The sequence below is a fragment of the Microtus oregoni genome, unplaced genomic scaffold (assembly GCF_018167655.1).
Source record: "Microtus oregoni isolate MIOR12 unplaced genomic scaffold, Mior012 000013F_ref0000133, whole genome shotgun sequence".
Lineage (NCBI taxonomy): Eukaryota > Metazoa > Chordata > Mammalia > Rodentia > Cricetidae > Microtus > Microtus oregoni.
The window spans coordinates 23,033,055-23,609,770 of NW_024543072.1; the positions used below are offsets into that span (position 1 = coordinate 23,033,055).

The window sequence follows — 576,716 nt, forward strand, 5'->3', positions numbered from 1 at the left end:
TTCTGTGTTTCTGAGTTGGTTTTCTTCTCCTTCTATCCCTGATATTCTTAGGTTTTGTCTTTTCATGGTGACCCATATTTCCTAGATATTTTGTGTTAAGCTTTTGTATGATTTAATGTGTTCTTTGACCAATGAGTCTATTTCCCCTATTGTATCTTCAGCGCTTGAGATTCCCTCTCCCATCTCTTGTATTCTGCTGTTTATGGCTGCATTTGTGGTTCCTGATCATTTTCCCATATTTTCCATTTCCAGAATTCCCTTTGTTTGTGTTTTCTTTATTGTCTCTATTTGAGTTTTTAAGTCTTGAATCATTTCCTCCATCTGTTTTATTGCTTTTTCTTGGTTTTCTTTAAGGGATTTATTGATTTCTTCCAATTTTTTTTTTTTTTTTGGTTTGTCTTTCCCTCCATTTCTTTGAGGGAATTTTTCAGTTCCTCTTTAAGGGCTTCAAACATTCTCCTAAAGTTATTTCTCAGGTTATTTTCTTCTTATTTATCTATATTGGGGTGATCAAGTCTTGCTGTTATAGAGCCACAATTTTTTGTTGGTATCATGTTGTTCTTTGTGGTGTTGAGTGTGTTCTCACCTTGTATACCCATCTTTTCCTCTAATTGGTATAGTTGGGTCTGTGTCTCTGGTGATCAATCTTCCAGGTGCCAGTGGATCCAAGTCTCAGATAGTTGTTCCTCGTGGTGCAGTTGGGGCCACAGTTCCAGTCATCTCAGAGGTTATTCGGAAGTCAGTTGGTGCTCCTGGGGTTTGCTCTGCAATACCAGACATCATTTGGGCCTGCTCCCACGGAAGTTACTTGTGTGGGCCTTCTCCTGCTGAGGTCCCTGACTTGGGCCCAGTCCCTCAGAAGAGGTCTCTGACTCAGGCCTGCTTCCTTGATGGTTGCTCCCTCATACCTGCTCCTACAGAGGTTATTTGATCAGGCCTACTCCCTTGCTAGTTACTCCTTGTACCTGCTCCTGCAGAGGTCGCTTGCTCAGCCTGCTGTGGCAGAGGTTGCTGGCTCGGGATAGCTTTCATTCTTGCTACCTAAACATGCATTTATTTTTTTTATATATAGTATATACCAGATTTTATTTTTACCAAATTTATTTCTAGAGAAGTAAATTTAGTGATACAATTAAAGAATGTTTTGTTGGTTAAGTGAATTAAGATATATATGTAATGAATATGAAATTACTAAAAAGTTTAATATAAATAAATAATTTTGCTATAAAATAATCACAACCTAGATAACTTCTATCATGTACATATTATATACTAAGGACTGACTCAATGTGGTGTTTAATATTGATGGACAACTTGACAGGGTCAGGAATCATAGTTGTCTCCAGGCACAACCATGACAGGCAAGGTTGATAAGGTCATTTGAGGTGAGAAGACCCATACAAGAGTGGGTAGCTTCCCATGGTCTTGAGTCCAGGCGAAAGTATGCCAAGCATAAGCATTCATCAGTTTCTGCTTCCCTGTAGTGGATGTGATGTATCCAGCTGCTTCAGGTTCTTGCTACCTTCACTTTCCCCATGAGGAACTGTATTCTGAAGATCAAACCTTCTTAAGTTACCGTGTCAGGGTATTTTATCACAGCAATAAGGAAAGAAGCCAAGATACTTGACTATGTGCTTTAGATAAGAGCTCTTATTTACTCTTCATAATTCATTGGAGTGGATTCTTTTCTTCTCCCAACTAGGTAGTTAAACAAAGGAAGCTCTAAAACATAAATCCTAGGCTTTGTGTGTTCATTTTGTATTTTTAAATTTTATTGAACGATTTTTAAAGCATTCTATTCAGCTTGTTGGAAGAATATTGTAAAGGATTGATAGAGTTCTTTGCTACATGTTTGGTGAATTTAAACAGTGAAATTATAAGCTTTTATTTGATAGTGACTATTATTACTGATTCAATATTGTTGCTCATTATATTCTGTATGAATTTTCTACATCTTCAAGACTCAGTATTGGTAAATTGTGTACATCTAAGCATTTATCTATTTTCTCTAAGTTACCTAAGTTATTGACAACACTTTCCAACCATTTTTTCTCATGGTGTCAGGCTTAATTTATTATCTTTGACTTCTGATTTTGATCTCTTGGGTTTCCTTTTTGTGTAGTTACTTTAACAAAAACCAATCTCATTTTTAGATTTTTAGAGCCAATATTAAATGCATTGATCTTTTCTACAGCTTTTGTGCTCAGTCTTATTTATCTCTACACTAACCTATTAAGCCATTTTTCCCACTGGTGTGAGATGAGAGTGATCTTTGTGTAGCTGTCTGAAAGGTAGTGTTAGGTTTCTTTATTAAGACCCTGTTTTATTTTTACAGTAATTACAAACTTCCTTTCCAGATGCTTGTATCACATAAGATTGGACATGCCATATTAATAACCTAAAAAGATTTTTACATTTTTCTTTTGGTTTCTTCTTTAACCTATTGGTGGTTCAGAAGTATGTTGCTAAATTTCCATGCACTTGGAAATTTCCAGACCAAGCTGGAACATTTATCTCTGTATTGTATTTATATATTTATATTGTTGATGCGATAATACATTGATCATACTATGTCTTAGACATAAAAAAGACACAAAGTAAAGGGTAAAAATAATGAATCTATAGGAAATACATATATATATATAATTGTAAGGAACAACTTGCAAAACACCATAGAAACAGAAGAGTAGTGGATAACCAGGTATAGAGTAGAGAATGGAGATAGGATGATTAAAGGGCATAAACTTATGAGATAACAAAAGTCATCAGACCTGACTTATGACCTTGGGACTGTAGTGAATATTGATATAACACACACTTGAAATTGGCTGAAACAATAGACCTGAAGAGCTCTCACCACCAAAGAAATCAATGTTGGAAAATGATTGATGTGTTAGAGATAAACATTTCACTATGTGTATGTATTCTCCATCTTAAATATACATCATTTGTCAATCACACCTCAATAAAGTTGCAGAAAACTAAGCATATGAAGATGAAAATGAATATTCTAGGGTATTTTCCTCTAGGGAACAAAAATAAGCTTCAGTTTCCTTCTTCTCAGCTGTTTGTTGTTTCTGCCACAAATAAACCGCTCATCTGGTCACTGAACTAATTATAATTTAAAATGCTTATTTCTCCACTAAAAGAAGAAATTACTTTCTCTCTCACCAGCCTTCTGTTGACAGCAACGCTGAGTGTTTAGAGAAGACGAGGCAGTGGCATGAGTTATGAATATTTGTGGTAAACCTGACCTATTTGGTGGAGGTCATAAGTAAATGGCAGCAAGCTTTCGTGAGGGGTGTGAGTGATAGGCACTGACCCCCTAAATCTCTAGTAGGCTAGAGTCATATTATCTGGAACACTAGGACCACTGATCTCTGTGACTCTGCCCTGAGAAAATGAGATATGCCCTGATGTCACAGATTGGTGTTAATTTCTGAGACCAGATGTCATTATGGCTTGCCTGCCAAGGAGGATGTGATGGAAATCATGTCGTAAATGGAAATGGGAAATTTAAACTCAGTTTGTCTCACCATGGAAATATTCAGAGAGAACAGAAATCCCTACAAACAGACAAGCACCACTTTGGTCTCTGGATATGTAGACTGGGCCTTTATACAGGACGCACTGAGCTTCTCTATTCCCACATCAGAAGCCACAAACCAAAATGCATACAAGGGGGGTCTCAGGGAGTAGTGACACCATGAGAAGTCTGGGGATTGCAGGGGAATTAACCTTCATCACATCTGTAGTTGATCCTTCTATTTGGTCAGAGATGACCAGATGGACAAAGTCATTCAGGTGACCACAATTAATACCAGCCATGATAGGTCATCTTTGGTGTGACCTTTTGAGATGGGCAATTCATCTCCAGACATTTACTCCTTATGGCTATAACTTCCAACCAATCACAGGACAATAGACTAATGCAAGTTTTCTGACTACTTAAAACAGAAAAGAGCATTGAAAGGGAAGATAAGAGATGGAAAGGGGGGATACTAGAGCTCTTCAAGAAGCAGATCCAACAGGATAGATACAACCATATGCTACAAGAGGTTAATGCAATTATGGAAACCAAAAAAAAAGTGCAAGCTAGATAAGCAAGAATACATGTGGCATGTCTGAACCCATGTTTAAAGAGATGAGAGTCAGGGACCAATAGGACAAATTTTGGTCTCATCAAAAGCCAAGAAACCTAAAGAGGCAGAAGGTGGTGTCTCAAATCAGAGAAAGGGCAGTCACTCTTCCTCTACCTTTGAATTCTTTTTGGGACTGGCTGATATCTCCCCATATGGAGGAGAACCATCTGTTTTGCAGAGTTCAGAAGCTGAAATGCTACTCACTTCTGGAAGTGTTTTCAGAGGCAAACCCAGAAACAATGCATTATCCTAACTTCTAGCCCAGTCAAGCACAGAATTATTGATCTGGGATAGCAAAGTGAGTTAGGAATGAGCTACTGGTTAGGCAAAGCCTACCAAGGACAAGATACCTTGCTTGGGGGTCTTACATTTATGCTGTCTTAGTGAGAACAGCAACACCACAAGCAAGGTGTTATCCCAGAAACTGATACACAAACACCAACTGTCATTGAGAGCTAGAGATTGGATTTGAACAGAAATTGGCCATGTGAGTCTAGTCACTTGTAGATAGAGAATATTACCAGAGCCCGGAATAACATTCCTTTCCTGCTCTAATGACAAGTGCATGGGAAATGGAGAAAGCATATGCTTACTCCAAATTAAAAGCTAAGACTTACTCTTAAGCCATGGTTCACACTTATGTAAGGTCTGTTGCGTCCGAAAGGATTTCTTAAACTAACTATGAATTTAGTCAAGCGTTGTAGGGAAGTCCTGTGGGCCAGTGTTCTCATACCCTGTAAAGATTTGTCTCTTGTACTTGTTTAATAAAATTCTGATTGACCAGTAGCCAGGGAGGAAGTATAGGTGGGGCAACTAGAACAGGAGAATTCTGGGAAGAGGAAAGGCTCACTCTGCAGTGGTCACCCAGACTAAGAGGAAGCAAGATGAGAATGCCTCACTGATGAAAGGCACCAAGCCACATGGCTGACACAAACAAAATTTATGGGCTAATTTAAAATGTAAGAGTGAATAAGAATCCTGTACTAATAGGCCAACCAGTTTATAATTAATGTAGACCTCTGTGTGTTTCTTTGGGATGAAACAGCTGTGGGACCAGGCAGGACAGAAACTTCGGTCAACAGGGAGAGAAGAAAAAAAAAGGAAGAGAGAGAAGGAGCAAAGGTAGAGTGGGGAAATAGAAGGAAGCATGAATGAAGGAGACAAAGACTATGTCTTTATGTCTCTGTAGACTTTATACCCAATTTGCATAGCATAGAGACCTAGCCCAGAGCCATGGATACCACCAATTTCTCCTATGGCTGCTCATTTTTGGAGTACTACTTCTCAGTCAGATGTTCAAACTTACATGCATTTGTATGTTGTCTGTGATGCCAGGATAACTGAAAATAGCTGGCTCTAGAATGTGGGCTTTCAGGGAGCAGGGTTGGCATCCTCCTACCCTGGCAGATTGCCTTATAGAACACACAACACTGAAAACAGAACTGAAACCTGCACAACCCTTGCCCATATATTTTAAAATCTGAAATGCATTCAGGACAAATTTCGACTTATTTAAGTTAAGATGTTCTGTAATGAAAATAGAAAACACGTTGGAGTTAATTTAGGCAGAAAGTCTTTTTAATTATGTAGGTATGGTGAGTCAAGATCTGGATTTGGTTTGCTGTCTATTTTGAATTTTAAAATCTATTCCTTAACTCTCTGACATTTGGCAGCATGAGTTCCAAACTGTGAGAGTTTATTATTTTCTTATGTGTATTAGTTGCTTTTCTTGTTGGAATATGGTAGCTTAAGGGAAGAAAGGTGTGTTTTCTTTTTTTTTTTTTTTTTTTTTTTTTTTTTTTTTTTTTTTTTTTTTTTTTTTTGGTTTTTCGAGACAGGGTTTCTCTGTGGTTTGGAGCCTGTCCTGGAACTAGCTCTTGTAGACCAGGCTGGTCTCGAACTCACAGAGATCCGCCTGCCTCTGCCTCCCAAGTGCTGGGATTAAAGGCGTGCGCCACCACCGCCCGGCGAAAGGTGTGTTTTCATTCACCATTTCAGAAGCTATAGCCCATTCGATGGTGTAGACTTCGTGGTAGGTGGAGAGGCTTCATGGCCGGAGCTGGCAGTGAATCTGACTCACACACAGGAGGATGAGGAGGCAGGGCTAAGAACAGTATCAGGACCAGGCTTCAGGTCACACAGCTACATCCCCAGTTATCCAGCCAGGCCTCACCTCCCACTGGTTGCTAGTTCTCAAAATAGCACATACTAGGGATGCACAAATAAAAACCTGAGCCTGTGGGGGCCCATTTCAGATTCCAGCCATCCACATCTGCTTAGAACTTACTAGATTCTTCAGTCTTGCATGGGGGGATTTGGTTGGCTTTCAACTTGGCATTATCAGAATTTTTCTCTATTAAAAAATATTAATGGTGTTGAAAATTTTCTTAATTTGACTATATTTTGTTACTGTGAATCAAGTATTGTGTGATTCAAAATTATCATTCATTTCTCAATTATATCTTTAAACATAGTTAATTTTAGTTATGGGAAAGAAATCAACCATTGCTCTATCAGTGCCAAAAGAAAGTAAGAAACGGACATTAAATGAGACTGTTCTCTCTCCTAATAAAAGGAGGTGTGAGCAGTGAAGCTGAACTGGACTGTGACTGCAGGCACATAGTTTTATGAAGCATGAGACAATGGCTGAGAACCTCTCAGCAACTTAACTCTATAGCAGACCTTCACTTTAGTCTCTAACATTTGAGATTCTCTCCTGACCCTAACAATAAGAGTCTAGGGACAATGTCATCAAACACTAAGCTAATTAATCTTAGAAGCTTTCTGGCCTGATCCATGGAACAATAGACTTTCTTATCACATGTACAATGTCCAGGTTGATGGAACAGGGGTGAGCAGACAGTAATATTATACACAGAAAACCTTATTCACAATGGGATTTTAAACAAATGGGAACAAAACCTAATCTTTCTTATAACATTCCTAAACACAGAGGAACAAAAATATGATGAACTTTTTTATTTTTTATTTTATCTTTTTTATTTCATTCTATCTTAAAACCACCATAAGAGCAAAAAGAATTTGTTTGCATGATTTGTTCATTTGTTAACACAGGTTCTACTCTGTCGCCAGGCTGTCCTGTGATTTGCTATGTGGCCTAGACTGGTCTCAGACCCATGGCAATCCTCCTGCTTCGGTCTCCTGAGAGCTAGAAGTGCATGTGTGAGCCACCATGCCTGGCTTGGGCGGATAGGTTTAAATGATTATTATTTTATGAAGAGACCATGGATTCGTTGTCATCACTGGAAATAAGCTATGGAGAGGGAGGCAGGGACTGTCAGCGAATTAACAATGCATCCATTCTGAAACTGCCAAATAATTAATGGCGACGTGTCTTTATTGGAGGCCAGTGTCAAAAATACCTTCCAGAAAGATAAGGATATTCAACAGAACTGAATTAACTTCCCAAGGAAATAAAAAGAAGCTTATTTTGCCAATGCACAGTAATTTTATCTCCTCATAAAACATTCACCACATCTAGAATACATGTATCATTGTCAGTGCTCAACTTCGGCCCAGGAGCTGAGCAGATAACTCATGCTGTATGCAGTCATTGCTGTGTGGGATGTCCTGGGCAACTTGTCATCGAGCTCTGTATTTATCTTCCTCTATATTTCCATCATGCTAAAAAATCATGTATCCTCTAGCCATGTTCACTACTTGACTGAAAACTGCATAAATATCTCCCAAATTATACAACTGCTCTATTTCAGAAGTTATTCGTAAATCAACGTTTGGAAGGTCAAAAATACTACATTTTATGTAGTCAAGATATACAATGGACATGTTCATGAAAAAGTGAGTGGGGTAGATATAAAAATACACGAGCTGATGTCGGTATTCCAGAGATGGGGGGGGGGGGGGGGACACAAACACTGACAACACCACCGCCCTGCCTTTTATCAGAAATCAGGACAGTAGGGCTATACAAGTGGAGCCCTGGGACTGAAGCCAGCCATTCGTTTTACTGCAAGCCTACAACTACTCTTTTCAATGAAGTCTGTTTTGAAAGTAAAGAAGAGCTTGCCATTTGCAGGAAATGCATGCAACTTGACATCATGATGCTAAGTGGAATTAGCCAGATGCAGACAAATGTCACCTTTTTTTCCTCAGGTGTAGTAAAGCCTAAATTTGTGTGTGTGTGTGTGTGTGTGTGTGTGTGTGTGTGTGTGTGTGTGTTGCAGATCATGAAACTAGAAAAGGCTTCAGGAAAGAGGAAAAAGTCTTAAGTAAAATGGGAAGCATTTTTTAAGTAAAATGGGAAGCATTAAAATGCAATATAGGTAGTTTAAAAAAAAAAAAAAACAAAGTTAGGTCTACTTGGAAGAAATCAGTTTGAGTAGGGAAGAAAGCACAGGGGTGGGCAGGACCAGGCAAATAGGATGAAAGGATAATGCTGAATCTGAGTGAAGATGCCACACTGATATCTGTGAATTGGTGTGCTAGCCTAAAACCTCATGAGAACATTTCAGAAGAGAAGAGGAAAGAGGCAGATGGGCCAGTGCACTTCTGTAATCCTAGCACTAGAGACACTAGGGCAGAAGACCCCAGATTCACAGCCAGAGTGCACGTAGGAAGATCATTCCTCAGACAAATAGGAAAACCAAAGGGAAGTCATTTCTTGCCCTCCACCTTAGTGCTTGCCAGAACTTCTAATTTCTTTTTCTGTACTCCTGAGCCAAGTAAAACCACCAAATCTTTGCTGGCTGTGAATGTCTGGTTTGCGGAAGCCTGGGGAGGGGTATTAGTGTGGGCTAATTCCTCTTATTTAGAGGCTGTCTTGTGATGGGAGTTGAGGGCCAACAATATTTCCTGCCCTGCCTGGATTTTGTGCCATATTTCCCCCAAAATATGATAAGTCTTTGTCTTTTATAATTTAACAATAGCAGCTCTGACGGTAGCACATCCAATTTTCAAACATTTCTCAGCATCCAATGCTTGCTTAAAGTACATGAGAAAGAGTGTCTGCAGGTGCATAGCACAGATGCACGGAGACTTTTAATGGAAAAAAATAATAGAAATTGAAAATAAGAGATTCAAAGCCAAACAAAGCCCACTTCTGGTTAGATGTTAATATCTACCATGTGCCATTTTTAATAGAAACCAGATTTCATTTACAAAAATTTGTTTTCCTAGTTAAAAAAACAAACATAATTATTTCCTGTGGCAGGGAGTTCTGGTTTAAAAAAGGGAGCGGGGGCAATAACCTAATTTAAACAGAGAAGAAAAAAATCAGAAACTGGAAAAAATAAACGTCTAATGAGTTCAAAGTAAACACTGGGATGTAAAATGCCTCTTGGATTTCTGTGTGTATCCAATAATATGCTGTCATGTCTATACCATAGTATACTAGATCGTGTGGGCTATAGGAAAGCTTTGAGAGCCCAGTGTGGTGGTGCTTATTTGTGAATGGTAACACTGGGGAGACGGAGAGCAGAATGAAGATCGTGTATTCTAGGCGAGCTTTACGAGTCCAGGAGGCTTTGTGTCAAGATAAAATCGTTAAGACCCTATTCATGACGCTTCCGATGACTTATCCAGTAGGGAATGTACAGGAAACACCCCTTTAGTTCACTGTCACTCAGTTGCTTGTCCAGTCTTGCAGGATTCCTTGCTCCAGGAAAGTCCACAGACCCAGGCCGGCAAGGGCAGTATTGCCTCCTGCCTTGAGTGAGGGAAGCAGTCTGAGAAGAGCTGTGCATGAATGTTGGTCACCTGGCGCTGGTGCAGCATTCTGTGGGCGGGGCCTACGGAGACGATGAGGGTATCAGCGAGCATCAGGGGTTAATGCCATGTAAGTCTCTTCATCAGATTTTTCGATAGTTTGTTTTTATTGTAATTGTCAAGTTGGGAGCTTAGGTCCCAGACCCTTGAATCTATCCTAGCCCCTTGACCCTGAGAGTAAGCACTCTGGACTCCAAATCCCAGCAGGCCAGGTCCTGACCCCTCCCTGGGGGTGGGGTCAGGACCACTTTTTCCCCAGGGTATTTAAACGAGCTCCCAAAAGAGGAACAGGTGGTCCTTTTTCCTCCAGGTGGTTTGTGCAGCTTCCCGGTTCCCCCTAGGGGCCACCTGAGAGTTAAACCTGGATATTTCTTAATTTGGCTTGTTTTGATTTGACTTGATTGGGAATTTTGCATAGGCAGGGAGCTCGCATTAGGAAATATTCCTAACAGTAACTTTTAGGGGGATCATTTTACACTGGATGGGGGAGAGGAAACTGACTCTTTGGTGATATGTTTTTAAAAGGTTGTGGGGGAAAAAATAATTTTAAAAGCTCAGAGTCCAGAGAGACAGCTCTACTCCAAGGTAAAAATGAGGCCCAAAAAAGGACCTGACATTTTAAAGGGAATTTGGGAGAATAATATTTTAAGAGGGAATGGAAGGTGTGTTTTAGGACAGAAATACAGCTTATATTTAAAGCATAGTTGCCAAGATGCATGTTAGTGACTGACAGCAAGGGTCCAACTGCAAGACAACTGGGAAGCAGGAAGGATGGAGGCTCGAGCAATGTTCAAAGGGAGTCCGTATGAATCGTTCAGGAAAAGATGGAATAACACACGGATTATCTGGGCCACACACAGCTAGAAGAGGTACAAAATGCATTGGAAATGGCCTCCTCCGGAGCAGAGGGCCAACTGGGCTATTATAATAGCAAAGAAGGCAAAGGGGCTGGCTCAGGGCAGGTGAGAAACCACAGCAAGAGAACAGCTGACCTCAGGGAGACCTATGCTGTGCGATTGTTAGTTCCTCTGATGGTTAGGTTTCAACCAAGGCCAAGCCTAGAGAAGGACAAGCAAGGTTCAAGGTGATTCTGAGCTCCTGTGTGGAACTGGAGAAATCCGAAACCAAAAGCAAGCAGATTGGTTGCTTCAGTTCTGGTTTGAATGCGAAACATGCCGGTAGGCTCTTGTGTTTGGACACTTGGTTCCTATCCGATGGTACTGTTTGAGAGAGTTGCAGATTCTTTACCAGGTGGCACCTTGCAGGAGGATTGAGTCACTGTGGGTGGGCCATGAGACATTATAGCCCAGCCCAGACTCGCTTTCTATTACTCTCTGAGCTTCCTAAGCACTGATACAATGTTGCCAGCCATCCTTCTGTTTCTGGTTCCTTCTCTCCTGCTGCCCTGTCTTCCCTATCTCCACAGACAATATCCCTCTACATCAGAAAGATACAAATGCAGACAAGAGTGTTCTCCACTCTTCCTTTTCAGCATCCCCAGCATATGGCATCCCAGCTTCACTGAAAGAATATTCTCTGGCAAGACTTGCCACATACGTGTTGGTGAAACAGTTGAGATGCTAAACAGGTGGGCACTGTTGCTCAAACCCAGCTCCATGCAGCTTCTGGTCCTCCTGGTTTCTACATCTTTTCCCATGGTCCTCTAGTCACATGCTTGACCTAAGAGGTTGCAAATTAAACAGTTAGCTCAGATGTTCAGTACATCCAGAGAGTATGATAATGCATTTTGAAGTTGTTACTAAAGAAGAGGGAGATTAAACATGAAGTGCTGAAATTCGGATGCTGCCTTACTCATATCAAGCTGTTTGAGTTTATTGGATCATGAAACCCTGGGCTCAAATCAGACTGCTTGTTAAAGAAAGTCGCCCCTGGGGGCTAGAGAGATGCTCAGGGGTTAAGATCTCATGCTGCATTCGCAGAGGATCTGAGCTGGTTTGTACCTCATCAGGCAGCTCACAGCTGCCTGTAACTCCAGCTCCAGGGGTCTGCTTCTGATCCCCACAGGCACCCAAATGCGTATTCCTACACACAGAGAGAAGGGCATACAAGTTGTGCAGACACGTATACACGCACACACTCACACACACAGAGAGAGAGAGAGAGAGAGAGAGAGAAATATATATGTTTGTGTGTGTGTGTATAGAGATAAGGATTTGGGTTTTTTTATTTGTTTGTTTGTTTGTTTGTTTTAAAGAAAGCCGCTCGTTCTGCATCCTCAGGTGGGCTACTGAACATTTCCAGGCATAGTCTCATCCTACAGGGAGATCATTTCCAAGCAGAGCCTCTGCCCAGTTCACAAACCATTCATCTTGCAGACTCCTCCAGTCCCCAGGGATGCAGTGGCCCCTCCTATGAGTGCACAACAAAGCCCCAGGAAGTTGCTACCCAGACTGCACAGGAAGCGAAAGCCAGAGGAGCCAGGTTCCTTGCATCAAAGTGGCTCATTAAATAATTCAGTTAACAGCTTCTGCCAAGACCCGGATGCCACTTAACTACTTGCTTGCTTGCTTCTCTCTCTCTTTTCAACTTTCTTTTCATTGAAAATCCAAACCAGGCATGTCACAGCCTGGGAAGTCAGGCCACTTGGAGACATTTTGTGACTGTCTCATTAGGTGTCCAGCCACTGAAAAATGTATGATGGTTGAAGACAAGGATGCGGGAGTAAACACTGCAGGAAAAAAAATAGATTTCCCAACAATGCCTAATGAGGGAAACAGGACTTAGAAACACAACTCGGATTCTTCCTTAATGAGCGAAGCCATGAGTGGGCATCCATACAGATATCCTAGGAGCCCAAGAGTGATTCTGGGAAATGAGAGCTGGGCCAAATGCCATCAGTAATAGGCAGGACACCCAGCAAGACAGAGACAAGACCTGCGCATCATTGTTGCCTTAAGGGACTGTGAGAGCAAGCGAGGAGTCCAAATTTTGTGCCTTAAGAATGAGGTAGAGCCCATGGAGCAATTTAAGTCTGAAACAGGGAATCAGTGCTGTGGGAGTTGGGAGAAGGGCTTGATTTGGATACAAACCTGTGCGTTTGAAAAGAGCTGGGTTCTCAGGGTGCCCAGACAGTGGTGATGCCCAGCAGTGGCCAGGGCAGATACACCAGGAACCCACAGCCCTGTGCTAAAGGCCTCTTCCGAGGGCTACAAAAGACTACCTTCAAAGTAAGCTATTCATCCCAGAACTAAAAATAAAATTCCAGAGAATGCAAGCAGAATGTAAACCAGTCCATCTGAGCAATCTGGCTCCATCCTGAAACTGACCATTCTGGGTTTCATGAAACCCTTCACTTTCTTACACAAGTCGCCCCTGGCTCTAGGGAGTTGTGTTTTCCTCCAGCGGAAAACAGAGTTTGGTTGAAATGCTTGAGGGTGCCATCTCTCCTGGGGCCACACAGGTCAGGTGGGAAGAGCAGAAGTTCTGTGCTTTCCTGGGGTTTAAATTTATGGCATTTACTTCTCGAGTCAAAATTTTGATGATGAGTAAGAGGCACAGATGGGTTTATGAGCTGAGACATGGGCATGGGGATGGGAGGGGTTATGGAGTTGCCGATTCCCTCCTAGAAGGAAACAGGACCCTTTCCATGGGGTCCTGCCCAGCATCCTAAAGTCATAAATCTGGTAGCACCCCAGATCAGTACTAGGTCTGGCAAGCTGGATGAAACCTGATGGTTTCTCAAGAGAGGCTGTGAAGTCACCACCTCAAGCAGGGTACTTAACACTAGCTTGGAGTCTTGGTCATTGAGTTGTTCCTTTACAGTTTATTTTTCCTTTCCAGCTCCCATGCACCACCTGATATATCAGCGTCTGTGTTGTTAAGTAACAGAAAGACTCTGTGCTCAGCATTACCATGATTAAGTGCTTGAAGCACTCATTGCCTAGAGTCTTAGAATTGAAATTGATACATACAGCTACATTACTACGATTTAGATCTGTAGTAATTTAAAGCTATCTTGTCTTCTCTCTGTGACAGGTGTCCCACTATGATCCAGCTGGAGGTGAAGGGGGGGTTCTTCCTGCAAAGATCTAGGACATCCCCATTGCTCTGACATATCAAGCTGCAGTCTCGTCTCCATTCTGTTGGTGTGTGTGTGTGTGTGTGTGTGTGTGTGTGTGTCCTGGGGAGTGTGCACCTTGTTTTTCCTGTTCAAGAAAAGAAACCCTTTCCACCCCAGAGCAGAACTGGCTCCATCTATTTCTGTGTTCTCTTGCTAATGTCAAATCCATTCTGGTTTTACTTGAAGATAGCCTGCTTTCTACATAAGTGTGTGTTTCCTATTCTAACTTAGAAGCATGATTCACAGCTGCTTCTGAGTGGGTTCCTAACCTGATTCTGTGACTCTGCCTTTCCCTCATTGCTCTGTCATAGGAGATCTCCTTTCCCTCATCTCTCTACCATGGGAAATCTTCTCCTTTCCCAATCACTCTGCCATGGGAAATCTCCTTTCCCACATCTTTGTACCATAAGAGATCTTCTCATTTCCTGGCTTGGTGATGTCCATTTTTACACAGCTCCCTGGGAAATGGTCTAAAGTGAGAAACTGTCTGAGTTTGTCCTGTCTCAACACATCTTTCATCTTCTCATCCTTGACTTACTGGGAGGCAAGTTTTAAAGTTCCATTGAGTTTTCCATGGGACGTGAAGTTGATGGTTTGTCTCCTGGCAGACTCTAGAAGGAAGCGAGTCTGAAGCCTTTGCAACTGGGTTTTCTATGTGACTCTGTAGATATCACCCTCCTCTTGCTGGAGAAGAGCCATGCCATTTCTAATAGTCCGCCTTTCTCAGTAAGACTTTTCATCTTCAAAATGATCATTTTTACTAGTCTCAGAAACTTACCTTCCATCACTTTGGTAATCGTCTTCTTCCCCATCCCTCCCTCCTCAAGAACAGCCAACAGGAAGATGGTATGGACCACAAATGTGAGCTGTATATGGAACTTTAACTCTTCCCCTAGCAACAAGCTCCTTGCCCAAAAGGGATACCCCAAGGCTACGTTCCCAGGGTGTCTGATCTTCACTATGGCTTTGTTTTTGAATGTTGTCAATTTACAATCTGTGAGCACTTTTTCATTCTTTGAATAAAGCACCGAGAATCTGGAAACACCCAGCCCAGATAATAACGCTTCTAACCCTCCCTTCACAGGGGAGGATGACACATGGACATGGGACACCTCTGCCTAACCTGATCCAGAAGGGTCACCTATAGTTTCTACTCTATGAGGCTACTTCAGTTTCAAATCCCCTTTCTGGTATTTTAGTGTGGGGTTATGGATATGTGTATTCAGTGTTCCGTCTTGAATTAGCAGTTCCTTTAGATTGTTTTAGAATGCTTTGTTCTCACGAAGAGAAGAGAATGTCCTTGAATAGCATGTTTAAAATTATTACTCAGAGAAAAGGATTGAAATCTCAACATGTCCCAGTTCGTCCAGGAGAGCAAGGGATGGAAGCACAGAGCCATTTCTTGTCACTCTGTGGTGTCTGATGTCATTAACCTCAGCTGTTGACTTCATTTATTAACAGAGGAGGAAACTGAGCCTCTGGAAGAAAATGTCATTTGTATTACATGCCACACTTAATTCTTCATTTCCGTCTCAAGCACATCCGTTAGCCTCTGTGGAGCAAGCAGTTGGACCTCGGTGTAGTAACAGGTATGTGAATCAAAATGTACAAAAACTATGCTCTCTCTGAGACAGAGGATGTAACTTCCACAGTCCCATGAAGAAAAGCAAATGGAGGAATCATTAGCCCAAGGGCACACCTTGTGGATATAAATGTAATCTTTTAATTATCTCCCAAAATAATCTATGAATTAACGATTCGGTTGCAGAGTTTCAAATTTCAAAAGATTGCTTTCCTAGAGAAAGACAAATTACGCACTGTGGAGTTGGGATTCATTTCCAGTCCTCGAAATCCAAAGTGCATGCCACTTGCTCATGATCAGGAGCCCTGGAACAAGTGCTCAAAGTCCCGTTGGTGTGCATTGAATCTCTGTAGACTCAGATATAACATGGAGTTCAACTGAAGCATGTTAAGTAATTGGTAGGTCACAAGAGGGCTGGAGCCTGGGCAGTTTACGGAAGTGTGCTCCTCGTAACAGTTCGCTGTATCCTATCAGCAAAATAAAAGTGAGTCTGACCGCTGTCATCCATCTTCCAGGAGACGACAATGGGGAGGATACTGCGACTGTCATCTATCTCTGTACCCATTCCACTGCAGCACGCATGATTGACAAATCTCCCGTACAATGCAGGCAGACCAGTACCTTAGACTTCCCTTAGCTGTCCATCAACCCTGGGAAGGTGTCACCACTGGGAGATGCCAAGGGATCATTTCTAGTGAGGTCCTCTTCAAAACACAGCCCTGATGACATATTATCTTTTATGAATTACATGGGCGCACCGGTACACATACCTCTCTCATTTGCACCTTGCTCCCAAGTAAATTCATTGCTAAACACTAGCGAACACAACCTTAGCATCCCTTCAGAGTTTACGCTTCAAGTATTTTAGAGTCCATCAGTGACCCCACATGCCTCTTATTATGAATGTATTTGCTGCAAGCTGTCTAAAGGGTTTTTAAGTTCCAGGGGAAAACAGGAAATCCTTGAAACAAAATAGTGCTTCTTGGGTTTCGGTGGGCCAGGGATTTGCCGGAGGGATGTTAACAAAACTATAAAAAGGCCTCTCCAGGGGGCGTCAGAGGAAGAACTGTCTCAGTTGTGCTGACAATACGGGAATCCAATTTGAGCTCATCAAAAGTGTTCTCCTTTTTTACATATCAAAAAAGTTAGGCCCTGATATGGAGTCCCCATTTCAAAAGTGGAAGATGGCACCAGCTGTGCTAGAGATGGGCAGGGCCATCAGGGGAGCCTTCTGACCAATTCCGTTCTGAAGTTCCAAGAGAATCTGTGCAGTTAGTGAGTCATAAAAGTCTGAAGAGGCAAGCAAACATTTCACTGTTCCCATGCTCGTCTTTGGGACATTAAGGCTGTATAACGACAGTGATAACCCAAACCATCACCATTGTGTGCTACAGCGCTGGACTAAGTGCGCATGATTCTTTGTTGCGTCACTCCGCGAGCAAACACACGTGAGTCGGTGCTCACTCCAGGCAACAGCTGTACGGAAAGTTGTAGCTTTGCCAGCCAACTAGTTCCTCAAAACTAACCCGCTGTTCATCACGATGAAAGACCATTTTCTCCATATCGCCAACAGTCCCATTTATCTTGACACACATGGCACACACATGACGCACATAAACGTGCACATGAAAACACATGGCACACACATGACGCACGCATGACGCACACATTGGCAAACACATGACAAGCATGTGATGCACACATGGCAAACACACGGCACACACATGACACACATAAACGTGCACATGAAAACACATGGCACACACATGACGCACGCATGACGCACACATGAAGCACGCATGAAGCACACATGACAGACATCTGGCACACACATGGCATGCACTGCACTCAACGGGAACAGACCGAACAAGACTAGACCAGAAAAGAATATACTCGTCCAGACTGGTCCAGACCAGACCCGTCTCAACCAGACCAGACTGGTCCAGACCCATCCACAGACCAGACTGGTATAAACCGGGCCAGACTGGACCAGACAGGTCTCGACCAGATGGGACCAAATGGTTCCTGACCGGACCAGACTGGTCCAGACCAGTCCAGTGTGTAAAGCGTATGTCTTCTTGGATTAACTTATACTATAAAAGATACTATGAGTAAACACCATTTTCACATTTTAAACACATTCATGTACTTTAAAAAGAAATCTCTTGGTCACTTAAAAATTGGAATGCTTACCTAGACAGGCTGTAAACTCACTGTTTCTAACATCATTGTAAAGGACCAATGCAAATTGTAGAACTGAACCGCAGCCACATTCAGCATTCTATTTTTTTTTTTTAATTTATCCTAAACCTCTGCACCATAGTTTGGTGGGGTTGCCACCTTTTTTTTTGTCATCACCCATAGAAGCTTTTCCTAAGACACCATTTCCTCAAAGCACTTGCTGCTTCCACAGAGGACTTAGGTTCAGTTCTCAGCACCCCTATGGTGTCTCCCAACCAGCAATAACTTTGACTTTTCATTTTAACTCAAAAACTAATGTGTAATTGAGTTATGGGCTTAGGTTTTTATTTTTATAAGAAAATATTAACTTTTAAATAGAAAAATAAATATGGTAAGAAATAATATTCTCCCAAAGTTCTAATTCCCTAAGCCAATCTTGTTTTCTGTCCTCTGAAAGAAATATTAAGATTTTGTTTATATATTCATGGACTACTAATTTTAAATCAAGATATTACTAAAACATTCTGAACTATTAGATCACTAAATAATATTTAAGAGTCATCATACATAGAAATTTTAATAATTGAATTCATAAGAATAACTTAAATATTTAATTGAGGTATGTAAGTGGAAACAGTATATATTAAATACATAGATTCAATTTAAAATATTTAAGTGAGTTTAATTAACAGAGTTAAAATTTTGTAATAACTCTGCTTACTATGATATTGCTTCTTCACACACTCTCAGGGAATTTTTATTTCCCAGCTGTACTAATATATGAGATTGAGATGGTATCTTATTGACTTTTGCCTCTAGGAATGTTTCATTTGCTGTAAGACGGCTAAGGCCAGGAGTAGAAGCAAGGCACTCTGAAGAGGGGAGAATCATGGAGAATCATCCAGGGACAGGACATGTCCAGGAAAGCTACCTGACCCGTCTCAGGCTGAGACAGAGCCAAGAAAGGCAGCTCTATTACAACAAAACACTAGAGCAGGGTTTCTCAACCTGTGGGTTCTGAAGGGATCACATAGCAGATATTTACATTGCAATTCATAACAGAGGCAAAATTACAGTTATGAAGTAGCAATGAAATAATTTTCAGGTTGGGTGGGGTCACCACAACATGAGAAGTGTATTAAAGGGTCACAGCATTAGGGAGGTTGAGAAACACTGTTCCAGAGTTTTGGGGACTTATTTTCTACCAAGTCCCTTTCAAATGGGCTTTTTAAATCAACTACATTTAACAACAAAGATGTAAAAACCAAGCTCACAGTGTTAATGAATAACTGTGAATACGAATACCACATGCCTTTCCCCTTGAGTCTACATTTAAGATTGACCTACTGGCTAGTTCTCATAGTATTGGAAGGTGATATATAAGGAGCTGGGAGAGAAAAGTCATCCACCACCTTACCCAGTCATGAATCAATCCTGTGAGCTTCCATAATGACTGGCATGGAAAGCTGTGCCCATCAGTGTAGTAATAGGGGCGACGGGGCTGCGTTCCCAGCACCCCAGCCGCCTGCTCGGCTAGCTTATGCCCCGAAATAATTACACGGACACTGTATCCTTTTAATCACTGCTTGGCCCATTCTCTTCTAGGCTAATTCTCACATATTAATTTAGCCCATTTCTAATCATCTGTGTGTAGCACCCCAAGGTGCGCTTACCGGGAAGATTCTAGCCTATGTCCATCCTGGGTCGGAGCTTCATCCCGGGAGTGGGGCATGGCGTCTCTCTCAGGCGTATGCTCCAGAGAGGAGAGCTGTCGAGACTGAGCTCACTTCCTCTTCTTCCCGGCATTCTGTTCTGTTTACTCCACCTACCTACATCCTAACCAATAAAATGGGCCAAGGCAGTTCCTTTATTAGCCAATGACCTTCCTCCATCACATCAGGGCAATAATAGCTCGAATATTATGTGGGTAACCAACTAATTTCTGGTTGCATCCAAGGCCCACTCCATGGAAATGAACTCATTCCTGGTTCTAGAAAGTTGATTAAGAACTGGTGACTGAGGAAGTCATAGACCCAACGGGGAAAACTCAATATCAATTTGCTAAGTGGACAGTGACTGAACTACTTTTTAAAGACTGGTGTTTGTAACCAAAGCTTAGTGCCACTCTCCACGTTGTCAGAAGAGCTCCATCCCGCAATGGGTGACAGCAGTTAACGAGAAGACACAACTTGGCTGGGCAGCGCAGACATGTGCACACTGTTAATCCCAACACTTGGGACGCAGAGGATCCCTGTGAGTCTGAGGCCAGCCAGGTCTACAAAGTGAGTTCCAGGACAATTAGGACTGTTACACAGAGAAACCCTGCCTCGAAACGAACAAAGAAACCAAACAAACAAACAAAATGCAACTTGCTGAAATGTTAAGAATCAGGTGGCATGCTCAGTCCTAAGTGAGTCATCTATATCATCCCCTGTATGGCTTGGGGACATCATGGAAGGGAAGCAGAAGGATCTGAGAGCCAGAGGACGGGAGCCCACCTTCCTTGTTAATGTTCATTGTGGTGAGGGATGTCAGTTTCTTCTGTGTTGTAGCTACCAATAAATCACCTATATTCCAGGAAATAACATCTCATCCATACTCATACAGCAACATTAATTAACATCAGAAGCACAGAGAGAGACAGACAGACAGACAGAGGACACGGAAATAGAAAGAAAACTTGTTAGAAAGAAGAAGGGTTTCAGCAAGAGAAAAAATGGGGATAAAATAAGATCATGGGAGGGCTAAAGGTTCTTGAAATTCACTATATACATTTATGAAAAGAAGAATAAAGATAAAAAGACTTACTATGTTTGCCTTACCGAATATCTGCTTTTATCCCAGCTCACTATAAACAGCATGTCCTATCTTTTATAAATTTCAAAGTAAGCTATAATATCAATGTGTTCCACCATAAATACTTGCTATGTGTATCACTAACTATAGCTCAATATTTAACACATTTTAGATAAAATTCATATGTAAGAGATCTGCTTTTTACCAACAGATGCATGTTGTGTAACCCAAATACTACTAAGATTTAGATGTTTCCATCATCACCAACGAGTCCTCCAACCTCTTCCCAGGCAACCATGTAGACACACACACACACACACAGAGGCACACACACATGCACAGAGGCTCACACAGGCATCCACAAACACAGGCATCCACACACGCCCCCTACACAAAAAGGCAACCCCGTACACACAGGTATTCACACATAGAGAGACCCCCTCCCACACACAGGTACACCCACACCCCTACACAGGCACCCGCATATACACACAGGCACCACCCACACAAGGTACACACAAAAGCACCTCTCCCCCACAGGCAACCCACACACATACATATACACAGGCATACACACACACAGGCATCCCCCCATACACACACATAGCCCCACATACACAGGCACTCCCATACTCACAGACACCCACCCACACGGGCACACAAACACATATCCACACATACCATGTTCCCACTACCCCCACCTACCCTCACAGGCACACATACACAGAGTTCTGCCCACACTCACGCAGGCAATACACACAAAGCAAGCACGCATGCATGCATGCACGTTCGCAGGCACACGGGCATGCAGACACGCAGACAGGCTACAGCCACTGTTTTGAACTTTTCCATCACGTTTTTTTCATTTGCCTTTCTAGAGTTACACGTGAATTAGATCTTAGGGTACATATTCACATCTGCAGAATGCTTCAGGGATTCAGCCATGCTGTCATGGGTATTGATGGTTTGTCTCTGTTTGTTGCTAAAAAGTATCTCACAGCAAAGCTAAGCATACACTTTCTTGTTGATGGATTTTTAGATGGTTTCCTGGTTTAAATTACTATAAACGAAATCTGTTACTCAGGGTCACTGTCTGGGCTGACTGGGTGTTCCTGGGATCGTGGTGTCTTGTTCAACGCATTGCAGAGGCACGCAGGTTTGCAGAGCAGCAAGGAGCATTGTTAAACAGCAGAGCAACAGTGCAGGTCAGATGCACAGCGGCTAGCAGCGGGCTCCTGGAGCTGGCTTCAAGAGCATTGGTATAGCTGAGGTCCTTGCTTTACCGGCTCTGAGCCAAGGAGGCTGACACAGGCTCTATAGTGTGAATAGTTCTGTTTTGATTGACAGCCTAGGGCTATGTAAATTTTACACACAGTGAATTTCTCTTCTTACAATGCATCCGGTTTTAATATATGTATGCTTAATTCTGCAGAGGCATAAGATGGTAAATAAAGACCTTTTGCCTGAAAGTTCACTCCGAGAACACATTTTTCTTTACTGCACCTGCACCCCAAACCAAGCCAGGCCAATTCGGAACCCTGTCTCCTATGCCTGAGCCATGTTTCGATAGAAATGGGTGTTGCCACAGGACTGTCAAAGAGTGAAGCCATCTATCTCTTCCTCTTGAAAGGGAGTGTTGTGCTGGCCTGCCATGAATCTAATATGAGTATTATTAGTGAATTAGCAAGTATTCTGTGGAATATGTTTGCGGTTATTCTGGAAAATACATAGGCATGGAATTGCTGGGTGATCAGGGTGCGTGCTTAGGTCTATAATAATCTAAAATAATCTTCTAGACCTTTTCTAACGACTGGTGTTCCATTTTATAGTCTCATCAGTGAACACCCGTAAGGGCAGGCATGATTCCCTCCAGGTAGTCATCAGATCTTATGCATCTTTTCCATGTTTCCTGGCTGAGAGGGGTAGTGGAATCTCATTAAACTTTGGATTTTTTTATGCCTGAGAATACTGTGTTTTCTTCTCAGACTTGCCTATTCAAATACCTTGCTCATTTTTCTAAATTGGAGATTTTACTATTTTGGTAAATATTTGGGTGTTACCTCAGGGGAGTTAACTTTATGCAAAAAAAGTGAGTCATTTGTCAGATACCTATTTTGAAAGTATTTTCTCTCAAATTATAGCTTATCCCTCCCTTTTTCATTTCCTTTATGGGGACAATTTAGACATCAGCAAATCTAATTCACCATTTCCCATTTTATGATGATCACCCTCTCTATATAGGAAAGCAAGAAGATGGCCTAGTGTTTTCCACAGAAGAGCAGCTTGGTGGTGTGTTAGGACATTGGATGGGCAATCCATCTCTAATGCCTCTATTTAGCATAGCAGTGGGATGATGGTCCCCTTCCCCAGGCATACTGCCTTACTCTGATTTGACCCACACAGCATCAGCAGCAATTGTAACTAAGGCTAAACTCAGCAAAGCAGCCACGTTCCATCCCCAGGGTTGGTTACGGTCTGCATCCATTCAGTCCCATCTCTGGGGTTGGATAGGTGTGTCTGCATCCATTCCTAAGAGTTCTACCCTGTTTATACTTAAACCTGAGGAGACGCTTGCTGAGCCAAGAAAGCCAGAAAACTCCTTTGGTCCTAAGCATCCCTCCACATGGCATATGAACGCCTGGAGTCCCATCTGCTATGTGAACAAACTGTAATCCATTTCCTACCCATTTTATGGGAGATGGGAGTGGGTTTTTAAAGCTTGAACAATAAATTTGTTTGTTACCAAAACAAAAAGATAAAACCAGGCCTGGTATGCTTGTAGTTCCCTCTTGCGGGCAGAGGGATGCGGGGCCTGACACAGGGTTGTGGTGACAATACATCTCTTTAGAGGTTTGGTCCACTTGGAGGGCAGTCTCTTTTTTTAGTGCTGTCTGATGGCAGCTAGAGAAAAGGAGACTTTGAAGGTTCCCAGTTCCAACCACAAACTGGGTTTCTGCTGAACAGTCCCGGAAGGGCTGTCCTTGGTGAGACACCCACTGTGCTCTTTTCTTACTCAGTCTCCTGTAATGGCTTCCGCTGTCCTATTCTACACACCACAGTAAGGACTGTCCAACCATCAGTAGGCGCAGAAAAATATTATAGAGTTTAAAACATTAGAATTATGTAATGCAACCTTCTTTAAAGCGTTTTTGCAGAGATGTTTTTGTCTTTGAAAGAGAAATAAAAGGAAAACTATGTACTCAAATGAATTTAAGACCAACTAGACCCAAAAAGCAAGTCTTGCTTGCCACAGGGTACCCAACAAACTGGGCAAGAGGATATAGATTGTGCATCTTCTTAGTTTTGTTACGTTCTTGATTTATTTGATCACACATATATTTTCTTTTGAAAGCAAAAGCAGTCTGTGGAAACGAGTCACGCTTCCTGTGGGGAATGAGTCCCAGCTTGCAGAAGGGAGCATGACCTCAGGATGGTTGTGTTAGGCTTGCCCATCTGTGGGTAGTCAGAAGGACTCTCACAGACACCCATCAAAGGCCACCAGATTGGCTCTCATGGATCTTAAAGCTCACATCCGAAGCTCATCTTTTAATATACCTGCAACCCCCTCCTTTTTTTATCACCTCACAGCTTCCTTAGAACAAGCCTCTAGCTACAAACTGGGTTAATATTTCAAACAGGAGACTTTTAATTATGGTAGCTCTCCAATAGAACAAGGCAAAAACTACCTGGAGGCTTGAGAGGGATGGTGCTGTGCAGAATGAATTGGCTATACATCTAAGTAGTAAGAAAATCCCTTGTATCTCTTTAACCCTCTTATCCTTTCTAATACTGTACCGCTGGGAAATTCTACCAAAACAAAAATCCATTAATAATGAGCTTGAAACCGAATATAGAGGTTTTCTGATTCGAATGTGTACCAGAGAGTAACATCTGAAGATCAAAACAGACCCCTTAACTCATGCAGCTGAGATTATGACTTGAGAATTGAATAGCGATTGTCAGTACCTCAATGTCTGTTCAAGCCAGAGCCAATTCTTACTCCCAGTGAACCTCACTGCGTAGGTCTGGAGGGCAGGCTTGGAATCTGTCTTTACAAGTAATGTCCTGGGCCAAGCCCTGTGAAATGCTGACACAGTCTTCATGTTCCTCAAAACCATAGAGAGAGCAACTGGAGCCCTAAGGTGACTCAGGAGCTGAGTCCCACCCTCCTGGTTCTGAGGTCAACACTCTCCCCATCACCAAGCCCTGGACTTGGAGCAGATAATAAACCGAAGAGGCCTTTGAGTTTTCTTACATCAAAACTAGTTGCTCACGTAAGATAGGACGATCTGAAATTGCTTGCGATCTTGAAAGTGGGGTCTGCGTGGAGAAGGATGGGATGACCAGCCCTGTCACTGCAGTCAGTGAGGCACTCCACACAGGGGTTCCTCAGCTTGGTAGGACCTGCTATATGCTTAGCTGTTTATTCTGTCACCTACAGAAGACACTTTCTTTCTTATTATTAACAACATGCTTACCGGAGCAACCTGTTCTGAATTATTAGGAAGTGAATTCAACGTCTAACTTATTATAAATGTACTACATCTGAAAACAGTTGAAATCCAAGCTGCTGGGCAAGCTTGCAAGAGGCTTTTCTTATTCATATTATTTGAGGCAGGAAGACATCCCCTTAATCTGGGCCGCCCCTTCTTGTGGCCTCCTGCATAAGAGGATGTAGAAAAAGAAAACTGCATCATTGCCCGCTTGCCCCTACTCTCACTGGAAACTTTGTCTTCCCTGTTTCTGAGGAACTCCTTCACCAGTATTAGAACCAGTGTGTTTGGAATTCCAGCGTACACTTAAAGACCAGCAGCTCTCCGAGGATCATGCAGGACTCCAGTGCTATGGGACTATTGAGACATCCAGCCTCACAAACTGAATAACTACCTGTTTCTCAGTCTTTCCATTGTGACCCAGCCATTGTTAGACTCCTAGAACCAACCATAGTCTTTAAACCAGTCTAATAAATCCCATATCTTATATGAATACATATATAGATATAGAGGTATAGGCAGATCTTTCCACACAGTTTAACTTGACCATATGCTGGCAGGGGCTTGGGTAAAGGTTGCTAATTGCTGCTGCCATCCGACAAATTGAGAAATGCAGTCATTTCCTTTCCTATAGCAAAGTATAAATTTTATCTCTCTCTCTCGGTTACCAGGAAGCAGACAAACAAACCCCTTCCTCGACAAGCAACCACTCCACTGATGATTTTAGTCTAATCACTTGTGCTCTTTTCTAACTGGTCCCTTGAGGTCTTCCTTGATTGTCCTGTTCATATTTTTACTAGATTTCAGCCGCACATACACTGACTCCAATTTTGTTTTTACTTTTCCAAATACTCGTTGAAAAGGAGCAAAATATGAATACGAATACTCCCATTGGAGTTAAAGCCTAAGTCAAGTGTGGCAGCTGCTGCCCTGCCTCCCCAAGGTCCTCTCCCTTCCCCCAAATAATTTATTCTTTGTATCAAACCAAAGATAAGATCCTGATCCCCAAGACTGCTGAGCCTCTGGGTTGATAAGGTCCTTTGAGACAGAAGGCTTTTTCCCAAACAGAATTCAGTTTAATCAGAGTTCTGTGTCTATAAATCAAACAGGAACAAGTTGAAAATCAAGTAGTCCACCGTAAAAAAAAAATTTTTGAAAAATTCATACTGAAAACCTGAACTCAAGGAACCACGTGGGCTAAGATTATAAAGAAACAAGAGTGCCAGATGTCAGACATCTTGAGAGGCAAGGATTATAGGGATAGAAGACAGAGAGTAAAGAACAAGTGGATGGGACATTAGTGTGTCTACAACATCTGGTGAGGTCACTCAATGGAAATTCGGTGTGCACTGGGAGCAGACATGCCCAGAAAAGGAAGGTAGATGCAGACTAATGTAGAGTATAGGAAAGGTGTAAGTTAGGCTCTGTACATGATGTCAGATGAGGCCATTTTGCTTCCCTGAGTGCTGTGTGACCTCCAGCTCCACACTTCCATAGAAATGGGCCTTCCCTGATGGGGGTTGTCTTAGTTGGGATTTCTATTACTGAAATGAAACACCATGACCCATCAGGAAGTAGGGAAGAAAAGGGTTTATTTGGTTTACATTTCCACATCATAGTCTATCACTGAAGGAAGAAGCCGGAATAGGAACTCATACAGGGCAGGAAGCTGGAGGCAGGAGCTGATGTAGAGGTTATGGTACTCACCCCCATGATTTGCTCAATCTGCCTTCTTATGGAAGCCAGGACCACCTGCCCAGAGATGGCACCACCCACAATCAACGGGTCCTCTCCCGTTGATCATTAATTAAGAAAGCTCCCTATAAGTTTATGTACAGCCAGCTCTTCTAGGAACATTTTCCTTAGTTTCCCCCCTCCCAGATGACTTTAGCTTGTGTCAAAGTTGATCTGAAACTCTCCAGCCCAGGGCTGCTCCCACAATTCGTGGGCATCAAGCTCGTACTGGGTTTCTATGAAGTATAGCTAAGACTTTTGCTTTCTTCTTTTCTCCTCTGGAAATAATCTATCTCTGAATCTTGTCTGTCTCTGGTCAAGATACAACCTAAAAGAATAAATGCCCTTCTTCCTCTCTTTCTTCTCATGACCTTAATCCCCATTTCTTATTAAGAATATGGCAACGAATTCTTAATACATTTCCTTCAAATTTTGTTCTCCATTCAATGTTCAATGTATCACTGAATTTAAAAGTTTTCTGTGCTAAAATAAACCCACATTTCTTATCATGGCTTAAGGGTTCTTTGCTTCCCCAGGCTCAGCCCAACACCGTAGGTGGGGTTTTGGGTCCCACCAGCCAGCTCCCAAATAACCACACAGAGACTTACTATTATCAATTATAAATGTTCAACCAATAGCTTAGGGTCATTATTAACTAGCTCTTACAACTTAAATTAAGCCATGTTTCCTATCTACACTCTACCAGCACAGCATATTCATTTGTTTCTTCTGTGTCTGAGTGATGACTCCACCATCCTTCTTACCAGGGTTCTCTTAGTCTGACTCTCTTGCCTAACCTCATTCTGCCTAGATATTGGCCAGTTGTATCTCTGTTAAAACAATGAGAACAAAACATTTTCACAGTGTACAAAAGTAATGTACTTCCCCTTCACATCTCAGTTGCACCCAGCTCTCACAGTGTCCCAGCTACTGCTCCCTTCCTCCAAGATATACCAAGACTAACCAGAACCCAGCATCCTTATACGTCTTCATTTCCACTCAGAACCTTCATCTAATACAGTGGGGTTCTTTACCAGTGATAGCTTTCGGGTCACAGCTAAATCTTCTTTTCGGGGAGCATTCTTCAGCCACCTTGAATAAAGGCCTGGCCAATCGTGAGTTTCACCGTCCTTTATATGTTTGTTTGGTGGTTTTATCTTTTTCTCATTTCCCACAGTGTCCTCCACCACATTACTTGGAACCGTAAATTTCCCCAAGTAAAGCAATGATTAAAATGGATAGAAATGTGAAGGTGTCACTCCCATGAGTACCCTAAGGTGTGATGTAAAGCAAGGAGGTATTTTATGCAAGTCACAGTAGAGATGTTATATTCTTCAACATCTGAGCAGGAGCACAGGGATTCTATCAGCAGGTACAAGTCCTCTAGAAGGAATTTAAAAATTGCTACTGATAGATATCAGTAGCAATGAAAATCCTCACACTCTTTGATGTAGTCCTACTACATTTGAAAATTTATCCCAGGGAAATGATATGAATGAGGATATGGAAATAATCTATGCATAGAGGTTTTGTTCAAATTAAACCTGACAGTAAACATCAAAAACAAACAGATCGATCATGTCATTTCTACTTGAATAAAAGGGACTAAAGGCAGTGGTCATGAAGGCAAGATGACAACAAGAAAAATTCACCATGTTATAAGATTAAATTGCAAAGTAACAAAATGTTTGTATACTAAGGCTGTAAGTGTGGATAAAAAATTTAGACTAAAATGTACAAATGAGGTTAGAAAAGTGCTAAGATTAAAAGTAATATGAATTTTCCAAACGTTTTATACTCATGAGCATGGATAATAAAAACAAATCTGTCCTCCCTGTATGAAAAAGATGTTTTGAAAATATGACTGATCATTTATTCAGTCTGAACAGTCAATCTATGCCACATGTAAGAACTTGCTCAATCTTGTATCCCAATAGCTTGAGTTTATCTTGACAACGTATGTGCTGTGAAAGACTAGTGAGAAACCTGGCTGTGCCCCACTGGAGGACTCGCCAGGTGCTGAGCAGGAGGCTCAAAACACAAAGGGATTTGTGTAGGGAGTACGCTGTTCAGACCACAGTTACCGCAGATGCAGTCGCTATCAGTGTGCTACCATGGCTAAGTGAGTGCATCTGTCTGCTCTAGTGGCTCGTTGGGGCACCTCTTCTCAAAGCAATGACATCAAGGGCTTTCCATCTATTATGCTGGCATCTTCCAAGGTCTCTTGAGAGAGCAACCACTGGGGAAAGGCACACTAGGCACTTGTTCAATTTTGCCTGGAAGGACATACTACATCCTGGGGTGATAGAAATCTTAAAGGCAAGGGGATGAAAGCTACAGTGCCTGGCTAGGCATCTGTGCCCCAGCACAGCTGCTCCCCCTGGAAAGGCCTAAAGGACGCACACAGGTAATATGAAGGTAAGTGTGCTATCAACCTTCTGGGTCCAGATCTCTGTTGTCAAATAAGGAACAAGTGCCTATGTCTGTTGTAGGAGAGCCACTTCTTAGTTCCCAGCTGCTCAGCCCTGAAATAATCACACAGAAACCATATTATTTTGGTCAATAACTTAAGCAGATTTCTGGCTAACTCATATCTTAAATTAATCCATCTCCATTAATCTGTGTATCACCACGAGGCTGTGGCTTACTAGGTAAAGTTCTTGTGTCTATTTCTGGTGGGGTTACATGGCTTCTCACTGACTCCACCTTCTTTCTCCCAGCATTCAGTTTAGTTTTCTCCATCTTGCTCTGTTCTGCCCTGAATGCAGTTTCTTTATTAACCAATGATATTCACAGCATACAGAGGGGAATCCAACATCACATATCCATAAGAGATAGTTCGTTCTAAAATGTCATTAAGGAGAAAAGGACAGACTATGGCCATAGGAAAAAGATGCTTTTCAGATCTGCTGGTGTCTCAAAGTTAAACAGCAATGGAAGAACATCACAAGTGGGAGGATGTAATGGGAGAAGAGGGTCTATGTGCTGATAGTAGACAGTGTGTTCATCCACTCTAAGGCAAGCCTCTTCTCAGGAGAAGAGACTAAGCAGGATTATATACTCCTTACCCCTAGTGCCTGCCAAAGTATGGGAACCTTGATGATGCGTGCTTTTCCAGAACACAGCAGATTGTGGGGCTTCTTACCTATTGCTGTGTTCCAGAAGCCAGAGCTTAGGTAAAGCTTGATCTGTTCAAATGGGGAAAATGCATGGATTAGTGTCCTATAAAAAATGTATTGAAGCAGGGCAGTGGTGCCGCACACCTTTAATCCCAGCACTCAGGAGGCAGAGGCAGACAGATCTCTGGGAGTTCGAGGCCAGCCTGGTCTACAAGAGCTAGTTCTGGGACAGGCACCAAAGCTACAGAGAAACCCTGTCTCGAAAAACCAATAAATAAATCAATAAAATAAAAAAGGGATTGATTTCTCAGAGTTCTGCAGGTCACTTTCTACTGAGTGCCCACTTCAGCTTCATAAACCACCATCTCTTGCACCTCACATGGAAGCACGGGTAAGGAGGCATTCTAAGGTCCCTTCAATGAGGGCACTAATCCTATTCATGGGGGTTCCACACCTCACGGCCTGGTCACCTTTAAAATGGTCCTTCCTGAAAATTCTGTCAGTGTTGGGCTTAAGTCCAACATACTACTTTCAAGGGGGCACATTCAGTTCATGACTGTGAAGGATGCCTTTGGGACAAGGACTTCTAAATTTCTACCAAGCCAGCTTCCTTGGCATGTATTTGTTTACATTGCGCACCTGTGTGGCTACAGTTAGACGATGGAAATGGGAGCCCCAAAAGCTTCCCATGTAACATCACTTATTTTGATCTTAAGGCTTAGTTGGAAGACATTTGCTAAACATGGAAGCACTGTAAGACAGAAAGGTCCTTCCTTAAATACCACACGCTGTTGCTAGGCCTTAATGTCTTCCTCAGGGGAGAGGTTGAGAAGGCACAGTGTCAATGTCTCAGACATTGGGAGTCAGGTAGAAGGCATACAGCAGACTCCTTTATTTAACAACAGGGGCGGGGCATTCTGATCTAACAGTTGACATTGCATGGTTGTACCTCGTTGGCTAGGCACGATCAGGACCCCGGACAGCACCTGTTGCTGGGCACTCTAGAAGCATGGCTTGGTGGTCTCTCATTGGCTAGGCACAATCAGGACCTCTGACAGCGCCAGGAAGACTCCAGGTTGGCTCCTTTTGGCCTGGTAGGTCCTAGCTTCCTAATATCCACTCTTTTTTATTTATTATGTAGGCACTGGGTGGGAGTCAGAGTTCTTTGTTCAGGCCTTCTTGATCCCGCCTCAGGAGGGCTCAGCAACTGGACTGTCTGTCTGTCTTAGGTTGGCCTGCCAAACAAGCTCTTACCCATCATTGACTACAGCCCTGGAAAGCTGCCATGGTAGGAAGAAGAGGCAGTAGCCTTTTGAATTACAAATAACCCGACATGCATAGCCTCTTGGGGAGGACGGCAAGAAGGATGTCTAAGAGCAATTAACATCTAAGAGTCACCTTAGTTGCTGTCCACTGACGTTGGATCTGTTGCAGGATACATATATAGAGAATGAGGATTAACAATACTACCCCATCAATGAATGCATATGTGAGTACCCAGGAGGGATCCAATAGCCTTTTTATATTATGCTCAGTTTTTTTTTCCAAAAAATGAGGAATCAAAGATTATAACTTCTTCGCTTAATAAATCAATTTGTTTGGAGGGAAGAATGAGAGCAAAAAAAGGGGAGTATATACATTACCCTTCCTATGCCTATGCTGCTCACATGAGGGGAACCAGGCAACAGAAGGTCTTCAAGTTGCACACCAGGCTAGGGAAGCCTATGACCTCTGAGCCCACACTTTTGGGTGTCACCTACACCCAAGGCTCAGACAGCACCCCCTGGGACCTCAGTCAAGCAGGAAGCTCACACCAGTCACAGATCACCCACCTCAGGCTTGGCCAACACTGGCCTCCAGGCCCTCACCTCCAGGGCCATCTCTCAGCTCATTTCTCTCTACTGAGGCTAACACAGCACTCCCACAGCTAATAGGTCACTCTACCCCATATGTCAGCACCCCTCTGAGGGGACAGCAGGATATCAATGGCCAACAGGGGCAGAAAATTGTATTGGACCTTAAGTCTTGTGATTAGTGAGGAACTTCTGCGATTCTTTAGACCACAGTCGTATGCCCACACTGTGTCTCCGGATGAGGGAGGATATTTAGGAGCCAAGCCTTGGTTCTGTCTCCTAGGGATTCAGCCCTTATATGGAGATGCCCCATGAACCAAAAACAAAAACAAAAAGACCTTTGCCTTCCTAACCAAATTGACAAACAACACGAAAGAAAGAAAGAAAGAAAGAAAGAAAGAAAGAAAGAAAGAAAGAAGAAAAAGAAAGGATGGGGATCCCAATGCTTACACAAAAGACGGAAAGAATAGGGATCCCAATGCTTACCTGCCAAAGGGGCTGGGGGGCCTTTTCACCGAAAATACCCTACCTTGTGGGCACTGTCTAGCACCATGAGCGAAGAAAGGGAGTTGACAAGAACCTGTTCCAGGAAAATCCCAAAGATTACAGCCGCAACAACAGCAAAAAAGAACTCTGACTAGGCCTAGGCAAGCTCAAAACTTGTATTAGAAGTCCTTGGTCCAGGTACCAGATGTTGCTGGGCCCTAATGTCTTCCTTGGGGGAGGGGGTGAGAAGGCGGAGTGTCAATGTCTCAGACACCTGGAGTCGGGTAGAAGGCGTATAGCAGACTCATTTTTTTTTTTAAATTGGTGACAGAGGTGACACTCTTCAGGCATCTGAGAAAATTACAATTCACAACACCACTCTGGATCACACACATTCTTTAGGTACTTACACTGGGCATGTCATGAAAACTTATATTAGCATTCTGAGGAGGATCCAAAGTAGCACCTAGGACACAAACAAGAGCAGATTCATAATCAATAGTGAATCTACCACACTTGTGTTCTCTTCTAAGCAAGTTTCAAGAACAGGGTCAGCATTGTGCAGAAGGTTCATGGTATCACCATTGTGGTTACCAGGAGCAGACTCAGACTCATTTATTTAACAAAGGAGAAAATCTTGCATACTCTTCCAGCACCCAGGTGGTCTGATCCATTGACAATTGACATCACCCAGTCACCCCTCACTGGTCAGGCATGGTCAGGACCTGACAGCCGCCTGTTGCTAGGCCCTCAGGCAACATCTCTTAGTCATCCCTCATTGGCTAGGCATGATCAGGACCTCTGACAGCACAAGGCAGGCTCTGGGTGACTTTCTTTCTGCCTGGAAGGCCTTAACTTTCTACAATGTGTGTCTGCCTGTCAGCAACGGTTAATTAGATTTTATAGACCTAACAAGTAAGATTTGCTTCTCTGAAGTCAAGGAGATTGTTTTATTTTGTTATTTTTGAGGCTAATATTAAACCCGATCTTTCTAAATCTCAAAAAGTTTGAGTTTGTAATATTTGCCACATTTGAGGGAGGTGGCTCAACAGATTGTGTGCTGTGTGAACATGAAGACTGAAGTTTGGGTCCCCAGAACCCATGTTAAAAAAAAATGCTGGGCAGGTATGGGACCTGCCATAATCCCAGTACAAAGGAGACACAGACAGGGGATCCTTGAGGCAAGCTGGCTAGTTATACTATCTAGGAATGGTGAACTCCTGGCTCTGCAATAGACCCCACCTCAATAAACAAAGTGAAGAATGAAGAATTACAAAAGAAGTCCCCAATGTCAATTTCAATTCCAGGCCTTCTATGCCCATCCATACTTTCATATGCACAAACACACACTCACATGAATGCAAAAATAAATAAATAAAATATTTGCCAGTGTTTTCTTAACATCATGCCCAGAACATTACAAGCACTGATAAGTATGAGCTATCATTACACATCCTATGTTAGGATAAAATGGCTCAGCATCTAGTTATGCCTTGAAGGAATGGGAGGCTTTCAGCTGGAAGAAGTCTTGGAGACCACATTTCAAATGGGATTTCCAAAAAGCTAGAGGGAAGGAAACATTTGGGAAATGAGTTTGGTCCTGTTTCAGTGCATGGTTCCAAAGATAGAGAGATTTGATCCAGCACCATAGGAAAGGCTGACTGATCCAACACTGGAGAGTCCTGAGTTGCTTCAGACACCCAGGCAAATGTGTTCATACACATTTAGGGAGCCAGAGGGATCTGCCCTGACTCAAAAGGAAAGAGGAGAAGGAAAGAATGAATTAAAGAAGGGATAAAGAAAGGAGAAAGAAGGAAGGAGGGACAGGAAGAGAAAAGAAAGGATAGTTACATTCAGCAAGAAATCTTAGATTTTTCCAAATTCCTAAATCATGGCTATGATGGTATAATTAGAAAAAACAAACAAACAAACTAAAACAGGCAAAGCATCTGTTCTTGGAGGTGTCCTTAAACTGTAAGACGCTTTGCAGCAGCAATGTGTGTGTTCTTCCCTTGAGCCAGCAAACCTCTTTAAGGATGTGGATCTGGAGAGATGACTCTCTGTGGTTAAGAGCACTTTTTGCGATTGTAGAGGACCTGGGTTATGTTCTCAGCATGCACATGGCAACTCAAAATCATTTCTAGCTTCAGTTTAAGGAAATCTAACACTGGCCCAGATGTCTGAGTTCTACATCCAGAACAGTTTCAAGATTGCTGGTTGAGATGATCAAGCCTCACAGAATACTTCAATCAGGACTTGACCATAATTCTAAATTTTCTTTAGGTCCCCGTAAGATTATCAGTGCCCCCAGTCAGCAGAAAGTAGCCTGGAAAACTACACCTGCATTCCCAAAAAATGGATTATGGATCTTTTTCTTTGTTTAGAGTGTTGTTTACAAGTTGTTATGGATAATGGTCAGGAAAAAAGCTAAACAAAGGAGATTCAATTAAGAGTTCTTGTTTTGAAAAAAAAGTGGGAAGTGTTTTGGGACAATGATTTTGTACCCTGTAAAGATTTGTCAGTTGTAATCCTTTAATAAAACACTGATTGGCCAGTAGCCAGGCAGGAAATATGGGTGGGGCAACAAGAACAGGAGGATTCTGGGAAGAGGAAAGACTCAGTCCTCAGTCATCACCCAGACACAGAGGAAGCAAAATGAGAATGCCTCACTGATAAAAGATACCAAACCACATGGCTAACACAGACACGAATTATGGGTTAATTTAAGATATGAGCTAATAAAAAGTTTGAGCTAATAGGCCAACCAGTTTATAATTAATGTAAGCCTCTGTGTGTTTCTTTTGGACTGAATGGCTGCAGGACCAGGCAGGACAGAAATCTGAGACAACATAACACCCTCTTCTAACTTCTCTAGATACACACATGGCATGAACACATACTTGTAGACAAAAACGTTCAGATGCATAAACTAAAACAAACCTTTTAAAACCTGTTTTACAGAATATGATATACAAATATGATGATGCCCTCATGATTAAGCACATTTGAAGATGAATGCTGAATTGTCAGAGTTCATTTTGTACTCTAAAGCAGCTCAAAACAGAGGAGAGACAAACTGACCAAAACAGGGCTGTCCTTCCATGGGCTAGTGGTAGAACATCATGCCCTTAGCAGACACATGCACAGATGACTACACCAAGGGCTGCTGGGACTGTGGTGTGATCATTGTACTGCTATCCACCATAACTTAAAGAGGTTAGCTCCAGGACTCTCCACCTTCGGAAACAGAGCTATCAATATCTGTGGGAGGTGTTATAAAACTGAAATTGTCCTTCTAAAATTCAAAATTGGTAATTGCTATCCAAATCTGTCTTTGCTTCCCTAAGGGCTGAAGTGCTCCTCTGCAGGTTGAGACTTTTGATTTCCAGACAAACTGAGTCCATTTGGCATAAAGACGTCTCAGAAGATGGAAGTTTGGCTATTATCAACATGATGAGCTGAACTAGAATCAACATAAGAGAAGTTGGGCACCGATATACATTCTTACCACTGGTCAGGCAGAGACAGACATATCCCTGGGGATTGCTGGCCAAACTACCTGCTTTGCAAGCTCCAACCCAGTGAGAGACGCTTTCAATTTTTAAAAAATCCAAAGCAGAAGGTTTCTGAAGACTAACACCTAAGGTTATCTTCTGGCCACTACACGCACAGCCATGGATTTTCACAATGTACCCACATACACATGTGCAGACATACACCTGCCACATGTATATACCTATGGGTACCATATATATTGTACATATAAATAGATGGACGTTTTAAGTTTTATACAATATGTATATACTTAAAGCTATTTTTAAAAGCACAAAATAGGATGACATGTGTAAACCCAGGTACATCAATAGTAGCATGTAACACACATTCTAGAGAGTTGTATAATTTTTGGGCTGAATTTTAAAGTTTCAGTTGTTTGCTGCTTATATATGAAATACTAAATGATAGAATGGGGCACTGCAGGTAGCAGAAAAAGAAATTCAATATATGGTACTATAAACTAACCAAATACACACACACACACATACACACACACACACACACAAACACACACACACACACACACACACGTACACGCACACACAAACTATGTAACTTGCTTAATATCCAGAAATAAAGACTTCAATGCAAACATTATTTCACATGATAGGGAACTGTAATATAATAAAAGATTTGATCTGCTTGTTTAATATAAATTTAACATTCCATTCACTTAATGTTGTCTTCTTCAGAACACACAAAGCAAAATGCTACCGAGGACACAAAGAGAAACGAGCAAATTCATAAGTGTGCTGAATGACTTTGCGCAAGCTCATACTTAATAGAAGGAACCGGGAAATGCAAAATTCAATAAAGTACTCAGACAAGCTGAGCTATAGAAATCCTCACTTTTACTATTTTTACTACTCGGTGTTGTGGGAAGTCCTTCAGTCAACAGTCTTTAAGATACCAGCCCACTTTGGGCGTGGCCTCATGTACTATAATATAAGTGCAGACAGAGAGCATGCATGGCTGTTTTTTCTGCTGGGTTTGGTTGTAGTTTCCTGCGTGTGCAGAGGACTGTGGATCACTACCCCTACTGTGAGTTTATCCCCAAATAAATAAACCTTTGTCATACTCCATTCCGGAATATTGTGGGACTCTTTGACACTACCACACTTATCTTTCTGTGTGAATATTTATTTATACACCATCACACAGACAAAAACGCTCTGATTATTCAGAGAACTAAGCTTTACTAAGTCATGAAGAAAGTCATTAAAAATTATAAATGGATAAGTCATATGCATGTATGTAAGTATGTATAGCATATGTAAAACACCAACCACAGATCATCTCCAGACTGATTTTTAGGTAATTTTTTTACTGTGGTGACAGTTACGCTCCTTCCAGGCCCGTGGTTACTTCCGAATTACAATGCAGAGTTCAGAGGTTATGTGGAAGATCTCATGGACCAAACACAGGACTTGGGTTTCTGCCTGCTGCAGGATCTAGGTGCCAGAGGGGGCACTGTGCCCACCAGGGATGCTAAAGCATAGTTCCACTGAAAGGAGAACTGAACTCGTGTCTGACGACTTGGACTTCCCACACTAGTAAAGCCATTATACAACACATGGATATGACAACCTCTCTAGAAATCCGTGACTGTCCTTGGCTTGGATGGCTTCCCCTGTTCTAGCAGTCCCCATGCTCACGTCCATATCAAACCTTGGCCGTGAGAAATAAAACAAAAGCAAATAATAAAATAAAAAGTTAAAAAAAATAAAAATAAACAGACAATGCCACCGCCTCCGTCTCTCATCCTTTTGGTGGTTGCCTTTGTCAGCCTATGGGAGCACCATTCACTGATGAGTCTCCTTCCCTAGGTTTAGTCTCATGGAACAAGGCTTCGGAGGGGAGTTTACTGTGCAGTGCGGGGAAATGAGAGGCAATGTGAAGCAGATGGGAAAAGGTAACTCATGTTCTGGAGAACACCAGGCACACTGAAGCTCTGCCCAGCCACTCCAGAGACCACCCAATACCAATGCAGCTTGGCCCTGGGGACATCTCTTGGAAGGGAAACAGTATCTTCAGAGCTGTCCTACCTGAGCAGCCCCGGAGCTGAGGCAGTTAAACACAGCCTGCCTCAAGGAAAACCTGGAAGGTAAAATGCAGATGACAGAGTTAGAAATCAGAGGAAGGGCAAGGATGAGGTAACAAGAGATAGGACCAGATCATAGGCAGTTCCCACCCTGGTCCATTAGCACCCAAGGCTTTCTCCTTAGCTTCTGGCATTCCTCGGTACTATAAAAGGGACCTCTGCCGGGTGGGTAAGTCAAGAGAAGCCCGAAGCTCCATCTATGTGGCCAACTCCATAGGTGGTTTTGCAAATCTTTCCCCTCATGCAGCCCATAGAGTTTTTAACTCCAGGGGTTTGCACAAGGGAGAATCGTGACAAGAAGAAGCAAAGTAAACGCAGTAACTATCTTACTGAGTTCTTACTGAGATGGAAGAATTGGGTTGGTTGTGTCGTGTGAGTGATTATCCTGCAATAGTACGTAGACATTACTATCCCCATGAAAAAGCGAAGGAAGGTGGGTGAGAATCAGTAGTGATGAAAAACACTTCTCACCACCCTGTGGGGGCGTGCGGTGTTCCTGAGAGGGAGTTCAGTCATCTCCATTGGCCATGTTCTTCTACAGCGTGTGCCAAACACCGAGGGCTACCTACCCTCCCGAATGATGATTCCAGGCCTACAGAGGCTCCAAACCTCTTTACGGTATCCTGGAGCGGGAGGTCATCCCAGAACACTGGGCTTCTTGTCCTACCTGGATGCCTGACTCCAAATCATGGCACCTATAGCTTCCATATATCAGAGATCCGAGGTAACTGGACACACCTATGCTAGAAGACATGGCTGATGAACTAACCTGATTTACTTGTGCTTTCAGGGAAGGGAATGACCCTCTTACAGATGGCCATCTGCCTGAGGAAGCCCTGTACCATGTGAGTCTCCTCCCCTCCTACGCCTTTCCAGTCCCATTCCTCAGGTGACAGTCCAAGAAATGCCTGCAGAGTCCAGATGCATTTTTCCTGCTGAGACTTGGGCTTTGACTGAGGTGATAATGAACTTTGAGTTTCCTTTTCATCTAAGGTATTGCTGGGGTGAATTACAATGTATCAATTCAAAAAGGCCATGCCTATAGCTAGCAAGTGTACTGGCAACGGGCCAGCACAGAACTGGCCTTAGGGAAAATGATAAAAATCTTTAATACCCTAAATAAAAATATACATTTCATAAATCCCTTATGCTTGAGAAGCTAGATCAAAGACTGAAGTTCCAGGTGTGTGACACTATAGGCAACTGCTTTGATTTTAGGCAGGCACGTTTAGAGATTCGTGTAGGTGCCCCCTTCAGGGAAGTGTGTGTTTAGCTCATTCACATCACACCAGCATCTAACCCTTGAGGAATATGCAGTAGGAGACACTATCAAAGGGATCCTGGGGCGCTGTGTGTCCAATGGAAAGTCTCCAAAGCAGCCTCCTGAGAGCCTAGAATATGGGGAAGACCTCCCTGGTGGCTGCTTTTCTTAGAAGCAGCTTCCCAACTCCTTCATGTCCCCAGTGGTAGGAAGAACAAACAAGACCAGACTGTCGCTCCCAGCAGCCACTTCCCCTCAAAGAGAAACATCTGAAATCCACACAGCCCCTGTCGCTAAGCACCACGTGACAGGAAAATGAAAATGTCATCCCCTTTTTCTTCATGACCTTTACTTCCAAATTAAAGAATCTGACTCATTGCCAATCACCCCTCCTGCTGCAAAATTAACCTTAATAATGGAACGTTGGACAGATGGATAGATTAAGAATTAATGTAAGGATGAATGAATTACCTAGGGAATGAGTGAATGAATGAATGAAAAACTCTCTTATTCATAAAGTCCTACAGAGAGCATTTTGGCAAACGTTTGTCCTCACTTCTAGCTTTGGAGTCTCGTGAGCACTGCGGTGGCTCACATATGGTTCTAGAATATTTCGGTTGGCTGAACAAACCCAGAGTGGCAATACCTGTCATAATTCGGGTAACAGCAAGAAAACTGATCAAACAGACAGAGATGGGAAGGAAAATGTCAGTCTGCACAGAGCGAAGGTCTCGGGTGTTTTGCTCTACTCTCAAACTGTGACATGACTGATTGTGCTTCCTCTGCCCTATTTATCTTACCTCGCTTTCATGTGAAAATTTCTTCTGACAGGTCCCTAGAACAACACTGATAAAGAATCAGCTTGCTAATTAATTTAGACAAACTATCAAATTCATAAGCAAGGTGTTTAGAATCTGGCTTTCCAGGACCATGCTCATTTTTCTAAATGTTGGTAAAAGTGAGGTTTTTTTTTTTATTGTAAACAAGAGTGAGAAAATATCCAGAGGCCTCTGGAAGAGTCCAGAGCAGAGAGAGAAAGAAGTAGACATGAGCAGTGAGCAGGGCTATCTTAAAGAAAGGGGGCATAACAGGGTATAGAGAATAGAGAAATCATAGTGAGAATAGCAGGAGCAGAAGCCTAGAATCTTGAGACTATCTGGGTTATTAGAAATGAGTAGCAGCCAGGAGGAAAGGACCAGGAGACTGGAGTGTGGGCACTGAAATAGACAAGTGCTTGTGAGTAGAAACCTAGGGATCCTGGCGGTTAGCATGAACCTCAATTATGCTAATAGATACCCCAGGTTTATGTTAATTGGGGAGCCATTTGCTCCTTTCCCAGAGGTAAGGGAAATAATTGCTTTTGGTAAGTGGGAACCAACTTCACAAGTTCCCAAGGAAAACTGGCTTTTATCTAACCACCAGAAATCCTCCTATAGTCCAGGTTGAGCTCACGGCTGAATATGTGAACTGTCTTTTGGAGTTTGGGAAAATTGGAGTCTCCTTTGCACCTGACAGATGGTAATATAAAGCCAATAGCAATGATCAAAAGCATGCAGGTTACATAATACACCCACACTTTTCTATAGCTTGGAGTCTGAAAGCGGGAAAAGTTTCCTGAATATAATCTGTGGTACTTTATTCTTGTTCTTCGGGCTTCAAGTTGGAAGTATGTATCACTGTAGCCACCCCCGAAACCCAGAAGGAACCCAAAACAAGAGAAGGAGAATCATTATTTGAAGAGGCTGAATCTCAAGGCCTCCCAAGTATAGGAACTGTTTCCACAGTGATATTTCATTTTACTTATCAAACATTCTGTGAGTTCAGAGTTTGGTAGTTTACTAGGCCATAGAGTTCGGGAAAGGGAGCACCAGCCTGCTGTGTGACTTGCCTGCTACATTCATGGCCAACTTTTCTGTCTTCAAACACAAAACACATGATAATATGTAAATAAAATGATGTCTTTTATGGTGCCCGACATAAAATATTTACAAGCATTTTACACGTAAAATAATCTAAGCAAGCGATCATACGACCTCTCATTAGTAGACAGGCTCCATAAACATCCATTTCCCAGGAAGCCTCACAAAAACGGCCACCCTTCACTCTCACCACCCAGAGCTGTTGTTGGTTGCTTTACTGTTTTTATTCTTTTGGCTTTTGGAGTTGGGGGGAGCCACCCAGCTCACAAACAAATCACATCTGGAGAGACCTATTATTTCTTTTGAATGTCTGCCCTTAGCTTGGCTTGCTTCTAACCAACTTTTCTTACCTTAAACTATCCCTTCTATCTTTTGTCTCCGGTTTCCTTTTCTTACATATGTATACCATGTCTTTCCTTCTTACTCTGTGTCTGGCTGTATAGCTGGGTGGCTGGGCCCAGCATCCTTCTCTCCTTCTTTTCTTTCTCCTTCTCCTCTCCTCCCAAGATTTCTCCTCCTATTTATTCTCTCTGCCTGCCAGCCCTGCCTATCGGTTCTCCTTCCTTGGTCTCGATCATTCTGGTCTTTATTAGACCATTAGGTGTTTTGGACAAGCTTTATTACAACTTCAGGCAGGTTTTATCACAACTTCACGGAGTTAAAGAAATGTAACATAAAAGAATGCAACACATCTTTGCATCGTTAAAGCAAATGGTCCACAGCATGAACAAATGTAACACATCTTAAAACAACACCCACAATAAGGAGCAAAGCTTCCTAAGTATGCAGGTCTTCAGTCCCAGGTTATCCTAATGGATCAGGACTGTTTCTCATCCCAGCTGCCCCCTGACCGTGAATTCTGGAGGCCTGCTGGTTTGAGTTTGAAACCAGACAGTCTTGAGGCTAGTCCTGGGCTCAGGCAGGAGTTCATCCTCTTCGGTGCAGGAGGGAAGGAAGGAAGGAAGGAAGGAAGGAAGGAAGGAAGGAAGGAAGGAGGAAAGAAAGGAAGGAGGGAAGGAAGGAGGGAAGGAAGGAGGGAGGGAAGGAAGGAAGGAAGGACAAATGGAAGGAAGGAGGAAAGGAAGGAGGGAAGGAAGGAGGGAGGGAAGGAAGGAAGGAAGGAAGGAAGGAAGGAAGGAAGGAAGGACAGATGGGCTAAATTGGCCTCTCAGCCTTGTGCTTCATTGGCATCCATCCTCCTCCCAGATGGTCCTCCTACCGTATTGCCATACTGCCTGATTTTTTTCCTTATTTCTGCTCTTTCTCAAATTCCTGTTTATTTCTTATGCAAAATATTTGCATAGCAGCTTTTGCCTTTATAATACCCTTGCCTTCTTAGTCATTCCCTTGGGTTTCATCTTCTACATCCTAAGTGTTTTAGCAAAGGCACTTGTCTAAATTTGCGTTTGTTCTCCCCAAGAGAAACTTGCCGCCAGCTCTTCAAACAGCGCTATATTTCAGCCTGTTACACTGTTAGGATGCTCGGAATAGAGCGCCAAATGTAAGGAACTAATTCTGCAACAGAAATCACTTTGTATTTACAAAGTAAAAAAAAAAAATCCCACCTGACTCATGCCAACACTTTGAAGCTAGAGTTCTGTGTCTATCACGGAAAGAAGCTGACCAAAGGCCATTTCCCCTGCCTTCCCGCAGGTGCCACATGGGAGAAAGCGAGTACGCAGGACCCTTTCTTCTTCACACCTCTTCACTGGTGCCAACCCACCCTTGTCCCTGAGAAGGAGCAGCAGCTGAGAACTGCTCTACCTGCTGGCTCTGTCCTCCCAAAACCACATCCCAAGGGAAAGCAACAGGTGCTGGACAGCGGCTTTAAAAGTGCTGTCCTCCCATGGAAACAGACTCCTCCCCGCCCCCTTGCTCCTGACCGCCATCATGCAGAGTGAACTGCTTAGGTGGACTTTGCTCCTTCTTCCGTCAGCTCAGTGCCTCTCACAGGGCAACATAGTCACTCTCCACCCTGTGTCAACTCACCCCACCAATGAGCAGACATCTGCTTTGTGAGAGAGAAAAGCAGCTCCCACATTGGGTGGTTGCAGACTTGATTTGACCACAGCTGTCTGGCTCAAGTTCACCCCAAAGAACACACCTCTCATAGCCTTGGGAAATCAGGCCGAGTTCTTGAATACATTACACATTCCCCAAGATAGCTTGGTGAAATGATGAAGACTACAGACTCAGGAGTCAGATTCCTGGGAAAGCGCAATCTACCTTTGCCATGGGCACCTACCAAAACTCTGCATGCAGTCACATAGAGTTGTAAACACAGGTATCATATGTAGGACAGTGTCCAGTACCCAGTGTCCTTGTGACTTTTTGATGACAAGATCACCAGATTATTACTACTTAAAATCCTTGCAGTGGTCCTCAATCTTCCTCATGTTGCAACCCTTTCATACACTTCCTCGGGTTGTGGTGACCCCAACCATAAGATAATTTGTTGCTACTTCATAACTGTAATTTTGTTACTATTATGAATTATAATATAAATATCTGATATGCAAGATATCTGATATACCACCCCCGAACGGGTCATAACCCACAGGTTGAGAAACATTGCTTTAGGAGCTGTCTGTATTAATTAGGGTTCTCTCTAGAGTGATAGAACTTATAGAATATATATATGTATGTATATATATATATATATATATATATATATATATGAAGGGAATTAATTAGAATAACTCACAGCTTGGTTCAGCTTGTCCAGCAATGGCCACCTATTAATGGAAGGTCCAAGAATTCTGCTCTGTCCAGGAGTCTGGATGTCTCAACTGGTCTTCAATCTATGATGGAATCTGGAAAAAGGAGACTCTAATAGCAGTGGAGGAATGGACTTGATATCAAGGCAAGAGAAAGCAGGCAAAGAGCAAAGCTGCCTTCTTCCATGTCCTCACATAGGCTTCCAGGAAAATGCGTGGCCCAGATTATAGGTGGGTCTTCCCACCTAAAAAGTGCTGAGTTAAAACTGTGTCTTTAAATTCCTCACAGGTGTTCCCCTCCATTTGGGGTTGTAAGTTATTTCCAGATGTAGTCAAACTGGCATGCAAGCAGCATCATCCCAGGGCCCCTCCATCACCCGCAGTTCATCTCAACACCCAGTAGTGAAGGCAGTTTACTACGTGATGATAATCGGTTCTGGTTCTCTTTAGCATGGAGTTATATCTGGGCAGCAGACGCTCAGGATTGTGCAGGTTGCCATATGGGTAGCTGTGGCAAGGCAGCAAGTCTGGCATAGAGAGGTGGTGGTTGCTCCTCCTTCTCCACCCCTCCTTGACAACTCCCCCTTCACCACATAAATGCAGATCATGGGGTACAGTGATGGTAGAGCCACCAGATTAAAAGGCTTTGAGTTCTCCCAGTCACCACATAGTGGAAGCTGCTTTCCCCTCAGGGATGCAAGAAATAAGCACATTGGTTGTTGAGCTTGTGTTGACTCAAGATGCTAAGCTTCCACTGGCTAACCCGAAAGACCTGGCTCCTACTGCCTCTCAATTATCCATTATTCTTGCATTTTCACTTTATATTTAAATGGTAAGAAACTACTCGATGTGCTTTTTCAAAGACCACTTTTCTTGCCAGTGCATATTGACTCTTATGGTTTCGGTTTTAGAAATACAAATTAGTACTGCTTACACACGAAAGATTGTGGCTACTAAAATGTCCCCTCTAGAACTTTAACTGTGAGGAACACCATTCGCAGGATGCCCGCTGATCTGCACTGCCACCCCAGCTTAAGGCTCATAGTCAGTCTCAACACTTGCAATGACATCCAAGGAGACCGAAGACACAGAGTAACTCAAGAGTGTGTTAATGACCCTGTCAAATCACCTGCAGACTAAATGGATATCTCCAGCTATTCAGTTCAGATCGTTCTTATTCACAAGACCCTCACTCTTTTTAATACAGCAAAGTAAAATATAATAAGATAAAAACAAAAGCTATCCCGTTGGAGTTGGAACACAGGGGTAGAGGCTCTGTGAAGGCACTAGCTGGCTTCTCTGTGTTCAGTAAGTTGTGTAGGTGTTGTCTTCAGCAATGTAGTCCTGCTGTCAGTTTGTGGAGAGCAACCTATAGTCTTGGCAACAAGTCTGGGTTGTTTAGCGATTCTCATGGGACCCCTTTGGCCAACAACACATTTAGATGTAACCCAATCCCAGTATTGGAAACTATTTGCTGACAAGAGATGGCCTGATGGGTCTCTATAGCCTCTATTATTGGTGCTTTCATTTAGGTTGCCTTCAAATATGTTTATATTTTAGGAAGCTTTTACTGTGTCAGGTTTCCATACAAACACTCAAATGGCCTGTAATTTTAGCTGTCTCTCCGCATACTCCTTTCCCTTCCCCTACTTGATCCTTCCTTTCCATTCCCACCCATTTCCCCGTCTGTTGATAACTATTCTATTTCCCCTTCCTAGGGAGATAGATCTATCCCCCTGCTCTCTTATTCTATACCTAATCTCTGTAGTCTTACAGACTGTAGCTTGCTTATCGTTGACTTAAGAGGTTTCTTAGCATTGTCTTAAAAGCTGATATCCACATATAGGTGAAGACATACCAGATTTGTCTTTCTGGGTCTGAGACGTCTCACTTAGGATGATATTTTCCTAGTTCCATCCATTTACCTGTGAATTTCATGACTCTGTCTTTACACCTGCATCTCAAAGAACCTCAATTTCAAGGCAAAACATTATACAAAGCATTTTGCTCAAGTTATGTGACTTTTCAAAGTCTTCTGAGACAGGTATTATCATTTTTAAAATCTCTGGAGTAAGTCTCAGGGACACTGAACCACTTCCACAGCTTCTGATGGCCATACCTCTCCACTGTCTAAACAAACTCCCTTCCGGCTTCAAAATTCATCTTGGAGAATCAATTCCTGACATAGTTACATCATTAATAATAATAATAATTTTATTATTAGGGAGAGAACCTTGGTGTAGAGTTCACCAGGAAGGAAGGGTAGGTACTTGTGAAGGGGGGAAATATAGGATTCAGCCATGACAAGCTCAATAGAGGCCCAAGTCTAAGTACTTTACCCTAAGGCAATACCCGATTCTGATTAAGACCACAAACTGAGATCACCCAGGCACCACCCAGAAACAGACCGTCAAAAGAAATTCCTAATATTCCAACCATTGTAGATAAGATCACATGCCAACACACAGCCATTGCTTTTCACCAGGACACCCCTAGACAAATGTCAGCCAATCAAAGTTATTGAACCTTAAAAATTCCTCCCCACAACCTTTGATATAAAAACTCCACCCCAACTGAGATCAGGGCTCTACAATCATGCCCATATGTTGGACACATGGAGAGTCCAAGTTCAAACTTGAATAAGAGTAAAGGTTCTTTGCTTTTACATACAGTACTTGGTCTCCTAGTTAAGTTTTGGGAGACTCTGTGATCTGGGTATAACAGTGGGTACTAAGCTACCCTGGGCCCTACAGACACTTTATGAGAAACAGGAGGCTATGCTGAAATCAATCTCTGTCCATTTTCCTCAATCTGTAAACATTATAGCCATGAATAAAGAGCCAGAAGTATAAAAACTGGTGACAAATCAGAGGACTTGAACAGAGTCCCAAGAACTCACTGCTGTCAAGGCAAACACCCCAAGCTATGCCAATCCTGGTGGTTTTCAAGGAAAAACAAATGTTGCTTCAATTCCCAATTACCCTTCTGGGAAATTTCAGTTGAAAACTTCATTAGTTGTGATTATCACCAGCATAAATTTGACTGTCCCCTCCATAGGCTTGAGTCAGCAGAGAGCATGCATAAATGACTTGAGAAAGCAAGAGACAGATGCCAGGCTTGGCTTGAAATTATTTCAGAGACACCATGCCAGAGATCCATATGATGCTATCAGGAAGAGAGCATCCACAGAGAATTTGCACCCCAAACAGGACTTCATTCATAAACTGAGGACCGAATGGTCTTTCAGTCGCATGTCTCACAGTCCTGAGAGGGCCATGGAGAGTGGAGGAACCCCAGCCATCAGCAAGAGAAGACTGCCACTGACTAGGATGCTTCAGAAGGAGAATGCAACATCAAAGCCACAAGAACAAGCCCTCCCGTAGAAACCCAGAGCCTGATGCTTCCACTTGGTGGCCACTGTCTGTCAGTTCCACAAATCAAGAGAACATGATTGCGGTAACTCCTCTGAAGAAAGTCTATAGCATGAAGATGGTTCTAATTAGACATTCTCCTCCATGTTATTCTCTGGCAAAGTCAGAGAATCTGTGTGGGAGATAGTTTTACCAGTTAGCTATACGTCCTGCAACATGTTGCAATTGAAATGGAATTAAAACAATTTGACTTTTTAGGTCTTCTGTGATAGGACATTAACTGTGTCAGACAACATCACCATAATGATTACATAGCTTCCTTAAGGATTTGGTTTTACTCCCAGCAACTTTAGCCTGTGGCTCCTGCCCATGTGGTTGCAATATGGCTGCTGTTGCTTCCGCTGTCATGTTCTCTGAATAAGGAAAAGGCAACAAAAGCATTTTCCCTATGAGCTTTTATTTGTATAATAAAGGAAAATCTTGGATAACTTCTCCCTGTGTGTTCGAGTCAATGACCTTCAACATGGCTGCAACAGTTTAAAGCTATATTGCAGATCTCCAGCCAGTTTTAGAAGAAATGAGGGCTGTGAGCACCGTTGAATCACAATGTTTACTGTCTGAGACAGCAGCAGAGCATGGGCCAGACTCGCTGGCTCCTGTCTGGCCCTCTGTCAAGCACTCCAGCTTACCTATCAGGGCACAGCATTAGATAGATCTCCAGCATTCTGTTTATATCCAGGATTCACTGAAGACCACACAGCAGGTAGATATGCTTGGCCATCTGCCCCAGTCATGGCCCCTTGTCCTCCTTATTGTCAGAGATCTACTCAACCTGGTGACATTTTCTATGCCAGGCAAAGCACAAGCATGAGACCAGCACTGGTCAAGAAGAACCAAGTTAAAGTATGGCCTGTGGAACTGTCTGAGAAAGATTTCCTGTCAGTCCATCAGAAGAGTTTATGAACTCCCAGTTCACGGTATCTTCATTTTCTCCAGCGCTGCAGTCTTCACACTCAACCACAAGTTGCTGAAGTTGTTTTGAATCAGTGACGTAACATAATCGCCACACTTAAAATATGGTATTGTTATGCCCAGACCATGGGGACCCCCAAAAGATGACCACAGAGACCAAATCCCATATGTGAAAGCAAAGTGCCTTTATTCAAGTTTGAACTTGGACTCTCCATGTGTCCAATGCATTGGCACAATCAGAGAGCCTCAAGCTCAGTTGGGGTGGGGTTCTTATCATAGCATAGGTTGGGGTGAGGGGATTTCTGAGGTTCAGGACCCCTGATTGGCTGACGTTTATCTAGGGGTGTCCTGGTGAAAGGGGATAAATATGTGTAGGGCTAAGGGACATCTATCTACAATGGTTGGGATGTTAGGCACTTCCTTTGGCATGTTAGATAATTTCCACCTTGGATGTTGATTGGTCCATTCCTGGGTGGTGCCTGGGTGGTCCCAGTTTGTCATCTTTCCTAGAGTCTGGTGCTGCCAAAGAATAAACTGAAATGTAGACGTACTTTCTGTTTGGTCTCTATTGTGTCTGTCATGGCAGCAGTATAGATGCCATATGGCAAGTGTGTACCAAGGTGCCCAGGGTTCTACAGTATCTATAGTCATTGATAATATTGATCACAGGGCCACCTTCTCCAGAATCTACCATACCAAACAATAAAACTCCTACTTATGCCAGTTTTAAGAGTTTTCCTTATGTAATTAATTTAATTTAATTACTATTATTATTTGTTTGTTTTGTTTAAAAGCCCAGCATATCCTAGCCACTGTTGTGGGTATAGGCATGACAAACTCAATAGAGACCACCCAGGAACAGGCCATCCAAGGGGATACCTAACATTCCAACCTTAATAGATAGGATCAGTGATGCCCCTTAGCCCAGCACACACCCATCTCCTATCACCGAGACACCCCTAGACAAAGATCAGCCAATCAGGAATCCTGAACTTTAGAAATCCCCTCACCCCAATCTCTGCTATGATGAAAACCCCAACCCAACTGGGCTCCTGGCTCTCCTGCCTCACTGCTATTGATTAAAGGCTCTTTGCTTTTGCATAACAATGAAGACTTCATGGTGGTTTGGGGGGAATCCCTTGATCTGGGCATACCACTGTAATGATTTAAAAGAAAACATCCTAGGTCAGAAAGTACACATTTTGTACTTTGTGTGTGTGTGTGTGTGTGTGTGTGTGTGTGTGTGTGTGTGTATCAAATAGCAGCTTGATAAAATCCAGGTTTCTGACATAGTAGGGTCCAGGTAAGAACCAGGAGCCATTTTCTACCAGCAGGCAGGCTAGGCAGTATTTGCCTGTGCTTATCAAGGCAACGCTTGGACAGAGTGTCTAAGTCATACTGGGCAGCTGTTGCCTGATGGTGGCCAGGCCAAGTCAATGCCCAGTTCTCAGTATTCTCGCTGCCTCTGGCAAAACGTGGCTAGAGCTCATCAAACAGGAACACAGCACGCGCCAAGGAAGTTGAGATACAAGGACAGGATCAAAACTCCCTGCAGAATGGTCATCGATCTCATTACTTTATACAAATTCATACAGGACCAGGATACTCCGTCTGTGCTTGTTTCCATGGTTACCCAACGATTTTCCCCCCACCCACCCAAACTCGCACCCTGCTTTGAAGCAGCAAGGACAGAATAGTTAAGTCAGTAGTGCTTACAGCTGCTGTTGGGATGTTGTGATGTGGGGTGGAGGGGATAAGGGCTAGCCAGAAACTCAATTTCTAAAGATCTGAAATGATTTAGTACAATCTATGCCTCCCCTGTGTCTTCCTCTTTCCAGACGAATGGAGGATGAATGTGGTTTTTTTAATGACAAGGCACAGGCCTGGGATGTGTGTGCCAGGTTTCTCTACCTGAGCTGCGGCTTAATGGAGGCACCGGGAACAGCTGCACCTGGACGCCTCAGGGTTTCTGCTCCACCTCCTACAGGGTGGAATGTCTACACAATTACCTAGAATTCCACCCGGAAACCATCCCTTCTCCCACAGTTGCTCAGCTTTCCATCGCTGTGAGAAGCCCCTGAGACTCAAGGGAGGAAGTCCTTATTTACTCCGCGGTTACAGACATTTCATCCCCTCCGCGCCGTTGGACCCTCGGCTTTGCTGTTTCTGAGCCATGCAGAGGGAGAGACAGCATTGTGGTGAGGAAGTTAAGAGACAGGAAGTAACTAAGGTACCATTTTGCACTCCAGCATCCCAGTTTCCAAGGACTGCCTACATCCCCACGTCTGAGTATCTATTGCTTGCATGCAGTGCCTCCAGTGGGTGACCCAGCATTCGGCATGTGAGACTTTGGGGACATTTAAGAGTAAAACTGTGACCCTCCCAGTTCACTAACTTGCTCAAACATTTATGTCAGCACAGACACAGGGGTATCTATTTTGTAAGTTATTTTCCTTTTTCTCAGGCTGTCTAGCCTTAGCTGCTGGGGACTCTCCCGGAGGCCTCCATCCTTCGGCTTTGTTTTCTGGTGCTGCACAGTAACCCAGGCTCATCTTGTGTATTTTCTTCCCAGTTATCTAGGTCCTTTTTTTCAGGTTGCCCTGGTTCTTTTCCTTGGAGAATGATGCTAGAAACTGGGGCTAGGTACAGAGAAATTTGGTTGTTATCTGGGTTTTGAGTTCTTTCAATGATTAAAGCAACACCATTTATGCTTATAGTAACCCATGTCATATACACACCTGCAAACAGTTCATGTGTTTATGTCATATACACAACTGCAAGCAGTTCATGCATCCATGTCATATACATGCCTGCAAACAGTCTGTGCATCCACGTCATATACATGCCTGCAAATGGTTCATTTGTGAGCGTCTGGATACCAAGTCAAGCAGAACTTACTCTGATGACCGTCATCTCTAATACTACACCAATCACAGCTTCCCCACTGTTATCTGCAAACTCCTTCTGCATCCTCCAGAACACTGGACCTTGATGTCTGCTATCTGTTCAGTTGGCACTTTCGTTCCTGTGTAGATTGGATGAATGACAGCATTCCCTCATGAGAAACACATGCCAAAAATTATACACACATGGCTGGTGGAGGGCAGCTCAGTGGTAGAGCACTTGCTTGACATCCACAAGGCCCTGAGAGGGGAGGATGGGGATGTTCCCCATTAGAGTAGTGTTCACCTTTGATGCCTTTGGCCTTCCATTTTACAGAATCCATCCTTTCCAGAGACACTCAGATCAGAGCCCCGTCTCTGTATCTTCTTCACTGAGATTGTTTCTCATGTGTCACACAGATTCTCTTCCACTGTTTATATTCCTTCCTTAGATCCCAAGATGTATTCGTAGTTGAGTATATTTAAGGATAATGTCCAAAGACTTGTCGACAGATGGCAGAAACAGGACTCGGCTCTCTTGGTTCCGATCCAGTCACTTCTTCACACCTCTGGCAAAGAGGGGTCCTTGTTCTTTCCTTATGTACAGGTTCCAATTCCCAATGACCTTATGCCTTGCCAAGCTTTGGCCTTTTCTTCTGTCCTTTCAAAGCAGATAACAGTTCCTTTGTCCCCTAAGAGCTGCCGAGGCTATCCAAGCAGGCTATCCTCTACCTCGCTGAACCTGCATTCCCATGCCACCTTGTGGAAGAAAAGATGAAGTGAGGATGGATCTCAGGTCACCAAAATTCAAACACTCCTTCCCCCAAGGCTTCGGGAGTTCATTTCTCTCTGGGCCCGCAATCTTTTCTTCCTGTTTCTGCACTTGTCACACAATTATTAGAGCATGAGCTCTTGATTCTGAACCATGCCACTCATCTCAATTCCTTTAGCAGTATATATGTGGCAAGTAAGAGCCATCCAATTATTATTTATTAAGTGACAGATAAAGGGTGAATGAGGGGTGCCAGGAATTCCATGTGGTGTGTGTACACTACGGAACATTGTTCAGCTGTAAAAATTAAAATACCAATTTTTCAGGTAAATGGATGGAACTGGGAAAGAATATATTGAATGGGATAACCCGGACCTTCTGTCTCGTGAGAGGGTCTAATCTCAAATATTTAGATAGTCAGTACAAATCCTAGAGTAGCTAGAGAAACCAGGAAAGCAATTAGGGACCATTTCTGGGGCTGGAGAAAACAATAAAGAGGAGAATATCAGGGTACACGTGATCTGGACAGGAGAATGAAGAAAATGAGGAGGGGAAATTTAGTTAGGAAGTGGTAGGGAGATAAATACAGGAGAACGAGGAAAGAGGGTAAAACAGCAGCTAGGATTTCTGAAAGTCATAAGGAATCATACTATTAACTATCTATCTTATTAAAAAATGTAATATACAGTATTCCTCATTGTCTGCTATGTTCAGCTAGTCCGGATTTATCCCATGCTTTTTCAGACCTAGGCCAGCTGGCCTTGGTGAGATCCCAATAGAACATCCCCATTGTCTTAGTGTGTGGGTGCACCCCTCGTGGTCCTGAGTTCCTTGCTCGTGCTCCGTCTCCTTCTGCTCCTGATTTGGACCTTGAGATTTCTGTCCGGTGCTCCCATGTGGGTCTCTGTCTCTGTCTCCTTTCATCGCCTGATGAAGGTTAATATTCATGAGGATGCCTATGTGTACTGAGAATTCAAGAACAATTGCAGTGGGTTTTTGATCCTACTGCACATACTGGCTTTGTGGGAGCCTAGGCAGTTTGGATGCTCACCTTACGAGACCTGGATAGAGGTGGGCAGTCCTTGGGCTTCCCACAGGTCAGGGAACCCTGATTGCTCTTCGAGCAGATGAGGGAGGGGGACTTGATCAGGGGAGGGGGAGGGAAATGGGAAGCGGTTGTGGGGACAAGGCAGAAATCCTTAATAAATAAATAAATTTAAAAAATAAAAAAAATAATAAAAAAATAAAAAAAATAAAAAAAAAGATTAAAAAATGTAATATACATAAGTCTGTATACAAATATATATATATATATTACATATATGTATTGTATGGCACCCCTCATATATGTATATATATTTCAAATGAAAATTTTCTCATCCAGTCTGAGAATACTTCCTCTGAAAGCCAAAGACCACATAACAACTCTAACACTGGGCATGAGAAATCCTCTTTGGAGCTGGTCAGAGCTTTCTGAGAGAAACATTATAGACTATTGCTATTGCCCTTGGTTGACTTGCAGAGGTGGAAGTTAAGTTCCCACTGCTGAAAACACCATGTATTTCGGACCCAGGGCCCAGTGGCCCCTAAGTTGGAACTAACCTAAATGCCTTCTCCCTGAGCACTGGCTTTCGTGGTACCAATAGTTGCCCTACAAACATCCAAAGGAGGGAAGCAACCACCAGTCATACACAGCTATAATGTCTTTGAACCGCTACAATGACCAGCATGGCATGATGACCCTCAGGGTGCAGTAAGAGCCTGCATCCCTTGGTAGTAACCAACAGCACTCTCAACGGACTTAACTGATGAACAAGCAGGCATCATACCGGGTAATGAAAACCTAGTCAACTACATGGGGAGCGTGAAAGCATGGGTAGTAGAGAAGAACATATCACTGCCAATTGACTAAAACAGCATAATCCCCAACCATATTCTAAATACTTATCCTTAAATTCTCAGATATGTGAAGTCCCCACCTCGCATCAAGGGGACTTCTCTTTGCACCAGATAGAAACCGCTATAGAAAATCTCAGTCAGTCAACATGGAGAGCTGTGGATGAATGAGGAGTCTAAAGATTCCAAGTCCAGGACATCAGCTGTGAGCTCCTGGCTCCTAGTAATCGGAAGCTGCACCTATAAAGTCTCTCTGACATGACCACCTAAGTATGAGCTGTACAAGCACAACGTCAATAGACAGGTCAAAGTGGATGGGGAGAGCCCAGAAGACCTCCATCCTACTCGAAGAGATACAGGCAACTAAGGAATGCTAAAAGTGAGAAAAATATTCTTCTCCTGGGAAGAGTACACCAGTTGGCTACCCAGGACCAAATGGTCAGCCCTGAAAAGAAGCATGCAAGTAACATAAAAACTGAGCTGATTCTATTTAGGAACATAGATGTGTATGTGTTTGTATATGTCTGTGTGTATGTGCATATACATATATGCATGTAATAGTGATTAATGAAAAAGGGAGATATGAATTTGGAAGAGCCCAGAGGGGTCTACGAAAGGGTTTGGAGAAGGAAAGGGAAAAGGGGTATTGTTCTTAATTCCTGCGGGTTGGACGGCAGAGACGGTTACGCGAGGAAAAGACACAGACACGCGCGGCGGTCCCACGTGGGTGCACTTTTAATGGAGGAGGGGCAACAAACAGGTGGGGAGGGGCGTGCAGACACGGTAGGGAAGGCGGGAAGAGAAGGAAAGAAGGAGCGAACTCGTGATGGTCCTTGCTTTTAACGGGGAAGGCAAAGGCTTCTGGGAAATGTGTTCCGCGTTTGCGTCCAGAGGGATGCTGGGAGTTGTGGTCTCGCCAGAGAACAACATTTCACCTTAAAGGGTAGGGAATGGGGGCGTAGTCCAGTCTCTCATGGCTGCTTCCTGCTGGCTTTGGGCGTTGAGGGGTCCAGAAAATGTCCGATTATTTTGGCAATGTCCCATTGGCATTTGCGGTCGCTGGTGTAGTTGGTTGATTGTACCGCTGGCATTTGAAGTCCTGGCTGTCGTCTGGGGTGGCTGATTGAAGAAATCTGTGTGGCTTTTCCTGAGTAGCTGGGTCATCATTAAGATGCTGGAAGGCAAAAGTTGCATTAGTAAAAGAAAAAAAAATTAAAAGAAGGGGGGATTTTGGGGGGTGAGCTGGGGTGAGGGGGGGGGAGAGGAGATCCAGGTGAGGGAGTCTTAGGATGTCCGGGGTTAAGAATGATAAAAAATTAAGTGATACTTATTCCATTATTCCGTTTGTGTTTGATTCATTTAGATGGGTTGGGCTGGCATCCTGGAGCTTAAGGAAACTGTCTTAAAAGAAATAGATTCTAACCATACAGTTCTTAACATTTCAGGGGCCACTGCTGCAGTCAGCAGCTGGCCTGTTATGTTAAAGAGCTTTGTTGAAGAGAATCTGCTTACCACCTGAGTCCTTGACCTCGTATTTGCTGATGGTACCTGTAACGACATCTAGATGGTTATTTATGAATTTAAAGAAGGGAGGGTGTGTTAACACAGTTTCCTTAGACTGTAGTAGAGGGGACTGAATCCGGCGTTAAGATGTGACAGGTGAATCCAATGAGGAATTCCTTCAAGCTTGGCGGCTTATCTCCTATTTTAACCAGCGATGGACATGTCCTGACTGTGGGCATATGAGTAAAATCCAGCTGCCAGTCAGTTCCCGGAAGGGAGCCCCTTGCTTGGTGGGTAGGGAAAGGGAAGCTACGATATTTAGTCCTGGGATCTGACTTTTGGCAGATCTGACAGGAGGCTGCTGTAGCTTTTAGGGCCTGATATCCTTAGGTGTAACAACGGAAGAGTGGTGGTTAGTGACAGCGGGAGCCTAGAGGGGCTTTGGAAGACCGAGGGGGAGGGGTGGGGCGGGGAGGTGAGCCGGAAGAATCCGAAGTTGATTCGGACAGCCTGCGCCTCCTGTTACGGGAAGAAATTGTTAATTGCCTTCGTAGTCGAGTCCTGCTGTGAGAGAAGTTAGGTGAAGCTGGATCGGGAAAGGCTGGGATATATGAGACGGGGGGAATGAGATTTTTTGGGGGATTCAGAGGAATGGGAAGGTGACCCAGAAGGATATTTACGCGGAACTCCTGGAGACCTAGGAATGAAGCGTTTAGAGGCATGGGGGGAAGGTGTAGGCGACTCCTTTTTGTACCTAAAAGAAACCTTTGAAGGAGGGGGAATAGGGGAGGTGGCCCCCAATTGGGCAGGGCAGGAAGGAGTGGTCCCACGAGGTCGGGGAGGCGGGGGGTCGTCAGCGGGGTCCATGGTCGGAGCTGAGGGTTCCTGGAGGGAGGGCAGGGCCAAAAACATGTGAGCAGGTGAACAGTGCGACGAGGTGGATGGGTCAGTCTTTAGAGCCATATAAAAGAAGGCCATCACGTACATTAATTCCTTCCATTTAGCTGACTGGTGAAAGAAATTGGCCAGCTCCCGCAGAGTGTCAGGGTCAAATGATCCCTGGGAAGGCCAGCGGATAGAACCTTGTAAATTGTACTTAGGCCAAGTTTTGGAACAAAGCCGTGTTAACTTGGATAGTTTTATGGAGGGGATGAGGGCGTGAGGCTCAAGACCTTCCAGAAGCTGCCCGAGCGGGGAGGATGGAGGGATTGGTTTTGAATGCTTAGAGCCCATAGTCGAAGCGCAGCCCACCCGCAAAAAAGGTACCCAAAAGGTACCACGAACACGGCAGGCCAAAAACACAGGCGTCCGAGTGTTTTTGGGGCGTGCTAACGCTTAACTGGCCCGAACCCAGCTACCGTACGGGGGAGAAAAAGCCCCGGCTGGGAGGAGACAATTAAGCTTTTCAGGGCCTGCATACGGCCCAAAGGCACCGCAGCAGAGTGGGCCAGAAAGAAGACGGGAAAGGTTAGAAAAAAAAGAGGAAGAAGCCCGGAGCACCAAACTCCCGGGTGCGCGGACTAAGGTAGGCTTCGGCCAAGGGCAAAAAGCCGGGGGAGGGAGGTTGGCGACCTAGTCCAGGATGCGCAAAGAAAGCCAGCCAGACAGTCTCTGAGCGCCCCAGGGGGAAGGAAGCCAACTCAGGTTAACTCACGGATCAGGATGAGGCGGTGGAGAATGGCCGTGGCAAACAGGTGGAGATGAATGTAGGCGGTTGGTTCGTTTAGACCTTGTGCCGGTGAAACGCCAGAGGCAAAAGCCTCGGGCGCCGGGATGAATAGGTCACCGAGTCAAGGACGGCACCAATGTTGTTCTTAATTTCTGCGGGTTAGACGGCAGAGACGGTTACGCGAGGAAAAGACACAGACACGCGCGGCGGTCCCACGTGGGTGCACTTTTAATGGAGGAGGGGCAACAAACAGGTGGGGAGGGGCGTGCAGACACGGTAGGGAAGGCGGGAAGAGAAGGAAAGAAGGAGCGAACTCGTGATGGTCCTTGCTTTTAACGGGGAAGGCAAAGGCTTCTGGGAAATGTGTTCCGCGTTTGCGTCCAGAGGGATGCTGGGAGTTGTGGTCTTGCCAGAGAACAACAAGGGGAGTGATGTCATTATATTATAATCTTAAAAATAAATAACATGGAAATGTAAGGTTGAAAAAAGATAAAAGCACAAGACAAAGAAGAACAATACAATGATGAAAAAAGTGAGAGATGAGGTTTAGAGCCACCTAAGCTGCTGCAGAAGATGGGGGATTGAGGTTATCTGGGAAGGATTCCCTAACTTTTCTGCAGCATTGAATACAAGACAATCCTGATGCTCATTCTTTCAAGGATGTAACTGGTGTTGCTGAAGGACCTTCTCGATCTCTGGGGAAGAGGCAACCACAGACTCCCAAACCTTGAGGCTGGCAGCTGTCTAGAGAACCTCATCTCCTTTTCTCCTCCAGTTCTCTGCTGCTGCTGCATTCCAAGTGGAAATGAGGTATAGCAGGGACACCGAGTAGAGTTACATGGTGCAGATTCACAGCAAGACTCAAGGCTGCATGAGGTGGTGATTCAGATTCACCTCTGAGGAGGTACAATCTGTCCCAAAGAAAGAGAGTTTTTCTTAGGGTTCACAGCCACGAAACCTTAAGGACATTTCCATGGACTCCCCAACCCCTTCAGAGGGGCATGAGGCTGGAAGTTGTTGCATCGGTATTGATGGAGTGCAAAGACACAAGAAAAACAAATAAGTCTGTAGTTGTTATCAGTATTAGAGAGAAGAGCAAGAAAATGCTGAATTGAAAGTAGAAAATTTCAGTAAATTGAAATAGCTTTGGAAAATGAAATTATATGGAATGACCAAAGATGTCAATACCATCAAGGACACATAACTGTAAATTTGGTGCCTACCACTCACTGACTGGATGGCTCCAACTGCCTACCGCTCACACCTGGTGGTTATTCTTGAGTATCAATACACTTTCTGGTGTATCTGGAAGGGCATGTGCAGGGCGGTTTGAAGGAGCTGGAAGATGCAGCCTGGCTCTGAGCAGTACCATTGTATGGGCCAAGTGTTCATCTGATTAAACATGAGAAAGCAAGCTGAGAGCCAGCATCCATTCATCCTCTGTGCCGCCTAACCTCAGAGACCATGTGACCAACCATCCCCCACTCTGCCTCTTTATTTTCCCCGCAATGACAGACTGTATGCCCTCAACCTGTGACCCAAACTAAACTCTTCCATCCTGCCTTAAATCAGATATTTTATTGCCCCGTTGAGAAAAGTAACTGCACAAAAAAAATAATACCAAGGAGTGGAGCTAATGCTGTAGCAAGTCTGGCAATGTGGCTGATAAGACTTGGGAACCGGTTTATAGAAAGAATGAAAAATGTTTTGGGGTTGTGACCTGGAGAAGCCCTAGAATATTGTAAGAAATGTTCAGTAGGCTATTTTGGTAGCAGCTTGGAAGACCAGGGGAAGACAAACACAGATAGTACAGACTCAGGAGGCTTCAGAGAGTAAGAAAAATTATATTAAGAATTGAGAGAACCCAGCAGCACAGGGTTCATGCTATGGCATATTTACAGCTCACTGCTCTTACTCAGGTCTACAGTGAGAAAAGGCAACAAACAGACCAGAAAAAAACAAAAACAAAAAAAAAAGAAAAGAAAAGAAAGAAAGAAACTTGGCAAAGAAAGGAATATAAGCAAGTGTAGAGTTCCAGACAAGGAAGTTGCAGACAGAGCATTTGTTACCAACAGAAAGAGAATGTTCAGCCTTTCTTCTGGGACAGTGGGCAAATGTTCTGAGGGCAGGATCCCACCCATCACTGCCTCTGCCTTGTGAAAACGCAAATTTATTTGAAGGGAGAGAGCTGAAAGGTTCCGGCTACAGAATAGCTATTCAGGTAAGCATCTTCTCAGATTCAGCCTAGCAGTTACACAGCAGCCATTGTGACCGTGGTCCAAGGCTTCATCTGGAGCTGGAAACAGGGCTGTCAGCAATGTCCACATGGTCCTGGTGGTGCACATGAAAACTCAAAAGGCACTGGCATCATAGATATTCATGCCAAGGTTCCAGAGTTTCTGGGGCTTAGCCAGTGTGTGGCAGCATCCAATCCTTGCAAGGTAGCCCCGAGAGGCCATTGCATGAAGCTGGGAAGATTAAATCTAGGTAACAATCTAGAAATCTAGGCTGGCAAAGACGCCAGCCCTTGCAACATTGGTAAAACTACAGGTTGCTGACCATCCACTGCCTCTTATAGTCTTTTCAATAAGCTTGTTTTCTTCCTACTCTGGCCTAAATGGTGAATTCATTTTCTAACAGCTCACCTCTCCCCCATCCTGTGGTGTTGGGTCCACTACATTTCCGTTGCCTTATGCTTCCTTATCAAATGGTTATGGTGAAATTTGTTTTGTAGGACTGTTTAGAATGTTAAAAAAAAACTTAAATGCTTATGACACAGATCCCCAAATATAAAAAAACGTTGTCATTAACACTGTCCTCATTGCCATTGCCACATCAGTAATGACTCAGTTTTATCAAGGCTTCATTACCGAAACACCGCACTAAGTGGATTGCATGCAATTTTTATTATGATTATTTATTTTGTGTGTGGGAAAGAGAGGAGAGCCTGTATGTGTGTGCATGTGTCTGTGTGTGTGTCTGTGACACACGTGGAGGGACAAACACATAGAAGGCATGGTGCATGTGTGTTCACACACACACAGATAGCATGTGCATGCACACACACAAACACACACACACGGCACATGAACAGCCATAGTACAGAGGTCAAAGGACAAGTTGCAGAAATTTGATGTCTCTTCCCAACATGTGAGTTCAAGGAATTGGACTCACGTCATCAGACTTGGCAGCGTGTGCCTTCCACTGCTGAGCCATCTTACCAGCCCCTGCCTGTGGTTTCCTTGCTAATTTTATTAACTGTCCATTTACAACAGAAGGTTATGGACGACCCTTCTTATTATAGCAACAAATCTGAATAGACTTGCCTTTGCTAAGACAAATTCATCTGTCCCAAGCTGAATGAAGAAGAATAGAAGTCTCCCTGGATGGTCCATGTTTTAACTCTGTAATTCTGAGGGAAGGACAAGGTGACGGCAAGGGAAAATACTGCAGCGGTTGCACTGCTGCCCAGTCTTCTGAGAGGCAGCTCTCAGCCTCCCCGTTCTGCTGCCCTGCAGCAGGCCAGAGAGCCGCTTATATAAACGGCTTTCTCTGACTCATGCCTCTCTCCAGAGTTAGGCTGCCTTTCTTTTCTTGGTGACTGGTAACTATTTCAATGAAGAGGAGAGAAAATTGCCATATTGAGAAAAATCCCTGAATAAACAGCAGGAGCATAATTGTCATGGCCTTCGGGCTCCTGGGAGCTCACGCCACTTTAGGCGGTGATTGTCATGATCACCTGCTGTTTAATTGTATACTTAGGACTCTGTGGAAATTGCAAACATATTTCAGCTGAGCTGTAAGAGTTCCCAGTCCAAAAGAGGCCACGTACTCGCTCTTGCTCTGGGCTAAACTCACGCGGTTGTGTTTGTCTCAAGCACACACGACCATGTTCGTGAGTTCGTGTGTGGGAAATTTTGGGGACACCCAGTTTGACTGTACCATCTGGGAAGCCTTGTACAGCCACTCTCTAGGTCATGACCACCATGGCTGGCAGCCTGCTAAAGGACCAACAAGCACGTGGGGCCAGTCTTTCTCTGTTGCTGGGCTCTGTCATCTTTGGGACAACAAAGGAAGACCTCAGCGGCCAAGTAGGGACAGCTTTTCCAGACTTTTCCTGACCGAGTTTCAAGGCAGGAAGGGCTTGTGTCCAGGATATAGGTGAATCCAGGACCCAGGCTCCCTAACCCTGGTGACAGCCGTGAAGCATGGCATCTCTAAGAATCTGTCTTTGCTGACCCACACTTTTCTCCTGAACACAGGAAATATTCAAGCTAAATGACAGTACAGGCTGAGCAGCTGTCTGAAGCATGAGGAAGGAGGCATGGACAAAGCTAGAGATGTGTCTTACCCACCAATCGTCAGACCAGAATCCATTAGCTCTCAGGAGTATCATCAGGACTTGCAGGTTTAAGCTATTTCGCTGCAAACACACATCCGCCCACCTTCCTAAGAGACAGCCCACATAGCTATTCTACCCACATCACGTGATAAGTAGCCTCCCACAGAACATTGAATTCTCCACGGCCAAAGTCACAGTGGGAAAAACCTTCTCCCAAGCAACAGAGATTATTTTTCTTTCGACTTTGCAAATGTGTTTTATTTACTTTTATTTTCCCTTTCTTAAAGCTAGAGACAGTGACCAGCCCATTCCAGGACATCATGTCAGCACAAACTGTCTGCACAACAGAAAGGTTCCCCCTGCCTTTGGCTAAATCTGCCTTTGAAGACTCCTTACTCTTAAGGGATCACATGACGAATTTGAACAGATATAGTCTTCTCAGTTCTCGGAATGCATGGCACAGCCAGGAAACCAAGGCAGTGTCCTCTGGATGTGGATGTCAAAAAGACACAATGTACGGGTGCCTCAAGTCCTCTGATGCCTGGGAAATAAAGCCTTTGCCAGAGATCAGTGTTACCCTGCCTACATTCATCTGTGTTTGCATTTTATATCTGTTTTCAGTACTCCCTAGTATTAAAGCCAGGGCGCCATAAATTAACAAGTACCCCCCCACAACGCCACATCCCCAGAAATTTTTAGTGTTTTGTTTTAAAAGGGGGTGTCACTAAGTTGTCCAGGCTTTCTTTGAACTCAATGTATAGCCCAGGCTTGCAAAACATTTTTGATCGTCCTGCTTCAGCCTCCTGAGTAGCTGTGAATTAAAATCCTTCCCCAGAGGAGCCCAGCTTCCCTCACTATAGCAGGAAGATATTTTTTAAGAGCTGATGCTCAGGTCAAACACTGACTCAAGATATCAGGCTCTGTGAGGGTGGAACCATTTGTTTAATGTCCCTTGGGCAATTCTAATGTGGGACCAGGCTTAAGACCCAAGATAAGGGATAATTTCTGAACCCACACCTGTACAGGCATATATTCTCTCTAAACTGGACTCCCCAAAGAAGCGGGATTTAGTATGATCCCTGATGAGTTCAGCCTTGGTGTGGGCCCCTTCAATTCTGGAGCCCGTGAAGTGACAATGCCACCTTACACAGAGCAGACTGAAGTGAGAGGTCCTCCTGGCTTTAAAGAAGCCAACTCGGAGACTGCAGGACAGCTTTTTGCGGAGCAGCAAATGCCACTCCCTCCAGATCTTACACGTTGTCATCTAACTGCCAATGCGGTAGTGTTTGGAGATGTAGCTAAGAATTCTGGAACAATTGGGGTTCCACACCTTATAAGAAGGGTAAGGGAAACCACCTGTTCTCTTTCTGCCATGGAGGAACAGATCTGGAAGTCCACAGGCTGCAGCCCAGAACAGAGAACCCTCACTGGAAGAGAGTCTCAGTGGGAGAGAAGCTCTCTGACAACTCAAAACTTTGGTGATACTGAGCTCTTACGGTGGTGATGAGCACAGCAGCTTAACAGCAGAGCAGATACAGTGTGAGTTAGTCTAACAGACCCAGAGTTCTGCCTCCACGAAGTGCAGCCTTTGGCCGAGTGACTTATCCATCTCGATAAGCTTCAGTTTCCCCAAATGTGCACTATGAATAATAACGCTCATCAATCTCCTAACATTTGGAGACTAGGTTGGTAGGAGGACTGGGCTCAATAAGCATGGGAGTCACAGCACAGCTCAAAGCTAGTAGTGGGAATGGCTACAAGTGCTTCAACAGGTGGCTTGCAGGATAGTTTGTTCATTTTCTCAGCTCCTGTTGTGACCCTTCTTCCTAGAAGACCATTCTGCCACCGTTAATGACCAGGGAGGTGCATTTGGAAATACAGAGCTGGGGGGATGAGCAAGTGTCTGCAGAGGAGGGCAATGTCCTGTCCACAGCCAGCAGGGAGTACCGTCTCCAGGCTTTGTCCTCAGTTCCCATGAGGCTTCAACACCAAGGGGGTCAGTGCTGGTAGACCCCGTCTAATAGCTAACTGAAGCTACAGAGCAAAATCATGGGTTTCAGCTTCTTAATCTGTTCCTCATAAAATCTTCTATCTTTTTTTGATTATTAAAGCCACTGTCCTTCAAGCTCTGTTTTAAGCTACCTTCAGATACCAAGTGTAATTTTTTTTCAAAGTCAAAAATTGGAAAGCTGCTGACAGCCTTGAAGATGTTAGCAAAAAAAGTGATTGCATGTCCAAAGCAGGATCTGGGGAGCGTGGCCTGAAGGACACACAGCTAAAGAGGACCTGTGAAAGCAAGTCCTGAGGCCTGCTGTTGAGAGAGCCTCGCACTAAAAGTGGGGGAGAGAAATCCAAAGCTGGATCTCAGGGGGGAATTCCTATTTGGCTGACAAGAGCTTTCCAGAAAGTCGCCTAACAATCCCTGAAACTCACATTTGAGGAGCCCATATGCGGCAAAGTGAGAAGCGATAAATCCAAAAGATGACTTCCTCCTCTGAAGATAAACTCTTGGAGAAGCAGAAACAAGAGAGGATTGGGGGTTAAATGGAAACATACTGAATCACACTGAAAGACAAACACACAATGCAACAAAAGCATTACCAGAAATCTAGGAAATTGAAAGACAAGGAGAATGTAAATAAACTCATCAGAGAAGTGTAAAATTATCAGCTCCAAATTAGAGGTCTCAGATTATTCAGAGTTTGCACACATCCCAGGTTCCTTGGGACAAGGGCTAGGCAATGACGCCACCAGAAAATAAGTTCACTGTTAGTTCCCCCACCAAGTTCTGACTCCTGGAAGACACAAATATGTCAGAGAGAAGAAGGGTGAGCTGTATTCGCAATGCCTCCTATAAAGCATAATTCTTTCTAGAGTTGCATTGTTCATTTGATGGGCAATCAGAATTAAATCCACTCTGGTGAAGTGGCCATAATCATCACTTTAAGCTTCAGGATTAAAATCAGAAGCAAGTGTGCCAGATGAGCGATGTTCAAATAGCACTTGGCACTTGCTCACACAATGTGGGAGGTGACTGCTCGTCCTCCAGAGGGCTCGTGTTCACTCTGTAGACACAAAGCTGAGAGCAGAGCCATTAGGCAGCTAAAGAGGAAAAGAGATAAATGGAAGGAAAGATAGGGAGAAACAGGTCATCATTTTCCCTCAAGATAGCCTCTTGGTTGTCTCTACAGCCGAGACATCTCAGGAGTAAACCAGTGCTAGCCCATGACATACTTCAGGCCCAAGTAGAGAGGCCTCCTAAACTGGGACCAAAGGCTTAGACCCAAAAGGTGACAGAGCAAGCCAATGGCAGCAGGTTGTCAGCAGGGGCCTCAGGTGCCCTGATGTTCTTGAGATAGCTAGGGACCACACCAAGACTTTCCTTATCAGAATTTTTCTAGGTCTGACACTTGCCGAAGCATTAGAAAATGTTTTACAAACTTTGATGATTTAATACATGGAATAAAGCTAAGTCCTCTTTGTCTGAGTACACACACTCTTGATGTTTGTGTCCCACACAAGTTCTACATATGCCGCTGTTGTCAGAGGTTTCTGTCCTCCCACCAGGTCCCACAGCTGTTTAGCCCCAAAGAAAATCACACAGAGGTCTATATTAATGATAAACTGATTGGCCCATTAGCTCAGGCTTTTATTAACTCTATAACTTATATTAACCTATTATTCTTATCTATGTTAGCCATATGGCTCTGTACCTTTTTTAGCAGGACAGGTCACATCTTCCTTCTTCTGTGTATGGGAAGGACTGGGGAGGAATGGGCTTCTTCCTTCCCAGAATTCTCCTGTTCTCATTGACCTGCCTCTACTTCCTGTCTGGTTGTCCTGCCTATACTTCCTGCCTGGCTACTGGCCAATCAGCCTTTATTTAAAACATAATTGACAGACTATAGACAATTGTCCCGCACCATGCCACCAGGTCTAATTGGAAGTTAACAACATCCAGGCCCTAAGGCCCCTGTGCATCTAAAACACTTTGGTTTTCACTCATACCAAATTTCTGATAACGAATATAGTGACGCATTCTGACGTTTGTCTTTTAATATAATTGTTTATTTTACAATTTAAAAAAAAACCAAACCAGTTCTCTGGGGAGAAATGACCATCAGTAGATAATAAAGCCTGAATGCAAAGTGTCAGTCAGGAAGGGATCTGTCTGGTGCCTGGTGTTCTTGTGGCAATAATGTCCCAATTTCATCTTATAAACATCATTTTTCCTTTTCCTTCCTTGGCTGAATAGGGCTGGACTATAGAAATGGTGGTATGCTGGATTTCTACCAAGGCAAAACGTGAGTTGCCCAAGGCATATGACATGCAGTTTTGCTTTTCATCCAGGTCAATAAAGGTTTTCCATAAAAACTCCCATAATCTATAAAATGAATAGTCAATCAGATGTGGCTTTCTGATTACATGATAGTATACACAAATTAAAAGAGCTTTAAAGGCTATGAATAAACAAGTCATAAACAGAAAAACAGTCCATAAAAATGTAAGAATTATTTAGCATCTTTTATAGTAAAAGTAGAGGTTAAAATATTGAGATTGAATCTTTCTTGCAAAAAGAAAAATACCAGCAATGATAGGTTGACAGGGAGGGGCTAAACACATCCTCACTACCGAAACGGCACAGGGCACAGTCTTCCACTGGAAAGGTTACTGCAGTATTTACTGAGCTCAGAGCCTTCAAATGTCTACGTGGTTCAAAATGCCATGACTGTAAATGCACCCGAATCAGTCTCAGGAATACAGTCATAGTAACTTTTGTAAAGCTTTATTCTCTCTCTCTCTCTCTCTCTCTCTCTCTCTCTCTCTCTCTCTCGCTCTCTCTCTGTGTGTGTGTGCACGCCAGGTGCCCTGAGAAAGCCAGAAGAGGGCTCCAGATCTGCTGGACCTGAGTTCCAGGCAATTGTCAGGGGCCACACATGGGTGTTGGGAACTGAACTAAGATCATCTTTGAGAGTAGCAAGTGCTCTTAACTGCTGAGTCATCTCTCCAGCCCGGTAGTGAAAAAGGAGGACCCATTCACTTTGGGGTTGAGCCTGAAACTATCTGGAAGGAAGAAACTACTAAGAGGACACAGACCCATTTAAGAAACCAGTTTTCCCAGTCTGTTCTCAGTTCACTGTATATTGTCTCTGTGAGTAAGTTACACAGTTGTTAGCAATGATGAAGTGCTCTAATTACTAGATAGAGCAAAAATGTTTGATGGTTTTGTCATCCCATATGAAGTCAATTGATAACTGGTGTTAGTGAAGACATAGCTTCATCTGACCCAACTACCACAAATTCAGCTTGAACATAAGCATCCCACTGCCTGTTCTTTTTTCCCAGGGACATTCATGATCTGGGCAGGGTCAGAACTACTGAAACGTTAACTCAACTCACAACTCTGCTGAATCCTGATTTCCGACAATGACGCTAAGCACAAAGGGCCAGGGCCTTTCTGTAGCCTTCATGGGTGTCCTCCCAGAAGCCCAGAGTTGGTGAGGGCCTCATCAGGACACTGCAACTGCTGTAACTGTCTTGTTTGTGCTATATCTTTTTCTTCCTTTTGAAGTGTTGGGCTATTAACATAAATTACCATTGTAATAAAAGAAAAGACCCCCAAGTTCTAAAATTTCCATCAGTTGCCTGACTCGTATGTTCACTTGATCAATTACTGCTTTGCTATTGGGGAGATCCTTTAACGAACATAAAAATACAGTTGTGACACTTTGCATGAAAGGGAGAAGTTATTAAAAGAAAAAATAACACTTGTTCTGCTGGAAGTTCCAACCCAGCCCCTGGCATCCATATACCCATAGAATAGAGAGTATTCTGCTGGAAACTCTACCCCAAGCCCCCTCCCACATCTCTCTCCAAATCCTGCCGCATTTCAGAAAAGCCACCAAATGATGACCCTTACCCCAGAGATGCTCAAGAGCACTCCCACAAGGTATTTACACTGCACCCCCTCCCGAAAACAGACATGTGGTCTTTTGGTCTCTCTTCTCCGTCTCCTCTCTGGTGATCCAGAAAATCATCCAGGAACGTTTTACCCATTAAACCTGGGCCTTTTCTAATTCAGTTTGATTTGGTCTGATTTGGATTGCTGCATCGACGGAGAGACTTACCGGGCACGGAAACTTTTCACGTTATTTTGATTTTTAAAAACAGAGTGGGCGAGCAGAAATGGAAATTGTGTTTTGATCCCCTTATTTGGGGGACGGCAACTCACTGAGGCCTGGCTTTGGCTAAATCTAGTTTGTTTTGGTTTTCAAAGCAAGATAAATACCAAGGAAGAACTGAAATAGTAAACAGAGCATTGAGACTTTATGTGGGCAACAGTCTGTTACCTGTGAATGTAGGGCTATTGTGGGGCCTCTATCTCTATCAGGATCAAAGAGAGGAGTTTGCTAAAGCCTCCATGAAGAAAGGGGGGAAAACCAGACTGGATTACTTATACTTTATTTAGATACACATGTAATACTTGTTTACTATTTATTTATTTACTTATTTACTACTTTTTCTTTTTACTATTTTTATTTTTGAGAATTTCATACATGAGAATAGTGTGTTTATTTTTTTTTTACCATATCTATCCTTCTCTCCCCATCCAATGCCTCCTACCTACCCACACCTTCATCTCAAATTTATGTCCTCATCCTTTATAAACATTATCATTTATATAAAATCTACTGAGTCCAGCTACTACTCCCCATATGTGCTTAGGGCTGACCACTTGAGCACAGGCAACCTAACAGGAACCCTAACCATGAAAACTGACCTTGCCTCCTTCAGCAGCCTGCACACAATGGCCGTCAGGGTAATAGTAGCACTAATATCTTGGAATTAACCAACAGCCATATGATTAGACTTATGGCCTAATCAGTAGGAGGGAACTGTTACCTGATATGGTAAATCTAACCAACTACCTGTACCTAGAGAAGTCACAGACCCACAGAACCAAACAATAAATACCACCATCTTGTTGAACTGATAGAGTATCCGACTGCCTTCCAAATACTCATCCTTACAGTTACAGGTCCGTAAACCTCTCAGTCCTAAATTTCTCTTCTTGACCTTCCTTGTAGCATAATTTTCTCAGGGGAGCCACCTTCATGCAAGCCTTCCCCTACAGGGACTTGGCCCCCTAGTGGACATGGTCCTACAGTTCTCAAAGTTGAATTACTGAAGTCTGCCACTTTCCTTTCCTAGACTGATGGGAGGGAGGGGTACCTTCATGGACCAGAAGGCAACCCTAGTACCACGCATTCCTCCTTAGAACATTGTTTCGGGGATTTGCTGTTGCTGCATGGAAACCCACTTCAAAGCACAATGGCTTAAGACAGTAGTGACGTTTTTAGCCGGCGTTCTATGAGAAGGCAGGCTCTGATGTGCAGCTCTGCCCCGCGGGCTAAAGTTGAGGGTACCTGTTCTGTGCAGTGGCAGCCAGAACCACCACATGGTTTCTCCGCTCTGCAGTCAATAGTGACTCTTGGCACTGTGTGTGGGACAAGGAAATAAATCCTGTTCTAAAATGCTCCTGAGGCTTCCTGGTTCTGAAAGCGTAAGACACTCCGACAGGAAATGACCATGAGCGATGAGGCTGGCACGCACGTATCTCCAGGAGCAGGAAGGCTTTGAAGGCACACAGATACAGAGCCACGAGAATAAGTACCAGGCCATCTGGAAGCAGAAAGAACCAAGCGGAGGGCATACTGTGCCGGTTATTTTTTTTCTTTACCATGACAAAATGCTTGGTGGAAGCCACTTAAGGGAAGGAGGATCCACTTTGGCTCTGGGTTTGAAGGTCCATCCTGAAGCGGGGCATGCCGGAGCTGCCATGTGCTGCCGGGGATTCTTGGACCTCCATGGATTAGGAAGTAAGGAGTGAAGAACAATGGCACTCAGCTGACTTCAGTCTGGGCTGCTAGGTCACATTCTGAGTGACATCTCTCCTCTGTAAAGTGCTCTCACACACATGTCCACAGGTGTGTCTCCTGGGCGATCCTAAATCCAGTCGTTCTTATAATAAAAAAAATAATCACCTGGAGCCCCTTCCTGGGGTCTCCTGGAAGGGGACTTGAGGCATCAGAGGCACACTGGGTAAGTTTAAGGTTTGGGACTAGAGATAATTACAGGGCTGGCCCGTGGCTGTCGGATGATTACAGGGCAGGATAGCATGTCGTTAGGTTTAGGGGTATTATAAAGAAGGACTTCGACCCAGTTGGTTCGTCTGTCAAAGACACACTCAGAAGAAATGCTAGCTATCAGGAGAAATCAGCTAGTACTTGAGGGGCAGTGTGCCCAAGTACCAGACCCCCAATGCCAAAGCGTCGGAATCTAAAAGTTAGAGAACTTGGCAAGCATAGGGCCTGATAGTCAAGCTCATGCCAAGCCTTTGCTTGTACCATGCATCATAAAAACACTAGTGGGCTGGAAGCCGGAGACTCGATGGTAAGGAAGCAGGGCACAGACACAGAGATGCCTCTCCGGGAGGCTGACAGTATGATACTAGCCACAACTTCCTCTAAATAAATGAAAAAGTCTGGTAAGGTCAACAACTAAAATGTCCGAAGCCTAGAGTTATTTATTCCCCTGTAGTCCTTGTATACTGTTTGGATTTTTTAGTTCATCAATGCATATGAATTATAATAAAAAAAATACCAAGATTCACTAACAAATTAATTGTACTGTCTTAGTTTGTGTTCGCTACAAACCAGTCATGAGGATTCTTGCACAGGGAGTTGGAAGATAAAAAACGGCCACAAGGGAGCAAGAGGAGCTGACTGGGCAGGTAAAAAGGCTAAATAAGATTGGTCCCACTGAAGCCGTATAGTCCTGAGACCCTGGAAGATGGTTGTGTCTGCAGTTGACAAATCTTGGGGTAAACTTTGCTTCTGTACTGTCGGTGTGGTCAGCGGCGAGCCCCAAAGAGAGGGAAAGGCCTCAGCCCCTGACATAAAATTCTGTGATGGAGGCCTGACTGGGGGAAAGGGCAGCTTTGGGCCATCCTAATCTACTTCATGTATATGCCATGATCCTTCAAGATGGCACTGGAAAGTGGCAGGGCCAGCACTCTTTCCCTTGGCATGCTGAGGCAGGTTCTGCTAAACTTTCCCCAGAATTTTCCTCTGGGCTAAAAACGCATGAGAAGTTTCGAAGGGAAGGCTCATTTCTAAGGGTTGTAAGCCTAAATTATAAACTCACGTCAATAAGTCAGATGTCTAAAAGTTCTAAAAATAGGGCCAGATAATAAGAGCGCTTTCTCAAGCAAAACCTCGGCCTTCCCTCCGCTTCACTCAGAGAAAGCAGAAATGAATCTTTCTCCTCAAGTGAAGAAATAGGTAATGGAACATTCTACCAGATGCCTTGGATTCTGGGCACGGACAGGGTTTCCATCAATCTCATTTATTTTTGTCTGAAGTCTTATTTCCAGGCCATTGCATTCAAATACTGGATCAGGCCATATCTACCAACTATTCTTAGAAAAGAAAAGAAAAGAAAAAGAAAATGCCTTTTATTAGCACAGACTCTTATTTTCTGGTTTTTAGCATCGATGATGAGAAGTCTGCTTTGAAGGAGGTGAGATCATAGCTGGTTGCATTTCAGGCAAGGAGCTAATAGGGGTGCTTGGGAACATGGAAAAGCTGGGGATCACTCTGAGGTAAAATGCCGACAGGATAGAAAAGGGCTTCACCCAAAGGCTCCAGAATCACCAAATTAAGAAAGAAGCTGAAACAAGCAACTCGGTTTCCAGAAGCACCAAGGTGTTATGTGGGGGCCAGTGCTCCACCCTCCTAGCTCCCTCCCTCACCCCATTGGCTTCAATAACCAGTTAGTATGGCCGAGTCACCCAGCTGAAATAATGGTGTTGGCAGAAGAGGAAGCAAACACAGTTCTGTGGTCAGCTGCAAGAAACGTCAGAGTTACATAGGGTGGCTTTTGCCTGTGTGTCTACCTCCCAGGAGGCTGGCTTGGGAGAATTGCCGTGAGTTTCAGGTCAGCCTGGTCTACAGAGAAAAAAAAGAAAAGGAGGAGGAGGAAGGGGAAAAAGAGAAAGGGGAGAAAAAGGAAGAAGAAGAGAAGGAGGAAGAGGGGAAGAGGAGGAGAAGGAGGAAGGGGAAGAAGAAAAGAAGGATGATGAAAGGGGAAGGGGAGGAAGGGTAAGAAGAGGAAGGAAAAGAAGAAGAGGAAGAAGAAGGGGAAGAGGAGGAGAGGAGGGAGGGAAGGAGGAGATGCTCAGGTAACAAACTTAACATGTTTTGCAATTTTCTCGTACAAATACGTCTATAGAACAATCTGGACAGATTATTTTCTCGTTTGGAATGTAGGCAGTTCTCCCTATGGGAGAGTTTTGTGAGGCACGCACCTGGAAAACGTCCTTATTACCACGCTTCACTTCCGAGTCTCCTTCAACATCTCCCCTATCCTTTCTTTTCCCTGCTTTCCCCCTTCCTGTCACCCCACCCCTTACTTCCTCACCTGTCTATCAGACAACACAGGAGCCTACCAGGGAGTCATGAAAGGCCATCTGTTTCTGATGCTGGGGAGGCCGGGGACAGCTCTGCGAGATGCCACAGAGCACCAGCCACCCTGTGACAAGCCAGCTGCCCTGGCAGGAAGTTGAAGAGGGCAGCACCAGCTGGCCCTGATTCCCCTTGCGGAGCTGGAAACTGGGCCTAGCACAGCATGAGTCCTCTGAAGTACTCTGGAAAGCTGGCTTTACCACACAGGGGCAGGAAAGGGAGCGTGTTCCCTCTTGGGGCTCCTCCTGGGTGTCAGCCCGCCACTCCACAGCCGCCAGTACACAGGAAGAACAGCCTGCGTTCTACCCCCACTCAAACTTTCCAGCTGGTTCCAGTTGCTTCACTCAGAATTTGCTAGGAGGAACTACAGAAAATGGAGGTGTTTTGATAGACAAAGGCAGCCAGACCTGATTTCATATGGTTCAACTTAACCTGTGCTCTGATGTCTGTGAATGGCAGTGGGAAAAACCCTTGGAGAAACACCATTCACAAATGGATGTCATTCATATTCTTTCGAGTCCCCAGTGGGCCCCTGTCACTTCAGAGTAAAGTCTATATGAAGTTTTCTCAACAGAACCATCTGGACTTCCCAGCACCCATCCACTGTCTTCTAAGCGCCCCCCCCCACCTCCGCTAAGTTCCCGTTCTTGCTCTTCTTAAGTCACACACACTCAGAAAAATTTCCCAACTTCTCCCCAATTCATTTATACATCCGATTCATTGCTTTTCCTAAAAGCAAGGAGTAATATAAGTAAGAAAGATGGTTGTGGGCGGTTATATCTCTGTGGGTGAGGACATGCCTAGCACCCACGGGTTTGATCCCCAGCACTAACACACAAAAAGGGTAAATAAAATCTTCACCTTGGTTCCAGCACCACAAGTTCAACGGACTGTTCAAGTTTTCTTAAATAGTAACATTCTTTTAATATAACAGTTCATTTGGCTAATTAACCATCTTCCTCTTCACATTTATGATACTGGAATGTTTTCACTAATAAAAACCTTTTGTGACATACAGCCCATGCATTTGTTTAACCATTGCTGTCAGAGAATTCCTGGGCTACTATCAGAATGGCATCTGAATTTGGGGATAACAAGGTAGTACTGAGCACCCCAACTCACGGTTAAGACTCCCGGTCTTGTAGGCAGGCCATGGAAAGAAGAGTCCATCCAGAAAGCGGCAGTCTAAGGATGACCTGCAAAGTCCTAGCTCCTACCTTCCCTTGAGAAGTCATCGCTGCAATCTCCTGGTGGAGGAAGGGAGCCGTGAACCGGCAGTTCCTCGGCTCTCAGGCAAAGATCCCCATCAGCAGCTAAGCCTGAGTAGCCGGACTCCTCTGCAGAACATCCTGAAATGGTGCTGACCTCATGGTGATCTCTTGGATCTGCTGACCTTCTCTGCTATCCATGTACTTAATGTGCCTGCCGGGTAACTAGAGATGATCCCATTGCTAGGTGTAAGACAACCAACAAAGGTAGTTTTATATGGTCAACATGAGCCAAAACACAGATATTCCCCATATCAGCAGTGTTTCTCTGGGGCTGAGTCATCTTGTCCACGCTATTGCTCACCACGATTCCTTATTTCCTGTGATGGATCCACACCTTGCCTTGCTACGCACTTCCCAGACTCCAAGAAGAGAACAAACTGAGAGTTGTTTCAAGCAGTTTCTTAACAACAGATGGTGTGGTCAATCCCCAGAGAAGACATGTCAGGAGCAAGCCTTGACCTGTGAAGCAGAGAGGAAATAACTACACGCTGCTTCAGCGCTGCCCAGAATCCATAGGAGAGGAAGGCTCTCAGGTGAGACGGAAGAGAACACTCATGTGGATCTCCCTTGAGAGGTCCAGGTGACTGACTTCATAGAAAAGCATCTTTGCTCACATGATGGCAACTTGTCCATGACAGTTGACATGTGCAAGCTGCAGTTCAGACAACCTCTTTCCAATACACAAATTACAAGGCTGTCCGGGCAGGTTAGGGACTCAGATCATATTCCAGTCTTCTCAGACAGATCTCTCATGGTGGACAGAACTGGCTTCCTGTGTCATACTTATACTAAATGTGGGCCCAGATTTACATTTTTTTTTTTTTGGTTTTTTGAGATAGGGTTTCTCTGTGGCTTTGGAGCCTGTCCTGGAACTAGCTCTATAGACCAGGCTGGTCTCGAACTCACAGAGATCCGCCTATCTCTGCCTCCCGAGTGCTGGGATTAAAGGCGTGCGCCACCATCGCCCGGCTTCCAGATTTACATTTTTGAGAGGTCATAACCAGTTGTATAAGAAAGCAAGACGAGCAAGCTACAGAGAGCAAGCCAGTAAGCAACATTCATCCAGAGTCTCTGTTTCAGCTCCAGCTCTGACTTCCCACAGAGATGGGCTGGGATGTGGGAACGTAAGCCAAACAAACCTTTTCCTTTCCAAACTGCCTTTCATCCAAATGTTTTATCACAGCAATGGAAAGCAAACGAAGACAGTCATGATGCACGGCAAAGGGGACTTTGCTAGTGTGACTATTTCGGATTCCCTGCTTTAGCTAAGTACAATCAAAAGCAATAGCAGAGGGAGGAAGAACAGTTAAGATTAAAGAGATACTACTGTATTGCTGCTCTCAGAGCTAGAAGAACAGGCTGCCAGCAAGTGACCTCTAGTGGCTTCTAGACTCCAGCAATGGGCAAGGAATAACTTCCTCCTAAAGTCTGTGACACCTTGATTTTTAGCCAGATGGAAATGATTTTGTACTTCTTAGCCTCAAATTGGGAGATAAAAAAATCCCCGTTAAGCCATTCCTTTGCTAAACTGGCATAGCAGTAACAGTGCGCTGATGCAGTGGCTGCTGAGCAATGCTTCTCAGCAGGAGAGTCATGTCCAAGGGACCCAGATGTGGAACAAGGACTTTGAAACCGGGGTCCTCTTAGCTAAGGGTTGACCCTCAAAGACAGCTTGCAGTGAACTCAGTGTTCCCCAACAAAAATCAGCGGTTTAATCCTTAGCCACTCTTCTTACAGGAAGCTACATGGTACACTGGCTAAGAACATTAACTCTGGATACTTATGTCCTGGGTTTGAGTCCCGGCTCTGTCATTACAGCTGTGTGACCCTGGGAAGTTTAACCTCTCCCTGCTTGGCAAATCAGTCTACAAGTGGCCCCCATAGGCTCACGGGGAGTGGCATTATTAGGGGGTGTGTCCTTGCTGGCATAGGTATGGGTTTGTTGGAGAATGTTTGTTGCTGGGGGCAGGCTCTGAGGTCTCAGATGCTCAAGCCAGGCCAGTGGCTCACAGTTTCTGTACCAGGTGCCTGGTGGTGCAGATGTGGAGCGCTCATCTCTGCCTCCAACACCATGACTGCTTGCTTGCCACCATGATTCCTGTCATAACAGACTAAACCTCTCGAATGTAAGCCTGCCCCCAGCCAAATGTCTTTCTTTATAAGAATTGTCGTGGTGATGGTGTCTCTTTACAGCAATAGAGCCCTAACTAAGACATGACCTATACTGGGTTGCACAGTATACCTTCTTCCCAACCCCAGCCCTCCCTGGAACCTAAGAATGCAGCCCTCCCTGGAAAGAGGTATTACAAACCTAACTAGCTAAAATCTCACTCAAATCAACAACCCTTGGGATCAAAATATATGCTCAGACTTCCTTCATTTTACCTAGAAATGTCACTATTCTTATTAGCCAATCATCTAAGAATGTGAGGCCTAGTTCTGACCAATGAGAATGGAGCACAGGAGCCTGAGAGTAAGTGATCAAAACCCAACAGAACTTTCTGCTGAGTGGCCTATGGGCCGAATTTCTAAGGGCTTCGCATTCTTCCACAGAAGAAAAATTTCTGATTTGCCAAATACTTTCAATCATGAGATCCCTTAGAACCTCGTACTCATTTCTAACAATAAGCACATACCTTTTATTATTAGATTTTCAAGATATTAGCAGCTATAACCTCTGGGGCCCCTCCAATGCAGACATGGAAGATCTTTCCGCTGTGTGTGTGGCTGGCTGTTCTGCAGGAGTGGGTGCTCCTTGTCTCCAATCTGAGTCTCCCCATCTGCTGGCTGCTAGGGCATTTGTTCTCAGCATGGAGTTTAACATTCCCTGGGGTCCATACTTCCAGGCCTCCAGGAGCTGATGGTTGATTTGTTCTCAGCATGGATTTTGACTTTCCCTGAGGTTATACCAATGCTTTGAGACCTCTGTGAGGTAATGGTCCTGTCTGATTTATACATCTGGGAGAAGCCAGGCTTGTATATATATATATATATATATATATATATATATATATATATATATATATTTCAACCCAAACAACATACCACAGCAGATTCAACAGAAAAAGTAAATTATTTGAACCCTGCTATAGAGACAGAAATTAAAGAACTCATGAAATACAAATGGAAACCATTCTACTCACTTGGGGCAGGGCGGGGGGTGGTGGCAAGGAGGGGATTGGCATAAAATAGTGTATAATTGTGCAATGATTTTATTAATGATAAATTTTAATTTTTTCTAATATAACACGCAAAAACTCTTTGGGGTTCCCATAATCTTTAAATTTGTGAAGTGGCCCTGAAACCAAAACTGAGAAATGATGGAATACTGTCTTTAGGGTTAAAGGTTTTTTTTTTTTTCTTCAATTTTTTAGGCAGTTGGACTTCCCTCACTGCAAGGTTTTCATACAAAACAAACAATTCCAACTTTCTGTGGCATTGCACTTGACAGCAGGGGTCCAGAAAACAGGAAGACACACTCCATATACAACAAATACGGGAGAAATTTACTCTGAGAGTCTCGACCTGTTTTCTCCTTTTCTTTTCTTTGTTTGTTTGTTTGTTTTGCTGCTATTCTTGATATTTTAGAAAGCCATCCAAGATACTTTTAACTTTCTGTGTAATTCTAGAATTTAGGCCGAAATCTCCAAAGAGCATGCCTAGCTTGAACCACGGTGGAATTCTTTCGAATGTCAGATCATAGATAAGAACCCAGAAAAGACAGGCATGGCACCCATAGCTGACAGTACTTAGCAAGGGTACAGACCCTGCATCTGCCAGAGGACTCCTCCATGCTCCCTGCTTAAGTTCACAGTTCCTCAAATGCCAACAATGGTAACAAGGCCGGAGAAGTTCCAGGGTCCCTCAAAGACTCTGTCAGGGATAGTTCTGTGATATTTGGAATAAGAGTCTGTGGTTTCCAGTCAGCAAGAACTAAAGAATCAGCGGTAATTGATGAGCGACCAGCATCACTGAGGTGAAATTTTCTATAAAGTGTTTCTTTAAAGTCAGCACGCAGATGCTGCAGGTCAGAGGGACCCAAGACTGTATCCCAGGCTAGCTTCGAACGCATAGCCTACAGACAAGCCAGTCATGGGCTTTCCTCTATGGCCTCTGCAGTCCTGGCCTCACGTTTCCACTCCAACATCCCTTGAGAATGGGACCAGGAGATGAAAGAAATGGTTTTCTTTCCAAGTTGCTCTCAGCCTGGTGCTTATCAGAGCAGCAGAACTAAGCCAGGCCACTGGGCAAGCCCAAAACTGAAAAGACAGACTTTGAAAGGACAAAATTTACTTTGGGGACTCAGAACTTCCAGAAAGAGCACTCTATGAACTTCCCACATGGGACCTTAAGATCAGTTCAACCTCTATGGCTCCCGACATGACTGATAAAAACCACAGCAACCACACTGCTGATCAAGCCCTTTAAAAAGGTGGATGCCAAAGGCGTCCTTCCTGCAGCCACACTGAGAGGAACTGGTGGCTGGACTATGCACAACTCCACTAACATCGGGCTCCTTTCAGAATCCCCAGGGGATGTGTTCAGTGTTACAATGTCAACTCAAAGGAAGCAACCAGGGTTTGGAAGGAACACATGTTAATGCTTAATTATGTTATGTTCGTGTTCAGAACAGCATGTCCCATCAGAATCGTGGGTGCACTGGTGGTTCCTTTCACTCTGTTGGGATATGGTGGATTCTCAGGAAAACAAGAAGTAAAGAATTCTACGGTATTGGAGCTGAAGTTAAGTTTGAGGTTTGGAAGCCTTAGAGGTGGAGTTATATATACCTCTTAAGGAGGAGAACTGAATTTTTTAGCTTCTACAAGCCAGCCACAGGCCACTTCTGAGGGCTGGGAGCAGGAACTCCCCCTTGGCAGTCCCTTTGGCTAGACACACAAAGGAGATCTTAAGAAAAGTTCTACCGCAGCACTGTGGGGTGCCCAGTAGGGCCTAGGGGTGGCACTTACAGCGTCTTCTGTGTAGGGTTGCCTCCAGCTGCCCCTTCTTGCAGGTGGGTGGGATCAGATAAAGCCCTTCAAGCCTGACTCAGCAGACTCTAGGCTGACTACTCCACCCTTATGACCGTCTTAGAACTTTCCTCTTAGACTGTCAAACTAACTAAGCACCCCAGCAGAAACACCCTCCCAGATTCTGACCAGAGACCGAGTCAGATCACAGGTGTTCCTGGAACTCTGGGTCAGCCTCTAGACACCAGTTCTAGAACACAGAGGCAGTCGGTGTAAATCTGACTTTGTGAACTGAACAGACACCATGTATTAGGTCTCAAGTAAACCCGGGACAAGTCTCAGTACCTGGAACTGCTCCCAGCGCTTCTCACCCCTTTCCCACTTAGTCCCTCCCTCCGAGGGGCTGGGCTTCTGCTTCCCTTCCCCCAGCCTGATTTCTAGACTCCCAGTAGCCTCTTGGCTCCTCTCTTTCTCTCCCTCCCCCCTCTCCTCTCACTGGCAGGTTTAGTCTGCTGGCCTTGTTCAGCCTGGACTCTTCCCTCTGCCTGCTTTCGCCCTTCTATCTACAATAAAAATCTTAAGAGTTAAGTCCTGTCCCCCTCCTTTTATTTTTCTTGTTCATTCGCCGTGTACGTGCTGACAGGATTCAACTAAAGGGCCACTTCACACCTATGATTTTCTTTCTTAAAACCCATAACCTCAGTTTGTCCTGGGGCGGGGGCCAAGGTTGTCTGTCCAGGAAAACCTAGATTGGGCATGCTAGAGAACACCTAGCCAATAGCTTTCAAGAAGCTAAAGAATAATAAAGAATGCCTTGGAATCTGTTGTGAACCAATGGGAATGGAAGATGTGATCTCTAAATGCCTGGTAGCATAGAGCAGATCAGAGAAAGAGAGACTCCCAGGAGAATTGCTGTAGTTGGTGTCGAGGTATCATGAAGCCCATGTTTTCACCAGTGACCCTTGTAGTCTCCAAGTCCTGTGAGTCCAGCCATAGAGTTCATGCCTCTTGCTGCTCAACCCTCCATCACTTCTGATCTCAACTTGCTAACAGCCATGAATGCCCTTCCCTCGGCCCCAAGTCCCAGCGCTGAACCTACTCCCCAGCACCCACTAGGCTCTTGGGGTTGAACAGCACCATATACAGCTTTTGATTTTTCCACTCACAGAATCTGCCCCCCCCCCCCCGCAACACTCCTTCACGCTAACAACTTGTTCCTCTGTGAAGTTCACCCCGACTTGCAGGAGGGAGACCCCTCTGGTCTTCCTTAGCGCTTGTCTTTGCCTTGATAATCACCTTACTGCCATCCTTTTTTTCACATTTCTCCGCAGCAAAAGCTCACATTCAGAAAGGTGCCACAAAAACGGCATTGATTTTTATACCCCACTTCAGCCCGGCTCAGCAAACATCGTCAACAACGAATCTGTGTAGGTTAGGCTTCCTCTGTTTCTAGATTGCCCACGTCTATGTTTTCCTTAGTTGAAGTAATAACACGGAGCACTTTGAAGTCATGACACTTTCTGCATGGCCGGCCAAACACTCTACACTTTACATGTCTGATTTAAATTCCACACAACTCTATGGTATAGATCCTTTCATTTCCATTCAGAACACGCAATGACTGAAAAGAAACAAAACAAAAAGATTGTAGCACTTAGCTGAAGCTGCTGAGACCTGAGTTCCATTATGATGCTTAGGGGCCCTTCCTGAAAACCGCAAGAGGTCCTCAGCACACAGAGGCCACTCTGACTCCTGCCTGCCTGAAATGCTAATTGCCCTGTAGATATTAGCAAGCACGACAGATTATGCTTTGTAGATGACATTCATTCCATATAGTGTGAATGACTGTGGATACCCCTTTGCTGGGTTTATTTTAAGACAAAGCCAATTTTCCTTCTACTGGGAAGGAGATGACATCACCTTCCTCAAAAGCAATTCGGATTCGGTAATGCACAGGATAGCTTTGTAAAGCGCCTAGCCTTTGAGTCACCATTTCTGCTCTCAGAGTTTGCTTTGAGAGAAGAAAAAGCTAAGGCAATGTGCAAAGACTTAGCCCCAATATTTGCATATTAGCACTCTTTTTTTAATTTTTTATTGTTTTTATTGAGATATATATTTTTCTCCACTTCCCTTCCTGCCTCCCCCCCCCTTTTCTGCCCTCTCCCATCATCCCCGTGCGTTTACTCAGGAGATCTTGTCTTTTTCTACTTCCCAGATAGATTAGATCCATGTATGTCTCTCTTAGGGTCCTTTTTGTTGTCTAGGTTCTCTGGGATTGTGAATTATAGGCTGGTTTTCTTTGTTCTATGTTGAAAACCCACTTATAAGTAAGTACAGATTATACTTGTCTTTCTGAGTCTGGATTACTTCACTCAATAGGATGTTTTCTAGATCTATCCATTTGCCTGCAAGTTTCAAGATGTCATTATTTTTCTCCACTGTGTAGTACTCCATTGTTTAAATGTATCACATTTTCCTTATCCATTCTTTGCTCAAGGGGCATTTATGTTGTTTCCAGGTTCTGGTTATCATAAATAATGCTTCTATGAACATAGTTGAGCACATATCCTTGTGGTATGATTGAGCATCCTTTGGGTATATACCCAAAAGTGATATTGCTGGATCTTAAAGTAGGTTGTTTCTTAATTTTCTGTAGCACTCTTTCTAATAACAAGAACTGGAAAACTTCCAAATGTCCAATAGGAGTTATTAATACAGTCCTTGCCAAGGAGCCCTGGGGAGTCATCAAATGCTATATAGCTATGCATTCTGGAATACTAAGAGAACATTTTTGTCAATTACTAAAATGGTTTGAAATAATGTAACACATAATAAATAACACATAGGCACTTTGTATATATGACATGTATGTATTCTATGGGAGGTCCCACGCCAGACACTTGGGAAAATCAACAGCTCAGTAATTTGTAACGAGTTAAGAGTACCCAGAAGGAAATAAGGCAAAATGGTAAGTGATAGTGTGCCTCGGTTATAAAATCAGGACTCTGATGAGAGTATAGCTGGCTTTGTTCAACCCTCATCGTCAGCCCAGAAAGGAATGTCTGGGACAGCCTGTACCTCAAGATACTCTGCCTTACCCTGGGCAAACAATGTCAGGATGGAGATTCAGCAACCCACACATAGCCCCTTACAGCTACAATTTTGTCATACCCAAGTCCTCACCCCACCCTTAAAAAAGGTCCCGGTCAGTTTTTTCCATTTCCCAAGCAAGAGAGGTCTCTCCTCACTGTATGTGCTAATAAACACAAGTTTCAACTGCTGAAGGTCAAATTCTGCTCTCTGACTGCTTTCTCTCTCTTCTCACTCTCTTTCACACACACATACTCTCTCTCACACACACAAACACACACACACTCTCTCACTTTCTCACGCACACACATTCTCTCTCTCTCTCTCTCTCTCTCTCTCTCTCTCTCACACACACACACACACACACACACACACACACACACACACACTGTTTATCCCAGATGAGCTCAGTACTCTACCAATAGATGCTCCGATCCTTACAGTATCACAAATTGGAAGCAGAAATAGGGGTCAGGAGGACCCATGCAGTATACAATAAGTTTCCTTCCCAGCCCCTCTGGTTCCTCTTTCAAGGCTTTCCCCCTTTGAAGTCTGCCCACTTACATTTCCAAATGACTTGATTAGCAGAATCCCTGAAGGGAAAAAAATTATTCAGCTCCTAATTGACACATAGCAGATATAAAGATGAAATTAAAGAAAAAAATGTTTATATAAAGCATATCGGCTGTCATGATACCAGCATGATTGCTTTTGTTTTCTGAGTTATGAAGAGGAGCTTTTGACTTTGTAGCATCAAGTTTTACTCGCGCATAGGAAATAATCCCATGTGGTCTTGATGCACCGCTGGCACAATTTGCATTAGTTATCCATTAGTATATTCAAGTCAGTACCCAGAGTGAGCTTCTCTTCTTTTCCTCCGTGTTATCCTCTTGTCAGTTGATCGCCTCCCTGGGACACAGAAGCAAAAGGAGACCACCGAAGGGAGCCACCTTGGGGTTGGTGGGCACAGGGTGCACCTTCAGTTCCTTTCTGTTCTATCCTGCCTTCCTCCCCACCCACAACAGCTCATGTTGAGAGAGTGAATCTCCTGGTTTGTCTTACAAGCAGGAAGTTGATGCTATGAGACACATCTTCCCCATGAACAATGCTAACTGAAGCTCCTGTTGACCATCCTGGGCTTCCCTCAGCCTCCGAGTGTTTCCTGGGTCCTCATCCATGCTTTGTAAGTGGCTTCTCCTTGACCAAATCTTCTGAGCATCATACAGTTTAACATAGAATGTGCTCCTTGTCAAGCCTCTCCATGGGGGCGGGGCACAGCTTGGAGATGGGAAGTGACTGTCAAAGTCATCTTTTGTGAACTGTAGTCAATACAGGGAGGAAACTCATCGTGTGATGGTCTTAGAAGCTGAGGAAGGGCCTGTGTTTGTGTCCATGTTTGTGTCAAGCACGGAACAGCACATCAGACTCTCAGTCCAGCATACTCTGCCCCAGCAGAGCGCTCTGTTGCTGTCATTCTGTTTAATCTCTTTGACTCTCATCTCCCCAAGCAGTCGTTTTCCTCCTGCTGTGGCAGCCAGCTGTGCGCCAACATTTCAGCAAATCAGAGAGTAATCCCTCAATAATGGATTAGTTATGGAGTTTAATCTCTCTGGGAAAAAACACTTGGATTTTCCGTTTCTGGAACTATGAAATTCCGTGTTTCCATGTGGCCCATCATTTAGGGTTCATAAGAAGATCAGGCCTTGGCTGACATGGATTGAAATTAACACAGAAAACAAGGAGATGGGTGAAAGCAGAGTTTCTACCACAGGGAAAGAAAGCTGGTGACAAAGAGCCATCCATCTGGTCAGTGAGTGGGGAACAGACGTCTCTCAGGAGAAACGCAAATGGTTAGTGTGTGGGGTAAACCATTCGGCAACACTAGCCAGCAGGGAAATGTACCGTAGAGCTTCACCAGGACTGCACCTCACCCGAGTCAGGATGCCTGTCGCCAAGTGAACAAAGGCCATCACACACCAGCGAGGATGTGGAGAAAGGAAACTTACATGCTGCTGGCAGAAAGTTTGGCTGGTCCAGACACTGTGACAGTCAGCATGGAGGCTCACCCCCAAAACTGAAATTAGAAGCGACAGGACCCAGATATGCCAAGAGTAATCCAGGTCAGCAGACCACAGCGACACTGCCAGATAAATAGGGTCTGAGGGCTGAGCCCTTTAATGGGTTTGCCTAGGGGGACTAGGTCTCTGAAAACGGAAAATCATGGGTCCAAATGTACCCCTTTTCACAGTCCAGATTGTTGCCCCAACTTCTATTCATGGGGTGAAGTTGGGTGGTGGTGATACATGCTTTTAATCCCAGTACTCGGGAGGCAGAGACAGGCAGATCTTTGTGAGTTCAGGGCCAGCCTGGTCTACAGATTGAGTTCCAGGATATCCAGTACTACATAGAAAAACCCTGGTTCAAAAAAACAAAACAAAACCAACCAAAAGAAAAAGAGGAACAAACAAATAAAGCATAAAGATTCATGGGGTGAAGAGAGGATGCTCTAGTCCAGAGATAGAGCTGAGTTCCGCGTCCACCTGCTTAGAGGACCCAAGATAAGCTATTCAAATTAAATTGCAGCCAAGGAAACTTTGGTCATATTCTACTTTGTGGGAGAAAACAGGGAAGCAAAGTTATTCCAGTCAGTTGGGATCCCAAACCAATCCACTGAACATATCGGTGACCAGTGCCATAAAAAGGGGGGCAGGTCTAGTCCCTAATTTTTGCTTTCTACAAAGCTCAGCATAGCCCCAAAGGACATAGAATGAAGTGTTTGTCAGGGGAGGATATATCCACTCTTGCCCAAACATCCACTCAGCTCTCTAAGGCTCTCTTTATTCAGATCTTTAAAAAAGAAATAATTGCACTTGCTAGCATGTTGATTGATTTGGCACATACAACAACAATAATTTTAAGTATCCTCAAGTAAAACCACAAAATTTAAGCACCCAAATAGATGTATAAAGATCAACTAACACATGCGAGGAATGTGAAAACATGTCCTCCAAATGTTCACATTTTCTCGTAACTGACTCCAGAAAGACTGAGTTGAACGGACTGCCAGACAAAGAATTCAAAGAACTTGGTTTATGAAACCTGAATGAATGCCAAGAAAATCAAGAAAAATGGCTAAATAAATTAAGGAAGATGATCCAAGATATAAAAGAGATGTTTACCAAAGAGATGAAGAATTTGAAATAACAAGCAAACAGAAACCCTAGAAATACAAAATATGCAAAATGTAACAAATAAAAGCCCAGTGGGAAGTCTTACCGACAAGCTAGGTGGACAGGGGAAATTTCAAGGTTTGCAAACTGTCCCTCCCAGCTTGATTGGTGCTGCTGTGATAAAACATCATGACTAAAACAACTCGTTCAAGGAAGGGTTGATATGGCTTTACCATCCTGATAATGATAGTCCCCAAATGGAGGAAGCCAATTCAGGAACGTGGAGACAGAAACTGAAGAAGACATCATAGGGAAAGAAGTTCTGTCTACTGACTTGTTTTTCATGACTTTATTATCTTGCTTTTTTCTACAACCCAAGACCACTGCCCAGGGGTGCTATCCCCCCATACAGGGGACTGGGCCCTCCCACACCAATTATTAATCCCAGGAATGCTCCACAGATTTGTCTATGGGCCAATCCAATGGAGGCATTGTCTCACCTGAGGTAAACTCTTCCTAGATGACTCTAACTTGCATCAAGTTGAAAAAAAATTGACCAGAAAAGGCAAAGTTGATGGATTAGGACATTCAGTAATAAGTGAAAAAAGCAGAAAACTACAAATGTCATCTCGTTCACAGCCTGTGACCTGAAATTCAGATGAGAGAGAAGAGAAAAGCAAAGAGGAAGCCTTGTCCCAACTCCAGCCCCTTGTGTCCAGTCTGAATCACTCTTGCCTGTCATTCATTTGCAAATGCTTTGTCATTCTTGATGGAAGATCTTAAGACACTGCAGAAAACTAGGTAGAAAACTGTTTTCCCCAAAAAGACAATCCAAAGCAGTGACACGCATGGTCATAACTCAGAGACAAACGCTGGCTTGGAAGACCTTCTGTTCGTGTCTGTCTCCCCACTTCACACTGGGACAGCAGGGCTTTCTCCAGGTCACAGGAGGCCAGAGCTGGCACCACCACCCAGAGAGAAAGTTGGTGATGGATATTACCTTCTGCTAGCAATTCCCTTGCTACCATTCATCTGAACACACCTCAGCCACTGTCCTGTCTTACTCTCAGGTGCCAGTGCTCTGGGGCAGTGAGTTCTTAGGAAATTGCATTCTGTGCCTCCATGGTCAGTTCCTCATAAGAAATGATCAACAGCAAAGAGTTGACATCTTCATACCTAGAACATTCCAAGGTAACACCCAAAATAATGTCCTTCAATCTACCGCTCACTCATTGGGAAATCCTAATGAAGGGTAATGGGGGATTCTCCTCTGTATGCTGTTAAGTATGTGTTATTACCATTGGCTAATAAAGAAGCTGCTTTGGCCTATGGCAGAATAAAGCCAGGCAGTAAATCCAACCAGAGATATAGAAAGAAAGAAGGCAGAATCAGAGATACCATGTAACTGCCGAAGGAGAAAGATACCAGAATCTTACCGGTAAACCACCCAGCCTTGTGGTAAAATATAAAATAATACGAATGGGTTAATTTAAGATGTAAGAGTTAGTTAATAAGAATCCTAAGCTAACAGGCTAAGCAGTATCGTAATTAATACAGTTTCTGTGTGATTATTTGGTGCGGGAGACTACAAGACCAAAGAACAATGTGTAAAGTCTCTGTTTACAAAGGGAAACCATATCAACTGAGCGTCACTGTTTGCCAAGCACTGTGTATGTGTTGTTAAATGCAATGTGCTTTGTGTTTGGATCTTCTCCCCATCAGTGAGGACGAAGAAGATGCAAAGAGAATCACTCGGCTTCTTTTGGGTCCTGCAGTTAACAATGAGGAGCTGCTTCATGGAGCAAGCAGCACATCCTGCCATGTCCTGAGTCGGTGTGGAAAGATGTGTGATGTCACAGCATCAATTGGTACTTAGCGATGCAAGAAAGTGATGACCCCTGAACGCCTCTCTGCGTACACTGAACTCTGCTCATTCACTCACCTATTCGCTCATTCACATGTTCACTGGGCAAATTCAAATCAATACCTCCGGAGACTGGGTTGTGCCAAATAACCCGGGCTCTACCCCAAACAGATACAGAAATGAGAAGGGTTACTCTTAAATTACACTGTATTCTCTGCTCGTCAGAAAGGCTTCCTGAGTACTGAGAGCATCACTGAACAATGGCAGCAAAAACCCTCCAGACTCATTCTCAGTCAGGATTCAGATGACCCCCACATGGAGACAGATGTCTGTCCTCAGGCTTCAGCAAGCTGTGGTTCATGTTGGAGATGGGGGTGGCCTTGATACGGGGATGGGCAGAATCAGTCAATGGCTCCGTAGGTTCAGCTCATTATACTACACAGACATGAAAATTATTCGACTTTGATTCATCCGGGTCTGTAGGAGTGATGAGTGTGTGCAATCAAGCCCGGCATTCATTCAAATCAGGAGCTCATTAATGTGCTAATTAGCTCATGTGCTCGCTGTGCCAATGGGAGGCGAACCCTAATGATGATGGCTTGAACTTCATTTTGTCTCTCTGTTTTCCAGGCTATTGCAAACCTTAGGAAAGCCCAGAACAGCCCTAGACCGGAAGGCAGGACTTGGCTACTAGGGTTACGATCTGTGGGTTCTGTGCAGGACACTGACATGCGTCCAGATACAGGGTTTACCATGCTTCTGTGCCTTCCCTGGCTCAAAGCCCCTTTGCTGCTCTCGGGCACACTAATCTCACATCCATCTGTCAGCTAGCAAGTTTTTATAGGGCATCCAGTTGACACCAGCTTTGTATAAAGCATTTCAAGCACAGGGAGGACCATCCCTAGCCTGGGGGAGGGTAAGCCAGTGGGGGCTTTTACAATGTCATAAGAGCTGGGCTAAGGAAAGTGAAAGTTAAGAGGTCAATGTAGCAGCTACTTTAATGCTGCTGTGATAAGACACCATGGTCAAGACAACAAAGAAGAGAGACTTTATTTGGCTCCAGTTTCGGAGGGCTGAGAGTATTCTACTCAAATGCAGACAGACCCAATATTGACAGTACACTATCTTAGCCTGCAGCAAACACTTGCTGCTTATTCCACATTGACTCATCTCTTGGTTGTGCCAAAGGTCAAACCGTGTGCCCAACCTGAGTGCATGAGCACACTCCAGCAGGTGCGGTAAGCAATGATGCTGCTTTCACCTCTTGGGCATCCCTAGACAGCTGTAAACAATTCTTTTCTACACTGTGGATACGTATTACTCTCGTTTGGTTAATTAAAAGCTGACAGGCAGGAAGTGAGGCAGGAAAGCCCAACTCAGAACGATGGGAAGAAGTGTGGAGAGACCAGCCATGCCCGGGAAGCAAGACTTGCTAGAGGTCAGGTAAAGTCACAAGCCACCCTTGCACATGAGCCATTTGTTATTACTGGTCAAGACAAAGTCTGGGTGGTGTTGGAAGGGTCACGGGGACAATGTGTGAGGTCAAGGTGTAGATTAGATCAGGAGGTGACTTCAGTTTTTTTCTCTGACCATTGCAGTCCCAGGTCCAGCCACACCCTCACTTCCCAACAACTAAGAGCACCATGCTTTTTGCCTTACCCAGTAGAAATATGTTCCTAAGAAGAAGCTAAGTCAGTAGAAAGAGAACTCAAAATGCTAGATTATTACTACCTGTGGGAGGAACTGTAGCTACCGTGAGCCCAAAGCCAGCACGTGAGAAGTGAGAACATCAGCGAGAGGCAGAGAGTCTGCTTTGCCACCATATCTCTGAGCTCCCCTTGCAGCTCCCATTCCTGAGCTCCCACAGATCCGGTTCCACAGCAGACACCTGCGTCTCCAAGTCCAACAACTGTCTCCCACTGGCAGGTCCAAAGTCATGTTCTCGGTTTCCCCTATACTTCGCATGTGGATGATTCATTAGAAGCCCTGTTGGAATCCAAAGCTCTTATGCTGTGGACACAGCATCATAGCAGATTCATCCAAGATGAAGTCAGCAAAGGACAAGGATGAATGGAGTCTAATCCAGAAAGAAAAAAAAAAAAAACAGAGACTTAGTTCCCCCAGCACTGCCACTGAAGCCCAAGAAACGCTATAGAGCAGGGAAGTTCAGCGGGACCTATGAGACCACAAGCTCCACTGACGTCCACCAAGCAAGCATGCCGTGCCCACCCAGGAGACAAACCTGCCTGCCTCAGACTCCAGCGCTCTAGATCAAAACCCTGATACCATAAACTGCACTGGAAAGACATCACCGCTCCAGTCTGTCGGGACACAAGAGCACTCTCATCAGACAGCGATTTATGTTGTGTGTGTGTTAATGCTGGAACCACACTACCATTTCAGGGAGTGTGCATTGGTCAGCTTTTCATGGCTATTGTATACTTCCTGTAGTTTGAATAACTTTATTTTAGAAACAGAAAAAAAAAAGGTGATTACGTCATGGCTCTGGAGACTCTAGGCTCATATGCAGAGTGCCTTGGGATATGTATGGCAAGAGACAAAATACCCTAGAGAATGGCTCTAACAAAGGGTGGATTTGTCATCATGCATAGTTTCTGAGGGGCCGATCCCTCCTGCCAGTCCCTATAAGTCACGGCACTGCCTTATTCTTCCCCAAACACAGATGGCACACATCCACCTCGGGGACTTTAGACATGCTCTTTTCCTTACCTGGAATGTTCTTTCGGTATCTGGAAGGTCGATGCACTCAATGTGCTCAAATGTTGGCGGATTGGAGGAGCATTGCACCCTGACCCTCCCGTGTCCAAAGACACCACTGCTATTACGTGACTGAGCATTCTCCTTTGCTCTTATTACTTACGTACGGTGCTACATACGTGTTTCATTTAATACGTTTCCTGCTGTCTCTTACAACTTGTCTAAATTTCATGAGAACAAGACGATTTTTGTTACTTCTGGGACCCCAGGATCTATCTCTCAGACCCACTACATCACAGAGTCTGTAGGTGAAGCTGTGTATCTCTCTTGTAGACACCTGGTGATTCGGATAAGAATAAACATGGGGTACTACTGCTTTGCCTGCAAACATACAATGTCTAGAAAGGCTAAGCAAACCCCCTGGTGACATTTCTGGGTTACTGCCACAAGTTCATTTGTGTCTTGGGATGGTCCTGTCCACCAAGAACAGGACCCACTGTGTTTACCATGTTTTTTTTTTCAGGGATGTTTTTCTATTCTCCAGTCTGAGGCAGGCTGCCTGCAAAGCCTCCTACTGGACACACACAGTTCCCTCTTCCAGGCCATCCCCAGAATGAGGCAGAGATCAAGATCTCTCCGAAGCTACCTCCCTGTAGGCATGGGGGCTTTGCTGGAAATCCCCGTGCACTTCGAATTAAGCTGGCAGAAAATCCTTACCCAGCAGCTCTGCAGGGCACCTGTTCCAGCTGCCTTCATCACCAGCCAAGTGCATCCAGGCTGCAGGCTGGAAATGGGCTGCAAATACAAACACCTGGAGCTCAGTGCTATTGAGAGACCTTGGGGACAAGGCAGACCAGTGGCCCGAACTGTCTGATGCTGGCCCACCTGTCAACCTGCAAGGCTGGGTCACTGCAAAACGGCTCATGGGAAATAGGAGGTATCTTTCCTCGGTTGGCCTGACATTGGCAGCTGTCTTTGTAAAGTATTCTCTAGAGCTGTGCCCCTGTGTGTCCTGCCCTCCTCACTCCCTGAACCCCTGTCATCCTCACTGTACAACTTTACCTAGACAGTGCTCTGAGTTAATCTGAGGAGAGGGAGAGGGAACCTAAGGGACACCGCTTCTCCCCCCCAGATACCCCAACCAGAAGAACACGAAGCCCATTTTCTACCCAGTTGCTCTCACACAAGCCAACTGCTTCATTTCCTCCTTAAAGTTCAGATTTGCCTGGAATGTTTTCTGTCACATCAGGCAATCTCCTGAGTTTTATAAATGACAAGAGGAAATTGGCTACACAGACCCAAGAACACATCCCTTTATTTATTTAAATGCCAATGATCACTGCCCAGCAGACCAGGGAAGGAGCAGGCAGGGGTGCCATCTGCCACCTGCAGGCCTCAGCTAGAGGGGCAGAGCTGCCTGCTCTTCAGCTCCGCACTGCACGGCAGGCACCCAGGGCACCCATTTTAGGGACTGTGCACTGGACAGTTTTTCATTGTCATAACAAAACATCTGTGGCCAAATAACTGTATACGGAAAAAAAGATGATGTAGCGCTTGGAGATTCAAAGTGCTTATCTAGAGATGGCTTTCTCCCTGGAAAAGTATTAAGATAGCTTAGGGTATACATGGCAAGAGACAAGGGGTAAGGGGTAAGTATGTGTATACCCCTGTCCTTATATAGCATTAAAAAACTACTAAGATTCAACATGTAACTAGAACCTGATAATCTTAACTGTATATCGCTAACCACCTCCCCAGGCCTCACCTCTCAATACCATGACCTCACTACTCTGAGTTCCACACTCCTAATGCCTCATAATGAAGTCAAATATCAACATATAAATCCTTGGAAGACACACAGAATTGTGCCCATGCCACAGTTATGTGTATCCATAGGAGAACATGTCCCAAAGAACAAGAAAGCTCCAACATAGCTAAATACGCCTCAGGGTCCTGGCCAAGGTTGAGGGTGAGGAGCAGCCATTGCTTTAAGAGCCGCTGCAGTTGGCGTAACTGCCTTGTTACCGGGATATAGTTCCTAGAAATTCAGTAGCAACCACAATAAAAGAGAATTTTAAATAGTAGAACATAGAAAATTGACTAAGTGTTTACACAAACAATTTCTAATCTTTAAATATATCAATAGGTTTATGGCTAGTAATGTTATTCAGTGGTAGAGTGCCTGCCTAGAATCCCCCAGTGAGGGGTTAGGGGTGTGGCTTAGTGGTAGATTACCAGCCTGACATGTACAAGGGCCTTGAGTTTAATTCCCAGTTCTAGGATGAATGGAGGTTATTCGTTTGAGCATGAGGTGCTGCATACAGGGGAAGGGGGAGCATTCTAGAGCGGATTTGCATTCAGATTTTGACTCTGCACCCGCTCCTGCTCCTGCTCCTGCAAGGTGGGCAGGTTTGAGAAATGATTTCATGTCTACCACTCCATGGAACCCCCCTCCCTGCCGCCCTAGGAGCTCACAAAGTGTTAGGGGTTTGGTGTGGGGTGCAGTGCTCCCAGAGATTTTATGAAATTTATGAAAAATCTCCCAGGAGATACTCATGCGCAACAGAGTCTAAGTACTGCCGATGGGAACTGGATGAGATGGAAACCCTCGTCTGCTCAGCAAATGTGCCCATTACACTGCTCTATGCTGCTTCCCGCATTTCAGAAAAAGAGCCAGAAAAAGAACAATCCCGTGTAAAAGTCTATTTAATTAACATCAAACAAAAGTATTGGAAGACCAAACTATTAGCCAGGTAGATTCTGAAGAATCTCTGTGGGGTGGCTCCTTGTTTTCTAGGTCATCCGCCATAACCCTGGACACTCAACTGTTAGGGAGTCTTTTGGGCAGGAAGGGCTGTTATTGAATTTTGAGGCATGATTGAGAAGCTGATCATAAAGTAATATTCAAGAAAGGAATTGTTGTTGACCCAATGAGGAATTTGAGCTGCTTATTTTCCCCTTGAGAGATATACGCCACTAAAATTCAACACTGAGTTAACCTTAAGAAATTTCAAGCCCCCTGAGATAGCTGCTGACTTAACCCATATCCCAGCTGATGACAACTAATTACAACAGTCTTAAGTCTGGATTGCTGCTCCCTAATTACAGAAATGTAATGGAGTTGAAAATACATGTCCTGCGCTGAAAAATGACACATTTGACATTCTTTATCTTCTGTCTCAATCGACAGCGGCTCTCAGTTTCTAGAGTCCCAGTCCTCTGGGTTAATTTTGGAAAACAAATGAAACTAAGTGACAATATGAGAATCACAGGATCATAATAGCCCGAGGGATCCCTAACCTGGGGGTTCTCAGAGACAGAGCCTCTGAAAGCTGATCCAGAATGACCACAAATCCCAGAAGGTTCCGCACATGATGACTTTGAAGCACAATGTGTCACTACGACTTACTCCACTGGCTCTCAGTGCACTTGGTAGTTTTAGTGAGATGATCTCATTTGTGCCTAGAAATAAGTAGATACACATTTTAGTTCTCTGTGACAAAATATCAGTGGTGACAGTGTCCCAAGTCCCGATGGACGTGAACACAGAGCGCTTGGGCAGTAAACAAACCCTGATAATAAGGGGAGGAAGCTACTGGGTGCTGAGGAGGATGCTGAGGAGGATGCTAAGGAGGATGCTGATGTGGATGCTGAGGAGGATGCTGATGTGGATGCTGAGGAGGATGCTGATGTGGATGCTGAGGAGGATGCTAAGGAGGATGCTGAGGAAGATGCTGAGGAGGATGCTGAGGTGGTACCTTGAACCAGGATGATGAAAAATATCTGACCTATAACAGACCAAGAGAGAATATCAAAGAGGAATGAGAGAGAGAGCCGGAATCCTGGTGGATCCAAGAGGTCAGAAACAAGATAAACTAAGGAACATGTACAAAATGCTAAAAGAAAAAATGCATTATATGTGTCACAAGAATGGAAAGGAAACCCTCCCCATGGCCTCACAGAATCAAGAGATGAGTCACATCTATTGATTCTCATCAGTGTCTCCAAGAACAAACTCTGTTTCCTTTGATGTCCAAACACACCAACATACACATGTATGCACATATGTACACACATATATACATATATATACACATACATACACACCTATTATATCTTTATAACTAACTATTGTCTCTTGAAACTATCTGTAAGCTACAGTTGAGTTGCTAGGCCATTGCCCAGAGAATAAACAAAAAGAACTCCAGGTATGCTTGACCACCTCGGAGTCACCTCAAATTGGCTACAGGTTGTTTATTGGCACTAACTCCTTGACAGTGGTCGCTTATAGCCACAGCATGGAATAAAATTGATTCCACAGGGAGAGTAGATACCAGACCATCCAGCAGTTAGTCACAATGTACTCCAAGAATGTTGTTCAAAGAAGAGAATACTATCAGAGTGTAAATGATGCCAAGGCAGCTTTGTAGCATTGGCCTCTATCCCAGCTAAAGATAGAAGCTGGTAAACTTGAGACTAACCTAGGGTTCATAGCCAGTCCCTGCCTCAAACCAGCAATAAGATGGAATTGCTTGTTCTAGCCCTTCTCAAAGTAAACAGTTAAGAAAGGAATGATAGAGAAGTAGTTTTTCAAAGCCAGAGCCTGACACTGTTTTTTCTTTAAATCTTAGCTCCGATTTGTAAGCTATTTGCTGGACTTGTTTCACACCTAAACTTAGTTCACCTCGAGAATGAAGTGTTAAAAAGGTTAATTACAAGTTAATAAAGTGGAAGGTCAGAAGAACACTTGGAGTGAAGAAAGGAGCCACACATTCCTCCTGCTTATTCCTGTATTGTCTGTCTCTACCCACTGTAATAGAAAGTCTCCAGATCCCATGATTACAGCTGGATGACTGTTTTCTCGGGTGCTGGCAAGTTATGCAGCAAATAGTTTATAATAGTTATTAAATATTTATTGGAGGGAAAGAATGAGGTGTTAAAACAGATGTGAGGAAATGTAGCCACACTGGCAACGCTGAGTAGGTTTTAAAGACACCGTGCCTTCCTTGTGGTTATCTGAGAACTGGAAGGATGGACTCCAAGAAATATAAATTTCCTCAGGAATCTCATGCTGGCAGAAGAAAAGGGTTGGATTTTTGATGTGGAAGGGCGCTTGCTCCCAGATTTCACACCACTGTGAAAGTTTATCAGACTGCCTTATGAGACAGACCACAGTGAAACAGCAGTCCTTGGCAAGGATTATTTAGCTATTCATACCTCTTGCCTTCTATTTAAGCCCTACCCTCATGTTAGGACCTCAAAGTTGTACTTCAGAGGGTCCTGACCCTGACTTTTACTTCTTCCCAATATAACTGCACTTAATCAATCTCCTTTGGATGCTTTCTATATTTACTTGATTATTTAATTGGGTCCTGAAGACCGGTAGCCAAGCCTGGCTTGTTATGGCTTCCAGGGCACAGGCTTGGACCCTAATAACTCTGGTAACAATTTACAAGCACACACACATGCACAGGTAGGTAGACAATAGATAGATGATAGATAGATAGATAGATAGATAGATAGATAGATAGATAGATAGATAGATAATGATGACAGATATACAGACAGATGACAGACAGATAGATGAGTGGATGGAAATAGTTATTATATAGTTATAAAAACATGAGTATGTAACATACACACACACACACATACACACACACTTCCTTCTCTTGGTGGTCACAGCTTAGGAGGAATTAGAAATAGAAAATTCGGAGATTCAACAGCAAGACACATATGGAGAGCACACAAATCGTGATCTCAGAAGGTGGTTCCCGTCCTACTGAGGAGCACTCCAGTGAGAGGTGGATGAGGGGTGAGGAAGACTCCTGAGGGTTCATCTGGATAGGAGGTCAGCGGACAGCATTCAGCAGCTGTTGGGAGATGAACAAACCTCCCACGTAGCCTGGAGGCTGTCCTACACTCTACCATGTGCCAGCTGCCTTTCCAGGTCATGGATAATACCAGCAGTCAAGGATGAGTCTGTGGGCTGTCTATTAAGGATGTGTAACGGCGTAAACGAATGCAGACACATTGTAAAAATATATATATACAGCTTTAATAGACTTACAGAACCACCGTTCCCGCGGAGACCAGGAAAGCAGAAGCAGCGGCTGGGAGCACTCGCCAAATTTATAGGCAAACATTAGCCTGAGGCAAACACACCCCCTTAGGGGCAGGACTTATCCCTACATCTCCCCATTTTGTCTAAATAAGACAGAACTAAACCAAATATGACTATATACAATAATAACAAATAATAAATATAACAAACAATATTGAGAACAAAAGTTTTGCTAAACATTCTATCTCAAGGAATGTAAATAATGTAGAGAGTAACTACAATTATATAATCTTCAACTCCGTCAAAGATCTGAGAAGAGAATAAATATTACTTAACAAATGAGATATATCCAAAATGTGCAAAATTTGACAGAGAAAACTGACTACCTGGGCAATCACCCAAAGTCTCGTTTGCAATGTTGAGTCAACCAACTTTGGCTAAGGCCTAACATAACTGACATACCATTATTAAAGGCAAGGAACTTTTCAAAACTATCTTACCCTGTCTTGGCAGGATATGACAGTCCTGTTTTATCCATTGATGCACGCTCTGTATCTCTGTCAGTGGTTGAGGTATGGGCATTTTTTTTGCCCAAAGGCCAGTTCTGCCAAAAAGAAAGACTCCAGGTGGAGTGTCTTTGGTGCTCAACATTCTCTCGGGAATAGAGCAGTGTTGCCAGGAGCAATTGTGTCTCACTATCACGAAACTCTGAGTTAGATTAAAGGCCATTTTCTACAGCTCTTTGAAGAGGTTGAAGATTATCTAACTATACTGAGTATAATCTCTATATACCTAGAGAACCTGATTAGTCTAATTATAAATGACAAACTTAGATGACTATCTATATAATTCTCAATATCTATCTAATTTAAAGACTAAGACAATAAACAACTGTGTAACAAATGAGGATAATGACCTCCAAATATAAACACTGTACAAATATACATTGCAATATGGTAAATATATATCAATACACAGACATTATATAAGTATCTTAATCAGAGGTAGAAATGTACACTACAATATGGTAAATATATACAATATATATATATATCAATACAATATATGTCAATACATAAAAAATGTTTTAAACAGAGATAGACACATGCATGCATACAATAGTAAATATAATTTAACTTTGTATCAATATACAAGAATCGATACCAATATATTTGTCTAAAAGCAGTAACTCACAATTATAAATCTATTATTCCATCATTCCCTCTTTTTTTTTTTTCCAAAATGATCACTGAGCTTATAAAATTCCTCCCCCAACCTCCCAACCCCTAAATGATGTCCCTAAACCCAGGGGTAAACTTTACTGGGAGAGGGGACGTTGTCCTCTAGAATTACTTCCAGCTGTCATGGGGGCGACGTTCTTTCTGGGGGATCCTGTGAAAGTAAAATGATGGTTAAATTTCAGGATCAATGTCTTTTGAAATTGCAAATAGTCTCTGAGTATTTTGTGGAGGTCTGGCCAGAATGTTGTACAAGATGTGCACCATCTCAGCTAACCAAATTGGGATCATCTTGTGCAGCTGGTACCCAAAACAAGTCTTGTAGTAGCGCTATCAGTATCATGACGTCATATCAACCAAGTAGAGTTGTTGTTGTGGGGCCCCATCTTCTTCCTGGAAACTTCAAATGTCACTTCAGAAAAAACTCATTGTTCATTGTGAAAAACTTAAACATTAATCATATAGACATATATATATATATATATATATATATACACTGAAAGGCATCATAGATATATTCAATGAAAAGTATGATAGATATGAAGAAAAGCAAAGATGTTTTCTAAACTCATTTTTCTTTCTGTCCAATATCATGGCTCTTGACATGAGACAGAAACTCCAGAAACTCTGGGTTTTTCTCTTATTAACAGGCTTGGAATTGGAGAGGGACTGAGCCAGAGTCCAACTTCAAAACCAGCTCTACGTATTTATAAAGAAATGTTTAATAAGATATATATATATAAAAATTAATACTTGCAAAAATGTGTCTATCCATCAGTAATTAAATATTCAGGGTCCCTTAATTTCTTTGAAGATGAGTATTTTCCTATGGAGATAAGAAAAGAACCCTGCACCCAACCTATCTGTATTTCTTACCATCAGTATGCTCACCATCCTTGTGAATGAATTGCTATTTATCTTTTCCAAGTGGCTTCTCTTCTTCAAACCGAACCTTTATTAATTTTGACGGTATCCACAATTTTTCCTCACCTGTGGAGATAAGAGCAAAACCCCTTCCCCAATGCAGCACATCTCCTGGCTTCCATTGTGAGGTCAGCACATCCTTGAAATAAACTGGTTGATTTAGTTCAGTAGACTTTTCCATTATCCAATGTCTTTCTGCAGCCGTTGTCCCCTTCTCATTAGCATTGAGAAAATTCAAGGTTAACAAAGCATTATGTAACCTATTTCTGGGGGTGTTTTCCACCTCTTTCTGTTTGTTCAACATATCCTTTATAGTTCGCTTTGATTTTTCTATGACTGCTTGACCTGTAGGATTGTATGGTATATCTGTAACATGCTTGATATTGTAATAATCAAAAAACCGTTTCATTTTCCTAGAGACATAAGCAGGACCATTATCTGTCTTTATTTGTGTAGTTATACCCATGATAGCCATGACTTCTAATAAATGAGTGATTATTGAATCTGCTTTTTCTGAACTTAAAGCAGTTGCCCACTAAAAGCCTGAATAAGTGTCAATGGTGTGATGAACATATTTTAATTTGCCAAATTCTGCAAAGTGGAACACATCCATCTGCCAGATTTCATTCCTTTGGGTGCCCTTTGGATTAGTCCCTGCAGGCAGTGGCGTTTGGTTATAGAAAGAGCAAGTAGGGCATTTCTTTACAATCTCCTTAGCTTGTTGCAATGTAATTGAAAACTCTTTCTTCAAACCTTTGCTATTAACATGATGTTTTTTTATGAAATTCAGAGGCTTGTAGCACACTACCAATCAATAATTGATCAATTTCTGCATTACCTTGTGCTAGAGGACCTGGCAGACCCGTATGGGATCGGATGTGTGTTATGTACATAGGGCAAAGCCTGTTCCTGATCAAATATTGAACCTGGAGAAACAATGAGGTTAGTTCTGTATCATCAGGTATAAATTCGGCAGTTTCAATATGTAAAATAACTCTTTCTGCGTACTGTGAATCAGTGACTATATTAATAGGTTCTTTAAAATCCCTTAGCACCATAAGAATGGCATATAATTCTGCCTTCTGGACAGAATTATAAGGACTTTGTTCCACCTTACCCAAGTCTTCTGATTTGTAACCTGCCTTTCCTGATTTATTGGCATCAGTATAGAATGTTCGGGCTCCAGTTACTGGAGCATCACGGACGATTCGAGGAAGAATCCAAGAAGTTCTCTTTATGAAGTTAAGCTTCTTGCTTTTTGGATAGTTGTTATTAATGTCTCCCAAAAAATTAGCACAAGCTCTTTGCCATGGTTCATTATCTTCCCATAATTTCTTTAGTTCATCAGCAGTGAAAGGCACTATAATTTCTGCTGGGTCTATGCCTGCTAGTTGACGAAGTCTCAGCTTGCCTTTTATAATTAACTCAGAGACTTTTTCCACATAAGTTTTCAGTTTCTTACTTGGTTTATGTGGTAAAAAGATCCATTCCAAAATAATATCATCTCTCCGCATTAAAATTCCTGTAGGAGAAATTTTTGATGGTAGTATGACGAGAATACAATTGAGCTCTGGATTCACCCTGTCCACATGTGCCTGTTGTAATTTTTCCTCAATCATTGTCAGTTCCTTTTCTGCTTCAGCTGTTAATTCTCTGGGACTGTTTAAATCTTTATCACCATCCAAGGTTTTGTTCAAATGAATTATTAGATCAGGTGTTATTCCAATAGCTGGTCGTAGACTGGAAATGTCTCCTAACAGTCTTTGAAAGTCATTAAGAGTCCGTAGGCGATCTCTCCTAATTTGTGCTTTTTGTGTCTTAATTTTTTGCAAACCTATTTTATAACCTAAATAATTAACAGAATCTCCCTTCTGAATCTTTTCCGGAGCGATTTGCAATCCCCATTTAGGTAAAAGTATCTTTATTTCTTCAAACAGTCTGTTCAAGGTATCCATGTTTGAATCGGATAACAAAATGTCGTCCATGTAATGGTATACTATAGATTTGGGAAATTTCTTGCGTATTATTTGCAATGGTTGGGTCACAAAATATTGGCACAGGGAGGGGCTATTTAACATACCCTGGGGGAGGACGGTCCAGTGGTACCTCCTCGAAGGTTGAGAATTGTTATAAGTAGGCACTGTGAAGGCAAATTTTTCTCTATCTTCTTTTTGCAAAGATATAATGAAAAAACAATCCTTTAAATCAATAACTATGAGAGGCCATCCTTTTGGTAATAAAGAGGGCAAAGGAATTCCAGATTGCAGAGGGCCCATAGGTTGAATAACCTTGTTGATGGCCCTGAGATCTGTCACCATTCTCCATTTACCTGATTTTTTCTTAACCACAAATACAGGAGAATTCCAAGGGCTGGTAGATTCTTCTATACGTCCAGCATCTAATTGTTCTTATACCAGCTGTTCTAAAGCCTGTAACTTTTCCTCAGCTAAAGGCCTTTGCTTTGTCCATATTGGTTTCTTAGTCAACCATTTTAGAGGCAAGGCTGTTGGTATCTCTGAATGGACATCAATTGCTTGTACTTGTACAGCCTGAATAGCCGGTTTTCTCCATTTGTAATATCTTTTAATATTATTCTCAGAAATATAGGCTCTAGAAGTAGCAGGAATGTTAATTTCAGTATTCCATTGTTGTAATAGGTCACGACCCCATAAATTCATTGCGATATTGGCTACATATGGCCTTAATTTTCCTATTTGTCCCTCTGGTCCTATACATTCAACCCATCTCATGCTTTGCCTTACTTGAGATAGGGTTCCAATTCCCAGGAGTTGAACATTTACATTCTGAAAAGGCCAATATAGATGCCAAGATTCTGGGGTAATGATACTTACATCAGCACCTGTGTACAGCAGGCCAGTAATAAAAATGCCATTAACACACACTCTCAGTTTAGGTCTTTGATCATTTATAGAAGTTTGTCAAAACACATGTAACTTATCTTTCTGATCATTATTGCTTGTAACAGTAGGCATGGGGCTTCCTAATTGTCCTGACAAGGCACATTCTCTGCAGAAACTGGAAATGACTGAACCATGTTTGCCATCGTGGCCTGTGAGGCGCTGATCTGAGCTTTAAAGGGCCCAAAATCCTTTTGCATTCCACATTTGCATTTTCATAAGCCAAAGACTCAATCATTATACGTCTTGCTTCTGGGTCAGATATCCCTATTTGTACAGCCTTAGTTAATCTTTGTAAAAAGTCACTAAAGGGTTCTCTCTGACCCTGTTTAACTCTGACAAATGATTCCATTCTCTGTCCTGGGTCTTGTACCCTGTCCCAAGCCCTTAAGGCTGCTGTAGTACACATGGAGAGTGTGTTTTCATCCAAATTAGCTTGTTCCTGGGGGTCAGAAAAGAGCCCTTCACCTAGAATTTTATCTAGGGAAATGTCAATTCCCTTCGCTTTTTCCTGCTGTTCTAAGATTCAAGCCTCTTGCCTGAATAAGCATTTCCATTTCAATTGCAGTTCACTCTCAAGTACGGCAGAGCTCAGCTGGAGCCAGTCCGAGGGGGTTGCTCTGCTTGTCGTGGCCCAAGATCTTAAAATCTCTTTAACAAAAGAGGCTTGCATCTCAAAAGTCATGACAGTCTGTTTTATTTCCTTGAGATCATTCATACGGACAGGCTCCCCCATGTATCCTCCTTGATGACCCTAGGGTTTCTGGAACCAATCACCTTCTCTGTTGTTATTACTGGAAAGGCAGGTAGAGCTGTAGGTAGAGCTTTGTGGAAATTGTCTCGGAGAGATTTACCCACAGATGTAGTTAAAATTTGCCTTTCTACCCTTTGCTCTTCTTCATCAGAATTTAGAAATTCCTCAATCTTTTCAATTCTATTGACCATTGCCTTCTGCAATGTCTGAATCTCCTGTCCAGAATTATGTTCCAAAGCCTTCATTGAGGATTCTAAAGTATGAAATTTGTCCGTTAGAGATAACATCTCATCTTTGGACATAATTTTTATGTCATAAACTGTGCCTTCTTGTATTGACAATCTTTCCGTCAATCTGTCATAAGCTTTAGACAAAATCCGATTGTCACATTCAGCAGTTTTGATTCTCTCAGTTAATGTTTCATTTCCTACAGAAAGGGACTGAAGCTTACGATACAAATCAGCTGTTCCCTCTTCCATAGTAATGAATTTCTCCTTAACATCAGCCTGGAGAACTTCAAACTGATTCTCAATTGTTTTTAAGCGTTCAATCTCTGCCTTAAGAATCCTGGATTCGTCTCGTAAAGACTTTATCATATTTCTATTATCAAACCATTTAGTGCCAATGAAAACTATGAATCCCAGAAGGATCCATAGATGTGGGGTGATAGACACCTCTTGTAAAATCTCCCACATGGTACAATTAAAAAAAACTGTTAAATTCTTGAACAGTAATGTGTTCAGACATTTTATTTATAAAAGAAAAATTTTTTACCTGCAATGATCAGTTCCTGCCAGTGGTGGTCTCTGTGTTTTTGGATCCTGTCCTAGAACTAGCTCTTGTAGACCAGGCTGGCCTCGAACTCACAGAGATCCGCCTGTCTCTGCCTCCCGAGTGCTGGGATTAAAGATGTGCACCACCACTGCCTGGCTGGCCTCGAACTCACAGAGATCTGCCTGTCTCTGCTTCCCAAGTGCTGGAATTAAAAGCGTGCGCCACCACCGCCTGGCCAAGCCACTTTGTATCAGACCAAATCTGCCGCTGTGGCGACTTTTGTTGCAAAACCGCAGGTACTTGAGCTTCTGCTAATTCAGGCAGTGGGGTTCCGCTGCAAACTTAGCCAAGGCAGGCAGAATGGGCCTGTGTGGCCGAGTGTGTCTCGGACTCCGCACTGGGGCCCAAGTCACCCGGGAGGGTGCTGTGTTAGCTAGTGGGCTACCCGCTTGAGTCGGGGGCAAAATAGCCCAATGCTGGACGCCAAAATGTAACAGCGTAAACGAATGCAGACAGGCTATAAATATATATATATATATACAGCTTTAATAGACTTACAGAACCACCGTTCCCGCGGAGACCAGGAAAGCAGAAGCAGCAGCTGGGAGCACTTGCCAATTTTTAGGCAAACATTAGCCCGAGGCGAACACACCCCCTTAGGGGCGGGACTTATCCCTACAAGGATGGCATCATTTAATAGCAAGGTCCCATGCACTAAGGAGTGAACTGACCTTTGCACCTGGCCTTGGGTGGTTGGCATCCCCATAATTCTAAAGAGAGGAGAGGATAAAGGGACAGTAACAGAAGTGCCCCCTTAAGCATCCCACCACACACATAGTGAAAGTGACCATCCTTCTTCAGAAGTTCAAGTCTACAATACCAATTATAAGCCCCAAGGCTGCCCACACTCCCCAATAACATCCTTACAACTTCCTTCAGCCCCAAGTTCACAAAGTTTAACTTGAAGATTGAGGGCTATTCTGCGTCAACACACAGAACAACATTTCCTGAATCTTCCATAGAGCTCTGCTGCTAGGAAGCAAAGACTAACCCTAGGTACCTCTTCTGTAAAATGAAGGACATAGGTCAGATGTTTTCCGGTTTGTTTTGTTTTTTTTTTTTTTTAGATGGGTTCTTGTTGCAAGCCACACAGCTTGGGCTGTCGTTGAACTCACTTCTCAGCCTGTGCTGGCCTGGATCTCTTTGTGCAGCACGAAGTAGCCAGAAACTTGTAGATGGCTTTTCTATTCACATAGCTTGTGATCAACAAAGTCTTGCTAGACACCAACAGAAATCTTTCATTATTGATTAAAGTATTATGTTTATGCAGCTCATTTAAAATGTAATATATAATTAGGAAATAAAGGTTAATAGAAAGTCATCTATAATAATCAAACTTTTAGTCATGCTAGTTAGGTTCTCTAGATATACAGAGATAGATTTCAGTTAGATGGATAATCTTCAAGACTTCAGAGACCTACAGAATATGGCATCTAAAAGGTTTTAAGAACTTAGACTTTTCTCAACAGTGAGCCATGTAAGAGCTAGATAGGAATGTGTCTGAACCATTGGACAAACAGTGTTGTAGTTAATATAGTTTATGTGTGAGTATTTGGGTCTGGGCAGCCAGGAAATGAAAGTGCGATCTCCGTTTACAAGACTGGGTTCAGAACGTCCACATGGTGGCTTACAACTGATTGTAACACCAGTTTGCAGGGGATCCAGGGTCTGCTGGCTCATACTTTATTGTTCTCTGTCTAGATGGTTTGCTTGGATTTTCCTGCTTCCTTGCGAGTCTGGTGGTGACAACATCTGATCTCATCTCAGTAGGTTCTGAAAGATTCCCAAGCATCCCCTGTGGGCTGCTACTCTTCCCTTCTTGGCAGTGCAGATAAGAAACTTCTCTCAGAATTCATCCAAGCCTTCCCTGAAATCACCAGAGGGTCTAGATCAGAATTCCTCTCTTTCTGGGCACAAAATCTTCCTATGTTCGCAGCTCCTGGACTCCAAACTGCTCCACCTCCCCACATTGGTTTCTGCTTAGCCATCAGCTAATTCGTTGGAATTTTTCTTGCTGGTGTGATGTGGTCAGCGCCCTTCAGTACCTGCCCACGCTCAGACTAAGGGGAGCTGGTCCCTGAGGTGCAGTTAGTTCATGGCCTCAGCAAGAGCTGAGGCCTCATGTGCACAGTGTTCTGGTTTTACTTTAAGGGCTGTCATACTGCCCTTTCTGATGATCTGTGCCAAACGGGAGTTGGGAGGCCCAACCTGACTTGGAGTTTGCATCCACTCTCTTTGGCTAGGAGCTGGACCCATCCTCATTAGCTTAACCTTTCCCCTTGGCAATCATCCTACACACATTCACAACTCCCTGAGTGCTATTAAATTGGACGTTTTATAATTACAAATTTGGTTAACCTTTAGACAGCTCTGTGATTTTTCAATAGCTACCTCTTGCCACGCTGGTTGAAGTCCAAGGAATCTTAAAAATCCTATCACCAGTTTTCAGTGAATATGCCGAGGACAAAAGAGGTTCAGGAGAGCTGCTGATGCACCCTGGTCATGCCAGGACAGAGTCAGGTAAGCTCAGAGAAGAGAAGCTAGTCTCCCACCCATACATTTAAAAGCATCGCAAGCCCACAGCGAAACTGGTTCACAGACAGCATGGGGCCTGTGCAGCTGGGATAGAACAGACCTTTTGTCTCACTCCCTCACAGTCTAACACCTAAACAAACAGTACCAGATATGCGTGCAAATGTCGGAGAAGGCAACACTTCCCCTGCGACATTCTCAGAACAGAAGGCAAAGCAAGCGTATCCTGAGATCAGAGTTTGAGCGCAAGTAATCACCTAGGGAAGCCCAAAAAACGCAGTAGGAAAATAGGAAGTCAGGGCAGGAAAGAAAGTAGCAGTGAAAGGCAGCTTGCAAAGGCCCTCCCCTCCTAGAGAAGCTGGGAGTCTCACTGCCCCGTTCATGCTTTGGTGTTTCCTGCTCCAAAGCTACAGCTGGTCATCAAGAAGACTGTGGGAGCCAGGGGGGAGGGGTTTAGATGATGAAGCTCTTCAAGTTGGCAGTGAGGTCAACTCAGGACAGAGGACAGATTCTAGAGCAGCGTTTCTCATCCTGTGGGTTGAGACCCCTTTGGGGGTCCAATGACCCTTTCACAGAGGTCCCCTAAGACCATCAGAAAGCACAGATGTTTACATATGATTCATAACTGGTAAAATTACAGTTGTGAAGTAGCAGTGAAATAATTTTATGGTTGGGGTCACCACAACACGAAGAACTGTATTAAAGTATTGCAACACCAGGAAGGTTGAGAATCACTGGTCTGGAGCAATGAGGTGAAGGCAAGCAAAGAGCTACACCCAGTGGTATAACCCACCCTGTCAACCCAGAAATCTCAGGGAGTACCACATGCTACCTCTGCAGAGGCCCAGCTGTACTTAAGCTGACAGGTGAAGGGAGCTGGGCCAAGCCTGAGGATCCCAGGCTCTTCTTCACATCCACTCTATGTATGGTGTAGATTCTTCATCAAGTAAGAACTGCTGCATTGAAAATCAAACTTTTCTAAAGTAATATTTGTAGAACGCAGGGGCTCCGGAACTCCAACTCCAAACATGGTGTCATGGACACAAGAAAATGTGTGCAGATGAGCAATGCACAGCCGTGTGTGTGATGCCAAGTGAGGGGCCACTCAGATGCCTGTGCAAAGGGAGCCTCTGATGAGCATGCTCAGAGCTAGTGAGGATTAAAGGGAGGGGCAGGGAGACCTGAACTGTGGACACAGACTGCAGCCCATCCCTGTGCCTCATGAAGCCACGTAGGTATAAATGACATAGAGCTTCATGGGGGCACTCATGACAATTCCAGCACTGGTGGGTCACCTGGGTTTGCACAGAGATCATCAGTGCCTTATGAATGTGTTCCTTATGACAGTCACTTAACTAGGGACAGACAGAGTCAGGAAGAGGGAGGTGGGGACAAACTGAAAACAAGATTGAGCTGGGACCAACCTGGGCAGGCTGCTTTCCAAAGGTGAAACTGTGTGTGTGTGTGTGTGTGTGTGTGTGTGTGTGTGTGTGTAGAGGTAGGGAAGGCTGGAGAGAAACTCCGTGACTAAGAGCACTTGTTGTTTTTACAGAGTTCCTGGGTCTGGTTCACAGTACATGGTGTCCCACAACCATCTGTCAATCACCACTCCAGTTTTCAGGGACCCAGTGCTTTCTTCTGTCTTCTGTGAGCACTGGACACATGTGTGCTACACATACACACAGATAAGACACAAAGAGACCTAAAAAATCAACAAACAAATGAATAGTTAAAAAAAACCCAAACCTTGTATATATCGGGTTCTGTGTGTGTGCATGCATGTATGTGTGTGCTACATGAAGGTCAGGTCAGTGTCTGGAGTCTTCATCCGTCACTCCCCATGTCTGTTACTGAACCGAGGATTTGCACATCTGACTAGATTGGCCAGTAAGTGAGCACCAGGCATGCTCTAGTTGATGCCTCCCCAGTGACTGGCTTTTTCAGGTAGGAACTAGGAATCAACCTCAGGTCCACAGGTTTGTGCGGTAAAACCTTTCTCAGCGAAATCACATCCTGTCTCTCTTTTTCTCTTCTTTTTCAGGTACCAAAGATTAAACCTGTGACTTTCTACACATTGAACACATGTTCTACCGCTAGGCTTTACCCCATCCCATCTGTATTGGAATGGAAATTGCTAACGCATCAAGCAAACGGGCAGAATGGGCAAGCTCCCATATCAGGGTCCAACAATAGCGAAGCTCAGACATGGAGTGGCTGGGCAGCCCATCTCTCTGCCTGCAGCCTACAGCTTGTCCTTGTAGGTGCTATTGTCCCCACCACGTCACATGTCACAAAGCAAATGACCATGCGGTTATCTGTAAGGCTTCACGGGAAACGTTTTTAAATTTTATTCTTTGAACAAAGATTGTATGTTCCAGTAAAGCAAGGAAGGAGCTGGGTGAGAAAACCCCTGCCTGTAAACCCAGCACTTGGATTTGATTGTACTGGGTTCAAGGACAAAGCTGGCCAGGTAGTTTCAGGCCCTCTTAGCATAGACCAAAACCTTGTCTCAAAAGTAAAGGAACTGGGTAGGGTTCACAGCTGTAATCCCAGGTGTTGGGTGGCCGAAGCGGGAGGACCACAGTGCATGCAAGGTCAAAGTCAACTACATAACCCTAACACCCAATATCCTGTCCATTTTCAGAGATGCACAGAACAAGCTTGGTGAGCTCTGAGCTTGACTGAGCGACCCTATCTCTGAAGAAAGTGAGGTGGAAAAGCCATTTGTCTCCATACAGACACACACACACACACACACACACACACACACCCTATCTATCCACACACAAACAAACAAATATACACGGCATATAAATGAAAACAGGCAAATAGGAAGTGTTCCTGAGGACTGCGGTATGAACTGGAGTAGAGCAAAACCATGGGGACTTAGACCACCAAGATTTTGGTCCAGCGACTCCTAAGGCTGCTGACGTGGCTGCCCAAGGCGGTCTGTGAGGTCAGATCACTCCTGCTGTGGGAACAGGGCCTTGCGGAATACAAGAAAGAGAACTGAGTAGGTGAACCGTCCATTCCAGCTGCCTAAAGCCTTTAGCCCTAGCAAGGCTAATCCTTAGAGTGTTTCTCTAAGAAAGACAAAGATGTAAGCAGTAATGTCCCACCCTGTGTCTCTTGCAGAGGCATCAGTCTAAACAGAATCTAAAGCGACACAAAGTATCCTTCCGTAGGAACCGGCTGGGCAATGGCAAGACTGACAAGACCCTGATGTTGAATGTTTCTTTAGTATCAAAAATATGACCTATTGCTTAGGCACCAGAGGTCATCTTTCTTGAGGCTAACAACAGTAAAAACTTTATCCTTCACAAGTCAGGCAGGTTTCTATTGCAATTATTCAACTCTGCCATTGTGGCTCAAAAGCAGCCAGAGGCAACACATAAAGACGGGTACGGCTGTGTTCCAATAAAACTTTATTTACAAAACTAGACTGGGTTTCCACCCTTGGGCCATAGTTTGTTACAACCATAAGTAGTTAAAGGTTTCCTTGATATACAAGATGCCCACATTCTGTTGACAGGTAGGGAAAGTCAGGTGAGAAAGCGTGCATCGTTGCATGTTTTGAGAGGATGTGTCACCGAGAATGGCATCAGGTAGCTATGGTCCTGAATGCCAGAGTCTCCTGCCTCAAATGCCAGGATTTTATGTGTGCACCCCCACCTTTGGCTGAAAACATATCCTTAAAGAATAACAACCATGAAAACCTAAAAAACGCTCCTGATATTAAGATGGGTAGTGTCGTTGTCCCCTTTTCTCACATTGTATTCATCTTTCCCTAGAGGAGTGGGAATGAAAAATAGAAATGGATCCATTACACTAAAAGATAGCACTCTGGAGAGAAATTTTCTAAAGGCTAGGTAACAGAGGCATTCTTAAAACCTCCCGACTTGTCATTTTCATCCAGATCAGAAGCTGAAAGAACTACATTGTGACAGGCCACAGCAAAGAGCGAATTGCTAGAGTATCGTCAGGAAAGAGCCCCAACCCAGGCCATCTTTCTGCCAAGCAGGACCTTTTGATAGAGTCTTCAGATAGCTAAGAACCTCGGTCTGGCCCTCTGTGTTCATCCACACTGAAGAGCCACAGGGCACGTCTCTGAACTTGCAGAGTGAAGTTTCACAAGGCCTCTTTCTAAGCACTCCCTGCAGGACTGGTCCATGATGCAGACGCATTAGTCAGTTGTTCAGAACCCTTTCTGCTATGGCGTGTCTAGCACACTGATAGGGGTTAAAAATCCAGGACACTGAAATTGTGTGGCCAGCAGCTAGTGACTCTATAAGCTGTCTCTGGTCCTGAGCTGTTGCATACAGCTGTTAAACCATAGCCATGGGCCATGGCTGCTGACCACTCATGGGCCTCAGCAGATGTGGTCAGAGCAGTTTAAATTGAAGTGGTAACCCTTACTGGGGAAGCTGATGTTCCCTTTTGATGATCTTAGCACCATTAATAAAACAATTTTGAAACAACAGATTTATAAGGAAGCCCAAGGACATTTTTACTGGAATAGAAGATAAAAGTACAACATAAATCAGGTGAAAATCCCAGCAGCTTTCAGAGCAAAAGATGGATAAGTCAGGCCTATTAAGCAAAGACTAGAAATAGTCAAACAGTCAGCTTATTATTGAAGGGAGAAATACTCCCAAGAATAGAATTGGGCTAGCGAACCAAGGACGGAGTCCCCAGAGTATCTAACCACACAGGTTGCGTGCTCTTGTATAGATGGCCATGCCACTCACTGTCCTCATTTTGTATTTCTCAGGGTGTTTTTTGTTTTGTTTTGTTTGAGCATGCTCTGTTTCTCAGATGGTGTTTGGTTCTATCCTAGGAATCTGGGCCATCCATCCTCTGGCAGGGTCTGGATGGGCTCACTCTCGTGGCATGGGTCTCAAGCTGGACCAGTCATCAGTTAGCCACTTCCACAATCTCTGTGCCACCCTTACCCCAGCACATCCCACAGGGAGGACAGACCATAGGTCAAAGGTTATACGTCTGGCTTTGTGTCCCAGTTTCTCCACTGGAAGTCTTACCTGGTCACAGGAGATTAGTTCAGGTTATGTATTGTTCATTGCTAGGTGTCTTAGCTGGGGTGAGCTTTGTAGATTCCCGGGAATTTCCCGTGCACTAGGTTTCCACCTCACTGTGAAATGCCCCCCTTTTCCAGTCATCTCTCCCAGTCCTCTCCTCCTCTACACCCCCACCCTGATCCCTGGTCTCCACCAGCCACCTCCAGTCCATTTAATGTCATTTTCAACTCTCCCCTTCCACCCCCACCCCCTGTACAACATATGAGAAATTAACCTTACCTGGGCAGGGTGTCCATGGCCTAAGACAGCACTGGAGTGGACGGGTGAGACTCTGAGCTACAGGCAGGGAGGAAAGCTGGGTTAATCCACAGTGTCAGACCCCGCGGGATTCACCTATGCTGTGGTGGATACGTGGGTACCCAGTGTTTTGAGGCAGGAGTGAGAGTCTCGACCTTCCCATCAGCGCATCTTCTCCACATTTCAGCCTGTTCTGAGTCTCTCGGGGACCTGCAGTAAGTTCTCCTAGGGCAAGCGACCTCTCATCAACACACAAGGCTTAGGCCAGCTAAGCCCTTGATCTGAAGTCTGTGTAGGAAATCAGGGAGCAAGCATTTGAAGCCAAGTCCGGGAGCCAAATTCTTAATCATGTTCACTTTTTATAGCACGGACACACACATTTAGGGGACTGGGGCTTTAGGTGACTTTGTATGTGTACACTGTGAATATTATACTGGGGACAGAAGTCAGGCCCTTGCCGCCTGTAGTCTTTGGTAGTGCATTCTGAGACAGAATCATTGATGCGTGCCCATGCACTGTTACTGATGGTTGTTGACTGGACCCGGTGTTCCCAATGTATGTGTGCGTGTGCATGCGTGTGTGTGTGTGTGTGTTCATTGAAGAAACATACACAAATAGCTAAGAAGTGGAAATTTGAGAAGGGAGCCAACAAATGAATGGACAGGGTAGGTATGCTTCCCAGGGAGCAGTGGCCTCTAATGGAGATGAATCAAGAATTAGTGATTACTTCTTCCCAGGGCTTCCTTTGTGCATCCAGGAGGAGGAGTGGCTGCTGGGGGCCAGGGTTTTCATTGAGCATGTCCTCTCCCAACCATGCATAGGCAGGAGATGGCCAGTGGGGGAGGAGTGGCTGCTGGGGTTTTCATTGAGCATGTCCTCTCCCAACCATGCAGAGGCAGGAGATGGCAGGAGGATCTTCTCTAAGAGTTCCCTTGGAAGACACTGTTTGTCTTGCCGTGCATGCACCTCAACCCGTCCAGGCTGCATCATCACACGGCGCCCAGATCAAGAACACAGTCTAAGATGCATCCGATTACAAGGGCGAGTTGCTGGATTGGTGGCTATGTTTAGAGCAGGGCATGTGTGCACCTCACGGCAGGTAAAGGGCCTGGGTTGCTAAGCTGGCCCTGCAGACTACTTCATCATTCCTGCTCACCATGGCAACAGGGCAGTGCGATCCGTATTCTTAGTTTGTTGGTGAGACACCATCTTGGCCCACCGCAGAGCAAGCCAGCCATCTTGGTGTGAACTGTGTGTGGACTGAGCCAAGTGGTAGGATCTGTACAGTCACCAAAGTACAGAAAGTGACAATGACCTCACGCATGGGGCAGGTGGGGTCCTGACACTAGTTAGTATTTGATTCTGGCAGTGGCACTTAGCAGAGGATCAGCTGAGCTGTGCTTAGCGATCTGGCAAAGATAGAGCCGTGTTGCTTCAAAGTGCTCAGTCACAGCGACTGTCATCGAGCAACCAGCGCTTGACCCATTTCTCCACACCCAAGACGATTTTGATCATGAGACTTGCTTGGCTCGGGGGAATTGGGGAGAGTATGACATATTCTGCAGCTTGACAAAGAGGTCTTGAATTCTCTCTTTGGTCCTTGCTGTTGTCATCAATACATCTGTTTGCTGGAGAGACACTGCTGGAGACATCCAGAGGAGAAGGAATGAGAGAAATGTGGGTCCCTCCAGCCTGCGTCCCCTGGGGTCCAGGTTGGCAGCAAGCGCCAGCTTACCTGCCAGCTCTTGTGCGACATTTGTATCAGTGGGTTAATTACCACGGGAATCCACACAGTTTACAAAATCCAAGGCAGCTCGTGTAGAACTGACTGTGGTGATACACATCTGTAATCCCATGATGCACATCTGTAATCCCATCAACGGGAAGGCTGGGGTTGGCAGTTTGAGGTCAGCCTGGGATATACTGTAAGATCCAGGCCAGCGGGAGCTAACGAGTGAGATGGTCTCAGAAAGAAAAGCAGGGGAGGGGGGAGAGGGGGATGAGAGGAGGGAGGAAGTGGTAGACTTACAAAAACAAAAAAATGAGGAAGTTAACCAAAAAAGAAATGGCACTTACACCAACAAAAGAAAATTATTTCCCAATAACTTGAAAATACATTTTTATTTTCTTTAGCCTTTTACAAAGCACATTTACACAAGAGCAAAAAAAAATAACATTTGTTTTCATCTTTCATGTGACTCTGATAGAAGCATTTCTTTCCCTTTTTCAGCCTATGGCTCTGGGGTTGCATTAGAGACTCACAGTGTTTGCAGAGAGCTTTGGGGGACAGCCAACAGGCCTGCTCGCTGGCTGCCTTCCATAACAGTGGAGCTGCTGGCATCCCCCTAAAATGCAGGCTCCCTTCAGGAGGGTCACAGTCTGTTCCTTGGGTGGGAAGGAGGACACGGAGGGCTTGCAAGGCTGGGGTGACCTGGATGGGAGGTGGTAGACCTAAACAAGATCCTGTCTCAGAGACCGAGGAGAATGAGGTACACTGGGAGGGTTCGTGCCTGCTGCAGGCACAAACCTTTGTCTTGGGCACAGGACTATTCCAGGGAACAGCTCTGTGCTGCAGGGGAGCAGAGGCTCCACCCCCTCAGGGTGGATAGCACAGCTCTTCAGTCTTTGCTGGATCACCACTGGGAGCAATAGAGTTCGGGAGGTCTTAACGACTCAGATTTTCGCCACTAAATGTCAGCAAGTAAAATATTCTGAAAAGATTTTTCTTCTATGGATTTCGGTTTCCCAGTCTGGAAGAATGAAATGGCGGGATCTTTTCCAGAGCTATCATCAAGCAGCTGCCGACAAATCGGGAAAATTCCTGCAGTGTCTCTTTCCCAACCTGACTGGGCATCTTTGTTCCCACATGGGTCTCTGCAGCGACCCATTCAAATTCTTCACAAATTGTTTTGTAAAATTTTCATCGCTGGATTAAATGAGCACATGTTGGAAGAAGGGGAAGAAAACTGGGCCCCGGGGCAGAGGTGTGTTCACTTATATATAGGCCGATAAAAAATGCTGCTTTGGGGTTTGTTTCTTGCTCAGCAACAAAGTGTTTGTTTAGTACATGCCAGGCTCTGGGTTCAGTCCCCGTACTAAAAAACAGCAGCAGCGGCAGCAGCAGCAACAAACCTACATGGAGAGCAAATGCCTCTATGCCTCACAGGGACCTGCTCCGAGGAGCCACCAGCATGTCACAGGACTTTAAGGGGGGCTCTGCTGACATCTGGGTGGCCAGCTTGCTGTGACCATGCACAGCCGCTATCCCAGGAGACCCAGCAGCAGGGATCACCTGGTCCTCTAGACCTACCTCGAGGCTTCACTCTGATAACTGCTTCTCAGTGAGACCCTTCTGGGTGATGCCCTACCCTGGGGACGCTGTGCCCTCCAACTACTGGGAACTGACTGACTTCCTTAGGTGATCTGTCATCTTTGTAAGGCGGGACTTCTGGGTTCTCACAAACACTGTGTGTCACATGAGGCTCCCCTAAAGGTGGGGTCTCTGCTCAGATCCATTAAAGTGGGAGGTGAGCATGCCAGGGAATTTAGCTAAAGCTCACGTGTCTCCTAGTCTTTCCTAGAACCGTGCTTCAGTGGTTCTTGCAGTGTAGAGCTAAGTGGCAGGATGGGCTATTCCATGGGGGCCTTCACTGAATGTTTAAACAGTGACAGGGCCGTAGGCATTGCCTTCTTTGGGTTATTATTTCTGGTATAAACTTCCCTGTTTTGTGGGACAGTTCTGTCTTGACCTTTTCCCAATACTTACTACTATTCACTAGTGACCCCACCGTATCGATTCCAAGCAGCTATCTTGCCTGCTGATCATCAAAATGGCAGCAAGGTATGACTTTCCATAATGTAGGGGAAACAGAGAAGCTACCTTCAATGGTTCGTAGAGCAGCCGCATTGCTCGTGTGTGCTTTTCTGAGTTCTGGCCACAGGAGCAGGATACAGAGCAGAGCTGGCTTCATGGGATAACGATGAGAAGAAAGGGGAGTGTCAGGCTTTCAGAAGAATAACTGCCCGCTTTCAGCTAAGGCGAGCCACTTCTGCAGCACGGACTGAACGTAATCATCTCAAGATCGTAGCCGAGCACTGCCCAGATGCCCAGTGTGGCATCCATCTCCCCTCGGGATGAGGCTGCGGGGACTGCGGGGTGTACCATCCTCACTCTTGCAGGTGACTGCTGTCCAAAGACCCAGAGGAGGCACGCATTGTCAGGATCCATCTGTCACCTCGTCAAAGCTGCGAAATCTTTCCTGTCCTTCTTACAAGCCTCAAAGTTACACCAGCGGCATACAAGCAGGCATGGAGACATGTGACTTGCATGTTATGTTTACAGCCGGCACCTTAACCTGAGTCTTTTCACCGTGAAGTTGCTTCCTTGAGACACACGCGACGTACTATCCACGTGGACAACATGGATAACAATAGCATCCAACAGTGGCATGCGCCAGCAGCCCGTGTTGATTTTAAAAGCAGTTTACCCGAAGCTGTGACTCCGTACCAAAGGAGCATTAAGACATCCATAAGACAACAAATGCATATCTATCACCTCCAGGCCCTGAACGTAAAGATTTGATGCTCAGACAGAATCTCACATGGGGTTAAGGTCAGAGTGTAGGAGCCTCTGGCTTGCACACACTGCTGCAAGCTCTGGGTGCTAAGACGCTGTCCCACCCAGGTGGCCTTGCCCTGACCAGCAGGTGACATTGGTACTCCCGAAAACCAACATTTTCAAATAGCAAGCGGTGAATAGTCAAAGCTGCTTAAAAACAATTTTTTCTGCCTTCAGAAGGACAGAAGATGTGGGTATTTCTGAAGGATCTAGCATGTTCGTTTCATGTAATTTCAGAAAGGAAGAGAGACAATAAAGGGTATGTGTGTGTATGGTCTACGCATATTAATACTGATAGAATTGACTAGTCACTATTATTGCCTTCACAAATCTTAAAATTAAGTTTAAAATAAGTGGTGATATCATGGAATTGGACATCATCATCCAGCTCCCTATTTGTCCCTGGGTGTCAAAAGTCGTTGCATTTAATGAGCTCCAGGTGGCACTTATGTAGGAAGACCTTAACTTATATAAGCTTCATAACAAAGCCCTACCCCCAGTGGACTCGTGGCTGTGTTTTTTCTGAAATGCCCCCCCCCCAGCTGTGTCTGTCTGTCTGTCCCTCTCTACTCCTGAGGTGTTCCTCCCTTAGGGACTGCACGTCTTCCCCAAGACAAAGACATAAACTTGCTACTGCCAGTTTCCTGAGAACAGGACCTTTTTCTTTTCAGGAGTGCATGGTGGTTTCAAGATAAGCAGAAGGAGCTGCCAGTCAAAGCATAATGAGCCGGAGCATGTGCGCATCGAAAGTTCCACCAGGAGATTAATTCAGATTCTACCCCATACCATATTCGGTCACTGAGAATGAGATGGACTCAACAATTCACAGGATTTCATTGTACAACAAATCGTTAAAAATTATACAAGGCAAAAAGAAAAGATGGAAATGCAATCTAGAAGAGATTATGAGGCGCGTTAATATCAAGTAGCCAAGTCTTTGCCCTAAAGACACTGCAACTGATCAAGACAAAACGATGGTTCTTGTTCCCGTCTGAAGGCACAGAGAGCGCTTTGGAAAGGCCAACTTCACTCCTGGGGAAAGGCTTCATTCCAGGACTTCCTTATACAAGGAGGATAAGGGTGATTGAACTCGAGGGGAGCACACACAGCCTGCACCACCTGCAAGACCACCCTGCTATGGCTCAGGTGGACCTGAGCAGTTGGGACAGGGGTATGTCTGGCTTCTTTTTGCTAATCTTATCAGCTTGTTTTGTGGTAAAAAGCCATTCCCACAACCTAAAAGCGATATGGAGAAACTGTGTATCTTTTCCTTTTCTGTCAGTAGACTGTACTCATCCAAAAATACCTCAATTAAGCATTTCTTCCTTTACCAAGGCAATGGGTGCTAGCCTTTTTATTTACTATCTATGACCATTTGAGAAAGAATTTGACTATTTAAACATTCACCCCACAGCTTGGTACATTCTATGTAGGTCCATACCCCCTCTAGGCCTCCTGACATACATCAGGTGATCTTCAGAATGACTGTGCAGACACAAAGAAAACTTTGCTTCAGAGAAGCAGTCACAGCATTTAGATTCTGCGTGTGAAATCCATATACGGACAGAATTGTTTTGAGAGCTGAAACTAAAATTTTTCATCACTGTATTTAATATTTAAAATGACACTGTGTTTTAATTGTTCTCTTTTCTTAAAGAAAGAAAACACTCATTAGTAACCCTGAAAGGCATTAGTTAGTCTATGACCAAAGGGAATTGGGATTAATTCAAATGTAAAACATGCTAATTCTAAAAAATAGAATGAATTCACATTAAGTGATTTGTATACTATTCAAGAAGGTTATAGTGTGTCTCAGTGACTGCCAACATATTGTACCATTCAATCATGCTAAAACACATCAATTTTAGATAGCAGAAATCAATGGGAAGTTAAACGTGTAATTTCATCTTCCAGCTTGCTAATTGCATGCAATGAATTGCTTCTGAAGTGGGGACATGTACAGTCTGGGCTGATGTTGACTAGAGCTATCAGAAGCCAGCTTAACAGGAAGGATTTGAACCCAGTGGCCTAGAAAAACTCTCTCATTAGAGACGGGATGCTATTTGGCATTCAGATTCCTCTTTCCTTGGACCATCTCAATGGATAAAGAAGGAATTTCTATTTTATTTTATGACTTTGGAGGGATTCCCAAACAATAAACGTCCATCTTACACACAGGTAATTTGGTAAGGTCTAGAATAAGGGCTGTCATATCTTACGTGGTCTATGGCTTCTTCGGTATTCTAAAAACATTGCATGCTTGATCAGCATCAAAGGATCAACTCATCAGACCTCCCTCCTTCCCTGGACATATGTATACACACATACACACATGTTACACACCAGTAGATTCTACTAGCCTAGCTTCAATCAGAGTATGACAGCTGCTCCCGGATGTGTGCAAAGTTACAATGATAGCCGTGCCCAGATGTGTGCAAGGTCACAAATACTGTCTGCACTGTGTCACGTCTCGGAACCTCTAACATCCAAGCAGATCAGAGAGAACCAATCAATCATTTCATTTACAAACTATCATATTCTGGATGTCTCGTAAGGTTAACAATGGGGAACATGACGGAATACATACTATTTTGTACAGGGTCATGTAATGTTTTTTATCTAAAACTATTTTGTGTACATGAAAGGCTACATACTTTTAAGCATAGTTTTTTTTAGTAATTGTGAGTATAAAATGTTCCTTTGAAAAATATAAGTTGTTTTTATGATTAACCTTGAGGAAAGTTCTGTGCTCCACCCAACCCTCCCCTGGGAGCCCTTCTGTCGTGTTTTCTCCCAGAAGCACACTGCTAGCCTGCCACTGTGTATGCAAGGCACACAGGGCACAGAGCCCCAGCACTGTGGCTACCACACACCCCTGTCGGAGAATAAGAGCAACTCCTGCAGTACTGTGACTTGGTCTTTCCTATGCCATCCTAGCAGCAGCCAGTCCCGGGCATCTTGCAGTCTCAGCTGAAGCCTAGAACTTGAACTTGACTGGGAAACTCCATCTGCTCCAGGGCAGTGCTCTTATCTTTTGGTTGGGTAATTCTTGGTGGTCCCCCACGGATAAGAGTGAGATCTAGAAGGTCTAGAAGTGGAAAGAGAAGCCATAGAATCAACATTTCTGTCCAACTGACAAATTTCACTAGCTCTGGCGTGAAGAAACAGGTATAATAAATAAACCACAATTAATAGAAACTAATTAATACAATAGGAAGTTTTAAAAAACGCGGACCTTTGGCTGAAACTTGGTGATAGGATTCTTCTCAGCGTTTCTTCATGGGGGAAAATCAACACCATGTGGTAGCTTATCCATATGAACTTCTACATTCTGTCACAAATATCACATGAACATCTATGCTCATGTACATGCATCACATGAATGTCTCTGCTCATTCACCTGTATCGCACTGTGGTCGTTTGAATGTAATTGGCCCCATGAGTTCACAGGGAGTGGCACTATTAAGAGGTGTGGCTTTGTTGGAGGAGGTGTAGCCTTTTTGGAGGAAGTGTGGGGGCGGGCTTTGAAGTCTCCTATGCTCAAGCTATGCCTAGTTCAGTTCACTTCCTGTTGCCTGCAGATCAAGATGTAGCTCCTTCTCTGCTCTCAGCTCCTTCTCCAGCTCCATGCCTGCCTGCACACCACCATGTTCTTCTGTTACATTAATGGACTAAACTCTCTGAAACTGTGAACCATCTAATTAAATGTTTTCCCTTGTAGAGTTGTGTTTTCCTTTATAGAGTGGTCATAGCATCTCTTCACAGCAATAGAAACCCTAAGACACCCATGAATATCTGTGTTCACCTACCTGAATCAAATGTTCATCAGTCTGAAGAAGCAAAGCAATGCAAATGGATTCAATGTGCATTGCTTTTTAGTTTCTATATATGTCTCTCAAAACATTCCACTAGCATTATCATGACAAAATACTGTAAAATGTTCAGAGGGGTTGGTGAGCTGGCTCAGAGGGAAAGGCGCTTGCTGACAAGCCTGACGATCTGAGTTCAAGCCCTGAGACCCACATGGTCAAGGGAGAGAACTGACTCCTGAAAGTCTTCCTCTGACCTTTCGCAAACATCCCTGCTTTCTCTCTCTCACACACAAGCACACTCAAAATGTCATAAATTTAAATGATCTCGGTTTCCTGTCAATTGTAGAGAATTATGCAATAACTATTATTTCAATAATCTTTCATTTGTGTGTGTCTCTCTGTGTATATGTATGGAGAGGGATATAGAGAAGCCAGAGGTCCACCGTGACTGTTTTCCTCAGGACACCATATCCCTTAACTTCTGAATCAGGGTCTCCTTGACCGGGAACTCACTGAGTGGACAGTGAGCCTAAGGGACAAGTCGGCACTAGGATTACAAGCATGCACTACCACCCCTGTTTTCCTTTATCTCTAAATTTTGTAAAACAGAGTATTTTACATGGACAGTGTTCTGCCTACATGTATGTCTGTGCACTACTTGCTTGTCTCGTGTTCTCAGAGGCCAGAGGAGGGTGTCAGATCCCCTGGAACTAGAGTTACAGACAGCTGGAGTCACCGCCTGGGTACTGGGAATTGAACCCAAGTTTTCTGGAAGAACAGTCAATACTCTTAATCACTGAGCCACCTCTCCAGCCCCCATGCCTGTTCTATTTATTTATTTTTAACTTGAGTTTTGGGGATTCTCATACCTGCAGGGCAAGCCCTCTCCCACTGAGCTGTCTCTTTCCCACACTTAGAATTGAAGACTCTCCCTTACTTACACACAGTTCTGGCCAATCACTGAACCACTAAGCTGTAATCTGGTATAGGTCTACCATTCTCAGATAGGCACAGATGAGAATGTAAGGTACCATTAAATAACACAATAAAGCCAATCACGAGCCTCTGTAAACTCGCACACCTAATTTTTCATTGATACACTGTTCCGTTTTCTCCAAGAACATGAAGTTATTCACTTCCCTTGCTCCAGAGCCTCTGAGGAAATACACACAAAATGACAGCAGTGGCAGAATGACAGCCTCAGGCCCACTACTTCAAGCAAGGACACCTGAAATAATAAGATGCTGAACAGAGAAACACACACTACCCACTGAAGGCTTGTATGCTCAGCACTTTAGTGAAATACAAACATCTTCCCGGGATGGTGGGAGAAGATCTCCTGTAAGGACTATGGTTTCTATACAGAATGTATCAGAGGGCACCTGTAAGGACCCTGATTTCTATCCACAATGTATCAGAGGGCACCTGTAAGGACCCTGATTTCTATCCACAATGTATCAGAGGGCACCTGTAAGGACCCTGATTTCTATCCACAATGTATCAGAGGGCACCTGTAAGGACCCTGATTTCTATCAACAATGTATCCTTGCAAGATCTGGAGTACTCATTTTGGCTCTGTGGTCGGTCCCCTATCACAAGCCTCTAAATTTGCAATGTTATATTTTAGAAATAGGTTATCAAGTCAAAAGAGCAAGCGGTTGAACAATCTCATGTGTGATTCAGAAGGAAGGCTCACTGAAATGGGAGCAGAAGAGAACAGAGGGGACTGAAGCAAGCTAAAAGGAGAAAGGAATTTCTCCATAATGACCTTAGCGAGACGGTCTTGAGTCCTTGCATTCAGGGCTACTCCTCACTGTCCTTAAGGGACACTTCCAGAACAACTTAGAAAGCCATCACAAAGTAGCTTTCCTGGCTGTGGAAAGAACTGTTCTTCCACCAGGAGAAGCCTGTGGGGGGTGGGGGAGCCCAGAGCATCTGGGGTATGTTCTGGATGTGGATACTTCGACACAATGGTGCTTGGGAACACAGAGGGACACCTCTGTCAGCGGCTGTTACCTAAAGCCATGGCCCATCATGCACAGTACTCCACAGTGCTGGCCAATCCCCAAATGCCAGGACCTGCTTTCTTTTCCATTGAATTCTCTGGTGTTTGCTCAGGAAGGCTGGAAACAGCAGGAATGAGCACTTCCTGATAAAGGCCACCAGCAGTGACTGACTAAAGCGGGAAGAGGTCAACTCCAGCTCCCTCCATTTGAGAGGGAGAACTCGAGACACACTGTCAACAAAGCTTCTCAGAATGTGGTGCCACGGCCCAAGATTCAGACACTCAATATGGAAACTTGCTTAACAATGAAGTCTTGCTAACTTCATCGTCTTTGTCAGTGTTTTCTAGAACCACCTACCAAATAAACTAAATACATTCAAATTATTGTGGTATCTCTCTGCCTAACATTAAAACTACAAGAATTCTAAACTAGATTTAAATTTATTAAATGGTTATTCCAGGTGTAGTGGTGCACGCCTTTAATCCCAGCACTCGGGAAGTAAAGGTAGGCTGATCTCTGTGAGTTCAAGGCCAGCCTGGTCTATAAGAGCTAGTTCCAGGACAGGCTCCAAAGTTACAGAGATACCTGCCTCGAAAAAAAAAATAGTTTTTAAAATAGTTTTTTAATAGTTTTTAAATAGTTTCTCTTAAAGTCACCCAAAATATGGTGTGCTTGGCTATGAGAACAGTGGATATCTGAACTTCCTGCTCTTCTAGAATGACCCAAGCAAATATTGAACTCAAGGAACCATTCAACCCAGAAATATTTCTCACTGACTCGTGCTCATTGCCTAATAAGCAGCCAGTGGGTAGAAGGCAGCAACCTTTCGCTTCATTGTAGGAAAATGGGAATGAGGTCTCCACAGAAGCTCGGCAAAGGAACATTCTCCCGATGTCCATATCTACTCAGTGCAAATACAAAAGCGTCATAGATCAACTTGTAGAAATAAAGCTTTCCAGAATCAAGGATGGATAAAACAGAGTGAATGTCCAACCATCTCCCTTCATCCTTCACTTTTGAAAGCCAACCCTGACTCTCACCTGTTAGTTGTAAAGTTGTAATAGCCACTTTCCTCCAGGACTTCTTCGATCACAGTCTGGAATTGATGGACAGTCCGGTTAATATGGAGTTAAAAGCAACAGAGGTGAAAGCACCCGGGCTGCAGTAACACTTACCTGCATCTGCTCGTACGTGAATCCCTCTTCCAGCTCCAGGCTGCTGGGCGGACCTGAAACATAGCAGTTACAGACAGTCAACCTTTGGTTCATACCGTCTTCATTACACCTTACTAGCAATTAATACTTAAATGGCAGAAAACAGGGCCAGCTTCTTACCTAGAAAGACTCAAAGGCAAATTCCAAAGCCAGGGAGATGGCAGAGCAGGTAAATGTACTTGCCTGTCAAGCCTGATAATCTAGTTTGATCCCTCCCTGGACTCCCAAATGTTGTCCTCTGACCTACACACACACACACACACACACACACACACTAATTAAAATAAATTTAATTTAAAATAAAAATAAATTCCAAAATGTCTTGGCCTTGTTTTTCTTCCATGGTTGGCTGCTCTGGGGAGGCCATTAAAAAGCAATAGACAAAGACATAGGAACAAGACTTATTGTAAACCAACCAAGTAAGGTAACGGTGTGTGTGTTAAGGTGAACGGTGATTCCAGATACAGAGCTCCTCAACCCACTGGGGAAATGCCAAAACCAATATCAGTTTCCTCTAGTCAGGCTACATTGACCTATCAGGAGGCCCCACTGGAGACAGGCAAGAGAAGGAGTTATTAGCTTGGTTGAAGTTGAAGGGAGACATGAAGGCAGAGACCTGGCTCATTTTAAAGCCTTGTTTAAAGGTCCTGCCCGTGGTGCTAACCAGTTCAGGTTTTGCTAAGCCTCCTGTGAACGGGGCTAAGCCTCAGCTCTGGGGTCAGGCAGACCTAGGAATAGTTAGTTCCAGTCTTGGGCTTTCAGGAAACTACAACCAAAGTTCGCTTCAGCTCGGTTGCTTTGATGAGAAGTTTGACCAGCAGGCAAAACTGGCCCAACCTGGGAGCAGCTGCTAAAAACAAATGACTTCAGACATTTTGTTATCTTGAGCTTGGGAATTTCTCAGGCTTCTGTTTAAATGACACCGCACCCATCTGGGATTTGATTTATCACAGGAATACACATTCACAAAGTTTGACAACAAGCAAAAATGATTTCTTAGGCAACACTTCTGCGAGCTATGAAATATTGATCTAACTGTGAAAGTCTCGCTTCTGGCTACTGTGTCCAGGACTATCACTGCAGCTGATGGGGAATTCTGAGATCTTGGAAGAATTGGGATGCTGCTTCCCAGGGTTCAAACATCACAAGGTCATGCTGAGTCCCTCCAAAGGCCTGGCTCTCGTTACGTCACATTGACAATACTATACAATGTTTGTCATGTTCACATTTTATAGTCTTATTCTTATATTCACTTCCATCTTACAGGAGACACTGAACTTGAGTCTATGATCTAAATGACTAAATGACTGAGCTGAGATCTGAATCTGAAGTCCACGTTTCCAGACTCTGTGTCTGTTACCTCACACTACCCAGCATCCCTATGTGGAATTATTCTAAAATGAAAAAAAAAAAATTCTGGTTGCCTAATGTGGATTCTTTGAGTATGTCTCAAGCTGCCTCCATTTTGAATACTTAAGTCTTCCATTTCTGCTTTTTATCTTCCTAAATGCTCTCAGACATTTGACTTCAAGAGGCAACCAAAAAAATAAAAAATAAAAGGAAAATACACACACAGAGATCCTGCTGTTTGTTTATAATGTCAATTATAATGCAAAGAAGGCATTGCCTGTGCTAGGGCAGGAGCTCTAGGAATCTTTACGCACTGTGTCATTTTACCCCCAACCGCAGTGTCCGAGAAGATCAATTCCCTACTGTCTGTGTATGTGTGGTGTTTTAGGATGTAGGCACAAAGTGGTTCTCTCTGCTGTTGCTTTTTGTGAAAGCCAGACCCCTCTTACCTGTGGGGTCACTTTGGGACCAGTTGTTTGCTGCCAGGGAATGACGCAGTAAGTAGTAATCCGATGTAAAAAAGTTTGGCTCAATCGGCTCTGGAGACCCCTGGGACAACTGAAAAGGAACATGGAACAGCATCAGAGCAAACGGCAGGCAGCTTCTGGGAGATGCGTTCCCATTAGACTCGGGGACTTTGTGTCTGTCTGGGAAGGTTGCAGCTCCGAGGTCCCTTCTAAACAGAAACTTCCTGTTTCCAGATGGGAAGTTGGAAATTACAGTGAAGGCATCCTCAGACGGTTCCTTAGTCATGTGAACAAACCATGCTTCACAACGGCAGAAGACAAAAGGCATAAAAACAATGACAGGGACCTCGGACATTAAAGTGTGGTTTTTAATCAGGTGTTGGAGCAATAAACCCCAGTTATTCAGAAGAACAATATTCTTAGTTCAAATCAAAGCCCATTTTCATCATCCGCTTTGAATAGCACCTTTGTAGGACCACAGCAAGCCAGTTTCTTTTTTTTTTTAAATATTTGTTTATTTATTTATTATGTATACAATGTTCTGTCTGTGTGTATGTCTGCAGGCCAGAAGAGGGCACCAGACCTCATTACAGATGGTTGTGAGGCACCATGTGGTTGCTGGGAATTGAACTCAGGACCTTTGGAAGAGCAGGCAATGCTCTTAACCACTGAGCCATCTCTCCAGCCCGCAAGCCAGTTTCTTAATACGTTTTTCTAAATTACTGTTAATTAACTAGGCTCTCCAAACCTTGGTTCCTAACACTTTATTTGCCCAATGGCAGAATTTATTAAGTCCCAACTGTTTAATGCTCTTCCGTGAAGCTGATGTTTTAAATGGAATTTCTTAATGGAATTTAAGGCTATAAATATTGTCCGACTCCTTTTACCTTTAATTCCACCCAATATTTGGCTCAGCCAAGTTTTAGTGCCAGAGTTAATTTACTCTTAAAATGTCAAATATTAATAAAACAGAAGCAGACAGCACCGTCTGAACTGGGCGGGTGTAGTTAATTTGGATTTACAAACTCTGTTCATGAGTTAAGCACATCCTTTTCCAGTGGCTTGACAAAACTGGCAGCACAAACCACAGCTAAATAAAGTGTGCCACCTGGTAGTCCAGAAGCCTCGTGTGCATGTGTGTGTGTGTGTGTGTGTGTGTGTCCCCTCCTTCCACGTGCACTGTGTCTTCTCTATCCTCCCTTGCTCCTCTTCCTTATATCATATTAATATGTGCAAGAATGTTTATTGTATACTGCTTGTAATAACTAAAAACTGGAAAAATCTCAAGTGTCCGTATAGAAAGGCATATACACCATGGTGTGCTCACACAGTAGAGCCATGAAGCCATGAAGCAAATGATTGACACCCAGAGTGTGGATGAACAGTGAACAAACAAAGCCTGGCACAGGCGACAGAGAAGAAAGCTTCACCAACACGCATCTTCACACCATCCAGCAGAACCATTGAATGGTGATGGCTATGGGCATCCTGATAACCAGGCAGGAGGGATAAGGTGGGACAAAGATGGAGCTTGCTGAGCAGTCAGGAAGGCTCAGCATGTTGCTGCGGTGGAGGTCACGTGGGCAAACATGCACCTCACTGTCCATTCTGCATTATCTTGATACATTTTAAGTTAGCAAGTCAGAACTATTCCATCCTTGCACGTCAGATACGATGAACACGCGCTGCAGGCATTTTCTAGTCTCCACACATACTGTATAAGAAGAAAATGTGGTCCTGTCCCTTTTCATTCTTGAAAATGTGTTGTTCTTCAGTGATAACTGACAACTCGGGTACATCACTGCACGGCCGTCAGATGTGTTACATTGCAGGAGAATCGGATAGCCCCAGGCACTCTGACTGTCTTACAATCTGGCTAGCAGTAGTCACTGTGGCTAAGCTGTGAACATTCCCTAGGATCCTGAAAACAGTTTCCTGTGCTATCACGACTTTGCACAGGATTTTTTTTTAAAGCAGCAGGGTGGTCTATTCAACATTGCTATTCAGTGTGCCTTGTGGTCCTAACTGAACCATTGTGTAAACAAATGCACCTTGTGAGCAGGGGACCTCAAGACTGAGATAGCAAGGGTTAGATGACTCTTTCATTGGTACACAGCCTTGGGGAGCAGGCTGTTTAAGACTTCGGGTCTTACATCACATTGGCAAACTGCTTTAGCTGGAGAGCCTCAGATTCCCAGGGGCAGGGAACAATGGCCAGGGCCCAAATTCACTACTCTTTTGTTTGAATCTACATATGCTTGTTTTTATTACAGAATTTTCCAGAGATTCTTTTTATAGTTTAGATTCTAGGAGTAAATATTCTTTCAGCAAACTAATCCCCTCACCCCACCCCATTCACTGTGTGTTATAGTCTCTACCCTTTTGACATTGTAGCATGAAGCTGTCATCTACAAAGTTAGAGTTCACATTTGAGAGCTAGTCAATCAAGTTACCCACACATACAAATAAAAAAAGAATCACACACAAACAAAATTGTGCGTTGCTCCCAGGCTGCAGCAATAGGCATTGCAATAGATCTAGAGGAGTGCATATAGACAATGCATTGCAGCAACAGGCGGTGCATCAGATCTAGAGGAGTTCATATAGACAATGCATTGCTGCAACAGGCATTGCAATAGATCTAGAGTTCATATAGACAATGCATTGCAGCAACAGGCAGTGCAGTAGATCTAGAGGAGTTCATATAGACAATGCATTGCAGCAACAGGCAGTGCAGTAGATATAGAGTTCATATAGACAATGCATTGCAGCAACAGGCAGTGCAGTAGATCTAGAGGAGTGTGTATAGACAATGCATTGCAGCAACAGGCAGTGCAGTAGATCTAGAGGAGTGTGTATAGACAATGCATTGCAGCAACAGGCGGTGCAGTAGAACTAGAGGAGTGTGTATAGACAATGCATTGAAGCAACAGGCAGTGCAGTAGATCTAGAGGAGTTCATATAGATAATGCATTGCTGCAACAGGCGGTGCAGTAGATCTAGAGGAGTGTGCAGAGACAATGCATTGCAGCAACAGGCGGTGCAGTAGATCTAGAGGAGTGTGTATAGACAATGCATTGCAGCAACAGGCAGTGCAGTAGGTCTAGAGGAGTGTGTATAGACAATGCATTGCAGCAACAGGCAGTGCAGTAGATCTAGAGGAGTATATATAGACAATGCATTGCAGCAACAGGCGGTGCAGTAGATCTAGAGGAGTGTGTATAGACAATGCATTGCAGCAACAGGCAGTGCAGTAGGTCTAGAGGAGTGTGTATAGACAACGCATTGCAGCAACAGGCGGTGCAGTAGATCTAGAGGAGTGTATATAGACAATGCATTGCTGCAACAGGCGGTGCAGTAGATCTAGAGGAGTGTGTATAGACAATGCATTGCAGCAACAGGTGGTGCAGTAGATCTAGAGGAGTGTGTATAGACAATGAATTGCTGCAACAGGCGGTGCAGTAGATCTAGAGGTGTTCATATAGACAATGCATTGCTGCAACAGGCGGTGCAGTAGATCTAGAGGAGTGTGTATAGACAATGCATTGCAGCAACAGGCAGTGCAGTAGGTCTAGAGGAGTGTGTATAGACAACGCATTGCAGCAACAGGCGGTGCAGTAGATCTAGAGGAGTGTATATAGACAATGCATTGCTGCAACAGGCGGTGCAGTAGATCTAGAGGAGTGTGTATAGACAATGCATTGCTGCAACAGGCAGTGCAGTAGATCTAGAGGAGTGTGTATAGACAATGCATTGCAGCAACAGGTGGTGCAGTAGATCTAGAGGAGTGTGTATAGACAACGCATTGCAGCAACAGGCGGTGCAGTAGATCTAGAGGAGTGTGTATAGACAATGCATTGCAGCAACAGGCAGTGCAGTAGATCTAGAGGAGTTTATATAGACAACGCATTCCAGCAACAGGCAGTGCAGTAGATCTAGAGGAGTTCATATAGATAATGCATTGCTGCAACAGGCGGTGCAGTAGATCTAGAGGAGTGTGTATAGACAATGCATTGCAGCAACAGGCAGTGCAGTAGATCTAGAGGAGTTTATATAGACAACGCATTGCAGCAACAGGCAGTGCAGTAGATCTAGAGGAGTTCATATAGATAATGCATTGCTGCAACAGGCGGTGCAGTAGATCTAGAGGAGTGTGTATAGACAATGCATTGCAGCAACAGGCGGTGCAGTAGATCTAGAGGAGTGTGTATAGACAATGCATTGCAGCAACAGGTGGTGCAGTAGATCTAGAGGAGTGTGTATAGACAACGCATTGCAGCAACAGGTGGTGCAGTAGATCTAGAGGAGTGTGTATAGACAATGCATTGCAGCAACAGGCAGTGCAGTAGATCTAGAGGAGTTTATATAGACAACGCATTGCAGCAACAGGCAGTGCAGTAGATCTAGAGGAGTTCATATAGATAATGCATTGCTGCAACAGGCGGTGCAGTAGATCTAGAGGAGTGTGTATAGACAATGCATTGCAGCAACAGGCAGTGCAGTAGATCTAGAGGAGTTCATATAGACAACGCATTGCAGCAACAGGCGGTGCAGTAGATCTAGAGGAGTTCATATAAACCATGCATTGCTGCAACAGGCAGTGCAGTAGATCTAGAGGAGTGTGTTTAGACAATGCATTGCAGCAACAGGCAGTGCAGTAGATCTAGAGGAGTTCATATAGACCATGCATTGCAGCAACAGGCAGTGCAGTAGATCTAGAGGAGTGTGTATAGACAATGCATTGCAGCAACAGGCAGTGCAGTAGATCTAGAGGAGTTCATATAGATAATGCATTGCTGCAACAGGCGGTGCCGTAGATCTAGAGGTGTTCATATAGACAACGCATTGCAGCAACAGGCAGTGCAGTAGATCTAGAGGAGTTCATATAGACCATGCATTGCTGCAACAGGCGGTGCAGTAGATCTAGAGGAGTGTGTTTAGACAATGCATTGCAGCAACAGGCAGTGCAGTAGATCTAGAGGAGTTCATATAGACAATGCATTGCAGCAACAGGCAGTTCAACAGATGGTACAATAGAAAGTTGGAGATTTGCCAACACAGGAAAGAATGGTGGAGAGTTTCACCCAGGTGGCACTGGAAGAGGCATAGACACAGAAGTTTAGTGACCACAACAGAGCTCATTGCCACTGACTAAGTGCTTTAGAGATCCTGGCAAATTTGGTCATTCTATTTGGCTCTTACCACTATCTTTTAAGATAAACATTATCTTCATCTTGTCGGGGAGGAAGTTGGAGAGGCCATTTACCCAAGGAGCACGGCAGTAATGGCAGAATCTGGCCAGAGTCCAGAGCTTTCCACAATCAAAGGTCAAGCAAGCCTTCTACCCTTTGACTTGAATGACTTGAGGATACAAAGACAAATAGGTTAAAGAGATCGACATTTAGACAGAGCAAAAAGGATGATGTTTCTAGTGGTCATGGGAAGCTGAAGGTGATTCTAATTATGGATGTGACAGACGGTGAAATCCCTGCTGCCCAGTAGGTGGAGACAGAATGGCTTTCAAGTTGCAGTCCCATGGCTAGAGGAACCTATGGGTGGTTACTGGTTCCACAACGGCAAGGTAAGCACTCAGCTTATATGCAGATCTGCCTTTACCATGCTTTCCCTCTTTGCACGATACTAGTGAGTACCCTTAGTTTTGAGGTGCAAATGACTGCACACATTTTTGAACTAGCAAGTCAAGGGAAACATATGAGAGAACAGATTATGGCTGTCACCACCTCTGCTCCAAGGCGTTCTTGATTCGAGGCAGGTACTGAGCCATTTTAGCACTAAGTCGGTTAAGAACAAAGGCTTACGGCAGAAATGACAGAGAAGCAAGGAGAGACTACAAATGCCATCACCTCACTTCCCAGTCTGTAGCTTCTTTTCCAGACCAGAGAGTCTAGTCCTCTGCTGCAGTCCAGCTTCACAAAGGACACCGGACCTAACTGATGGAGAGAACACTGGAAGACCCAGAGTCAAGCATGAATGGAACTAGATGTCAGAGAGAAAAAACGCTGCACTCTCTGCTCCTCTGCTCTAATTTCCTTAGCATTCCTTGTCCTCTGAGACGGAGTGCCACTATAAGAAGCCATAACACATTGCCTAATGTCCCATGCTCTCTAATCTACAGCTTCTTTGAGTGTCTTATTAGCTTTTCATAAGCACTTTGTTATCGGAAATGGTTGATATCTATATCCAGCTGTTTTCTCCCATGAGTCAACGGTCCATCAGCTCTGCCACACTCCAAGCTCCTTTACCAAAGCCCCCAGCTGGATAGTGCTTACATTTCCTTTACAAGTCGTGTCCCTAGCAGAATGCCATCAGGGAAAGGATAAAAATGTTCCGTGCCGTGTTAATTAGACGCAAGACCTAATCCTTCCCAGACCTACTTTAAACAGTGACAGTGGTTTCAAGGCAGGAGGCAGAGTGGCTTTCCCTCCAGGAAAGTGGGCCCTGACTCTGGAGCCTTTCTTCAAGGTCAGAACTGGTAACTGTTGTCCTAGTGACTTAGCTTGCCTCTGGACTCGGGTCAGGGCTAGATAAAACACAAAGCATGCTTATCACAGGTATGAAGTCCTGGGAGCTGAGCAATCTGTCTGTCTGGAAAAGAGCTGGAAGCCTCAGCCATTAAACAACACAACATGGACCGGGAGTCAACCTCTGGCCTTTACATGCGTGTGTACACGTTACCAATCCTCCGCCCTAACACACATACACTGCACATACACATGAACAACATGGATCAGCAGTTAACCTCTGGCCTTTACGTGCTTGTATATGTGTTACCAACTCTCTGTCCTAACACACACACACACACACACACACACACTGCACACACACATGAACAACATGGACCGGCAGTTAACCTCTGGCCTTTACATGTGTGTGTACAGATTACCAACCCTCTGCCCTAGCACACACACACACACACACACACACACACACACACACACACTACACATACACATGAATAGGAGATGGAAACTGGTTAGGAGTTTAGGGACAAGGACTTTAATTCTTGTTCTTAGCTAAACGCCAGCAGTCCCCTTGGTCTGTACTAGCTGGAGACTAGAAATGCTGACGTGTTGGGGGTCCTCATTTCTGGGCTGGCTCCTCATCCTTCTTCTGTTTTCCTGTTTAGGGCTTGTAAAACTGAGCTCTCCTATGATCCCATGCTTGTCCCCAGGAGGATGAAATCACATGCTCTCCTTGGAGGATTCTAGTTCCACTTCTTCTATTCATGACAGTATAACCAAAATGCTAGTCCAGAGACCAGGGATACAGAGGTGCACAGATACCTCATGGGTAGGCCAGTTAAGTCCCTGCTCATGTCCAGCCCCCACCCACCCCACCTCATGCCTCAACCACTTAATAAACCCAGTTTATTAACTCATAGACACAGAAACCCTCAGAGGCAATCCCGGTCTTGAAAGCTGTTCTGCTTGCTTCCTTCCCCTTCAGGATCTGCCTATATAAAAACTACATCCTGAAACTCACCCTCCTAGCTCTAAGTCTTCAGATGTGAGTTTTCAAACCTGGAGTGCCTGCAGAACCCAGGAAAATAAAAAGAGACCATTGTCAGGCAGGGGGAGCAATAGAGAAGAATAATAGGCTACAAGTGAGCTGAAGGGGGAGATCAGGCTAATAGTGGAGATCTAATTAGGAGGTGGAAGAGATACAGATACAGAAGGAGGAAGAGGAGGGGGAGAGGAAGGAGGAGGAGAAGGAGGGACAGGAGAGGAGGGGGGAGTAGAGTAAAATAACAGCAAGGTTGTAGGGAAAAGCCATAAGGAATCATAAATGAAAATTTTCTATCTGGGCTAACAATGCTCACCCGAGAGCCATAAACCATCTAGTAAAAACCCCAACACCAAGAATGAGAAGCCCTCTTTGGTCAGGGTTATCCAAGAGACTCCAAAAAGATTATAGGCTATTGCTGTTGAGTTCAGTTGTTTTCCACCTGCAGAGGTGGGAGGTGAGTCCCCATTGCTGTAGACACATGTATTTCAGAAACAGGACCCAGAGGATCCGAGCTGGATCTGACCTGAATGCCTCCTCGCTGAGGACTAGCTTTCATGGTACCAGAAGGCTCCATGCAAGCTCCCCAAGAAGAGAAGCAACAATCCTACCCAGCTATGATGCCTGGGAACCATATCAACAACCAATATGGCACGATAACACTAAGGATGCGTGGTGGTGCTCGCGCTTTGGTGTGACAAACAGCTCTCCAATTGGACTGAAGACCTGCTCAACAAGACTGGAAACCTAGCCAACCACCTATGCCCATTCGCTCCCAGCTAGTACATCTACCTCCCCTGCAGGCCAGGCTCAGGGCGCAGTGCAGAAGAGGAAGCAGAAAGATTGTAAGGGGCAGAGGAGCAGGGAGTAGCTGTGTCACGAAGTCTAACCATCATGGCTGACTTAACAGGACCTGAACAATGATGACACCAGTAGACACGCCAACGTGTAAAGCTCATGAGATCACAACCCTAGACAAAGAGCTACAGGCAACTAAAGAATGCTGGGAGCAGGAGAAACAGTCTTCCCTGAGGAAGTGCACACTGATTGGTTATCCAATACCAGGTGTCAGCCCTGAAAACACACACATATACTTTTCTGAGAAAAGTTAGAGCAAGCCTCAGTTCTTAATGGAAAATCCATGGGAGAACAAAGACCTATGTCCCATAATACCCCTGAGCCCCATCCCTTTGAAATATGGGAAATCTATGCTACTTCCCCTTCCCAGGGAAGCAGAGAGGTTGAGGATACAAGAGCATGAACCACAGAATCAACAAGTCGGGGTTCAGAGGGGCTCACAGAGATTGAAGCAACAATCACAGACCCTGTATGGATCTGAGTTAGGGCCTCTGCACATATGTTATATTTGTATACTTTGGTGTTCCTGTGGGGCTCCTAACAGTAGTAGTGGGGGCTGTCTGATGCTTTTGTCTATACTTGGGATGCTTTTCCTCCTACCGTGTTTCCTCATCTAGCCTTGATATGAGGGTTTGTGCCCAGTCTCATTGTAACTTATGCCCTATTCAGTTGAGATGCCTGGGAGGCCTGCTTTTTTTTTTTTTTTTTGAAGGGAAACAGGAGGAGTGGATCTGGGAAAGAGGGGAAGTGGCAGGGACTGAGAGGCAAGAGAAATTGGTCAGGATGTAAGTTATAAGAGAAGAATGGGGGGGGGGACAGGGAAAGGGACATGTAGTCTCCATCCCATTTTTTCCCAAGTCTGGATTTTTATAAAACTGTCTCCTCCATCAGTCTTTCTCCTGGTTTCTTTTGGCAACAGTGGTAGGTTAGAAGACCTCAGGCCTGGCAACTGTGTTATTTATTATGTGTCCTTATTCCTGTATTTGCTGACACAAGCAAGATCTAGAGCAGGGACTGGCAAACTGTTCTATGCTGTCGGGCAGTAAGTGTTTTCAGCCTGGAGGATGGAGGGTTTCTGACTCTGCAACTCGGCTTTGCCTGCAATGATAAAGTGGCCACAGGCCACATGGAAATGGATGCATATGGTTATGTAAATAAAGCCTTATTGATAAAATAGGCAGTGGGCCAGATTGGTTCGAGGGTTATAGCTTGCTGACTTCACATTCAGAAGCTTGATCAGATGCAGCTGCAAGCTTTTGGCAGAAAGGGCTGCGCCCTCCATCGGGTGGCCTGACTCACAGGGGACCCTGCTCTGTGGCTTCTCCATCCCGTCTTGTCCCGGGACTATAAACTTACAGTGCCAGTCAAAGTTCATCTGTAATATAAAACATCCCAAGCCGGGTGGTGGTGGCGCACACCTTTATTCCCAGCACTTGGGAGGCAGAGGCAGGCGGATCTCTGTGAGTTTGAGGCCAGCCAAGTCTACAAGAGCTAGTTCCAGGACAGATACCAAAGCTACAGAGAAACCTTGTCTCAGAAAGATATATATATTTATATATATATATATACACACACACACACACACACACACACACACACACACATATGTACATATCCTTCCATCAGCAATTGGTATTCTTAGCGATGCTTCAGGGACAGCTTGAGCATGGCTCCCAGTCCTGCAGACACATGGCCAGGACACAGGTCCCTGGCCATGCTGTGTCTATCTATACCTCAAAAGATTTCAGTCCAAGCTTGTATGATCCCCGCTCTGTACCAATCCACTGTGTCTCCTCAGAAACATGTGGAGAGGTATTGAATGGTGCTTGATTGGCTTCTAGAGAATGTAATAAGTATGTTTTTAAAAGAAAAAATTTGTCATGAATTTATACTCACAGAGAGGGTGGTGTGAAATACTGACTAACCTTTTCTGTCTTGCTACTCCCCTTTCCTAGTTCCACGACCACTGTACTATCACTCGCTTGGCTTTGGTGGCCCTGAGTTATTGCAGCCACGATGAAGCCTGGATCAAAGAACAGCTTAGGTGAGCTAAAGAGAAAGAACTCACTTCTTAGAAATGGGCTGTTCCATCTTTTGACTCCTGCATATAGCATGCTGGCCATTAACAATGTGATAAAAGCCATTGATAATGTGAGGCCAATCATCCTATAATGGCTCCTTCAAACTGCAGGCACCTGCTCCCTGCAGGCACCTCCCTCTCAGAAGGGAAGAGAAAGTGAAAGTAAAGTACTTAGGTGGGTGGGTGGGGCTCAATGTGGTGGTGTCTGACTGCTCAGGGGATAAAATGCCCATTCCTGAACAAAAGTCATCACAAGAAAAAGACTACCAGAAAGGTGTGGTGGGGTGTACAGGCACAGGGGTCATGAACTTCTTTGGTTTAGACATTTCCACATACATAAAAGTGCATGAATAGATCACAGCAACACATGGTTTAATAAAGAATTGAAGAAATGAACACTTTCCTATGGGATATATAAGTACACAGTATATGCTGCTTTCACTAACTAATTATATACATGAAGCACTGACCACAGGCCAGGATGTAGAAGATGCTGGGAAATCAAAGGTAAGAGGGACTGGCTGCACCCAGGAGACACACAGGCAGAGGACAGCTGGTTAAAACACGGGCATGGAAGAGGGGGACGCTGGCTATACACAGGGAAGCCTCAGCAATGCCTCTATAGAGGAGCTGACTGATGCCTAGTTCGGGGGAACACAGGCTCATGTCACTGTGTGGCGGGGCTTCCCTTAGAAGAATGGGACCTTATGTCTGTTGACTACAGCTGAACCCTAGCTGCTGAACGTCCTCTCCCCTGAGTCAAGGGGCCCCATTGAGCGTGCTACAATCTGACCCTAGTTTATCAGAAAAGAGACAGTGGCATCAGTCTCTAGTGGCATACTAGACAGTATGACCTGCTTCCTAATCTTGCTGAACATAAAAACTACTCTTTGTCCCCGAGCCCTAGAAACCAGGTTGGCAAGGAGAAGGGTATTTGAGAGATGCATTTGGGTCCCTGCCTTTGTTTATCAGGCTGGGATGGGAAACAAAGAACAGAACAGTTCCCCAAAAAACTCATACTGGGAGAAGGAAAGGCTGAAATTTGGTGCTAGAGAGGGTATTTGTCTCTTGAAGACAGAGCCCACGGTTCAGACAACATCTCAGACTGCCTTGAAAGAAAGATTAGAGCTGTACGCCGAAGCACATCTCTTGCCTTCCCCTGTGGTCTCTGAAGACCACCTGGGCCCCAAAAGGGTCACTGGACCTCTTTGTCCCTCTTCCCAATGTGGTCACATTAAGTCCTCCTTTACTTGCTTTTCAGTCTTAACTTGGCTCCTTGCTGGTTTGTTGAGGGGGGTGGCTCAGCCTGGCTCGGTAGCATGCTCACTGGAGTCCCCCAAAGTCCTCCACTACTCTAGCAATCCCACTTTTATGCTCAGACCAGGATACTGACAAGAGACGCTCTTATGACACAGAGGGGGAACCAAGGATGCAGGGGGCAGGGTGATTAAATAAGAGAAAATGTCTTTGCTGTAGGGAAGAAAGAAACTCAGGTGGAGCCCACATGAGAAAGACAAGGATTTGCCATCAGCTCAGGCATAAGTAAAAAACCATTCAGTGGGAGGGGAATGCATATCTGCACATCCCTCTGCGGTAGAAGCTTTTAGCCCATAAAACCAGAATTTCTGCTAAAATGAATTCATATGCAAATTGACTTAATCTCAATATCATTTTAATAAGAATATAAAAATAAAGCATCGTGTAATCTTTTTGTAAGAGATAAGCTTCTCTCATTTAAAACTATATTTCTTAGTATTTAGGATACTGTAGATAAATGTGAGACCCTCTGTACCTCTGCTTTACCTACACCAGCTCCTCTATTTTCCAACATAGCACATAAAGGACAGCTTGCTCTCTTGTCTCTGAGGGATGGGGTCGTGCTTTGCTTACCTACCTGCAGCTGCTTGTTTGGTGTAATTATCAATGGTTCAGGCATCATTACGAGCTAACAGAGCAGAAACGAGCCACTTGCCTTTTTAAAAAAAATTATGTGCATGTGTGTGTGTATGCACATGTGCATCTGTGTGTGTCTGTGTGTGTACATGTCTGTGTGTGTATGTGTCTGTGTGTATGTATGTGTGTGTATGTGTCTGTGTGTACGCATGCCTGTATATGTGTGTGTTTGTGTGCGTGTGTGTGTGTGTGTGTCTCAAAGAGCCTGGCAGTAAGTTTGCACCTAAAAGTAGACTCACTAACGGAAAATGAAGAGTTCATTGGCAACACAATACAAGGTTTAAGCATATGAAGACACTTAACAAGAAGAAAAAGAGGAGGAGAGCAATATCGGGGAACAAGGACCAAATTATCTTCACCAAGACAGCTAGACTTTCCTACACCTGGGGACAGGCAGGACAGGACAGAGGGCTTTGAGCACTTCCTGGACAAAGTAGGCTTCCTGTCTCCAGCCTGTGTTGCCAGAGGTAAACAACTTCCTTCCCATTTGGTGTAATATTTAGCTTTCCTGTGTGTGAATAGAGACTTCGCTGTACCCAATGATAAGAAGGCAACCAGATGTTGAAGATGGAAGTTCATTGTGCACATGCAGATGATTAAAATTGTGGTCTTGCGTAATCAGGTCACTGTTTCAGACAGGCAATGCACAATTTAGGGACTTACTGAAGAGTCTTGTCACAAAATGCTGGGACAGATTCTTAAAAGGCAGGCTATGAGATACATACTTTTTAATTAAAGACAACATTTATTCTTAGGAAAACATGTAGCAATAAGGAACGAGCTGTATTAGTCACCTGAAAATAATAGCCACAGAAATAAGGATAAGAAGTCAGAGATAAAATGGACCCACTGCGGTATTTTAAGCAATAACCTTTAACAGTGCACAGAATTCAAGGACGAGTTAGAAGGGAACAGGTACCCTCAGGACGTTTCCAGTGGACAGATCCTTATGCACAGAACACATACCTTCTTAATCTCAGATTTCAGGTTACAAGGGTTGCTCTGCTGACTGAACAGGGATTTCTTGAATCTCTCTATAACTCTTCTTTTCAGATCATGGTGCAGAGCTGGAGGCAGCTGCAGGAAGCAAGAAGACAGTCATCAGAACCATCTTCTACACACTTCATCACCCCTACAGGACATACTTACACAACACAACAATACACACTCGCAAGACTGAGGAATAACCTGAATTATCAAACTGTACGCTACGGTTTTTATCCTTCCTAAGGAGGATGGCTCTGCTTCCATTAGTCATAGGTACACTTACTGACGCTTGTAACACGTAACTCTTTCATGTAACATCTATGCCCACATATGTTGCATTTTGTGAAGAACAGCCTTGACCAGAAAGTCCATTCTGCTCGTGTTTGGGTGACTATGACATGCTGAGCAGCACCCCAGCCACAGCCCTGAGAAGGATCTAATGCTTTGAACCAGGAAACACAAAAACTCACTCTTTTATCCATAGATGGCCACCTATGAGAGTTCTTCAGCTACAGAGAAACCAAATATTACTGGTTAGAAAGACAGGGTGGATTAGCATGCATTAGGACCTGAATAGGATGGTGTGAATTTCATAAATACATAGACAGCCACTGCAGAATCTTAGAAAAGAAGGGGATTTAAAACAACCACTGAATTGCAGGGCTTTGTAGACAGGATTTACATTGGGAATCAGTGTGCTGATCACCCAGGACAAAACAAGCAGTATCAGAACTACCAAGGCTTGATGACTTTTTTAAAAAAGTCAAGAGCTCAGGGAGAAAAGGTTCTATAGGGAGATGAAATGAGTACTCACAAATAAAAGGAAACAAAGAATTATAAACTCTAAACAAACACTGGCCAAAAGAGGGAGAAACACTGCAGAGATGATCATGCCCAGTCCTGTTCGTGCCCAGCCCTGCTCTGCTTCCTGGGATTCTTCAGTTTGGGTTGATACCATGTGACCATTTGGGGGTCAATAAAAATGATGTGTGCCGCCATGAGGGTAGGGTGATGCAAACCCCCCAAAAGTCACAGTTATCATTGCCCTTCATGTGAACTAAAAAGGGAAACACGTGAGGTGAAGGAGAGAGATTTAGCATTAGTCTCCTAGCACAGGGTGGGCTGGAGCGGTGAGAGGATGAAGGCTTCCCTGGAGAGACACACAGGACTTGACAATTCCCTATTACTTCACACCCGAAGGTGCCACCTCCCTAAACCAAACAGCAGAGGGCAGTGGTGACCTAGGTCCAAGCAGCAACCTCCCAGTTTGATTGCATGAAGTCCCTGCGAGGGGAAGGCTGCACAGGCAGCTACAATGACATTTTAAAGGTGAGCATCACCATCGGGCTCCTTCAAGTATCAGACTAACTGACAGATTAATTCAGGAATTCATAAAAAGTCTTGCTATTTGTTAAACTTGATAAGCCTCTAGTTACTGTGGAGCCCCATCCACTGCCCCTGAATTCAGTATGGAACATTTGAGTAAGCTCACTTCCAGCCGACTTAAGATCCGCACGTAGACAGTGCAAGCAAGCCACTGTGCCTCACTGGGATGAGTATCATTAGCACAGTGTCCCATCCATAAAGCTCTCAGCGAGAACTGGAAACTTTACACAGACGGATGAGGGCTCAGCTGTAAATGAAGTGAGTCTAATAACATAGTCTATATGAAAACAGAACCCAAACCGTTGGCTCATGCGTGCTGGGCGCTGGGATCACTCTATATGTTTGTATTCCTAAATCTCTCCTACAGTAAAATACATGCCAGGGTATGCAAGCTTTTATAGGTGAGGAAAGCATGTCACACACCTTCCTCCTGAAAGGTAGGCCTTCTGCATCAGTCTTATCCTACAGCCAACACCACTGCCACACAGCACCCCGCAGTTTATAAACATTCCCAGGTCCTTTATTACAATCAAGGCATACACAACCCGTAAGAGCACCCATTTCTGATGAAGAAACTGATCCTAGAAAAGATAATAGTTTCTTCAGTTCACATATCTAAACTGTTTTACTGTACTATACAGTGTAATAAAAGGAGAGAGAAAAAAATCTAGTCTGCATGTTTTCTTAAACTTGCAACTATATGGACTCTTTCTAAAAACCTGGATTCTCTACCCAGGAATACATTAGCAAGGCACAAGCCATTTGCAGGGCTCCATTGGGTAAATAGTAAACCAAAATAGCACTTTAATCTATTTTGAAATTTTACAGCTTACGAAAATTTCCCTAAATGTTAAAAATCAAATGCTGTAAGATTACCATTTAAAGAAATAAAATCCCACACTTCTCTTGGAATTTAGAGTCCCTAAAAAGAGACTGATATGAGAAATCCAGCCATGCTGTGACTATCGTATCCTATTGGCTCTCGGCCACCCCAGCCATGAGTACCCAAGGGACCCAGTAAACCAGCAGACCGTTCTGTTCTTTATCGCTGCTGCACAGCACAGTATGAGTCACCGAAAGCCAGGGGTTGATATCCGCTCCTGACAGTACCCCCATGATGGGCAAGGTTGCGGATGACTTCCTATCTCTTCTCTTGGAGAAAGATACGTTGTAACTTTTAAGGTTGTCATGTGATGACTTCGAAGCATTTATTTAACAAAATGACTCAAGTGTAGTAGAGCACTAAAGCCAGTCTCATTCCGTCACCATGCAGGTCTTACCTACGCAACAACTAAAAGGTAACCTATGAGTATAATCGCCATCTGCTCACAGGCGCACGGGTTCCCAGCATCTGAGGTAAGCTACTTATTGCCTTCTGAGCATGCCGGTCTCAAGATTTCTTTTTCAGCTTGATGAAAACAGATGTGCAATTGAGGTAAGAAGGACATTAACCTCCTGACGGCTAGGACCGTTGTCATTAGATGAGACTGGCAGATACGTCTCCATGGAAACCGGACAGGACCGGTTCCCACCAACCAGTGTCCCCTCCGGTCCTCAGGACGACAGAAGGAAGGAGGTGGCCCCACTCCTCAGGTCAGTCTTCCTCTGCACAGGTTGGTCTGTCCAGCAAGTGCACAATGCCTCAGCCTTGAGCCTCTCCTTCCCGCGAACGGCACTGGCTGTGCTGAGCACTGTAAGTTAAAGTTCCAGAGAGGACCCTTTCCTCACTGTGAAAATAACATGGAGTTGGAAGTATTCTAAAAGCGAACTTGGAAAACACAATTGTTATGCCTGAACTGGCAGCGTGGGACGAACGGCTGCCACAATAGCACACATCATCCGCCAGCAGTGATTTAAAGGAATAATGACACATTCACAAGACTTCCATCCTTGCTTTAAAGTGCATGGAAATCCAACAAAGACGGTGTGTATACCCATTAAAGAGTTGATTTACGGCGCCAGAAATTGTACTAAATCTCAAAGGATATTTCTCTCCAACTTAATGAGGAACAGAGTCACTAAAGAGCTACTTCCAGATGCTTTAACACTAAAGAGCATTTTCCCACACTCTCACTCAGTGCATAAATGGGCATGCATTTCAATAGGATATTTACCATCTGATCTGGTAGGTGACACTTATAGTCATCCTCAACTTCTCTCCCAGATTTGTCCCTTCTCTTCATTTAATCAGTTTAAAAGTTACTTGTGATTACCAAGACACGGGCTGACATCAGAAAACAGTGAGAAAAAGAATCAGTTTTAGAACCTGGGCTCCAGAAGGGCAGCTGACGGTGTGCCTCAACAGGATATTAGATTTGGGGCAAAAGTGAGAGATTAGAAAGGTGCTCATCTCCAAGCCTAAGATGCCCCAAAGCAGGGGCTGAGGAACACAAGGAAGGCAAGAAGAGGCTGCGCAGTACCAAAGAAGGGAGTGGCTTTGCCTGTCTGGTCCCCAGTGTAGGTGGTGGGCACTGCCTGTCAGTCCATCCTGATTGTCCTTCTAGGACAGCAGGACACTTCTCCCTGGCTAACTGGCCAGATACCAAGTTCTGTAGGTAGGGGCTGCTGGGATACCCTGGAGGAGGATGGAGCTTGTCCTTCTGTGTCCGGGATGCTCGGTCCTTGCCTGGCTTCAGCAGTAGACAGTAGAGCACATATGCTGGGCCCTCAGACGATTGGTGTTTACCCCCATCACATTCAGGGGCACCACTGATAGGTGGCTTTTCAGATATTTCTACTAACAGCCCCTCCATGGCCTTTCTAATCCCATAGAGGGTGTTCTGCAGCATACCACCCTAGGGTGCTGACTCCCACCAGCCTTCAGTAGGAATCTCAGGGCAGGTGGTCTGTCCTGTCTCCAGGGGCAGGTTTTAAGGTTTCCCAGCATGGCACCTCAGCAAATCTCAGCAAATCTGTTGTATGGAAGGCTGCTTGTTTTTCCCAGCCACCCGGCTAGCTTAGACTCAAAATAATCACACAGAAACTGTATTAATTAAAACACTGCTTGCCCCATTAGTTCTAGCTTCTTATTGGCTAACTCTTACATCTTAATTTAACCCATTTCTTTCCATCTGCATATCACCACGAGATCATGGCCTACCAGCAAACTTTCAGCAGGTCTATATCTGGCAGCAGCTCCATGGCATCTCTCCGCCTTCCTTCTCCCAGCATTCAGTCCAGTTTTGCCCACATACCTAAGCTCTGCCCTATCAACAGGCCAAGGCAGTTTCTTTATTCATTAACCACAACACACAGATAGCAGGACCTCCCACACCAGGGGCCCAGGGTGAACATGTCTGCTCCACTGTGACTTCTTGGATGCAATGCTTTAGCCCTAAAGGTACTGAACTGGATCCCCAAACATGAAATTGGCGCATCTTGCTGAACCCTGATGAAGTTGGGAATCTTAAACATAAATCACTTTCAGGTTTTATGGTGAGTGGACACAACTTGTTGCTCTTTCCTGAGGAAACAAACTTCTCCTTACTAAAAACTTAGATGAGAAGCTCTCCAGAGCAGAGATCTTAAAAATGCATGGACATTTCTCACAAGACTCACAGGGATGAGGGTCAAATCCATAACCCATCAGATCTCCTTACAATTCATGGAAATTGAGTCACACTAAGGCTCAAGAATAAGTGACTTACATGCCCCCAACTCACAAGATTGTAGGACAAAACAGTGGCACCTCAGATTGTGTGGGAAGTGTATCCTGCAGCTGCTATGTGGGGAGGGATAAACAGGGCACTGGATTCAGCTGAGCCCACAGGTGTGCCTAGATACTTGTAATTCTGCATTGGATGGGCTGGTTCACGCAGATGTTGGTACAGATGACTGCCTGACCAGCTGAGAAGAGCTTGTGTTTAGTGGGGGCAAAAGGCAGGGCTTACAGAGGAGAGAGTTTCCAGAGGTGCGGAGAAGTGGGGGTGGTAGGGTGATTAGCATTTCCTCTCTGTGAATACGTAGGCTGCAGGCTGCACAGTTCTCCCCAGCTGAGGCTGAACAAGAACCTTTAGCAGGTATTCCTTCCAGGACAGCACTGGCCAGGGCAGCAGTAGCCCTGCAGCCACGCAAACCGTGCATCTGCACTCCTTGGCTGGCCATGTGACCCTGAAGGATACAGGAGGCCAGTGAACCTAACAACACAGGCAGTGATAAAACCAGATTACCAGCGACCCGAAGCAGCATGCACCACAAGGAGAGAGAAGCCTGTGCGGATGGAGCACCTTGGCTCTGGCGAGCTTTGGTGGAGTAACTGTGGTATAACCAGACAGGAAGCTGACGCTTGCACCACCCAGTATTTTCGCCTGCTGTAGTAAAAGAAAAGAAGCTCCAGGTTTTGTAGACAAACTTCCAGTCTGAGTTGCCATGAGCTCCGTGAAGGCTTCTCTGCCTCTCATGGTTCTCAGAACTGGGTCAACTCAGGTCCCAACCAAAGCCTCCTTCCACCCCCACTACCCCCCTCCCCTGGCTAATGGGGAAGCTGGAGTCCTGGATAAGGGATCCTGAAATATTACTACAGGAACGCTCCATAAATTCTCCTGTGCACTATCCCCAGGAAAAGGTACAGCCATTTATCAAAGTGACTGTCGACTGGAGAAAAGGATATGCCGACTTCTCAGAAATACCGGGCGCCGGCTATGAATCAACAGTGATCCCTGCAGTCCTAAACTCTCCCTAGCTTATAGAAATCAACAGTTTGGGTTTTGTCTCTCAAGATGGGGGTGGTGATGATAGATGAAGCCTCGAGGGCAGACTTTTCCTATCAGGAGGCTGCTAGTGTGCGCGCCTGCAGAACTTTTCCACAGTTCCCGGATGTGTAAACAGACTTTCCACAAGGGGCCCCAGCAGCTCCTAGGGTGACTCTTAAGCTCTTCAGGTAACCAGGACATGGGCTAGTTACTGATACTGTTCCTTAGACAAAACAAACAATCAATCAAAGAAAAACCTAACAAAAGCCACAGAAAGCGGGAAGAAGGAATGGAAGGAGGGAAAGAGGCAGGGTTTATTTTGGCCTACAGTTCTGCGGCACACAGCCTGTCATGGCACGGAAGGTCCAGGGGCAGGAGCAGAAGGATTGGTCACACTGGACATGTACACACACTTAATTCCCATCTCCTTTTTATTCAATCCTGGTTCCAGCCCATGATAGCCACATTTGAGGTGGCTCTTCCAATTTCAGTTAATCTAGACAGTCCCTCACAGACATTTCTTCCATGGTGATGCTAATGCTCATCTAGTTGGAGATAAAGATTAACTACATTTTGCCTCCTGATGCCTAGAATAGCAGTTGGCGCTTGACGGGTGCTTACTAACTACAAGACAAATGAGTGAAAGAAAGAACAAAATGGCCAGATGACGCTATCTCGAACGCCAAAGTACTTGCTTTCTTATCCAAATAGCGATACTTCTTTTCTTCAAAGGGGAAGAAATTTGTTACCAGTAAGAGGTCCATCCTTAGATGACGGAACACTCAGACAGCCAGCACTAGACAGAAGTGTGTCCATAACCAATAGCTAGTCTTCAGCCATGAATTTTCTCATACTCAAGTATTGCTCAGATTCACAAACAGAAAGTCTAAATGATCCTGGGGTTTATGGGAGTTAGGGGTGTGGCTTTCACATCTTTGAGAAGTTCTGCTGTCAAAGCAGATGCAAGAAGGAAGGTTCCATTGCCCCCCCTTCTTATGATAAAGTTGCTTTTAGAAAAAGCTGCTAAGCCCTTCCCCTCTTTGCACACCTACCCTAAAGAGCCACTTGTATGGAAGTCTGCTTAAGCACAACGGGAGCACAGGCAGAGCCATGGGGGAAACAGACACATTTACTGCTAGGCCAAAGCGTCCCCACACACATCCATGGGGTTGGAGAGGGGGAAAAAATGAAGTGTTCACTCTAGCTTCAAGTCCTACCAGGCCGTATTTTCTTCGCAGGGTTAGCTCTGGCTTGGAGGCCGAGAAGAGGGCGAGGCGCCGAAGACACTGACCTGTGTGATGTAGATGACTTTGTGGAGCTGGAGCAGAATCTGCTGAATGGGGTCGCTGATCTGCCTTACTTTTCGCTGGGATACGGCGATGCCTGCAGATGCTGTGGGCGAGAAGTTCACTTAAAAGTGATATATTCGTGGAAAACAGAAGAAAATTCTGGGGAAGAACAAAGCCAGGATCTCACCTTACCAATGAGACCCTGTAGCACTTCTGCGTTTCATATAGTAAGCTGTTCTTTCCCTCCGCATCTCAAGCACTCAAGAGCCGCTTCCCCAACTCCACAGCCCTCACCACAGTGGTCTATTCTTGAGGACTACAAAGTTAACATAGGAATGGCCTCGCTCCCTGTATTAGCCACGCCTCTCTCTCCTCTCATTCACAGAAGGCATGGAGAGCACAAAAGCCACCAGAAGCATAGCATCCCCTATTCCCTCCAGGTCCCCCCCCCCCATCTATACCATGTTTTCTGCAATAATACCCATTTACCAGTTCTTTCTTACTGAAATTAAGTTTCTAAGACCTCCTTTTCTTCTTTCTATACCATTTCAAGCATTTAAGAAATTAAATTTGTTATAGCAATAGCTTCAGCAATAACTATGATTTTAAAGATGATTCTTGTATGTGTGCTTTCAAAAAAGGATTGTGTGTCTTGTCATAAATGATTTGTTTTAAAAAAAATTAAAGAGAATTTAATATGGTTGTTTAAAAACATGAAATTATCCATTTAAGATGCAAAACAAAAAGGAAACTAAAATATGAGAATTCTCTTTATGGATAGCTCTATTTACTTGTTTGAAAATTAGCCCAAGAAATGACCTGGCTCTGGGCCACCTGAGGCCAGCTTCTTGTTTAGATGTAAAGTCTGTCTCTCTTGAAAACTCCTTGTAGGCATCAGTTATTGGATCATTAAGTTGAGATTTAACAAACTACCCTCAGGGCAAAAAGATGAGCAAGTAAATCATAAGGATTAATTTACTGCTGCTAAGAACAGGGGGGTGATGCTAGCTGTTCCCCACAGTAGCCCCAACCTCTACCTGCGTCTCCCACCCAAAGGCCTCCTGAATGGCAACCTTCTGCCTAAGCTCACTGAAAACAGGACTGGATAAAGTATCAAGTTCATGATGGCACGGGAGATGGGGAGGACTTGGGTTGGTGTCATTTCATGCTGGCTAGTCTGTTAGCATTTACAGACTCAGCCTTTTTAAACAACAAGCTAAAATTTCACAGCATAGCTTAGCACTCTTTAGGTTTGTGACAATGTTTTGAATGGGTACCGCACAGGCTTGATTCTCCCTACTACAAACACGGGCTCGTCTGTGCCCTAAAGACAAAAACAAAGACTTAGCTAGAGTGTTTTTGTCTAACACAGAGATGTGCACTTTAATTTTAAAAGAAGCTAAATAAGAAGGTGAATCCAAAGACAAAAATATAGGCATCCTCCTGAATATTAACCTTCATCAGGCGATGAAAGGAGACAGAGACAGAGACCCACATTGGAGCACTGGACTGAAATCTCAAGGTCCAAATCAGGAGCAGAAGGAGAGAGAGCATGAGCAAGGAACTCAGGACCGCGAGGGGTGTACCCACACACTGAGACAGTGGGGATGTTCTATCGGGAACTCACCAAGGCCAGCTGGCCTGGGTCTGGAAAAGCATGGGATAAAACGGGACTTGCTGAACATAACGGACAATGAGGACTACTGAGAACTCAAGAACAATAGCAATGGGTTTTTGATCCTATTGCACGTACTGGCTTTGGGGGAGCCTAGGCAGTTTGGATGCTCACCTTACTAGACCTGGATGGAGGTGGGTGGTCCTTGGACTTCCCACAGGTCAGGGAACCCTGATTGAGCTGATGAGGGAGGGGGACTTGATCTGGGGAAAGGGAGGGAAATGGGAGGCGGTGGCGGGGAGGAGGCAGAAATCTTTAATAAATAAATAAATTTTTAAAAAAGAGCAAACAACTGGGTTTTGAGTCCATTTGACAGCGCTCCTCAGTTCTAGAAAACTCCTGACTTTCAAAAATAGCTTTGATTGCTTATTCTCTTAAAACAAAATTTCAAATGTTTAGTTGCAAAAGCCCCTTGTAAATCAAGCAAACACACACACACACACACACACACACACACACACACACACACACTTACTCTACAGATGAGGCTCAAGGCTCTGGGGACCACCTCTCATGAAGAGCATCATCAAGAAGTAACTGCTGACATTAGCTAGGTGCCTCTCTGTTTCATACGCCCATCCATTTGACACACATACACAAGTAGCTCTGAATAGTAACTTTCAAACTGCCTTTGAGTCCTGACATCGGTTTAATAGGTTATGAGCAGCACTGTGAAAAATGAATGCAATAGATTGGAGAGAACCGGCAAGCTTCAGAGCACACCACACACGGCATGGGTCCATTGGGTTAGGGAGGGTGCACTACTCATTGTGGGCCACTTCCAACAGAGTTTGAAGGGTAAAACTGCAAAAGGAGTTTATATATATAACCTCCCTCTCTTTCATTTTTCTTCTTTTCTTTCCTCTCCAGGAATCTCCTTCTCAGCTGAATGGTGACACATTACGGTCACAGAGACTGTTGATGGGGAATATTGTTTTTCAGTGTGTCAGGGACAGAGCAGCTCTGGCTTGTTCCTTATGACCCTGGAAGAGGCTGTGGTTTGCCTGGGTGCCCTGTGGTTTGCTGAGAAATCTGTTTGCGCGGGACCTCAGTTGCCGTCAATTTCTCAGGATTGTCAGCAACGCTGTAGAGCACACCTCATGGAGGAGCCAAGGTTTACCAAGGCCAAATGCATTCTCATTTCTCACGGAAACAAATGTCTTCTAAAGTGACTGAATTATTTCAGACTCTACTAGGAGAGAATGCTTTTTTCCGTATCTGGATCAGCACTATTTATTACCAAATTCTAATTGTGTCAACCTGTATTTTTTTTTCTACTTTGTAGTTTTTGAATGTTAGTGAAATTACTGGGTGTTTTTGTCAATGGCTGTTGGATAATTGCTGATACTGTTTCTTTATTAATTTGCAAATGTTCTTTATGTATCCTGAATTCTATTCCCTTTGAATTTTATGTTAAAATTATTAAACATTTCTACTCCATCTGTTATTTATCTTTGATCGAAAGGGTACTTACTTCTCATCGGTAACATACACAATAAGGTGATTCTAAGTCCCCCATTCTGCCAGAAATCTCTGGGGTACCTGCTGCTGCCACATTGTGGGGCACTAAGGACTCCTGTGGTGGAGGGGGAGGGGCAGAGCCTGGCAAGGATCCCAGTTGGTTTTAGGAAGGAAAGAAAAGTTCAAAGCGAGACTGGTGTGCCGGGGAATCAGTCTGTAGCACTTGCAAACAATGGATTTCCTAGACAACTTCCGCTAACGGTTCATCATTGTCAGCTGAGCTGGCAAGGCACTCCGCCTCACTGAATCCTCTACATCAAAGAGTAAGTGGCTTTCCCTTAGGGAGACAAAACAATTCTAAAATCCAAATAAATAGAGTCTTTATTCAGTGATTGGTGATCATGGCTCTCGGTCACATCGTGTTATCTGGGTTCGAGTCACTTTCTCCTAACACATGTTCTAGATGAGCTCCCTGTCAATACTGCACTACTTAAGCTTTAAAAGATGTGTCCTTTGAGCAGATGAGGGAGGGGGACTTGATCGGGGGAGGGGGAGGGAAATGGGAAGCGGTTGCGGGGAGGAGGCAGAAATCCTTAATAAATAAATAAATTTAAAAAAAAGTCATCTTAGAGTAAAAACAAATTAGGTTCATTTCTGCTTATGATTAAACCTCTGTAGCTCAAGGATTTGGTTTTGCCCCACCTCTACACTTAATTATAAATGGTTCCATACTGCCTGTTCCAGGAATGACAATCATGTCTTTATTTTTTGTTTAAATTGTTTATACCCATTTTGTGACTCTACCTTTGTTTCAGAAGCTTATGTGACTACCCACAATAACTTGTGATGCCCACCTACCAACCACGTCATGGTTTCAGGAGGACTATCTTAGTTTGCTTATGTTATGCTCCTGTAACACAAACTGTTTCACCCACCAAAATCCTTCATTTGGAAACCCCTTCCTGAGCTACAGAAGACTTGTCTTCCTTACATTCAAAGTGATGACCTCTTGAACCCTGCCTCATGGAAGGCAGTTATTTTACACAAATAAAAAGCTTGCTTTAAAAAAAAAAATGTGTCCTAATTTTTTTTTTACTTTTTTAATAAATGCACATTATTTGCACAAAATGTCAGGCCACAGTGGCTTGTCCAGGTGTGTATAAGGTGACTGACGAGTATATATACCTTTATCATTCAGCTCCTGCCCTCCCTTTCTTCTTCCATTGGTTTCCTGACTAGGCCTTAACAGCCCTTGCTACTAATATTTTATAAAGAGCTTTCCTAAAATAGTTGACTCACCTTTGCCCAGACAGTAATATAGAAGCCAGGGTCAGCGTGACAATTTTAGGCATTTTAACAATAAAACCACCTTGCTTTGCATCTACACAGACCCTGTGACAGCCCTAAACTGTCCGGAACGTTTTCAAGGAAAGTTTAATAACTGGAGAGAGCCTGAAATTACCGTAACTTCATCCACATTAACTGTACTCACTGAACACATTAAATGTACCAAACAGCATGAATGAAGGAGTAAAAGTGACAAAAAATAATTCCAAATGACCCACATACTAAAATGAAGCATTTTTCCCAAGAATCATATACCCCCCCCCCCCCCCCGCACACACACACACACATAAAGAGGAATCGAGCATCTGCTGAATTGTCTGGGTTTAGTTGGTAATTTTATTATTGGACACTGGTCTTCCTTAGTCATCCTTACTAGAAATACAAAAGAAAGTAATGTATCCTTCTTCTCCCACAGCATCTATATGAACATTTACACTTGGAGATACATAGTTTCGGAAGGGCTGGTGGGATGGGTCAACTGGTAAAGTCACTTGCCATTTAAACCAGCGTTCAATGCTTAGGACCCACCATGGAAGAAGAGCACTGATGCCACCAAGGGGTCCCCTGACCTCCACATGTGTGCCACACACAGCAGCTGTCCAGATGCACAGTGATAGAGGTATTTAAAATCTAAGGGTACTTTTAAATTTAGAGAAGTTATGTGATAATTCCATTTCAATCAAGCAAAAAGTAACTGTGATTAGACTGCCAGCTGTGCCAGTCAGAGCAAAACGAACGAGAAGGGATGCCCGCTGTGGCATTAGAGAGGTTGGGTTTGCATAAACATCTACGTAAATCCAGTCACTATTTTGAAGTAGTTACATACTTTATAGATTAAGTGTTTGATAGTTTCATCAAGGCAGAAATGAAAATTTTTGGAAAACAGCTTATAATAGCCTAATCAGTTCCATGCTACTGAGAAGCAGTCATGGTGGGCAGAAAAGACAGAATTTTCCTGCTCTCTGTGTCTCGATTCCCCTAGTGTATCAGTCACGATAGCTTAGGCTCACTTGTCATGAGCTTAACATCAAAATGGTCTGCCGAGTACTGACATGATCTTTGGGACTGGAGAATCCCTGCAGTCAAGCTCTGGAACTGCCACCCTGCCACTCACTTGGCCCCTCCTTCCTTAAGTGGGCCCTGGGCATGTGGGTTTGGGATCTCAGAAGCAAGTAGAGAGGCAGCAAAGCCGGGGAGAGAAGAGGGAAGAGGGTGAGCTGACAGGTTCACGTTAGCTTGCAGGAAGGCATGACTGGGGTCAACTCTGAGTTACCTGGTCTTGCTCTTGATCCTAGGCCACCAATGAAGTCTCTGGAAACAGAATGAGATAGGGGCCATTAGGAAAGTTTCACCTCGTGACAAACAGTTATTGAAAGTTGTGTTGTATTCAGTAAAGGGAGAAATCAACATTTTGAAATCAGGATGGACTTTCAACTGGAAAGCAGAAGCACCCTGTTCTGCCAGGGTGGTTTGTGATGAGTGAACCCTGGAGATGAGCAAGAGCATAAAGCTCAGCATCCTGAATGGCGCTTCTGTTGCTTCTGTAACCATTATAATCAAAGCAGTGATGATTGTGTGTGTGTGCGTGTACGTGTGTGTGTATATGTATGTGCACATGCATATGTGTATGTGCGTATATGTATGTTATGGGTGGGTGGCTGTGCACGCGCGCGCGCGCGCGTGTGTGTGTGTGTGTGTGTGTGTGTGTGCGTGCATGTGTGTGTGAAAGGGTCTTATGTAGCTCAGACTAGTCTCAAACTTGCTACATAGCTAAACCCTGCCTGGCTGTGATTTTTGTATTAAAAACAATATTAACTTTTTATGTGTGATCTGTCCTTCAGATGAAAAGCAAAAATAAAAGCCATCCACAATTTCTGTGAGAGAAAATGAGTTTTACACTGTAACAATCACATTTTCATATGGTTTCCAGTGCTATTAACATCCGTCCTCCATGCCTCAAAATTCTAGATTGCCCAATCATTTTAAAAGTTGGTCCCAGAGTCTTCTGGTCTGTAGGGGTAACCTTCACCTCCATTGGTGATACTGATGAACAGTGCTCCTCTTACTCTTCCCACTGGAAGGCAGGACCTATTTCTTAGGAGTTTACTTCACATTGGCATGCAAGCCAACAGGTACATACTGAACGACAGGGAGGTGCATGGTGGGAGTCTGCTTGACAACCTGAGATATGATGACTTCTCTCGCTAACTCGTGGACAATTGGCTTGCCCCAACCTTTTTATTTCATCATGTGATTGTTGTTGTTGCTGGGCAGCTCATATCTAAGACATGGAGCTTAACAAGGTTGGCAAGCACTTACCAACCAATCTAGTTTAAATGCTTGAAAAATCCCCAAACTCTGTGCCACAAGTGACTTCTTTCTTCACTCCTTCCCACCTTTTACCACCACTTGAAGTGGGATTCCCCTCTGTGTGCTGTGATTACCATTAATAAATAAAGAAACTGCTTTAGAACTATAGCAAGACAGAACTCAGGTAGGCAGGGAAAGCTACGCTGAATGCTGGGAGAAAGCATGGCAGAATTAGAGAGAAGCCACGGAGCTGCAGGAGACAGACACTGGAAACTTTAGCAGGTAAGCCATAGCCTCGTGGCAATACACAGATTAATAGAAGTGGGTTAAATTAATATGTAAGAGTTAGCCAATAAGAAGCTATAGCTAATGGGCCAAGCAGTGATTTAATGAATACAGTTTCTGTGTGGTTATTTCGGGACTAAGCGGCCGGGAACCAACAAGAGGCTCCTCTAGCAACCACTGATGTAAAACTTCCGAGGGAGGCACATTTGTAAAAAGTAAAAAGAAAAGGGTGAGATTAATTTTATATTTTTCACCAAATATATCCCAAATACCAACATTTAAAAATGAAATAGTGTTTTATATTGTTTTAAAATAATGTCAGACTAAACATTTGGTAGCTCAGCTGCACTAGCCACATTTTTGACTGCTTAGGTCAACACATGTGCCCAGCTATCTCCATATTAAGCTCTCCTGACTTTTCTACAGAAGCCATTGGTCACGACCCCCTACCCACAGCATTAGTCCAGCCACAGAGCTGCTGGCTCTGACATCTCATGGCCCTCATTGCCTTAAAGGTAAGTTAAAACACAACTTCTGGAAAGGCTAACATGCAAACTGAGTTAATGTGTCATTTTTTATTGTCAAAAAGTCTTTTATTTCAAACATTCTTATAAAATAGTATGCATGATGGGATACATGACATGGATCCCCAACTGCGCTTAGCTGCTTCAGCTTATGTGCTGCTCTGTCCAGTTCTATATGCTTAGGAAGCTTTAAGGTAGAGGCTGGAAAGATGAATCAGTGGTTAAGAGCGCAGAGGACCCAACTTAGGTTCCCAGCACCCATATGGGGAAACTTACACCACCTATAACTCCAAGCTCCAGGAGATTCAACACCCTCTGCTGGCTTCCGTGGTCATGCATATTCAACAGATAAATGTACATACACACACTTATTTTTAAATAAAATAAGCATTGGAGAATGTTAGTAGAAAACATCACACACACACACACACACACACACACACACACACACACACACACTGATTCTTCCTGTGGAGGCCCTGAGCTAGACACCAGTAGGGGAAAGAAACCACCTTCACAGTCTTGGAGCTTCTGAAGTTGCTTTTTCTGCAGTGGAAAACCCATTAATTTTTCTGAAGACAAGCCATTAGCCACAAGGATGGACAGCCATTTGTAACATCAAAATAGCATAGATCCACTACAAACAGAAGCCACCGCTTTTCCTGGGCAATTGCTGGGCCCACAGGCAAACAGGTGGTAGAAAAGATGCATGCCTGAGGGAATTCCAGATGGTGGCACACGGAATGCTTATGACCTATGGGGAGCTGTGATGCCGGATGCCGGCATTCCCACGCTAGCTCAGGCTGGCCACAGGATGATTTAGCACGGGGAGAAATTTCAGATATACTTCTTGGTGAGAAGACAGCATATCGGAGATGCTCCCTGACGAAAGTTTTTTAATGGGCACAGACAGTTCCTAAAGCTGGTGACAGCGCCTCAGAAGCTGTCCTCGGATGCAGCGTGACCTGGTGGACACAGCTTGTAAGCCCGAAGAGACTGACGTGGTGTGGTGAGTGTCAGCCTAGATCTCCAGCCACAGCAGTCAGTGGGAAGGCAGAGGGTGCAGCTCAACTCTGCGGTTTCTAAAACAGATTTTACTCTGCATTGGTGAAAGCACAGTGTGAACTGGTTTGGTAATTACTTTGTCAGAAAAGCGTGAATTACTTGGATAATTATTTTGTCATTAAAGCCCTGGCCATGAAAGAGATAATGCCCTACAATTCTCTCTCAAAGAAATCCTTTAAATACATCATATGAAATGGGAAGCTTGGCTTACAATACTAAGAACATGTCATTTGAGGTTACTGCAGCCATGACATACAAGGTAACTAGAATCTTCTGACATTCATGACCACGACAGGCATGATGGGGGAACTGAGGGAGGTTGGGCTCTTGTGCCTAGTGAAGTTGTTCATCCGTGGCAATGTGAAATGAGTTGGTATCTTGGTCAGGCGTTGGTGCTAGGTTCCTGACCTTCCCTTCAGACCATATTGATGGCTGAGAGCAAACAAGTGACCATCTTAGAATTGCCATAGAAAAAGGAGGGTGCTTCGTGGTGGCACGGTACAGCTTTTTGCTGTCGTGTTGCTAGGAAGATTGCTGGATCGTGATCCTGGCAGAGAGGCCAGGTGGATTCTGGTGAGCAGTGATCACGCATACATATTCAATAGAAGCAAAATGAGACTCAGATTATGAATGAGAAGTGGAAGCAGAATGGGAGCAAGCAAATAGTGAGATGGCCCTTAGGAAGGAAGGACTGTGGGTTCTGAGGCAATCGGGGGTCCTTCCGGTCCCATCTGTGATGCCGGATGATGAGAAACCTCTGCAGCCATCTCTCTCTCCAAGTATTGGAGTCAGAAACACACCCTCTGGTAAAACTATGCTCACAAAGACGGTATTCACTGCAGGATTCTCTGACACTGCAAACATCCGATGTTTCGGAGCAGCCAGCCAGCTACACCCTGTTGCCTTGGCAACAGAAAGCAAGTAGGCATGGAGAAACCTTGTTGCCTAAGCAACAGAATTTAAAAAAAAAAAGTGAGCCTTAAACTACAAGCTACACTATAAATTAATTCAAGGAGGTGAATAAGATTTCCGTCCTTTACGGTAAGAAACTCGGAAATTGCAGTGAGATAACGCATTAATTTTCTAATGAACAAGCGTGCAACAAACATCTGTGGATCAGCACTGTCTGCAACACACTGTACCGGAGAGTAAAGGAAACGCCCACGTACCGTTCAGCCTGAGCCTGGCATACCAAAATAACTGACCATCCCATGAGCAGGTGGATGCTCTTATTTGTTTTGAGATGGGGTTCTCAATATATTGTCCAGTGTACTGGCTGAATTTGTGTGTAAACTTGACACAAGAGTCTTCGGAGAGGAAGGAGTCTCAGTTGAGGAAACGCCTCCTTGAGATCCAGCTGGAAGGCATTTTCTCAATTAGTGATCTATAGGGGAGGGCCCAGCTCATGGTGGGTGGTGCCATCCCTGGGCTGGAGGTCCCGGGTTCTGTAAGAAAGCAGGGTGAGCAAGCCAGAAAGCAGCACCCCTCTGCGGCCTCTGCAGCAGCTCCTGCCTCCAGGATCCTGTCCTGTGTGAGCTCCTGTCCTGACTGCCTTTAGTTATGAACAGCAATGTGGAAGTGTAAGCCGAATAACCTCTTTCCTCCCCAACTTGCTCGTTGGTCATGGCGTTTCATTGCAACAATAGAATCCTTAACTCAGAGACCAGATTGGTCTTGAACTCATGGTTTCCATGGGTCTTCCTGCTTCTGTCTGAGGTGATCAAATATGAGAATGTCTTGTCTATGCTTTCTCTCTGTTATGTTAGCCACAGACACACCTGGATTCTCAATTCCAAAAGCTATGCTTAGGGCAGACACGTGCGTCGCTGTAACATCAGCTTAGCCCAGACCAAGATGCTTTCTGAAGAAATACCCAGGATCCCCTCGTCACCATGACACAAGCTCATGGTGAATACAGAAAAGTCAAAACCTCTACAGGGCTGACTTTTCCTCTTATTTTCAACTCTAGCATGCAGTGTCTTTCTTGATCTTCTTGTATGTTTAAATTTATCATTTGATTTCTACATATTTTATTAATTCATATTTCACATTAATACACCAAGAAGTCAAGGAAAATCCTAAACAAATTAAATAAGAAAGAACTTCAGTTTTATTTAATGCCTTGCAGATAACTAGAAATTATGCTATAAAGTGTCTCACGTTAATTCAGAGAAGCCCGTAGAGTCACCTGGAAAGAAGCAAAGAACGTTTTCCCTTTCTTTCTTTCTTTCTTTCTTTCTTCCTTTCTCCCTTTCTCCCTTTCTCCCTTTCTCCCTTTCTCTCTTTCTTTCTTTCTTTCTTTCTTTCCTTCTGTTTTGTACAAAGTGCAGGCTGTTCGCTGTCCTTGTCCCCAACTACCCTGTGTCAGGTCACACACTCTACACCATGAATGCCTGCAGTGAAGACAGCCTGTCTTCTGTATCACTGTGCTTCTCGGTGGCTTGTCACACAGCATGTCCCGCCCATGTGACACGGCTACAGAAAGAGGCCTCGAGGTCGGTCTTCAGCTGTCTCGGAGCACAGTTAGAGAAGCAGCAGCCTCAGAGTCCTGGCTGCTTGTCATGGTCACAGACTCGTAACTATGTGGTAGACAGTACTCCACGGCGTCTCTGCTTCTGGTTTAATGTCTATGGGCTAACTCTATTTTAGATACTATGTTACAAAAATATTTACCTCATTTCTAGATTTTAAAAAAAATCCCCTCACCTTGGGAGAAGGTTGAAAGGGAGGGGAGAGGCAGGGAGGGGAGCAGAGAAAAATGTAGAGCGCAATAAAAATCGATAATAAATAAATAAATTCCCTCAAGATTTCAAATATGTAACATGCTTTTTGTTATTTCCAAAGGGTGGATGCAAATAGAACTACTACAAATGAGGAAAATTCCCATAGATCCTTCTGGAAATCAAGGCTAGAATTATTTGGTGCTTTCAAGATGTCTGAATTTATCTGGTAGAAAGTTCCATTTTTATGTAAAACCCTCTTAACATACATCCATAGTTGTATGTGAGAATTTGCTGGCATGGCCACTTGGGTGTGCTTCAGCATTAAGGATGCTGGCTTCTGCTGTCTGCTCCTCTTCCCCAGCCCTCTCCTGGTTGCCTCTGGAGGAGAGTTTTCCAAATCTAGGCCATCCTCTGTGCGGTGGCCTAGAATATCTTCTCATAAACACGCCCCTCCTCTCTATTTGACGATCTTAATTGTATGGTCCTCTCTTTACAGACAGAAATCCAGGGATGTGCCCCTCCCCCACACTTCTCTGGTGCCATTTCCTTCCTATTAATCACCATTGATTGTGTCTTCCCTGTAGGCTGCCTCTCTGTAGGCACACCCCAACGTTGTGTTGATGAGGCCAGGAGGCTCTTTCCCATCCGTTAAACTGTCCCGGCCACTCCTCACATTCTGCAGCTCTTCCTGCCTCTAGATCTCCAAGATTACTACAGCCAGACTTTGAGGTTTCAGCCATCCTCACCAGGTGACACAGAGGCAACTGATGTCCCCTAATAATTTCTCCTTTCTCTTAAAAGTGTGTGTGTTTGCACGTGCGTGTGTGCGCGCATACGTGTGTGTGTGTGTGTGTGTGTGTGTGTGTGTGTGTGTGTGTGTTGTGTGCATCATCTTTTTAAGATGGACGTGGTTGTATAAAGGAGTTCTGTCAAATATGTCTGTGTAGAAGTCTGGACTGGATTTTTAGAAGGGCGGGTGTGTCCCCAATCCCCTTCCCTCCTTTTGCCCAATTTGCCATGGGGCTGAGTTTCATACCCATGTTTGAAGAACACAGGGCCTCAGGTGACCTCACTGAGCATGGCTAGTCCATTGCCTTGGCCCAGGTTATGCTCAGAAAGACGAGCTGTTTGGCTGTTACAGAACTAGAAAAAGGCAGACACACAGGGGTCCGGGCTGAAGCTTAGCACTCTCCAGCATGTTAAACTGCTAAGGCTCTGGGGAAGAAGAGTTTCTATGTCCAGTGACTTCTGCCAGTCATGGAGTAACTTAGCCCCAAGTGGCTCAGCTTCTGCCTTAGACTAAAACCACTTCCAGGTACACTGTGCCTCAAAACAAACATACCTGGCCTGTGAGTGCCTTTCTCTTCCTGAAGCACTGAAACTTCTCTTTAAAATGCCTAAAACAAGAAAACAGAAATAACTGTAAGTTATGGCTCAAGAAACTGTGGCTTTCATTGTTGTTACACAGTGTCTTGGCTTGTTTCCTGGGCTAGAGAGGGAGTCCAGGTCCCGTGTGTTCCGGGACCAGCGCTTAGCCCGCAGGCTGTGTCACGCCTTTAGCAACCCTTTTCTGAGCTGCTGAGGCTCTATTATCTTGGCAGTCACCCTTCACTGTAACTACCATTTTTCTTCCTCAAAGTATTAGCTCAAATAGAATGTTAAAAATTACTACACACTTGGTCGGTTTGTTCTTCCACAGGGAAGATGATAAACAACCATTTGCTACTAAATACACCAGCATGTTGGGTGTCATTTCAGCCTCAAGCCTTTGTGCAGACATCTCCACGCCAGGGTTTTCTCTCTCCTCTGCCTCCCCACCACCCATCTCTAGCATTGTGGCTAGGGATAAACACCACCATCCACATCACTGACTAATGACATGCTTCTAGAATTTTGCTACGCATTTACATGCACGAAGCATTTCTCCTGCACGATGTCCATCATTCTCCAACTACAAATCAAGGCACTTTGTCTCTCTAGAACACCAGAGCAAAGAATCGGCTGTGGTGATTGTTCCTGAAAATCTGCAAGGTCTAGTCAGTGTCTGGATGGAGCCATTGGGTTTAGAAAAGGCAAGTGACGTGGCTAAATCCTTGTCGCCCCCCCGTGTATCTTTGGCAAAGCTGTTTTCTCTCTTATCTCCTGGGGTTTTCACAGCATAATCACTGAGCAGACAAAATTATTTATACTTCATTTATTTTAAAGTCCCTCTAGTTAGCAAATTTAAATCCAGTTAGCATACTCTTCTGTGAGATTTATCTTTTTCTACATTTCTAGCTGAACATTTCTTTCAGCTGCATGTCTGCCAAGTTAATTTGATCGTATTTTTCCTTACAGTCTTTAAATTCTGCCTAGATATAGCATCTTCTTTTCTTTCCTGTTCCTCAATATATTTTTAAAATTTTTGTTATTATTTCAATCTAAGTCTAATATTGGGCTGGATTTATACATCAATGTTTTTCATAGTCCTAAACATTTAAGGTACTTATTTTAGTTGGATGCGATAAACATACAATTGTGGTGCTAGGTTTTACTCATTAACTTGATGTATTCTAGGGTCCCCTGGGAAGGGAATATCAGTGAGGACTGCCTTAGATCAGGTTGGCCTGTGGGCAGGCTTGTGAGGGGTTTTCTTAATTGGAATAACTGGGGTGGGCAGCACCATTCCCTGGATTTGGTCCTGGATGTACGAGTATAGAAAATGGTCGAAACACAAGAAGCATGCGGGTCTTCACCTTGTTCGCTCTCATCTGTAAGTATTCTAAGTTCTTGCCTCCTTGCTCCCAGCTGCAACGGATGATACCCCAGAACTGGGAGCTAAAAAAAACAAATAAAACTTCCTCCCCTAAGTGGCTTCTGCTGGTGTTTAGTCACAATGACAGAAATAGAACTAAGATAATGAGTGTGAATAAGATTTCACGGAAGTTTATTACGCCATGGCTAATTCCCCCCACAATCCCTAGTCCCACTAACCCACAGACTGATGCACGCCCATCATTCCTAATGGCTGTCTGCACCCTAGTCATTTAGCTCCTCCGTGACAACTGCCTTCGGTCCTAACAATGAAAAGGCACCCCTTGCCGGGTGTCTGGCCTCCGACTATCTACAAGAGTGCCACCCTGAGACAGCAGCCACAGACTCCGTTTACCCAGTTCCCACGTTCCCCCGTTTCCAGTGATGAACTTGTCCGGCAAGCTTACTGAATGTAGACTCCTTTAGGGGGCTGGAACTGGAGCTGCTACAGTTGTCCAAGATGTCCAGCTCGTCGTCCAGCTCAGAATACACATCTGCACACAGAGACGAAGGGGGTGAGCCTGGAAATGGAAGGACCCCAGGCCATTCCCGCCCTCCCCTCGCACGCCAGCCGACTTGCCTTTCTCCACCCCTTCCAGGTGGAAGGCATCCTCCGACAGAGCCTCCTCGCAGGGCCTGTCCTCCTCCTTCCCACACTGCATGGCAGCGGCTTGGAAGCCCTCGCCGGGCAGCTCTGCGCTCTCAGAGAGCTCACTCTTCAGGCTGGCTGCCCCGCTGCTGCTGCTGCTCAGGCTCACCTTCTCGAAGGTTTCCTGGAAAGAGAATTTTAAGCCATCAGCACCTCATCCTCTCTTTTCTCCACAGGACACAGCCCTTGTTGCAATGCCCATGTAAGTGTCTAAGATGCCATTGCAAACACTTGATGCAGAAGGGACACCAGTAATTCCACCCAGGCAGCCACCACTGGACCCGTTTAATCCGTACACACCAAGAAGTAAATCTAAAATCAACCATCTGACAAGAGGCACTGGTGCCCACACTAAAGGTCTGTGACAACTGGTGACCTCACTGTGTCTCTAAGGAACAGAACCCAGATGCCAATCTATCAGAAATTTCTCTCCTTTGAGTCTCTTCCCAAATATTTGCAGTGGTAGCTGCTCAGCCCCATACCAGTTAAGAAAGAATTTCTCCAAGGAACGTGAATATCGGACAAAGCCAGACCGTGAGGAAGAAGCAGCAAATACCCCCTACAAGATAAGGGATCACAGTGAGGAGGACTCTGTCACTCAAGGCCCCAGTCACTCTGCTTCCCTCTTGCAGAACTAGACACACACTGCTCCAGAATATCCCGAGAGGATGAAAATCTGTGAGACCACACCCAAGTCATTCATCTGGCCCAGGCCTCAATATTCTGTTACGCTGTGTAATAAACCGTATGTAACATGTTTCTCGGGTTCAACAAAAATAAAAATGTTTAAGGGCACCAAAGGCTGGCAGTTTGGGGTTGTCAAAGAAGACACTGAAGAAGGAACTTCCCAAATAATTCACAATCCCAAAGACATACACCAGAGTGGGGAGGGGCTTAGGCTGCATGGCTGAAGACCGCTAGCAGAGCGAGGCTAGGGCACCAGGGGCCCTAAGGGGGAAGCTACAAACGAGGATGGCTCCAGGCAAAAGAGCGAGAAAGACAAATGCTGTGATGGATGGACGGACAGACGTTAGAGAGAGAAGCCCTCAAGTGACCTGGCAGGCTCTGTTCTCCTAAGCCCATCCCCCCTTCTTTACTAAGATGCTTACTGTGGAAAAAGCCTTCTTGGGAGGCTGGTATGCGTTTGCCCATTTATTTTCACAGATTTTCTTCCAACTCAAGCAGCCCTAAAGGGCTCCAGGAACATGTTGCCCAAAATCCAGGGGAGGCACAATTTAAAGGTGAAGAAAACTTAATATCTCTTGGTACATGAGTCAATAAATCCATGACAGCATTCATGTGCATATGTCTTCTAAGCAGAACATGTGGGCACTGCAAACTGCCTGTCCAGTTTCCCCGGGGGATCTTTTCCGTATTCCTTCCTCGGGCTTACCAACTTTCATTTCGTTGGAGTTAATAGGCAGCTAAAGAAACACGCTTTTAATTTGATTTTCTGTAACTAGTCTTCTATCCAATGTCCAGTCTGCTCTGAGGAACCTGGGTTAATTCCTCCATCTTGGGTCTTGCCTGCTCGTCTAACTTAGACAGGGATGTTTAGAATAGTCTCTGCAGAGACAAATGTGCTGCCTAGAAACCTGATGCAAAAGTGATTTCTAACATCTCTGGTCTGCCCATATCTAGTTCCTATACGTATCATTCAAAACCCAGTATTTTACTCAACATTTTCTGTGCTGGCCTCTTTTTCCTCCTAAACAAATACACAGCAATGGGCTTCTTCTAAGTTTCCTCAGCTGCTTTCAGTAGAAACTTCCTTTTTGGCTTTGTGCCATGCCAGTTTAAATGAGCTGTCATCTTCTACTGTATGGAAAGGCCACACTTGGCATTTGAATCCCTTCTAAGGACTCTACCCAATTATGTGGCAATGCTGAAGAGGTTTGTGGGTGTAGATGAAGGACAACGTTCTTGCCTAGCATTTCCGAGGCACCGGGTCCCATCTATAACTCCGTAAGACACACTGAGATGTTTTCTTCTCTCATCAATGCATTATATATGAGTATCTGCAAGGCTTTCGGCAACGGTTTCATCTGTGTTAAGAACGGGCATGGATAGCAAACCATAACTGGAAATTTTAAAGTCAGTGAGCGGCTCAGCAGGCAAAGGCTTTGGCAAGCCTGATGACCTGACTTCAGTCCCTGGATTCCGCCAGGGGGAGGGAGAGAAGGGGTTCTCACAAGCTGCCCTCTGACCTCCACACGTGGGCGTGGCATGTACACACCATTTTAAAAGAGACTTTGCTTTGAGCAACGGAAGATTAGAGTGAGGCCTTAAGTTCTGAGTCAGGTGACTCCAGACTTAATGAGGATTGGCTAGTTCAGGAGCAGCTGGACTATAAACCAGTCGCTTAGCGTTAATAGACTTGTGTCTATGAATCCTGATGAAAGAGAATGCCCAGTATTAGAGGGATGCCCTTTCGGAACCTACATAAGCTGGAAGATATGGTAAGAAGGCAGACTTATTTTGATTTAAAAATCTGTTGCTATATTGATCTGAAGTTTCGTGTGCATCTCTCTGTATTCTTTCTCCCTCCCTACAGAACACACAGCCCCTGTCGGGGCAAATGTTGTGTCAGGAGAGTAGAACGGTCTTCAAAAAAATAATAAATGCTCTATAAATTTGGCTGAATAAGTGAAATTGAAATTAAAGATGGAGCAAAAATATCTGAAAGCTATGCCTAATGTTACAACAAAGCTTAAAAACAAAATCTGCACTAGGATCTTTTATAGAAACTTACAAACCCATTCTAAAGCAGTCAGAAGGTGGTTCCAGTCCAGGCAACAGACAAGAAGCCATTGTCTCCAAGAGTCAAGGTTTTAAAAAGGAAGAAAAAAAGGCAAAACACCAATAGAAAAATAAAAGAAAGAGCTACAGAGAACTTAAAAAAGGGTTAACTAGGATCCCCACAATAAAGTAGCGGTTCTCCCCAGCTGCCCATAGTTGCTGACACTGAGCTGGGTCCAGCCGTAAACTCTTGAGGACACTGGAGAAAGAAGCTGACAAAGAAACTAGAAAATGAAAAATGCTTTATGCTCATAGATGAGCAGTATTAACATTGTGGAGAAGGCAATATTAATTAATGAAAAATAGTGTATAGATTCAACTCAATCTCCACTAAATTTCAATGGCATTTGTCACTGGCATAGAAAAAAAAATCCAAGAATCCATTTGGAAACTGAAGGACCATGAAAAGACAAAGCCATTACAGGCAAAAAACAAAAGTAGTAGTGGAGGTATTACAGTGCCTGACTTCAAATTATATTACATAAGCATAATGACCAAAACAGCATGGTACTGCTATAAGAATAGACAAGCAGACTAAAAGACTGGACCAGAGGAGCCAGGAATGAAGACAGCTATAGCCTTAATCTTAGACCAAGTTGTCAAAAAAAAAAAAAAAAACCACCTGGGTGGGAGCGGAGAGAGAGATTCTTGAAAAAATTATGCCAGGAAATTGGATATCAACATACAGAAGAATAAAAGATTCAAGTCTCTCAGCCTGCACAAAAATGAATTAAAATGGATTGAAGACCTTAATCTAAAACCTGAAACACCAACACCACTAAGGGACACATAGAGACAACACTTCAAGGTGTGTACATAGGCAAAGATCTCGTGAAAAGAATTCTAACAGCACAGGGAGCAACTGCAAGACCTAGCCGGTGGGGTGACAGGAAACAAAAGGGCTTTCTCACAGCAAGTGAGGCTATGAACAGAATGAAGAGACAGGCTACAAAGGTAGCCAAAATGTTCACCAGATATACCTCAAATGGGGGATAATGCCACATACTTCAGAATGTAAAGACCAAGATGACTCATCTTCCAGTAAATAAATAAGCTGGCAAATTAACCCAACGGTTTCCCAGAGGAAGAATATAATAGGTCCAATCAACACTGAAGTGTTCTACGTCCTTGATGGTCAGCCAATGCAGACTAAGATGCTTGTTGTATGAGGACGATACACATCAGCTGGAATGGCTGCCGTGAGGAAGACAAATGATAAACTCTAGGAAAGATGTGGGGAAAGAGGAGCCTTCACCTTTTGCTGGTGGGGATGTGTGTGTTGTTTTGTTTCTTGCCACTATAAAGCTTTTATTATCAACACCAGCATAAAAAATACACACACACACACACACACACACACACACACACACACACACACATAGGACGCCTCAAAAACCAAAAGCAGAACTTCCAGCTATACCTTTGTGGGACCCAGAAGTCTCTATATCCGCCCACAGCATTACTTGAACGGCCATGCTTATGGCTGCTACACTATTCACAACAGCAGGGAAGTGGAACCAGGGAAATGTCTGTGCACTGACAAAAGGACAATGGAAATCCAATACACACGGACTCAATCACTATAAAGAAAAATGAAAATGTGACATTTGCATGAAAAGAGCTGGAACTGGAAATTGTCTTAAGATAAATATCTTAGACCCCCAGAAAAGTAAAATATCACGTTTCTCTCATACGTGGATCCTGGACTTAATGTTTTGTGTTTGTGTTTTTGCTTAGGGATCTACAGGTCATGTAACTTGAGAGGTGACAGTAAGAGAGAGAAAGGAAGTCTTAAAGCAGGGTTGGGGAGAGAAAAAGTAGAGAACAACAGAATAAATATATGTGAAGAGGAAGAAGGAGGTGGGGGGCAGCATGAGGAGGAGAATGGATAAGGCCAGGGTGAGAGAGGAGGAGGAGAATAAACAACATATGAGATGCAGTGAAGATCTCATGGTGAACCCATTACCTTGTATAGTAATCTAAAAGGAAAAAAATACCATAAAAAAGCCAGCACTGAAATCCAACAGCCCCACACCATCGAAACCAAAGCTGACGAAGAGCAGCAAAGTTGGAGGACTTACACAGCCCAAGCTCAACACTAGTAAGACAAGTGCACACACTGAGGCAGAGCGTCAGTCAGGAAGAAAGTAGACCCACAGGCTCCACTGGGAGCTACAGCAATATTCTATGTCCTGGGAACTTCTGAGAGACCAAACAATATCACATGGGAAAAAATGCATTTCTTCATCTTAAACGGTCCACGGGGCATATCTTTGAAAGCGAGGTGAATATGCACAACTCATTGTTGAAAAAGTGTCAACTTTATATAGTCAAGACAGAATGATAATCAGTCAGTGAATAAGTAAACAGATCAATGAAGCCAAACAGAACTCAGAAATAGTCATTCACCTGTATCAAATGATTTCACACAGAAAGTTGAAATTATCAAAAATGTGGGGAAAGCTGCATAGTAATACCTTCATTATTCTGTACACGAAATAAAATTAAAATGAATCATTGATCTAGATATAAAAGCTAGAGGCATTTAAACATACGGACATAATAACAAATATATGGATATAAAATGTTTTCAAACTAAGAAAGCTTATTTTTTCAACCATGAGGTAGACAAAAATTTTTACTCATATGTAGAAATCATTAACAACCAAGTAAATAAAAACAAAAAAGTGGTCTACATCACAATTATAATTTTTCTGTGCTTCAAAAAATAATAATAAGCGAATGGGCAGGTCATGGGCTATGAATTTTTATAAAAATTTTATAAAATTTTTTCCTTAGCAAAAAATTAGTATTAAAATATATTTAAAAGTAAAACTTTAAAAAAGAGACTAGAAATCTAGCAAAAGAATGAGCAAAATATTTGAACAGACACCTAACACATACACAGACATGCACATTCACATACACATCACCAGACAACACGCACAAGTCAGAGCCTGGCAGCGCCGCCTGCCTGAAAAATACAAACCAAGCCCACAGAGGACCCAAGGCTAAAGCAAGAATAAATACATCAGACACCAAAGACAGACACTGGCAGAGTTACAGCTGGAATGGCTGTCCTACTTACTGCTCCATTGCTGTGACAAACACCATGGCCAAGGCAGCTTCCAGCAGAGTGGTTAGAGTCCCTGCTGGGGGAGCAGAGGCGTGGCTGTGGCAGAAGCAGACCAGAGCCCACATTTTGATCCACGTGCGACAGGCAGAGAGCACACTGGGAAGGGCATGAGTCCTTTGAAACTTCAAACCAACCCTGGCCAGTGACACACCCACTTCAGCAAAGCCACGCCTCCTGATTCTCCCCAAATAACCACTGATTATGTCTGAGACTTAGGTTGGTGTTTTATTCAGACCGCCATATTGTTTTATTTATGGTGTTTTATTGCATCCCGCTCTAGAGTGTTAAAACAGTATTATTCTGGGAAGCTAGAAGTAGCTTTTATAGTAAACCATACAACGACTTAGGACCTGAAGTATACTTCTAAGTATCACCTAAAAGAAATAGACACATATCTACACAATGTCTCGTCTGATAAAGTTTGTAGCAGTTTGGCTTAATATTTCAGTTTTGGAAATAAGCATTCAGCATCACGACAATAAAATGTGGCAGATATTTAATCCACACACATAAGTACTCTATGTATAAAGCATAGTGTGTATCTAATATACCACGTATTTAAATACATAAATAAAAAATTAATACTCTAGAAAAATAATGGGAGTTGGGACACAACTTAATGTAATTAGAACTAATATACGTGAGATGGAGGACTCTTACAGACATGGCTAGAATCCATATGTTACATGTATATGCAGTCACCATTGACCTCCAGCCCCAGACCCAGGTAGGAGTCGTCTTTGGTGATAGGTGGGAGCTTTCGCGGGGATGTACACAGAATTCTGTTTGAGTGATGACTGCTTATGTCAAAAGTTATTAAGCTCAGCACTTAAACATAACACTATGAATATGTAAATTCTGTTGCTTTTAAAGGGGCATTTGCAAAGCCGATGAGAGAACTGTATTTATTTGGGGAGGGTGGAACTGGGGAAACACTGTTGTTCCTTAAACCTAATAAGCAAAGAACATTTCCCAAAAGCTGAGATGTCCTGATTTCTGATATTTGTTTCCATAAAATTGCTTGTTGCATTTTTGGGATCTCGAGAGAAAATTGTCAGTAATTACCCAGACTATAAAAGCAAATCATTCACCAAAATACTGTCCCTTTAATATACGATATTTTCTGCATGGCTTATTTTCATCTCTTAGCGGAGAGTTGTAGGCACAAGCTTTTAGCAGCAGGCTCAGCATTTGTGAATGACATATGGTACAATCAAAACAAGGCAAAATGGATAAATAAATAGACACTTAAAATCCAAGTGCACGCACACACGCACACACACACAAAAGAGCATCCGGATGCTTGCATCCTCTTCAAATGTAAGCACCCAACTGTAAAGATATCAAACCTCTTGTCAATAAAGTTTTTTGAGAACATGGAACAAGATTCCCATCATGACCCAAGTTTGTGAAAGACTCGTGAATGTAAAAACGACCTTTGCTGCTAAGTAGTCCGTCAGCTGCTGTTCTCCAAGGGCGGAATTTAACATGACGCTCTGTGGGATGGATTAAAGCTGTCTGACAATATCACATTATCATAAACATCTTTTATTCACTGAAAGCTGAAGCCATCTAGGATCATTTAATCATCTTAACGATAAAGTAAATGGCCCAAATAAGGAGTATGGATTTGCTTTGTGAATGGCAATTTTGGTGGGCGTGGGAAGGGAGGCTGAGAGGGAGACCAATCGTTGATAGAGTGGATAGAGCTGACTGAGTCTGTTGACAAGCCTTTTATGCACGGTTGTGCTCCTCCCAAGCAAGCAGGACCTGTCTACAGTGGACTGCAGCTGCAGTTCCAGCCCGGTCCTTTCACTACCATCTTATGATAGCCTGGTCTGTGCCCTTGGGCACAGAAGGCCGTTCTTCCCAAGTCTGCTGGTGTAGGCCTGTGCTGCACCAAGCAGTCAGAATCCTTAGTGACCACACTTTAAAATCCCACTTCATCCAAAGTCAGGGTGGTAAGCAAAAATTACCACCTACTACATGTTCCCCTAGCACGTGTCCTGGTGGTTCTTGGTCTCTGGTAGGTAGATAGTACAGAGTTGGCATCCTAACTGGAATACTGGCTTTTAATGCCAAGCTGGGAATGCTTAGCCTACACACCCTGTGGACTGGAAAGCTAGGTTCTCAGCCTCTCTAGAAACAGACAGGTGTCAGTCAGACCTTCCTGTGTAAGTCAAGCTAAAGGCTTCCTTCTATAATACATAAACAGGCTATTAGTTGTATTCCGCATGTTCCTCAATAAACCCTGCCCAGTTACGTCATGAGGCTTACTGCAGCTGTGTACCTGTTAGCCATAGGGGGATAGTTGGTTGAGGTGAGGTGAGGCTCAGTTCAGGCAAGTCAGTTGAAGGCTGTGCTTGTGCCGTAGAGTGAGGCATGTTGCCGTCTTAGAATGGCTTATGCACAACCCTATCCTAAAGCTCTTATACTCCCAAACAAAATTCTGATGCAGCAACCACAGAGTCAAAGAAAGTGGGTGAATGATGCCCGGATATAGAACAGGCTGCGCCAGATGGAGGCGGCTATATAAGAGAGGAATGAGAAACTTCTGCATCTCCAGGTAGACAGGAGACAGCGCAGAGACTGGTTAGCTTCGAGTGTCCCTGACTTTGCTTCTCTCGGCTGCTCCAGCACAGCCGGACACCAAGGCTTGAGTTGGGTGTTAGTGGAAATACAGAAAGAGTTAAGGAAAGTCAGGCTGAAGTCAGAGGTGGCAGGGCACTTCAGAACAGCTCCATGCCCACCATGATGCTACAGATCACAGAGCTGCTCTGGGCATTTATCAAAAGACCCATGAAGGCAGAGGCCTAATATCACTGCTGCCTACAATATTGCCTGGCAGCTAGGGTGGGTACTTGTCAGATAGCTGAATGGCAGACACCTGGGGTGGGAGAGGTGGAAGAATGGGAGGTACCTGAGTTAGCGGGACTGAAACGGTGCCTTCTACTCCCAGTGAGATCCCCATGGCATATGTGTGGCATGGAAAGTCATACCCAACTTTCATGTGTCTCAGTGAGTTTGGGGATGCCACCAAAGAAGACATGACCAGGTCTCAGAGGGGGGCAGAAATAGTGACCCCCATGCTGGAGATGAGGCTTCAGGGATCATGTCCCCAAAACAGAGAAACAGGTTCACAGGGGCCACACCAGGCAGCCAGAGGGCCCTGCCTTCCTACTGGCATAAGCCTGCCTCAGACTCCTCCTGTACCCAGCTGCCGTCTTGGCAAGAAGAAATAGAGAACAGAACTCTCAAAATGGAAACGGCATGTTCAGGTCCTCAGAGACAGATGCAAGCAACAGTGGCTGTATCTACCTGTGGCTGCAACAAGCAGGGATGGAGTTCAAAATCAAGAGGCAAGCTGGGCGGTGGTAGCAGACGTCTTTGATCCCAGCACTCGGGAGGCAGAGGCAGGCGGATCTTTGTGAGTTCGAGGCCAACCTGGTCTACAAGAGCTAGTTCCAGGAGAGGCATCGAAGGTACAGAGAAACCCTGACTCAAAATACAAAAAAAAAAAAAAAAGAGGCAAATCTGCATGCCTAACTTCTACCCAAACTGCTATGAAGTACAACAAAATGTCACAGTCGCTAATATGCTTTCCGCACAAACATGACATCCTGAATTCGGATCCCCAGCACCCACACTCAAAGCTGAGCCCAACGTCCTGCACACCTGCAACCCCAGCACTGATGCTTGCTTCCTGTTTGGAGGGGAAGAACCAAAGTCTTCTTAACAATGCCCACGTGGATATGCTGTCTCAGATCTAAGATAGCACCCGCAGGGTGATGGTTGTGGGCTCAGTGCATTGTCAACGGTGCCAGAACACTCCAAACAAGAGGTGACTGTCACAGTCTCTGATACACCCCGTTTCCTGCTCACTGTCAGACATCTGAGTAACACCTGTGCCTTATTCTAATCTAGTTAATCCCCATCCTAACAGGCTCCTTGTACCAGTTCTCATTTGCAATTTCAGGAGTTAAGGGGAATGCCTTGCTTCACTTTGGCAGTAGGTAACTGCAGTACCCGGCAGGAATGTAGTTAGATCATGAAGCTTCCTTGGCCCTTTTGAAAAACAGATTTGTACTCATCTTTCGCAGCAGCTTATTATGAAAACATCCATAATTAAACATAAGCTAAAGTATGAGAATAAATAGCTCGTGCTCCCCCGCCCCGGGAGGGAAGTCTGTGGTGTTTCCTGTTTTGTCAGCTAGTGTTCCAACACTGACCACAGACCTCCTTCCAGCTGTGAGGAGCTGGAGTAGCTCACTGCTTCTGCTTCCCTTTGGCGCTCCTTCTCAGTGAGTTGGGTGGCAGCATTATTGGTATTAACTGCTCTGAGACACTGTCCTCATACTTGGAACAATCAAAACATTGCTTAAGAAAAGCAGAGATGATGTAGAATATAGGTGGATATAATAATGGGGAGGGCAAAAGGACACGTGTGACTGGGAAGCACGAAGGAGGCTATTGGGGGAGCTTGATGGGCACCAGGGGGTAACGGAACAAAGAGAAGAGAGTGAAAAGAACCAACAAAAAAAGAGAGAGAGAGAATTTAGAAGTGCCATCGGAAAACTCAATTATGCATATGCTAACTGAAATTTTTTAATTAAAGCAGAATAAAAACAGCAAATAAAGAAGTCAATGGAAAGATAATAATTATAAAAATTAGTGCCCATTGAGAGTAAAGCAGGCTGACTGCTTTTTTTCTTTTGATAAAATGTACTAGCCGGGCGGTGGTGGCGCACGCCTTTAATCCCAGCACTCGGGAGGCAGAGGCAGGCGGATCTCTGGGAGTTCGAGGCCAGCCTGGTCTACAAGAGCTAGTTCCGGGACAGGCACCAAAGCTACAGAGAAACCCTGTCTCGAAAAAAAAAAAAAAATAGGTAAGATGTACTATCTTGTTCTTGTTGGTTCCTTGATAAAGCTGTGTTTTCCTCTTAGTATTTGATTGATTTTAAAAGGCTAAGATTATTAGTATGCTGAAGGTAGTAGGAGAGAATTTTCATGATCTTAAGGCAGTCACAGAAGCTTGGGGTGACATCAACTATCTCTCAATGGTCCATAAAGATGGAGCACTTCCTGCAGCACTCAGTGAATGTGCTGATCCACACGACGGCCATACATTGCTTTACTGCAGAACTGCCACTTGGGGAAGCCAGCAGCAGCCTAGAACCCACCCTTCTAACACAGGCGCTGCGCATTTGATAGAGCTAACAACATCTTCAACTGTACGCCTCATAGCCAGGACATGCGCCAGGCAAACTTCATTTCTTCTTTGCTTTTAAATTGTCTGTGTGAATGAGGACAGGTCTGCATGCGTGTTCATGTGTGTGGAAGCTAGAGAACAACCTCAGGTCATTCCTTTTCTTTTATTAATGTATTGTTTGTGTGGGTATGTGTAACCACATGCGTGTGTGTGCCCACATGTGCATGCCATGGTATGCGTGTGGAGGTCACTTCCCTCCTCCTACCATTTGTGCCCTAGGATCCCCAGTCATCACGCTGGGTGTGAAGCACCTTTACCTACTGAATCTCAGTGGCCCCATCTTATTTTTTGACTCAGGGTCTCTCATAGGACTGGAGTTGAGCAAGCAGGCTAGCCTGGCTGGACATGAGTCCCAGTGGTTCGCCTTTCTCCACGTTATCAATGTTGGGATTGCAATCATTTGCCACGGTACCTTCAATTTTATCTGATTCTCTTTGAACTCACACATCCCTTCCAGAAATGAGTGGGGAGGCTCATGAGCAAACAACTGGGGGAGTAAATAACTCCCAAATAGCAAGACATTCCTGAAGCTATAAGATTCCCAGGGGCCTTCCCGAGATGCCAGGAGCAGTGAAAAATGGCTACGCTATGGGGCCCAGGAAAGAGGAAACTTTCCCACTACCTGCAAGTCACACAACGAACCCCGAGGGAGCAGCTGTCATGAGTTGTCACCCGTGTTGGGGTGGACCCTTTGAGGATACAGGGGCGTGTGAATCAGGCCTGCATTTCTGACTACCGCCTCGTAAGTAAACATGTTAGTTTGCCACATCAGCCTCTGGTGGAATCGTTGCTCTGCTCTGCTCTGGACACCCCATCTGGGGTGCATAGACACTGCTGACTTCTCCCCAGAAAGTCACTCAGCAGTATCGAGAGTGATCTTGGATCCTCGAGCTGACCAGGTAAGCACTTACTGATTAATCACTTATTGATGTCTCTCCAGTCTTGTTATCCCTTGTAAAAAAAATTTTGGACATTTTAATTATTTATTATTTTTATGTAGGGGGCGGTTGCTCACCTATATGTTTGTGTACCACATGAAGACTGCACTCACAGAGACCAGAGTGGAGCCTTGGTCTGGAACTACAGATGGCTGTGAGCCACTGTGTGGGTGCTGGGAATTGAACCGTGGTCCTCTGGGAGAGCAGCCAGGTGCGCTTGACTGCTGAGCCATTGCCCCAGCGCCCTCTCTCCTTTGTTAGCTATATGTCCTGGGTATTTTGTCTTTCCAGCAGAAAGCGTGCTTCTGGAATGCTGTGTAAAAAGAAAGTACTGTCTACAGCAGGTCACAAGGGTGGGCCATTTTAGAGAACACTTACATCAAGGATCTATAGTCCCCTCAAGATGAAATTCTTTTTTTTTTTTTAAGTAAGCATACGTCTCTGTGTATTTATTTGGGAGTTGGGTGGCAGACCCCTGAAAGTGTAAAACAACAACAACAACAATAACAACAAAATAAAAAATGACAGCCAAAAAAAAACAATTAAAAACCTAAAAACACCAATTATGCATAAAAAAACAAATCTTTGCCTCAAGATGAAATTCTTAAAAATGACATTATTCTTACAGTTAATGAAAGAATTACTATCATCCTAATACTTAAATAAAACCAATATTTCAACCAACTGTACTCTAACATTTGAAGTTGTGTTGTAGATTTGAACACATTAAATTTTTAATTTCAATAGTCCCTGAAGCTGGTAAATACTTCTTCAAACCCCCTTCCTTTGACTTCACCGATCGCCCTGCTTTACTGTCCGCGGCCTGGGAGTCTGCACCCAATCTACGCGCACATGAGAGTCAAATTGTGCAATGCAGGGGACTTGCTGAGGTGATCTGAGAAAGGAGAGGCGTGGGAAGTAGATGAGACAGAACAACACAGATCAGCTCTGAGCAGCCCGAGTGTTGCAGCTGGAGGCTGTGTGTTTGCTGATGTGCTGGAGAGTTCCACTGATACAGTTTTATAGCTTAAAGATGATCATAAATATAGAACATGATCCTTCTCAAGGTGTTTTTCTGAAGATAAGAGGATTTCTCTTGTTCGACTTTAAACGAGCCCCTCCCACCACCTCTTGAGCTGAAGAAAAATGACCCTTTCCTACCCACCTGGGAACAGGCTGAGAGCTTTGCAGGGCAGAAATTAATACCAGGCTTCAAGCTCTTACTCCGATAGATAGAAAAAGCTAAATCTCCTGCATCTTAAACTACTAAAATATATAATGTGCATGGAAGGGTGTTGCTCATTCGCGGCCTGATTTTATGAAGTCAGGTGGCAAATAACAAGCAAGGTGAGCCCTGCTCCCAGCGTGGGGCTCAATGAGAGCCACGACTCCAGTTTATCCCCTCCTAACCTCAGAAAGCCACATAGATCAGACTTGAAGTCACGGCTAGGCTCAGCAGTTAAAGGAATGAGGACGAGTCTTCCCCCCAAAACGAAAACACTGACTACTCAACTTTAAGATTCGCGAGTACCTTGAGACAAACTCACTCTGCAGCAGTGTTTGTCTTCCCCCAGAACAGGAGTCTTAGAAACCCAGTTACTCCAGGACTCAGAGGGGTCGCTCCTCTGAGACTGACTCTGCCTCATCTCCTCACAGAGAGCGAGTCTTTGGGATGGTGAGAAGGGATCAATGACCAGACAGATGACCAAGAATGAGCATTATGGTCCTGTCGCCTAGCGCCCCACCCTCAGGACAGGGGCAGCACTTCCAAGTGCCTGCTGAAGGGTGCAAGCAAGCAGAGGGACTACACAGACCATTAAGAAAAACGGAAAGACAAGCGTTATTTTCTTCTCTGAACAAACGTGCGTGTTTATCCTAACGTGCAGCAAGATGATGAAGGGAAAGAAATATTCCTAAGCACTAGGTGCCACACACAGAGACCATTCGCTTAACATGGGGGCTTCCTGAGACTGTTTCCTGATGCTCTCGGTTCACAGTAGACAGTACCTCGTGGGTAGGTTCTTTGGAAGGTTAGTAATTCTGAATTATTGGAATTTATTTGTGGGATATAATAATGGATACAAATATGTAACTATATGATGGTGAAATGTTTTGCAATTTTATTATTTTCCTTATTTGGGGCAATTTTTCCTTAAGACAAACATGAAGATCTTCAGACAGACTATTAGGAGGCCTCATATGGGACCAAGAGGTTTCTAGTTACCTGGGACAGCAGAGCCAGTTCATGGTGACACATGACCGCATTCCTGTTGGCTTCCATAAAGTATCTCTGTGTGCGCCTCCGCTCCCTTTCCAGTTTCTTCTCCAGGGCCAGCTGGGATGTGGATAAGTTGTCCAAATACTTCATCATAACATCTGAGATCATGGAGCTAACTTCTACAATGTCTGGACGGGCTTCTGCATCAGGAGTGAGGCAGCTGAGGGGAGACAAGGTGAGTGTAACAAAGGTCGCTGCTGGGATGGCATGGGGGAGGGGAGGTCAGCACAACCAAGTGGCCATCGTAGTATCTACACCCAAGAGCTGGGACAGGACAAGCATCAGACACAGCTCAGAGTCCAGCATTTCCCAAAAGATATCTGAGGTCCAGGGGGAGGGGGCCAGATTCAGGGTTTTGCACCTGGGCTCATAGCTCAGGACTGTCAGCTGGCCATGAATCTCCCAGGGCTCAAGAAGAATGAAGGAAGTGATCCTCTGCTCCTGCATGTTTGCTTGACTTTTGCAATTACAGCCAGACAAACAGGGCCTCTCTGAGGCAAGTAAAAGAAGGAAAGTTTCTGGGAGGTCACAACTTCTGGACCATGTTCTGTCAACATTAACACAGTAAGATTAGTCTGCATCTTACAAAGCACAGCAAACACAAAATACAGGCCAATGACTTAGAAGTGTGAGGTAGATTTTTACAGTGTCAAAAGTAGAATTCCACCGTTCAGGAGCCTGAATCAGGAAGAACACGAGTTTGAGGCTAACCTGGATTATAGTACCGTAAAAAGGAAAAAAAAATGTAATTTTTTAATGTATTTTTATTTTTTTAAGATTATCACTTATTTGGGCATACAAAAGAACCACTCACAAACTGAGGCTGAGCTAAAATGAAAAGAAGATGTGTAGAAGCTGATGAACTATAAAGCTGGGCGCATTTTGGTCTTTTCTTGCGATTGACTATTAGCATTGCTTTTAAGGCCAACAGAGCTGTTATACTCATTGTGTTTGATTATTTTCATTTACTGGGTCTTGTTGACATGGGTCTTAAACTAATATGCTGGGTTTTGCTTCTGACAACAGAATTTCAGGGACACGGGGATGATGTAAGTTGGGATACACTGTTATAGGCAGTCTTTATTAGAATATGTCTAAACAGCCCTCTCAAATTTTCTTAAGAAATTTTGCTTAAGTAACTTGACACGTTTGGTGCTAACGTTTCTGTGGTTTCGAGGCAGGGACTATCATCGGGCACACTGCTGGGAGCATGGTTCCCATTTCATCTACAGACTGACAGAAGGCCATTCACACAGCGTGAAGTCAACACCAAGATCACTGCGTGGTAGGCATTTCTGTTTATCAACTATCGCATGATGGGATTTTAACCCTCCAATTCATCGCTACACTGGAAACTTCTTGAGAGGAAAAGGGTGTGTCCCCTTCACGAGGATCTCAGCATTTAAGATGGAATCTGGCTCGCGAGGAGCGCTCGGTAAATGAGAAAATGAATCAGTAAGTGAGCGAACATGGTTTAACACCTAAAGAGTTAACCCGTTCTTAACCAAGATGTCTGGACACAGGCTTGTGGACCTCCAGACACACACTAGCAGAGGTTCCCAGGCAGCTCCACTGCTTGCAGGGGTATTTAAGATATATTCTTCAGAGACACATGTATGATTCCCTAATCAAAGAAGCATAAAATCACGTTCTGTGGGAAAAGAGTATTTGGAATAGTGCTCTCATTCACCAACTCTGTGCTCCAGTCAGAGACGAGATGGAAACAACCGCAGCGATGGTGTCCGGCTACCTTCAGTTCATGTTTTATGAAACAGAATTGAGGCAGGGTGAGCATGTGATGATCCCTTTGTCCTCGCAGCTCACGGCTGACTTAACTCTCTAAGCATCGTGTCTGCTTGGACAAAAAGCAGCAGGCAGCTCATGCAGTTAGGCAGGGAGCAAAATCCCACCCTTGGAATAGTTAGTGCATCAAAGGAAATATCCCTCTTCGGAAAAGAAAAGGGAAAGGAAGAGAGACAGGAAAAGAAGCCACCGGCACCGCCGCCTCCACAGCTCTGCTGTACGCTGGCAGGTAAAAATAGCAGTGCTGCTACCAGGCAAAGCAACAAGAGAGAGCCCGTTGTTGCTCCAGACCTCAGGGTTGCTAAATTATTCTCCCAATTTAAAAGACTGCTAGGAAGGGAACATTTGATAACAAAATGTGCGAATACACCATGTAAACAGGAGAGGGAAAGACTCTGCATGTTAGAACTGCAGATAATGTGGGCTGTGCCTGACGAGAATGTGTCAAAGGAAAACTGGAGCGCTAGGAATCCCAGAGATGAGGTAAACATGACTGTGGATAACACAGAGTAAAACTGGGGTGCTGGGAAACTTAGAAATAAGGCAAACGTGACTGGGAATAACACAGAGTTTAAGAATGAAGAATGTTGCTATAGCCTGTAATGGCAGCAACCAGGGGACTGAGGCAGGAGGATAAGGAGCCCCAGGCCAGCCTATAGAGCAGAACCCTACCTCAGAATAAATAAATAAATAAATACATAAATTACTATCGAGCATAGTGGTTATTTTGTATGCCAAGGGTCTGTCTAGTTGCCAACCTACAGCTGCCTCTGAACATAATCATTTGCTGAGTCACTGATGGATCTTACAAACGCTGCTTTAATCTGACCTTGCACCAATATTTTGAAGAAAATGAGAGGCTAAGAAAATGGCAAATCTGAAATTGTTCTCGAGTTCTACTGGAACTTAGTTTTTCAACACTAAAAGTTCAAAGCAAATTTAATATACAATTGCATGTTAAATATAAATGGCATTTAACTCACGATAGATTATGGCCTCAAGTGTAGAAAAGACAAATCTTCCTTAATGTAAGTGCAAACAATTAGGAATCTTGAAGAATTTTAAATGAAAATACTGTCTCTTACAGCATATACCCTACAATCTTATAGTTAGCAACAAAGTTAAATTACCAGGCCTAACTTACTGTCATTGCTTAGTATTTTAAGTTATAAACACTTGCAAAAACATTTCATCTGGTGGCTGTCGGAACGGATCCGTGGATAAAGCACTTGGCCAACGAAAGAATGTTCATCCCAAGAACCCATATAAAAGCCAAGCAGGTGTGGTAGCCAGCTCTTAGGAGCTGGAGAAAAGGGAATCTCCAGGACAAGTTGGCCAGATAGACTAATTTGTCTATTAGATTAATTTGTGAGCTCCGGCTCAATTGAGAGACTTAGTCTCACAGTAGAGAATGATCAAGAAAGATATCCAGCACCAACACTGTCCTCCAGACACATGTGCGCATGCACACATGCACGCAGATACATGTGAACATATATACAAACACACACATATACATATGTATGCAGGCACACCACAATACCACACACACACACGCAAGCAAAACTACAGCAACAAAGCACTTCTGGAGTCCCTGATAAGAACCATTCATCCCTTCAAACATTATGATGGCAGTAAACTCAGCACCTACCATGAACCCTGCTCCTGCAGCCCCCTATGAAGCCTTTTCCAGGCAGACATTGCTCATCTCAGGGTGTACTTCCTGATGGTGACCTGCCCTTACCTTGCCACTGACATTTACCCTTCCCCTGGTCCTGCTTCCATGTCTCAAGGTTGTAACTAAATCAGTCCAAGTCCTCAAATCTCCAAACTCTGTCCACTTCCCCAGCTAATGGGGACCTTAGCGTTATACCCACAATGTGCACCCCACAGCGCGAGCAACACTTCCCCCACAGTCTCTACCTCTCCATCCAACATCACCCTGTATATAATGGAATCTCATTTCTCTCCCTCTTCCCTTTGTCTGTTCCTCAGGAGTCACCAACGTGAGCTTTCCTCGAAGACAGGCTGTCTGCCACTCTGTGTGTCACCCTTAGTGACAATCCCTGTTGCACCAAATGATGAAACAGACATAGAAATTGCTTGACCAGCTTCTTCGGTACACAGGGCTCTGCCTGAACAGGACAGTCTATAGAAGTCGATGCGCATAAGATTAGGTCAGTGTTTGGTAAACATGGAGAAAGTCAAGAAATAATTCTACAAAGAGATGAGGCATTAACTGGCATAAAGCAATAGGCTTGTAAGTGTAAGCAGAGGCCCAGGGGGATGGGCACTGGAGCACGCCTACTGAAATTCATGAGAGATGGTCATAAATGCGGGACAGACATGAAGCCAGAGTGTCAAAGTCTTAGAAAGGGATTTGGTTCGGATTGATGGAGCAGAGAACAAATGTTGGTCCCATGGAAGTACCAAGATGGCCTTGACATTAACATCAGTTGTCAGCCATAACTTTCCAGAGCCAGTGTTGACTGAGGGCCTGGTCTGTGCGGGCACTGCTCCGCATGCTAAACACGCTGGAACCAAGGTTAGAAAGTGTCTGCTCTCCAGTTTCCTTAGTGAAGACGAGACAATAAACAAATAAGTATGTGTGCTTATTGTGATATTTCAGAGGCATAAGTTACTTTTTAGGCTGTTGCTGTCACCAAATATTAGTACCCAAAGCAACTTAAGGAACGAATGGAGGGATTATTTTGGCTCCTGCTTTAGGGCAGGGTATTGTCCTCTGCTGCAGAAGTACAAGGTGGACGAGAGTGGCTTCCAGTCCAGTTCTAGCGAGTGTTTGTTTTCCTTCCTGAAACCTCAAAACCTGAGCACTTGGGCACTGCCCTTCCCTCTCCCGTGTTCCTGAGAGTGGCCCACTAGCTCCACTTACAGGACCCGCAGCTTCTTCAGCCCACAGCTCCAAACCCTTCCATATAATTCCACAAACCAGTTGCAAAGATCTCCAAAATGAGGTACTCAGATTTCTTCCAATACCAGTACCATTCTCAGTCCCTGCTCTGGGCATCAGTTCTTCACCTGGGTGCAGCAATCAAACTTAACGACAATGGCAACTCAAGCAAATAGGGTTTGTTTTGGCTCAACACTCGGGAGAAGAAATAGTCCGTCATGATGGGAACACGTGATGACCGGAGTGCGATGCCACCATCTACACACGGTGTGCAAGGAGAGAATCTGTTGTACTCGGTTCACTTTCTCTCCTTTTCTTCAGTCTGGGGCCGCATCTCATACAGTGATACTGCCCACATTTGGGCGGAGCCCCTCATCATTTCAACTCTTCCTCAGATATACCCAACAGTACGTCCCTTAGGTGATCCCAAATCCACTCAAATAGACAACAAAGGTTAACAGTCGCAGAGTTACCCAGGCTGTGGTTTTGAAAGTGAGCTGGAGAGCGCCGAGGTAGTGGGGTGCTCAGAGGAGAGCGCCGAGGTAGCGGGGTGCTCAGAGTAGGTTTCTTGATCTGAGATGTCTCTGAGTCAGTGCATGGGAAGTGAGGGCAAGAGTGATGCATGCGTCTGAGAGGAGAAGGTTTCGGAAATAAGGATCAGTAGGGGAAAGGTCATGAAGGGAGTAGCTGGAACCTGGAGAGCAGTAGGCAGGATCCGCTCGACTGTGAGGTGATCAAGGATAGTCCCCCTACAGTCAGAAGGACTAGACACAACTCTTGGGGAAAACCTAAAGATCTCATTTTTGAGATCTTAGTATAAAATACAGCATTACTAACTTTCAAAAGTACCTAGAGTTTTATCATTGACAGCCCTTACATGTTACTCTTTTTAATATTTGTGCATATTTTATGTTTCAGAAAAATAGATTTTCATACTATTTGTGTTACTTAATTTTACATTATACATATTTTTCATATCAAAAACATCTTATAGATAGGCCTTATCTAGAGACCTAATAGTTGTAGATCTCATTCAAGGTTCCCTTGGATGTCCCAATGGTTTCCAAAGAGTTACTATTACTAGTAACACTCAAACACCTCACTCGATCTGGATTACCAAGGCCCTTTCCTAAGCATTTACCCATAGGTACTGAATATATAAAGGCATAAGGATTTTCTGGTGGCCGCTATATGTTGTAAGTCTTGAGATTATTTACCTGCTAATGGTATCTGTCACTTTTTCAGAGTAGATGCCTTCTGGCACTGGCTCGTACACTGCCTCCACAATCTGCAAGACAAACAGAAAACAGCAACAGCATCAAAGAACCATGCTATCTGTGGGCGGTCATTCATTGCTACAACGTGGATTGCTAATACATTAATATAATTTGACACATCAATTTTAATCGGGAATGCAAACATCCCAACAAATGAAAATCAATGCCAATTAGACAGTTCTAGAATACAGAATCTTATTCTCCAAGCTGACTAAACCTTAGACTCGTGACAGCAATACACGGGATAATATAATATGGTGGCTTGTAGGCCTATGGTAGGGCCTGGGGATGTAGCTCAACGGTAGAGTGCTTTCTTAGCATGTGTTAGGCCCTGGGTTCCATCTCCACCACCACAAAGAAAACAGTAATCGCAAACTTATTTTCATAATTTTATATGACAAATAGGAGTACGTGTGTAGTGTGATAGCTATTTAGATGAGAGAGAAGAGACTGGCTTGTGTAGGAAACCAAATAATGCTTGCTTCTGCCTGACAGCTGCATAAGTCACAAGGGTTTTGTGAAGAACAGGGTGTGGCTGTTAGCTTTAGGAGGCCCTTCTGTTCCCCGGGGCCTACTTTAGTAGCCAAGGAGAGCATGTTGGTGCTGCAGAAGGGAGGACTCAGAGTCGCCATCTGATAAAGGATGCAGCCTGCAGCCCAGACGTCAGCCTTCTCTCCGTATGGCTCACTCTTCAGGACCTCTGGGCTGAAATACATAAAGAATGTTAATGCACACAGGAAGGGAAATAAAGTAGCACTGGAAGAAATCCAATTTTCAACAATTTTGATAGTGTGGATGTAAAAAAAAACCACACAAATTAACAGACATTAAAATGACTCCTAATGACTTTGCTCTATACCCATACTTCTCTCAACCCTTCTCAGAGAAGCATCTCCTTGTAGTAGATAGCAATTAGCACAAAGACTCTCAATTTGCAGAGAGTAAGAGACTGTGGGGTACTTGGCCCAAAATGAGAAATACATATTATATCCCCCCTCCACAAACACAAGGATCTTCACAGAAGACAGGACAGAAAGACTGTAGGAATCAGAGGCAGCGTATCCACTGAAATTCCACAGAAAGAGTTGTTTCCAGACTCAACAGAGCAGAGAAGGCAGATGCACTTATGAACTTATGCCAACTGTGACAACATACACAAGACCTATGCAAACGACAGCCTGACAAAATCCCAGCACAGAAGGGGGAAAGTGGATGCAAAAATCCCACCACTGTCTGGGGAGGTCCTGGCATTTGATAGATGCTGGGAGAGACCGAGTCAGTTTCCTCTAACGATACTCCACCTGTTAGGTCTAGCCCAGCCCACAGCAGGCCCAGGCCCTACTGTCAAGACTAGCTGGGTGACACAAACTGGACTGCATGGGGAAAGAAAAATAAATAACAACTCACAGTTGGATGTGAAGGTATAGAAGGTGGGAGGAGGTGGTTATGAAAGGAGGTATTTCCCATATTATCCATAGAGATAAATATGTTCAAAATACATTGTATGAAATTCTCAAAGAATCAATAAAAATTGTTTTAAGACATACTAGTACTTGAGGGCTGACAAGAGAGCTCAATCAGTAAAGGTGCCTGCCACCAAGAATGATGATATGAGTTCGCGTCCCAAGACCCACAGGGTGGAAGGAGAGACACTGATGAAAACAAGTTGTACTCTGCCTTCCACACATCTGTCCACCCCACCTGACTTCCACACATCTGTCCACCCCACCTGACTTCCACACATCTGTCCACCCCACCTGACTTCCACACATCTGTCCACCCCCACCTGACTTCCACACATCTGTCCACCCCCACCTGACTTCCACACATCTGTCCACCCCCACCTGACTTCCACACATCTGTCCACCCCCACCTGACTTCCACACATCTGTCCACCCCCACCTGACTTCCACACATCTGTCCACCCCCACCTGACTTCCACACATCTGTCCACCCCCACCTGACTTCCACACATCTGTCCACCCCACCTGACTTCCACACATCTGTCCACCCCCACCTGACTTCCACACATCTGTCCACCTGCCACCTGACTTCCACACATCTGTCCACCCCCCACCTGACTTACACACATCTGTCCACCCGCCACCTGACTTCACACATCTGTCCACCCCCCACCTGACTTCCACACATCTGTCCACCCCCACCTGACTTCACACATCTGTCCACCACCCACCTGACTTCCACACATCTGTCCACCCGCCACCTGACTTCACACATCTGTCCACCCGCCACAGACAGTCAATGTAAAAGTAAAATTTTAAAAATTAAAAAATAAGTACCTGACATTCTTAATCACTATTTCAAGTAAACATATTAAAGAATCGCTTTGAGACTTGGGACAACTCAGTAGTAAAATGCAGGCTTAGCATGTGGGTGATCCTACACTCAATCACCAGTACCGTAGAACACAAATAATTAAATACACAGCGTCCTTGAACTATGTTGGCCTTGGATGAATCCTGAAACACAACCGAGCAATTCAGTTTGTGCTGGTTAGTTTTATGTCAACTTGACACAAGCTAAAGTCATCGAGAGGAGAGCGCTTCAATTGAGAAAATGTCTCCAGTCGGACAGTGGTGGCATACACTTTTAATCCCAGCACTCTGGAGGCAGAGGAAGGTGGATCTGTGAGTTCTAGGCCAACTTGGCTTACAGAGCAAGTTCCAAAGCAGGCTCCAAAGCTATACAGAGAAACCCTATCTCAAAAAGAAAAAAAAAAGAAAGAAAGAAAAAGTTTTCCTCATAAGATTAGACTGTACATAAGGCTATAGGGCATTTTCTTAATTAAGGGTTAGTGGGGGTGGGCTAGGCCCACTGTGGGTGGTGCCATCCATGGACTGGTGGTCCTGGGTTCTATAAGAAAGCAGGCTGAGTAAGCCAGTAAGTAGAATTCTTCTGGCAGAGGTACTTACACCTTCGCAATGGAACTCTGCATCCCAGCATCCCCTTCTGTGCTGTAGCTTCCTGGGTGACTGTGTTCAACACCCAGAATTGCCTTCTGTTTCAACCGTGTTTCTAGCTTTGAACAATGGGGTGTGGAAGTGGCATTGAGGCAGGTCCAGGCCTTAGCTCAAGAGTCACAGAGTCCTTCAAGGAGTTTATGTCCACTACCAGAGGGAGATGTCGCAAGTCACTTCTCCCCTCACAGCCTGCCAGACACAATATACACAGTACAGACCTTTTCCAAAGAGGCCACAAACGAGAGTTTGAGTCTGCCGACACACAGGCCTATGTGTCTAACAATAAATGCCTATTGCTTAAGGAAGGTTATGGAGATTTTGAGATGGGGAAAGATGAAGGATGATAATGGAACAATGTATGGATGTGGCCTCTTCCCTTTCTAGGCTGCTGGTTATAAAGCAGATGCGAGAGGGACCACCACATTTAAAGATGCTGCGAGAAGTGATCGTGTCCACCTGGGTACTTCTGAAATGCCATGAAACCCCAGCAGCCTGGAAGTGGAGATTATCTGAGTGGGTCTGTAGAGTTGGTGTTTTCATTTAATTTAGTGTGATGGGATGTAACTCTATTGATAACATCTTGCACCTTGTAGAATAGCTAGGCTAGGAACTCAAAGTATGAGGCGTGCTGGTGCCCATGTGTGAGGGCCACACTCAGCTTTTATCCTCATTGCTGTCCCTCCTCTTCTTTGATGGCACCATAAAGGTCCCAGATCACAGCCCTGCTCTCTGCAGCTGGCTGGAAAATTGCCCAGCTCTGGCGCCTGAGCTTTGGCCACAGGATTGGCTTTGTCAAAAGTAAAGCAGGGAAAGCCTTGCAAGGTACCTGCTCTGTCTTCCAGATCTTAAACTCCCTGCAAACACAGCCATGCAGTCACCATTAGGACTGCAGGCTGGATGGTGAGCAGCTACCTCCACTGCCCATCCCCAACCCCAGCCATGAGGCTACAAAGCTTTGGTGAGTCTGGACATCACTGCGAGCCACGGCCTCAGCAGGTACCAACTGCCAGCATCAAGTACATGGGTGGGGTGAGTTAACCATTAAAGCCAATAGTTTAGAGAGAATCCATCAAAGTGAACTTTCATTGGTGTTGGCTTTCTTTGGCCTATAAAGAGATGAGTAAGGCGAAGTGATGCAGGCTGATTAAGCTCATAAAAAGAAGAAAGGAAGGGTGTGATGACTCTGACCTGCAACCCGGATACTCAGGAAACTGAGACGAGAAGGTTATGATTTTAGATACAGCGTGGCTACATTGAGAGCTCGGGGCCAACCTGGGCTACCTCGTAAGACCCTGTTTCCATACAAAACAACAATTAAAAAAATCCACAAAGAATGTGATGATGAGTGAGCCACATGAACACGCAGCGAGTAAAGGACAGAGGCCTCTGGGAAAACCAGGCTGGCAGCCGTGACATTCTGTTCCAGGAGAGAGTGACCTTCGATTGCTAAGCCACCCAGCTCTCTGTATTCTGTTATGGCAGTCCTAACAAATATGAGTTCGAAAAAAAAAAAAGAAAGAAGGAAAGAAAGGAAGGAAGAAAGAAGAAAGGAAAGAAAGAAAGGAAAGAAAAAAGAAAGAAAGGAAGAAAGAAAAGAAAAGAAGGCTACTCAAGTATTTTTCATCTCCAACAAGAAACCAGCCTTTGGGAAATATGGCTGAAGTGATACTTAATCACTACTTGCAGATATGTCAGGTGGCAAATAAGTGTGTGGTTATTGTTAGACAATAACTATAAAATAATTCATTGTCTTGTGAATTGAATAACTATAAATCAATTTTATTTATTGCAAAATTGAATAACCTTTGATTTCCTCACAAGGGATGAGCTCATCCATACTAGGGAAATCAAAAAGTTGAAGCCAGCAATGCTTTTGTAGAATATCACATACACATGCACGCACATGCATATACACACATGCATTCACACGCATACACACACCCCTCCCATACACAATCGCTAGCTCCTAATTTGAGATGGACTTTTCTTTTCTGAAGGAAGAAATGAGTGCGGAGCTGCAATGACACAACTTTGTGAAACCATGTTTTAGTTCGAGTCTACACTCCCCTGACCCCCAGGGCCCAGTGGATAATGGAGCCTGAGACCCCCTATGATTGCTATCCCACTGTGTACCAGTCTGCTTGACTCCAGCCTTTAAGAGAACAGTATAAGAACCGACCTCACCTCCCACTCATCCCCCACAAAAACAGCTTTTCCAGCCTAAACGAATGCAAATGTTAATCTCAAGTTCTACTTCCATCCATGCTGCTGACTCTAAATGATGCACATGTGTTGCTGTAATGATGCTGTGAAATCAGGGGACAGAGGGAAGCACCCTGCAGATGTAGCTTGGGTTGGTAACCCTGAGTGCTTCGGGTCATCTGGGGTCAGCTGGAGCCAGTGAAAACTCTGTAAAACTCTGCTAAAGATTTTTGTCAGTTATCCTTTCTTCTGTCTCTATGTAATGTTTCCTATACTGTCTAACAGAAAAGAAAACAAAGCCCTTTGTCAGGAACAGATGGAAGACACGGGGAGAGAAGTGGAGAATTCTAATTTGGGCTCACTCTTGGTCAGACTAATCCAAGAGGAAGTCTGTGCTGTTGTTCCCTAGAGACTTAACCAATGCACAGAGCATATTATATATGACATTTAACAAAAATAAAAGATCTTTGGAAAAACCAAAAACATCTTCAATTAAGTGTGCAAAAACTGTATTCATTGTACTTTATACACAATAAAAATGTTCAGGTAAACCCAAGGGTAGTGTAGAGTTGGACACATGTGGAGGAGTTCCATATATCTCTATGAAATATTCTAGTAAACAAATAAGCCTAACTCATATCCAGCTGCCTCTGAAGGAGGCTGGGATAACATTCTCAGAACCACAAATACACCACACTCACACACACACACACAAAACATGCCACACACACACACACACACACACATACACACACACCACTCCACACACATACTCACACATACACAAACACACCATATCACACACAAAACATACACACCACAAGCACACCCCATCCCACTCCATACACACCACACCACATATACACACCACACACAAACACAATTCCACCCCACACACACCATACACATATTATACCACATACACACACACACACACACAAAACATCTGCCTTTAAAGTGTGATTTCACAGAGGACTAAAGGCAAAGGGAGAGAAAAATGAGAAGCAGTTTGATCTAATTGAGAAATAAAGACAAACTGTTTCAATTTTAATTTTTCATGAGTGTTCCCTTGCTGATAAACAATTAAGCTGCTAATTGCAAGTAATTCTTATTTACTCGCTAAACAAGGAAAATAAATGTTGGACCTCGGTGAATTTCAGAGCATACTAGAACAGAACATTATAATAGTTTTCAAATAATTTACTTTCTTCTCAATGGAACTAAGTGGACAAAATGAGAAAACCCATGTGACAACCTCGGGTGTAGGAGGTGAACTCTTCCAGAGCTGTGACACTCAGCAGCTAGAGTTTCACTGTGGTCACTACAAACACACACACACACACACACACACACACACACACACACACACTTTGATGGATGGCACAGAGAAGAGAAAAGATGATGTGCAGATGCTTGACACATCCAAGGTTTTAGAAGCACTAAGATGAAAACCAGGCAGAAATATACGTAAAAACGACACTTGAGTTACTTAAGCTGTTTTCCATGGACGTGCGAAGTAACCATTCCGCCACAGCTGTACAACTGCCCTGGAACAGAACAGGCCAATCACTCATTCCTAAAGCCTGCTTAGCTGCAGCAGGGGAGCTTATGGAGTAGAGGTAGTCTGCCCTGCAATGGGCGACAGCGGGAACTCTGTTTAGCGTCACGAAGGTGCAGATGGCCATAGGCACAGGAATATCAAGCCAGCTAAGGCCAGAAACGCAAAGTCCAGCAGTAATGGTCACACAGCATCAATGCCCTGCTTCTTGTTTCTGTCCTCAATAGAAAGAATCAGAGCTCACTTCAGAACTGGCTGGCTCTAGGGCTAAGGCTGAAAGCCTATCAGCAAACAAAACTTGATGTGGGAGTGATTTCTTATTAATAAAGAAACTGCCTAGACCCATTTTCTCCCAGCATTCCGTTCTGTTTACTCCGCCTACCTAGGCCAACCCATAGGTAGGCGGAGTAAACAGAACGGAATGCTGGGAGAAAGAAGCTGAGTCAGGGAGTCGCCATGATTCTCCCACTCCAGACAGACGCAGGTTAAGATCATTCCTGGTAAGCCAGCTCGTGGGCTACACAGATTAATAGAAATGGGTTAGATCAATATGTAAAAGCTAGCCAATAAGAAACTAAAACTAATGGGTCAGGCAGTGTTTAAAAGAATACAGTTTCCGTGTAATTATTTCGGGTAAAGCTAGCCGGGTGGCAGGACACAGCCCGCTGCTCCGTATTTCAACAAAAACTATCTCATAATGAAAGGAGTATGTCACAGGGATACAGAAGCAGAATATGGGACAGTAGGAGAAAGACAATAAATGCAGTAGCTTGCTAGTCAGGTTGTCTGCCCTTAACAACATGCCACAGACTACAGGAAATGACAATTATTTCTTTTTCGAAGCTCTGAAGGCTTAGAAGTCCTTGAGGATTGTGCCGGCCAATTTAAGTTCCCAATAAGGGCCTTATTCCTTTCTTGAAGACAGCCCTTCCTCACTGTGTCCTCTTATGGTGCTGAGAAATGGAAGCAATCTCTCTGGAGTCTGTTTGAATAAAGGTGCTAATCTCACCATGTGGCAGTTTTGAATGTAACTGATCCCCATAATCTCATAGGGAGCAACACTATTAGGAGGTGTGGCTTTGTTGAAGTGGGTATGGCCTTGTTGGAGGAAGTGGGGTGGTTCCCACCTAAGTATCCAGCTATTCCCTACCACCTGGCACTCTGCACATGGCCTATGGGAACGGGGGCTGGAGGCTAGGGCAGACTAGAGTAGGTGCGCCATCTCTTCAGCCTGCTGGGTCAAGCCTTTCGGTTTGGGGAAGGATTGTCCACACCCCTGTAGTTACCCTTCACTTATTCTCTGTAAGGAAGCCCAATACGCTGCTTTCTGAAAATGAACTTGGACAGAATCATGCCTTAATCTGTCATTGTCACCTAGGGAGAAGGGTTAGACATTGCCTTCATCTAATCCCTGGGAAAGAATATTGGCCACAGGCCTTGTATGGGATTCTGGGCCACTGGAAGTGTGCCTTTGATGGGAACTGGGAGACCAAGGTCGCCTCCCTAGTCGTTTTCCTGTCCAAGACATGAGGTAAACGGCTTTTCGCCCACATTTTCTGACCAAATGAGCTGCCTTGCCACAGGCCCACAGTAGGACCCGCCAATACTGAAACCCCTAACGTGTCTATGTGTCACAGAAAAGCTTTTCTCTGTCAGCTTCCATCCACAGGCATTTACCACAGTACAGGAGAGCTGATGAACACGTCTCCCAAGAAACCGGAATAGCTGGGCAGTGCTGGTGCATGCCTTTAATCCCAGAATTTGGGGGGCAGAGGCAGGCAGATCTCTGTGAGTTTGGGGCCATCCAGGTCTACAAAGTGAGTCTCAGGACAACCAGGGCCACACAGGGAAACCTTGTTTGGGGGGAGCGGGGTGGGAGAGAGAACAGAATAAATACCTTTTCCAAACTTAGAGCTAAATTTCTCTTCTTTGATCACATTCCTGAATTTGGCCTGGCCTTAGTCTAAGCTGCCACACAACTTTCTCTGGCCCACCCTGAAAACAGGCTGACATTGGTTTATTGTGGGATCACAGCTCCCTTCTGCATCCTACATTCAGGAAGATTTCTCCAGCCATGCCGGTCCTGTCTGTGGGGGAAAGAGAAGCCATCTCCCTGACTTTGCATGTCTGTGGTCTCAGGGTGGAGCGATGGATGCCCTGTCTGGGCTGCAGCAGCCTCCTCTCCTCTTCAGAAGAACCATTTCAGATAAGGTCTCTCCTTGCCTCAGCATGGATTTGGTTCTTTTTGAGTTTAGATAACTTACTTGAAGACTTGTTTCGGAGAAGGGTAGGGATGGAGCAGGGGCCTATGGGGTGGGAGAGGATGCAAAAGAGGAACTGAGCTTGCTTTCATGACAATGATGCTACCTGGTACTTGACTCTCTGAATAGAGTCCCCAGAGGCAAAACTGGAGACATGGAGGAGGGAAGCCAGCACTCCCTTGGGCTTTGGAGTGAGCATCAACAAGAGGAACACACAGCCCTAGCTTGGAAGAATAGTGTAAGAAAGAGCTCCTTGTCCCCCTGGTTAGTGGGATGCACAGCGGAAGTGGAAGTCATGTGGAGGAAAAGAAATAGGGGGCCACTTGTACCCGACCGAGCAGGGTCAGGGCTCATATCCTAGAATCAGAGAGGTCCTTCTGCTCTAGGCTACATTCTTCAGAAACAGCAATGGGACCGTCCCCAAATGCAAAGTGGATCCCTTTGCTACCTCCAGAGACAGAGCATGCTTCCTCCTCTAAGTCACCTTTGTCAGGACATCTTACTATAGCAACAGGAAGCAAAACTAAGATGGGGATCATGAGATGGGCAAAGGGTGTTGAAGAAGGTGAGGGTGGAGACAACATAAGAGGCCACTCAAAGTCGAAAGATACATCTAACAGGGGCATGGCGGTGAAGAAGGAGAAAGGAAACCAATAAAAACTGAATGCCATAATGAAAGCTAATACTTAGTATGCAATTAGTTAGTTAATTACTTTCTGATAACTCTTGGGGCTAAGTTTTACTGCTCATGCCACCACGGAGAAGGAAGTTCAAGCAGTCCCAGGCTCTGTCACAAACCAGCAACTCCGAGCACAGTGACAGCTGGACTCTGCCACTGAGTTCAATGAGTTGGCTCTATTACAACCTAGAGCCTAGGACACTGATATCACAGTAATCTGTTTCGTGACTCTATAGGGACAACTAAGGTACTCACAGGGTTGTCTCTCTCTCTGAGGATACTGAGCAATTGCTGCAGCCAGGAGAGAGTTCCCAGCAGGCACCTGCACTGGGTTGACCTCCCTCTCCCCTGAATGTCTTCCCATTCTTTTTCCACCCCCACTGTCATTTCTCACCTTATCACCTGTGTGCCCCAATAGCTAGTTCCTAAACTGAAAGCACTGGAGGATGCTCACCCTGCCTCCCTTGGACTTCTCGGATGTCACGTCTCCTCTCCACCGGATATTTTATATGAATTCCTAACTCCTGGTGTGTCCCCATCTCACACAAATGGCTCACACTTATACCTAACCGTCCGGGCATCAGTTCATTCATCAGAAAACAAGATGATAGCCGATGGATTAAAAATTTCTAAGGACTAGACTATTGACCATGAATAATCAGAAAGAAATAACAGGGCTGAGACAGATCGTTAGTTGAAGAGTCTGTGAAATTAATGAAATTAGTGCTTTGAGAGAAGTGGAGGAGGGTCAGTGAGAAAGCATCTCATTGACAATGTAAAGATGTGGGTGGCACTGTGGAAGTGACACCTGGGGACATCGTAAAAGAAAATGTTTCCCTAGCAAATGCTGGCAGTACTGATGCAGGACCCCGAGGCACTTGAGTCGTGATCAGGGCCAAGTGTTTGGAAACTCGGTTCATGTTCGGAGTGATTCACCTGGTAATGTTTGCATCAGGAAGAGATGGAGAAGGAAATTTCACATCCCACCAAGTGTATTAATCCTGAGTCTGTTAAGATGCACATTTGATTCCCAGGTATTGATTCGCACTCCCATCTCACCTGACTGCCTTGAAGAAAGAAAGTATGGGGTGGTGGGGTACAGCAGAGGGCTCAGCAGTAGAGAGTGCTTGCTGCTTTTGCAGATGACCCAAGTTTGGTTCCCAGCACCCAAGTTGGGTGGCTCACAGTTGCCTGTAAATTCAGCTCCAAAGGATCTAACGCTCTCTTCTGGCCTCAGTGGGCACCTGCACTCATATAAACATACGTTTATATACACACACATAATTAAAAATAAAATAAATCTTATTTTGAAGAAAAGGAAACTAATGCTCCACTGTGAACCAAACAGGAAACAAAAACGTACAATTGAAAAGAACACTAGTGTTGAGGAATTTGTACTGTGCAACCATGGAGCCCAAGGTCTCTCTACCCTCTGGGTACAGAATCTAACCAAGGTGGTATAATAAATGGTATCTGTTGGCATATATGCTTAATTTGAACTGTGAAGTAGCCGATGCAGAACTCAAGATAACTCAGTTGGAGATTTAGCAGCACAGAGCAAATACAATGTGTATATCTGTGTATACATGTGCACACTCAGGTCTACATAAATATTTATGTGTGCTTCTGGGGCTGTTTGTGGTTGTGCGAGATGGATAATGAGCTACTGAGAACTGGATCAAAGATAATCACCACGGTGGGATATGAGTCAATAGGAATTAATGAGGAGGAAGGAATTTGGGGCACTGAGGAGGAATGAAGGTCTAGGTGCATTTTCTGGAAGGAAAGCCATTACATTTCAGTATCTGGTAAATACAGAGGAGCATCATGCAAACGTCTTCATCCTTTCTTCTAAGACCCACTTATTACAAGTCCCACCAGAGGAGAAGGCAAAAGGCACCCACGCTGCTGTGTGTCAACATCACAGCCTTATCCTGGAGACATCACTGTCTAAAGTCTGCCATCACACTGCTCTCAGCTCACAGGCACAAGCTGCCACCAAAAAGATCTTCAAGATGTGCTCAGAGACCCTCCTGGATGTTTCTAGAACACAAACTCCTGATCAGGGGAAAGACAAATGATGTCACGGCATCTTTCCCTGCTGCTGTGTAAGCAAACTGCTCCAGGGACAGCTATAGTCCGTCACGGCAGCTAAGGCACAGGAGTACGGTCTGGGAGCTGGTCACTTTTAATCCACAGTCAAGAAGCACAAAATAAAGCAAGCAGGCATGGGTTCAGTTCCTTTCCTCTATTTCATACAGTCCAGGGTCCCAGCCATGGACTTCCACTGTCCTGTGTAAAAGGTGCTAGTGATGATAATGTCATCAAGCTGTCCTTTGCAGGAGACTAATTTGGGATCAGTATGTGACCTCTCCCAGCTGTGCCATCCAGGTCAAGATCCCTCCTGATGTCTGCCTTTCTTAATGACTTTTTCCACTTCTGGGTGTCTCCCAGAAAGATGCTCATCCTTGGTGTGGGAGGTCCTTCTGTCTATGTGCTGCTTTTATTGGTTAATGATTAAAGAAAACTGGCTTGGTCTATAGCATGGGAGGAGGAAGGCCCAGTTAGGAGAAGCCATGGATCTGCTGTCTGAGACAGATGCTGGGAACTTTACCTGGTAAGCCACAGCCACATGGCAATATACAAAATAATAGAGATGGGTCAGTTTAGGATATGAGTATAGCCAGAAATATGCTTAAGCTATTGGTCAAACAGTATTGCAAAAAATATGGTTTTCTGAGTGGTCATTTCATGGTTGGGTGGCCGAACAAATAAGCAACCCTTCCCCAAACACATCCACAGAACCACCACCCTCTAACTCAGGTCACACCCATGGGCAAAACATGTTCTCACCCTGCAAGTTTGCAGGGATGTTCTGCAGCAAACACTACCAGCAAAGAGAAGCCTCCCCGCCTCCAGACAGTCTTTGTTTCATTCTGCCAACAAATAAGTTTACTGAGCAAGTGCTGTGTAACTCATGCTGCTACAGGACATGTCTACACAGGGGCACGCAAGGACCACACAGCCCTGGCCTTAGAGGATGCATGTTCTTGCTAAGGAGACTAACACCAATGTTAACAAAAGTATATGAAGTGCTGTAAAGGAAATAGACTACATATAACAGACAAAGTTTATCTTGTGAGCTGGTACAGCCCTGTTCTTTGGCCTCATAAAAGTTATTTAAGTGGGGATATGAATAAATATGAAAAAAATCTAAAAATGTAAAGAGCTTTTTAAAGACTGCATAGCCCAGTTAGCCTTGAACAGTCTCCGGGGTGCTGGGATTTCAAGGGTGTGGCACTATGGCCAGTTGGTACACTGCTAATGAATAAATTTTATTATTTTTAAGCAAATAACGAATTTCTTATTCTACAAGATAGGTAATTGATGTCTTAAACTGAATGATGTCTTAAACCTCCCACCACCTGCTGGGAACCTATTCACCAATAAGCTGATATGCGGGGAGTTATCAACAAAAACACAGATGCCACGTGGTCTGAGAAGGATGAAGAAAATTCCAGCCCCAAACATCTTTCCTGAGGCAAATGCTAGATGAATAGATCTAAACTCCACAGTCCAATATGGCTGAAGAAAGCAAGAAATGCATGCCACTTTCATCAATGGAGAATAGAGAAGACACTGGCTGGGAGCCTGAGCAGCTGCTCACACTGAGGTCTCTCTAACCTCCCACCACCTGCTGGGAACCCATTCACTAAGCCGATAAGCTGATATGCGGGGAGTTATCAACAAAAACACAGATGCCCTGTGGTCTGAGGAGGATGAAGAAAATTCCAGGCCCAAACATCTTTCCTGAGGCAAACATCTCAAACATCTGAGTTCTCACAGACAAAAGATCTTTCCTTTTATGTCACGCACAAGATATTTCTGGAAGGTTGGTAATGGAGGAAGGGATTTAAGCCTGGGAAATCCAGGGCCAGCTTATGTATGTTTGATCAGAACTATCAGATAAGATAAACTGAGTGGCAATAGTCCAACATGGCATGACGTCCAAGGTCACGCAGTAAGGCATCATTATAGCGACTTTCCTAAGATCAGATTGGGGTTAAAACAGAAAGCGGGAGACAAGGGTCGATGAGTCTTTTCTTACACTGTTCCTTGGAATCTAAAACTCCAAACTCTGACACAACAGGAGGCCACTTTCTTCTGAGACAGTGGCCCTTGGGAGGACAGAGTACATAGGAAGAGGATTGATTGCAAGTTCAAGGCCAGTCTGGGAGAGAAAGAGAGAGAGAGAGAGAGAGACTATCACAACAACAGCAGCAACAACTACAACAACAAATGCAGCTGCTCTGCTTTGCAGCATTCTGTGCCCCAGATTCCATTTATACCAATCTGACTAGAAACTGTGGTTTAAGACATAAGCAGCTGTGCTTCTCAACCTACGAGTCGCAACCCGTTTAGGGCCACATATCAGATATCCTGCTTGTCAGATATTTACATTATGATTCATAATGGTAGCAATATTACAGTTATGGGGTAACAACAAAAATTATTTTATGGTTTGGGGTCACCACAACATGAGGAATTGTATTAAAGGGTCGTAACATTAGGAAGATTGAGGACCACTGGTCTAAGGACACCTGCCTACAGGATGGATTTCCGTGAGCCCCACTCACACTGTGACCATTACTCAGCATCTGTGAAAATAATCCCTGGTCTATCTTTCAGCAGGCACTGGAGAATTTCAGAACAGGAGGGAACAAAGCACTTTCCTTAGCTCCAGATTTGATGTGCTTCCTTCAGAGATGGTGGCTCTCTACACGGACAGAGTGGATAGAGAGAACATTACAGTGACAGCCAAGGTTCTGTGTGGCTGGAAGGAACACTACAGTGATGGTCCCAGCTCTGTGTGGCTGGAGGGAACACTAAAGTGATGGCCGAGGATCTGTGTGACTGGACGGAACACTACAGTGATGGTCCCAGCTCTGTGTGGCTGGAGGGAACACTAAAGTGATGGCCGAGGATCTGTGTGGCTGAAAGGAACACTACAGTGATGGTCCAGGCTCTGTGTGGCTGCAGGAAACACTACAGTGATGGCCGAGGCTCTGTGTTAATAGAGGGAATGATACAATGATACCCAGGTCCAAGGCAGTTTCATGCTCAGTTTCTTTTCAGCATTTTGGGGGCTGCAAAACACACTCCTTTTTTAGTATAAATTTAAAATAATTGAAATATAACAAATTTAAATGTATTCGAGTGGTTTTTACTTCTTTTTTCCTTGGATATTTAACATGGTGGAAAGAGGAAAAGATAAAAGATGGACTGGGGACTGCAAGCTATGCATTGTGCAGGGAACTTGGGAGATAATTGCTCCTGCCCATGAGAGATGGCCATAATCAATGAGAGACAGGGGCTCCCGAGAGGGTCATTACAAATTGAACACACACCTAACATTAAAATGACTGAGGATGGCAATGAAAACGATAATCAACTACATCCACAAAATACAGCACTCAGGACAAGGGGATAAAGTCCCTAGCGTGGCAGCCATTTGCTGCTGGTGAGAGGGACAATTACAGATTTAGGAAGCCTACATAAAACCCCATGGAAACAAAGCAGAAAGGATTATGCAGACTAAATTCAATATTTTTTAGTATATAATACATTTTTAATAGCATACACTAATAAAAATGCAATGTTTCACTTACATAAATGAGGCTTGAGCAGATTTGAATAGTTTGTCAATATGTACACCTGAATACATACATATTGAGCAAGCTGGTCTGAAAACAAACCATGTACTTTTGGAGGGACGACAGACTAGCACTTAGTGTTCTGCAAAGAGCCCAGATTGACCCGTCTGTGTGCCATTAGCAGCCCCTTTTATATTCCTTCTAGGTTTGATCTTGAGGCTGGCTTTAGGCAATAAGGCAAGTTGATAGTCACAGAGGCCTGGGAAGTGCTCTCTTTTCAGACTTCTTGGTACATTCGCTCCCAGATCCCAGTTCCAGAATGTTCAAACACAGTGCCACCGTAGCCATGAACAGATCATATGGAAGTCAATGGAGGAGTTGGCCTCCAGCTACAGGGGAGAGTAAAGGCAGCAAGCAGTGTCTACCTCCTTCTTACCAGGGCAACCACACAGCATGGCGAGCTGTTCTCATCAGACTCATTCCAGAGCACAGACCTCGAGCAAATAAATGACCAATTCTCTCATAAAACTAACACATGTTTTGGTAAATGCTGTACAATGAAATTTTTAAAAGATGTGAATTAAAGAAAATACCCCTACATAATCAATGAGGCAAAGAAAAAATTAAAAGACACAACGAAAATAAAACACAACAGTAAAATTTGGGATTGTGAAAAGAATATGATGTAAACATTAAAACTATCCAATATCATTTTTAAAGTTTTTTTTATAAGACCTAAAGTAGAAAAGCATCTTGTGTTTAAAAATCTGATGACTTGCTATTGCATAAAGAGCCATATTGGTTTTCTCTAGGTCCTGTGACAATCAGATCTTTAGAGGCGTAAGGCACATTTATAGTTGAATGGCTCTATCATAGTTCTTGTTGGATTAAAATGGCAGTTTGGGATGATTGCATTCCTTTCTGAAGGCTCTAGGGAGCTTCATTTCCCTGCTCAGTAAGGTTTCCAGAGAGTGGCCAAGCTCCTCAGCCACGACTCCAGTGGGAATCCATGCTAGCAAGCAACTGCAATGGAGCCTTCATGGCCAGCACTCACCCTCACGATCGTCGGCCTCTTTTCTCATGATGAGAGGCACCTACCACTCCACTGTGCACCCCCCCCCATTCCACCTTCTACCTTAATTCCTGCTCATTGTTGGACAATATATTCACAGGTATGGACCTTTGGGAGCTAGGCCACGTCTCTGAGATTTAAGACAGCTAAATTTTGTGAAGATTGACAAGCTAATTTTAAAACTTATATGAAAATAATAGAATGTAGAATGAGAAAAATATTAAAAAATAAAAGCAAAGTTGGAGAGCTTATTGATGCGAGATGTCCTTTTGTATATGCGTTGCTTTTATTGGGTAATAAATAAAGCTGTTTTGGCCAATGGCTTAGCAGAGTAAAGCCAGAGAGAGTAGGTGGAGTCAAAGAGATGACATGTAGCTGCTGAAGGAGAAGGATGCCAGATCCTTACCAGTAGGCCACAGCCTCGTGGTGATGCAGAGATAATTTAAGATGTAACAGCTAGCTAGGAATATGACTAAGCTATTGGCCAAACAGTGTTGTAATTAAATAGTGTCTGTGTGATTATTTGGGTTAGAGTAGCTGAGAAATGAACTAACAGTCTCCATTTACACTTACGCACTCTGCATAGCTCAGCCCTTTCCCTATAGGAGCTTCTGCCGTTGGCCTTCTGGACACTGGCACTTCTGTAAGCTAACAATGAGCAACTGCATGCTGGGCAAGGTATAGGAGTGAACAGGGAGGGAGGACCAACGTCCAGAGAGCATCTCTCTGAGAGGAAAAAGAAATGTAGAAGGCGGTGAGGATCCAATAACGTTCTTTCCTTTGGGAAAGTTTCAGTGAGTATTGATTATACAAAATCCTCGGTCCCGCTGCAAATCTTCATACATGCATATACTGTACATTGGCTATATTGACTCCCCTTGGTTACCCTGACCTGCCAAAACCCATTTCTCCTCTTTCCTGGCAATGCCCTTTTCTGACGTTCATGTTGTCTTTTCTTTTTCTTCAAAACAATTAAATAAATAGAATAGAATGTATTTGAAACCTAGTATATATAAATGCACATTTGTTATACTCACAAAATGTTTCACAATATAAAAGAATGAAAACATATTGAATGGTTAGTGGTAAGTGGTAAAAATACATGTAATCTGCATTTTTCTCAATGTTCATGCACTTTTCAAATCCTTTCAACCAATGCTAACTTCTTTTATAATGATAATAAACAATCCAATACACATTGTTTTCCAAAAGCTATCATTGCCAGAAACTTTAGGGCAAGAACTATAAAATGTACTTTTATTAACCTGTAATTAATATATGCTTTAAGATGAGCCTGTATAAAATCTCCTTTTCACATCAAAAGGTCCACAGGTATTTTGAATAGCTCGATGCTGAGAAACATCTTTCCCTCAAATGCAAACCAACATTTAAAAGCTACCACTTGCACCTTTCCGAGTTGTAACAGCTAGTCGGGAACTAAAATGTAGATAATTACAGCATCCTCAGTCATTGCAGTCAAGGAAGAGCCTTCTAAAAACATGACCTCAAACAACCCAGGGCTGTCTGAACACTCTCGCCCAAGCTATTACTGCAAATTACCCTGTGCAGAGCTATATTTAATAGATAAAAGGGGTTTTTTTAGGGCCAGAATGTCTAACTCAATAGTGTCCAGAGATTTTTTTAGAAGTCTCTTTTAGCAGTAAAATACAGAAGCACAATTTTTGAGAGAATTGGCATGCAGATGGGTAGCACCTTGGGGCTCACTTTGAGCCTTCTCCTTTCCTCTTGGCTCCCCTATATTAAAGCAAGTATCCTCAGACTCCGGGTTCCAACTTCCCTGAGTGCCTCTGCTGGCTGCGACCCTAGCTCCTCCTGCATCCCCTATGATACCTCTCTTTGCCTTCCATCTCCATCTCAGCCTTCAGTCCCAATGCCTCTTCTCAGCCCTTAACTCCTCCTTTGAGACCTCAATGGGTAATCAATCAATCCATCCCTGCTCATCTATAGACCCATGGGTGTTTTTTGGTCTTTGACACAGGACCCATAACATCACTCTGGAAAGGACAGCTCTTAGTGCCTGGTGTCTGTACCGCTAGCTGCCATTGACCACAGCAAAAATCTCTGCCTTGAAAGGAACTGTCTCATCTGATGCTGCTCTCTTCTAGCTTTCCTTCTTCTTGCCTCCCATCTCTACTCTGTCTGTCTGTCTGTCTATCTCCTACCATTCTGTCTTCGGCATGAATCATTTCATAGAAAGTTGTACAGAATGACTGTGGATGCTCCTGATATCCCACAAACAATGTGCTAAAAGTTTGGTCTGCAGGGATGCAGTGTTGGGAGATGAGGCCCTTGGAGATAATTGGATCATGAGGACTTGACCTCATCAGTGGATACAATCATTCATTATTCATAGTTCAATGGATTATTAGGAGGTAGTGGACACCTGACGGGGACTACTTTAAAGGCAGGTCATGATGGATGTCCTTGAAGTGTGAATTTTGTCCCTGGATGCTTCCTGGCCACCATGAGGTGAGCAGCTTCGGACTGGCTTGCCGCCATGATGTTTCACCTCTTTACTGGCCCGGAAACAATTAAGTCAAATGGCCACAGATCAAAACCTTTGTAACTGCAAGTCAAAGATGCACTTTCTTTAAGCTTATGTTCCCAGGACTTGCACTGCAGGAACAGCTGCCACGTCGTGTTCCTTTTTGAGACAAGCTGCGTCATCATTTTTTAAACAATCCAAAGCCAGCATATTCCAAATTAAGTGCCTTATTTCTCTTCCCCAGCAAATTACATCTTTCCAAGCCTCCGAAGGGCCATGGGTTAACCTGTGTCTAACGAGCGGACTCAGTGAAGTCTCAAAGCCCAGCCCTACGAGTATGAGTCTGCTTTCGAGATACAATCACATTAAGATGAGGTCACAGTTGATAAGGTGCATCTAATCCTATACACGCTTTGTCATATCAAACAACACAGAGAGACCAGGAGACATAGGCAATGCTGGGTAATGATAAGTAGAGGCTACGGCAAGGGCCATAAGGGCATTCTTTCTCCTACCTGCCCTGTCCTTTGGCAGCTCATTCCATGGAGACTCCTGTTTCCTCATACATTGATCTGTCTAGCTCATCAGAATTGATTCCTCATTCATGCTGGGGAGAACACATGACTTCTGCACTAGGGCCTCTCCCAAGTGCTGTCCAGAGGGTCCTTGCCTTCTCGGGACTCCCTACAGGGTCAATTAGCATGACCAGGAAGTCAAGCAAGGCCACTCTGTAAACTTTGACCACTAAAAGATGATTCTTATCCTAGACTACCAAAACTACTGTCTATAACCATGAAAAGCACAGGATTTAGAAACAGTACTCAGAACATGTCATCTATGGTTGCTAATCAAAAAGGGGAGTGGGGGGGATCCAAAACCACATCTGCATCCCTTCCCTGCTCTGGTGAGGATGATGAAATTGGAGAAAGCACATCCACAATGTCCCCTCTCTTGATGCCTATGTGTTGCATTAAAAATCCTTCCTGCCCCACAAAAGCTCTATCACTCTAGTGTTCACCTATACAGAAATGATGTTTGTTAAAGGCTGGTAGGGGGTTACAGGGTCTCTGGGGGGACTGCTGAGTCGTGCCTGGAGGCTGTGCAATGAAGCAGAAAGTAGCAGTCAAGATTATGCTGCCCTGGGAACAGCACATGCCCCCATAGAAGGACAGTGAATACAAGACCCCATCTGCCACCTTCCACGGCTAACCTTCCCCTACTCCGCCATGGACGCTGTCCAGCCCTGCTATCGCCTATCTTCTACGTGCAAGCTCGACCCTGCTGAGATTAAGGTGCAAAGAGCCCCGTGTTGATGATGTCAGGGGGTATTCATAAGGGAGTAACTCTTCCCTCAAATTGTATTCCATCTGAACAGCTGGAAAACATGGCATATTGCTATATCTTTGGAAATACAATTCTGAAAAGACTAGAAAAGAGGGAAGAAGAAGAAGAATCTTCCTCAGGGATTTCTTACAAAATGTGCCTTCTCGGTCTCCACACTGCTCAGGGCCTGGCTGAGGAGCCGCTGTTATCAAGTGACTCACACAGCTGCTACTAAAGTGGGTGATTGGGCCACCCCGGGGCAGAGAAGGCTACACACTTTTAGCGCAGGGTCTCACCCTTGTGTCTTTTCTCAGCCAAACTCTGAAGAGTGATCAGAACTCTAAATGAACAGAAGGAGATTGTATACGGTCCATTGTTAATCATCTGCCATTCGCCAGAAATCCCTAAGAATAGTGCTGTCCTGCCAGCTGTATCTGAATTTTTTTTAACATGTTATGGTGTCACACAAATCCAAGCTGGAATCTTTGCATCCTGATTGCTATGTCTCTGCTTTTCTTTTTAAAGCAAAACTACTAACCCAAACTCCACCTCCTACACAGCTGTTTCCTCAGGATGACCCAGGGTGAGGAACCCTCCTGTGTTGGAATCTGTCTTTCCTCCAAGTCTCTAAGTGCTCAACACACCTGTAACCTCCTGTTGTGGGGACCCCCCCCCCAGCTCTGCACACCTGTGACCTCCTGTTGTGGTGACTCACCCCAGCTCTGCATATCTGTAACCTCCTATTGTGGGGTACCCCCCCCAGCTCTGCACACCTGTGACCTCCTGGGGGACCCACCCCAGCTCCATTTTTCTCAAGTCATCAAACTGAGACATGAACTGAAGCAGCGGCCATGGAGTACTTCCTACTTATTAGTGATACTTTCAATTATTTCTATGTTTTTATGGATCATAACAGATATTCTAGTGGCAATCTATCTGTCTTTTTCCTTACTATTATTTTCATTGGTTAAGAACACTTTAGATGTCATAGCTTCCAGGCTAGGTAACATCCACAGACCCCAAGCGGTTAGAAACATGTGTAAGGCATCACTCAGAGACTTCCCCTTTACCTGACAGGAATACGGGTTAACAATTGATGTGGGAGGACCCAGCCCACTCTGAAGAGCAAGCCAGGGTGTAGCGTTCCTCCAGGGTCTCTACTTCAGTTCCTGTCTAGAGTTCCTGCCTTGGCTTCCCTCAGAAATGAACTGTAACTGAGATGTGTAAACCAAATAAACTCTTTACTCTGAAGCCACTTTTGGTTAAGGAAATGAACAGGCCAGGTTTTTCTAGTCCACTGCTTTACGGTCCCCGAGGGCCTGACTGGGAGCCCAGTTGAATATGAAGCACAGTCTGGGCAAGTCAGCAAGCATGTCACATTTGTACAGTGCCAGACTCCAGGTGTCAAGACGGCCGACCTATGGAGTCACGAACACAAATTAAATTCAATCCCCAGTCTTGGAGTTTCTCGCTGTATATCCAATTGCCACTTGCTTGTCTCTAAGGATGGTTTTAATGGGGGAGAGAACAGCTGGCATTATTGGGTGACATCATAGACTTTTCATTTGTATTCAAACCAAATATCACCAGCTCTCTGAAAAGAAATCAAGTACATAACTAGATAAAATAATTATGATGAGTTGTAAAAGAAATTGAAGTCTCTCAACTACAACATGTGATTATACAAAGGCCCTTTCTGAATGTGAAGTGTGTCTTCTTGATCCTGAGTGAGACTGATAAAGAGCAGTGGAGAGGAGTACAAATCTTCACAGAGGGACATCCCACCCCCTACAGCTTTGTCAGTGTCACCATGGGTGCTTATGAATGGCCTGGAATGATCTGCAGACCGGTGCAATCAGCACTGGGGTGGGGAGGATGCTACATGCGTACTGTGGAGTACCATTGGGGTAGCTTCACTCTTCCTAACTCTATGGGCTTCTCTGGTGAAGCTCACCTGTCAAGATAGATGAGTATGTCTGAAGAAGAAGAGGAAAGTTTCAGTTTTGTTTTGTTTTTCTGAGAAGAGAGGGATCATCGTTTGCCATATTCAAAGTCTTTGAGGTCTTGGGGGCTACCCTGTAAGTGTATCCCTGTTGTGTCTGTCTATATGTGTCTCTAGTTAACACAAATGCCAGGGGTGTCCTGCTGGCACCTTCCTCTTGGTTCTCCTGAATACATAAGACAGAATTCCAGCCATCTGCAGTCTACAGGGCTAACCCTTTTGTCCCCTGTATCTGCTGGTTGAGAGGCCTGGCATGCTCAGGCACTCAAGACTGACTTTTCAGTGACTGATGGGAACGTGCGCTCCAGTCTCTTCCTTCATGAAGGATAATTCTGAGTAAAAGAAGCTCCTGAGGTCTTCAACAAGCATGGGAGCAGAGAAGACCCTAACAAGAATGTTTCTGTCCGCTTTCTCTACTTCTGGCTGTACCCCCTCTACCATGTGTTCCAGATTCACCTCCAGAATCAACCACTCTTGTGGATATTTGCCTCAGGGAATGTTTACAGGGCAAATCAAAATAAGAGACAAGTGTTAAAAGAAAGGAATGTGAGGTGAGGCAACAGAGGACTATGGGTGAGGTCCCAGTGAGTACAGAAGAGCAAACTGCAGCTTAGCCCGGGACATGAAACCTAGACCCGGGACAGCGCTCCGAATCTCCTCACTGCCATCTCCTTCACCTTCCTGCTGAGTGCTCACCTCCTATGGAACCAAATGCTCCTGCTCAAAGCAGATTAGGCAAAGCCAAGTCTGCGTCACAGAGGCAAGAATTCTAGGGTTGGCCCACCCGTCTATACAGATAAGGAGGCATGTGGATAGTCGTCATTTTGACTAGGAAGAAAAGGGATATCATGGCTTCACCACCATCTTGACTGAGGGCAATCACATGGTATGATCCAGGCAAGGAAACAACAGATCTCCAGGGATACTTTCAAATTGGTGTAAGATTTTTATGTAATTTCTGTGCTAAAAACCATGTTTGTATAATATAGGATTTTAAAGCAATCCTTGTTTAATGAGGTATTCAAGCCGCACCTACCTGCTTTCATATGCAAGAACGTACCTTGTGCCTCAGCCAAACTTTGCAACATAAGAGTCGCCCAGTTGACAACAGATTTTAAAGACATAAATGGGTTATGGGAAACAGTGGAAGCTTGTAAAATACAGCAGGACGGGAGTTCCCCAAGAGTGCCCAGATGCAAAGATGGATCCTGGGAGCTTTGGGAATGCTGGAGCCATGTGAGAACCACAAGAAATGCCAGCCACAGTGAAATGGAGCAGGCTGGAATCTAGAAGGGAGGCCATGTATATGCTCAGGGTGGGGCCAAAGGGGTGATCCAAGCACTCAGGAAAACACAAAGGAATGCGAATAAATCCCAGATATTGAGCTCTGAATTCTTTATACTGTTGGAACTTGGTTTTCCCCTATCCAGTTATGATTGTACTCTATGCCTTCACTCCTGAAACAAAAATGGTATTTTATTTTGATATTATCAGAACATACAGCTAAGAGTTTTTAAACTTCTTTAAAAGGAAACTTTAGAGCTTTATACAAAATTTTAAAACTTGATGTTAAAAGAAGCTTTAGCAATGTTTAAATGTACAAGGGCTAGGGGGCATGTCGAAATTTACAAGATATTTCATTATGACATCTTTGTTAATATATGATCATGATGAATAGATAAATAAAAAGTTAAAACTTAGGGTCAAAGCTAAACACCAGAGACTGGGATATTCCTGACTTATGATGCAATAAGACAGTGGCCTTAGCAGTTTGACAAAGAACTTGGAACTGGCTTATAGAACATCTCTCCTTAGTTCAGGTCAACGGAGACTGATTTAAAGATATATGTCTAACCTCCTTGTTATTTTGGTAAACTGAGTCACACAGGGAACTGTTATGCTCTATAATATGATGGATGTACTATGTAGAGGTTAGGAAAGTTTCCAGTCTCCATATGGACTACATTTCAAGTCATTTCTTGATACTAAAAATGTTTCAATTCAAAAATTGTTATTTTTATTATAAACTGTTAAAGATGATTAAGCTTTGAGATGTTTGGGACTATCCTTAATAAATTTTTGCTGAATATGGCATTTAAGAAATTTATACTTACATAACAGAGACTCCCAGATCATAGCAGTGACCTCCAAGGTCTCCAAGAAGATAACGGACACAAGAACTGACAACTCCATCTAGACTGTGGCAATGCCGACCACCAAGAAGGACTGTCCCAGTGCCTCACCTGCAGCCAAGGCTAGCCCAAACTGTGGACAAATAAGGCACTGGAGAGCTGAGTGCCCCACTTCACCTAGACTGTGGCAATGCCGACCACCGAGAAGGACTGCCCCAGTGCCTCACCTGCAGCCAAGGCTAGCCCAAACTGTGGACAAATAAGACACTGGAGAGCTGCTTGCCCTACTTCACCTAGACAAAGTGAGGTCACTTCCTCCCATAATCATGCTCCACAAGAAAGCTTCACACCTTCTGGGCCTGGCAGCCATGGCTGTTGTCCTGATACCCCTGTACTGAATGCCACGGGAACCACAGGAACCTGGGGCAACTGTCCAGGTAAAGGACTATGGACAAGTCTTTGTCATTTTGATTATTGCTGCTCAAGTCTCTGGTCACACCAATGGCTAGGCTAACTGTAACTTTGTCAGCTAGTCAACGGCAGACAATCAGCTCCTTCCCCCAAGACTGCAGCTGCCTTGTTAGCTCATTAGTGAAACTCCTAGGTTTCTTGTTTTAAAAAAGACAGACAGGTTGGCTTTGTTCACAGGTTTCATACTGAGCAGGTTCCAGAGGTGACTTTCCACTAAAAAAGAACTCTTTGCAATGACTGTCCCCAGTAATACCTTATGTCTCTGGTGAATGAGTGAAGTCCACACTAAGTTCTGGTGGTCTAAGAAAACATAAATAAGTTTTAGGGTCTTGAAAAATGATTTAAGATATATAAATACCAACTATAAAGACTTATTATTACACTGAGATTTCAAGGGTTCAAAATTTTATCATTGACACCTAGACTTCTGATAAACTGATATAGCACTGAATACTTACTGTTCAGTGACAAACTCGGGGTTTTAAGTTTCCTTTGATTGTTTTCTAAGCATAGAATTAAAGGTGCCTTTTATTGGGCTAAAACGTATATCAGACTCTCTATACATAAGAAAAAGATGTTCATGCTTTCTAACCCAAAGCCATAGCCTTTGCTCTGACTCAAAGGTGTAAATGGGATCCAGCTGCTCTACAGATGCCCAATAGTGCTTCTCTACAATGTGGATTTCAATAGAATGGTAAGGTTAATAGATCTAAAACTTTCATATCCTTTAGTAGACTAAAATTCAGATAAGCTTCAAAAAAATCAAAAACGGGTTATAAGGCTTGGCTCCACCTGTCACAGGTGAATCAAGAAAGTTCCAAATGCAAGGTTCTTCTTTAAGTTCCTGCGTTTTAACTTCTGTTCCTAGTCTTTATTTATCTTGGCAGACTGCCATCTGACAGATAGACACACTGACCAGGGAGCACCTGCCACCTGACAGACACACTGACCGGGAGAACCTGCCACCTGACAGACAGACACACTGACCAGGAGCACCTGCCACCTGACAGACAGACACACTGATCAGGGAGCACCTGCCACCTGACAGACAGACACACTGACCAGGGAGCATCTGCAAACGGCAAGCTGTTGAGCTCTGGATTTGCTGAAAGCTGATGGGAACCAGTCCAGCCAATGTGATTGCTTCCTGTCTCTTCACCGGATCAGCTAATCAAAAGCTTCTGACAAATGTCCCATCGCCCAGCCTTTGACTAGCCAGCCATTCAGCTTTCCTGGGGCCTGACAAACTATGCCCCAGTTTAGCCAGAAGCAGCTACAGAAGAGAGTACATCATCCCTGCCCCCATTGAAGCTGAAAACATTAAGTCAAAAGGAAATTCCCTGACATAGAGGACAAAATGGCTACCTATAATGCCAATTGATATACTAGGAGAAAATGAGCTCAGATTTACAAACAGGGAGATACATCAACTAAAATTGTTCTACAGTATGATAGGACACTTGGCCTGCTTTATGCAGAACACAGAAATATCCATCACAGGACCTCTGGCCCTTCCTTGTGCTTCTGCTAATTACTGTTGGCTCTTATATCATTGATACAATAATTGAATGATTATTCCTATGTGGGTACCATTAAACTAATGGTTATTAGATCCAAATGTAAACCATTACCCATCGTAGAGCCAAGGATTTGATCCAGGACACAACTTGAGGGGAAATCTTACACCTGAGGTTATTCATGCAGGCTCATGCAGCAGGCAGGACGGCAAGTGCTGAGGCCCAAGAGGCTGGGCTATGGCTGTCCACGTTAGATTCAGGCTCCTTCGCTTACAAGATGTGTGACATTAAAAAAGAAAGCTTGACCTCACTCCCCTAAGGTTACTGGGGAACGTAGTCCTTATCTCATCAGAGGCCTGAAGACCAAAATACGGGGCAGGCCTGCCACCCAGTAAGCTCTATATGGCTGTGTGGTCCCTGCAAGTAAAGCTCTGTAGTGAGCGGCAGATGGACAGTGCAGGGACACCTCCAATACCTGCTCTCTGCTTAGCAGCTTCTGTTTGAATCCAGGGGACCACGTGACCTATTCCTCTGAGTCTTTAAGATGTACTTAGAATTTAATTTATGCAATTAAATTCTGAGTTGCCTCAAAATCCTCTGCTATCTAACCTAAGTGAGTAATAAAGCCTCTGTCTCTCTCCCTCTCTGTTTCTCTTTTCTTCCTACCCCAGTGTGTGTGTGTGTGTGTGTGTGTGTGTGTGTGTGTGTGTGTGGTAAATGCCTACGGATTTTCAAGAGATGGGAGAGGTCAAGACCAGAGAGAGATAACATTATTTAGATAATCTTATCCACACACAAAAAGTCTAACAGAGACAGTTACTGACAAACACTCCCGGCACAGCAGCTCAGAGCACACTGGAGACAGCTCTGTCCTGCAACTCCCAGCACACTGGAGACAGCTCTGCCCTGCAGCTCAGCGAACACTGGAGACAGCTCTGCCCTGCAGCTCAGCGAACACTGGAGACAGCTTTGCCCTGCAGCTCAGGGCGCCACTGGAGACAGCTCTGCCCTGCAGGTTTCTGACTCTGCACTCTAAGAAGAGTTTCCTTTCGTCTTGAAATTCTCTGCTTCTTGGCCTGGTTGTCATAAAAACCCTGAGCAGTCACTAAGGAACCAAAAACATCGACACGGGAGGGTGGAGGAAGAAAGGAGCTGCGGACAAACAGAATAGAGTGAGGCCCCTCTGTAATGATCACGGAACAAATGCGATTCTTAGGGCCGTCTCTGCTGTTTGTTCCCATAAGTACCAACCACCTCCAGTCGTAACAATAATTCAGCTTCAGCAAGCTCATAGAGCTAGACATGTTTGCTAGACATCATACATGAATGTCACATTGGACTTTACAACAGGCCAAAGAGATGGGCAGTGTGTCCATACTGTAGACAAGGAAATGGAGGCCATAGTTTTGCAGTCCAATTTAAAGCCAGGCATTCTAATTCCAGTCTGTGTGTCCCATGGTCAGTCCCCAGCCCCCATCAGTACAGTCTGTGTGTCCTATAGTCAGCCCCCACCTCCATTAGTACAGTCTTTGTGTCCTACGGTCAGCCCCCAGCCCCCATCAGCACAGTCTGTGCGTCCCATACTCAGTCCCCAGCCCCATCAGTACAGTCTGTGCGTCCCATACTCAGTCCCCAGCCCCATCAGTACAGTCTGTGTGTCCTACGGTCAGCCCCCAGCCTCCATCACTCTACCCTTATTCTGCAGGTTCCTCCTTGCCATTTCCCTAAGAACGATGTGTCGAGTATACAAGAATATTTGTCTCGACAATTCCAAATCATTCCAATCTTTTAGCCTACTCAATGCCATTATTTGCTGTCCCCGTAACTGTGGAAACTCTAAAAATAGAATAAATAGAAAAATAAACTAACACAGACATGGTCCCACTTCAGACACCATGGAGCCCAAGCGAAGGAAGTGCACGAAGCCACCTCATTAGCGCACCAGCCTTTCACCCACCATCATATGGAATGGCTTGACCTAGTTTTAGTTAGATCACCTCACTTCAAAATACTTACTAAGATCTGCCAGTCCACGGTAGGCCCTGGGGAGTCAGTGGTGTACAGTAGCTCAAAACCGTGCAACTAAAATGGGGTCACTTCTCACCTACGGTAAGGCTGCCTCCCAGAGACCCTTATAAGTTGAAAAGGTTTTAAACAAACAAAAAAAAATGCATATCACACCTCACCTCAAATATGTACATCAAAGCTTAAACTAGTGGTTCTCAACCTGTGGGTCGCGACCCCTGTGGAAACCTTCTGTTTCAAGAAAAAAAAACAAAACACCATATTTATGATTCATAACAGTAGCAAAATTGCAGTTATAAAGTAGTAATGAAAATAAATTTATGATTTATGATAGGGGTTACCACAACATGAGAAACTGCATAAGGAAGGTGGAGAACCACAGGCTTAGATCCATGGAACTGTGCAAAGAACTGGCCTCAACTGTGTGGCTGCCTGAAAGCTGGGGGTCAGCCTGAAGACTCAATCCAGAAGCTCACAGGAAAGAAAAGGTTCAGAGGCAGTTCCCACTGGATGTATGCCACTTTTGTCCTGTCGCTAAGTTAGAAGACCTTACACTGGGGTCCGCCTGTATAACATAAGGTCAGAGAGGGGTAAGATGCAGGGGCTGGATCTATAGGGTGTACAGGTGACCAAAGCGAACATGTGGGCTGCAGTGCCATCAGAGCAGAGGCCAGGTGGAGAGAGGAAGCCAGCCCCAAAGGATGCACACTTTGGAGATCTGAAGAAACAGCCAGAGGGGAGGAGAAGAATGAAGGAAGATGTCTTACAAGAAAAAAACAAAACAAAAACCAAAAAACAGTTTTCACTGGGCAGTGGTGGTGCATGCCTTTAATCCTAGCACTCAGGAGGCAGAGACAGGCAGATCTCTGTGAGTTCAAGGTCAGGCTGGTCCTCAAAGTGAGTTCTAGGACAACTAAGGCTACACAGAGAAACTCTGTCTTGAAAAACCAAAAAAAGAATGGGTTTCTTCCAAGCTCAAGACTCAAGGCATTATTTATAATTGAGGTCCCCTCTCCCTGAGGATTGACAGTCAGGTACTGTTCATGAGGAGAAAGGGTCTCATGAAGCCTCCCTTCTCCCTGAGAACCGATAAGGCAGTTCCTGGTTGCTATGGGAGAGGGCGCCCTTAGAGCGACTGGTAGGCTGTCCATGTTCCTGTAAGCCCCTCTCAACTCATGGGATCATAAAACCAGAAATGAACTGGGAAGAAAAAGAGGGTCCACAGATAGGAGAAGGATGAAAGAGTGTGGTCAAAATACATTATACATATAGTATATACATACATAGAGAGAGGGATGGATAGATAGAGCTATGAAAATGTCAGAATGAAATCATTATTATGTATAATTAATATATGCAAATAAAAGCACATGAAAGACTCCCCAGGAAAACTGTTAAGTGATAAATACTTTCAGCAAATACCAGGACATAAAAGCAACATACAAAACTCGGTAGTTTTTGTATTTACCAATAATGAACTTGCCAAGAAGAAAATCAGGAGGGGAAAATTCCATTTATAATAGCTTCAAAATAATAGTGAAAAAATACAGGAATAGACCTGACCGAGGAGATCAAAGACCTGTACATCAATCATTCTAAAACACCGTGGGGAGGGGGTGAAGAGGTGATGTAGCAGTAAGCGCACTGTTGCTCTTGCAGAGGACCTGGCTTTGGTTCCTCGGGGTGGAGCACAACCGGCTAGAACTGCAATTCTAGAAGAACCTGGTGCCCTCTTCTGGCCTCTGCAGGCACGAGGCACACATGGTGCATGTACATACTTGCAAGCAGACACTTAGACACATAAAAAAAAGCACACTGTGGTAGAAAGAATAAAGCCAGACGTGACTGAGATGTTTGCAAGCCTGTCTGTGTGGCTGTACCAGTCACAATAGCCAAGATGTGGAATAAGTCTAGATATCTGTCAACTGATAAATTGATGAAGAAAAATAAAGTATATATATATATATATATATACTTTATATATGCGTGAGAGAGAGAGAGAGAGAGAGAGAGAGAGAAAGAAAGAGAGAGAAAATTTTATTCCACTATAAACTGACATTTCAGCAAGAGAAACCAAGAGAACAGGAGAACATTACTAGTCAGCCTTAGAAAGATGACTAGAACTTAGTTTCTCTCATGTGAAAAATCCATATTTGAATGAATGAATAAATGAATGAATGGCATAAAGTAGAATAGAGGTCATGAGATGGGGAGGAAGGGTATAATGGGGAGGAATAATAAGGGAGGATAAAAAAGTAAAAAGACAAGCATTTTCTCTCATATTCGGAATCTATACTCAATTCTACATACATATATATTTGTACATTATATATATGTATGTATGTATGTATGAGCAGGGATAGGATTTAAGGAATGAATGAGACTAACAAGGATGGATGAGATGGGGCAAGTCTGAGCAAGGTAAAAAGATTCATAAAACACATACACACATGTATATACATATATGCATGTACACATGTGTGTCATAAAGAAATCCAGTATTTCGTACACTAAAATCCTGGTTTGAATTAAAATATTAGCATTCTGAATTTAGTTTATATATCCTGGCAATAAAAAATTAATATTAAATATGACTAACTGAAATTTAACTCTGTATCTCAATGTCATGTAATTTTGGTAGTGAGATCTCTTGAGACAGAATGTGTGAAGAGTTAATGTTTTGTGACTGAATTATTCCCAGAATGAGTACTGAGCGGGTCAGCCTTGTGCTTAAGGAGTTAAACAGAAAGATCAACTCGGGGGTTTAAGAAATGCTGGTAAGGTCAGCAGCATCTCTCCATCTTCCCACAGCTCAGTTTCCAAAGTAAAAGAAGCAGTTCTAGCAAGACAGACAGAAGGCTGCCCTCAGCAGGCATTTCTCTAAAAGCTCCATGAAGGGACTTTGCAAAGTAGCGTTGCTGCTCCCAGACAAGTTCCCAGCATGCCTTAGGATCATTTTGGCTCTCTCCCTAGGATGCAGTGTTTAACAATTGGCTAGATGGGGAAAACTGGAGACTTCTTGGTTGTTTGTTAAATGAGAGCTCAGAATATTTCTCTGAGAATACATTATTTTACTCCACACATGTTTATTGGGGTAGGGGCCATGTGACAAGCCCCACAAGGGTCTGGCAAAGGAACCTTCATGGTGTGCACAGTGTGTTGCAAGTGTCTCTGATCATCTCAACAGAGCACTCGCTTATCCAGCCTCTGGGAAGGGGTCAAAGCACTTTTGCCTTGTCATCTGCTTGAGATGCAACAGCATTGACTCAGTCCCTGTCACTGTCCAGCTCCAGGACAGGGAAGAGGACACAGAAATCCTTCCCCAGGTACGAAGACACCAGGTCACTGCGTGCAAGTCACGGGATGCTCGCGGTGTCCTGCGGGCAGCTCACGCCCTCATTCATCTGCAGATTGCGTGTCAGGGTTATTTCAATGGGAAGTTAGAGAATGTAGTCCCCCAAAGGAATATAAATAGGCTGACCCTGGGGTTGTGGCTCTAAATACACATGATACACAATTCTTTTTTCGTGAACTACCTAGGGACACAAAACTTACTCAATGGGCTTCCTTTTCAAACTCTATTCTCTTTGCAAGCAAGAACAGTAACAGAAGTTCAAAATTGTTAAGTGTGCCACTGGAGAGCCATAAAACAGTTATCCTTACCAAGAATAGAGGATCGTTCCCACCACAGACGTGAGCTTACTGCTTTCCTGTTTTTGCTTTGCCAGTCCAAAGTCAGCTACAATTCACAAAACAGAGCAACGTGTTACTGTCTTTCCCCAGGATCAGCAGGCCCTAGTGTCTGACACTCTGCAAGGTCACTAGTGCCCTCTCTATGCATTCACAGAGTGTCCCCCACATCTTCTGTCCACCCCCAACCTTAGCTCACATATATTCTACCATACTCTGCTCTGTAAACTGACAGACACAATGGGATTCGTCTTTGTAAAATAATCTAACGTCAGTCTTGCTCACAGAAGCAGATGGAAGTCTTGTTGATCTTGAGAGTTTTACTTTAATGGTCTCAAATACATAGTAAGACTGTAGCAGTTATGCATATAGCTGCATCAAAGCTGCCTCTGAGGGGGAAAAGGTGGATGTGGTGGCTTAGCCTGTGATCCCAGCTCAAAAGACGAGGCAGGGCAGCATGTGTTAACCAGTGAGACCCTGTCTCAAAGAACAACCAGAAAGAGAAGATAAAAGAAGAAATTGGTCAAAACAACTAAAAATGGACAGCTGAAATTGAAAAATAATAATCTTATTAAGGGTGCTATGATATATTGTCTAATAAATGACAGGCATGCAAATGTTATGACTATATATATATCTGAGTCTCCATGACTAGATTCTTGAAGTCCCAGCACTTAGGAGCTAAGGCAGTAAAACCGAGAGTTCAAGACCAGACTAGCTACACAGTGAGATCCCATCTCAAGGAAGGAAAAGAGAAAAGAGAGGGAAGTGGAGGTGAGGGATGAGAGGGTGGTGAAGGGGAAGGAAGGATAGAGGAGGTGAGGGCAAGGAAAGAGAGAAAACAGTAAAAGACGGTCATCCTGAACAGCCACCATGAATATCTGAGAACCCGAAATTAAATAGCAATTGTTGGCACTAACTCACCATATCTGCAAAAAAAATAAGGATTAAAATAGCATAGCATAGCATAGTGGAAACTAGTACAACAGTAAAATTAAATAATTCAATATTGAAATTTTATATATTACATAAAACTATGTGAGTACAATATTTAATAACTGGTTGTGGGCAGCCAAAGGAGCCTTACGTGAATATATAAAGAATGAGCATATGAAATCCTGAATGAAGGCATATTTTTATCACAGGCAACGACCAATGCCCTGACCCATGGGAAATTGTCAAAGCCTCCCTCCGGCCTGAGTGCAAATGTTAGCAATGTGTACAAGTGTTTACCAACCATTGACCAGTGTGTGCAAAGAAGCCCACTGTAGCTTCTTCCTCCCTGATGTTTACAGCCAGAGACTGCTGCCCACGGAGATCCGCTCCTACAACTAAGCAATTCTCTTGACTCTGAACAACACACAGTCCAAGGTCAGACCAGTTGCTGCTTGTCCATCAGAGTACATGCAGACCATCTGACCCAAGCTTTTCTTCACCTGTGTGTCTGGTTTTTCTTTAGTGTCTGTTCTTCGTTCTCCTGCCTTCCCCATTAGATGTCCAGGACCAAGCCACGCTGGACATAAAGACTGGTGATAATTTGTTTTTTCATTTAAAATAGTGCATTCGAGTCAGGGTCTTATATACCTCAGAGATGACCCTCACCTCTGGTGCAAAATGCACTATGTGGCTAAGGATGACCTTGAACTTCTGATCCTCCTCAATGTCCAAAGTGCTGGAATTATAGACATGAGGCACCTGCCCGTTGGTGCTGAGCTTTGAGTTCAGGGCTTTGACATGGAAGTCTCTATGAGCTGAGTCACATAACATATTTCTGACAAACGTAGAATGGCACATGTTTACAGGGTACAGTATGACAATTCAATAGATGTATTGATATCTACATATAATACCCATTAAGACTAAGATAATTTGTATTTTTCTTACTTTTGATTTAAATTAACTTTTAGTTTATGGAGAAAAACAAAAATTATAAATCTCAATGGCCTAATGCTATACTTTGATCTGTGTACACATTAGTGTTTGAATCAGGTTAAGCACATTCATTTGTGGTAGAAACATCTAAATTTTTTTCTTCCAGCCTTCTGAGTTCCAATATATAAACAGAGTCCGGCTTATTTTACCCGTCCTTCTCTTTACCCATCCTTCTCTCCCGCATCTCCTCAGTCTCTGGACCTCACTACTCTCCTTAGTTCAAATGATGCACGTTCTCACATGCCATGTACAAATGACCCCTGGACACTTGTCTATGCCTTGCTTACTTCACCACACGGTCTGTGTCTATCCATGGTGCCATAGGATAGGCAGGATTCTGTTTTCTTTCTGTAACACTCAACTGTTATCTGGGCTATATGTCTTTCGTGTATCCATCATCTGATGGACACCTGGCTGTCTCTACTTCTTACCCACTTGAACTCGGCTGCAATAAACTGAGCGTAGAGGCATCTCTTGTGAACACTGATCCCATTTCCTCTGGATGTTTGTTTGGGAGTGAAACTGCCGGATCAGATCTTAATTTTTCAGGGAACTTTTTTAGTGTTTGCCACCCTCACTATGCTAATTACATCCTCTAGCAGGGATGATGTCTTCCTCCACTTCCTGGCCAGAGCCTGTTTTCTTCCCCTCCCCAGCAGGGAGAGAGAGGGTAGCCCCTTCTTTGTTTATTTATTTTGAGTTGCTGCACACAATTCCCTTCGATCTTTTTATCATGGTCATTCTTACTGGAGCAAAATGATATCCTTGTGGTTGAATTTGCCTTTTCTTGCAGATTAGTGATACTGGGCCTTTTAAAAGCACCTGCTGCTCGTTCCTCCAAGTCCTTCAGAGATGCCAACTTTTCATGGGTTGTTTGGGGTTTGCAGAAACCTTTCAATTTGTTTGAATCCATGTGTGAGTTTTGACTTGTTGCCTGTACTCTAGGGTCCTACCCAAAATATATAAATATTCTCAATGATTTCTTGTGTTTTTTTTTTCTCTCTATTTATTCCACACTTAAGTCTTTTATTCATTCTGGGTGGGTTTTTGTAACTGCTGAGAGAGGGGGTTCTTTTGAGTTTTCTTCTTTTGCCCGCATATATCCACCTTTCCCGCACCATTCATTTTCATTTTAAAGACTGTCCTTTCCAAACTGTGTTTTTATGATATGTGTTCTTATCTCCTTTGTCAAATCCAGATGCATATAGACATACGGGTTTCCTTCTAGACTCTCGAACTCATCCCATTGGTCTGTTTATTTCTATGCCAACTGCATGCTGCTACAGCTTTGTAGTATGTTTTGAAATCATGTAATATGCATTTTATAGATGTGAAAAACTGAGGCTCAGAGACAATGACCAGTCTGCTTAATGTCTTATACAGAGAAATCAACAGTGAGATAGTAACCTGAACAAAGAAACGAATCAAGCCCCAAATGCTTCACTGAGTATCCAATCCTATATTAAAGAAGTGCATCACTTGCTCCATACAAATGACCAGTCCTTAGGCCAACGTGGCTCTGATGCAAAAGGCTTGAGAGCAGCACCTCCCACAGGCATCGATAAAGAAGACCTGTAACACATTCACAGACCCACCCAGAAACCTGGAGACCAAAGCTTAATAGCTGAAAAGACTGTCACCAGAACGTGAGACTATCAGCTGCTTCCGCCCTTAGAAACCAGCCAGTGTGGTCGCCAGACCACAGGAGAGGGGACTGCAGCTAGGGAGAGGGATGGTCTGGTAAAGCACCTCCTGTACCAATACTGTCACATGGGGGTCAGCACCAGCTGGGTCACCCAAGCTCACTGGTGACCAAGGTCAGCTGGCTCATCAACACCAGTTACACCGAGAGCCTTTGTCTAAAAATATCAGGGGGAGAGTGACTTGAAGGCAAGTTGTTCTCTGGTCTATGCAAACATTCACACATGCACACACACATACACACATGTACACACACACATGATGTAGGAGTGTCATATATCAATGCACACACACATACACACATGTACACACACACATGATGTAGGAGTGTCATATATCAATCTGTTGATTTCATTGGTTAAGTAATAAAGAAACTGCTTGGCTGGCCCTCATAGGTTAAAACATAGGTGGGAGGAGTAAACAGAACAGAATGCTGGGAGGAAGAAGAAGTAAGCTCAGACTCGACAGCTCTCCTCTCGGGGGCAGATGCTTCAGACAAAGACACCATGCTCCCATCTCCAGGGCGGACGTGAGAGCTCTGCTCTCTGAGACACACGCGATGAAGCTCCGACCCAGGATGGACGTAGGCTAGAATCTTCCCGGTAAGTGCACCTAGCTGTGCTACACAGAAGATTAGAAATGGGCTAAATTAATATGTGAGAATTAGCCTAGAAGAGGCTAGATAGAAATGGGCCAAGCAGTGTTTAAAAGAATACAGTTTGTGTGTTGTTATTTTGGGGCATAAGCTAGACTGGCGGCCGGGTGCCAGGGACGCAGCCCTACCGCTCCTATTACTACACACACACACACACACACACATGTACACACACACACACTCATGCACGCACAGGAAGACTGTACAGTCATCACAATACATGCACAGAGACCCTGGCAGTGTTCACACCTCTCTACAGGATAGAAATACATCAGAATCTCCTTAATCTCATAAAGGGAATGGCTAAAAACCTACGGCTAACACACTAGTTAATGCTGAAAAGCTGAATGCTTTGTTTCTATTTTCAGAACAAGTCAAGTCAAAAATGTTGAGGCCACAGCACAGGCCCACAGTCTCAGGACTGGGGAAACTGAAGTAGGAGAATTGTGAGTTCAAGATGAGCCTAGCTCCACAGTGAGTTTTAGGATTGTAGTTTCAGGCACACATAGCAGACCTCGTCTCAAAAAATAAAAGTCGAAATTTAAAAAGTCAGAGCTGGCCACTCCCATTTCTACCCAACATTCAACAAGGACTGCAGGCACATTTTCATGTCAACCGAATCTTCCATTTCTCTTGCAGTAGAACAGTTAGATCATGTTATAAGGGTATGTTTAATTTGTCTTTTTATAAAACAGTAAGTTGGAGCTGGGCAGTGGTGGCACACGCCTTTAATCCCAGCACAGTTTGGGTTTTGGTTTTGTTTTGTTTTTTCCTTTTCTTTTGAGATTGTCTCACACCATAGCTCAGACTCACCTCAGAAACAGTAATTTTCCTGGTTCAACCTCTATAATGCTTGAATTACACATGACTTACATAAGTCTTTCAAATTGATATATCTCTCTCTCTCTTTCTCTCTCTCTCTCTCTCTCTCTCTCTCTCTCTCTCTCTCTCTCTGAGTCTAAGTTATCTTTTAAATTTTTACCTAAGTTATCCAGATGGTTAATTTTTGGTATCAATTTGACTGTACTAAAAGAACACCATGAAAACTGAAAACTGCTTTGTGATATAGGCGTGGGCCCCAAGAACATTTCTCCTTTCCAGCTGTCCTGCTAGAGAACTTTGTAGAAGACACTAGAAGAGATGCAAGAGGAGGAGCATGGTGAGCACGGGTGCCTGGGGGCCAGCTCACTTCCCCCGAGTGCTGCCATTGAGTTTCCTGTCGGCACCCACCCAGCTTCACACAGGTCTCAGCACTCAGAAGACAGCACACCAGCAACAAAGCCAGCTCCTCAGCTGGATCCCCAGCGCCTCCCAGAAGATTCCCAGGATGGTCCGTAGCATCCTCCCTGGAAGCTACTGACACAGGCATCTCAGGCAGCAGCCCCTCAGTACACTCCACTGATGCTGGTCAAAGAGGTGTGCCAGCATCTCAGCGGGCTTCCTGTTCTGCTTGACCATCTCACCACGAAGTCTGGATAGCATTCCTGGAGACACATGTCCCCTCCACTATAGCAACAGTTTTGAAAACATTCTTAACTTCAGTAGGTAGATGTTAAACTTGTTTAGTGGTGGTGGGGGTTATGAGTGAAGCTGCTGGGATGAGAAGCTGGACTACAGTGACTCTCGCTTCTGTTTTTGGTGTGCTCACTCTTGTTCATTGATTCTGTCAGAATCTACGGAAGATGTCCCAGCAAGAAGAGAAGTTGTTCCGCATGATGGGCCCTTACTTCTCTTGGAAGGCACTTACTCCACACCAGAGCCAGGTGGTGTCAGCTGTGTGGTGCATGTTATCCTGAAAGCTCATCCTCTGACAATGTTCAGGGTTTCCCACAATGCAACCAGCTGACACTTCCTTCAGATCTGTGGCAGACCCCAAATCAGTCACCCAGTCAGGCTTCCTCTGGGTTCTTACCCACAGAAACTGAAAAACTGTTTATTATTCTAAGTCTTTAAATTCTGTAGGATTAGATTGCTGATCAGTGGACTCCTTAGGCCACGTCACCAGCAGCAGGAATGTAGAACTCAGCTCCTATACTCTTGGCCTCTGTCCCTCCCCTGAAACAATAATTCTCCACACTAGAGACAAGACAGAAATGCTGCAAAACCTGATAAATAAGAAGAATAAATACCAAACTCTACCAGGCTAAAAGAGCACACATGCTCTGAATTTTCAGAGATGTACTTCAAGCATGTGCTATCATAAACTTGACCCTCCTTCTAGAGGCCTCTATCCATTCATCTAACTGAGCCTCTGTCACTATAGGATGTTACTTTACTTATCCTCATCAATGGTTAAGCTCTGGTATTCTCCATGAGAGTCGAGGTCTGCCACTGCTGGATGACATCCGTACACACCTGGATGCATAAATCATATGTGCACCCACAATTCTGCAGTATGGTCCACTATCCACAGCTGGATAGCTTGCTGATCTAGCATATACTGGAGAAAATGGGTAAGATGAAGTCAGCACTCTGAAAGATAGAAAGCATACTCCAACCAATTTTTAGGGAGTTCACTATAATTTTATCACAGGTAAGCCTAGTCTAACTTGAAAACTAAGAAGACTTGCAAAAATCTCCTTATGAAAAGTGATCTCAAGAGGCAAAAACAAAGGAATGTTATGATGGGTTTTATTTAATCCAATTAATTTTGCTAATGCATGAGCTTGGACATATGTTCACAAAAACACAGAGAGTTGAGAAATGCTTGAATAGCAAAAATGAATGCCGTTGGGCTGGAGAGATGGCTCAGAGGTTAAGAGCACTGGCTGCTCTTCCAGAGGTCCTGAGTTCAATTCCCAGCAACCACATGGTGGCTCACAACCATCTGTACTGAGATCTGGCGCCCTCCTCTGGCGTGTGGGCATACATCAAGGCAGAATGTTGTATACATAATAAATAAATAAATCTTTAAAAAAAAGAAAGAAAGAAAGAAAGAGAGAGAGAGAGAGAGAAAGAAAGAAAGAAAGAAAGAAAGAGACTAAAAATGAATGCCGTTTGGCCACTGGGAGGGTTCTGGAGCTTCTGCTTCTCTTTCCTCATTTGGGGTAACATATGGGGAAGAAATGTTTTATCTCTGAAATCATGAGGGCATCAGTGTGCTTGACTAGAAATTCACCATTAACAACCGAAAACAAGTTAATACAAGATGGGAGCACTTTGAAAAGACAAGTGATGGGGTACTGGTCACGTGCAGCCTGCAGCCCCTGTATCCAAGCAAGCAATCCAGCTCTGGGCTGAATTCGAGGCCCTTACTGTGTGTCTCTTACTACTTACTAACTCATGATGTTACCCCTCGCTCAGCTACTCTGGATGATCTTCTAGACCAGCTCACTTACTCACAGGCAGACTTTGCAGGGCTTGCTCTAGTGACAGACGTGACGACAGATACAAAGTACTCTGACACACCGTGGATAGATGGAGCCCTTGCCTGGAGACTCATCAGTTTCTCCCAAACCACAGTCCAGCCACCAAGCCCTAACCTTTCTGTGGGCTTTCTCCTCTAGTCCTACAAAGCACCCGCCATTTTCCCATCTGCTCTCAGCTCATCAGTCACTGTTGTCTGGGAAACCCCAAGTGGCTGGCATAGCAGATGGCATCTCCTCTTCCCCAGTCATGGTCCTTTCCTCTCCAGCGCCAATATTCATAGACGAATATCTCTCCTTCGTTACCGCAGTTTGAAGGTACTGAAAACTCTCCCTGTCCATGTGTACCCCATCAGAAAGCCTCTCCACAGTCCCAGGGAGCGTTCACAACAAGGGTCCCAACAAGGTCTTTCAGCAGAGGCTCCACAGAAGTACCAGGAAGTCTCCTGATGGCGACACTTAGAAAGTTTCCATCTTTTACAGTCAGCCTTCAAGACAGTCATCAAGTGTTCATTCACAACATGAAGGAAGGGAGGAAGGGAGGGAGGGAGGGAGGGAGGGAGGGAGGGAGGGAGGGACGGAGGGAGAGAGGGAAGAAATAAGGATGGACTTAATAAAGCTTGAGGGTCTGAGTGTGCAATCTCCAGATAAAGAAAGATGGGTGCAGAGAAACACACTTGCCATTTCAGTGCTGCAAGGACAAACCCAGATACAGCCATGGGCTTGCTAACCAGTGAACATGTCCTATTTGGCAAGCTCCAGCCACTGAGAGGCCCTGTCTAAAACCAAGGTGAACCGCCCCTGGAGAATAATGTTTGAGGTTGTCCTATGGCTTCCATGTACACACACTTTATGGAACATCCACACCCAAACACACACACATGCACACGCATGTGCACACATGCACACACACACACACACAAACATACACATACAGAGAGAGAAGCTCTTAAAACATGGTGGCTAAGTAACTATCAGACGAAGAAGTTAACAGGGATGAAAAGGCCAAGAGGAGGCGACACTTGCAGGCAGAGGAATGGATATATGCAGCGGCCCTGTGGTAACATGATAGGATCCATTGAGGAAACAAGAGGCCTGGAAGGCTGGTGTGCAGGGAGTGAGAGATGCCGCGAGGCCATAAGGCCACACTCAGAGTACAGGTTAAACTGGGCACACTTCAGCCATTCATCCTGTCCCAGCCCGTGACTACAAGCTCCACGGTGCCCTCGAGATGCCTTCTCTTCTACCTAAAGTGGCCCTTTCATGGGGGAATGTAAAGAGCAGTGGAGAGGAGAGGGGTTCTGGGGTGTCTGTGTCCTGTGTCTGTCGGCCTATATGTCTCAGAGCAGTGGAGAAGAGAGGGGTTCTGGGGTGTCTGTGTCCTGTGTTTGTCAGCCTATATGTCTTAGAGCAGTGGAGAGGAGAGGAGTTCTGGGGTGTCTGTGTCCTGTGTCTGTTGGCCTATATGTCTCAGAGCAGTGGAGAGGAGAGGGGTTCTGGGGTGTCTGTGTCCTGTGTCTGTCGGCCTATATGTCTCAGAGCAGTGGAGAGGAGAGGGGTTCTGGGGTGTCTGTGTCCTGTGTCTGTCGGCCTATATGTCTCAGAGCAGTGGAGAGGAGAGGGGTTCTGGGGTGTCTGTGTCCTGTGTCTGTCAGCCTATATGTCTCAGAGCAGAGGAGAGGGGAGAGGTTCTGGGGTGTCTGTGTCCTGTGTCTGTCGGCCTATTTGTCTCAGAGCAGTGGAGAGGAGAGGGGTTCTGGGGTGTCTGTGTCCTGTGTCTGTCAGCCTATATGTCTCAGAGCAGTGGCTGACATGGGAGGCGTGCTCCCTTTGGTCCCGTAACAAATGCTCCTGAGAGACTGGGTGTTCCCTACGGAGCAAGAAAATAAGGACCCACCTTGACAGCTTCAGGAAAGCGTTTAGTCAGAAGCATACGATGCTCGGGAGGGAGGCTGTTGGAGCCCCACAGTTGTGTGGCACCATGGCAAGGGAGCCCACCTCACGGCTCGGCTCCATACAGCCTGTTTCTTTACCGCTGCTATTCCGGATGCCCACAGCCTCGGGCAAGACCCTGAAGAGAACATGGATTTCTAAGAGGAGACTCGGGGTCGTCCTTCAGCAGAGTCCTGCCACGCTGCACTTCCTTTTCTGAAGGTCACAGATTCTACATCTCCACCTCCAGACCCCTTCCTGGCCTTCCCAGGAGTGACGTTCAGTTGTCACTAACAACTTACTATTTCAATTCAACAAAGAGCATGCTGAGTCTAACATGCAATGCGCGAAACAATCCCACACCAGTTAGCATTTAAAGGGGTATTTATTTGGGGGGTTAAAACTCACAAAACACCAACCGTCAGGAAAGGAGCCTAGTTGCCCCAGCAGGAGCCGGAACCAAGAGCTGGAACCAAGAGAGCAAGCTGGAACCAAGAGGCTTGCCACTTTTTTTAAAGATAAATAGACCACGCCCCAGTGGGCTGGTATTTCAGCAGCTATTGGCTGAAGGAGCGGAAGGTCCTCCCACAGCAAACATGGAGTGTCCTAAATGGGTAGAAGGCTCAGAAGCCTGGGCTGGGAGCCTGACCTTCATGCTGTGCCCCTCTGTGCCCCTTCCCCAGACAGCCCCTGGTGAGCAGCCAAATCTCTACTCTCATTGGTAACATCACATCTTCATCTTCGGGTTGCCTGTGTGCTCAGAGCCATCAGCTTCTCTGGTTCTAAAGCTTCTGCTGAGGACTTCTCTGCCACTTCTCCAGCCTGAGATCCTGTCCACTGGAGACCTCACACTTTCATAACCATCAGAACTAGGTCCCCTGCAGCCTCCTTTCCCGGCTCTTAGCACCCTCATCATCCTAGAAACGGATCTGCCTGAACTTCCTTTGACATCCCTCTATTTTTCCAGTGTGCAGCCACTATGATGGCCTTGGCAGAAAGTGTCGCCTGCATAGCAACGTGAGAGCAGCAGACTGAGAAAGTGGCCACCCTCCCCATAGCTGAAGGCTCTACTGGGCTAGGCCCACGGCACAGAAAGTTGTCTATCACCTTGAATTCAAGTAGACCCCAGAGAAGGTTCAAAGTCAGGTAGATCCAGTGACCTACGGAGGCCACAGGAAGAGTCACTACACGGCCAGATTTTCCAGGAATGAACAGCATGCCCCTGCGGGAGTTGTGATCCCTATCAGTATTCTAAAGTGACACATATCTTAGCACATGCCAGTGGACAATGACGCCTAAAATCGCCAAACCCTCTAAAGAACACCCAGGGTTGCAATAGTATTTGAGGTCCCTGTTCTTTTGAGGTCTACGGCATTAGGTGGGGGAAATGTTTCCTTCAGGTCACTGCTGGTGATGGTACTGAGGACTGCCATGCTCAACAACTTCCCTGGCATCAAACACACTGCTCAGGCAACTGTTCCACCCCTGCCTCTTGTTGGTCTTTCTACTCGCATTTATTTTACTCATCAGTACATTCTTATCATCATACATTGTTTCCTCCTCTTTTATAACACTCACTTATTTGGAGGCGGAGGCATATGTGTGTGCATGGCACTTGTATGTGGAGCTCAGAGCATAAGTTCTAAGAGTCAGCTCCCCTTCTATCATGAGGTTCCCGGGGATCAAACACCGGTAGCAGGGCTTGGGGGCGAGTGCCTTTACCCACTAAGCCACCTCGAAGGCCCTCATTCATGTCTGTATTTGTTTGTCTACCATCTTAATAAATATTTGTTAAGTTCTGGCAGAGAATCAGAGTCAAAGGAATGTGGTTTGCTCTTCAAGGCAGGGAAAGCAGCACCTGAAGTTAAAATACCACATTCTGGATGCGGGGAGGCCGTCTACCAGACATGGGTGGCTAAAATAAGGCTGGATGAGCAGAATTGGTCTTGGGAGCACTGCAGCAGTGGGGTGGCATGCTGGGAGTCCCAGTGGCAGGAGCACAGCCCGGCCTGCTTTGGATCTGAGGCTGGACCAAGAGTCAAATGGGTCATCATGAAAACAGAGCTTTGGGGAACCTGTTGAAAGTTCCCTACCTTTGTTCTCTGTCTCTGCAAACTGGGACTCCAATATTTCTCATGCTTCGCTAACTGAACACGGGAACTTCTTCCTCTGGGTCCCCAAAGTGCTGTGTCTCTCACAGTACAGCGTGCAGCGCTTATGTGCTGCCTGTCCTGGACAGGTGCCAGAGCCTCCACTGACGCATGCTGAGGACAGGAAACCCAATCACCATTGGCCAGTCTCTTCTCCCCCTGTCATTGTCTCCCTTGGAGCCAGATATGATCACCAGACTGAGTTTAGGCTGGGTGTGATGGTGCACACTTTTAATCCCAGCATTCAGGAGGCAGAGGCAAATGGATCTTATGAGGTTGGGATCATCCTGGTCTATAGAGTGAGTATCAGGATAGCCAGGGTTATACAGAAAGACCCTGTCTCAAGAAAAAAAAAATGATTGACTTTGACCAACACTACATGAGAAGTCTGGAGGAAATATTTTACTTTCTGTAATGACAAGAAGCAGACAATATTTGAAGGGCATCTTTACTGTTGTATTTATCATAACAGCTTCCTTACTTCTGGCCTATGAGTACAGAAACGATGCCTGGAGTTCCAGCAACCATCTTTGTAATAACAAGAGCACAAGCATATGGACTCGAAGCCAGCCTGCTGCAGGCCCAGCAGAGAAAGGCTTAGGTGACTGCCAGCCTCCGTGAGCTGCGGACCCGACCAGGCCCACTCCTCTCCACATCTTATTAAGGGAGAGCTGGACACTCCGACAGTGTGATCCATTGTAGCCCGATTATCTGCTTCTGGTCCTTCCTGACTTGCACAGCCCCAACATTGTAATCATCCTCCTGTCTCCCAAATCTAATCGCTTATATGGAGTGTGAACACTGAAGCTCCCTGTCTCGCCACACCAAGCCTCTTTGTAGCACCCAAAAGCACCGTGTTCTTAGCATCTCTGTCTTCGGCACTTGCTATATCCAGGCCTTTGCTTTCATCCTTCCTTCTGGCTTTTTCGCCCAAAGATTCACAGAGCAGACTGAGTGGCCTTATGGTGACAATCACCATGGACCACATAATCTTTCTCGGGAGGAATCCATCCAAACACCACTAATGCTGACTGACTTTGATCAGCCGTATCTGAGCATGGTATTGACCAGGTGGCTCAGAGGGTAGAGTTGTTTGTCACCACACCTGAAGATCAAATTTAATCTCAGAGCCCACGTGATAGATGGGCAAAACAACTTTACAAGCTGTCCACTGAACTCACACACATACACACACACATACACACACACACACACACACACACATACATACACACATACATACACACACACAGACAGACACACACACATACACAGACACACACACACACCCCTACCTCTGCCCCCATAGATAAATAAATGAAAGTCAACTGAGCATAAAAAGCATCCAGACATCTGTGCAGACATTTGGAGAGCTGAGGCGTGGCTGCCTTGCCCTCTCTCACAGCTTTGCAGGCAGAAGCAGGTATGGGCCATGAGTTCAGCTCAGCCCTTACTGACCTGTGAGGGGCAAGCCGCATCTGATTAGAAAGCTGGTACCTTTGGCTTAAGACTGGAAAGGCATTCTCGTGTAGGACTAGTCACTGAACATTTTAATCTTGTGGAACACACAGTTTTGCAATAGGTTATCTCTTAAAAAAACAAACAGACAAAGAAAAGCAACCCTTTAGAAATATGAGAGCCAGTAATAGTTCATCAGACACACAAAACCAGACATGCCCGGCTTTGTCCACATTCTGCATCTGCCACTGTTCTAAGTTGTTGGGACCTTCAGGAACTGCCTCATCCTGACTGACACAGGGCTCCTTCACACGTCCTAACCCCTCCCCCCATACTGTCTGTCAGTCCATCCTCACTGGTTCCTGAATGACGCAGGCATTCTAGCCTTCTCTGCTGTGTGCTGTCACCACAGATTCACAAAGCAAGGGTCCTGTCCGTCCTGCTTGCCTCGCTAGGTGCAATGTGTGTCAATTCGTGAGATACTTGCTGAAAGGCTACCTAGATTTTCTCCACATAATTGTGAAGCCGGAGAACAGAAGTCATGGCCTTTTGCTGTACAGCCATCCTGTTCTACAGCAGCACTTGGTGAGCACCGAACTTTTGATAAATGCCATACGGAATCAGATATGGCCTTATTACTCCTGCCAACAGCGACTTGACAAATCATTTTACAATATCACTTGAGAAAGACATGTACAATGTACACCCTTGTAACAGGAGTGTGTGACCTCCTGAGCCATACAAAAAAAGCCCATGTCTAAAACTATTACCTATTACATCATATACATTTTGTGTTTCATCTTTCTCTTTTTTGTTTGGGTGCAAATGAAGCAAGAAATGTGGAATTTTCCATTAAAATATGGACATTTTAAAAGGCCACGAAACGTGAAATGGTAGGTTTGGGCAGGGGTTCCCATTCGATGCACCAGCAAAGTACGGATGCCACAGGGCAGGCAGCAGCACTGGGGCGGACCATGCTTTGCCTAGCGAGTCGCTGAGGGCCTGCTCCCGCCTGTGCCTCAAAGGCCACCAAAACACTCATGGGGCAGGCCTGGGCAGGTGTCATTACACACATCCAGATGCTAGCTTTCACGTAGGAACAGATTCACACACTGAAAGCAGACAAATGGGGGTTGGGTCGAAACGGGCGGCACAGCCTGCCCAGAGCCCTAAGCTGGGTGCCCAGAGCTGGGAAACCAAAGAGAAAGTATCTGTAATTCCACACACAGGCATGCTGGTTCTCCAAGCTCTGTTTGCAAATGACAACAAACTCCAGTCGGCAAGCTTACTAGAAACAACCGCAAGCCAGCTTCTGCACAGAAGGAGAGATTATCTGCGTTTTCCTAAAGGTTTTTTGGTTTGTTGTTTTCTTGGTTACATTTTGTTTTTCAAAACACTTTACACCATTCATCTCTGACATCATTTGACAAATCTGTGCTTCTTTCCTGAAGGCAAATAAACATCCTGCATCGCCAAAGAAAACCCCACTACAAGCAATCACAAGGGGAAGGCTGCCCCTTTGTGGACACATGATGAATCCACCTAGACAGCTGCAGGAAATTCCGTGGCAGCGCCCCCTAGTGGCGACTGCCCCTCTATGGTGATATTCTTCCGCCACACTTCGCCCAACTTTCTAAAGTACTAGGATTACTACATACTTAGTTCAAAAGCAATGCAATAATATTTTAACCAAATCATAGTCACTCTTAAAACTGCGCCTAACAGTCACATTTCAATCAATGGTGATAGATAATGATAGAATAGTGAAGAATTGTTGCATATAAGATATGGTAAGAGAGTTATAGAAAGGCTCTGGATTCTTGTGCTGGTCAGAAAACTCTCCTCACTCACTTATGGTAATGGTGGCATGGCAACGCCCTGGTCACACCATCGTCCCTTCCCACTTCTGGGATGCTAGTTTTCTATGCTGCCTCCCTCACTCCAGCTCAAGAGGGAAACACTTTTAGCTTCATAACTGCTACATGGAATTCTAAAAAATATTAAATCAATAGATTGATCAGCACAGTGATAAGAGGCAGGAGAAGAAAAATAAAGTGAACAATTGCTCGTTCTGCTAAATCCTCCTTTTCTAGGTGTGCTGCTATTGTTTATACCTGATTAACAAAGCCATTTTGCCCACTTCCAATTTAAAGGAGGACTGATCATACATGTTGTGTCATTCAATTCTAAGAGCCTTGCTGGAATATGGACAGGGGCTGTCCCTGAGAACGAGCATGGTGACAGCAGAGGAAGAGGTACCACTATGATACTGGGGAAGATGATGAGGAAAGACATCGTGGTGACCCAGCAGAGCAGAGCTTGCTTTCCATGTGTCTGAGAAGAAGAAGGTCAACAGTGAGCCATTCACCCTACAGAGTCAAAGATGAAGTCCCAGATCCCCTCCTCCCCATACAGTGCACTGGACGCCAACCAGAAACAGATTCATTGCCCAAGGTACCACAGCCAACAAGGCAGCAAGAAGCAGATGGCTGCACTCAAAGGAACTCAGTGAAAATCCAAAGACAACAAAAGGATATCAAGGGGATACAAATTAGAAAGGAAGAAGTCAAACTTTCACTATTTGCAGATGATATGATAGTATACAAAAGTGAAGCCAAGAATTCTACCAGGAAACTCCTATAGTTGATAAACACCTTCAGTAATGTGGCAAGATACAAGACCAACTTAAAAAAAAAATGAGTAGCCCTGCTATATACAAATGATAAAGAAGCTAAGAAAGAAATCAGAGAAACATCACCCTTCACAATAGCCACAAGTAACAAAATATCTTGGGGTAACACAAACAAGTGAAAGACCTGTTGGACAAGAATTTTTAGTCTTTGAAGAAAATATCAGAAAATAAAAAGATCTCCCGTGCTCTTGGATAAGCAGGATCAACATAATAAAAATGACAATCGTACCAAAAGCAATCTACAGATTCAATGCAATCCCCATCAAAACCCCAACACAATTCTTCACAGACCTCAAAAGAGCAATACTCAACTTCATATGGAAAAACAAAAAAACCTAGGATAGCTAAAACAATCCTGTACAATAAAGGAACTTCCGGAGGCATCACCATCCTGACAATAAGCTTTATTATAGAGCTACAGTAATGAAAACAGAGTGGTATTGGTATAAAACAGACAGGTAGACAAACAGAATCAAATCAAAGACCTGGATTCTGTGTTTGTTTTTTTTTTTTTTTTTTTTTTTTTTTTTTTTTTGGCTTTTCAAGATAGGGCTTCTCTGTAGCTTTGAAGCCTGTCCTGGAACTAGCTCTTGTAGACCAGGCTGGCCTCAAACTCACAAAGATCTGTCTGCTTCTGCCTCCCGAGTGCTGGGATTAAAGGCGTGTGCCACCACTGCCAGGCCAAAGACCTAGATATTAATCCACACACCTACGAACACCTAATTTCTGACAAAGAAGCTAAAATTATACATTTGAAAAAAGAAAGCATCTTCAACAAATGGTGCTAGCATAACTGGATGTGAACATGTAAAAGAATGAAAATAAATCCATATCTAACTATATGCACAAAACTCAAGTCCAAATTGATTAAAGACCTCAACAGAAATCTGGCCACCCTGAACCTGATAGAAAAAGTGGGAAGTAGCCTTCGATGCATGGGCACAGGAGACCACTTCCTAAATATAAACCCAGTAGCTTAGACACTGAGAGCAACAATAAATAAATGGGACCTCCTGAAACTAAAAAGCTTCTGTAAAGCAAAGAACACAGTCAATAAGACAACAAGGTAGCCTACTGAATGGGAAAAAAAGTCTTTAACAATCCCACATAAGAGAGAAGACTGATCTCCAAAATATATAAAGAACTTAAGAAATAGATATCAAAATATCAAATAATTCAATTAAAAAGGGGGTGCAGATCTAAATAGAGTTGTCAACAGAAGAATTTCAAATGGCTGAAAGACACTTAAGGAAATGTTCAACAATCTTAGCCATCAGGGAAATGCAAATCAAAACGACTCTGAGATACCATCTTACACCTGTCAGAATGGCTCAGATCAAAAATACCAAGGACAGCTTATGCTTGAGAGGATGTGCAGTAAGGGGAACACTCCTTCATTGCTTGTGGGAAAGCAAACTTGTACAACCTACTCTGGAAATCAGTATGGCTGTTTCTCAGAAAAGTGGAATCAACACACCTCAGGACCCAGCAATACCACTCTTGGGCATATACCCAAAGGATGTTCAACCATACTACAAAGACATTTGTTCAACTATGTTCTTAGCAGCATTATCTGTAATAGCCAGAACCTGGAAACAACCTAGATGCCCCTCAACTGAAAAATGGATACACAATGGAGCACTTACTCAGGGGTAAAAACAATAACATCTTGAAATTTGCATGCAAATGGATGGAACTAGAAAAAAAAATCCCAAGTGAGGTAACCCAGACCCAGAAAGACGAGCATGGCATGTACTCACTCATCGGTGAATACTAGCTGTAAAGCAAAGGAAAAGGGGCCTATATTCCACGACCCCAGAGATGCTAAGAACAAAGAGAACCCTAACAGAAACATACATAGATCCCCCTGGGAAGGGGAAATAGACAAGATCTCCTGAGAAAACTGGGAGCATGGGGAAGGGGGGAGAAATGAAGGCAGAGGGGGAGGAGGAAAGGAGAAGGGAGGGGGAGGAGAACTAGGGGATGGTTGAGGGGGGAGAGGAAGGAGACAGAGAACAAGGACAGAGATATCTTGATTGAGGGAGTCATTATGGGGCTAGCAAGAAACTAGCACTAGAGAAATTCCCAGGAATCCACAAGGATGACCCCAGCTAATACCCTAAGCAATAGTGGAGAGGGGGGTCCAAACTGACCTTGCCCTGTATTCAGATTGCTGATTATCTTAAATGTCATCATAGAACCAACATCTAGCAACTGATTGAAGCAGATGCAGAGAACCACAACGGAGCATTGGGTTGAGCTCCCAAAGTCCAGTCAAAGAGAGGGAGGAAGGAGAATACGAGCAAAGAGGTCACAATCATGATGTGTTCACCCACTGAAACAGCTTACCTGAGCTAATAGGAGCTCACCAACTCAGGCTTGACAGCAAAGGAACCAGCATAGGACCAAACTAGGCCCTCTGAATGTGGGTGACAGTTGTGTGGCTGGGGCAGACTGAGGTGCCACTGGCAGTTAAGACCAGTATTGATCCTACTGCTTGTTCTAACTTTTTGGAACCCACTCTCTTTGGAGGGATACCTTGCTCAGTCTAGATATAGTGGGGAGGGCCTTGGTTCTGTCTCAAGACAATGTGCTAGACCTTGTTGACCCCTCATGGGAAGCCTTACCCTCCCTGAGAAGTGGGTGAGGGAGTGAGGTGGCAGTGCGGGAGGAGGGGGGCAGAAGGTGGAGAAAACAGCAGCAAGAAGGGCAGAGAAGAACAGTGCAGAACGTGTCCCAGGGAGCGGGTTTTAGACTCCATGCTGCAGCTCACACTTTGTTTCAGATGCCTACTCAGCACCAAGGACAAAAGGAACACCCTGGAAATTTCTAGTGAGATAGTGTAGCTCGTGAGTTGGGCAACAAAAGTAAGACTGGTACTGGAACTCCTGACAGCCAGGCAGGACTCTAGAACCAGGAAGAAATACCTTCAACATCAAGAAGGTGCGTGCCTGGAGCCTCAGTATCCAGGAGGCTGATGCAGGAGGGAAGAGCGGGAGCAAAGGGAAAGATCCAGGATAATGGCTGTGTACCAGACCCCAGGTGAGGTTCAATTTATGCTGCAGCAGCTACAGGAGTGGAGGGTCCAGGACAGGAAATTGGAAATGTTTTTTTATCAACCCCTGTGGACACCGTGCACATGAAGCTTCAAATTCTGACAACAGAAAAGACTGGGCACACAGAAAATGAGAAACACAAACAGAAAGGGAGGCAACTATTAACTCGAAGGAAAATAGAAAGGTCTATGAGAAAGGAAAGGTAATTAGCACGGGCAATAACCTCATAGTGACAAGACTGCTAACACTGAGTATTGGCTTAACCCCGAGCTGTATCGGCAGGATGGCAGATGGGCTGGCATGGACTAGGAAAATAAACCACCACAATGAAAATCGGATACCACAGGAAATGAATTTATAAAGGAATTAAAAGTACCCCTTTCTGGAGACACAGAGCTAGAACTTGGAGACAGGTAGATCAAATAACTTCATACACATCATGACACTATGTTAGTTTCCAAACTCTTTTGATGCTTACCATGAAATAAAATATAAATATAAAAACTAAGCTAAAAATGAAGCGAACTATTACAGTAGAAATTAAGATCAGTATATTTAAATATAGCCAAAGATGATTACAGCTACTCTAGTAAGAAAATAATATGTAAAGATGATTATTAGCAAAAATACCTCCTGAACGAGCATGTAAGAGGAATATAATAAGGTTTGCTGGTACACACATAATTTGCTCTGCAATTCAAGCTCACAATTATTAATAATATCCATTAACCGATAAATTGAGATAATCATGTAGAAATAAATTATAAAAAAACCTTAAGTAAAAGTAAGTCAGATTTATAAAAAGTTTATGCAAAAATGATTGATTTCAAGTGATTAAGCAAATATTTGTCCAAAGTGAAGATCCACAATTGTTTGATCTCTCGGTTTTTTATTTCATAATTCATTGGCTTGAAAATGTTTCCAAGTGACTTTGCACGGAACGTTTATCTAAAGAGTTTCTGCGTTAAGTTGGTTTTTAAATTTTTTTAACTAAAACAGTATGTTCTATTCAAGAAAAAATAAGTGATCAAGACATTTCAGTCCTGGTTTTAGAGTACAGGTGGGCCTGGGTCTGGGAAGAGTCTGTTTGGAATGGCTCTGGAGTAATTATTGTCTTCTGACAACAAGGAAACACTGACCGCCCCCTCCTCTCAGGAACACTTAGGCTGTGGCCTGCAAACACTGGGGGGTGGTGCCAACCAGGAAAACCACTAACAACACTCCTTTTATTTTTATTTGTTTATCTTTTGAGATTATAGTTGCATCATTTCCCTCTTCCTTTCCCTCCTTCCATAGACCCCTCCTGTTCTCTTTCAAATTCATGGTCTCTTTTTTTATTAAATGTTATTACACACACTATACACACACATTTTATGCACACACACATGCACACTATACACACACACACTATACACACACGCACACTATACACACACATTTTATACACACACACTACACACACATTTTGTGTACACTATAAACACACATTATGCACACATTTTATACACACACAGTCTACACACACTACACACACATTTTATGCACACACACGTACACTATACACACACATTTTATGCACACACTATACACATGCATTTTATACACACATACACATTTTATACACACACACAACCTGCTTAAACTGGATAACATCACTTGTATCTTCTAACATTACAGAAAAACACAACCAATCAAAACGCTGAGTTATGAAACCCAATCCTAACAGATACATCTACAATACAACTCCTTCACCTAAGGTCAGGGGTCATTGTAGAAGAGGGGGCAGAAAGATTTGGGAAAGCCAGAGAATCGAGGACTTTGCTGTGAGACTGTGTTCCCTAAGATTGCCAGCAGCTACCCACATAAAGTCTCTCCATCATGACGGAACAAAGACAGCAACGGACACTGAAAGCAAACAGGGAAAGCCCAAGGGTGGCCTCAACCCAGGAAGAACTGCAGGCATTGAAGCAATTCTCAGGGAGGGAGAAAGGATCTTCCCAGGGAGCAGTGTCTGATTGGTTATCTGATACCAAATGGCTAACCTGCTTTGGTTTTTAAATGCATCCCTTTACCATCCATGTCTGCAGAACTTGCCGTGTACCACCGCGTCTTCATGCAGGGATACATAGATAAACCTACAGGTTCTAGCAGTGTGTTCTCCAACATTCTTTTGCTGTAGGGATCTCAAAAAAAACTGTGGAGACTACAAATCTACAGGAACAGCGCCTCCCCCTGGTGGCTAGTGAAGCATAAATACTCGAAATGAGAAGCAAAAGAGCTCAGAGAAAAACAGAAGGAAGGTAACACATCACCCTAAACTAAAAAGTAGCTGACCACGGACAGTTAGGACACGTAGTGGTAAAAATAGACCTACTAATTTAGGGGGAAATTTTTTAATTTAATTTTTTTTTTTACTTATTCATTTATTTTTTGAAGACAGGATCTCACTATACAGGCCTGGTTGACCTCGGATTCAAAGATATCCACCTGCCTCTACCTTCCCAGTGCTGGAATTAAAGGTGTTCACCACCAAGACCTGTCTTAATCAATGAAATTTGATCTACTATTATGGCTTGTCTGCTACAGATGAAAACACCCAAAACAAAACAAAGCAAAACAAAATAAAAAAAACAATGACATGCAAATAGGCAAACGGATGAATTTTGTAGCCCTGTAAGGCTGTCGTCTGCAAGACAGGACCGTGAAAGGAATGATCCAATGCAATGTGCTTAAGGTGTTAATTATCAGAGCTTCTCTTTATGGGCTAGAAAGGAAAACCTCAGGAGGTGTTAGCTGAGGAATGAAAAAGGGAGCATCCTCAGAGTACTGCCTTCTCTCTTAGGAGCCAACCAGCTGTTTAGAACCGCATCGCTGCTATCCAATATTGTGTGAAGACTACTCTCTCTTGGATGTGGAAAGTAATTACAATCTAACAAAAGCATTTTGTCTCTGTTTTGTTCTTGCTTTTTTGATAGCCTATGTGGCATAGGCTAACCTCAAACTTCTTATGCAACTTAAGCTGGCCTTGAGCCCTAGTTCCATCTACCTCCAACTTCCAAGGGCTGGTTTACTGGTGTGGACCCCTACATGCAGGTCAAAATTTAACAACAATCTAAAAGGCCATTCTTAGTCACACAGGCTACATTCCACTTGCCCCAAAGGGCCAAGTGGCCAGTGTCTACTCCACTGGACAATTCTGCGAGACCTTTTCCATCTATGCCAAAGTTCTATGGACCACACAGACCCGCTCTGAAATAAGATTCTACTCTGAACTACTACTCAGATATCTTTGGGTTAAAACGTTTAAGAAGTTTATACTTACTAACTGTCACCTTGTCCTTATCGCCCAACATAATGTTGTTTGGCGTCAGATCCCGGTGGACAATCCTCTTCTCCTTGTGTAGGTACCGAAGAGCTAAGCACAGCTTGAAATAAGAATGAAGGCAAATTTGATTCCCCACTGGACACATAGACCACGGTGCATCTCTAAGGCAGCTCGGGACTTGACTGCATGATGAGAATTTCGATGGGGGGGGGGGGGCGTACCTGTATAAATATTCTCCACAGTCTTTCTTCGGTGAAGTGCTGCCGTTTTTCCTTCAGAGAGCTAAAGTGCTCTCCCAGTGGGGCTCCTTCTATAAGCTCCATGACGATATACAATCTGTCATCTGTGCAAAAGCACAAAAGGGCCACAGTGACTTGAAGGGAATGCGGAACCCTGGGAAGGCTTCGCAAATTAGGACCTGTGGTTTCCCAAGAGAGTGCAGAGAGTTAGCGGTAGGATCGGCTCTGGCAGAGCACAGAGCAGGTCTTGGGGTCATCACAGCCCAGCAGCAACTTCTTCTGGCTCTAGACTTTCCCAACTTAAGTTTACAATGGCAAGTGTGATCATGAGGAACGGCTGGGAGGTGCCAAAGACAACGAGCCAACTGTCCCAAGTCACAGGCCAGGCCTCTTAGTACCTCAGATCAAATAAGACATTCAGGAAACTGCATAGGAAATTGTATTTCTTACAGTCACATAGAAACTTACCCTGGGGCCACACTATGACGTTGCAACAACACAACCGCCCATAGCAGAAACCATTATGTGGCCACTTTTGAGCTGAGAGACCCAGACTCTGATTCGGTTTCACGGTTCACAAAGATTTTGTTAGCAAATGCTGCTCAGCTTCCTGCTGTTGCTTCTGTTTTGCTTACCTTCATCTAAAACCAGTTTGAACTACGAACAACGACATGAGACGTGTCTTTTCTGGCTGTTGGATGTGCACACAATACACACATTTAGAGTTTGTCTGCACAGGACAGACACCTTCTGTACGGCCACACAGCTGACTTCTTTCTCTACTCTCGTGCCGTAGCACGGAAGCACGCACACCACTCTTCCTGCTGGTCTGCACGGGAAGGCACAATATGGCTAACTCCTGCTATTTGATGTCTCTCTTGCAGACATTTCTACTTCCGAAGTTTCACGATGCCAAGAAATATGTAAAACCATAACAAACACCCCAGCACACAAGATTTTTTTTTATCACTTTTTTTGGATGGGGGGGGGGCAGAATGTCTCTGTGTAGCCCAGGCTGACCTCAGACTCACACAGATCTTCCTGCTCTGCCTCAGGAGTCCTGGGGGTTAAGATGCGCAGCACCACAGTCCACCTTAGAACTGCTATTATCAGCAGGGAGTGAGCCCCAGCAGCCACTGCCCGTGGGGCTGGCAGTCGTCCTTGACGTGTAAATACTTCGGGATTTTATGCTACAGATGTTTGAAGACTGACTTCACTTGTAAACAAGTGACTGGGTTTGTCTTTTCTAAAAGTTTTGACTGTGTTCTCCATCCCACTGGCAGGAAACAGGCCTCCCAGCTTGTGGGCGCAGCCGGGACTCTGTCGCCACCTGGTGGCACCTACTGAAACAAATCTGGAAGGAGAAGTCCCCTCCATTTTATTTGGGGGTTGAAAATGTCACAGGAGCTACCGTAAGATTGCCAAAACCGTCATCGTTTGAGTCCCTTTTTTTTCTTGATCATCTCCAGCTCATTTCTTGTACAATCATTTAATTATTTTGGTTTGTTTACACTGTGCTTCTCTATGGCGGGGAGCAAAATATTTTAACTATTTTCAGATCAGCACTTATGAGATCATTTCACTGCCTGACAAAGGGATGTTTGTTAAGAATGAAAGTACAGAGATCACCTGGGCCAGGTAGTGGTGATGCAAGCTTTTAATTCCAGCACTCAGGAGGCAGAGGCAGGCGGATCTCTGAAAATTCAAGGCCAGCCTGGTCTACAGAGTGAGTTCCAGGACAGTCAGGACTACACAGAGAAACCCTGTCTCAAAAAATGAAAAAAAGAAATGTAGTAATAAGGGCGGTGGGGCTGCGTCCCCAGCACCCCGGCTGCCTGGCTAGCTTATGCCCGAAATAACAACACACAAACTGTATTCATTTAATCACCACTTGGCCCATTTCTATCTAGCCTCTTCTAGGCTAATTCTCACATATTAATTTAGCCCATTTCTAATATTCTATGTAGCACAGCTAGGTGCGCTCACCGGGAAGATTCTAGCCTAAGTCCATCCTGGGTCGGAGCTTCATCGCGTGCATCTTCCCTGGAACGGGGAGCATGGCGTCTCTCTGAGGCGTCTGCTCCCGAGAGGAGAGCTGTGGAGTCTGAGCTCACTTCTTCTTCCTCCCAGCATTCTGTTCTGTTTATTCCTCCCACCTATCTTCTAACCAATGAGGGCCAAGCAGTTTCTTTTTATTTAACCAATGACCTTCCTCCATCAAAGAAAGAATCTGAATGAGCTTACTTTCTGACAATATAATATAAATAACAAAGATATGTTTTGTTAATTAAAAACGCAATTCATACTTACTTTCCAAAAATGTTTTATAGTAACGTACAATGTTGGGATGATAAAGCTGTAAGAAAACAGATAGCAAACATTATCAGACTGTTTCCAACCCCAAGCTTTCTCCATGACCACTTAGAGTCTGTAGACTGCAGCGACGTCTCCAACTGTCAGCTAACATTTCGGATTGTAATGACTTAAAACTGTGCTGCTGTTAAATTAATGAACATTTTGATGTCCTTTATGCCTTTGTCAATGAGGCTAGAAATTATTCCACTTTCTAACTTAGAGTAGAGATTCGGGAGGAAGGGTCAAGGTCACCTTGACCACACAGCACAATCTGATGAGCAGCCTAGATTCCACCACACAAGACTGGTCAAGGAAAGGAAAAGGAATCAAAACCCACATTCTAGATTTAATAAGTCAGACTTGGGGTGTAAGCAGTTTGGCTTTACTTGACTGAAGCTGGGGGTGGGTGGTCTTTCTTGTATTCCTGTGCAGTAACTTGGTAACCAAACACTGAGGCTGGGGACTCTTTCTCTCGTTTCTATGCAGTAACCGGCAGCTAAGCACTGAACATGATCGTGATGAAGACAGAAGGGCTTCTCATGCATGGTGTGTTCTGGGTTGGAAGCTCAACTGCTTTGCATCAAAGGCAGCTATAAACTCCCAGAAGAGTTTCCATGGCTCAATAACAAGCTTCAAGAAAAACACTGGTAAAAATATCACTGCACCAATGTCCAGCATTTCACACTGGACTTGTTTATGAACAGCACGGGTAAGAACAGCACAGGAGCTCAGCCTCGATGACGTTTATGTCAGAGGCATCTCAGAAATAAGACAGATATTTACCTGCTCCTTAATTATTGTTAATTCAGAAACAATGTTCTTCACACTGCTGTCTCGGTCTTTCTTATCCTTCCCGAATGCTGGGTTATGTAAATTGACCTCCTTCATTGCTAAAAGGTTTTGACCACTACGTTTCCTAACCTAAAATAAGGAAAGAAAAAAAATTGTTTAATTAAATACCCTGATGAGAACTGAGGGTTAAGACAAAGACGGATTAACTAGAATAAAAAATCACATGGTTAACCGAGCCATAGCATGAGACTCTAGCCCACCAGTTCTCAGCAGAACGACCACCCAGGGGTGGTTTTCAGATATCCTGCATGTCCCATATTTACATTACCATTTCGTAATCTAACAGTAGAGAAATTGTAGATATTAAGTAGCAATGAGATAAATTTATGGCTGGGGGTTATGGCAGTTTGAAAACAAATGGCCCCCAAAGGGAGTGGCACTATTAGGAGGTATCGCCTTGTTGAAGTAGATATGGCCCTATTAGAGAAAGTGTGTCACTGTGGGGGCAGGCTTTGAGGTCTTCTAGGCTCAAGCTACATCTAGTTCAGACCACTTCCTGTTGCCTGCTGATGTAAGGCTCTCAACTCCTTCTCCAGCATCATGTCTGCCTGCACACCACAGGTCCCACCATGAGGATAAAGGACTAAACCTCTGAAAATATAAGCCCCCCACTTCAATTAAATGTTTTTCCTTTATAAAAGTTGCCATGATCATGGTGTCTCTTTAGAGCAATAAAAATCTAACTAAGCCAGGGCCACCACAACATGAGGAACTGTACTGAAGAGTTAGCATTAGGAACATGGAGGACCGCTGGGCTGAGCTCAGTCCTGTTAGCTTCTGGTTTGGCGCCCCCTGCAGGACTCAGAAGGATTTCACTGTGCAGGAGCAGAAACGCTGGAGGAAATTTATAAACTGTCATGCACTGGGACAAGCTATTTCGACCACTTCCCTGTGACGGGTGGAAGACGCCCTGTGTCAGCCAATGAGCTGAGAACCAAGGCAACACCCACAGCATGACCACACCCTATGGTACCAAAACAACCACTCTCATTTTTATCTCCATTTATTCTCCAGTTTTCAATGACAAGGACTCCAATAAAAACAAGTATGGACCTCCAAGTGTGATTTCAAGTTTGTTTTGTAATATAAGAACCCTTTTCCAGGGTGGAGTCACCTTGTAAACACAGCCAAAAGCTCCACTTCCGAGATGGTCCAGCACGGCATAGTCGCCTATATACTTCAGTGGCGCCTTCTTCTGATTGATGCTTTCAATATTCTCAGCAATCTGCTTCAGTTCATCCTCCTAACCATGTCATAAAGGGAAACGGGCTGCTGTTATTTCATCCTGACCGTGCACAGAACAGCATGCACAAACGTTTAAACCTCAAGACTTACCAACAGTAAATTCAGCTGTGACACTAAGTCCTCATAGGCACTGATATCGCGGACGTAATGGCCTATGTCAATGAAGATCTCAAACAGGTCAGTGGGGAAAAGTCTACAGAAAAAAACACCCACAGTTAATGTGGAGCTCGGGAACAGGGAGCCGTTGCTGCCCTTTTGATGCAGCTCGCTCACCAGCTAACCCTACCCACGAACCTAACTTCATTAGGTTATCAGCAGAGGACAGAAATAGTACGTGCTGGCTTATCATGGAAATTTCCACTGTAGCTGTATTCCCCGCAGGGTGAGCGAAGAGGAAGAGCAATGTTCTAAAGGCCCACTGAACAGCGTGGTGCTTAGTTACTGCACTGGACTTCACACTTAGAGCCGGGGAGGGGCGGACTGCACATTGTTTCTATGGCGACAAAAGACAATGTAGTGGAAACATTATACTATGGCCTTGTTTGTAATCTATCTGGGGGTACAGACACGAAGCATGCTCAAAGAGGATGTTTGTTAGGTGTTCATGAAGTACTCAGCACTTACATGGAGTCATCTGTTACAGCTCTAAACTTAACCCCAGCATGGAAATATACTTTTAATTTTGAAATGTTTTATGAAAATATAATGCTGGAAATTGAAAAACAACGGAGAGGATTATGCATTTTCAAAGTGCTGGCTTCCAAGCCCTCTTAAAATGTTTGAGTTCATTAAGACGGATGGCTTTGGGCTATGAAGTGAAAGTTTATAATAAATAGTTTTCATTTCTGTTCCCTTAAATTCAGATGCCATAGGAAAATATAGCAACAATAGAAAGTGGGCCGCACCTCTCAACAAAGGATTTGATTTGACATCCAGTCTTCCCTCATCAATAATATTTTGGTAAGATTGTGGAGGTGGATTTTTTCCATAGGGTATGTGTGCCCTATGTGTGCAACGTGTCTGCTTCCTACGGCCTATTTCTCCACCATACTCACCAACTCCCTTCCAGCCTGGTCCTGGTTCCCAGCCTACCAAGGGTGCCTTAAACAAACCCTGGTTGGTACGAGGAAATGACCAGACTAACTATGGAATTTCTGAATAGTCAAAGACAAGTATGTGTTTTGATTCTATCTACTCAAGATGTTAATATCCTTAGTTCAGGCCAGGGCCTCAGCAGTTTCATGGTTTGTGAGGAGCTGTACCGATGCAGGCAGCTGTCACATGGCCTATGAGGTGACTGCAAGAGCTGTTCAATCTGTGGAGTCTAAGAAGTCTGGAGAGGCAAGGCTTGCATAGAGCCAGTGTCTTTGCACAGCCTCTAGTCAAGAATGCGAAGTCAGGTTGGCCTAGCAAGAACTTTAGTGTGGTAATCACCCGTTTTAGTTCACACTCATACCTTTTAAAGAGTGGCCGGTTCCTTTCCATACTGAAGAGAAACCTCAGGGCTCTGAAAGCATAACACTAGGAAACGAAAGAGATGGCTCTTAGGGGCAGCACAACAAATTAAAACCTTTTCAGTGCAGAACTACCAGGAGCAGCCATCGCAGAGGCCTCCCTGTGGGTGGCGGACCTAAGCCAAGAGTAGCAGCAACTCCCAAGTCCCACTCCCATCTACAGGGCTGGAGATGTGGCCCTGCTTACTCCATACTGGCCACTGACTCCTTTCTAGAATGTACAAAATGAACAGCGGTATAAGAAAAGACATTCCTCTGCCCAGGAAGCCACACAACCAGAGACTTCCAGGAATTCAGGGTTCACGTTCGCTATTCATATGGTTTCTAACCACTGGAAAACACCACATGGGGAAACAGTAACCGGCACACTGGAGTCAAGTGTGACAGATTGGTCTCCTGAATAAAAAGGTCCTACCATTCTCCAAATAGAACAATGGATGGTCAATCATTAAAAAGGCTTACAAAGAGACCTGAGTACTTTAACTGAGAAAAACAATTTCCTGGGACCAGCAAGATGGTTCAGTGGGTAAAAGCATTTGCTGTCAAACCTAAGGACCTGGGTTTGATCCCCAGGACCCACATGCTGGAAGGGGAGAACTAACAGACTGCTCTCAGACACCCAAACATGTTCCATGGTATGACTGCCTACACACAGAAGCACACAAAAATAAATAAATGCAGCTATATATTTTCATATATAAAAAATTAGCTTCTGATAGTCTACAGGGGAGAAAGTAAAAGGGGGAAGGGATCGAAAAGAAAAGCAGTGGGGGAGAAAAAATGGGGGTGGTGCCCTGGCTAGTTTTATGTCAACTTGACAAAAACTAAAATCATCTGAAAGAAGGGAACCTCAGTTGAGAAAATGCCTCCATAAGATCCAGCTGTAGGGCATTCCCTTCCTTAGTGACTGATGGGGAGGGCCCCATTGTGGGTGAAGCCATCCCTGGGCTGGCAATCTTGGGTTCTATAAGAAGGCAGGCCATGTAGAGCAAACCAATAAGCAGTACCCCTCCATGGCCTCTGCATCCGCTCTTGTTTCCAGGTTGCTGGCCCATTTGATGCTGACCTCTTTTCTTCCCAATTTGCTTTGGGAAATGGTGTTTTGCCTCAGCAAGAGAAACCCTGACTAGGATGGCAGAGGAGACAGGGGAGGGGGTGGAGAGCAGTGAGCAGGTTCACTTGTGACCCAGAGACCAGCAGAGTGATTCTGGTCTTCTGGAAACCTGGGATCATTTCATAAAATTGATGATCTGCACATAGAAGATCCAAACAAAGCTGCCCAGAGTCTGACAGAGAATAAAGGGGCGTGAAGAAGCCTGGGAAGACAGTGGAGAAGAGAACATGGAACCCTTCTAGTTGGAGCTTTAAAACCTCTCTTGGCTTAGCAAAGCTCATGCTCATGACAGCTCTGACTGGCTGTGCTGTCCGGGGCAGCGCTGTGCATCTGATTGCACTAGAGAAAGCCCAGCTTTCCTATATGCTCACAGTAGCTCCCCAAAACCCCTGTCTGGCTGCACACAGTAGCACCAAGAAGCTCTCAGAGTTTGGCCATTATGTTAAATGACAAGATTAAAGGACTTTTTAGAACACATACATAGAAACATGGAAAGCGTACACGATGATTGTGGAGGCCCAAAAATGTGAGCCTATTTCCACCTTGTCTGGAGATCAGAGAGTTTGGGCTTATTTAAAGTTGTTGACAAGTGTGGCTACAATCCTGACCCTGGGGTGTGGTTATTTGGTCTTTTTGACATTAAGATGGTCCATACAGGGAGAGCCTCTCCACCCTAAGCAATGGTCAGAATATTCCAACATGCTTCTGCTCCTTCTTTTGATATAGGAGGTTTGACCTTGGGAGTAGCTGCCTTCAGGATACTTGGTACAGGGTGGGTTCACTGCATAACCAACAGAATACTTTTCTCATGGATTAATTGCTTGATGGCTCAACGTGTTGAAGCAAGTAACTGTTCTGGTTGTCCTGTGTACCATGTTAAAGCAGGTTTTACTCTGCTTCCCCCTGTGTATTGGGTATAAAAGCGTATGGAAAATTGAACACAGGAATTTCAGTATGTACTGCAACTCCCTCCTGATTCTATCCTGCTTTCTGTTTTATTATTTTCACTCATGTCTTAGTTCTAATCCCCAGGTCTCTACCCTAGTAAGTGGTATTTTTATTAAGGCTGGTCCCCAACAGGTTATAGGGAAGCATACAATGTATTGATGCCTATGTGCAGTGTCTAAACAAGGCTAATCATACCCATCCCCTCAAATACTGACCTAGGCAAGGCTAACCATACCCATCCCCTCAAACGCTGGTCTAGGCAAGGCTAATCATACCCATCCCCTCAAAGGCTGGTCTAAATAAGGCTAACCATACCCATCCTTTCAAACGCTGACCTTCAAAGCAGTTTTACTCCCTTTTGTAAATGACTTAGTGAATCTTGTCATTCTAATGTCACTGGGAACACAATCCCTAATGCTCACTCCCCAGAGAAGTACAAAGGATTCTATATAAGTGGGCCTAGTTTCTGCCTTTGACACTGTTACAAGACACACAACCCAAGCCACTCAGCATCGCCCCCCATTCCCAAGCATCGTTTAAATTCTCCACTTCTCGCCTGCTGATACCACCGCCATGGAAATTCCTGCCATCCTGGGGCAGTAGTGCCCAGGAGTTCCTTGTCCCCTTTTAAATACCTTCTCATCCACCAAAGTCCATTTCTGGGGTTTCCTTTTCAAAGACAAAATGTTGGTGACTATGGTTCATGTTTAAAGATGACAATCATTTTTACATTGTTGTTATATTCTGATGCATAACAAAATACCTTTTTTAAGTACAACCAACCGATGAACAAAGAAGCCATTGGCTCAGCCCCATAAGTCACTCACAGGGAGCTGTTTCTGGCTCTTCCATGCTATTTGGAATCACTGGTTGTCATACCAACTCCATCACTAATTAAGCACACTCCCTTCCCATCTGCACAGGGCCCCATGCTCACCTAAACAACCCTAAAAAGTACACATCATCTTATGTGGCCCCCCAGACTCCAATACCTTGAGACAAGGAGCAAGAGACAGGCTTGTTACCTGTAGGAGATTTGTTTGTGCAGCATTCTTTTGTTTATTTGGTAAAATTAATTTCGCGATTGTATATACTCCATTTTCCTGGAAAAACCAAGAGGTTATGTGTCAGTGACTAGCAGTAGCGATACTACCCAGAGAGACAAGCATTCAGGAGCACGACCAAAGCCTTCCAACAATGTAAACAGATAGTAAGGACGATATTAAAACTGTCAATGTGATACTGTTAAATGCCAAAGACTAAAAACAAGCTTAATTTTTTTCAAGGCAGAATTATATAATACTATTATATAATAGACTACATAAATTTAAAATTATTTAAATATCATAAAAGCAAAGAGTGGGAGAACATGAAGGGACGGAATAAAGGAATTCAAACATCTTTATGCTCAAACCTAAGGGCTGGAGCGATGGTGCTGTTCGTGATGAGCTTGCTGCCCAGCATGAGTTCAGTTCTAAGAACTGAAGTTAAAAAAAAATATTAATGAGCTGGGTGAGGTGGCTCACTTGTAATCCCAGTGCTGAAAAGAGAGAGATGGGGGCTCCCTGCAGACCATTGGCCAGCCAATCTAGCCGAATAAGTAAGCCCTGTGCCCATGAAATGCCTGTCTCAGAAACAAGGTTGGGTGATGGAAAGACAGTTTGGCAATTGAAAGCACACACTGCTCCTGCAGAGGACTGGAGTTAGGTCCCTGGCACCAAAGTTGGTGACTCTCAGCTGCCTGTAACTCCAACTACAGGAGATCCACTGCCCCCTTCTGGACTCTGTAAGAACCTACATTCTTATGTGCACAAACCCACAGGCAGATACACACATATGAGCATCATTTTTTTTTTAATCTCGATTTTAAAAGAAGTGGACCTCTCCCAATGAATGTCACCTCTGGCCTCCACACACACATGCATGCATACCCACATACATGCATGCACACCCACACACATGCATGCACACCCACACACATGAATGAACAGACACATGAAAACACAGGTACATAGACATTCCACAAATACCAAATTCAAACTATAAAACAGATTTTTTCTCCCTTTTTGTTTTTGATAATTAGAGAATACACAGAGATTAACCATTTTAAAATAAGTGTTTTTTAGAAAAAGAAAAATGACAGAAAAGGGACAAACATTAAAGAAATCAAGTTAATTGTGGAAACAGCAGTAGGCATATCCATGGAGGTGAAAAAGCCAGTTTTGGCTTTCTGTCAGCTCTGAATGCATGGCATCTTATCCACCTCCATAAATCTGACCATTATAGCTATAACTTCCCTGTAGATTATTCTGTTTTATTCATGCATATACTCATGAGAGGTCAGACAATTTTTCCCCCCTCTGGGAATGAACCCAGAAAGTCATGAAGGCCGGACCTGTGCCCAACCTGGCTGTTCTTCCCACCACTTCCCCACCTGCTGTGGTGCCTATGGACTTAGGCCATCCCCACTGCCACCACGCATGCCCAAGATGACATCACAGCTATTAGTCTCCTCCTCTGTAAAACCCTGCAAGAACCCAAACAAGCGGCTGCAAGACAGGCAGGGACGTTACCAGCATCTGCCCTTTCTAAGTTCTATTGAGCTTCGGTTATCAACTGAACAGTGCCCAGAGTTACCTGGGGGAGTCTCAGTGAAGGGATTACCTCAATTGGGCTAGCATGGGCGTGTATGTGGTACATGATCTTGCTTGTTAATTGATTTAGGTAGGTCTAGCTCACTGTGGGCATTGTCACCCCAGGGTAGGGGGTACTGGGTTGTATAAGGAAGAAGGCTGAACAAGCACCAAAGGGAACAAGCCAGTACACAGAACTCCTTCATGGCCCCTGTTTTTCTTTCTTGGCTCTAGGTCCCTGCCTTGAGCTCCTGCCTGATTTCCCCAGCGATGGACTGTAATAAGTGTATGTCAAATAGACCCTTGCCTCTCTGAAGCTGCTTTTGGTGGTGCTCTTACCTGAACCACTTGGTGGGCATTGGTGTCGTTGAGAGCCAGCTCAGTGAGGGCAGCACAGCAGGCTGGGAGGGAAGCAATCAAACCCGTCAGACTCTCCAGGAGCCAGCGTGCGCCCAGCATTTACCAGGAATACAATAAACTGGTGTGCACATGAATCGTGACTTTCGGTACAGTCCCCAGACCCTGGTGATCAGACTATGTTCTATGGTTTCAGAGAAGGTGACAGACCGCTAATCATCACGGGCTGGGAGTCGTGCCCTTTGTCGTCCCCCCCCCCCCCCCCCCCCCCCCGCGCAGCTGCCTCTGTTTGCATTGTAAATAGAGACACAGTTCCTCCTATGGAGCTACACACCTCACACTGAAGACTTCCACACATCACCGTATGATCTCGCAACAATATTTCATATGGGCAAACTGAAGCCTGGGGTCTTATGAAACACGGCTAAGGACATATGGCCATCCACCTGAGTGGAGGAAATTCCCAGACTACACTAACTATGCATCTTTCTCATTTAGATGTAAAAAAGATGATGTCCAGTAAGCCCATATGATGCATACAGCTCCGGAAGACTATCTATATGTACCCTAGGTACCCCCACCAAACAGAACACCTGGGGCATTCTAGCCCCCAAGCCTCTTATGTCCCTCTCTAGGCACTGACAAGCCCCATAATCCCACTGTGATCACCACCAACTGTAGCACTCTGAGAATACCCAGACTACCGGGAGCTCTGAGACAAGTTAGCACGGTCTCCGGGGAACCTTTAAACAGGTAGGCGAGCACAGCCTGTGAAGAGCTAGGAGCCTTTCTTAGTGCACGCAGACTTCACAGGGAAGGAAGACCTAGTTCTCTGCCTTCACGTGTCCCTGGTAAAACTTCTCTTCGTTCCCCAGTAGGAAATAGCTACGAATAATGCAAGTCTGTCTTGTGCCCATTGCCTTTCAGCTCCTGTCCTCTGCCACACATGGTCCTCGCCTCAGAGTCTCCCCAAGTTCTGCTGGCTTCCAGCACCCCCTTTTCCTTTCCGGGCTGCTCCAGGGTCAAGACTGACCTGAAGCACCGACACTATATGGCTGCTTGCTCTATTAAACCCAAACACCCTGACAGGTGCAAGCTGGAGAGAGGTCCACCAGGAAAAGGCTTATCCCGCTTAGCTTTCTCGTTCCTTTGGAAACCCAGGCAGTTGTCATCTCTCTCTTCTCCATGGGACTGGTCTGAGGAGGAAGACTCCCTGGCCCCTTGGGAGTGGGATGCTTGCATTAAATAGGATACTCTAAGATCGCGGAAACTGTAGGAAGCGCGGTTCTGCTCAGACCAAGCTGTGCGCTTTAGCCCAGCAATCTCATCTGCCGTATCGTTAACCTGCCAGCCCAACAGCAGCACCAAGAAGGCGCTGGCATTCGTGCGGAGTCACTGCTCCACATCTGGAATCCTGCAGATTGTGCGCACCCGACACCACCGTACTTATGTTATAACAAGGAACAACAGCACGATAAAGAAGGCAGTATTAAGCAGCAAAACCCAGATGTGTGAGGCAGATACCTGCTTGGAGAGAGACAGTATTCTCCTGTATTTCCCCAGGGCTTAAGTCTTCGGATAAATGCAGCTGCTGGATTCGCCCTGCAGCATTTGCACTGGACAGGCTTCCAATGGAGGACCGATCAGAAACAAAATTCCTGTCTCTGTAAAAGGAAAGTTACTCCTTGGGCCATTTAGCCACCTTCTTCTGGACCGCAAACAGAACGTAAATCTCATAACGGGCCTGTATTCTCTATAATAAACAAACAACTAAATCAATAGAAATCAGGTCGCGAGGTTTTCTGTGTCCCTAATGGCTTCATCTGCAAATTCAGCTAAAACCGAGCCTGGTGGACCGTATGAGATGAGAGACCCTGCCCAACCTTCCCCAGCACTCCCTGACTCCAGGCACTGCAGTCTCAGCAAGGGTTCCTCTGAATTCCTCTTAGTGAAAACCGATTCTGCTGCATCTTCAAAGTGTTTCCTCTTTGACTCTACAGGAGTCTCCATGAACGCGGCTTGAAGCCCTGACTTCACCTGGCCTTATCAGCCATTTCTCTCTGTTCTCTTTCCTGTTTCCTCTGGCTGAGAACACCTTCTTAAAGCTTGCGCTCTGTTGGGCTACTTCCGGGGCTGCTCTGGTTTTTGGGTCGGTCTGCAGGGCTGTGCTCATCACCCCCTTCATTTCCTATCTTGTCTGTCTGACTTCCTCTGTTCTACAGATCCATTACCCATCTTCAACTACAGCTCACAAATCCTTGCTGTGCAGTGGGTCTGCCATGCCCTGGGTGCACAGCTTCCCACCATAGTCTCTCTGTCTGTTATCTGTTTTGTTCCCCTTGGTTTGTATGGTTATTTCATTTATTTATTTCTCATGACATCAGCCGTTTGGGTCTTTACGTTCCCACACATAACACAAATGGAATCTCCCTGTCCTCCCTCTGTGCTATCTGGGTCATTCTGTTCTTTCTGTCATGAGCCGGGGCAAGGAGCAGTTCCTTCAAGGCTCTTATCAGTGGACATAACTATCTGGGCACTCTCTGTGGTGATCACTGTGCCTGAGAGGAATGTGGATGCTTTTGAAGGCTGCACGTGTACAGGCCTAAATGGGTTTCCTGAAAACCACCCTGTTGCGGCCTCTTAACACCAGCGCTGCCAGCACCCGGCAGCTCCTTCTCTGGCATAGGTACTGGTAGCAGGCATAGGCCCAAGCAGACTGTACTTATCCAGCTGGGAATAAGCCCCTTCCAAATCACCTTAGCTACTTTATATATTCAATAATAGTTGGCATATATCACCTTCTCAGGGAAAGTTGTCTAACACCGTACGTGGATGGGGTTGGAACATGAGTCTCTAGGCATAAAATAATTCTTATCTATCAATGATATAAAATCTATGACTTGAGCTAATGAGAGAAAAGTGTCTTGTGTTGTAATTAACTCTAAATAATACTTGACTATTACAGAATTCCAGTCGTCATTAAGAAAATACCAACTATTCAAGGATAACTACATCCATCATCTTCACCCTACAAGCACAAACAAAACAACTCTGCAATATTTCTGACCAAGGGAATAGCCTATTATGCCATAGGACTGGTAAAATATAATCTATACATCCAAATAATTGAGGCTTTTATAAAAGCTAGGAGCTTGCCAGCAAGCTATATACTTTTCCTTTGTTTTCACAATGACAGAAATCATTAAAATGAAGCTTATGGCCCATATCACTGCAGTCTCTTCTAATGCTCTAAAATTTTCCCACAGAGAAAATCCATAAAGGAATAGTATGCACAGACTTAGTCACACCGACTTGATAATCTCTGGCAATGTTAAAATGGATAAGTCACTCTGCCGTAGAGCAAGCACAGAGTAAGCTCTATTGATGGACCAGGGATCATAAGCTCATCTCTTTTGAGCGAAATATCTACCTGTGCCTCTGGTTTGGCACACTTGAGGCTTAATTATGCTTTATAATAATATTAAGTAAGAGTTTATTCCCAAAGATGATGATTGAGTATTACTACTCAATACTTTAAGCTATTTAATTCATAAAATATGGTTACAATGTAATATACACCCAAGCAATTTCAATTTCAAGCAATTTTAGCAAACCATCCCTTTGTATGCTTATGGCATAGAAGCTACTAGAAAGCAGGTGTGGAGGTGGGGTGGTTTGAATGAAAATGGATCCCACCGGCTCATAGGGAGTGAAAGGCTTATTTGAAAGACTTAGGACATGTGGCCTTGTTGGAGTAGGGTGTGACCTTGTTGGGGAAGTATGTTACTGGGCCTAGACTTTGGAGTTTCAAATGCTCAAGCCAGTCAGGCCCTCTCTGTCTCTCTCTGTCTCTGTCTCTGTCTCTCTCTCTCTCTCTCTCTCTCTCTCTCTCTCTCTGTGTGTGTGTGTGTGTGTGTGTTTCTGTCTCTCTCTGTCTCTCTCTCTCTCTCTCTCTCTCTCTCTCTCTCTATCTCCCTGCTGTCTGTTGATCCAGATGTAGAACTCTCGGTTACTTCTCAAGCACCATGTCTGTCTGTGTGCCGCCATGCTTCCCGCCATGATGATAATGGACTAAATTTCTGAGCTGTAAACCAGCCACAATGAAATGTTTTCCTTTATAAGAGTTGCCACAGTCGTGGCGTCTCTTCACAGCAACAGAGCACTGACTAGGACAGGAAGCACACACCTTTTGTCCCAGCACTTGGAAGGCAGAGGCAGGTAGATCTCTGTGAGATCTCAAGGCCAACCTGGTCTACATTGTGAGTACCAGGGCAGTCAGGCCTACTTAGAGAGACCCTGTCTCAAAACACAACAGAACAAACAAGCAAAGAGCTACTCGGATACTCCACTAATCCTTAAGCTCCAAGCGCCCCCTCTTACCCTCGTAAAATGTGAAGGAGTTGCTTGATGCCACCCCAGATCCGGATTTCCACGCTGGTCTCCGGGTCCTCACACACCTGCACCAGAATCCAGACGACGCTCCACAGCAGCTTGAGGTGGTCCGAGTGGAGCAGACTGAGTAGGATGGGGATGCCCTCGTACAGCTTCACCTGCTCCTTCACCTGGGGCTCGGCACAGAGCAGGCGCAGGAGCTCCGCCGTCAGCCTGGTGTGATGGGGGGGAAGGGGGAGAAGGACACCAGTCCTGCAGCCGTGGCTTCGTGTGACTAGAACCTCCACCAGGGCACAGAATCTATTACTGGAGCCACTGTTCTTCCACTCTGTGAGCCTTGCCCATGAGTGAGGACCCTCTGCCAATCGCCTCTCTGTTAGATCGTGGCCTGCCACTTTAAGAGCTGATCCACCTCCCCTGTGATCTGTCTTGAGCAGCTCCCTGCTGCTTGTGTCCGTATGTCCTACTATCCTCATGTCCTAAGAGTGATTTTACATCCTCTAACTGCCTTTAGCTACAGACAAGCTCCCTATACCCTGGGGGTAAGTTGTAAAGGCAAGGCTCCTCCTCCTCCTCCTCTCGCTCTCTCTCTCTCTCTCTGTCTGTCTGTCTCTCTATCTCTATCTCTGTCTCTCTGTCTCCCCTTTTACCCCCACTCACACACCATGCATCCATGGTGGTTACCTCTCCTACACTTTAAGCTGATAATGCCTACAATGCTGTCCCACCTCACGACGTCATACTGCCTCTGTCTGGTATGATGTACTGCCCCCTTTAATGTTCTTCATCCTCAAAGCCAGACCACGGCTAGTGGTTATGCAGCCCTCTCTCCTAATGAAGCTCACGTTCTGAAGGCTAGTTCCATGTCTGTCCCATTCTGGAGAGAGTGTTTGCTTGTGCCCTCTTTCTCCGAAACACCCGCCAGGGTTCACATTCCCACACTGCTCTGCAATTCCACTCCAGGAGGATTTCTTCGTCCTCCTCTCCCTCTCGAGCCTCCTCTGCCCCGCCCCTGCCCCCCGCCCCCAGCTCTGATGTTAAGAACACATGTTCTATGAAGAATGGCGGGCCAAGCCTGCAATTCCAGCACTTAATGAGACAGACAAGGATCATGGCAAGAACAAGTCCAGCCCAGAAAGGGCTGCTTATCAATCCATCTCAAACAACAACAAAAAGAAAGCATCTTCTTTGGTGAGCACCACGCTTCAGATTCTCAAACTCTCTGCGCGAAACATTCTCTCTTTATTCTAAGAGCATCTCAGTCTGGGCTGCATCCCACTCCTGCCTGGCTTCCACGTGTGCGATCAGAATACAGATATGGTTGTATTTAAAGCCTTTCTGGGAATTCCTGTAACGTTCATATGAAAATCCACACCGTCTTACCATGCAAAACCCATCCTAAAAACCCAGATAAACATGCTATGTTACCTCATCTGTAAAATATGAAAAGCAAGAGAGCTTTGTGTGGGTGACAGGGACTGGGGAGGGCTCAGGGAAGGTCCAGATGTAGAGAAAGAACTGGTCAGAATCAGCTACATTTTTGACTTTTTGTTAACTGTTCTAGTTTCTGATACTTTGTCTCCTTTGTCCCAGCTGCATCTGCCAGGGCATTTGTCTCAGATACCCAGTGTCTGCATCTGTGATGCAGCACACAGCCTTTGCCAAGGTATTTTCTCCTATCTCCCTTCACTCTGATCAGGAATTTCTATTCTGGACTGAGCCTGTTGGCTGCATCTTCCAGGGCACCAGAGTCCCACAAGGACCTGGGCAGTTCTCCCTGCCTGCCCCTTTTCTCACACTGGATGATACTCTGATCTCGTTCAACTATGGTAGGATCTTACTTAACCTTGTCTCTTGAGTCAGCTCAAGTCATCAAGTCTGAAAGCAGAGACTCCTGTCTATACCAACACTCATGCAACACCGTGTTAAGACAGTTTTGCAAAGAAATTAAAAAAAAAAAAATCCCTGCAAGTATCTGATCTCCATCGCTTAGGATTTCTTGACTCTTAGCTTTTCAGAAAATTGGGGTCTAATTCCAAACGATGCCGATTTACATACCTAAACACACATAACAAGCACCTTACAGAATCCTGTTCTAGAGCAATGCAAAGCGCAAGCAGAAAGGAGTCCTTTTCATTGCAGACTCTGTTGTGAGTTATAACACGATCACAGCGCGACTCCATCAGCATCGCATCTCCCTCGCCTTAAACACAGCGGCTTTTAGCCACTTTGCTTATTCCACACATTAATCTAAAATCACTAAAGAGAGAGAGCAACTTAAAGTTCCTCCCCTGGAACTTTTTATTTAGACAAATGCAACCACAAAAATAATAACGATGCAATCACAAAATAATAAGATTAGATTCTACGTTCCTTTCTCCTGGCGTCTTCTTTTTGTCTTAAACAAAAAAGAACTGCCAAGATGATTCACGATATTCAATTAATAATACAGATGACAAATAAAAATGATTTTTACCACAAATAAAAAAGCTTTTAAGAGAGAAAGGGGGAGAGGGAAAGGGAGAAGGAAAGAGAGAGAGAATGAATCTGCAACATCATTCTGGAGCCAATTTTGAGTGACCATGGCCGGAGACCACAGATTTAAATTACTACAAGTTCCAAGTTCCATTGCGGAAGAATTTTCATGAGGATGAGACCCTACCTTTTGGAGAGTAAGTCATATTCATGCAGAATCATCAAGAGATTTTCTACTATGTTGAGTTCACTGATCTTCTCCCTGCACTCTGGACTACAAATGCAAAATTATTAGTAGTTACTAAAACGTATTCTACTACAGCCACATTTTCTTATTCTGGTGCTCAGGTTAGTTTGTGTGGTGCTTCAAGAATGTCCCCCCTTTCCAGGCACATAGGTTTGAACAATTGGTGGAGCTGTTTGGGAAAGATTAGGAGATGCTGCTTGTCACTGGGGACTGCTTTTAAGGTTTCAAAAAACTCAGGCAATCTTCATTTAACTCTCTCCCCCCCATGGTTGTGTCTCAAGACACAAGCTCTTGCCTATCGCTCCAGCACCACGCCTGCCTGCCTGCCTGCTTCCATGCTCCCTGCAGTAATGGTCACGGATGCACCCTCTGAAACTGGAAGGCCCAAATCAATTATTTCTTCTATCACAGCAATAGAAAAGTAACTTAGATACCTTGTGAGGAGTTGTGAGATTGAGAGCACAGAGAAACAAGGATTCGCAGACTGTCCCCCAAAACATAATGGCAAAAAAGTACATTTACAGCTCTTTCATTTAAGATAATGACACTATGGAAGGACAGGTTTTCAAAACCAAATTTTAGCATTGAAAATGTCCTATGTATTACAAGGGATGTAGAGGTGAGAAAAAGGAAGGTCTGGGAGATTAAACTGGCATATGAATGTGGTTATTCTAAAGGCCAAAGGAAGGGCAGCCATCAACCATGTCTCCTCGAACAGCAGATGGAGCCTGAGAGCAAGTGGGATGCCCCGCCACAGGTCAGCAAAGGAAACCTTCCTTCCTAACTTCCATTTCAATGCGTGCTTTCTAACCAGGCGACTCCTCACTATACATGGTCTCCCTTGTGCCGCCCACTCCGGACTGTAACGGAGCAGGCAACAGATCCGTCTGTGTGTTTTCGTCTCTCCCAGCTCTGCCTCTGCAGCAGCACACTAAGGACTGCCCTAAGATGCACTTACCTCTCTGCTAAGCTAGCCAATGCCAGAAGAGTACCCAACAGGACATTAGTGTCTCGGGCACCGAGTAAATTCACTAGTGTCTGAAAGGGAAGAGAAAACACAATTACGATGGTCCCAGGAGCTTGAAAGGTGCACTGTTCCCAAAGATCACGGGCACTGACCTTTTGCTATTTTTCCAGGATTCTTTTCTTTATTAATTAATATAGGTATTAATATAGGTAGAAAATGCATATATGATTTTATAATAACTTGTTTGTTTTCTTCCTAATGTTACACATTAAAGTGGTATTGAATGTCTTCATAAACCAGTGATTCTCAACCTTCCTAATGCTGTGACCCTTTAATATGGCTCCTCATGTGGTGGTAACCCCAATCATAAGATTATTTCATTGCTACTCTATAACTATAATTTTGTTTCTGTTATGAATCGTGCTGTAAATATCTGATATGCAAGCTATCTGATATTCGACCCCTGTGAAAGAGTTATCTGACCCTCCCCCAAAGGGGGTTGGGACCCACAGGTTGAGAATCACCGTAAAACAACTTTTTTCCTAACTTGGATTAACTTGTTTAATACCTCATGGCTTTCCTTAGAATAGTGCATTCCCTGAATCCTCACTGGTGTAAACTCTCCTCTGCCTGAGTTTTCAGAGCACAGACCCCCATCCCTCCAAACGTTCTAGCCAAGCATGCTCCCATCAGAGCTGCAGTCTGCGCCATGACTGAAGGGATGGAGTTTTGCTTCTGTCATGAGGATACTTTTTATGTGTCCTTCCATTAAAGGTATGGTCTTTTTCCAAGTCCTTCCTCATCCCCACTGTCGCCTGATGTGTTTCCCAAACTTCAATCCCAGAAACAGAACTTTCAAAGTTTTTGCTGAGTCAATGTAATAACTTCATGTTATTTTTTTTTTGTCAGATCTTAAGCAACATCAGTGAAATCACTGTCTGTTGAAGTAAAAACTGCTCTGTGTCACCTAAATTCCCACCACACCACACCCCCCCCCCCCCCCGCCGCAGACCATAAGTAGTGCACATTAACAGATTCTAGGAGACCATGCTCTGATGTGCACAGTGGCTTCCTGGATGGGGAGACTCAACAGGTTGCTGAGATCTGCTCTACACAGCTGCCTGCTAAATAGTGGGATAAACATAGTCTGTTACAATTAAACCTGCACCCATTTATTTTAAGGTGCACATGTGCATGTGTGCGTGCATGCGTACATGTGTGTGCTGCTGATCCATATGTTTATAACACTACACCACCTTATGAGACTACGTCACATGAAACTGCTATATCCAATTATCTCTGGCTTACAGACAACGGGGATTCCATATAGTTCTAACTAATAAAACCCTACAAGACAGGTGGGCTTTGTTTTTATGTAAACATATGTCTTTTATTTGATGGCTTTCGTTGTTTATTTGCAAATAATCAACAGAAACTCCATTCTGTTTACAACATTAAAGTAATGCACTCAGTTGGCATTAAATGGAACTGAAAAACAGAACCTCCATACCCTGCGCGAGTTATTTATTCCTTATGTTCGTATCATCATTTTAGGCTGGGTGAACAGGTTATGACCTATAAGGATGCGCATCTTGGCCATGGGGCTTGAGACTTGGGTATGTTCAGTGATGCCACAGGCCATGTGGACTCACGAACTAGCTCTTTGGGGCCCACTCACCTTGTGGGCTCCGCTGGCAGTGACCCATTCTCTTTGCTCTTTCACAGCAGCGAGCTTCTGGAAAATATCTGTTAAAGAAAGAACTGACTCAAAGGGAGACCCAGAGATTAAAAGAGGCAGCGGTCATGAAAGCTCGGGGAGGCAGAGAAAGGAAAAATGGAAGCGCAGACCCACAAAAGGAACAACAGAGGACTGGACTGGATGTTTCATCTCTAGCAACTGCCATTAAGTCCAACTAGCATTATCAATATGAAAATATCACAAAAGCAAACTCCCCTTGTATGTAAAGTTTAAGAGACTTCTGAACCCTTTTAAAAACTTAAGGTATGGACTTAGTAGACCCTGCTCATAAACCACCCAAATCACAAAGAGAATGGAGGGCAGTCAGGACACAAAACGTGGGAAGTTCCTGCACTGGAGAGCTGCCCTCATAGTAACTTCCAGGGCCTGGCATCTCCCCTACACATGAGAGCCAGTGTGTACCCAGCCGGCAAGTACAGGAAACCAGTTTGTCTGCATAAAGACAAAGGGCTCGAGCTGGCACCCCGAGCAGCAGGAAGCCTGTGACCTGCCCCACCTAAAGAGACTGGAAGAAAGAGGGGAGAGAGGGGAAAGGGGGAGGTGGGGATGCAGGGACCGCAAGATGAAGGGGTGGGTGTGGAGGGGAAGGAGGGGGCGAGGTGGGAAGAGAAACTGGTCAAGCGTCTCTAGGAAGCCAGGTGAATGACTAAGATGCCTCACACCCAGGTCAGGTGAGGTTCTCATTTTGTTTTCTTTTTCAGGCTCTGGATAGTTCAGATGCTCTGAGATAGGTATAATCATTACCCAAACTTTAGGGGCAGAAAAAAAAAAACCCTGAAGTCTGACATTTTCACAGAAATTGAAAGGTAGAACTCTTCACCAGATGTTGCTTGTATGAAAGACTTCTTTCCTGAAACAGGTAATGCTTGCCAAAGGAGGAGCTGCCACAGGAAGACATGGGGACCTATGCTGCTGAATCCATCCGTTGGCACAAACACATACACCATGGGAATGAAACACCAGTAAGAACAGCTGGTGTCCTCTCTCCTGCTGCCAACATCACACTCCGGTCCCAGCAAGCCCAAAGAATTAGCTGTGCCCCCGACAACAGTGCTTACACGTCATGTTGACCAGCTTGTCCACACAGTGCTGCTCCTCCGCGTAGCCCAGGTACTCGCTGGCCACAATCTCCATGTACTGTTCGAAAGACCAACCCAACAAGCCAGTCAGGGGGCTGGCACCGAAAGGATGCAAGACACAGAGTGCAGGACTTCAGATGAGCCCCAGATGGCGCAAGAAGGTCACCAATTACTGCTCACTACTGGGCCCTGTGCACTCACGGGCAGGATACTGGGCTTAGCGTTTCATAATTTTTCCCGAACACCCAAAACATTGAAGAAATTCTAATAATCCCTCAAAATTCAAAATGACTTGTAATTGAGTAAGTTCATGGTATGATTTCTGTAACGTATACGTGATAAGTTGATTTCTTGGTTTTCCTGGCAGTAAATGTTTATGACATACTATATTATATATTAGTATTTTATGATATCCCAAATTGCATTTAACCAGTATACAAACAAAACTTAGGCATTAAGTAAGATATCTGATACTTCGCAGAAAATGTTTACAACATACTATATCATATATTAATATTTTATAATATCCCCAATTGCATTTAACCAGTATGCATACAAAACTTAGTAACAGGAATTAAGTAAGATGTCTGATCATTCCCTCCCGTCAATAACTAAGAAATAGGCTCAGAGAACCACAAGGAACACAAGATCAGGAGTGACAAATACGTAATGAGATCCTTTACAACACACAGAAGTTCAAGTTAGTGCTGTCAATCTCCAATGAAACTTCTTTTTAAAAACTGAGCCTGGCCGGGCGGTGGTGGCGCACGCCTTTAATCCCAGCACTTGGGAGGCAGAGGCAGGTGGATCTCTGTGAGTTCGAGACCAGCCTGGTCTACAAGAGCTAGTTCCAGAACAGGCTCCAATACCACAGAGAAACCCTGTCTCGAAAAACCAAAAAAAGTAAAAAATAAAAATAAAAAAATAAAAACTGAGCCTGGATCACCTTCCCAGGATTTAATGTTAATTGGACCATGCTCAGTTTTCATAGCTGTGACAGACACCAAGAGAAACAACATGAAGGAGGAAAGACAGAAAGGATGCTCAATGCATGGCAGCGAAGAGAAGGACAGAAAGGGGGCAGAGGCAGGCAGCTTTCCATGGCAGGCCAGGGGCCTAGTTCTTCCAGCTAGTCCCTGCCTCTCAAGGTCTCCACTAACCCCCCACATAGCACTATCGGTTGGGCACGCAGCATCAACACAAGAGTGTGTGTGTGTGCGTGTGCGTGTGCGTGTGCGTGTGTGTGTGTGTTGGGGGGGGGTCATATTTCAACCATAGCATTTCCATTAGGTTTGACCTATGGATCACTCAAAAGGAGCTGTCCAGGGTATGAGGTCATGGGAAACCACTTGTGTGCTGGGATGGTAATACATGTCTGTCTGTAATCTCGACATTCAAGAGGCTGAAGCAGATGGTTCAGGAGTTCTAGTTCAGCCTGGGCTACATGGTGACATTATTGCTCGTATAAGGATAAGCAAGCAAAAGAAGAAATAGCAGGGTGTGTATGTATATACCTGCTACTTAGCTGCTAGAGGGGGGCCGGGGCAAGAAGACTGCAAGCTTGAAGCAGCCTGGGCTTCATAGTGAGATCCATCCCCAAAGTTAAAAAAGTAAATAAATAAACATAAAGGCTTGGAGGAAGTTTGGTGGGATGCTGGCCTAGCTTTCTTAGCCCAAAAATATAAAAAATAAAATAAAGATAAATAAATAAATATCACCTGTCTTACCATAGGTTTTGTGAAACTGGGCTGTTCCAACAATCACATGCCCAGGAAGTGTTCTGTTCTCTTTATAAGTGCAACTTGCTGTGTAGCTAATGGATCAGCTCATATAGTCCCCTGTCTCTCGTTCCTCATAACATCATTTAAGATACGGTAAGACAGGAGGCTAATAAATACAGCTTGCTATAATATTCTTTTCCATGCCAAAAAAAAACCCTAAAATCAGGATCATTCCTTACATTATCATCAACTTAGGATGACTTAATGAAGATCGGATATTTTATGTGGGAAAAATATCATGGTTTTATGCTTCTTCATGTGGTGATTGAGCTGGACAGGCGACGCACATCATGTCGATGACGGTCTTTCCTGTCATCACTAACTAAAGACATTTGATTCTGAAAGCTTTTTCAGTTTATTTAAAAATGCTACAAATTTAAAAAACGTAACCTTTTACAGCACCTTTTTTTTAAAAAAAAAAATTTCAACAGACTGGGTAAACGAGGCCAATTAACAAGAACAAGGTCTTTTCCGTTGCTCCCCACCTGAAAGTGTCATGTCTTAAGGCCACAGTTATCCACCCCATCTGCTTCTGCCTGGCAGGCAGCTGACAAAAGCCATGTGTTTGGTGGCTGCTTTGAGCATTAGCAGCTCATGAGTTGAGCCAGGACAAGCAAATCCCCTTCGTTTCTTAGGAAGACAAGCTGGGGAGGCATCCTCATCCCTCAGCTACCACTCAGGCTGGCCTAAGGCCAGTGTGGTATTTAATATTTAATATTTAATACTGCTCAGAACTTACCCCAGAATGTAGAGGTACAACCAGCTACCACAGAGGCAGTCTTACCTGAGCTAGGTCTTCAATCCCACCCAATTTATGGAGTATTTCCTGATAAAATAGAGGCAATAGAGCATATGAGAGGACAAGAGGTACATATTTTACACGTGACTCCATTACTAAGTTGTATGATTTATTATTGTTTCAAGTTCCACATTCTAACATAAACACAGAATATTTAGCATTTGTCATTTCACGGTTAAGATAAATTGTTAATGAATATAAAATTGTGTTTGTTGAGATTTAAAAAACATAAAAACAAACAAACAAAGACATTCAGTCATAACTGCAGCCTGCCTCCCGTTCCCCATGCTCTGTACTTCTTTCTACCATTTAAAAAGGAAGGAAGAAAGGAAGGAAGGAAAGAAGGAAGGAAGTTAGACTTGGGAAATGCCCAAGGCTAAAAATATGAAATCGTGGACCAGAAGAAGCAGCAGCAGCAAATGACAGATGGACAAGAAACCTCAAGCTTCAGTGCTGCAGGCTACAATGGCAACGAGGAAGAGAACATTTTGGAGAAGCCAAAATTTAAAAATAGGATGGGGTAAATGGCACTGGGGTGCCGGGTAAGAGGACGGGCTCTTCGGAACATGAGTCACAAGACAATGTGGTGCTGTTGTCCCCTCCTACCCAGTGGTCAAGAAACATCAAAAGAGCCCCTCCTATCGCCACCTTTTTTCTTCATTTCTAATGCAGCTACAGCTTGGAGGCCTTTAAGTTCTGCTCTCGCCTCTGACAAGCAATGTTAGAGATCCATATGATTAGTTTAGGTGAACATTTATCCTGTGGGGGACTCCACCTCGCCTTACAATCTGACTTAAATCCTCTAATCACAAATAATCCCAAGTCACTACATCTTTTAAAGTGGCTTCTCTGACCTTTCCTCCCTTTGTGGTGGTAGAAGGCTCCATGAAACATTTACCTAGGCCTCAGAATGTTAGCAGCCAAATCTATAAACCACGTCAGTCAAGGAAGGGGGCCTGGCAGCGTATGGCTGGCTGGCTAACTGTCTTCCAATGCAAAACCTGTACATTAAGTTCAGTGTGTGAGCTCTGCAGTGTAGAGACATGACAGAAGCGAGCAGACTGGGTAGCGAGACTGATGCTTTAAGACATCAAGGTGTGGCACTGGCAAGATGAGGTACCTGCTGCCACCCCTGCTGACCTGCGCTCCATCCCAAAGACTCACATGGTGGATGGAGAGAAACCCTTCTCGTAGGCTGTCAACTGACTACCATATGTGTTCTGCTAAAGAAGTCCCCACCACATACACAGCAAATCCATAGAAATGAAATTTTTAAAAGTGGAAAAGAGAAAATACAATCATAAATGTGAGGAGACCTGGACCCAGAAAGGGAGGCCTTGACTCTAAGCCCGGTGCTCCAGAACTTCGGGCAGGAGGATTCTGAATTAGAGGCCAGTCTGGCCTAAATAGTAAAAATCTGATTCAGAAAAAAAAAAGGAAAAAAATGAATGAAAGCAAAATAAAAAATGTATTTTTATAGAGGGAAACAGAAGGAAAGGTAGCATAAGAAAGAGGATATGTGGAAGAGAAATAAAACCTGGACAGCAGAAGCGACATTACTTCTGAAAGAAGGAAGGACAGCTGCACAATAATCCAAATATTTCAAATAACAAAGAGGAGAGAAGGATGTTCCCACCGGCGTGGCCTCTGTAAAACTCATGACGTGGTGTTCTGAGGACACAGGCAGGAGGACCAGGCATGAAGAGTGGGGCTGGCTTAGAGCTGCGCTCTGGACCCTCATACTGACTTGCCAAGAGAAGGGCAAAGTGCAATGATGGTAAGGGCTCGCTGACATTTGCCCAAGTCCGTGGTAGTAATCCCCGGCATGGCCTTGTGACTTTAGCCAAGAATTCTTGGCAACTCGAAGCATTACGCAACTGGCAGAGCACACGCTCTTCTGTTCAGGAGGCCAGCCGGGGGCAGAGGCTCAGGGAGAATCCCCTTCTATGGAAAGACTGTCAGCCAGGGACGCTAGCATAGTATGGATCACAATACCGTGAAGTAGTCACTGCGTTCTTTGCTTTAAAGAGGAGTGTAATCTACCTTCTGCCAATCAATCAAAGATAACATAAACAAAGGCCATACGCTAAAAGCAGAGACATTGTCACCAATTTTCTCAGCAAAAAAGGGATCATCTTTTGCTGATGTCTTGTGAGCCTGAGAACAGGCTGTTCCTCCTTGAATACTCTTTAATATTCTGCATCCAGTGTTTTCATCCGAACTAAGATTTATCAGAGAGGAAAACTGGGGCTAGCATTGATGAAGGGGAGCAGTCAGTACACCCTGGACCTGGCAGGAAAAGCCACACACATGCTTCCCCTTACATACACAGCTCACATAGCTTAGCAGAAGGCGACTCTGGAAAGCATGGTAGACCCAGTTCCACATCGTAACTGACAGGACCCTGGACCAGCAGGACAGAACTCCCTTTGGAGGTTGCCCCGCCAGCACATGCTCAGGGTCACAGTGGCAGTAACAACACAAAGCTGGTTTAGAGTGTGTGTAAGGAAAGGTGTGGAGCCTCCCAACAGAAGATCTGCAGTGACCAAGAGCCCCAGAAAACTACAGGGAAGAGAAGGCACGTTTTGTTTTAGTGCTAAGTTTGGGCAAGTTGATGTTTGGGGCAATGAAAGCAAAGATTCTGGCTTGAGTAAGAATCTACCAATGAAACTCAGTCTACCATAAGAACCGGGGTGGTGTGAACTCCCCAGGAGTTTGGAAGGGCTCAGCATAAAACAAGATCTTTTGGAAGAAAAATGAAAAAGAAAACCAGTCTATACAAATAGAAGGCATGCTTGAAATATTAACGCAATTGAACAGAAGCAGCCATGAGGCCTCTCACCGTGTGTCAGCCCAGCCAGCAGATTCCCTGTTACTGAGGAACTGGTGCTGTCCTTGTCTGCCCACAGACCTACTGGCCAGAAACACCTCTAGGTCCTTCAGAAACAGTCAACTTGGAAAACTCTGCAGCTCCCTCCCTGCCTCCAAGCCAGGCTAGGAAGCTTTGGGACAGATTCCTTGGGTAGGCCATTCTTTAAAGTCTCACTGTGAAAGCACTAAGCCCTTATTCAAGGAAAACTATGGCCCTACCGTAGAGCTGAGCAGCCTCGACATTCCCTGGAAGTGTATTGGAAATGCAGAGCTGGGCTTGGAGAGAGGGCTCAGTGGTTAAGAGCACTTGCAGCTCTTGCAGAGGACCCAGGCTTGGTTCCCAGCGCCCACATCAAGGTGGCTCACAACCACCTGCAGTTTCAATTCCAGAGATCCAAGCACCTTCGTCTAGCCTTCTAGTGGGCACAGGAAGACATATAACACATACTTAGAACAGGCACAGGCACATAAATAGAAATGTATCTTTAAAAAGAAAGGTAGAATCAGGAACCTCATTTTCCACCTAGTGAACAAGAATCTATAGCTATGAGAACCATGCTGATCCCTGTGCACAGTAAAAGGCAAGAGGCTATAAAGCAGGGGCAACACATCCAAGTAACTAGTGATAAAAAGGGGTCTCTCCTCCGAGACCAACAGAAGGGAGGACCTATGCCCCTTGGGCTCAGAGTTACCAGCTGAGAGCTGAGAAGCGATAGGATCTTGGCAGCTAACAGGCTACAGCCCTGCTGTCCCATGGGTATCTCTGGAGTCACATGGTGAGCTTCCCTCTTGTGACTGATGACTTTGTCCTAGTGAGCATCACGGCCTAAACATGCTTCAGGGTGTAGACTCCCGTGCTCCTCCTTGAACTCACATTGGCTTCAAAGGTTTGGTAGCAGTGAACACAGAGACCAGAACTCAGGCACTGAACCTGACAGATTAAGTATAAATATGCAGATGTACCAGCCTGAAAAACACTTCTTCCTCATCTTTTCAAACAGCAGGTGAGCTGTGTGCCACCTCTGGAAGGTTCTGACTTGTGAAGGAGACATTAACATACTCCATCTCGAAGAAAAGCCCACCGGGTTTTTCATTTGATTATTTTATTTTTCGTTACAAGTGAAGAAGAGCAGTCTTACTTTTTCCAACTAACCTGATAACATGGATCTCTCATTAGCAGCCTCAGGCAAATTAACACTCTCAGGAAATGAATGGACGGAGCTCGGTTAACCCACTCTCTGAAAGAAGAAAACAAAAGAGGGTGTGTTGGTGTTTAGACCATTCACGAACAGCACAAGCTATGAAGGAAAGGAAAAGCTGTGGAGGGGCCAGGCCAGTGGTCCACCTCAGCCTCATCTGGAAGAGACTGTGACTTGGCATTTTACCCTTGACCCACACTGATGCAAAACACTAGAAACCATCTTCATCTCTTGAGTTAAAGGACCCTCTGAACAAATCTGGTTCTGCAATATTTCATGGTGGCCCTAAACCAAAGCAAAGAGTTAAAGCTTCCAATACTTGGGTCCAGCTTCAGAGGTGTCAGTGCTCCAGCAACCTAGTGTTCACTTGAAAAAAAGTGCATACATATACTGAGAGAACAAAAAAAAAAATACTGTGAGATAAAGTTTCACTCTGTAGCTCAGGCTGGCCTTGAACTTAAGATCTCAGAATGCTGGAGGCTGAGGAGGAGAAAAAGAAGGAGGATGAGGAGGAGGAGGAGGAGAAGGAAGATGAAGAGGAGACGGAGGATGAGGAGGAGGAGTAAGAGGAGGACAAGGATGAGGATGAGGAGGATGAAGAGGAGGAGGAGGAAGGGGAGGAGGAAGAGGAGTTCAAGGCCAGCCAAGCCTAACAAGAATCCTTCACCGTCCTATTATCACAACATTTTGAAGTCAGGCACAGTGGTAGACACTGAAGAGCCCAAAGCTTGGAAGGATCCAGAGTTTAAGGTCACCCTTGGCTACAAACTGAGTTTGAGGCCAGCCTGGACTACACTGAGACCCCCTCAGAACAATAACAACGGAAGTAAGGCGGCAGCAGCCCATCACCATTCTGGTTAGCATAGAGGAAGACAACAGAAGCTTCCCTGGGTGTCCCCACCCCCTGCCCCCTGCCGAATGTCTCCTCTGTTGAGTCAGGCTGGGCCTCAGAGAGGACCTGCTCCACCCTCAGCCATCATGATGCAGCTAAAGCTGGTAGTAAATGTGCTAGAGCATTAAAAGTGCCTCCCTTGCTTCCGCCTTGTTTTTCCAGTTCCCCAACAGCACCCAGCCTCCTCAGAATGAAAGCCTCACAGTCCACCCTCTGGCCCCCCGGGCTCTGCACGTTCTGTTTCCTCACAGGCCTCTAGGCTCACCTCTGCCATAGCCCCTGGTTTCCCTTCCAGCCATGTGACAGATTATCTATGAGCCAGGACCTAAGGGGCCTCCCGATGGCAGTTTCCTGTGGCTCTCCAACCCAGGACCCTCATAACCTGTACTGCTCCAATCACAGACCACGCTGAGTGAAGAAGTTACTAGTACACAGCCCGGTACCTCCTGAGGTGAAGAAGGCTGCTAAGCGCTGCCCTGCTATTGGCAGCAGCCATTTTGCACAGAAGGCAGATCCAGCCCGCTGGCGCATGCTTTATTCTGGCCTGCAAGCTAGTCCGACAATAATCGTTCATGGTGCCTGAATTAACGAAAGCCTGAAACTTCGCCCTTAGCCGAGGGAAATGGGGAAATAGCGGGAACTATTTCAGACTCCAGTAACAACGCCATTCGCCTGGCTGTGCAAAAAAACAATACCACGATGCTGGAAATCCCCCTGCCACATGGAACACTCTGCCAAGCTGAAGACCCAGGCCAACTGTCCCCGGCTTGCCCTAAACCTATTCTTAGGCTCTAGAGATAAGATTCAGGTTTGTCTCTTCTAGAGCATTTGAAGAGTTCAACTCTTGCCCTAAAAGCTGAGTGAACCAGTTACAGTGACATCTGTGGAGGCTGCACCAAGCATCCCCATTCCCTGGCAACACCACTTGCCGTTCCTCCATCTGGAGAGACAGAGGCTGGCAGGAAAGTAGACCCATTGTTTTATTCCTGGAATGTCTGCATGCTCCCTGAACCGGGCACACAGGCGCAGAAGGAAAGACTCACGATCAGCACTCACTGGGAATTTACTCTTGCAACCTCCAGCAAGACAACTGGCAGCTGCCCACTGCCACTACCAACAATAGCAGGGCCCTCTCCAAAGCGGTCACTTTATCGGTGACCCGTGGGCCATGGGGCACCAGTCTCTTTGGAGAAATAAAAACAGGACTCAAACAATCCCTGAGCTTCCTGAGAAGCAGAACTCTCCAAGCACAGACCTGTCTGTCATCCAGGTGCTTGGGAAGTGAAACAGGAAAATTATAAACTTGGGGTACAGAGCAAGCTTGAAGATAGCCCGGGCAATTTAGTGACACTCTCTCAAAATAATAAGCAAAAGAGGACTCAGGAATGAACACATGTGAACTAAGCATGAAAATGACAGAATAAGACCAATTACTACTTTGCTTGTTAAATTAAAGAGCAGGTTTTTAAGTAGGGTGTAGGCTATAGTTCAGTGTAGTGCTTTTGCCACGGCTGTAGGAGCCAGCCATGATAAGCTAAATATGAACAGATTACCCAAAGGAAGTCCTTTACTTCCAACCATCATCACCTGCCAGAGTAGGATTCAGCCATGATAAAGTTAACGGAGGCCTGAGTCTCAGTAGTTTACCCTGAAGCGATACCTGGTTGCAGAAAGAACCACAAACTGAGATTACCCAAGCACCACCCAAGAACAGACCATCCAAAGGAAATGCCTAACGTTCCAACCGCTGTAGATAGGATCACCTGCCAGCACACACTCACCAGGACACCCCTAGACAAATATCAGCCAATCAAGGGTACTGAACCTCAGAAACCCCCACCTTTACTACTATAAAAACCCAAGTCTAACTGAGTTCGGGGCTCTCCGTTTATTCCAGTACATTGGACATGTGGAGAGACCGAGTTTGCAAACTTGCATAAAGTAAAGGCTCTTTGTTTTTACATACAGGACTCCGTCTCCTTGTCGGCTTTTGGGGAACTTCGCGGATTTTGGCATAACCACAGCATTGTGGCTTATCAAACTTCAGACTCCCCATTGGTGAAAACATGGAAAAGTTTAGACCACCTGCAAAAATGTGATAACTCTAATCCTCTTCCTTTGAAGAGGGTACAGGGCAAAGGCTGGCAGTTCAAAGACCCTCCCACTTCCCCAGGGCAGGAATGGTGACTGGCGACAGCTGCAACAGCCATGGGCCACCAGATGCTACTGAATGCCAACAGCATTTCAGTATCTAATGGAGGTGGGGGGGGGGGAGCCAGGATCTGTACTATAGACATGTGCACAGTATTCTTCCAGTCAGCCATGGCCAGTCTTCACAGGAAAGACCGGGACCTTCCTGTGGATTTTTCCACATTAAAATACATGTCAAAAGTTCTCTTCTGGTTTTCTCCTTATTCCTCAAGAAAATGAACTAAAATTGCAATGTTGACTTTAATTTTCATCCTTAATGGAGCCTAACCAAATGAAGGGATCCAGAATAGTCCGAGTTGAAAGTTCTGTTCCAGGCAAATCACATTTGTTTTGTTTTGCTTTGCAGTTTTGGGACGGCAGCCCAAGGCTATTAATATTTCTCCGAGCTATTTCTCAGAGCTATTACCCTGCTATTGTAAATAGGATTCCTGATGCCTGAGTCCCTGGGTTTTGCCCCTCGAGAATGACCTCAGGAGGAGACCTTCCTTGGCTCCAAGGAGGACAGAAGGGCCACAGGGATGCAGTCCCAGCTCTGCAGGGAATTTTATGCACTTCTCTGCCCACCCAGAGTCCAGGGAACCAGGAAACACGGGACTGAGCTTTGCTGGAGAACTACACAGAAAACAGGCGCAGATAGAGAGCAGCGTCCTCGCTTGGCCGCCTCACTCATAAAGGCCCCCTTCACTTGGGTTCCGCACGTTTACGGGTGAAAGCACTCCAGATACCTTTACCATGGGAACAGGACATGCGTCCTTGGAGGCAGCCCTGGAAAGTCATGTGTCTGCGATGACACTGTTTCCCTGGAGGCTCGCTCAACATGGCAGCCACACAGGTGTAAATTCATGAGCGGGCGACTATTTAATCTCTCTGGTGACAGAACCCATGCCACTGCTGACCCGGACTATTAATATACTCAGTCTACTCGGCTCCCACCGCCCTCGTCCAAGACATCACTTTCTGCCATCAGCGTCAAAAGAGAAGGAAAAGGTCACTGCACAAACAGTGTTTGAACAGAAAGAAGGCAGGTGGGCTTCTATTTCTTTCTCAGAGGAAGAAACCAGTATGCGCCATGAGGGCTCCAAAGGCACGCAGCCATGAGCCAAAAACACACAAGTGTCTATCTGGAGAGGCTACTGCCCAGACCTGCCTTAGCAGGTTCATCTCATGAACGCTGTTCTCGTGCTACGGCATGGCTTTGCTTTCCACAACACACACCAAAAGCAAAGTCCACCTTCCAGAATAAATATCTTCGCTCTTAGGATGGCCCTCTTTTCTTTCTGGATGAATGGAAAAGCGAATTCACATCGGAAAAAGACCCAAAGCTTAAAAGAAACAAGAACACATGGCCGTCTGGAATCCCCGCTGAGTCCTCTCTCGCTTCTCTATACCCCTTGCTCATCCTCTGTGTTATCCACGAGCCAAGCCCATAACATCTAGCCAGGAAGAAACCAAGGGGTTTGGGGGGCATGGCACCCAGGCCGAGAAGTCTAAAATACTTCCTTCTACCTGATGGGCATCTCACGTTTGTTACATGTCCCAGAAGCCTGGTTCTGAGTGGGCTTGGAGGCCAGCAGAGGCCAGGGCTGAGCCTGTGCTCATCTGGGGCCCCTTTGAAGGATGTGGAACAGAAGCCCAGATTGCAGATCTGTCAAGCGGAGATGGCAAAGAACAACCAGGACCACGGTTCATTAGGGCAGGATGCTATTTTGGGATAGTTAGGGGAGGCTCCCTTGTAAGATTAGCTCCCCACGAGCTGAGGGCAGGAGCTTTGCGTAAGCTTGTGTCAGAACAGCCGAAAAGCCCAGGCCCTGAGGTTTACGTAGAGATAGCGGTGGCGGGGGGGGGGGGGGGGGGACAGAAGCTGTGGGCAGATAGAAGGCAGCAGGCTGAGCTCAAGGACCTGCAGAATAGGAGTCCAGCCTTTGGATGTTTTTAGTCTAGGAAGGTACTAGAAGGCTTTGAGCAAAGGACTCACTGGAGCTGACTGAGATTCTGAAAGGATCCTTCTAGAAGCCGTGCTGAGAAGGGAGTAAAAAAAAAAACCACATGGAGAAAGCAGGGGAACGCAGATAGCTTACTATGACCCTGCAAGGCAGAAGCACCACTAATCTGACTGGCTAAGGAGAGAGTGGGGACTAAAGCTGCCCCAAAAGTCCTGTCTTAAGGAATGATGCCTTTAAATGACAAAGCAGGAAGAATCTGACCACTGACATGTGAAACGGGGATTTACAGCAAGGAAGCCACTAGGAACCTGGCCAACAGGGGAGATGAAACAGGGGCGTTGAGAGACTGCTGAAGTCAGCCCTGGTGGCCAAGGTGTATAACCACAGCACTTGGGAAGCTGAGGCAGGGTCAGGAGTTCAAGGTTAGCCTGAGTTACAAAATGAGACCCTGGAAAAGAGGGAGGAGAGAAGAAGGAGAGGGAAGGAAAAGAAAAGAGGGGGAGAGAGGGAGAGGAAGTGGGGAGAGATGACCTTTCAGCTGTGATAATGTGGCTCCCGGGATGGGACTCTTATTCATTGCCTGGCTCTCGAGAACTCATGGAGGCTGCAAGCACATCTGTCACGCACAGAGATGATGATCCTGGCCAGGTTATATGGCTGCTTTGTGCAGTGATCTGTTGGCCAAGGACAAGCAGTTCTTCCCTGGGAAGGCGGAGCAATTCGCTTCCTGCCTGTCAGGCTTCTCCAGGATGAGAAGCCACAGTGCACAGCAGAAAGAGCCCAGTACCAACGAGATGCTTTTCCCTGGTGCCAAATTCAGTTCATCACCCTTCATTAAGTGTGCTCATCAAACAAAGAAAGAAACATGGGAGAGGAGGGCCAGCCCACACTCTACTGAGACCCTCTTTGAGTTCCAGCCTTCTCTCATCTACCCCATGGCACCAGCTTGGCATTCTTAGGGTCTTCTCCATCTCCATAATTGTTATGCCTTTTGTGCATGTGCATGTGCATACACGTGACTGCGTGTGTGTTCATGAGCTCGTGTGTATATGTGCCTGTGTGCAGGTATGTATGTGTAATTGTATATGCATATGTGTGTACATACCTGTATGTGCATGTGTTCATGCATGCGTGGGGTCATGCATGCATCAGAAACATGTGTGTGTACACTTTTAATGTGTAGGGAAAACTTTAAGTCGTGTTGTGTGAGAACTAACAATGTAAGAAAGCCATGTATAGTAGTTCACACCTGTCATTTGGGAGGCTAAGACAGAGGATCATGAATTTGAGACTGGTCTGGGCTACATATACACAGCAAGACCTATCTCAACAAGCCAAGGGCTGGGGATGGAGCCCGGTCATAGAGCGCTTGTCTAGCCTGTATAAAGTCTTTGGGTTCCATTCCTAGCAGTGGAAAAGAAGTAAGAGCTGCATATTTGTTCCAAGACAGTAGCAATAAAAAACAACTTCAGTGGCAAAAGTGTGGGGATAAAAGACCAGGTTTTTGGTCTCCAGAAGGTTAGTATATGCTAACGAAGAAGAGAGCCCAGGGTCATGGGAATGAAGAAGACTGAGGCAAGCTATGTGATGGGGTCAGAACGAGTCAGGCCCACAGACAAGCAGGGTGCTATGCTTCAGATAAGCCAGGAGCACGGCAGAAACTCAGAGGTTAGAGAGGAATGGGAAGGTCACTGTGACCCTCTTGAGCACAGGGATACAGTTGGTAGCATCAACAGAAGAGACTGACAAGCTGGGGTGTGGCTTAGCAACAGGACACACACTCACCACGTGTGGTCCTGGTTCGTCACCAGCACCACAGAGCAAACGAAAGAGGCCAAGAAGGAGTAAGAGGTTCTTGAGAAGAACAGGGCATTCGCAGGTTCCAAGCACAGAAAGCCGCAAGCCTGAGACCTGGGGTGAAGTTCTGCACCAGCTGCAGACTGCGCCCTGTGACCAGGAGGAAAACCACTGGCCTCTTTACAGGATGGTAAGGGAAGATTACACCATGAGCATCTGTCTGTTGATTCGATGTGTGCCAAGAACTTCAAACCATAAAGAGATCCTTACTGCGTGCTGGCATGTGGTTCTCTTACTCTGATGAGCCTACACAGCCCAAGAGGAGGACCAGGAGAGCAAAAGGAAAAGTGTCCTTTACACCATGAGCTGGCGGGCTCTAATGTCAACACGGACAACACAAGTCCTCTTGTTCACCGAATACACATTACCCATTTTGCCTAGGGACATTCAGAACATTCCCAGGACACTTTATATAGCAATTTCCTTATGATTATAATTTTAGTTTTATAATCTTTACTCTTTAGAAGTCAAATTTCAATAAGAAAAAGAGAGAGTCAGTCTTTGCAAGGGAAAAGTCCTTGATGGGGCTATCCAATCCCAAGTGGTTAGTTTGTCCTAAACTTGTATACAAAGGGGTAACAGTAAGCATGCCCAGAAGAGTACAGTGCATGTGTGTGTGTGTGTGTGTGTGTGTGTGTGTGTGTGTGCAACAATAACAATCACAGAAGTAAAGGTCATGGACTTGAAAGGTGTGTAGAAGAGGACACATGAGGAGTTGGAAAAAAGGAGTGGACATGATATAAATATAATACTCATGTATAAAATTCTCAAAAATTAAAAGTTTAAATTTATAAAAAGGTGGTCGTGGGTTGGCCAGATATATTCTAGCACACAGAAGTCTCTCTAGTATATAAGCATATGGCCATAAAAATATGCTACTGTTTCATTTTCAATGTGTTTCAAATTTGTGGCAAATACTAAGGGAAACGAAGTAAAATGATAACAATAAGGATGACAACTTATCTGTTTGAGGGAAGTAAAGGGTATTTTTGGTCAAATAGTCCTAGTAAATGAATTGGACAAGTCTAAGTAAAACCAGAATATCTGGGTTCTGTTCACCTCCACATAGCCATACGCAAGGAAGAGAAGCTTTCTTCATTATTCTAGAATAACGATGCCAGGAAAAGGCCAGATAAATGAGCTCATTTTGAAATAACATCAAATTTAGTAACCATGCCTAACCCAGAATGCATTCTAATATTGCTGACGAAAAAGCATATTATATTTAGTATTGACAGAGGGGCAATGTAGGCAGTCAAGAATCTGTCAATATTGTGACAACCATTTACCTCTGCACATAACAGCATAACAGCATGGTTTTAGATACCAGGCAGATGAGATAAATGTATTTCTCATATCACACCCTACTACAGAAAAATCATGGTAGGGCAGAAAGAAAGGCAGGATGTTCTTCTGCATGTGGACACACATCCAAAGCAGCCTACCTCACGTCCAGGCAGTACTTCCTTGTGGGACTACTGTGAAAGACTTGCAGGCTTACCCTAGCTGACTCTGGTTAACAAGCTTAGCTGCAGAATGGGGAATAACCACAGGCCAGTCCTAGAAGAACCTCGAGAGCAGGTGTCTGAGCATGTGGATTGGGAAGAACACAGCTAGGGGGTGAAAAAGAAAGAGAAATGATACTGAGTACTGGGCAGAAAGGAAGGGAATCAGCAGGAGCCTGATCCACAGTCAAGCCCAATTCATAATTTATTATGCTTTCGGGGTGAAATTGATATTCCAGTCCTGTCAACAACCAGAATTGGGCCAACGTCTAAAGTCCCCACCTACCAATCTCATCCAGTCTTAGTTGTCTGACTGGAAATGATAAATATCTATGTTTCCTCTTGTATGAGAATATGGGCAATTGTTTTGTTGAGGAAGAAAGGAGCACACAACATTCACCTGAGTATTTTCTCCATCTTCCTTCTCCTCGGTTGCTTCATCTCTTCTTGGGAAAAGGTAGATGCTCACCAATCTGAGTAAGCTGAATCTCTGCCTTTCAGTACATTAACCCTGATGTCCTCAAAGAAGGGGGCAAAGAAGCCACACCAAAGAGCTCTGAGATGTAATTATTCTATAGATATAAGGTAAGAGGAGGAGAAAGTCCTGCAATCCTAACAGAATTAGATGAGGTGAGGGACAACGGGAACCTCAACACTTAATCCACCCTTTACCCAACTCTGATTTCAGAAGCAAACTGAACACAGACATTAATAGTACCCCAGAATGACACAGCTTTTAAAACCTGACATCCTAAGTTCTTTCTCATGTTGCAAAGGAAGAGGGGCTTAGCATTCCCTCTCCAGAGCTGCTCCCATTACAAACCAGAAAAGTATGAGTGGTCTAAGATTCCCCATCAATCACCCATACTGGGACATGAGCACTGGAGGTGCATGCTCCCCTTTCTTTCTTCAAAGCCCAGGCTGAGGGAGCCCGTTTAATTGGTCCCTGTGTCAACTGCCAAGGTGTAGCACAAAGGGTGCTGCCATGTCGCCCGCAGTGTTAATCAATGTCTCTTTATAAGGACTACACCATAAATCTTCCTTGAGCATCCAGACTCAAAACGAGCACATTAAAGAAAAAAGTGTTTTCCCCCATCTTACCTGTCACCAAATTCAGCTCAGTTCAGAACCCAACAAGTGATTCTAGGGAGCACACACAGCAATGACTCACCTATCCCTGTTCACACAGCCTTTCTCTGCTCTTTACATACACACACACACACACACATATATATATATATATAATTAATAATTTCTTTTAATTATTGAGATTTTAAAATAATTATATTATTTCTATCTCCCATTTCCTGCCTTCAAGCCCCTCCCATGGACCACCCCACCCCAACCCCCTGCTCTCTTTCAAATTTATGGCTTCTTTTTCTTTAGTTATTATTACGTGTTTGTGTGTCCATATGCTAAATACAAACACACATATATGTAATAGCAATAGAAGAAAAATAAATAAGCCAGTGTGTGTATATATGTATACATTTGTGGCTTATTATATTCCTAAATACTGCAGTTGCACTGTGTTTCCTGTAGACTACTGTAAAGCGCATTCTCGGTACAGGATCCAGGAAACACACCTTGGGTAGCGCCTGTCTTTGGGCCACGCCCTTACCTGCATATGAGTCTGTTTCTCACCAGAGCCGTAAAGATCTCCTGAAATAACTCATGCTGTGGGTGTTTGCTGAAATTCCTCTCATTCTTGTAGTTTATACTGAGATGGAAAAAAAAAACAGGAAAATTATTATAATAAACATTATATGGGCTAACAATGTTAGCAATGAAAACAAGGGTCATCTACATGGAGACCAAACATTGAGAGTCTTAAGGTCAGAATATTAGGAAGGGCAGGCGACAGCTGTTACTAGAGACTAACGGTAAAGTTGATAATAAAGACCGCGCTCAGGAGCTGATGGCTGAGCTGGTAAAGGAGTTTTCTGAGCAAGTCCAGGGACCTCAGTTCTATTCTTGGGCCCACATAAAAGTAGGAGAGAACCACAAAGCTGTCCTCTGAACTCTACATGTGCACTGGGACACGTGAGATCACACACACACACACACACACACGTATGTGTGCACACATGCACAAATGCACACTAAAAATGTAAAAAAAAGACTACTTTTAAGATTAAGGCCAAATAAAGTAAAATTACATGCACAGCACTTTATTTTTTTTTAATTTATTTATTTATTAAGGATTTCTGCCTCCTCCCCGCAACCGCTTCCCATTTCCCTCCCCCTCCCCCGATCAAGTCCTCCTCCCTCATCTGCTCGAAGAGCAGTCAGGGTTCTCTCTCCATGCACAGCACTTTAAAGGTAAGTTCTCTGCTATGTGTCATGGCATCTGCCTTAGGGGACTTTCTATACCATTGAACTGTGCAATGCTATGAGGGAAGGTAAGGGCTGTAATGGTTTCTTATATAAGATCACTGGTCAATTGAATATGCAACAAGACACTTTTGGTTTTCATAAGTGAAAAACATGAACCCATGAAATGTCATATGGTTTTTCCCGAAACTGATCAAGTTCATAAAATGCCGGAGAAACGAGCTAAACCAAACAAGCAAATGATTGTCCCAGAATATCCATGCTGACACTTGATGCCATTCAATATGTACATGGCTCTGACCAGCAAATGACCTGAACACAATGTCACACTGAAAGCCAGCTCCCAGGAAGGGAGTGGCCCACAAGAATGTAAGCTTCTAGAAGGTCTACATGGCAACAGAATGAAACACAGACTAACACTCTTTGGTTAAGCCATGATAGTTTCTGCGATTGAGAGACTCAGATTTTAAACTACCATCTTTAAAAAATGACCTCTCTCTCTCTCTCTCTCTCTCTCTCTCTCTCTCTCTCACACACACACACACACACACATCTCTTTATCACACACACATCATCTGTGTGTGTGTGCGCGCACATGTGTATATGTGTGTGTGTTATATGTATAAGGTAGAAGTCAGATCTAGTCCCAGGGATTGATCTCTGACTGTAAAATTTGGTGGCAATCTCCTTTACCCACTGAGCCATAGTGCCAACCCAACTAACATCTTCTTTAGCTGCCACATCTGTTCACAGCAACAAATTCTTTTACACCTTTTCATCACTAGATAGATGGAGACACAACAAAACCTAAGACCAAGCTTGGAACTAGACTGACCCACCCATATAGACATCTTGGAGCAAGTTCTTCAGCTGGCAACTGTTGACCTCCGGGTTAGCAAGATGTCCTGAACTCCCCGGACAGGTCCACCTTTGTCTGTCTGTTCAACTCGTTACTTGGGCTTTCCCCTCCCCACAGGAACACTTTCCATGTAGACTAAAATTACCAAGTTAAGAATACTCAGACTTTAAATTTTCCCTTCTGTGATCCATTTAAATAAGCATACTTGGCTAGGCCTCGGACAGCGAGGAGGATTTCTCACCTGAAATTTTCAAGTTCAACAGCTTCTGTGGACTCATGCCAATGACCACGGGCTCTGTGTCCCCCCGCCTTGATGGCAGCCTCAGACTTCGTCATGCTATTTGGGGCACTATCAAAGTTAATGGCTGGAAGCTACAGAGATGGAAACAAAGAGTTCATGGCCTTTAGGGTTCATTCTACACGTGATAGAACAAGTCACAGAATGGGAAAGGGGGAGGGAAGGGCCAAAGGAGTGAGGGTTTTCCCACTAGACCAAAAATTGAGAAGACAGTTTTGTAAGTGGGGAGGAGGTTCCCAAGATTTAAACATCTTTAACTTGAACATTTGCTCGCTGGCTTGGGCCTTTTTCATCACTAATGGCATCACATGCCATAGCTCACTGGTGTGTAGAGTCTGTCTGTCTCACACTACTGACATGAGCGGGAAACTGTGCACTTTTGTTCAGTGATATTTCCCAGGGCACGTAGGGATACACGTTTGGGGTGAACCTGGCCAGGAGAGATTTCCAAAGCATCTTGTGGGCTGCAGAGATGCAGCTGGAGCATTTCTGGATCCAGACAGCACACACTGCGTGGAAGAGTGTCCCTTGCCTGCATTCCCCAGTGTCCACCTGTTCACCAGGCATCACACAGGAACAGGAAGAACCCATCACCGCTCTCGGCTGGAACAGTGATACTGATGACGCTGATTGGAATGTCTGAGAACCATAACGAAATCAGTGTGTTCATCATACCCAGAATGCATCTGTGCTGCTGCTCACAAGATCAACCCAGTTGTTCCATCAGTCATCAGGATTCACACAACAACAGTGGCTATGGTTGATACAGCCTTAAGATTTGTCATTGGTACAATACATAAACTTGGGTATAACAAAGTGTGAACTAAATATGTCCCATAATCAGTTAGTAAACATGAAGTAAACAAAGCACAATAAAGGATCCATTTCCAGTAAATTATTACATTGTACACAATTACAGCTGTAGAAGATACGTTACAGAAACCGATAGACAACCACCGTTTCCTTATGTAGGCAGCTTTCCTCACTTCCTGAAAGGCTGTCAAAAGGGAAGTGCATGACGAAAGTGTTGCTGCTTAGTAGCTAGCGCCCAAGGTGTCTCCTTAGCTTCTAGCCTCAGTTGAATTTTCAAAACAGTGACAGGAAACATTCTATGTATAAAAACTACCTGTGTATATCAGCTCAGGCACCCAGTCAATGCCCCTTGTGAGCAAGTGACCAAAAGAAACCAAGCAGGCGATATTTGGTGATGCAGCTGCACTCGCTATCAGGTTCTGTGGGTTTGAGTCGGCCGTTAGCTAGCAGCGTGACCTTGGTGGGTTTATTTAATCTCTGTGTACACCGGTTTCCATGTCATTGAGGCAGAAGTAATAATAGCAGTGCGTAACTCTGGGTTATGAGGGTGAGGCCGGTTAGTGTTTACACGGGACTTGCTGTGTGCGGGCTCAGCTCCATCTGCTTTATAAACACTCTTACGAGCCTTGTCATCACCGCCGGGAGTTCACTAAGTAAATACGTTTGTCCTTACACGTTAGGTGATTCCCAAAGGTGGGCTTCTAACCCAAAAGACATTAGACATGAAGTCATGGCAACAAGTTCACATTTCTAGTAGACAAGAACTGTCATAACACACACACACACACACTAATCTAGGCATAAAGAATTTCAAAGCCCTTTGCCATTGACAAAACTCCTAGAATATTGTCTACAAGAGAGAAGGTAGCAGGCGCATAGCAAATATATCTAAGCCACTCAAAGGAAAGGGAGGGAAGAGTTCTCACCCCCCACCCCCACCCACACACACACAGACAGAGACTGGGAGGCTGCTAGTGCTAAGAATCAACTCGGAGAGTCGCAAGAGGCAAGCTGTACTTGGTAGCTACATTTGCAAAGCCCGGGTACCTTGATAATGAAAGCTTTGATGCAATCCTCTCCTTCAGATGAAAGCAACACTAGTTCAGAACCCGCAGCAGTTCCCCTTCCCAGTGCCCTAGGTGTACTGTTTCAGACAAGCCCAGGGCTAGTGACGGGGCCCAGGTTATAGCCTGCTCAGGCCTTGCGAACAGAGTGGACCTTGTTCACTGCCCTTACCACAGTCAAGTATACTGTCTAGCCTGAACCTCCGCCACCTCCCAGAATTCAGTCGCCCTGAAAATGGAGTCCCATCTGCCTGTTCTTATGTTCCTAGTACATCACACAAAGCCAACAAACAGCAGCTATTCAAGTGTTAAGCGGTTGGATAAATGCCTGCTTTGACCCCAGCCAACTCTGCCATGCGGGTGAAAGAAGTTCACCCGGTCCATGAACCTGCTGAAGACACATGGAATACTAGACATGGAGAGAAGTCGTGGATGTGTAGCAATCAGGGGGGTCACAGGGCAGAGCACAAGGAACTTGAAGCTACTGCATGGGCTTGAGAAACATTCTTCACAGTTAGTGCCCAGGGCTTTTTATGGCATAAAGTAAAGAGACAATGGTCATGTCCCAAAATCTGCCAGGCAGAGGGAGTCCCACACAAGACCAGTTCTGAGGTGACATATTTGGACGGGCAGTCAAGGCAGTAAGCAAACTGCCACAGTGCAACTCAGCAACAGGGTAGGCGGCCTGGCTCCTTGGAGAATCAGAGAAAGGACGTTCGCTTCTCAGCAGCTCTACCCAAATCACGGGATGTAATTTTTTTTCCTGGAATTTCTAATAAGTGATTATCACAGCCCATTTGTAAACAAAAAACAAATGAACAAAAGATATGAATTTTTTTTTTAAAAAAAAAATGCCCATCAGCAGGATTCTGAGATGTGGACCCGACTCACAAATATCCCTCCGAAATGGACCATGGGACATCTGAGAAGCAAGCATGTCCCTACATGCATATGCTGTTGGGGGTTTCTTACTCTGACTCTCCCAGCCCTTGTCTTTCATCTTCTATTCAGCCCTGATTTTAACTTATGATAAACTTCCATATAGTGTACATCTTTATGTGCTCTTACATTCTTCCTGGGACAAGCAGGGGACAGGGGAATTTCTGAGCTGTCCTTCTAGAACCCTCTGTGTCACACACGTATCTACATTGTTTTAGGAAAGGCAAACAGAGCTCAGAGTAGCTCTTGTTATCAGGATGACAGAGGCAGGGAGCTTTCACAAGAGAATGAGGCACAGAACGTGGGAACCTTAGGCGTCTTCCTCCAACTGAGGCTAGTCACTGCATGTCCTCATGGCTCTCTGCTTTCTAAGTGATTCAAGTATTTTAAATATGGATTATTTATATACGAAAACTTAGCAAAAAAAATATGAACTTGTTAGATATATGACTGAGAATTCCAAGTAGGCAAAAAAAAAAAAAAAAAAGGAAAAGGAAATCATTAAATTAACTTCGATCAACCCTGCCAGGTAGGAACAAGGGAGTGGTAAGATGGAGTCAGAATAGACCTGGCCATTGTGAACGTCAACATTGAAGGCTTTGAGCCCCAACCAAATCCAGAAACACTGTAGGCATTTCTTTCGCTTTGTCGGGAAGGTGGGGGGCTAAGGGGGTGTGGGGAGGGTGGGGGATGTTCGTGCACAAGGTGACCCAACTCCCAGGTCACAGTTCAACTTAGGAAAAATGACCACAAACTTGTGGAAAAGATAAAACAGTGGGTCAGAGGCAAAGTCAATATTGCCGACAAGGGGATGGAACTTATCTGGACCAGAAGACTCTCCATGAGGACAGAGCTCCAGCTGGGGAAGGCAGCTGAGTGGGGAGGAGGGGCAGTAGATTTGGGACTAAGGAATAGGACAGAAATCACAGGAAAAAGAAGTCGAGGAGAAAAGGCCAGGCAATAGTAGGTTGGGACGCTGTGGTCACACTGGAAGATGTACAGAGGGGGAAATGGGATCTATGACAAAGCCATAGTCAGGGTCCTTTCCTTCCTCTCCAAGAAGGATGGATGTGATCTGGGGCAGTTGGTGGTGGGGGCTCAAAAGCAGTGAGCTGTGAGTGAGCTAGAGATAAGTAACTTCCGGAACATGCCGATAAGAGGAATCTCAGGGGTCTTGGAGCATAAAGGACACAGAGGAAAGAGCTCAGAGCAAAGCTATTTTAAGGACACTTTGACTCATTCAAGCTATTTTCAACTCTAAGTTGATTTTCTAGTTCATCGAGAGGCATCTCCATGGCTAGGGCACACAGCGCAAGGCTAGGGGTGTCTGGTTACAGATTGTATCCCGTGCACAGACTCTTATCTGGAGATGGTCATTTCTCCGTGCCTCAGCTTTCCCATGTATGAAAGTGGATGTTTCAAGTATGAAGAAGGTAAAAGTGCAGCCAAGACACCAGTGGGGAGCAAGTATTCCCTAAGCACGAACTGTCCTATCTGCTCTTCAGATGCCGCCAAATCTTGAGGAAGTCATTCTCTAGAATGACATGGTTCTCTGGTACGTTTGGATGGTACAAGATAAAGCATCATAGCCACATTGCCAACCTTATGAACTCTTACACAGCCTTCGGAGGCAAAAGACCAGGGCTCAAACCCATCCCTACCACTGGATCTGCTGCTGCCATTTTTAGGACTGCTGGGTTGTTTCAACACCATCTATTCTCATGACTTCCCAAGGTCTTCTAGAAGCAATGCTAAAAAGTCAAGTTAGAGACAAACCAGGAGTGTCGTTTTCTCCTTGACTAACGAAAGCATAGAAGTGCTACCACCAATAGCCCAGACCTCATTCCCCCATTGGTGGGGTACAATTTGAGAAGCACCAGGGGGCATTTTTATGAAAGAGAAGGATGGCAGGGTACAGAGAGGATTAAGCTGTGATAAGCTGGGCTTTGGAGAGTAAATTTCCTTGAAGTTCCGAAAAAGGTAAACATTGGTATTTGATGATGGAACCGGCTGTTTACAGACTGAAGAGTTCAAGTTCTGCTGGGTAGGATACATAGGGACAAGCAGAGGAATGAAAAGGCCACAGATGCCAACTCTTGGCAGAGCCTGACCAAGCGGAGAGGAGCAGCCAGAGGGAGCAAGGAAAGTTATGGAAGAACAAAGGGAATGTAAGCAAGGGTGTGCAAGGGACACTTTCAGAAACGCGCGGGCTTTGTTCTCAAGTTGCAGCCTTTGAAAACGCTACCTGCTGTTTGCTCGACTGAACGTTCAAAAGGCAGCGAAGTCTTTTAAGGTCTGAATAGTCCCTAGGAGAAAGAACAGCACAGTGTTAGCCCACAGAAAGATCCAGGCGAACAAGGTCACATTACCAAGATGGCACAACCCCTTGGAAGCCTGCCTCTGAAGGTAAGTGCCTGCATGTCAACCATTTCTTTCCAGACTCTAGAATGGGCTGTGTGTTTGAGCAAACGCTGCAACTCGGCAGTCAATTTTCTCAGGAAGCATTAAACCCATTCAACACTGCTATCCCCAGTGGATGACTGGGGAACGCTTAGTTACCTGGTGGTGGTCCCTTGCTGCTTTTTATCGGCTGATTTCTCTGTGATCTTCACCTTTTTGTCTTGATCAGGCATTGTAAAACATCAATGCCTCAGAATCAACATCGCATTCCTTGCAAAGTAAATAAAAAGAGACATCTTTTAGTTGGGTTATGTAATCCAAAGGGTTCTCAGTTAAAACAGACAGAATTCATCCATGATGTCTATTAGCACATGTAAAAGTTAATCACCGCAAGTAGTAAAATGAATGTTATTGACTCCCTTCAAAAGGTCTTTCTTAGATAGATTTAGGCCATGTCACCAGCCTGTATTTTCTGACATATGCTTGATTATAAGTATTCTGGACAATTTTTCACAAATATTATTCTGTATGTCAGTTAAAGCACCCTCTTTGGGACTTACGAAGTGTGCCGACTAACAAATACTTGAAGCTTAGTTGACAGTAATTTTATGCAACCTCACTTGTCTTTCTCGAAGTATTCTGAATTATACAGCATGGGCTCACAGGAGTCCTCACCTACTCTGGGTCGCGTCCCCAAGTGTCTCTGAGAAAGCCATACCCACTCACAAGTAAGCAGTCAGTGTCCCCATGTTGCCGTACTTCCAGAATTCTTTATGAAGTTTTTTCACTTCGTTTTTTTGTTAATGTTTTAAAGACAAGGTCTCACTTGCTATCTCTGGATGTCCTAGAACTTGCTATGTAGACCAACCAGGCTGGCTTGATCTCATGGCAGCTCTACCGCCTCCACCTTCCTAGTGCAGGGATTATAGATATGTGTTATCATGTCCAGCTTCAAGAGTTACTATTTTTTCCTATTAAATATTTATTTTCCTTAAGGGATTTTTTTTATTTATCTGTGTTTGTATACCTTCCTGAATTTGTACGCACGACATGTATGTAAGTACCTGGGGAGGTGGAAGAAGGCTCCAGATAGCATGAAATTGAAGTAACGAGCAGTGTGAGCCCCCTACTATAGATGACAAGAACTGAACCAGGGTCCTTTGCAAAACTAGTAAGTGTGGAAGCTGACATATGAACAATACATGGTAACCGCAATCAAAATCATGGTCAGTGCAAACGTGCACAGTTCATGACTTTCCTGACTATCCAGCAGGATGGTGGCCTGCCTGGAAATACAGCCCCAACGGCATTTCAACACTCTGAATTCAGCAGCTTAATATTGCCTTGGTTACTTTTCCTAGTGTTAGTTTTAATCCTACTTCTCCCCAACTCAAAAGATATGAGTTCACCAATACATAGTTGTTGACCTGTTTGCTTTTTAGTTGATTTCTCTTCTCAGCTCTTCTCGTTGTCATAACAGCAACAAAAGGATAAAGATGCTCATGGCTTCCTGCTGTCATTACAAAACACCTGACATAAGACAGCTTACATGCTGAAAGGTTCTAGTTCATGGCTACAAAGATCCATAGTCCTCAGTCCTGCTGCTTCCAGGGCCACCAGGAAGCAGAGAATCATGGCGGTGAAGCATGTGAAAAGCTACTCACAACCTGATAGGTGGGAGTCAGCAGGGGAGGGGATCAAGAACCAGATATAGCCTTCCAAGTCAAGCCCCCAAGCTAATGACTTTGCTTCCAGGCCACACTTCCTATGCTGGAGACAGACCAGCATGCCATCTCTGCCCCCTAAAGCTCGTAGCCATCTCTGAGTGCAGACATCATGTAAGCCACCTCCATGAGTCTCCTAACAGTTCCAACAGTGTTGAAAAGTTCATAGCCAAAGTCTCCTCTAAAAGTCCAAGTCCACTGGCACCCGTGAATCTCTACATCTCCCAAGGAAAGAGGCTCAGCTTTAAGAGGAAATGATACAAAATAGACATCCTCATTCCAAAATGGAGGAATAGAGACTAGCAAAGAAAAGTTGAAAGTCAGCAGAAAAAAAATTAAATTTTGTAGCTCAGTGTCCAAAGCCCAGGGTGTATGAACACCAACCAGCCAACAGACCTTGCCATTTGCAGCCCACATACACTCTTTCGGGGCTGATTCATTCACTATTTGCCACGCTCCTCAATGGACATTCTATGTTCCTGGCATCTCCAATACCCTTGAGTCTCCACTGCAACTCAGGCATCCCTGTTTCAGGGGCTTCTCCCTTTAAATATCTTTGCAGCCTCGGTGACCTTTCAACTCTTGCATTGTGTGTGTCTGCCAGAAGCAGCACTTCATAAATGACACCAAGGTCTGCCACTGGCTTTCCCAACAGGTAGGCCTCATTGGACTACTGTCACATTGGCCTCTAAGGACCTTGGCAGTTGAGTATGGTAAAATGAATATCCTGCAGTAGCCCTGGATCTGCCCACAGGTGTTCTCTTCAGCTTTCATATGCTAGCCTACATGTGTAGGGTCTTGCCAGCTCCTAAAGTGTCTGCAAGGCATCATTCTTTTGGCCAAGTAATTGACATTATTTTCATGTTGTATTCTTCTCAGGAACCATGACTTCCTGAACTCCAAATTTCTTCATGCTTCCCTGTGATTACAAGGTTTTTTTACGTTTTTCTAATCTGCATATTTTCTTCCAATTCTCATTATAAATTTAGTTAACTGTGTCTGTCAATAGTTGCACCACACATAAATGTTGGAATAACTTTGCTTCCTACACCAGATTAATTAGTCCATAAAATTTTTATATTTTAGTTTCATTTTGTGTGTGTGTGTATGTGTGTGTGTGTGTGTGTGTGAAGTATGTGCATGTGTGTGAGGGTGCCAGGGGAGGCCAGAGGCATCAGATCTCCCTGGAACTGGAATTAGAGGTGATTATGAGACATGGGTGGGTGCTGGAAATCAAACTCAGGTCTTCTAGAATAGTGTTATGTTTTCTTTAGAGCTGAGCTATCTCTCAAGCCCGGTCCATCACACTTCCACAAGGTCTAAGAATACAAACAATAGTAGACAATAGTCTCCAGTCCATTTCCCAATGGAATCCATGTTCTTATTGGAGTCTCATGACTATGGCCTTTACTATCTACCTGTCAGTGTTTTGAGATCCCTCCAGAATAATCATTACACTTAGTTTACATTTAATGACTTCGCTACTCCACCTGTACCATTTCCCAACTCCTCCCACAAACTGATTCCTACAAACCAAAGGGTTTAAAAATCACATGATCACGTTTAGTGCCAACAACAACCCTGCAGCTTCGTACCACTTTTGGTGCTCATCAGATTTTCCACTGTGACAAAATTCCTGACACAAATGACCTAAAAAAGGAGAGTATGGGAGTTTGAATGTCATTGGCCCCTAAGCTCATACAAAGCAGCACTATTAGGGGGTGGGACTTCGTTGAGGTAGGCTTGCCATTGTTAGAGGAAGTGTGTCACTGCAGAGGAGGGCTTTGAAGTCTCATATATGCTCAAGCCCAGTGACTCAGTTCACTTCCTGTTGCCTGCTGACCAAGATGTAGAACTTTGAGCTCTAGTACCATCTGTCTGCATGCCACCATGTCCCACCATAATGATAATAGATGAAAGCTCTGGAACCTGAAGTCAGCCCAGTAAATGTTTTCCTTTGCAAGAATTGCTGTGGTCATGGTGTCTCTTCACAGCAAGAGAAACCCTAAGACAGAAAGGTTTATTTTTGCCCACTATCTCAGAGGTTTCCATCCATTATTCTATTCCCCCTCTGCTTCTGGAGTGGGGGCAGAACATCATAGGGATGGGCTACTCACTTCACAGAAAGGAAGCAAAGACAAGTAAGAGAAGAGGACCAGTCATAACCTTCAGATCCATTCCTTTTATGACCTGCTTTCTCCATCTATACCTCACTTCCTAGAGTTCCAAAGACTTCCCACCACAGTCTTACCAGTTTGCATGGACAAAAGAGCTCATATCAAAACTCAAATGAATCAATAATGTAGGAAATAGAAAATTGAATATCATGTTGGTTTAATTAAATCGAATATCCCAAAATTCTGATTTCTTTTGTATGCCACAATCAGACTTTAATGTGTTATTCAGGCCTGAATAAAAACCATGTGCTATTGTCTTAGAATTGCACACTTCAATGTAAAGGAAAATCTAGAGTTGTTTAGAGGCAAAGAATTGACAGTTGACGGGTGTTTCATTGCAACAGACTCTAGAGAAACTAATTGCTTTGAAATGCACAAATACAGTATATTGACTTTAAAAAAATAATTTTTCTAAGATAGTTATCATATTTGTGACAAACGAGCTGGGATCAAGATTTAGAGGCCAAGGCTTTCGTCACTGGTGCATAGCAAGAAACAAGACACGATGAACACTTTAGAACTTAGCTAGGATATAACACCATTAATTAACTAATCTAACCAATAGTTGCTAAAAATTTACACTGTCTAACCTCAGTTTGAAGTTGACGATGCTAAGAGAGACAGGTGTACAGTTCTACCGTAAGGAAAAAAAAAAACCCACTCATGAGCTTTAGGACACGTCTGTGAGTTGCTAAAGTAGAAAATACATTTAACATATGTACTGGTGTGCTGGTTAGTTTTTTTTCTAGCAATATGACACAACCTAGAGTCATTTTGGAAGCGGGAACCTCAACTGAGAAAATCCCTTCATCAGATCTGAGTCTGTGAGGCACTTTCCTAACTAATGATAGATGTGGGGAGGACCAGCTCACTGTGGGAGGTGCCAGCCCTGGGCTGATGGTCCTGGATGGTATAAAAAAGCAGGTCCTAGGAAGCAAGCCAGTAAGCAGCGTTCCTCCATGGTCTCTGCTTCAGCTCCTGCCTCCAGGTTCCTGTCTTGAGTTCCTGTCCTGACTTCACTCAGCAATGGACCCTAATAGGGATTTGTAAGACAAACCCTTTCCTCCCTGAGTTGCTTTTGGTCCTGATGTTTATCACAGCGATAGAAAGCAAATTTAATAAAATTACCATGAAAGAAAGAAAGAAGTAGAAATCATGAAGAATAAACTGAAAATTAGGGTAGAAAAACAGAAGACCCTACCTACCTATTGTATACGATATTTAAACATGCCTCAAGTCAAGAATCTAATTTTGCTTTCTCTCCATCAACATCTCAGAGATTCCCCCACCCCCCAAGTGCTAAGGGAGACCTATGCTCACCACACTCAATTCCTCAGCTTTCCTGCTGCTACAGCCTGGGTCACCAAGAGGGCCCAGTATTGTGGGGTTCATTCCCTTGTTTTGTTTTTAACAAGAACTTCAGTTTACATGTCTTCCTGTTGAGCAAGTTTTATAATCTGCGCCTGCAGAGGCCAAGGGTGCTAGGAAGACTCCATCCTCTAATCTGACATAGAGGAGGCCAAGGGCAGTCTTTTGAGTAGAGACATAGTTGGTAAAGCCGCTGAGGAAAATATACCGAGTCATATAAAATCTACGAACCATTATGCTCTGGGTCTGATTGTTTTCTTTTTCTCCTCACCCCTGCATCTGACATAACATTTACATGTGACATATAGTAGGGCTATAATACCTAAAATTAAAATAATCAGGAGCATGGTATGGCTTAAAGAAGAATAGGCAGAGTCAGGCAATGGTGACACACACTCTTAATTTCAGAACTCGGGAGGCAGGGGCAGGCAGACCTCTGTGAGTTCAAGGCCAGACTACAGAATGAGCTCTAGGACAGCCCAGAGTTACACAGAGAAACCCTTTCTCATAAGCAAACAAACAAATACAGTAGCAAAGGCAGCAGATGAGGGAAGCGTGCATGCATTCTGATGAAGGAAAACACCCTCTCTGGTGCTACCATACTGATATCTACCCATCATTTATCAGATGATAAAGCTAAGGACCAGAGGTGGAATGTGTCTAACCAACACCACACAGAACTTTTAGAAGAGAAAAAAAAAAAACAGAACCCAGTTCACCTTAATGATCTATATATCAAAGGAAATCTCTGAAATAACAGGGAGGTAAGAAATCATTGGAACTGGCCCTTAGTAAAGGGCAAAGACAATTGCTGTTTGCATTAACTTAATCTCCTGGATTCTGGGGTACTTACAAACACCTCCTCATTTATCCCAGTCCTCATGTGGAGTGTGTAAGATGGTGTATTTTAATACCCTCATACAATGGAAAACAAAGATTTGGCTGGTACAGTATCCAAGGTCAGGAATGAGTGGTCAGGCAAAGCGCATATTATTACTGCCTTCTTTCTGAGTCATTATTTGACGCCTTCATATGTAAATAGTTTACACTTCAATCAAATATCTATTTAAACATATAGTAGGGGAAAGACAGAACCCAAATTTCAAATAGCAATCGACCTCTCCCTTTTATTCTTCAAATAGTTATACATAAGCAACTCCACCTAGTAGGGGAGGACAAATTGTAGAAGCAGCTTTTAGCTTTTGGAGCATTGAGACATGACATTTCCCCAGGGACCCCTTGCTAGGTACTGAAAGGCTGGAGCTCCTCCCAGGAAGCGACTGAACATAGTTTTAAAAGACTAATATATGCACATGTACTGGCCTCTCTTCCACATCTTCTCTGAAACTGTAACACTGCTACGGAAAATGTGGAGAGAAACTCGGGTTCTTTACTTCCTGGTTTGGCCCTGGTTGCTATCTTTTCGGATGAGGCAGGTTGGACGGATGTAAGTGTTTTGGTAGCAGCTGCCAACCACGCACAGTGATGGCAAATCGTCCTGAAAGTGCCGCCTTTCACTTGTCTTCTAGGACTAACCCAGATCAGTGCGAGCCTGCCTAAAGTCCGAGCGTGTGACAACAGACACCACTGCATCTTCATAATTTCCATGTTCCTTATAGAGTCTAGAATTCTCTCCACTATCTTTGGCGGTGCTTGCCATATTGTCAACTGTGCAACCTGTGGCCTCTAGCCCTGCGTAAGGACAGGGGATATAGTAAGTAATAATATTTGAAAGGTAAACCAGAAAAATCTAGAAAGAGATTGTATTCACCAAAGAAAAGACTGAAGTAGTGCCCTAAGTGTCTTCTTACTGACTGACTCCACAAATAAAAACATGGCACCCTTCCGCTGGCTAGTTTTTAATTGTCAAGTGGACCTAACCAGTCACTTGGGAGGAGAGAACCTCAACTAAATAGTTAGCTTGATGGGACTGAACTGCGGCTATGCCTGTGAGAAAACTGCCTTGACTGACGGCGGAGGTGGGGTGGCTCAGCCCGCTGTGGGTGGCACCACCCATAGACAGTTGAACCTGGCTGTGTAGGAAATCTAGCAGTGAGCAGCATGCAATGTTTGTCCCATGGTTTCTTCTTCAGGCTCCTGTCTTGAGTTCCTGACCAGCCTGCCCTCGGTGACGTATTGCGACGTGCAAGTATAGGTCACATGAACACTTCTTGCCCTGAGTTGCTTTGGGTCATAGCAAAGGAAAGCAAGCTGCAGTGGAAAGACACTGTAAGCATGGCATGGCTGTGATTAAAATGAACACATTTTAAGAGGAGGATTGGGCAAACATTTGGAGCTTTGGAGCTGGTAAAGTCGCTGAATGCTTGAACCTAATTGGATGTTCTATGGGAGCTTCGAGGATAAGGATGTGGAGGTCCTGGTGCCCTAAAGGGGGTGGGAACAATGGCTTTCTCTGAAATTAAAATGTATCTGTATGTGAGTGATTCCATTTATTATCTTATTCCATTACTCCATGGCTAACTAACATGGCTAAGGAGGAATTTACCTGGCTTAATTCAAACAAATCATAAAACTCAAATGAACTGTACTAAGAAACAGAAGGAAGAGCTAAACTGGTCTCAAGTAGAGCAGAGAATCCCTTGATATAGAGCACACACACACACACACACACACACACACACAATGGCCCCCTTTTTAAACCTCATATCTGGCATTTGGTCATGAAGCCTTGACTACTTTTCTACTAAATATGGTTCATGTTCACCAGCTTCTTTCTAATCTCATCACCAAGACTCAGTGCAAGTTTACATCATGGCTCCTCACTCCAGTGACTGTTCCCTCCCAGCAAATGAAATGAAGCATCTGAAATGAAATGAAGCAAATGAAACATTGCTTTCTCCTCTCTTGGTGAGGTGCTGCTTGCCATCCAAGGCCCTGCCTCACCCGCCAGCTGCTGCTCACACTGGGCCCTGAACCTGCTTCTCCAGAGACGTTATCTCCTGGATGCTCCAGGACATCCCCGGATATTAATGAAAAGTCCCAAGTAGAACATGAGTTCTAAGTGCCAAGGATAACTAGAGCATCATCATCTCGAGATGGGGGGAACATAATGAAATACACCAGCAGATGAAAATGTGGCCCTGGCTGATACAGTGATTACAGAGCTGGCGTGGTGCAGGCTCTTTACAGAGAAAACATGACTGCTATGTTAAATGTGGGCGACCTCACGTGTCCTTACAGCACACAGGATTTCCTAAAGAAAAGACGCCGAGGGTAGCAGGCATGTACCACTCTGTGCAGGCCAGTCCCCACCTCTGGGAGTTCCATGTTTGAGAAGGTGACTCCCTAGGGTTAGACTACCTAACTGGACATGACAGACTTGGTGATGGATGAGGTCTAGATTCTCCTAGATTCATTTTTCTAGCCACGCTTTCCAAATTAACTAACCCCAAACACTGGCAAAGTGTGAAGAACACAAAGCGACCATTTCCTGGTAGCCCAGGCTTGGTTTGCTCTGCCTGGAGTTAATCTGAGTTTAATTCTCATAGGAACGCCTTCCTTTCTAAATCATTTTGTCACTCTGAATCTCATGGTGGTTTTAAGCCTAGAATTTAGGTTCCATTAAAAATAATTCCAATATCAAGATTTATTAAGCTCTTGACATCGACAACTGTCGCTGTTACTGTTAACCAAGTTTAGTGGACACAAGACAAAGTCTGACATCATGACTCAAATAATTCAAGTGTGGGGGCTCAGGGCTGCAATCCTAGCCCTTGGGAAGCTGGAAACTGTGATCACTGTGAATTGGAGTCCAGCCTGGGCTCTACAGTAAGTCTGGGGGCAGCCTAGTCTATATAGCAAGATCCTGCTTCAAATAAACTAAAGAAGTAATTTTTAAAAAAATAAGGAATTATTTGACAAGTGAGAAGTACTCCATTTCATTCAGAGTTAACACTCATGCTTTTCATCTGCTTTTTTAAAAAAATATTGATCTATATTAGGTCTGAATGAGTATGTTAAAGTCTACTTTCTACTATACCGAGCCTAACTATGCTGTCTCCCTTATCCTGATGCTCTGTTTCCCCCATACATTTGCCTCTGTGCCCTACGCAAAACTTAACACAAATAGTCAACGCTTGCTATTTCTAGGAAACCAGTAGTCGAAGAATTTGTTATAACCACCCCATCTTATAGGTAAGGAAACTTGCATACCAAAAGATTAAGAAATTTCCAAAGCTTGCCCTGTCTAGCAGGCTGGGATTTCCTGGCTCAAGTGTCTCTAGCTACAGGCACTACTCCGCTATTTCCCACAACAACCAAAGTTAGGGCCTGCGGGGTTTTGGTTTTCTTTCCATTTTCCTCCCCTCCACTTCTTTTTGTGACAGTCTCCCCAGGCTGCCAGGCTAACCCCACACTCTCTAGGCTCTTCTTCCCTGGCCCCCACCCCAAAGCTGTGATTACAGGCATATGTATGTCCCTACACCAGGCTCTTCTCTCCCTCCCCTATGTCCCACCCATCTCATTCTTTCTGAGACAAGCTAATTTTTCAGCTCAGTTGTGTTGTGAAACACCTACTTAACATTCACAAGGCAGAGGCAGGAGAATCAGGGGTATAAAGCGAGCTTTGGCTACAGGAGACCTGTGATGAAGGAAGGCAAAGGCAGGGGAGGAAAGAACTAGCTAGGAGCTTGTTGATAAAGCACACTATGTCTGTGCAGGTGTTCCAGAGAGGACTCGCCCTCAATGTCTGCAGTACCATCCCATTGGCTGGGGGCCATCACCGAGCACAGCAACGGCCACCTCCTGCATGCAGTGTGGGAAGCCACTTCAGGCCCCAGCTGCTCATGTCCCTGTGACCCTACCTTCCCTATCAGGAAGGACTCTTCCCTGAACCCTGACCCTCCTGCCAGGCATATGGTTCAGATAAGCAGAAAAGTAACGGATATGCGCAACCTTGGCTCAAACTTCTGATCCTCCTGCCTCCTCATCTTCGTATTTGCTGGCACTAGAGGTGGGTACTCTCGGGCCAGCAGAATGTGTTAGCTTTTTTTTTTTCACAGCCTAAAACTAGGGTGCTTAGGAACACTGCCCGTTTCAATGGGCTTCTAGGGTGCTCTGCACCCTTACATCTCCGACCTGAGCCTCAAGGCCTGGCTGGTTCTGACAGAGTCACATTTTGGACTCTTGGTCCATCTCTTACAGCCTTTACTGGTTGCACGATATTTGACTATCCGTGGGCCTGACCCTGGACTCTTCAGTAAGGAGTCACCAAGCTAAAGAGTCTCTTCTAGCATCGGAGCTAAGGCCGCACACCAAGCAGTCTAACGATGAGATGGTATCCTGCAAACCACTCTCGGCTACATCAAACATGTCATTTTATCCTTTGTGAACTGATTGTGGAGATTTTACAAATGCCGCTTTCACTCCTTTCAGATGCATGGGAACTGCATGTGTGTGTCACTAAGCCTGGAATCCGTTTAATATTGGGATGGTTTAAAGTAATTCAGCGAGGTAGGTGCCATTCTCATTATGGGCACAGGTAAAAAGTTTAGGGGACACTGATTTGGTAGGTGGCAGAGAGTTAAAATGCTAAGTTGCATGGACCTCAGGTCTTACAAACCATACTGTATTATCTCTCTCTAATACTCTTAAATCACACCATATGATTTTCATCAAAATTATTATGGCATAAGATTGGGCATAAATTAAGAACTTCCAGACCTTTACAATGAAAGCAAAATCCCTAAACTGGCATTCACTTCAGAGGATAGCTCTGACTTTTCCAGAAGTCGTGAGTGTTCTGCGAAGCTGATAACTTCTTATGAGATTCATTCTTTATCGAGCACATACCGAGTGCACTTGCTAGGTGTCTGAGCTGGATGCTGAACCACGAATGAGTCAGTGTTCTCATGCTTGTAGACAGCAAAGCAATCAGGCAACACAGAGACAAGGACGGGGAAGTGCATGAACTACACTAGAGAGGCAGTCCATTCTCGGCACCATGGGAACAGTTGAGACAGCCAGATGTGGCATGAACCACGTTCTGTGACTAGCTAAAATGGAGTTGGTGTTGGCTAACCAAAGACTGGAAAATAGAGAAGTAGGGGAGATGGGCTTCCAGTGAAAAAGGGAAACATTCCTTGGCACTTAAAAAAATAAAAGATAAGTCGGTCTAACAATGGTGAGCAGGTGGACTGGATGGATAAGGATGGACCACAATCAGTAATACTGGAACGTATATATTATATTCAGATAGATAGATGGATGGATAGATAGATAGATAGATAGATAGATGATAGATAGATAGATAGATAGATAGATAGATAGATAGATGAAATCAAAGACTGGTGGAACCCGAGACAGCTTTGTGGAGATGATTTTTTTTTTATAGAGGATGAGGTGGTGTCAAGGATGTGGTTGTGGGAATGCAGACAGTGGTAGCACCCATAGGAGTCCAAAGGTAGTAGGGTCTGGGGGGTAGGGTTGCATTGAGAGAAGCTCACAACTGCAGCTGGGTGCTGGGCTCTGGCTGAGGGGAGCTTTCTAGGCGTCGGTGAAGACTTTCTTCCCAGCTGTAACAGAAGTTACCTAAGGGGAGGTACTGAGGTGGAGGTGAGCAGAGCCCACCCTGTAGAAGGAAGGCAGGAGTGTGCTACTCACAAAGGAGATCTTAAGCCTCCAGAGGCATGAGCGCTGAGGGATACCAGCTCTGTTTACCCACACCAGGCCCTTTGCTCCTGGAAGCACCGCGCAACGCGGAACGCACCTCCCAACACGCTCTTCAGCACAAGCTTATCTACTTTGAGGAGGCACGCTCTGGCCGACTGACCCCAAGGCTGACGTCGCCCCCTCGGGAAGGTCCTTGCAGATGGCCTCAGGGGAAGGGAGACTGTCCTGCCGCCTTGGGCACAAGGACGTCCGCACCACTCACCGCGCAGGAGGGCGGCCCTCCTTCAGGCCAACCTCAAGTCATCTTCCTCGTCCTGCTGCAGAAGCCCGAGAGAACTCAAACCAGTTCCCTCCCAGACACCTGTTGGTTTTTTCAGTCAATTCCTTTCCTGGCCCAGAGAGACTAAACCAATGCTCACACTTCTTCCTCCACGGCCCCGGGCGCTCAGCCAATCAGGAATGACAACGCTGCAAGGTAGGGAGTAGCGCCATAGCAACGGATGACGCCTACCCTGCTTGCTACCTTAGCAACCAGAGAACGCTCGGTGAAGCTCAGGGTGCGAGGACCTAAACTTGGTGTGCTGTATCTTATGGTCAGAAGGAGCTTGGAATCCAAACTAAACAAGGTTTACCTCAGGTGCTCCAAGAATTATCACGGACTGCAAATCAGTTCTCAAAGATTAAAGGGGGAAACGAAGCAGGGCACAGGCTCGGCTTCCTGTTTGGGGGTTGAGAAGGACCTGGAACTTGATTTGTGGGTCACGTCGCCTTCTTAGTACCTATCCTTTCTGTGCACAAAATTACTTCAAGATGCTACAGCACAAGTCTCAAGCATAAAATGCTGGGGCAACACGTTCCCCAGGTGCAAGAGCTTTCTATCAGATGCCTGTCACCAGGTCATTGGGTGGCTTTGCAAAGTCACACAACTTTTTTCGAGCGTCTGTAAAACATTTTTTTGAAATAGAAATTCGAGTTGCAGTAAAATTGCCCGTAAAAAGGCAAACCAGAGCTTTTGAAAGTACCAAACTGAGTGGTCGATGTTTTGGTGAGCACAAGTCATTTCATGGGCTGCTTGACAGCTAATGACAGAGAGATGGCAGAACCTACAATGACTCTGTAGCACCAAGACACAAGGCTGCAGCTTTGACTGTGCCCTCGGGTATAGGGAACCTACCCAGTGAAGTCTTGGAATACTGGGGTTTGGGGCAACTCAGTACATAGAAGTAAGAGGATCAGGAGTTTGTAGTCAGCCTAGGATCCCTGAGGCACTGCCTCAAAAAACATCAAAACAAAAATCAACACATAAAAACTTTAAAGTACAGTTCTGAACTGGAATTGAAAGCATGGGGGAGGAGATGGGAATTAAGGCAAACACAGCACTAAGTTGAAGGCATAAAACCCTCAGTGCTAATTCTACCAAAGACAAAAGGCAGTAAAGCTGGAGTAGAAAACAGTTCTGTAAACGAATTACCAAACAGGGAGTCAAAGTGACTAGCTGAAGACGGACTTGTCTTTAGTGGGATTCCCAATGTGCTTCCTTCCCACCTTTCTACCTCCCCAGAAAGTAAGTGTGAAATTACTACTTTGACCACCCTGACGATTCATGAATGTTCCATCAAAGACAGCATGGCACTCTGGCTCTGGAAGACAGGTGATTATCTCCAAACATGGAAGGGTGCAGCCCAAACTGTGTAAAATATGCACCCGTGACTCCCCAGAGGCTAAGGCCCCAATGTAAGGACCCAGGATGTGTGATGTGCACCCATGACTCCATAAGAGACAAGCTGGAGCAGTTTGGTGCACCCTGCTATGCAGCTCCATCTTAGGACACTTGCCCATTTTCTGTTTTTATTTCTTTCCTTTACTATCTTGAAATGAATGTCTAAACTACATAAAGTATAATATATTGAGTCCTAATTATAGCCTAAAATAACCAGACTGGAGAGATGGCTCAGTGGTTAAGAGCACTTGCTCCTCCTGCAGGGGACAGGAGTTCAGTTCCCAACATGGACATCAGTTTACAACTGCCTGCAAGAAAGCTCTGGGGCATCTGACACTCTCCCTTCTGGTCTTGGTGGGCACTTACACACACACACACACACACTAAAACATAAAACTAAAAGAAAATAAAGGGAAATGAAACCTACACCAAGATATTTGGATCAATTTGAGACAAAACTGCATTATAAACTTTCTAAAAATATCAGGTGTGTCCAACCTGTGGCCCAGAGGCCATGAGCACTGCAGAATTGACATTCAGTACAGTCCAATACAAAATAGTAAACTTACAATATTATGAAAAGAAAATTTCAGGCATGTTTTGGTGGGGCGGGGTAACTTGATACTTGATTGTATGGTCCTCAAATATGTACTTGGTAGATAACATAGTATCCCAATATCAAATGTTTGAATACCCTTTCAAGATCCGTGGCCTATTAAAAGGTCTATCTGTCTCTGTCTCTCTCACACACACAAACACACACGGGAAGGGGGGATAACAGAGATTACACTGATCCTGACGTTGTTGTAGACCTTTAGATGGGCTTTGAAAGAAAAGCAAAAGCAGAAAACATTTTGCAAACACAGGAAACATCTCCGTTGCAAGCACAGGAAAAACAGGCCCATCATGAGGAGAGCAAGCTCAAGCTCAGAGCAGGCAGCAGCACCACTTAAACAGCCTTAGAGAGGAACGCCTTCCTGGTAAACAGCCTGTATGGTAAGTGTAAAGTATCTCTCAACTCTAACAGAATGCTCCAAAGCTATAGACATTTGTCTTCATCTCACTCCCATGGCTTAACAAATTTATAAGATGGCTCAAGGCTCTCTGCATGGAAAACAGGAGCAAAGTGTTACATGCAACGGCAAAACAATCCAAATCAAAACAAAATTAGCCAAAAGAGAACAGGCCTTGAGCAGAAAGGTCAGTGTTATCAGGGAAATGATAACACAGCACATAGTACAAGTTTCTAGGTTTGAAACTGAAGGAAAAACTGGACCAGTTTTTGAAAGAAATTACCTTCAACATTTCCTAACTATAAAAATGTCATCATAAAAACATGTTATTTCTGTCTTTCTCTTCTATATGAAGGACTGAGAAGCAGGAAGCAGAAGCCATTCCTTTCCCTTCCTCCCTGTTCCCATTGTAAGCAGAGAAAGACCTGTAGCTTCTCCTAATAACAGTAAAAACAGCAGCCAACAACTTGCTATGCAGACTTTTATTGCTCTTTCAACTTTCAATAACATCTACAAAAAATAGTTTTCTCTAAAAATTAGGAAACAAATGTGAAAGGCAGGATGGCTCACATTATAGACTCAGGTAGACTTGTACTTCACATAAATGAAAAATATCAGGTCTACAATTTGTTTAATTGACTTTGGATTTTTTATTACAAAAGAAAATACCACTGCAATTATAAACACCATAAACATTGTAACTGTATTGGGAAATCACACCAAGGTATCAAATATTATATAAATGGACAATAAATCTGAATTTTAATTTAAACCTAACATAGTAAACACTGGAAGACACATTACCCCTACAAAGCCAAAATTTTTGAATAAACAAAGGAACATAAGAAAGCTACACATAAACAATCAATGTGCAAAACATATGATTAAAAACCATAGAATTGGGGCTTGAAGTCTAAGTACATGTACAATTTTAAAATAATCTTTACATGATTTTATTTGACAATTTACTTTTCGGAAAGTTAAAAAGGACCTTACAATGAAAACAATCAAATCTTGTGACTGGAACACTATATGAAAACTTGAATGCATTTACTTTCTAAAAATAAGTAACTGTTTGATTAATGAAGACGATTCACTTCTCTGCAGTACAAATGATAACAATGATAAAGCCTACGTGAATCAATCTCAGACATGTAACTGACTTCATGTAAACACATTTGAATCACGTTGCTGATAGCTGGCTCACGTATCCCACTCTGAGCACTTTGTCAGGATGCAGATTCTGAACTGCTGAGCGGTGCACACTCATGAAACCTCAACAGGAACTCAGTGGGACACCTCATGTCGGTGACTGTTCTTTCTGCAGAATTTTGAACCTGCCTTTGTGAAAGGAAAGCCAGAAACCTTACACTCAAGCCACAACTTTCAGTGTGTGGAAGAAACAAACACTTTGGGGAATGGAGAAACAAGAGTTAGTGATTCTCAGCAGGAAACAAATTGTAATAAATACATGCTTTAGCACACAAAAACACTTCATCCTACATGTCTTAGAGAAAGCTTGGCAAATTTGAACATTGGTACGCCACAAGCTTAAAAAGCTAAGAGATTTAAGCGTGATTTCACACACATACACGAACACTCACAATGTCTTAAAGACCTTGTACTTCACTTTTGCATATCTAAGATTATTAAAAATAGATACAGAATCACCCCTTTAGCATCAGGAAGCTAACTTACTGTTTTCTCAAAAGCTCCTACTTTAGGTTGAAACAGCAATAAAAAGGAAGTAAATTCAGATAGTTAACACCAGGATTTATTATAGTCTCTGTAAACACACATCTATAAATAAATAAAATATGGTGGAGGGAAGAGAATCCTGAGGCAGCTCCACGGCCGTGGTGTTCAGTAGCTCTAAGCTCTACTCTGAAAATCAAGGCATCTAAAAAAGTGCAGGGCTTTTCTCTGAATTGATTTTGTAAATGGGTATTTACAAGTTTAATTATTTTGCACCTTGAGGTAAATCAGTACATAGCAATTACTACTGCTCATATACACCTATTTAAGGCAGCATTTAAAAATCAATATATATATATATAGAGTATATATAGCAAATTATCTCTTGCTGTCTTGCAATGAGTGTTATTCATGATTGTTATTTTCAAAAATAGCACAAAAACATAACCATCTGAAAGAAGCAGTCGATTCCCTCTGCTCTTCAGAGGAGTAGTCGTATCAGATCACTGTGAGTCAAGTAGTCAAAAGAAAGGAGAAGCCATTAACAACCAAAACCACAGTGAAACATCTTAGATGCAAAGTATTTTATAAGTCATGGTTTTTGTTTTGTTTGTTTTTTTCCTGGCACTGGAAATATATATATATATATATATATATATATATATATATATATATATATATATCTCACAGGAAGATTCTGATACCAGGTAGTTTTCAGTTTAAATTTTAAAATCACTTCCTGCAAAATGTTAACCCTTTGATGTCCAGCCACAAGGAAACGATATGAGGAAATTCTCTCGTCTGGGCGCATCAGAGGGTTATAATAGCAGCAAATGGGGACTTTGGAAATCACTACGCTGCTGAATGCAGAGAATCACTTCAGTGGAGGTCATCAGTGACCACAGCACCACGGCAATACTCCCCATCATAGGTTAAGGGAATCCCACAGAACTCCTCAGATAGTACCAGATGGTGCCAACTACTATTTTACCTAGAATCCAGTATTTGCTCTCAAGGGAGGGAATTACACTAATTGGTACATAGTTTAGAATGAACTAAAACCACTTCAAACTTGCTAGAAATACCTGCTTTGGGCAATTCTATTCCTTTGATCTAAAGACTAATCACACTTTTGTACTTTAGTTTGAAATGACTAAGGAACATGAGAATTTCCTTAAACATTTGCTCTAACTTTAATGTCCCATCACATCAATGTTGCCGGGGCTTCTCGCTATTTCTGTGTATTATCTATTCTCTGGTCATAGCATTCTCACAGCCCCAATCATTTCGTCCACAGCCTGAAAAGAGCACTTATTTATTCTGTGGGGAGCTAAGAGTATATAAAAGATGACAATTTGCTACATGTTTAAAAGACAGCTCAGAAATACTGGAACCTCAATGCTATCACAGGACAGGAACGATGTCACTAATCTGAGCTGCAGAGAAAATATTCAACTTCCTTTTAAAATGTAAATATGGCAGTGCTTTATATCAAAGATGTAAGTTTGTCACTGATTTCAGGTAATAAACAGAAATGCAAGTGAGCACCAAATAGCTACACCAGGAACAATTTACTCTATAGTTGTTACTGTCTCAAATATTTATATAATATTTAAGTATCACATCAGTTAAAATAAATAAAATATTTAAAAATGATATTGTGGGTAAAAACTTATTAAATACATTGCATACAATAGAAAGAATAACAAAAGATAATGAAAGGTATTCTTACAAAGGAGCACTGATCACAAGCCCATGTGAAGGGGGCAGACTCTTTATTACTACTTACAACAGAAGATATCTGAACCTGACACACACAAGACCACTTTAAGTAAAAGACAGCAAAGACAAGAACAGTGGGACTCTGGGTTTCTAGAAAAGTATAAGTATTGGAAAAGCCTTACTACAAAGGTAACAAAATTTAACTATTGCAAATGGGCACTTTATAGCTTCTTAAAAAACTCAAAATGCTGTGAATGGTGTGGGTGTTAAATGAGAAGTCACACAGAATTTGTTTTTAACTTGTCCATCAGAATGGAAGCCCAGATAAATTTTTAAATTTAAAAATAAATCCTAAGATATCAATTTCCTACCCTGAAAGTCTCCGATAATTTATAATCACCTGGAGGTTCATCCCCTGTGAAGTATGATGGACAGCTACGTGAAGGGAGCTCAGAGAGAAGCCAGGATGTGCCATTTCCCACAACATGGGCAAACTCCTGATTCTACCTATAAAAACTACGAAAAGGGAGACAATAACCTCTCAAAATCCAGGTAAAAATTATAAATATATAGACTAAGTATGTATCACTTAAGGTTGATATGATTGCCACTGACAAAAAAAATTTAAGAAAAGCAGATTGAATACAGTTTTCCAAATCTTTCTATTGCAGAACAGAAAGGCTTTACCCCGCCAAAAAATAACTATCTGAAGAGTAAAAACCATGTACCTCGCTTCATTAATACAGTCTCCATGGTGCTCACAACGTCAGGTGCTACTTCAAAGAGACCCACAGTCACGCATAAACAGCGTGACAAGCAGCACTGTAATACACAATGGCACGACACATGTGCATTTTATATATGTGTGTGTGTGTGTATATATGTACACATATATACATACATACAGACAGACGGGTATATATCTCTATATATTCCTTTTGGTTTGCTTTACAATGAAGTCTCAGCATCCATGTATTTTTTTGATGGTTCATCTTCGAAATTTATTGTCACACTCACAGGTTTTTCAGGGCTGTTTAAAACAAACAATGAGGAGAAAATTACTTTTAAAAGAATTGATCCTAAATTCTTAAATGGTCAACAAAGAATACCTATACTGTGTGCTAACACCAACCTACACCTTGCTATTACAACCTGTCTGCTCTTGCTTCTTCTGCAATCTAACACATGAATATAACGTATTTTACCATAGTCACCGCTCTAACTCTTAGAGCCCTTTCTTGTTCCCAACACATCACATTTTTTAAAAATATTTATTTATTTATTATGTATACAATATTCTGTCTGTGTGGATGTCTGCAGGCCAGAAGAGGGCACCAGACCTCATTACAGATGGTTGTGAGCCACCATGTAGTTGCTGGGAATTGAACTCAGGAACTTTGGAAGAGCAGGCAATGCTCTTAACCACTGGGCTATGTCTCCAGCCCCAACACATCACTTTTTTTTAGCATGAGTAAAGCCAGGATGTTGTCTTTAATGTGATTTTGAGTAGACATGACAAGCTAAGTATAAAAGAGACACACTGATATTACTACATAGCCTTTATTTTCACCATAACACCATAAACACTGAGTCAAGGGTGCAGTAAGAATGTGAAGAGGTGGCACTCAGTGTGAAGTTCAAAAATTTGTAAAACCCTAGAGATCACAGTCAGAAACTGAAAGAAGGAACAGTGAAGCTCAGAACTAGAACTCAAGAAACAAAAGATAAAAAATATATGATAAAGAGTTGGGCATGGTGGCACACACCTTTAATACCAGCACTTGGGGAGGTGGAGGCAGGTGGATCTCTGTGAGTTCAAGTCCAGCCTGGTCTGCAAGACCAGGATAGCTAGAGCTATTACACAGAGAACTCCTGTTTTGAAAACCCAACTAACCAAACAACAACAAAAAAAAAACAAGGGTCCCTCCTCCTACCTTTGCCTCCTGAGGACTGGAAATTTAGGTGTGAGCCACTATGCCCAGAAACATTAATTTAATTCTTAGCAATTATCTTTATATATATATAATTTTCATTTGAATATAATTATACTCCATTAAACCTTTTAATTATGAATATATATCCAATTTGTGAATATAACTATATTCACAAAAATATATATGCACTGCTTTGTAGAATTTTTATTACAAAATGGTAAAAAAAAATTCTGAAATACACAATTGTAAATTTAAGAATTACAAATCATAATCATGAGGAAAAAAACAATTATAACCCACATCAGACCACAATTAAAGTAGAAGAACAGATAGAAAGAAATGGGGAGAGGATTGGTTTTGTCCGGTAAGGAGAATATATTTAGATACATTAGGTAAATTAATATGAGTGAACACTAGCAACAGTTACAAAGCCATAAACAGTTGTAACTACCTCGTGTTAGGTCTGGTTACTTTGGCATTCTCAGTATTCATGGAAAGTGCCTTCCACTGGGCAGTTTTGGCCATTTCATCTGATATGTTAACAACTGAAGGGTCAATACTGAAGAACAAATACACTTTGTGGTTAGTATCCAGTACTTGCAAAAGCATTAATGTTGTCATTTTTATTAGCATCATAAAATTTCTTGTTTTCATCAATTTAAAATTGAGAAAACATTTGGCATGCACTTAAACCTATGATCTAACAAAGTATTACAAACTGCTATCAAGTCTTCACAGAGAGCTCCAAGTTCTTTTACCATTGAAACTAAGCAGGACTGATTATGTTAGCAAAACCCATTTCATTTTCAATTTAGATAGTTCTTCATCAGTATTCCAGCCACGATACCTTGTGATCATTGAGATAACATAAAAACCAATTACTGTGTCTAAAAGCCTAAAACTGTACAAATTTAGTCAAAACACTTACAACCCACACTCTCACCAAGTAATAAACTACAGTATATAAAAACAACAACAACAACAGCAAAAAGCCTTTTGTTTTTCTTTTGCAAATCTTTTTTATGCTGGAATAAAAGCACAACTGACAATGAAGCTCTGAACATAGCAGATGGCACAAAAATGACTCCACCACTGTTTAGCTAGATATTCTCATAGTCTTGGTGTCAAAGTGCTATTTCATCAGATATATCAAAATCAAAGAATAGTAATACTGCCTATTTACTATAAAAGTCAAATGTAACTTTTCTACAAAATACTGCAAAATGACTTTATACCCCTAATCCAATAATTACATCCACAAATAACGTGCATTCATTGTCATTGGTCACAAGTAATATGACATTCCATAGATAAAACTGAAATACATTTATTAGTCCTTTTTTTTTTAACCAAAAGAAAAACAATTCATGCAAACAAGCTACAAACACAAATGTCATACTGGATTACATGACTGAGGTGGGTAATGCAAGCTACCAGGAGGCAGAGGCTGAAGCAGTATACCATAGTAAGTCTAAGGGTAGCTGGCAACTTAGTAAGATCCTATCTTCAGAATGAACTATAAAAATTGGTGTGCAGGCTTGTTTATGCCAATTTGACAAAGCTAGAGTCATTATAGAGAAAAAACCCTCAATAGAGACAATACCTCCATAAAACCGGCTGTAGTCAAGCCTTTAGGCATTTTCTTAATTAGTGAATGACTGGGAAGGACCCTATTCTAAAATGTGCCATTCCTGGAATGGAGATCTTGGGTACTCTAAGAAAGCATACTGAATAAATTATGAGGAGAGCAAACCGTTAAGTCAAAACCCTCCAAGGCCTCTGCATCAGCTCCTGCCTTCAGTTTCCTGCCCTGACAGCTTTGAACAGTAATATGGAAAAGGAAGCAAAATAAATCCTTCCCTCTTCAAGTTGCCTTTGGTTATCATGCTTGATCATAGCAATAGTAACCCTACTTTAAAAAAAAAAGCTGGGGCAGTAGCTCAGTGGGAGATGGTTTGCCAAGCATGCAGAGTCCTAGGTTCAATACCAGACACTACAAAAAGAAGAAATTAGATAATATTAAAATAACAGTGTAATAGCAGCTATATTATAAGTGATTGATACCAGTTGCTTTAAAAAAAATCCACCTCTGTTCATACTTTAAATCATATTTAAGACTGCAGCAGGGCATGGTGGCACATACCTTTAGTGCCAGCACTCTGGAGACAGATTTCTGTAAACTGGAGGCCAAACTGGTATGCACAGATTTCTAGATCAACTAGGGCTACCTAGTGGAACACTGCTCAAGCTACCAACCACATACATTTAGACCACAGAACTGCATGACAAAGAAGTCTTGGAATGGTTCTTAGACTTTCATCACATAAGACAAATGTCCAGGCTGAAAACGGTAAACCTTCCAACCTGCCACTGTGTTTTCCCTAGGGAAACATTTACTCAGCATTATTTCAAAGAAATATTACATGCTTCATTTGTAACTCAACACACGGAAAAAAATATATATACTGTACAAAACAAAGCTGTATCTTACCTATATTTTAGGGTTTTAACTGGAATTTGTAGGAGACTTCCTCTTTCGAATGGAAGATGCACAGTATCCCCATCATCCTGAAGCATCCGTTCAGCTTCCTTTAGAGCACAAACATGAAGAGATTACTTTCTCCAGAATATCCCCAGGATGGTCTGTTACTAAGAATACCTTAAAGAAACTGACAGCATTATATAAACAATCTATCTGTCTTAACTGAAAACTTCTTGTGGCAATATAAACACGTAATAGCATGAAATTATAAGAACTATTGGTAGAAATTTATTTCCCAAGGTATAATCTCTATTTCTGAGAATGATTAATTAATGCTGTCTGAAAAGCAGTATGACCTCAGTCTGAATACTAGCTATACATAGCCAAGGGGAGAAAACTGACGTCTCAAGTCTCATCACAGGGCACAGTAAAAGCTAATCTATATTAGGCAGTTTCTCAGTCTACATCTCGGTGTTAGTGGAAGATCTGTGGACACAGAACATTTCAAGTCCAGATGTAACTTATGCTAGCAGCAGCCTCTCCAGGTGTCTCTGACACTGAAAAGGTCCCTTGGAGAGGACATCATCCTGGGTTGAAAACCATCTGAACAACAACATAAACATGGATAAAAATGACCCCTTAATAATGGAGGAAGACGCAAAGAAGTATAGAAAGAGCATCAAGCTCATCTCAGCTCCCTATTATCAAAAATCCTACCATTTACATACAATTGACACAATTTACAATGCACCCTGATTTAAAACTGCTACACTAATTTCCCAGCATTCTTTGCAACTCAGTGGGGAAGACACTGCATAAGCAACTTACTGAATGACAGTTTTAGAAAGGCTCTTGAAAAACAGAATAATGTTCATTTTGCCTTGTGTTCTCTTCCCATTGCTTCTTTTCTACTGTGATAGAAAATAGATTCCTGGACTTTTAAAACACATTTTCACATCTGTTCTTTAAAGTTATATGTTTCTGGATCAACTAAAGCAAAAAACAAGTAATATGACCTGCTTATTTTTTGTATTTTACAAATAAATAATATCCTACATGAAGAAAAATTACCAGAAGCTTACATGTTTATGCATGCAATATTAAAGAAAACAAAACTCTTTCTTTTAAAAAAAAATTAGAACCTCATTCAAATAATTACAATAGTTATAATTCTGGCTAAGAAATATACCCTTTCCAATTTATATTTAAATAAGACTATGACATTTAAAAATGAGTAGCCAGATATGGTGGTGCACAAATTGTATCCCAAGCACTTGGAGTAGGGATGGCCGAGGAGAATGGGCACAAGAATGGGCTAGCATCAGCTACACAGCTCACTTCAGCAAGAAACAAACAACTGAATCTCTCACCTAATTTTCAAACAAAATTCTGAATAGAAATTGTTTTATTTAGCCAACTAGTTTTATGTTAATTAGATACATGTTAATCATTACAGAGGAGGGGGCCTCAACTGAGAAAATGCCTCCATAAAATCCAGCTGTAGGCAAGTCTGTAGGGCATTTTTCTAATTAGCAATTGATGGAGGAAGGCACAGTAAATTGTGGCTGGTGCCACCCCTGGGCAGGTGGTCCTGAGTTCTACAAGAAAGCAGGCTGAACAAGCCAAGGGAAGCAAGGTAGTTTAAACAGCACTCCTCCACGACCTCTGCATCAGTTCCTGCTCTCCCTGCTTCTGATAATGAACTGTGAATAAAATAAACTCTTTCCTCTTCAAGTTGCTTTTGGTCACGGTGTTTCCTCACAGCAACAGTAACTAAGACAGGAATACTGAGGAAAGTATTGCAACCAACAAGACCATATTTAGTTTCTACTTCCTAGTCAGTAAAAGCACAAACATAATTAAAAATCACCAAATCCAGAATAAAGTATTTATTTTTCAAATATCACTGTACAGATTAACTAACGATGGTACAGACTACTGAATATTAGAATTAAAAACCAGGCTGGAGAGAAGGCTCACCAGGAAAAGGTACCTGCTGTACAAGCTTGGCAATTTGAGTTGACCCTATAACCCACATAAAAGTCGGTCTAAGACCAACTCCTGAAAATTGTGCTCTCATCTCCAAATGTGTGCTGTGGCACACAGGCCTCCACCTACATATCCTGAGCATGAACACATACACAAAACAATAAATAAATGCATTTTTAAAGAAAAACAAAAACCTAAAAATATAGTTAGGCATGGATGGTAGTACGCCTTAGTTCCAGATACTCTGGAGACTAGGGTGGGAGGATTCTGGAACCCAAGAGTTCAAAGGCAGCACCATGAGTCACTGCCCAAAAGCGTAAAAAATGTAAGGGACTTATGCCTGATTATAGGCTCATTCCCTTGCATGTGTGTCTGTGTGTGTGACCTATAGAGAACAGAGGTCACTGGGTGTCCTGCTCCATCATTCTTCATGTACTGCTGTTATATAGCTGTGTGCTCCATCTGGAGCTAGCCTTCTTCTCTAGCCTCCAGAGGGTGGCAATCACATTTGCACACAGCCACACCCAGCTTTTTACTTGGGTGCTAAGGGCTGTGAACGCAGGTCCTCATGCCTGTGCAGCTTTTACTTAATGGACCATCTCCCCAGCCCCTAATAGTCTTCAACACCTTTAAACTTATTTAGTGTACTACGTCAGATGACTAAAATACTGTAAACTGTGTTATACACTAACATACCCAATGTATTTAAGATTAAATCAGACATTATTGTGTAATTTTTAGTACTATTAAAAACTCTAATTCTTGCATTTTTTAATTCACAGAATATGCTCCCAACCCCTCCCTGTTTTTGGTTTTTCAAGGCAGGATTTCAGTGTATAACAGGCCTGACTTTTGTGGAACTCACTTTGTAGACCAGGTTGGGCTGGAACTCAGAGATCTGCCTGCCTCTGCCTCCTGAGGTGTGTGCCACCATTGCCCGGCCAGAATATCCAATTTTTTAAAAGTATTCTTGTGTCAGAGTTAAACAACAGCAAGACTGGGAAATCAGTGGGAAGCAGTATGTGAGTGACATCACCCAGCTCTGCGCCTCATCTCAGCACAGCAGGATGGAGTATTTGTGCTTCCCAGACTCTCTGAGGGATAAAATGCACCGACAGCGATGGTAACAGGATCTGCTAACACTGCAAACACTAAAAGGTGTCTTTTTACCTCTTTCTCTTTTTTCTTTTTGTCATCTTCTTTCTTTTTCTTACTTTCCGGCATGAGATCATCAAGCCAACTGAGTTCTCTCTTTGTGAAACACAGATCCATGAGCTTACGCACAAAGACTAGTGCAAGAACCTAAAGAAGATGGGAGAGACAGAAACATAATACGTACACTGACAGAGAAAAGCAAATGATTGCTAAAGCTTATACATAACAGGAAATGCTACATTCATTTTGCTTAAAAGTTAGTTAACACTTACTAGAACGGAACTGAGTTATTTATTTGTATCTTCCCATTGTATACTCAAAACAACACATAGGAATAAAATCAAAAAGCCATTCTGCCCCCTTCAATAAAGATTTTCACGATGTAAGTACCTACCATAAAACAACACTGCAACCCTTAGGTAAGGCCTTAGAATAGCTGCTCCAGGCCTGAACTCTGTCATTCACTGAGTGGAGAGGAAAGGGTGGATGTGAACTCCCTATCCTATGACAGCTGCTAGAACCTGTATGTTTGCAGAGCCAACTGGCTTTCTATTACTGCTGCTGCTAAGTTTATCTTTTACTTCTTTTCCCTTTACCTTAAAAGTAGCTTTTAACTTGTTAGTGCACTGTTTAGTGTAGTAGAAACCTTCCATCTACTTTGTGTTACAAATACTTTCTCCTGGTTCACAGCTCTACAGCTCTACTCTGTTTAAATGTCGCCTATCACATAAAAATACTTCACATGGTTAAATATATTTACCCTTCTTTTACCTCTAAGTTTTCCCATTTTCATTAAAAAGTCTCTCTAGCCACTGGGATAGACATATGTATGTATGTGTTTATGTATATGTGTGTGTGAATGTATGTATTTATATACATTTATATGTATACACACATATGTATATAAAATCCTAACTTTTCTACTACAACTTCATTTACCTCTTAAATTTTGAGTTCACTTAGGATTTCTTCCTTATTAAGATGTTAGTATATAGATAATTTTCTCAACACTATATATTAAACTTTCTGATGAAGGAAATGACCATTTTTAATAAAATAATCTGTCCATGGTATTCCAGTACCAATACAGTTCTATATAACCACAAACCTCTGACCCCATTAGTCTATGTCTCTGGTCTCCTCATTCAGTGCTATACCAGTTCCACATTGTATGGACCTAACAGAAGTTTCCAAGCTTGGCTGTCCAGACAACATGATGTAACACAGAAAGTTAGGCAATCAGAAAGACTCCATTCCGAATTATGCTTAACTGATTTCTGTAACTTATAAGTCTTGATTTTTAAAAAGAATATAATTTACATATAGCCGAGCAGGAAACTGTCTGATGCACATAACAATTACACATGTAACCCACACGCACAACGCTTTTGCAAACCACGTTTTTAATGATTTATCTGGTTCACAATGATACCAGCTCCATCTCGAAACACACATGTAGAACACTTTGACTGGTGCCCTTATAAAATGGTCGTGCCGTGTGCAGAGTCACAGGAAGATGTGCAGGGACAATTCAGATTGTAGCCAAACAGCTACAGGGCAAGCAACACAGCAAGAAGCTAGGAAGAGAACACCCTGCAGATTTCACAGACGGTCCTGTGCCTACAACCCGATTTCACACTTTTAGTCTCCAATATTTGTAATAATAATTTTTATAGTTTTAAGTCACACAAAGTTTTGTCAAACTTTGCAGAAAAGCTGTAAGAAATTGACATAAGTACTACTTCAAAGCTTTTTTCCTTAAAAAATATTATCCTTTTTATTTCAGCTTACCCTTAAACATTTTCTCGAGTTGGGTCACTTCTAATCAATTTTATTTCCCATGATTAACACTATTGAGGTAGACATTATCTACTACTTCTGCTATGTTCTTATCCAGATACTCAAATACAACAGTTTTTAATTCTCGTATGGTTCTTTACTCTTTTTTCATTAGATTCTAACTTGAGGGGTGAAAGGTATATAATTATAATATGCTGATAATTCCTTTTAATGGTAAAGCATTGTTATCTGCTTTATTATGGTATACGATGTAAGAAATAATGCTGAGCATATGTACCAGCATTTCAAGCTGATCCAATTTAATCATAGAAAATGCCATAGATCTTTCACAACTTCATCAGGTTTTGGTGCTGAGATCTTTCTAGTGTTTCCAGAGAAAAGCTTACAGCTTTCTCTTGGCTTCAGACTGTCTGATCTTTACGGTTCATTAAACTGAGCCTGGTACTCTCAGCTACTAAACCCTTTTCCTTGGGCTACTTGTGAAAATTCATATACAGTATGACAATAATCCACTTCCTATAAATCAGGAAGTGACAACTCATTGATCCTAAGTCAAACCTGGGCCATCAGCCATTTTTCTAGAGCTCATGAACTAAGAATGGTTTTTACAGACAACTCTTGGAATAATTCTGAGATTTCTTCATCTTCTTTTCAGTGCTAAGAAGCAAATTTAGTCTTTACACATTCTAGACAAGACCACTACTAAGTCGCACCCCTAACCTCACCAATAAATGCAGTATTGTCCTTGAACCTGACCTGAGTGAAATGTTCCCTCAGAAAAAGACAATGGCATTCTTCTCATTAGAAGTCTTGCATTTTAAAGAAGTACTATTTCTTTAATTTTACTACAAAGAAACTATAAACATGTATTTCTCTCTTGTATTATTCAAGTACCTACATAATATTCTCCTGATCTACAAAGCCTAAAATATTTACTACCTGGCCCTTTACAGAAAATTACTTAATAACTGTTGCATTCTAGATGTCTATGAACTTAAGTCCATTTGGGTCTTTTGTGCATCTGTGGCTACAAGTCTTTTCTTCTTAAGCTTACACAAATACTCTATGCTCTCATTTCTTTCTACTCTTGACTTGGGAGACACTGGTCCACTCCTGATTTTTGCTGCATTTATTTTTCCTTGATAACAAAGCCCATGTGATATACATCTTCCTTCAAGTATACAGCTGTGCTCAACACCTTAGAAATGTCGTTATGATGCTCTTTCCTTAAGTCCATAGGATTTTTTTTAAAGATTTATTTATTTATTATGTATACAACATTCCTCCCATGTATGCTTGCATGCCAGAAGAGGGCACCAGATCTCATTATAGATGGCTGTGAGCCACCATGTGGTTGCTGGGATTTGAACTCAGGACCTCTGGAAGAGCAGTCAGTGCTCTTAACCTCTGAGCCATCTCTCTAGCCCATCCATAGGATTCTTTAGCTTGACATACATTTATTTATTTATTTATTTATTTATTTATTTATTTATTTATTTAAGATTTCTGTCTCTTCCCCGCCACCGCCTCCCATTTCCCTTCCTCTCCCCCAATCAAGTCCCCCTCCCTCATCAGCCCAAAGAGCTTGGATGCTCACCTTACTAGATCTGGATGGAGGTGGGTGGTCCTTGGACTTCCCACAGGGCAGGGAACCCTGATTGCTCTTTAGCTTGACATTTTAATAGGATTTAATTTCCTAATCTGTAACCTTGCTTTAATAGCTTCACTGGCATGTGATTTGTTTGTGATCGGGTAGGCAGTATTGCTCAGTTAGTCCTAACAGTTGAATTTCTTAACATTTTCTGTAACTAAGTCAGTAATTGCCTTTTATATAGTACCCAGAAAAGGACAAACAATACCTATTTGCATAGCTCTTATGCAAAAAAATAATACTAAATGGTGATTTAATGAATTGTATGGACTGTGTCCTATTAAAACCCTCTATGGACTTCCTAAGTTTTTACACTTCCAGATCTGTAGTTTCTAGGAAAGACATTACAGCATGCCGTTTCAAAGCCAAGATATCTTATAGCTGCTTGGCTTTATGCACCTGCCAATCACATTTGTTCTATAAATGTCCTAAGTTCTGAAGTTACATAGAATTACAACAGAGCCTTATATCCCAAGGGCTAAGATATTAAAAATAAATGACTGCAGAGTAAGAGAAGAATACCCGGAATGCAAAGTACTAGTTAATTGATAGAAACAGTTTGTCTATATTTTAAAATACTTAAGATATTTAAAGGAGGTATTTCTTTCCGCAAGGTCAGTAACAAAATTTTTAAGTGTTATCATGAAAACGAGTATTACATTATGAATTAGTAACAAGATAAATCTGAAAATTTACCATCATGGGGAAAACGACTGCAGCAGCAGAAGCTTTGATTACCCACAGCAGGATGAGGCAGGTCAGCTGGACCACAGTGAACACGTGCACCTTCCACAGGGGAACGTAGCGGAGGTAGATCAGGTCCGGCTGGTGCTTGGCAGGCATTCCAAATAGTTTGATGCGGTCAAAAAACTACACATGTAAAATAACAAAAAGAAGAGGTTTATCAACAAAAACCATTTTTGCTATTTAAGAAATTCCAACTTTTAGGGTTTTATGTATTTGTGCTACATGAAACTATAAGTTCTTTGGTGTTTTGATAATACAGAAAAATGTTTCAGGAAACAATCTCAGAGAGAGAGAGGAGGGAGGGAGGGAGATCAAGACAGCCAGGGCTGGTGGTATATACCTATAATCCTACCCCATGGGTGACGACTGTTTAAACCGGCCTAGGAGGCTAGCCCTGACTCAAAAAAGCAAAACGAAACAGGTAAAATATTTTACTTTGGTCCAATTTCAAATATACTGAATGTCTTTGAACTGTTTTCAATATGCACAATTAAATACTAACAGTCTTCTGAGGTTTCTTCAAGCTTAATACCACTAAGGTTATGAAGAGAAATCACCAATTCATACATTGGATACTTCTGAACGTAATTTCTTTATTTATAAATCAGAGGTAAAATCAACCTACCCACCAGACAAAATGGCTATAAAAATCAAGTGAGTGAGACAGTATCATTTCTTCACCATGGGAGACATAATTTTTTTTTTAAGTGCTGGCTTTGGGAAGTGCTGCCAGCTATTTTCACAGCAATGAGTCACTGTGGATGGCACAGTTTCTGTGAGAAGAAGTGGCCACCATGGGGCTCTGCTGGTCTAAACATTTTAACTCGGGTCTGTACACACCTGAGTCTATTTTAGCAGACTGTGTGCACAGAGCACAGGTAAGCACTGGTTCCTGAGTCCAGTTTCACGTCCTGCTTTGTAACAGGAGCTCCTTCTTCCTCCATCAGTCAGCATCGTAAGAATTACAGAACACAGCGAATGTGCTAGGCCTCACTGTGACATAAACGTCTGTATATCCTTTCCGTCTCAATGCTGAAAGTGTTCTCCACCGGGGGTAAAGTCTTTTCATTCTGACCTTTGACCCTCCCCTCACTAAACTAGTCTTCCCTGACGTTCCCTTGGATTTAAATTAAAGTAGGTGAATTATCATCTCATTCTTTGGAGTAAAAATGTGCAGTAAGCAATAATCCACTCAGCAAATGTTGATTTGATATAACAAGACAAAAAATAGTCACAAGTACAGCTTTTGCCATTTTTAAATAGTGTCATTATTAAATACTTGCCTGGATTCCTTTCAGTGATGAAACTCCCATATAAAGGAAAACGCCATATAGAACTGGCATTGGGATAAACTGTAAATAAAATTACTACAATCAGAACTCATTGTACTAAATAATTTTACAATAATAAATATACAGAAACATTAATGAGTAACTATGGTGACAGAATTGAAAATTATTTTCTGATAAGGATTGGACCAACGTTCTTACACAGAAGAAGGAAACATATTTATTGTTTATACATTAGAGAGTCAACTGATCTACAGATTGTTCATCAAGAGAGTGCACTCAAGAGTAAGGAGAAAGGGCACTTCAGTCAACAGTTTAGTTTGAAACCTAGTTAACTTTTTAAACAAAACAGCCTTTCGGTACTTCAGCTTATGCACCAGCTTGCTGTGTAGTTAAATTTCTGAAGGGTGAACATAACAAACACCTATGCTGGCAGGCCTTCTGTCAGAAATCATAGCTTGATGTGGGAGTGTCATATATCAATCTGTTGATTTTATTGGTTAAGCAATAAAGAAACTGCTTGGCCCTCATAGGTTAAAACAGGTGGGAGGAGTAAACAGAACAGAATGCTGGGAGAAAGAAGCTGAGTCAGAGCGTCGCCATGGTTCTCCCACTCCAGACAGATGCAGGTTAAGATCTTTCCTGGTAAGCGCACCTCGTGGGGCTACAGCAGATTATTAGAAATGGGCTAGTCCAGGAGTGAGAGTTAGCCTAGAAGAGGCAAGATAGAAATGGGCCAAGCAGTGTTTAAATGAATACAGTTTGTGTGTTGTTATTTCGGGCATAAGCTAGCAGGCAGCCGGGGTGCTGGGGACGCAGCCCCGCTGCTCTTATTACAACAATAGCTGTGTGTGTAGATAATTAAAAGATACTTTAAATAGTTATTATCAACTTAAAAATAACAGCAATAATATCGATAACAAGGATAAGCTGGCATAAAGAACACTATCTGTGTGGGGGGTACACTTGTCTTTGTGTAGTGGATGTGAACTGTCTGGTGCAATCCTCTATCATGCTCTACCTTCTGTTTTGTTGTGAAGACAGGGTCCCCTACCAAATCTAGAGAGCTCACCAATTAGGCAAACTAGCTGACCAATAAGCTCAGAGGATTTATGTATCTTTATTTCCAGGGTGATAAGATGACAGGCTCTTTACCCATGGGTGCTGGAGATCTGAACTCAGGATTTACACCTGTATAATGAGTACTTTACAAACTGAGTCACACCCATAACACATTTCTATGAAAGACTACAATTTCTAAAACAAAGTGAAATTCAGGGCTAGCACTGCTTTACACTTCTGTAAATCTCTTTAGCGGTTGCTTAACAAGAGACAGGGAGTATTCATCTTGCAACTGTGTTTAGTTTACAGCAATTCACTACAATAAGCTCTTCTGTATGAGATACACAGAAAGTGCTGTCTTTTGCAGGATGGAGCCCTTGGAATGGAAGGCCCTGGTGGAATTCTGACAGAATGCCAGGGACTCCAACAGGGACTCCAACAGTCCTTGAAGCAGACTGAAAATATCTACGAAAAATGAGTCAATATAAACATAAGTGTAAAAATATTGGCTGGGCAGCCTACAAACCACAATTCCAGAGAATTTAGACCACAATGAGGACACTAAGAGAGACTTACATAGATCTAATCTACATGGGAAGTAGAAAGTAGAAAAAGACAAGATCTCCTGAGTAAATTGTAGGAGCATGGGGACCTTGGGGGAGGAAAGAGGCAGGGAGGGGAGCAGAGAAAAATGTAGAGCTCAATAAATATCAAAAAAAATATATTGGCTGGGTAGTGGAGGCATATGCCTTTAATTCTAGCACTCAGGAGTCAGAGACAAGCAAATCTGTGAGTTCAAGGCCAGTCCAGTCTACAGAGCGAGTTCTAGGACAGGAACCAATGCTACAGAAAAACCCTGTCTCAAAAAATCAAAATATATAACTAAATAAAATATATAGTTATAGTTATAACAATATTTAAGATTACAATGATGATAGATACCAGCATAATTTAACTTACTTTCCTCCCTTGTGTCTTGATGCACACAAGGAGGTCAAAGGCATGTGCATGTGAGTTCTGGGAACAAAACTCAGGTTGTCAAACCTGGCATCTGCAAATGCCCTTACTAAGTGATCCATCTTGCCAGCCCCTCTCAATGCAGGGACTCATACTGAGTCTAGCCTGGCCTGGAAGTAACCATGTAGCCCAAGCTATCCACTAACTTACAACAATTCTGTATAGCCCCATTCCCACCTCACTTCTGTCCAAATGCTAAGACTGCAGACATAAGCCACCACGCCCAAATATTACCAGAGCAAGTTAACAAAGTTGAGGGTCAACAAGTGGCTCCGTGAGTGAAAGTTTTTGCTATTCTGATGTGGGAGTGACTTCTTTCTATCTGTTGCTTTCATTGGTTAATTAATAAAGGAAACTGCTTGGCTTGATAGGGCAGAATTTAGATAGACAGAGTAGACTGAACATAATGCTGGGAAGAAGAAAGGTGAGCCAGACGCGATGGAGCCAGCAGCCAGGTCAGTTGTGCAGGAGCCAGGTGGGACGAAAGCAAGCCTGCTCACCTCCTCGCTATGCTGTTCAAGCCAGACAGCCTGAGAGTGGTCTCTGGAGCCCATCCTGACCTTCATGGTCACTACTGCACGTGTACCCGTATTTGTGCACACGCGTGCGCTCTCTCTCTCTCTCTCTCTCTCTCTCTCTCTCTCTCTCTCTCTCTCTCTCTCTCTGACCTTCATGGTCACTACTGCACGTGTACCCGTATTTGTGCACACGCGTGCGCTCTCTCTCTCTCTCTCTCTCTCTCTCTCTCTCTCTCTCTCTCTGACCTTCATGGTCACTACTGCACGTGTACCCGTATTTGTGCACACGCGTGCTCTCTCTCTCACACACACACAATTTTTTTAAATTTAAATCACCAAGTTGAAAAAAATTGTCTTTGAGGAGTTACTTTTGAAAAGTAAAAAATAGAGACTAAGTTTTATTGTAGAGTTTTCTGCATGTACGAGTTGAATTTTTCTATTTATATACAGCATTTAATTCATTAGAAATTTAGAAACTATAATAAGACTTCAGGGGCAACTTTCAAAGAGCTTCAATGGGCCCTCACCTTCAGAAGACTACATAAAATAGTTCTTTTGTCTCCAAGTTCCTTTAAAACACACTCAGCACTACACAACTGCCCATTTCATGGGCGAACTGTGGAGTCCCTGCAGGAAGACAACACTACACCCTATTTATTGCTATCCCGTGGCGAAGGGTACTGAGAGCAGTCCAGACACACGGCACTTAAACTGGCTAGTAAAAAGTACACAACACAAGCCCATGGCATTTCATCAATGAAGAACACCCTTTTAAAGCTAATATACATTAAGTCTCTTCTAGTTTGTAGTGTGCCAGCTTTTAGTCAGCCATTTTCTTTACAAGAAAATAACCAAAATAGCAAAGACAAATATGGAGTTGGGTTTTTACATGATAAAGAAAAAGTTTCAAATTAGATACTATGCTACATAATTATTTTTAATGACTATATTCTGTAAAATATAACTATATTCTGTAAAATAAGGATGTGATAAAAATGTATTTAACTGAATTTCTTATGTGTTTCATTGGTAATCTTGTTTTTTTATTTTTTAATGTTTATTACTTTTATTTCATGTGCTTTATTATCAAAGAAAGGACATCAAATTCACTTAAGAGTACTTTAAAGAAACCAAAGCATTTTTCTCCTATTGCTTCCGATTACTTCCTGTACTATGTTCTAACCACATGCTGCTTAACGCCTTCCAACTGCAGGCTGTAACTGACGAATCTACAGGGCATAATTATTAATCTACATGTTTACCATAAGAAAATTGTTGCCGAACAGTATTTCTAAACGTGAATGGATTTTAAATTATGGGGGAGGGGGGGTGCACGCTGATTTTACGTATTCCACACATATTTCAACGTTTCATTTCCATACATTTGCGTACAAATGTTAAGCGGGATGTTAACACTGCCACCATGCCACAAAGGGTTTTTACCTTTAGCGCTGAAGTCATGAACACAGAGAGCCCCATCAGGATAAAAATCATCAGCCCTGTGACCCGCTGCTCACGAATCCCCAGAAACTTGGGTTGTTCCCCTGGAGCAGAACATTCTGACTCGACTTTTAAGCTGTTCACATGACTTATAGACAACACTGTCGCAGCCACAAACCACGGCAGGCCCATGATAGAGCAGACTCCCAACATGACACCAACCATGAGCAAGTCAAGGTGATAGCCAGCTCCTTTCTGAAGAGAGAAACGAACACTAGTAAATCTAGATTGTTCCTTTATATTGAAGTTCCAAATTAATTATAAGAAGGAAGAAACTAGTTTTCAAATGTATTTTTAAGTATTCTTGCTATTAAAGAAAATACCCTCAAAGAAGCCTCTGAGAATACCTTGAGTTTGTGTTCTTTTCTGTTGATGATTACAGCTGTAATCTGTTGATCCATGAAGATGAGAATGGTACAGAGGAGAGCTGGAATGGCTGCAATTAGCAATGTCCACCAAGGGTTATCTCCCAAAGGGCTTATGATCCAGCCCCTACTTGGATCAGTAGGCTATTAAAGTTTAAGAACAAAGAAAAATGTTTCATTCCTCTACTATACTAGATTTCTACAACACATTCCATGAAATGCCAAGGGATAGAAGAAAAGCTGAATTAGGGTGTGTGGTAAATTCTTTGCAGACAGTGACAGAAATTTCATCCTGTGTCTACAAGCATGCCCTGTTATGGAACCTGCCAACTCTCCATCAACTCAAGATCATCTTGTAACTTATATACAAAGTAAGACCAAAGTGACATGTACAGTCTGGACTTCAAGAAACCCTGAAGCTTTCTTGACCCTCCTGAAGTCCTGAGATGACTGTGTTTCTGAGTAAGCTTCCTGGAGAGGAAGACACAAACAGAAGCAGGGAAGGGAAACACCACCATTCTCTGTTTCAGCCCTTCAGCCAGACTGTCCCCACCAGCCAATCAGACACATGAAAGGCATGGGACCTACTGACTAGACCACATCCCACTGGGGCAAACCCAATCTTCAAAGAGTTATGAACAGAGGCTTACTGCTAAGAGACTAGCAGTTTGGGGTTCGGGTTTTTTTGTTTGTTTGTTTGAATTTGTTTATTATGGATAACAAACAAGGTGCTGCTAAGTAGCTTAGATTGGCCTGAAACTATGTAGTTCCAAATATAGTGAAATAAATTTCTTTTGTATCAATTCTTAACGTACCTTGGGTTAGAGTCCTGAAACTAGTGGTTATGGGGAGGTTATGGTACTGAGTCAGAATTGGCACAGAACAACTACAGACAAAAATCTGGCCCCTTATCAGATCAAACACATTTCAATGATGTAACATGAAACTGATTTTTAGAGCAATCACTCTAGTGCTTGGAGGACAGGAGTTACTAAAACTTAAATTAATATTTGTCAATGCAAAAGGTAAATTGACTGCAGTTCACAAGAGCTCTTGCCTAATAAGAACAATGTCCTGGCCTCAAGTCCTTTCCTCACTAAGTAGTTTGGCATTTCCAAAAACAAATAGCCACTTGCTTTAATACTTACCTCAAACTTTTCAGGAACGTGAAGTTTAGGAGATGGAATTCCTACAAGGTAGTCGATTGCAACCATTATTACTATTGTGAGAAATACAGCAAAGTCACTGATTGTTGATCGTACCTACAGTAGAGATTACATTAACATAAACATAGAATTACTTCCTGGACTTTGTAAATACTTCATGTCTTTCTCATAAAATATGTCCCCAATGTATGGATGAGACTTTTAATATGAGTGCTACATATGCCTATCCACTTAATCCCGAAGCATAAGAAAAAGTCACAGCTACCCTCCACTTTCTCACAGTACGATCTTCCTTCTCTATGCCCAGATATGCAATATATGTAGAGTCTTGTTTTTCTTTTCGTTTTCGAGACAGGTTTTCTCTGTGCAACAGTTCTGACTATCTTAGAACTCTATACACCAGGCTGGCCTTGAACTCAGAGCTCTGACTGTATCTGCCTCCCTAATGCTGGGATTAAAAGCATGCACCACTACCACCCAGATGATATATTTTTTACTAAAAAAAATTTCTTTTAAACTATTTAGTATAAAAAAATAACTTTAATCAATAACTGTTGCTTTGAAATAAATCAAAAGAAAATAAAACACAAATATTACCAAAATTCAATCCAGTTACCTTGGTAGGAAAATAACGCTTGGTCTTAAACTGTTTAAGGAATGAAGACAGAAAGAACGTCGTGAAGAACAGGACGACACACCAGAAGAGCACATCGGGAACGTAGGGCCCGTGAGGACCACAGGCTGACCCCACAAACATACCATGGAAGGTCTTACACTCCTGGAGGGGAGGACAGGAGAGGAAGGACATGGAGATTTTCAAGTATCTAATAGAGTACTCATGAATATGGTGGAATCTAAGGCATCAATTTTATATTCTACTCAGAATTAGAAGACTATGATATTCCTTTAAAAATCACCACAATGGAGGATTTTGCCAAGGTTCCCCTTCCTTTCAACTGCATGTTCCCTTTATAGAAAGGCTCACAGTGACTGTTAACCGAAATGTCTCCTCTGCATCCCTGGAGGCCACAACTGCACTGTCTGACAGCTGGTTTAATTAAAAGCAGCAGACAGAAAATCACTACTGCACTCTTTATAGATGCTAAGGGAGCAGGAACAGAGCACTGCCTTAAAAGACAACTGGAGAGGAGCACAGTGGCACGTATCTGTGATCCTTATCTCTCTCGAGGTGAGGCTGAAGGTCCGGAAATTCAAGGCAAGTCTGCTATTTATATTCAGATGGCAGCCTGAAATAAATGAGGCTTTACCACTCACCCTAGAGAAAGTAGGAAAAATTAAAGGCAACTAATTCAGCTCTGACTTGACACCTGGGAGTGAAACATGGTCTTTCATGAGCAGCAAAACTGTCATTAAATTTCTAGTGAAACTACATCTGGTCTGGTGTTATAGCTCAGTAGTAAAGCACTTGCCTTGTATGTATGTGTAAGGCCCTGGATCTAGGTCAGTTATGCATATCATATTCTGCATATCAGATATTTACATTATGACTCATAACAGTAGCAAAATTACAGTTATGAAATAGTAATAAAATAATTTTATGGTTAGGGTCAACACAACATAAGGAACTGTATTAAAGGGTCACTGCATTGGGGAGGTTGAGAAGCGCTGGTCTAGGGCTTTACACATCACTTAAAAAAAACACAAAAGAGGCTGCAGAGATGGCTCAGAGGTTAAGAGCATATTTGCTCTTAATTGGAGTAGTTTCCACCACCCTTATTGAGTGCTCACAGCTGCCTGAAACTCCAGCTCTGGGAATCTGACACCTTCTGGCCTTTGTAGGTACCTGCACTCATGCACACACCCACATAGATGCACATTAAAACATGACCATTTAAAAAAATTACAGAACGTATTTTGAAAACAATATACATATCATTATCAAGAAGAAAAGTTCAGCACAAATAGAAAGCTGGACATGGAAGCTCACATCTTGAATTCTAGCACAGGGAAGGTTAAGACAGGAAGACTGCTGAAAATCCTAGGTCAGTACAAGTTACAGCTTGAAACCACCCCAGAAGGAAACAGGGAGTGATAAAAGTCAGGTTCCCACGGATCTAAAGTATCTCTCAATCCCTAATGTACTTACAGATACAGTGAGGTTTCCCCAAACAATGCTCTCTGCCGTCACATTCTTCCTCTTCCACAGTGCTATAGTTTCATTGCTAGGGTCAGATGGCTCAGCACAAACACATCTGAGAAATCAGAGCAAGATAAGTTTTAAGAATCCTACATTTAATGTTTACATTTTTCTAAATCAATTGCACAAGTCTGTAACTTTTTTTTTTTTTTTTTTTTTGGCTTTCCAAGACAGGGTTTCTCTGTAGCTTTTGGAGTCTGTCCTGGAACTAACTCTTGTAGACCAGGAAGACTGTAACTTTTAATATCTCAGAATTTGTTCCATGTAGCAAGCATGGAAAGTAAGAAGTAAAAGAGGAAGCAGAAGCAGAGCACCCCAAGTCTGAAGCCATGATGGTGCTTTACAGGGTGTTCCAGGCAAGCAGGAACTATGAAGCAAGACCCTGTCTTTAAAAAAAAAAAAAGATACAATGTGGGGGAGCAGCTGCAGGAGCAGTGTGGATGGGAGGAAAAAAAGGTGAACAGAGCACAAGGGGAGAAGGTGAAAATGCTTCAGAAACAACCAGCCAAAGGAAGGAACTTTTGGGTGACATTAGTAGAACTAACATAACTGACAGTGACACATTTACTTAATAACACTAGTTGGATATGATTGGGAAGGAGAAAACGACACCATCATGTTTACAGCAAGACTGTTCACCTCTCCATCCTATCCCCTTGGCCTCCACAGCACCACTGCCCTACTTATGCTCACTTTTCATGATCTTAACCTTCTTAACATGTGGTAGCACAGACTACACTCCCAGCAGAAGGAAAAGGAGTTCATCATCTTTGGCTAGTCCACAACTTGAACCTTTTCTACCTTGTGGTACGAGAAATGAGCCCAGAGCCTTGGCATGATAGGCTCTGACTACCTGCATCCTTAGGTGTAACACTCACTCTTCAACAAATAAAACCACCAGCATAATATGAGATGCCTAAGATCAAAGAGTTCAGTCCATATCTAAAACCACCTAAACTACCAACTTGTAAATGTCAAAACACCCTGCATTATAAGCAAAGACGATATAAAGAGGCTGTTACACATGGGACTGGGCATCGACATGTCTAGCACTTCCAAGTAGCTCAGGGTCCATTATTTCAGACCCCTCCCTACTTTGCTAAGACTGTAAAGAAGGTAACAGGAAGATAAAAATGGATTGACAGAAGAGAAGGATCTGTGGCATAGGGCCAAAAAAGTGGCCTATTTGCCTTTTGCTGTTGATTATTTGGGGTGTGTTTGCCTCTTGTAGCCCAGCCTGCAGTAAAGGCTGACCTTGAGCTCCTGATCTTCTCGACTTTACCAAAGCACTAGGTTTCCAACATGAACCACCACACCCGGATTGCCTTCTCTCATGTTTTTATTTCTGTTTATGTTTTGAATGCTTTTACATTTATTTATTATGGGGAAACTGGGCATGCCACCACACGTCTGTAGCAGTCACAGGACAATTTTAGGAATTGGTTCCTTCCTTCCACCATCTGGGTCCTAGAGATTGAATTCAGGTGTCAGTTTTGGCAGCAAAGGCTACCCATCTCTACAGCACAGCTTCTGTGTCCTAATGGTCACATTTCTCCTTGTAGTGGCACAGAAGCACATGCAACTTCTGGACAGCAAAGAGGGCATTTCAGACATACTGGACTTTTATTTTGCATCTGTAACTTTTCTTAAAATGTTTATTTTATGTACTTTAGTGTTTAGCATACATGAATGTCTTCGTGAGGGTATCAGATGCCTTGGAACTGAAGTTGCATACAGTTGTAAGCTACCATGTGGGTGATGGAAATTGAACCCAAGTCCTCTCGGAGAACAGCCAGTGCTCTTAACCTGTAAGCCATCTTCCCAGTCCCAATGTCTGAAACTTTTTATAATCATTACATATGACTTTTCAAATATTCTTTTATTTAAAGCTTAAAATTTTCATTTCTCACTGAGTTGGAGGGAATTCGTGTCTGGCACTATAAACAACTTTCAGCTAATGAGGTCGTGGACCCTAGAGGTGAATCTTTCACTTTGCTAAACCAGTACAATTGCAAGCTACATTCTAAAGACCTATTCTTGTGTGCACAGTTAATTTCCCCCCTCATCAAAGAAGCTTGCTTTTGCAGCAGAGACTCACAAAAAGCCACAATGGGTGAGAATGCAAAGAACAACTACCTGTGGGGCACTCATTCCCACATCTACAACACAACCTGCACACCTAAGGCTCAGAGAATACTGCAAAGGAGGGAGTAGAAAGACTATAAAAGTCAGAGGACCAAGACACCCTAGCAAAGCTGTACTCATGAAATCTTAACAATGTAGCTACTTAAACAAAACCAACACAATGACATTGGTAGACATCCCACTAGGGATGAGGGCAGTCTCATAAGGCCCCACCTGTAGATGAAGAGCCACAGACAATCAATGGCTGCTAAGAGAGAGAAAAATCAGTCTTCTCCAGGGACAAGTACCGTGATAGGTCAAAGTGGTCAACCCCCAAAACAAACATATTCAAGCAATATAAAATGGGGTCAGCATGTTGTATTTATATATTCAGAAGTGTCTGTCTGTGTTAGAGGATATTTGTACACTGTGTGGAGATATACTGCTGTAGTTGGTTTAATAAAGATCTGAATGGCTAAGAGCCAAGCAAGAGGTAAAGTTGGGACTTCCAAGCAAAGAGGGAGAAAGAGATGAATCTCAGAATGTTGTGGGAGAAGCAAGAAGATATGAAGAGAAAACAGGCAAGATGGAAGAATGTAGATTAACATAAATGGGTTAAGTTATAAGAGTTAGTAAGGAACAAGCCTAAGCTATTCATAATTAACAAGTCTCAGTGTCATTATTTGTGAGCTGGTGGTCCAAAGAAAAATCCAACTGCATGTCAGTGTGTGTGTGTGTAAAACAATAATAATGTTAAAAGATATGATTTTGAGAGGGCAAGGGACAAGGAAAGAGTTGCAAGGGGAAAAGTTAGGGAAGAAATGATGTTAATACAGTACTCAGGTAATTCTCAAAAAATTAACAAAAAAATTAATTAAAATGGCAGAGTTCAAGGCCAATCAGGTCTACATAGCTAGTTCAAGATCAGCCAGGTATATATAGTGCAATCTTGTCTTTAAAAAAAAAATGTAAAAGGCTAGAGATGCTCAGTGATAGAGCTTGCCTACTATGGTAGTTTGAACATAATTAGCCCCCATAAGCTCATAAGGAGTGATACTATTTAGAGGTGCGGCTTTGTTGGAGAAGGTATGGCCTTGTTGGAAGAAGTGTGTCACTGTGAGAGTGGGCTTCATAGTCTCATATATGCTCAAGCTATGCCCAGTAACACGTTTCAGTTCACGTTACTTGCAGATCAAGATGTAGAACTCTCGGTTCCTTCTCCAGTACCACGTCTGCCTGCATGCCATCATGCTTCTTACCATGATGATAACAGACTAAATCTCTCAAACTACAAGCCACTTCAATTAAATGTTTTCCTTTTTAAGAGTCATGGTGTCTCTTCACAGCAATAAAAACCCTAACTAAGGCAGAAATCGGTATCAGGGACTGGGGTACTGCTGTGATAGGCCTGATCACATTTTTGTTTGGAGGAATTTGGACTTTGGAACTTTAAGTTAGGAAAGCAGTGGAATGCTTTAAGTGCTGCTTAATGACCATATTAGTAGGAGCACGGGGTCAGTGATGCTCGGGGTCATTTGAACTGTGGGGCCTGACTAAAGAGGTTTCAGGAGAAGAATTTTAATATGTTGTCTAGAAATCATTCTTGTGATATTTTGGTAAAGAGTGTGGCTGCTTTTTGCCATTTTCTGAAAAGTCTGCTTGAGGCTAAAATGAAGAGTTTTTCATTAATTCCACTGGCAGAAGAAATTTCAAAACAGCCTAGTATGTGGTTACTATTCTTCATGCTTATAATGATTTATAATGAAAAGGAGCAAGTTGAGCAAGGAAAAACACAAAAATTACTATATGAGGAGAAAAAAGGCATCAGGAAGTGGAATGGAGCAAAATCCTTTGTTCAAGGAGATAAACAGATCAAGAAATGGAATAAAGGGAGTGGTGACCTCAGGGAAAGATTCTACCCAGCTAAGCCTCCAATTTGTGAATAGGGATTAAAGATAACCTCAGAGCTGGCAGTAGTTCAGAGGCAGAGACAGGAGGATCTCTGAGTTTAAGACCAGACTGGTTGACAGATGAGATTCAGGACAGCCAAGATCAGGCAGTGAAGGAAACCATCAAAACCAGAAACCATCAAAACCAGAAGATATAAGTGAATGAGAGGGCCATGTTTCAGGCCAGCAAACAGTAAAACTTGACAGCTTCAGCCGTGTCGTTCTGGCTTTAGAGTCAAGGATAGAAAAAAAAGGGTTGTAGAATCTTCCTCTGTGACTAAATAAAGCAGTTGAAGCCAGGTATGCATCAGGGGTGTCCCTGAAAAGAGGTCTACAGAGGCCAGTGCGTGAAGCTATGAAGGAGAAGCCTGGATTACCTTGGAGAATCCAGGATGCTAGAGATGCTGAGGAGGAGAGCTGCTAACAGGGAGTGGAACCAGCCCAAGAGAAAGAACTGTGTTGTAGTCAACAAAGAAGAAAGGAGTTGAAGATCTCAAGAGTGTTTTGACATTAGACATGGAAATACAGAGCTTGGACTTTGCACAGCTGGTTTTCAGTCTTGCTTTGGGCCAGCATTTCTTTACTAAGCTTCCTTCCCTACATTTTGGACTGGTAATATATGCCCTTGTGCCATTATATGTTGCTAGTATGTGATCTATTTTTTTATAAGGAGTTACAATTAAGAGATTATATGACTCTCAGAAGAGATTTTGAACTCTAGACTTTTACATGAGTACTGTGATAGACTATAAGGGGTTTTGAAGTTGGACTAAATACATTTTACATTATGATACTGTTACAAGCTTATGGAAACCAGGGAGTTTGGAATGTGGTAACTTGAATGTAATTGGCTCCATAAGTTCAAAGGGAGTGGCACTGTTAGGTGTGCTTTTGTTAGAGTATGTATAGCCTTATTGTAGAAGTTGTCACTGTGGGGGGTGGGCCTTATAAGGTCTATGCTCAAGCTAAACCCAGTGACAAAGTTCACTTCCTGACATGATATTGGAGAAGGCATCTTGAGCCACAGGCAACAGGAAGTGAACTTTCTCCTTTACAAAAGTTGCCATGATCATGGTGTCTCTTCACAGCAATAGAAACCCTAAGGCACTTACCATGCACAAAGCCCTGAGTGCCATCTCAAGAGCAACGAAAAGACACTAATGAAGTACCTTTCTTGACGACAGTATACTATATGTAAAAATGACAGGTACAGCTGTTGAAATTCTATACTTTAAAAATGCAATTATATAAAATGCGAGGAATACATAAAATCATTATACCAGTAAACAAGTGAATAAACTTTATCAACTATAATTCTACCCATGAATGTTTGAATAAAATTTCATCTGAATCAAATGACAATTATACTATGGCCTAGATGGTAAATACAACTAGATACAGTGAATACTACATTGCAAAAATTCCATTTTCTTTCTTTTGGCTATGCAGCACAGGTGGACCTTTAACTTGTTGTACTTCCTCCTGCCTTAGCCTCCTGAGTAACAGAATTAAAAACGTGTCCCACCATGCTGAACTCTCAGAAAAACAAACAAGCAAACAAAAAAAAAAGTTAGAAAAAATGCTCTGATATTTTAGAAAAAAGATATTTTAACATAAGGAAGAAACTTAACTTTAACATAAGAAGCACTTACGTGTAACTGGTCAGTTCATCCAAATTGTTGTGCATATTAAATGCATATATTTCTCCTAAATGAAAGAGTTTCTCCAAAGCTTCGTAAATGAATATGATACAAATGAGAGCGGCAAAAGCTTCTTCTGTGAACCGAGTAATGTAACACACAAGGCTGCTTGCATCTGTTGCAACCAATACAATGCACAAGAAAGAAGTCCACAGACCAATACTGGTTCTTAATGATAGGTAGGAAAGGTGATAATCTCTGTTGAGAAGTATAAATGGGAACATGATCACCATGTACATACAGAATAGCATTTGCACCTAAGCTTTTTCGTAACAAGCAGTAAGAACACAAGCAACACAAGATTCCTTTAAAAATAACAATTACCAAATGGCCAAAATAATGATTAGATGAAGCTCTGTGTTTTTCTGCTTCAACTGGAAACTTGGTTATTATATTAAAGATTTACGGCGAAAATATGCTAGGCAATAAAGGCATAAAGCCACTAGCCCTTACATTAGCAAACAGTTATATCAAACAAATGACAGGTTAAAAGCAACTGTGCCTGGCTTTCTGAAGACGAAGAATCCATGTGTAAGGTGAAAACACTCAGCACCCCAACATCTTGCCACTCCTATTCCTTCTTCTCCCACCACTATCCCTACAAAAAAGTAGTTTCTTACTTTTAATTTCAAATAAGAGATACTCTAAGTCATTTTCAGCCCTGCTCGTCAGTGGAGCACGCCATATCAAAATTAGAACCAGCTTAGCCAATAAGCAGAGAATCAGGGCAATAGAAGTACAACAAATATTCAGATACCTCCGCTGTTTCACGTTAAAATACTTGACTGCCAATATGCCATCCAGGGAATGGTATTGTTAATGCTGAATTCAAAGTATATTAGCTATAGTATGCCCACGCCGTGAACAGCCTAGCTATAAGATACTAACCGTGCACTCTGATAGCTCTGAGCCCTTTCCTCTTTACACAAGACCGCCTGGCAAAAAGCCAGCCTTGGGCTTTCAAGATCTATTTCACTCTATCCTATGTAAGAGCTACATTTCCCCTAACAAACAGTTCAAACACCTTACTGGTTTAATTTTGCAAGCACTAAGAATTTTTATTGCTCTCCAAATGTGCTTATCAATACTCACATCCACTAAATGAACATTGATAGGCAATCTTACTTTCCCTTACTTCTACATTACTGAGGAGAAGTGGTAGTAGGAGCCTTGGTAGGACAACCACATAAAGCACACAAAGATACTGCAGTTCATAAACAGTATACTACAAAACATAATTGACGGGTATACAAATAGAGGGGATGAGAATTACTACTTACCTACAGAATTTAAATAAAATTTTTTCAAACACTAGGACTGGACCTGTGCTCCCCAGAATTGTTAGAGGCTGTCCAGCAAACAATGAATATGCAATCCCAGTTAATGATGCTCCAAAAAGAGACTCTATTGCACTCTGTTTAAAGGAAAATGAATAGAAGTAACACATCAAAAAGTGATCTCTAATCATCTGGAGAACACAGATGCTAGCCAAGCAGTTACACATGTATCAAGTACATCAAGAAAATTGCTTTGTCTTTGCATATTTAGTTGAACTTTTGGCAATCATCCTTAGCCCAACACTCAATATTGTAAGACACAAAAGGCGCAAAGGGAAACACAGGGCTTCAAGTTCATCTGTGGTGTTTTATTTCTAAGCCCACACAAGCAGAAAAGCATGAGTTATTTTTACTACTCTTCTATGACTAAAATAAATATTTTTTTACTCTAAAAATAAAAAGCACATTAAATACTCAAGATGGTGATTAAAAATAATCTCCAAATAGGTAAACATGTGACCCTCAGTTTTCTAAAAACAAAAAAAAACTTTGCATACATTTCTTAGAAATTAATCTAAAGTGATAGTCTTAATTGATTTACTTTAAAATGATAGAGGTAACACAAACAAGGTGGGGAGTACTCTGTAAGTTCGCAGAGACAATAAATGAGTAAGTATTTTATCATTAAAGCTCAGCAAAATGAGAACAATGGAAATGAAAGTCTTGGAGGAGTTCTCAGTGAGTAAGACAGAGTAAAGTTTTGTTTCACTATGGCATTATAGGCTGGCTAATGAGGTTAAATGGTGAAGCAATGACAATGTGCTATGCCACTAGACAAAGGGTAGGATCAGAGAGAAAGGAAAAGAATTTACCATTGTTAAGCATCAAGGCCAACTGGGGTGTGCTATCCAGAAAGGAGAAAGCCCAGGATTGGTAAAGGCAAGACAAGAAGTTATAAGAAACAAAGCTCCTGAAACAAGAGACAGCACAAGAGCAGGGAGGATGGGGTTGCCCTGGAAGCCTGGCCAGTGCCTGGAATGCAGTCTTGGGGCAACTTGGGAGTCTAAGGGTTTTTATTTTTAAACAGGGTGATGACGATTAGGAGACCCCACGAGTGTTTATAAAGGCACCTTCAAGCCATGTCTATTACCTTGGGAATATCACACAAAAGCAGCATTTCTCATCAACTCCAACAGCATCTTCCAAACCAGAATCATAAAGTAACAAAATATAATTGAACTAATGGTAATATGAAAAAACAAGCCTCCATATTAATAACATATTAATCTTAAAAATAAATGTTTTCTCTCTGAAAAAATAGGGCTTCACTACAAAACACTGATATGCAATCACTAGCTCCTTAATTATACTAAAATATGTACATTTTAAATCTGAATTTAAGGTGAGCTTGAGTTAGAGGTGAAAATGTCTTAAGTGAAATTCAGAGGAGGGGACACAAAAACTGAAAAGAAGGACATGTCACAACTCAAATGGAGCAGGTGAGCACAAAGCAGAGGCCTTTCCCCCACGTGGTGGGTCAAAAATGCGGACACTGTCACCACAAACTCCTCATTTACCACTTCCACCCCACCTTCCCCTAATATGGAGCTGCTTCACATGCTCCTCCCCACTCTGCGCTCTGATGGTCTGGTCTGCTGGCCACTCTCCTCCTTCCATTCTATAACCATCGAAGCTCCCACACACCCTCCCTCTCTACAAGTCACCTCAAGCTCAACAGTCTCCAATCTCTTTCTTCTTGCTGCTCTATGCTTCCGAATGTGAGCTCCTAAAATGTACACTTCTATAAAGCAATGGAAACAAACACCTCATCTCCCCATTGTTTCCTCTATTTCTGCCTCTTCATTCCCTAGTTCTCCTCTCTCAGTTAAACACTGCAGGGAACATGAGCTCCCATTTACTGTCCACCTTTCTGCTTAGGCTCCCTCTGCTACCTTTGTCTCTCAAACATACTATCTCGGGTACATGGTGTCCAAGGGCAGAAGGAGAAGACAGGCAGTGACAGTCCATGAGCCAAGCAGCAATATTTCTAAGAGGTAATAACTAACCACATCGTCACGGTGTCCAGCAGAGCTATACGTGTAATTTTTGACAGCATAGCAACTAAAAACATATTATGAGCAATGACTAAAGGAAAAAGGAATCTAAGTAGTAAAAACCAAATTCAGGGTTAGAAATTTTCAGTTATTTAGAAAAAGATGTCTTTACAATTGAATTGTCACCACTTATATTTTAGCTATTGCTTTAACCTTTTATCTATAAAAATACAAAATTTCTTTCAAAAGTATTATTAAAACAAACATTAGAAATCAAGAATTATAAATGTCACTCAAATGCCATTAAAATATATGTATATTCCCCATAAAATGCCATTCAAAATTTTATGACGCACCAGTTCCTCCACAGTTATTAGCAAGTACAGCAAACAGGACTCTACATTCACATGGGAAAAGGGAGGCAGCACCCAATTGCAAATACAAGTTTTGTCAACTTTCAGATAGATTAAATAGCAAAATGAAAACAAACATAACTTTAAAATTCCATCCACTCTATAGCTACATTTGTTGTTTCAAACGGTCTCAGTTCAGTGACCAGCTGGGGCTGAGGAGTTAAATACAGTCACAACCCTAACCCTATGGTAACTAACAGGACAGGGAGCCCAATGGATAAATTTCCCACCATGATCCACCCAGAGCAGTTCATCTCCCCCGCAACCCACCCATCCCCCAGAAGACAATGGAAGTTTTACTCAATTTATAACCATATCATCAAGCAAGGTAAAATAAACTGTTTGTTTGGTTTTTGTTTTTACCTCAACTGTGCATCTTCTCCTGTTCAAATGGCTTCCCCATGTTTTCCACAGCAATTACCTTTGGGGGAAGTCTGCTTTGGGACAGGTTAATGCTGTGGGTCGACTCTTCAAATACAAGCACGAATAGTGAGACAAATGCATACAGACACTTGCCTCTGAGGAGCTGGGAGCCTGGCCACTACCAATCTTTTGTACTCACTATTCTGCCTTCTGTAGCTTCTCCAAGCAGCCCTCCAAAAGTGATTACAGGAGACATACAGGCACAGTATAGGAAAAGAATCGAGGCCAGGCACTGCAGACTTAATGCATCCTTGAAGTCACTCAAGAAAAAAGGTGCTTTCCTTTTGATGTCAAGTATCAAACCACCAAAAAGCCTAAATAGGTGAGATGAAACTCGTCAAGCTGTAGACTAGAGGATTCTAACTAGTTCACACTAAATCTATGGGCTACATAAAACTGTAGGTGCTTACTATTTTGCCAATAAAAATTTAAATCACGGTATAACTTATAGAAGATATACTCATTGACTCTAATGAATGATGTCAGAAGAAAGAAGATCTCATTAAGTTAATGGAAACATAACATTAAACTATATATGCTGAAAAGGCTGCAGGCAAATGACTTTATAGGAGCAACTTGGAATGCGAATATACAAGTAAACATATAATAAACAAAACCTAACCAGCCATGCATGTAAATGTGCAACTGCAACTCTATTCTTTATCTGCAGTACAGAGCAGAAAGGCAATGGGCAGCTATAGCTTACACAGTAAGTACTGTATAAGTAGAGTGAATGTGGCTCGCTAACATTTAACTCAGAAGTCAACTAAGAACTATGTCTAATGATTTTTAACTCCTGAATTATTTATATGAGTATTTTTGTCCAAGAAAAAACCTTTAAAGCTATTTCAGTACATTATTACATATGTAATGAGTATATTAATAAAACTAAAAGGTTTTATTAAGAATAAAAACCTATATTTGCATTAAAACATCAAAACCATACCATTTAAACTTAAAAAATGGGTTTTTAGATATATTTAATTTGAAAATATCCCAATAAAACATAAACACCCTAAGAGATAGGGACTTTTGCTCAATGTCATGCTTCTTGTTAGCAGAACCCTGCCTGGTATACAAAAGGTACTAAATAAATACTGCTGAACTGAAAATTCAGAACAGTCTTATGACTCAGGAAACAGGGGATTTTATATATATATATATATATACCAAATGAAAGAAAATAGATGAATACTAAATTTAAACTTTTGAGGGCTTGGATGCTTCAAGCTTTACCATTCTATTTTTTTTAAGTTAGATACTAAACAAATCCTAAAGGCGAGTTGACAAGCGGAAGTGATTCTGTCACAAAAGGAATCAGCTTTCAATTAAAAAGGTATCAATGACAATGTAGAAAATAAATCATCATCAAATGAACAACTGATAACTTAACAGGTGGCAAAGGAGGCTCTCAGGTGCCTGAGAGGAATGTGCCTCTAACTAGGTACTTCCATCTCTAAAGTACAAAGAAATGGTTACAGCCAATAGGAGACCAGCACTATTGGCGGAGAAATAGAATCTTATTCTGTTACATTCACAAAGATAAAATCTTATTCTGTTCCATTTCACTAGTCATTGATGTTGACTGTGTTGAATATATTAGCTGCTGTTCTTGTCAACAGTGTCTGTATAAGATACCCTAGTTATATAAACAAAGATTGAACTCTAGGTCCTTTAAAACCACAGTGACTACCAGTGCCCCATTTAACACCAATAGCTTTACTTCACAACAGTATGGAAATGCTGCCACAATCAACTACTACACAGTGTTTTAAAGGTATTTTTTTACACTTTACCAGGTAACATTTCTATCCTTTACTCTAAAATTAACTTTCTAATTTCCTAATAATGTTTCCAGATGCCAATAGTAGGGTTTAAACATGCTTGTCCATGTAATTTTACAGTATTTCAAAAAGTAATGTTCACGTAAGTTTTAAATCCATGCACAATGTATAAAAATCATTCACTGTAACTCCACTTTAATCTCATAATTCTTTAACTAGGAAAAGAATCTATATTTTCTTTCAGAACCTTTGTAGATGTTACCAAAAAACCCACATAATATAATAATGACAAATTTGAATATATGTCCCATTATTTTCATTTTAAAAATTGGTATGTGTTATTAAAATTGTTTTAAAATGCATAAATTCTCCTTAATGTTATATATCTTATAGAAAATGAGTTTTTACAAAACCACAGAAGAAATAATGTACGAGATTAGGTTCCAAATACTTGAGGAGTTAAAAGAGAAGACTGTTGGTGCCTTTCTATCAAACCAGTGCTTAATCCCCCAAAGAAACAACTGTACCCACCGTCCGGTCCTCTGCAGCTCAGGCCCGGCATGATGAGCAGCCTCCTTAGGAGGCTCGGTAGACATTGGAGCAGATCCATTGGGAAACACGGGAATCTTCCTCTTTTCCTGAATTCCACAGAAACATACTTTTAGAATTCAACTTTAAGAAAACTGACAAGGTATCTGAGATTGCTAGAGGAAATATTACATCTCATGAGGATTTTACACAAGCACACACGGGAAAAAATGTTTTCTAGTATAACCTTTTAAAACAATAACACGCCAGGCGATGGTGACACACGCCTTTAATCCCAGCTCTCGGGAGGCAGAGGCAGGCGGATCTCTGTGAGTTCGAGACCAGCCTGGTCTACAGAGCTAGGTCCAGGACAGGCTCCAAAGCCACAGAGAAACCCTGTCTCGAAAAACAAACAAACAAACAAAAAAATAACATTTAATAGCATTTTAAAAAGATGCAATTTAAAAGAATTTACCATCTGTTTCTGTTCACATTATAAATTTATAATTAGCTCTCTGCACCTTCTAATATCAGTGTATTATAAGATAAATATACCATTTCAAATTGCTGTTCTGCAGTAACTATTTTTTTAGTTAGTTTCTGCTGCTGTGACTAAAAGCAAATTGGAGAGGAAAGGGTTCAGCTCATATGTCCTGATCTTAGTCCTTCATGAAGAGACGTCAGGACAAGGAACCTAGGGTCAAGAACTGGAGCAGAGACTAGGGAGGAACACTGTTTACTGGCCTGCTTCTCAGGGCTTGCTCAGCTTGCTTTCTTATAGCATCCAAGACCACCAGCTAAGCGGTAGCACTGCCCACAGTGAGCTAGGCCCTTACAGACTTCAGTCTTGCCTATGGAAATTCTTAGTCAAGTAAGATTCCCTCCTTCCTAAACAACTCAAGCTTATGGGAAGCTGACACTAGCAAACCCAGCTATAAACATAAACATTCTCGAAAAGAAGCACCTTTTCATCAAAATATTTATAATACTATTCGTGGTTAACTACCAAAAACAAATTTTCCATTAATTTTTAAAGATACTACTTTTTCCATACACCTGCACTGCCAGTTCTCAAGAGGCTAAGGCAGAAAGTCTGAGTTCAAGAACAATCTGGGCTATAAAAAGGATCTTGAACAAGGAAAGAGGGAGGAAGGGAGAGAAAAGAAGGCAGAAACCAACATTTTTCCTTTCCTAAAATATTTCCTTAGATAAGTAACACAAGAATTCCTTCAGTTTCCCCTTATATTTTATTTTAAAATCAATGAAACCACTTCTAAGATAAAGGATCTTCTCCCCGACACGAACACAAAAGGAGTATTTCATAGGTTACCTCAACAAAGAACTGGCTAAAGGAATACCTATGTGCAGATAAACATACATAATGCAAAGAGGGAGGAAATAGAATAAGCAGGGAGCAAGACAGATATATGCATCTGTAAGAGCTCCTGTGAAGTTTTAAAACTCCCATGGACCTAGATACACAACACTTTATTAATACAGAGTAGCTAGAGCTAAAACCAATGTGTTTCCCCTTACATCAAAGGGGAAACAAAAAACAACATAGAAGCCCAAGAAAGTAAGAACAAAAGAACGTATGACATAGCTAAGTTGTAGCTAAAACATGAAAATATGAAGTATCAATCAGTGGCTCATGCTTACAATTCTAGTAAGACACTAAGGCAGGAGGATCACTAGAAGTTTAAGAAAATCTTGTCTATAAAACAAAAATCAAACGAAATAATTTTTTTTAAACAAAAAATTTAAAAGATGAGGGTTAGAAAGATGGCTCAGTAGTTAAGAGCACTGACTGCTCTTCAGAGAACCTGTGTCCAATTCCCAGCATTAACATGGTGGCTCACAATTACGCATAACTCCAGTTTTGGGATACTTGATCCTGGGCACCAGTCACGCATGTGGTACACATTCATATGCAGGCAAAACACCCATACATATAAAATAAAATAAATGTAAAAAAAGGAAAACGTTAAAAGGGAAATAATTAACTATGTAAGGAAAGAAGGATAAAATAAATCTTTACTGGAGGATAGTGAGAGGAATGAAGCAGAAAAAGACCCATCTTTTAAAAAATCTAAAATAATTTTACAAACTACTCTTTGAAAAATATAATAAATAATTTACCTATTAGTCAAACCAAAGATATGTCAGGATATAATTCCACAAACCAAGGAAAGTTTAATAGGTAAACTTTCCCAAGAAAATTTAAAATATGGTCACAATGGGCAAACAGAATTTACCAGAACTGACCTGAGAGGGAAGAGAAGCTCACATAAACCAATTTTCATAAAGGAATAAAGCAACTTGTTAAAGCCCACAATTGGCAAGAGATGTGGCTCAAAAATGTATGCCAGAAATTTCCCAAACTTGCAAAAACAAATTATTCCATACTATTTAAAGTGCTGATAATGGCACATGAAGAATAAAGACAGATTACACACACACACAAATGATCAACTTAAAATGATGCAAATAACAAAAGAGTAGGCAGGTTATTAACATTTACATGTCCAGGTACAGAATAATCAGGACCACAAAGCTGACAACAGACAAACACACAAGAGACATAGTAACACAAGAACATCCTCCCTGAATCTACCTTTGGTTCCTGTAGCTCCTACTTCCAGTATCAGGGTTCAAATTTAGGGCCTTGGGCATGCGGACAAAGTGCACCCACTAAGACATACCCACTATAAATAGTTATGACTTTTGAGTTATAAAACATGCATAACTCACATTTTTATTACAAGTTTTTAACTTAAAAAAGAAAAAACCCCTAGAAGCATATCCAGGTTCTTACCTGAGAAGGAACACTTTTTGGTGGCTCTATGCGTATGGAAGGATCCCATTCTCCTGGAGGAAGGACAGTTACTTGATCTAAAAATTCGTCAATTCCAGATAAAAGGTCATTTCGATCCTTTGCTTTATAAGCTACATCATGAAAAATCTAAGGAGAGAAGATACCGAGCATAAGGATTTCGACAGTGGACAGAAAGAACTGACTGTATTAAAATGCACTTTAGATGCAGTAATAAATTCTGTGCTGGAGCAAGAGCCCATGATTAACAGCAGCACTGTGCGGAGGACACACTTTCAGTTCCTAGAATTGTAGGGTGGCTCATAACTACTTGTAATTCCAATTCTGGGGGATATGACACAACCTCATGGACTCCACAGGACCTGCACTCATATGTGCATGTACCTCTCTCCCCTGTGCACATATGCATAGAATATAAAATAAATAACAAAAATAAAGTCACTAAAAATGGTATAAATTCTCATCAGCTGCAGACAGTCACCTCACCTAGCAAGAGTTAGTCCATCATTAGTATGGACTAACATAAATAGATCAATCAACAACAAATAACTGAAGAAAATGATGAGTTGGTACAAAGAAAATATTTCACAGATAAATAGTAATTTTACAAGATAAAAATCGATTCACTACAAAATAATTCATTACAATAATGTCAGGTCATTGTATTTCTGCCATTAAAGTGTTATTTATCCTGAAAATAATTATGATCAAGAGGGACAAAAGTTCAAAAAAAGAATAAATATTAAACAAAGTGCAGAATGGAAAGCTGACAAGAGAAAAATAAGCAGCCAAGCAAAAATGTTGCTGAGAAGACTTGATAACCCAGCAACTGAAGGCAGAGGGAGGAGAACTGGTGTGAGTTTGAGCACAGTCCAGGCTATATAAAAGACTTCATCCAAGAAAAGCCAACCAACCAAAAAAACAAACAAACAAAACAGTAATAACTGAGGGAAATGGTAAAACAGTACTTAGGAAGACAGAATCATAGCTGTACTGTACAGGGGTACGAAGAGCAAAACTCATCCAAGAAACAGAAAGGAAGCTACTATGGCCAGAGCAGGGTGTAAGCATAGGATACGTGCAAGGTTCCCTGAAAATACCAGAACAAGGTTTGATCTGAACGTAAAGTAAAGCAGATGTGGTGATTCATATCTTTATCCCAGCGCTCGAGAGACGAAGCTAAGATTCCCAAGAGTGGGACCAACCTCAGCTACACAGTTAGTTTGAAGTATGCTTGGATTATAGAGAAAACACAACTCAAAAAAGGGGGAAAAAAAAAACTTTAAATAATTAGGCTATGGATAAATTCTGGATTCAATGTTAGACTTATATATATGTTATTATTGTCAATACAGGTAAGAACTCCAAAGAAAAAAAAATCACTTGAGTGGCCACAGTAATGGTCAGAGTCTAGACCAGAAAAATGGCAGTGATTACAAAAATGTATGATGAGCTGACATGGACGAGGTCCAGGTTTACAGGGTTTCTGATGGTCTGTGCAGATATGTTGGCATGTCTGGCAAAATCTTCTAGAAATCTCTCTCAAAGAAGCAGAAGTCCTGATCACTAAAGAGTTTACAGCCAAACACAACAACAAAATCAAGAGACAGAAGTAAGGAGAAACGGCAAAAGACCCAAGGAAGCCCCAAAAAGGCAACACCCTAAAAGCTAGGACCAAATAAATTTCAAAACGTCAAATTGAAAGAATAGCAATAAAACAGATGAAAAACTACCTAGTATTGCTAAGAAATAAATCTTAAAACCCTCAACAAATGCATGTGTTAGAAGAGTACATATGAAATAAAATAGCATAGACATCAAAGATCATTTTATAAGCTTTCCTATGAGAGAAAGAAGGGCTGTAATTGCATATTCACTGTCTAGCTCAAAGGGATTTGACTGTAATTACCTCATCAGTCATGAGAGTGGCTATGGATCTGCCAATTTCATGGTATTGTGGGGCCTTCCCTGCTGGGCCCAGTAACAGAAACAAAAACCTAAGGAAAGATTGAAATATGCAGATTTTAAAAGAAACAACACATATACACAAATCCAGGAAACTTCTACAAATAATTCCATTATAAACACAGAAGCAACACACAGACCTTCTTTGCAATCACCCACAAGAATCAAGGGGGAAAAAATGGCAATTCTATTCAAAACAGATCTTAACTGAGTGTGGTGGGCAAGCCTGCTATTCCAACACTTGAAAGGCAGAGGCAAAGAGGCTCTGAGTTCAAAGTCATCCTCTCAGCTTAAGCAACAGGAGATCCTATTTCAAAAACCGAACAAAACAAGCAAAAATCAGATCATGAAACTATAAAATGCATTCACAATTAACTCTACCAACTTACCCCTTTCCCATCTTCCTTAGTGCAAAAACAGTTACTAAGGAAGTGTTTCTCATAAAAATTTTCATCTTTTATATCCTTCTGGATGAAACAACCAGGCTGACCTCGAACTCCTCACTCAGTCTTCCGAGTGCTGCGTGGCAGATTTGCAGCACCACACTGTTTCCATGCTGACTTCTTTTGGAGAAAGGGTAGTATAACCCAGGATGATCTAGAACTTACTGTGTAGCCAGAGGTAACCTTGAACTTTGTATCCTCCAGCCTCCACTGCCCCTCCACTCAAGTGAGGGGACTGTAGGTGTGGCCCACCACACCTGGTTTATGGAGTGCTGGAAACTGAACCAGGGCTTTGTGCATGCCAAGCAATCTCTCTACCAATTGAGACACATCCCTTGTCCTACACTGATTTCTTGAAAGCAAGGCCTGTCAAATCAAATAGTACAGAATATACACACAAAAGATATGTAGTCTGGAACTATTTTGGATCGACGCTTTAACACTATAAATATGACATCTAGTTAAGTAACTTTTCCATGAGGGAAAAGAATTCCCAACTTCAATATCAGACCTGTTTCTATTTAAGTGTTAAATAAAAAGTATAGTTGCACCCTGTTAACAATAGAGTAGATAGGGCCGGGCGGTGGTGGCGCACGCCTTTAATCCCAGCACTCGGGAGGCAGAGGCAGGCGGATCTCTGTGAGTTCGAGACCAGCCTGGTCTACAAGAGCTAGTTCCAGGACAGGCTCCAAAACCACAGAGAAACCCTGTCTCGAAAAACCAAAAAAAAAAAAAAAAAAAAAAAACAATAGAGTAGATACTAATATTTTAACTATTTTTGTAGGTAATAATACAAAATAATGGGTTTCATCATTACTTCAGCCTTATATAAAATATTAATATTCTGATCCAAATACTTATGCTCCTGCTTTATGAAAATTTACAAATGAGGCAATCGAATAATTTTCCCTCACTTACCAACACGGTATCATTAGTGGAAACGGAATAAATACATATAAAATAAGTATTTTCCATCAAATTCCTATTAATTCTTAATTACTGAGTCGGTCATGAGAACACATAATCTACCACACCTCTCCATGGTACTGTGGAAGCTCCCTGCTGCAAAATCCCCCTAGTACAGTGCATATGCCCGGATGTCAGCTCTCAGGAAGCTGAGGCAGAAGGATAGTCAGGGATAAGAAGTCAACCTGGACCACACACGTGACTTCATTTAAAACAAACAAACAAACAAAAAACCCATCAAACAAAAATACAGTAAAAAAAGTTAATTTCAAAACAAGTCATAGTCACAATTAAGCTTCTGATACTAACGATCTGCAGATGTCCTTTTCATGGCTCATGTGCTGATTAACACAACTTGCTAATTATTCTTTATGATTTCAAGCTAGATTAATTTGTTATCCAATGTACATGGATGGAAAACCACAACAAAGAATTTGCATGAGTACACAAAGGATGAGTGCAGCCCAGAACAGAATGAGAAGTGAACCTGAGCAAGCCATCTTCTGGGTACCCAGCACAAAAATGAATCTCAATGACTGGCTTTATAAAACAAAAGTTCCTAAGATACCAAATATTTTATAAAGATACAAATGAAGAACTGTTTTCATACAGTATTACTATAGCAGGAGAAGGTGATTCATAGCTACGATCTCATCATTTGGGAGGGAAAAGGAGGAATCAGAGGCCAGGCTGGCTACACAGTAAGGTCCAGGTCAGCTGTAGAATGGAATCAGGTAACAGTTGGAAGAGGGAGGATAATTTACACTCTGGTACTCAAAAGCACTGGCACAACTGAAAACCAGCAGTCCAACAGAGCCTCTATTACAGAGCAAGGACGCTTTCAGTGGGTCCACAGGACAGCCACGAAGGACTCATTACCTAGTGGGCACAGGGACCTCAGTCAGCCCCGACAGGAGAACTGCAGGAGCCAGTCGCACAAACGCGATAATCGGTCTCTCCAAGAAGTCCACTTCTCCCACCAAAACATTGGATGCTTCCGCTCCTGTGGGAATTTTCCTCATGAAATTCATGTCAACCTATTGATAAATGAATAATTTAGAAATATAATTACTTAGATATGAATAAAAGAATGACTTTAAAACTACTACTGGCAATCAAAACTTGTGATCTAAAAGATGCATAAACACCAAAACTCCCACAGATATAAAGAATGAAGTAGACAAATACAAAAAATGCAAGCAAAATTCATCATCTATTGTTTTAGCTATTATAGTCTTTATTACTTTAGAGCTGTATATTATCAAACATAAACTTGAGAATTTTTCAATGAATAGGCTCTTCATTAAAAACTGGTAAGGACACACAGTGCACAAACTAACAATGGCTTATGAAATTATACACAGTGCTACAACAAATTCATTGAATGATTTTCATTAAGTCTTATTGTTTCATGTCTTTATAAATCCTCCTTTTAAAAAATAAAACACTACCATTTCTTAGTATTTTCCTTAAATAAAAAAAAATATTCTTTACAATGAGAACCAATAGCCTTGATTAGCTCAGACATGGAACCATGTGTAAGGGAAACTCAGCCACCTGTGTATAATTACAAAAAGGTAACAAACATGACCCCAAAGTAGTGAAGCTCTCACTGATACATAGGTTCACATAAGCTACTAAACGACCACTAACAAGACTATCTATTAAAAGATGAAACCAGCACTTACAGCGGGCCTCTTGAGTCCCACTCCCAGTGTGCCACAACTACAGTGCCAGGAGGCAGACTCCTGCCCAACAAGAGACAGGGAGGGTACACAAGAACAGGCCAAGTAAAAAAGTGCGACTGACAGAGAAACAAAGATCAACCACACTGCCATGCCTAGACAAGAACCACAATGCAAATTATGGTAATTTACTTATTCAGCAACAACGAATAAATTCCAATTTAGCTAGGAACACTTTCTGATGATCTGAAACAGAGCACTAATGAAAACAAGATAGTTAGAAATGACAACTGCAAAAGACTTTTGTTTGTTTTGCTTTAAAAGACAAGTTGCTATTTAGTTCAGGGTAGTCTAGAGCTTACTATGTAACCCAGGATAGCCATAAACTTGAGGCTCTCTTGCCTTGGCCTCTGGATAACTAGGATTATAGGCACATGCTACCATGCTCAGGTGAACACCTTTTCTGAATAGTCAAAATCCCTAATGGTAAGCCTTTCTATTCTATAATGGGGGAGTATGAAACTCCACAAAACGACAATACAAATCATTTAAACCTCTTTTCAGTGGAGTGCGCATGATTTGCGGACACACTGTGAAACAGAAAACAGCTTTAAAAGACGGAAATCTATTTGATATTTACAACAAAGCCTTAAAAAGAAGGTGCAAAAATATTACTGTTCCATGAATTAATGGTAAACTGACAGGCAGCAAATTAAGGGACTTCCCAACCACTAGGAAGTACTCTTGAAACTCAGCTGTCACTTGAGCTTATCCTGAAAACCCAGGGTCTCTCTGTTCTGTTGCTTTCATCTTCACTTCCCTGAACTACTCATTAAACAACATCAATTCACAGGTGCTTCTTGTTCTTGTTTAAACCATGCCTCGATCTACCCATGCCTCCTGGTGGCATTCTAGAAGGTCCTAGAACCATGAGTCAGTAATTCTGGGATGCAGTAGAGCCCAGGAAGAAAGCTGTCAGTGCTGCGATGTCACACCCAAGAAAATTATCTATGAGCAGGCCCAAAGAAAATCCATTTCTTCTGAACGGCTGCAACTGTAAGCATGTAGTTACAAACATGGAGCCTATCCCTGTTTCTGCCCATAACATCTCACAGGCATCCTATGCAAGTGTGTAAGCAGCAGGTAACTAAACAGTTACTGTAAGCAATGGCAACAAAGCAACACATTACTAGTTATTTTCTCAGTGGGAAAGCTAATGAAAATTTACAATTAATGAATTACCTTGCTAAAGTCCACAGTACTATTTTCTCTGCTTCCTCCACTTCCATTACCTTTCGTTTCACCACTTTTACTATTGTCCAAATTTCCAGGAGCAGACTGTGGAGAAGCCAAAATCCCTGTATTTAAGAAAATACACAACCGAATTAGTAAGGAGAAAATCCACCATGTAGCCTGATGCTGTTCATATCCTTAAAGCGATGGCTCATTACCGAAGCAAATGTGAGAGGTTAAAAAGTGCAGATGTTAGCTCCGTATCAGCAGCATGAATTAGAACACATGAACAGGATGAAGCTGTGCACTTAATATTTAGAGCATTACAGAATCCACACAGTGGCCTTCACAGAAGCGAGCCAGTGTGGAACCAGCCCTACTGCCACAATACTTCTGGGTAATGTACTTCGAGTGTCTCTACCTCGTGTGACCCGTACAGAACTCAGTGAGCCCTAACTTCCCCTAGGACACTCATGTCAATGCCAATATGAATTCTTTCCAATTGTAATTCACAAAATTTAAGAGGTGTGCTTTGTTTAATCTTTCTTAATCATGTTTCCCTAAGAAATTTTATTTTTCTTCAGCAGTATTTATGTCTAATTTCTACTGTCATTCTTCCTAAGAAACCTAAAACAACAAACAAGCTATCCCAGTAAAAAGATTAAAATCAAAGAGATTTGGGATAAATAATTCTCATCACTTGTGGCCCTGTGATTGAATGATTTACTCAACCCCTCTGGTTCCGATGAGCCTATAACTTAGCGTGTGACTAGCCTGGTTGTTGTCCAGTTACAAATGATGCATGTTCATGTTAGTGTACTCATTCAGCAGCAACGCTCACAGGAAGGCAGTTCCAAGCAACACAACATAAAGATTAATCTATCTTTACCTCTAAGAGTTCTAGAAAAAGCTCAAATCTCAAAAACTTAAAATCCAAGTTTCAACACACAGATATCTACCACTGAATACATCTTTTTTTCCTTAGAAAATAAAAAAAAAAAGCCTTCTAGTCCAAGAATATAAACCAATTAATGCTCACAACACTGAACATTTTAGGGGAAGAAACTGCAATATAATACAGAAGTGCAGTTAATATTTGTCAGTACCAGTCATTGGTTAAAATTAGTAATCGTTTCTACAATTTCAAGAATATCAGATATATTTGATACAACCAGGAAATGTTTATTCTTCTAGAATACAGCAGTTATAACTAGTGAACATAAAATTAAGGCATTTGGGTTTAAAAGCTATTTCAACTCTGAGTGAAAGTCCTCGATGATATCAATTTCCCAGGTCAACAAACTGGGGTATCGATATAAGTGAAAAACCTTCATATAAAAAGCACTGCACTTAATGTAGTCATGTAATTCTCAAATTAAATATTTCTGAAATAAAAATTATTTCCTAAAATAAATACTTTTTTAAATATTGACTTAGTATGGAAAAGTTATTAAGATTCCTCATATTTAACCTTTGTCCCTAGCTTTCAGAGCAGTGTCTCTTCTTTCCAAGGAGGTGGGAAAAATTATCCTCATCAGTGGCTTCTACACACTCACACACAAGCTCAAGAAGTACATTATTAAACCCTGGTGCCAACTGGGACTGAGTACTAGGCACTACTGACTATTATTTTACACATCATCAAAATAAGAACATAATGCAGTTTCTAGAACAACTCAGCCACTAGATCTGAGACCTAAGAACGAGGCTTGTGGGGATGGGGGGTGGCAAGGTCAGTAGGAACAGAAAGAAGAAATAAATTCAATGGGGACAAAGGAGGAAATTAGTTGAAGATGGCTGTGCTTGCCATCTTCAACATGTTCCTTTTTCAATTGGCTGGGGCATGTTAAGAACATTACCCTGCCAAGTGTGGTAGCACATTCCTGTGTGCACTTGGAAGGCAGAGACAGAAGGATCAGAAGCTCAAAACTAGATGAAAACTGGTTCTTAGAAAGAAACTAAAGCAGTCTAGTTTACCATGATTCTCTCTGAGTAATCTTTGCAAGCCTCAGCCGAGGTAAAGCTGTCTCTTTAATTAGTCAAGTCTCCAGCTCCTGATACTAATTCTGCTGAGAATCAATTCAGTCGGCAAAAAATGAAGCTTCCTCCCACTGCGCCACATAGCTAAAGCCAAGTTCCAGTAGCCCCCCTTTCTATGGAGGAGCTCTCTATGGCATCCTCTCTGTGGAGGAGCTCTCTATGGCGTCCTCTCTATGGAAGAGCTCTCTATGGCGTCCTCTCTGTGGAGGAGCTCTCTATGGCATCCTTTCTATGGAGGAGCTCTCTATGGCGTCCTCTCTGTGGAGGAGCTCTCTATGGCATCCTCTCTATGGAAGAGCTCTCTATGGCGTCCTCTCTGTGGAGGAGCTCTCTATGGCATCCTCTCTATGGCATCAGCTTCCGGAGTCCTGCCAGAAACAACTAAATGTTCTAAGTGCAAATGGCAGTTACAAAGGAAGTGATGACGGTTGATCCTATGACTTTTCTCATTAGTTATGAGCTTCATTTTGTCTTCAGAAATCCAAACACTTTAATTTCACCTATTCAGAAAAATTGATAATCTTGTCATAAAGATTTGTAGTAATATTAAAAGAATATATGCCTCAATTCTCAACTAACAAAGATCTTTACTGCCTAGAAGTTCTCTCTCCCCCACACACACATATTATATTTTATTTTTAATTGTATGCATGTTTATTGTATAAGCATGTGCATGAGTGATCTGGAGAGGCTGGCGGAAGGCATCAGAGGCCCTGGAGCTGGAGTTACAGGAAGCCAGCTGTGACCCACCTGACAAGGGTGCAAGAAATCAAAGTCAGGTCCAGTATGAAGTCTTGCCTAAAGAGACCTCTGCAGCCCCATAAGAAAGTTTTGTAATCCACTTACAAAACTACATCCTCAGCCTGAGTAAAGAGCCCACAGTTCTGAAAAGCATCAGGAGAAACTTGGACTAACACACAATCATAAATAAAAGAGTACGGTCTGTTCCAAGCTACACCACTCCTCTTGAAATAATGACTACAAGCAATTGTTTGAAAACGTCAGTCTTGTCAGAGAGAGGATGAGAAAAACAGCATGGCATCCTATCGTGTTAGGCTAAGCTGTACTACACTCTTAAGAGAAGTACCACCACCATTCTCGGAGTCACATCAAAAATATGTTTGCTAAACTACCCAAATATCGTGATCTCTAAAAAAAACAAAAACAAAAAAATTTATGGGCTTAACTTATGTACAGCCTTCTTCATAGTATTTTTATAGCCTAAGTTTTAATGATTTTATTCTGTTCTGTAATACACTGTAAAGAGCAAGACCATGCAGCTGTCCAATCATAAGCGCTATCTACATATGCTGCTCAAGCTATGTGTGACAGGCATTTTCAGTGCAGGTGAGCCAGAGGCAGGGCACCACACGTGGAGGACTCTGGACAGTTGCCTGGAGTGAAGTCAACATTCTCCTCATTCTTCTGCTCTTGGCCTTTGAGTGCTTCTATGTCTTCCTCGGGCGGATGAATTACTACTCTGGGAATATCATCCCTGCTGGGTGACACCAGTAGCTCTGGGGCCTGAGGCTGACTCAGCTGGGAACTTCTGGAGGCCAGGCGACTTAAGCCAGGGCTGGAAGGAGGGCTGCTGTGAGGGGTGGGTACTGGGGTGGTACACCTTGAGCCTGCAGGGGTTCCAGCTCTCGAAGAAGGGAGAAGATGACTGAGAAGAACAGATAAAGGCGATTCTCCTCTCAAGGAAAGGTTTGAGGCAGACAGACCTGTTCGCAAAGAGTGGCGGGAGGCTGACAGGCCTTCGCCTGAGATAAAACAAGTAAGTAAAAAATGATGTCCATTGTATTAAGTAAATAGAGAACACAAAACTCAATTCAAACCACAAATCACAAGCTTAAGATTCGTCTGTGGGGTTAGAGGTCAGTCACATTCTTACTTGTTATAATGTCACTGAAAAGTTATTGGACATTTTTCCTAACTAGGAACATCTATAGATGTCAAGACTCTACATTAGCATTACCTAATAATTAGCTTAAAACTGGTAACAAATGTGTGTAACAAGAGGCTGGCCAGTGTTCTTAATTACATTTTAAAAATACAAGACAATTTATAAGAATTATTTTTCAAGAGAATTATAGCCAGGAGTGATAAATCTTAGTTCAAGGCTATCCTGGTCTACAAAGCAAGTTTCAAGCCAGATAGGATTACACAGTAAGGCCCTGCCACAGAAAAAAACAAACAAAACAAAAAAGAAGGAAAAAAGGAAGAAAACAAACAAAGAACAAGAAAGAAAACGAGAGAAACAAAGAGAATTATAAGAATTATAACATTAAGTTTTAGGTCAATATTTCAGAGCACGTCTTGCTTCTACCATAGTCCAGCCAGTTAATCAACTATACACAACTGCTGCATTAGCTAGCTAAAAACAAAGCATTTTACCATCTTAACAAGAGCAATAGGAAAGTTAGTCTAGACTATTTCAAAAGCATAGGAATACACTGGTAAGTGAGCTTAAAAGAGAAACATTCTTTCCCTTGTGGCCTTTTCAAACTAAATGGTAGTTGTTTGAGAAATGTAACAATCTCTTGTGGACTAAGGAATCAAAGCTTTATGATCAGGAGACTCAAATACAGCAAAAATAAAGAATGTGATAAACCTATTATTTGTATGTTAACTAAAATAAATTAGTAGAAACAACTGTTAATATATAAACAACTATCGTTTATCTTTTAAGGAGCTACATGCAGAAAAGGTTATTACATTATACCTATAATGTAACAAAATTAACAAAGTAAAATTGCTTAAGAATAGCCATTGTCTTATGATGAAAAGAAATTAAACTACAAAGAGGATAAAGAGAAAACATTGACTGAATATGGGGAATAATAGTAGAGTCCTTGAAGTATAATAATTTACTTCATCACAGTGGAGAACAGGGACAGACAAAGAGCAGAAAGCTACTGTGTCCCATATCCCAGTTGTCCCAGCTTGCAGTTCTCCTAGGCTTCCTGTCAGGACACAGTCAGAGGCAGTAACGACCCGCTGCATCTGGCCTGTCTGCTGCACCTGACCTGTCTAGGTTCTGTTATCACAGTTCTGTTTAAGAGTCAAGTGAGAACCATACTGGTGTGTTCCTGCTTTGGAAAGAAAACAGTAAGGTGAGATGAATATTCAATGTGCATTAGTTCTCAGAAACTGACAACTAACTGACTATTTAGGGTTGGGGAGGAAAGGATGATTCAGCAGCAGTTAAAGAGACCTGCTGCTCTTCCACAGGAAGAGTTTGCTACTGGTACCCCATGGTAACTCACAACCATCCTTAACTCCAGTTCCAGATGATCCAATGGCCTCTTCTGACCTCCGTAGGCACCAGGCACTCATGTAGTACACATACATAAATGCAGGCAAAACATGTGTACACACAATAGAAAAGTAAAATTTAAAAAACAAAAACACTGTCTCCCCAAGTCCTCTTGCCACCATCCTCTGAAAGGAGTGGTAGAACTGGTCTCAGTACCTGGGTTCGCACCATTCTCAATGGACTGAAAGACATCAGCTTGTCTGCCATTTGCATCAGACAGCCCTATCGTGAAACCTTCCACAAGGTATATGAATATCTGAAACCAACTCCCAAAATGCTTGTTTATGATCAGTTTAGGAGGCAAATCAATTTGATATAGGCGTAAAGTAAACTCAGTATTTAGAACTAAAAACATTAAAATTACAGATCATAAATGTATGCCTCTTAAATAATTTTTAAGGAAGAAACCTCAAATCCAAACAGAGAAGCAGATGTGATTAAGGGTAAGGGCCAGTGACTGTACTTATAGATTGCTTGAGGAAAGTTATGACCTTTTAGTAACAGTAAATGCTTTTACTTTATCCAAGTGATTTCTAACACACACTGGTCTTATTAATAGAGACCTATATTTCTAGCACTTGGGTGGTTAAGGAAGAAAAATCCAAGTCCAAGGTCAGTAAAGGCTACACAGTGTTCCAGGTCAGCCTGTGATAGATAATGAGACAGACTGTCTCAAAGAAACCCAACAAAACAAAACAAAACAAAACATTTAGAAATGGCAACTTTGGATAAGTGAGAATGGTAATGGGAGACACTACCGTTCTCGCAACACATACTAATATAGCATACAGGCTTCCATTAGAGAAAGGTTAGCGAAAACTGGACACCACAACTTATCTCACCATTCCTTTCAAGCAAGTGAGGGTCAGAATGTTTCTTGCCTATATCTGCAAAAGATCGAACCAGGGGAATCCGACTGGTGAATCTTTTCTCGTTTTGATGATGATGTCTCTTCAGGAGAGCTTCTCTGACGTTCTCCCTTATCGAGTCGTCTAACTGGCCAGAGGCTATCATGTTGTCTAACACCATATCTATTCAATGAAAAAAAAAATAGTATTTTTACTATATAAACACTATCTAAGCATATGCATGAAGATAAATATGAACATTATCCAGTGTATTTTAAAGAAGCGGCTTTCCTATATAGATATGGTAAATTCTAGTTAATAAACGAATGAGTAGCAGTGAATTCTATTTAACTAAATATTCAATGGCACAGGCTCCAAAGACGTCCAATTGTCTGTGCAGTATAGGAACAGGGCAGGAAAGAAGTGGTAGCTCTTACTCTGCAAAAGGCACAGACCAATGAAGTAGATAAAAATCCCAGACAAGGCAAATTCTGTCAAAAAGTGAAAGGAATGAAAGAAAGGACGGACGCCAGCACTGCTCTGTGCACTACTTCTGTTTTTGCTGCTACATCCACACCAGCCTTACTAACTTCTACAACTCCAAGGAAATAGTTCTTGTTTCTGTCCCCATTCCAGTTCAGAGTCACCCTGCATTTTTTTCGACCAGGGTAATCTTCTGAAAGCACATGGAGGATCATTCCTTTCCCAAATTAATCCCAAAACTGTCCCAATGCGCACCATAAAAATCAGTGTTTCAGCTCAGTAATCCAAAGGTGGCCATAATCTATCCCTTTTTTGGAAAAGGGGAGAAATAAGTCTAGAGTTCACACACGCTAGGTGAGCACTGTATGCACTGGGCTATCCTTTCAGCCCGATATCTTTATTCAAACAATGTACATACAGCTGCTTGCGGAGCTAGCTCACTTTCCCCAGTCCCGTTGTTTGTTTACATTTACTGGAACTTTCTCCTTGCTCGTGCTCTTCCATAAACACTGTCTTTTCTCTTATACACCTGTGCTCCTTATGCCCAGGTGCTGATTGGAAAGGCTGTATATTTAATGTTCTCACTGGACTTTTACCATGGGAGACTTTCCTCTCAACTCCCAGAGAGCAGACTATTTATGTGCTTATGGCAGTGATCATACTTCTAATTTAATGTGTTAGTCTCTACACAAACCTACAATGCCCCTACAAAGAGTAGAACTAGTTCCATATACAGTAGTTAAATGAGTATCTTAAAATCACACCTTATTTTCTTTATTTAATTTTCTTTAACATAAAAAAGTTATAGTTTACTATATAACCTGCTATTTCATCAAGAGTGCTTGCTCTCATATCCAGCATGACTGTCCCATTCAGGATACAACTCCTCAATTCAAAGAGACTGTGCAAGGAGAGAGTTGCCACATATGGTTTACTCCATCGGTCTCCACCGTCTTCAACATCCTCTTCAAATTTCAGCCACCTAAATGGATAATATAGAAAAACTAAAAAACAGTGGACATTCCATTTGTTTATTTTAATACCATAAACATAAGCTTGATTTTTAAAAAGAAACAAGAGATCACTACTGGAACAAAATTCTGCCTCAAATACATTTCCACAAATTAGGCCAATAGTATACACTGTCTGCAGCCATCAAATCTGACACCTACATCACATGATAAGATTGTAGTTTAACAATATGTAAATAAATTACCATTGCATGAGAAATGAAATTGAATTTAAAATAGTAAGCCCAGAAAACCAAAACTGCAGCATTTCACAACATAGGATTTTTAACTTCAAATCTGTTCAGACATCTTAATACCAACCATACAAACCGTATAACATACTAAATGAGCTCATTCAAGGAAATAAACTGAGAGCAAAGAATAAAAGAAAATTTCCAGGCATTAACTAGGAAATCTTCTAATGTAGAGCCCCAGAAAGGTAGCTCATTCTTATAATCCCAGCATTAAGTAGGTAGAAACAGGAGGATTGCTGCAAGTCTATGACCAGCTTGAGCTACATCCTAAAGTCCTGATCAGCCGGGGGTGTAAAACAAGAGCCTACCTCAGTAAATAAATAAATAGTGAACACAGACACCAACAAGCACTCTATCTTGTGATTTCGCTTCATAAAGCCGAGAGTGAGCAGAGAGAGTTACCTGGCCGTCTCCTTCCATTCATACTCCTCTCCATCTCTGTAGCAGAGCTCATCCATCTCTGTGAAGAGGTCATGGGGAATGTGCTCCTCATCATCGTCTTCAGTCCCGAGGATGAACTGCACCCTCTGCGATGGTGTGTCTTAACAAAACAATGGCACACTCATTTAAGGATAAGCTTTGAAATTGACACACAGTCCCAGTAAATTCCAGACAAGCCAGGGTTGTACAAATCTTATTTCCAAAATATACATAGTATATATATTCAAGTGATATATGCACAAATGGAAGCATAAAATAAAGTAGTTAAGATAGCTACGTTCATGGATTAAAAGGAAGCCTTCAAGCTTTAGAAAGTGATATGAAACTTGCAGCTGTCAATATGTGCCAGCCAGCTCTCCTGCTGTTCTAGAGAAATAGAACTGTCAGATGCAGATTGGGTCAGAGCCACTGCAGAAGGCACACTAACAAAATAGACACTACCTCTTAAATAGTAGAAAACCTTAAGGCTTTCAATCACAGACAATATTCACCCTGCATTACATGAGAAATAAAGTTGCATTAAAATTGACATCTAGGTGAACAATTCTCCAGGCCCCTATAGGATGCAACAGGCAGAACACTTGAAGAGGACAGTTAAAGGGAGATGTCAGAAGAGATGACAGACACAATGAAATGAGAAATGAAGAAGACAAAAAACACAGAAAATTAAGTGATGTGGAGACCAAAGGAGGAAGATCCAACAAGGAACCCTCCAGAAAGTTGAAAATGTAAGAACTGGGAGAACTGATACACAAAACATGTGAAAAGTTGTCACAGGTGTTATGTTAAACAAATGCCTAGAGGGAAGGCAATACTACTGTGGTCAACTACTCCTGCATACAGGACTTGCTTGATGTTCTGCTTGGATTTATTACTAAAGAACTTTTTTAGTGTTACTGTAAGTGGTATGTTTAAATTCCATTTCTGAGTATTCACTGCTACTCGTGAGAAAAGGTTGATTTTCTACTCTGAGTGATTCTCTTAGTCCCATAGTTCTGCAAACTCTTTAGATTTACTATCTCATGGCCCAACATCCGCAGACTTTCCTTCCTTTATTGCCATGCATGTATGTCACGTGCACCGCCCCCACTTCTCTCCTCCATCCTTCACAGGTTAAGAGCTCCAGGACAATGCTGTATAAAGGTAATAAGATGGGATACTTCAGCCTTTCTCTTAGTTACTAAAAAATGCTCTCCAGACATGTGGCCAGAGACAGCTATGAATGTATCCCCCCCCAACTGTAAACTTCAAACATTGAGATTATTTGTTTGTTTTTAAACACAATCATGTTGTTCTTAAGCATTAGGTCTGCAGATCACAATGTGTGTTGCAAAGGAAAAACATGGACACAGGGGCTCGGGAAGGTTCAGCCATAAGAGGGCTTTCTCTGCAAACATGAGGCCCTCAGATCAAATCCCGAGCACCCACATAAAAAGCCAGGCGCTGCCATGCATGCCTGTAACCCCAGCACTGGGAAAGAGATAAGACAGTTCTGAGAGCTTGTTGTAGTATGAGCGGCGGGGCTGCGTCCCCAGCACCCGGCCGCCTGGCTAGCTTATGCCCCAAAATAACAACACGGACACTGTATTCTTTTAAACACTGCTTGGCCCATTTCTATCTAGCCTCTTCTAGGCTAGTTCTCACATATTAATTTAGCCCATTTCTAATCATCTGAGTAGCACCCCAAGGTTCGCTTACCGGGAAGATTCTAGCCTACGTCCATCCTGGGTCGGAGCTGAATCGCGTCTGTCTGCCCAGGAGAGCAGAGCATGGCCTCTCTGCTCCAGAGAGCAGAGCTGTGGAGTCTGAGCTCACTTCCTCTTCCTCCCAGCATTCTGTTCTGTTTACTCCACCCACCTATGTTTTAAGCTATGAGGCCAAGCAGTTTGTTTATTACTTAACCAATGAAATCAACAGATTGATATATGACATTCCCACATCAAGAGCTGAGAGAGCCTGCTTGGAGCAATAAGGCAATAAGGTGAAGACACAAAGTCACGGAGATCTATGTGCCTCTTTCTCCCAGGGCTGGGAATAAAAGGTATGCATCACCACACCCAGTGATTTACTTTTTAATTATATGTGTATGTTCATGTGCCTGTATAGGATTAGTATACATGTATATAGTGCCTGCAGAAGCCAGAATAAGTTGCCAGATCCCTTGTGGCTTGATTTACAGGTAGTACAGGCACTTGTGAGCTGCCTGAGGTAGATGCTGGGAACTGAACACATGTCCTCTGAAAGAGCAGCAAGCTCTCTTCACTGAGCCATCTCTCCATTTCTAGTTTTTGTTCCTTTCTTTGAGCTTAATAGGTTTTACCCTTGCCCTTAGTCTCTTAAGCTAGAACATGGTATCTCTGACTCCCATTCCTTCTTTCTAACATACAAGGATCAAATGGCCTAAGTCTCTATGCACTGCATCAGCTGCACCTGACAAGTCTTTATGTATACAGTCTGGATTCACACAGTCCTGGGTTATTAGTCAGACCTGTGCTGTGCACGCCCCTATCTCTGTTGCCTGTATTCTTCTCACTCAATAAGACTGAAACACTTTACTGCTTTTGGATTATTTTAACGCAAATTCCTGAGAGCTGACCAGGCCTTACCTTGTGCTACCACACTAGAAAACAGTTCCTGGGCAGTCAGTTCAGGCAAGCACTGAAATTATCCTTCTAGCCTTTTCTCACAATTAAGAGCCTGTGCTATATGCTATCCAGAGACCAACCTACTGTCTTACAAGTCCTGTCCAACCAGAGAACAGTTTCAAAATGCAATAGTCATCTCCCTCCATGTTATTGGTCAGGAAGCCCCAGGGGTATTGAAACAACACAGGCTACTGCAACTGTTCTTGGTTGTCAACCAACTGAACATAGATTCTTACTGCTGAAGACACCATAATCTTTGGTGACCAGACACAGAGAAATCAGTCTTGAACTGATGACTATCTTAGTCATATTAGACACTGAATGCTGTAATACTGACCTACAGGGAGAGATAGACTCACTGGTGTACCAGTGACATGACTGATACGGGATGATGTAGGGATGAGGGAATGTGTGTTACTGACATTAGCACAGCCATGTCAAGGACCCCAATGCCTCAGTCCCATGAGTGTGTCAAAGCCTTCACTGGGTCTGCATGCAAGTGTTGAGAGTGTATGCAGAAAATATCCACTGTAGCTTTCTGTTCTCTCCAGAGTAAAAGGATACAAAACAACTCTCATTTAAAAGCTAAATGACAAGAACCAGTTTTTATATTCAAAGTTTTAAATAAAAAGAAAACGAGAGTCCCACTACCACCATGACCACATTTATATCAATGAAATCTTAAGTTACTATTGGATGAGAAATAGTTCAGTGGCAGCATGCTTACCTAGCATGCACAAAGGCCCTGGACCTAATTACCCAGCAGACAGAAAGAAGGGATGGAAGAGCAGAAGGGAAGGAAAAGGGAAGGGACAGGAAAGAGAGATGAAGAGAAGAGAAGAAATAGAGATGAGAAAAAAAATCCTGGTGGCCCATGCCTATGGTGCCTGCATTTAGAAGCCTAATAAGCCTGAGGCCAGCTGGGCTGCTCATAGAAGCCTTACCTCAAAAGACAAAACAAAAATGCCCCACTTTTAATGGCCTCCTCCCAATGTGCTAAATTATTTCATAGGAATGAAGTGAGAAACATGATACTTCTTAGAAAAAAAGTTCAAGCCATCAGTGAAGGGCAACTTCTTCCTACCATAAGAAGGAGACTCCCGTCCATCTTCTTTATCTGAGTCTTTGTCTTTTCTTCTCCTGTGGTGATGTTTGTGTCCTCGATGCTTGTGACGCCGACGACCCTCTTTACTAAATGGTACGTGAACACCAACATATACAGCTCGGTGGCCTAGTAAAAGTTTTGAAAGAGAGAGAGAGAGAGTAGCAGGTAAGACTTAACAACACCTTACTGTGTACTTTTAGAATAAGAAAAGCTACCATGGGGAAAAGATGATCCTTTGTACTTGATCACACAAAGAAGCACAAAGGGTAGTCTCTATTTTGTCCACTAAATGAAATGAACTAGTCACAGAGCTAACCACACTGTGCCCACTACTAAAGCAGCAACTGGTTTCTTCAAATGTTTCAACAGTTCGCTACTGAAGTTGTATTGTTGTGCTGAATACAAAGAGATGTGACTACAAATTCAAAAATAATAGGCAATTATGGAAAAATGACAGAGTTGCTTTTTGCCTTTATATACAAAATAAATAATATGCTGAAATATTAGGCTAACAATATTATTTTCATAAAAAAAATATCCCAAGATGGTCAGTAAATTAATACTTTAAGAAACTCTATCCTTAGATGAGATTTTCTGTTCTCATTTTAGCTTTTGAGACAGGGTCTTGCTAGACTAGCACGAAACTCAAAATCCTCCTGCCTCTGCCTGCATGTGGGGATTACAGAAATGTACCACCATGCCTGGCCTCTTGCAAATTTGCTGACTCAGTAAAATTTTGTTTTACTTTCCAAACCAATACTGTTGCGATGTGTCAATTGTCAAAATATTAGTGTCAATCAAGTAATGTAGCTGTACCTGGTGGCAGAGTCCACCATCCCAGCACTTGGAAAACTAAAGCTGGACTGTAAATTCAAGGCCAGACTGATATATTAGCTACTTTTCTCATGCTGCCTTTCCGGATGCTAAGATCAAATACATGATCAGCAACATTTACAAAGGAGAATTTATTTCAGCTTATTTTGAGGAGATATAGAAGTACATCAAATTCAGTAAGGCATGACAGCAGACACACCGTGCTCTTGCTCAGATCTTGACAGATCAGGAAGCAAACTTGGGATTTCAAAACCTCTGCTAGCATTCTCCTTTTTCCTTGCCACCCTCCTGTCTTTCTTCGTTTTCCCTTTCTTTCAGTCTGTGATCCCAGGCCATGGGATCACTCACCTTAAAGGCAGGTTTCCCTCTTCATTTAAAGCTCACTAGAAACACCCTCACAGAGAAGCCCTCAGGTGTGGATACTGTGTGATTCTGAAGCTGGTCAAGTAGACAGTGAAGACTAACCCTCAGACCTGCTATTTAGTGAGGTCCTGAGCAGACTGAGCTACACAGCAAGGCCTTGTCTCAAAAAAACAAACAAATACACTAAGTAACTAAGCAAGTTTTAGAGTAAAAATAACCAAACTTCTAGAAACACAAAAAACTTACTAGTTAAAATATCTCTAAGAACTCTACTTAGCATAATAAGAACTTGACACACCTCTATAGAAATCAAAACTGGATCATTAGAAAAACTATACTAGAAATTACAGATTTAAAACATAATTATTCAAGGTTTCTTCAGTGATGACAGGTATATCTTGGAACTAAAACTTGGACAGCTGTAGAGCAACAGCATATAAACACTGAACTTAATACGTTTAAATGGCTTACTGTACTTATGTGAATTATATCTCACTAAAGTAAAAACTGTAAGTAAACTCACTGATTTGACAGTTTTATTTGAGTGGAACTGTAACTGAAGTGTCAACTCCCACTGCTGTGTGCTAAGATCACAATCCCATAGGTCCAACTAGCACTTGCCACACCAACCCAATATACCAAGATATAAATAAATTCCATTGAGTTCATAGCAAAAAGAAAAGTAAAAAATATACTAAAACTCAAGGATCTAAAGACAGTCTTACTATTTCTTTGTATCCTCTGACACATGTAGTATTCTTAAACTTGTAAGTCATCTTTAGCCAGGCATGTTAGCTCACAAAGACACAAGCCTAACCCTCAGGAGGCAGAGGCAGAAAATTCAGGATAAAATGCAGAGGATCTCTTTCTTAACAGCAACAGATTAAGAACCTGATACAGGGTCAGGCAGTAATGGCACATGCCTTAATTCTGCACTAGGGAGGCAGAGGCAGGCAGATCTCTGTGAGTTCAAGGTCAGCCTGCTCTACAGATGGAGTTCTAGCACAGGCTCCAAAGCTACATAGAGAAACTCTGCCTTGAAACCCCATCCCCACCCCACCACCCCCCCCCAAAAAAAGCCTGATAAATGAGTGGCAAATTTTAATAAAGTGTCTATGAAAACTTTGCCACAAACACCAGTTTAGTCAAATTCCCACATTAACTCACCAATAAGTGATATCATATCCATAGATTTGCTGCACAGAGATGGGGACTGCAAACTGAGGGCCCTGCACAAAGCACACACCCACTCACTCCTCCTCCACTGTCATGAAGACTAGGTCAGAATGAGAAACCCACATGCATTATAGGAGACTAGGGAGACATAACTGGGTCCTCAGAACAGAAATAGCCATTAATAGAAAAATCAATGAATTCCAAATAAAAGCTGCAGCTTAGGAAACTGTAAGCAAATCCTTTTCGAATTATTCAGTGTCAACTTCTGTATTTTCACAAATGGTACAATTTCACAAATAATATTCTTAACGTTAGATGAACCTGTATAAGGTACACGCAGAAATGTTCTGTACTGTGTATGCTGACATTCTATAACTCCAAAACTATTTCTGAAACCTAACAAAGAAGAAAAACTGTTTAATAGGATCTCTTCTCATGCAGGAGGACAAAGGGCTCGTCTGCTGCACAGTTGTAAGTGCTGGTCACTGCAGCACCACTGAGCACTGATGACAACTAAGGATGCTGTGGCTTCAAATCTGGTGCTCCACTCAGTCCACCAAGAGTGTGGGGAAGGGACAAGCGCATTTTGTAATCATTACCTTTCATTTTTCGAAGTAATGGCAAGTAATCAATGAGATGGGAAAGGCTTTATGAAATCTATCTATGCCAATAATTCAGCAAAGAATAAATACTCGGGACCATAGGTAAGAATATCTTCTACAATATTATTCATTGTGCTACACCACAGAAGTATTCAGTAGTCTTCTAAACAAACACTGACTACAACAATGTTTCCAGAAGCAGGAAAAACTTAAAACTTAAAAAAAGTGTAACTTAAGAACACTGGCAGGCATCAGCTGGTCATCTCCCTGCTAAGCTTAAAAAATTATTTTAAATGAACTTACTTTCTAGTTCTTCTTTTTCAAACTTGGTGTTCACGGTTGAGCTAGTTTTGCCAAGATCTACAACGGCTTCTTCATCAGGACCCTAGAAGAAAGGCATTCTCCTTTACTATAAACCAATGCACACAAAAACCTCATCTGTATTATTTCAAAGAGCTAAAAGCAGGTACCTTCACACAAAATAAAGTTCTGAGAGCAACTGCATCTTTCAAAAAGTGTTTACAGGAACTTTTAAAATTCAGTTATATTCTTATGGTAAGAATAAAATCAGCAAAGGGCTGTAAACCATTTTTTGAAATACTAAATTTATCCTCAGTAAAATATACACAGGACCAAAGGGGGGGAAAGCAAATCTTATGTGAAAGGAATGCTGTCTTAAGTGTCAGAGTGGAATGCTTGTTTGTTTTGACATTTGCTCTAAAAACAATTGCCATAGATTACAGATAAACACAAAACTGTCAAAAATGAGTGGTGAGGTCAATATATAGTACCATTTTTACTTGTAAGTTAACAAACAGCTAGTAAAAGTTAGAACACTTCATTTCCTGATACAAGAAATGCCAAAGTGGTAACTTCTAGGGAAATTCTGGTTTATGATATGAAAACTCCCCAGCTCTACAAAATATAACTTGTTAATGTTTGTGTTACAAAACAGTTTGGACCATTTAAAAAGAAGCTTGTAATTTATACCAGCTTTCTCAAGTCCTAACAACTTTAACAGAGCATTGTGATCACTGTCATCTACAAAGGATAAATGTATTTGTACAACTCTGTCAACACATGCAAACAGGGAACACCCTTCATCTCTCAAATCCTGGTTCTGGGTTTGAGTTGAACCACTTGCGGCTCTCTGGAAAGGTTTGCACAACCTTTTGTGTTACTGGCCTGCAGTATATGGCATTTCCGTACACCCACAATAAATTGTCTATTAGTTTTCCCCAAATTCTCACTTTCTAAACTCAGGACCAGAGTTGGTCTGCTTGAATTTTTCAAATAAATTTCTTACTAGCCCAACTTACTATCCAATCAATTAAATTTAGCACCAAACATAGAACCAGGGAAATACAGGTTTCCAGCTATCCAGACATACTTTCTAAAGCTAGACACCCAAAGAAAACCTCAAATAGATCTCTGTATGGACGGCGTTCAAGTTAATTCGAAGAAGTTAGATGACTCGCTAGGGTTCTACACTTTACAGGAACTGAGAAAAAGACACCAGTTTGTCTGGTTAGTCTACGTTCTCCAGACTTCCTTAGAAATGGGGCCAAAGTCAAAAACAAAACCAGGCCCTAAAACATAAAACAGCTCAAGAGTGAGAAACTACAAAATCCAACAGAACATCCCACCGTTAAACCAAACTTCATGCTCCAGGAATTGGTAAAATCTAATGAGTTTCTGGCCAAAGGTGACCCAAGGACAACCTCACACAACCCAGCCTATTGCCAAGGTTTTTAGTTGCTCCCATTACTGAAGACAGCACTTACACACCTTATTGTACACCAAGAAGTTGAACTGGTGCCTAACTAGAGTCTTCATTCCTACTACTAGTGCTCATGACACTGGAAGGTTCTCTGCATGCTACCCGAGGAGAAAGGGAAACACCAAGCCAGCTACAAGCCCTTCCATTGACAATGGTGAACTGCCTGGAAGATGCACTGGTGCAATCGCTGCACAAAACTTGTAGGAGTAATCAACTACTATCTGATGGACTTAAGACTCGGTACATGTGATGGAATCCATATGCAACACTGCTTGGGTAGCCAGGAACCTGAGAGGGCAGAAATCCAAATACTACTACTGTTCTTCTAAAGGAATGTAGCCAACAAAATGACTCCTAGGGATATTCTGCTATACTCATAGTTCAGCACCTTTTTGTTTGTTTTTGGTTTGGTTTGGTTTTTCAAGAAAGGGTTTCTCTGTGTAACAAACAGTCCTAGCTGTCCTGGAACTAGCCCCTGTAGACCAGGCTGTCCTCGAAACTCACAGAGATCCATCTGCCTCTGCCTCCCCAAGTGCTGGGATTAAAGGCGTGCACCACCACCAGCAGTTTAATTAATGTCTTATTCAGCCATCATTGTTCTTGTAGCACATGGGAACAAATACTCACAGTTGGACAATGTGCAGAGTAAGAGACCTCAGAACACTCAATCCTAAAGGGGATGTTTCCATCAAATCCCTCCCCCACTCAGGGCTCAGGGAACACTGCAGAAAAGGAGGTAGAAACTGTAGAAGAGCCAGAAAGGATGGAGGACACCAAGGAAACAAAGCCTTCTAAACACATCAGGATTGAGCATTATGAGACAAAGATCTTTCAAAAATGCCACTGAGTTTTTGTGTTAGTCATCCACTGCTTGGCATGGGTTCTGTCCTTAATAGGGGTCTGTATACCCAGTAAAGCTCCGTTGGGGAAAACAATTATTCCTTTGTGAGAGGTTATCAATTAGAGATATTGGGTTAGGTATTGGGCTTGCGTCACCTCCTCCTTTGTCTTAGACACATGAAGGCTCAGTGCATGTTGCCAGCCTTTGTGAGTTCAAATACACACCAATTCTGCAACTGACAAGTTCTCTCCTAAACCCGAGGCCAAGGTTGAGTCCTAAGAGGCAACACACTGTCCACACTAAAGGGATTAACTGCTCCCATCCAAGCTTTCCCTTACCCTGTACAACTGCCAGGATAAGAAATATTACAACTGACTCTTGGCCTCAAACCAACAACACAGCTCTACTGACATGTACAGATGCATTAACAAAGCCAATTAGCTTACACTAAAAGTACCTTACACATCCACTACCTACCATTTAGTCTATATTTACCAAACACTTACTTTACTATTACATTGAGTTAAAATATGCATACTCTATCATTTTAAATATTTGTCAGAGAAAAATACTTCTACCTGTGCAAAAAAAAAACAACAATAATAACAAAACAACAGACTCCTCAGAGGATGTAGGTGAATACCCTCTTTACTGATTTACTCAGCCTATTCCTGTGAGACTACACCCTAAGATTTCCTTCCATTCTCAATGTAGTAGGTTCTTTGTTTTTTTCTTAGACAAGGTTTCAATGTAGAACCCTGGTTGGCCAAGGACTCTTTGTATAGACTAGGCTGATCTTGACTTCACAGAGACCTGCCTGTCCCTACCTCCTGCACCACACCAGACCTAGAATTTCTACTTATAAAGAAAAAAGAAAAGAAACAAAAATAGGTCACTTGTATTACTTGAACTAAGAAATACAACAAATACTTTGGGGGGAAAAGACCTATAGGCTGAGAATGTAGCTGTGGGTTTAATACATACACACACACACAGAGACAGACAGACAGAAACAGAGCGTAGGGGGGAGAAAAATCTAAAAACTAGAAGTAGGTTTTGGGGTAGCAAAGACCTCTAATACCAACCAACACTTGGGAGGCAGAAACAGGAGACTCTTGAAAGACTTTAGGGTACCGAGTTCAAGACTACCCTGGGCTACAAAAACAAACAAACAAACAAACAAACACCCTGAAAGATCTAAATACATAGTTAGGAAAGATCTCAAGGACATATTATTTAGTGAAACAGCAGTCTACAGAGTTATAAATAAAATTACATGTATGTTAAAATCAATTAAACCTGTTCTGTTCCCAAATGTTTGTTTTCTGGATGTTTATTTCTACTTAGTAATAAGCGAAGAAAAAGGCTTGATGGAATCTGCACCAAACTTCAACTGCTCAGAAAAATATGTCTGAAGAAAAACTAACTCCAAATATCTAGTTGCTACTACATTTCTCAAATGTAACTAGCATAACAAAATAAAATTTTGTTATTAAGTTTCTGACAGTTCTGGTACTGAACCTAGGACCGTGCACATGTTAGGCAAATGCTCTGGCACCAAGCTAGCTATATCTCTAATCCCAAGGGGGGTAGGTGTGTGTTTAACTCCGCAACCCAGACTAGCTTTGAACTAATGACAATCCTCAAACTCCTACGTGCTAGAATTAAAAGTATGAGCCATCAAAACTGGCTGAAAGTTAAAATCTTTCAGTATTACAGACAGAGGGCTCGGCATGCGGCTACACAGTAGTGTAGCTAGCATGAACAGTGCTGGGTTCAGTGCCCAGGACTGTACACACTAGGTGCAATCCCAGCACTTGGAAGGTAGAGGCAGGAAAATCAAAAGTTCAAGGGTCACCTAAGGCTGTATAGGGAGTTCAGGGTCAGTCTGGGCTACATGGGACCCCAAAACAAAAACAAACAAAACAAAAACTTACAGCACTTACTGACTAAAGGAGGAGAGAAAACAAATGTATTTCTCTCTTTCCTAGTTTTTCAACTGTGAAACATGAGTAGTAAAGACAGCATCTGTTGTAACCGCCAGCATTGCGCAGGCTGTGTAAACTGGCCATCTGGCTGTATGGGAAGAAACACAACTAAAGTACACAGGGTACGTTTGGCCACAGACGGAAACCCCCAGAACAAAGGGACTGGGTATTTGAAGAGAGTAAAAACTTCTCCTAAATGCATGGATTTTAGATGGGATTGTTTTGGAATAATGCTTTATACCATTTTAATGCACAGAAAAATTATTACTCTAAGCAAAATATATGTTTTTTGTAAAAGTCATGACAATCCATGTGCATATTAAATGTTTATAATGTGAGACATGAAACTACTCACTAGGGACACACTAACGAGCAGGACCTAGCAATCCTAGTAGCATTTCATCTCCTATATGATATTTTTAAATAGTAACATTTCAATGTCAATTGTTTTTTAATTTTCACATAGAAAAGACCCTTTCAACATTTTTATCTCTAAGAGCACAATAGTAAACAAAGCAAGCAATAGCTAAAAATAATACTGGTATAATATTACTTGCAACATCTACCTAAATAAATAATGACATGTCACAAGAAAAACCAAAACACAAAATTAAAAAAGCATCCAAATTACATCTATGCAAGTCATGTTCAATCTAATCTTAATCTTAATTCAGCTCTGGTGCCAGTTCTCTTAAATTCGTAAGTACCACTGTAGTACAACATAAAATATAATATTAATTATCCATAAGGCATACAGATATCTTATTCCAGAATGAGATTAAATATTCTATACATGAAGTAACAGATGTCCAAGATTATTTATTACAACAGTGCTTGTAATAGGAAAAGCTGGAAACAACTTAGGATTCCTTGATAAAGGAATGGCACAATAAAGTGTGTTACACAACAGAGGAATATCATAGTATCTTCAGGACTAGAGGGAATCAAACTTTAATAATGATATAATTTGGGTTCATTTTTCTTCCCCCATGTTTTGCTTATCTGTTTTGGGATAATACCTCTATCTATACCCCAGGCTGGACTGGAATTCAAACGCAGCCCAGGAAAGCTTCCTGTCTTAGCCTTCTGGATGCTGGGAAGCAAGTGTGAGCCACAACGCCTGACTTACTCATCTATATATCTGATTCTTGTGCCATGACATTATGTCGGAGTTTGAAATTTACCTAAAGACAATCCAAGTTTGAACAAAAAGTCTCTAAGGGGAACAACAGAAAGGAAATGTAAAGAAACAGAAAGTTTGAGAACAGGGAAACTGGAGAGAGCCCAAGACAAACCCTGGAAGGAGAAGTCCTCTGCAACAATCAGAGTTTAGGCACGTGACACAGGACTACTGTCTCAAGCCAGTTCAAAAACCTCTCTGGGGTTTGGTGTGAAATTTTAAACTCTAGGTATTTCACTCTGTTTACGAGGCAGATATACTCACTCCAAGATTTAACCAATACAGACTTGCCAAAAGGAATGCACTAGGAGACAAATATGTACAAATTAACAGAGATAAAATTTTTAAGTAATTTTTTTAAATTACTGATATTAGTCTAGCATAATGGCTCATGTCTGTAGTTCTGGCATGACAGGCCAAAACCAACAGTCATCACGAGTTCCATCCTGGACTACAGTGTATTCTAGGACAGCCTAGGGTACAGATAGAAACACATTACTACACACCTATAATTCCATCAGTCAGAAGGCTATCAAAAATTTGAGGCCAGCTGGATCTAGTCAACCAGGTATACATAGTAAGATCTTGTATCAAACACACACACAACTTGTATAACTACCTCTTTACTACAGAAAACCAGAGTGGGATGTGCAGAAGTCTATGAAGATTTACTGAATACTTTCAAGGTCTACAAACCAGGTGTGGTGGACCCAAACTGCAATCCCCAAAACTGAGAGGCTGAGGTAATTGGACGGCTGGAATCCCAAGGTTTGGCTATAGTAGTATAGAAACTACACTATACAAAAAAAAAAAAAAAAAAAAAAAACTACACCATACAAAAAAAAGAAGAAGAGGACATGGGTAAAGAAGAGAGTAAAGGAGAGGGGGGAAAGGGAGGAAGAAAGGAGGGAGAACAAGCCTCACTTCCTTAAGGATTTGGAACTAAAACTCATTCTCGTAGCAAACAGCCAGGTCACAATTACACCACAAATGGGCATGTGCCAGTGAAAACTGAGGAACTCAAATTTCCAACTTATTGGTTTAGTTAAGACATGACTCTCCACGAAAGAAAATCTGGAGGCAAAGGAATGATCTTATGAAATCCCGACAAATGCGACTACACAGACGTCTACATGGAACACGCTTTGCTTTTCCAATTCAGTTTTCATTCTTTCTTTCTCTTAATCTAAAAGAGGAAAGAAATGCACTGCCAATAAAAGAGCTACAATGAAAAGCCAAGTCTCCTGAGTGCCGTTTATGCAAAGTCTTGATTCACTAAACTATAGATCAAGGTCACCTGTCGCGTGGACAGCATTTCCTACACAATAACAAACTCGAGGAATCACTTAATTACCTCGCAGGCTGAATAATAAATTACAAAAGACAGTAACCACTTCTGGTTTGTTTTCCACTGAGTTCCCAGCATCAAACAGTACCTGAGCCCAGGGAAGTCCTTATTTAATGTGCTGAATTTCAATATCTCAAGGTATAAGTCACTATTAAAAATTTATAAAAATTAAGAAACTTAATGATCCCTTCTGATGGTGGGGTGTTGGGACTGAAGAGATGGCTCAGGGGTTAAAATTATTGGCTGCTCTTCCAGATGACCTGGGTTCAATTCCCAGAACCCATGACAGCTCACAACTGTGTATAACTTAACTTCCAGGACCCAAAAGTTTCATAGAGATATACACACAGGCAAAATACCAAAGCAAATAAAATAAAATTAAAAAAAATCCTCTGGGGACTAGAGAGGTGGCGTAGAAGTTAGGAGCTCTCCCAGAGGATCCTATGGGTGGGGGGGGGGGGGGGCACTAACAACTACTTTGTTACTCTAGCTCCAGGGAATCTGATGCAGGTACCTGAACTTACATGTACATACCCATATGCAGGTGCACACACCTACACATAATTAATAGTAACAATAAATCTTTTAAAGATCCCTTCTAAGCCCTGAGCATAAATGTGATACTTTAAAAATATAATAAGTCTATTTATACTTTTAAAAGTCCAGAATTAGCATAAAGTCAAAATTCAATTCACAAATAAGAATCCTAGTAAAAAAAATTAAATATTCTTTTTACTAAAATTACATGCTATAACTAAAATTTCTTAGTCATTTCCCTTGCCGAAAAGAGAACATTTACAACATATACTTTTCTTGGTCAAATTATCAAAATATGAGACATATTAGAAGGCACAGTATGAAGAATAACATGCTAAAATTACTTAGACTGTATCATAAGCCTAGTATAAGAGCTTTTGACACCAAAAGCTTGCAAGATCCAGTATTAAAAGAGACATCAGAGAGCCCCATTAGAAATTAATTTTTCTATCATCACACATGGCTATAACCCAAAGGATTCTGATTATTAGCCATGTAGAGTGATTACAGCTATCAAACATTTCAGCTTCCATGCATCCATAACATGAGATGATTTCTTCCCAACTATCCTCACCACACAACTTTTTAATTATTTCTTTTATTTTTGAGATTATATTGTAATTACATCACTCCTTCCCTTTCCTCCCTCTAAACCTCCCATTTGCCCTTCCTTAAAAAGAAGTTTGGGAGTGGGAAGACACTGCAGATGTCCCTAACACTACCCAGGCTTTACCCTTCAGTTCCACAGCCAAGGACAAAGGGATGATAACATTCTAAGCCAGTGTTGACTGAGCCCCACATTTCTCCAGGATATACTATTAAGCTTTAAAAAATTACAGTTTATCTGTAAATAAAACATAAATCCTAACTAATAGGTACCTACATGTAACTTCCTTGCCAGCCGGAATCTTTCCATAGTAATACTGACAGGACAGAGCTTGTTTATGACAGTGCGGTAAATCCCTACAAGAGTCCAGGGACAGCAAGGACGCATCTGATTTAGGTCACTGTGCTTTATACAGATGAACTCCTCTAAGTTGCTTTTATGGCACAGCCAATCACTGTCTTCTATGTTGCCTAATCTTCCAAGCTGATAACTACAACTTAGAAAAGGGGTCAGGGCACTAACCAGATCTGGACAGCAACAGACACATTTAGAAACACTCAAGCCAGGTGTTTCTGCAATCCCTGCACCTGGGAGGGAAGAAGAGAAGGAATTTAAGGCCGATGTCTACTACACGGTGAGTTCACGGCTAGCTGGGGAGGGTGCCAAGAAACTTTATCTTTAAAGCAAAGTGTAGGGAAGAGAAAGGGAATGAACCAGAAAAGGAAAGATGAACTGAAAGAAAGCTGCAATCCGTCTAAAGGAAGTCTATCCACAACACTAGAACAAAAGGAGCACATTCTAAGAACCCTGTGTGTGGCTATTTAAGTCCATGTGTGTGCCATACTGTACTTTCCAGTAAGCTGGAGACCAGTAAGCTGGTCACTGAATTTCAGCAAACCCCAAATGTTTTTATTCAGAGAGAACTTGTTTCTGAGGATCACTAAATTTATACCAAATTACTGCCAACTACATTACTAATACATTACTAATAAAACTGACAGTCAAATTACAATCTCTAACAACTGGAAGGGCAGGCAGAAATAAGAAGCACAGCCCCAGGACCAGAACCCTTCCATACTCACTACTGGAGACTTCAAGGGGTCTTTGTTACTAAGCGTTATATCTACTTTTACCATAGTAGAATTAAAACTCAAAAAACTACAGTTTATTTAGAAAACAATAAAAAAAAAATACATGGTAACTTATGTAACACCTTTTTTGTTCTGTTTTGGTTTTAGTTTTTCTACATAAGGTTTCTCTGCAGCTTTGGAACTTGTACTGGAACTCACTCTGTAGACCAGGCTGACCTCAAACACACAGAGATCCACCTGCATCTGGCCTGCATCTGGCTCCCAAGTGCTGGGATAAAGGCATGCACCACCACCACCTGGAGCTATGTAACACCTTAGTGAAAATAAGTATATCAAAAACAATTCAAACTTCTGTGAGGACAACTTTGTGTTCTTGTTTGATTGAAAAAGTTCTCCCTATGTAGACCAGGCTGGCCTCAAACTTGTAATCCTCCTGCTTCTGTCTCCCAAAAGCTGGAATAAAAATGGTACGCCACACAGAGCAAATACTCTTTTCAATTAGCAGTGGAAATTCCTCTTTAATACTAATTGAACTCATTTCGGAAACGTTAGTTGCAATTTGAAACCTGAAACAAGGGCTGGAGAGATGGCTCAGAGGTTAAGAGCATTCCCTGCTCTTCCAAAGGTCTTGAGTTCAATTCCCAGCAACCACATGGTGGCTCACAACCATCTGTAATGGGGTCTTCTGGCCTGCAGGAATACACACTGACAGAATATTGTATACATAATAAAAAAAAAAAAGAAACCTGAAACAACTTCAAATGAAGATCCCACATACAGTTATCAAAACCCACTTGTATATGTATTCTTTTCTGCTTTGTTGTTCTGGTGTGTCTGTGAGAGGTGGAGAAAGACAAAGTCCCTCACTAAATCAAATCTGCCATTTTGTATAGACTGGATGTTCAGTGAGCCTCCAAAGACCTGCTGGTCTTTAGACACAGGCACTAAAGTCATAGGTACACACCAGCTGTTTCTATGTGGGTGCTGGGGACCCACACTCAGGACTTCATTCTTGAATAGCATTTCATGCTACCCACTGAACAATCTACCCAACAAGTTTTCATTTTTTTGAGACAAGGGATTCTACAGACTAAAATGCTAGAAGTCACATAAATCTTCCTTATTCAACTTTCCAAGTGCTTCCACTCTGGATTTTGTAATTTGAATGGTTATCATGTGTCTTTTAAATGACATGGTAAGAAAAATAAAGACTCATGTTTGTCAATAAAACCATGCATGTGTGGCTAAGACCAAGTATTAAGAAATATCAGTGTCAGGTTGGTAGACACAGTTTTCCAAAATCCTTTTTGCCTGAAAGCCCAGATTATTATTGCTTAAAAACAAAACAAATAAAAAGTAGTATCAATTGTCTTACTGAAGATAAAGGCTGCCTTCGTTATGTCTGAGGAAACATCTACCGTGTGCCACACCATCAGCAGCTCACGTGGAAGTAAGTGCTGCATGAGGAAACAAGAGAGGTGATATGCATGCATAAAGGCCCTGCATTCAGTCCTCAGCCCAAGTAAACAAAGTCAGTCATTAATCCATATACCCATCTATTAAGAAACCAACTCCTACCTCTTTGCTGGACTACGTAGACATTCTTAATGTCACAAGAGTTCTTTCAGGTACCATGAACTTGGTCACTATTCAAATCAAGGACTAGACAATGTCAAAGCCACAGTGTTCCAACACATCAACCGTCCTCAAAGTTAAAGCACATGTAACTTTATCTATCCTAATAATGCTACTTGCTCATACATCTCATGGGGTAATTTTAATAAAATAAATTATTCTATCACAAAAACTATTCACTTAATTACTCTTCAATACTGTAAATCAAGTAACTTAGTAACAGCTAATAATATTAAAAGTATTACCATAAAAAGCAAAAATGATAGCATGGTAGGGGGTCTGCAAAAATATAATAAACATGGATATTTGATCTTAATTTGATTTCTACAGATAAGTTAGAAGGAAATGGTTGTAGAAAAACAATCCATGTAAACCAAATGAAGACTTGCTTCATTTACTACACAGTTCAGTAAGCGCAAGGCCGGACCACATCCTCCACACTGACATAAGTTCTCATGACTTACTTCAGCTTTCATCACCGCCAGAATGCAGGCCTCACCAGAAGTCCCCTGCCTAATGGCTTTGATTGGAATAGGAAATTTTCTTCTTATATTGTATATAGGGTAAGTAAAGACAACTCCTCAAGGCCATTTTTAAAGCTGTATTAAATATTCATAGTACTTCAAAAGCTTTTTATAACTATATTTTGACGTAAGTATGAATGAGGATAGCACCGTATCTAGCTGATTTTCTTAAGAGTAATATAGCTTGGGCCAAGGTAAAGACTTTGCTAACATTCAGGAGGCCTTGGGCTCAATCCTCAGTGATGCAAATACAACAATAATACTATTTCATACTTAAATGTTAAAGATAAAAACAATATAAATTCAACTTACATTTGCATTGAGAAATGTCAATTTAGTTACAGTGTTTATAGTACTTGTCTAATGGTTGTTTTCTCAGAATTGAAAGAAACCTACAGGCTCAGGAAGTAAACAAAACCTACAGGTCTCATCAAACACTTCAAATAAATAAGAATCACCAGGCCCATCCTCAAGGTTAATCCATACTGCTGGGTTGGCAAAGCTGCCTACAAGTAGAGCATGGGTATAACCTGTGTCCTGTCTCAGTGATTTAGCAGCTATGAGTAATCTGTCACCTACAGCCCTGTAAGAAATCCCAATAAATTCACTGCTTCACTAAGCTAGATTCGGTAAAATAATTTTTTTGGTCTGTCATCAGTGAACATTTGTTCACATCTCCCCAAGGAAAGTCATACAACAATATTTCACCTACAATGCTGTTATCATATTGGGTTACATCTGGATAGAAAATTTTATCTAGGAAATTAAAAGGTAACCTGGTAAGGACAAACTCCAACTCATTTAAATATAATTTTAAAAAGTTATTAGCCAGGTGGTGCACACCTTTAATCCCAGAACTCGGGAGGCAGAGACAGGTGGATCTCTGTAAATTTGAGGCCAGCCTGGTCTACAGAACGAGTTCTATGACAGACTCCAAAACTACAGGGAAAACTCTGACTCCATAAAAAATTTAAAAAACAAAGCAAAAAAGTTAAACTAGGGGATACATACAGACAGTTCAGCAGTTAAGTACACTTGTAGCTCTTCCAGAGGACCCAAGTTCAAACACTAGCATTCACGTAGGGCGGCCTACAACAACCTGTAACTACAGCTCCAAGAGATGACACCCTCTTCTGAGCTTCTTAGACAAGACCCCATACACACACACACACATACTCTCACACACACACTCACACACACATTCTTTCTCACACACACACTCACACACACATTCTTTCTCACACACACACTCACACACATTCACACACACACATTTTTCTTTCTCACACTCACACACACTCACACACACACACTCACACACACACTCACACACACTCACACTCACACACACTCATACACACACTCTCACACACACTCACACACTCACACACACTCACACACACTCTCACACACACACACACTCACACACACTCACACACACATACTCTCACACACACACACTCACACACACTCACACACATACTCTCACACACACACTCACACACTCACACACACTCACACACACACTCTCACACACACTCACACTCACACACACACTCACACACACTCAACACACACCCACACACTCTCACACACTCACACACACACTCACACACACACTCACACACACACACTCTCACACACACTCACACAAACACACACACACTCTCACACACACTCACACACACACTCACACACACTCTCACACACACACACATTCTCTCTTTCTCACACTCACACATACATAGTCTCACACACTCTTTCTCACACACACTCACACAAACACACACAGGCAGCTGTAAAATAAAAAGTCAAACTAGATCTGCACAAGAGCAAGCCAATCAGCTTTCCAGCATGGATGGAGGGGGCTCATGAGATTCAACTCTGAGGTGAGGAATAAGAGAGGGAGGGAGGCACTTTTCTTCATGGTCAACTACTAGGTTGCTCATGCTCAAGTGGATGGCCCCACAACCACACACACGCAGGCAGCATCAACTGGACTCAATGGTTATAAAGAAGAGGAAGATGAGGAAGAAGAGAACATGAAGGTTAAGGAAGTGTTAGGAAGATCAGAGGAAGTTAGAGGGGCATTGGTATTAAGATACATCGTATATATGTATGAAACTGCAAATAACAAATTAAACGTATTATAAAAATAATGGTCAAAGGGGCTACCGAGGTAACTTAATGGCCCACTGGCAAGCCTAAGGACCAGAGTTCGAATACCAGCAACCACATAACAAGCCAAATAATCAGTGCCCCCAGCACCAAGAAGGGTAGGTGGACAAAGCATGATCACTGCAATTTACTAGTTTCCAACCTAGAAGCTGAGGGTAGGGGTAGGGGGTGCATGACACAGCTGTAGGTTCAGGGAATGAAAGAGGACACTCAATGTCACCTTCCTCTGGCCTCCACACACAGGCACAAACACATGAGCACACCCCATATTAAGATACATATACACACAAAATAGCAACAAGAACAAAAAAGTCAAACTATGGATTGGGGAGACAGCTTAGTGAACAAAGTGCTTTCTGCAAAAGCCGGAAGCCCCGAGTCTAAACACCCAGCAGCCATGTAAGAGCCAGGGAGGCATGGCAGCTGCCTGTGATTCCAGGAGTGGAGAGGAACTGACCAGGGATCGATCCCTGAACTCAAGCTTGGGAGCCAGACTAGCCACAAAGACAACTTCAGGTTTAGCAAGAGACTTTGCCTCAATAAAGAAACTGTGGGACAATCAAGGAAGACATTTGACATCAACTTTGGGTCTCTGCATGAGCACCCAATATACATTTGAACATAGAGCAACAATTTCAGGGCCAACCTGGGCTATATATGCATGCATGTATGTGTGTGGTTTAATACAGTAAACTAAGATAAACTTACTCGGACTTTCCTCTTTTGACACTTTTGTTTTCTTGACTCTATGACTCTCGAATCAAATCCTTTGGAACAGAGATACTTAATCTCAGCATTAATGACACTTTAGTCTATGCACTACTTTGCTTTAGCAGGTTATACGACCTAGGTCATCACTTATTTGGACTTTACTTAACAGATGCCAGAAGCACACACACATACACACACACGTTAGGATAAACTAAATTATCTGTCAAATGTCCGTTTGGAAGGTAAAAAGATACCTCGAGCCCACCCACAATGAATTTCACTACTTTGGAAATAAACAGGAAGTACTACTATTTTAAAGGTCTGCCTGTTTTTTCCTCAAAAATAGTATGAAGATGTATATAATCAAACATAAAGCAATCTTTCCAAAAAAAATGACCTAAACACATCTTGAACTTGAAGATTTACTGAATTTACTGAATATATTTGTTTTCCAGAGCACAGAAATATAAGTGCACATAAATATTATGTATTCCTATAGTTATTTTAATAAAATACTTTTAAAGACATAAAAGTGGGCTGAAAAACTTTTCTATGGGCTTGCAAATGGTACAGCACAAGACTTCAGGCCTCAGTCCACTCAACGCTCACATATGAAATGGCTGTCAAAACCGGAGTGCTCCTACACTAACCCATACAGACCTACCAAACATACCGTAAAGTCATTGGCTCTTGTCTCTGCACTGTGCTTTGATGTGGGCTTGAGACAGTCTTGCTATGTAGCCTGTACAGAACTCAAACTGCTAAGTACACACTGAATCCTAAGACAGGAGTGCATATATGTAACACTAACACTATGGAGGCTGAAGCAGAACCACTGCTAATTCAAAGTCATTAAAGTACCAGGACAACCAGGGCTACACGAGGAAGATTCTGTCTCAACACAGCAACAAAAAGTAACTATTGTGAGGCCTAGAACATCATATACACCAAACTTAAATGACATTCTCTTCTCTACATTTACCTCAGTAAACAAAACACTTTTTAAAAAAAAAAAAAAAAAACTTGTTTATTAATTATGTATATAGGGTTCTTCCTCCATGTATGTCTTCAGGCCAGAAGAGGGCACCAGATCTCATTACTGATGGTTGTGAGCCACCATGTGGTTGCTGGGAATTGACTGTGGAAGAGCAGTCAGTGCTCTTAACCTTTGAGCCATCTTGCCAGCCCAAGACACTCTTATTTGGTTGGCTGCTTAGGAGAAACATAACTATTGTCCAGTGCTTTCCTATTATTTTAGTCAAATGTCAAAACCAGTGGTTAGGCTGCCTAAGGATCTCAAGGCAGCCTGCTTCTCCTTTTACTTTCTCTCATCATCATATTCAAGCCTCTACTTTCAGTAGCATGGAAAGTGTAATTTTCTTGTTGACTTCCAGCTTCCACATACAGTCTCTAGAGTTGCAGGGGCCAGCACCGGCTGTTCTCCCATTTTACATTCACAGCTCTCAGAAAGAACCCAAGCCAAACCTTCTCCAACACAGACTGTGGTTCACTTTGTTATTTATTTGTGCATATGCATATTCTGCCTAAATGTATGTCTGTGCACCGCATGCATGCATGCCTACATCACATGCAGGCCAGGAGATCCTCAAGAACAGAAGTTATAAGGGTTGAGAGCTGCCATGGATGCGCTTGGAAGAGCAGTGAGTGCTGGTAGCACTGAGCCATCTCTCCAGCCCCTTGTTGTGTGCTTTCCCGGACTGTGCAACACCTCAGTTGTTCTCAACTTACTTTAGACTTGGAATAAAGTCTGATATTGAAGAAAATGAATTCTATTCTTTCTTCTTAGAAATAGGACTCTGTTTTATAGTTCCTATGGATTTTCTAAATGAGTAACCTCACCTGCACTCACATCTCCCAAAGACTTTATGAAATTCCTTTCATTATACCATTCTCCCATTTTATTCTTTATATATCTTTGAAGACAGAGCCTCACTATGTAGCCCAGATTGGCCCCAAGCTGGCAATCTTCCTGACTTGGTCCTGTTTCCTTCTCATTCTTTAACTCTCATAAAACTTGCCATTGTGTAAACATATGAGGAGGAGCAAAAAAATTACCCACACCCAAATCCTTGGCCCGATGACCTCCAAGTTGCTTTTCATTCCCTCCTCATTTCCTCTGAGTATGATATGAATTCTGTTGCTATCATGAGGGCCCCACACAGGCTAGGGGAGACCAGCCCTGAGCTACACCCCTGCCTCCTTTTCACTGCCCGTGTCTCAGTGTGGCTCAGTTACTGTCCCGGTAAGCTGCCCAGAGTAGCCTTGAACTCCCTCAAGATCCCAAATGGGGATTTGCTTGTGATGTTCCTGCCTCAGCCTCAAAAACAGCTGGGATTACAGGTCTATGCCACCAAGCCCAGCCAGGAGGTATTGATTTTAGCTACAAAAAATATGTATTCTTAAGAGAATATGGAAAAATACTGGGACTATGTTTGGGATTTCTGCACTTGGAGAATGTTAAATAAAACATCTAACCAAGTATTTGCTAAAATTATAACAAATGTGTTTGTTAATCTGAATTGAGTTGTTAAATGTCCAAACGAAGCGTCAAAGAGTAGCTCTGAATACAGGCAACAAACATTTGCCGTAATTGGTACAGACCTGCCAGTTAACCTGCACAGCAGTTTGGCAACGCTTTAATCTGAATTCTTATATTATTACTATTTCATAACTGGTATTTCCTATCTCAGTAAGAAAACAGAAATTCTGTGAGGTTACTAAGCAGGCTTCTCTTGGTTTCTCTACAAGAACCTTGTTTAAACTTCAGAAAGTACAGAGTTCGTTGTGGAATCCCAGAAATGGTGACCAAACACTACAAGCCAACAGGAAAGGGGCTCCGGGAATAGCCACCGCTAACTTTCTCATCTCTATCCATTTCTTTCTCAGGCACGCCAGAAATCACAATTTGCGCTGGCTCCAGTCTCCTTTGTTTTCTCGGCAGAGTCTCTACTCTGGATCCTTCTAAATAAGGTTAAGATGGTAGATTTTAATGAAACAGACCAGTCAAATAACTGTGTTGTAGTAGAATTCACAACCCCAGCAGGGTATTCACACGTGCAATCCAACACTTGAAACTGCAGCAGGCAGAAGGATACAAAGGTGTGTTGGTTGCCAGGAGCCATCTGCTGAGTTCTAACTCCCATCTTAGCAGAGACAGATGCTAACAGCACATGGTCTGTGTAAAACACAGGCCCACACCCTTCAGATTCATGCAGTGCTCAAGGTAAATGGTGCCATTGGCAGCAAAACCAGAAACACAGTGTGTCTCCTACAACTGTGTCAATGTAATTTCAGCAAATGCCAATTCACCTGGATTAATTATTTGTTTGTTGAGTTATTTTTCAGGATGTTGGAGATCTAATTGCAGGCCATTGAGCACCTGAGGCAAGTGTTTTTCCACTGAGCTACATACATCCCTAGTCCTTGAACTTAAAAATGTTATCAATATCTTACTCATAATTTAAATAACTTAAAATATTTAAACACTTAAAAATATTTATGAATCTTAAGTATATTGTGAATAACTTAAAAACATTTATGAATCTTACTAAAAAGTATTTTCACAAAGGGAAAATCTAGGTTTAAGAAACTGTAAACACCAGCTCAGCATGCTGGCACACCTGTAATTACAGCATTCAGGAGTCAGAAAAAAACATCTAAAGTTTAAGGTCAGTCAATCCGTCTCAAAAAGAAAGGGTTTAGTTATACATCACTGTCCTAGCTTGCTTTGTACTGTGATATAGACCATGACCAAAAACAACTTAGGGAGATCAGGGTCTACTTTAGCTTAGAGTCTATTGAGAGAGACCCAGACAGGACCCTGCAGTCAAGAGCTGAAGCAGAGACCACGGAGGAAGCCACTCACTGATTTGCTCTCCACGGCTTGCTCACTTACTTTTTTATTCAACCCTGGACCACCCGCCCAGGAGGCACAGTGAGCTGACCCCAACCACAGAAATCATTAATCAAGAAAATGCCTCACAGACATGTCTACAGGCCAATCTGATGGAGGGATTTTCTCAACTGATGCTCCTTTTCCTCAGATGACTGTAGCTTATGTCAAGTTGACAAAGAATAAGCAGTACAATCACCAAACAGTTACTTCCTTATACTAAGCCACTGCATCTTAAATAACACCCCTAACCTGTCCTTTATAGGTCACTGACTCAAATTCCTACATAGAACGTAAACAGGATTAGAACACCAATAACTACAAACTCAAATTTTCAAAGACTAAATGAATTCAGAACACAATCAGGTAGACAGTACACAATTAGGAGGTGTACTGCTCACTGATATTAGCTATGTTTTTGAGATATTATATACTATTATAAACTACAGTATTGGTGAAGTACCTTCACAACATGAACATTAGGTAATTATTATGTTACAGGCTATTAACACCGCTCATGAAGTCACGTCAACCCATGACATAAAGAAATATACAAAACCATCTGGGGGTCATCCAGTATGACAGAGACTAAGAACGGAGGATAGAGATTTTGTTCAAGAATAACATGGTATACATAAGAAGTCTGAGGCTAGCCTGGGCTACACAGAGAGATGCCCAATCTCAGAAAGAGGAGGTTGGGGGAGAAGGTGAGAGGGAGGAGGAGGAGAAAGGGAGGAGGAGGAATTAGAAACTAGTGCGGTGGTGCATATATGAAGGCAAGAAAATTGCGTTAAGTGTGAGGCCAGCCTAGACTCAAAATTTTATTTTTTATTTATTATGTATACAGTATTCTGCCTGCATGTCTGCCTGCAGGCCAGAAGAGGGCACCAGACCTCTTCTACAGATGGTTGTGAGCCACCATATGGTTGCTGGGAATTGAACTCAGGACCTCTGGGAAAGCAGCCAGTGCTCTTAACCGCTGAGCCACCTCTCCAGCCCCACCCCTTTTTTTTTTTAAGATTTATTTATTTATTATGTATCCGACATTCTGCCTCCATGTATGCATGCAGGCCAGAAGAAGGCGCCAGACCTCTTCTACAGATGGTTGTGAGCCACCATGTGGTTGCTGGGAATTGAACTCAGGACCTCTGGAAGAGCAGCCAGTGCTCTTAACCACTGAGCCATCTCTCCAGCCTCAAAAAAAAGTTTTTAAATAAATGTTTAAACATAAAAATTATTTTTAGGCGGGCGGTGGTGGGTGCACGTCTTTAATCACAGCACTCAGGAGGCAGAGGCAGGTGGATCTCTGTGAGTTCAAGACCAGCCTGGTCTACAAGAGCTAATTCCAGGACAGGCTCCAAAGCTACAGAGAAACCCTGTCTCAGAAAAACAAAACAAAAATTACAAAAAGATGAATAGTAGTGGTGCATGTCTTTAATCCCAGCACTGGAGAGGCAGACAGATCTCTGTGAGTTCACGGCCAGCCTCGTCTACAGAGAAAGTTCCAGGACAGTCAGACCTCCACAGTGATGTATTCTACTTCCTCTTTAGCTCCCCAGTGTACTTACACAGACAGACATTCTTAATTTTCCCCAGAGAGGTCTCTGTAATCAGTTAGCTCTAGCTACCTGTCTATCAGTACAAAGGATTACCCTCACTCTTCAGCAGCTGTCAGATGGCAGGAGGCAAACATCCCATAATTACTCTTCCTGTGCCATATAAGTATATTTTTGTTTTGTTTTTAAGATAGTGCATTCCAAAGATGTAGCCCAAAGTCACAGCAACTGGCCTGCCTCGGTTTCCCAGAGGGTAGGATTGCAAGAAGCAACTTTCAGAATGCCACGTTTCTCAGTCTGCTGCACAGTAACTAGCGCAGAGCCAAGTCTACACTGCACAGGTTTACTAGCCCGTGCCGCCAACCTGCTGTTTTAAAGGGCGATGACATATATATTAGTGATCTGGTGCTCATGTTTTCTAGGAACCACCAAATGTGCTTGCCTTCTCTCGAAGTTTAGTATATATTATCTAGTACAGGACTTCTCAAGAGCTTAATATATTGTGAATTTCCTAAAAGTATGTATGACATTTCCCAAACGTATTTGGCTACAGTTCTTTGACAGAATGTCCTACAGACGTCACAACCTGAGAAGTAAATTACTAGTAAATGGTATGGGGTGGATCCAAAAATTCCTAACAATTATTTAAGCAAGCTATAAGCTATGACCTTTGAAAGACATGTAGTCAAAGTGAGTTAATTTTTGGGACACGTTCTTTAGCTGTCTTCTGGATTCCTTTGAGATTTCAATGTAAGCTGTTTCTTTCTCTCCCAGAAAAAAAAAAATAGAAACAAGTTTTGGAGGGTGATTCATGAACCCTCTGATGCCATACCAGTCCCCTTTATTTTTAAATCAATTTTAAATACAGTGCTCTATTGTGAAGTACCATTAATCATACAAAAGTCTCTTTTTCATATTTTAAATAAATTACATTCTCACAAAACAAAAATTTGGTCTTCTCAATTCATTTCATAGAATATAAAAGTCAGAACTTTTTTAAAAAATTGGCTATACTACCTGCACTAACCTTGGACTTCTGAATTAATGCAAACCCCCTACCTTAGCCTCCCAGGTAGCTAAACACAACATAAGCAGGTGTAAGAACCCAACTTCTAGGAGTTTTTGGAAAACAATGAATTTCACATTTGATAGGAGTCACTGCTAGAAAAACGAGCTCTGCTTCCAATCTAAATGGGGCAATGTGAACCCCAAGGAGAAAGCAGCAAAGTGTGGTAATAGAAGCACTATGGAGGCAGGGGCAAGGTACAGGGAGCTCAAGGCCTGCCTGTTCTCCAGATGGACATAGCAAGATCCGAGAGAGAGAGAGAGAGAGAGAGAGAGAGAGAGACAGAGAGACAGAGAGACAGAGAGACAGAGAGACAGAGACACAGACAGAGACTTCTAGAGTGACTATAAAACACAGACCACAAGGGCGGTGAGAACTGCTGAAACAGTCACAACTTAGCAAGTCTGCTGGAAGGTGTCCATAGGAACTCATACCCTCCTGTCTATAGACACTAGTCTTCCCCCTCACTTCCGTTCTCCAGTCTACTGTATCAACACTTAACATTGCTAAAGTTTTAAAAGATATTTCCCAAATCAAAATAATACTACCTTCATGACAAAGTGTAAAATTATTCCACATTTTTGCTTCTACTAGACGCGGTGGCACATGGTTTTAATCAGGAGGCAGAGGACTTGTGTGAATTTAGGACAACCTGGTCTACACCCAAACAGGGCTCCAGATAGGACCAACTATAGGTCCTATCCTTCCTAGAAGACTTTTGCCAAAAATATCTGCAACTATCAGGAGGACTTGAGAGAAAGAGATCTACATGAACCTGATTTATTTTCTTGTTGAGTACATTAATTTTTAAAGCAAAAGAGATTCTGTATACTTTTATTTATTCCCAAAATTAAGAATTCCAGTAAGTTAGGGTACTGGTATACACTTGTAACACAAGCACTCTGAAGGCAAGAGGTGGAAGGGGACAAAAATTTCAAGGCCAACCTGAGCTAAAAAGTATCAAGCAATCCTGGGCTATACAGTAAGACTTGTTCCAAAAGAATTTTCTCAAATAAATATTATTATGTAGGGCAAATCGTGCATATAAAAGTACAAAGCACATGCACACCAAGTTATTAATTATGTTATAGAAAACTGTAAAGGAAGAATTTCTATCACCTTTACTCATTCTTTTTTTTAATATCTTTTTTATTTTTATTTATTATTTATTTATTTATTTATTTTTGTTTTTCGAGACAGGGTTTCTCTGTGGTTTTGGAGCCTGTCCTGGAACTAGCTCTTGTAAACCAGGCTGGTCTCGAACTCACAGAGATCCGCCTGCCTCTGCCTCCCAAGTGCTGGGATTAAAGGTGTGCGCCACCACCGCCCGGCGCCCTTTACTCATTCTTGCTTTGGAAACCATTCCACGCTCCTTCCGAATCAAATGTGCATATCACAAGTGTGATTCTACCTTTTCTGTTTTGTTTCACACTTTATAGTTTTTAACTGAACTATACATTTTTCCGTGACTCTACTTACAAAGATACATCCTAAGTTCCTCATCAAATATGATATACAATCAACAGCTTCTCAAACTGGGCAATCTTGAAGAACAATCTTGGAATCCACAGGCAGAGGAAGATCTCCACAGAGACATGGACAGAATGGGAAGCAAAGGCATTAGTTCACATCACACACTCTGCACAAGAAAGAATAGGGTATTTAAAACACGAAGGCATTTTGTCAAAATGTACTACAACTTATACACTTATACTATAGGGGTAAAGAAAAAGGTGCTACATTAAATGCATTAACATTCAAACAGTATCGGCTCCTGGTAAAATGCAAATCTATATCATAAGCACATAATTTCCTAATCCACTCTTGCTATGGCAATCACAGGCCAACCTAGCACTTCTCCAGTCATCCAGCCTCCAGCACTGCTGTGGCCTGTCTCACAATCTCACAATGCCAATCCCAGACCTCCTTGGTGGGTTAGCACCATCAAAAACATGACTCTAAACTTTTCCAGATCATTAAATCTCAACAAAATATGTGATACTCTCTGGTAAACAAAGGTACATATTTTATTGTTGGTAAAAATTATAATAATTTTCGTATTGATACATGCTACTTCAAAATTGAAAACTACTGAACGCACACAAGAATGGTAACTGCAGGAGGGTAAAATAGTGTCTATTCTTACCCCAACTGTATGGAGCGCTGACCTTTACATGTTCTTGTCCTTTCATTCTCTCTCTCTCTCTCTCTCTCTCTCTCTCTAACACACCCATAAAAAGAATGTTTAAACTATGTAGATCTATAACTAACCCATAACATTACCCTTGTAAACAACTCATATGCAACTTTACATAAACGGCACTTTGAGTAGCTGTGAATCCTATCCGCTTTGAGATCTCATCTGTGGTAAGACAGAGAAAGAAAGAAGAGAGAAAGAGGAAGAAAAACAACCCATTACAGGATGTTGACAAGCAACTACCAAAGTTTAAATATATATTGGCTAGCACACCACATGCCACTAAAATGTTATACTAGGTTCCTCCAATGCCAGGGTACTTTGGCTTTCCATTTCAACCTACTCAACTAATATGAGTTTAGTATAAGACCATGCTAATTCTCATATCCTTTCCACAATCAAAAGAAACTCTGTGTTGGCTCCTCTCTTAAAGCAGCCATCACCTGGTCTCAGACTCAGATACAACAGTCCTCCAATCCAAGCCTAGTTTCACTTGGACAGATGACAGGTGTCTCCCTTTACAGTTAAAAACCCATGAACTAGTCTCCAATTACCAAAAATAAGCCAGAAAGGTTAACAGAGTTCTGATAATATGCCTAGGATACCATTACCATATACCTAAAAGCTGTCGGTGGCAAACCAGTTCCCCAAATGAGGCTGTTTACAGACTCACAAAAGCTCGGTTACTTGAGTCTCACGCCCTTTAGCAGAATACCTATTTTTCAAGAACTATTTCTAACAGAACTATGAAATGTTTTAACTGCCATTCACAAATGGAATATAAAGGTTATCACTATGTTCTCCCAATATACCAACCTAGACTCACTGAAGGCAGGACTATCTACCTTGCTTGTCTATTTTCCCAGTACCCAGTATCCATGAGACACTTAACACCTACGAAGTTGGGAGAGGGGAAACATGCCTATAATCCCAGCAGTTGAGACCGAGACCGAAAGTTACTGCACTTTGAGGCCAGTTCTGGCTATATGATCAGCCTCAAATGAACAGGGAACCTTTCCTTAAAAAAAAAAAAAAGCCAGTCAGGTGGATGGTGGTGCACACCTTTAATCCCAGCAGTCGGGCAGCAGAGGCAGATGGATCTCAGTAAGTTTGAGGCCAGCCTGGTCTACAAAGTGAGTTCCAGGAGAGCTAGAGATACCCAGAGTTGTAATAGCTGAGTCAAAAACAAACAATAAAAACAACAGCAAAGTCTAAAAATGAGAGAAATCATAGAAGCAACCTTTCATGGGACGTTCCCAAAATTCTCAAAAGAAAGCTTATCTGCTAAAACTAGAGAAACGGCATTTTTGTTACAGCCTACACTAGGAAAGATGACTGACAACTACTTACTCTACACTGAAAAATAAGATTTATAAACTCTAAGTGATACCTACAGTGGAAACATTTTCACTAAAGAGAAACAAAAGTTGCAGCCAGACTTGGTGGCACAGGCCTAGCTCCTGGGAGCTTTCCCTCACCCAGTTCAATCTCTCAAACAAGAGAAAAAGCGAGGTAAGAATTTTCCCTCCAACTGGATGTCAATCTGTGGAAGAATGAAAATAGATCCATATCTATCGCCATGCACAAAACTCAAGTCCAAATGGATTAAAGACCTCAATATCAGTCCGAACACACTGAACCTGATAGAAGAGAAAGTGGGAAGTACTCTGCAACACGTGGGCACAGGAGACCACTTTTTACGTATAATCCCAGCAGCACAGACATTAAGGGCCTCACTGAATAAATGGGACCTACTAAAACTGAGAAGCTTCTGTAAAGCAAAGGACACTGTCACTAAGAAAGAAAGGTAACCCACTGACTGGGAGAAGATCTTCACCAACCCCACAACTGACAAAGGTCTGATCTCCAAAATATATAAAGAACTCAAGAAACTAGACTGTAAAAGGCTAATCAGCCCAATTATAAAATGGGGCACTGAGCTGAACAGAGAACTCTCAATAGAAGTTCAAATGGCCAAAAGACACTTGAGGTCATGCTCAACTTCCTTAGCGATCAGAGAAATGCAAATCAAGACAACTTTAAGATATCATCTTACACATGTCAGAATGGCTAAAATAAAAAACACCAATGATAGCCTTTGCTGGAGAGGTTGTGGAGAAAGGGGTACACTCATCCATTGCTGGTGGGAATGCAAACTTGTGCAACCACTTTGGAAAGCAGTGTGGCGGTTTCTCAGGAAATTCGGGATCAACCTACCCCTGGACCCAGCAATACCACTCTTATCATACAACAAAAGTAGATGCTCTACTATGTTCATAGCAGCATTGTTTGTAATAGCCAGAACCTGGAAACAACCTAGAAGCCCTTCAATGGAAGAATGGATGAAGAAAGTATGGAATATATACATATTAGAGTACTACTCAGCAGTAAAAACAAGGACTTCTTGAATTTTGCATGCAAATGGATGGAAATAAAAAACACTATCCTGAGTGAGGTAAGCCAGACCCAAAAAGAGGAATATGGGATGTACTCACTCATATTTGGTTTCTAGCCCTAAATAAAGGACATTGAGCCTATAATTCGTGATCCTAGAGAAGCTAAATAAGAAGAACTCAAAGAAAAACATATAGGCATCCTCCTGAATATTAACCTTCATCAGGCGATGAAAGGAGACAGAGACCCACATTGGAGCACCGGACTGAAATCTCAAGGTCCAAATCAGGAGCAGAAGGAGAGAGAGCACGAGCAAGGAACTCAGGACCGCGAGGGGTGCACCCACACACTGAGACAATGGGGATGTTCTAACTCACCAAGGCCAGCTGGCCTAGGTCTGAAAAAGCCTGGGATAAAACCAGACTCTCTGAACATAGTGGACAATGAGGACTACCGAGAACTCAAGAACAATGGCAATGGGTTTTTGATCCTACTGCACATACTGGCTTTGTGGGAGCCTAGGCAGTTTGGATGCTCACCTTACTAGACCTGGATGGAGGTGGGTGGTCCTTGGACTTCCCACAGGGCAGGGAACCCTGATTGCTCTTTGGGCTGAAGAGGAAGGAGGGACTTGATTGGGGGAGGGGGAGAGAAATGGGAGGCGTTGGTGGGGAAGAGACAGAAATCTTTAATAAATAAATAAATTAAAAAAAAAAAAAGAATTTTCCCTCCAATACTATGATCAGTGAAAATCCTAATCCTAGAAGAAACCTTAGATACTAAATTATGAAAGGGATTGGCCCCATCTTCACAGTAATATAAATAGCCATCAACCTAATGGCAACTCAAATTCTGCATAATTATAAACTTAAGGAGGTACGTAAGTTATAAATTTTAGTCTATTTTTTCTTTTTTCTTTTTGTTTGTTTGTTGTTGTTGCTGTTGTTGTTGTTGTTATTGTTTTTGGCTTTTCAAGACAGGGTTTCTCTGTGTAACAGCCCTAGCTATCCAGGAACTAGCTCTTGTAGACCAGACTGGCCTCGAACTCACAGATATCCGCCAGTATCTGCCCCCCACGTATAGGGATTAAAGGTGGGCGGTGGTGGCGCACGCCTTTAATCCCAGCACTCGGGAGGCAGAGGCAGGCGGATCTCTGTGAGTTCGAGGCCAGCCTGGTCTACAAGAGCTAGTGCCAGGACAGGCTCCAAAGCTACAGAGAAACCCTGTCTCAAAAATAAAAACAAAACAAAAAGTGTGTACCACCAAGCCCAGCTTGATTTAGTCTATTCTGGCTAGGCCGAACAGTTTGCTGTGAGCTGAACGTTAGAACTGAGAGTGAGGCTTGGTAGGTAATGCCTGTAAGCATAGCACTACTGTGGCCGAGACAGAAGGATGGGAGCAAACATGAGGCCTGCCTGAGGGAAAATGTGAGACCCTGTTTCAAAAAAAGAAAAAAAAAAGGAAGAAAATGTTATAATTGACAACCGCCAGAGTATTTCATTTTTATGACTTTTACTTATCAAAGTAAAGTGAGCATGGGATGCTCTAACTTTCCAAGTGTCCAACTTTTTAAAAATCAGACAGCCTTCCACTATGTCAACCCATTTTCACTGCTTCTTCTGGACTGGAAGCTTGCAGAAACTTCTTTCTATGATTAATTTCTGTAAATGTATTATTGCCGTTTTATTCTACCAAAGACTTAGGGAGTATGACTTTCCAAAACACTCTCCTATCAAGCCACTAATGCCAGAAGTGAGTTCATTGCCATCTGCTGTCCCCTGTCCCGTCCTCCCTGGTAGACACACCCACACTTCCTTGAATGAAGCTTCCATCTGGAAAAAGCTGGTTCCACTCTGGACTCTACAGAACAGTCTCTTAGGATGCTACTGCACGGAATGAATGAACCACAATGGCCTTATTACGGATGTACTACCCCTGCTTACAGAGTTTCTGAAACGGGTACTGTTTACTGTTCAGCTGAAAACATGCAAATAAGGTTAAGAACAAGCAACAGTATATTTGAGAGGTCCTCTTGGAGAAGGTGCCGTCTAACTTTCTTTAAAAGACCATAAAAAGATCCTCAAGAGTTGCCAGGACGCCATCACTGTGACCCATCATACCCATAAACACTGCCTGACGAACTCGCTGCCTTAAAACGCAAGTTCCCTTTTATATTTAAAGAACTTATATTTGAATATGGTGAAGTAATGAATGACTACTGCCTGTGGCCTCCACAATACGTAACGTGGGAAAGGGGAACCTTAAGAAAATTCTAATTGGGGGGAAAAAAACAAGTGAAAAGTTGTTTTCCTTGCTGTGAAAAGACTGGAAAAAAAATCTATCCCTGTAACTTCCCCTCCCCTTTTGCTAGTCAGAGTAAAAACTGCACGTAGGAAAATTAATACCACCCCATCCTTTGAGTCATGCCTACGAAAGAAGACAGTCTGTAGTGGGGGGCACAGATGCTCCCCTGTCTCTTGAGAAAGGGCCACTTGTCCCCGTCTAAATAAGAACCTCACTTCTGCAAGCCCACCCCTGCCAAAGCTGCTGGCTCGTGTCACTGGGACAGCGGGGTCTGCTGGGCTGGTGACGCGGTCCTCTCTCTTGCTATGGGGCCCGGGGGAGGACCTGGCACACGGTCCTTCTCCCGGGCCTGCGACCCAACACTCCACCGAGCGCTGGCAACGACGGTCCGGCCGGAGGCTGCCGCGCGGCGGGCGCAGGAAGAGCAGCCGCCGGGGCCGGAGGACGGCGGCGTCCACGCGGCAGGAGAAGACGGCGCCGCGAGGCTGCGAGCAGACCGGCGGGCACGCGCGTCCTCGGGAGAGCTGTCCGCCGGAGGGCTCCGGGCCGGCCGCCCCCCGCGACCCCCCGAGCCACACAAAGGCAGGCGACGGCGCGCGGAGGCCGCCGCCAGCCTCCGCCAGCCCCCGCCGCGCCGCCGCCTTTGTCTGCGGGCCTCGGCCTCCCCGCTCCTTACCCGCGTGAGTAGCGGTCTCATCTGCTCGCCGGCCCCGTCCGCCTCCATGGTCCCGCCCCAGGGACCCTGGGAGGGCCGCGGCCAAGACGGGCACGCGGCGGGAGAGCCTGTGCGGAGCGCTGGCCGCCGACAGCGGCGCCGGCGCCGGGAACGGGCTGCGGGCGCGGGGCGGTCTCCGGCGGCGAAGCAACGGCGTGCCGCGAGGACTGAAGCGGCCGGAGGACGCGGCGCAGAGGAGGCAGCCGCGCCGGGTCGGGGGCGGGGCGGAGGCGGGGATGGAGGCCGGGGGCGGGGCGCACCCGGCACGCCCCCCCCGGAGCACGCCCCCCCTGCCGGTTTGGCTCTGCGGCCGGCGTCGAGCGACCCGCCTCCCGTGACTCGGCTGCCCGGAGAGGGGGCGGAGGGAGGAGGGAACAGACATTCGTGCCAGCCAATCAATGACTCTGGAGGTTCGGCTCGCACCCGCCCTCCCCCCCCCCCCCCGTCCGTTTCCCGGAGGCCCCGCCCCTCTTTGTAAAGGCTTCACCGACCGGGGCTGAGGGAGTGGAACTCAGTTTTTCGGATCGGAAGTTCTACAGACTTTGAAAGTGGAGTGGGGTCACCAGCCCGGCGGGCTCCGCACCACGTGTTTTACAAGCAGGAGGGAAACAGGACGACGCCCGATTCATTTTCCGCCTCTGCAAGTTTCTCTCCTAGACGTAACTCTCGATCATGTGCCCGTAAACGAGGGGATACACTTGCCCACTTGCCCTGTGTGCTCCCTCCGCTGGCCTAGTACCAAGGCCCTTCCCACTGCTGGGTCCACCCTAAAGGGCACGTGTCAAATATTAAGGTGATGAAGTTCGCCACCCCACAAGATCATTGAAATTTTAAATCCATTTCTGTCCCTCTGTCCCAAAGTGCTTGGCGCGTGGTGTGGTTCTTATCACTATTGCTAAGGAGGTTTTCAGGATGTTAATAAGAACAATAAAAGATTGACTTGAGAACAGCTGAATCAGACAGGGGAAGGAAATACTTACCGGCAGGTCAGGAGCACACCTCTTGCCCGTACTTAGCAGGATATTAGTAAAGCCCATTGCCAGCAATACATAGAAAGTGTACTAGATGGCTGTTCCTGCTTTGAGTCCTAGACCCCCTTTTGTTCTAAATTTCCCAGAGAGGGATGGGTAGGCTGGCAGTTGGCTGTGACTAATTGTCCAAGAGCAGATGTGTTTCCGTTAATAGCTACCATTTGAAGAGACCTGCAATTACAGACGGTGACATTTCGCAAATGTTTCGTCTCTAATCCTCTCAATACTACAGAGTATGCCTGCTGTGTGGTTTGACTGTGTCCCCCAGAAAACTAGATTGGAAACTTAATCCCCAGTGCAATGGTGTTGAGAGATGGGGTCTTTAAGACGTGAGGTTTCACAGGGTCGTGGCAGATTAATGTTTGTAGCCCGAGGGTCTGGCACTGCGAAAGCAACTCTTGCCCTCCACACATGCCATTAGCCCTTCTGCTTTCAGATTCGGGTTGACACAGGAAGAAGGCTCTCTCACCAAACGCAGCCCACCCTCCTTAAGCTCCACCGTCTCGAGAACTGTGAGAAATACTGCTTTTCTATATAAATGACTCAGATTGCTTTGTTCTGTGTAACCACACCAAATAGAGCAGGTTAGTGTTGTGCCCCCATTTTACAGATGAGGAAGCAGAGACTAGAACAAATCACTAGGAGTTCTAGTGAGTAGAAGAGCTCTTCTGAACCATTCTAAGGCTTCATTAAGAATGATTCAAAAGAATCTCAATAAAGGAATAAAGAGAAATGAAAAAAATAAAGAAAAGGAATAATTGATTGATTGATTGATGACTTTTTTTTTCCTGTACGAGGAGTTTAAACTAGGGCCTCACTCCTGCTAGACAAGCATTCTACCACTGAGCAACATCCCCCAACCTATGAATGCACTTTATACTGAAGAAGGGTAGAAAGCCTGCTAGAGAAAGCGCTTGCCCAGCAAGCATGAGAACCAATTCACATCCCTACAACGATGGCCAGGCAGATACCAGTTAGCTGTCATCGTAGTCCTCGGGAGTCAGAGACCAGTGATCTGCCAACCAAGCTAGCTAGCTAGACCAGCCCACTGCACGGTCTGGGTCCAGCTGGGAAACCCAATCTCAACCAATAAAAGTAGGAAGTGATGGAGGAGAACACCAACCCATCTGCTTGCACATACATATGCACATGTGTCTCCACATACGAGACAGACATGCAAGCATACACACCCAACAAATATACAGACATGCACACCAAAAAGTAAAAATGGGTTCTCAACCCTCTTAGAGCAAAGTGTATAATATCAAAGCTGGAGAGGACAAGTCAATGGAGAGAAAAGAACAAGCACAAGAATATAGACCCACTCTTTCGCACTCTAGGGAATCTTATAATGCTTTTCCAGTGGCTGAGTGTATGTGGGCTTTGATCATATTGATTTAGAGGGCCTTGTGTTCTTGGTGTCCTCCATGACCTCTGCTTCTTGCAGTCTTTCTCAGCTCTGACAGGAAGGATTCGATGGAGACATGCCATTTAGTGCTGAGTGTTCCAAAGTCTCTCTTTTTCTGCATATTGTCTGGCCATGAGTCTCTATGTTTGCTCCCATCTGTGGCAGGAGGAAATTTCTCTGGTGACTGAACAGGGAGCTGATCTTTGAGTGTAGCAGAATGTCACTAGGAGTCTTTTTATGTCTTCCTCTTCTCCTCCTTTTCTTCTTCTTTCAGAACAGTAGTATTTGGTTTTCCCATAGGTCCCTGGGCAATGCAGTCTCTGGTTCTTGGTCACCCAAGCGGTGTCAGGTATAGGTTCCATCTTGCAGAGTGTGCATTAAATCAAATCACTCATTGGCTGGTTACACACGCAAGCTTTGTGCCGCCATTGCCCTAGCATATCTTGTAGGCGGGACACCATTGCAGATCAAAGGGTTTGAGGCTGGCTCAGTGTTCAAGTTTCTCTTTTGGTAATGTGAAGAATACCTTCCTGCACAAAAGATCCTGAAACATAGAGGTGAAGGCTCTATGTAGGCACCAGCTCAACTTCTCCAGGTTCAATGAGTTGTGTTGGTGTTGTCTTCAGTAATGGGACCTTGCCATCATTTGTGGACAACAACCTATAGCCTTAGCAACAGCCTGCATTGTTTAGAGATTCCAACGGAGATTCTTTGGTCAACAACTCAGATGTACCCCAATCTTGGTACTGGCAGCCTCTTTGGTGACAAGAAACGGCCAGTTGGGACTCTGTCTCCCCCATCATGGCAATTCCATAGCTGAACAAATGTCTCTGTGGTAGGATGAAGTGTTCTTTGGGTATATGCCCAAGAGTGGTATAGCTGGGTCTTGAGGTAGATCAATTCCCATCTTCCTGAGGAAATGCCACACTTATTTCCATAGTGGCTGTACAAATTTGCCCTCCCACAAGCAATGGATGAATGTTCCACTTACTCCACATCCTGGCCAGCATGAGCTGTCGCTTCTTTTGTTAGTCTTAGAGCCATTCTGAAAGGCATAAGATAAAATCTCAAAGTAGTTTTGATTTGCATTTCCCTAATAGCTAAAAATGAAGAACATTTTTTATAGAGTTTCCACCATCTGAGTTTGCTCTATTGAGCATTCTCTGCTTAGATCTGTACCCCATTTTTTGCATCAGGTTACTATTTTCTGGATATTCAGGTTTTTTGAGTTCTTTATACATTTTGGATATTAGCCCTTGATTGGATGCATAGCAGGTAAAAACCTTCTCTTACTCTATAGGCTGCTGCTTTGTCCAAATGACTGTCCTTATCCATGCAGAAGATTTTCAGTTTCATGAGATCCCGTTCATTAACTGTTGATCTTAGTGTCTGTGCTAATGATGTTCTGTTCCAAAAGTCTTCTCCTATTCCAATGTGTTCAAGGCTACTTCCCATTTTCTCTTCTATCAGGTTCAGCATATCTGGTTTTATGTTGAGGTCTTTGATCCATTTGGAGTTGAGTTTTTAGCAGGGATGCATAACTATGGTTCTATTTACATCCTTCTACATGCAGACATAGAGTCTGAGCAACACCAATTGCTGAAGATGCTGTATGTTCTCATTATCAAAAATCAGGTGTCCATAGGTGTGTGGATTTATCAATTTGATTCCATTGATCAATGTGTCAATGTTTGTGCTAGTATCACGTTTTTATTGCTATAGCTTTGTAGTACAACTTGAAACTTGGGGTGATGATACCTACACTACTTCTTTTATTACTGAAGATTGTTTTAATTATCTTGGGATTTTGGTGCTTCCATATGCAGCTGACAATTGTCCTTTCATGATTTGTCAAGAACTGTGTTGGAATATTGGTGGGAATTTCAGTGAATTATCTTTTATGCTTTTGGTAAATGGCCATTTTTACTATGTTGATTCTACTAATTTATGGGCGTGAGAGATCTTTCTGTCTTCTAATATCTTCATCAACAGCTTGAAGTTTTTATCATACAAGTCTTTCACTTGGTTAGAGTTACCCCAAGATATTTTATATTATTTGATACGATTGTAAAAGGTGTTATTTCCCTGGTTTCTTTCTCAGTCTGTTTGTCATTTGTATACAGGTGTGTAACTGATTTTTGTGACTTAATTTTGTATCCAGCTGCTTTAATGAAAGTGTTTATCCTGGAGGGATTTTTAGCATCATTTATGCTTACCATCATATCATCTGCAAATACAAAGTTTCTACTTTTTCCTCCTGACTTGAATCCCACTGGTCTCCTTCAGTTGTCCTATTGATCTAGCTAAGACTCCAAGTACTATAAATAATAGGTATGGAGAGTGTGGACAGCCTTGTCTTGTTCCTGACTTTAGTGGAATCGCATTGTGTTTCTTTCCAGTTTTAATTGATGTTGGGTATGGGTTTGCTACAAGGTAAGTCTCTTGTAACTCTAATTTCTCCAAGACTTTTCTCATGAAAGGGCTTTGTATTTTGTCAAATACTCTTCTAATTTTGTTTTCACATTTTGTTTTCACATTCAAATGCTCTTCTGTACTGAATGAGATGATCATGTGGTTTTGTCTTTCAGTTTGTTTATATGACGGATTACATTTATTGATTTATGCATGCTGAACCCTCCCTGCCTCTATGGCTTGAAACCTCCTTGATCATGGTGGATAGTCATTTTGATAGGTTCTTGAATTTATTTTGCAAGTATTTTGTTGAGAATATTTTGCTTCTATGTTCATAAGGACAATTGGTCTTTAATTCTCTTTCTTCATAAGGTCTTTATGTAGTTTGGCTATCAGAGTATCTGTATACATCTTCTGTTTCTATTTTGTGAAATAATTTGAGGAGTATTAGCAGTAACTCTTCTTTGAAATTCTAGTAGAATTCTCCACTAAAACCTGTCCCTGGGATTTTTTTTTCTTTTTCTTTTTTGGTTGGAAGATCCCTCCCTACTCTCCAACTGGTTTAATTTTTCGAGACACAATTTCTCTGTATAACAGCCCTAGCTGTAGCTATCATGGTACTTGCTTTGTAGTACAGGCTGGCCTTAAACTCACAGAGACCCACCTGCCTCTGTCTAAAAAGTGCTGTGATTAAAGGTGTGTGTCACCATGTTCAGCATTGATTGGGAGACTTTTTTTTTCCTTTTTATTTAATTGTTTTCACTTATTTTATATCTCTACTACAGTTTCCCATCTCTCTTCTCTTCCTGTTCCCCCCTCCTCCTCTGGGCCCTCCCCCATACATTCCTACTCTGTTTCCGTTCAGAGAGGAACAGGCCTCCCATGGGAGTCAACACAGTATGACAGATCAAGTTGAGGTAGGACTAAACCCCTCCCTTTGTATTAAGACTGGGCAAGGGGGCAAGGCAGGGCGGTGGTGGCATACGCCTTTAATTCCAGCACTCGGGGAGGCAGAGGCAGGCAGATCTCTGTGAGTTCAAGGCCAGCCTGGTCTACAAGAGCTAGTTGCAGGACAGGAACCAAAAAGCTACGGAGAAACCCTGTCTCGAAAAAAAAAAAAAAAAAGACTGGGCAAGGCAACCCAGTAGGAGGAATAGGTTCCCAAAAGCCAGCCGAAGCATTAGGGACAGGCCCTGATCCCACTGCTAGGAGTCCCACAAATAGGCCATGCTGCTCAAGTGTCTATGTCAATCCCATGCAGATTCCCTGTCAGTCCAGAGTCTGTGAGGTCCTATGAGCCCAGGTTAGTTTTTCTGTGGGTTCCCTTGTGGTGACCTTGACCTGCTCCTCATACATCTTGGTTCCTATGAGCCTTCCTCCCTCTCTTCAGCAAGATTCCTGGAGCTTGGCCCAGTGCTTGACTATGGATCTCTGCATCTGTTTCCATCAGCTGCTGAATGAAGACTGTCTGATGACAGTAGGGTAATCACCAATCTGATTACAGGAGCAGGCCACTTCAGCAACCCTCTCCACAATTGCTAGGAGTCTTAGCTGGGTTCATCCTTGCAGATTCCTGGGAGTTTTCCTGGACAGATTTCTCCCTAAACCTGAAATGTGCCCCTATCAAGACATCTCTTTCATTATTCTCTCCTTCTGTTCCACCCACAGCCTGTCTAACCTAATCCCTCATGTTCCCATCCTAACCCCCAACCCTGGCCTTAGGGTTAGGGTTAGGGCTGTGGATTGTAGCACACTTAAGATTGGGAGACTTGTAATGACTGCTTCTATTTCACTAGGGATTATAAGTCTTTTTAAATTGCTTAGCTGATCTTGATTTAACTTTGGTATGTAGTATGTATGCATCAGGAACATTATCCATTTATTTTACATTTTTCAATTGGTTAAGTACAGGTTATTAAAGCAGGACCTTATGATTCACTGGATTTCCTCTGTATCTGTTGTTCTGTTCCCCTTCCCATTTCCAATTTTATTAATTTGGATATTCTCTCACTGCCTTTTAGTTAATTTGGGTAAGAGTTTGTCAATCTTGTTGAATTTCTCAATGAAATTTGTTTCATTGACTCTTTGGGGTTTTGATTATTGTTATTGGTTGGTTGTTTTTATTTTATTGATTTTGGGCCATCTACTCCTTTTGGGTGTGATTTCTTCTTTTTTGCCCTAGAGTTTTTAGGTGTGCTATTAAGTTGAAAGATGAAAGTTGGGGAACCGATAGAGATGGAAGATTCTCCTTATGATGACAAACCAACCCCACTGGAGGTCTAACTTAAATAAATAAATAAATAAAAATAAAATAAAAATAAAAGACCTGCTCTCTTTGTGGCTTAGAGTCAGGCTGCAGGGTCAGCACTGTACTGTCGAGTTGAGTTCGGCTGCAGAAGGACCGAACTGGACCCAGACAAACAATCGGGAGGATAGCAGGTCCTAAGAGACGAACAGGAGGACCGGTAGATGGCAATTCAAGGAGGCCGAGTCAACAGTGGGAACCAAGCTGAGCTGAAACCTCCAGGATAGTCAGCAGTTCTATGTCTGTTGGTCCTCAATCCGCACTAGAGGGTCAGGTGACAGATTGGAGGAGCCATCACCTTTGCTGTACCCACTCTTTACAGGGTTCCTGTGAGGAAGTGGTCTCGTGTGCCTCGTAAATTCTCAGTCCTGATTCCTTGAGAACACGCTAATAGACCCATGCGCCCCTGCAGTCACAATGCACCTCAATCAATATACAGGTGACATCATTTCTTCTCCCAGGAGGAAGTCATTTCTCCGTCTGTGCCACCTGTATGGGTGATGCCAGGCAGACGATGCTGCTCACACAGCCACCTCAATAAGGAGTCATCCTCCTGCTGAAAATAGAGCCCAAGGCTACTTATTAACGAAATCTCCTAGAGCTAGGCACAGGCTGGGAAAACACTTTCAAACAAAATAAAGTAGCTTAGGGCAGGGCACAGCCTGATTTCAACAGCAGAAGGATAGCAAACAGCGAGATCAGTGATAACACTTGCCAAGTTTGGGTGGGACAGTACTGAGATGATTCTCTCTGGGCTCATAGTGGAGACTTTAGGTGACTCACCTCCCCTTAATATCTTTCTGAAAGCTCTTCTGGGAATAAATGCAGTATTCTCCTTATGGAATTGCAGCAATGGTTGGTTAAATGCAACAATTAACTGCAGTGGCTGTCAGAAGAACAGGAAATGCACCTGTCCTTGTCAGATTGGAAGTCATGTCGGGGAGAGGTGGGCGCAAAGTCGTTTAAAGGGAAGGAACTTGCATCCCAGGCTCCTGAGGAAGTAACTTTGGTTCTTCTTTTCCTGTGCCCTTCTGCTAACCAATCCTGGAAGTGAGGGTGAGTTCCCCTCCCTTGAGAAGGACATTGTAAACTCCAAAGAGAAGCCCCACCTAAGTCATTAAAATGTTAAGTGGGAAATATTATCTCAGATTATTTCCTAGAGCCTAGAACCTCTAGGGGCCTTTGTATTGCCCTTCTAATCTAACTCTTTAGGGGGAAATATGTTTGTTTTAAAACAACACAGGAAAAGAGCCTAGTGTGGTGCTTATAGTTCCAACACAGAGACATGACAATAGCTACAAGTTAGTTCAAGGGTAGCTTGGTCTACATTGAGAGTACAAGCCTGCCAGAGCTACATAAGTGAACCAGAAAAAATATATGAGAAACGGAAAGTGTGTAGCACACACCCATAATTCAAGGATGCAGGAAAATCACAATGCATATTTAAAAGATAAACATCAGTGGGATGGACTACAGGAGGCGGGATTTGTTGGAGAAACACATTTACAAACTGATGTTAATAAAAAACATTGACTCCTTACTTAGGTTCACAAGAAAGCTAAAAACAGAACAGTCTGGAGTCTCTGCCTTTGATTGTGGGGTATCCACCAGAGCAGACTACTTCGGAGGTTTAAGCCAATAGAAAGTCTTTGTTAGCCAGCTAGCAACTACATCAGGTGTTTAGGATCCCAGTGCAGCCCTGAGCCTTTCTAAAGATGAGCTTTTCTTTTTTTTTTAAGCACAAAAACCATGTCCTAGGTTGACACAGTTTAGTCAGCAAGAACAGTTAGCCAGAAGCTGAACTGCGGGAGTCAAAAAGAAAGGTTACAACATTTAAAGAATGCCAGGGCTCTGGAGTCTGATGGAGTAGGAGTTTGATTTCATTCTGGCAACTGGTGCTGTCTACAAGCTGTTTTACAGCCTGCCTGGTACTTCCATCATGGATTCAGTTGTGCGAAGGTCTGGGGGTCTATTCCCATTTGGATTGTGTCCTTAGGTCAGACTCCTGTTTGACTCTTCCACATAACCTGTCCTTGCAAAAGGCAGAGAGAAAAAACTCATTGTCCTACACCTGTGGTCATCTTGAACTCAAAACACAAAAATCTCATTGGACAGACCAACTCCCCCACCCTTGTGAATGATATGCACCCTGGATCAAAAGTGAGCATAGCATAGGCCCTGATTGGTCACCAAAGACAAGCATAGTGCTTGACAACCTCCCAACTGACCTACCAATTTGCTCAACCCAAAGTGAAATGTATATATATTTTCCTGGGTTTTGGTTTGTTTGTTTGTTTGTTTACTATATTTATTTGGAGTGGGGGGCAGGGTTTCTGTGTAGCCCTTGCTGTCCTAGAGCTGGCTCTGTAGACCAGGCTGGCTTTGAATTCAGATATCTCTTGCCTCTGCCTTCTGAGTGTTGGGATTAAGAGCTGGTACAACCATGCCCATCTGTTGATCTTTTTTTTTTTTTAATTGCCATGGGTGTTGGGTACCCTGGAACTGTAATTGCAGTTTTCAGCTGCTATGTGTGGGTGCTTGGAATTGAACCAGGGTCTTCTGGAACAGCAATCAGTGCTCTTAGCCACTGAGCTATCTCCCCAGCCCCCATCTGTTGATCTTGTCCTCTGTTTAAGCCTGTACCTAATGTCAGAACCTAAGGTTGGATGTGTGTCATAAGACCCTTTTATTTGTTCCTCCTCCATGTGTGAACATAATGAATAAATGTTCCTCTGCTTCTCACAATCAGTTTGCATGTTAGAACCAGTGGCCTAACCTGATGGGAAGGCCCAAACCAGAGCTAGTTTTTAGATTTTTGTTTGTTTGTTTTGTTTGTTTTTCTGTTCTGTTTGTTTCGGTTTTTTCTAGACAGGGTTTCTCTGTAGCTTTGGAGCCTACCCTGGAACTAACTCTTGTAGACCAGGCAGGCCTTGAACTCGTAGAGGTCCGCCTGCCTCTGCCTCCCGAGTGCTGGGATTAAAAGTATACTGTTCTGGTTTTTGAGACAAGATTTCTCTATGTAGCCCTGGCTGTTCTGGAATTCACTCTGTAGACCAGGCTAGCCTCAGACTCACAGAGATTAATTTACCACTGCCTCCTAAATGCTGGGAAGAAAGGCAAGCTTTTGTTTTAAAAACCTCAGTTTTATTGTGATGTCCTGAACACTTGAGGTTGGGCGTAAGGGGAAAAGGTGATATGTCCTGGATGACTTGATGAAAGATACTGTTTTCTTCAGCAATTGACCTTCGTGGTCTACGTTCCCTCCCTAGAAAAGCCTTTGTGACCTTCAGCCCCTGCGAGATGGTGCTTCAAAGTTTGAGCCACCCTGTCTTCTCCAGATAGCCAGCCCTTCAATAAATCTGATGACACCAACTCTGGTCTCCAAAATGTTGGTCTTTCCGAAGCAAGTAGTCTGGACCTTATGCCTGGCACAAAGGGAGGCTTTTCAACTCCCTCTCCCATATACAAACTCCCCATGCTTAAAATACCAACTTTCAAGAGACTGAGACAAGAGAATTATCAATTTAAGGCCAGTCTGGGCTATATTAGAGACTGTAGGGCGCATGGGTCTACCCCTCCTTCTGGTGTTCATCTTTTTTTCTTTCTTTCTTTCTTTTTTTTTTTTTTGGATTTTTCGAGACAGGGTTTCTCCGTAGCTTTTGGTTCCTGTCCTGGAACTAGCTATTGTAGACCAGGCTGGCCTCGAACTCACAGAGATCCGCCTGCCTTTGCCTCCGAATGCTGGGATTAAAGGCGGGAGCCACCCCCCACACACACACCCCCACACCCCCCAGCTTCTGGTGTTCATTTTAAGGACAGTTTCTGGCCAGACATCTTGTTGCATTTTCCTGCTAAACATCCTGTTTGTTCCTGAGCTTCCTCTGCCCCCCTGGTGGTTAGCTATGGAGCCAGTGTTTACTCCATCTTGGGTGTGGTAATTTCCCACCTGCCTGGGGGAATTCCACCGCGCAGCAGCTAGGTGTGTAAGCTTTTTCCTAAACTTGAATAAAGGGCATTCAGCATTATCTCCCCACGAATGACCCTGTCTCTTGTGTGTTCTTTTAATCTCCAGGCCCTTGCCCGGATCGGAACGGTACAGTAGCACAAACTAGAGACACTGTCCAAAAGAGACCTAATAAACAAAAAACCTTAGCAACCATGAATACATCTACCATTAACAGAAATTAGATAAATATATTTTAGAACTCCAAACGATGAGATGCAATTTACTCGCTGCCAAGCTTGGTTCCTTAGATTCGATTTCTGGAACCCATAGGACAGAAAGACAGAATGGCTCCTCCAATCGGCTTCTTGCCGTGCTCCCTGCCCCCTAACAAACAAAATGTAATTCTTTTAAAAGTTAAAGAAAGGATTAGCTGGGTTTGATGGTGCACACCTTTAATCCCAGAGTACTGGAGGTGAAGGTGGGAGGAACTCAAGGTCCTCCTCAGCTGCTCTGGGCTTCTGGCCAGCCAGAGGGACACAATGAGACCTTGCTTAAAAAATGCAAACGTCCCTGATCGCTAAGGAAGTTGAACATGACCTTAAGTGTCTTTTGGCCATTGGAACTTCTTCTGTTGAGAATTCTCTGTTCAGCTCAGTGCCCCATTTTATAATTGGGTTGATTAGCCTTTTACGGTCTAGTTTCTTGAGTTCTTTATATATTTTGGAGATCAAACCTTTGTCAGTTGTGGGGTTGGTGAAGATCTTCTTCCAGTCAGTGGGTTGCCTTTGTGTCTTAGCGACAGTGTCCTTTGCTTTACAGAAGCTTCTCAGTCTCAGGAGGTCCCATTTATTCAATGAGGCCCTTAATGTCTGTGCTGCTGGGGTTATACGTAGGAAGTGGTCTCCTGTGCCCATGTGTTGTAGAGTACTTCTCTCTTCTATCAGGTTCAGTGTGTTGGGACTTCATCAGGCAATGAAAGGAGACAGACACAGAAACCCACATTGGAGCACCGGACTGAAATCTCAAGGTCCAAATCAGGAACAGAAGGAGAGAGAGCACGAGCAAGGAACTCAGGACCGCGAGGGGTGCACCCACACACTGAGACAATGGGGATGTTCTAACTCACCAAGGCCAGCTGGCCTAGGTCTGAAAAAGCCTGGGATAAAACCAGACACGCTGAACATAGTGGACAATGAGGACTACCGAGAACTCAAGAACAACGGCAATGGGTTTTTGATCCTACAGCACGTACTGGCTTTGTGGGAGCCTAGGCAGTTTGGATGCTCACCTTACTAGACCTGGATGGAGGTGGGTGGTCCTTGGACTTCCCACAGGGCAGGGAACCCTGATTGCTCTTTGGGAGGGGGACTTGGTTGGGGGAGGGGGAGGGAAATGGGAGGCGGTGGTGGGGAAGAGACAGAAATCTTTAATAAATAAATAAATTTAAAAAAAAACGAAAAAACAAAAAAAATGCAAATGTCCAGAGTTGCTTGTTCCACAGAAGGGGGTGCAGTTTGGGGAGGTTGTGGCACCTTTAGAAGGTCACTAGGAGTTGGTCTTTAAAGGTTGTAGCCCCACCCCTGGTTCCAGCCCTAACGCTCTTCCAGTCCTGATATTCTGGAGGTCAAGTAGCCAAGAACTGAACTCTCTGAAACCGGGAACCAAAAGAAATCATTTGTCTCTTAATCTGTTTTCATCAGGTATCATATCATAGTAACAAAAAAGCGATTAATACTACAAGGAACAGGTAAGAGCACGTTGGCCTACGTGTTGCAGTTTTGACTTCAGGCTCCATTTTACCTGTAGGGTGAAATAAAGTTCAGGTTCCCAAACTGTAAGGCAACTGAGAACTTTCCAATGGCTGGTCAACCTCCTCCTTACACCATAGACATAGTCGTTATGCAACTTTAGTTCTCTAAGAACACTATGACTGTTCCTAACAACAGAAGGAACAAATGAATCTGATTGGTTGGACTGATGGGCTTGCATTGTATGCCATTGACATTGATGGAAGATACAAGGAAAGTCGTTAATCTTTGATTCCTGGCTGATGAAAACTGGAACTGGAACTTGGCAACCAAGGTTTGTGATTTTTGTGCTTATAAGCCCTGCTTCTGCCCATGTTTGGGGCAACCAGAAGAATGCTCCCAAGTCCATGTCCTGCAGCCCTGATGGATCAGTGACCCGCTTATGTGGGGCTTTATAAAAATTGTGTGGAACCCATAAGTGCTGTCTCTCTCCTTCCTCATCGCGCAGAGCAGATTAGGTGTAAGAGTGCAATATTGGTCTATAGAAATGCCTCAATTAATCTAATTTATAAGCAAAAGAAGCACAAACATGGTGTCGAAGAGAACACTGGCTGCTCTCCAGAGGAGTCAGGTTCAATTTCCAGTACCTACGTGGCAGCTCAGCTGTCTGTAACTCCAGTTCCAGGGGATCTGGTACCCTCACACAGACATACATGCAGGCAAAGCACCAATGCACACACACACACACACACACACATAAAAAAAAAGAAGCATATGTACAATTAATACATCCATTCTACCATCTGGGATTGGTGGATTGTTCTTTTGTTCACTTGATTCTACCTATAAGATAATTATAATTTCAGTTGTCACCTTTCAGTTATTTTAGGAGATGTTATTGTTTTGTTTGTTTGGGGCAGAATATCAAGAGGGTGGCCTTGAACTCCTGATCCTCCTGCCTCTGCTTCCCAGGTGCTAAGATTATTGGTGTGCTGTCTCATTTAGCAGGTTTTTGCCAATTGTGTGTCTATTTCTAATTTCTTTTTACACGTATATATTCGAAAGGAACTACATTTATTAAAACTGAAGGCTGGATGCACTCATCTAGTTAAATAACATAGTGAGTTAGAAAGGGTCCTGGTAGTGGCATTTCAATTGTATTTTAATAAATAAAGACCGCCTGAAGATCTGAGAGTAAAACAGTCCCATTAGTCAGCCTTACAGACCAGGTTATGGTAACACACACCTTTAATCCCAGTAGCCACACTAGTTGCCAGAGAAATCGAGTGGTACATGTCTTTAATCATGGTGGTGCACACCTTTAAACCCCAGCCCCGCAGAGTACTATAAAACAGGAGAAGACAGCTCTCAAAACACAGTCTCATTCTAAGATTCCGGGAATCTGGATCATCATTTCAGACTGAGGTCGAGGGAAGAGCCAGTGGCTGGCTGTTTTGTGTTTCAGATCTTCAGGTTGAAGCCCAATTACTGACGCTGAGTTGTTATCAATGTGCTTCAGGACCCTATTCAGGGATCCGTTGTTTCTTGTGCAATTCTGACTTATTTAAAGTCAATGCAAAGTCCCTGACGGCCTAGATTTCTCAGCAGTCGGGCTTGCATGCCCTAATGCACTTCTGAGGAACAGGTGGCAAGAACAAAAGTGTGTGTGTTGATCCACTCCCAAGACGAACACCCAAGATGTTCCAGCAGCCTGCTTTACAAAGGCGTCACGTGTTTTGATTTAGGCAATATTCTTTAAAAGATCCATCTTGGTCACGCCTTGGTATATCCAGGTGTGGTTTACGATCCAATTACCTCCAAGAGATGATTCCTCTTTGGCAATGGAATCATTAGATAGATCCATGTTAACCAACTTACATAAGGAATGCCACTCTTTCCATACAGCGAAACTTCCAGCTGTTATGAAAGTGCATTCACTAGTGAAGTCTATGAAGTGGAATACAACAAGCTCAGAGGAAATCTGCACTTAGGGGAAATCTAAGGCCCCATTTTGAGAAACGGAAAGACATTAGGGAATCAGGCATCAAAAAGATGTCTTACTGTGGAATTAAATGTCTCCAAACACAGTGCTATCATGCATTTGGCTATAAATAACTGCTTGGAGCTGGGCACGGCGGTGTGTGCCTATCGTACCAAAATTCGGGATCTGGAGGCAGGGAAATCATGAGCTGGAAGCTGTAGTGGTTTGAAAGAAAATGGCCCCCAGAGAGAGTGGCACTTTCAGGAAGTGTGCCACTGTGGGGACAGACTTTGAGACCTCTTTTCTCAAGCGTCACTCAGTGTGACCGTCAGTTAACTTCCTGCAGCCTTCTGGTCAAGATGTAGGTAGCACCACGTCTGCCATGCTCCCTGCCATGGTGACAGTGGACTGAACCTCTGACACTGTAAGCTGTCTCCCCGCTCATCACTTTATGAGAGTTGCTATGGCCACCCGTGGTGTCTTTTCACAGGCAATAGTAACCCTAGCTAAGACAGAAGCTGATCACCATGAACTGACAGGGAGACACTATGTTAAAAAAAATAATAATAAAGCCAGATATGGTGGTACAGGCCTGTAATAGCAACTGTTCAGTAGGTTTGGCCAGGAGGGTCATAAGTTAAAGGCCAGCCTGGGCTACAGAGTGAGTTTTTAAAAATTGATGGTTTTAAAAAGTGGCTAGGGGTACGGTTCAGTAGGACACTTGCCTACATTCCATCACTACAGTCTAAAACTGTCGGAGGAGACTCGGGGGGGGGGGGGGGTGAAGTACACCTTTAATTCCAGCACTCAAGGCAGAGGCAGGGGGCTCTCTGCGAGTTTAAGGTCAACCATACTGAGTTCTGAGCTAGCCGGAGCTGCAAACCGAAGAGCCTGTGTCAAAAAGACAAACAGATGGGCTGGAGAGATGGCTCAGCAGTTAAGAACACTACCTGCTGTTCCAGAGGTCCTGAGTTCAATTCCCAGCAACCACATGGTGGCTCACAACCATCTGTAGTAAGATCTGGTGCCCTCTTCTGACCTGCAGAACACTGTATACATAATGAATAAATTAATCTTAAAAAAAAAAGCAGATGAACATTAATGTTATTTAAGGAACAGGAAAAGGGCAGCAGCCCACAGTCCTTTCTCAATTGCAAAATCCACACAACTTTGAAAGACTAACACTGCCCTTGCCCCATGCTGGGGTGAGCATCCAGGGCTCTCACAGACCAGGCAAACTGGACTGGACCCAACCTCAGACAATATTTCTACATAAGCCAAGGTGGGAGATCTTGGCCTACCAGAATTTCAGACAAAGAAGGAAACCCTAGCTCCTAACCAGCTGGTAATCTTAGGAGCTTTCATTCTAAAGGATTATTAGGAAAGTCTTTGAAGATTGCTTATAAAAGTCGGTGGGAATCTCTCCCGCATTCAGCTTTGTGTTTGCCAAAACTGATGACCTATGGATTTAAATGTTTGTGGGACTCCACATTGCTAGGCAGTGGTGCTACCAACTGGTTTTTGTTTTGTAGACACAACACTGAAAGGCCTCCAGTTTTCTTTGTTCGAATGTTCTTTTTACTTCCCTTAGTCGGAAAAAATATCATGGAAAATATCTGTTCTCTGCTCTAAGAACCTCACACTCTTTAGGATTCAGAGCATACACCATAGATCTTTAGAAAGCTCATGCTTGACCTGCTCGGCTCTGGCTTAGCCTCAAATAGAGAAGGTTTCGTAGGGGCAAACATCTTGATAATATCTATCCCTCATTTCCCTCTTTCAACTCCCCCCAGGACCCCCATCACATCTCCCTCCAAACCTGCATCCTTCTTTTATAATTTAGTTATTTGCTCTTACACCCACTGTGTCCAGTTGGTGTTACCCACACGCACATGGGCATGGACTCATTCCCTGGGACATGGACAACCTTCCATTGGTCACACTTCTAAAGAAAAGCGGTTTCTCCTCCTCCAGCGTGTAGGAACTGCCAATAGCTCCTGAGCTAGGGGTAGGACCTTGAGATTCCCACCCTTCTCCAGGCTGCTATTAACTGGCTTGATCTTGAGCACATTTTGTAGAAGGAACCATTGCTGCTGTGAGCTCAGGGATGTAACCACCGTGTCAGGTCCAGAGGACAGTATTTCACAGTGCCCTCCCCATCCTTTGGCTCTTACATTCTTTCTACCCCCCTTTTCTATGATGCAATTATGCATCTTTTGAAACACACACTTCACTTTATTATTATTTACACTGCGAATCTGGAACTTGCTTTGATCCTTCTGCCTCTGCCTTCCAAGCTCTGAAATTATTGTCAGGCACTACTACTCCTAACTTTTTATCTTGAGACAGGGTCTTCCTTAATTGCCCAAACTGCTCTATCTCAGCTCTGTGTAGCTGAGATTACAAACTTGTGCTTCTAGGACTGGCTTATAATAAAATGACATTTTTTTTTTAGCTTTCATTATTAGTTCTGTGCTTAACTTTGTAACTTTTTAAAACAAACAGACTCATGCAGCCTCACTTAAGGTTGCCTCAAACTGACTGTCTTTGAACTTTGCAACTTAGTATTAGTTGCATGCTTAGTATTAGGACTGCAGGGATGAGTCACCAAGCCCAGTTTCCAGAATGCTAGGAATTGAATCTGGGGCTTCAGGCATGCTAAGGGAGCATGCTATCAACTGAGCTGCATCCCCAGCATTCAGCTTGGGCTTTTGAAAGTAATGTTTAGCTGGGCATGCTAACTCAAATCCATAAACCAGTAGTTCACTAGGTTGAGGCAGAAGAGACATTAGTTCATAGCTAACAGAACTACATAGTGAGTTCCAGACCAGCCAGGGGTCAGCGTGACATCTCAAAGCAAATAGAAGAAAGAAGAGGAAGGAGGTAAAGAAAAGAAAATAGAACTTTGAAGTTTCTTTTATAAAGCATTGTAAGATCACACACAAACATATATATACATATATATATATGTAAAACATTTTTCTTATTTTCATTTTTCAATATGTATATACATAAATCTATATATTTCAAAATCTTACTCTTAGAAAGCAGGCCAGCCTGCAGTTCTCTACGTAGCTCAAGCTGGAATTGAACTCACAACAGTTCTTCTGATTCTTCAATTAGGATTTTAAATTATTTTATCTTAACAATAATACATATTTTTCCCTCACTAGAGAAATATTTATTCTTCATAGAAATCTGTGCGACTCAGAAACATAAAGAATACAGCTTCAAAGGGAGCTTCAGGACAGCTAGACAGTGGAGCTGCAAAGGGCAAAGCCTGGATTCCCAGGACGAGTTACGGCTAATGAGGTCACAACACCCTAAACTGCCACAGGTTTTCTTGCTGTCATTTTGGCTTTTGTCACAATTTGTCGGGAGGGGGTATTTTATAATAATCTATTGGTTAAACTGTAAGAGTACAGCAGACTGGGCAGTAGCTGGGCCATTACACGTAGCTTCACGGCATCTTTGTTTTGGGTGTGTTGTTTGATTTGTTTGGTTTTTTTTTGAAACAAGGGCCTCTGCAGACCAGGCTGGCCTGGAACTCTTGATCCTCCTTCCTTCAGTTCCCCAGTGCTTGAGTTACATGTGAGCACCCTCATGCCCACTATCACACTGATGATTATCTCAAATATCACCATAGAATCTTCGTCCAGCGACGGATGGAGATAGAGACAGAGACACTCATCAGAGCAACGGACTGAGCTCCCAAGGTCCAGTTGAAGGGCAGAAGGAGGAAGAAGACGACAAGCAAGGAAGGCAGGACCACGAGGGGTTGGTCCACCCACTGAGGCAGCTTGCTTGTTCTAATCGGAGCTCACCAAATCCAGCTGGACCAGGGACTGAGCCAGCTTGTAATCAAACCGGACTCTCTGAATGTGGCTGACAATGGGGGCTGACTGAGAAGCCATTGATAAAGGCACTGGGGTTTGTTTCTACTGCAAGTACTGGCTTTTTGGGACCCTAGTTTATTTGGATGCAAAGCTTCATAGGCCTGGATGGGGGGTGGGCTTGGACTTCCCACAGGGCAGGGTTCCCTGTCCTCTCTTAAGGAGGGAGGGAGAGGGAGGAGGGAAAGTGGGGGAGTGGGAGGGAAATAGAAGGAGGGGAGGAAGTGTAAATTTTTTAATGGAAAAATAAAAATAAATAAATAAAATAAACTGTACACGATACCCTCATTCTCTTACACACTTTCGGTCCTCTCTACAATGCTATAAAGGTGTATTTAGTAGATCTCACGCGGCATTGAGATCACTCAAATGTAAAGTAGCCTATACATGTGCAGTCCTGATACCATTTTTTGCCACCTGGTTCTGATCTGTGGTTGACTGAACATCCAGATGCTGAGATCTGACTCTAACAAGCTGGTAAAGCCAGCATTCCCTTGAAATCTGAAGGACTTTCTAGAAAATTACTCTACCAAAGGGAAGGATCATGGGAACTTTCAGCTTGCCATCTAGTTAGGCAAAACTTGTTAATGTGCTGTCAACAATTAGCAGTTAATGTGCAGGGCAGCCCCATGCCACGCCCTGACTATGTCGGCACCAGATCTGAGCTGACATGTGGCCTCTCTAAGATGAGGCCCTGGTTAATGGTTGTGTAAGGTGTGGGCTTCGCACGTGTGAGTGAGTGCCTGTGTCACAATGAGTGTACAAGAGAAAGACGTACCAAGTTAGATCAGTCTTTCCTTTGTTGAGGTTTTCTGTGCCACTGTCTCCTTATGTAGTGCAACCTGGCTTAAATCTGCAGCCATCCTCCTCGGCTTTCCAAGCATTGGAATTAGAAGCATGAGCCACCGTAACTGCCTTTTCTTTTGTTTCCGGGCAGAATCAACTATGACTACGAAAGATCAATTAAAGCTGACATGTGGAAAAATAATGAAAAATGGAAAAAAAAAAAGCAGACTAAGGGGCTTAACACTTTCTTGGATTGCTGTCTTGGATCAATCAATCAAGATTTCTTTTGTCCAATGTAATAAAACCCACTTTAAGTCTGCATCACCCGGAAGATTGGAGGAAAACTCTGTCTCTGGACACCTTGTAGTCTGAACTGGGTTCTGAGGAGGGAGCTGTGCAACCCTGGACAAGTATGGCAAAGAGGAAATGGTACATGGAGACATTAAGTTCATAAAGAAAACAGGTATCTTGTTCATATTTATCTGCCCACCTACTACTCAGGAAAGCCTATTCTGTGGCAATCTGATAGGCCTGGCCTTTGGGATCTGATTAGGGCCCAGTTGAACGGAATAGGGTAATAGTACCTACGAATATCCAGCTCACGACAAATTATAAAGACAAAGAATACTCTATCTGGTCCCATCAACCTTCCAAAGCCGCCTTAGTTTTAAATGACGACATGAGAGATAGAGACTACTCACTGTCTGAAGATGTCAAATGTATAGGCCTATAGCATGTGCAATAGCCTTGCTGTGGGCATGCAGTAACTTTTGCAGGCAGGGTCTGAGTAGGGCTCATAAAATGGTCAATTAATCAATATCTGGCTATTTAAATATGATTTGTATATTTTTCTCTTTCTTTCTTGAGATAATATCTCAACATATCGACTCTAGAACTTCCACATTTAAAGTATAATTTCAATTATTTGCTTTCGGGTATTCTGTATATCAGGGCCCAGACCTTAGCACAATAAACTACACGACAGAAGTACCATTTGGGCCATAAAACTCAGCACACAGACAGCACCACCTCCCAAAACAAAACAAAGACCTAATCCATCAAATTCCATAGTTCCGGGAAAGTCTCTAAATACACTAACCTCGCTTTTGGCTCCTGTTGTTCTGCTTCTGGCTAACTGTTCTTGTTAACTGAAGTGTGTCAACCCAGGATATGATTTCTGTGCTTAAAAGCTCACCCTGAGAAAGGCTCAGTGCTTTACTGGGATCCGGAACACCCCCAAAAAGATTTTCTATCAGTTTAAAGCCATGTCCAAGCAGTCTTCTCTGGTGGCTACCCCACAATGCTATGCATTTATTAAGTTTTGAGATATTTAAAGTATATGTGCTTGGAAATTATCTTCAATCCTACTTCACCGTAAGACGTGTAAAATTTTGCTGGGCATGGTGTCTGCTCCAGTTGGTTTCTTGGTTGCTGTGATAAAACCATGGACCAACAATAACTTTGGGAGGGAAGAGTTTACTTGGCTTACACATCCATATGTGTAATGTATGATCCTGAGAGGAACACTTAGGACTTAAGCTGAGATCTTGGGGGCAGAAACCAATAGAGATTCCCAGCTTATCGACTTCCTCCCTATAATTTGCTCAGCTATTTTTCTTATATAGCCAAGGCTTACTTGCCTAGGGATGACACCACCCAGAGTGGACTGGGCCCTCCTATATCAGTTAGCAATAACATTTTTAAAATGCTCCACAATAGCCAGGCAGTGGTGGCACATGACTTTAATCCTAGCACTCGGGAGGGAGAGGCAGGCCGAGCTCTGTGAGTTCAAGGCCAGCCTGGTCTACAAGAGCTAGTTCCAGGACAGGCTTGATAGCTACAGTGAAACCCTGTCTCAAAAAACCAAAACCAAAGAAAAAAGAAAAGGAAAAAAGAAAGAAAGAAAAAAATGCTCCACATTGGCTGACTGGTAAATCTAACTACTAGAGAGATTAGACAAGAGAATAAGAAAACATGTTATGGGGGCTGGAGAGATGGCTCAGTGGTTAAGAGCATTGCCTGCTCTTCCAAAGGTTCTGAGTTCAATTCCCAGCAACCACATGGTGGCTCACAACCATCTGTAATGAGGTCTGGTGCCCTCTTCTGGCCTGCAGACATACATATAGATAGACTATTGTATACATAATAAATAAATAAATATAAAAAAAAAAAGAAAACATGTCAGGTATGGCAGCACGCAATTGTCTCAGTGGTCGGGAATTTGAGGCAGAAAGAATGGAAGGTAGATATCAGCTTGGGCAACTTACTGAGTTTCTACCTCAAAATAAAATACAAAGAGCTGAAGACGCAATTCAATGATAGAAAGCTTGCCTAGCATGAAGAAGGTCCTGGGTTCGATCCCGGGGACTAGGAAGAAGAAAGGAAGGAAGTTAAGGCAGAAAATGCACACAGGGAGACCTATAGAAGGACAAGTGTACAGAGGCACAAAACCAGAGACAATCTGCAGACAAACGGCATTGGGAGAAACGAGGAGAGAGCATGGGGGATTTCAGAAACAAGCAAACAGAAAGGCCACTACAGAAGATGGCACGTATCAAGGACAGTAACTGGATACAAGTTACTGCATTTTGTTAGTGAGTTCCAACATCTGAGCCAATGGGGAGCCACTTGGGAGCAGGTGACATTACTCAGAGCAGACTTGGGTACAGAGAAACCATTCAAGTTGCCACTATAAAAAGAAAATGGCGGCTGAAGAGGTGGCTCAGAGGTTAAGAGCATTGGCTGCTCTTCCAGAGGTCCTGAGTTCAATTTCCAGCAACCACATGATGGCTCACAACCATCTTTACTGAGATCTGGAGCCCTCCTCTGGCATGCGGGCATACATGGAGGCAGAATGTTGTATACATAGTAAATAAATAAATCTTAAAAAAAAAAAAAAGAAAATGGCAAGGTGTGGAGGAGAGAGCTCAGTGGAAGACACAGGCTTAGAGTGAAGAATGGCCAGGTCAAGGCATGAGAGGCAGAGCTCAGTTTGGAGATGTGCTGGAGGCAGAGGGATACCTAGAGCAGTTCATGTTGCAAAAAGAAAAGCAGTATCAACCCAATACATGCAATTCTACACGTAATATCTGATCACTAGATGGAGTCAAATATGCCGAATAGAGTGGGCATCCCCAGACCTCAGATGACTGCACTGTGGGAGGGCAAGTCCAGTCTAGCAGCAGGTGTGCCACTCGCTGTCCTAGATCATCACAGCAGCAAGCCCCAGTACTTATTCTTGAGTGCATGGCTCTTGCTACGTGTCCCTAGCTGAGCTGGAACTCACAGAAAAACTTCTGCTCCCGCTTTCTAAGTGCTAAGATTGCAAGTGTGGACTGCCATGTCTTACTTAGTTTCTCTCTCTCTCTCTCTCTCTCTCTCTCTCCCTCCCTCCCTTCCTTCTTTCCTTCCTTCCTCCCTCCCTTCTTTCCTTCCTTTGGATTTTCAAGGCAGGGTCTCACTGTGTAGCTCTGGTTGTCACAGAATTTGCTCTGTAGACCACGCTGGCCTTGAAATCATAGAGATCAGCCTGCCTCTGCCTCCCAAGTGCTGGGATTAAAGGTGAGCGCCATCACCGCCTGGCTCTACCTCATTCCTTTGAGACAGAGTCTCTCCCTAAACTTGGAGCTAAGCTGGGAGCCAGCAGACCCCAGTAATCCTCTTGTTTCTGCCCCACATAGCATGGGACGTGCAAGGCCTTGCTTGGCTTAAATTCAAAAAGACAATTATTTATGTTTATCTGCGTGGATGTTTGGTTTGCGTGAATGTCTGTGCAGCAGGTGCAAGTAGTGTCTGTGAAGGTTGCGAACCATATGTGGATGCTGGCAATGGAACACAGGCCCTCTGGAAGAGCAGTCAGTGCTCTTACCTTAAACTGAGCCACCTCTCCAGCCCCTGACTTAAATTTTTATGAACATTTTATTTACTCGTGTGGTGGTGTGTGTATGTGTGTGTCAGTGTTAGTATCACAACATGCATGTGGAGGTCAGAGGACAACTTGTAAGAATCAGTTCTCAGGTCATCAAGCTTGGCAGAAGGCATTTCCACTTTTGAGGCATGTCCCCAGCCCTACGCCTGGCTTTTTACGTGGGGCCATCTGAGTATAGGTCTTCATGTTTGCTTAACGAGAAGTCTTACCCACTGAGCCATCTTTCCAGCCCCTAGACTTTGTTGTTGTGTTGTTGTTGTTTTATTTTAGAAGTTTTTGTGCAATATATTTTGATCATGTTTTTTTTTTCCTCTCCCAACTCCTCTCAGATCATCCCTCCCCAACTTTATGTTCTCTGTCAAAGAAGGAGGAGGATGAGGAATAGGTGGAGGAGGAGGAGCAAAAACCTCTACCAAACCATAAAACTGAAAATCAAAACAAAACAGCAAAAGACCAATAAGAAAAAAAATCCAAAACAAATAAAAATGAAACAAAAAAATTCACACACAAAAAAATACCGTTGAGTTCAGTTTGTCTTTGCTAACTACTCCTGGGTACTGGGCCTTATGCTGGAGTGTGGTTGAGGGACCCAGTGCCACTACATTGGAGAAAACTAGTGTTCCCTTTGCTAGTGTTTATCAGTTTCAAGTAGCTTCTTGGGTAGGAGTGGGCACCATGTTCACTTGCCCTGACAGTGCCAGGACCCTGTTGGGCTTGAACCTGTGCAGGTCTTGTGTCTTTTGCCACACCCTAAGCATTTAAGTCAGCACATGTAAATTGTGCAAAATAGTGGGTTTCTATACACTCCCGTGCATAGATGCCATGCACTTTGGCCAAGTTCACCCATCTGTTACTCTCTCTCATCTCCCCCTCTCCCACTAGCCTCCTCTCTCTTCTACTTTCATGTTCTTTTTTTAAAAATCACTTTCCATACCAGAGATCTTGTGCAACACTTGTCTCTCTGAGCCTGGGGTATTACACTAGACGCGATCGCCAGGCCCATCAATTTTCCAGCAATTGATCGTTTCCTTGTTCCTTATGGCAGAATAAAACTCCATTGTGTACATGTAACACGTTTTCTTCTTCCACCTGCTGATGAACCTGTGGGCTGGTCCTATAACTGGACTGTCATGAACGGTGAGTCCCACACCCCTCTCTATAAAAGAGCTTACTAGGCAAAGCAAATATAATAACCCCAAGGAAGTATTAACTGAGCAAATCTTTGGACAGGACGAGAAGTCAAATATGAAGACCCAGGTTTACATCCTCTTAAAACTCAGGGGTTTTGTGCCTGTGTTTCCCCTTCAGCTCTCTGGGTAGAATAGCATGGAGGCACAGTAAAGCCCTGGGAGACAGTGTTAAGGCATATCCATTTTGCTGTGCAGCACCAAGGATCTACCGAGTTATAGCAAGTCCTTAGTAGGCTTTTAAATGCAATGAAAGTGACTAATGGTTTCAAAATTAATTTTGCAATAATGAATCTTCCAGTATTAGTTGAATAGTTGGCCAAAGAGTAACCTCAGACTTCTAATGAAATAACAATGGGGGAATCTTAAAAAACAAATAGTAATAATAATAAATAAAAATTCAGCCAGAACCACATACCAGAGAGGAAAGCACCCGTTATTTATTTACTCAGCCAGCTTTCTGGGGGAGGAAGGAGGGTCACTTGTCCCCTGACTGTTCTGCTGTCCTCTGAGTCAGGAGTGTGAGACAAACCCTCCAGGAAGTGCTAATTTAATTGTCATTTCCTCAGATGCTAGTAAACAAACTTTGGCAGAGGACTTAAATAACACTCCAGACTCTTACATTCTCTAACGTAGTAGAAATAATTGAGGCCCTGTAACAAAAGTGAACAAAGATCAGGGAATTTGCCCCCCCCCCCCGTGGTGTTGCTCCCTCTTGCCTGCCTCCTTAACAATGTGACCTGAGAGGCAACAGGGGTACTTTTTCTTTCCCCTTTCCTTTGTTGAGCGGTAAATGCCAGCTGGAGCTTCTGAGTGCTGAGTAGCATGCTTGGCCCAAAGCCAGAGGCTGCCACCTGGAAACTTTCCACTCCGCCATGCCCTCCCCTTCGACATCTTGTGGTCCAAAGGACCATCGAGAGGAAGCTGCTTCTGTGGGCTCTCATGCACAGCCCCCCCCCCCCCGTGCCCAGTGAAGCTGGCATTAACTTTCCATTTTCCAAGCCCTGTTCTTCCCCCAGACAGTGTGAATAATCTCAGAATGGGTTCCTCTTGTTCCTCAGCATTCATGTGGTATCCTTGGAGGATACAAGCCAACCTGAGGGCCAAAACAAGCAAGGCACACTTACCATTGTCAAGATGAGAGAGGAAGTAGCGGCAGGCCTTTGCCTGCACCTCCCAGCTCCTGCAGGCAAGCTTCAGACTGTTGGGATTTGCCTCCTCTGTCAGAGACCACTTCCCTAAACTCAGAAGACCTCTCTTCCCGTGCTCAAAGCAGGCTTGAAGTTTAGGAAGCACACTCAGCCTTGGCCATTGTTGTAATGATCTGTTAATTTCAATTACTGACCAGGTAATTTCAATTGTCACGACAGAAAATTCTTACAATGGATTTCAAAGCCAAGTCCACTAAGATCCCAAGATCCTAAGGATGATGCAAAGCTGCCGGTTCTTGGCTAGGGATGTTCTGGGTGGAAGGGCAGGCAAGGAGTTTAATCCTAAATCAATCTCTCTCTCTCTCTCTCTCTCTCTCTCTCTCTCTCTCTCTCTCTCTCTCACACACACACACACACACACACACTCTTTTCCGCTCTTTTCTCTTTCCCCCTTTCTCTCCCACTCCCCCTCTTTCCTCTCCTCTCTCTCTCTCTCTCTCTCTCTCTCTCTCTCTCTCTCTCACACACACACACACACACACACCACTCTTCCACTCTTCTCTCTTCCCCCCTCTCCCTCTCCTCCTCTTTCCTCTCCTCTCTCTCTTCCCCTCTCCTCACTCTCTCTCTGTGTCTGTTTTTATCTCTTTCACGCACACACACATGCATGGGCACACATACAGAGTTAGAAATCCATTGATAAGCCGAGGCTCAGATTTGTTAAGTGCAGTATTTTCTCAGCATAGGTATTCCCTTTATTGCGTCCTCATGCTCTGGACTTGCTCGTCTGAGTGGATGACCTCTGCTGGTACAGTTTTAACGAATGAGCCTCCATTTTGGAGGTTACAGCCCAAGACCTTGAATTCACAGGCTTCCTGTAACTATCCACGGTGAAGCAGGTGACCTTGGTGACTGAAATCCCTACATCTCTTAGGATGCACAGTGTGCAACTGTGGCCCCGGATTAAGAAACAGAAATTATTTTTCTTGGGCTTGTTGACACAGGTTCTCACTCCAGAGCTCAGGCTAACTTCAGACTCGTGACAATCTTACTGCCTTGGCCCTAGAGTGGCATGGTTATGTCACCACGTCACTGTGCTTTAATTTTAGTTAGCCTTCATTATTTATTCTGCACTTTCTCCTTGCTTACAACGTTCTTCTTTCTCTTTTCTGAATTTTTTCTGCATATTTCTCCTTTTTCGTGACAAAATGTCCTGCCTGACATACACAAAACGAATGTTATGCCCTTTCTTAGTCCCGAGTAGACCGAGAAACTCTTCCTTGCCTGATAACTTAGAACTCAGTTCCTTTCCAAAAACCTGTCTGGAGCTGGAGGAGGCCAGCTTGCCAAAGATCACAGGATTCCCTACGACAGCAGTAACTCCGAAGGCCTGTGCCTTGCCTCACTGTGTGGATTTCTCAAGGGCTGTCCTGGCTCCATAGCTGCGGTGTCCTAGCTTGTCACCAAGCTGCCTCTGAGAGCTCACCGGGTGGAGCGTCTGCAGAAAACTCCGAGTCCAGTTCCCTGGAACTTCCCCAGAACTTATAAATGGAATTGGATGACCAAGAAAGGTAAAGCCTGTTGAGATCGTGGCTCCGAGGCACGATTCCTGCTTAGCATTTTCAAGGCCCTGAGTTTCATCCCTGGCACCACGCAGAGAGGCAGGGAAAAGAGGAAATGAAAATAAAGATGTATTCCTCCTAGCCTGGAGCTGTAACTTGGTGGCAGAGCATCTGCCGCATTTACTTCGCATGTATGAAGTTCTGGGTTGATCCCCAACACCATAAGAGCAGTATTTGTTGTAATCCACAGTCAACTATGCCACCTTTCTAATGGAATGTAAAAACAGCATCATAAAAACCCAGAGGGACTGTATACATTTGTCTATTCTACTAACAAAAACTTATGGGAGAAATAAAATATATATATTTGCTTGACACGCAAAATAAGTGTAACAGCACCTAAAGTATGAAAGGAAATTCTCAGGGGTTTCCTGAATTTTTGTTTCACTTCCTTATAATAAAGTACAACTTGCACTCTTCTCATAATTAAAAGATTAGTATGCCTTTTATTTATAAATAATTGTGAAGATTTTTGGACTAGAAATTATTCTCTGTGCATGTGTGTGTATGTATGTGTGTTCATGTATGCGTGTGTGTGTGCGTGCATGTGTGTGTGTGCCTCTATGCACAAGCATGTGGAGACCAGAGATCAACGTCACTTTCTCAGTGACTATTTGCCTTTTTTTCCTGGACAGTTTCTCTCACTGAACCTGGAAGTCACTAATTAGGTAGGCTGACTGACCAGAGTGTTCCAGGGATCCTCCTATTTCCACCACTCCAGAACTGAGATTATAGACTCATACCACAATGCCCAGCTTTTATCTGCGAATTCTGGGACCCACGGATCCTCACGTGAGCACAGTGAGCTCTCTGCCAACTCTGTAGCCCTGTATAGCAATCTTATCCTGGCTTTTTAAAAAAGTGAAAAAAACCTGTTTTTTGTATTTATCTTGTATTATTTCGCTATTGTTTCTCGAGACAGGGTCTTACTATGTAGCCCTGGATGGCCTAGGAGTCACTTTGTAGACCAGGCTGACCTTGAACTTGCGATAAACCTCCTGCCTCTATCTAGCCAGTGCTGAGATAACAGGTGTGAACCGTGGTGCTTGCCTTGTCTGACGGTTTCAGCAGACTTCACACAATCTCTCATTACCCCTATGGCACAAGCATTCCTTCTTCACCCCCTTGGTGAGGAGAAGAAGCCCAGTGCCCCGAACATGCCAGGGCACTTAGTTACCACGTGCTTTGCCCTATTACTGCCTAACTCTTATCCTTGGAAGTTTTATACAATTAATTCTCCCTAACTTTTTGCAAACTTGGTCAAAGTATACAGATACAGATTGAGGGCGAAGGGGTTTTTGTTATTGTTTCTTTTGAGACAAATTCTCGTTATAAGGCCCAGACTGACCTCAAATTTACAAGTCTCCCACCTCCACTTCCCACATACTGGTATGTGCCACAACACCTTGCAAGCAGGGGACAAGGGAAAAGTTTTGAAGAAGGGACAAAATTATTAATGAGAACTTTTACACATGAAACATGTAGAGAAGTTACAATAAAGGAAACCTGAAAGCAAGGAAGAAAATGGCAAACATGCTGGTATACACTTCTAATCCCAGCACTCAGGAGGCTGAGGCAGGAGGACCACCAGATGTGTTACTCTACCCCCCCCAAAAAAAAAACCCAAAATGACAAAAGAACCGTGCTTCTGAGGGGCCTTCACCAGGCTTTTGGGGAGGACCATCTACTGCCCTTTAGTTGCTATCTGCTCCTAGCGTGTTACTGCATGCTGGCCTGAATGTCTTTATGTCTTCCTCTATTCCCAAATTCATATGTTGAAATTCTAGATTTCAAGGGGATGGTGCAGGAGGTGAGCCTTTGGCAAGCAAATGGTCAATGAGTCTGCTGGCCTTGGGAGAGTCCTGAACGAGTCTCTTGCCCTTTCCACCTTGTGTGTTGTCAGCAAGATGACTGAATTCCATGAACCCAGACTGGAGAAAACCCAAACTGTCCACTGGCTGAAGATGAGGATTCAGGAGCTAAGATCTGGTGAGAAGGAATCAGGTTTGGTGAAGGGAAACGATAAGGAGGGTCAACCTCAAAACTCGATCTCCTGGAGCTCAGGGGCATCAAGGATTTTCTACGATGAAGGAGGATCAGGGCAGAGACTCAGCATGCAGAGTAGCATCTTCATGTGGGTCCTTTATCTTTCATCTGGCCTGGCCAGAACATCACAATGGACATAATCTCCTGAGGTTACCGTTCAAAAAAAAAATTAAAGTAAAATTTTAGGTCCACATGTAAAGTAGATAATGCACTTCATTGTAAATAGAGACTGCTCATTTGTTCCTGGCCACCCAGACCTGAATAATCACCCAGATCTATATTAATTACAACACTGTTTGGCCAATAGCTTAGGCATATTCTTAGCTAGCTCTTACATCTTAAATTAACCCATTTCTATTTATGTGTGTTTAGTCACAAGGCTGTGGCTTACTGGTAAAGGTTCTGGATGTCTTTCTCTTTCAGTAGCTACATGACATCTCTTAGACTCTGCCTTCTTTCTCTCTATATCTTTGTTTGGTTTTCCTGCCTAGTTCTAGTCTACCCTGCCACAGACTGAAGTAGCTTCTTTATTAACCAGTCGTAATAAAACATATTCACAGCATACAGAAGGGAATCTCACAGGTACTGGCTGCCTTGAGTTTGGACTCTCAGTCTCAAGAACTGGATTTTCAGTGTTTATAAGACTTACCATGCAATTTCCATAGCAACTTGAATACACTAGGGCATAGGGTCAGTCATTTATGCCATCCATAATAAGTAAGCTTTAAAGTGTATAGCAGTGAGCACAATAGAAGTTAATCTCCTACTACATAAGCCATGGTTTCTGGCTGGCAAGTGGTTCTTCCTCTCACTAGACCCCTTCATGTTACCCTAAGCTCACCAGGCAGGACTCCCTTCTCTAAGGCCTAAATGGGCTCAGCTAGTGACAGGGAAAACCAGGAGACTGCCTTGTGGTTTGAAGTAAAAAGAGGAAACTTACTTTTGGTACAACTTCTAGTCACGCTAGAAGGATCTCGGGCACTGGCTTAGGTGCCACTACCACCCAGCAGGAACAGAGATGTGTCTAATGGCATTACCTCAGAGTGCCTGACACAGGATAGCCAAGGGAAGTTCTAATTCCTCACCACGCTGTGTCTGTGCACCACAGGCAACCCCAGAGTCAGTCCCGCGTCTCTCAAAAACAGGACAGATGGTCTCCTAGGAAGGAATGGACCCAGAATCATGTTGGCCTTCTCACCTTTCTAGAGAAACAGGCACATTGTTCAGGACGGCTTCTGGGACCGCCATCTGGGTTCCCCATCTCTTGGACGCGCTATCCTTAGGTACTAGAATTTCAATTGTGAAGGCTGATGAAATTTACCCAACTCATTTTCTTAACTCTTTTTTTTCAGGAAACGAAATAAATACTTTTGGCAAAATGACAATTAAGGAAAAAAATTTCTGCATTCACACAAACACACACACACCACCACCACTTCCATCACAACCACCACCACAACAACAGCAAAACAGAACAAAACCCAGCAAATCAACATTCAAGTCAGAGATTAGAATTTTATTTTGATGATAACACCTCTGAGGTTAATGACATTCCTTTTGCATTTACTCTCTGAGACCATAAAACAAAACAAAACAAAATAAAAAATAAAAATTCACCATCATGAAGATGACCTCAGAAGAGAACTTACTTTTCTTTAAGGACATTCCTACGGGGAAATCCCTCAGGTTAGCGGGTCAAACAAAACTGCCTATGCAGGAGGTTTTTGTTCCAAGACCTGAACGGTTGACTTGGCCTGTCTACACATAGAACAGGCACGCAACAAAGAACAGGACTTCACTGGCAATGCCAGTACCCACCAAATCACTCTGATGATTGTATCTTGTTTCAATTATTTCTTTCTAACTAGTCATACAGAGTGGGTGGATAATCTTTTTTAAATACATCCCCTAAAGGAATACTAGTGTGTAATTAATTTAGAGTTATTTTTTTCCTTAGAGACACATTAACCATTAAAAATCAATGCCTTTTCACCTACACAAAGAAAGTAAAATCATATATAATTCTTATAAAAATTTATGTAAGGTATACTTCATTGCCATAGTGTACCAAGCCGAGAGAGACGGGAACAAACAGGAAAGGCGAAGGCCAAGTGGAGGAGAAGATAAAGGGTAGAAACAGGGATAAAGGAATGGGTAGCTAGCTACTGAAAGGGAAGAAAGATGGAGTTGTGTGTAGATCGGAAAAACAAAACAATCAGGGCAGAGCGTGAGAGAGAAGATGAAGCTACAGAAAAAGCATGAGCTTGCTTGTTCATTTGTTTTAATTGAGATGAATGGGGGCTATTTGTCCAAGTGAAAAACACAGCCTGTTGACAAGGGTGGGGAAGTGATGGAAAGGGAAGTACCAATATCCATCTAAAATATCTGTCTAAGAAGTATCTGTCTCTCACTGTAGCCAGTCCAACGGCATTCACAACTCCATCTGTGGCTCCCAATGTGAGGTTGACCTTTGTGCTAAAGGGAATGGAGGAGGCCAGAAGCAGTACCACAGGACACTGCCTTGCCTGCCAAATTCTACCTACCTTCCCGGTGATTCTGAAAATCCAAGCAATTGTTATGATTCCAACCTGGAATGTCCCAGGCAAGCTCATGCTTGTTTCCCAGCTGGTGGCGCTATGTTGGGAGGCTGTGGAGTCTTTAGGAGGTGGGGCCTCTGCAGAAGTTAGGTAACTAAGGGCAGGCCTTTGCAGCTCTGGCTTCTGGTTCCTGGTCTCCCATGATGAACCTGCATCCCATGTGTTCACTGCCCCAAACTGAACTGGTTTGCTATGCCTGGTTCGTCAGGATGGACTGAACCTTGGGAGACCATGAGCCAGGATAAATCTTTCTTCCCTGGAGTGGCTCCTGTCAGGCATGGTAATCATAATTATCATGATTCAAAAGAAGTATACAGAGGGGTCAGGATACAGCTCAGCTGGCAGAGTGTTTGTATGGGATGTGAGTTCCTGGTTCAATCCCCAGTGTGGACAAACAAGGTACTCCTAGAACTCCAGCACCGGGGAGACAAAGATAGGAGGATCAGAAGTACCAGCTAATCCTCAGCTACAAAGAGAGTTCATGGCCAGCCTGGGATACATGAGATCTTGCCCGAAGGAAGGTAATTAATAAAGGATTGAATTACTCTCTGGCATCCTGGAGGCATAAACAAATCGCTAAGCTTCCCAAAGGAGAAGTAGCTCTGTCAAGGGTGCAGTAAAGCCCTCCTGGGTGACACAGAGCTTGATCAGGTACTTGGAAGGTAACCGGTTTGGGTAAAGAGAGTAATCCAAGCTCTACCCTCTTGGCAAATAGCCAGAGGATAGAAAAAGATGGGAAAAGACTGATTGAAAATATATAAAGTGAAGGAGGTCCAGTCTTAAGGGCATTTGCATCTGATTGAGGTTCAAGTATCTGTGATAATCAGATGCACCTGTGGGCAAGCAGGGCCATCTACCACTCATGAGAACGTATCCTTTATAAATTGATAAGTTAGAGATCCTAACTCATATGATAGACGAAAAAGACTAGAAAACATTTTCAGTAAAGGACAGATAGCATTTAAAAGAATATTTTTATTCTACTATTATTACTGAGGTAGGGCTTCACTGCACAGCCTAAGCTGACCTAGAATTGACCATCTAGACCAGGCTGGCCTCAGACTCACAAAGATCCACCTCCCTCTGCCTCCTGAATGCTGGAATCCAAGGCAAGTGCCACCACCCAAAGCTAAAGACTTATTTTTATTATTTAAGTGTATGAGTCGGTGTGAGTGTATGCCACATGTATGCAGGTATCCTTAGAGGCCAGAAGGGGTTTGAGGTCCTGGGGAGCTGGAGTTCCAGGTGGTGATGAGCCACGGGGCGTGGGTGTGAGAAACAGCACTGGGGTCTCCTGGAAGAACAGCAAACCCTCTTAACCACTGAGCCATCTCTCCAGCGCCATGATGGGAAAAGGATGCTGTACTTTTCAGGCTATGCAGTGTCTGTTCCCACCACTCAACTCTATCATTTGCGTTGAGGAATCAGTCCTGAGCAATACATGAGTGAATGGACATGTCTATGTTCTAAGAAAATTTTATTTATATAAACAGGCAGTAGACTGTATTTAGCCTGTAGGTCTTAGTTTACTGATTATGAGTACAGAGTATCCAGTGCAGGCCTTAAATGACTCAACTCCTGTTATCAGGTTGTCTATTCAAACTTAAGGGGAAAACCAGATTTCGAAAGTGATTCCTTTAAAAACAAAATGTTCCAAGGTTTGGAAATAGCATCTCCATACAGGCATCTCTAAAATGGCCCTCAGCCCTTAAAGAAGACAGGCCCTTCTAGTGAAATGCAGTGGACCATCTTCTGCTTTGGAAACTTGAATTTCTACTGTAGGCTGTAACCCCACAAAATCTGTGAGGTTAAATATAAGCAACTATCGTTTTGTTATCTGGAAGAACTGTTGATCCATCTACTGGGTTTCAATGCTTTACCATTATACTTCTTGAGTGCTATATTTGAGTGTTATGTTTCTTGAGTGTTCGTTATGTGCTAGGTGTTATGCAGATGCACGGGTTATCAGCATGTCTCAGATTGGCTTCAGTCAACCTCTCTCTCTCTCTCTCTCTCTCTCTCTCTCTCTCGCACACACACAAATGCACACACACACACCTTCACACCATCCAGGTCCAAGTACAAGATTTTATACTTAATTAGCATTAAGAAGTTCTGCTGTCTTGCTAACCCATCCTTATGTTAATCCTATGTAGCGTTATTATTGGACTCATTTAACTGATGAGAAGACTGGAGTTCAAAAAGGCCCATTACTTGCTCTGCTGATACAGCAGAAAACAAAGTCTGTAGCAAGCTTGGGGTAGAATTCAGGTCAGCTGACTCCAAACCTGTGAGGACGGTCTTGTGTGAGCCGAGCTGAGTGCTGTGTCCTATCTTGGGAGATCTACCACACTGCTTCCTGGGCTTAGTTGTTTTCTCAGGATGGAGCTGTGCTTGTTACTGCGCTTCTGGTTCCTTCGGTTAGGTTCAGAAAGGAAATGACTACAGAGGTCAGCGCTTCTCTCTGTTCCAGGCACTGAAAGGGGACAGAAAATGTCCTCTGAGATTCTGTAGCAGAACAAGTTCAAAAGTCAAGTGACAAGCCAGCACTGGAGCCAGAGAAGGGCTCTAGTCCCTTGTAGAGACACTATGCCATATTACATGTCCCATGTGATGGTAGACCCAGGCCCAGAGCCTCAGCGGTCTTAACAAGCTGGGAGAAAGGAAAGACACAACCCTTTTAAGTAGGCCAGAATAAGACCAGGGCACAGGGGATTTGGACTGAGTTCTGGCTAAGAAACAGGAAGTAAGAAGGGTTGAAATTACATGTGGCTAGATGGAGGTCATTGGAAATGTCTTCACAGAAGAGAGGAGACGGTGGCTGCCCCCATGGAACTAGACTGGGAAGCTACTCTGGAAGAACTCAAGAAACAGACCTGGCTTTGTGCCTGACCAGGGGGTAGCAAAGTGGTACCGTGTTCACCTGAGGTTTAGTGAGGGGCATTGCTGTGCCCAACTTCTGTGAGTGCACCTGGCCTGTGCCTTAGAGTGACCTAGGAATTGGGAACCTAAGCTTCTGGGGACTGGTGTGTCCCTCCTGGTGGAGATTGGGTATACCACCCTCAGGACCCGATTTCTATTTCAGAGTCCAGCAAACGGAAACAGAAATAAGGACGGCCATCCTCTAACTAGGGCAGTGGTACACATGGGTGTCACAATGGAGAGGATTGTCTAGAGAAGCAGCGCTCAGTGCTCTGTGGCTGCATCTCATAAACGTATGCTTTTGTTCTTTAAGTCTGTGCGGCAAGGAATCAAGGGGTTCATGAGTCTTTGTCCTGGAGGCAGTAAAATGTGACTCCTGTTCAACACAAAGATTCTCTTTAAGATTCTCCGTGAGAAAGTCAGGACCCAAATAATAGGCCAGTCTGAAACACCAGAATCCTAAGAAAGCAAGAATTAATTACAGCAAGCATTTTCTTCCTTCACGCTGAGACCCACAGCCACCTGATTGCAAACTCGGCAGCTGTTGTGGAGTAATTTCTTCGTACACTGCAAACATTTGTCGCTGTGATTGGTTTAATAAACGAACTGACTGGCCAATAGCTGAACAGAAGAAGGTTGGGTGGGAGAACCAAACTGAGAATGATGGGAAGAGGAAGGGCAGTGTTAGAGAATGGACAGGAAAGGCAGAAAAGCCGGATGAGAACGCAATACTTGAGAAAAGGTACCAAGCCACGTGGCAAAGTATAGATAGAAATACGGGTTAATTTAAGCGTAAGAGTTAGCTAGTGGTAAGCCTCATCTCTTGGTCGAGGATTTAGAAGTAATATAAGCCTCTGTGTGATAAACTGGGAAGTGGCTAGCAGGAAAGAAAGATCTGTTTACAGCAGCGGGCCAAGGTGTTCCTTCAGGTGAGGTTGCAAGGTGCCTTTTCCAGCCCCTGCTAAAAGCCCCGCCAGCCCCTAAGCACGTTAGTCTTATCAGCCAATACTCACTCTGGATTCCGGAAGGGCATCTGAGACACTAAACTGTGATCACAGGACCGGGAAGTTTGTTTTCCATAGAGCATGCCAGGCACAGAGTATGGGGTGTCGTTGGGACACAATGTCCTCCGAGAATGATAGGGAGCAAGCTCTGCCTGATGGCACCCATGCCGATGAGCATCCTGGGTTGACAGTGATACTGCCCCACCAGGTGCTTGGTTGAAGGTCATCCGAAAGGTTCATGTTGGGGTACATGGTACATTGGTGAAATAAAGCCAAGCAAGTATCCTCTATGTGTGGTTCTTTTTTTAAAAAATATTTATTTATTTATTTATTTATTTATTATGTATACAATATTTTGTCTGTGTGTATGCCTGCAGGCCAGAAGAGGGCACCAGACCTCATTATAGATGGTTGTGAGCCATCATGTGGTTGCTGGGAATTGAACTCAGGATCTTTGGAAGAGCAGGCAATGCTCTTACCCTCTGAGCCATCTCTGCAGCCCCGTGGGTGGTTCTTTTATCATAAATCCTTTACTCAATTAAATTACTGAAGTGAGTGTGTGTGTGTGTGTGTGTGTGCATGCACACACATGTGGGCCCACACACCACAGTGTGTGATTCAATGTCAATGGGCAACTTTGTGGAGTCAGTTTTTTCCTTTCACCTCACATTGGTTCCAAGAATTGCTGGACTTAGCATGTCCACCTCTTATGACACATTGAACAGTGTCTGAAAAATAAGGAAAGCCACTGGTGGGCCAATAAGCAAACACGTGGCTTGAGTTTAACATTCGCATTAACACATTAGTGAGTGGCTAAGTGCTCTCCCTGTTTGGGACTTTGATGGAGACCAGGCCTAGACTGGGAGTGCCCTGTATACCTCAGAGCTGGGTGAGCATTTGGGCTCTCCAGAAAGGTGGGGCCTAGTGCCCAGCATGCTCTCACTGTCAGGGGAAGTGACAAAAGAGGGCTGCTTTATTGTAGTCTGTGTACAGGCTTAAACACAAAACGATGATAGCCTGTGTGTCTTTTTCTCCTAAGGAGGAGTAGAGCAGATGGGGCGCAGGCCATATTCTCAATTACTTTATTGCTGGGTTGTTAGCAATGTTTGCTCCCTCTCAGAACAGGAACACTGGACTTTAATGACATCAGGCAGGTGTGCATTGGCGGGGGATAGGGTGTTAGAGTTTATTTATCTGTGTGTGAAAGAAAATCGTGTGTGAACACGTGACAGTGTGTGAGAGAATGTCTGTGAGAGAGTGAGAGAAAGAGAAAGAGAGAGAGAGAGAGAGAGAGAGAGAGGCTTTTAGTTCATGATCCTGTAACTGAAATGCTCAGAGACTAGTATGAGCTCTAAGTATAGCTGGATGTAGGCACTCAAGTGGTCATGTGGGCTGTCCCTCTATCCTTACCTCAATTGTCCTCTCTGATGGTGCCATCATAGCTGTACATATTTCCAGCCACCTTCAAACTCATTCCATCTATAGAATCAGTAGTCCCAGCAGAACAAAGAACTATTGTCCTTCATCTATGGAGTATGAGCCTAGCTTTTGACATGTGCGCATCTTTTCACCAGTAACTAGCTAGGAGTGACATATAGTGACTTTCTATAGATCTCAGACCAAAGAGGGCTCTCTCTATATAGCTGAAAGTCCATACAGGTTTAAAATAACAATATATCACTTACTACATTAAATACCTGTTCACAGGAAGAGAGATATCATGAATTATTGACCTCATGCTCAAGACAAGCCTTTTAAGAAAGTAATATTCATCTTTTGTACAAAAATTAGAATATTCCTCTGGTACATCTTAGTTTTCTTATTATCAGTGTTTTGGAATTGTAAAGTCTCCTTAGAACCAATTTTGTTCTCAACACCACCATTGCTTGTGTATCTTATTCTCTCTCTCTCTCTCTCTCTCTCTCTCTCTCTCTCTCTCTCTCTAGTACAGATTCTAACTATATAGCCATGGCTGGGCCTGGAACTCACCATGTAGACCAGGCTGGCCTCAAACCAACAGAGTCCCCACCTCTGCCTCCTGGTTTCTGGAATTAAATGTGTGAGCCACCATTCACACCTTGTATCCCTTCTTATATGAATCAGAACTAATAGTAAACACTGAGTTCTGGGTTGCAAAAAGAGGATTCCTTTTTCCACCTGCCTTTCAGGCCTTCAAGTGATGTCTTTTGAAACTGATGGTGGGGGCAATCTAATCCAAATAATAGGGACTGAAGAAGGAAGAAGGTTTCATAAGATCAATGTGGGTGCTGTCCTCAGGTGGAGGCATAAATTCTGACTATGAGTTTAAGTCAGAAGGCCTGCCAGGAGTGTAGACCTTTAACCTGACATGCGCTTTCTGTTTTACGTCAGTGGACCACATGCTGTAGAGAAGAGCTTGGGCTCCTGAGGATGGGTTTCTCTGGAAGGTGGTGTGCAACTCATCACAGCCTGCAGAATTCCCATACTATAGAGCTCTGGCCACTGCTCACCTCCCAGCATCTACACATCCACCACAGGTCATTTTCTGGACTCGTAGAATGCTGACCCTCATTCGGTGTCTGGCTGAAGGAAGTTCTGGCCACCCATGAGCAGCCCACAACAGTGTCCTGTGACTGCACCCAGGAACAATCTCCTTCTCCTCACCCCAGGCCACAGTCACCCTGAGGGCATTTCTACTGTTTCCCATAGGTGCCCTGGGTGCTTAGGTGCCAATAGTCATCAGAGATTACCTTCTTGTATGCCTTCCCTTCCTGCTCCACCTGTCTTCTGTCTCCCTGCTGGTGTCTCTGGATCAATTCCCACATAAACCACCTGCTTCTGGACCCTTCCTTCTGGGGCAACAGTTGGGAGATTGAATTGCTTTCCCCCGTGATCTCTTCGCTCGGTCAGTGATGACTAGCAAGGGCTAGGCCAGTTCTCGCTACAGGGGATTGTAGAAGACAGAAGAGAAACTGAGGTCCCCAAATGTGGCTGAGTTCATGGACATATGACAACGGGATGATTGTGAACCAGAGAAGACATGAAACGTGAGGACAACCTGTCAAGTGGTCATCCTCGGGTACTTGGTTCGTCAGTGTTTGCTTGCTCACACAGACAGAAACCAGTTTTAATAGAAGGATGCCAAGAAATCACATCTGACCTTTTTCACCAAAGGAGCCACCTGAGCACACCTGCCTTGCTCTCCGAAAGCACCTCTGTGGTGAGGTGGACGTGCTTCCTGGAGCTGAAGATGGGGAAGCCCTTAGCGTAGTATCACAACTCCTAGGCCAGAAACCTCTCCATATTAACCTCTCCAGAGAGTCTAGTCCTTCTAGTCTCTGCCCACCTCTCAAAGTTTACATTAAATCCCATCTCCTCTGAGCTCCATTCTGTCTTCACTTCCCTAGACTACCCCCCCCCCGCCCCCGAAGCCCTCTGCCAGTCCTGGGACCATCCCCGGTCTTGTTCCCAGTTACCACCAACTTTAGACAGTAGTGTAACTAGTTCCTCTTTATGGACACACAATAACAACTCCCTGTTGGCTACAGTGCTTTTCTGGAACAATAGCAATAAAGCAAACAACAACAATAAAAGACTATCCACATGTCTGTCAGGAGAGAAAAACAGAAGGTTATTTGTACAATTATACTATGGAATACTTTGGTGCCAGTTGAAGAGAAAAAAGGAGAAGTCTGCATAAGGGCATGGAAAAACACGTGTGCTGATTAAAAAGGAATTCGATCCGTGAAAATACACAGAAGGTAGTAAGTGTAAATCATGGCCAGTGGAAGCTGCATATACCATAAATACAACTATATGGCATTCTGGAAATGCCAAAGTGAAAGACATAAAAAGATCTGGGGTCGCCAGGTGTAAAGGTTGGGAGAAGAATGAGAATTTTAGCACAGATGAAGCTGTTGTGATTACAGACATATTATCGAGTTTGGCAGAACCCGTAGAACACACAGCACGAGAGTGAACCGGCATTGGCTCATCGTTTGCACGCACATGCCACACCCAAGCAAGGTTTCAGCAGTTCATGAAAAATGAGAGAAGTACTGATGGCAATCCTGTAATGTATACTCAGTCTTCTCTAAAACCAAAACTTCCCTAAGAAACAAAGCCTGTGTATATTCTGAAAATCTGGAATGGTAGTTGGCTGGGCATAATGGCACAGGCATGCAATTCTGGTTACTGAGCAAGCTGATGCAGGAAGACTGCCGTTAGATACTACCCTGGGCAAACTCTGTGTAGCAAAGGACGCATGACGCCCTAGGTTTAGACCCCTGAGATGGAAAACACGCAAAACTTTCAATCTCTTTAAAATACTCAACCTCCAGCTGAGGAGAGAGAGCCTGAAATAGCCATACTAATGAATATCTTGTATATCATCATAGAACCTTCATCTGGCGATGGATGGAAATAGAGACAGAGACCCACACTGGAGCACTGGACTGAGCTCCCAAGGTACAAATGAGGAGCAGAAGGAGGGAGAATATGAGCAAGGAAGTCAGGACCACGAGGGGCGCACCCACCCACTGAGACAGGTGAGCTACTGGGAGCTCACCAAGGCCAGCTGGACTGTGACTGAAAAAGCATGTGATAAAACCGGACTCTCTGAACATGGCGGACAATGAGGGCTGATGAGAAGCCAAGGACAATGGCACTGGGTTTTGAACCTACTGCATGTACTGGCTTTGTGGGAGCCTAGCCTGTTTGGATGCTCACCTTCCTAGACCTGGATGGAGGGGGGAGTACCTAGGACTTCCCACAGGGCAGGGAACCCTGACTGCTCTTTGGGCTGGAGACGGAGGGGGAGAGGAGTTTGGGGGAGGGGGAGGGAAATGGGAGGCAGGGAGGAGGCAGAAATTTTTAATAATAATAAAAAAAACCAAAAAAAAATAAAAGGATTCGAGAGAAAAAAAATAAATAAATAAAATACCCAACCTCTCTAAGCATCCAAAGTACCTATCTCCTCAAAGTTCAGTCTTTCAGCTGTGCGGGCCTGTAAAATTCAAAGGGAAATTAATACCTTCTTCAAGAGGGAAGAACCCGGACACAATCACGACCTAAATGAAGCAAAACCAAATCCCAACAGTATAAGTAACTTAATGTCTAATTATCTGGGATTCACTCACAATCTTCTGGCCTCCTCCGAGGAGTTTAGGTCACTTCTCCAGCTCTGCCCTCTGCAGCACACCCAGCTTGTCTTCTAGGCTCCAGCCGACTCCACTCCACTGCTGTTGCTATTCCTGGCGGCCATCTCACAGTACTGACATCTCCAAAACGCTGGGGTCTTCCACTGCAACTGGACGTAAATTGGCATCAGACCAGCCAACATAGGATCATGTGCCCTTTTCTGGCCTCTACGGGCAAGAGGCACACACGTACTGCACAGACATCCATGCAGTCAAAACTCTTACACGCATGAAAAACAGAACTACCACATCTCCCAGCTGTGCCGCTCCTGGGAATAGGCCTCAAAAGCTCCATCCATACCACAGAGATACTTGCACATCCGCATTTGCTGCTTCTTTACTGATGGTGATAAGGACATGGAACTGGCCTAGGTATCTCCAACAGATGAATGGACAATAGAAACATAGTACATACACACAATAGGATTTGACTCCGTTGCAAAGAAAAATGAAATCATGAAACTTCTAAGGAAAATGATATATAAGAAAATTATAATATTAAATGAAGTGACCCATACTCAGACAAAAACTACGTGTTCTTTCTCATATGTGGATCCTAATCTATCGTGTGTGTGTGTATGTGCACGTGTGCATGTGTGTGTGCGCACATGTGTTTGTCAGGGTAGGTAAAGCCTAAAAAAACAACATAGGATATCAAGAGACAGAGAAAAATAGGTCATGAGGAAGGATGAAGGGTGGGCAAAGGACACCTGGGATGTGGAAAATGAAGACAAGAGACAGGAAGGGGAGGTGGGAGGAAGGACATTCAGAGATAGCAAAGGGGTGGGGGAGATGAGGTAGAAGGAGACTCAATAAACACACTTTGTTCAAAAATGCTACAGTTATATCTAAATCCTGTGTGCCAATTTCAAAAAAGAAAACCACAATGTTTAGGAAGAGGACACAGTAGGCTCCACTGACTGGCTTCCGGATGGGTAGAGAGCTTGGTACTTGCCATTTTTATATACTTTTGTCTACTGCAGGTTCTTTTTTTTAAACGTATGTTTTTAATAATGTTGTGATTTTTACAAAAAAATTAAGCCAGAAAAGTGGTAAATGGAAGACGCCAAGGGCAAACAAAGGTGAGAGCTGTGACCTGGGCCCAGAGTGACAAGGAGACCAAGGCGGGCAGGGAGCAACAATGTCCAGCGTTTCTATTGCTGTGACGAAATCACCGTGGTCTAAAAAGCACACAGGGGGAGGAAAAGGTTAATTCGGCTTGCACTTCAGCATTGTTGTTCATCACTGAAGGAAGTCAGGACAGGAACTCAACGGGGCAGATCCTGGAAGCAGAAACTGATGCAGACGCCATGGAAGGGAGTTGCTAACTGGCTTGCTTCCCACGGCTTGCTTAGCCCTCCTTCTTATAGAACCCAGGACCAGCAGCCCAGGGATGACGCCACTTATAATAGGCTGGGCCCTCTCCCCTTGATCACTAATTGAGAAAATGCCTTACAGCTGGATCTCATCAAGGCATCTCCTCAACCGAGGCTCCTTCTGATGACTCTAGCTTCTGTCAAACAGACACATAAAACCAGCCAGTACAGATACTGAGCTGCTATGACAACAGACTCCAGGGAAAGGCAGAACATCGTTAGAGATTTCATTAGAAGCACAAGTAGAGGAAGAGAGAGGGGGAAATTACAAAATACAACAGCAAATAACTCTGGGAACTAGTGCTGAAAACCCAGGTCAGGGAAGGGGGCATTGTCCCAAGAGTTGGTATGCGTCTTGGAGTACCTGGTGTGGTTTGACTGTAGGAGAGTGCTGTTCTTTGTGTTGCCGGCATAACACAGCCAGAAACAGCCTGAGGGGGTCAACACCTGCCTTAGTGAGGGTTTTGTTGCTGTGAACAGACACCATGACCACAGAAACTTTTATAAAGGGACACATTTAATTGGGGCCGGCTTACAGTTTCAGAGGTTTAGATTGTTATCATCATGGCGGGAAACATGGTGGTGGGCATGCAGGCATGGTGCTGGAGAAGGAGCTGAGAGTTCTACAACTTGATCCACAGGTAGCAGAAGGGGACAGAGAGCCACACGGGGTGTAGTTTGAGCATATAAGACCTTAATGCCCCCCCCCCCCACGGTGGCATACTTCCTTCAACAAGACCACACCTACTCCAGCAAGGCCACACCTATTCCACAAGGCCACTCCGTATAGGGTAAACACTCAAATTCATAAGTCTATGGCCATTTCTATTTAAATCACCATGACACCTTTTTAGGTTTGGGTTGACAGGGGCAGTGATGGGGAGCAAGGACTGGATAGTAACCTGAGGTATATAGCTAGGGGGTGCACACCTGTGCTCCCAAGATTCTATGACATCAAGGAGGCAGAAGGCTGGGTGTGGTGGCACATGCCTTTGATCTCAGCATTCTACAGGCTGAGGCAGATGCACTGGAGGTTCAGGAAAACTTGAGATGCGCAATGAGGAATAATCTAGAACGGGGGAGAGGGTAGCATGAACTCTTTTCTGTTTTTATCTTTTTTGGTTGTTTTTGTTGTACGTATTGGAAAAGTAGAAGTCAGAATCTTCTGATGTCAAAATGACAGAGAAAGATGTCTGAATCTGTGACTTCCCTGTGTGTCTTCCCAGGAGTAAAGACCTTGGCTAGTTTGGGCTGTCAACGCATAGAAAACACCATAGCTTCTGCCGCTCCTTACAATTTTAAACCCCTAATAAGAAGCATGTTAGTGGAGCATAGAACTGAACTCCCACAGTCCCAGGACAGCACCCCTCTCTTTAGACCTACCCGATTATTTTGTTTCCTCATTCGTGGCATGCCATTGATTCTGCAATGAGGCGATGCGGTGATGGCCCCGCGATCCTTCAAAGATTCATTACTCTGGTTTCAGTATGCAATAGCTACGCCAGCCTATTTTATAAAGAAAAAGGCGTTTGCTTCTGTACTGTCAAGGGCCTGCATTTGGTAATAGTCTCTTGCCTCAAGAGTCCTAACACGGCATTTCTTGGTCTTCTGGTTAAGATGGATTGAAGCATCCTGAGGAGGCACAGAACCCCACAGGATAAGTCAGGAAGGCTTCTCTGGAGAAGAACAAATGGAATATCTACGCATATCACATTTAGGGGATTTGTAAGCATTGGATTCCACAACAGGATTGGGTAATGGCTGTCTTCACACTAAAAAGGCAGAGAACTTGGCCTGGATCCAAGTGGGACATCTCACCAGTTCCAACCTGGCACTGTGGAGAACCACTTCTACTGAGTCACCGAAGGCTGAAGAAGCTGGCTGGTGGAGGATGGCAGCAGACTAGGTGCACAGAGAAAAGTGCCGTCACTGGCTGGCACTGCCTTTCTCCAGCTTCCTTTGCACCCAGGTTACCAGCCTGTTGGCAGGTAACCCAACAGTCAAGGCAGGTTCCCTCCACCACTCTCCCTCACGGCCATTCCGGAAATGCCCTCAATGATACCTCTATTAATCTAGTCATATTAGTAACCAAGGCCAAGGTCAACCACCACACAGTGAAAAGGTCAAGGAATATGAGTTGTGAATATGTGTGTGTGTGTGTGTGTGTGTGTGTGTGTGTGTATGCATGAGCATGCATTGTATGAATTTTCTGGTCTGTCTTCATATAAAACCACTGGCATCCAATCATGGGGCCTTCACTATGTTGACTTTATCTAACCCAAATCCCCTGTCAGATACTTGACCTCTAACACCGCAGTCTCTTACACTTCACAGTAGCGAGTTACTTCAGCCTACGAGCCTTGGCTAACACATTCACACCGTATCTAGTCAGTAGCAGAAGTAGTTGTTGGTCTGCTCCAGGCTATTATGGCAAAGAATAAACTGATGGGTGTCAATGTAAGAAGAGATACCCCTTGATCTGGTGGTGGACCTGGTCTGGTTCCTTTGGAAGCACACTCAGAGATGGGCTAGCGTATCCGAGACTCCTAGAGTGTGTTCTTGCCATCCACCCTGCGCAAGAGCAGGAAACAGGAGCCTTGACAGATGAGGAAGTGGAACTTTCAGGAACGTTCAGTTGGGCTGAGGCAATCTCACTGGAAGATCTGGAAATGGGGTGCAGCTTTTCTGGGGGCTTTTCAGAGCTGGCTTGAACATGGCAAGGGGCACTATACCACATCAGTCCATCCTGCACTTGGTCTGCTCTGCCCATGACATTAGGTGAGGCCGTTCTCTTCAGCAAAGGAGATACCTAACAAGCTTACATTTAAGAGAGTAGCATTGCTAGTGCCAGAAAGTCCAACTAAAAGGGAAAGCCTATGTTACAGGCCTATTGTTAAGATTAAATATCAATTTATGATAAATGCTAATACCAAGGTACAGATAGTACATTCTTTTTTTTCCATTTCTGTTTTTTTGTTGCTGTTTGATTTTTTTTTTATTTTATATCCCAACCACAGTTTCTCTTCCCTCCTCTCCTCCCATTTCCTCTCCCCACCTCCATTCTCACCACCCCAACCCCATTCATTCCTCCTCTGTTTCTGTTCAGCAAAGGGCAGGTTTCCCATGGGTATCAACAAAGCATGGCATATCAAGTTGCTGTAAGCATGTGAGAAACAGGATCTTAAGAACCAGCCAGAGCACTAGGGACAGCCCCTGCCCCATTGTTAGGAGTCTGTCCCACAACAGACCAAGCTACCCAACAGTCACATATATGTAGATGCCCTAGGTGGGTCCCAGGCAAGCTCCCTGGTTGTTAGTTCAACTAGCAAGGCTAGTTGTTTCAGTGGGTTTTCTTGTGGTATTTTTGACCCCTCCCCCTTTGGTTCCTACAATTCTTCCTTCCTCTCTTCACCAGGATTCCCCAAGCTCAACCTAATGTTTGGCTGTGGGTCTTTGCATCTGTTTCTACCAGTTACTGGATGAAGGCTCTCTGATGACCACTGGGACAGTCACCACTCTGATCACAGGAGATGGCCAGTTCAGGCTACATATTCACTACTGCTAGGAGTCTTAGCTGGGGTTTCCCTTGCATAAGGTTTCTGCCTGATCCCCAAATGTCCCTTGTTTCCAGTCATCTCTTTCAATACTCTCCCCTTCCATCCACCTGTTGTAGAGAGAGGGCCCGCTTGTTCTTCCCAGCCACCCGGCTAGCTTAGCCCCAAAATAACCACACAGAAATTGTATTAATTAAATCACTGCTTGGTCCATTATCTCTAGTCTCTTATCTTGATTTAACCCATTTCTATTAATCTGTGTATTGCCACGTGGCAGTGGCTTACAAAGAAAGATTAGGGTCTGTCTCTGGCGGCTCCATGGCATCCCACTCCTACTCTGCCTCTCTTCCTTCCAGAATTCAGTTCTGTCTTCCCTGCCTACCTAAGTTCTTCCCTATTAACTAGGCCAAGGCAATTTCTTTATTCATTAACAAATGAAAGCAACACACAAACAGAAGGACCTCCTACACCATCCACCCCTCTAGCTGATCCCTCCAGCTCCCATCTCTATCCACTCTCAGTGCATCCAGGAGATCTCTTCTATTTCCCCATCACAGGGAGATCCATGCATCCTCCACCCCTTGGGCCATCCTTGTTACCCAGCCTCTCTGGGTCTGTGGACTGTAGCATGGTTAGCCTTTACTTTACAGCTAATACCCATTTGGAAGTGAGTAGAATATATAAAGAACTCAAGAAACTAGATATCAAAAACCCCAAATAAGCCAATTAAAAATGGGGTAGAGATATAAACAGAGAAATCTCAACAGAAGAATCTCAAATGGCAGAGAAACACTTCAAATGCTCAACATCCTTAGCCATGAGGGAAGTGCAGATCAAAACAGCTGTGAAACACCATCTTACACCAGTCAAAATGGCTAAGATCAAAAACAAAAATTACAGTTTATATTGGAGAGTGGAGCAACTCCTTTACTGTTGATGGGAGTGCAAACTTGTAAAGCCCTTTTGGAAATCAATATGGTGATTTCTCAGAAAATTGGAAATCAGTCTACATCAAGATCCAGCGATACCACTTTTGGGCATATACCCAAAGGATGCTCAATCCTACCACCAAGGTAATTGCTCAACCATGTTCATAGTCACGTTATTTGTAATAGCCAGAACATGGAACAACCTAGATACCTCTCAACTGAAGATTGGTTGAACAAAATGTAGTACATTTACACAATGGAGTATTATTCAGTGGTAAAAATAATGATATCAGGAAATTTGAAGCCAAAGAGATGGAGCTAGTAGAACTCATTCTGAGTGAGAGGTGACCTGACCCAAATAGTGCATTCTTAACAGATACTTGTTTTTCATTTGCAACCCTGTTGCTATCCTCATCCCCTCATCCATCCTGCCTTGAAAACGTTCAGCTTCCTGGTGTTCTTATGAGAACGCAGTAGAGAGTTTATTTTTTTAATTTATTTATTTTTACCACCAATGAGGCATGACTACTATGAGAAGAAAGTCACCTGCAAGCCAGGAACAGCTTCTGCCAGAACTTGGGCGGCTTATCTTCACCTTGGGTTCCATTCTCCATGATTGTAAATCAGCATGTCACAGCAGCCCAAGCCAGCATAGGTAAGGAGCTGCCAATATTTTACCATGTGAGCTTCAAAATGTCTCCTGCCCCCTCCCTCCCTTTCTCCTTCCCTTCCTTCCTTTCTTTCTGTGAGTGTATCCGTGTCCATATCTACACATCACACAGAGAGCTATTGCTTTCTGAAATATTTGAGGATGGCATTAAGGACATTCCTCAATAGTTTTGGGGTACATTTATTATGAACAATGACATTCTCTTACATTATCATAAAAATGTCAAAATAGAAAGTTTAGCATTCTTGTGACAGGCACATCACTCCACTTGTTCCAGTTCTGTCCTTTATAGATCACTGTCCCCAGTCTGGAAGAGGGAACAATAATAGCGTCCCCTTCAAAGGTTATTTTGAGAATGAAGTAGTGTATGTAACATGCTGAGTGCTCACACAACAACTCGGTAGGCACTCAGAGATATGATCACCATTTCTCCAGCAAAGCCTTTCTCTTCCTGTGGTCTTAGTGCAGAATTCATTCCTTACCAAGTCTCCCTAACCCTAGCATCTACATTCTTCATTTGAATATAGATAAAAGGCAAAGGAGTGATTTTCTACATTCTTATTGTACCTTTGTATATTTATATTTTTTGCACATTTAGACCCTCTTTGCACACTTCCACTCCTTTTGCACATTTAGCCTCTCTTTGTACACTTTTTAAGCCCTGTTTTCTCAAATGTCAGCAAGTACTGTGGTGTGGAAAGTCCTTCTGTATATGTGTTGCTTTTATTGGTTAATAAGCTGTTTTTGGCCAATGGCTTAACAGAATAAAGCCAGGCTGGAAGAGATATATATATAGAGAGAGAGTAGGCGGAGTCAAAGAGATGCCATGGAGCCTCCAGAGGGGAAAGATGTGAGCTGCCAGCTGGAACCTTGCCATCAGGCCACAAATCTTTTAGTAAAATATAAAATAATAGAAATGGGTTAATTCTAGATGTAAGAGTTAGCTGACAATACGCTTAAGAGATTGGCCAAACAGTGATTTAAATAAAATAGTTTATTAGTGATTATTTTGGGTCTGGGTAGCCAGGAACGAATGAGGAACTTTGCCCAACAGACTGGCACACCAATGTGGCTGACTATATCCATGCAAAACCTATGAATGCTTGAAAAGGTATTCTAGGCGCACACACACGCGCGCGCGTACACACACACACACACACACACAAAAAAAAAAAAAACCAGAGTTTAACACAGCTTCTTGCTCTGTTTGCTGGCGGTGTGCTGCAGCTCCCTCAAGAGAGGGCTTCTTGATTCAGCAGTGGCAGAAACAAAAACAAGAACAAAAACCACAAAAAAAATGTGCAGTTTTGTGTTTTCAGCTTCCAGCACAAATTCTGGTTCTTTCAGGAGACTGAGCATTTAAATGGGGTCTGTAAGCAGAGTATTACAACTTGTTTAATGGCAACATAGACATGCTGGGTGCCTAAAAACGGGCAATGTACATGGCTTTCAGAGGCACTGAACATGCCTCTGTTATGGTTGGACTGGGCGGAGCAAGCATGCAGGGCCATGTTGGCCCTAGCCACGCCCACTTAGCATAAAAAAAGGCACTTCTGGTAAGAAAATGTAATGTATAATTAAGAAATATAGATTAATAGATAGTCTTTTATGATAGTCAAACTTGTAGTCATGTTAGTTAGGTTTTCTAGATATACAGAGATATATTTCAGATGGATAGCTATTCTTCAGATCTTTCAAAGACTAACAGAATATGGCATTTAAAAATGTTTTTAAAAACTTAGGACTTTTCATGACAATGAGACGCATCTGCTCCTGGCAACACCACATTACTGAAGAACTTAGGGTGACTGTTCAGGTAGCGAGATGTCTCTGTCAATTCTAGAGTTTTGGAAGTTGCTTACAATGCATTTCCTATTAGCCTAGGTAATACTATATCCTTCTGGGGTCTTTGATAGGGTTGAAGAATAGTTATAATTATAGTTTTCCTTAGTTATGATTAAAAGATAAAGTAGATATAAATATGGTAACTGTAATTCTTACTTGATATCTGTTTTGTTATATGTAATCTACTATGTTAAAGTTAAAACCTTCCTTTTTTATTTAAACAGAAAAGGGGAAATGGTGTGGGAAGACCTTCTGTATATGTGTTGCTTTTGTTGGTTAGTAAAGAAGCTGTTTTTGGCCAGTGGCTTAACAGAACATAGCCAGGCTAGAAGAGATACATATATATAGAGAGAGAGTAGGCAAAGTCAGTGAGAAGTCATGTAGCCACCAGAGGGGAAAGATGTGAGCTGCCAGCCGGAAGCCTGCCTGTAGGCCACAAACCTCATGATAAAATATAAAATAATGAAAATGGGTTAATACTAGGTGTAAGAACTAGCTAGTAATACACTTAAGTGATTAGCCAAGCAGTGATTTAAATAATATAGTTTCTGAGTGATTATTTCAGGTCTGGGCACCCAGGAACCAATGAGCAGCCTCGCCCAACAGTACTTCACTTATACATAATGAGGCCACATCACTGTAGGCAGAACTGAGTTTGCTTGGATGGAGGGAGAGCAGTGGCTAAGGAGGGTAGAGGGAATCTACCTCCCCATATTGTGACAGTAATCCATTACTGGTTTTGACTGGCATCTGTTTTGTGACAGGAAAAAGAAGGGCACAGGGGATAAAGACAACAAATGATTATGTACCCCAAAGCCACCTTTGAGGAAGGAGAAAAGCAGGGGCAGTAAGTGTTGAAATAAGGAGCAGCGGGGCTGCGTCCCCGGCACCTGGCCGCCCCCACGGCTAGCTTTACCCGAAATAATTACACGGAAACTGTATTCTTTTAAACACCGCTTGGCCCATTTCTATCTAGCCTCTTCTAGGCTAGCTCTCGCACCTGGACTAGCCCATTTCTAATAATCTGCTGTAGCCCACGAGCTGGCTTACCAGGAATGATCTTAACCTGCCTCTGTCTGGAGTGTGAGAATCATGGCGACTCACTGACTCAGCTTCTTTCTCCCAGCCTTCTGTTCTGTTTACTCTACCCACCTAAGGGTGGGCCTATCAAATGGGCCTAGCAGTTTCTTTATTGCTTAACCAATGAAATCAACAGATTGATATATGACACTCCCACATCAAGTAAGCACCAGTTCTTAGATTGAGAGGACCAAAAGGGAGTTGCACAGAAGGAAAATAAACTTCCAGAGTCTGCTCAGTATCGTCCATAGCAGACGGGACCTGTGGAAGCCTGGTAAACCAAGTCATGAAAGACAAAACTCTCCAGGCTACTTGCCCAAGGGTGTTGGGCCTGGCCAGATTACTGAGTGACATCTTGACCTTGTTGAGATTACTCTTAAAGGGACCTGGGAATAGATATGAGCCATTTCCAGACGTGGCCCCAAAGCTCATCAGTGTTCCTTTACTTTCTCCCATTTTCCAGTGATTTGGATGCTGTGTGTGGAAGGTATCAATACATGTATCATCACATGGGTGAAGGGAAGGTGAATGCCTGTGTGACTTCATGGAGCAGAATCCCCAGTCCATCAATCCATGCTGCAGTCACAATGAAAAGAAATAGACTTTGCCTACTAAGCCCTAACTGGGGCATCTATATGCCACCTATATGACACCCTCTTTTTCTGAGGCTCGGGATTATGGCAAAGGAGGATGTGGAAGGAGGCAAGAGTCAGAGGCTGCAGAGGACTGCCACAAAACACTTTTTCTGGACATGACAGGGGTGTTGCATGCATGATCTCACAGGGGCCATGGTGGCATGCACAAGATCTGTACTTGATCAAGCCGTTTAAAACTACAGCATGCGTAGAGGAAGGGCTCACAAAGCCACCTTGAGGAATTATTGGCCGCATAAGGCTGCTCGGGAAGGTGAGTCTGTTTTCTTCTAGCTGGTGGCCCCTGACAGGTTGTTCATGCTCCAGTGGGTAGTCCTACATCCATGTACATATTGGCAGGACTAACTGGACTCAGGGGATTAAGAAAAAGTATACATGCTGAGTGTGGCGGTGTTGCATTTAATCCCACCACTTGGGAGGCAGAGATAGAGACAGAGGCAGGCATGAATGTCTATGGATTAAAGACCAGCCTCATCTACAGAGTGAATCCCAGGCCAGACAAAGCTACATAGTGAATTCCAGGCCAGACAAAGCTACATAGTGAGACCTTGTCTCAGAAAAAAAGAATACATAAAGTTAGGTGAGACGCATGGTGGATGGTTCTAGTAGGAGTCAGAGGGGCAGACGTGGGGGGGTATATTGTATCAAAAGACATTGTATACATGAATGAAATTTCTAAAGAAAAATATTTAAGAAAGGAATAGATGTTACCATGCCATCCTACTGGTTACAGCTGCTGCCCCAGCTTACCCTGTCCCATTCCCACTCAGACGGAGGGCTGATGAGAACACCCATGTTTCTGTACTGGCTTTGCCTCGTCGTTATGGGAGCCAGGACAAAGCTCTACTTGTGGGAGCTGTGTGAGGATTAAATGGAAAAGACTGTAAGTTGGGAGCACACCATGTTAGACATTATTAGTTTTGTCCATTATTTTTTAGCCTGGCCAAAATAAGTTTCCAAAAATAGGGTGCAGCGAGGGATTAGTCATTCTTTCCGAACTAACAGAAAGAGCATGGGCTAGGACCTCATGCAGCTACTAACTCCATGTGTGGAAAAGGCATTCTGGTGGCTCTGCAAAGGCCAGTGGTTCACCTGGAATTGTTACAGCTGCTTTCTGTCCTGCTCACTTGAATCACTATTTTATTGTCTGTAGGTTACCCCAGCAGTGGGATCTGGGTTTTTGTTTTGCCCATATTAGGGATCAAACCCAGGGCCTTTCACATGGTAGTCAAGAGCTCTACCACCCAGTCACATCTCCAGCCCTAGGAGTTCTTCGAAATCAGCTTATGCTGGAGAGAGGAAATAAAGAGAAACAACATTATTTCAATCTGAATTTTAGCTTTTCTTTCTTCCTTTTCTTTTCCTTCCTTTTTTCCTTCCTTCCTTCCTTTTTTCCTTTTTTCCTTCCTTCCTTCCTTCCTTTTTTCCTTCCTTCCTTCCTTCCTTTTCTTTCTTTTTTACTTCTTTTTTTTCTTGAGAGGATTTTTCTGTGTAACAGCTCTAGCTGTCCTGAAATTAGCTCTTATAGACCAGGCTGGCCTCGATCTCACAGAGATCCGCCTGCCTCTATCTCCTGAATGCTGGGATTAAAGGTGTGTGCCACCACCGCCCAGCTTTCTTCTTTATTTCTTACAGACATTCACAGTTTTTGGCAAGAAGGGTAAAGTAGTCCAGAAATCACATGCTAATGTAAAATGTTTGCAAAATATTTGAAATGTATTTGTTTGTGTGTATGTGTGTGTGTGTGCATGCGTGTGTGCTAGAAAGGTTGTGTGTGAGGGAGCACCTGTCATAGTAGATGTGCAGAGGTTAGAGACAACTTTCCATAGTTGTGAAATCAATTTTCTCTTACTTCTATGTGGATTTTGGGAACACAAATCAGGTCCTTGGACTTGTATTTTTGAGCTGTAAATGCCTTTAACTGTTGGGCAGCCTTCCCCAGTTGGCTAGGCTTGCTTAGGAAGTCCTCTTGTCTCTAGCAGGGCTGTGGTTTTAAATGCCTGGCTTTTATGTGAGTTTTTAGGGATTAAAATTCAGGTCTGTGCTTGCGAGGCAAGTGTTTTACCATTGAACCATCTCCTCAACCCAAGAATTACATTTCATAGGTAATGATGGACAATCTAAAAGGGATGCGAAGACTACTATTTACTTCATAAATTCCAACGAGTCCTGCCGTTTGTAAATAGAACTTTGGCACTTTGGTGCATGGCCCATCATAGGAGTGGGTACGCGGGCTCTGGGGTGAGATTTGGGGAATAGGAAACTGTCTGGCCTCAGAGAGGAACATCCTGGCACTGGTGGAAACCTGCAAGGCAGACAATTGTTGGCATAAATGCCTGTACTGGGGGTAGTTCCAGCTTCAGTCAGACAGAAGGAATGATGCAGAATTCATTCGTTAAAGACATCTGGGTCCTTTCTTTCTGGTCCTCACTCCATTTTCTTCTGAGAGGATTTCTTAAGATCCTTGTATGTTTCCACTCCTTGTGATGGCCGGTCTGTCTTTCCTCAACTTCCTACATTTAATTTTGCACTTTGGGATGAAGGATGACGTAAGAGAAGGATGGTGCATGCTTCTCCTGTCCTGGACCTTCCCTCCCACGACTGTGTTCCTGCACTTCCTCTGGACGTTTCGGCTTACCAGATCTATTCTCCCTTCTACACTGGGATGGGTATCAGAGACTGGCAGCTCCTCTCTACTGTGAGTCCCTCTGTGTCTATGGTGGGCTTCAGAGCTTCTTAGGGCAGACATGAAGTAAAGAGGGCTTCAGGATGGCCCTGCTGTCTTCCACGGCCCTCTAGCTGGACAGATGTTCTTTGAACTTATGAGATGGCTGAATAAATAGTGGATTAACTGGGATGGGTCAATCAGAAGATGTGGGGATGGGCAGAAGGGCCTGAGCTTGGTCAGGGAATAATGTGAGTTACACTTCAGGCTGTAAACCTGATTCTTTGTAGAATGGAGGACCCTACAATGATAGACCTATGTGTTGGGAAACTCATCCTTAGGTAACTTGAAGGATGGTGGGAACGGAAGACAGTCCGCAGAGGCATCTTTCCTAGGTGCTGAGGTGTTCTACTCATTCTTATGATGACTTGAAGATGGTGGGAACGGAAGACAGCCCGCAGGGTTGTTGTTCTGCATGCTGTGGTATTTCACATCAGAGTTCTGTTCTGAAGCGTTGCTTGCTTTCGCCCCGGCTGTACCTAGCTCATCTTCATGAGAAAACGAGAACATGTTCCTCTACTCACAAGAGTTCTGAGCATTGGTAGCCTCTGTTTGCATGCAGTTAGGCAAGGCCTCATTACGTCTTTAGTCCTTTTCTGGGCTGGTTCTAAGTAGCCACAGATAAGCCAAAACCACACTGTAGGTAAATGATGTATCCTTTGCTAGAGATGCCGATACAGACAATTGCACATCCCCCTTCTTACACACCTGTGTCTAGCTGAGATGCCTCGCTGAGAATAACTGAGGCAAACCTGTCCTGCCCTCACTTTTGGCTCTTCTCTGCTCCAGAGCCAGAGTGAGCTTAGGGGTTTGTAACTGTGACTGTCCTTTGGTGCCGTCCTTGGGGGTTGGACCGGCTGTGTATCAAGCCCCTCCAGATTGTCTCATGCACACCCTTCCAGTCATCTTCTTGTGGCTCAGCTCTCTGGCCCAGAACTGGACTACCTGTTATTGAACCTTTCAGTTTCTTAAATGTCCCATGTTCCCAAGTTTTCCCTTCTGGGGACATTCTCTCTAATTCGATTCTCCCTCCATTTCCGACTCTTTGTCTTTGGCTTAATCTAAAGAACCTTCTCTGTGAGTCATTTTCCAGCTCAAGCCTAAGTTTGCTGCCACTTCAATGAATAACTTTTGAATAATGCTATTGGTCCCATTTAGGGACTGATTTTATGGAACTGCCTCAGCTGACGAGACTACGGGACCCTGCTGTCCTAGTATCGCCACCTGGGCAAAACTAGGCACAAAGTGCTGCAAAGAGCAAGGCCTCAGTGCGTCCACATTGACTCAGGAAGTGAGAGACTGAGTCAGAAGATCAGAGGCTGGCTGCACGCACCAGCTAACTATGGGGGGTTGTTTATCTGCAATTCAAGCTTAGCTAGTTGTTCTGTGTTTTATCTGGCTAAGTTTCTTGTAAAATTAGATGTCTGATTCTGCATACCAGACAATTGGATGAACTAATTTCAACAAACTCATGCACTGTAGTGAGGGACCATGTTGTCTGTGATGAATAAATCATCCCTCTTCCCCTCCTGGTCTTTTTGTTTCTTCCCCACCTTCTCGTTTCTCTAACAAGTGCAGTCACGTTGACTCCTTGTTCAGTGTCTATGCCCCGGTTTTGTGTAGTCTGGTTTAATTTACATTCTTCCTCATTCTCCATTATTCTAAACAATATCTGGTTAAGTTCCTAAGAACAGCCATTAAAACTGCTTGGTTCTACGCTTTGACACATCCCACCCGATTCTAATTGGATGACTCATGTTGGAGTTTCCTGATTTAAATTTGACTTTCATTATTGCACAGTCAGTAGTGAATAATGTTGAGTAATTAATGAGTAATCTAATTTCCTTTGCAAAGATATAATATATCTTTTCAATTTAGTTTCACCAACAGCTTATCAAGATCAAACGCTTTTAGACCAGAAGCTCCCAGCAAACTAATAAGGAAATAAACACTGAAAAATTAAGTACGTAAGTATTCATTAATAAATACTACTACCATGATGAGGTATTGGCAGCGAAGAAGGAGAAATATCTATTACACAACTGAGTATTCCATTTATTTGGTCACGTACTAGAAAATACTAGATCACTTGAATATTTTAAGTTAAATTTCCACAAAATTGATTTGCTCTTAATTGTAATCAAAGTGATTTCCTTAATTGCATTATTTATTTTCTATCTGCATCCATTTAAGGTTTCCACCTAGGTTTAAAGTCCTCAGCCTCCTGCTGTGGAAATGATTGCCTTTCAGAAGAACAGGCCTATCTAGAGCCATGCACAGTCTATCCAGATAAAAAGTCATTGTCATTGCACAAGAGGTTCAGAAAGAGTCCAGTGAAGGCACAGGAGACGTCAGAGGCTTCCCTTGCGATAACAGGAATAGAGAGGAATTTGCTGTGACTTTTCTGGAACAAGTGGTCTTGAGTCTCTGAGAGTACTGATTCCAAGATGGCTGAGAACAGACTGCTTTGCGGAAGCCCCTGAGCGCAGTGTCCTCCAAGAAGCAATGCCCAGTTACTTAGAAGCTCCAGTATCTAAAGATGGCCTCCAATCACATCCATACACCTGCCACACATCCCAGGATACCCAGGGTGCTGTAACTAAGACACCCTGGAGTGGGCAATTACTTATATGTGAGCCAGTTGCTGTGGCTGCACTGTTCATCTGTGTATGGAAGTTAATCATTCCACATAATTCCTTTTGTGGCTAGATGCAGAAATAGTCCCTTGACGCTGTCTTCAAGGTTAAGTCCAGCCAATTCCTTCCTTGGTGAACTGACACATGAAGGAAGTTAGAGGAAATGTCTCAGTCTCGTCCCAAAGAGGTCGCACCCCCACTAGGGTGACTTAGGAGGAAGTCTACTTGGGTGTGATGCAGAGTGTGAAGTAACAGGAGGAGCCTGTGGGGATTTTTGTCTTCTGCCCCTGGTTCTGGCTTGTGTCTAGGCTTATATAGTTCTCTGTGATATAGACCAAAGAATGCGGAAGGCAGTTAAGTGCAAGGTCAAGCCCTTGGCCTCGCTTCTGACATTCCCACTGCTTTAAAAGTGTCATGGGATGCTCTCCTAGAGCACTGGCCTTCTACATCTCTGTCAGGTTCACTGTGATTGGAATGAGAATGTGGGTGGCTAGGAAGCCCAAGTGATGAGAATTAAAAGTTCAAACCCAATAACTCCGTGTCTCCAGAAAGTGTAGCGAACTCACTTAGCAGCAAAATTCAAACTCACTTGGACTCATTTAAAGGATCCTACCTAATCTGGCATGATGTTAGTGGAAGATTTTGATTAACTAGCACAAACACATTTTTACTAGAGACAACTATATGTCTTAGCATAGAATGCTATCCCATATCCTGTGGTGGGTATTATTAGATTAGACTGTGCTTCTTTCTCAAACCTCAGAATAAATTCTGCCTTCTGATATCCTCCTCAGGGATTCTGGATCAGGCCCTATGGCTTCACAGTGCACGAGGTACCATTAACGAAGGGTGAAGTGCCATGCGAGCTCTCAAAGAGAAGCCCTCAGTTCTGCTAGTTTTGTTTCTGTATTCTTATTTCCACCAAATAAAAATAATATTTTTCTAAATCAATGTGATGTTCAGTATGTGGCCGTGGGACAGAAGAAATTTGCAAGCTGTCTCATAGGACTTCTTCATTATTACTATATGGAAAACCTATGGATGCTTTACAGTGACAACAAGCAAATTGAAAGCTCCCAAAAACTAAGATCGTTTGTTCTTCCCACTGACTGCTCTGCCTCTCTCTTTGTGTGAGATGTGCAAACAAATAGGAAACATGGGAACAGGATGTGTGACCAGTAGAGTCACACAGGCCCTTTATTCATAAGGGATATTAGTCATGGTGTTTCAGAGAATCACAACCAACATAGTGTGTGTGTGTGTGTGTGTGTGTGTGAGCGCGCACACACATGCGCACACGCGCGCATGCACACACACGCGCACTCACGAAGATATCTATTTTAAGGACTTGGCATACACAAAAAGCTGCCATGCCCCTGGGATCTTCAGGGTGAATTGGTAACCTATCCAATGGAAAAGTATCTTCTAGTCTCCAGACCCAAGTCAAAGTGTTTGAATTTGAATGTGAAGTTACAAAAATTTTCCTCTGATTTGTGAGAGGGCCATTCTTTGCCGTCTTTTATGACTTTCACAGGATTGGGTGCCATCTGTCCCTAAGAGTGAGAACTATCTTTTGTACTCAGTCTATTCGTTTCACTGGTAACTCTTTCACAGAGACACCAAGGAAACAAATTTGACTAAATGCCTGCGGACCCCATGGCCTAGTTACATTGTTACATAAAATCAACCACTGTGTTACTACAAGGAGATGGCACACAAGACTTTAATAATATTTGAATTTGTATTTCCGAATGGAAGCCCAGAGAGGCAGCTGCTCACATACTGGAATCTTGGAATCTGACTGGCTCACAATCCCACTTCCTTGCAAGCTGAAGCCAGTGCACAGCAACCTTGCCCTGTATTCTGCCCCTACCTGAAGGTCACTATGGTTCTCTGGTCTGGTCCTAAGGTCTAGGAACAGGTGTGGGAAGGAAAGTACACACCATAGGCCAACTGCTGAAACCGGGCTCCAGGTACCTGGGGCTAGCAGGTACATGTGTAAATGAATGTTTCATCAAAACTCAAAGAGCAACAATAACAACATCCCATGACAGACATGGGATGTCTCACAAGACATAGGCATGTGAGAGAGGAGAATGTTCCCTGGGTTGAACAATTCAAATCCTCTGAAGTTTTACGGATTGTCAGTTTCCATGAGGTCCTACAGATTATATTGCTGGTAATGAATAGGAAGAACAGTCAAAGAAATTTTAGCTGCTATTCCTCTCCTGCCCTAGACCCAAAGCTATTTTTTATAGTTGTTTTCCCTCTATTTGGTGGCATTTGATTTTTTTTTTTTTGAGACAAGATTTCTCTGTAGATTTGGGGCCTGTCCCGGAACTAGCTCTTGTAGACCAAGCTGGCCTTGAACTCACAGAGATCTGCCTGCCTCTGCCTCCTGAGTGCTGGGATTAAAGGCCCCAGCAACTGGGATGTTCAAGGGGTGTGGAAATTTTTTTCAGAGACAATTGGCTCCAAGACAGCGAGCTCAATCCTCAGTGCTGTCTTCCCTGTAAGTTCTGTGAGGTTCCACACACAGCTAAATCGACTGTCTAGACAGCCACAGAAAGGGGGGCTTAACCTGTCTCCCCCTAATGCAGTTTACTTCCCCTCCGTGGACTCTGGCAGCAGGTTACCTGCTCGCTCTTAGAATAGCACCTGTTCTAGACCAAGCAGGAGGATAGTGTGCTAACTGGCCAGACTGGAGTCCCACATCACTCCCATCAGTGGGAGGCAAGGCAACATGATGTGCCACAGAGAAGAACAGCCTAGCTGCTCCCGAGAGAAAGGGAACCAAGGTAAGTCAACACACCTGCTCCCTTACATGCTGGCCTGAGAGCCTAGCAAGCTGTGAATTGGAACAGAGGCTCCTTCCTGACTTGCTATTTGAGCTTTTCATGCTCCCTTTCCAACTGGATCGTTTCTCTCCTTCTATGAAGACATTTCTCTTTTTCTCTCCCTGCCTTGCTTGTTAAATGTGACCCAATGCCTGGAAGATGTAGGCACGGGCCAAGGGAAAGTCAGGAACCCTAATCCTCGATGAGGTTCAAGTTCTACTGAGAGTTCAACCCACCATCTGTTGAGATTGAAATGTTTGCCTATGGCTTAGGGTTTGAGCTCGACACTCTGTCCGGTGTCCCTATGGTGTGAACTGAGGCTGCAGAGTCTGTCTTTCTGGGTCATAAACTCAGAGCTCATTCTTTATTGCTCCTAGCAAGAATTTGCCATCTGGCATCAAGACAGCAAGAACAGGGGCCAACTCCTACAGAGACTTTCCCTGCCCTTTCAGTGAGTTACCGCAGTGTCCTACTCTATGTTGAATCTGGAACTTAGCACAGGCTTGTCTAACTGGCTATCTCGACACACGAAGATTGGCTATTGTGTTAAGCTGCACAACCCAAATGCCAGCTGGGCCTGCACAACCCAAATGCCACCTGGGACTCACATACGGTCATTTGTGAGTCCCAGGTGAATTATGGAAATACTAATTATAGAGGTGGGGCGTTTATAGGGTACTTAACAGTTGCTCAATCTTGTGCTAAGCCCTGCCTGGTGGGGCTTGAAAATGAAGTGCGGAGTCCCTTCCCTGAAGGCAAGTGTCATCTTGCTGTGCAGGCTAGTCTTTGCCAAAGGAATTAGAGAGCAACTTTATACTGTGTGGAGAGCCACTGACTCAGAGTGAGTGGGCAACAGGACTCAAGGAACAGGTCCTAATCTCTCATGTTAAGCATGCGTGGGAATCCACACCAGAAGTGAGAAGCTGGGTCTGTGAGGGAAAAATATGATAGATGCATGTCTCTGATTGAGCGTGCAAACTTTGCAGGTCATGAGCATTACGTGAAGTACTTAAGGTAGGAAGCGTTCCCGGGCCAGATTATTTTTTCATAGCTGTGGCCTCCAAGGAACAGTGTTTATAACATAGAAAAGTGTGTTGCTTTCATGTTAGTGGTCTAACCATAAGCCCTCCAGGATAGCTGTGGCAGCTGCTGGTCCCCAGGATGCCTCCTGAGATCTTGTTCTGTTATCCCAAGCAGGGTATACATCCAGAATCTGTAGCGCAATGCATCTCAGTCAATTGGAAGGAAGGAAGGAAGGCTGGGAACCAGCTTACTTATGCTTTCCTCCCCCATCCCTCCCCTCTTCCTTTTATTAAAAAGAAAACAAGCAAAAACATATATTTATGTATGTGTGTATAAGCCAGAGGACAGCTTATGGAAGTTGGCTCTTTCCTTCTACCATGGGTATCTACCTCAGGTTGCTGGGCATATTAACAAGTGTCTTCCCATCTCCCCCCACATCTTTTTTTTTTTGGAGGGGGGGATAGCAAGATCACACAGGCTATCCTTGGACTCACAATCTTCAGGCCCTGAGAGAGGCTTTTTGGGTCTTTTCTTGTCTTTTACCCAGCTTTATACCCTTTATCACTTTACCCCCTCCCTCTTTTTTCTCTCAAACTAAGGAGTGAAACCAGGGCTTCATGCATGTTAACTGTGTTCCATATCACTGAACCACACACTTAGCTTTTCATAGGCCTCTTAAAGGCATAGCATAAAAAGCAAAACTCCTGCTAATATCCTATTGGTTAACATGTAGTCACATGATTGTGTAGAAGCAAAAGACACTGGAAAGCATAGTTTGGGGCTGGGCTTCCATTCACTTAGGTAAAATTGAAGGAGTAATAAATTAAGGGGAGAGATTATGATGAAGTGTATCTGCAGATAAGTGAAATAAAGATCAGGTTAGAAAAGAGTTGGATACAGATAGATTCAGTTATATATCATATTAGGATGCTTTGGCCAACAATCAACCTTTAATACAATCATGGTCCCATGAGAGTCTAAAGGAGCTATAAATAACTCTGCTGCATAAGTGCCATCATGGTGACTATTGTTTGACTATGATGTGTCTCTGAAGATAGTTCCAACTATCAGTGGAATATTCCATTGATGAATTTATCACCTAATGGACCATTCGGATACGGAGCCCGGTTGGGAAAGTAGGTTACTGAGGGATGTGTCTCTGAAAGATACCGTCCCTGTCCCTTTTCTCTTCCTCCCTGCCCCGTGTCCACTGCAGGGTTAGCAGCTTTACTTCATCACCAGCCAAAGCAGCAGAGAACTAAGTGATCGCAGACTAGAAGCTCTGGGACCTGAACCCAAAGCACTCTTCTTTCCTTGAGTTGTTTTCTCAAGCATGCTTGTCCTAGTGACAGAAAGTCTACCATCAGTAGCCACTGTGACATCGCAGTGAAGTGCATTGCTCAGGGGTCCGCGGTAGTGCAGGTGTAAGCAGACCAACTGCCTTCCAGTCCCGTAAAAGCACGGCACATATAATTATGTGCCGTACACAACACTGGGCGATGATGAATGGCTGTTAGTGAGCTACATACTTTTTACATGACAGTTTTCATAAAAATGATTAGCCATGAACAGCCCCGGCTTGCAGGGGGATTCTAATAGGAGATAGCAGTGCTGTGTATGTTACTGCTGGGAAATAAGATGATGAGGCAGCAGTGAAGATCTATGGACTAGGCTAAGATGTGTCATTTTGTCATTTTTTTTAAAAAATTAAATGAAAATATTAATCAGTTAAAAGTTAAGTAGAGAGAAGCTTCTTATTGAAGATATGAAGAAAGCATTTGCATCAAGCATATTTTTAGCTAAATTACCATGAAAGTAAAAAATAGTTAAAAGTTCATGAAGAAAATAGTTACTGTGAACTTGTTTTAGCTTCTTGGAGGAAGATATTTTTAATACATTTAGCATTGCCTAAAAGCCAGAGTTTAAATGTCCCGGTACTGGCCATAGGTCAGAAGGCGACTCACTCAGCTCAGTGATCAGCTTACCCTGAGCAACTTCTAGTCCCCCAAGTACCACTGGTGCTAGAAGCCCACCTGAGATATTTGTCAGAACACCAGGCAGCTGGAGATGGGCAGGAATATTTTGGCTCGTGGCTCCGGTGGGAAAATCCATCACGGCAGAGAAAGCATGGCAGCTGAAATGTCCTGTTTGTGCTCGGGGAAGCTTCTGCAATTGGTCCACAGCTCTCCAAGCAAGGGAACAAAGAGCCAGGTGGGAAGGAGGGGATGGTTGTTAGCCTCCAAGTGTACTCTCTAGCCCTACTCTACAGCTTGGTCCAATGTCCAAAAGATCCCAAAACAGCACCGTCAGCCAGGTGAAGCAGCACAGACCTGTGATTTTAGATACTTAGGGGATAGACTCAGGAGAGGCAAGGCCTGCTTGGACTTAGTAAGACCCTATCTCAAATTAAAATGGGCCAAGGATGTGACTGTATGGTAGGGTTTCCCTACCATGAAATAATCACAAGTTGGAGAAAAACCTAGCAATGTCAGCTAAGGACCAAGTGTTCAAATACATATGATGTGTGTGTGTGTGTGTGTGTGTGTGTGTGTGTGTGTGTGTGTGTGCTGGTTAGTTATGTCAGTTTGACACAAACTAGGAAGGGGAACCTATACTGGGAAAATACCTCCAACAGATTAGCCTGTAGGCAAACCTGAGGGACATTTTCCTGATTGATGACTGATGTGGGCAATGCCATCCCTGGGCAGGTGGTCCTGAAGTATATGAGACAGCAGGCTGGGAAAAGCAAGAAAAGCAAGCCAGAAAGCATTTTTCCTCCATAGCCTCTTCTTCAGTTCCTGCCTCCAGGTCCCTGCCCTGTTCCACCTTCAGTGATGGACTGACTATAAAGTAGAGCTCGAAATAAACCTTTTCCTCCCCAAGTTTCTTTTGGTCACGGTGGTGGTTGAATAAGAACGGCCCCCATAGGCTCATGTATTTGAAAGCTTGGTCACCAGGGAGTGACATTATCTGGAGGGATATGGAGGTATGGCCTTCTCGGAGGAGGTCTGTCACTGGGGGTGGGCTTTGAGGTTTCAAGAAGTACAAGCCAGGCCCAGTGTCTCTCTTGCTGCTGCTTGGGGATCCAGATGTAGAACTTTCATCTGTGTCTCCAGCATTGTGTCACTGTGTCTGCCTGCATGCTGCCGTGTGTCCTGTCGTGACGGCAATGGACTAAACCTCTGAAACTGTAAGCTAGCCCCAGTTAGATGCTATCTTTTATAAGAGTTGTCATGGTCATGGTGTCACCGACCAAGATAGTTATGGTACTTATTACACAAATGAAGACACTCAACAAGCCAGCTCTTTTATTTTTGAACGTTGACACACATGGATATTTACCCTTATGCTACAATTTTCTATAGTATTTGACGGAGTAATGTGCTGTCCAGGTACATAGCCCAAGAGAAAAAGGCCACATGACATAGCTTAAGTACATAGTATGTTGGCCATTATCCTGTCTAGGTTTGTGTTAGTGTACTATGATGTTTGCACACGATGAAATTGTACTTATCAGGACATACGTCAATGTCCAGTGACTCACTCTATTAATCAGTTACTGAAACTTGAGCATTAGCAAAATTTACAAACTGTTAAATTAATTGCTTTTCACATTTAATTATTGGATGTATGTGCAAATGCTCATACTTCATGCATGAGTTTTGAGGTAGGACAGACGATAATTTTGGGGAGCCCATTCTCTCCTACCATCACATGGGTACTTCTACACATAGTTACTGAAGATTGATTTCAGGTCATCAGATTTGGCAATAAGCACCCATCAAATTGTTGATTGTTTTGTTTGTTTGTTTGCTTTTGTTATCAAGGTCTCAATACGTAGTTCTAACTGTTCTGGAATTTACTATGTAGATCAGGCTGACCTCAAATACACAGAGATCTGCCTATTCCAGCCTTCTGAGTGCTGGGGTTAAAGTGATGTGCTACCACAACCAGATCAAACTGTTAAATTAACAACAACAACAACAACAACTAAACAATAGTTATTTCTAGGTGTGGTGGCCCAAGTCTGTGATCTCAGCACTCAGGATCAGCCTATGCTATAGACAGACCCAAAAAGATGAACATGGGATGTACTCACTCATAATTGGTTTCTAGCCATAAATAAGGGTCACGGAGTCTACAATAGGTGAATATAAAGAAGCTAAGTAAGAAGGGGAACCCAAGGAAAAACATATAGTTATCCTCTTGGCTAAGGGAAGTAGACAAAATTGCCGGGGAGAAAATTGGGATCTTGGGGGTGGGGTGGAATGGGGGTAAGGGGAGATGGGGAGAGAAAAGTTAGAAGGGAAGGAGGTTGGGCCTTGGGAAAACAGGAGGATTGGGATAAAGGAAGGTTGGACAGGGGAGCACGGAACCACAATTCTTAGTTAAGGGAGCCACTTTAGGGTTGGCAAGAGACCTGACCCTAGAGGGGCTCCCAGGTGCCCAAGCCGAGGTCCCCAGTTAGTTCCTTGGGCAGTTGAGGATAGGGAACCTGAAATGACCTTATCCTAGAGCAATACTGACGAATATCTTGCATATCATCATAGAATCTTCATCTGGTGATGGATGGAGATAGAGACAGAGACTCACACTGGAGCACTGGACTGAGCTCCCAAGGTCCCAAAGAGGAGCAGAAGGAGGGAGAACATGAGCAAAGAAGTTGGGACCACGAGGGGTGCACCCACCCACTGAGACAGTGGAGCTGATCTAGTGGGAGCTCACCAAGACCAGCTGGACTGTGACTGAAAAAGCATGGGATAAAACTGGACTCTCTGAACATGGCGAACAATGAGGGCTGATGAGACGCAAAGGACAATGGCACGGGGGTTTGATCCTACGTAATGTGATGGCTTTGTGGGAGCCTAGCCAGTTTGGATGTTCACCTTCCTAGATATGGACGGAGGGGGGAGGTCCTAGGTCTTACCACAGGGCAGGGAACCCTGACTGCTCTTTGGACTGGAGAGGGAGGGGGAGAGGAGTGGGGGGAGGGAGAGAAGGGTGGGAGGAGGGGGAGTGAACTGGGAGGCTGGGAGGAGGCGGAAACTTTTTTTTTCTCCTTTTCTCAATAAAAAATAAAATAAAATAAAATAAAAGCCAAGAAAAAACTCCCCTCTGACCATCAAACTCTTTTCCCTAAGTACTTTAATATTGTTCTTTCTTTAATTGAGTTTTGTCATTCCTTCTATGTCTAGCCTTATTCGAGAAAAGAACTAGACACATGTACATAAACCTCTGCCTGCCTGAGTGAGCATGAATACACATACACCATACGCATACACACAAGCACCCACTTAGCAAATCGTTCTTAGGGGTCTACCCTATAGAATGATCCATCCCAGATGCTTGAACACAACAGTGAACCAAACCAATTCCCCTGCTTTGTATAGCTCAGCTCTCACGGGACCTGGAGACTCACAAGGAACAGGCACTTGAGTTCCTAGAGAAACACAGCTAACTCCATCGCTAATACGATGTCACATTCCTTGAAGGGCAGGGATGATTCACCCCTGTTGCACAGCCCTAAAAATAGTTCTCGGGGACAACAGTCCATGTGCATTCTCTCCAGAACTGTGCTGAAAGATTGCACACTTATTTTACTTTATGTTTACATGTGAGCGTCTGTGTCAGTGTCTGCCCCATATGTGGGTGTCAGAAGAGCGAGTGATCCCCTGGAGATAGAGAGACAGCTGTTACCAACTGTCTGATGCGAGAGTAAGGTCTTCTGGAGGAGTCGAGAGCTCTGAACCCTGAGGGAGCTCTACAACCACATTTTGAGTTTTTGAGGAAAAGTCCAGCAAATCCTAGGGCGGCCTCAGACGCCCTTTGTGGGCTGGAGGCTTTAAACTTCGGCTCTTCCTTTTCCAGGGATCATGGCTATGTTTCAGCTTGCTAGGAACTGACCCAAGGCTTCACACATGTTGGGCAAGCACTTTACCTACTAAGCCATACGTTCAGCCCTTTACCAGAAGATTTTTTTTAATGAAGTAAATATGTATCTCTTTATGGTGCTTTGAATAAAATTTCTTTAAGAAAAACTTATGTTTTTTGTAATCTTACGTCATTTAGAGGCATTTAGTCAGTGTTCTCTCTTGTGTTAGAAACCGGATGTGAAGTAGCTTAGGCCAGAAACAAAGCAAAAACGTTAGGAGTGGTGATTTTATTTTATTTTGTTAAGGTAATGTTTCATGTAGTCCGGGCTAGTCTAGAACCTGCTGTGTAACCAAGGGTAACATCTCGACCCTTTTATCTCTACTTCCAAAGGACTGGGATTCCAGGAATAAGCTGCTATGCCCTGGTAAAAATAATTAAGACAACAACAGACTCCACTATGCGTTAATAAGTGGTGACCCCAATGTTCTGAAGGACACGTGAAACCCCAGACTCTAGTTCACAGCACTCTGTCATCTCTTAGGCTGTGAGCTCCTCTCTCTTTTTCTGAAACCAGCCTCTTTTGTAGAGTAAGGATGACCGCACTTTCAACTTTCAAATCTCACATTCTTTTGCAAGGGAACACAGGATTCTTCACCAATCCCTAATCTGAGAAACTCTGAGGCAACTGTGCTGGAAGCCAGCGAATCTGCTACAAACTGTTCCGGTAGCTAACAGACTAAGTCAGCAGGGAACCCTTGACCCCAGGGCTTGGAAAACTTTACCCTGGGGGCTTGAGTCTTGCACATACTGGACATATGGACATACTGGACATACGGTCTGCTGTGATAAAATCTCTCATCAGCCCCCTTCCTGAGAAGGTGTAGTCAAGATTCAGTGAGATATAAGAAGTGGTCTAGAAAGAGTAGATAGATACTGCTAGCCAGAGTCAAGCTAATGAACCAGAAAGTCACGGTTAGGTGTCTTTTACATACACGAGTCAATGTATCTACAAAGTATTCAGCTCAGGAGTTTTCTTGTAATAACCAAAGATTGTATGTAAAAAATACATAAAGATATACATATTTAAAAACAAGAAAATAGTGAGTGGAGAGATGGCTCTGCAGTTAAAACACTTCTTGCTCTTGCAGAGAACCCAGATTTGATGCCCAGACCTCTGTGGTGGCTCACAGCTATTTGTTTCCAGGGAATGCAGCGCCCCTTCTGGCCAGAGAAAGCACTGCACACATACACTGTACCAGTCCTACATTAGGTAAAACACCCCTACACAGAGAATACAAATGAACAAACTAAATGTCTTGAACCTAAGATGTTATTGTAAAAATGTTCAGCAAACACAGATTCCATTTATTTAAAAATATCAACGTCCCGAGAAAACAGCTCTGAGTTTATCTTTGTTTTTCTCTTGATAATGAGTGTTTTCTTCGATACATGAAACTGTATCGGAGCAGGTAACTGTCTCTTTCCTCAGTGGTCAGGCTGAGAGGCCGCAGTTGGTTCCACGGTCTTGACCTTTCTGCCAAGCATTTGTACGTGAGGGCTAACAATTGGGATGGTAGGGCACAGACAGTTTTTCTGAGTCTGGTGAACACGGTAGCAGCATGCAGTCATACATGTGGCATTCAAGTATACATGCTAGGAATGACCGACAGTCTCCTGCAGCATACAGAAGGCCCAGTTTCAAGCTTAAATCTCCAGCTGCGCTGAGCTGAAATTCAAAGCCTTTGCCGATCTCCCTGAAGGCTTCTGGCTCATCTTGGGACCGACTGTGGACTCCTGCCCCGCCAGCTGCCTATTTTTACTTTGGCTACTCTTTCTGCTTGTCTCCGTCACATCCTTGATGGACTCACCATGCTCAACTCCTTTCTTCCTCTTTCCTCCACTGTAGTTTGCAACTTTCACGCACTTAAGAAAGATCGAGCCTCAAAGTAAAAGGCAGGCATAATGGCCAGGCCATCACCGCCCTAGTCCGGCTTCCAAATTCCACAGAGCCTTCTTGTTTCTTTTAACTCATCGCCTCCTGCATTGAGAGGTCCAACGGCAGGAAGGGTGGTGACTCAGATCCAGGGCCCCAGAAAACAAAACACCCACGAATGACTCAGAAGCTGGAGCCGGGGAGATTCCAACGTTTTCCTTGTTAAATCTTCATGTGTGAACAGCACCACCGGTGCCCGGGTGGACTGCTTGCACTGGCTCTACAGAGCCGACTGCGGCTTAGCTGCGTCACCCGCCTGGGAGGGAGTTTACTGGGTCGGTGGAGGATGGCTGGGACTCGAATTTCTTTTTTCCAAAAGTCGGAGAAAATCCAACATATCCTGTCTGAGTCAGTCTGAGTGCTTCGCAGCTGGTTTAGGGAGTCTTAGTCACCGCTCTCACCCCCTTGTTTTAATTGTGATTTTAATTAGACACAGGCCGTCGGAGTGGAGGCGGAGGGCTTTCATCTAAACCGACTTTTTTTTAATTCCTGACTGTGTGGTCTTTGGTTGGCCACTTGGATCTTATAATGATAAAGGAATTTTATTTTAGCACTTTTTTTCCCTCTCTCTCTCAGAAGTTTAAAGGACCTTCCTGGACTTCGCATTTACATTTTTTTCTTAAATGGCAAAGATGAAGGTTTTTGTGGCAAAACGCTTTGAATTCCCGAGATGAAAGAGAGCTCATAAAGAGACGTTGACCTCGTTTAATTTTTAAAACAGCCTTTCACATACGTGTGTGGACAGATGTAGCTCCAGGCAGCTGGGCTTAGGCTCACGGCGGGGATCTCCTTGTCTCTAGCTGGTTCTTTTCAGGCCTGTTTCCTGAGCCCAAGCCTGTGTGGTCGGCAGGTACTCAGGCTTGAGCTATGGAGGTATCCCTCACGCACTCCAGCCCCGCACCTAGGCCTCATACTTCCGCGGGCTGTCTCTTGGGGGAAGAAAATGAAGTGTAGGTCAGAAGAGAAAGTGCGCATCCGGAAGCTCTTGCTGCCTTGGCCTCCAAAGTCTCCCTGATTCTTGGGGTGACACTTGACGGGACAAGCTGTCTATCATTCGTACTGGGAGACATTGCAATATCCGTAAGCTGTATGGGAGCAACCGTTGCCCGTGCTCCTAACCTGTCATAGACAATAATGTCAGTTTCTCCTCTGCCTCATTGAGCAAGGACAGCATTTTTCTTCCTGGTTCCGCACATTACTTAACATGTTCTGCGTATGCAAACATGCAGATATTTTTAACCTCATGCAATACTGGATTACAGTAGGAAAATGGAATATTCCAGCTGCTTTGTAGACTGTGGGGTCCCGAGGTCCCTGCTTGATGTTTCTTTACATTTTTTGGGTTTTCATGAGAAGATTAAGAACTTGAATTTCACGACCGACTCTTCTTAAGGTTCCAAAGTAATGAAGTTGTACAGTTTAAAAGGTAGATGGTATTTGTTACAGAGAGTAGTAGTCTGTTTTTGTTTTCCCTCCCCAGGGCCCACTACCAAAGATCTAGTTTATCTTCCACGCTGCTCTGTATGTATAGGTTTACCTTGTGTTCTGGTTTGGGTATAAGATGATCCCACAAGGCTCCTGGATTCAACTCTAGCTGGTGCTTATTCGGGGGAGATATGGAGCCTTTAGGAGGAGGGGCAGAGCTGGTAGAAGTGGGGTGCCTGGGGGGAGGTGGGAGGACAGGCTGAGGGAGCTGTAACCCTTCCTTCCTGGTGGACTGGGGAGTAGCAAGCCCATGCTTCTGGGTCCTGAGCAAAAGCAACCCCGCAGGGAGGTCTTGCACCATCACCAGCTATCTCTTCCCTCAACCTCAAGACTGCATTTTGCTTCTTGAATCATTTTTGTTGCCTTTAGATTTATCCTCAACTTGTTTGGTGTTTATTAATTTGTTGTTGATGTTGCTTTTGAGACAGGATCTCAGTACGTAGTTTATTCTGATCCAGAATTCACGGTAGAGCTTAGGCAAGCCTTAACCTTGGGTTTCTCTACACAGCTTCCCAAATTCTTGTCTTCTGCCCCCTCCTCCTCACCCCCATTTCCCAAGCAAGCGCATCTTGCATGTGTGCTGTATGGTGCCTATACATGCATGTACAGATGCACACATAATCAATAGACTGATACTGAAGGCTTTCCTGGATTTCTCTCTGCCTCCGTGTTTGGGGACAGGGTCTCTCAGTGAGCCTGAAGCTCATCAGTCTTGGGGTACAAACTTATATTATCCTTTCATTTCAGGCTCTTTACTGAGTAGACATCTCCCCATTCCAGCATGCCTATCTTCTTTCTTCTTTTTATTTAAGAATTTTCATGTAGTATATTTTGAATATATTCTTTCCCTTCCCCAATTTATCCCAAATATCCTTCCCACCTCCATGTCACCCAACTTCATTCTCTCTTTCTCAAAACAAATAAACAATCAAAATGAGCATGAAACAAACAAAAACGAAACATATAAAAATGAAGAATAACAAAATACTAAAATAAAAAATGTACAAAACAAAACAAGTCATCAGAAAACCCCACAGAGTGCATTTTGTGTTGGTCAGCCACTTCTGGGCATGGGGCCTGCCCTGGAATATGGTTGACATGCCCAGTGACACTCCACTGGAGAAAATTCATTTTCTCTTTCCCAGTGGGTGGGATGGGGCCTGTACCCACTTTCCCTTCTCAGTGTCGGGATTTTGTCTGGTTTGAACCTGTGTGGGTCTTGCACACGCTATCACAGTCTCTGTGAGTCTGTGGGTAATCAGTCTTGTTGTGTTTAGAAAATGCTGTTTCCTCGGAATCATCCATCACCTCTGGCTCTTATGATCTTTCTGAGCATGCGCATTTTCACAGACCCTTCTGGGGTCTATTTGGTTCCCTTTCCAAAAACAGTAGTATCTATGAGGGGCTTCATGGTTTTAATAAATTTGTTTTCTAAATGTAGATTCTGATGCTTATCCATTTCCAATAGTGACAGTTCCTTGACATTTTCTTTCTTTCTTTTTTTTCTTTTGGTTTTTCAAGACAGGATTTCTCTGTGTAGCTTTGGAGCCTATCTTGGAACTCGCTCTTGTAAACGAGGCTGGCCTTGAACTCATAGAGATCGGCCAGCCTCTGCTTCCCAAGTGCTGGGATTAAAGGCGTGTGCCACCACCACCCAGCCCCTTGGCATTTTCTAAAGTCATGGGATCAGATTCTGAGGTCTGGCTTTTGCTATGTATGCCTTCTTAAACAGCATTTGTTTATGGTGTTTATCACAGCAATAGAAAGTAAAGTAGGAAAAGAGTGGTTACTCTAAATTAAGTAACCTTTTGTGCATCCAGGGTTTGTTCTGCTTTCCTATTTTTGTCCACAGAGGACCTGGTGTCATCGAGGCATGGCATTTCACTTTGGATTTGGTTTCATTCTGTGCATAACTAATCCAAAGTAAGAGCTGCTTTGAGCATGATGCTCAAGCAGAAAGACAGAGCTCATCCATGATGCTCAAACATAAAGGCAGAGATCAGCCATGATGGGGCTGGAGAGATGGCTGAGAGGTTAAGAGCATTGCCTGCTCTTCCAAAGGTCCTGAGTTCAGTTCCCAGTGACCACATGGTGGCTCACGGCCATCTTTGTTGGGGTCTGGTGTCCTCTTCTGGCCTGCAGGCATACACACAGACGGAGCATTGTATACATAATAAATAAATAAATAAATAAATATCAGCCATGATGGTCAAGTAGAAAGGCAGAGTTAATCCACGATGCTCAAGCAGAAAGACAGAGTTCATCCATGATGGTCAAGCAGAAAGACAGAGTTCATCCATGATGCTCAAGCAGAAAGATAGAGTTCATCCATGATGGTCAAGCATAAAGGCAGAAATTGATCATGCCTCAGATTATGAATCTTGTTACTAGATGTTTCCCAAGTGCTAGAATTTAGATATTTATGGTTTGGGAGAATCTGGGTGTTCTAGAAAAGGGGGGTGCTTAAAGCAAAATGGTAATCTGGCCTGGTAATTAGGACAGTGCTTTCAGGTTCCTTGCCAAAGCAGCAGGGTGTGTGTGTGTGTGTGTGTGTGTGTGTGTGTGTGTGTGTGTGTGGTGTGTAGTGTGTGCATGTGTGGTCCAGAACCAGGGAAACCAGGATAGTTGAAGCTCAGAACCAATTTTTATCCTTTTGTCTGGGACATTCTTGAATAGGTTCAGGACTTGAATGTCCTGTAAGGTTAGACTAAAGCTTGGCAAATCACCTGGTGTCTGAACAAAGTGCAGCTCACAAATGCTACGTTGCTCTGGCAGAATGTTACTTTCTCCCTTTAAAAGGAACCCAGACTCTTTTTCTTTTTCATATTTTGAATTTTGAAGTGTCCATCCCCAAAGTCTTTTCAAAACTTTATTTTTTCCCCTGATTTTACAAGCACTGAAATAAAGGGAATTAATGCCTAATCTGCAACTCAAATTAAATAAAACTTCTGTCAGTCTATAGAATACTTTTTCTCTATCTCTCTTACACACACACACAGCACACACCCTGGATACACAACTTGCTTGTTTTCTTTAATCCTACTCCAAGATGTTGATATGAAAGGGCATAGCCAAATAAGATACAGCCAATCTGGTGATGTGAAGTGTCTCCCTAATGATGATAATTTTTAATTTATTAGACACTAGAATATTTTCTAAAAGTCCTGTACTGTTCTGGGCGCTTGCTGCATGAAGTCGATAAGAACGAGGAATCTGGCTGGAGGAGACTGCAGGAATAAACTATAGTTTTTTCTGGGGGGGGGGGCACCTACACACACACATGAGTAGGTGCCTGTGTGTACGTTGAGATGCATTGAGAGACCCTGGTTCAATTTTGCTTCTTTGAGACAGGCTCTCTCACTGCAAAGTGGCGTTTACTATTTAGGTTAAGCTGCCTGGCCAGAGAACTCCAGGAATCCACCTGTCTCTGCTTCCCCAACCCTGGTATTACCAGCTTGTGCCCCTGCTCACAGCTTTTTGTGTGGGTCCTCTTGTTTGCACAGGTATCACTTTTCTATGTGAGCTACACCATGTTCCCAGTACCTGTCTAATACAGTTCTGGGGGCAAAAGCTGTAAGAGATGTTGGAGCACTGTACTGAGGGGGTGTGATTAAGTTGCTTACCTTGGATGAGAGGCTTCAGGGCAAGGAAGCAATCCCTGCAAGCATATCCCAGTTTAGGAGAAGGTCGTTCGCGGTCCAGGAGCAGGTAGGAGATACCATGCACCAGAAGAGATTGACCCAACTGCTTTTGCATGCAAAATATGAATCAGTTGATCCACAGGATTGTTCTTGGCATCCTCTTAATCTCCTTATTTTTTGTCAATACCATCTTCAAATAGTCTGTAAATTCTATTGGGAAAAAATTTAAATGTTTCATGTTTATAATCCTAGTATTCAAGAGAGTGAGGCTAATTTAGGCTATATAATGAGACCTTATCTCAAAAAACAAAAAAGCTGTCATCTTTTTGTTAAAACACACACAGTCTCACGTCTCCATGACAACTAACCTCATTTAAATCACCTCTTGTCTGGACTACGACAACAATTTGCTAATTGGTTGTATTAGTTTTCTGTTGCTGAGAAACAAATTCTACAAATGTGATTGACAGCTTCAAACCACACACATGTTCTGTGTCGGGTTCCCTGGGCTGGAGTCTGGAAGTGGCTTAAGTCGCACACCCCTTTCAGAACCCAGTCTGTGATGAAGGTATTTGCAGGTCGCTTTCTTAACCGTTGGTTCCACCAGGAAAGAGTCCACATCCAAGCTCACACACAGGCTGTGACAGCCAGCTCTCTGGTTATACAAAAGAGGCACAGCTCCTTATGGGCTCCCGGCTAAGGGCCTCCTTGGGGTCTGAGGTGCCCCCCACAGTTCCTAGCAAGTGGCCAGTCCTTGGGCAGCTCGCACCAAGATGGTTGTTTTATGATGTAACCAACGAACCTCCAGTTCGGATCTGCTGGTGTAAGTCTTAGGTAGCATGACCCAAGCATGCATGTGATAGTCACACACAGAAGAGAGGTCCAGTCCAGGGCAGAACTTCCTGGTTGCCACTGGGAGGTGTGGCCACCATGTTAGTGTCTCAACTTCTACTCATTCTGTCCTATATTTTATCCTCCAGAGATGACTCATTGCAGCCCTACTCCAGTGTGAAACTAAATGACATTCTCCTGCCTCATGCTCATGCATAGATGACCACCGACCACACCATTTGCTTCGTTTCCAGCCTGTCGTCCCTGGCCCATCCCTCCACAGTCACATTGTTGTGAGCTACCTTTCCTATCCTCATTTCTTCCCTCTCCCCTAGCTGTTAGCAGCCACCACTCTCTTCAGTTTTCTGAGGCCACTGTTCCAGAGTCCACATGCTGGTGACATCATGTGAAAATCTTTCTTTGCCAGCTTGCGTCACTGAGTGATCTCCAGTTCCGTACATGCTGTCACAAATGACAGGATTTCACTTTTGATCCCTGAATATGATTCCATGGTATATATTTATCACATTTTCTTTAATCATCAGATGATGGGCGTTTGGGTTGTTTCTATTTCGTTGCAACCATGAATACTGCTGTCATAAATACATGCATGCAGACGTCTTTTTGATGTACAGATTGATTTCCTTTGCACACATACCCAGCCGTAGCATTGCTGGACCGTACCACAGTTCTTATTTTTGTATATATATGTGTTCATGTGTGTGCATACATATGTGTGCGCATACATATGTGTGCGGGTTTGCGTGCTTGTGTGTTTGCTTGTATGTGGAAGCCAGAGGTTAACGTCAGTGTCTCTCACAATCTTTGTTTGGAGTCAGAGTTTCTCACTGAACCTAGAATTTGCTAACTTGACTAGACTGGCTGGCCAGTAAGCCCCAGAGAACCTTCTGTTTCCGTGTACCCTGGGGATTATAGGCATGCACCATTGCACCCTGTTTTTGATGTGGATTCTGGGGACTATACACAGGTCCTTCTGAATGACATTGAACATTTCTTTTTTTTTTTAAGATTTATTTATTTATTATTATTATGTGTACAGTATTCTCAGTATTCTGACTGCATGTATGCCTGCGGCCAGAAGAGGGCGCCAGATATCATTACAGATGGTTGTGAGCCACCATGTGGTTGCTGGGAATCGAACTCAGGACCTTTGGAAGAGCAGGCAGTGCTCTTAACCGCTGAGCCATCTCTCCAGCCCCGACATTGAACATTTCTTAACACAGCTGTTGAACACTCATGTGATTTCTGTTTACATGTATTGTTTGTTTTTTATTTGTTTTAGGATATTGAGTTTCTTTGAGTTTCTATACACTCAGGATTTTAACCAACCCCTGGTCAAATGAATAGCTTGCAGATATCTCCCATTCTATAGATTATCTTTTCACTTGCTGAACAGAAGTTTTTCGATCCAGTGTTGTTCCATTTGTTTATTTCCTCTCTTGTTCCCGACGCTTTGGCATCTTGCATTTCAAGGTTGAGGAGAAGAAAACCAGAAAAAAAAATCAACAAAATGCAAAGTTGATCCTTTGGAAAGATCATCAAAACTTGACCAACAAAAAAGACAAAACAATAACAACAACAAGAAACAAAGCAGAGAACTAAAACCAGTATGAGTGAAAATGGTACCAGCACTGCCAACCTTGTACAAACATAAGGGAAACTGGGCTTGCCAGCAGCAGTCAGGGTACAGGTACCAGGACTGTGAGTTTGAGGCCAGTCTATACTACATAGCAAGTCCCAGTCCCAGGACAGCCTGAGTTAAATAATGAGACTTGGTCTCATACAAAGACAATATACAAACAGGTAAATAAGTAAATAATGGTATATTATATGAGGATGCTATGGACGGGGTTTCCAAGAAAGATGATAACCTTGACAATGTGAACACATGTCTATAAAAGCCAAGGCTGCAAAACTGATTTTTATACAGTCATTCTGAACAGATGGGCAACGAACCACAAAGACTGATGGGTAATGAGAACTTCTCTATGAGACCAGGGCCAGATCACTCCATAGGAGAACTCTACAAACACCGAAGAGGAGTTAACCTAAGTCCTCTATAGAAACTTGTAAAAGAAAGGACTACTTCTCCCCTAATTTTAAGAGGCCATCAAAATAGACAAAGAAAAGTATAGACAAACATCTTCTATAAATATAAATACAGATGCAAAAAACTTTTTAAAAAGATTGTTAGCAAGCTGTTAGCTGTACACGAAAATAGACATTATACTATGGCTCATTTGGGCTTGCCCCAGGAATGCAAGGTTGGTTCAACCAACAATGACATATGAATTCAGTTGTATATCATGTTAATAGACTAAAGGATAAGACCACATGATCATCTCCATAGATACAGCAAAGCCGTTCAAAACAAAAATCTAGAACTCTTTCTCAATATAATCCATTCTTCATGTCTCTGAATTGCCTTCTTCTACAGTGACTCTGGGCTATGAAGGGGAATACCTTGGTGGGAACTGAATCAAGCCAAGTTTACACTGATCCCTGGCTGCATTTCAGAGATGCTCCAGTTTGATTCCTTTGATAAGAAGGAATTCCAGAAGAGAGTTTCTTTGAACAAAAGGTGTTGTTGCTATTTTAAAAAGAAGTCAGTAATGTATCTACACCATGATTTAAAAACTTTCCGCACTCTCTCTAAAGCTTCATAAAGGACAGAGCATGAATGAGTTAGCTTTCCCTGCCACCTTGGAAAAGTTTTGCTTTCTCCCCCACATGACCAGTTGGTAAGATCCAAGGGTGACCTGCAATTCACAAGACTGTCCAGGCATACACATACTCTAGTGGGGCTCAACCATGACCATGAATAGGAACAAAAGTCCAGTGCGTAGGCACAGTACCTGGTATTGGGTCACAGGGAAAGGACAGGCGCACCGTTCCTGTTGGAAAAGCACATGATTGGGCTATCCCTTCCTGATATTTGTTAAGGACAAAAAATAAGCCAGGCATGCAGGCTTATAGAAAGTGGGTGGCCTTCAGTTAGGGCCTCTACGTTCCAGTATGGCTGTTCACCATAGCATGCTGTAGCCTTAGAACACATAGGTATCATAGAAGTGGTGCCTGGCCAGAGGCTACTTATTTTATCTGCATCCCCACTGTTCAGTCACCCACTTCACCAATATTTATTATGCTGCATTTACCAGGCAGCATTTAGACACCGAGGGCATACATTCTTAGTCACTTTGGTCTGAGAGACAAACAAAATGCTAAGGAGTTATTGGGTAGGAATAGCTGTCAAATGAAAGCAACAGAAAGGGGTGTGGTCCAGAGATAGGTTTCTTCTTTGGGGTGCTGATGGGAGGTTGGTAATGAAGCAGAGAAGCGAGAGAAGTCAAGCTTCCTAAGGCAGAGCGGAGAAGGAATGACCACAATGAAAGAAGCCAGGAGAGGGACATCAGGAAGACTGGGAAAATGAGAAAGGCTCACATTGCTTGCAGTCCCCGTGAGGAAGCTGGCCTGTGGCCTGGGTCAGATGGGAAGCCACAGGTGGGCTATGAGTGAATGACTTCTGAGAGGGTTAGTGGAGACACAGTTCCATCCTGGACCAGGGCTCTATCTCTGAGCTACACTCCCGGAGTTTAGAGTTTGCTTCAGAATTTGAGACAGGATCTCATTCAGTTTCCCAGTCCAGCCTTGAGCTCTCTCTCCCTTTAACTCTTCCAGGCCTTGAGCCTGTGGTCCTCCTGCCTCTGTCTCCTGAGGCAGGATTGCAGGTCTGGGCCACCAGGACTGGCCACTCTAACGTTTGAAAGGACCACCCTGGATGATATGTTAATTATACAGGGACAGAGGTGGCGATAGGGTAACGGGGAAGAGGGTTAATGCAATAACTTAGGCAGTAGATGGTAGGGGACTAGAAAGCAGCAGCCACAGTGGAAGCAGTGCCTGGATCCTGAACACACAGCCAAGACAGTTAAGAAATTCAACTAAAAATCTACAACTTGGGGCAGCACCAAGCCTCTCTTCTCTCATCTGAGCAAAAGCATTTCACCATAGGGAACGATCTCCAAAAAACCAATTCATGCACCAGGGATAGATCCTCGTCCTATTGCCAGGGGACCCTCAACCAGGCCAAGCTACACAACTCTTGTCATGGGAGGCCTTAGCTCTTTAGAGGAGTGGATGAAAGGGTGGGCTGGGGGAAAGGTAGCGGGGAGCGGGAACTGTGATTGGTATGTAAAATGAATTAAAAAAAAAGTTAAAATTAGCCAGGTGGTGGTGACACAGGCCTTTAATCTCGGTACTTGGGAGGCAGAGATAGGTGGATCTTTGTGAGTTTGAGGCCAGCCTGGTCTACAGAGTGAGTTCCAGGACAGGCCCCAAACCTACAGAGAAACCCTGTCTCAACAAACAAACAAATATATATATGTGTGTGTGTGTGTGTGTGTGTGTGTGTATGTATATATGTAATATATATATATATATATATATATATATATATATTAAAAAAGATTTGGAACTTGGCTGGTCCTGTTACTTTACTGCATTTTCTTCCCATCTTGAGAACAGACTGGGGCGTGGGGAGGAAGGAAAACAAGAGTTAGAACACAGTACAGATGAGCAAAGAACAAAAAGAAGATATAAAGGCAGCCAGCAAAAGAAAACAGAAGACGTGAAAATTGATACCCATCAGAAGTCGGAAAGGATGGGAAGGTGGAGATGCTCTTTACTCTTCCCCCTCTCTCATCTCCTCTCTGTCGATAGCGAGAGAGTGAGGACAGGTTGCCCAGGGCGTGGTGGTACAGGAACCTAGATGCTGTACGAGGTGTTCAAAGCCAGCCTGGGCTACATGTAGTGTGATTCTGTCTCCAAAATCAAGCTCTGGAAGAGCAGCTCAGTGGTAGAATGTTTGCAGGGCAGGTACAAGGTACTTGGCTCCATCCATGGCACAGCAAACGGAAGACAATTACATGTGTTGGCAAAAGACCTCAGAAGAAACACTGGGAACTATTTTCAATGGGCCTACCACAGTGGGAGGTTGAAGGAGGAAAGGAGTCTTTCTTTCTCTCTCTCTCTCTCTCTCTCTCTCTCTCTCTCTCTCTCTCCCTCTCTCTCTCTTCTCTCTTTTGTTTTCTTTTTGGAGACAGTATCTCATATTTGCCATGTTGGCCTCAACCTTGCTAGGTCCCCTGGGGTGGTGACCCTGACCCCCTCATCTTCCTCTCTCTACCTTCCAAGTGCTGGGAGCAGGAGGGGGTAACAGCACTGCACCACCAGGCTTAGTTTAATGCAGCACCAGGGATCAAACCCAGGGCTCTGGGCATGCCAGGGAAGCTCACTACCAACTGAACTACATCCCCAGCCAGAGAGACTGATGATCTACAACGAAAAATTAAGACCTGTGCAAGAGAAGGGACTCTCTGCTCAAAGGTGTAGATAGATTCTATTGATCTATTAATTATCGCTTTTGATGAAAGTTAAGTAGTGGGTACTGACCCAGAATATTTGCCTCACACCTTCCAGGAGAGAATAATCTAATTTACTCCAAAGAAAAACTCACTATCCATTCCAGATCCCCCTGTACAATCTCACACAGCAGGGTTTCTCGGGGGAGGGGTTGTTCCATTCCCTCACAGTACCCTTGGGAGGGAACCAGAAACAAATGCTTTGACGCACGGGAGGGAACACGTCAAACAGGAGTTGCAGTTTCCCCCGGATGCGACCCTTCTATGCCTTGTAAGCCTGTCTGAGGAAGGCTCCCTGTCCCTTGCAGCTTTTTGCGTCTGTGAAGGAAGTTCCGGTGATAAATCTTGATGAAAGATTACAGGCGTCTGCGATATGCGCAGGTGTTTAACACAATCATAAAAGGCAGGAGGATCCTTCCTCTGGTTTCATCTCCTGTCCTTTGCTGCTAGCATGGGTGCAGTAAGCTGGTTAACAGCTGAAGGAAGGCAGAATGGAGAAGTGGTCTTGTAGAGCCTGGCTACTCTTCCTCTCCTTAGAGCATCCCTAGCCCACATTCCAAAGACTCACACAGACTCCTGTTGGTATACATTTTGCCCTGGTCAATAATGTTTCTTCTTCAGAATTTTCAGTGGTCCAACTGGGATATTTTATATAATAATTTTTTTTCTCCACTGTGACCCTATGGCCTGTTTATGAAATGCTTCAACAACTGAGATGTGGGAGGGTGGGGGAGGAAGACAGATCCAGCGTTCCAACGGTTCGCTTGCTCTCAGCAGCCCCTTCTGTTTTGTTTTTCATTGCTGCCATTTTTGCCTCCCTGTCCTCCTAAGATGGGCAGTGATGAGCAGCAGAGGGGTGTTGAGGTGAAGCAGAAAAGCCCTCGTTGCTCACACCCAGTTCACATTCCACTCACACACAATTCACACACGGGAGCCTTCCAATGGAATAGCCTTGTCAATAGCTTTTCTGGAAACTGACCTTCCATTTTCTTGTCTTTCTCTTCCGTGAGGGCAGGATGCTAACTGCCCATGGTTTAACCTTAATCTGGTCTTTAAAATAAACAAAGGCCCCTCAATCACCCACCCAGCCAAGGGTTCTCCCTCTGCCTTTTTCTAACACATGGACACTCCTCATTCTTGTATCCCCCCTTCTTTTCTTTTCTTTTTTTTTTTTTTAAAGTAAATGACTCTGTCATCTAGGCTTTTCTTTTATTCTGGACTCTAAGCGGCCCTATCATTTTGGCAGAGGCTCGCCGAGGCATTGAAGAGCTTCTTCAACAGCAGCTGCTGCTCTTACTAAAGTGTTCCAGCAGCTTGTTTTTATCTGGGTGAATGTTGCAGTTCCAAGAGCAAAGCCAACAACAGCCAAGGACTTGGAATCACTCCTTCCCAGATTTCCCGTTGACTTAATCAGAAACTCACTGGTGTTAACCAGACAAGGAGAGGAAGCCACAGGAACTGCAGAAATCACTGTCAGTCACACAGCCGAAAGAACCTTGGGGAGAATGCCAGCATTTGCCACTATAGCTTAAAGCATAACACTAAAAATGAGGTTTCATTTAATTGTATGGATTTGTGTGATAAATAATCCTGACTGCTCCTTGGTTTTACCCAGCATTCCACTATGTTCTTTCTCTCTATTTCCTGTCTGGATGGTTTCCTCTCCCTGAGGCATCACTAGGTCTAGGAGCCTGCAGGGGCCCCATCCTCCTAAGAAGAAACTACAGGAAGACAAGGAGAATGTTCTGCTGAAAATGCACAGTGGACTGGAGTGAACAGAGGTATGGAGGTTTGAATAAAAATGCCTCCCCCCAGTAGACTCGTATTTTTGAATGCTTGGTCGTTAGGGGAGCGGTGCTACCTGAAAAGGATTGGTAGGTGGTTATGGCCTTGTTGAAGGAAGTGCGTCACTGGGGGTCAGCTTTGGGGTTTCAAAAGCCCAAGCCAGGCCCGTTACCTCTCTCTCCCCACTATGTGCCGATGCAGCTGAAGAACTCTCAGCCAGTCTCCAAGACCACGTCTGCCTGCGGGTGGCCACGTGTCCTGTCATTGATGATAATGGACTGAACCTCTGAAGCTCTAAGCAAGTCCACAGTTAAATGCTTTCCCTCATAAGAGTTACACGGTCATGGTCTCTCTTCACAGCACTAGAACAGTGGCTGAGACAGAAGTTGGTACAGGGAGCAGGGTATTGCTGTGGCAGGCCTGACCATGCCAGTGGTTGACAGAATGTGGACTTTGGATTAGGGAAGCAGCTGAACGATTTAAACTGGGCTTAATGGGCCATACTAGTAGCTGTGTGGAAGGCAGTGGTGTGGAGAGTAAAGGTAGATTATGACAGCTGGGCTCAAGAAGCACCAACGGAGAAAAATATTTGCAAGTGAGCCAGAGACCATATTTGTGATATTTCGGCAAAAAATAAGGCTGTTTTTTTTCCCCCCTCTTCTCCCCAAAACTGCCCAAGGCTAAATTGAAGGGTTTTGGATTATTGATGTCATGGGCAGAAGAGATTTCAAGCCCACCTAGTACTGAGTGTATAGTGTGGTTATCAGTGGTCACACTTATGCTGCTCTATAGTGAAAAGGAACGAGCTGATCAAAGAGATGTACAAAATACAAGTTTTGAGGAGAAAAGAAGCACTAGAAAATGTAGTGCTGGAGCCGAGGCCAGTGCTCAAGGGAATAAAACATTTAAAGAAAAGTCTCATGCTAAATGGAATAAAGGGAGTGGTGACCTCAGGGCAAGACCTCATCCAGCTAAGCTTCCAACTAGTGGAAAGGGACTAGTAATGCTTAAGCTGCGAAGGAAACCATTGAAAACAGAAAGCTGGTACAATTGTAATTGAATGAAGGGACCAAGTTCTAGCTCATCAACAACAGAACTTGGCAGCTTCAGGCAAGGATGTCAAGAGGGGGCTGTGGAATCTCCCTCTATGGCTAAGAAAATCACTGAGGCCAGACATGTGTCAGGGATGTCTGCATTGGAGGCCCAGTGTTTTAGGTAGGGTTTCTATTGTTATTGTGAAGAGACACAAAGACCATAGCAACTCTTATAAAGGAAACATTTAATTGGTGCTAGCTTGTAGTTTCAGAAATTTAGTCCATTATCAGCATGGTGGGGAAAATGGCAGCATGCAGGCAGGCTTGGTACTAGAGAAAGAGCTGAGAGTTTTACCTTTACATCTTGTGGCAACAGGAAGTGAACTATCTCACCAGGCATGGTTTGAGCTATAAGACACCTCAAAGCCTGCCTCCTAAGTGACACACTCTTTCCAATAAGACCACACCTACTCCAACAAGGCCACACCTCCTAATAGTGCCTCTCCCTTTGGGAGCCATTTTCTTTCTAACCATCACACCCCGAGAAGCCACTTTAGGAAGCTGTGACGGTGAAACCTGAATTGCCTTGGAAAAACCCTGAGATGTCGGAGATGCCAGCACCTGCTGAGGAGAGCTGCTGAGAGGGAGTGGAACCAGCACGAGAGAGAACTGTGTTACAGACAGGAAAGCGGGAAGGAATTGGAGATCTGAAGAACCCTTTGACATACAACATGGAGATGAAAAGTTTGGAGTTTCCCCAGCTGGTTTTCACTCTTGTTTTGGTCCAGTATTCCATCGCCATGCTCTGTTCCCACACTTTTGGAATGGTTATGTATGCCCTGTGCCACTGTGTGTTGAAGTATGTGATCTTCTCTTTGTTTTTCATTTTGCAGCTTAAAAGATTGCCTAGAGCCTCCCAAGAGACTTTGAACCTTGGACTTTGAAACATTGTGGAGACTTTGATAGACTATGGGGGGACTTTTGAAGTTGGATTGAATGCAAATTTGCATTATGGTATGGCTGCAAGCCTATGGGGGTCAGGGAGTGGAATGCAGTGGTGTGAATAAGAAAGCCCCCCATCCATATATTTGGATGTTTAGTTATCAGGGAGCCACACTACTTGAGAAGGATTAGGAGGCATGTCCTTGTTGGAGTGGGTGTGTCCTTGTTGGAGGAAGTGTGCCACTAGTGCTTTGAGATTTCAAAGGCCAAAGCCAATATCTTTCTCTTTCTGCTGCCTTTGGATCCCGATGAAGAACTCTCAGCTACTTGTGTGCCTCCCAGGTCTCCCCAGCACCTTTGTGCATGTGTGTAGCCACGCTCCTCACTATGATGGTAATAGACTAACTTCTGAAACTGTACGCGAGCCCCAGTTAGATGCTTTCTTTCACAAGTGTTATACAGTCTCTTGTTTATGGTCATACTATCTCTTCACAGCAATAGACCGCTTACCAAGACAAACGGGCTGAGTTTTTGAAGAGGTTATCATAAAAAAGTCAGCTTTTTAACCTGCCTGAAAATAGTACAAACGTGTTACAAAGTAAGGACATATCTATCACTGACAACCTGGCTAATGGCTGTGCTCTTCGCAGGTCAGTGAGAGCCAGGCTGCATGGCTTTCAGGCAGCTGCTTTCAGAACACAGTCAAGACCGAGTAAAGGAAATTACACAGGAAGAGGAGATCAGGTGTCTGAGCAGCATCTTGGATCAAAACCACCCGTGACAGTAGGTCTGACAGCTCCACCCAGTGACAGTCTCTATCAGGCTTCAGTGGTTCCCCGGCCTGGCAGCAGGAGGGCCCATGCTTCACTCCATCCGATGACAGTTGTTTGTCTGTGTGCATCCGTTACGTTCTCAGAGAACTCACCGGCAGCCGGAAGTTCCCTCACATGTAAATAACAGGCAGCGAGCCTCATAACAAGATATGAGCTCTGGAAGACATGACAGCTGATGAACAGGCCCTTAAAACTCTTGTCATCTTTCCTGTTAGACATTCAGAACTCATCCTTCTTAACAAAACAAAACAAAAAGGATGAAGAAAAGAGACAAGAATGGACATGTTATTTTGTCTTAACTTGAATAAAACTAACTTTGCAAAAGAAAAACAAATCTGGTTTCCACTTGGAAGCCCCGTTTAACAGCATGTGGTTGCATTAGTACTAAGAATAATGGGGAAATGTGTCCCATACGCCCTGGAACAAGGTCCCACTATATAATTCAGGCTGCCTTTGAACCTGAACTCATCCTGCCTCAGCCTTCAGATGCTGAGATGGTTTCTTATTTTCTTACTGGCATGTTTTTCATTTACCCACCTTTAGATGTACACTGTGGACAGACCTGTGAATCCAGGTGTATGCTACCAAGGCCACACCCATCGGCAGCTGCCTCTCCTCTCTCACCCCAGATGCTGGGCAAGGCCCCAGGTGTACAGGTTCACACTGTCAGGGCCTAGCAGTGGCACACCCTGTTTGTGTATCAACTCACCGAGCCCCTGCTACCCATTTCTGTCTAAATCCTCTAGATCATACATTCCTCAAAACGATATCCTCCCTTCCCTCTGGGAGTCAGGGAATTCTTTTTTTTTTATTTTTTATTTTTTTAAAATATTTATTTATTAATTATGTATACAATGTTCTGTCTGTGTGTCTGCAGGCCAGAAGAGAGCACCAGACCCCATTACAGATGGCTGTGAGCCACCATGTGGTTGCTGGGAATTGAACTCAGGACCTTTGGAAGAGCAGGCAATGCTCTTAACCTCTGAGCCATCTCTCCAGCCCCAGTCAGGGAATTCTTAGTTTGCACAATGGTAACCTGTCGATCATGTGCCAGGAGGCCTCTCTCTTTTACAAGGAGCTGCTTGTTTGTCCCGGCTGCCCAGAACCGAAATAACAACACAGACACTGTATTAATTAAATCACTGCTTGGCCCATTAGCTCTAACTTCTTATCAGATAACTCTTACATCTTAATTTAAACCATTTCTAGTAATCTGTGTATCACCATAAGGTCATGGCCTTCTAGCAAAGTTCCAGCATGTCTATCCCTGGTGGCAGATCCATGGCGTCTCTCTCCTCCTCTTCTTCCCAGCATTCTGTTTCAGTTTCCCCACATAGCTTTGTTCCCCTACAGCTCTGCTATAGGCCCAAAGCAGTTCCTTTATTGACCAATGAAAGCAACACATAGACAAAAAGACCTCCTACACCATCTCTCCTTACTGTGACCCCTCTAAGAAAGGACCCCCATCCTGCTATGTGGCTGACCTCTCCTCTGAGCTCCTGGCATGCTCTTCCCATGGAGTTAATAGACACATACTCTCATTCACAAGAACAGTTCACCTGAGTGTCTCTCTTGAACCCTAAATCTAAAAACTTCAACCACTAGATAAAATGTGTTAGAGTTAAGAAAAGACATCTACTGAGCCTTATAAATTTATTCTACAAAGATGTATATTTTAAAATATATCTATTATATACTAATGTACAGTACAGGTTACAATAAGCTGAATTTTATTATGTACACAAAATCATACATGTATATAATTGTGTTTAGTACCATGAAAAGTCTATGGCAGATTTGTGGTTGGACCTCAAAGTTATTGGGAAAAGACAAATTTCTCTATCAGTTCACTTGGCAGACACTGCTTATTGGCTCACCTAGTGCTGGTGCTCCCCCCTGCCTCCCCTGTCACCTGGTCACCATACATTTCTTTCCCCAATGTAGTTGAGGCCAGTTGACTGACTTCAGAACAACAAGGAATAAAGAAAATTTGTTGAATTCTAGGGAAACTTTGGTTTTTCAAACAAGTGAGTTGGTGGTGTTGACTTTTCACACTCATTGGAAAAAAGGAAACAGAGATGCCTTGAATTCTGGAAAAGTAATCTGACTGTTCAATGTTGTGGGGAGGGAAACAAAAGCACCTGTTTTGCTCCCCGGTGATGAGGGAATCTGGGGAGCCATTTAAAGTCTCCTGGGCCTTGGTGAGCTTAGCTCAGGGGGCGAAGGTCCTGGAAAGCTTCGTGATACCAGTCTGCCTGAAGCCAGTGGCTCTCAGGTTCTTATCTCACACATTTGAAGAAGGAAACTCAAGGCACACAGAGCGTGAGTTTGTTAGTTTCCCAGGTGGGGACGTAAGGGAGAAAAGACTATCCCCATGTAGTGGGAGCCTGACTCTGAAAAAAAGGAGACCCTTGAGGGGCTGGTCTGGTAGCTTATTTAAAGGATTTATGTCGGAAGTAGCATGCAATATGGGAAGGAAATGAGTTTATCAGTCCGCTTGTCCTGGCCGTGTGGTTTCCAGGTTCCTGCAAGCTTCAGGCCAATCCTCACAGACAGCTCCCAGTCAAGGGGAAGGGTAACAAGGCGGCCGAGCTCTCCCGTCATTCCCGGACTCCAGTTAGGACATTCTGGGAACTGTGATCTGGGGTCCCTGCCCTCCTGACCCGTTGCTATCTCTGGTTCTCTTGGGAGAGTGGGGCCTTAGTGAAGACTGACGTTCATTTAGAAGAAATGCCGTAGTAGGAGCGAGAGAAAAGAGAACACAACTGACACTGTCGCCGATCAGCACACGCTTTCTTTTCTCCTTGAGTAGAAGATGCTTTGAAGTACAGCAGCCATCTTCTGCCCCTAGGGTGGCAAACTGAGAATTAAGGCAGTCATCTGAAGACCTCGGAAAGACTGGGGGCGGGAGGTGGGGGGGGGGGGGGAGAACACACACGACAAGACACAGCTCTGAGCGAGCACACTTAACTTTTCCTCTGTGCCCAGAGGGCCAGGGAGCACAGGAGCCTACGCACCTCCGAGGTGGCTTTCAGCTACTGGTGTGGAGGCAAATGACCAATGCTAAACTGGTGAAGCAGGGACCAATTCTGAGACCCTGTCTGTTTGCTCTGCCCAGTCCATCATGGCAGAGGCAGGCTCACTGCCTCTGCGAGTCATTCACACCACCCCAGCTCCAGGGATGCAGCGGGTCTATGTTGCCATTAAGCAATTAGTAGCACCCTGCTCACAAACCCCATTTTAGTGCTGTGTCGCCAAAAGAGCCAGAGTTTGTTCAGCCAGCACAAACCAGGACGCTAGATCTTAAAGAAGCCATGCAAACTTTTGCTGCTAACAATGAGTCAGGAAGACTTCTCTTAAAGGAGTCGTGCCTCTACTTGCCACCAGCAAATAGAGTCTATCTGAAAAAAAAGACTAGCCCCATGTAGCTGGAGCTTGACCCTGAAAAAGGGAGACCCTTGAGGGGCTACTAAGAAATTGTGTTCAACTCTGTTCTTTTGCATCTAGAATGCCTTCCCAAAGGCTCTCAGTTTTTACATGGATGTAGTTGTCCCTCACTGGCACACCATTTTGTAGGCAGAGTCTGCTTGTCCATTTCCGGGCCATCCAGACACAAATAATCTTACAGAAACTGCATTAACTACAACACTGCTTGGCTTATTAGCTCAGGTTTCTTCTGAACTAACATTTACATCTTAAATTATCCCATTTATATTAATCTATGTATCGACATGAGGCTGTGGCTTACTGGTAAGGATGTGGCATCTGTCTCCTTTGGCAGCTACATGGTACCTCTTTGACTCCACCTACTTTCTCTCTCTCTCTCTCTCTCTCTATATATATATATATATATATATATATATATATATATATATATATAAATTTTTGCATTTCCTGCCTGGCTTTACTCACTAAGCCTTTGGCTGAAGCAGCTTTATTCATTAACTAATAAAAGCAACACATATACAGAAGGACATTCTACATCAATAGTGCCTTTAGTAATTCAAGATCTAGTTAATGAGACAGTACCTAATATCAACAAGCAGTCTCTAAAACACTGAAGTTACTGAAGCAGAAATCGAGGCTGAGCCTGTGTCTTCTTTAGCAGAGTGGTTGCCTAACAAGTGAGCAACTGGGTTAGATCTTCAGCACTGAAAGAAAAACTACCACATTTAGGACTTAAAAGTAAAGATCAGTGGGTAAAGAGATGGCTCAGAGGTTAAGAGCACTAACTGCTCTTCCAGAGGACCCAGGTTCAAATCTCAGCACCCACATGGCAGCTCACACCTGTCTGTAACTCCAAGATCTGACACCCTCACTTGGACATATATGCAGGCAAAACACTGATGCACATAAAATTAATAAATTAAAAGAAAATAAAAAAGATCAGCCAGATGTAGTGACACATACCCTTAATTGCAGCACTTGGAAGGCAGAGGCAGATTGATTTCTTTGAGTTTGAGGCCAGCCTGTTCTACAGAGTGAGTTCCAGGACAGCCAAAGTTACACAGTGAGCCATTGTCTTGAAACTAAAAAAGTAAAAATCAATACCAGAAAGCACAGAGGTGAACTGTGGACCTTCGGGCCTGGTTTCATTAACTGTACTTTCAGCCTAAAGAGTGACAGTTGACTAGTTCGCAGATAAATTAATTTTAAAATAGGCCATATTAAGGAGATAGGATCAGGTTGAAAAGGTTATGCATTTCCCTTTTATGACCATGACAGGCTGCTTTACTCTTTCTATTTTTATCTTTATTGAAGTACAGATTACAGAGAGGAAATGCATGGCCTTTTGATGAGCTTTGACAAGCATAGCTGATCGTTTAACTTTGGCCATCATCAGGATGGCAAATGCCCATTGTGCTCATGGACATTGTGCTTTTTCTCAGGCAACCCTCTTGATTGTTCAGTATGAATTTCCCGTCTTCCTACAAGGAATGTCGGTCTCCGCTGGTGCCTGCCATCCCTTGCTTAGCATTGATGTTCACATATACACGCCCCACTGCCTAGACTATTCATTTATTTTTATTGATCAGCATTGGCAGCCAATTGTTCACTTGTCTTAACTTGTATTACCTTGCATATTTTGACAAATTAGTCCTTGGCTATCAAAATAGCTCTTGTGAATGCGTTTACATTCACAAGAATATGTTTTCATTCTCTTAGGTAATGTTTAGAAGCAGAATTTTATATACCCCAGAATACCTACCTTGCATTATAGTTATAAGAAGCCTTCACTTTCCTCAGTAATTGTTTGAGTTCCCCTTCTTTTCACCCTTTTTATTGTTGACAATATCCTATATGTATATAATGTGTTGTGACTGTACACATCGGTCCTAGTTGGCGTTCTATTGCTGTGAAGAGACACCATGACCGCAAGGCCACTCTTATAAAAGAAAGCGTTTAATTGGGGATGGCTTACCGTTTCAGAGGTTTAACCCATTGTTATCACAGCAGTGAGCATGAAGGCAAACAAGTAGACATGTTTCTGTAGAAAGGGCTGAGAGTTCTCCATTTGGATCTGCAGGCAGCAGGAAGAAAGAAACTATGGGCTTTGAATGGACTTGTTGAAACCTTAAAATCCACTCCCCGTGATACACTTTCTCCAACAAGGTCACACCTCCTAATTCCTAATTCCTCTCAAGTAGTGCCGAGCTCCACTGACAAAGCACTCAAATCTACAAGCCTATGGAGGCCATTCCTATTCACAAACCACCACAGCACCCCTCATTACCCTGCCGTTACCCCACTCCTGCTAACTCCTATAGGTGCATGTATTCAAACACTTGATCCCCAGTTGGTGGCACTATTTGGAGAGGCTATGGAACCTTTGAAAGGCAGAACCTTCCAGCAGGAAGCATGCCACTGGGTTTAGGCTTTGAGGGTTTCTAGCCTTACCCACTAACTGTTCACTTGCGGTTTCTTGTGTGTGAATACAATGTGCTCAGCTGGCTTCCTGCCCCATGTATCATACCATGCCTTTCTTGCCATGATGGACTCTGTACCACTGGAGCCATAAGCCAAAATAAACTCTGTCTTTACTACATCATCAGAAAAGTAACTAATACGCTCTCCAGTTTTATGTCTTTTCTTCATGCAGATCTTTTTTATATATTTTTTATTGATATTTATTGAGCTCTACATTTTTCTCTGCTCCCCTCCCTGCCTCTCCCCTCTCCATCTCTCTCCCATGGTCCCCATGCTCTCAATTTACTCAGGAGATCTTTTTTTTTCCTACTTTCTACTTCCCATGTAGATTAGATCTATTTAAGTCTTAGTATCCTCATTGTTGTCTAAATTCTCTGGGATTGTGGTTTGTAGGCTGACCTTCTTTGTTTTATGTTTAAAAACCACCTATGAGTGAGCACATGTGATAATTGTCTTTCTGGGTCTGGGTTACCTCACTCAAAATAATGTTTTCTAGCTCCATCCATTTTCCTGCAAAATTCAGAGATGTCATTTTTTTCTGTTGTGTAGTACTCCATTGTGTAAATGTACCACATTTTCCTTACCCATTCTTTGGTTGAGAGGCATTTAGGTTGTTTCCAGGGAGTGATTATTTGTTTCAGGTTAACTCAGGTGGGATGATGCACCTTAACTGTGGGTGGTGCCATCCCACAGGATGGAGTCTGGATGGAGAAAAGAGAGAAAGCCAGCTGAGCACCAGAACTTGTCATTCTCGGCTTCCTGACTGTGGATGCAATGTGGCAAGTGGTCTCAAGTGGTTCTGGCCACTGTGACTTCCTCCCCCTGGGGAACTGTCTTTTCCTCACATTGTAAACTCAAGTGAACCTTTACTAGCTTCCATTGCTTGTTATCTGGTATCTTGTCATGGTGAAACAGTAGCAAGAAAGTAATAATGCAGCTTATCTCATATGGTTGTCCACGTGACTTATGTAGGTTTGGGGCCAATATGGTTGGTTGTCTACGTGACTTGTGTAGGCTCGGGGCCAAGCCTATGTGCCTTCAGCCTGGCTCCCTCACTGATAGGGAAACCTTTCTTGTGGTCATCTGGGATTCCTTTCTACACATCAAGGCTCATTCCATTTTGACTGTTCTTGCTGAGTTTTTGTCTGCCAGTGTGAGCCAGCGAGCATGGTGGCTCCTCACGGGTCACCCTGTGGAAACAGCTGCAGGGTGCTGCAGAATCTGTTTATAACGGAAAATCCAGACGGAAGCAGCGGATCTCACATTCAGAGGAAATGCCTTGACATGGCCCAAGTTCCCACTCTAAAGGGAGACTATTCACACACCAGACAAGCCATGGTGCTGCCGAAGGATAAAGACATGCTTTGTTTGCCCCCATCCTCTCAAGCTCAGTCCCAGGAGGACTCAAGCAACAGCAGGGTTTTGAATGAAAAAGAAATGAGAAGCAAGTTCTGTCTGTATCCTAAGTTGCAGTATGCGTTCTTTTTCCACCCCTTTTTACAACAACGGGGCAGGAGGGGAATGATTGTAATTTAGTTCTCATTAATAACAATGACCTTTATCTTCTGAGGCGGCAACTGTCCTTTATAGCCCTCTTATAGTTTCAAAGGGCATATCACATCTTCTAGGAATTTCTGGTACGTAAACACATATGAACAAACGTTCCAGCATTTTACCTTCTGTTGCTTCTTCATTTTTCTCTTCTTCTTCTTCTTCTTCTTCTTCTTCTTCTTCTTCTTCTTCTTCGTCTTCGTCTTCTTCTTCTTCGTCTCTCTTCTCCTTCTCCTTCTTCTCTGTCCTTCCCTCCCCCACCATCTTTCCTTAGCCCATACACTTACCCGACATGAAAAGATGGCAAGTAAATCTATCAAAATTCATTTCAACAAATCCGGGTTGGGCTCTTCTGTGCAGAGGTAGGTGCACACAAAATGAACTACGCAAACATCAGCCTTTAGAAGCTTAACATTCCAGAAGGACAAATACAAGCAGACCAATCAGAAATGACTAAAGCACAAAATTTACAATAAAAATGCAACCATAGAGGACAGAGGGGATAGCTCCATTAGCAAAGTGCTTTTCGTGGAAGCCTGAGGACCGCAGTTCAGATCCCCAGAACCCATGTATGCTGGGCATGGCGGTTTGCACCTGTAGGCTCAGCCCGGGGAGACAGACAGGGGGATCCATGAAGCTCACTGGCCAGGCAGCCTAAGCAAATTTATGGGCTGTGTTCAATGATGAGAGATCCTGTTTCAAAACTAAAGCAGAGAGCAACTGAGGAAGACACCCAATATTGACGTCTGAGTCCACATGCATGTGCATACACATGTACCACTGGTGCACATGTGAATCACCCATGTATCACACATATTGTATACACGCAAATAAAACACATAACCATAAGGCTAGGTGCATTTGATGAGGAGCGACTTTTATGTGGGACATGAAGCCCAGTGGTGCTTTAGACCAGCAGCAGTGTGGAACGGAGCCGGATGCCAGAGGTATTTTGCTGAAAGAGGACTTTATAGTCCAGGAAAACCCGGACTTGGGATTCTCTGGCTTTAACCTCTAGCGTTCTGGGAGGACAGCCCTGCACACATGCCTTGCTTGATGCCAGAATTTTGCATGGGCTCTCAGAGTCCACCTCTGGCATCCCCTGAAGAGTTACTGAGTTTGCCTGCTCTGAGATGGTAGCGAGCATTTGGTGGCAGGTTCAAACCTGAGAGGCAGCTTTCCCTCATATTCCACAAAGAAAATTCTGTACTTCTGAGGGGTGTTTCAAGTAGAGGTCAGGGTTCTCTAGACCCTCTCAGAAACATTGTATCATTTCTTGGTAACACAGACATTTATTTGACCTGTTCTGTAAAGTCCACCCTTAGAAATGTGTTGGTATAGTGTAAAGAGACAATCCGTGATGATGGGCGATGGGACACATCACTTTGCTTGGCCTGCTATTTGAAGGAAAAAAAACTACAAAAATAGGCTTGTGTGGATATGATCAACAATATTATGGTTGGACTTGGCAAGACTTCTTTAGCTACAATGATATCTTTTATTTTATGGATTTGGGGTCTAGACACGATGTCCATGGAGGCCAGCAATTGTCATCTGTTATGTGAGTTGCTAGAACGCAAACTCTGGTCCCTGGAGGAGCAGTTGGTGCTCTTAATGGCTTAAGTCACCTCTCCAACCCTTAGAATGATGATATTTTCAAATAAAAAATGTTATCACTTGATCTTAGGGAGTCTGTGTTCTTGTCTGATCACTAATTCTCTCTGACATGTCAAGCTCATTCGTTCTGTATGACATTACTTCATTTCTCCCATTGGTTTTTGTTGTTGTTGTTTGTTTGTTTTGTTTGAGACAGGGTTTCTCTGTAGTTTTGGAGTCTGTCCTGGAACTAGCTCCTGTAGATCAGGCTGGCCTCAAATTTCACAGAGATCAGCCTGCCTCTGCCTCCCGAGTGCTGGGATTAAAGGCGTGAGACACCACCGCCTGGCCATTTCTCTCATTGTTTAGCACAACAAGGGTTCAAAACAAACTTGGCAAGAGTAAGCGCTACAAATGTGTGGACACATTGATGACTCACTTCTGCCCACTTCTAACTTCTGTCTCTTCCTCATATCTAATATTTACAGAAAAAACTAGACTGGAACTAAAGATGGAGAGCTATATAGAGAGCTCCAGGTTCAAACATTCTATTACAGTATAAGTCCTTAAGAATTGGGAAAAACTAGACATCTGATACCAATGATTGTAGACGGATATTACAGGAAACTTTTGAAAAATAGAGGGAGGAGGACTTGATTGGGGGAGGGGGAGGGAAATGGGAGGCAGTGGCGGGGAAGAGACAGAAATCTTTAATAAATAAATAAAGAAAAAAGAAAAAAAAAGACTCCTAGACTGACAAGGTCAAAACTCTTAGGAAAACAGAAGCCACGAAGGGAGCTTGCCAGAGAGGAGGGACTTGGCTAGCTAGGTGTCCTTTGTTCTTGCCACCTCAGAGAGTGCTTGTGGCCATGGGAGACTGCTTCTGGATAATATTTGGAGATATTATTGATTCTTACAGCTTTTAGGACTAGGGCACTACCGTTGGCACCAAGCAATCCGTGGTAAGAGTTGTTCACCCAAACAGAGCTAAGGCTTGTCAATCATGCCCAAACCGAGAAGCCTTGTTGTAGAGTCCACACTTGCCAACATCCTTATTTTACTGTAATTTTGTTGAAGTCTTTATATTTAGTTATTTGCTTGCATGCTTGCTTACGTGTCTGTGCGCACGAGCATATGCACACACATGTGAATGCACTTGTGTGTATGGTCACATATATGTTCACATACATGTCCACATACATGTGAACACATGTGTGGAGGGCAGAGAACAGGCTCGAGTATCATTGCTCAGATACCATCTACCCTTTCTTGTTGAGAAGGGCTCTCTCACTTGGCCTGGAACTCATCTAGGATGTGAGGTTGATTGGCCACTGTGCTCCTACCTGCCTCCCCAGTACCTAGGTTGTAAACATGCAACATCATGCCTAGCTTTTTTAGATGACGTGCACTGTGAGGCTCAGACTCAGGACCTCATGTGTGTGTGGTTAGCATTTTACCTACAGACCTATCTCCCCAGCCCCTGCTGCTGCTGCTGACTTTATGATTATAAATAAGTAATCAGTTACACATAATGAGTAATGTGTGCTTATTCTGGACTATTTTATCATATTAAATAAAGCTTTACCAACATCACTGCATCGGTTATGCCAACAAAGTTCAGAGTCTAGTCCTCCTACGTCTAGAAGTTGTGAAATCAAATTCCAAGTGACCTGCTGCTGTCTCGTGCTCTTTGTGCTCGCAAGGGAAGTACTCAGGTATCACTGTTGTAGGGAAAATGGCGGCTAGCGATTCCAAGGGCGAGATAGAGTCTTTCTCTCTTACAGAAATTCGGACCCCCTAGGGAGAAGATGTGTCTTGATTGAGTGTGGTGACAGAGTCTGAATGACAAAGGAACGATTTGGTTCACTGTACTGTATATTTACATACACTGACTGATGCTTGGCTCTTATGCCTGAAAGGCCTGTCTGGTTGGAAGAGAGCTGGCTGATTCTGCCCCAAGTTTCAGGACACAGGCATAACCCTCAGCTAACCAGGCTTGGTTGTGTTCATGTCTCTCCTTTCTTCAGCTCCTCCCCCTCACCTCTTCCCCCCTTCCTGCCATGGGGAGTGGATGTACAGAAAGCCATTTTTATCTTGGAGCAAATGATGCTGGGGACACACTGAGCCATCACTCAATGCTTTCTATCACTTGCTCTGTGGGGTGACATTAAGATATCATTGTCACTCCTGTGAACAAATTGTACTAGAGCTTCGCTAGACAGTTGGCAGCATTAGTCACAGGCAGCATGTTTAAACATCTGCTCATGCGTGCTTTGCACAATTCAAAATTCAAGTTTTCAGGTGGAGTAGTCACATTTGAGGACTTCAGTAACCTCCTCTGTCAACATCCTCCGCAGTCACTGTAGCGAGTTTTATTATGACACCAAACTTATAGTCCCTGAGTTCTATTACTGCACTATACTGAGGAACTTACAGCTCATTTTTTTCTTTTTTTTTCTGTGTGTATGTGCAAATGTGTGTGTGTGAATCCAGGTGTGTGGGAATGCACACGGCTGTGTGGAGGGAGAATCCAGTAGTAGGTGTCTTTCTCAATCACATTTCACTGTATTGTTTTTGAGACAGGGTCTCTCATTGAACCTGGAATTTGCTAGGTCAGCCAGACCAGTAGACTAGCAAGCTCCCAATATCTTTCCACCCGTCTGGAGCCGGGGTCACAGTCACGTGCAATACTATGCCAAAATCTCTATTTAGGTCCTGGGGTTCGGAATTCAGGTCTTCATGCTTGGGTGGTAAGCACTTACTGAGCGAGCCATTTCTTCCAGTCCCTGCAGATCTTTTCAGCTTTTAATACTCCAAGACTCAAAGACGTGCCATGTACGGCGGGGGCGGGGGTAGTTCATCACAGACCAAAAAGCAAGCAAAACATTTTACTCTTGGCATGATTTAATATTGCTGTAGAAAAAAAGGACATGATTAAGATGTTGAGACACATTCAAAGAAAACACACACACAGAGAAAGAGAGAGAGAGAGAGAGAGAGAGAGAATGAGAAAGTGGTGATGTGAAGTTTTATTCTGACTAGAGTGACCTTGGAAGAACTAGATCTAATGTGTCAGTGCCGCCATCCAGTCCAGGAGGCGGTGTAAAAAGACGCTCCTTGTCTGCATTACATCCTATTTAACTGGTTTCTGCACACAGTGATGACCAGTTGATCACCATTTCCCCTTCACACTGTTGCCAGAGACAGGGTCATCTCCTCTGAGGTTGTATGTAAGCAGAGCCCCGCCCAGAAAACCAACCCTACTCCCTGAGGTCATGTCTGCTTCCTCCATCTGCAGCAGGGTTCACAGAAGAACATGGTAATGGGATGTTTCGTGGAAGTTTGCAGGCATGTGTGTGGCATGCTGCTATCAATAAAATAGCAATGCCTACATACTATTGATCGTTGTGTTGTTAGCATTTCTGCTACTAATAAACTGCATTTGTGTTCACAACATCCTTGAGATTGGGCTCCGTGGTATATATCTCAAGATTGATTCAGTTCTCAAAGCAACTCTGAATCTTAGAAAGATATGTGCCACATCCAGAGTTCAAAACCTTGGTGGTCAGCCTCAGGAGAAGGAAGTGGCTAAATAAGGGAGTAGACCTTGGTGACTAGCTTTAGGAATGTAATTTAACATTTTTTTTTTAAATTTTGTTTTATGGGAGAGAAGGGTAAAGACTGTCAGAGCTAAGGGTAAAGCCTGTCAGAGCTATGCCCACCACACTAGAGCTGGCCAGAGACCCTTCATTCCCACTGTTTTGTTTTATCATTGGGTTGCTGGGGTGTTGTTAGGGGACCCAAGAGAGCTGGGTTGTTGGTCAAGGATGGGAAGAGCAGGCTGTGTCCGTCAATGTCCAGGATCTATAGAAGCATCTGAGGCCAGGGAAGTATAGTATGTGAGGCTGGACCAAGACGGAGATTCTGAGGAAACAGCTGGGTCGTTGGAGCTGTCTGAAGTTGATTTAAATTTGTTGGGACAGATAGACTAGGGATGGAGATGAAGTTAAAGAGGTTAGAAAAAACTTTCTTTAGATGTTCATTTGAAACTGTTAGGTTCATGGTCCTGGTAGTTAGGAAGAGAAGTCATGAGACCAGGAAAAGGGGGAGAGAGCCTATCCTTAAAAACAGACAATAGACAGGAAAATTTGGGTGGTTCGTTGACAGGAATACTTATCTGGAGTCTGTTTTAGGGTTCTTGAGAGGAGCCAGGAAAATTTCGATTGACTGTATAAGGTTACTTGGGGAACAACTGTTATCTAATTGGTTGTATTGGGGAGAATATAATTTGAGAGGCTTTTGTTACATCAGAATTGTCTTTCCTGGGGGTTGGGGGGGTTAGGTGGGTTTTGGAATTGAAATGTTTTAGGAACATGGATGATTGAGGAGGCTCTTGGCAAATTGTGAGAAAGATGGTCTGTAACAGGTTTTGGGGGTTGGTGTGGAAAGGATGAGAGAACTTGGCTTTGGTTCTCAAAAAGGGACTTGGATGGTCAGGGTCAAAAGTGGTTGGTAGTGGGGGTGGGGTCTTGTCAACTGGGATATCAGTGGCAAGAGGAGCTGCAATTAACAGAGGGCTTTGTAGAAAGGTGCAAAGAAGTAGCGAGAGGCATTGAAGGGGATATCTGTGAAGTTGCAGGGAAGAGATTGTTTGATGACTTTAACCCAAGTGAGGGCTTGGCCATGGGAGTGTGTGTGTGTGTGTGTGTGTGTGTGTGTGTGTGTGTCAGAGAGGAGATGGTTTGGGTTTAGTTTGGGTCTTGTAATGGGAGTGTAGGATTGGTTAAGATTGTTTGATGTCTGAGGACACCTGGATAGTTAATAAATTTAGGGGAGTCAGTTGGTGGATACTTGCTTATCATTTGGACAGAAGAAAAGTAGGTATATGGGAAGAGAGATGAGATTTGTGGGGAGTGGGAGATCTTGAAAAACCAGGAACTGGAAGATGAGGATGAAGATTGATAATGGAGGGATCGGATTAAGAAAGTTGCTTAAAGGATTCTTCTAGTGACCTCATCCCATTTATTACACACTTCTAGGGAAAGCAAGACGAAGGGATGAGAGGAACAGTTGGGAATGTCACACAGCCTGGAGAATTCCTGCAGGCAGAGGTTGGAATGTGGAGCTCAGTGGCCCTGTGTCTCTCACCTGTAAAAGAAAATTTCGGGAAGTGGGTCACTGTGAGGGTGGACCACAGACAGTGGTAGCTGGGGAGTCACCGCCAGCTGAGAAACAAAACCTCAACCCAAGTAGGTCCAGGAATGACAGTGACATCAAGTCAATACAGCCTGTCTCTCAAGTCTAGCTGTTTGTTTTGCTCTGAATGGAACCAGTTCAATAGTCCCAGTCAGACAGAATTCATTTAATGTTGACAGGGGAGTGGAGTCAGGATTTGTGATGATTACTGAAAATTACTCCCCTAGGCTAGAAGGCCGGTCTGGGCTACCATGGTCCTCTGAAAACCTCAGCGTCATTCCAGAAGAGTTGCTTAAGCACAGACCTGGCCTCGAGGCTTGTTTCCTGTCTTTCTTTTTCATCATGCAGATCGAAGACCATTTCTTCATGGATTGGCTGCTTTCCTTCACTAAGAGCGAGATGAGTAAGTCTAGCCTTCATCTTTGTGGTAAACAGTATCTGAACGGAAGCTGAAGCTCCAGAATATCTGTGGATATGTTGTACAAAGAGATTTAGTGTGTGGTCTTACTTCATAGGGGAAGAATAACCTAACACTGGCTGCCTGCGATTGGGAGAGGTAAACAACAGAGCAGCTGTCCCATGTAGGACATAGGACACCTCGGCAGTCCGAGCCAGTGCTGAAGGCATGGGAACAACCTAAAAAGTCACCAGAGTTGAATCCACATCGCTATATGGAAGAAGCTGGAAGAAGTTTGCAGAGGAAGGCAGTAGAGCTTGGACTCCTGGGTTAGCAGAGTGTGAACCCTTCCTCGGTGACTCTCAGCTGTGGGACATGGGACAAATCCCTAGCCTTTTCAAGCCTCTGTTTCCCCATATGTCAAAGTGAAGCCAAGAGCATTCCTTTTGTGAAGTGACTGGGAAAATTCCATGAGCAAAGCACTTGCCGTCTTGGGAGGGTGCCTGCTCTGCAGTAGGGCAGAGGTCATTGACAGCCCTCAATTATTCAAATCTCTCACTGTCAAAATGCTTGACAACCAAGAGGCCAAGGGCAGGCTCCAGCGAATATACTGGAAAACTGATGGCACTTGTGTTGTTTTTGCCTGTGTTGTAGATATTTTGAATATTGCTCCTGGCATAAGAATTCAGTAAATGGCTGTTAAGACTACCTTTCTTGCTCTCTGTCATCTGAACTAAAGATCTCCAGACTTAGACAGAATCGCTGGAATCGACAGCCTAGCTGCTCAGGTCAAGCTAGGCCTGTCTTCCTACAGATTTCTTAGCTCACAGGTCTTCTGGAGCCTGGCAGGCCCTGCGCTAAATGGCAAAGGTCAAGTGCAACCTTCAGCGACCAAGGAGGACCCAAAAAAGAGTAGCTCTGGGTGCCAACCAAGTAAGTTCTCTGTCATTTTTCAATCATTAACTCAAACACAATCTTATCCTTCTCAAAGATCTCTGATACAGTCTGATAGCTGAGAGGTTTTGCCAGGTTACCTCACCAAACAAATTTCAAATCAACTTTCTCTCTTATGCTGCCTTCCATAGTCTTAAAAAATACTTTTCATTGTACAAAAATATGTCACAATCATAATGCAATGTATGTGTCTAAAACTTCTGTTTTCACAAACTCAAGAAATTCTTGTGAGTTCCAGGGAGCCGAATTAAAAAATCCACCTTAAACAGGTCAGATACCCCCTCCATTCCCTGGTCCAAAAAAATTTTTTCCCCTAATTTAACTTTGTTCTTTGTTCTGCCAATACCTTAAACAGGATAAGAGACACCAGACATCTCCATGCCACAGACACTGGTCGGAAACAAAGAGACCAGCTATGCCAGGAGTGGCCAGCACCCAGCCTTCTCAGCCTCCCGCAAAACGACACCCACAAATAAGCTGGAAGCAGTCTTGAGAATTCGCTGCCCCAATTCTGTCAAACTGTGGTGTCTAATCTCCGGCTTTTTATTATAAAAAAATGAGCTGGGAATGTTATGGTTTTCATCTCTTTAAGAGACAAGCCACACCCACTCCCGGCAACCCCTGCCCTCCTACTGCCATCTTAGATTCTGTGTGTCCCCTCATGGTGCACGCGTGTGTCTCTTCTCTCTGCTTCCCCACTTTTCTATCTCTTTCTCCTCTTCTTTCTCTCTCTGCGCCACCCCCCTTCCTTCCCTCTCCAGAACCTCCTGAATAAATATTCAACCTCACTTTATGTTGTGTCTATCCATGTCTCTGTTTTCTGCCTGCCGCCACATGGTCTGCTGGGGATCTTGCAGGATCCCGCAGCTGTCTCTGCCTTGGGACTGGCTACTCCCAGAGCCCACTGCCTGCCTACTGCTGCCAGGGACCTCCCAGCATTTTTAAAATATCATAAAAGTTACCATTGAGTTAACAGCTAATAACCACATATAAGCAAAAACATTCCATATTTATCTTTCTGGGCCTGTGTTATGTAGGGATAGCTCAGCCCCTTAGAGGGCATGTTCGCCTTGGTACATCACTCAGGATGATTTTTTTAGCTATTTCCATCCATTTATCTGCAAATTTTATGATTTCATTTTTTTCAGTGATGGAGCAATACTCCATTGTGCAAATCTACCACATTTTTTTTATCCATTCATCTATTGACAGGCATCTAGGTTGTTTCCAATTTCTGGCTATTATCAATGGAACAGCATTTAATCTGCATAGCCAAGTTTAATTACAAATCTCAGCCATCACAGGAAGGAGCACCAACCACTCCAATCCTCAATCCAGTCCTGGCTGAAATAAGAAACTTTAGTTGATGAAATGGCAGAAGGTGAGTGGTTTTCAGAGAACTATGAAAAAGGACTGACTCACCCGTAGAAAGCATGGGGGTTGATCTGTATAGCCACAAAACTGACATAGAGTCACAGAACTAATGGTAGAACCATGAAACTGACACAGAGCCACGGAACTGATGGCAGAGCCACGGAATTGATGGCAGAGCCACGGAACTGACAGCAGAGCCACGGAACTGATGGCAGAGCCACGGGACTGACACAGAGCCATGGAACTGATGGCAGAGCCACTGAACTGATGGCAGAGCCATGGGACTGACACAGAGCCCTGGAACTGATGCATCTACATGCATGCATATGAAAGAGTGGAGGAACAGTCAAACCCGACAGCGCTGGCAAACTCTCCTCAGTGACAGGCAATACTCCCTTTCCAGCAAAGCTCAACAGTGAGAAAAATTGCCCAACATAATCCAAACTGGAGAGCATCTGGGCAGTGGCAGCAAAAAACCAAGAACAAATAAGGGGATATCTCACCAAGTTTGGGGTCACACACAAATAGAATCTAGTAATCTGTGAAAATAGAAGGGTTTCCACGTTTAAGTGAAATCGATTTATTTAAAAAGTACCAAACAGTGAAATATTATAGTGTCATTTTATACAACGTTGTTTAAGGGAAATAGATTAAGAGGCAGAATAATGTCTTATGGCCATGACATGTTAGGAAACAATAAGCCTGCAAAACGAGAAACTTTAAATTGTGCTGAAATAAAGTAACAAGTAAAGATTGGAGTGGGAAAAACTCAGGAATCAATGGAGAATGGAGCAAAGCTCACTTTAGGAAATGATGCTGAGGCGTCGGGAGAGGTCTATAAACACCAGAACAGCATTTGTGTGTGTTGGTGGGGGTGGGGAGTGGGAGTGAGAGGTAGAGGGTAGGGGTGGGGAGTGGGGGTGAGAGGGGAGGGTGGGGTTGGGGACTGGGGGTGAGAAGTGGGAGATGGGGGGTGAGAGGTAGAGGGTAGGGGTGGGGAGTGGGGGTGAGAGGGGAGGGTGGGGGTGAAGAGTGGGGGTGAGAGGTGGGAGATGGGGGGTGGGGAGTGGGGGTGAGAGATGGAGGGTGGGGGTGGGGAGTGGGGGTGAGAGGTGGAGGGTGGGGGTGGGGAGTGGGGGTGAGAGGTGGGAGATGGGGGTGGGAAGTGGGGATGAGAGGTGGAGGGTGGGGGTAGGGAGTGGGGGTGAGAGGGGAGGGTGGGGGTGGGGTGTGCTGAAATGATGCTAGTGAGATGAGGGTGAAACAGGATAAGCTTGACTTTAGTTAGGAGTCTGACTAAGCAGTTTATTATTAATTTTACACATTTAAAACAGTAAAACATTGGGGGAAAGTGTCCTCATGGCAGTTACCACAATTAAGCCTTAGTCATAGCTCCACAGAAATTCCCTAACTCGGGCTGGAGAGATGGCTCAGAGGTTAAGAGAGAGCACTGGCTGCTCTACCAAAGTTTAACTCCCAGCACCCACATGGTGGCTCAGACCAATCTATAATGAGATCTCTTGCCATCTTCTGGCATGCAGGCATAACACTGTATACATAATAAATAAATAAATCTTTAAAAAGATCTTTAAAAAAAAGAAATTCCGTAACTTTTTCCATAAGCACCCATGACCCTTCCCACAAGAAGTTCTATTGACTGAGAGACAGTGCTCAAGATAAGAGACTAGAGCCGGGTGGTGGTGGCGCACGCCTTTAATCCCAGCACTCGGGAGGCAGAGGCAGGCGGATCTCTGTGAGTTCGAGACCAGCCTGGTCTACAAGAGCTAGTTCCAGAACAGGCTCCAAAGCCACAGAGAAACCCTGTCTCGAAAAACAAAACAAAACAAAAAAAAAAAAGAGACTAGGGAGGAAGGCTTTGTAGTGAGCAGAGTAGCAAACATGTTTGACAAGTACATGGGACCTCTTTCATGAGGATGGGTTCTATTGACTGAGCGATAACGCTTGGGATTTTGGGTGATTCAACAAGGGCTGTTTTACAGAACAGCAAAGAAAACCAGGAATTAACATATTCATTCCCAGCCTTCTGGATGGAAAACAGGTGTTCATATCTTCTGTTGAAGAAAAAAAGCCCACGTGTTTAACAGTTCTGGCTTCTAGTGCTGTCTGTAAGCTGTGCCCTTTACAGCGGGTGAAGGGCAGAAGTATCACAAGGGTGTGTGGACACATGGGTAATACCTAAAGACAGCAGAAATGGAAGGGACTGGGATGGAGCAAAAGAAAGGAAAAGGCGTCTGAGTCTATGCGAGAGAGACTACGTGGAACCAATACCACCAACACCAAGAGCATCCTTAAGGCAGGTTCAAGGCCAGGAGACAAATGCCTGCAGTCTCAGACAAGAAGTAGAATAGAGCAGGGGTCCTGGAAGAGGGGGGGGGGGGCTTCTTAGGCAATTTTTCCAGCAGTATGTAATTAAAAAAAGAAATCATACACCAAAGACAAAGTTGAATCAACACATAAACATCAATCAGCATGCAAATGAAATTCATATAAAAAGAGGAGCATTTCAGTAGGAGCACAGAATTATTTTAGAAAAAAATCTCAAATTTACTAATGAGGAAAAAAAACTTCCAGCAAATGAAAAATTAAACATAGTTACCCAGATCCCTTAGTTGTAATATTTAAAAGCCCACAGTTACGTCCTTAAGATGAAAACATAAATGCTTTCCCTCCAGAGACAGGACAGTGTTAATCCTTTAATCAACATAGATTGAAAGTTTCTGACAGGAAGTAAAATTTTCAGGGAATAGGCTGGAAATAGAATTAAAACATCACGAAAATTTGATCATTTATAAAATCCTAAGGGCTCTACTAAAGTGGTATAAATCAGGAACTTATCCAGGGTTAAGGGTATAATATTTAAGTAACTGCCAAAGATTAGCATTGAAATGATTTTTTTGTTTGTTTTTTGTTTGCTTGTTTTGTTTTTCGAGACAGGGTTTCTCTGTAGCTTTGGAGCCTGTTCTGGCACTCACTCTACAGACCAGGCTGGCCTTGAACTCACAGAGATCCACCTGCCTCTGCCTCCCAAGTGCTGAGATTAAAGGCATGCGCCACCATTGCCCACCCTGAAATGAATTTTTAAAATATAATTTATCAATAGTATCAGGGAGCAGGAATGAACTTACTGAAACATATTCACATTGTTTAAAAGAATCGAGGGAAATCTCTAAAAGAGCAAGTTAGTGGATTTGAAGGTGTGGTGTCAGAAATCCATTGTCCCTAAATTATTCTAAACAGACAGAGCAAACCCAAATGAGAAAGCAATTGTTTTATTTTCCAATGTTCTAGTAAGCTCATTGTAAGCTTTACATGAAGACGTAAAGGAACTAAACAACCAAGAGAGTTTTTCCACAACAACGAAGTTGGATGGCTTCGTGAGATGGTCAACATGGCACACCTTAATCATGTCCCAGGATTGCATTTCCCAGGTGTTTTCAGAGACTCAAGAAACAGGTTTCCCGTGGAAGACTGCAAGGAGGAAGTGAGGCAGAGTGTATGCCAAGAGCCAGTGCAGTTGTCAGTTATCTGCCCATTTGTGCACTGAGGTGTGGGGTACACTTTCTCCTGTGTCCTGCTGGGATGTGGGGGACACTTTACCTCAAGGTGACAACCAGTGAGAAACTACACGAGGACCTAGCACCTATCCACGGCTCCTAAAAGGTTTGGTTGCCACTGTGACGTTCAGCTTTTCTTCCCGCCGGCCTGCTATGGGCGCTGATGTTTGAAGCTGAAATGTCCCCCCAAGGCTCCTGTGTTGAATACTTGTTCCTCCACTGTGATGTTGTTTGGGCAGGCTGCGGGACCTTTAGGAGGTGGGCCTTGTCTACGAAAGCAGGTCCCTGGAGACAGGACTTCGAAGCACAGACCCAAACCTGACTTCCTGTGTGGCTCTTCCTGGTCTACCAAGATGGGAATGGCTGTCATCTACTGCTTACTTGTGCCATTAGGATGCTCCACCCAAACACGTGGGCTGAGCAGCTTTGCGTTGGGGACTTCTAAAACCGTTGAGCCCAAATGGATCCTTAGTCCCATGAGTTCTTTCTATCAGGTGTTTTGGTCCCAACAGCCTACACGCTCTTGAATACTGAAAGCTGGTGCCCAGAGAAGTGGGGTTGTTCATGTTAAAGCTGGGGGAGGTTCTCTTAGGCCACAGGAACTGGTTGATGGCAGGAAAATGGAAATGTTTGGAGATGTAGACAAGAGGCCATGGAATGTTGTGAAGTCACATTTAATGTGTCCTTACGGCGAACGTTGTGCACGCTCATGAGTTTCAGGGAACAAGGACGCTCTTGGGGATTAAACTAAAGACCATTTTCATCAGGAAAAGACTTTATGTTTCGTCTGTGTTCTGAAATGTGGAGTGGCATTGGAGACTAATGGGTGAGTTAATATTGTGGAGGAAAATGTCAAGAAAGCTTGGAATTTAGGCTGTTTTATGATTCCTGCTGGGTGCACTTAGCCAGATTTAGAGTAAAAATTGAAAGCAAACAGCAGAGCAGAAAAATAAGGGGGAAAACGTTCAGGTCAACTAGAAAGGGGGCAGCCAAGAAGGAACGGGCAGAAAGTTAGAGATTAGTATTAAAAAGGAGCCAAGCAGTTGGCACCAGGGAAGGAGGAAATTGGGTCTGAGAATGTTCCAGGAACTGACAAGGCCCTAGCCACTCAGTGTGTAAACCTGCAGAGTCATTAAGAGACTAGGTTTCAGAAAGTGTTTGAGGAGAAAACCCATGGCGCCCCACCCACACAGGAACATGTAGGGAAGAGTTGTCCTGGAATCAGCTATTGGAGAACTCAGTCTGCACAGCAGTGTGATCCACGAGGACACAACTACTCTAGCTGGTGGCGGAGCATGGCATTGTGGCACCACCTTAGCATGTGATATGCAGGCATTATCAAGTTGGCACCGAGATTTTGTTTGTTTTTTGGGACAAGGTCAGTGACAGAGATCTTCCTGTCTTTGGCTCTCAATTGCTGGGATTAATGACACGTCATCACACCAGGCAAGTACTGAGATTTTTGAGGGACGTCTAGGAGGCCAGATGGTATAGAACAGTGTCGGGTTCCTTGCAGAGAGCCTGTTGCAGCGTGGTGCATGAAGCTGTGAGGGTGGAGCCTAAAGGGGCCGAGGAAACTGCAGGCCTGAGTGTGGCTAGGCCAAGAGAAGAGATGTGTGTTGTGCTGATATTTCATTTGTATTTTAATAAATAAAGCTTGCCTAAATGTATGTTCCTGGCTGCTCAGCCTCAAAATAATCACACAGAAACTGTATTAATTAAATCACTGCTTGGCCCATTAGCTCTAGCTTCTTATTGGCTGCCTCTTATATCTTTACTTTAACCCATTTCTATTAATCTGTGTATCACCACAAGGCTGTGGTTTACTGGGTAAAGTTCCGGCATCTGTCTCCAGCAGGGCTACATGGCTTCTCCTGTCTCCTCTTTCTTTCTTCCAGCATTCTGTTTAGTTTCCCCCGCCTAGTTCTACTCTGCCCTATCAACAGGTCAAGGCAGTTCTTTATTAATCAATTGTATTCAGAGCATACAGAGGGGAATCCCACATCACCTGAAGACCAGAACACAAAATAGCCACACTAGTTAGCCATAGAGGCTGGGCAGTGGTGGTGCACACCCTTAATCCCAGCACTAGAGAAGAATACAAGGCAGGTGAAACAGGAACTTGATCTCTTTCAGTCTGAAGATTTCACAGTGGTAAGAGCTATCTAGTGGCTTGGCTGCTTTGCTTCTGTGATCTTTAGGTTGAACCTCAATATCTGTCTCTGGGTTTTTATGATTTGTGCTCCAATGTGGGCTGCCAGTGGCAAGTGTGAAGGATATACCCAGATACCATTGCTTCTGTTACTCTGTTGTATGGTCTGCCATTGTGTGAGGTGTTGTCTTCCATCATTGTTTACGCTGCTGAGGTGACCTGGTCAAGGATGTGGAGCCAGGCAACACTCACTTGAGCATCCGAAACCATGAGCCAAAAGCCTCTTCTTTAGATTGTTTATGTCAGGCATTTTGATCACAATAATTTACACCAGCCACTACTTGACCAGGTTTTATATACAGGGAAATTTTTGTATCAAATACCTTTTTTACCACATGTAACCTTCAAGTGGCTCTGCTTTGGTGATTGGACCTCATACAAAAAATGTTTATCGCAGGACTTCAAGACAGTGCAGACAAGAGGAAGCCCAGAGCTGTGTTCTTAAAGAGTCATCCACTGATTCTGTTGGTAATGCAAATCACTGAAGGAAACTGTAATCTTCTAAATGATTATAATTTGGGCTGGAGAGGTAGGGCAGGAGTCAAGAGAAATTGTTGCTATTGCAGAGGACCGGGGTTTGGTTCTTGGCATCACACTGTAGCTCACAACCATCTTTAACTCCTGCTCCAGTGACAGGCATGGTGGTGGTACACACAAATTCAGTCAGGCAAATACTACGAGGTAAAACAAACACCTCAAAAATTTTTAAGAATTGGAACTGGTAGAAGAACTGGGTACTTGTGAGCAAGGGCTCCACCAAAAAGACACATTCAATTAAAACTGAGCTCATGTCTGAGCATAAAATAAAAACTTCCCACTCTGTAGGAAAAAGCACAGGAGAAGGTCACTGTGAGGCTGAGGTGGGGAAAGCTTTAAAAAGGTTGAACCATGAAAACACCATATGCCAAAATGTAAGTTGGGGACTAGGAATGCCAGAAACAGAGTGCCTGCCCTGAACAGAGGCTGTGGATTTGTTCTCCAGCACTAAAAAGAGAAAAGCCAATCAGTCAATGAAACAAACAAAAACCCCCAAAGTTCTTTCTATAAAAATTTTGTTTCCTAAGACACCACTATGTCATGTCCTTAAAACAGGAAGAAGCAAGCCACAGGCTGGGGACAGTTGGTCAGAAAAAGTGAGGCCTAATGTTTTTCATATATAAAGGACCTTTTAAAATGCATAGAATAAGCAGCACAATTAAAAACTGGTCATACCATATAAAATACACTTATAATGTTTATAAATACAATAATTACAATTTTAAAAGATTTTCATGCAGTGTGGTTTAGTAATTTATCAGTTTTAAGTAGGGAAATGATGCATTCTGACAATTTACACAAATGAATATTTTCTGTTCCCTGTAACTCCCAGTACAACACCAATACATCATTAGCTCATAACATTAATTTAAAAATAGTTGAAAGCCTTAAATACTTTATACACAAACAACGGATACAAATACCAAGAGCCTAATAGTACAAATGATAAATTGTTCATATGAGAAATGCATATTAAAACCACAGTGGCATTCTCTTAGTGCCGATGTTGATGGAACTTGGAGCAGCTAGGACCCTCATTGATAGTTTTCTGAAGACTATTCAATATCACAGCTGGAAAAACAAGTTGGCTGTTTCTTATAAAATTCAGCATAGACTTATAGGACCAAATAATCCTATTTCCAGGCATTTACCTAATAGAAGTGGAAATCTCTTTATTTATAATGATCTCCAAATAGAAACAAGTGAAAAATACTCAAAAATACAGGTGACCAGAAAAGCAATTTATAATGTATTTGTGAAATGAGGCATTAATAAACAACAAATAATGTCAAAGCTCTATCTCCAGAACATGTTGAATAGAAGTAAGATGTTTCAGGGTGACAGGACAGCTCAGTGGGTATGAAGGTGCTTGCTGGCCACCCTGACCCTGAGACTCATGTGTGAAAGGAAACTGACTCTTGCAAGTTGCTCTCTCATCTCTGCATATACGTGGTGGCGTGCACATGTGTGAAGAGACACCATGACTCAGGCAATTTATAAATGAATATTTTTTATTGGAATTCATGGTTCCAGAGAGGTTAGAGTTCCTGACCATCATGCTGGGGAGCACGGCACCAGGCAAGCAGGGAGCACGGCAGCAGGCAGGCATGGTACTGGAGCAGTAGCTGTGAGCTTCCAACCTGATCTGCATGTTGGAGGCAGAGAGAGAGAGAGAGAGAGAGAGAGAGAGAGAGAGAGAGAGAGCGCTAACTGGGATGGAGTGGGCTTTAAAAACCTCAAAGCCCATCCCTAGTTTCACACCACCCCCAGAAAGGCCATACCTCCTAATTCTTTCCAAACATTTCTGTCAACCGGGGACCAAGTATTCAAATATATGAGCCTATGGGAGCCAATCTCATTAAAAAAATAATACTTTTTTAAAGATGCTAAAGATACAGCATGACAGTTTTGTGAGGGCAAGGGGCAAAGGAAGGCAAGTTTGAGTCTGTGATGAGTTAGCTCCATCGTGAACAGAGGAAATCTGCTTGGGGCATGGTGCCTGGGAAGCAGAGAATCCTACCTCACTATAGTGTAAAAGCAATTCCTATCACCAGCAAGGGAATCCCTAGTAATTACATGAACTCATGGAGATTAAACAACATGCTACCCAGCAATGAATGGATCAAAGAAGAAATCAAGAAAGGAATAAAACAGTTCCTAGAATTAAATGAAATTTAAAAGGAAATGAAAATAAAATGAAATAAAGCACATACATACACACACACACACACACACACACACACACCAAACCACTGGGACTTATTAAAAGAACTTCTAAATTTCTAATTCTAATCTATAATGCTATAATTTATAATTCTAAGTGCCAGCATTAAAAAGAAATCAGAAAGAGGGCTGACATATGGCTCAGTGGGTCAGAGCACTGTCTACTCTTGCAGAGGACTCAGGTTTAATTCCCAGCACCCACGAGGCAGCTCACACCCGTCTACAGCTCCAGATCCGGGGGATCTGGTGCCCTCTTCTGGTCTTCTCTAGCACCAATGAACAGGGTGCACTCACATAGAAGTGTGTGAAACATTTGTGCCCACAAAATAAAAATACATAGAATTTGTTTTAAAAATCAGAAAGAACACAAATGACTTAATAGTGACTTCAAGAATTTGGAAGAGCCTTAAACAAACTAAATCCAAATTCAGTAGCTAGGAAGAAATAATAAAAATCAGGGTAGAAATTAATGAAATAGAAACAAAAGCCAATACAAAGAATCAACAAAACTAAGAGCTGTTTCTTTGAGAAGACATGATCAACAGACTCTTAGTCCAGTTAGCCAGAAGAGAGAGAGAGGAGACTCAAGTGAACAAAACTGGAGACAAACAGGAAAATATTAAAATATGCGTGCCCATGCGCATGCACGGGTACACACACACACACCAAAATATTATAAAGGGAATATGTTAAAAAGCTGTGTTCCATTAAGGAAAATATAAAATAAAGGGTTGAATTTCTAGGTTAATCAGAACCACCAAACTTAAAATGAGATCAATAGCTTAAACAGATCCACATCAAATAAAGGGTTTGAAACAATTAAAAACCTCCCAAGTACAGAATCTCTGGTTCAGATGGCGTCATAGCATAATTCTACCAGACTTTCAAAGATCACAAAGAACACGGAAGGAAGGAAGGAAGGAAGGAAGGAAGGAAGGAAGGAAGATGTCCAAAATTCTTTGTGCTTTTTCTGTCGGTTAAGCAGCTGCACACGAACCCACTGATATTTTAATTGTCATCTGAAGCCCCACAGTCCCACAGTCAAGACGCCACCGGCCATTGAGGCCTGAAGGGCCTTCAGGTCCCATCACTCTGGCTCTGCAGCAGCAGGGGCTGCTGCGCTGTGTAGGTTTGAACTAAGTGCCTGTCCAACAAAGGACAGCAGGTCAGACGTGAGGGTGAAAAGCGACCAGATGACCTTGCTGTTTGACTCAGACCTACCCTGAACCAAAAGGAAAGCAAACTCAAGTCCCAACACTTTCCTTCTTGCGCGTTTTCTCTCTCCAAATCGCTGGCTTCTCTAAGGTCAGTTCTGATCAGCAATTCACTAGCTCCACCCCCTAATTCAAAGTAAACTTTATTTAATAGTCTCCGAGAGTCACAGTGCGATCAAAGTTTCCACAGCAACCCTTCTAAGGAGCCAGTGGTACTCTCCCACCCCTATTTTGTTTTTTGATGTTTTTTTTTTTCCAAACATGATAAAATTTTGACCTCAGAACAAGACAAAGCAATAGCCTACAGAATGGGAAAAGATCTTCACTAACCCCACATCAGACAGAAGTCTGATCTCCAAAATATATAAAGAACTCAAAGGAAGAAATAATCCTATAAAAAATGGAGTACAGACCTAAACAGAGAACTCTCAACAGAGGAATCTAAAATGGCTGAAAGACACTTAAGGAAATGTTCCATCCTTAGCCATCAGAGAAATGCAAATCAAAACAGCTCTGAGATTTCATCTTACACCTATAAGAATGGCCAAGATCCTCATACATAGATCTAATCTACATGGAAAGTAGAAAAAGATCTCCTGACTAAATCGGGAGCATGGGGACCTTGGGAGAGGGTTAAGAGAGGTAGGAGGGGAGCAGAGAAAAATTTAGAGCTCAATAAAAATAATAATAAAAAAAGAAAAAAATGTTTTGTCACACAACAGTACCTACTGGATTTTATAAATACAAAATTCCGCTTATTCTTTCTAATTAGTACTGATACTGTGAGGAGCCATTTTGAAGGACAATTATATTTTGTTTTCTGTTACTGACCCTGATGTAAAATTTTCTGAGTGATAAATATTCTAATCAGAATGAACTAGGGTATGTTGAGACCATCTGGGTAACCTTGTGCTCTGCGGAAGGGAACTGAGAAGTATGTTCACAGCCCTCCAAACCTGTCTTCAAAGTCCTCAACCCAGTTGGGGGTGAGCAGGGCCACCACCCTCCAAAGAACGTTGAGTTACGCTATTTGGGTTGCATCACAACCAGCTATGGAATGTTGAAGGCTGTGTCTAGGGCAACCTCCGACTCAGTTATCACTTGTGAGACTTGCCTCAGACGTGTTCCTTGCGCGATTAAGGCCTGGTGTCTTACAGTGACAAGGACAATCCATCTGATTTTTGACATCCTGGTTCTTTAGCCGGTTACTTTGCCCTAGAGGGACTTTTCTAAGCAGGTCGTCCGAAAACTCCACGGGGTTTCCCACAGTGGACCCTGGTGAACTGCCAGCCCTTGTTTGATTATTCACCAATCGGTTCCCGACGCTGCCCACTCAATTGGCTTCCTACTCGGACTGACCCTGATACCCCGAATCAACTGTGTTTATGAAGAAAAGCTCTTCATCCTGTGACCTGATAGGTTTCTGATCTTGAACCAACTTGTGGATTTTACATTTACTGGAATAAGTGGTTCTCCAGACATCGGGGTCCGGCACCCAGCACAGGTAATCCAGGTAGTGATTCCTTGTGGTAACCAGGACAGTGTGGGATGAAATGAAGCCTAAAGCTTCCAGACAATGTAGAAAAAGGAAGCACCAGGATAAAGGGGGCACGGAGACGAAGTCTGCAGCTTTGAGACGTGGTCAAAAATTGAAACTCCAGGATGAGGGTAGAACGGATGGGGAGTGTGAAGAGCCCAGCGAGGCTCGAAAGAGGCTAGCTCAGGAACAGCAAGATGTATCGCTTCAAAGTGAACAGGCAGTCAGAGCAGCTACGGAAACCCTGGGAAGAGAGGCCAAGACAACTAAAGATCCTAGGGTTGGCCCAAGGGCCATCTGAGGGTGGCAAGGATCTGGTTAAGCCGCCCTATTGGGTCATGGAGGCATTTTCCCTAGACCACCATTGGGTAAAGCACCAAAAGTTACAGTAGCACCTTCAACACAATGATGACGTGAACTCAGATCCACCCAGGGCTTACGCGGTACTTAAGAATAGTTTGAAGGTTAAAGGTTGTATGGAAGGGCACAGTCATGGATCCAGAACAACTAAATGTGATCCTAAATAATCTACCCTTGTCAAAAGAGAATGTCTGTCACCAGACAAAATAGTAAAGATGTCTCCAAAGAAATATTTGTTGTGATCTGGCTGCACCCAGATGGCTTGGCCGCCCTCAGTCCTCCTGACTGACAGCTGAACTTCCTAGTATCCTGTATTTGACAAGAATGTTGTGTTCTTTCTGATGTGTGGTTGTTCTTCCATACACGATCCCTGACCTTGACCTCAGGTTCGCTGATCAGCAAGCTGCTCTGTAGGGCTAAATCCAGGAGTGTATTGGGGAAGGTAACAAATGCTTATGTGTTTTTTTTTCATCCCCAGAGATGCTCTGAGGGACACCCTCCGAAAGACTGGCCAGTATAAAGAGGAGGCAGGAGGGTGAATTGAGGGCCTCAAAAGGTAACTGAAACTCTTAAAACAGCAGGGCATGGAAGTTAAAGGAAGACAGCCTCTGATTTTGTTTGCACCATAGCCAATACAAGCCTCTGGTTCCTTGCAGGGGGAGGGTTAAATGTTCCCAACTGGGAACAAGTTTTAAGTTAGATTTACAGAGAGTTCCAGAAACAGGGGCCAGAGCACTTGCCTATGGCAACATTCTCTTTATGGAGATTGGTAAAGGACACACTGCTAACAGAGAAAATGAAAGTACAAAATCAGCTTAAGGAGGTTAGCAAGGCTTTTACTGAGATGCAAGAAAAAAAACCTAAACACTCAGTGGGCCTAAAAGACAAGAACATATAAGAGGTTATGGTTAGCCAGATTCCTAGTGAAGAGAGTTCAAAAAGCAGGAGCTGAGGAGGAGCAATTAGAAAAGGAGATGGAGGAGCTGCAGTGCAAATTGCGTTGCTGCCAAGTCTACCAAAAACCTACCTGAGAATCAGCTGGAGAGCGGAGCCAGTCGGAGAGCGAGCATGGCCCTCTGCACCTCTTGCCTGTGAGGAAGGGTATGAGAAATTTTATGAGGAAGATACACATCAGTCTAAAGGAGTTATTTCTCGGTGGCCCTGTGGGCCAACTGGGGTTCAGGCTTACCCTGTCATTGAGACACCTGATCCCAATAACCCCAGGCAGGTTGTCCAACAACAACTTTTTAAGGAATTGAAGCAGCTGAAGGAAGCTGTTAGTTCTTATGGACCGTTAGCCCCTTTTACTGTCTCCATGTTTAAATCCTATGTGTCTCTCAATTTAACACCTAGTGACTGGCAACAGCTCTGGCACGCTGTCCTGTCAGGTGGAGATTATTTGTTATGGAGGGGAGAATATCAAGAAAAATACATACAGACTGCCCGCCTAATGCCCAGGCTGGTTCCCCCCGCCCCCCCAAAAAAATGCTGACTGGGGCTGGAGCTTATGCTGGCCTTGGGGTACAAATCGGGTATGATCCTGGAGTTTAAGCCCAGATTGCAGCTGCTGCTGTCGGGCCTGGCAGGCATTACCTAATAAGGCAGCAGGAGATCAATTATCCCAGGTATTGCAGGGACCCTCTGAGCCCTTCCAGGACTTCGCTTCCCAGCTATTACAACTAGCTGGTAAACTCTTTGGAGAGGGCGATCATGCATTGCGCATAGTAAGACAATTAGCATTTGAAAATGCAAATAAATATTGCAGGAAGGCCATACGGCTCCACAAGAATAAAAGCCTGAATGACTATATTCGCATTTGTAGAGACATTGACGTGGCATATCACTCTGAATAGATTATGGCAGCTGCTCTCCGGAAGGGGCAGGACTGGACAGATGGAGGGAGGAACAGGAACTGTTTCAGGTATGGTCAGCCAGGACACTTCTGCAAGAATTGTCCCCGTAACAATCAAGGAGGGGCCACTGGCTCAGGGCTATGTCCAAGATGCAAAAAGGGTTACCACTGGGGAAATGATTGAGGATCCAAGACAAACATTGAGGGGAAACCTTGGCTGCAGGGAGACTGGAAGCAGGCCTCATTGCAGGGCCCCAAAACCCAGGTGTACAGAGCCATGAAGCCTACCGCAGGCAGCGGTCGGATTCAATTTGTCCAGCAAAGCAATCCCTTTCTGTTGTGAACCTCGTTCGAGGAACACCAGGGAGCACAGGATTGGACCTCTGTGCCTCTGCTAGAGCTGTCTTAACTCCACAAATGGGGGTACAAGCCTTGCCTACAGAAGTCTATGGACCGTTGCTTGAGGCAACCATGGGACTCGTTTTAGACCATAGTAGTTCACTTCTTAAAGGGATCCGCATTCTTCCAGGGGTAATAGATGCAGACTATAAAGGGGAAATCAAAATTCTCACCACAGTGGAGTGAGGAGTACTAGTGATTTCACAAGGGGACAGGATTGCTCAGTTTGTCTTATTACCCCAGGTTTCGACAAATAATCCCTTTTTTATTTATTTATTTATTTATTTATTTTTTGGTTTTTTTCGAGACAGGGTTTCTCTGTGGTTTTGGAGCCTGTCCTGAAACTAGCTCTTGAAAGAGCATAGGGGAAATCAAGGCTTTGGCTCCACAGGAACCTGTGTGTTTTGGGTAGCCACTCCTGCAAGACAGGCGCCAGTCAAACTTAACATGGAGGGGAAAACCATTTTAGGCATCCTAGACACAGGTGTGGATGTCTTGGTCCTGTCCTACAAACATTGACCCAAACATTGGGACCTGGAGAAAACCTCCTCTCGTCTTCAAGGCATAGGTCAAGCTTCCCCTCAACAGAGAGCCAAGATGCTAAAATGGAAGGATAACGAGGTACATGAAGGTAGAGAAAAATATATAGCTCAACAAAAAGTCAATTACAAAAAAAGGAATGTTGACCTCAAACCTTCATTAATTCTTCCACTTAAATAAACTCATAGGTGACAACATACGAACCTTGAAGATGTCCCTTTTCTACTTACTTTAGGGTCTATGGCTCTATGTTTTCTTCCCAAGGGTTGTTTCAAACATCTTTAATTTGATTGTCAGGAACCTTTCAAATGCATGGAGTACTGCAGTGATTTGTACAAAATATCCAGAACTCATCTGTCACAGGTTCTACGTCAAACAGAATTGAGATGAGCAGTCCAAACTCACCAGACAGGTTTCCACAAGGAGGGGGCAGAGGAAAATAAGACAGGGCTGAGGGAGATGAGTGGAGGTTAGAAAGGGCACATTTGCTGCGAGACCCTGGCACACAGAGCCATGCCAAAAGAGAAGGCAGAGCAATGACTCCATTGTGAATAGTGAGACTAAAAATTTCCCCGTATAGAAGACAATGAGACGTGTTTTAAGAGCAAACATTGGGCAGTCAGAAAGGACAGCCTTAGAGGGTGCTGGGATTGTTGACCAGCACCAGGAGGGAGCCCACACTGGAAGAAGTACCATGAGGATGACGGTAGCTCTCTACAAGGCCAACCTTGGAACTAGCTGTGCACCCCTAAGACTACAAGCTCCCCAAGGACTGTCTATACCACCAGCCCCCCTACCCCCTAGGGAAATATGCCCATGGAAGTTAGATTAAGCATTAATTTGTCTTTTAACACTATGATGACAATGCTCTTTGAAAAGCTTTGCAGCAGCGTCATTAGATGAAAGAAAGGCAAGATCTTACAGAAGCCCCAAGAGCTGTTAATGCCATGGGGCTACCGAGAGAGTTACTGAAAGAAGACTGAAAATGTTAATGTCTAACCAGAAGTTCATTTATGGTCCAAGAGTACAAACCGCTTTAGGACTATGTGACTGACTAATGAATTCATTAGGAAGATTAGTGTTCATTATCTTCCATCCGGAGCTGCACTGGAATGTGCTAACTTGATTGCTTCTCTTTGGAACATGCTGAAACGGCCCAAGGTTCGACTCAACGCAGGCCAAGTGCTTCAGTGCGCTTGAAATCGGGGTGGAGCTGAGAGACGCAGGGACCCTCCTGAGCTGGCTTCTGTAGCTCACAGCCCTGAGCCAAGGCTGCTGTGGCACCCCCCCTCCCCCACTCCATCCATGCTGCCCAAGAGTTGTCTGGTGTAGATGTAAAGATAATTGTCCTCAGCGTCTGGCAGCTGAGTGCCCACCTCCCTTATAGAAGGCAGACATATTCCTACGTCATATACAGAAGCAGTCATGCATACTAGATATCCAGGCAGAAATAATCCTCACCCGGACAGTATTTGGTACAGTAGGACTCATTGGCTGGTTTAACCACATCAAATCCGAGTCTTTTTGGAAAGGGTCCAGTAGGTTACGCCTTGTTTAGGCATATCTTTTTCCTTAATGCAAAGTCACTTGAAAGTGGCCATGGGGTTTGAAAGACTTCATCTGATGCATGTAATTTTTATTTAATGTCGACTATGTAACTCTTTTATTATGGTGTATATGTGTGGCTCTCGGAAAGCCGGTTCTCTCCTTCTACCCTGTAGGTTACAGTGGTCAAACTGTGGTCCTCAGGCCTAGCAGAGAAGACTTTCCTTCTGCTGAGTGATCTCTCTGACCCTAGACCATCTCAGGAGGAATCAGATATATCCTTATTGTTAAAAAGCACGTGGTTTAGCCTCTGCGGGTGTGACTGGAGGTACAGGAGCTAGAGGAGAACTTTGGGATGTTTTTGTTCCAGAACATCAAGGGACAGTACACAGATACCCACTTAGTAGATGCTGAAGTGTGTGCAGAATTAGGAAAGCTCTGAAGGCAGACCTCTAGGTCAGGATGCAAGCATGAGAACACATGATTGAGGGTGAGCATTCCGCTGAGGATAGAAAACCAAGAGAAGGCCCAGAAAAGGCCAAGGACAAGACTCAGGAGATGGCTAAGTAGATTGAGAAGGCAAGTAGGCTCAGACTGGAGAGATAGAGGAGTAGGTTGGGCGAGGTAGGGAGAATGTGGAGAAGGCCAAGGGATGCATACACACCTGAGGGGTCACAATGGAAGAGAAGGGCAAACTGTCTTGAAGAAGGCTGCAATTCCAGCCAATAGATTCTGATTACGAGGTGGCAACATGGAGTTAGGGAAGCGTGAGAGTCTTTTGTGTCCCCCGATTCTGCTGTGCTGTCCTCTCATTATACATCTTGTATCGTCTGAAATTGATGGCCTCAACTTGAGTTTTGCTTCATAAACCTTTTGGTTTGGGAAAATAATGTTTATTTGGCAACTTTCCTATATGCAAAAATTAAGGCTGAGATGGAACACTCTGACAACATTAACATTTGTGTCTTAGGGTTGTTTCTTTCTTTGTTTTGTGTTTTGTTTACATTTTGAGGTTCTTTGCTTTTTCTTCTGTGATCCAGTAGCTCCCAGGAACTCTGGATCTGTGTGTGGCAGAGGAGATGAAGAACAGGTTCACCAGTGCAGGGTGTGCTCATGGAGCTAAAATAAGCAGACGAGACCCCTGCACTCAGCACTGGGGAAGCAGGGGCCAGGAGTCACTGCGACCGCTGATGGACCTGAGTGGCTAGAGCTGAAGAGTCAGGGAAAGGGTGGAAGATAGAGTTTGTATTGGAGACTATCAATTATGGGAAATGTGACGTGTATTTTGCTCAGAATTTAAATTCAAGGATTTTTGTTGCTTTGTTTGCTTCTGTTTTGTTGTTGCTGTTTTTTGTTTGTTTGTTTGGTTGGTTGGTTGGTTTGTCTTGTTGCATTTCTTGTAAGGACACATGTACAGGGTATTACATTAAAGACGAAAATGAAAATGTCAGCTGGGCATGGGAGGTAGATGGAAGAGACTAACTAGTACAAAGCCAACTTTAAAACAAGTTCAAAACCAGTGTGGGTTGCATGAGATAGTGTCTCAGAAAATCAAAAGCAAAGCAAATGTCTGTAAAAGTGAGATGAACACAATTTTAGGTCATTATTGGTATCTTGTTAGTGGAACTGCCATTGTTATTAGTTTTAAATATAAAATAAAATTATTTTTATCTAGAAACTATTTTAGTATATACATACATTTTTCTATCCCTTTGCTATTTATGAAATTTTCAAAAACATTCCAAGTTTTCTCCTTTAAAAAATTAAACTAATAGTTTTCTGGTAATATTCTATATCGTTTTTTGGAGACCCTCAATTTTCCTTGGCCAACCACTTTTAGGGGGTGGGTGGTTTGAATGGCCCCATAGGCGCAGACATTTGAATGCCTAGTCATCAGGGAGTGGAATTGTTTGAAGGGATTAGGCAGATTAGGAAGTGTGGCTTTGTAGGAGAAGCGTTTCAAAAACCCAGACCTGGGCCACTCTTTCTTCCCGCTGCCTGTTGATCCATGCATAGAAGTCTCCCTCCACTCCCTTTCCAGAACCAGGCCAGCCAGTGTGCTGCTGTGCTTTCTGACATTTTGATAAAGGACTAAACTTTGAAACTGTAAGTATACCGAGAGATGGGGATCTTGCTTCAGCCTTCTAGGTGTGGGCATCCAGTTGTCCTAACACCGTTTGTGCAGAGGCCACCTTTTCCCCAATGTGTATTTTGGTATCTATGTTAAAAACAAACAAAACAAAACAAAACACCAAAAAATAAGAGGCTGTACCTACATAAGTTTATACTTGGATCACATTATCATGAGCTTGCTTTAACTATATCTTCAAGATAAGATAGCATTTTGATATTTAAAGACAAAATTAAAGAATATATATATTTTCTTCTACCAGGCTTGGTGGCATATGCCTATAATCCAGGAGAAAGAGGCCTATAATCCAGGAGAAAGACAGTTTGTTTCAGGCTAGTCTGGGCTACAAAGGGGGATCTTATCAAGAAACAAACAAAAAGCTCGTTCTTCCCTTTCCCCTTGGGATTCCTCTTTGTGACCAGGGCTGCTCAGCACAGTGTTTATACAACTGTACTCATAAACAACCTGGAACTTTTCAAAGGAAGACAATGGATTAATTGAGGGTCCACTAAGAATCTAGTCCTTGTTTTAAAGATGTTATGCACACAGTTCAGTCGCAGAAATTATTTAACCAATTTCGTTCATGAATTCTATTGTGCGGTGTTGAATGGCTAATTTATAATTGCATTCATTTGTGAATAAAGAGGGAGGAAATAGGGCGCAGATTTATCGCCCACTGAAGTATGTTCTCTGCTAATGAAGGGGACACCTCATTTTCATGGTCCACAGGCTGGGAAGCACATACCGGTCCCTGAATCTCCATTCCTCAGTGACGTTCAGGCAACTCAACGAACTCGTTGATGAACGTGAAAATCTTGATCATGTGCTAAATGTTTTCTGGCGTTAATCAGTGGTTTAAAGGGGCCCTGTAGTTTTCTGGGCTGAAAAGCCAGTTGCAGAGTGGGTTATGAAGGTTCCCGCGCTTTCTGGTAGTATCTCTTGGCACTTGTGGAGGAAAAACTGGGCCCAGGTCACCAGTCGTTTTCAGAGGTTCTGTCTCCCTACACTACTTGGCTGTATTAGGTGTTAAGGTGGAAAGTAAACAGAAGGAAGTCAGGGACTCCTGTCAAGGTCAAATCTAGAAAAGTTAGGAAGCCTTTAGCCAGCTTGGGAGAGGCTGTAGAGTGTCATTCATCCATTATTGTTGTCATTTAACTTGTCAGTTCATGAACAGTCACCAAGTACCAATAACATATGAACATACTAGATAAGCCTGTCATCATGCGTCGTCATACTAGAGCTCAAGAGGCTGAGACAGAAAGGTTGCCACAGCTTCAAGAATAGCCAGGCATCATACAATCATTCATATCTATATTTATACATGCATGCATGTGTATGTGTGTATGTATATATGTATATGCCAGACACCATAGGAGACAGTTCATTTAATAAAAGTTCAGGTTTAGACCAAGTTGAAGGATGTGGAAGATCAGCACATGCTTCTATTTGTCACAAAGTAAAAGAGGTAACAGATCCTTTCATAGAACATATGTGGGAGGTAGAAATTTGACAATATTTATCAACACCCAAGGAGCATATTCTAGTATCCAGCAAGATCTTGAAATACATCCTAGAGAAATCCAGGTGATCCTAAATATTTGCAAATTCACCAGCTCCTGAAAATTTGTAGCTCTGAATCCTTGGAGCATGTTTTCCTCTCTCATGAACACGTGCAGATCAATGAGAAGCAGGAGTTGCCCAGCTCCCCCAGTCCCACCTGAGGTCAGCACAGTGAGTGACCCTGCTTTCTTGCCTCAGCTCTGCAGAGTTACTAAACACTACACACAAGTATCTTTTGGTGTCTACTCATTGCCTTGGGTTTTTGTTGTTTGTTTTGCTTTACAAATTCAGGTACTGGAGTAACTATCCGCCCAGGGTAGCAGGGTTTCGGAAATGAAAGTGTTGGGAACTCACCAGGCTGAGATAAGGCTGTAGGGTGGAACTCTGATGCTGGTGTCAGTAACCCTGTAAGAGGGGACATCAGGGAGCTTGCTCATTCTCTGTCATTTGAGGACACAATAATAAGGTGACTTTCTGTAAGGCCGAGCATTTTCACAAGAATCTGTCTGAGCCAACATGGGCAGCTAGGGGAACCGCAGGCACCGAAAGGATGCTGGGAGAATCTTTATTAACACAGACCAAGTCTAGAATGAATCATTGACGGAAAGGCAGACAGCTGGAAACTACATGCTGTACATGAGGTTTCAAGTCTGTGAAAGCATTAATATACTGAATATTTATATATGTATAATACATATGCGTATGCAGTTTTAGAAAATGTATTTGGAGACCATTAACAATGGTTTTCTCTGGGTAATGGAATTTTGGAGAATTTGTAGTTTACTTTATCTTCTGTCCTGCTCTAGTTTTCTTTCCTAATGCTACGCTAAAATAAAAATTAAATCCGAGGGTCAGTGAGGTGGCTGAACAGGCGAAAGCACCGCCACATAACCCTGATGGTCTGGGTTTGACCCACAGGACTCCAGCTCAAGGAGACAACCGTCTGCTGAAAGGTGACCTCCACATGTGTGCTGTGGTGCACAGGTTTTGCACACACACGTGTGCAAACACATACACATGCTGATAAGTTAAAAACAATTCTAAGTTAAGATGCAATATACCAAAGTAGTCCTATACATGATGGCAAATCCACAGCCACCCCCTCAGCAAGGAGTCACAGCATCACCTGCTGGATTTTCCCATCATTCTCTTCCCTAGGGATTTCAGAACATTCAAAGAGTACCTGGTTTGTGGATAGGCTTCTTCCTATATCAGAGAGCAGGAACCTTCCACAGGTGCCACCTCTGACCCATCCTGCATCCTTCATGCTGTGCTTCTGTATAGTCCCAGATGGTGAGGCTCCCAGCGAGTTCTTTTTATAGGCCACCTTGGTCTTTGGAAGAGCTGCTGAGAGTTCACTTAGTGGCGTCTCCATATTCATAGTCTAGCTGTTCACCACACATGGCCTTATTTTGCAAAAACAAGCATCAGTTGCTGCTACTTGGGAAACTCTATCTAGGGACAGCTCAGCTCCTCTCATGCTGGAAGACAGACAGGAGAGGTTCTATACTCCCTGCGCTCAGCCAACAAACTCAGGCCTCAAATATGAAAAGCTAAGGGGAGGATCCATGTCTGCTTTCCAACATTTGTAGGAAACGATCCCTCTCACATTTGTGCAGTGTGTAGTATTCTTTCATCTGCTCAAGATCACCTCCTCACAAGGCAGATACAGTAAAATAAAAACTATCTATGAGCACAGTGTAAATTCATCTCCAGTAACAGCTGACTTGGATGAGTCTGAGTCATTGGATGTTTAAAGCGCCTGCTTCATCAAAGTTTGTTACCAGAGAGCATCAAAGTTCTCTTTTGTGGATTATTTATCTTGTTGTTAAAGAAGAATTTGTAAATGGGCTCAGAAGAAAGCTGGAGGGCCTTTTCACGAGAGCACGAGAGAGAAAGTGCAGAGCATGCTGGCGGTCAGTCTAGACAGTTGCCTGGGACAGGGAGGGAGAAGGGGAGAGAAAATGCCATGCCTCTTTAGGGTACAGGAAAGAAGGCATGGCCAGCCAAGAGCGGGAGAGAAGTGCATAAGGAGAGTGTGCTCGACATTTTTTTTCTGGCACACAAAGTGGGGAGAAAGGCAAGCTACACTTCTGAGTTAGAATTCAGAAAAGCAGGCAGGGTTGGCAGTGAGGAGCTTTAAAGAATCGCCTCAAGGGCAGACCTTCTGGGGAGTAGACGTGTGTAGATTACATTAAGGGGATAATTGTTTCTCCCACTCGTTAACATGTCTGCAGGTACATCAGCTTTCCCAGGCCTCTGAGACAGGAGATTGATAGGTTCAGCTGTATTAACTCTTCAGACAGGAGACAACAGGTCTGTAACACTCCTGACAGCTTGGGATGCCGTGTCCACTCGAGGCCAGAGGGAGAGCACAGCTCTCAATCCTTTTCCCCAGAAGTAGTTTTTCTTTAATTAGCCACACTAAAGCTACGACACCTTCACTCTCCTCCCATTTGGATGGCATTTTAAATTCCAAGTAGAGCAATAGGGATGCTTTTCTTTCTTCAAAAGGTTGTTACTAGGGAAACTGGAGGTAGGCTCCAAAGCTGATGACAAAGGGATCTGCTCCCAGTGGCATCCAAGCCTGATGCTGTCTGGTTCCCTAGGATCCATCACTACTCAGCCTGCTGTTTAAGATTCCAACTCTGCCACATGCCCGTGCTGTTCTTGAAGCAGAGGCAGAGGCTCTAAGACGCATACTGCCTCATGTCTTCGGGGCGCCAAGATTACAGTTTTGTGGTTATTTCATTTCCTCTCTTCACTTCAGGTAAATTTACCTCTCTCCAGTTTATATATGGAGCATGATCCCAACACTAAATTCCCAGTGTACTGGTCCCCCAGATCTTAGCAAAACTGATGGGAGTGGCATTTACCTTAGAACCCCCAGCACATAGGCAGAAACACCCGCCAAAATGAGAACAAAGATCTAATCCATCAAAGTCCATTATTTCTGGGAAAGTCCCTAAAGGTATTAACATTGCCTTTTGATTTCTGTGGTTCCACTTCTGGCTAACTGACCTGGATGGTTGAGGATGTGGTTTGTGTGCTGAAAGTTTCCCCAGAGAAAGGCTCAGGACTGCACTCAGGCTGAAATACTAGGTGTAGCTGCAGGCCGGCTAATACAGACTTTCTATTGGCTTGCACCCGTGTGTGAGTGGTCTTCTCTGGTAGATACCTCACAATACCAGGGACTCTTAAATGCTGATTCCCAAACTTGGCTACTTATTGTAGTTCACAAGAATGTTTCTGACTAAAAATCCCCCACAGCCTTCACCTTCAAGAAAAGAGAGATGGCTTATTCTAGAACCAGATATGAATGACCATGGCCAGGAACACAGATCCAGATTACCCCAGGAAGGAAGTTGATCTTGGTTCTCACCTTAACTCACTTATGAAGCAGACACCTCAGCTAAGGAATCGGCCTCAATCAGCTTGGCTTATGTCTATGTCTGTAGGGCATTTGATTGATTTCTGATTGATAGAGAAAGGCCCAGCCCAGTGTGAGCAGTGCCACCGCTGGGCAGGGGGTCCTGTGATGTATAAGGAAGGCAGCTGAACAGAGGCCAGAATCAAGTCAATAAGCAGTATTCCCCTGTGGTCTCTTGCTTCTGTTCCTGCCTCCAGGTTCCTGCCTCGGCTTTAACCTGTAAACCAAATATGCCCTTTCTTCCCCAAGGTGCCTTTGCTCAGTGTCTTATCACAGCAACTGAAAACAAACCAGAACACCGAAATTCTATGTTCTATTGTGTTAAAAGTTCCATGACCTTTTCCTAATAACAGTACAAAGAAAGTAATAAATCAAGAAACGTTTAACTACATTGGTGGAAATAAAAATTATATATATATATATATATATACACACACACACACACACACACACACATATATATATATATATATATATATATATATCAAAGTAGAAAAACCTCTGTTATAGGTCTCAGGTACGCTATGATAGCTTTATCAGTCTTTGGCTGGAAGCTGGCGGTCTGCTACCTTAATGTACCTCAAAGGCTTCAAGGGATACTCACCAGCATGTTAGGTCAGACAAGGAATGGCTATTATCTGCGATATTCCTGCCTCCCAGCAACCACTGAGATTCTCGTCAGCCAGTCGACCTTGGTAGAAGGTTCAGTAGCCGGTGCAGCTTCTTTTCAGGAACCTTAGCCCGCATCTGTGTACATACAGAGCCTGGGGTAACTTCCCAAGACAATCTCAGTGAACTGGCCTGAATTGCCTAGGAACTCACACAGTTTATAACACAGAGTTGACTTGAGAAGCCGCAGTGTTTTTTGGAACTCTGCCAGGATATAGCATATACTGGGACATGTGGGCTCCTCAGAGGTGCCAGCCAATTCTAAACTCTGCATGACAACCCCTGATTCTGGGAGATGCTAGGAATCAAAGGAGCAGTTTCTCCTGTTTGTCCCTAGTACAGGCAGCGTGACCACAGAGCACTAGGAGAACCTGCAGCAGAGATGAGCTTTATCAGCTACCTTCTGCCATGAAACCCCACATTCACAGCTCACAAGGACAAAGGCATTGTGTCTCACTCAGAATGGACGAGGTGAAAATGTCCCAAGGTCCTGTGCAACCCACTGGTGACGAGGACAACTTGGCAGCTGGTTGCCGTTAGGGTGCAGAATTAATCTTCTGGGTTCTCTTTCTCTCCACGCTTTCCTGTAAATGTCATGTTTTAGTTCTCAGAATGGATGTTCCTTTTTTCAGTGGAGTGGCATTTGTTCCAAAATTGTTGGGTAGAATAGAGGCCAAGACTCATGTCTCCGTCCGTGTAAGAAACACAGTTCTCTTTTCAGAGGGAATAAGAGTTTATTCTGGAGCCAAGAATGAGTGACCATGACCTGGAGAAACAGATTGAGATCAACCCAAATTCCATGACCCAGAATGATAGCCATTTCATGAAGCTTTTAAAAAAATATGAACAGAACACAGAAAATAATAAATCAAGATACTTTTCAAGTATGTTGGTAGAGATATCAGCTTACAGCAAGATGGAGAATCTCTGTTATAGGCTTCATGTATCACGTGATGATATTCCTAGCTTTTGGATTGGTATAAGCTATGGGTCTTTTCATATATTCCAAAGAATTTACCTAATAATCACAAACAAGTTAGGTCCTGTGCAGAGGAGGGAAATAAATGTCATAAGGGGGGTAAAGCTAGCCCAAGACAATTTGGCTCTGGGCTTGTAACATTTCAATAGCTCTCCACATCATTGACCTCCCCATCAGCCAGGAAGCCTTCGCAGCCCCTGCTTCTCTAGGTACTCTCGCTCACTCGCAGTTCTGGGAGAGGGAGACCTTACTTCCCACAGTCCAGTCTGAGGAAGACTAGAAACATACGGGACAGAAGAGGCTACACACGGAGCTGATGTGAATGCAAATCTGTGTTACAATCTTGTGGGACCACTCACACAGTGAAAGATCACCAGACACCATCTGGAATCCTCATGGCCAATGGAAATGACAGTGGCTTCATTGTACTGTCATCTCTAGATATTAGTCTGGCAGAATTGGCTTTTCTTGTCAGGCATTTGATGCCAAGGCATAGCAGAAAACCCTTCTAAGGCATACAGGATAGAGAATCAATTCCTTCCTAGGAAAACATCCTAATAATTTCCTAGAATTTCCCACAAGCTGAGCTGTGTGAAGTCACGGTGATGTAGTTTTTTTTTTTTGTTGTTGTTTGTTTGTTTTCAAGACAAGATTTCTTTGTAGCTTTGGTGACTGTCCTGGAACTAGCTCTTGTAGACCAGGCTGGCCTCGAACTCACAGAGATCTGCCTGCCTCTGCCTCCCAAGTGCTGGGATTAAAGGTGTGCACCACCACCGGCAGGCTAGTGAGAGGCCTGTATCCTCTTTCCCAGTCCCTCATGTTGCCTCCTTTCCCAATTCTTTCTCTGCTGATGACAGGAACGCAGAATCACTGAATAGAGGCCTCAGTCTGATCTATCTGAGACCAGACCAACCTTCACCACCTGCTTCAACATCCCCTACCCCCCTCCCACTTCCCCCTGCCCCCAACTTTTGTGACAATCACAGACAATCACAGCTTCCCCAAACCAGCAGCTGTGCTTTTGAGTTGCTGATGGCACCTCGTGTCTAGAGCTGCATTTGTCACAGGTCACTAAAGACTCATGTGGAGTTTTTAATTGCAGGCTTCATTCACGGAGAAGGGACAGTTTGGATCCTTTCCACAGCAGCGTCCTGAGTCCAGGAAGGCTGTGCTGTGATACTTTTTCCTGCACCTGCCCATCCCATCTCAGGTCAAGCTGACGCCAACAGTGATCTTGGCAGCAGTTTAATCTGGGTTGAAACGCTCCACCCAACACGTCATTAATCCCCACGGCTGCCGAAATCAGCAAAAGGTCCAAAGCCTTTCATGAAATCACAGTTTCAGAGCAAATGCCACGGTGTACTGGAGGCTTCGTGGGTGTTTACTGTGGCTCAAAGGCCACGGAGAAGAGAGAAACAGACCTCGGACGCATTGACGTTGTACTTGGAGCTTCCAGTGGAGACGAAGGCATCTTGCATGTGCACCTTCCACACCTCACCTTTTCTCGCGATATCTTGAGTTAGGGTGTTTTACTCTTAGGGTAATCCTTTTAGGTATGCTTCACATTCTGCCTCTGAAAAATGCAGAATGTAAGCTGAACTTTTGCTTTTACTCCATCAATAAACACATTCTGAGCCTGCGAAACCATATGGAATCAAATACGGAATGCAAGAGCTAGTTCCGGGACAGGCTCCAAAGCCGCAGAGAAACCTGTCTCGAAACAAACAAACAAAAAAGAATGAATATTATGAAACCCTCAACCAAAATCTCCCCATGCCTCGTGGTACCTTCTGCTAAAGAGCTTCATGCAGGAAGACCACGGACCACATATCACTGCTTGGTAAAGGAGTTAAAGGCCTCATTTCTGACCTAGCTTTCTCCTTGGCCTCTGCTGATTCTCTGCAGGAAATGGGAAGGTGTTCATTTGGGGAAAGGACACTAAATTGGCTCTAAAGATAGAAAGGGTCCAGTCTCCATAGGCAAGAGTTACGTCCAGTGTGAGAGACATGATGATACTGGTTAGGTTTAGACCAGGGTCAATGGTTTAGGTGCTTCTTTGACATATCAAAGCAGACCTGGCAGCCAGGTTCTCCCGGCATCCCTCAGTTACTAGCTGTTACAGGGCTTTCCTGGCTAACATACCATGACCCCTATCCTGAACTCTCCAGCCCAGCTCCCTGGGCTGCTCTTCCCTGATATTTTGGTTACCAGCTCTCTTTGCACCTTTGGACCTCCGGGCTGCAGCACCTGGTCCCCCTCTCTTTTGCCTCTCCCCACGTGGGCCAGCTCAGTCTGGTCATGACAGAAGAAGCTAAAGTCTCACCACAAAGTGGAAGAACGGAGAACCCAAGCTCTCGTCCCTGAATTTGCTACTTCACTGTCGTGTGGGCAGCGAGGCTTTATCAGAAAAGCCTTTCGTCCCGTGTCCTTTAGACGGGCACAGAAAACAATGCGGGTCTCACATGTCCAGGACTTGATGTCTTCTTATCTCAGCTGGTCAGGGTTAAAGTGCAACTACACAGTAGATTTCATAGTCGCTTATCATAGGAGTCTCCAGCTTTGCAGGCAGAAGTGGGCCCAAGGACTGCCTGGGCATGAAATCCCTGAGTCATGCTGTACCCATTAGGGTTGCCCCAGGTGATGGATGCAAAAGACAATGACATCTCCGCATTGGCTTGGGTTTGCTGGGTAATTCCTCTGATCAGCAGAGGTTGGCTGGGCCAGAAAATAAATGTCTTGATTGGGACCAAAGTCTTCTAAGGGTATCCAGACTTGGTGGCGCATGCCATTAACCCCAGAGCTTGGAAGGTGTAAACTGGGGGATCTCTGAGTTAATCCAGTCTGCTCTACATAGCAAGTCTGAGGCTAGACAGGGCTACATAGTAAGAGCTTGACTTAAAAAAGAAAAAAAGAATGCCGGGCAGTGGTGGCGCACGCCTTTAATCCTAGCACTTGGGAGCCAGAGGCAGGAGGATTTCTGGGAGTTCAAGGCCAATCCAGTCTACAGAGCAAGTTCTAGGGCAAACTCCAAAGCTACATAAAGAAACTGTCTCAAAAAAAGAGAGAGAGGGAGGGAGGGAGGAAGAGAAGGAGGAAGAGAGAGAGAGAGAGAGAGAGAGAGAGAGAGAGAGAGAACACTCAGGACGTGTGCTGGACAGCTCTGGTAACAGGCTAATGCTATAGCAGTCAGTAGTAACAGCAAGACTTATCACTAGAATGCACATCAGATATAAGCTGGAGTTGGAGAATAAGGCTGGGAGAAAGCAATGCTCATCACATTAAGCTCCAAGGTTAGATTCGCTAAATGCCACTGCCCCCTGCTGGCCACATGCTGCAATGATGTCTTGAAACCAAATCCTAACTTCAGAGGCAGTCAGAAAGGCAACAACAGCAGGGCAGAGTTCAGAGAGTTTAGGGGACCACGGAGTCCACATCACTTAAGACAACAAATAGATACAGCCCATGCCCCTGTAGCTTCCTAAATCCCACTCCACAGGTACCAAGCATGGGGGGGCCTGGCACACGTTCGAGTTTATTAAGTTCCTATAAGAAACAGCTCAAAGAAATAAAATTTATCTCAATTCTGTACAGTCCTCCTTCTTTTTGTTATTTTTCCCAAATAAAAAATTCTCGTCCATTAACAAAAAATGTAATAAAAACCTATCTTGAGGACTGTAGGCAGGATCATCAACTACAAAATGTAGATAAGGGATGTGGGAAATGAGTAGTACAATATCCTAAACACTATGGACAAACACAGGAAACTGTTACATTTTCACTCGGTGATTAAGTAATCCCCAGAGCATCACTCTGTGGTTTTCTATGCACAAGAGATCAGCAGAAGGGAAGGATCTGGGACAGCTCACACTCTTCCAGCCAGGCACACCATCACTGGGAAAGAGGAACACTGACGAATCCCTTTAACGGCCAAGCCACAGCTGGGCTGGGTTGTACAGTGTCAGAGACAGTCACTCTACCTCTTGAGCAGGAACGGACCCAGGTCGTGTGGAAGCCGAATGCCAGGGCTTGTTCCAGTTGAAGAATACCAGGTATGAATATAGAGTGGTATACCACTATGGATATTTATTTGTGACATGAAAACACCCAAGTGACTTAGCGCTCTGGGGAGTTAGTGACATTCTTTTGAGATGTCCCTGCAATTTACCAGAAATACACAACATTGAAAAGAATTTCTCTTTCTCCTTCTGTAGAGTGTGTAAGGACAGCTTTGTTAGTCTGCTAGTCACTGTAGAGTGTGTAAGGACAGCTTCTGAAGTCCATACTCACTGTAGAGTGTGTAAGGACAGCTTCTGAAGTCCATAGTCACTGTAGAGTGTGTAAGGACAGCTTCTGAAGTCCATAGTCACTGTAGAGTGTGTAAGGACAGCTTCTGCAGTCCATAGTCACTGTAGAGTGTGTAAGGACAGCTTCTGAAGTCCATAGTCACCGTAGAGTGTGTAAGGACAGCTTCTGAAGTCCATAGTCACTGTAGAGTGTGTAAGGACAGCTTCTGAAGTCCGTAGTCACTGTAGAGTGTGTAAGGACAACTTCTGAAGTCCATAGTCACTGTAGAGTGTGTAAGGACAGCTTCTGAAGTCCATAGTCACCGTAGAGTGTGTAAGGACAGCTTCTGAAGTTCATAGTCACCGTAGAGTGTGTAAGGACAGCTTCTGAAGTCCATAGTCACCGTAGAGTGTGTAAGGACAGCTTCTGAAGTCCATAGTCACTGTAGAGTGTGTAAGGACAGATGTTAAAGTCCGTAGTCACTGTAGAGTGGGTAAGGACAGCTGCTAAAGTCTGCATGCCATTGGCCCATGCAAACGAGAGGTCCTGTCCTGATGTCCTTCATCATCTGTGCAGCTGCCCCCACCCCCAGGAAGTGTCACTTACTGGTTTTCTACTCTAGTAAATGTCCTCAAGCCCCACAAAGAAGTGAAATCACGTACACCATATTTTCATGTGAAGGGGAAAGGATTTGCATGTGACTCAGGGTCAGAATGTTGGCTAATAAGTAGGAGACCCCAGCCTGGATAGCCAACAAGGCAAAGAAAAGCAAGTGGAAAAAATAAAGTGCCCAAAAATGTATATTTGACATTTCTCTTACCAGGCCTAGGATCTTTTCCCCCAATAGAAAAATTGACTGGAGGCACCTACGGATGTAAACAGTCTCATATTTTCACACAACTGGGCAACTATCAGGATTTGGGTAGACCAATCTGTTCCCAATACCCTCTCATGCAAAAATGAGTAAGTTTTTTTTTTCAATTGATTTTTATTGAGCTCTACATTTTTCTCCTCTCCCCTCCCTTTCTGTCCCCTCTCCCCTTTAAACCTCTCCCAAGGTCCCCATGCTCCCAATTTACTCAGGAGATCTTGTCTTTTTCTACATCCTATGTAGATTAGATCTTTGTATGTCTCTCTTAGTATCCACATTGTTGTCTAAGTTCTCTGGGATTGTGGTTTGTAGGCTGGTTTTCTTTGCTTTATGCTTAAAAACCACCTATGAGTGAGTACATGTGATAATTGTCTTTCTGTGTCTGGGTTATCGCACTCAAAATAATGTTCATAGCAGCATTGTTTGTCATAGCCAGAACCTGGAAACAACCTAAATGCCCCTCGACCAAAGAATGGATAAGGAAAATGTGGTACATTTACACAATGGAGTACTACACAGCAGAAAAAAATAATGACATCTTGAATTTTGCAGGGAAATGGATGGAGCTAGAAAAGATGAATAAGTTTTAAAGCACCCTGGGAAGAGTGCCCATCAGCTATGCTATTTACTATTACAGAATGTGTTATTTCCCCTACCTGGTTCTCCACAGAGACAGCCCTACAGCTGGACCCACGAGGGAAAAAAATCACTGCTGTGAAGCCACACTGGTGTGAGGACTAATGTATAGAGTCTATTTTCCATCCGGTCAGAGCCCACCCGAGGTGAGAAGATGAGAACTATGATGGCAGCCTGTACTCAAACCACCACAGCGTTGGCTAAAGGGCCATGCCAGGAGCTGCAAACATAGAGATTCTTCATGCCTTGGAAAATTGCTAAGTGGTAACACCTTTTCCGCAGAGTCCATTGGGGTTCACAGTAAAAATTAGTTCATAGAATAATACCCAGCCTACTCTGGCATCTTTTCCCCACCTCCCACCCTCCGGCCATAGGCTCACAGTTTTGGACTATTGGACAACATGCAAAGTTAGGATGGTTAAGAAGGAGGGGGAGTCATAGGACTAAAAGCAGGCTGAGGTTTAGATTAAAAAGATAACTGTAAAAACAAAAGATGGGATGAGGAGCTAGCTGCTGAACTGATTGCCTTGCAAATAGGAAGACCCAAGCTGGAACCATGAACCATGTTTTCGTCTGTTTTTAAAAGCTGGGTATAGTGCCACACTCTGGTAATCCCAGGACCAGGGAGGCACGAGATTGGACCTTGGCGGGTGGGTTCAAATACACCATGCAGACAGAAGACAGAGCTTACATGGGGAGTTTTAGTGGGAGAAGAGAAGAGAGGGCGGAGAGAGAAAGGGAGCACAGAGTGGCTTTATGGGAAGAAAAAGAGAGAGGAGAGGGAAAGAGAGAGACAGAGCCAGAGAGATGCAGAGAGAGGGAGAAAAAGAGGAAGAAGTAGGCAGAGTTCTGCCTTTTAATGGACAGAGTACTGCCTGCCATGCACTCTGCCAGGTCCCCAAGGGGTGGGGCCAAGTGTGCCTGGATGCTAACACAGAGACAGCAAGATTCCTGGTGCTTGTTAACCAGCTAGCCTAGCCTACTTGGCAAGCTCCAACTCAAGTCAGCAAGAAGAGACTCTCTCTCTCTCTCTCTCTCTCTCTCTCTCTCTCTCTCTCTCACACACACACACACACACACACACACAGTGGGTAGTGTTTGAAAGTGGACACCAAGATTGTCCTCTGGCCTCCACACGCATGTCTACTCACATATACCCACACATGTACAATCACACATACACATATGTGCACAAACACATACAAACCAGAAGGAAAGGAACTGTTTCATTGCTGTGTATGGGGATATAACCTGGTACAGTCAGTAGAAAGTTAGCAGGAAATTGCCTTTGTTGGAATTCTTCAACACACCAAGGACTCTTATTCATTCTTGTCTCATGCCAAATTGCCAAAAGAGACATGAGGCAATTTCTAATAAAATCACTCCTTCAAAACCTCAAGTAAACAGAATATTGGAAAAAGACTGTAATAAGACGTGTTGGCTGAGGAAAATTACATTTGGGATCTATGTAATGAAAAGTTATATGACACCCATTGTCCATTCATAAAAATCATCAAAATGTTCAAATAAAAACAAGCCAGAATCCATGAAGAAAATAAAACTTCGGAGGCTGCAGACATGGCTCAGAGGTTAAGAGCACTGATTGTTCTTCCAGAGGTCCTGAGTTCAAGTCCTAGCTATCACATGATGGCTCACAACCATCTGTAATGAAATCTGGTGCCCTCTTCTGGCCTGCAGGCGTACATGCAGACAGAATACTAAGAGGAGAAGGGGGAGGGGGGAGGAGGAGGAGGAGGAGAAAGACAGACAGACAGACAGACAGACAGACAGACAGAACTTTTTCCAGGTTTGGAGTTCCAGGAATGGGTCTCCAGACTGCTGCTTGTTATAATGAAGGCTTTCTACAGCTGTTGCTACGGAAAAATGCAGCGTTAGCTCCCATGTTAAAGATCTAGTAAACAAAAGACCCAAAGTGCCAAGCCATCAGGACAAGTCCTTCTGGGCCCAGTCCTCCAGCCAAGGACTCAGTACAAAATGGAATTACCTGGCGTGAGTGAAAAGGAAGCACACATCAAACCCACTTAAGAGTTTATTAGAGGAGACACATAAACAGGCCTGGGGAAGTCGGTGCGCAGAAAGTGAGGTCTGAAGATGGCGCAGCCAACTTTCAAGGCCGCCTAGCACATGCGCACAGGGAGCTGACAGAGCTGCGTCATACACAGATGACAGAGCTCATGCATGTGTTAAAGGGCTTACATAGCTGCGTCAAATGTAGGTGATGCAACCATGCGTAGGTCACGCAGGGCCCCCGGGACGGGCGGCTAAGTATTTGGCCTGAGCACTAGTCCTCACACGTGTGGCCCTGGAACCCAGAAGTGCCAGCCACGTTGTGTGGCTGGAATCCTAACACAACACACGTGTGAAATTGTACCACAAGCTCCTAAGCACTAAAGCTGTGAGCGGGCTAGTGAGAAGGTTCCTCTTACTAGTGCTCTAACCTGCCTGTGAGGTAGGAGCTGGAGGCTGATTTATTGAGCATTTACAAAATGGTTTGGGTTCACTCTGTTCGTTTCCCACCTTCCTCTCCCACCACAAACATGAGAGAGAGAGAGAGAGAGAGAGAGAGAGAGAGAGAGAGAGAGAGAAAGGAAAACAAGCAAACGAAAACTCCAAATCCCTCCAGAAAAGCAGGCTTCCCAGAGGCAAGGGGCACAGCACAAACTGTCCTGTAGAATGCCACCGAGCGTCTCGATGCTGTCTCCCACCAGCTATGACCAGGTAGGAAGTCAAGGCTGGAAGGAAAGTAGATTGCTGTGCTTTGTGCTGTCATGGGAACCCGCCTGTGGGATCTGATGCCCAGCTACTTGCAGTGGCATATTCCATGTTCTTCTGGCCCAGAGCGCTACTCAAGGTGGAAAGAGAGTCGGGGGTGGGAGCAGGAAATAGACTGCCAAAAAATTAGGGAGATTTCCTTCACTATTTTAGAGGTTTAAGAAAGGTGGAAGCTAGTTGGGGTCCAGATATATTTTCTACGCTGTCTCCTTCCTGCAGAAAATTCATCCATGTTACCACCATGCCCACATCCATACACCCGTACCATCCATCCGTGCACCCACTGACCCATATATCTGTCCATCCGTGCCCTCTATCCCATCCACCCACACACCAATCTCATTCTTTGTGTTCTAGCCACTCCACTGGGCACGGAGGCAGCATGAAGGAGTAAATGCCCTCAGGAACTCACAGTTCACAAACGACACACACACACACACACACACACACACACACACACACTTAGATACTCTCCATTAATTGTGGCATAAAATTGTAGGTACACAGATATATGTACCTACAAAATCCCATGGTCTTGAAAAACTGAGGTAAATTAATTCTTAGGATTGGGCTTGAGGAGCTGGTAAAAGAAAACTCTTTAGAAAGGTTAATGAAGAACTGGAGGGCCTTAATGTTTTTATCAAAAGGTAAAGGGAGGTGTTATACAGGAAAGCAGACAAGTGCATGTGATATGGTGCGTGTGTGATGTGTTGAAAAGAAAGCCCCCAAGGACCAGAACATACATGGTGTGCTCTATTCCTGTTCTATGGACTGCATGATTTATATCGTCAAAGTGGCCGTATGGATTAGATTGCAGTTTTACATACAGGTAAATGGAGGCACGCATGGATTAGATTGCGGTTTTACATACAGGTAATCGGAGGCACACAGCAGTTGCAAAACGTGTCTGCCACATTTGATTTTGAGTGCCAAAGCCAGGCTTCTGAGTACAGTTCCCAATCTCCATTCTTTTTCTTTGATGTTCCCCCTCCTCCCTCTCTCTCTCCCCTCCCCGTCCTTCCTTTCTGAGGTAGGGTATCCTCAAACTCACAACTCTGCTGACTCAGCTTCCCCAGTCCTGGGATCACAGGGCTATGCTCCCATTACTACAGCAGCTCAGGAGCACTGGCTAAAGCTTTTCAGATTCCGGTGTCTATAGACAAAGGAGGACAATGACCCCTAACCCCTGTCAGCACCACCTCAGTCCAGGCTCTCCAGGAGGTCTGTCTCCCATGCGAGGTCATCTGCCGAGATGAGATGGGAGTTCTGCTCAGGGGACTAGATCTTCCTGGCTGCCTCCCAGGGCCTTAGCTTCTTTTCTCAGTCAAAGGTTCCTGGGAAAATTCTGAAGGGGGAGGAGGGCAAAGTAAAGCATGGAAAGGACACAGTGTGTCTGAGATATCTTCATTTCTGTCAGGCAGGATGATTACAAAAACAGCCAGTGCTGTTCTGTGAGGGGAGGGATAACAGGGTGTCTGTAAATGGTTAGCAATTAAGAATTGTTTTCTAGACACTAAAGCACAGTGCTCACCTCAAAGGGGGTGAAAAGTCGTTGTTCTAAAGCCAGATGTCGGTGCCTGTGGCCCCGGAAGACAGATTTAGATTACCCCCATGTTCCAATATGCAAGTTCTTTCGTGATTTTTTTTTTTCAGTAACAGAACAAGTATAGTCATAAACCAAGACATTTTCCAAATCCATCGGTGGGAACATCAGAGAGATGGGTTACAGCCAAGTGGGACAATTTATGTTAATAGCATCCACAGCCCTTTAGTCACTAGACAATAGGGTTTTGTTAAGTTAAAACATTTCTAATGGTTTCTATCAGCAGGTCATAGGATGTGAGCGAGGTCCAACACAGAGGTGGCCAAGAAATGGCTCTTCAGTGGATTAAACATAGCCCCAGGCAACTGTACTTAGGCTCTGGACCACGTGGAACTGGTCAGCCTACCTTTGAAGACACGGCTTTTTCTAGGTCACTCACTTTTCCCTGTGGGTAAAGCACCACATTTTGCCCATGTGGGGTACCATATACTATTTATTAAGCATTATAATCATGTCCCACATAGCTAGGAAGGACCATTACTGGGATCTGGTGTAGGGGAGGATGAATAGTAGGCTCGGTCATAATGTCTTCTGGAGACAGACTCAGTGGTCAAGCCACTGAGAGAGAAACTCTTGGACCCTATCAAAACAGCTGCCTGGATCTGGCTCTGACTGGTTTCTCTGTATCTGACATCACACTTGCACGTGACATACAATAGTATTATTCTTCTTAAAATTACCCAGAACTACTGCGTGGACTAACATAGTGAAGGTAACAGGTGAAGAAGGTGTACATTTTAAGAAACCAAAATTTACATTAAACAAACCAGATTGATGGCACATTCCCCCTTATTTATACTTATTTGTAGTTATGAACAATCTTAGTTTCATGTGCAGTATATAAAATTTCTGCTAGTTCTACTATCTTTTGTGTGGTTTGATCTAACAGCTATCACTTACTTGGATTGGCCTGATTGAACCAGATCAAACTCTGGGACAAGCTGATCTTTAATATCTAGATGAATACAGCTCTCATCTGCAAATCTTGACCTGTTTTATTATATTGGAATTTCAACAGATTTAGTTTGGAAAAGACACATTATAGAAGAAATTAGATAACAATATTGCTACCATCCAGGCACACCTGGTCCATCCCCTTGTGGACCTGGCAGAGTGCATCACTCCTGCATGTGTCCCTTCAAAAGGCTGAGCTCTGCCTACTTCTTCCTCTTCTTCCTCTTCTTCTCTCTACATCTCTCCATCTCTTTCCTGTGTGCTGTATCATAACAGATATAGTATTTTAAAAAAAATCTTTTGCCAAGCAGTGTTAGCACACATCTTTAATCCCAGCACTCTGGAGGAAGAGGTAGGCAGATCATGAGTTCAAGGCCAGAAGGGTGAGTTAGTTCCAGGACAGCCAGAGCTACACAGAGAAACCCTGTCTTGAAAAAACAAAATACAACAACAACAATCATCTGCCTCCCAAATAAAAACAACAACAACAACAAAGCAAAACAACTTTCTTTTTAAGAAGATTCTAAGCCTTGAAACAGGTTTTAAAACGATTGTAGCTTACACAGGCTTGGCTTTGACCTAGAAAAGCCTTTTGGTCCATTTGTGTGTATGTTTTCAAAAAGGCAGTAGTGGTTAAAAAGAATTTAAAATTCTTTAAATGCTTATAAGTATAGCAAGATTTTTTTAATTACGTCTGATTGATTAGCACGGAAACAACAGTCTTTTTCCAAAGCCACCTATAGCCCTCCTTAACTCATAAAATGTCCAAGTCTCTCCAATTTTGTACGAGCATTTCTGCAATGGAAACTGACAGTTATTTTAAATCAGAAATAGAAATCTTTAGTCCCCCTAGGTCCTGATGAACCTCTCTACTTAGTTTTATAAAATGTTTATCTTCCATAGTGAAGGCTAATGTGCCTATTTGAGCCAGCTCTGCCTGCTCTGACCAGGAGTGGGCTGAGGACAGGAAAAGCTTTTGCTGATGTTGTCACTTTGTTTTTGTTTGTTTTCGTTTTGTAGTCCAGAATTCGTATGAAAATGCATTTTCTCTTCTTCCCCACTATATAGCTACACCTGGGGCAGAATATGTACTAAGTCACGTGAAAGGGTTTTCTCAGTTTGGAAAACACCAGAAGAGGCTCATGTAGTTAAACCGTTAGTACGTGCCTATCACGCGGTCTTGGGGATCCAGTAATAATTTTATTGTCCAGAAGAGTGAACCCGAAAGGCAGAATGGCAGGCATCAGAATAAAGGGAAGTGCTTAGGTTAAAGGTTTAGGGGATTAGACAGATTCCAGGTCCTTGTAAGTCCTGGAAAGTTGACTTTGACTCCCCCAACCCTCTGCCCAGTTACAATGAGTTTTGTTAATCAGTGGGCTGACAATCTGGCTAGTGCCTATCCCTATGTAGTATAGGGGCTGGGGGCCCAAGAGTAACCAGTGATACTGGCCAGCTTCTGACTGGGAATGATTAACTAAGTGGTGGATCTGCTCAAGAGTAGAAAATAGGGATGGGGATACCATGGCTTCCTGGACATCAAGATGTGGGACTCTGGCCCCTGGTGTGTTCAGGAAGTCTCTTTTAACAACCCCAACTTTTGCAGTGGAAACAGTCTTGTTCCTAGCAACTAGGGGTGCCCAACCACAAGGCACACATAGAATTATAAACTCTGCATTCCTTGTAATGGATTAATTAAAAATTGCTTCGGGATCCCCGGCAGCAACAGGCAGTGGGCAGAGAGTCCCTGAGAGCAGCCAGTCCTAGGCAGAGACTGTGCATGAGACCATGCTGCAGGTCTGCGAAGGTGGCTGGTCCCCGGTGGCATCCCTGCAGGGAGGCATGTGGCTGCAGCAGGCAACAGACAGATTGATAGGCACACCATACAGAGTGAGGTTGTATATTTATTTAGTGGTTATGGAAGGGAAGGGAGAACAGAGAGGCAGAGAGAGAGAAAGAGAAAGAGAGAGAAAGAGGTGGAGGTATCACACTTCTCTGAAGTGTTAAGCTGTGATTGATCAAAGGAAGTCCTGGGGACCTAGAACATCTCCATTGTACACCCCTTAAGAGCTCCTTGCCACCACACTCTTCCTTACTCTGAGGGGATCTGAGATATCCCAGTATCTCAAGGTCTGGTCTCTGGGAATCTCGCTGGGGCCTCCAGAAATGTGGGGTATCCACCAGAGGAGACTGCTTAGACATGAGTTTAAGCCAACAGAAAGTCTTTATTAGCCAGTTTGAAACTACACCAGGCATTTAGGATCCCAGTGTAGCCCCAAGTCTTTCTTGGGGAGAACTTTTAAACAAAAACAAAACCAAGACCTGAATCGATATACTTCAGTTAATAAGGACAGTTAACAAGAACTGGCAGTACAGAAGTCAAAAAACAAGGTTAGTACATTTAGAGACGCTTCCAGAAATATGGTCTTTGATGGATTAAATATTTGTTTCAACTTTGGCAAATGATGCTATCTATATGCTGAGTTTTATGGCCTGATCAGTCCTTCTATAAAGGAGTCAGTTGTGCTAGCGTGCAAGGGCCTGCGATATTACCCATTAAATTTTACAAATAAAATAAAATTTCAATTAATATTTATTTATTTAAAATCTGATTTGGAAGAAAGTCTTTACCAAAAGCCATATATCAAATTTATAGTTTGATGAAATTGTTATCTTTATGACTCTGATAAAAGTTGTTTAATATAAACAGTTAGATTCTAAAGTTTTAGGAAACATTTAAAAGATTCAAAACATGATTTTAATAGTTTTTGGATCTATAATGTATTTATTTATTTTTTACATATGTATCTACTATTTTTTTCTGTTTATTTATTTATTAAAGATTTCTGTCTCTTCCCCGCCACCGCCTCCCATTTCCCTTTCCCTCCCCCTATCAAGTCCCCCTCCCTCATCAGCCCAAAGAGCTATCAGGGTTCCCTGGAGAGAGAGCATGTGCATGGAACTCAGGACCGCGAGGTGTTCACCCACACACCGAGACAATGGGGATTTTAATAGTTTTTAAGATGGTCAGCGCACCCAAGTCTCTGTGGCGGTATGTTTATAAGACCTCCTAATCTGTCATCTAAACTCTCACCTTAATAAACTGCCAATGTGTGTTCCAACTGGGCATGCCCAAAACTAAAACAATAATCTCAGTACACAATAAAAAATAAAATTAAAACTGAAGTGACCAAATTTTGATACTTTTTTTGACATAGCAACATGTGGAGACAATTTATTAGTCACATGGGGCACGATTTTATGAAATCTAGGTGCATCTGAAAAGTTTCTGTACCCCAGTAAACCTCTCTGCTGATGCAGCAATGCAAATCAGACCAAATCAAATGGAATTAGAAAAAGCCCAAGTTTAAAGGATACACAACACTCCTGGATGATTTTCCAGTCCCCCAGGGAGGAGATGAAAAAGAGAGACCAAAAAACCAGGCATCTGTTTTCTGGGGGGCAGTTTAAGTACCCTGTGGGAATGGTCTTGAGCATCTCTGGAGGAGGGGTCACCACGTGGCAGCAGAGTTTGCAGAGAGATGAGGGAGTGAGGGAGGGGTTTGGGGGTGAAGCTTCCCCCAGAACATTCCAGACTCTTTGGGTATATGGATGCCAGGATTTGGGGTGGAACTTCTTCCAGAACATTCCATACTTTTTGGGTATGTGGATGCCAGGGTTTGGGGTGAAGCTTCCACCAGAGTATCACCCATTTAGAGAAAAGGTTGAAATTTTATATTCCCATCTTTGTAGGATGTAAGAAAGGCATAAGAGCATAAAATATCAAAATCTGAAGTTGATCCTGTGAATGGAAGGTAACATCTCTTGCTCTTTAAAAGAACATGAGGAAGCATATTTGCTCATGAGAGTGTGTTTCCTAGTATCACTTTAGGCTAAAGGTTATGTGTGTGTGTTTTGTTCAGCAGGCTTCATCTACTGGTCTAATGTCAATCTGGAATGGAATAGATTCCCTTCCTAGTTCTGGTAAGGTAGACCCAGAGGTCTTTGGGTCAGAAATGCTTCTTTCCAGAGAAAAGCTTAAATACTTAGATACACACCACAGCTGATTTTTAAACCTCTCAATGAGTGGTAATATGGGGGAGTATAAATTTTATCTATTTTGATTTTAAAAGTTATAAATCCCATCAGGGGATGGAAGCCAGCAGCGTTCCCACTGTGTCAGCTATTAGCACTACAGGAAACAGGTGACTGGTAGGCAAGGGGGGGAAGTACCACTTTTGGGAAGTGACTCTCTGGCGTCCACAGGTTGGCCTCTTGGGGTAATAATCCTTCATACAACATCTAGGGCATCAATTCTTATGATGTTCCTTGGAAAAGCTGCACACTGTTCCATCTGACCCAAGAACAGAGACTATAAATGAGTTCAGGGCAGAGCTTCTATGCCTTCCTAATGCTGTGACCCCAACAATAGAATCATTTCATTGCTACTTCACAACTGTACTTTTGCTACTATTATTAATCATAATGTAAATATCTGATATGCAACCCCCAAAGGGGTCATGATATAAAGTTTGAGGACCACTCATCTAGGAGATGTGTAGGTTGGGCACCAGTGGCATTTAGTGGTCTCTGGTAAGAAAAGCAGAAGCAAAATAATAGAAAGTAACATGAAAACCATGCTTAGCATAGCAAATAAGGCAAGCAACAGACACAGCAACTCACTAGCAGTGCTTCAAGGTGACCCCAGCACTCCCAGAAGTATTACCCCCCAGGGGATGGAGACATAGCATCACATGAGGAAGAAGTCACTGGCCAGCTCTTGGGTACACCACAATGAAATCAAGCTAGCTTCACATTTGACTCAGAATTATGGTAGTGGTATTATTCTCTATCCTAGGTCTCTGAGTCATTCACCTTCTGGTCCCTCACCAACCAGACAATGTCAGGCAGGGACTTCCTCAAGGCTTGGGCCTCAGGTCTGACGTCATTGGTTGGCCACTCCCACAAGCTCTGAGCCATCACTGCCCTGGCAGATCTTGCAGGCAGGGCAGATTGTGGGTGGAAGGTTTTGTGACTGGGTTGGTGTCCCAGTCCCACCAGCCTTGCCTGGTTACAGAAGATGGCTTGGTTTGGGCCCTGCATCCTCTAGGGTCACCCTAATAGGTTTCAGGAACTTTCTATTGCACTAGGTTTCCACATCACTCCTAAGTGCACCCCCCATTCTAGTCATTCCTTACACTACTCTCTCCATCTCAATCCCTCCCTCCCCATCTAATCCCTCCTGTGCCCATCCCCATCCACCACCAGGTCACTGCAAGATCTAATCTAGTTGCCTTTCCCAGGGAGACCCATGCACCCCTCCTTGTTACTTAGCCTCTCTGTGTGTGGACAATAGTGTAATTAACCTTTACTTTACAGATAATATCCACTTATGAGTGGAAACAAATCATATTTGTTTTTCCAGGCCTGGGTTGCTTCACTCAGGATGATTTTTTCCTAGTTCCATCCATATGCCTGCACATTTCATGATGGCCTTGTTTTTAACAGATGAGAAACACTCCACTGTGTGAATGTCCAACATTTTCATCTAGGTTGCTTCCAGTTTCGGGCTGTTATGAATAAAGTGCTATGAACATAGTAAGCAAGGGTCCTTGGGATAGGAAGGAGTGTATATTGTGTATATGCCCAGGAGTGATATAGCTGCATCTTGAAGTAGATCAATTTCCAGTTTTCTGAGGACCTGCCACACTGATTCCCATAGTGGCTGTACAAGTTAGCACTCCCAGCAGCAATGGAAGAGTGTTCCCCTTGCTCCACATCCTCTCCAGCATGGGCTGTCATTTATGTTTTGATCTTAGCCATTTTGACAGATGTAAAATAGAATCTCAAAGTGGTTTTGATTCATGTTTCCTTGATGGCTAAGGATGTTGAATATTTCTCTATTTCTCAGCCTTTTGAGATTCTTCCATTGAGAATTCTGTTTAGATCTGTACTCCATTTTTTTTTTGAGACAGGGTTTCTCTGTAGCTATGGAGCTTGTACTGGAACTAGCTCTTGTAGATCAGGCTGGCCTTGAACTCACAGAGATCCATCTGCCTCTGCCTCCTGAGTACTAAGATTAAAGACATACGCCACCACAACCCAGCTCTGTATTCCATTTTTAAATTAGTTTGTTTACTTTCTTGATATCTAGTTTCTTGAGTTCTTTATACATTTTGGATATTAACCCTCTATTGGATACAGAGTTAATGAAAATCTTTTCCCCTTTTGTAGGCTGTTTTTTTGTCCTATTGATGGTGGTGTCCTTTGCCTTACAGAAGTTTTTCAGTTTCATAAGGCCCCATTTATTGTCAGTTTTAATGCCTGTGCTATTGTTCTGTTTAGGAAATTGTCTCCTGTGCCAATGTATTCAAGGCTATTTCCCACTTTCTCTTCTATCAGATTCAGTGTGTCTAATTTTATGTTGAGGTCTTTGATACACTTGGACTTGAGTTTTGTGCAGGGTGATAAATATGATTCTATCTGTATTTTTCTACAGGCAGACATCCAGTTAAACCAGCACCATTTATTGAAGATGCTTTCTCATTTCCATTTGGGCATTTCTGGCTTCTTTAAACTCAGGTGTCCGTAGGTGTGTGACTGTCTGGGTCTTGAGTTCAATTCCATTCATCAACCTGTTTGTTATTATGCCATTAAGGGAAAGAAATTGAAGAAGATAACAGAAGATGCCAAGATTTCCCATGTTCCCATGGGTAGGTAGTATTAACATAGTAAAAATGTCCATCTTACCAAAAGCAATCTACAAAGTCAACAAAATCCCCATCAAAATTCCAGCACAATTGTTTACAGACCTGGAAAGGACAATACTCAATTTCATATAGAAAAACAAAAATCCCAAGATTGCTAAAGCAATCCTGAACAATAAACATCTTTCAGAGGTATCATTGTCCCTGATTTCAAACGCTGCTACAGAGCTATAGTAATAAAAGATTATTTCTAATCACCACACAAAGCTGCCTGGAGTGTGTGTGGTAACTTCTAAACATGTCCTTCTTTTTGAAAACCTTGCTTCTCATTTTCCCCTCTGAAAACATGTTAGTCGCTCTCTACCAGCTAGGGATGTGTGTTTGGGGTCAGGTTTACGATTTCTTTTGGGATTGACTTTCTAGTTTTGAACCTGAGACCACCTTCTTCCACTGGGTCTTGGGATGAAACTGCATGCTTGTGGATGCATGAAGTTGTTCAAGACATCGGGTGATCAAACCCTTGTATGTGTCTTCCTGGATGAGCCAATAAAGTTCCCTTTGACTTATGAATAGGCTAAGTTTCCTGGGTTTCCCTAAGAAGAACAAGTGTTGTCTTTGCCATCAGGAGCTCATCAAATTCCTAAGCAAAAGGCTTGGCATGATTACAATAAGCAAGGGAAGCCACATAAAACCACAGAATTGGTTATTCAAGGAGGAGTGTTGGGAGACAAAGGCCAAATGATGATAAACCAAAACATTTTAAAGGCAAAAAACAAAACAAAACAACAACAACACAAACCAAGACAAACAAAACAGAAACTAAAATGCCTTCAAAGGTCTCAAAGAGAGCAAACACTGAACACAAGCCAAGCAGACTGAATCCTGAATGCTTTTAGTGTTCTGAAAGCAAGCAAGCAAGCCAACAAACAGAAACAAAACCAAGTGTCTAGACCAAAATGCTACCAAATCAAATGAAGGAAACATACCTTAAAACAAGTACTCTGAAAACAAACCCAAGCCAGAAAAGTATCTACGAGATAGAACCACAAAATAACCAGCTCAGAGTAAGTAAACCGAGCAGGAACCAAACCAAGGAAGGTCTGTGAACCTAGAAGGCGCTCTGCACAATCCACCTGAGCAAAAAATGCCAGATAGCCTGGACTCAATGTGTCCATGCCAGTGCCTCTCCTTCCCCCAGGTGACTCCTCTGGCGAACAGTGTGCTATTCTTGGAGCACCAGATGTGGCACAGCTGCTAATACAAAAGAGCTACACCTCTCGCCTCAGAGATGAGTGATCAGGACCCAGGAACACGGATTTAGGTTACTCGAAATTTCGTGTGCCAATGTGCAAGTCGTTTCATGAAGTTTTTATAGTAACAGAACAAAGACAGTCATAAATCAAGACAATCTTAAATACATTAGAAAACATCAGAGAGATGGGGTAGAGCCAAGTGTGGAAATCTCAGTTATAGGCCTCAGATGTACGTAAATGAGGCAGAAAATGACAGGAGGAGCCTGCCCCTTCTTGACTCGGCACTGGGTCGTGGCCCAGGTCTCATTTGAGTTCCTGCCATCTATATCTCTTCTTTAATGAATTACTTCCTTGGAACTAGTCATATTTCTCTTCTACAACTCATTATGAGGAAACACACACACACCTGGAACCCCCCAGAAGCTGCCTTCTAGGCTTCAATCCATGCCTGTGACATTTCGGTGAGATGGGAGAAAAGCAAGCATGACACGTGTCTGGAGTTTTCTTTCTCTCTCAGCATGGGCCCCAAGTGCACTAAGATTTCTCTTTTCCTTGAGTACTTGGAAAAGAGGGCTAGATTCCTAAAGTGGGGGTTGATTATGGCCTAGGGAAATCATATTCAATCTCTCTCTTTCTTTCCTCTCCCAGGCTTGCAGTACCCCATGGCTAGGAGAAGAAAGAGGGCCTGGCCTCTCTGGGAAATGGAAAATAGGGAAGCAGATGCTTGGGTTCCATTGAAACTTGTGTGAGGATGGTGGATGGGCCCATGCTATTGTGGAGATGCCTTCCCCACAGGCAAAGAGCAACCTTGAGCGTTAGAGCCAAGGAAGGGGTGAGGTGGTGGTGGGCTCTCCCATGGACTTTTAACTGAAGTTGTGAGCTCAAACAAGAGTCAAAGCCATTCATTCAAACAAGTCTTCTCTTCTCTAAAATGGATGGCTTTTGCGTTTCTTCTTCTTCCTCTTCTTCTTCTTCTTCTTCTTCTTCTTCTTCTTCTTCCTCCTCCTCCTCCTCCTCCTCCTCCTCTTCCTCCTCCTCCTCCTCCTCCTCCTCCTCCTCCTCTTCCTCTTCCTCCTCCTCCTCCTTCTTCTCTTATTTCTTCAAGGAGGCCATCCGGGTCCCAGAGCCTGATTCCCTAAGTGGGATGGTGTGGTGGTTTGAATCAGATGGCCCCCATGGTCTCAGACATTTGAACACTTACTGGCCCCCAAATGACGGTACCGTTAGAGGGGTTTAGGAGGTGTGGCCTTGTCAGAGGAAGTATGTCACTGGAGGTGGGCTTTGAGAGTTTAAAAACTCATGTCATTTTGACTTCATGCTCCCTGCTTGGTGCTTGCTGTTCAAGATGTGAGCATTCACCTTCTGCTCCAGCTGCCATGCCTGCTGCTTGCTGCCACGTCTCCCTGCCATGACAGACTCTTCTGTCTTTGGAACTATAAGCCAAATGAACCCTTCCTTGTATAAATTCTTCTGGGCATCATGTGAAAATAGCCATAGAGAAGTAACTAAGATAGATGGTCAGTTGGTATAACTCTTGAATCACATGAACCAGGATTGCACAGAAACCCCAGAACTAGGCATTCTCATTCTGCTAAAGCTCTTCTTATTTGGGGCAGAAAGCAAGGCCTCATCCTGGGGTTGTTGTCTAGGGACAGAACTGAGGCCTGCAGCCTTTTTTCCCCCCAAAGATTGATGGAGGAAGGTCATTGGCTAATAAAGGAACTGCCTTGGCCAATTTTATTGGTTAGAACATAGGTGGGAGGAGTAAACAGAGCAGAATGCTGGGAGGAAGAGGAAGTGAGGTCGGACTCCACAACTCTTCTCTCGGGAGCAGATGCCTGAGAGAGACGCCATGCTCCTGGCTCCTGGGCAGACGCATGCTATGAAGCTCCAACCCAGGATGGACATAGGCTAGAATCTTCCCGGTAAGCACACCTAGGGGCGCAACACAGATGATTAGAAATGGGCTAAATTAATATGTGAGAATTAGCCTAGAAGAGAATGGGCCAAGCAGTGTTTAAATGAATACAGTTTGTGTGTTGTTATTTCGGGGCATAAGCTAGCCGAGCAGGTGGCCGGGGTGCTGGGAACGCAGCCCCGCCACCCCATTACTACATATGGCGCCCACATGGACAACTGAATCCACAGAAAGCCTAAAAAAGCTTGGGAAAGAGTAAAGCATGTTTTCTTGATAGTGACAATTTCTCGGATCTACTCTGCTTGCTAGAGGCAAGCAAGCGCCTCATTTAATAGAGGCTTCCTGACTCAGCTTTAGCTGCAAAACCCTGCAGCTCATTAAGAGGTCCTGCCACGAAACACTTAAACGGTGTTGAAGAAAAGCTGAACGCATGCTTTTCGGTTTTCAGCCGTAGCAGGAAAAAAGCTGCGCCGTTTAAAAATGCCGGCTTTCTGGGCTGTCCTGCCAGGGCAAACTCTGACTCTTTTACGCAGGTGGTTCATGCGGTTTGCAAGCACAGGCTGCTGAATCTCGCTTGCTGGCAGGGACCTTGAAATGCCATAGAGTTGTGGCAGTAAACATGCCTACAGCCGGTACCTCAGCCATGAGGCTGGAAAGCTAAGGAATGGACTGGATCTAGCTGGCAAAACCACGCCTTTAATCCTACTCATATTGCTCAGTAATTTAAAGGCTCGTGTGGTCAGAAAAAGAGAGGTATACAGTAAAGAGAGATTCAAAGACAAAGAAAATTTCTAAATGGTTTGAAGTGTGTTAAAAATATATATGCAGACTAAAATTTAAAGTTCTTAAAGTAACAAAAAAAAGGAAGGGAGTTGTTGGGTGTGGTACACACCTTTAATCCCAACACTTGGTAGGCAGAGGGAGATAGACCTCTGGGACTTCAAGGTGTGGTAGCACATGCCTTTAATCCCAATGCCTGGGAGGCAGAGACAGGCAGATCTCTGAGAGTTCAAGGACAGCCTGGTCTACAGAGTTACTTCAGGTCAAAGATACAGAGAACCTATCTCAAAAAAGCAAAAAGTTAAAAGTAAAAATAAACAAAATAGAGGTTAAAATAAAATGAACAAAGATGGAAAATACACAGAGAATCTTGATACTGTATGCTATTATGCTCTCGTTGAATTGTTTGAATGCTGAGGAAGGAGCAACAGCTGCTAAAAGATATTTATTTATAAATGCTGCTGAACTAATCCAACATAGATATTTTGATGCCTTGATTTTGAAATTTGGATCTAAGGACATGATACTTTGGAAAGGAGTTTCTTATTTTGTTTTCACAGAGGATGAGACACTGTTCATTTCTTCTATTCTGATTTGGTATGATGGACCACACCCTCCTGAAGGGTTGCAGTGAACATCTTCAGAAAATTGCTTCGCTCAACTGCCAACTGAGATGAAACTAACACACCGGTTATACCGTGAAAGACCTAATTAACGACGCCCCCATTCAGCAGGAAGCAGTTTGGAGAGAAAAAACTGTGCCCATGTTCCCAAATATGGTTTATAAACGTTCTTTTACATTTAAAGGGGGATATGATATAGATATGAATAATTTGCATTAGTATAGATTTTGCTTTATTGATAGAGATTTAAGGTCAATTTTGTTATATGTATAAGTGTTTCTGATTTTGATTAAGGTATTGTGATTGTGTAGTTCATTTAAATATGTACTGTATAATTAAGAAATATAGATTATTAATGGATAATCATCGATAATAGTAAAGTTTGTAGTCATGTTAGTTAAGATTTTCTAGATGTGCATAGATATATTTTAGATAGGCATTTTTCATATTTTCAAAGATTATAGAATATGGCATTTTAAAAGTTTTAATAACTTAGGACTTTTCATGACAATGAGACACTCTGCTCCTGGCCGCACCAATCTACTTCAAGAGGAAGATGGGCATCGAAGAGGCACCTTATGGAGTTTGATAGCCATTTGGGCAAGAAACTGCTCTTGCCTGGACTATTGCATAAACTGGATACAGAGAACCCGCAGAGAGAGGACTACTGAACTTGCCTAAGGTGAGATGATCTCTCGGGGTTCCTGATTCATGAAAGAGTCTGCGAGACATTCTGCAGGACACAACAGATAGTGACTGAACTGACTTTGAATTTTCCTGCTTTATGGAAATGTCTGCTGGATACCATGGGCCTGAAGGCTGAAGATGGATGCCCCAACGGTACAGAGGAACTTTGGGTGACTGTCCAGGCAGCGAGATATCTCTGTCATTTCTAGAGTTTTAAAAGTTGCTTTTTTCTTGTTTGCTTAGGTAGTATTGTATCTTTCTGGAGTCTTTGATGGAGTTAAGAATAGTTAGTTATCGTTATAGTTTTCCTTAGTTATGATAAAGATTATTGTAACTTTTACTTGATAACTGTTTTGTTATATGTAATTTTGCTATGTTAAAGTTAAAGCCTTTTTTTTTTTGTTTAAACCGAAAAAGGGGAAGTGATGGAAGAAGGTCATTGGCTAATAAAGGAACTGCCTTGGCCCATTTTATTGGTTAGAACATAGGTGGGAGGAGTAAACAGAGCAGAATGCTGGGAGGAAGAGGAAGTGAGGTCAGACTCCACAGCTCTCCTCTCGCAGGGAGCAGATGCCTGAGAGAGACACCATGCCCCGCTCCCGGGCAGACACACGCCATGAAGCTCCGACCCAGGATGGGCTAGGCTAGAATCTTCCCGGTAAGACCGGTTCTCACAGATTATTAGAGATGGGTTGATTGGGATATCAGAATTAGCCAGTAAGGGCTAGAGCTAAAGGGCCAAGCAGTGTTTAAATGAATACAGTTTCCGTGTAATTATTTTGGGTAAAGCTAGCCGTGGGGGCTGCCGGGTGCCGGGGACGCAGCCCCGCCACCCTTATTACTACAAAAGATGTTGTTGCATCAGAATAAACCCTCTGTCCAAAAGTTGTGGCAGCCCTAGCGTCGCTGGTTGAAGCAGCTTTTAAGTTATTTTGGGGACAGTCATTAGAGGGTCTCATATCCCATCGGGTAAAGTCTGTACCATAATTAAGAAGCACCTATAGCTAAGTGGAAGTATACTAACAAAAATATTAGGTAATCCTCATATATAACCCAGAGGTAACTATCAAAATTTATGGTACCCTAAGTCATTCCTCACCAAGCAACTGAGTCCTCTTTTCTTCTCACAGTGGGCTGTCAGGCAGAGCACCCAGTAGGCAGAGACAGGAGATCTCTGAGTTCCAGGCCAGCCTAGTCTACAGTTCAAGTCCTTTTTACAAAGGTCAGTTAAAATACTGCTTTTTGGTATTTTGTTGTTGTTGTTTAGAAAGAGTTTCTCTGTGTAGACCAGGCTGTCCTGGAAATTGTTCTGTAAAGCAGGCTGCCCTTGAACTCAGAAATCCTCCTTCAGCTACTGCCTCCCGAGTGCTGGGTTTGAAGGTGTGTGCTGCCACCACCACCACCACCACCACCACCACCACCACCACCACCACCACCTAGCTTTAGTTAAGATTATTTTCCTTAGTTTACCAGAATACCACAGGTTGTTGGCAATTCCTTCCTCATCTGAATTTTTGAGACTTTTTGTCAATTGTTCATTCCTATCCTTGTTTTTTTCAAAAACATTCAGATCTTTCCTAGGTTTTTTTCTTTCTTTTTCTTTTTTCTTTTTCTTCTTTTTTTTTTTTTTTGGTCAAACTTACACAGCTAGAGTTGCCCGGGAAGCAGAACCTCAGCCAAGAAAACGCCTGCATCAGATTCCCTGTGGGCCAGTCTCTAGGGGCATTTCCTTGCCTGATGATTGATGTGGGAGGGCCTGGCCCACCGGGAGCCATCCCACTTCCAGGCAAGTAGCACTGGGCTGGATAAGGAAGCAGACTGAGTCAGCTATGGAGAGCCAGCCAGTGAGCAGCACACCCCCGTGGTCTCTGCTTCAAGTCTTTCCTCCAGTCTCCTCCCTTGAGTTTCTGCCTTGGTGTCCCCTGATGATGGACATATCCTATGAGCCAAATGAGCCCTTCCTCCTCAAGCTGCTTTTGGTCACAGTGTTTCGTCATAGCAATAGAAACCCTAAACTAGCCGGGCGGTGGTGGCGCACGCCTTTAATCCCAGCACTCGGGAGGCAGAGGCAGGCGGATCTCTGTGAGTTCGAGGCCAGCCTGGTCTACAAGAGCTAGTTCCAGGACAGGAACCAAAAGCTACGGAGAAACCCTGTCTCGAAAAATCAAAAAAAAAAAAAAAAAAAAGAAACCCTAAACTAGACAATCTCTCCTTTCTCTGTGCGGTGATGGTAGCAGATCCCAAGATGAGGGGCCACACACAGTGTACCTTTTATCTCAGTTTGCTGAGATTAAGGTATCTATAAATGATCACTAAGGGTACCATATCTGAGGTCCAGTTTTTTGTTTGTTTGTTTGTTAGTTCATTTGTTTGTCTGTATTTTATCTACCCTCAGCGCTTAACTAACATGTACATACAGCTTCAGCCCAAACTTTACACATACCCTAAACACGCCTTCTCGCTGAGTCAGGGTCCAAACGAGCTGTGTGCTGCCTTCCAATCCCTCCCCACTTGGGCGAGGACAAGTCTCATTGCCAGGTTTCTTAGAAGTTCGTGATGAAAATGGGCACAGAGAGCGACTAGCTGGCATTGTTCACCCAGCCCTGCCTGAAACAGCCAGGAGTGAGGAGGTCAGAGAAAGTGAGACAGGCTGAGCAATTTGCAAAAGCTGGGGCATGTGCAGTCAATACCTCTTAAAGTATTAACAGCAATGGATTTCTGCAGCATCACAAGTACATGTTGGAGCAGAGACACAGGTTCCCTCAGGCACAGACCCGGAGATCACCTGCAGAGCAAGCCCAAGGGAGATGAGAATTTTAATAGCAGTGAAAGTGACTCAGGCCCTGGCATACCTCTCTTCAGGCACCAACGATTTTCTGATCTCTGCTGCATCACACGTTCGTGACAAGATACCAGGGAAAGGGCAGAGAAAGGGGAACCCACGGAGACGAGCATTTGCTCTATCCCAATGTTTGTTTTCAATCAAAAACTTTCATGGGTACATAAAAATAGAAAAGTTGTAACTATCAATAGAGTACCCTAGTGATATGTCTCAAGAGATGTACACGTAGTATATTCAGGCTAAACAGATCTAGCTCTTAAAAACATTACTTTAAAAAAAAAAATCCTTCCTCCCTCTCTTCAGCAGGACTCCCAGAGCTCGGCCCAGGGCTTGGCTGTGGATTTCTGCATCTTTTTCCATCAGTCACTGGATGAAAGCTCCCTGATGACAATTAGGGTAGGCACCAATCTGATTATAGCAGACGGCCGGGTTCTGCTGTCGACTACTGCTAGAAGTCTTAGCGAGAATCATCCTTGTAGATTCTTGAGGCTTCCTGTTGCTCCAGGTTTCTACATGTCCCCAAAATGCACCCCACATCAAGATACCTTTTTCCCTACTTTTTCTCTCCATCCCTCCCCTCCCCCAATCTAATCCCTCATGTTCTCATCCTCACAAGCCCCCAGGCTACCCAGGAGTTCTTTTCCACTTCCCCCTCCCAGGGAGATCCACGCATTGCCCATTTGAGCCCTCCTTGTTATTAGCCTCTTTGGGACTGTGAATTGTAGCATGGTTATCTTTGAATTTACAGCTAATATCGGCTTCTGAGTGAGCACGTACCCATTTGTCTTTCTGGGTCTGGGTTACCTTACTCAGAATGTTTTTTTTTTCTAGTTCCATTCATTTGCCTTCAAATGTCCTGATGTGATTGTTTTAACAGCTGAGTAATATTCCATTGTGTAAATGTGTAAATGTACCACATTTTCAGCTGGGGGTGGTCAAGGTCATCACAAGGGAGCACACAGAAACAACTAACCTGGGCTCACAGGAGCGCACAGACTCTGGACCTGCGTGGGACTGACCTAGGTCCTCTGCCTATGTGTTGACAATTGTGTAGTTTGATCTACTTGTGGGACTCCTAGTGATAGGAACAGGGCCTGTCCCTGATGCTGATTTCCAGGTACCTATTCCTCATATCCGGTTGCCTTTGCCTTACCTGGTCTTAATACAAGGGGAGGAGCTTAGTCCTGCCTCAGTTGATATGCCATGCTTTGTTAACACTTGTGGGAGGCCTGCTCCTTTCTGAACAGAAACAGGGTGTAGAGCCCACAGGTCTACTCCTCCTCCAGGGGCTCATATTGAGGATAGTGTGCAGTTTCTGCCAAAACCTTTTGTTGCAGTTTCCAGCAAAACATCCTGTTTGTTCCTGTGCTCCCTCTGCCCCCCTGGTAGTTAACTACAGGGCCTCTGTTTACTCCATCTGGAGCCTGGTAATGTCCCACCTGTCTGGGGGGGATTTTCATTGTGCAGCAGTTAGGTATATAAGGCTTTTTCTAAGCTTGAATAAACGGCATTCAGCATTCTCTCTTTCACAGATGACCAGCGTCTCTTGTGTTTCTTAATCTCCAGGCCCTTGCTTGCTAACAGTCCCAGAGAAGAAGTGGATTGGGGGAAGTTGGGGGTGGGGGTGAGGGAAAGAATCTGAAGAGAGAGGGAGGAGAAACTGCAGTTGAGCTGTAAAATAAATGAATAATTTAATTAATAATAAAATGAAACATTATTTTTTATTGCAACACATTCAACATATTTTCTTCCCATATTTTGAGGTGCACCATGCAGAACTGCCCTTTAAATGTCACCCAGCCATGCAGTGTTTCACTGGGACTTCATACTCCCAGGTAGCTGCAATTTCAAACTTATGATCAAATCTTCCCCATCTGCTCCCTCCCCTTGTCCTCACAGGTTTTTGTAGTTGATGAAGATGTACCGATTTGGAACCAAGTACTTCTCTTCCCTTTCTTCTAGCTTGTGTGATTACTGGGAGCCAAAAGTTATACAAAAAAGGCAATGCATGTTAAACTCGAGATTAAAGAATCTCACCAACAGCAAGGCCACTTTGCTGAAGACAACACCCACGCAAGTCATTGAGCAGGGAGAGGTTGAGCTGGTGCCTGCATAGAACCTTCGCCCCTTTGTTGCAGGGTCTTTGGTGTGGGAAAGTACTCTGCAGGCTACCAAAAGAGAAATGTAAACACCAACCTAGCCAGAAATCCTTTTGTAGGAGCCAGCCATGATAAGCTAAATATGAACAGATCACCCAAAAGAAGTTCTTTACATCCAACCATCATCACCTGCCAGTGTAGGACTCAGCCATTGATAAGTTTAATGGAGGCCCGAGTCTCAGTAGTTTACCCTGAAGCGATACCTGGTTGCAGGAAGGACCACAAACTGAGATTACCCGAGCACCACTCTAGAACAGACCATCCAAAGGAAATGCCTAATGTTCCAACCACTGTAGATAGGATCACCTACCATCACACACTCACCAGGACATCCCTAGACAAATGTTAGCCAATCAGGGGTCTTGAACCTCAGAAAGCCCTCACCCCCATCTTTACTATTTACAAACCCAACTCTAACTGAGCTCGGGGCTCTCTGTTTATTCCAATACATTGGACATGTGGAGAGACCAAGTTTGCAAACTTGCATAAAATAAAGATTCTTTGCTTTTACATACAGGACTCGGTCTCTTTGTTGGCTTTTGGGGGACTTTGCAGATTTGGGAATAACTCTTTCATCTACAATGCTATCCTGCCTGCAAAATATCCTAGGGCAACCGTGTCACAAAGCTTGTGGGAATAACCAAGTAGCCTCTGATTTGACTTAAGGCCCACTCCATAAGAAACCCAAACACAAAACTGCTGGAGTGATAGAGAACCAGAGACAAGACGGTTCAGACACATAGGGCAAACCCAAATACTACTGTATTAAAAAAGTAGTGATAAAATGAATCCTAATGATATTCTGCTATAATCACAGACCAGTGCCTTTTCAGCCATCATCAGAGACGCTTGCTCCTGCAGCAGAGGGGAACAAACACAGGGACCCACAGCCAGACATTACAGCCTGTTGATAATGCTGCGAGTCACCCTCCAGAACGTGAGAGTAGAACCTATTTCTGAAGACACCACAGTCCTAGAACATGGAGAAGCCAAGCTGGTAGTGATCTGAAAGCCCCGTGCCTAACGGCTAGCTTTCCAGTGCTGGTGGGTGCTATGCCCACTCCTGGAGGAGAAAAGCAATCATCAGTTTTATCCAGCTGTGAACTCCGTGAGCTGCCATGGTGACCGCTCTGATGACAGGCCCACTGGGGCAACAGCGGCATGAGTAAGACTATTCTGTGAAACTTAAAATTCCATTTTGTGTGCCTTGAAATAATATGATGGCTAACCTTGCCATCAGGCAGCTCTGATAAGACCTGGGATTCAGAAGTGAGCCCCTGGCAGGACACCTGGCAACCTGGCAATGAGCCTATCTTGGGTCCGGCCTTGATACGCTAATGAACTAACCCCAAGCTGGGGTTGATGGTGAATCAGCTCTCAGCCATGAGCCATGACAGCAGCATGAAATACCCAGGAAAAATGATTGGAACTTTGAGAATGGTCTCGAGGATCACACTGTCACACCCGAGACACAGCTTCTCTAGCCTCAGTGGTGATACCCATTGTACTCATTGGCAGGAGGCCTTGAGACTCTGTGTGTAGCCCTGGCCTCAGTGACCACTGGATTTCAAGCACCGTCATTGGGTTTGCACAGGCCTTCTTGTCAGCAACAGTCACTGGTCAGCACTCGGGTCCTCCCACCTGTCACAGCTGAACGACTTGATGTCGGATGTGGGTCAATCCTGCAAGCTTCTGAAACATCCTCACCAGAGAAGACTCCCTAGTGGAACCCTGTTGCAGAATCTCTGCCCAATCTGTTTCCTGCTTGGTGAGATGTTTGTTTATATTTGCATGATCCTATAAGGGATGTTTGTGTACATAAAGTGAGGATATTCTAAAGACAAATCTCAGTTGGATATCTTAATTGCCAAGAGTCTTACAACTCGTAGGCTGGGCTCTCCACACCAACCACTTTCTGGTTGGATTTATGTCTACTCCACAAGATGAAACCCATCCATGGTACCATTTCTGGGCCAAGAACCTGTGGCTAGACGGGTCAAAGGCCACGGGGGAGAACCTACCACTATTATTCTGTTCAGCAGACATAACATTAAAGAGTCTCATAAAGACAACATCGTTGTGCCCATTGATCAACACATTTCTCAGCCCTCATGTGAGACACTTCCATTTTCAGTAAATGGTGATTAACACAGGGACCCACAGTTGACCAAAGTGTCCTATGTTTTGGTTGGTTTAATTAATGTAACTTTTCAAGTCCCTCTCCTCTCCACAACCCAGCCAGTCTAAAAGGGTGAACGTCTGCCACCTAGTGTTCAAAGCCGCAAAGGCACCCTCAGCATTTGAGAGAAACGAGCACTGTTTTCTGTCTTGTCTAATGAGACATTTTCTTTGCATTGCCAAGGCCAATACAAAACTGCTGGAGTGAGGTAAGAAACAGTAATATTTGTGGGAAATGTACACTCGCTTAAAGTACAACTTGGCCTACAACAAATTATAGTCATGGTTCATTTATGTATATATCTTCTGATTTAATTAGCTTTCTAAAATATGCTACCAAAACACTGAAAGTCATCCCCAGCTCTGGGCTGCAGGATACAATTTTCTCAGAAGCTTGAGAAATTGTGTTTTGTCAAGTAATGGAATTTTTAAAACAATGATAATTTAATTTAGCTTTTAGTTTTAAGAGCCATGGAGCAATTTACGGAATGGAGACAGGTGTCCAGAGCAAAAGGAGTCTGAGGATAACAGTTTTCTCTTAGCCCATAAAATTTCACTTCCTGGAATCAACTAAGATAAAATTTTAACTCTAATTGTCATGAAGGGGAAGAAAGAGAAAGAGGGAAGAGGACAGAAACTTTCCTAGGCATCTCCTTCAATATTTTATAGGAGCAAATTCTGGAGCAAAGTAACAGCGTGTTGTCGTTAGTATTATTATTTAGAGTTAGTGTCTTATTATATACCAGATAGATTTAGAACTCACTCTGTGGGAAGAGACAGAAATCTTTAATAAATAAATAAATTTAAAAAAAAATAAAATAAAAAAAAATAAAATAAAATAAAAAAAAAAGAACTCACTCTGTAGCTCAGGTGGGGCTCTAATTCACAGTGGTGCTCTGAGCTCTGGAATGACGGGCGTGAGCCCAGGTATGGCTCAATAAGATATTATTTAAATATTCGGTCACAGTCCCAGGGATAGAAACAAATAGATACAAACTTCTACCCCCTTAATACTCTACACATATATTTTTATTACACACACACATACACACACACCTTTAAGACCAGCTCCCTAAGACAATGTAAAGCTACCACCCTTCCTACTTTAGACCCCTAAAGCTAATCCAGTGTTTTCATGACGACACAGAAGGTTAACCAGGACAAAAGTCAATACTCCTTATCCCCTGATGTTAACTGACAGGTTTGCCCCACCTGTCCAAGAGAAAGTTGCTAAGGGCAAAGCCCCATGACACATTTGTCTCTGTATGGCCCACAGTGCTGGGGTCTGTAAAACATCGTGCACAGAGGTAGATGTACTGCAGGATTCCACAACATGACCTGAAACATTTCTAACTCCTAATCTTTCCAATGAGGGTAGAGAAAATATATAGTTTAGTGGCCCCGGGCATATGAGTATTATCTAATAACCATTTCCGGTCTAATTTTTTTTGTCTGAATGAGGATAATAAAACCACCTGACTTGCAGGGTTTAAAAGGATTGGATTATAAAGTCTCTTTATGTCACTACCCGTACTTCTTAAAGATCGGCTATTGAAAAAAGAAGCATTAATAAAAGTGAAGCCCACTCAGCCCGGCAATGGCAGCCCGAGCATGAAAGCAAATGGCCTAGGGAAGGCCAGGTCAAAGGACCGGCTCCTAAACACATTACGCTTCATAGGCCAAAGCCATAACCCTAACTATTCCATGAACGCTAATAGCATTTGGAAAACAAAACAAAAGAAGCTAACAGCTTAAAACTAATTGTTTGCACTTTACTCTCTGGACCTGAAGACCTGCTCTTCTGGCCATTAAAAGAAAAAGAAAAAGCCCTTTGCTTTTGCCTGGTGTTCACCCTGGCAAGGCTCTAATACCCCCGCTGCCAGTGCCTTTAAAGGTAAAGAAACACGTGTGAGCTGACTGACCTGGACTGCTCCTGGACTTTAAAGTCCTGACAGGCAGTACCGGTTTGGTCAGGAATCTCCAGGACTGCAAGCACTCGCCACTTCCTGCAGTCCGGACTAGCCACCACCTGTGGCCAATTCCCCCCTGTGGCTAATCACCCTTCCAGTTGCCACAGCTGCCGCAGCTTGAAGCCATTGCTCACAGTGGAGGCCAGAAGAAGCCCCCCAGACATCGCCCAGGTCTGTAGACTCTGCGAGCAGCTGCCTTTGGTGACAGCTGTGGTTAAGGCTGTCTGCCCTGAGCTCGGCTTCAATCTTAGCCAGAGGCTACACAGATTCCTCAGGAGCTCCAAGCTAAATTACTGCTACCCTGCCCAGAGTCCACAGGGTTAGGGCTGGGCCTGGAAGTCCCTGGTCCTTCCTCTAGCTCCTCACCAGAGCTGAGATTCAATGGGGGAACTACCATTCTCAGGAGGGGACATGCCTCCTGGGACCTGTGGAACCCAGCTTGAAAGACTGAAGGGAGAATGCTCAGTTCTGAGCAGGAGGAACTGTTATCCTGGGGAATGATTCCACAGCAGAACCCTGCATTTGAACCTGGGGCAAATCACGACCTCTTAGACTGCAGCAAAATGGCCTAAGTCAGGAACGCAGGTTCAGGAACCTCACTGTGACTCTTCTGTGAGGCCACCAGTGGCTACAATGTCACCACGGCTGGCACTCCCCTATTTTACAGGCAGTCTTCCTGTGAAAAAAGCACAAACATACCCTCAACCCCATATTAACACAGGATCGTGTCCTTTCCTGAGGGTGTAACTCTCCCCCCCACCCCACACCTTTCTTTCTTTCCAAGGCTGTGTTTTAATCTCACCGAGGGGCTCAAAATCCACCCCCATAGGCTTTTTTTTAATATAATTTATTTATTTATTAAAAATTTCTGTCTCTTCCCTGCCACCCAATTCCCTCCCCCTCCCCCAACCAAGTCCCCCTCCCTCGTCAGCCCAAAGAGCAATCAGGGTTCCCTGCCCTGTGGGAAGTCCAAGGAACCCCCACCTCCATCCAGGTCTAGTAAGTTGAGCATCCAAACTGCCTAGGCTCCCACAAAGCCAGTACGTGCAGTAGGATCAGAAACCCAGTGCCATTTTTCTTGAGTTCTCAGTAGTCCTCATTGTCCGCTATGTTCAGCGAGTCTGGTTTTATCCCAGGCTTTTTCATAGCCAGAACCTGGAAACAACCTAGATGCCCTTCAATGGAAGAATGGATGAAGAAAGTATGGAATATATACATATTAGAGTATTACTCAGCAGTAAAAAACAAGGACTTCTTGAATTTTGCATACAAATGGATGGAAATAGAAAACACTATCCTGAGTGAGGTATGCCAGACCCAAAAAGAGGAACATGGGATGTACTCACTCATATTTGGTTTCTAGCCATAAATAAAGGACATTGAGCTTATAATTCATGTTCCTAGAGAAGCTAAATAAGAAGGTGAATCCAAAGACAAACACATAGGCATCCTCATGAATATTAACCTTCATCAGGCGATGAAAGGAGACAGAGACCCACATTGGAGCACTGGACAGAAATCTCAAGGTCCAAATCAGGAGCAGAAGGAGAGAGAGCACGAGCATTGGCTATCTTTTTAATAACCGCAAGTCTCATTAGTTGACAGTTTTCACATTAACCTGGCTCCAGGTAGCTTTGCATTTCAACAGATATTTGACTGCTGGAGGCGACTTCTCTGGTCTGGCTGGAAACCGGCTTGCAGCTGAAGCTGGAATCAGGGCAAGGTGCAATTGCACTCTCCATCACTTGCGCCAGGAATTTGGGACCTGGAGGCGCAGGTCCCTCATTGTTGCAGCGGCCTCTGAGAGTGCTACGCTGTTTTTACTACCCCTGATTTCCTGTCTTAAATCTTGTAATATCAAAATTAGGAGATTTTCTGTATCAGGCTATACTACCTCTGCTTATTCCCTGCTGACAGGTTCTAGGCACCTGCAGTGGAAGACCAGGCCCTCCAAACTTTTCCGTCTCCTTCCTTTCCTGGCTCCACAGCAAGACACGGCTTGGCCAGACTCAGCGGGCTACAGTGTGTGAATTCAGGCAGCCACAAACTTGGTGACAACGGTCCGGAGCCATTACTGGACCATGTGTCCTGCACTGTCTTCACTCTTATGCCTGCTGAGCAGTGGCCGCTGTGGCTCCGTGACCACAGCACTGCAGACCGAGTTGACCGGAGTGCAGACCGAACCACACCTTGGCCTCTCTGAGTCCTGTTTAGGGTCAGCAGCGGCTATGATGCCAATGTGGAGGAGGGAGCAGAATATTTACATTATCTACAAACCCTAAAAATTTCTGCATTTGTTTTTGCTTCATCCGGGCTCCTCAAGCTATCAAAATAGACCCAAATAAATGTAAAGACAGTTGCCTACTCTTTCTTGGTCTCATTACTACAGTTAAATATAATTTTACTACCGATTATTCAACATTTTTTTCCATTTTTAAAGATTTATTTATTATTGTGTTTATAGTGTTCTGTCTACATGTATCCCTGCAGGCCAGAAGAGGGCACCAGATCTTAATACAGATGGCTGTGAGCCACCATGTGGTCGATGAGAATTGAACTCGGGACCTTTGGAAGAGCAGCCAGTGCTCTTAACCATTGAACCATCTCTCCAGCACCCCTGAACTTTACTTTTTTTCAACTTTATTTTTTATTTAAATGGTGTTCAAAAAGTCAGTTCATGTGCCCAGGATAAGTCCTGGTCCTTCTGCCAGGAGCACCCCCAATAGATCAAGTCATATAACTGTCACTCACATTCAGAGGGCTTAGTTTGATCCTATACAGGATCCCCAGCTGTCAGTCCGGAGTCCATGAGCTGTCTCTCTGTTTTTTCCAGTCATGATCTTGATTCCCCCCACCTGCACATATGATCCCTCTATTCAACTTAGATCCATGAGTTCAGCTCAGTACTTGGCTGTGGATCATTGCATCTGCTTCCATCAGTTACTATGCAGATTCTATGATGACAATTAGGGTGGTCACTAATCTGATTATAGGGGAAGGCCAGTTCAGGCCCCATCTCCACTGTTGCTAGGAATCTTAGCTGGGCTCATTCTTGTAGATTTCTGGGAATTTCCCTAGCTCTTGGTTTCTCCCTAGCCCCACAATGGCTCCCTATATCAAGATATCTCTTTCATTGCTCTCCCTCTCCGTCCCTTCCCCAGCTCCACCATCTGGAGCCCTCATGTTCCCATCCCCCGTTCTTTCTTATACACTCCATGGGATTTGTGGCAGGTGGTGATAAGATGTGCCCCCAGGGGCTAGGGCTGAGAGAGCAGGGCTCAGATACTCACCTCCAGGTGTAGGCAGGACCTGTAGCTCCAGTGTTTGCTGATGTGGCCTTTCTTTATCACTGTTAATTTCTATCCCCAGGGTACCAGCATCAATCGTCCCAGTAAAGTAAAGGTTTTAATTAATCCAGTAGTCAGGTCTTGTGTTAATCACAGCAGATTCTTCACTCCCAACTAACTAAAACCACAGATTTTTAACTCGAAATATGCAATATCCCCAGTAGAATCTTTAAGTGTTCTTAGACTTCCCTCTGGAACTTCACAAGCCAATTCACATTCCTCCAGTGGTACTGGCCTTGCCTTTAATGGTTTAATTATTCTTTTGTATAAAGAACTGGCATTTTCAAAGGCCAGGGATTCAATTATTATTTGTCTAGCTTCTGAATTTTGTATCATTCTATTTACTGCTGATGTCAATCTTGTAAGAAATCAATGAAGATTTCTTTTGGACCCTGTATGATTTTAGTAAATGATTCAAACTTCTTTCCTATTTTTCAGATTCTGTCCTAAGCATTCAGAGCTGCTGCATATCATAAATCCAGGGTGTGGTCATCAGATCTAGCTTGCCTTTCTGTAGGAGCATAATCTCCTTCTCCAAGAATTTGATTTTAGAAAATTTTCATACCTTTGGCTTTTTTCCATTGTTCAATTGTCTTGGCATCTTCTCTGAACCAGTTACTTCATTGTAATTGTGGACCAAGCTCTAAAACAGCTTTAACAAACTCTGTCAAGTCATTATGAACAATTCTATTACAAACTGATGACAAGTTTAACATTTGCTTCAGAAAGGTGAGTGCATGACATTGAGACTATTGTTTCCTTGAATCTCCTTAAATCTAACATTGGCACAGGAGCTCATTCAGTTCTTATTCTATTATTTTGCAGTTCCTGTAAGGTTACTGGATATATTAAGGTTGTTGTTTGAAAACCTTAGGCTGTTCCTGTCTATTCTTATATGCAATGTTGAAATTGGTTCTCCATTGAATTCTTCTGTCTGGTTTTGCATATCTGTTATCTGTTTTATTAAGTTTTTCTAAGGCCTGTATCTTAGCACTCAGATTAATCAACAATTTAGTGATAAAACAAAAATGATAATGCTGATATTTGCAATTAACATTACATAAATCCAATCTAAATTAGTTATTCTCTCATTTAATCACTCCATTTTCAAACTGTCCAGCGTACTACCACACAGAGACACAAATTCCTCCAATGTAATGATGTTTCCCATTTCTTCACGTGGGAAATAATTCTCTTTTAACTAATTCCTTCCTTTAAGATTCCAAGTGTCTTAGCAAATCTGCTGCTAATGTTGATGAAGATGTGAGGCTTCTTGCTGCTGCATAGAATAGTAAAGGCCTGACTGGATTTCAAGGAAGCTACCTAGTTTGCCAGCAGCCCAAGAAAGGGGTTCAGGGAGAACCCGCCAGGAGAGAAGAGAGAAAATCCTAGCTAGAAGGGCAGTGACTCCAGCTGTGTGTGGTTCCGGCCTATGCTGGTGGCTGTAAAGCCACACTTGAAGGGCTTCTTTGTGAATCTGTACCCCAAACATTAGGTGCCAAAAGTAGCATGAATAAAAACAAGAAAACAGAGACAGATATTGGGGTTCAAGCTGAAGATCAGAAAAACAAAGCAGTCAGCCACTGGCTCTTATCTCTACCTCAGACTGGAAATGGGTTATCCTGCCTCCAGGAATTCTGATTGAGACTGAGCCCTGTTTCATCTTACAACCCTCCCATCCTACATTCCTCTCTAGTGCTGGGATTAAAGGTTTGTGCCACCACTGCCCAGCTTCTATGGCTAACTAGTGTGATTTCTGAGATTGAAGGCATGCACCACCACTGCTCAGCTTCTATGGCTAACTAGTGTGACTTCTGGGATTAAAGGTGTGTGCCACCACTGCCCAGCTTCTGTGGCTAACTAGTGTGACTTCTGGGATTAAAGGTGTGTGCCACCACTGCCTGGCCTGTACGGCTGACACGCGTGGCTGCTTTGCACTGATCTTCAGGCGAGCTTTATTTACTGAAATACATATAATAAACCACTATACTTGCCTCTCTAACCCTCCTGCCTAGAGCACTCATAGCTTCTCCCTTAGGCTGGTTCCATTCAGTGTATGCAGATGACTTTTGTGGGGATCCCACAATCCTGGCCTCCCCAACATCCTGGTTCATCCATTAAAATTCACCCTTCACCTTCACGGATTCCCACCGTGGCTTCTCAGAACCTCCTTACAGTGACTGCAGTCTACTGCACAGTTCTTGACCTTAGAGACTTTCTGAAACTGTGGGATAAGAGTCTCTGATTCCCTCAATCCTGTGTCCTCCAGGCTATAAAACCTTAACACAGACACTGCCATGTTCTTCATCATCTCTGGATGGACCCTTAGACAGTAATTGCATTGGCTTCTGTGAGCTTGACCTTGGTGAAACATTTCCCTAGACAGCTGCTTTCCAGGAGCAGGGGACTTCTTTGTTTCTGAGTTTAGGTTATATACTTTCAACTAAACATATTTCACAAGTCAGATCCTTTTATGGATGGGGTCTTGCTCCAAGCTGTCTTCCTCAATGCCCCTAGCAGAGCAAGAAGTTTCTCTTTAACGGGGCTGATCTCTTTAGCAAATACTGGTGCTTTGGTGTTTGCATTCTCCTTGCCCATAACCTTCAACTTGCTCCCCCCTTTTCCTCAAAAATATTCACAGTGTTTATCTCTTTATTTTCTACTCGTTGCTTTTTTCATCGTAGAACTGAGAGCAGTGAGCAATAACCACGCCAAAGCTTCATTCACTCTTGTCTGGACTTGAAATCTCCTCTGCCAAACCAATCAGGTGTCACTTTTGAATTGAGCTTCATTGAAGTGACCTGGGCAGAAGGTAGGCAGATTCTCTGCTAGAGTAAAGCCTGAATGGTTCTAGCTTGTTGCCAGTAGAGTCCCTAGGCCTCCAGGAATTGCATTTGCAGTTCTCTCCACCTATGACCTCTGAACCCCCTCCAGAACACACAATGAACTTCATTTACATCATTTGAGGGATTTTTGTTCAAAAAATTCCAAACTCTTTTATATCCTTCTCACAAATGAATTCCAAGGCCTAAGAACCCCATAGTCAGGCTGATCACAGCAACAATCCTGCTTCTCAGTATCAGTTCTCTGTCTTAAGTGATTGTATAGTGTTGTAAAATATCCTGACAAGAGCACATTTGGGGAGAAAGGGTTTATTTTGGTTTCTAGATGGGTAAGGTTTATGGCATGGAAAATATGGCAGAAATCAGGGAAGGCACGGTGGCAGAAGCAGGAAGCTGGTTGGTCACATTGTACTCACAGTCAGAGATCGTAGCTGACAGGAACAGGAAGCAGAATGATCAAGAAGTGGAGCTAGGGTGTAAAGCTTCAAGTAAATAGAAGCCGAAGATATCCTGGTGTAATTATTGTAATATTCGACAAAGTAGACTTCAAGCCAAAATTAACAAGAAGCTATAAAGCAGATTACTACATTACTAAAAGGAAAAACTTACCCAGAAGGTGTAAGAAATGTAAATAGATAAGCACATTGCAAAGTTGTCAGTTTGCACTATAGCAATTTAAGAAGGTAATGTAGAAGTTTCTAAATAAACCAAAATTAAAACTGCCTTAGGACTGAATCACTGCATACACATAAAGATTCTAAGCCAGCAAATCATGTGCCCAGGCTGATTGGTGCGCTATTCACAGAGCTGAGAAATAGAAGCAGCCTAGACTCGCAATCAACAATGAAAGAAAAATGTTTGACGTACACATAATAGAATTTCATACAGCCAATAAGAAAAATAAAACCATGGCCTCTGTAGGGAAATGGATGGAACTGAAAATCACTACATCAATCAAAGTATGATGGAGGAAGGTCATTGGCATTGGCATTTATTAAAGGAACTGCCCTGGCCCATTTTATTGGTTAGAGGATAGGTGGGAGGAGTCAACAGAACAGAACACTGGGAGGAAGAGGAAGTGAGGTCAGAGACTCCACAGCTCTCTCGGGAGCAGACGCCTCAGAGAGAGACGCCATGCCCCGCTCCTGGGATGAAGCTCCGACCCAGGATGGACTAGGCTAGAATCTTCCTGGTAAGCGCACCTTGGGGTGCCATACACAGATGATTAGAGATGGGCTAAATTAATATGTGAGAATTAGCCTAGAAGAGACTGGGCCAAGCAGTGTTTAAAAGAATACAGTGTCCGTGTAATTATTTCGGGGCATAAGGCAGGCGGCTGGGGTGTTGGGGACGCAGCCTCGCCGCTGCCCTTATTACTACAAAAGTAGGTCAGATTTAGAAAGTCAAAGGCCATGTTTTTTGTGACACACAAAATCTATATTTAAATTCATATATATGTACTTCATATATATGTACCCACACATATAGATACTCTTAGGTGTGTGTGTGTGTGTGTGTGTGTGAAATGAGAACAGACATTGTTTCCATTAATTTTCTATCACCGTGATAAAATAAGCTGACTAAAGCAACTTAAGGAAGTGGTTCTCAGTTCCCAGGTTTGATGGGGAAGTCAGGAGCTTAAAGCAGCGGGTCACAAAACATCCACAATCAGGAGGAGAGCAGTAAAAGCTTGCTGCTGTCTATTTTGTGCCACTTGACTAGACCAGGATCCCAGCTGTGGAATGTGTTGAAAGACCCCAGCTTAGCTGCTGTAATGCCATTTTGCAAGGCTTTCACACAAACAAGTATAAGTTCAAGGTAAAGTCGGTACTCCTAGGCTGCCAAACAGGATATCTATGGTCAGACATCAGGCCTAGGAGGGGAACGAAAAGTTCTGGGAAAAACTACATGTGCCCTAGATAGAGCCAAGTCAGCTATTATCATATCTTCATGTCCCCGAGGAGCTTGTCCCCAAGTGAACCCATCTCCTCATCCGAACTGACCAATGAAATCACTGTAACCATGCATGCTTCTGCCGCCCATTTCCATATAAAAGACCCCCTGCCCAGCCTGAGGGTGCACAAGTCTTCCAAAGACTCTGACGCCCACAGGTACCTGTGTACTCTCAATAAAAAAACCTCTTGCAGTTTGTAGCCAGTGGTCTCGGATTGTTCCTTGGGTTCAGGGGTCTCCTCCTGAGGGAAGGTCCTCTCTGAGGGTCTTTCAGTGTCACCCACTGTGTGGGGTCCTCCTACTTCTGTTAACACAGTCAAGACAACCTTCCTGAGGGAGACCTGGAGGCTCATCTCCTGTCAGGTTGACCACACTGACCATTACAGGGACCATGAGAGGTACAGAAGAGATCTTAAGGGAGAGCAGAAGTGGGGGGACAGATGGAAATAAAACAAATATGATGCTAAATCAGAATGGGGTACTATTTTGGAGAGGAAATAAATGGACCAAAAAGCGAAGTGAAGGGTAATAGGCAAGATCACTGGGAAATGGGGAAGAATATAAACAAATTATGTGGCAAATGTATGAAAATACTTTGCGAGACTTAAAATGTTGATAGAAAAAACTTAGTTCATGCCAGCAAGGACTTGAGGGAAGAGAGGAGAGCTCCTTCCCTTAAAGTAACTAGAGTTTGGGTCACTTTGTTTTGCTGTGTACTTTAAGAAGTTCCGACGTTGAGTGTCTCCTGGTGGAAGAACAAACTATGAGAAGGACTTCCTGAGTGTGTACCATGGAGAAAATTAAGTGATTCACCTAAAATGGTGTATATTTTTAAAGAAAGCCTTGTATTGGGTGTGATTTTTCCTTTATTCCTCAAGGAGAAAAATGAAGACATAAATGTAAAAGAAGAAAATGTCCAAAGTATGAATGAAATTACAGGGAACTCCTCATCAGCTTGAGTCTCCTTGAGAAGGAGAACATGCCCTTGTTTAGGTTTTTAGATGAATGATAAGCCATTGGCTTTATGGAGAAGTAGTCTTCTTGTGACTTCCCAAGTGTTGCTATCTAGAAGATTTTGTTGTGAAAGGGGTCATGAGTTTTAAAGGTTTAGGTGCTATTACTAAATTCTGTACAAACATGGTAACAAGTATCCTGTCAATCAAACCAGTATCAACAATTTTGCCTAACATTTTATTGATAGACTTCTAAAACCTAATAACCAGCCATCCATGCGTCTTCTGTGTCCTGTCCCCAGAGAATTAATCATATGATACTGTATAATGTAAGACAACACAGAAGCCATGTTCATGCCAGCTGACTGAAGAGCAGTTCAGAGAGGGCAAACTGTTCTGTTCAATCAAAGGATTGTTTCAAGTACATACTGCATATCTACATGGAGAGGTAAAGTACATACTCTTGAGTATAGAGAATATTGAAAGTAGAGTTTAAAATTATGCACAAAGCTAATTAGAGAATATATGGCTGGTATAGGATATGGGTATTATATTGATATGGGTAGTAGATGATATGGCTGGTGTATGATATAGCTAGTATATGATATGGCTGGTATATGATATGGCTAGTATATGCAAGGCCCTAACCCTGTTGTACCACATCCAGTAAAGAAAGAAAGCAAGGGGAAGGAGAAGGGTGAAATAAATACATATTTTTATGGTTTCTATATAATAATATTGTATATGGTAACCTAGAGTATTCCTGCTGATTTCTTATTTTCTATATATTCTAAAGAATATATTGTTCTTTTATAAGGAAATGTTATATTTCCTTATAAATATTTAAATATAGGACACAAGTCAACAGTAACAGAATAAAAGCAAGAAGTTATTAAAATCTGGGGAATCCAAGAGCCTCTCAAAGATTCTTTTTCCTCTGTAAAGAATTTTGAGGAGCTTTTCAAAATCTAATTATCAAGTTTCAATCAGTTGGGATATATACAACCAGAAGTGACCTTACTGGGAGATGTTTTGTGGATGTTTTTCTCTTTGGGTCTTTATCATTCCCCCTGGATCAATGAAAGTTGAGGTGCTCAGTCTCCCCTGGCCATTTGTCCTCCTCTGTCTTAAGTGAGATAATGAACATAGCCCCCAAGGAGCTTGTTACAGCTACGGGGCTGGGCTGAGTGGACATTTCTCTCTCCTCCTGCCTGTGGGCTGATGCTGAATATTTTCTTTAAGTTTCCCCAGTGGGAGAAAACACAGGAATAGACAATGGGTACCTGTTGGGAAAGCAGCCAGTGAGAAGCTTGAGCAGAATTTGGAAATATTTTAAGGCCGAGAAGGCTGGAAAGTGAACATAATGTTGACCTGCTTGGTAAGGTCTGATTGAGAAGTCTTTTCCTGGTTTCACCCCCACCCACCATGGAATTGCACACAGTGTGCAGTGGGGCTTGGTGCAAATCTTTCATGTATCAGGTACTGGTGATTTTTTTCACTTTTGAAACTGTTGTAAATTCCGAGCCGTGAATTATTTTGGGTGGAGAAGGATGCAGTTGAATTTTTAGTAGTCACTCTGCTGCCGACAAGGTGCACATCTCCCAGGAGATGTTGTTTCTGTGACACCCTATAGCTGTAAAAAATATGTTCCCTACTATCCATTCAGCTCTGCCAGCTGACTATGACAAAGACAATTTTGATTGTATTTCAAATATTGTTTTAACATCTGATTATTTCACTTATCGAAACATTTAATTCCACTAAGGCATTATTACTTGTTGGGAAAATTAGTTTTGACTCTATGAAATATTTCCTCTACTAAATTTTATCAACCTAATTACACATCAAGTTTTGAAGACCAGTGCCTTGAAGTTTTCTTTATTGTTTTTCTTCCTTTAAAATCAATATGAAATGATCTGGGTATGAAAATAAATTGTCTTGGTAAACACGGGCAGCTTTTACATTTTATACCCTTGTTCTAACATAATTGCATAATTGGATACAAACCAACTAAGTGACTGTTAACTATACCATTTTCAGCACACTGAAATCTGGATGGCAATTATATATTTTAATTTTGAAATCGTCAGTTTCTCATTGGCTTATGTTGATGTTGCGTCACTTCAGCATCTAATCCATCTTTATTCTGCAGTAAATCTCATGGGGCACATCTGTTATTAATGACCGTGGATTAGCAGGAGATATGAAGACAGGAATTGCAAATTACCTACATTCTCTGATACTGGACACTGAAGCTAATGCCTTGGGCATGCTCTGGGCTCTATATAGGTTTTATGTATGCATGTATGTATATATGTATGTATATAACCTCAAATAGCATAGAATTCCTTCAGTATTCAGGTTCTAGAGGTTCTACACTGAGATAAATACATGTAATTTTGTTTCTCAGTCAATCTGGCAAACTCTAATCTGCAGAGAAGCTCAGTAAGGTTCAGGGTGTCCTAAGAGGGGCTCCTTAAAATTCACTAAGTGAACAATTCAAAAGATTCCCGAGTCTCTGAAACTTACAAGATACACTGCTCCCTCCTTCCCCAAGCTTACATAAGTAGTAAGAACTGCTGAGAAATACTCTCGGCTGAAATGCCTAGAAGAGGCAAACCAGCAAGATGATTAGAAGAGAGAAACCAGCTGTGTTTCCTAGAAGATGCTCAGACTGACTGAACTGCCTAGAAGAGACCTTCTCTCACCTGTAAGTCATGTGGTGAGCTTCAGGATTCTAGGTTTCATGAACCATCACCCATTATAGAGTGGATTTTTGGTTATGCAACCCATCAGAATAATTTCTTCTCCTATAAGTTACCCTAATAAAAGTGACCCATACTCCTTCAAGTGACCCTAAGAAAAGCCATTAGTTTATCAGGATGGACTTTGGTGGTATCCTTACCTTGTCTGTTGTTGATTGCCTACCGTGGATGAGTAGACGATTGTTGATGTCTCCCCAGAAGTGGTATCACACACCAGCAAGAACCCGGTTCCCAACTTGTGACTATATGCCTGGTGTGCCAGCTGCTCTCACTGGTGTCTCACAACACAATCCCAAGAGAATAAAGAGAATGCTTTCTTATTTTATTGTAAATATAATATTAAATGCACATTAGAAACGACTGTGTAATTCATACACATGGAGTAAATGCGATGAAGCAATATGTATTGAAACAGAAACAAAGTCACATCATGTAAACTAAACATCCACAAATAATGGAGGCCGATGTGTTCAGAGATGACTGGCTGTGCCAAGCATGTTATTCAACAGGTGAAAAACATCAACACCTAAGAACATTCATACACAAAGACGCACAGAAAGAGGCAGAACTGTGGATGCAGTTCAAATAAACACACCCCAAGTCCAAGTCCTCTCAGCATTCCCTCTGAGCCTTTAGATGCCATTTATCAGTGGCCTAGAAGATGGCACACAAGTGCCTGCCCCGACCCTGTGGTTCAGGGCAGCCGGTGCCACTATGATAAACAAATCTATAATGGAGAGATGGGAAAGATGGAGAGATGGGAAAGATAAAGAGATGGAAAGATGGAGAGATGGGGAAGATGGAGAGATGGGAGAGATGGAGAGATGGAAAAGATGAAGAGCTGGGAAAGATGGAGAGCTGGGAAAGATGGAGAGATGGGAAAGATAAAGAGATTGGAAAGATGGAGAGCTGGGAAAGATGGAGAGATGGGGAAGATGGAGAGATGGGAAAGATAGAGAGATGGGAGTGGAAGAGAAGGGGAACTGGGGATGCAATGGCAGTGAGGAACCAGCCAACATGAGGAACCTGCACGGCCTCCTAAAGCCATGCTGGTGTCCTGATGCCATGTTGTTACTGGGGCCATACTGGTCTGAGTGACCTGTGCTGTCACCTGAGGATATGGAAATATCTGGGCCAGGGACACCACCGAGAGCCGTGTCTGGATTTGTGTTGATATCCCTGTGCCAAGCTACTACCAAAGGCCAAGTGGATGTGTGCATTTGAGGCCATGCTTATGTCTGAGGTCTGTGATGCCTCAGAGGACCATGCTGATCTGAATGGCCTGTGCTGTCACCTGAGGCCATGATGACATTTGGGCCAGGGCTGCCACAGAGGGCCATGACTGAGCCCATGGTCCTGCTGCAGCCGGGGTCTGCATTGATTTCCATGGCCATGTTACTACCAAAGGCCAAGTGGATGCCCCTGATCTGGGGTGCTTCCTGAAGCAACAGTGATGTCCAAGAGCGTGCTTAGCTGGTCCTGCCCCTCACTGGCTCCAGGAGAGCTGACACCGCCCCTCATGGTGTGGACCTAGGGGAGCTGGTTTCACCCCTCAATTAGGCAGCATAGGAGAGCAAGCTCACCACCTACACACAGGAGAGCTGGTCCCAAGACTGGGAGAGCTGGCGCCCCTTGCCAGCTGCAGCACTCAGGAGAAGCCCTGCACCTTTCTTGGGCAGCACAGTAGAACCTATTCCAGTGGTGTGGGTGAGGGAGAGAGAGCCTCATGGCATAAGCATGGAAAACTGGCCTTGTCTCTTGCCAGCTGCCACTGGCAAGAGAGTTGGCCCAACCTCTACCCTGTGCAAATCAGGAGAGGTAGGCCTGGTGGCATGGTTACAGGATAGCAGTCAGGCTGGAATACTCAGCTACCATTTAGACCCAGATCCAGAGCTTAGGGTTGGCCTACCCCAACATCTACTTCATCCATGACCTGGTGGGCACGTGAGGGGACGGTCCTGTAGAAGCAAAGCTGCAGGATTTCCATGGCATACAGCAACAACAGGATATGCAGGAGGAGTCCTGGTGAGGGTCCAGCATTGATAGTGTAGCAGAGGCAGAGGCCTTGATACAGTCCAATGGCTCAGTGCAAGGAACATTTGCAGGTAAAGCTTTTGGGACAAAAGGGCAGACTTTTTACCACAGCTTTCATGGCAAGATTTTTTCTTTGTTTTTATTTTTTTTTGTGCGTGTGTGTGGGGGTGAGGTCACAGGGTGTGGGGCTGATATAGAGCAATGGGGATAAGTGGGGTCGGGACACATGATGTTAAATTCACAAAGAATCAATAAAACGTTTTTTTACAAAGTAATTTTTCAGCAGATAAGGCAAGTAATGTGATTTTTAAGAAACGACCTGATGACGTTCTATGAAATCTTGTCCTGGCTCTCTGAGTCATCTCTTGGTTTCCTTTTGCCACAGACCAGTTTGCATGTGCCTCTTTCTTTCAGCTATACAAGCAGAAATGTATGAAGAACTTTCTTAAATTTTATTATGATACAGAGCAGGATTGTTTTTCAAACGAGGATTGACATTTGAATTCTGTAGGTTGATAAAATTATTGACAATGAAACCAAACACCCAGTTATCAAAATTACTTTCAAATTGTAGGGACTTGGTCTACTCCATACAACTGTTACTTCTGGAAAAGGGAGGGAATAGTGAGAGATGAAAAAGAGTGCAAGAAAAGTAAAGTGAGCAAGAAACATGAACAAGATTGTGGCATCATAGGAAGAAATAAAAAAAAAAATTAAAGATGTCCTAAAATTCAATGAAAATGTCCACAAAACATGCCCAAATTTTGGGGACACATGAAAGCAGTGTTAAGAAGAAAATTTATGGCACTATATGCCTACATACAGAAACTGGAAAAATCCCACACATTAACAGAACATTTAAAAATTCTAGAACAAATAGAAGCAAACTGATAAAGGAGGACTAGACAGCAGGAAATAACCAAATTGACAGCTGAAATCAACAAAATAGAAACAAGGAAAATAACACAAAGAATCCATTTCACATAAAGTTGGTTCTTCAAGAAAAATCAGCAAAATAAACAAACCTTTATCCAAATTAACCAAAAGGAAGAGAAAGAATATCCAAATTAACAAACTGAGAAATGAAAAGGGAAGCATTACAAAAGACATCAGGTCATATTTTGAAAACCTGTATTCCACAAAATTGGAAAACTTAAAGGAAATGGACATTTTTCTGGATAAATATCACTTACCAAAATTAAATCAAGACCAGATAAACAAATTAAATAGACCTATGACTGCTAAAGCAATAGAAGTGGTCATCAAAAGTCACCAAACCAAAAAAAGTACCAGGACCAGATGGTTTCAGCACGGAATTCTACAAGATTTTGAAAAAAGAACTAATATCAATATTCCTCAAATTGTTTCATACAATAGAAACAGAAGGAACATTACAAAACTCTTTTTACTAGGCTACTATTACCCTCATACCCAAACCACACAAAGACATTACTAAATTACAGACCAATTTCACTCATGAACATTGATGCAAAAATACTCAATAAAATACTGGCAAACTGAATCCAAAAACACATCAGAGAAATCATCCACCATGACCAAGAAAACTTCATCCCAGAGATGCAGGGATGGTTCAACATACACAAATCTGGCAATACAATTCATCACATAAACAAGACAAGGTTTTCCACTCTATCCATATCTATTCAATGTAGTTTCTGAGGTTCTAGCTAGATCAATAAGACAACAAAAAGAGATCAAGGGAATACAAATCAGAAAAGAAGTCAAACTCTCACTATGTCTGATGATATGATAGTTTACATAAGTGACCCCAAAAATTCTACCAAGGAACTTCTATCACTCATTAACACCTCCAGTAATGTAGCAGGATACAAGATTAACTCAACAACAAAAAAAATAACTAGCCCTCCTTTACATAGATGATAAATGGGCTGAGAAAGAAATCAGAAAAATATCACTCTTCATAATAGCCATAAATAACATAAAATATCTTGGAGGAACTCTACCCAAACAAGTGGAAGATCTGGATGATAAGAACTTTAAATCTGTGGAAAAAGAAATTGAACAAGATACCAGAAAATGAAAAGATCTCCCATGCTCTCGGGTAGGCAGAATTAACATAGTAAAAATGTCAATCTTACCTGAATCAATCTACAGATTCAATGCAATGTCCATCAAAATCCCAGAAAAATTCTTCATAGACCTTGAAAGAACAGTACTCAACTTCATAGGGAAAGCAAAAAAACCAGTATAGCCAAAACAATTTTGTACAATAAAGGCACTTCTGAAGACATCACAATTCCTGAGTTCAAACTCTACTACAGAGCTTCAGTACCGAAAACAGCCTGGTATTGGCAAAAAACAGACAGGAGAACCGATGGAATCAAACTGAAGACACAGATATCAATTGACACACCTACAAACATCTGATTTTTGATAAAGGAGCAAAAAATACAAATAGAAAAGAAAAAGCATCTTCAACAAATGGTGCTGGCATAACTGGATGTCAACATGTAGAAGAATGAAAATAGATCCTTATCATGAGCTACTGAGTGCCAGGCTCAGCGCTCTCTCAGGGTTCAGAACAGGACTTCTGTGACAAGCAAAAACTGACTTGACAACAGCATTTGAGGAGTAGAACAAACTAACTGACTCAGGCACATTTTACCTGCATGTTTCTTCATTCCTTGGGGGCAGATGAAATAAATTGGGAAGTGTACTTGAACACCTTGACACAGGAGACGACTTCCTAAATATAAACCTAGCAGCACAGACACTGAGAGCAACAATTAGTAAATGGGACCTCCTAAAACTGAAAAACTTCTGTAAGGCAAAGGACATGGTTAACAAGACAAAATGGCAGCCTACACAATGGGAAAAGATCTTCACCAACCCCACATCAGACAGAGGACTGATCTCTAAAAAATAGAAATAACTCAAGAAACTGGTCTTCAAAAGAACAAATAATCCAATAAAAAAAATGGGGCATAGACCTAAACAGAGAACTCTCAACAGAGGAATCTAAAATAGCCAGAAGACACTAAAGGAAATGCTCAACATCCTTAGGCATCAGAGAAACGCAAATCAAAAGAATTCTGAGGTTCCATCTTACACCTGTAAGAATGGCCAAAATCAAAAACACTGATGACAACTTATGCTGGAGAAGTTGAGGGGAAAAGGAAACACTTCTGCATTGCTGGTTGGAGCACAAGCTGGTACAGCCCTTTTTGATGTCAATGTGGCAATTTCTCAGAAAATTAGGAAACAACCTTCAACAAGACCCAGTAATACCACTTTTGGGTATATATCCAAAGGACGCTCAATCATACCACAAGGACATGTGCTCAACAATGTTCATAACAGCATTATTTGTCATAGCCAGAACTTAGAAACAACCTAAATACCCCTCAACTGAAGAATGGATAAAGAAAATGTGGTACATTTATATATTAAAATACTACTAAGTGGTAAAAAATAAGGACATCTTGAAATTTGAAAGCAAATGGGTGGATCTAGAAAAAAAACATATTGAGTGAAGTAGCCCAGACCCATAAAGACAAATATAATATGTATTCACTCATAAGTGGCTTTCAACATAAAGCAAAGAAAAACCAGCCTACAATTCACAACCCCAGAGAACCTAGGCAACAAGGAGGACACTAAGAGAGAAATATATGGATTGCATATACATGGGAAGTAGAAAAAGACATGATCTCCTGAGTAAATTAGGAACATAGGGATCATGGGAGAGGGTAGAAAGAGAGGGGAAGAATAGAGGGGAGCGGAGAAAAATATATAGCTCAATTAAAACAAGAAAAAGTCAAATATATTTATTTAAATACTAAAAAAAGATTGTGGGTATCATCAATTGCTCATTGTGTAACAAAAATTTTCATATAAAAATTTAATTCACCAAACCTTTACTCAGAGGAGAAAGCTATATTTAGGTTTAGCATCTGAATTACTTTCCAGGCACCTTCATACAGATATATAGTTCAGTGTTCAGCTGGGAAGCAAGATAAGGCAAGCTTTGGAAAGCAATGACTTTGAAAAATAATATAGATAATTTGAGTCAAAAAAATTTAATTCAACACTAGAGAACAAATTTCTGACTGGTGATTTAGAAACATGTTCACTGGTCTGCATTTTTTTCTATAACAAACTTGTAGAACCTGATCTAATTACTCTACCAGCACTGCTCTCCCATCTGAAGACATGATGATTAGAGCCATTTGGTGCGCTGTCATACATGGAAGTGACTTTGGACCGAACTCTTTGGTGGCTATAGCCAGGACAGGTCCGGCCAGAGTCATGCAGCAATGCAGAAGGGAGAGGACACCTGTCCAGGGGTAAACCACCTGCAGGTCTCTGTAGAGAAACAACTCATGGGCCAATGTCTATTCAAGTCAGTCCAGCAGCTCGTAGAGGGATTTGGGTTTTTTTGGATGGATACTTGTGAAACAATTGTCAGAAAGAATTAGGGACTGTGTAACACTGTAAGGGGAAACTTGGGGTTGGGATTTCTCATTTGCTTTCTCCTCATCTATAATGTAGGGAATGAAAGTTATAAAGCTTGTGTCTAAGGATTCCGCACTGAGTAGAAGTCATTATTCCAGACTGAGTTGGAGAAATGCATTCAATCATGGTGTTCATGGTTTTCATTAAACCAGGTAGATGTCAAGATTAGAAAATAACTTCTATGATGAAATATCAAGAATCAATGCCAGCTCTCACTTGGGGAAAGAACAACCTGGAAGACTGGGCAAAGCACCCTCCAAAGCACAAGGTACCTGGCTGATTAATGACCCAGAGCTTCCTCTTGGGGCCTGAGCAATCTCCTCTTGATGAAAGTCTGTTTTCATGTAGCTTCCTTACGTGACAGGAGTTTAAGAAGTCTGCTTCCCACTGCTGTCTCACTAGGTCCTGGACTCGCCAGCTTGAGGTAGGATGCTGAACTGCTAAGGAGAATTCAGAGGGCCTGACTGGAGTCCTGAGATTCCTTCTCTGGGTGTCTCTGAAACTATTAGAAAGCTATTTGGGAGTCACTACCACATGGGATACAAAGTGGTCTTTTCATGGCTGAGAGGAGCGAGAGCATGCATGCACTCTTTGGCAAGAAAGCTGTAAGACAGCAGTATTTAGCTTGAAAATAGGGATCAGAGTAAACTGAGGACAAGGGCAGAAATGCCTCAATTCAGAGGAAAAAGGGATGCAAGGCACTGAAATGTTGGCTCCGCAGTAAAGAAAACTCGGTCCTTTTCCAGAGGTTCCAAGTTCAATTCTCAGAACCCACGTCAGACAGCTCATAACTGTAACTCCAATTCCTGGGGATCCAACCCTTATTGCTAGACTCCACTGGCACCCCCACAAACATAGTATGCACTCACATAGATACATAAATAAAGATATTTTTAGAAACTTGTTTTTTAAAGAGCTAATGCTTACAGAGTACAGCTAGCATGCACCCTTGGAACTTTCTCCACGATCAAACTTAACTGATGTGCATGGAGCAGGGCATGTGGGCCCTGAGATAACCTTAGCTGAAAGGCTACTCTCTGTGTGTAGGCAGTTATGGAGAAGGACCCTGTGTGTTTGGAGGGGGTGCAGAAGTTGAACGCTGTCTCTTTCCAGCTGGTTGCTTTTTAAAAGTTATATTTTGTTCCTTTGCATGACATACGTGTGGACCTTTATAGCAAATGCTTTTAGTATAAATAGATGACATTCACCAAGTAAACCCCGAGGAGGTATCTTACGTCATCAGGATGTCTATTTGACTGAGCAATGCAGTATCACAGGGTGATGGCCACATGCTGGAAGCTTTGATTGTGGGTGCCATAGTGGCACTGTGTGGAGGACTGTAGATCTCCACTTGGTTCCTCACCCTTCCCTCACCCTCACCCTTTCATCACTGCTCCTGTGACATCACTCTTTCCACCCCCACTTCCACCTCCCTTGCTGTGGAATTGGCAGCTGGGCTATGTGGTGCTTATGTAACAGGAATTTTTTGATTTCAATTTCTATACTTTGATTGTATAGTATCAGCTCACATGCTAATGCCACTGCCTGGACGTTTAGGCCTGTGCACTACAACAGGAGTCCCAAAGGCCACTGATATTTTTAGGTCAATTAGGATCTGAAACAGAAACATACAATCTTACCCAATTCCAGGCCAGTTAAGTGTAGTGTGTCACCCAGTTGCGGAAATTCCACTACCTTTTAGAAACAACACCGGTCTCTCCTGTCACTTTCATGCTTAACTCTGACAAGTTCTGAATGGACGGCGAGGGTTTATGATACAAAGGGGAGGTGGCTGGACACCGCAGATGGTATCATCAATACAATACTGGCCATCGCAGCCGGAAGACCAGCTGAAGGGAGGAGCATTGTGGAGATAGATGATGATAAAAATTGGTCTTCATTTATAAATACAAAGTAATGCATATAGAAGAACAAAAGGAAGAATAGAAGAAAATGTCCACAGACACAGCTCATTATACAGCCAAAGTAACACTTACAGAGGAGCAATAGGAAGAAAAGAAGAAAATGTCAATACCCACAGCTCAGGAGGCTATGAAACTCTTAAGTACTTAATCATAGGTATCATTGCTTTCAAGACCATAAATCCATCAAATACATGTCCCTTAAAAAACTAATTGATTGCTGTGTTCCACTGTAATAACACACATGCGTACTCCATTTCTGGATATCTTGAGACTGTCTCCCAGTTTTTACCCTTTTGTCTCTTCCCCAAACCCTGTATCTGAAGGTTCCTTATCAGTTGCATTCGAACGAACCCAGCCCATCCCTCCCCACACGTCTGCCAGAGCCTGTGTGCAGGTATCTTGTGATGTGACCCTAGCCATGAAGAGATTCCCTGTCTTTAAAGTATCACCCAGGCCTATTTCCACCTGTGCTCTGACCCAGCTTGCCCTGGCTGAACTGGCTGCTGTCTTCTCTTTGCTCTGATCCAGCTTGCCCTGATTGAGCTGGCTGCTGCCTTCTTGGTTCCTAAAGCTACAGTTCCAAGAAGCCAAGCCCCCATTCTGCTCAAATGTCTCCTGGTTTCAAGGTATCTCAGCCTCTGATCCTAGGTTGAGCCCTTCAGATAACATCTCTAGGAGACAGGGCTAGTAATGACTAGCAAGTTCGCATTTTCTGTGTGGTGAGTAATGAAAGCTTCCAGCATGCCTGCACAAGCCTTCTCTGGCTTAGTGAATATTCTGATACATCTCTCTGTTTCTCCTTCTGTGATGCCGTGGGTCTTTGTACATTTAACACCTTTTCCTTTTCTATAATTTTATCCAAAGCACATGTATACATGTTTAGCAAATATAATCCTTGGCTAACTGTTCCCCCACTCAAAAATTAATAATCTCTACTTAAAGCAAAGAGGTGCAATTGAATCTTTTCCTGAAAACGCATGAGTTCCAGGACAAATGCTTATCCTGTTATTCCTGGGTTAATTTTATATCTCCACATGGCACAGCTACATGAGCAGCCACTGCCATTCTATTTCTTTTGCTATGAATGCATTAACAAAATATATTTGCTAGACATTTCCATATGATCTACAATTAGGTTCAATAGCTATCATTGGTCTATATTGAATTTCTCAAACTTTATCAAATTCTCCATAGGAAAATAGTCATGACAATGGGTATTTATAGATCACTAGAGCTAGACACTGTGCCTTGGACACAGAAGCACACAGAGAATTTCACTTCTGAGAATGTTCTAGAACAATTCTTTGAAAGTGAGGCAAGAGTTGGAGATGGAGAGATGGCTCAGCAGTTAAGAGCACTGGCTACTCTTTCAAAAGCCCTAGGTTCAATTCCCAGTACCCACAGGGCAGCTCACAGCTTTCTGTAATTCTAGTTGCAGGGGGACCTGGCACCCTCACACAGATATGCATGCAGTATGAACACTGATGTACATGTTATGCCCAAATACACAAAGTCTCCCAAAAGCCAATAAGGAGACTGAGTCCCATATGTGAAAGCAAAGAACCTTTATTTTAGTTTACAAACTAGGTCTCTTGCATGCCCAACATATTGGAATAAACAGAGATCCCCGAGTTCATTTAGAGTTGGGTTTTTATAGTTTTATAGTAGTTAGGGTGGGGGTGAGGGCTTTCTGAGGTTCAGGACCCCTTATTGGCTGACATTTGTCTAGGGGTGTCCTGGTGAGTGTGCTGGCTGGAGATCCTATCTACAGTGGTTGGAACATTAGGCATTTCCTTTGGATGGTCTGTTCTTGGGTGGTGCTCAGGTAATCTCAGTTTGTGGTCCTTTCTGCAATCAGGTATTGCTTCAGGGTAAACTACTGAGACTCAGGCCTCCATTAACCTTATCATGACTGAGTCCTACTCTTGCAGGTGATGATGGTTTAAGTAAAGAACTGCCTTTGGGTGATCTGTTTATATTTAGCTTATCATGGCTGGCTCCTACATATAGAATAAAAATCAATAAATCATTTAAAATTACGTTATTAAAAAAAAAGTAAGTGTAGCAGGAACAGTGGACAAGCTAAGCACATCTCCACCAATTTTCCTCCCCGTGCAGGGCACTAGGAGTTAACTCTCATTGCTCGAGGGGTCCTGGGCTCCTGAGGAAGCCTGTCAGAGGAGTTGGTTCAAACTGTGCCTGAGGGGCTAGCATCTTAACTCACTGAAAGGGCACTTCCTTTAAGGTAGTGCTGTCCTGAACTTTGGCCCATCAGAGAGACCTTCCTTATTCCCATGGCTTCTTCCCTCTATGGAGAAGACCACAGGTAGTGAAACTCCTCTCACCGACTTTTGCCGTTCTTTTCAACTACAAACCCAACCATCTAGACAGACACTAAGAGTCACAGCCACAGCAGCCTCTGTTGTGGAATATCATTTTAAAATGGGCTATATTTGTTTATGCTGTGGAATATTTGTTTAATGATGCAAAGATGTGTTGCATTCTTGTATGCCACATTTATTTAACTCTGTGATTCTTTGCCTGTCTAACACACCTGATTGATCTAATAAAGAGCTGAATGGCCAATAGGTAGGCAGGAAAAAGGATAGGCAGGACTGTCAGGAAGAAAGAATAAACAGAAGGAGAAATCTGGGAAGAGACTGAGGAGTTGGAAAAGGAAGAGAAGCAGCAGCCTGGGGCCAGTCACACAGCCATACAGCCAGACACAGAATAAGAAGGAAAGGAAAGATATACAGAAAAAGAGAAAGGTAAAATCCCAGAGGCAAAAGATAGATGGGAAACCTTGAGTTAAGGAAAGCTAGCTAGAAACAAGCCAAGCTAAGGCAGGGTATTAATAAGAAAGAATAAGCTTCTGTGTATTTAAGCTGGGTGTCGGGCCTCCCAAAGAGTTAAAAAACAACAACAAGAATTTTCCACAAATTTCTTGCTTCCTCTGTTCTATCCAGTACAGTTTGAATAGGTTACTGTGTGGTGACAATGGGAGACATTACAACTCAAGGTGGTCTAGCCAGCTTGCTGACAGCAGAAAGGCCTGACCATGACATCATGCAGATGAAAAGTTTTTGTTCATTCTTCACTGTTGTTTTTCTCTTCTCTCCTTTTCCTTTTTTTTTTTTTACCTTTACAGTTTTTAGAAGGCTGCAATTGGTGAGGGAAATTCAGGTCTTGAGCAATAAAAAAATGATGATCAAGAATGCATGATTAGCTGACTGAGAGAAGACATGGTCTTCTTAGAGAAGAAACAAGAGAGACATCATTACACAAGTGTGTCACCTCTGGTTTTGAGTAAGACTCTGGGAACTTACATAAAACAGAACTAACTAATAGAATACTTCACTCAAAATTCAGAAACCAATTTAATGATATCCATTGTCCTGAGAAAGCTGTTTTAATAACATAGTCAAATTTGTGTCTTTTTACAATGTCAAGTTTTATTAAATAGCACTAAATTTTAATAGCTTTAACAGCAAATATTCTTGTTTTTCCTTGGTACCCATAAGAATCGGGAATCATGGGTTCTTTTATTTCATTCCTATCTTAGTTGCTAATTAATTAACTTTTAGATCCCATACCATAGTTCACATAATTGTAGGTTACAAAACAAGTCTAGAAAGGAACAAAAGCCTCAAGGATCTAAGGAGGCTTACAGAAGGCACCATAGGTGTAAATAAAGTGTGTGCAGATGCCCAGATGAGTCAGTAACAGCCCACTCTGAAAACTGCTCAGACTAAAGCCTGCCAAAGCATAAGACTGGTTTTAGATGCAGTTAGCAGGCCAGGGGCTGAACCTCTGGAAGTTCAATTAATATGTCATCCAGGGTAACCATGCTGAGCTAAAGCTCTGGACAGTAGCTCAGGAGGTAGTAGCCTGTCAACACTGGGATGCAGACCCAGACGGTTGGATGCTAAGGCCAGTGGAAAGTGGTTGGGTACCTCTGGTCCCCATTGTTGAGTGTCTAGGAGCATCCTCTGTCTTTTAATACACTGTGAAGTATGCTCTGAATCTTTACATGAAACAAAACTCCCCAACTGGTGTACTTACTCAAATGCAAATTTGTATTTTTCTGGATTATTTTGAACTTGATTTTGTTGTCATATGCTTGCTATTTCTGTTCTCTTCAGAATATATATTTAAAGGGTGAATGGAAGATGATTTGGGAATATCAGTAATTAACAAACAAAATCTATGTTTTTCTAAACACAAAACAAAGATTTCTCACTAAAATAATATTGACTGCCTGGATGAACATATTAATTTACAAATGGTCATGACAAATGCTCTGTAAGAGGAACTTCAGTTGGTAATGCTTTTAAATGCAGTTTCTTTATGAGTGACTTACAACCAGATTCACATAAAAGGAGACAAAGTACCTGATTTTTATCAACCTCACCATGAATTAGTATTTAATTAGTATTTATTAGTTTTTTTCACTTCATTGACTGATAAAACATGACATATATTTTAGTACATATTAACAGGAATTGTTTTCTATTTTTATCCCTTTGTATTTTGACTCTTCTATTAGGATTATTAAAAATAATAAAGAGATATCTTACAGGAAAGTTAAGAAAAATTATTTCTCTGTTGCTTTTATTATCTAATTTTTGCTTCAGTACAAATGAGCTTTACTTTAGCTTAGTGTTTCAGAATCCATTTGACTATTGCGAACTTAAGACACAGGTACATCTAGAGGGGTTGTTGTTTTGTATAAACTTGTTCTTTGGAAACTCTTTCCTGAAATAACAAACCATGACCTAATATTAAAAGTTGACGTTATATCCCTCGATGTCACTGATGTATTGAAGAAGAGGACATTTGTATTCCTAGATACAAAAAACATGAGAATCCATTCAAATAATTCCAAAGAGTTGCAAAGCTTTTGATATCTTCCCATTTCAAATAAGGAGTTCTTTTCATTTGTAATCACTGAAGATCCATAATAGAGCCGAAAGAAAAGTAGCAGGAAAAGCCATGCTAGCAATGGATTTTGAACGGATCCCATTTGGATAGGCTAGGAACTCCCTGTCAAGCAAATCTGCCTACCTTCTGATTGGGCAGTGACTGAAGAGACGACTGTGTTATTGGATGCAGCCATGCAGCCTTTATCACAGATCACTGCATCCGTGAGAAAGACCGCTATGCCCAGGAACCCAAAGTACTGCATGCTAAGTAGAGATTCTAGGGACTGCGATCTGAGAATTCTATCCCCAAGCTGTCTTGCAAGAGGAAACAGAAAATCTTTAAAGTATTTACACCTAACATAAGAATGTGGGAGCCTAGCCAGTTTGGATGTTCACCTTCCTAGATATGGACGGAGGGGGGAGGACCTTGGACTTCACAGGGCAGGGAACCCTGAATGCTCTTTGGACTGGAAAGGGAGGGGGAGAGGAGGAGGGGGAGAAGGGTGGGAGGAGGGGGAGAAGGGTGGGAGAAGGGGGAGGGAAATGGGAGGCTGGGAGGAGGCAGAAACTTGTTTTTTTTTCCTTTTCTCAATAAAAAAAAATGAAAAACAAAACCCCGCAATACCACTCTTGGGAATATACCCAAGAGAGGCCTTATCATACAACAAAAGTATGTGCTCTACTATGTTCATAGCAGCATTGTTTGTCATAGCCAGAACCTGGAAACAACCTAGATGCCCTTCAATGGAAGAATGGATGAAGAAAGTATGGAATATATACATATTAGAGTATTATTCAGCAGTAAGTAACAAGGACTTCTTGAATTTTGCATACAAATGGATGGAAATAGAAAACACTATCCTGAGTGAGGTAAGCCAGACCCAAAAAGAGGAACATGGGATGTACTCACTCATATTTGGTTTCTAGCCATAAACCAAGGACATTGAGCCTATAATTAGTGATCCTAGAGAAGCTAAATAAGGAGAACCCAAAGAAAAACATATAGGCATCCTCATGAATATTAACCTTCAGCAAGCGATGAAAGGAGACAGAGACAGAGACCCACATTGGAGCACAGGACTGAATTCTCAAGGTCCAAATCAGGAGCAGAAGGAGAGAGAGCACGAGCAAGGAACTCAGGACCATGAGGGGTGCACCCACACACTGAGACAATGGAGATGTTCTACTGGGAACTCACCAAGACCAGCTGGCCTGGGTCTGGAAAAGCCTGGGATAAAACCGGACTCTCTGAACATAACGGACAATGAGGACTACTGAGAACTCAAGAACAATGGCACTGGGTTTCTGATCCTACTGCACGTACTGGCTTTGTGGGAGCCTAGGCAGTTTGGATGCTCAACTTACTAGACCTGGATGGAGGTGGGGGGTTCCTTGGACTTCCCACAGGACAGGGAACCCTGATTGCTTTTCGGGCTGAGGGGGGGGGGACTTAATTAGGGGAGAGGGAGGGAAATGGGAGGCGGTGGCTGGGAAGAGACAGAAATCTTTAATAAATAAATAAATTAAAAAAAAAAGGACAGACATGCGACAGAACTCAAAGAAAAACACATGTAACTACAGCTCTTTAACTGAGACAGCATCCTTTGTTCCACATGTAAAGCATCACAAAGTGGCAAGGGCATCTCCAAGCGGCACAACCTGGCTCTGGCAGAGACAAACCTCGGGGCTTAGGCTGACAGCAGCGCTTTAATACAAAGCTTATGTTGTCTGTGCGCAGGATCTGCTTCTTGAGGTGGTTCATAAGGTCTCTCAGGCTGGGGAAGTGGTCGACAGAACCATGCAGGCTGTAGCGGCCCTTCTGTACCTCAATCTGAAAGTTCTTGAACTGCTTCTGGCCACCCAACACCTGCCATTCAGAAAAACAACCCTGTTTAGAATGGAGTCAGGCAATGTTAATGTTAGAGAGCACTGAGTAAGAGGGTGTAGAAACTGTACATCTAATAATATCCCCAAATAAACTCCACCAACAAACCAAAAAAAAAAAATGAAAAACAAAAGGGACAGGACAGACCATTACAAGAACTACAAATAAAAACTTTGGAAAAACCCTAAAAAAAAAAAAAAGCCTTCTCCAGAGTACAAAGTTGTGAGATAGGGCAGGACAGAGCTGACCCTCACAGGAAGTTGTCTTCAATGGCTGGTTATTCTGATGTCCCAAATTTATTCATCAATGTGTAGTAAACCTAATAGCAAAAAAGAAGCAATTTTTACTCAAATACTTAGTCATATATTCATATCACAAGAATTCCTTTAGTCACAAGTAATATTTGTATAAAACATTAACATGTAATTCAACTATCCGGAGAGGAAAAACATGAACTAATGACATTAATTTAATGAAGTAATGAACTACACTAGATGCAAGATAGAATGAATATCGGATAGTTGCCAAAGTCAGAAAATTCATCATGAAGTGATAAGACTCAAGAATTATGTAAAACGTGGTTCAAAATATAAGAAAAAAACTTTAAAAAGTACCATTGTTGATGCTTACATTTACTTCTTTCATGCAGCTTAGTTTAGATTCATGATGATACATCAGAATGGATGAGCTTGCGTTTAAACTTTGACTCGTATAATGTCTTACTGCAAATATTCAAGCCAGAAATCAAGAGGGTTAGGAGATGAACATTCTTTCCTATAACCTATATTGCTTGGGCAACGGCTAATGCCAAGTGCTCCACAAAACCCCACAAAAACAGATAATTAGTTGACTCTCCAACTCTTTTTCTCTACAGCCTACGGAGCTGCCATGCACTGTGGAAATGGAGTCTATTTACCAGAACTCCACTGACTTCATCCTGCTGGGCCTCATCACACACCCCGCATTTCCTGGGCTGATCTTTGCTGTGGTCTTCTCCATCTTTTTGGTGGCTGTAACAGCCAACTTGGTCATGATTATGCTCATCCGTGTGGACTCACGTCTTCACACACCCATGTACTTCTTGCTCAGCCAGTTGTCCATCATGGATACGGTTTACATCTGTATCACTGTCCCCAAGATGCTCCAGGATCTCCTGTCCAAAGACAAGACCATTTCCTTTCTGGGATGTGCACTACAAATATTTCTGTATCTGACCCTGACTGGGGGAGAGTTTTTCCTGTTGGGCCTCATGGCTTATGATAGGTTTGTGGCTGTGTGCAACCCTCTACGGTACCCCATAATCATGAGTCCGAGAGTGTGTTTGCTTATGGTGCTGGGTTCTTGGGCCGGTGGATCTTTCGATGGATTCTTGCTAACATCTGTCACAATGAGCTTTCCCTACTGTGGATCTCGAGAGATCAACCACTTTTTCTGTGAGGGCCCAGCTGTGCTGAAGCTATCCTGCACAGACACATCGCTCTATGAAACCCTGATGTACGCATGCTGTGTGCTGATGCTTCTCATCCCCATCTCCATCATCTCAGTCTCCTACACGCGCATCCTCATCACTGTCTACCACATGAGCTCTGCTGAGGGCCGGCAGAAAGCCTTCGCCACCTGTTCCTCCCACATTATAGTGGTCAGCATCTTTTATGGGGCAGCCTTCTATACCAACGTACTGCCCCATTCCTACCACACCCCTGAGAAGGACAAGGTCGTGTCGGCCTTCTACACCATCCTCACTCCCATGCTGAACCCCCTCATTTACAGCTTAAGGAACAGAGATGTGGCTGCAGCTCTAAGAAATGTCCTGCGGAAACATGGCTTCTCCCGCACATTACAAGTGGGGCACGTGCCTGGGAAATACTAGCAGGATGGAGCAACACTCCGGTGTCGATGCTGTAATCTTACTATAAAATACACTCTTTTTTCCCCTCAGCATCAGTTTAATCATCTAAAGCTTACCACCTAGCAATAGCTCTCTGTTGTACTCACCAGTTAACAATGAGATATGAAATCAAAGGCAGAAAGATCCAACATCACTGACTTTCCTGTCTGAATTCAGCAGCAGCGTGTGTCAGCATTCTCAGCCAAACTGCACTGTGAATCTTCCCAGGCAAGATGAACATCCCTCTGGAGCATCCTGTACTGGTATCTTTATGTGTAGCATTTGACCATATGTTCTTTGTGTCGGTATTAATTATGAACATCTTTGGGGGGTGGAGCCTACAAACTACCCATGGTAATTTATATTCTAAAGCTGAATAATCTCAGTCCTTCTTGCCAGCTTTTTAATGCAAAAGTGCCAGGAGTGCTTTCCAAGTCTTTGAGGATTTAATTTTAAATATAACATCAAACATTAAACATTAATTAAACATTTTTTAATGATGAGAATGTAATTTTATTTAAGAACCAGAAAACCAGGTGCCTGATTTGCTGCATACATAAAATCTCAGTTATATGTTTGCCTAAATAACATCTGCATAATACACATGCATGTTAATATGCCAGTGTGGATATGGGTAAGGCTCTACTGCTAGATTAAGAGATACAAGCAGTCAATGGTTATTGAGGAAGGGAACATTAGTATTCTCATAGTACAAGCCTACCAATATATTATACAATCCCATGTGGTCATTCCTAAACATGCATACATACAAGAAATTGACTCAAAAGATATATATATATATATGTTTATATATGTATAAAACATAACACCAAGAGAGGAAGTCAGAAATAGGGGGACATGGGATTACTTAGTGGAGAGATAAAGTATTAGATTAAACAAATTATATAAATACAGTATAATCATATGATATTATCAACAAATTTTAAAATTAAAAACACAAAAGAAAGGCCACCAATAACCATACATTTTCTCATATAAAAAATACACATCACTAGCAAAGATTTCTACCACCTCAGGGTAAAAGGATAAAAAGGGATTTCCAGGAAAATGAAACAAATAAGCAGGCAGGTGTATCTATTCTAATATTTGATAAGAATAGACTTATAACTAACTAAAAAGAGGAATGACAAAGTTTCTTCATCAAGGGGACAACATCCATCATGTTAATGTTATAATCTGAATATACATGAATCAAACACAGGAACGCCTAATTTCATAAAGAGCAAGCCATGTAAGACACAGTTTAATTATAACACAGTGGTACTGAGTGACCTCAGTACCCTATTCTTTTTTTTTAATTTTAATTTATTTATTTATTAAAGATTTCTGTCTCTTCCCAGCCACCGCCTCCCATTTCCCTCCCTCTCCCCTAATTAAGTCCCCCCCTCTCCTCAGCCCGAAGAGCAATCAGGGTTCCCTGCCCTGTGGGAAGTCCAAGGAACCCCCAACTCCATCCAGGTCTACAAAGTTGAGCATCCAAACTGCCAAGGCCCCCACTAAGCCAGTACGTGTAGTAGGATCAGAAACCCATTGCCATTGTTCTTGAGTTCTCAGTAGTCCTCATTGTTCGCTATGTTCAGAGAGTCTGCTTTTATCCCAGGCTTTTTCAGAACCAGACCAGCTGGCCTTGGTGAGTTCCCAATAGAACATCCCCATTGTCTCAGTGTGTGGGTGCACCCCTCATGGTCCTGAGTTCCTTGCTCGTGCTCTCTCTCCTTCTGCTCCTGATTTGGACCTTGAGATTTATGTCCGGTGCTCCAGTGTGGGTCTCTGTCTCTGTCTCCTTTCATCGCCTGACGAAGGTTAATATTCATGAGGATGCCTATATGTTTTTCTTTGGGTTCTCCTGATTTAGCTTCTCTAGGATCACTAATTGTAATGATAAGGGGCAGCGGGGCTGCATCCCTGGCACCCCAGCCACCTGGCTAGCTTATGCACCGAAATAACAACACACAAACTGTATTCATTTAAACACTGCTTGGCCCTTTAGCTCTAGCCCTTACTGGCTAATTCTGATATCCCGATCAACCCATCTCTAATAATCTGTGAGAACCGGTCTTACCAGGAAGATTCTAGCCTAGTCCATCCTGGGTCGGAGCTTCATGGCGTGTGTCTGCCCAGGAGCGGGGCATGGTGCCTCTGCTCCAGAGAGCAGAGCTGTCGAGTCTGAGCTCACTTCCTCTTCCTCCCAGCGTTCTGTTCTGTTTACTCCTCCCACCTATCTTCTAACCAATAAAATGGGCCAAGGCAGTTCCTTTATTAGCCAATGACCTTCCTACATTAACTAATTATAGGCTCAATGTCCTTTGTTTATGGCTAGAAACCAAATATGAGTGAGTACATCCCATGCTCCTCTTTTTGGGTCTGGCTTACCTCACTCAGGATAGTGTTTTCTATTTCCATCCATTTCCATGCAAAATTCAAGAAGTCCTTGTTTTTTTACTGCTGAGTAGTACTCTAATATGTATATATTCCATACTTTCTTCATCCATTCTTCCGTTGAAGGGCATCTAGGATGTTTCCACGTTCTGGCTATTGCAAACAATGGTGCTATGAACATCGTAGAGCATATACTTTTGTTGTATGATAAGGCCTCTCTTGGGTATATTCCCAAGAGTGGTATTGCTGGGTCCAGGGGTAAGTTGATCCCGAATTTCCAGAGAAACCAAAACACTGCATTCCAGAGTGGTTGCACAAGTTTGTATTCCCACCAGCAATGGGTGAGTGTACCCCTTTCTCCACAACCTCTCCAGCAAAGGCTATCATTGGTGTTTTTTATTTTAGTCATTCTGACAGGTGTAAGATGGTATCTTAAAGTTGTCTTGATTTGCATTTCCCTGATCGCTAAGGAAGTTGAGCATGACCTTAAGTGTCTTTTGGCCATTTGAAGTTCTTCTGTTGAGAATTCTCTGTTCAGCTCAGTGCCCCATTTTATAATTGGGTTGATTAGCCTTTTACGGTCTAGTTTCTTGAGATCTTTATATATTTTGGAGAACAGACCTTTGTCAGTTGCGGGGTTGGTGAAGATCTTCTCCCAGTCAGTGGGTTGCCTTTGTGTCTTGGCGACAGTGTCCTTTGCTTTACAGAAGCTTCTCATCCTCAGGAGGTCCCATTTATTCAATGAGGTCCTTAATGTCTCTGCTGCTGGGGTTATACATAGGAAGTGGTCTCCTGTGCCCATGTGTTGTAGAGTACTTCCCACTTTCTCTTCTATCAGGTTCAGTGTGTTCAGACTGATATTGAGGTCTTTAATCCATTTGGACTTGAGTTTTGTGCATGGTGATAGATATGGATCTATTTTCATTCTTCTACAGGTTGACATCCAGTTTTGCCAGCACAATTTGTTGAAGATGCTCTCTTTTTTCCATTGTATACTTTTAGCTCCTTTATTGAAAATCAGGTGTTCATAGGTTTGTGGGTTAATGTCAGGGTCTTCTATTCGATTCCTGTTGCGGGAGGTCCTCCCACTCCTCCAGCCTATCACCGCTGAGGTACCAGCCCATTGGGGCGTGGTTTCTCTCCCTTTAAAAAAGCGGCCACTTCCCTCTCCTCTCTCTCTTCACTCCCTGCTCCGCCTGCGACTAGACTCCTTTCCTGGTTGCGTAGAGGGCTGTTGCCTGGGACAGTGATCTGTAAGTTTTTTCCCCTTTAAATAAATACCACCCTAATAATCGTAACCACGAATTGGTGTGGCATTGTTTGTGACTTACGCCTTCATTTTGGCACCCAAAGTTTGGTTTCAGAACCTCTCCTTTCCCTGCTCGCAGCCGCGAGTTCGGCTTGGCGGCCACAAGTTCAGCTTGGCGGCCGCGAGTTCGGCTTGGTGGCTGCGAGTTTGGCTAGGTGGGAGCCCTCCCTTCCTCAGCCGCCGCCTGTGCCTTGCAGCGGCGGCCTTGGACTCCACACGTGGATTTAAACTACACAGGCCCGCATAGTCTCTGCCCGCGTGGTTTGCTCTTTTCTGAGTCATTTATAAATCTCCAATGCAAGTACAGCTCTTAAGTGGCATGAACCAGAGCACGCGGTTGCTGAAAACTGCAACCCCTCAGGGTGACTCTGTCACGTGGAGGCATAAGTGGCTTCCAGATTGCTCTTCTCTACCCCTGGATTCTGCGTTTCTGGTTCCGTCTCAGGAATTGATTTAATTACATTTACTTTGTTGAGAAACTTGCATTTTCCAGTTTTTAACATCTACTAAGGCACTGAAACAGGACCATGTTTTCACCGCGACTCTGCAACAGCACCACCTGCTGGATAATAGGTAATATGGCAGTTTTCGTTTCTAACGCAAATTTTACTGCTTTGTTTTCACTAATACAATGGATTAGTAAACTTATATTTACTAATACAATGAATTACATCATACAAGGTTTATATGATTATGGGGATACCTTAATTTGCTTGTTACTAGGCCTCAGTTTTCTTTTCCATATTCTATCATTAAGGAAGAATATGGCACTCCTAAGAACGATTGAATCTTTACGTACTAATAAAGAACAGAAGAATATGGCACTCCTAAGAACGATTGAATCTTTACGTACTAATAATGAACAGAAGAATATGGCACTCCTAAAAACGACAGAATCTTTACAAACTAATAATGAACAGAAGAATATGGCACTCCTAAGAATGATAGAATCTTTACGAACTAATAATGAACAACTAGTTGACAGGATTAAAATTATTGAAAATCAGAGGTTATCTGAACAAGTGGATACTATGACAGACAAAATTGATTCCATATCCAAGGGTATTAGAAAGTTACCTGAAAGGGTTCAGGCTGTTGAATTTGACCTTCAGACTTTATCACAAAGTTTTGATAAGGTAACAGACAGAATGTACCTCCAAGATGGGAATCTACATGATATACAAGAAAAGTTTAAGGAGGACATGGTATCTTTGAAGGAAAAAATTAAAGCTTTGGAATCACAGGTGCAAAATGGGGACCAAAAAATTGATACCTCAGTGAAATCACTGGAAATATATACAGGTCAGGAGATTCAGGATTTAAGAGAGACAATGATAAAAAGATTTGAAAAGATTGGAGAAATTATTGCAGCTAGTGAACAGAGTAAGGAGGCACAGGTACAGGATACAATGCCTCCACCAGCTATTAGAACTGGCTTACCCAGGGTTCTAGCGACATACCCTATACTTAATTCTGAAAAAGCATCAACTTCTAAAGGCTCAAAGGGAGTCAGAGAAGCTAGATGGACGCCAATAGCAATGAATGATCTGAAAGAAATTAAGCAAGCTGTTGTTAATTTTGGCTTGCACAATGCATATGTAAAGGAAATGATAAGGACTTGGGCTTCTAATGCTAGAGCTACTCCCCATGATTTCCATCAGTTAGTGTCTGCAGTTTTAGATAATGGACCTTCCTTGATGTTTGGAATTTATTTCAGAGAAGAATCCAAACATATGGAACAGCAAGGAAGAGTGAAAGGTATTGAGGTTTCCCAAGATCAAATTCTTGGTACAGGAGAATATGCTGATCCACAGGTCCAAGCTCTTTATGACGATGAAGTACTGTGTCTATGTCACCAAGCAGCTTTAAATGCTTGGAATAGGATACAAGATCCAGCAAAAAGGGTTGAATCATATACCAGAATTAGGCAGGGACAGAGAGAACCCTTTATTGACTTTTTGCAAAGATTAATTAAGGCTCTGGACATAGGGGTAACAGACCCAGAAGCTAGACGAATACTTCTTGAATCTCTAGCTTTTGAGAATGCAAACATAGAATGCAAAAAGATAATTGGGCCTTTAAAGTCTAGATCAGCACCTATGGATGAATGGATTCAGCATACGATAAATGTTGAGACGTTTAGCTATAATGATGAATCTTGGGTAGGAGAAGCGATTTCCAAAGCAATGAGGAGACATCAAACTGCCAGGTGTTTTAATTGTGGTAAATTAGGACATTTGCAAAGGAATTGCAGGCAAAGAATTTCTAGGAATAATATCTCTTCTGGGAATGACAAAAATAGGAGACCTCGGCCTTCAGGTATATGTAGGAGATGCGGTAAAGGCAGGCATTGGTCCAACGAATGTAGATCAACAACAGACAGACGGGGCAATCCAATATCATCGGGAAACTCCTTGGGGGGCCTCTCGCAGGCCCCCAAGCCAACAGTGGCCCAGTCATTCCCAGTCACAGTGGAGAACGTGCCTCACCAAGAAAATTAAAAGCTCCAATTTCTGCTGTAAAAAGTAATACTGGTCTAAATAATGAATTACGTGTAGAGGATGAGTCAAAAA

The 576,716-nt window shown here is 43.5% G+C and overlaps 3 protein-coding genes and 1 pseudogene across 10 annotated transcripts; 1 reads left to right on the forward strand and 3 right to left on the reverse strand.

Moving 5' to 3' along the window:
- Nucleotides 1-111,483: 111,483 nt before the first annotated feature.
- Nek10 (NIMA related kinase 10) lies at nt 111,484-291,425 on the reverse strand. Of its 3 annotated transcripts, XM_041663107.1 has the most exons (35): nt 291,295-291,425; nt 279,293-279,403; nt 278,979-279,039; nt 273,861-273,991; nt 272,048-272,146; nt 261,973-262,057; nt 257,934-257,975; nt 255,348-255,426; nt 254,209-254,276; nt 252,522-252,601; nt 251,504-251,590; nt 248,830-249,054; nt 245,974-246,113; nt 244,432-244,493; nt 242,485-242,562; nt 239,340-239,404; nt 237,974-238,076; nt 237,753-237,881; nt 236,570-236,707; nt 235,742-235,787; nt 233,414-233,535; nt 233,190-233,292; nt 210,900-210,975; nt 179,429-179,558; nt 178,794-178,864; nt 172,809-173,022; nt 158,374-158,566; nt 158,201-158,287; nt 156,343-156,397; nt 149,367-149,404; nt 143,613-143,713; nt 136,224-136,334; nt 122,825-122,933; nt 120,987-121,039; nt 120,848-120,907 (listed from the first exon to the last, which is right to left on the reverse strand). In XM_041663107.1, exons 2-35 carry the CDS (start codon nt 279,364-279,366, stop codon nt 120,848-120,850), a joined length of 3,315 nt encoding a protein of 1,104 aa, XP_041519041.1. In that variant the 5' UTR covers nt 279,367-279,403; nt 291,295-291,425. The 3 variants fall into 3 exon arrangements, with proteins under 3 accessions (XP_041519039.1, XP_041519041.1, XP_041519040.1); XM_041663105.1 differs by lacking the exons at nt 278,979-279,039; nt 279,293-279,403; nt 291,295-291,425 and adding an exon at nt 111,484-117,081 and having other exon boundaries at nt 120,852-120,907; nt 273,861-273,974; XM_041663106.1 differs by lacking the exons at nt 120,848-120,907; nt 120,987-121,039; nt 122,825-122,933; ... (4 more) ...; nt 279,293-279,403; nt 291,295-291,425 and adding an exon at nt 154,365-154,465 and having other exon boundaries at nt 273,861-273,974.
- A 5,793-nt stretch (nt 291,426-297,218) lies between these two features.
- Slc4a7 (solute carrier family 4 member 7) lies at nt 297,219-383,207 on the reverse strand. 6 transcript variants are annotated; one of them, XM_041662988.1, is made up of 26 exons: nt 383,039-383,207; nt 354,816-354,897; nt 351,517-351,663; nt 347,749-347,887; nt 346,904-347,064; nt 345,633-345,782; nt 342,827-343,195; nt 339,402-339,517; nt 337,354-337,511; nt 335,010-335,097; nt 333,083-333,229; nt 330,271-330,377; nt 328,095-328,269; nt 325,069-325,202; nt 323,741-323,986; nt 317,965-318,070; nt 316,474-316,635; nt 315,840-315,953; nt 314,674-314,835; nt 314,270-314,521; nt 310,224-310,292; nt 308,890-309,063; nt 304,758-304,889; nt 301,608-301,705; nt 299,568-299,675; nt 297,219-298,212 (listed from the first exon to the last, which is right to left on the reverse strand). In XM_041662988.1, exons 1-26 carry the CDS (start codon nt 383,084-383,086, stop codon nt 298,131-298,133), a joined length of 3,726 nt encoding a protein of 1,241 aa, XP_041518922.1. In that variant the 5' UTR covers nt 383,087-383,207; the 3' UTR covers nt 297,219-298,130. The 6 variants fall into 6 exon arrangements, with proteins under 6 accessions (XP_041518922.1, XP_041518921.1, XP_041518924.1 ...); XM_041662987.1 differs by having other exon boundaries at nt 345,594-345,782; XM_041662990.1 differs by lacking the exon at nt 299,568-299,675.
- A 37,916-nt stretch (nt 383,208-421,123) lies between these two features.
- On the reverse strand, nt 421,124-421,225 carry LOC121455492 (annotated as a pseudogene).
- Nucleotides 421,226-569,447: 148,222 nt separating this feature from the next.
- LOC121455276 (olfactory receptor 2T2-like) lies at nt 569,448-570,416 on the forward strand. Its single transcript, XM_041662923.1, has one exon. The coding sequence runs from the start codon at nt 569,448-569,450 to the stop codon at nt 570,414-570,416; it is 969 nt and encodes a 322-aa protein (XP_041518857.1).
- The last annotated feature ends 6,300 nt before the right edge of the window (nt 570,417-576,716 follow it).

Excerpts from the sequence above, each read along its gene's own strand:
- Nek10 (XM_041663107.1), bottom strand. The coding sequence starts at position 279,366 with ATGCCTGATCAAGACAAAAAGGTGAAGATCACAGAGAAATCAGCCGAT. Across the intron at positions 235,788-236,569 it reads TAACAATAATTAAGGAGCAG|CTTTATCATCCCAACATTGT; the intron begins GTAAATATCTGT and ends GTTTTCTTACAG. Across the intron at positions 178,865-179,428 it reads TGCTCTCCTTGGCTACTAAA|ATTGTGGAGGCAGTGTACGA; the intron begins GTAGGCCCCGGG and ends TTTGTCTTGCAG.
- LOC121455276 (XM_041662923.1), top strand. The coding sequence starts at position 569,448 with ATGGAGTCTATTTACCAGAACTCCACTGACTTCATCCTGCTGGGCCTC.
- Slc4a7 (XM_041662987.1), bottom strand. The coding sequence starts at position 383,086 with ATGGAGGCGGACGGGGCCGGCGAGCAGATGAGACCGCTACTCACGCGG. Across the intron at positions 347,888-351,516 it reads ACGGGAGTCTCCTTCTTATG|ACACACCATCGCAGAGGGTG; the intron begins GTAGGAAGAAGT and ends TGTTTTGTTAAG. Across the intron at positions 314,836-315,839 it reads ACGTTCCTGAAAAGTTTGAG|CCTACTGATCCAAGTAGGGG; the intron begins GTAAGTATTAAA and ends AAACTTTAATAG.